General features: G+C 38.1%; 1 protein-coding gene and 1 pseudogene across 1 annotated transcript; both read right to left on the minus strand.

Moving 5' to 3' along the window:
- Positions 1-13,019: 13,019 nt before the first annotated feature.
- FBN2 (fibrillin 2) lies at positions 13,020-264,886 on the minus strand. Its single transcript, XM_024571456.3, has 65 exons — positions 264,642-264,886; positions 263,773-263,855; positions 259,192-259,290; positions 255,691-255,786; positions 247,317-247,412; positions 191,471-191,668; positions 179,812-179,937; positions 140,267-140,392; positions 128,097-128,249; positions 126,375-126,608; positions 125,301-125,438; positions 119,736-119,855; positions 118,730-118,855; positions 117,766-117,888; positions 115,977-116,099; positions 110,568-110,720; positions 108,198-108,251; positions 106,484-106,609; positions 103,061-103,186; positions 98,133-98,252; positions 92,496-92,633; positions 91,860-91,910; positions 91,263-91,388; positions 87,741-87,968; positions 87,087-87,212; positions 82,648-82,776; positions 81,749-81,874; positions 79,487-79,612; positions 78,910-79,032; positions 78,634-78,759; positions 78,170-78,295; positions 76,440-76,562; positions 74,126-74,248; positions 72,030-72,155; positions 69,297-69,419; positions 66,873-66,995; positions 63,611-63,772; positions 62,834-62,902; positions 62,266-62,391; positions 60,991-61,116; positions 59,868-60,020; positions 57,558-57,626; positions 56,351-56,476; positions 56,044-56,169; positions 55,468-55,593; positions 53,450-53,566; positions 51,731-51,859; positions 50,973-51,092; positions 47,872-47,997; positions 47,023-47,175; positions 46,190-46,255; positions 45,753-45,878; positions 45,082-45,201; positions 44,000-44,122; positions 43,405-43,536; positions 32,847-32,972; positions 31,271-31,477; positions 30,312-30,437; positions 28,577-28,699; positions 27,105-27,221; positions 26,364-26,492; positions 24,369-24,488; positions 19,738-19,969; positions 16,625-16,796; positions 13,020-14,752 (listed from the first exon to the last, which is right to left on the minus strand). The coding sequence occupies exons 1-65, from the start codon at positions 264,884-264,886 to the stop codon at positions 14,378-14,380; spliced, it is 8,730 nt and encodes a 2,909-aa protein (XP_024427224.2). The 3' UTR covers positions 13,020-14,377.
- Positions 264,887-409,737: 144,851 nt separating this feature from the next.
- On the minus strand, positions 409,738-411,275 carry LOC128780062 (iron-sulfur cluster assembly enzyme ISCU pseudogene; annotated as a pseudogene).
- Between the last annotated feature and the right edge of the window lie 165,441 nt (positions 411,276-576,716).

Raw genomic sequence — 576,716 nt, forward strand, 5'->3', positions numbered from 1 at the left:
CAACTGTAATTATGTTGAATCCTTTTTAATGTGCTTAATTTTCATTTGTATATTTTAATTTGTGAAGTATCTGTTCAAATATCTTGATCCCTTTAAAATATGAGGTTATCTTATTACTGAGGTGTAGCAGTTCTTTATATATTTTGGGCACCAGTTCCTGTGCGCTATTTGTTTTATAAATATTTTCTCCCAGGCTGTGCTATGCCTATTTATTTTCCTAATGATGTCTTTTGCTGAACAGAGGTTATTGATTTTGGCAAAGTCTAATTTATTATTTTTTTCCTTTTATGACTTTGCTTTATTGCTTTAGATTTTACATTTAGATCTATGACTCTTTTGGAGTTAATCTTTGGTATGATGTGAGGTAGGGCTTGAGGTTTATATTTTCAATATGGATATCCAGTTATTCCAGCACTATTTAAGATTATATTTTTCTTATAAAGTTTATTTATAAAATTTTGAGTACTTACGTGTTTTCTATTGCTGTTGTAACAAGTTACTATAAACTTCACAGCGTAAACAACATAAAGTTTTCATTCTATCGTTCAGCAGGTCGGAAGTCTGACACAGGCATATGCCTGAATGAAATTAAGGTGCTGGCAGGGCTGTGGTCTTTTCTGGAGGTTGTAAGGGAGAATGTGTTTCCTCACCTTTTCTAGCTTCCAGAGGCCAGCCACATTTCTTGACTCACGGTCCTGTCGTGGGTTGAACTGTGTCCCCCCAAAAAATACCACTGAAGTCCTGCATCTCGGTACCCCCCGTGGAGGCAGACTGCCTCGGACACGTGGTAACGCGCCACAGACAGCATTTCGGCTGAACTGCATACACGTCGTGGGAGGGTAAGATCATCATGGAGCTGAAACTTTCCTATCAGCTAGTGACTTGCGGCCTCGTAGCCATCTTTACGTCACAGCCGTGGTCACGTCACAGCCGTGGTCACGTCACAGCCGTGGTCACGTCACAGCCGTGGTCACGTCACAGCCGTGGTCACGTCACAGCCGTGGTCACGTCACAGCCGTGGTCACGACGTCCTGTAGTAGCGTGCAGCCGTCAGCACGACGCACGTAAGGCGGTGCTGTTTCATTTGCGCCCAGGCCTGTGGGCGGTGATGTCATCAGCTGGGAATGCTGGGGGGCGCTGCCGGGCTCTGGAGCTCCCCACAGCCTTCTCCCCTTCCAAACCAGCGTTCCAACTGGGCGCACCCTTGTAGTTTCTCCTATGATTGCAAGATGCACTTTAAGCAATAACCATTAGGAAACTTTGAAGAAAAAAAAGTTTATTACGCATAAGCCCTGGAGTGTACAAGTTGTGTAGGGCGCAGACTAGGAGGTTGAGGAGGAGGGGTGGGGAGGGAGAGAGAGACTGAGCTCTCTCAGCAGGGGCAAGGGTTCTGCCTTATCGGAGTGGACGGTAGGGGCTTATGGTTCTGTGGGACCACTTTTTAATGACGAATATAAAAAATAAGAGCAGGAATTTGAAGAATGGGAAAAGATAAAAACAAGTAGTCCAGGGGTCAATTATCAGAATCAACCAAGAGCTCCAGAGCAAAGGGGCCTCAGTGGTGAGGGGCGGGCCTGGCTCCTCACGTAGCCCTACTGCTGGCCGTATGTTTATTCAAGATAGCAGGGTTTGACATCAGGTATTGTGATCCCTCCTACTTTGCTCTTCTTTCTCAAAATTGCTGCAGCCATTCGGGGTCGTTTATGGTCCCATAAAAACTTTTGAAGTGTTTGTTCTGTATCTGTGAAATATGCCGTTGGTACTTTAATAGGGATTGTGTTAAATCTGTAAATTGCTTTGGGTAGTATGGACATTTTGATGATGTTAATTCTTCTGATCCATGAACACAGTATGTTTCCATACTGTTTGTTTGTATCATCCTTAATTTCTTTCTTCACTGTTGTGTAGTTTTCTGAGTACAGGTCTTTTACCTCCATGGTTAGATTTTTTCCTAGGTATTTTATTTTTCTTATTGCTGTATCAAGTGGGATTTTTTTTCCCCTGATTTTTGTTTTTGATATTTCATTGTTGGTGTACAAAAATGCCTTTGATTTCTGAATATTGACTTTGTATCTTGCTGTTTTGCCAAATTTATTTATTAGGTCTAGCAGTTTTTTGGTTGATGTATACTATCATGTCATCTGTAAATAATGACAGTTTTATTTCCTCTTTTCCAATTTGGATGCCTTTTATTTCTTTTTCTTGTCGATTGCTGTGGCTAGGACTTCCAATACTATGTTGAATAGAAGTGCTGGAAGTGGACAACCTTGTCTTATTCCTGATATTAGTGGGAAAATTTTTAATTTTTCCCCATTGGGTATGATGTTGGCTGTAGGTCTCTCATATATGGCCTTTATTATGTTGAGGAATGCTCCCTTTATTCCTACTTTGCTGAGTGTTTTGATCATAAAAGGCTGGTGCTGTACCTTATCAAATGCTTTTTCTGCATTTATTAATATCATGTGATTTTTGTCTTTGCTTTTGTTCATGTCATGTAGTATGTTTATTGATTTGCAAATATTGTACCATCCTTGCATCCCTGGGATGAATCCCACTTGGTCATGGTGTATGATCTTTTTAACGTATTGCTGGATGCAGTTTGCCAATATTTTGTTGAGGATTTTAGCGTCTATGTTTATCAGCGATATTGGCCTGAAGTTTTCTTTCTTTGTTATGTCTTTATCTGGTTTTGGGATTAGGATGATGCTGGCTTCAAAAAAGAGTTTGGGAGTCTTCCATCTTCTTGGATTTTTTGAAATAGTCTGTGAAGGATAGGGGTTAGCTCTTCCTAAAAGGGAACCCTAGTGCACTGTTGGTGGGATTGCAGACTGGTGCAACCACTGTGGAAAACAGTATGGAATTTCCTCAGAAAACTAAAAATGGAACTGCCTTTTGACCCAGCAACTCCACTGCTAGGATTCTATCCTAAGAACCCTGAAACACCAATCCAAAAGAACCTCTGCACCCCAATGTTCACAGCAGCACAATTTACAATAGCCAAGTGCTGGAAGCAACCTAAGTGCCCATCAGTAAATGGTGGATCAAAAAACTGTGGTACATTTACAGAATGGAATTCTACGTAGCAGAGAGAAAGAAGGAGCTCTTACCCTTTGCAACAGCATGGATGGAACTGGAGAGCATTATGCTAAGTGAAATAAGCCAGGAGGTGAAAGACAAATACCACATGATCTCACCATTAACAGGAACCTAATCAACAAAGGGAACAAGCAAGCAAAGTATAGCCAAAGACATTGAAATTGAGAACAGGCTGACAGTGACCAGAGGGGAGGTGGGGATAAGGGGGTGAAGGGTAAAGGGTTTACAGGAACAATTATAAAAGACATATGGACAATAACAAGGGGGGTGGAAACAGGGGAAGGAGGTGGGAAGGGATGGGGTGGTAGGGAGGAGTCGGGGGGAAAGGCAGAAAACCGTACTTGAACAACAATAAAAAAAATAAAAATTAAAAAATAAAGATAGCAGGGTTTGAAGTGGGTGCCTTGCCAACCTAAGCAATCAGAGGTTAAGTAGGGCACTTGCATTACAAAAAGAAAAGCCAGTTGTCAGGGCTTACATGTGTTTGTGGTGCTGCTGGTGTAAACAAACCGACACAGCCGCCATGTGAAAGTACAGCACAGGCAGTTACGGTAGTGGGCCACGCCATCTCGGCCTGTGTAATGCACTCCGTGAGGTCTGCGTCATGATGATATCACCCGGCGACACGCTTCTCAGAATGTATTTGCGTCATTAAGTCACACATGACTGTAGTCTTGGGAGAGGTAATTTAAATTTAAGTTGATATGAGGTCATACTGAAGGAGAGCGGGCCCTTAATCCAGTGTTACTGGCATCCTTATAAGAAGAAAAGAAACAAAGGGACAACACAGGAGGGAGAGCATCTGTGATGGTGGGCGGAGACTGAGTGCTGCAGGTGCGAACGAAGGGACGTCCAGGGTTTCTGGCTAACCAGAGGGTGCATGGCCCCACTCACACCTTGATTTCAGACTTCTAGGCTCCAGAAGCCTAGAAGACAAAACATTGAACACAATACTGTGAGACGATAAATTTTTATTCTTTTAAGCAACCCGTTTGTGGTATTCTGTACACCAGCCCTAGGAAACTAATATTGCCTCCTTTATCCATCTTGAAAGCAAACAGTGATGGGTCGAGTCCTTTTCAAAGTGCTTTTCTCTGATCTTTCTGTCTTCACATCTCTCACTGATCACAACCAGAAAGATGCTATCTTAGTCTCTTCAGGTTGCTATAACAAAATACCATAGACTGTGTGGCTTATCAAAAACAGATTTATTTGTCACAGTTCTGGAGACTGGGAAGTCCAAGAGCAAGATGCCAGCATATTCAGTGTCAGTGGGCCTCTGCTTCCTGGTTCAGACGTGGTTGTCTTTGCTGTGTCCTCACGTGGAGGGAGAGGATGAGGAAGCTCTGTGGGGTCTCTTGTATAAAAAGGGCACTAATCCCATTCATAAGGGCTCCATTCTCATGACCTTTTCACCTCTTCAAGGCATTACTTCCAAATACTAACACATTGAGAATTAGGATTTTAACGCAGGTATTTGGGGGAACACAAATAAAGTTTATAGTATATTCTCTGTGTTCGGGACTCGTGTGGTTACATTGGACCCATCTGGACAGTTGTTCAAGATACTCTCCCCATCTTTTCTCCATCTTATGTCCTTAGCCTTAATCATATCAGCAAAGTCTCCTTTGCCAGGTAAAGGCAGATATTCACAGATTCTGGGAATTAGGGTGTGGACATTTTGTGGGTGCTATTAGTTTGGCTATCATAACTTTTACGTTCCAAATATTCTATAGTGAATTTTAAAAATCATTTCTGTGTTCAGAAATTAGAAACAAATGTTATTTTTAAAAAATCAAAGATTCCCCGATTGGACAAAAAAAAATTGAGCTGAAAAAAAAACCCTCTTCCTATTAAACATATAAAATAATATTAATAATCTTTGATCATAAAGTTATTATTTCTTTGTTAACTTGTTAATGCATATGATCATTGTACTTAATTACTGTGTTTTGGCTTACTTATTAATGTATGTAAATGTTAGGCTTATGATACTGTGTTTGGCAAAATATATATTGTAGAGTGTTGCTTAATGTGTCAATTTAACAAAATTTCCATATTTTATGGGGTGTTTAACTTTACTCATAATAAATATGAATAAATAAATAAGTCATAAGTAACTTTATTTTGAATAAAGTACAGGCTTGGAGAAGTTGTATTATCGTGACATAACTTCAATCAATGTAAACTTTGGTCATTATAAATGTCATGTGATAGATGTGGATGTGTGTTTTTTAAGCAGCTAAATCTAACACAAATTAAGTAAGTATTCCTACAGTATGATATCATAATTGCAAGTTTCAGATCATCTTATAAAGATGCCTTTTAATTTTGAGGTTAAAAAGCGTTATTGTGAGTGATTTCTTTGTGAAGATCTTCGATATACATCTGTAGGAAGAATGAAAATAATCAACTGTCCTAAAACCATGCACATGAGCCCTTGTGGCTGGGGGAAGATTTGTAGTATAGCCTCGTGAAAAGGGCTGTATCTCAAAACTATTTTAGTGGAACTGGAGAGAGCGTGATTTGAAATAATTTAAAAAGTGCAGAGCATACATAGGTCAAAGATGCATGCCAGGAATTTAAATAAAATTGGTTTGTAAAGTGTGAGTGTAGGAAAATATTTTTAAATAAGTGTGTGACTAAATTGGTACATGGAAAGGAAAATTATTATTTTATGCCATTCCTAAAACTTAGAGATTCCATTTGGCCCCATGTTCACTCTTTCTCTCTTTTTGTAATAGTCTCAGTGGGGGACGTGGGAGCTTACCGTACACTTGGGGTTGCCTCCTATTCGGGTGTGTGTGTTATGTTAGAAGGCATGATCGTCTGAGGGCTTGTCGGGTGGCAGCGGACAGAGCCAGGACCAGGGCCCTGGAGACACTACTGCTCATCCTGGCGCTCTGATCCCAGCATGGTTCCAGTTTCCCCTTTTGAAGAGTGACCAGGCAATCAGTAGAGATGGCTGCTATAAGGAGGACCCTGGAGGGACACTCACACGTCACTGACTGTTCCTTCATCAGCCCTTGAAAGAGACTTGAAGGAAGTGAGGGAACTAGATGTTTGTAGTTTATGGACAAGATCTATGCTTATAAAACAGAAGGTTTTTTTTTTTTTTAATTATCAACAGCAAAAGGCAACTTACAGATATATAAACTTTCAGGGACATGGTTGATATCTTTCCTCTATTTTGTTTTTGCTATAAAACAAATATGAGAACAGAGTTAGATAGATAAAGTAGATAAAAACAAATTTAAAACAGACACCGGAAAGTTTTTTTTTCTTTTTTTAATTCTGAAAACCATTCGTGTGTAGTATAGCCAAGGAGACAAGGATGAAGAATTAAGCTGCCACGTTGCTGGAGAAATAGTTTGCTGACATAACTGGCATTGGAGAAGCTGGCTCCTTAAGATGTGAATTGGTTTTGTTAAGCCAAATGCATTTATTCTTTCAAAAATGTCTTGTGTAATTATTTATTCTACACAGAGCTTCATATGCATGTACTCAATCAACCCATGGGAACAGTTTAGCAGAATATTGCAGGAAAAGCAAAGGATGACAGCATGGAAAGAAACTTAATTAATTAAAGTGGTTGACATAACACTACAGCATTTGATTTATCTCTCTCATACTTAGCTGTGCTATTTCCACCCTTCTTTTTGGGCATGATCCTCAGAGATCGTGAATGGTTCTTATTGCAGTTTTCCTTGGTCCTTTGTGAAACGTAGAAGACTTCCTCTTGGGCAGAGCAGGCTCCACCTTTCTCCACACCTTTCTCCAGCAGGAGCTTCGGAAACAAAGAGGCCTGCCTGTGGTTTACCTTCCTGGGATCGAGCCCAGCACAGCTCTGCCCAATCCCATCTTGCCCAAACTAGAGAGATGGGAGGATGCAAAAAATAATGAATACAAGTGTCAAAGCTCCTGAGAACAGTGTGAACCCATCCTGAGTAACTCCATCCTGCTTAGTTATTCATGGTAACAGAGGGCACAGGAGACGGGATTGAGGAGAACTCAGGTTCTTTCTTCTTGACACCATTAAAGCAGATGTTGATCTATTACATGCCCCATACTCTAGGCCCAGAGCTTGGAGATTGCCATACTTCTAATCCTCATAAAGTCAGGAGTAGGGTAGATATTAGAGTTCTTAAAATGCAAGCAACAACTTATTCTGACAATAAGTGTAATTGATGGCAAGGGAATTTTGGGAAAATTGAAGAACCAGGCTTAGAAAGAAGACAGAATGGATCAGCTCCTGGGATCGAGGTTGCAGGAACAAACCAACAGTTTCATTGGGGTGCTGCCTGGTTGACTGCAAGAGCTGGTATCTGCTCTTGCGTTATTCTGTTCAAAACTCAAAATCCAGGGAGAGAATGAGGGCAAATAGAGATTCTTGAAGTCCTAGTATGACTGTATGGGATGGTGGCTCGGTTGTTACCTAAAGCAAAATTGCTATGTTATCACAGAAAGATGTGGGAAAGCAGGTTGGAAATAGAAAACAAAACAAAACAAACGGACAAAAAAAAAAAAAAAACCACATGCCACAAACAGAGAATTAGAAAGCTTAACATGACTAATGTCACCCAGGAAATCAGCGGCCAGGATCCCTAAACCCAATTCTTTTTCTGCAAAGGCAACCCTTTCCCACTCTGCTGTGCTTCCTCTCAGGTCTACATGTGCACAGGGTCATCACATGGTTTGTTTTGTCACTTATTGCAACAGGGTGACAGCAGTGAAGGAAGAGATGACAGTCAGAGTATGTGGTGAGTAGATGTGGGTAGAAAAAGAGATTTGACTTTGGTAGCAAAAAATTCTCATATTTCTTTCAAATCTGTCCTACCTGGGCATCCTGACACTCCTGTCTGCTGGTTTTACTACTACTTCTCCACTTTCTCTTTCTCTCAGGTGCTCGGACAGCTCTTTCTCCCATCCCAGTGCTAACAAGGCCCGACCCTGCTTAGCTTCCGAGACCAGGCAGGATCCGGCACATTCAGGGAGGCATGGCCATAGACTCGGACAGCTCTTTCTATTCTATTTCTAGATATGAGTTTCACAAGGCTTGGTTCTAGGTCTTCTTTTCTTCATCAACTCTCCTCTGTCTTCCAGTGATTCCTTGCTAACTATTGAAGACAGGATACAGTCCAAATGGCTCAGCATGACCTTTAGGATTCCTCACACTTGAGCCCCACCCTACTTCATAATCGTTTGCTCTTCATGGTCCCACCACTATAGTCCCATTTGTCTGTCTTTTACTTGCATTCCAATATGCCATCCACATTATGACTCCCAATGTTTGTTTATGCAATTCTATCTCCCAGGAATCCATCCTACTCTCTACCTTGTGTCTAAATCTGCCTCATCACACAAGGTCCAGCTCATCTCCCAACAAATCTACATTTCAATAGCCACTCCTTTTTCCAAGACAAAACCTGGGCCATTTGTCTGAGATATTCACCAAGATAACATACCATTTTACAGTCTTATGTGAGTGCCCTGTTTCTTTGAATTGAAATAAGAACTGCGTAATCTCCTTCTAAAAAGTTATTAGGCCTCTTCTCTCATCCACAACACTACAGAAGGAACAGCATCTTCAGTCCAGCTTGGGATGGGGGGGGTCTTCTCGTGTGACAAAATTATAGTCAGCCTCTGCATGAATGGGCTCCCCCAGTATAGGGGGGCTGGGGTCAGACAGAGCAGGAGGAAGGAGGTAAACCCAGGAGCAGAAACCTAGGTAGTTTATGCAGGCCAAGGGGCTGGGGGTTTTTTTTGGCAGTTTTCGGGAATTGGCCATTCACAGCCTCTACTGCCATTTCATTAATGGGACTCAGGCTTGTAGCCGTGGTCGTCTGCATAAGGCTATAATGTTGGCTTCCCCTATAGTTTGCTCTAAAACTCCTGGAAAGCGTTGTCCTGTTTTGCTTTGGAAAATGTCTATACTACATCCTGACATGTAATCTGTAGCTGTAACAGGGTTACTAATGTGAGTTGTTGGTTCTTGGCTATTTCAAAAGTGAGCCAACTTAATCTGGTAGTAATATCTTTTTTAGGCTCAGGAAAAAAGAAAAAAAAAATGACAAGCAACACAAGCAACCAGTGTGCTTTCCCTAAGCATTCTTAGTAAAAAAAAAAAAAAAAAAATGTGTTTTTAAGGTTTTAGAGGTCTGGTTTAAATAAAACATTTAACCTTTTGAAAGCCAAGGTGCTAGAGGGCTTTTAGAGAAGTGTGTGACTTAGGGGGGGACGTCTCTGTGGCAGCCGGTGTCTCGCATTCTAGTGTGTACACAACCTTTGGTGTGTAGGCAGTTGGGAGCAGTTACACAGAGGGTGGAGCAGACAAAACCAAAAGCAATGCCTGAAGCCTGCTTGGAAAACGTTTTTGGATGCAGTGCTCGCCAAAACCATGGGAACTGGCCTGTATCCTTAGGGTTTAAGAGAGATCTGAATAGGCTCAGCATGTAGTGGAGAAAATGGAGAGCACCAGACCATAGCTGGGCACCCAGGGCTTGGGTCTCACCTCAGAGGAAACTAGCAGTGCAGTTAGCTGGCTTACATAAAGCTGGGCCGCAGTTTCCTCCCTGGTAAATAGGAGTAGGTTCCTAAAGGCCTTTCCAGCTCCGGCATTCCATGACACTAAATCACCCCAAAAGGGGTTCTCCGGTGTCCGCGTTCTCCTTCACCTTTGGTGCCCCGGGTCTGTAGGTGTGAGGGCTCTGTGTGAGGGCTGTGTCCGTGGCACGAACTTCTAGGGCTGCAGCCCACAACTACTGTCCGTGAAGAGCAGGGTGGCGACTGTACAGGCTCATGAACACTCAGGAGACATGCCTGCATGCTGTTTGTCTGGATGTGGTCCTACACAGCAGAGGGAAGGACAGTTTCAGGGCCAAGCTTAGGGAAGAGCTTCGTGTGGATGTGGAGGCCCATTCTCCTACTGGCGGTGATAGTGGTAGATGGGGAGGAGGAAGAAAGAGCAGGGACACTTACTCAGTGCTTTGTGGGCTCGGCTGGCCCTACGCTGACAGCATGGCTGGTTGTATCTCACTCAGTCTGCTGGAAACCAAGGCTGGGGCGGTCATGCGCCTTGTCCGAGGGGATGGACTCAAACACAGGTCTGCCCAGGGACATCTCATCATGGTGGCTCAAGTCGTTTTTCTCTCCCCTTCTATTTATAGCTAATTGAATACTTACCGAACCACGTAAACCGTGTGAACAGAAGTGCCGCGCACATTACACCGGGCCACCTGGAAATCTCCCGCCCACCCGCGCATTCGGGTGGATGCAGAGGCTCTCAGAGGGTGCTCAGAGCGGGGAGTCAGTGAGCCTGCCCCAGCCCCCACTGAAGTTCTCTTGCAAGGTAATCCTGCCCTGGAGTTGAAATGCTGAATTTTTAATAAGCTGTACATTTTATCTCAGGATGTCCACTGCTCTGTACATGTAAAGGATTTTCAATGAGAATTAGGGTTAGAAACACATACTTCTTAAGTAAGAAAACCGTGGCTTTGTATTTATTTGAGAAAGCAATCATGCTGAAAAAAAGATAAAAAAGGAAAGAAAGAAAGAAAAGGAAAGAAAAAATCCAGAAACTTCAGGCTGGCTGAGATGGCAAGTATGGCTGTCACCCTTACTTTCTGTGGGGCGTTACTTAACCTCCACCTTTCCAGTCTCTCTATAGATTCCTGAAGTCCTACCCCACCACCCCCCGGCTTTCCTTTCTCAGTGGATTTGTCTTTATCTTTAAATGGACTCCAGTAACCCCCTCAAGGTCCCAAAGATGTGTGATTTAGACTCTTTCCAAAGTTTTTGGAGCCTGAAAGAAAGTAGCTGTTTGAGTAAGTTATGTATGTTCTCTTGCGGCCTACTGCAGACTGGGGGCAGATTGGCCACACGCAGCACGGAAAGACATGAATAGAATTGATTGTCCGTCAAAGACAAGGGAAGTGTTCAGATTTTCAGTCTGTTCTTCAGGAATGTGAATATTTCTGAACTACTCAATTGAACCACATGAAATTGCCTTTTGTAGGTCAAACGTGGCCAAATAATTGGCAGTTCCTCATGGTTCAATTTGACAAACGCATTGACTCATTTCCCTTGAAGCATTAAGGGTATGAACCTAAATAATTGTAGACTCAAACATAAAAATGCTCTGAAAATTTTAGTTATATTCCCCACCTCCACACCAAGCATTTACTCTTCGAACCAAGAAGGCAATGAACACAAAAAACAACAACAAACAAAACCGTAGAGTATTTTAAAGGGCAGATTGTACGAATGATCCTGTTTGATATTCCTAGATAATGAAGAGGGGCAGATGTTTGAATCGAATAAAATTCTTACACATCACCCTGAGGTATTTTCAATGTTCACGGGCAAACATGACCAACTTTCACCTACCACAGGTAAGCAGCAAGATCAAGTTTTAAAAAGCTCCAAATCTAAATGCGAGGGGAAAGCAAATTCGTGTCAGCTGAAGACCGAATTATTGCGTATCAATACTTACCCCATGTGCCCCGTGGATTTGTGTCCTATGTCAGGCTCGCATCCTACTTTACCCTTGTGCAGTTTCCCGTAACTGAGCTGAGGTGATTTCTGAGGGGACAATGAGCGGGAATGACAACATGGTTCACATCATTGGCAGCACATTACCAGAGACAGAGACTCGGTGATCACGGCTGTCAGTGCTCACTGTGAGAGCTGCAGGAACACTACCGGGGGTGCCTGGGAAGGTTCTTCTGGGAAGAAGCATCTTGAAATAGTCGTTTTCTTCTAGCACATTCTCCTACGCAAAGCCTCGAATGGTCTCTTATTTTTTCTGTGTAAGGCACCTGATAGTGTGGATTCTCAACCGTCCTCCAAAGCGGATTAAAGCTAAACTATGCCAATTTTTGTACAACACTCAGCGCTAGAGCAGCTCGGTTCTGGGTGATTTCGTATTACCACACTCTGCTGCACCAGAAGCAGATGCCAGCTGAAACTGCACACGCTTGTTAGTTTAGAGGACACCCCTAGGCAAGCACATACTTTCCTTACTCCATGCAGCAGATTTCGGATTGGCAAGGAACAATGTTAAGATCAGTCATATTTCCTTGTTTTCTCATTCCTTGGATGAAAAATTTAAGCACAAAAATTCTCAAACCTTGTATCGAATTAACTTCTAAGATGATTCTGTACTCGTTTCAATAGTGAATCAGAAGAGAGTTCACGTTAAATAACTCGTCACCTCTAGCCATTTCTCCACTGAGGAAGGTGTGTAACACTGTGAGACACAGGAAGCTGTGGATTATTTTGGGTGGAGATGCCTTTGGCCTGGGGTACACGTGCTTTGTACTTCTGCTTAAAAACTCCAGTTCAGGGAAGCCTTAATGAAGGCAGACTCTGAGAGGACCTCGGACTTCCTCACGGGTGGGTTGGGGTGCTTTACCACAACGGCACTCAGAGCGGATGTGAGGAGGAGGTGGAGATGTTGAGGTCCCTAGAAGGTGGGTCCTGGGAGGCTTAGACTCTCTTCCGAAGTGAACAACTACCTGCCGTGACTACGTCCTTCTACTTGAATATGAACCGAAAACTGTGGTTGTCAGTTGAACACGGCTGCTTACTTTGCGTCACAGATTTGACAACATTCCCTTGTCTTCCTGTAAATGTACCTGGTTCTCCTTCTGGTACTTTCTTTCATACAGGTCCCTGTCAAGCAAAGCCCCCAGTCCCTCCCACAGAAACGGCAGAGGTTGTAGTCCATAAAACTCTCAACCAGCCAACTACCCCAAAATAAGCTTTATTGCAAGAAAAGTGTCATATTTGATACATAGACCTACAAAAACAAACAAGACCCAAAACCATAAGTTTTTCCTTGCAAACACTTGATTACAAATTTACAGGTTTTTTTTTTTTTTTTTTTTAGTTATTAAAACAAAACAAAACAAAAGAACCGCGAAGTGGATATAACTCATCTTTGGTCAGCACAGGTGTGAGAGGAAACCCGGAGCCTGCGTGTGCTTTGGCCATTTCACATACGGGGTCTGGTCACTGGTCCAGGGACAGGTTCTTGGGTTGAGAAGAACATGGACGTTCTCTTATTATAGCACATTCTGGTACAATATCTTTTTAAATGACTAAAGCAAACTAAACATCAATTCATTGTACAAACATCTTTCATACACAATAGGCTATGATAAAATGAGGCATATGGTGTATAACTACAGTATTAATGAAAATTCTAAAAAAAAATGGATTTAAAAAAAACAACATATATTCCTTGGCTGTACTGCATGATTTGTTTGCACATATGGCAATCCTGAAATAGCTTGAACATAATAAATGCACCATTAATCTAAGACAGCACCAAACACTACAGAATGCCAGGTGTTCCTTTTCAAAGGAACGGCAGTTCTTCAGCTGCCTACAGCACCACAAGTACGCAGCACGCCCTGGGTGAGAATGAGGTGTTGTGGGGAGCACGTGTGCTTCCGTGAGGTTATGAGAAGGAAATACAGTACGGTTTGGCCTGCAACGCTACTGGTCTCACAAGCAGTCAAGGTATTTTGCTACAGTGTTGTGCTTCTTCTTCGTCGCCTGGTGTGTCTGCTGATGTGGAATATCGTCACAATGAGCTGCTCTGGCTTTGATCTCCTTCGTAAAGGATCTAACGACATTTCTGTCTTTTAAATTATTGATTACACTGCCCATTCAGCTCTGTGAGGCTTTCTTTCTTTAAAATAATCAGATGTATACCAGTTGGACGACTGGCAGAAAACCAAAGGAAACATCTCTTGAATCTACTGAATTTTTAAAAAGCACCTCTAAAAGAAATAGCTCAAATTTATAAATCTAAAGAAAAACAAGTGAGTTTCCCTTTTTGTTTACATAGTTTGTTCATTTCTCCATATATTACTGCATTAAAAATAAATAAACATCTATATTTTTTTAATTAGCAACTATAGCAAAATACCCAAAGTGTTACAGACTGCTAACAGGAAAAAAAAAAGCTCACATTATTTTTGTGCATTTAGTGCCATATGCTGATCTCTTGAACATTTAGGTTTTTCTTTAATATATTTTAAAGTGAAGTTATATAAAAAATACAGTAACCACGGCTGCCTTTGTACTCAAATCTTTGGCCACACCAGAGTCTAAATTATCCCTCCCTGTGAGGGTCAACATTCTGAAGTCTGAGACAGGGAGGAAAAGAAACAAAAGTTGTCTTTTTTTCCTCTTTAAAATTAGTCATTGACTTTCAAAGGCTTCTGAAGGCTGGCTGTGCATGGATTTGAGCCTGGAACCCAGTCTGTTAGTGTTAATAGAGTTGAATCTGCAGCCTCATTCTGAGAGCCTCCCCGAGTTCCCCTAGGAGGTAGTCGTCCTCATTGCTGTCTTCCAGTTTCTTAAGCTCCTTCTTCTTGTAGAGAGGGATGCTCGTGATTTCCAGTGTGTACGTGCCGGGCACCAGCTTCCTCTTGGCTGTGTGCAAGTAGCTGAGCCCGTTCCTTTGGTGAATGCGGAAGATGCCGTCATCGTTCCCTTGGGAGATGACGTAGCGGACGTGGTTGTTGAGGGGCTGAATGGCAGGCATGAGTTCCAGAATGTGCTCCTTAGAGGCAAGGCCAGAGAGGTTGAACTTCATTCTCATGGGGCTGTCCATGTCGACGCTGTCCAGGCTGACCCGTTCAACCTGGAGAAAAAGCAGGAAACGATGTGGGAAGAGTTCTAACAGCACAAGGCGAGGACTCCAAAGGGACTGCAGCCACAGTGACAACCTATTGCTCCCCTTTTCTGCACTTTCCTTAAGGGTGGTTCATGTGCAGGAGGCGACTGTAACTTCCAGTCAGCCGTGAGAGAAGGTCAACTCCATAGCTCTTGTCCGGCAAATCTCTTGGCCTTAACCAGGTAAGGTTAGAGGGCTAGGCTTATAGACAGCATTCACATTTCAAGGGTTTTTTTTTGATGAGTTTATGAGCTATCATACTCATTAGTAATAAAAAAAAAGACAACAGAAAATGCAAATCTTTTTTTTTTTCCCCCCTGTAGTCAAAAGAAGTTCAGCTGTTATCCAGCAGTAGGGATTGTCCCCAGAGGAATCTGTACTTGGAAGGCCTGGCCTGATTTGCAAGGCCCACAAACCACAAGCGGCATGTGGGAGCGTGTTTGCTAAGAGCTATTAGTGCAGAGGGAGGAACCCGCAGAGTCCTTAGGGCTTGGGTCTGAACCAGCTTCGGTAAAAGCCAGTGCGGTAGGGACCAGACACACCAAGCCTCAGTCAGAGGGATGGGCGGTTTAAGGATGCTACTTCAGTAAGACGGGCAAAGCCAGCAAACAAAACAAAAAAACCAATGCTTTGATTGAGCACCTATTAAGTAAGAGCTTGGCTATAGTGGCCCAGAAGTGCCCATCAGTGTTCAGACAGACTCATATCCCAAGTACCAAAATGGACTTCCCAGACAGAATTTCTGTGTTTGTAGTTTGGAGTACTTGATGAACATTGCAATTGTTACATTTAAATCAGTTAGGTACCTTAGTCTACTTAAGGTAAATGTAACATTGGCCTAGTTATTGTTATAAAATAAAAGCACAGACCTTTTGGCTAGAAAAACATCTCCTTTTGCAGATAAAGTTTGAGGCCCAGGAAACTGAAGAAAGTTGCACAATTTGCACAGCCAAGTTGGCTGTGGACTGGTTCTTTGGTGGAGGAATTTCTCAGTGACATTAACTGAATAGGCGGCTGCTATCCGTGATCTTTGGGAAAATCATTAGCATCTCCAGCTATTACTCAGTGACATTCACTGAACATGTGCCAGGCACCATTCCAGGCACTTCACAGTATCAACTCAATTAATGCTCCCATCCCCCTTCAGCAGTAGGGGTTTTTATTCCCATTTTATAGGTGAAAAAGTTGAGGTAGAGAGAGGTTAGGTAAACGTGCCCCATGTAACATCGGTGACAAGTGGGGACAAGTGGGGAGGGCAGGGGACATATTCACAGTCAGGCAGTCTGCAGCCCACTCCTTTAACCTCTCTGCTGAAGGCCATTTATGACCAAGAAACGCCAGCAGCAGGCGATTCAGATCTTCAGTTCCATAAAAAATTCAAGTTATTTGGAGATAAAATTTTTATGGGAGGAACCCCTAACCTATAAATGTCACAGACTATAAGACTTAGTTGGCCAACCTACTGAAAAAGAAAATCAGCCTAGTTCACCACAGATATATAAAACAACTAGACTAATTCAAAATAATTTTTCTTGAATTATTTAAAAAAAAACCTATTTCCTAGGTGGACATCCTACTGCCTTTGGCATAAATCCAAAAATAAAACATACTATCTGAATCTGTGAATCAAAAGTCTTTCCTCCATCCTTGTGTCCTGAGCTGATAATCAACTAACTTTGACTGACTTGTCTCTGCCGTGTTGTGTCCATGCATGTAGCCATTGCATTTCAAGACAGTTCTCCTTCCCCAAGCCTGGAACCTACATAAAGGTTAACTGCAGAATACACACGACTCCACGAGGATAAAATCTTGTGACAAAACCAAGTGAGGTTTACTCACAGCAGGGGTTTCAGGCTCAAGGACACTTCTCTTCTGTCTGCCGTCTTTCTTAGAGTAGCCGTTGATTTTGCACTCGTAGCAGGCTTCCGGGGACAGGGCGTTCTCCTCATCCACCTCGGTATCCAGGGGCAGGTACTGCCCTTTATTAAATCCCATTCCGGAGACGCAGTGGCTATTTGCAACAGGAAGCAAGGTGGAGTTAGACTTTATCAGTAACTTTGACCACAGTTTTCCTGTGGTAGAGCAAAGACCTTTCAGAAATAAGAAACCAACAAAGCAAACTCTAAGCTCACAAACATAAAAACCTAAGAGTCTCTGTAACTCTTTTCTTCAACATTTCACACATGAGACTTCCCTCATTCTGAAAGACAAAATCCTGAGAGTGAGCTCTAGGCTTCCCCAATTTTATTTTCTATTAATACACTTTTTAAATTCAACTATACTTGGAATATAAAATTTTATTAGTGATGTTAGTTTCAGGTATGCAATATAGTGATGTCATTTTTACTCCTTACAATGTGATCACCCCACTAATTCTAGTAATCATCTGTCACCATACGAACTTATTACAATACTGTTGGTTATATTCCCCTTCACCTTTTTCACCACTCCCCCCATCTCCCTCCCCTCTACAACCATCCTTTGCTCTCTCTTTCCCTGAGTCTGTTTTTGTTTTGTTTTGTTTGTTTGCTTGTTTTAGATTTCACATGTAAATGAAAACATACAGTATTTGTCTTTCTCTGACTTATTTCACTTAACATAATACCCTTTAGGTTCACTTAACATAATTGCCATGTTGTTGCAAATGGCAATATTTCTTTCTTTTGTTTTAATCCTTGCCTGAGAGGGGAAGTGAGGGACAGAGAGGGAGAAGGAGAGAGAGAGAAAGAGTGAGAGGGAGAGAGTGAGGGAGAAAGAGAGAGAGAAACAACTGGTTCCTTCCTATATGCTCCCCAACTGGGGATTGAACCTGTAACCTATGTATGTGCCGTGACCTGGGATCAAACCCACAATCTTGCGGTGTACAAAGCAATGCTCCAACCAACTGAGCCACCCAGCCAGAGCTCATTCTTCTTTAGTGCTGCGTAATATTCCATTGCGCTATGTACCACATCTTTACCCATTCATCTATCAGTGGATACCTAGGTTGTTTCCATATCTTGGCTATTATAAATAATGCTGCAATGAGCACAGGAGTACATATAACTTTTCAGATTACTGTTTTCATTTCCTTCTGAGGCATCCCCAATTTCTAATCCTAAATAGACTAAAGCACTTTGTTGAGAACCTCCCTGCCTGGTTTCAGAAGCTGTAATCCCCCCGTGGCTAAGGCTGAGTGAGAGACCTTGGGACCATAAGCCACTAAGGAGACAAAGCTTATCTTCCTGGTAGGGATGCTGCCTCTGCCCCCTTTACTTCACCCTGCTTGGCTCTGGAGGATGACTGGTTAGCCAATGACAGGTAAGATTCCTCAAGGGAGGGACAACCTAAGACAGGCATGGTTGTGAAGGGGCCCTCAGGGAAGGACTTGGGGGGCTATAGAAAAAGGGGGTGATGGGCCCTCGCCCCTCGGCTTTGACATAGCCTGAGTCCTCATTCTGTTTGCAAGAAGTCTCCTAATCTCTTGGCTGCCTTACCTCCCCTCCCTGACTTAAGCCTGAAACAACAATGCCAGAGGTGGGTGCAGCCCTGTGCTGGAAAGGGCAGATTCCCTGGGGCGGATCAGGCCTAAGAAAGAATGCATAAAATCCTGTGAAACCTGCTTTGCTAATACCCTCAATTTAAATGATAAGGGTCCAAGCCTATGAAATGAGTTTGTTCCCCAAAGTTTTATGGCCCTTTAACTATCTGACCCTGACTCAGAACAAGCCCTCTTAGTTCTCTGAATGTTATCTATTGTTTGATCATTACTACCCGACAATGACTGATGAGCTTTATATATCTGCCCTGTATTCCTATGCAAATAAACCCAATAAAAGCCCATTGAGGAAAAGGCTCCTGGCCCTTCTCCTTTGAGAGCTCAGCCACCTTTCCTCCCCAAGCAGATCATGTCTTGGTAGACTTATTTTCATCTGTGGTGGCTGGGGGTCCCTGTGGGTGGAGCCCCCACCCCACAGCACTTGTGTGTAGTTAACTGGGGAAAGCAGAAGCACAGTATGAATTTCCAAGAGAATGCTAAGAGAAGTTCTGTTGCTCACAACAAAGCTCTCTGCTGTAGTGACTGAGATTTTGGAATTCCTATTTGGGTCAGTGAAAGAGTCAATGTGTTGGCTCTAAATGACCCATGTCTAGACAAAGCCTTCTGTTTCAAGCATTATTATGTAGCGATGGTGGACAGGTTAGTCCATCCCCCTCAGTGCCTGTCTCATACACTCCTTTCTGAGGAAGAGGAACCTGACTGACTCCTAAATTCCCACCTCCTGTGCTGCTTAGCACAGGCTGCCTTGATGGAAGGATGCAGGTGGACAGCACCTCAGCCCCAGTCGACAGGGGCCTGAGAGGCTGCACTTGGGAAAGTGTGATTGGCTGGAGGAAACGTAGCCCTGCAGAGCCAGCTCCCTCCTCTCCCTCCTGTGCTAAGCAGTGCCACACCGATGAGGCAGGTCTTCTCTGTGTAATAATGCAAGGCCAGATGAGCAAAGAGAGGGACAAACTCCTTCCTCAGGAACCACTGGGCAGGTGCCTGCCAAAATTCATAGAAAAACCTGGGGAGAAGCCATTTCCACTTGTACCTCACAACCCAGGTGTCCATGGCAACATGTGAGTTGCATTTTAAAGTATCTGTTACTCTCTGGCCTTGAGGGATCTGATGGAATCATTTTAGGTCTGTATGTGGGGCAAGAGAGTGATATTTGTGTGCAAGTTCAAGTCCTGTGCATAACCACAAAGGAAGTAATCTTGTAACATGGATATACTCCTAATGCCTTCTTGGTGCTTCTCCCTCCCATACCCTAAGTGATCATCGCTTTTGTCTCTTAGGCTTCTAATCACCATTCACTTCCCTGCAGGGCCAGGCCACCAGGCAGCCTGAACTCAGGGAGGGAAGGCTGACTTAGACCACGCCCTGTTGGACAACCTTTGCTTTCCCGTGTGCGGGCAGGCTGGTGGCTTACCCCTGTCCCACTCTGTAGTACCCTGGCGGGCAGCCGCAGAGGTAGCCCCCTTCCGTGTTGGAGCAGCCATAATTGCAAGGGTTCTTGGAGGAGGAGCACTCGTTCACGTCGTGACAGGCACTGGAGAACTGGTCAAAGGAGAACCCTGAGGGGCAGGCGCACTTGTAACTGCCCAGGGTGTTGTAGCAGGATGCAGAGCCGCAGGCGTTGGGATTGGAACACTCGTTCTCGTCTGGCAACACAAAGCGAGAAACTCTTTACAAGGGGAAGGCGGCAGTGACGTGAAGAGCCCGGGTCTCAAAGTCCCTATGATTTAAAAACCATTCAGTCCCATGGCTGATTTACAAAGCATATGAAAATAAAACATAAATAAAATGACAAAACCCAACAAATCCTCCTAAATTTTGCCTGTAAAAAACCTTGCCCAACAGTTTTATATACTGTCTGTCCTGTTTATGAATACATTGGCAGCCCTTCGGGACAAGTATTTGCAGTTTGCCTGCTGAATCACTCTTCTATTCTCTCAACTGATGGTCACTCAACAGCCTGCTCTCTCCGACAGACTCACGGAGACAGTAGGTTACCAGCTGCTAGAGGCTATGGGGAGGGGGTAATGGAGAATGACTACTCACGGGGAACTGATGGGGATGGAGATCGTTTTGGGGTTGCTGAAAACGTGGTGGTGGTGCTGGCTGCCCACTCTAGTGAGAACATACCAAAAACCTTTGAACAGCACACTTTAAAAAGGTGAACGTTATGGCATGTGAATTATATCTCAGTATAAAAAAGCCTACATCTATATTTGTATTTGTATCCATTCTCCCAGCAATTCCCAAAGCCTTCGTTATACTATTTATGGAGAAAATATATAAAAATCTAAATACCCTAAATGAAAATAATTGAAATAAACATTATTTATTTGGGTCTATTGAACTAACAATCAACTTTTAACTGCTTGAGGGCCCGTTTGGTGCAGACTGTGCCTTCTGAGAAGGTTCGCATCCAGCCATCAGCTGAGGCGGGCCTTCCTAGTTTAATGGCTAGCATGACACGTTATAAACACCTGAGAGCAGGATAATTATAGGTTATTTCTGCAGTTGCATTTATCGTTTTTACAAATGCAAAACCCAACTGTGCTTTTAAATCAGGAGATTACAGCTTTGCCCTTCACTGTCTGGTTGGCATACAGCATGTGGCTTGACGCCTTCGGGGTTTATGATAAATTCAAATTTCACCCTGGACACGAGTCGCTTCTGTTGTGTGGGAGATTCTTTCACATTTTTGTGACTCCAGTGGAGCGCAGTGTGTCTGTTCACTTAATGTATGACGAGTGGATGTTTCAGGCCATGTGGGTGTGCGCCTGGGACACGGCAGCTAGCGGGAAGTGCGGCATGGCCGGTTATGGAAGATGCAGGTGGCGTCTCAGGGAAGAGGCCTCTCAGACAGGAAATTAAACTCCATTAAGTAAAGCACAGAGGTTACTGAAAGGGTAGATGTTATTAGGCACATTTTTGTATCATGATTATAGTTTCAGAATTAAACTAGACTGCCAAATGTGGAATTCTTAGTCACCGGATATAAAACCTGGTATGATTATCTAATATGTACAAATTCTTAGCCTCCATTTCATGGGGAGAACGTATATATATAAATTCCTAATAACTAAGCTACCTATGACAAATATAACAGCTATTTTATTTCTATCGACAGAAGACTTGGAATTCTGCCACAAAGGCTCATCTGCTTTTACAATTAAATGTGACATTTATATGCACCATTTCTTTCCTAACAGAGAATTTAAATTAGGTTATAATTTCACAAAATGATCCTTCTATGAAAATAGTAGTAGACATTGTGTTAAGTAGAAAACTTACCAGGCAAAACCAATTAACTGAATACATTTCATTTTAACATACCAGTGACAAAAAATTTTAAAATATATAATATTTTTGGAAGCGCCATGACATATTTCATGTTTATATGCTATAAATGTACATCACAGTGTAATTTTATAGACACGTAATCTTTTACAATATGTTCTTGTGTGAGACATACTTTGAATTGACTCAAGCCTCACCATGCTATGTTTGAGTTATTTTCAAAAGCCATTGAAGCAACTGGAAATTACTAATACTAAATCACTTAAAAGTTTTATATATTAATACAATTTTTCTTCATATGCAAATGTTAGTAATATTCATTTATTTTCAATTTTGAATAATTATAATGCTTGCAAATATCGGAGAATGCTACCTACATCTGTATAACCTATGCACCAGAATGTGATAAATGTTCTGTGGTAACTGGCTGGGAACTTTCTGAAAGTATTCACTTGAATTGAAAGCTTTTTTCAGTATTAACACTTACAAAGGCCGTCATTTCCCTGAAACTGGAAGCAGTGCTGACAACATTAGCAGGCTGACAGCTTAGCAGCCCTGAAAGGATCTGACACACTGACTAGCGGTGTGTGCCTTCACTCGGAGCCCCACGCCAGTCTGTCCGGGACTTCGTTCTGCATCTCCCCTCAGTCTGAATGATGGCAGATACGACACACAGGGACAAATAAAAATGATGTGTGCTTTCTGATTTGCATTTTGTCATAATTCTTGGGTTTTTTGGTCTATTTTTTGCTAACTTGTTGCTTTTATTAGTTCATGATGGGTTGTTTAATTCTATTCCTACTATATATTTGAGTTAAAATTCCAACTGTGTTATGTAGATTCAAGGCAGGGAAATCAGCAATTTTATTAGAGACGAGCTGGGTTCCTCAACTCTGCCAAGAAAAATCTGGAATCTCTCAAATCTTACTCACTCAGGGATCTGCTGCTGAGAGGTGCCCATTCTAGCCGGGCAAGCTTAAAAACAAACACTTACAGTTGGGGATATCTGCTTGTGAGTCTTTAGTTTTGAACTCATCTTTGAAACCGTCTATCTTTCTGTTCACAGGGTCCCTCCCGATGAGAAGGCACACTGGCCTCTGGCTGTACTACAGCGTGAGATGTCCTGGGTGACTGCCTTGCTGAGGTGCCCACTCCAAGACCCCACAAAGGGTCTTGATTTTAAGTCAGACCACATTTAGTAGAAGCCTCTGTGGCTATTTTTGCATTACATGTCTATAGATAGAAACTTCAGGAAGCTTAAAAACTTAGAAGTTGAGTTGATACTCCATACATATTCCTATTGTACTTATGATTACCTTAAAAACAAGAACTATGTTAGCTGACACATGAAATATCAGAGGATCATTCTTTTGCATTTAGTTCCATAGAATTAAATAAGAAGTCCATTTCATTTACTAAATAAAGTGTTGGGTGTCATGTTTTATAAACAACACAATATAATAAAATAGTTTTAGACTCTCTTAGTAGCTGTCTAAAGTACCATTCTCTATATTCTGAACAGTGTACCTACAATTTGCATCTGTTTATGAATCAAGAAATCAGGGAATAGGACTTTTGCAACATTTTTTTTTCAGTGAAGAGAAAAAGTACACTTATAAAATTATCTTGATTGACAGTCTAATTCATCATTTTGACAATCCTTTAAAACTCTGTCCTTAAGCTCTTGATCATTAATAGTTTTTGCATTTCCCCCAAGAGTATGTATTCGTGGTGTGGCAAAGCACCTATCTTCGACCTGGCACACGGGCATAGTCCTAACTTTCAGAGCTGGTTTCCTCCTTTGAAATCTGTCTTGTTTTTTTTCTCAATTCCCCAAACTGTCATTTGAAATTTCTTGTGAGAAGACTACAAAGGATAAAATCTGATTAATTTATGCAGTAGATTGATCACAGTAAAATATCTGAAGTACATGTGAGGCAACTGAAATCACAACAGAAGCAGGAAGCACCCTGTCGTTTCTCTGCAAGACCACCGTCCTCCTTTCTGCTTGGTTACGCCAGCATCTAATGTCACAATGGGTTGGATGGTATGTCCACGAAGTACATTCAAAAGGGACCGAGGAGTCAGGTTACTGCTGGTTTCTCAGAGAGCGGTATTCTCTTTGATCAATTGCTCCTTAAAAAAGAGAATTTCCTTGACTATCATCAATCCAAGAAACAGAGCAGAGTGCCTGTCTGGAATTGCAACAGGATTTTCAACTGGAATTTTCAACAGAATTTGCTGTAACTAGGTACTATTTGTACCTTACAATACTTCACCTCCTTCATTACACCTGGGTGACTGTGCAGCTCAGATGGACGGTACTCGTTAAGTTGGCCCGAATTCCTTTAAATTTGTATGAGGGAGATAGATGAGTAAGCCTTCGATCTCAAATCTAAAGATACTAAATCACTGATAAAAAGCCCCTGACCTTGGCAAATGAAGATGATGATTCTTGACACCATCTTCAGAAACTTAAAATTACATCCAGTAGAAAGTTAAAATTGTAACTGTTCTCACTGAGTTACCCTTCAGGTAGTTAAAACCCTATTTCTCATTGTGAGTATTTTCAAACATATACAAGTATACAGAGTAATGTAATGGACCCCCACACACCATTCCTAAGCACTGTTTTTTAAGTTTTGGGATTCAAAGTCTACATTGAAACGTTAACCTTTATTATTTGTTCATTTCACTCAACGATACTTTACGGTGAGAAAAGCAGATGCTATGTGGGAAGTGAGCACTCACCGACACACTGATTCCACTGGTAATGCTGGATATACCCTTGAGGGCAGCCACACCTGTAGCCTCCCAGGATGTTCTGGCAGCCATGTTGGCACCTATGGTTTCCATCACATTCATCAACATCTGCAAAAACAAGCCAGCGAGATCTTTATGTGACCTTTTCCCACTATTCTTAAATACACTCCCAACACAGCCTGGGGAAACTATGATCAGGGGAACAAACAAATAAGACACTCAGAGAGGCTGTGATTTTTCCAAGTCACATGGTTATCAGTCAGTGGTGGCACAAAGAGTGCTTCTGAGATAAGATTTCATTCTTATACTGTCCACCAGACCATGCCATGCCAATGCTCTAAATAACATCTTAATTTCGGCAAGTCGACCACAGCTACCACAAATGTTGTGCATTTTGGATGGATCAACTTGCATATGGTCTGACTTATTCAATGAGTGATATAAACACATTTGCATTACACATTCTAGTAGATTGAAAAGCGATTGACATGTAATCCTCATTTTCAGGAAGATACAATCACTAGAGGAATACCTAAAAAGTGTAATTGTTTTACACATAAATTTTTTTTATTACCATTCAAGATTAATTAGAGGCAAATTTTAAGTATTTGAATGTTATTTTTAGACCTGCGGTGGTATTATTACACATATGGAATAATTTCTTTGTTCATACATGCATACACTTTTGGAATGACAATTGAGGCTTTGAAATCTATCCATAAAGAGTAAAATAAAATTGGCATGTCTGATGTGTATGTAACAAATTTATATGGCTAATTAATAAATGGTATCTTATGTGGAGAGTCACAAGCTGAACTTACACGTGGCAAGCAGCTGTATATTCAGAATACTTTCAAAGTCTCAATGACTTCAAATATAAAATATTAAAATAGAAAACTTTAAAATGATTTTTCTTGGTGGAAAATTAGATACATATAAAAGCACTACAATTTCTTTAAAAGATTTTATTTATTTGTTTTTAGAGAGAAAGGAAGGGAGGGAGAAAGAGAGGAAGAGAAACATTGATGTGAGAGAAAAACATTGATTGGTTGCCTCCTGCACGCACCCTGATAGGGGTCTGAACCCACAACCCAGGCTTGTGCCCTGACTGGGAAGCAGACTGGTGACCTGTTGCTTTGTGGGACGACCCGCAACCAACTGAGCCACATGGGTCAGGGCATAAAGATTACCTTGAAAACTTTGAATATATTTCTAGAATTCATAATCATATATTTATATGAATAAGTAAAGGGTGACTAAAATTAATAAAACAAATTGCAGTATTATATAAAATATAAAGGTGTTGTATATAGTCTCACAATCTGTGGTATAGGTATTTTGTAAAAGATATCAATCCTAATATATTTGTCTTACAATGGAAATACTGAAGAATCATAGGCAGATTTTCATTTTATTGCCACTTGAAACATTCCCTTGGACTTCATAGGAAATACCCACTAAAGGGAGACTGGAAGAATGCCCATTGTAGAAAAGAGAGTGAATCAAGAGTCCCAGACCAAATAACAGGAAAATAGCCATCCATGTTCCCTAGTGCTTTTGGTACATTTCTCCAGTTCTCCATGATAATTGGTTCTTTTTCTTACACTTAACTTGTACACATTTAGGTATCATGCAACAAAAGTCCTTTTTTCCCTGGTATACTTGTGCATTACTGTAAACCATATTAGATATAGGACTCTTTTTCAGTTCAATTCCTTTTTAGATCAATAATTGAGTAAACCACTCAGTTACCTTAAAAGCCAATTCATACTCCCCAAATTTTTCTTTCATTATATCACAGTTTTTCTCTGCCCCCAAAATAATATATGAAAACTTGTGAACAAAAATTAATTTCTGGATTTTAATTTTTTAAATACTTTTTTCTTCTTTTGAGATGATCAAACTTTCTCATTTATTGGCTTGGAAGTAAAAATAAAATAATGTACTGTATTAGATTAAGGATTTTTGAGCAAATTAACTCACCTTCACAGTTGAGTCCAGTGGCATCAAGTGAGAACCCTCTCTGGCATTCACAGCTGAAACTCCCAGGGGTGTTTTGACAGATGCCTTTTGCTCCACAAAGGGAAGGCTGAGACCCACATTCGTTGTTGTCTAGCAAAGCATGAAGGAGGAGGGGATCAAGCCTCCCAATTACTACATGACCCAAATTCCACTACACAAAGTAAAAAGTGAAATACGAAGGCCTAAGTTTCACGAAGTGAAACAGCATTTTAGGGAAATGTATGCCAGGGTTCACTGTCATGTTAAAGGCAAAAGTGGTAAGAAAACGTGTATTTCAAGAGATGTGAAATCAGAGCATATTTTGGGTTGACTGAGGACATGGTTTTTCATAATGCAACTGAAGGTCCATTAACATATGTGCCTTTTAATAGGAAAAAACCAGCGTGTTCATTAGCACGGTCTAAATATCAGTGAACCTTTAATCACATTCATGTGAGCACATATGGTTACATTTAGAATGCAATATAAAGGCACTGCTTGGAATACACCTACTGTGTGTGTGCTCAGACTACACAGGACTTTTTTCTCTTTAAGTGTTGTTCCTGAGGGGAAAAATATATTATAAGGCAACATTTTTAGACCATTAATTATGAAGGATTGGTTCTAACTACAAGTACTGAGACATTATTCTACCATTTTAAGTACAAGTTTTATACATCTATCAAAAGTTCATAAAATTTCCCATTTGTAGTTTTGTCTTACCAATACACGCAGTGTGATGCTGTGTGAAACCCGGTGGGCATTTACAGGTGAAACCTCCCAGGGTGTTGACACAGAGGAACTGGCAATTGTGTTGTTTGGTTTGACATTCGTCGAGGTCTGAAATGAGAGAGAAGCCCTCGCAAACCAGAGCAGTGTTATCTGGCTGCGCATCTTCTGTCATGGAGCCACAGGAGATGTGTATTTTTCTACTGGAAATATTTTGTCCTTATTTTTGCTGGAAGCTTTATAGACTTCAACATACATATGGCAAGCAGTTTCTTTTTACATACTTGAGCAGCATAAATATTACGAGCTACTATAATAGGATACCAAAGGTGATAAATAACACAAAGTTTTCTTAAAGACATTGAATGAATGAATAACTGCGGTTTCCATGAACTGTTCTCAAAGTTAATACCCAAAGGTCATAATTTTTGCATTTAATGCCCAGGTTAGTGCATGGCTGGTCACTTATTCCTATTAAAGGAGGGGATTAAATAAAAATAACACAGAATGTGGAAACTGATGAAGGTTTTAACATAAACACTGAGTCAGGTTCTCAGGATCCACATGAAAAAGACATCGTTAGTACCAGAGAAAGCAAAACACAGCATCTGTGATTCTAGTCATAAATGGAATTAATATTTGGACTAGTATAGTCCAAATATTCTGGACTAACAGAAAACTCAAAATGGGATTTTGGTTAGTACCTTAAGATGTGAAAATATATTTAAATGTATTTACAAAGGAATATAAGATGTAAATAAACAAGACTACTCATTACTTTAAAGCTTAAAAACACAACTTTAGTTGCACTCATTTATAAACAATGTGGAAAATTAAATTGATCCATAATGGTTCACTGAATAGGTATAAGAAAATAGTACTGCTTGCTATTTTATTTATTTATTTTTATTTCTTGGAAATATAGCTTCATTTTCTTGAGAATAATCTGGATTTCAAAAATTTAGACAGGAATTTTCTCAGTCCATTAATTTTATACCGATAAGATTTAATATAAAATTGAATATATAAGTATAATACTAGAGCTATTTTAATTATTTAATTTAGTTTTAAAGTTATTTTTAATACTACCTAAGCAAAAAACTTAAATTTACCAATTCATTTTCAGTCTCTGGAAGTAACTGTGTAATAAATATAGATTGCATAAATGAAATCTCAGATAAGAAGCAAAAAAAATCTTATTTTAGTTATTTGTCTATCTCTTCACCAAAATTAATTTGTTTTATTTAATTTTATTTATTTTTAAATTTGTTTTGCTCTAAGAAGTGAACCTGGGTTTTATTCCCCCTGCCTCCTACCCCGTGTCCTGTATTAGAATTTCTATGAGTAATACAATGGTCACTACAGGGGTAAGCTTTGATGAAGGAGGTGTAATCCCTGATTAGCTACACATGAAACTAAAAGAAGAGAGATCGACAAGGGTCACAAATGTCAGCCTCTGCACTCACCTTTGCACGTCTTCCCATCTTCTTGCAGGACATATCCCCGCGGGCATGAACACTGGTAACTCCCCTCACTGTTCTTGCAGATGAAATTGCAAGGTTTCGGGGACTGGGAACATTCATCGAGATCTAAGAAAAAGCGATGTGAAGATTAAATTCTTGGTTAAAAGGAACAACCAGCTTCTCTCCTCCCTCCATATTCTACTTCATTCTTTTAGCTTTTCCTTTTCAACTTCGAATGGAAACAGCCAGAGAGATATGAAGCACTGAACAATTTTCACTCAAGCACATACTGATTTACATTGTAGATCAACCTATGGACCTTGGACAAATACAGTATCTCAATCGTTGACTGGGCTCAAAAAAGTCCACTCAATTCTTCAGATTAATGTACTTTGCTTTACAATTTGGAGACCATAAACTTAAAAGGTTTTATTTCACTTTATTTTATGTTAATTTTGACATGTCGATGTAGCAGAATTTCTCTTAAACTCTCTAGGCTGCCACTCCCCTAAGTATCTTGTGGGGTCATGGACTATGCTGGAAATCCTCCACTTGCCCCTCCTGGTCCAGTCTTCCTCTTGGTCCACCCTGGTCATGGGCCCAAGAGCCTGCTTCCTTGTGCTCTGTCTTCTGGCTGGTTCTTGTCTCCTCAACTCCCTCCCTGCAACATGGGCTCAGGCTGACTGAGTCATTGGATCAGAGGTCACAGCTCCTCTCCAGGCAGCCCTCTGGGCACAACTTTCTCCTTCCAGGTTCCAGCAACCTCTCCCTCCTTTCTCTGGGCCCAGGAATGGCACAGCCCCAGTACACAGCACTATCCCTTGTGCTCCTGCACACGCTGCCCACACTTCTATAGACAGGCCCTTTGCTAAGGCCTCCTTAAACTACCCTCATTTGATTATGCCCCCTTTTTTCTGCTAGGTCTGTGATCGATAGCAGACAGTTTCCACTTTCTCCGTAAAACATAGTGATTGATGCCCACAGAATGTTGGAAGCTCATGATTCCACCCTGTTCTCTATTACTTTCATGCCCAACAGTTTGGTTTTTCTTGACCTTTTCATGCCAGCTGTGCTTGTTATTGAAATAGGCACTATAGTGAACATCACATTAAGTTGGTGAAATACGAAGGAGAAAAGTTTTTTTCCTTCAATGAAAACACAGTTGAACACTTTGGAAACACTCAGTAAAGGCAAATCATTCCTGTCCCTGAACTGTGATAGAATGGTTGTGGGTGAAACAAAAAATTAAATTAGTAAAAGAGATTGTCAAAATGTACCAGGTTTCTGTACTGAAACTGCTTTGCAAGTGGAAATTTTAGATGATGCTTACTTGGTATATTTTACGCAAACCAGCAATGAGAAACTCGCACAAAGCATTCTCTCTTCACATTGCAAACATACACAGCCACAACCAAAGCCCTTCTCTTTTATCAAAAAATGACAAATGTCATTTATACACCTTACGTTAAAATTTAAAATGCTGAAAGTTTATTTTTTATAATTTTTATGTTTCCCCGACAGAACAGACTTTTTGATGAACAGTTCTGTGTCCCACATGATTGGACAAGGCCTTGGACCACTACGAGGGTACGAAGAACCACATTACTGAAAGGAGTGGCATCATTTTAACACAGTGTATACACTGCAGGGCCCCTTAATAACATACTCTACTGACAGTAAATGACTTGTAGGAAGCATCAGTGGACAAGTTCCCAGATGCGGCGATGCCTCGCCTTACCTACACACGAGGTGCCGCTGATATCTGTGGTGTAGCCAACCTTGCAGAAGCACCGGAATGAGCCCATGGTGTTGATGCACTGACCGTTGGTGCAGAGGTTTGGCATCACCTTACACTCATCAATATCTGTGGGCCAAAACAAAAACAAGACCAAAAACAAATAGAAGTTAATATTTATTTGAGGATAAGACTGGTTAGAAACCAACAGAAATTAAAGAAGTGACATGAAATCACTAACAACCAACATTCATAATGGTGCTGAGTGCCTTTTCATCATTCGGGCGAATGGCCACATGGAAGGAACAGAAAAATAATCTGAAGTGATAAACAGATGAAGACTGTGTTGAAAGCCCTGGTTAAGTTTACTCTTTTTGCAATCTAAGTATGAATTACTTTGGGGGGATCTAGAAAGCTACCTTTGCGAAGTTCAACTGACTTGGAATTTATGGTAATTTCCCATGGATTGGCCTCAAATCTGCACTTGCATTAAGCTTTAAAGGGTTTTATTAACAAGTAATCAGACACACGGGTGAGAATCTGTATAGTAAGAGAGGAAAGTGGTATTTTTCAGGACATTAATTGGCTGTACAAGAAAGTGGAAACCATGAACCAATCATGAAAGTTGCAGGTTTGTAAACAGGTTACAAACAAAATAAATTCCAGCACACACTCAAATAAATAATCAACATTTATTTCAGAAAATTATTCTTTACTTTAGCTTGTGCTTTAGTTTCTTCATCTGTTAAAATGGGAATAATAATAAATTCTACCTCTTAGATTTCATATGAAGATTATGTCCTCTAAAGTCCTGAAAGCATTAAAATGTATATACAAACACACAGCTGTACTAATATTTTAGTGATTATTATTATTGTTTCAACTTGTCTACTTTTCCTTCCAACTGATCTGAATGAAATTCACAGTATTGATACTACGCATGGACTCCCTCAACTCCTTACCTCTCCCGTCAGTGGTATATCCTGGGCCATGAGGACATATCTTTTTGTACTGTGCAGTTCCAGGAAGTGGGCACAGTTCGCACTGGTGGCCCCAGCCTCGCCCCCCGTCGCAGCAGCACTCTGACTTGGTGACAAGGTTGCGGCTGCTGGATGCCATCTGACACATTGTCTGCAGCACCTCTGCAAAGCAGAGTCCCTGTCGGTTGTCTGAAAGGACAGTGAAGTCAACAGGCAATCAATGTCATGGAACTGACTGACTTCATCATCTTGAACTTCCAATTACATAGGACAATCGGTACTTTTATTCTTAGCAATAACTTTTAACAAGGTAAATATTCTTTTAATATGGACATTCACACAGTTTAATGCAGTTTAACAATTATGTTTTGTTGGAAAAGTTCATAGAGTGTTCAATCCATATAGATAGTTTATTAAATTTGACAAAAAGTGACACTACAGTTTAGGAATAGATTTTTAAAATTTAATCCATCAGCAACTAAGTGATAGTAAACTACCATTCTTAGAGAATTCAAATAAAGGAAAATCAAATTAAATTATTCCTCTTTAAATAAGCAAAAAAGTATCGGATTTATTTTTAAAAAGCATTGAAAAGACTATGTTATATATTTGGTACATATTCATTCTAATCCCTCATTTTCTATATCTAAAAGACTGTTCAAACTTATAAACTACGTAGATTTTTTTTAGTACAAAGAAAGGGATTTCTCTGATGTAGACAGGCAAGGAAATCTTTGCTCTGTGGTCTTACGAACTGTGCTGGCGCAACTGTTCATACACACTAAGAACAGCACACTTTCCCTGTAGGTTATCTTTATGATGTCCCAGAAGGCTGATGGTTAGTGAAGGTCTAGACTGACGACAAGAAAAAACAAAATATATTTTCTTGACTAACAATTTCCTAGGATTTGAAGCAGATGACATCATTCTGAGAAAAATGTGATGTAGTATAAAGTTGCTGTTTTTACACCAAATCAAATGATGAGTAATCTTACTTCTCTTTGTTTGCCTTAAGTTTTACTATTCCATACTTTTACACCTGCCCATAATGAACTAAAATGGTCTATAATATATGCATTATAGTACAACACAATGTCTGAGATTTATATTTTCCACAAGGAAATATTTTCTAAAACATTTTTCTGCACCATAAAATAAAAATTAACCTTTATTGCATTTTTAAAATATGGCCTTTACTTTAATATCATTAATACAGCAGAGCTTACCTCACATCGCAAATATTTTCCTTTGGAATTAAATCATCCCCTGATGTAAGTTTTACTAAAGTCACATTTTCCATAGACTTTAATTAATATTCATTTTGGGAAGACTATTTCAGATGGTTATTTATATTACACATAGACGTGCAAACAACATACACACAGACACATACGTCATTATTTAATAGGCGTGTATCTTCAGGAAGAGGTAGGTGGATTACTCAGATTGGGAGCTTTGTTCAGCAGACTAGGATATATATGAGTAGAGCTCTTCTGTGATGACATCATAAAACAGATGTTTTATTTACCAAGGGAAACAGACTCATATATCATCTTACCAAGGCATTCAGTGCCTGAGGAACTTGATTGAAATCCTTCATTACACTCACACCTATAGCTCCCAATTGTGTTAACGCAACGGCCATTTTCACAGATTCCTGGCTTGGTCCTGCATTCATTTTCATCTTTAGAGAAACAAAAATGTGAATAATTAGCAGATTAGAAATTTATAATTTAAAATTTTCTTCTAATGGATATCTTATTTAAAACTTCTTCACCAAAATATTAATATGATGAGATAAACACTAGTCATGTATGAATACTTACTTCCAACTCTGACTCATTCTTCCAGGTGGGTTCTTTCTTAACAAGGTGTTTTCTTCCTCCCCGTTCCCCTAACACCTCCTTTACAGGGAAGGGGTGGTGTTTGATGAAGAGCTGGGAAATTGGCCCCCAAAAGGGATAGACTTGCTCTGAGACACCAGACAAGGAGAAGAATCTTGGGGAAGGGGATGCTAGTGTTTGTGATATGAGAGAAAAGCTTGGGGCACAGGGATGGTAGGTGTCAGGGAAGGGTGTTTACTTAAATCTTTTAAAATAAATTATTCCTTTCATCTTTATAATTTTTAATCTCCAGTTTATTTTGCATGTGCTTTGTTTTTATTAGCAATTGCCTTGAATATCTTGTCCTATTCCTTTCTTCTTCTTTTTTTAAAGAAAAGATTTATTTATTTAGTTAGAGGGGAACGGAGGGAGAAAGAGAGGGAGAGAAACATCAGTGTGGTTCCTTCTCACACGCCCCTACTGGGGACCTGGCCTGCAACCCAGGAATGTGCTCTGACTGGGAATCGAACCTGCGACCCTTTGGTTCGCAGGTGGGCGCTCAATCCACTGAACCATACCAGCCAGGGACATTCCTTTATTTTCAACCTAACATTTTGATTTGGTATATTTCTTGTAGCAAAGCACCAATCTAGATGTTCTAAAAATTTTAGAAGTACATTTATTGTTAACCAGCAATTTCAACTATTTATTATGATTACTGGTATGTTTGGATGTTATCTTCCATTTTATATTATTGTTTTATATTTTACCATGCTATTACCCCTTGTCTCAATATTTTTTCCTTATATATCCTATTACAGTTGTCCCAATCCCCCCCCTTTGCCCTCCTCCATCCAGCCCACCCTGTCCCCACTCCCACACTCCATCCCCGCTCAACTCTCAGATGGGTACTAATACTCCCTTGGTAATCCTACAGTATTTCCTAGTATGTCCATGCTCCCATTTTCTAAAATGACTATCATGCATTAAGATCCTTCACCTCCCATGATGAACCACCTGTCACCTCTATTCCCCCACAACCTCCTCCCATCTGGCAACCTCACTTTCAATCTTTTGTCCTATTTCAACAGCTGAAGTATCTCTGGTTTCTCTCAAAGTCCAAGTCCTTGAACTTATACCCTGTATTTCACAATTCTCTTTTTTCAGTTCCTTCAGCATACATTTCTAGTGACTTTCTCTCAATAACATTTTACTCTTCCAGCTACTGCCACATTTTGGTTCCCCTTAGGGTGAAAAAAAAAAGTTTTTTCTGCTCAGTTCTCAGACTCTCATTTTAAAAAATATTTTAAAATATTTTATTTATTTATTTTTAGAGAGAGGGGAAGGGAGGGAGAAAGAAAGGAAGAGAAACATCAGTCGGTAGCCTCTTGCATGCCCCCAACCCAGGGTTCTGGCCCGCAATCAAGACATGTACCCTGACTGGGAATCAAATGGGAGACCTTTTGGTTTGTGGGATGATGCTCAACATTCTAAGTCATACTGTTCAGCTCACTGACTCCCATTTTATTTTATTTTATTTTATTTTATTTTATTTTACTACAGCTTTATTGAGGTATAATTGACAAATTAAAATGCCAAATAATTAGAGTGTACATGATACATATACCTTGTACAAGGATTCTTCCCATTGAGTTAATTGACACATGCATCAACTCACATATTTACTTTTTTGTGTGAGAATATTTAATTTCTACTCTCTTAGAAAACTTCAATTACATCATACAGTGTTACCGACTATAATCACCATGCTATACATCAGATCCTCAGGCTTTATACATCTTATAACTGCAAATTTGTACTCTTTTACCAATCTGTCCCTATTTTCCCAACCTCTGCCCACAGAAAAACCACTTTTATATTGTTTCTCTGAGTTAAGCTTCTTTTCCCTTTTTTATTTTTTAATTATATTTTATTGATTAAGCTATTACAGTTGGCCTGATTTTTCCCCTTTTAGTCCCCCCTCCACTCCACATCCCTCACTCCCTCAGGCAATCCCCACATTGTTCATGTCCACGAGTCATGTGTATAAGTTCTTTGGCTATTCCACTTCCTGTACTGTAGTTTACATCCCCATGCCTGTTCTGTAACTGCCTACTTGTACTTCTTAATCCCCTCACCTCTTCACTCATTCTCCTCCACCCCCATCCCATCTGGCAACCATCAAAACTCTGTATCCATGATTCTGTCTCTGTTCTTGTTTGCTTAGTGTGTTTTTTATTCAATTGTTGATAGATTTGTATTTTTTGCCATTTTATCATTCATAGTTTTGATCTTTTTCTTAAGTAAGTCCCTTTAACATTTCATATAATAATGGTTAGGTGATGATGAACTCCTTTCACTTTTTCTTGTCTGGGAAGCTCTTTATCTGACCTTCGATTCTAACAGACAGCTTTGCTGGGTAGAGCAATCTTGGCTGTAGGCCCACAATTTTGATGACTTTGAATATTTCTTGCCAATCCCTCCTAGCCTGCTAAGTTTCTTTAGAAAAATCAGCTGTCAGTCTTATGGGAACTTTCTTGTAGGTAACTTAACTTCTTTTCTCTTGCTGCTTTTAAGATTCTCTCTTTATCCTTAACCTTTGGCATTCTAATTACAGTGTGTGTTGGAGTGGGCCTCTTTGCATCCATCTTGTTTGGGACTCTCTGTGCTTCCCGGACTTGCATGTCTATTTCCTTTACCAAATTAGGGAAGTTTTCTTTCATTTTTTCAAATAGGTTTCCAATTTCTTGCTCTTTTTCTTCTCCTTCTGGCCCTGTGGTACGAATGTTGGACCTCTTGAAGTTGTCCCAGAGGCTGCTTATACTACCCTCATTTGGGTTTTTTTTCTTCTTGTTATGATTGGCTGTTTTTTGGTTTCTTGTGTTCCAAATCATTGATTCGATTCTTGGCTTCATCCACGTTACTACTGTTTCCCTGTACACTGTTCTTTATCTCAATTAGTGAATCCTTTTTTTCTGACTGGATCTTTTTTATGCTGCTGAGGTCCTCACTAAGTTCCTTGAGCATCCTTATAACCAGTGTTTTGAACTCTGCATCTAATAGATTGCTTATCTCCATTTCATGTAATTCTTTTCCTGGAGTTTTGTTCTTTCATTTGAGTCATTTTTCTTTGTCTCCTTCTTTGGGCAACCTCCCTGTGTTTGTTTCTATGTATTAAGTAGAGCTGCTTTGACTCCATGTCTTGTTAGCATGGCCTAATGTAGTAGGTGTCCTGTAGGGTCCAGTGGCACAGCCTTCCCTATCACCCAAGCTGGGCACTTGAGGTTCACCCTTCATGTGGGATGAGTACACCCTCCTCCTGCAGTTGAGCCTTGGTTGCTGTTGGCAGGTCAATGGGAGGGATTTACCCATGCCAGTCAGCTGTGACCCCTTACCACTAACCTTCACCGTCTATAGAGGATCAGCTGTGCAGGGGCAGGGTGGTGGTGCTCTGACATGGTCTGTAGCTGCCCACTGGGTGAGCTGGCCCTGGGGTTTCCTGGGTGGTACGGGCCAAGGTCAGCCCCAACCAGTGTTTTTCCAGGGCCACCCTGCCTGACCTATAAAGCAATCTGAGATGGCTGCTGCTTGTGCTGGGCCTGGGGCTCAGTGAGGCCAGCTGTTGTCTGTTGGAGAGGATTTAGGAATTTGCAAAGCATGAACCAACACCAGCCATTCATATGGAAAAGTACCTTCGGTGGGTCCATAAGTTGGGTGGGGATATCCAAGGTGGTCAAACAGTGTTAGCCAGGTTGATGGTGTGTCAGATATGGTACCAGCTTGCTAGCTCTGTGGCTCTGTAGGGGGAGGGTTCAGAAAAGGCACAATGGTTTCTGCTTGCCTTGATGCCATACACTTCAGTTTCTTCCACTGGTGACTTTTAAGCTGCTACCCCTACGCTGGATCTCATAGGGAGTGAGTCGGAGTAGGTGAGTCCGTGTGCGGGTTCTTTAAGAACTGCTTGGGGCTTCAGCAGTTTCTTCCACCAAGTCAATCCCTGTTGGTTTCTGCAATCTGAAGTTGTGGGGACTTATCTTCCTGGCACTGGAACCCTGGGCTGGGCATCCTGGTGTGGGGCTGGGACTCCTCACTCCTGAGATATCCCTCCCAAATTTTTATCCACCACAGGTGGGTGAGGGACCAGCCTGTTTCTCATCTCTGCCCCTCCTACCAGCCTGGACGGATGTGGTTTCTTTAATTCCATAGTTGTCAAGACTTCCATTCGACTCGATTTCTGATGGTTCTGAGTGGTAGTTCTATATTTTAGTTATAACTTTGCTGTGGTTGTGCGAAGAGGTGAGCCATGTCTGCCTATGATGCCATCTTGACCAGAAGTTTTTTCCTGTTTTTTAAACATTCCACATATAAGTGATACCATGCAGTATTTGCCTTTCCCCAGTTTATTTCACTTAGCATAATGCCCTCCAGGTTCACCCATGTTGTTGCAAATAACAGTATTTCCTTATTTTTAAAGGCTGAATAGTATTTCACTATATACATAATGTGTGTATATATATCATATACATATATGTACAGATATTTTTGATTCATTCATCCACCACTTAGAATGTTTCCATACCTTAACTATTATAAATAATCATACAATGAACACAACAGTACAGATATCTTTTGGAGATAATGGTTTGTTTCCATTGGATATATACCCAGAAGGGGAATCGTTAGATTATATGGTAGTTCTATTTTTAATTTCTTGACAGCAGACATAGTGGTTGCACCAATTTACATTTCCAGCTGCAGTGCCCAAGGGTTCTTCTCTTTTCTCCACATCCTGGTCAACACTTATCTCATCTCTGTTATAAGAGCCATCCTAACAGGTGTGTGAGAACAGGGGTTTTTTTCCCCCATTTACCTCATGATTAGTGATGTTGAGCACTTTTTCGTATACCTGTTCACCATTGTGTATTTTGTTTGCAAAAATGCTTATTCAGGTCCTTTGCCCATTTTAAAATCCAGCTATTATTATTATTACTACTTGCTATTGAGTTGTATGAGTTACTTGGATATTAACTCTCACCAGTTCTGTGGTTAGCAAATATTAAGTCACATTCCACAGGTTGCATTTTCATTTTATTGATGCTTTCCTTTCCTCAGCAGAAGCTTTTTAGTTTGATATAGTCCCACTTTTTGTTTTTGCTTTTGTTTTTGGTGTTAAAAAGAAAATCATTGCCAAGACCAATGCCAAGGAGCTTACCACCCAATGTTTTATTTTAGGAGTTTTATGGTTTTATGTCTTACTTTCTAGTACGTAATCCACTTTGAGTTGATTTTTGTATATGGTGTAAGACAGTTGTCCAATTTCATTCTTTTGCATGTGGCTGTCTAATTTTTCCAGCTCTATTTATTCAAAAGACTGTTTCCCTATAGCATATTCTTGGCTCCTTTGTCAAACATTAATTGACCACGGGTTTATTTCTGGGTTCTCTATTCTCACCCAAATTGATCTATGTGTGTTTTTATGCCAATACCCTAACATTTTGATTATATAGTTTTATATAGTTTGAAATCAGGAAGCATTATGCCTCTAGCTTTGTTCTTCTTTCTCGAGACTGTGCTGGCTATTGTGACTCCACACAAATTTCTTGAAAGAATGGTCAATGGTTCTCACTTCCACTTCCTAATCTCTGATTCTTTTCGTAACCCATGTGCTCTACCCCAACATGGAAACTATTCCTGAAGAGGTCACCAAATCTAATTACTTCTCTGTCTGTATCTTATTCTATATCTAAGCATCAATATACACAAGTGACTACTCTCTAAATGTCTGAACAATCCATTCTTGTTAACTCTCATGACTTCACAATGACCTGGAGAACTTCCTGTCTTGCTGGCTACTTAGTTTTATTTAGTCTACTAAGTATGTTTAGTCACTCTAAATAGTGTGGTACCCAGAGCTCAGTTACTACTTCTTCTACTCTCTATGTTCTCTCTCAGTGTTCTTCCCCTATCTTATGATCTGCCAGCAATTTGCAGTTATAGACCACTTGATATTACCACTGCAAGTCTAGTACGTATCTGTCACTTAACATGGTCAAAACAGAACTTTATTCTTCCGTGCCCATAATCACACCTGTTTCTTCCAGTCTTGCCCTCATCAGATAATAGTAGCTTCATCCAATCCATTATTCCAGTAAAAGCCCTACACTCATCTTTTGTACCCCTTCCTTAATCCACAGTATCCAATCAATCCACCAGCTAGTTGTTAATTACCTCCAAAGTATATTCTGAATCTGTCCATTTCCCCACATTTCTACACTGCTATGGCTTGTATCTGAGCATCCTTTGTCTCTCACCCGGATGATTAAAATAGCCAAATAAATCCTGCTTCTGCTCCTACACCCTTACAATATGTTATCTACCAGGCAATCTGGAATCTTTTAAAATGTAAATTAGAGAATAATAAAAACTATCACAACTGAAATTTTACTATATTTCAAGCACTCTTCTAAGGATTTTTACATGAATTCCCTAATTTAATGCTCCCAATAATCTTCTGAGGTAAGTGATCTCGTCATTCTTGTTTGTTTTTAGATGATAAATTTGAGGCACACGGGAAGCCAACTTGCCCTAGGTCACAGAGCTAGTAGATATGAAACTAGATTTCTCATATTCACCATCCATCTTCAGGGTGCACACTGAGTCCCTCTGCCACAATGTGCTTAGCATAAAGCCAACTCTTTACCATGCCCTGAAATGCCCTGCCTACCTCATGCCACTCTCCTGGCATGAGGTAAGCAGCTACACTGGCTTTCATTCCTGCTTAGGGTTCTTTGTTCTTGCTATTTCCTTATTTTTTCTTTCTAGTTCCCAGTTCAAATGTCACTTCATCAGAGATGCCTTCCTTAAAAGTGTACTCTAAAGAACCATATTTTGCTGTGTAAAATGCATACTTTTTGACCAAATTTTTGAGGGAAAAATAAGGATGCACATTACACACGGGTAGTACTAAGTCCAGTCCTATATAAATGTTTTTCTTTTATTTATGCTTATGCGTTAAAAGTGTACTCTAGAAAGCAATAATATCCATATGTTCAAAAATAAATGCTAAGGGGTGGAGGGATGGGGAGAAAAGGCACACAACTGTAACTGAATAACAATAAAAAATTAAAATTATAAAAAATAAATAAATAAAATAAATGCTAAAATTCCTTTACAATACAACAAACAAGTATGTAAATATAAATAAATAAACAATTGAATTAAAAAATTAAAATGAATTTTTTCCCCCTGAAAGTTTGGGCCAAAAGCCTAGGTGTGCATTATACACAGCAAAATAAGGTAGTTCCCACTCAATCACTAAATCTTATTTTCTCAAAAAGACTTACCACTATATGAGATTATCATGTTATTTCTTATTCGTCTGATGAATGCTTCTCCCTGACTAGAACATAAACCAGATGAGAATGGGTGGTGACGGGAGGAAAAAAACCTTGTCCTTCTAGTTTATAATGATATCCCTAGAACCACACACACAGCAGATGTTCAATAAATAACTGATACATGGATGACCATTCTGCAATAGTTTTCCATGGAGCGGTGTACTCTTCTGATATGCAAACTTAAATATTTTCTACAAGAATTTCTTCTATGCCCCGACCAGTGCAGCTCAGTTGGTTGGGTGTCACCCCACAAAGCCATAGATAGGTCACCAGTTCAATTCCTAGTCAGGGCACATGCCTAGGTTTTGAATTAGGTCCCTGGTCAGGGTGTGTATGAAAGGCAACCTATTGATGTTTCTCTCTCACACTGATGTTTCTTTCCCTTTCTTTCTCCCTCCCTTCCCCTCTCTCTAAAAAGAAATAAATACAATGTTAGGGGGAAAAAGTATTTCTTCTACAGTACTCAAATATATTTAAATATTTTTCCTGTGTTTATTCGTTCAGCTTTCTTTTTTTCAGGGACTTCATTTATGTGTATGTTGACTTTGTCTTCCACCTCTATAATCTTCTTAATCACTTCCATATCCCATTACTAACTGCACTGACACTGCTCTCTATTTTTTATTACTTCTAATGTGACATTAATTTCTGTGGTAGCTTTATTTCTTTCCTAAGCTCTGCTAGACCATTATTTCCTGATATTATCTTCTTTTTCAATGTCTTCTTTCTATTTGAAGTTTATTGATATCTTTTAGTTATTACAACTATTTTTCTAAACTCTTCTGTTTCCTGAGGTGTCTTAGTCTATCTCTTTATTTATTTTCCTTCCCTCTCAACGCTGCCCCAGAATATATACATTAGTTGCAATATTGTGTATTATTCATCTTTGAACAATTTTCTCCAGTCCAGCTATTTGCTGAAAAAAAGGGCAGGAGAAGATCACCAGCACTTAACTGGACACAGTCAAGTTTCTGTTCAGGGTTGTTCTATGAACACTCTCTCCCTGAATCTGTTCCACTTTCCGTCCTTGGGATGTGCGCACTCAAGCTTTCAGGTAACTTAGGAGTTCAGTGTGGCTGTGAGTCAAGTTCTTAAGTTTCAGTGTTGCTATGATTTCTCTTTCACTTCTGTGTCTTTTGACCCTGCTATGTAGTACAGGGCTGCTACAGAAATACTCCATACTTCTTCTCATTCGCCTATGTGCTTTATCTCCGAATCAAAGATTGTTGGATAAACTTTAAGAATTGGGGCAGTTACTGTATTTTGCCATGTATAATGTGCACCACGTTTTTGTGCACATCACACATGGCATTATTATGCCCATGGCGTGTAATCACTATACCCATGTATAATGCACATCCTTATTTTTCCCTCAAAAATTCTGGCAAAAAGTGTACATTATACCTGACAATATATGGTACTTTTAGAGATATCTGTATTCTGCCAAAGCTTAAAGAAAAACTATGCCACTGAACATCTGTGTTTTTGTTTGAAATTTTATATCATTTCAAGGATATTTTTCAGAGTCTGTAAAATTGGGACCACTTCTTCACTTAATCTGAGACTGTTCTCTCCTTTCCTGTCATAGTTCTAAAACCTTTAGGGGATGGGAGTGAATTAACACATTTTTATTCTGGTCATTGTTAAAATGAAGCCTTCTCCAGAAAGTATTCTGTTGTCATTTGCATTGAAATTTAATGACCTTAGTAAAATGTTTCTATTTATTAGACTTCCCTATCCATTCATTTCATAGCATGGGTATGCCACATTTATTTAGCTATGCTCCTATGATGGGCATTTAGGTTGTTTCCTATTTTTTTGTTGTTGTTGATACAAGGAAAATTGCAGTGAACATTCTTGTATTCCCTCTCCTGTGCTAGATTCATTTTTGAAACAGCTTTACTGAGGTATGATTTAGATGCTATACAATCTGCATGTTTTAAGTGTGCAATAATGAGTTTTAGTAAATTATAGTGTTGTACAGTCATTGCAACCAGTTTTAGAACTTTTCCATCTTCCAAAGGATCCCTAGTATCCATTTGCATAGACTCTCTGTTCCAACTCTAGCACCCGGCAGTACTAATAGATGCACTTTAAAGAAATCTTATTTGGGTTTTTCCCCAAAATAAAAAATTATTAGTGATCTTCAAATATTTCTCCAAAACTACCCACATTTTTTTCTAGGTACTAGAGGTTAGGAGGAGGCAGCAGTTTCTTAATTAAAGGAGGGGAGCCCCCTGTTCTTGAGGAGGAGGAAGACTGGGAAGGACCTGCAGTGTCCCAGGTGACAAGACTTTTGGGAAGAAGTGCTGAGACAATGGATGCAGTGGCCAGGACCAGCTTACATGGCAGACTTTGGCTTGCACTGCAAAATCACAACATTTTAAACTTTTGAAGTCAGCTTATGGATCCAGCCCTACTCCTCCCTTTATAGATGAATTAACTGAAGTTCAAATATGTTAAAAATTATGGCCAAGGTCACAGAGATATCTAGCCTGTAATGAGGTTCTGGAGATTATCTGCCTCTTCACACTCCTCATTCATGGAATGATTAAAAAGAGAGAGAGAGAGAGAACATTAACACATACTTTTATTTTGCCACATAAGCATAATTGTTTCAAGGAGTTTTCAACACTTCTAAATCTAGTGTTTTAGATTTATAGGACACAGAATTATGAAAAACAAGAGGGCCTATATTCTAGGACAGACCTCACTGCCACTGCAGTAACCAGAACCTATGATACTGGCAAGGACCCTGTAATGGAGGAAATCAAACACAGCCTTGAAACAGCTGGAAAAATAGTGGGCTTACAGTTAAGATGATTTGGGAACAGTGTCATAAATCCATCTTAGCATGGGAGTATTAAGTAAGCAACATCATCCCTTAAAGCCTTACCTACGCAGCCTTCTCCATCAGGCCTTCGGGTCATCCCAGGTGGGCAGATGCACATGAACGTGCCGATCAGATTCTTACACATCATGCCTCTAGATTCACAGTCATGCAGGCCTTCGGCACATTCATCCAGGTCTATGCCATGTTTTTAATAGAAAGAAGTTAAAATAGGAAATTCGCAGGAACGGGCTACTGTTCAGTAGCTCTAAGTCATATTTTTGGTTTTGGGGTACAAAAATGTGGTCATACATGTGACACAGAAAGGAGCAGTCCCGTCTCTCTGGGCTGTTGGCTATATTCCAGATTTATAAGTTTCAGCTTTGGTCCTAATAGTAAGAAGTCCAGGAAAAGGCAATCTTTGCTGTAGTAAGAGCCCAAGAGTGTGACAATCGGTGGCTCCTCAACCCATCCTACCTTTGACCTGCCTGAACAGACTATCAAGTGTCTTGTTATCTAGGGATGGAAATCTACCAGAAAATGCTGTCATGAACATTTCTGTAAAGCTCTGGAAGAAGAGAGCTGAGAATTATAAAATCATTAAAATATGTTCCCAGCACGGCAAGTAAAGTTCTAACCACTCCCTTGCCTGTGGCCTTACCTTTGCACATCTTCTGGTCCTCCCTGAGCGCGTAGCCAATTGGGCATGTGCATTCGTAGGACCCGAAGGTGTTCATGCAGCGGAAAGCACACAGCAGAGGGTTCTGGGCACACTCATTGATATCTGATCGAAGAAACAGGCAGCCATGTATGTACTCAGTCTAGGGTTCCAATTATTTGTTTAAAGAAACACTGATGTATTTACTTGCAAGTTACACAGAAAACAATGGGATAATCTAACTTCCACTTCTCGTGTGGAGAACTAGGTACCCAACAAGTTCATCCTCCAACAAATAACAACTATAAACTCTGACAAAAATACAAAAACTACTACCTAGAAAAGTTGTTAATAATGAGGTGAAACTCAGCAAACAACCAGGAAGGAATAAGTTCTTTTCTTTTTTTTCTGAAATTACCCAGTCCAGGCAGTGGCAGCACCTGGCAGCTAAATCTTCAATAGAAACTTTCTCAGCTTCTGTGGAAGGAGCCTTGGGGCATACAAAGTTGCTGAAGAGCGATGGGAAATCCCAAAAAGCAGAGGGCCAGCGATGGAAAAACAGTATTTTTTTTTTCTTTGCATAAAGCCAGCCCACGCAGCTCACTTAACCATGCATGTGTTGGGAAAGTCAGAGAGGCTAACCACTAGGGTTCATGGAGCAAAACTGAAATCTGAATCACTGTCTTCCACAGGCCTGTCAGTCAGCTTTCATTTTCACTGGCATTAACTGCCTGCCAGGACAATAGCATTCACATTCTTAGAAGTAATATGACTGATTCCAGAAGATATCATTCACAATATTCAGGGTATAATCCAAAATTAAGCAACATGAGGAGGAGCCAGGAAAATGTGACCGGATCTCGAGGGAAGAGACAACCAGTGGGTGTGAACTCGGAGATGACCCAGATGCTGGAATGATCAGACAAGGGCACTAAGCAGCTATTGTAACTTTCCTTGAAGTAAAGGAAAATATATTTGTGATGAATACAATCATCAATTGAATATCAGAACAATATAAGTAAAAGCGGAGACATTAAGAATCCCTTTCTGTATCAAGAAGAAATAATAAGAGAAGTATCACTTGCCTTCACAATTCATCATGGGCCCTGGCTCAAAGCCTTCGTTGCAATTGCACTCAAAACTCCCAATAACATTGGTGCATGTGCCATTTCCACATGGATTGCCTATTGAACACTCGTCAGTATCTGGAAAACAACATGAACGTGCCATAACACTTGGAGAAGTCTTAGTAATCGAAGCACACCCGTGAATATCCACCTGGCCTCACACATTACCAGGATCTGTGTGGGGCATACCAGACTCTTGCCCTCCGCCTGCCTCGGCCTCAGCCGGCCGGTCTTTGTCAAGTGCAGAGGACCCTGAAGGATCAAGTGTGCAGAGCTCTGAGCCCCCAGGCAGCTGTGCTTGCTTCTGAACTCCCAAACCCAAAGAGGGCTGTGGTCTTCTTCTCCAAGAGCAGGCATGGAAAGTCATAAAATAAAATGGATCTCTTTCCCAGTTAGTGGTTTTGGCAATTATAAATCTTTAGACACATCAGAGTTTGTATACTTTGGTTGAAGGCAGAGGTTGGGCAAATCTCTCCATCTCCACATAAACCAGGCCTACTGGCAAATGTAGGATGGGAAAGCACAGTTTCTAGTTACCAAATCCCACCACCACCCAGGGTGCTTGAGAATCCTTTTGCTGAATATGAGACATGAAGCAGAACTTTAGTTAATGTGGAGTTGACACTCACCCACACAGCGCACTCCAGTGTAGTCAAGGTTGTAACCCATTGGGCATTCGCAGCGAAAAGACCCGTCTGTGTTGATGCACTGACCATTTGAGCAGATGCCGGGGCTTTCAAGACATTCATTGACATCTAAAACACAGAATCGCCCGTAAACTTCCTCATATAAAAAGATAAGCCAAAGCTGTGTATTCAAAAGACTTACAATTTTTAAAACATATAAACATTTCTTCTACCTGAGAAATATACAATCTTATTGTATATTAAATATACACACAGTCTTATGGTAAATGTGTGCATATGATATATAACAAATATTGTATATGTACACTGAATACAACGTACTAGATACATGCAGTAAAATTAGCATGCTTTATAAAATAAAGGTACAATAATAGACTCATATAAAGGAGGACTACAGGAGGAAATATAACAAACCACACCTTCACGGGTATCATGAAGACTAGGAACAGTTCCATGGCCGTAAGGACACAAATCCTGGAATGCTACTACAGAGAAAAAACACAAATTCCCCATTATGGAAGATTCTCAACTATCAGAGGACCGAAAAACTCATAAACAATATACATGCGAATTAGACTTCTTTTTCCTTTACAAACCTGTTTCTAACAAGAGCTTTTATGTTATTTTTATGATGTATTTCAAAAGCAGCACTGAGCATATTTAGAGAAGGTCACCTGAGCTTGCCCAGCTCCTTTCCAGAGCGGCACCTGCCAAGGGCTTCTAGTTCTACCTGTTTGCTCACTTACTGCTGAGCAGCTAAAGAGCCCTCTCTGCCACTCCTGACAGAGGCCAAACCCGTTCCTAGCTTGCTGGGAACTGCCCTACAGTTCAGCGTTAACAAGACCTGGAGGCTCTTGGTCTCCTCCAGCAAATGGCCATGGTGCTGACCAGATTCTCATCGAGGATCCTGAGAGCCTCGGGCTGTGATACCATACACACACGGGACTCCCGCAGCAACCTGGGATACAATTTTCATCCCCTCCTTGCACTTCTCAAATTTTCTTTGAAAGCATGTAATGCTAACTTTGGGGGGTGGGGAGGGAGAAATAACAGAGTAACTACCAGCGCTTACACATATTGAATACAGAAGTTGAAAGAAGTCCCTCAGACTACGTTGCTCAGTGAACCCTTCAAGTTTATATGTGATGGGGCAATTTCACCTTTAAAATATTCATATATTATATAGACAAATCTACTTCTAACCAAAATTCCAAAACCAGTGCAAAGCGGTGTTTTGTACTGTTGTTCTCACCTTCGTCGTCTTTGGGGCACAGCTCGCAGGGGTCCCCCCAGCCCTCTCCTGGCATCTTGCTGCAGCAGCATTTTGCCTTTGTGGTGTTGAAAGCTTTGGGTACAGAGCACTTTCCATTTTCAAAGTTCGTGAAGCAGAAGCTCTGGCGAGTATCTGCTCAAGAAAGCAAAAGCACGGTCCTCCTCACTGGGCATCTCGAAAGATGGAACAAGTTGCACGGAACTGTTTCTGACAGAACGTTGCACATGGGGTGAACATGTGCAGATCAGATTAGCAGTTAAAAGGTCTGGAAATCCTCAATTGCTGATTTCGCTTGCCAGTTTCAGTTGACTTGCCTATAAAATTTTATTTAATTGCTTAAAATGATTAAAATATTTTTATAATGTGCTTGGGAAATTTGAGAAATTATGTTCAATATTATAATGATTTCCAGATCTTTTTCCACCATTACATGGTTGCCTAAAAAGACGATGTAAGTAACTTTCAGTTAGTTAAATCACATAAAAAACAACTCATATAGGAATGTACAAATCAATCTACATCAACAAAATGAAAGAGTGAAACAAGAAATTTTCCTTTAGTGTGAAAACTTTAAAATACGTGTAAACAGTCAATAATTGAAAGTACCTTAAAATCTGTCCACTGCATATACTTCTCAGACCTACAGTCTTTTAAAGTAAATGTTCTGGGGGGACAGGGGTTCACAGGAGACCTGCATTTTTAACTTACAGATGATGTATTTGCCATGCACATGTACTTTGTAGTGACAAATACTAGTATAATGATGCACTGTCCAACTTTGAAGTTTCTGAGGGTGAATTATGACAGAGCAGTCACTTCAAAGCTTACCAAAGCATCTTCGTCCATTATCAGACAGCACAAAGCCAGGGGGGCAGATGCACTGGAAGCCCCCAGGAGTATTGGTGCAGGAACCAAAAAGACAGATGTTGGGATCTTCGTCACATTCATTTATATCTGCAGAACAGCAGCATTCATTACTTTAATCAAGTCAGTACCCTGTTCAACATTTCACAATAAATAATTTGTTCATACTACAACAGTCTACGAGCCATTGGGTATTTAACATGAAACGAGAGATGGCATTATATAAATATTTCACTTATTCTTTAAAAGTAAACTATTATTGCTTAAAAGTCCAGTTTCAACTCCCCATATGGCCTAGATTCTCATGTCGATCTCCAGCTCCCTGCACTTGACCCCTAGGCATGTATGTATGCACATCTGCCTGCCTGACTTGACCAGTTCCATCAATGTCTTACAAGCACTGCAAGCTCAACTGGTCCCCTTCTCTGATGCTCCTCTCTGCATCCTAAGTTGGGATCCTGGAGTCACCTTTATTCCTCAAACTGGCCATTGAACCTCCATATGCAAAAAGCATGTGATCTATCAATTCAACCCCATCTGTACATTCAAATTCAACATCATTTGTCACTGGGATTACCGTAAATCTCCTAATTGACTTCAGCATCCTCCTCTCTTCTCTCCACACTGCCACCAGGACTGTCTTTCTAAAACACACATCTATTTGAAAATCTGTGCCTATGGAACTAGGAGGACTCAGATGTATTTGGAGAATTTTATCACTCCCACATACCCCCAGAATGGTTTCTTAAAATAAAAAGAATTCCTTACCACTGATGTTTGGCACTTTTTGTTGGAGGCACTTATATAAAGGGTTATTTTATCTAAATGAAGGAACATTACACACTTCCAGCCACATTAGGATGCGAGCTCCATGAGGACGTGATATGTCTGTCTGTCTGGATCACCAACAATGTCCCCTCAGCTTAGTCTAGCATAATGTCTGGCACACACTATGTCCTTAATGTATATTTGCAGAATTTTCATTAGTGAGTTGTATCCTACTCTTCCTTTTCTTTTTAAAAAATATTTTATTTATTTTTGGATAGAGGGGAAGGGAAGGACAAAGAGAGGGAGAGAAATATCAACGTGTGATTGCCTCTTATGCACCCTCTACTGGGGACCTGGTCCACAAACCAGGCACGTGCCCTGACTGGGAATCAAACCAGCAACGCTTTGGTTTGTAGGCCAGCACTCAGTCCACTGAGCCACACCTGCCAGGACCCACTCTTTCTTTTTAAAGAAAGAAACAAACAAACAAACAAAAACCTCCCCTGCAATGCTTCACACTGGCTGTAGCACTAAGTTCAATCTTCTGTGCTGGCCATTCGATGGCCTTTACCACACTTGTGTTACCTGTGTCTTCAAATGGCCTCCTCTGCTCTGCTCCTTTCTTTGATTAGTAAATTCCTATCCAACATTTAAGAGCCACCTCGAATGTCACCAATCTTTTGTGATGAGCTTCCTGGACATGCCACTTGTCTCCACTACCATCATTATTCATAGCCTCCTAACCTGCTCCCACATCCTGAACATACCTCCAGTGCAGTGGCTGTCACACTGGATCGTAGAAGTATCTTTACAAAGCAGGTTTATTTACAAAATGTGTCTTTTTTGTTAGGCAATGAGTTACCTGAAGACAAGGCCTGTATTCCAGCACCTGAAAGGTGCCATGTTCAGTATAATGTCCATTGTGTGTTAGAATGGATTTGCGTGTATGTATGCAAGTGAAAAAATATGTTTGTGTGTGAAGCATTTCATCTACAAAAAATTGATAGAAGAGAGTCAGATCTGAAGAAAATATTCTTACAGTGACGAAAGTTAACTAAAAACCTATTTTTCAAAAATGCAAAATAGTGGCATTGCTAACAATGGATAAAGAATATAAAATATTTATTAAGTATAATAAAATATATAACCAAATCACAGGTGTTTTTTTCACTGAGAAAAGGTAGCTGAGTCTTTTTGACACAAGGAAACATATGTATTTTCATTTCCCCCCTAATGGATAACATACTGCTACAGCTGGTCCGTAAAGGGATGGATCACAAGAATAATGAAGAACTGAGAATAAATATGGAGGAAGAAAACGAAAGAAAAAAAATTCTTAAACATTCCAATAAATTTCTTACTAAGGCGCTTCTATTATTTATTATTTTTTAAGTATTCAGAACGCTAGAGAATCTTACAATGAACTATACAAATCAGACAGAAAAGGGAAAAGGTATATAAACCAAATTGGAATGACTAGGGATATCCATTATATGTAATTATATGCTCTAAAAATAATTAAATTTAATGAAGTAAACTATTTCCTTCAGTTCTGTCTACATAAATCCCTTGTATGTGAACAGAGGAGCTACACAGAATATTTTAAAACGTAGGTAACTGAAAGGCAAAAACACCCTCAGCAATCACACTAAGATTCTGGTGCTTCTGAATTTCAACAAGACTGTAAAAACTAATTTGTATAAAAGTGAAATAAAGTAACTGTAAAAAGGTTGGCCTTCATCATGTCCACCAGGAAATTCTGAGACCCACTTTTGATGTGGTTACAATGTTCTTGTAAGCTGGAAAAGTTTCAACAGAAAAACATCTGTTATGACAAATGGATTAATATTTTCTGTTTTGACATGAGGCCTTCCCAAGGAGAAAAAAGTCTCAACAGCATTGTCAAGATTTTCTGCTTCACATTTCTAGGACTCTGGACACCTTTAATAGCTGTTTTAAAATTGGTTGCCAAAGATTACAATTTTTGTAGACACTCTTTAAATTCAGTACAAAGTCTCTGCTGGCATTTGGAAAAAAGATTAGAGTACACCGAAAATTATTTTACTAGTAGAAGACTGCTGTTACTGAAAATCCCACATCCCTAAATTCTGCATTCCCATCACTCCACCTTCAAATCATTTCTGATGACTCAGTAAGACAAATGTACACAGCCGCGTGTTGGCCTCCTCGGGTAGGCACGCTCGCAGTGGTCTGGATGTCGTAGGCTTCCATGGAGTCTGCACTAGGTCTCACTACACTGAATGGCTCGGGGACCTCAGAATAAATGTGAGCCTTACCGATGCAGTTCTCGCTCTTTACTTCATAGCCTGGGGGACAGATGCATCTGAAGGACCCCTCCAAATTCTGACAGGTACCGGGAGAACAAGAGCCAGGAAGGGCTACACATTCATTGGTATCTTTAAAGAGAAACAAAATAAAAATTACCGTATTTTTTGGACTATAAGAGGCACCCCCCCCCAATTTGGGAGGAAAATGGGGGTGCCTCTTATAGTCCAAATGTTGCTTACCTGGCTCGCTGGGTGGTGGGGGAGGTGGTGGAACAGGGTCACAGGAGGCAGGAACAGGACCACATTTTTTGCTTCAATTTTTTTTTTCCTATTTTCCTCCTCTAAAACCTAGGTACATCTTATGGTCTGGTGTGTCTCATAGTCCAAAAAATATGGTACTCAAATATGAGATAACTGTTGCCAAGGGATATTACAATGATTTCCGCTTTGACCTTCTGATCTGCTAGGTTACCATGGACAAACATGCCCCGAGATACTCTTTTGACATCTTGGGTCTTCCTCATTTGACCAGAGGCGAATTTCCTTGTTTTGTTTCCTTTGTCTACTTTTACTTAGATATGGATAGCCTCAAGCTCCCAATAAAAACACTGCACGTGAGTCATTTTCAATTGTTGGCTTATTCCTTATAAGGAATATGTCTTAACTTGGTCAAGTGATCAGATGCTCAAATAAAATGTGAATGAGTCCTTAAGTGGGCGGCAGGGATAGAAAACAACAGAAAGACTGTTTATTATTCAGATACTTACCTATACAGTTCTTGCCATCTGGAGTAAGTTCATAACCTTCATTACATAAACACTTGAAGGAGCCGATTTCATTAAAACACCGTCCGTTTCTGCACACCTGACCAAAAAAGGAACTGCACTCATCTATGTCTGTAAGCAAACAGGAGTCAGCTTTTAAAAGAGAGCTCTCACACATACACTGTGTCAAAATTCACAACGTAAAAACGCACGTGTTGGTACACATTTACAAAAACCCTACACTACAATCCTCATCGCCACAGAGAAAAGTGGCTCATCTCGTGAGTACCATGTGACTGATAAGGTCACATAGAGCCCTACTGTATTTCAACCACAGTGGCACATTCTGGATATTAATACAACTCAGAAATTTATAACCACGTAAAAGTTGAAGGTTTCAAGGGAAACTTTCCATTCTTTCCAATTGAAAAAATATTTCTTTTCCCAGAGGCAGAGGAATATATAAATTTAACTTGACTGCATAGTCTGCAACTGACTCGACCTGGAGATAAGCTGACAATATTCAAAGGACAAATAATGGAGCATATTAAATACAGAAAAATCCATTACATTACAAAGGCTCTAGAATTGCTGACATGTTTTACTGACAGAATACTGAATTTGAAAAAAATATCCTTTGGTGTTAGGTTTTCAGCGAAGCTCTGGGTTGACTGCAGTTGAGTAGTTTTCTGGGTAGTCTGAGGATTGTGCTTTGATCAGAAACACGTCTGGGTCTTCGATTCTCTGTGGCTGTGCAGAGGGTCTGAGAAACTATAGACAAGACGGTGGTGGTTGAATAAAATGTCCAATTAGCTGGACACTGTTTTCCCAGTTGCAGAATTTTAAAAAATGAAGAAAACTGAGAAGAACCTATGTTGGGTTAAATTAGGAGATAGGGTTCAGCCATGATGGTCCCATAATGGTTACTTTCATATCCCTTACAGGACCATGTGAAGTAAGTCAGGCTAGGTTTTCAAGTGTCATCAGCACAGCGCCTGACACATGGTCAAGGAGAGACACTGACAGCACTGGTGGTCATCTCTTGCGTTATCTCCTCCGCCAAATACAGGCACCTCCCCCACTCACGAGCAATTCTTATTTCAATCATTGTCTGTTAGGGCAGAGGCTAAAATCCTGTACCTCTGCATAGTAGGCAGTTTTATTTTCCGTTGAAAACCTGAAGTTGGTCACAAACAGAGATCAAATAGGCTTCTGAGGGGCGACGTGGAAACCTAGTCACCATGTGCTGTTTCTGTGGGAAAGGGCACCCCTGGCTTCAAAAGCTGATGGGACATGAAGTTCCAACACACAACATGTTGTTAAGTTGAAGACTGTCGGTATCTGAATACACGTCAAGAACAGGTTCTATTAAATAACTGTAACAATGCTGAAACAAAGACAGGTCCATCTTCCATCCCAGTTAAAGGGTAAAAATAAACCCACACCAATGCACAGTCCCCATACATCGACCACCTGCACGGCTTTCCCCTGAACTGACAGGCTGATTGACAGAAGCACTCAACCCAGCAAACTGTGTTGTGATTACTTACACCAATACTAAGGCTTTAGTTAACTAGAAATGAATGATGTCACATACCCTTTGGCACACATTTGCAATTTTAATAATGAAAATATTTATTCTTTGGTGTTATTTGTTATTTCAGTGTGTTGTGTGGAAATGGCACAGGAGCACCAGGAGCCTGAGACGGACTGAGTACTTACCCAGGCAATCGTTATTATGAGTGAGCTCAAACCCTGGATAGCAGAGACAGTTATAGGACCCGACGGTGTTTTTACAAGTTCCATTTCCACATGGATGCCGCTCACACTCATCGACATCTACAAAGAAACATCGGCTCAACATTTCGGCACAAAAGGGATCAATTTTTAACGAGAAAAACATAGCCTATTCTACACTGACATCATTTTACTGATTTAGTTCGATTGTCCTCACGCAATACTAGGAACTCAAATTTACATAAAAGAAAATAAGCATGAGGTAGGAAAAATGCTAAATTATAAAATTGTAAGAAAAAGTGCTGTTTAATGACTTACAGGCATATGTAACTCTCAGAACAAGGCCAAGCAAGCATTCCCTTAAAGAAGGTGGTTTTTTTGGATTGTTGATTTTGTTTTCTGGGTCTTTTAAAATATTTTTTATTGTTATTCTATTGCAGTTGTCCCAATTTTCCCCCTCTGCCTCCTCTGCCCAGCCCACCCCCTGCTCCCACAGGAGTGGAGGTGTTTTAATGAATAGTTTGCTTGTCACCTGTAGGGAAACTAATCATTCAAAACCTTAAAAGAATTCTGTGCTATTAAGCATTATGAACGCTGTCTGAGACATCTAGAAACCGTTATTTGATCAGCACAACAAAGAAGCTTTAGTTTCCTAGATTTTATGAATTGGTGGAATCTAGATTGAAGAAGTCAATTAGAATGCAGTATTGTTAGCCTTCAAAATATGAAATTGAGAAAATACTTAGAAAGGGCATTCTCATATAAGAGAGAAGATCTCCTAGACTATGAACTGCAGGCTGCTGAACCTCCTCCAACCTTGGGGGGTGTGGGGGTGGCGATATTGTTCCTTAGGAAGAAAGCTCTGAGGAAGAAAGCTTTGTTTAAGAGAAGTATTACCAAGGAGTGTAGCTGACTTATCCTGTATGAATTGTTAGGATTGAGGGCAGATTTCTCCATATGAATTTCTGAATAAAACAATCTCTTATTTTTTGGCAAATCATATTCTCTCTCTGATGCAAATAGGGCCAGATCCTCTATGAGTCCTTTCCACAAGCATCTCCTAGACAACTCTTCCTATCACCAAGGGACAAGTCCAAGGGGGAGCCCTTAGGAGGCAATGGACAAATGGAGATGCTTTCCTGGTGGTCCTCATTGTATGGGTACACCACAAAGTAAACTAGTTCTGCAGTACTGAAATCTGACTTTACTCTTCATATGGATATTGTCTTAAATATCAAAGAGTAGATTCACAATTTTAGCTTCTCCTAAACTGAGAACTTGCTAACTATAAATAGCCAAGTTATGATTTAATTTTCCTCCTTCAAGTGCAAGGCACAGAGAACACTTTTCGCAGAGATACAGCCAGTGGCTGACAATGGATTAAAGGAGCTATGCTGAGTTCCAAGGCATCCACCCATCTGCTTTTGAAATCTTATTAATCATCAGCTCAGCATGTACTTACTGAACACTATTACTGGTTAATTCACCATTACATTAGCTACTGTTGCTTCTAAAAGTTGTTTTTAAGAGTTAAAACTCAAAAGAAGCAGATAAAGCCCAAGTATTCAATGATTTGGGGGGGAAGGGTATATATGTATATATGTATGTATGTGCATGTACATATATTCATTTCAAAACTGTCACTCTTACTACTTATTCCCTGGCATTTTTGTCGTCAAAAAGGCTCTGTCACCTCCGTAGTGACGGGGTGGGGGTGGGGGCGCAGCTGGGACTACAGTGACTGCCACATAACCCTGAGTGCCCCAGAGCCCATGTGAAAGTTGTCTGGGGAAAGGGGTTGTGAACACTGAACCGAGGAACGTACTGGGATGTGTCCCTGCTTACAAATTTTATATTGCGTGAAACCATAAACCATTCAACATAGTTAACTTTGTGCAAGATTGTTTCTGATAAAGGCATGTTAATTTGGCAAGTGACCAAACCGTAGCCTCTTCTGGACGCTCCGCTCCACCTCACCCTCTGGAGCTAATGCCCCCTCTTACCCATGCACATGGTCTGGTCCTGAGAAGCCTTAAAGCCGTTGTGGCAGATGCACTGGTAACTTCCTTGCAAATCAACACACAGGCCATGACTGCAAACATTAGGAATTTCTAAACATTCGTTGCGATCTAAAACAAAGAAAGACAACGTTTCACATATCTGATTTTTATTAAGATTCCTTCATTTTTTTCACAGGCATGTTTCTATAACCTGCTATTAATTATTACACACAGGCCGAAAATGAACCATGACAACAGCTGAATCAAAATAAAGACTTTAAAGTGTCTGAGTGTCCTTTTAAAATCATGCAATTTTTATATGTTGACTGGTATCTCAAGGATACCATTTTACTTTCGGTCCAATACTAGGAAAATCCACCGAAGAGACCTCTTTTCTGAACAAAGTAATCTAATATATATGGTAAAATAGGTTCAATATCAATGAAGAGATTTACTAAGGAAATCTTTCAAAACTGTCTTTGAAAATACTTTTTGACAGAAAAGCACAGACGACTTTTCAGGGTAGGAAATCTGAAGAATGCTGTGCTCAGTGCCAAAGAATGAAGTCAGGCTCCTCACCGACACAGGCTCCGTTGGGCGAGAGTTTGAAGCCCGCAGCACACTCGCAGCGGTAGCTGCCAGGACTGTTGATGCAGTCTGCATTTCGCTGGCACAGATTATCGCCATTGCTGCACTCATCAATATCTGAAAGAGCAATAAATTCACGCTTACAATTTCAATACTGCATTAGTATTACCTTTACTTAACCATTTGGTCACTGACTCCTAACTTCTGAGAAAGAAATTGTAAAAAATCAGAAAGCTATCTAACACTATTCATGTCCACCAAACTTATGCGGAGACAGGTCACACTTCGTTCAGGTTACCTTCACAGACCAGGAGTAAGTCGTTGTAACTGAATCCCGTAGGGCATTCACAGCGGAAACTGCCAATCTGGTTGATGCACACACCATTTGCACAAATGCCTGGGATCTCTTTACATTCATCAATGTCTGAAATTGAACAGATTTGATCAAATATATGTGGTTCTGCTTAACGTACCCACCATGCATCCTCGAACAATGGGAAGAGAACACACTCAATGTCACTGTCACCAAAATCAATTCCATACTGGCATGAGTGGTTTTGTGCTTCGTCAAAGCATACATTATTTCCTTTAAACAATGATGGGAAAATTTAAGTAGCTGATGAAAGATACCAAATGCTTTCAGTATCAATGTAGCAAATGAACTTCCGTCAGAATCACACCTCCTCTTCAACTTACGTGTCAGGCTCCTCTAACTGCTGCTGATAAACACATCTGATAAAGAAAGCTATGTTTTCTAAATGTTATGTCCTTTTTTAATATGTGCATTGATAATGAAGGCTTAAAATGAAATTACTTTTATAATCTTTGAGGAAGAAAAGTAGAATGAGCAATAGAAAGTACATTTAGCCCTGGCTGGTGTGACTCAGTGGGTTGAGCACCAGACTGCAAACCAAAGGATCAGGCACATGTCTGGGCTGAGGGTTCGATCCCCAGTTGGGGGCTGTGAGAGGCAACTGATCCATGTTTCTCTCGCACATTGATGTTTCTCTCCCCTTCTCCTTTCCTTCCCCTCTCTCTAAAAAAATAACTAAAAACTTAAAAAAAAGAAAATACATTTATAAGGAAGTAATTTATATAATTAATAATCTTGCAAATTTGTAAGTAGATTGGAAGAAAGGGATATAGCAAAGGAACACCAAAAACTTAAACATGTATGTATGAAAATAGCAACTAAAAGTTAAAATAAGAGGGGTTACTTAGAGTCATGTGATATAATATGCACCAAAAAACTACAGGTTTAGCTTGACATGCATGGAACCTGTCACGTAACTGTCGTAACAAGCACCAGCCTGTGCTGACAGAACAGTGTCGCTGGTCACACTGGTTAGAGCCTGTAACCACGCTGTCTCTTGTCTGTCAGACTGTATCAGATCAGATTTGTATTATTACATTTTATGGGACTTCAAACTTTAAAAACACCGAATACCTTTTTACAGAATTCTACACACATGTATTAAAATAAGCATAAGCTGAAAAAAACTCACCAACAGCTTTTCCTGTGTGAATGTCAAAGGTGAATCCAGGAATATTTCCACATATGGTTTTAAAGTCAGCTTTAAAATACAAACAAACCAAATTCACTCTTAACATTCTCCAACTCCTTCAAAATAAAATTTTACAAGTACTACCTTCATTGCCAAATATATTTTATATTATTCACAGCCAGACATTTTAATTTCGATCGTGACAATATCTGCTCCTAGACTCAAGGCGAAGGTCTGGGCAGTCTTTGCCATTATCATTACTGTTATCGTCACTACTGACCTCTCACTGCTCGGACACTAGAAGACGAAGAAACCATTAAAAGATTCAAAATATCTACTTTGGGCACATAAATTATTTTTCTTTTGATAAGCAGGGCTTTAAAACCGATCCAACTTATGTAGATTTAAAAAACAAATTAAGAGTACAAATGTAAAAAGGCATTACAAGTTGCACAAAAGGCATAGGCGTAAAAAATAATTTTGTAATGATCAAATAGGTTATAATGAATAATGCATGAGATGTAAATTTTGTCTTTTTTTAAAAACATAAATGTCTGTTTGCTAAAATGTGAAACTTGAGGCATCAAAAACAATACATCATGGAATAAAATAGAGACTAGAAAAATTACTCCTACACATAGTTCACAAAACTAATAGAACCTGAAACAAATTCTAAGTTTTTTCAGTTCCATAATTAAATCGTTTTTTTTTTGTTGTTGAATTTATTGGGGTGACCCTGGGTAACAAAATTATACAGGTTTCAGGTGCATGATTCTACAACACATCCTCTGTGCCCTGTATTGTGGGTTCAGCATCCCAAGTCAAGTCTCCATCCATCACCATTTGTCTCTCTATACCCTCCTCCACCTCCCTACATCCTCCTTTCCCCCACAATCCCTACACACACATTCTAATACTTAAGATGCAAACTGCTTCTGATGCCTACTGCTGAGTGCAACTCTTGAAGAGTATTAGGTAAAACATATACAACATACTCTACTCCAGCGCTATCAGAGGAGGGCCTTCCTATGTTTCATCCACCAACACCCACCACACATCCAGAACATACTGAGAGGCACATAAAGATGCCCAGTTTAATGGTTTCTAATTGCCTGGCAACGTGTGAACTGTAATTTATATACATCATCTCATTTAATCATCACTACAACCATGTGAATTAGTCACTGTCATTACTTATTATTCCTATGTTATATATGAGTCAGTTTCAGAAAGGATTAATAATCTGCATAAAGTCAGACAATAAGTGGCAGAGTCAATTTGAATTAGACCTGTCTCTCAAACCTAAGGCTTTTACCTCTTCTTACAAAAAATAAGTAATATTTCATTCCCCAAACCAGTGATTTTCTAGTTCTAACTGATGGAGTTTTTAAATTAGAGAACTGTAAAAATGTTTCTATTTGATTTTTTGAAACAAACTATGGCAGGAGAGGGTTAAGAAAATCCATTTGCCCAGTGAGTCTGAACCACCAAATGGCACCCCCGTATCACTTTTCATCATCTCTCATTAATTTCACTTCATCATCACATTACATCAACTTTCTAGTACATGCAATCTAAGTAATATTTAGTAATGAATATATAACCATTGTTTCTTATTGGTCCTACTGGATCAACTTAGTATCTAAAATTATTAAAAATGACCACTTTCCAAGAACCTGAGCAGGCAATAATTTTAAGATAATTTTTTTTGCTCTTGTCTTTATTTTCTTTCAGTTTTTCTTTCAAAAGAATCTGTGCTTCTAAAAAATATTTTACCATGTAACATCAGTTCTATTATTCTGCCTAAAAATGTCAGATAAGTTTAAGGGGAAAAAATGCTAAGGACTACTTTAACAAAAAGTTTCTTTCATGTAATGTTTGCTCATCAAATCCATTTTTTGCATATTTTCCAAGATCGAACTAAAGTACAACACTATTGAACTTAATGGACTTTCAAATTTTTTCATCAAAATATTATACCTTCCAGATCTAGCCCAAAGACACAAAGTAGTTAGTAAAAAACTATTTTTTCAATGAATAAAAGAAGGCGTAACCAGCATGGTATAAGATAAGGAATTAAAATAAGCCAGTGCTATCAACTTTAACTCTTTAGCAATGGAACTTATCTTCAGTGTCCAGACTCCTAGTCAACAGACATTCCAGAAATTAGTGTTTGTACCCCAAAGAGGGCCACTTGGGTTTCAGAACCAAGCATGTCTGGTTTTAGTGCACGTTGCTTTTACTAGACTGCCACCTATAAGCCTGTGCCACTGCCCTGGCCTTCAGCAGAAGGATGGGGTCTGTGCTTACCTGTCCCTGGGGTTGGGCATGGTTCACAAGGTTTGTTCCAGGCTTTGCCCACGTTGTATGTGCAGCAGCACATCCTCTTAGTCACATTAAAAGGCAACTCATTCTCACAAGTGGTTCCGTTATAGCTTCGGTAGCAAAAGCTTTTTCTCATGTCTACGCGTAGAAAAACACGAGCCAGCCAGTCACATCATCAAGTAGCAAACAGTGAAGCCTACATTCATGGAGACCCCAGACTTTCTCCAGGGACATAATTCTAAACAACGTCTCGGTCATTTAGAGGAGTCTTAAAATAATCCTTTAGGTTAAACATGAATCATTTTTAGGTTATCGTATCTCCTGTTTCTAAATAAGGGATTTCATTTATTATTTTCTTGGGAAACAAAGTTAATAGATATTTTTTCTATATTTGAAAGCATTTACATATTTTAAAAAGTATTACATATTAAATTTCAAATGTTCTCATTTGTAAAATAATGTTCACCTTATTTATTTAACTTTATTTTTATTGCTGACACCATTACAGATGTTCCTATTTTCCCCTCCTCTGCCCACCTCCACCCAGCACCACCTCCCTCATGCCATCTCCACACTGATGTCTGTGTCTATGGGTTATGCACAGATGTTCTTTGGCTGGCCCCTTCACTTTATAATGTTCACTTTATATAAATGAAAAATGAAAATTGTTTAAGAACATGTAATTATAACATTTGATGAAATTTTCTACCTTAGACTTGTGTTTTTTTTAAAAAATGTAAATTTCCTTTTCCAACACTAAGGTGCAGGTGACAAACAATACTGTACTAGTTTCAGGTGCACATCAGCGCCTCTGTATTTATATACTTCATAATGTGGTCAGTACGACCTGCTCCCAAACTTATTACGGTATTGACTACATTCCCTGTGCTGTACATTACAGCCCCATGACTTACTTATTTTATAACTGCATGAAGGGGTAACAAAAGTTCAAAAGCATGATACAGAGCCAGAAGTTTATAAGACTTTGAAATACTTATTCATAAAGATTTACTTCTACATTTTATGGACTCATTCTGAGACACAAGCACCTCACATGGGAGGTCAACAACTGTGACCTAAGTGACCTCAGAGACCTTCACGTACGTACCCATGCAGTTGTGGCCTCCATTGACCTGCATGTATTCAGGTGGGCAAATGCAGGTGTAATTTCCCAGGGTGTTGTAGCAGGTCCCAGGCCCGCACACACCAGGATGTGCGAAACACTCATCAATATCTAGAGCAGGCAATAATATCCATTAAAATATTTCCCCACGAATTTATATTATTTAAACTACTGAACAAAGCATATGATAACTCCCAAAATCCGTGTTTCCATAAATCCAGAATTTAAAGCAATTACGCTGATACTACTCCAAAATGAGCAATGGTATGACATGAGGTGTGGCTTTCCTTAAAAGAAAATAATCCAATATTAAAAAATATAAATGATCAGAAGAAATTATTCCAGGGTGGCAAAAAATAATTTAAATGGCACCTGCATTTTTTAAATTGAAATTTCATATTTTTCAAATGGAATTGCTTTAAAGCTTGCTGTCCTTTTATGTCATTTACAGTAAACTTTAGTGCTAACTTTAAACTGAATCCAGTTAGGACAGCCTTTATGGTCGCAGCTCCTTTTAAATTAGTACCTATTCCGAGATTCTAGCAGCAGTTCAACTGCCGATTGTTCCCCATCTTAAATCATATTTCTTCCAGATGCATTTACCTAACATGTTCCAAAAGAAAGGTTATAATGGAAATGCTTCCATGTTTAATGTTCATCTTTAGAAGCCTTCACCGATTCCACAAATAAATACTGAGATTTACTGTAAGCTAGGACTTGTAGCCAGAATGATGAATAAGCTACGGACCTTGCTCCCCATCTAGTGGGGACACAGGCCCCTAAAAGGATGACTACAGTGCCTAGTGATAAGTAGGGGGGGCGGGGGATGGAAGCAAGAAAGGTGTCTGCATCACCTCTGCATTTCTTCTAGTGGTCCAACATGTAGTCCAACATTTAAAAATTACTGAAGAATATTAACTTAATAGACTCATTCAAGCTTACCTATTTTCCCTATGAAAACTATAATCCTAATCAATATTTCAACTAATAAGTTACTTGATAGTGGATATTTTCACACTACTCTGGCTTCTCCCATTTATATTTAATTAATCCATTTATGCATAAAAAACCAACAGTAAATTATAGCTAATGAGCTGTGAATTAATTTATCTGGAAGTGTTGATATGAAAAGAAAAAAGCCATGAACCAGTCTCAACACATCTTTTGATAGAATGTGAGTATGGAACCCCTTCCCCAGGCCTGATCGGGAATTCTGTTCTAGGTAGCACTGATTGTTTTTTAGGTATAAATTCACCTCACCCTCACAGATGCGGGTTTCCTCGCTGAGGTAGTAGCCTTGTGGGCACTCGCACTGGAAGCTCCCGAAAGTGTTGATGCAGTTTCCTCCCTGGCAGAGACCTGGTAACTCCTGGCACTCATCAATGTCTGCACAAGGGGAGACAGCTCACTTACAACCAAGACCATCGTGAAAGACAGGACTTCCTGTTAGAGCTTTCAAACCCGTGACTTCCATGCGTCCATGTGAATGCACACTTAGCAGGTTTATTCTGACCACGGAGAGTCCTGCTTTGTTGGTGCTTTGCCGCAATCTGAGAGCAGTTTTAAAAGCAAGATGTGGATGATTACGGCTGGGAGATACAGTAAAGGGAGTTTCTTTGCGGAACAGTCAGACGGTAGATCACTGCAGTGGGTCGTACTTCCCTGACTTACAAGTGGTTATTTAGCATCCTGGTGATTGACTGTCCATCTGAAATTGTTCAAAATAACCCTGTTGGGGTTGCTCCACACTACCTTTTTTCACCAGCTTTTCTCTTAAGTTAACGCTTTACCATGGTTAAATCTGGGTGAGAACTGAAACTGCACTCACCTTCTAAGATGATTGTGATGGGGTTAGGTCTGAAGCCTTCACCCCCAGGACACAAGGTATAATATTCAGCTACAAAACAAAGAAAAAAAGAGATTTGATACCCATGTCCAAGCGGCTTAGACAATGAATGAGCCTTCAGCAATTGCCAGGCTCAAAACACACATACGTTTTCTTTAGGAGCCATTCAAATACCTTTAAAAGCATATTGTGTTTTCCATGAAATACAATCATTACTTCATAAAGTATGTAGACAGGACAACAAAATCCATTTGTTTTAAATTAAAGAAAATAATCCTTTGCAGACCATTTATATCACAACTTTTTTTGGTTAGTAAATAAAAACTCAAATACTTGACAATTTACAAGTTTCATCTATGTCCTTATTGAATATATGTTTCAACATAAGGCATAATATGAATAATTTCAGGAGTACAACAGAGCTATGAACCTGAACTGAAACAACCTCTTGAGGAGAACCAGGTATAGCCTAATTTATCCATGACACCATGGAGAATTGATAATATCACTATTCATATCGGACTGTGGTTAAAATTTTTTTTTTCTTTTTATCATATCATGAAAAGCAAAAAGAAGAGGAGAACTCAAATTTGTTTTACATAAAACACCCTTGGCTGGTTTCAGCATAATCACTGAAAGTAGTCCAAATGTAAACGTTTGGCCCTTGCTCTTTCTCCTGTCTCTAGCTCAAGAAAAAATTGCAACAGGTCTTCAGCTACCCAAGTTTGTTCCCTTCCTCTGCTTCAGCTCCATACTCACTGCTATTGACAGGGGGGCATGTCTCGCAGGGGTTCCCCCAGGCCTTCCCCAGGGAGCAGCAGCAGGAGGAGCGACTGACGCCCACCCCAATTTCGGTGTTGCAGGACAGGCTCCCATCTCCTCGAGGACCGAACTTTAGGTAGCAGTTGCCCACACGGTTGTCTGCAGAGAAACACAGGAGCTTAAAATTGCCCTTGCCATAGTAAGAATTTCTTTTTAGAGAAAGATCACTCAAATGACGAGAGTCAAGTTTTTGTACATTAATATAAAAGCTTTGTCATCCTCAGTACAAAACAATCTCTTGCATAGTGAAACAACCTTACTCAAAGCTTTAGTTAAGAATTGAATCCTAACTCAAGTTTTACTCCATATTTTCTTGGTCTTGAAGATATGTATACCTGAAATGGTCCTATGAATGCAATTAACTGTTTGTCAGCTGTGATGCCTGAACCTGTAACACATCCATTTCGTAAACACTGATTCCACATTTCAAACACATCTCTAATAGGTTCTAGCTTATCATTACTCCTTGTTCTTTTTCTTGATTTTGCATCATTAAAACACATACGTGAACACATTTTTGAAAACTCTGACAGCTCATAATTTTGTTCATGAGAGGGCAGCTATTTCCTCTGCTCCACAAATGGAGCCTATTTTCACTTTTAGATTATCCACACCAATTAGAATCATCAATGATTTTCTTCTATTTCTGTATCACATACTTCACTCCAATAACCCTTGTCTAAACATCTGGGTTCACCATTTGTGTACCTAAGACCCACAGCAATTAAAATTTGAATACAGAAGAAAAAAGAACCTGGGATGGTTCAGGTTCTCATCAAATATTGCATGTTGAATTTCTTACTGACTAACAGACAAGAATACAATATTTCCTTTGCCTATAGAAATATATGGTTCACTTAGTCTTTGATTCTGGAAAGTGAAAAGTTTCACCTAAGATACTGGCCTCTGAAGACTCATACGTAGCCTGGCATTTTGCGTGTATGATGAATTTCATCATTATCTTTAGAATCCAGACTAGAGGGTTGGTCTCTGTTGCATTCATCTTCTGACACACCTAACAATTATAAAATGTTTTCCACTGTCAATTTTCTTCTCCTGCCATTATGGCCAGAAAGTAAAAACTTGAATTCTCAAATGTGTTCAATAAATGCTCAAAGAAGATTCAAAATATAGTCTCTCCAGTCTTCCTTTATACCTTTTTGAAAGGTGATGTAATCCCTTGTACAAAACAAGAAAGTTGACAAATAATGCAACAGTGACATTTTATTTCACTATTGGGTCATCTTTCTAGGTGACACCATCATTTTCCACTTTGTAATTATATTCTTTGTTTTAGCATCATTGGGCATAACTAATAATGAAATAAAGTGGTTCAAAAGAAAATTAAGATCCCTAACATCTCATCGTGTAATGGTACTTGTGAGACAGAGTGAGTCTTTGTTCTTTGGAAAACCTCTAAGGAAGAATAAAGCCATGAAGGATCAATCCACATAAACAGAAATGTTCTAAAAAGAAACTGAAACAAGAAATTGATTATGTGCTGACAGTGGATCTGAGCACTGTGCTCATTCTCTGCAGGGCTGTCCTGGTCTATGCTTCTACCAACAGAACAGAGGGACCTTTGAGGTCCACGGACCAACACTTCACATTACCCAGTCTCATTTTTGCCTGCCTATTAGATATAAAGTGATGTTTATATAATTGTTTTGATTTTTCTTACTCTTAATAGCTTTTGGCATTTGTTTATGTTTAACTTTTGGAGCACTCCCTTTTATTATTTGCCTTTTCATAGCTTTGGTTTGCTCCAAGGAAGCTTTTAAGAAATACTGAGGCTCCAGTGACTCGATTTCTGTGAGTGAAGCAGGCATCAGAATAATTTCAAGGTTCCAAATGGGATTTCACAGTGCAGCTGGGGCCGAGAACCACTTTGTGATCTGGGCTATTGCTCCTCCTCTGACTCCTTTCCTCTTACTCCTCCCACTCCCACTCACTCCACCCTCTGCCTCAGCCTCAAGGCTGTGTCCCGGACACCGTAGCATTCTCTGCTACAGGCCTTTTTCACTGGCTGCTCCTTTGCCTTGAAGACAAGTTGTCTCCTCTGAGAGGTCCTGCTGGCATGTTCCCTCCTTCAAGGCTCTGATTCTCCCACCCTCCAAATGATTCTCCCACCCTCCAAATAACACAGCACTTATCCTACAACCACCTCCAGTATCAGAATTTCTTCTTGCTGTATGTCTCCCTGCTACCAGCATGTAACTCAAAAGCAGAGAATTTTCTTAGTATACTCCCTCTGCAGCCCCCAGAAGAGAAAGCACTCAATATTCACTGAACAATAAGTCTGAATGAAAAAGTCAGAACTTGGGGCAGCCATAAACTATAATTCAATATATTCTCTAAAATTTGAAAACAATATAAAAATTGTGTATAAATCACAGTGGCAAACACCCCCTCCATAAACTGCAAGGTCTAGAAAATTGACACTGAGGACAGAGGGCAGATTTGCACTGAAGCAAGAATTCCCCAATTCTTTTTTTTTTTTTTTTTAATTTTTTGTGTCCTGTCAAGAAATTCTCCAGACCATTAACCTCTAGGTAAACGTTCATTGAGGAGCAGAAACAGGGCAGATGGCAAACACTGGATAATTATTTTCAAAAGATCAGAGATGTCAGGAATGTTGAAGACAGATTCTGAACCTTTATTACTGTCTTCTTTGCCCCCCATCCCCACCCACCAAGCCAACAACTTGCTCCACTCCAATAGTTTGGCTAAAGAAATCCAGTTCTCCAATTCCTCTCCTCTCATCACTTCATTTGTTACACTCCTACATGACCCTGCTCATAGGAGAGATAATGTATAACCCATTAGTTCTACCACTTCGGGCTGTCCTGGCCAATGTACTGGATAGGGGGCCCAGCAGTTCAGGGCTGTGCCTCAGCTCTGCCATTTGCAAACTCTAAGATTTTGAACCAAGTCCTGCACCTCTTGAAGTCCTGTTCCCAAGCTTGCAAGAGGAGGAAGTTGGAGCAGATGTCTTGAAAATTCATTTCCCAATACAACTTGGCAGATAAACACAATAAAAATGTCCATGTAATTTGGTAATCTAGAGTTTCTTAAGGGAAAGGACTGTTTTGTTTACAAATTAATTGTAGCAAATACTCACCACAGTGCATTACCAAGAGAATTTGAATATTTAGCTCTAAATAATTCTATTTGCTTGTTTCAGATAGCTTTTACTTACCAACACAACCCACACCGGTGGGGTTCAGCTGAAAGTCAGGTGGGCAGTTACACTCGTAACGACCAGGTGTGTTGACACAGAGGCCATTGACACAGTTTATGGGATCAGCACATTCATCAATATCTAGGAAAAACATTTAATGTACCCATGTTAAGATCTTTACTGTACATACTGCTGTTTCAAAACATTTGGCAGATTTCTTGTAACTTAGTAGATCATTCTGAAACCCTCGGCACAATGAAGATTAAATCCTTGTACATTCCTAAAACGATTTCCATAGGTCCGTCACACAATAATTATGACAATATCATTTAATATCCTTAATAGATAAATAATTAAATGTTGCAATTCTGAAGGAGAAAAAAACTGTGTCACTATTTGCTTAACTAAAATTATATTTATACATGTATATATGTGTGTATGCATGCATGCACAAAATATATAAAGAAATACTTTCCTAGTTTCATGTTAGATATTTAATATTAGGTTGTTTATATAAGAATGGATTAATTCCATTAAAAATAAATGTATCAGAGAACCAAGATGGAAGCATAGGTGGACACACTGTGCCTCCTTACACAACCAGAACCGACAGAAAATCGAATGGCAAGGAAGTCTGACACCAAGGAAATAAAAAATAAACATTCATCCAGACCAGTAGGAGGGGCGGAGAGGACTCGAGTGGCGGGACTGAGACTGGCGGAGTGTGGGACGAACGACGCAGGCAGTCTGACCACTAGCAGACCCTGTGGCCCCACATTTGCGCACAGATAAACCGGACAAATGGCAGGGAGCGAAGCAGACCACGCAACCCAGGGCTCCAGCTCCAGGAAATAAAGCCTCAAACCTCTGATTGAAAACGCCTGTGGGGGTTGGGGCAGCAGCAGGAGAGACTCCCAGCCTCGCAGGAGAGGTCGTTGGAGAGACCCACAGGGGCCTGGAGTGTGCACAAGCCCACCCACTGGGGAACCAGCACCAGAGGGGCCCAGTTTGATTGTGGGTATTGGAGTGAAAGATTGAAATCCGGAGGAGAGTGAAGCGGGTGCCATTGCTCCCTCTCGGCCCCTCCCCCACATACAGCATCACAGCTCAGGGACCAGCGTAACCCCGCCCCTGTGAACACCTAAGGCTCCGCCCCTTAAAGTAACAGAAGCGCCAAGACAAACAAACAAACAAAAAATGGCCCAAATGACAGAACACTTCAAAGCTCCAGAAAAAATACAACTAAGCGAGGAAGAGATAGCCAACCTATCGGATGCACAGTTCAAAACACTGGTCATCAAGATGCTCACAGAATTGGATGAATCTGTTCGAAAACCAGATGAAAAAATGAAGCCTATGCTAAGAGAAACAAAGGAAAATGTATAGGGAACCAATAGTGATGCGAAGGAAACTGGGACTCAAATCCACAGTGTGAACCAGAAGGAAGAAAGAAACATCCAACCAGAAAAGAATGAAGAAACAAGAATTCGGAAAAATGAGGAGAGGCTTAGGAACCTCCAGGACATCTTGAAATGTTCCAACATCCGAATTATAGGGGTGCCAGAAGGAGAAGAGGAAGAACAAAAAATTGCAAAACTTATTTGAACAAATAATGAAGGAGAACTTCCCTCATCTGGCAAAGGAAATAGACTTCCAGGAGTCTAGGAAGCTCAGAGAGTCCCCAAGAAGCTGGACCCAAGGAGGAACACACCAAAGCACATCATAATTACATTACCCAAGATTAAATGCAAGGACCTACACCCAAGATTACTGTATCCAGCAAAGCTATCATTTAGAATGGAAGGGAAGATAAAGTGCTTCTCAGATAAGGTCAAGTTAAAGAAGTTCATCATCACCAAGCCCTTATTATATGAAATGTTAAAGGGAGTTACCTAAGAAAAAGAAGATCAAAAATAGGAACAGTAAAAATGATAGCAAACTCACAGTTATTAACAACCACACCTAAAACAAAAACAAGAGCAAACTAGGCAAACAACTAGAACAGGAACAGAACCATAGAGATGGAGATCACATGGAGGGTTCTCAATATGGGAGTGGGAGGGGGAGAGGGGGGGAAAGGTACAGAGAATAAGTAGCATAGAAGATAGGTGGAAAATAGACAGGGGGAGGGTAAGAATAGTGTAGGAAATGTAGAAGCCAAAGAACTTATAAGTATGACCCATGGACATGAACTATAGGGTGGGAATGTGGGAGGGAGGGGGTGGGCAGGATGGAGTGGAGTGAGGGGGGGGGGGAAATGGGACAACTGTAATAGCATAATCAATAAATATATTTAAATAAATAAATAAATAAATGTATCAGAATGCAATTTTCTGTTTCAAAAAAAAAGTTAGCTAAACTGAAACCTGAGGAATTTTTAAACCTAGCACAAAACATTCATTTCAACTAATAAGAACACAGTTATGTCTGTAACTGGCCTACCTGTACAGTTCCCGCCTGTTCTGTCTAGTTCATAACCATCGTCGCAGATGCAGTGAAACATACCAGGCAAATTGTTACATGTTCCAAAGACACAAATATTTTGAAAGGAGCACTCATCAATATCTGAAAATTTAAAAAAATAGTCACCTCTCATTTACAAGGACACTTTAAATATTTTGATTTAATGTATAATATTAATTAAATTTTTTATTTCCTTGGATATTCTTATGCAGTAAAAAGATTTCCTTTTCTCTGACCAGGTAAATGGCAAGCAACTAATATTCATCTAGGAACAAATATAAAAGAAATATTATTTTATTGACAGTATTTTAACTGTCTTGGGTTATAATATACTTAAACAAAAAAGAATTCCCCAAAGGCATAAAAAATACAAAAATTAAATATGAACAAATGAAAGGAATGAGGTAAAAATTAAAGATAAAAACAAATTAGAAGATTCTAATTTAGTGCAAAAAGGTGTTTTTTAAACATACATACAAAATATATTAACATAATATTTTAAATATTAAATATATTATTAACATTACTTAAGTTTAACTTTTAAAAATGTTTTTATTCTGTAATCTGATCTGTTATAAAGTCAGTTTAAAAAGGGAAATAATTTTTCTCCTAAGAGCATGAAATAAGATCATTCATTACTCCACATTCCTACAAATTTCATTAAAATAGCTTTATTGAAGTCCGAAATCCAGTTTATGAAACTCTTCCATGAGGCTTTAGCTCAAGGTCAATAAATAAGAAATCGCTCCTCATTCATATGAAAATGAAGACCCGTGTGTGTGTGTGTGTGTGTGTGTGTGTGTGTGTGTGTGTGTGTGTACAGCTGCAGAAATCATCTGTATTTCTCCTTGCAGGAAGAGGACGAACATGCCATACACAAATTACCTCATATTCTGTGAATGCAGACCAGCCACGTCGTTTTAGGCTAGACCATGGAAATCATCCTAAAGTGCTGCCTTAAGTCTAAAAAGTCTCTGGTCAATATGGCAATTAAGATTAAAATAATGAAGTTCAACTATCTTAGATTTAAAGGATGGTTCAAATTGTGTTTTAAGTTTAACTGATATATAAAGGTGTCTCTTTTTTGTGTTGGGGCAACGAACAAAATTATTCTCTTTATATAAATGAATAAACTCATTAAGTTAATCACTGAACTGAAAATAGAATTGTGTTATCAGCCATTGAGTGTGCATTTTACTTTTAAATGATCATTTAAATAATGTTATAGTTGTATAAAGTGATCATTTCAATAATGTTATAGTTGTATAAAGTAAGGTTTTTTTAAGAGAATACTGTCCCGCATTCTCTAAAAGAATACATAGCATCAGCTTGGGGAAGGTCTGGGAGAAGTTCTGGAAGGTCCCCTGCCACAGATAAAGGAATAGAATTATGAAGAGGAAATTCTGTGTTATGTATAAAGAATTAATTTTGAAATTTTATGTTGGCAGAAGTGTCTGGCTACTGCTTACTTGCTCCTTTTCCCACTAACTCTTGTCAAACTGACATGGGTAATAAATCATGTAACTCCATAACCATACTGACTCACATTTTCTACTAACTGGTTTCAGTGTTTAGAAGAAACCAGGACCGGGGAAAAAAAGGAAGCTTACTCTACAGCTGCCTTGTGTAAAGTGGATTAGATTCTGCCCAGTCCAGCAGGTCTGTGTGGAAGAATGAATGCATTCAGTTTCTAATGTCATCTTCCCCAAGGCCTACTTTTCATCCTCTTTATCTGATTCTCTCCAAATTGGAGGATATTTATGGAAAATTCCACTTTACTTCTTCAGTGCCACTTTTGTCAGTGGGTCAAGCTCTACTCTGAGCCAACCTGGGCTGTGTACTTAGGTCTCCGGTTGCTGCTGGTGAAGCGTGTGTGTGCACATGCCAGTATTTACTATTTCTGTTCATTTGATTAGACGCTAGTGTGGGGAGAGTCTGTAATCCAGTTTCATTTCATAATCTTTGTCTAGCAGTTAGCCTAAGGTATTTTTTAAATGTTTTCTATGAATCACTAAATCTGGTAAAGCCTTATGGTTTATATGAATTGTTTTCCATCTTTTCCTTTTTGTCATTTACATTTTGATGTACTCCTTATGAACACAATGATGACCCAAATGATATGTAATGTGAACTGAGTCTCTAATTTAAAAGAAAATCCAAATTCTTTTTCTTAGAAAGATATGATACTAGTCACAAAGCCCCATTTCTAGGAAAGGAGGATGATGTCATAACTTAGAGGAAGGAGACATTACTATTAGGCAAAAGGGCAGTCCCCAAAGAGGACTTCCAGTCCCAGACACACAGACTGCAGACTGAAACATGATGGCAAGTGCCAAAAATGGGCTACTTAGATTTTGATAAACACATTAAATAGCAGTGATTGGGGTAGGTAGTGCATCATACTTTATAAAAGCTGAATAGTTTTTCCACATGTCATTCATTTAGTGATAAAAAAAGAAATGGTTAAAAAGAAAAAAGAATGAGCCAAACTTCCAACTATTGGCTCATGGCCAGGAAAACTTCATAAGAGATGAAAGCTGCCTTCCTCATTATTCATTCGGCAAAATAATCCATGCTTAAACGAACGACTTTTTTATGTGCAGCATGTGCTGTGTATTCTGCTTCCAGGTGGAGCCTGTTCCAGCCCTTTTTGTGGTTTCATTTGCTGTAGTTGATCCAACTTGGAAATGAGCTGGAATCCTGGTGACCCACCTTGGCAAGATCTGCTGTCTGAGGCTGGAGTGAAGCCCATCTCACACTCACAGCGATATGCACCCGGGACGTTGAGGCATTGTCCGTTCTCACAGAGATTTATGTTTTCTGCACACTCATCAACATCTGGGGGATAAGCAAATTACATCTTTATTAAGATCCAAATTTCATGGCACATTTTCTTCCTTGTTCTACAACTAAATCTTACTGGCCTGAGTGAGTGTTCATTACTATGAAGCAACAATTAATCATAATCACCTAAGTAAGGGTATACAACTTGATAGTGTAGCTATCCAACCTACACCCTAACATTAAATTCTAGCATGATTAACAGGAGGAGTGCAGGGGTCTCTCACATTTGTCTCAGTCCTCTTTAATGCCAATTTGTTGCATCAGTGAAACATCATTTAGGTATAGCAAAGATCATTGGACTAATCTCAAAATGGTGTTAGTTCATTTGAAAGCATTATAGTGTGAGAAGAAATAACTCATTCTTTCACTAGTTTAAATATTTTTGAGCAAATTAGGGACACTGTGTGAAAATTAGGAAAGTTTTTTTTCTTGTCGTTATAATCCTATCAAAATATTCCTATCTTAATTATGCAAATGGGCATTTTTCATAGACCTTAAAGATAATTTATTAATTTCATCGAATAAAAAAAAGGGGAGGACACAAACCATGTTTACGGAGGGTCAGTATCTGCCAGGCAGTGTGCGAGTTGCCTGACGTGCACGGTTTCACTCTGGTCACCACTCCTGTGAGGGTCAGCAGAGGAAGGACCAAGCCAGGAGCAACCAACTGAGCTGCAGGAGTCACAGCGAGCTGGTCTGCGGCTGGGCCAGGATCCAAGTACAGTTGTACCTGACACCAAAGCCACTCCCTTCCCTAAACACCACAGTGCAGAGAAATGCTAAGAAAAGTGAAATAGCTGAGGTTTAAAAATGATAATGCTTTAAAATTGAATAGAATATTTTCTTAAAGATGCATTTAAAAATGAGGAGTCTGTGTTTTTAATGTCAATAATTAGAAAAAAACAGAGTCTACCTTTAACTGATGGGTTTAAGGTGTGTACTGAAATTCAACTGAGAAACATCTATCTTACAAACAAAAGCATCATACTTTATAGCCAGAGATGATCCAGCCTTAAAAATGAGTACAATGAGAAGAAGTTTTATCCTCAGGGAATGTGGAATGAATAGCAGCTAAGTGGCAGCTACCATTTACTGAGTTCCTGTGATGTGTTTTCTAAGCCCTTTACATGTTGTATTTCACTTGGTTCTCTCAAAACCATGGGCACGCTGAGATTTTGATAAACACAGTAAATAGCAGTGATTGGGTAGGTCATATATTGTATCTGAGGAAGCTGAATAGCTTTCCCACATGTCACTCATTTACTGATAAAAATAACAGCATAAATGGTATTACTATTATTACTATGCCCATATTACAATGGGAAAGCTAAGCCCACACAGGTTAAGTAATTTACTTAAGGCTGTATAGCCAGGAAGCCCGACAGGCAAGGCCTGAATTCAGGTGGTCTGGGTCAGACAGGGCCTGCACTTTGGGTCAATGTGTTAATAAACAAACAAGGGGAAAAGATAGTCATTAGCAGTAAAGAACAGTAATAAATGTCATTATTTTAAAACTTGCACCAATATTTTAGAAAATTTTTCAGGTTTTTGTGTTTCATGTAAGAGGAAGATACACAGTTGCATGTAAGATTTTAAACAGACGTAGGGATTTCAGCCTTCTTTAATTCATTTTCTTCAAATAAAACATAATCAACAAAAGAAAAAAGCAAACAAAATATAACCAGAGACATTGAAATTAAGAACAATCTAACAATAGCCAGAGGGGATGAGAGAGGGGACAGTGGGGAGAAAGGTTTTCAGGAACTACTATAAAAGACACATGGACAAAATCAAAGGGGAGGGTGGAAGCAAGGGAGGGAGGTGGGTTTAGCTGGGGTGTGAGGGAGGGGTGGGGAGAAAATGAAGACAACTGTAATTGAACAATAATAAAGTAATTAAAAAAAAAAAAAGCATATGAGTAGCCCAGAAAGTCATGCCAGAACACACCTCAGGACTCCACCCACCTGAGCAGGTGAAACCATCTCCCGTGAACCCTTCAGAGCAGGCACAGCGGTAGGAGCCGGGAGTATTCACGCACTGAGCGTTGATGCTACACTGGTGGGTTCCATTAGAGCATTCATCCAGATCTGCGGGCCAAGGAAACGCAGCAATAAAGTTCAGAAACAAAAATGCAACATTTAAACACTCAGAAAGGTTTTCATTTGTCTCAATTTAAATGGACACTAGCCAAATAGAATGTATTTTAGTTGATTTCTAAGGTCACAGTTCTAATTCTCTAAGATGTCAGACCCATAATCCAAAGTCCTCATGCCACAAACAGGGGCCAAGAGTATAAATTCAAGCAATTTTTGAGGTATCTAATCAACTAGCTTTTAATGACTAAAAGAAAACCAGGGCTATATTCCCTTCTGACTTCTACTCAGAGTGGGTTTTATCACTGGTTTCATTATCAGAAAAGGGGGGATCAATTTCTAAGATACTACTGAATTTCAGAGCAGAAAAATTTAGGTTCATTTTATAGATGAGGAAACTGGTATGTGATTCTTGACTTCATGAAGCCCACTGTTTAGTGGAAAAGACAGATGTTAAACACAGAAAATTAAGTTAAATACTGTTATATGTACCAAGAAGAAACATTACAAAGTGCTATGAGAGAATTAAAAAAGGCATCTGATTTGGGGTACAAGAACAAGGAAAGCTCTAGTAAGGAAGTAATTTTTAGTTAACTTCAGACATAACTGATGAATAAAAGCATGCTGAACAGAAGTGTGGAAGGGTGTTCCCTGCAGAGGGAACAGCACATACAATGATCCTGGGTAGGAAAACAACTTGGTGTGACAAATTAAAGGAGGTCAGAGTGACAGAGCACCAGCAGGGGAAGAAGGTGATGGAAAATTGAACTGGAGAGATAGCAGAAAGATGCTATGAGGTCTCACAAACCATGGCAGGAAGCTGATTTCATCCTAAATTCAATGGGTTAAAATGACAGTTGTGAAGACACCAGGTCTGTGTTTGAAAAGGTCTGTCTGTCTGCTATCTGAAGAATGGATTAGTACGGAAGGCCAGAGAGGATAAGGAAAATGGGTGAGACAGGGGGATGGTGATGGAAATGAGGGAGTTGGATGTAATGGATGGAGAAGAGATTTGGAGAAGAGATGCCTGGACACAGCTCAATCTTTGGTAATGGAGGCAGGCTATTTTGCAATAGCTGGCCAGAATGAGAGATGGACAAGAAGCACAGAAAATGTGGAGGCTAAAAGACAGAAAAACTGTAGTCAAATGGGACTAGAAAAATGGGAATGGGGATATGGCTGAGAAGCTGTTGAGATTAATGATAGAGATGGCTGCACTAGAAGTTATGTAGCAAGTGGGCTGTACCAAAAGTCATCATAGAACATTCCTTCACAAAGTGATGTGGAAACTCTGACAATTTAAATTCTATATCAGCTCATAAACATTTGACAAGTATATAACAATTAAATGGATGAAAAAGCATATTCAAATTAATATGTTATTCATAAAAGATTTTAAAGCTATTCTTTAATGCTTACTGCAGGCTTGTAAGATTTTAATGGGCAATCATGGGGAGGTCAGTTTAGCTTGCTTAATTTTCTACTCTTAATTGACCTGGACAAGTCTTCCCATTTGGAACATGCTTTCTCATTAAGGCATGTAAAACACTGAGCACACTACACAGCACTGTGCGTGACACCGAGGGTAAAATCCAGTCTTCCGCCTCACAGCTATAGACTCATTAAACTTTGGCTCAAGAACTGTAAAACTTAGAATATGGCAGCTGCCCTGCCATTCTCTTTCTTTGAATCAGATTTCTTGCAATCCAACAAAACATTTAGATGTCTCTGGAAGAATTCTAATTTCTATTAAGAAGCTGGTATTGACCAATTACTTCAGACTTAGGTTATCTGAAAAAACAAACCAAACCTTTTCATTCCCTTCCTTTATTTCACTGGGTTTTAAATCTCAATGATTACTCTATGAAAAGATTGGGAAAATATATTAGTCATTTTCATCATGCAGCTGTTTGGATTTCTGGCTGCACATCAAATAATTTTTACTGAACAACGCACTAAAAAGCAGATGCCAAGACATACTGTTGTAATTTGATCATTTATACCAATGTTAAAGGAAACTCTTAGATAAGAACTATCTTGCAACTAAAGATAGCCTTTGGTTTTCAAGAGATTAAATGAAAAAGAAGAACATGCCCGTATTCAAGTATGTGGGTTGACAACTATGTAAAGAAGAGCCTCGAAGAGTTTTGTGCCTTAGCAGAGGTTGTTTACATTTCAAACTCACCGATACATTTGATGCCATTTCCAATCCAGCCTTCTCTGCAGCTACACTTGAAGCTTCCTGGGACGTTTAGACATGAGGCATGCATGTCACAGTTGTGGGCTCCAATTTCACACTCATCCACATCTGAGAAACCGTAGTTAATATGAAGAAGATAAAATACAAGCTAATTAATTCCACTTCCCAGTAGATTTCTGTGTAGAAAAAAATTTAAAGTATGGAAATATCTAAAGCTGTACAAAGAAAACATTAACGTTTTTATTTTTAAATTTTTGTAGAGTCCAACAGGATTTGAAAGGTCATGATGCAAATCGAGCAAGCCCTTCCCTAGAAGAAACTGCCAGCCCGTTTCCGGTGGAAGGGAGATGCTCCAGACCCCTGACAGATATGTGTGTCAGCCCCACCTGCCCCAAGGGTCCTTCCATCCTGGGCCCAGACAGAACTCTGTGTAGAGGCATCAGATTAGAGATGGCAAGGAAAATTATTTCCGAATAGAGACTGCTTTTCTTTCCTATTAATTTTCATGAAGATAAGAAAGAGCCTGGCTTGTTGAAGTGATAGTATATTCTCCATTTAAAATTACATGATCATCTGCATTTTAAAAATCAGTACAACATTTTACAGAGTTTTTTTAAAACTATCAATTTAATGGATATGTTTCTATTTATCTGACAATATATAAAAATATTCATTGAAAATGTTACCTGAAAAATGATGAAGCTTTTGCCTCTATAGCATACATATATACACATAGATATATGTGTATACATACATGCATACATATGTGCATATATATACATATATGTGTTCCCCAAAGCTTTCTAGAACTTTGTAAAGTAGAAATAGTCTGTTCTACCAAGCTCAGTGATTACATATTACAGATCTTGAAATTACACACACACACACACAAAACTACTGGCTTCACATCAACACTGATAGTGGTGAACACGCAGAGTACACCCTCCATGACTTGCTCTTTCCCAAAAATACAACCTAAGAGCCAGGCTTCTGTCAGCCACCCTCCACCTGCCTTGAGCAAAATACCATACAAGGGCCTTAAGTTGAGCAATGAGGAAGGCAGGTCCAAAGCAATGAATTTGGGACTTCCTAGCTTTCCCCGCCAGCCCTTTATGCAAAAGGCTAAATCTACCTAGTAGAGAAAGAGAACAAGAGATAATGGGGTGAGTAAAGAAAGAAAGAAGAGAAAGAAGACAGAGGCACTTGGGAAAGGGGGAAGAGAAGAAAAAAGCAAATGAAAGAGAAGAGAGAAGAGAGGAAAAGACAGGGGAAAGAAAGCAAGGAAATGTCTACATAGAATCTAGATACATTTTTGTTAGTTTAAAAGAACTTCCAAAACAAGCCACACCTGGGATCTCTTTATGTCATTTGATGCTCCTTATGTCTCCCCTTTGGGCAGCAGTCTTCCTAAGAAAGTGAACACTGCTGCAAGAGCCACTAGAAACACATCAGAACCTTGGGGCCCAGACTCTGTACCCACTCTCCTCTCCTTGTCTGGACCGTAGACAACTGCACGCTGGGCAGCAGCTGAGATGGTGTGCTACCACAAAGGTGAGCCAAACCCATCACACATGCTCCATGTCAGTCACTCACCACACACAGTCACAGCCAAGTGTGGGTAACATTCTAAGAGATGCCAGTGAACAGATGATGCTTAAGGTTTGCCTCTGAAATGCAAGAAGCCAAAACACAGAGGATACAAGCTTGAGACCTACCTGTGCATCCTGTGGTTCCCTTCTTCACTGAATAACCCAGCTGACAGTGGCAAATGAAGGATCCCTTGGTGTTCTCACATTCCCCAAACATGCAGATGTTTGAATTTAAGTCACACTCATTCACATCTAGAAAATTTATTTTCAGTGCCTTGGTTATTACCTGTTCATCTTAGTAGTTCAGAAGTTATCTTTTAAGCTGAATAGCATAATGCTAAAATACACAAATAAAATTTAAAATGTAATCTATTTGCAAAACACAGTATTGCAGATAAATATAATGACTTTAAGGGCTTTTTTTTTTTCCAAAAAATGTTTCCTTTTCAGCTTTTACATCTTCTAACACAATAGCTTGAATTTTTAAAATAAATGAGAAAGCCTCTTCTTGTGTTTACATGTGTGTGTATAAATGTGCATATATTTGTATATGTGTATATAAACACTTATCCTGTTTTGACAGTACCCACCAATGCACGTTTTCATGTCCATTGAAGCCATGAAGCCGTCATAACACAGACAGCGATATTCTCCAGGGATGTTGGTACACTGGCCACCATCACAGATATCAGGATTATTTTCACATTCATCAATATCTGATGATACAAAATTAACATCAAGTGAAAGGAAGGATGGTTTTTATTAAGCTCAGATGTTTTTTTCCATCCAGTTCCACTCAAATTATTTGGAGCCAGATTTATGAGACAAAACTAATTAGATGTACAAAGTCTGTGTATTTTCTGTACCTGCGCACGATCTCCCATCTGGCATCAGGGCATAACCCTCGCTGCAGCTGCATTCGTAGCTCCCTTCCGAATTGGTGCACTGGGTGTCGCAGCCTCCGTTCATTATCATGCATTCATCGATATCTGTGAAAACATTGCTACCACATTACTTGTCAGGGCTACTTTCTTAAAAAAAAAAAAAAAAGACTTTTCTTCTTTTGAAACTGATAAGGCTTAAATAAATAGCTTTGGATTTTCTCCCCATGATTTGTGTTGATTTATCATCATACCATTAGTCTTTCTTAGTTCTTTTTATTTCCTTTCACACAGCATTCCATTTGACATCTAGCTCCAGTAACCTAGCATTCAAGAACTCAGAAATATATTAACTACGGAGTTTAGGGGGTTTTCTATGATAAAACCAGAGATTCCTCTACAAAACCACTAAACCATGGCATCTTAGAGATCTGCCCCCATTCTTAAGACTCATTTTTAGGACAAATGACTCTCATTGACTTCATTATATAGTCAGTGTCAGAAGTGGTCCTCGGTTGGTTTGAGGACTCTAAGTTCCACACCCACTTGACCTACCCCTTACCTGTACAGCCCTGCCGGTCTGGCGTGGCCTGGTATCCAGGATTACAGGAGCACTGGTATGTTCCAATCATGTTCACACACTTTCCATTTCTACAGAGATTGTCACTCAAGGAGCATTCGTTAACATCTACAAAAAGATACACAGAATTAATGTTTTATACAATAACACTATCACTTAAACTGTCAAGCACATGCCGCAATGGAGCGGTGGTCTGCAAAGGGCTTTGTGTACTTCAGGGGGAAGTCAGATAATCTCCTGAGGCATCCAGAGAAAATTCTAGAATCTATATTTCTCTTATTTCTCTGCACAACAGTGCTGTCCAGTAGAACTTTCGATGATGATGGAACTGTTCCATATCTGTGCTGTCCAATATGTAGCTCCTACTGAGCACTTGAAACATGAATAGTATGACTAAGACACTGAATTTTTAATGTTATTTAATTTTAATTAAATTTAAACAGCCACACGTGGCTAGTGACTACCACATTAGGCCACACACATCTAGCACATGCCAGTAAGGAAGCTGCAAACCTTTAATAGATGAGTTTACACTGGCACACGTAGCTGGTCCCATCAAATGGTCAAGTGCTGGTGTTTCCTGAGGGAAGGCGTCTGCTTCTACTAAACCGAGGGGCTGATCACACGGCCCTCACTTACTTATCGGCTTTCATCATATTGTGTGTTTAGTGTGCCTAGACAGGTGACCTACATATTACATTCCCTATTTTAAAGTAAATTAACGTTTATAAAACAAAAGATGCCTTAAAAAAACTCCTGCAGCCCTGACTGGTGTGGCTCAGTTGGTTGGACATCATACCACAAAGCAAAAGGATGCTGGTTCAATTCCTGGTCAGGGTACACGCCTGGGTTGCGGGTTTGATGCCCCAGGTGGGGCAAACAGGAGAGGCAACTGATGAATGTTCCTCTCACATACCAATGTTTCTCTCCCTCTCTTTCTCCTTTCCTTCCCCTCTCTCTAAACATAAATAAATAAAATCTTAGAAAAAACTTCTGCAAAGATCTGTGGAATAAACTAGTACTAATATTGAAATCACAAGAGAACAGCAAGAAAATGGTAGTGATACTTTTCTTCATGCAAGCTATTTGTCAGACAAAATGTAAGGTAAAAACAATGACTACGTATGATCAGATATAGCAAGAAATTCATCTCGAATTCTCAAAATTAGTAAGATTATGTGACATACAAATTTATCTCTATGATCATTAAATGTTTATTTTTTTATATACATGCAAAAATATGTATCTCACATTGTACATTGAACCTTTGAGGGGTACTTTTTTCCAGCTCTAGGACCATAAAAACCAATTAACAAAATAAACTGACCTTAGTAACAGATCTCCAGTCACTGTTTGACAACCGTGAATAAATATTTTGTGGTTATCTATGTGAAAAAGCTATTTGTACCACTATTAAAATGAAAGAAAAATATTTAAAACTTTTAAATTTACCTTTTCAAAATGTCTGTTTAGTCTATAATTTAAGATTCTTCTAATATATTAGCATCTCGCTATAAATAGGGTTTATAAATAAATATACTGAGATATGCTTAAATTATCTTTTTAAATGGAGGTTTGTGATCTGCTCTATTTTAAACTGCCTTATTTGCTTATATTTTCAAGAAAGATTTTTGTGAAGAAAATGTTTCCTGGCTAAATCAAAGTTTTCAAGCCAGTATACCAGAACACAGTGAGTTCAGAGGCCTTTGTATATTTATGAAGAGCAGTTGGCTGGAATGCTCCAAGCCCAATCACTGGTCTCGTCGTGTGGACCCTGACATCCTCACTGAGCTCCAGGCCAGTGAAGAGACCTCCGTGTTTCTGTGAGAGGAGGGAGTGGAAGGAGCGCACACGTTCACACATGCGCGAGCAGACCCTGTGATGACAGACCGGGGCACAGCAGCAGACTCTGCTGAGTGATTGTACAGGTGAGCTCTCAGGGAGCAGCTTTCCCCCCCCACCCACCAGGAACTACATGGCCTTACACAGGGTCCCTCACACAGGGTCCTTCCACATGCGCTTGTAATGAAAAAGAGGCGAGGCTAACCTGGATAAAGCTGGCTCGTTCCAACGTGTCACTGAAGCGTTCTCTAGAGAAAGCCTGAACCCAAATGTAGGGACTCTGAATTTCTAATTTTTAATCAGCTCGATTTCACATGCCCAAAACAAGTTTATTAGAATCAACCACTGATCTTTATCATCTTTACTAGTTGCGTTGGGTGGGTGCCAAGGAGACAAACTCACCCACACAGTCCTCACGTGACGGTGACAGCTCGTGTCCCAGTGGGCAGTCACACTGAAAGCTGCCCTCAGTGTTCACACAGGTGCCACCCCTACAAAGGAGAGGGTTACGTTCACATTCGTCAATGTCTGAAAGGTAAAAATGTGAGATCCATTAAAGAACTCTGAGGAACAAATGTTCACGCATACAGCATGGGAGAGAGAATCATCATGCGAGGTGTGACTCAGAAGCCAAGCTTATAGGAGACAGGATAATGCTTGCCTCACTTTTTCTTTGCCAGTGGATAAATGGTTCAAGTTCTACTCTCAAAGACAGTGAGCTCTCAAGCAGTTTGTATGAAACGAGCAGGCTCCCATGAGGTAAAAATAAACAATAGTTGCTTTAGATCACTCTAAACTCCAGGTATCATTTATTGCTATCTATATTTCTAATCAAAGTGTAAGAAAAATCTTAGACTTATCACTGCTACATGGCACAAGGTGAATCCTATAGGTTGCTGAAAATGAAAGAGTGGGCTAAGAGGTGGGCAATTCTAAAAGAGTTTGTAGTAACACAAATAAGGAAAATAACATGGGATTGCATGGCTCAATATAAATGTTGGGGTCACCACACAATGTCACACATTTTAAATGAACCCTTCCTGAGTAGTTAGTCCACGTTGACTTTAGATTCTTTGAATAAACAGAACCCAGTTTCAGGATCTCACTGCCATTAGGCGCCAAGACGTTGGGGCTTCCCAAGAGCAATCTGGGAGCAGACTTCCTGTCTAACGCGCAGAGCTGTTCTCTTGCACCGCAGCTGCCTGCCAAGCATGCTGTTAGCAGCTCTGAGACAAGCCGAGCTAACGAGTCTGTGCTCCACTGGTTTTGAGACTGGAGAGGAAGAACGTAAGCACGCTTACCCATGCAGTTCTTCATCATCATGAACCCGCTCTCGTAGCCTTCGAAGCACTCACACTCAAAGCTGCCTGGCGTGTTCACACAGATCCCACTTCCACAGAGATCGGGAGAAATCCTGCACTCGTCGATGTCTAATTCACAGGTTTTAAAAGAAATTAAAAAATGGAATGAGATGAGGTGTTAAAGAACTGAGAGAGAGATTTGGCCTTCCCAGGGAAGGTGCAGCACACTTAAAATGATGGAGTAATCAGTGGCTAGCAGCATGAGGATATGTTTGGGGAGATCAGCTGGAGGGGAACAGGGCCTCGAGCACATTCCTTTCCCCAACTGCCAAAACTGTCACAGCCAACGGGCAGGTGGTGCCTTTTTGCCTTTAAGAATTCCAGAACTGTGGACTTCTTTTTGTGGCTTTGAAATTGTAACAGAAGGATGAACCAAGCAACTGCAGTATGAACTGAACAAGGCAGGGGGCAGAAGAGGAGGCAGTGGATACATGAATAAAGTCTGACTCATGATGCAAAGACCATGCTGGTTCTGCCACATGAACGCCCTGGTACGAGCATGCGAGGCCTGCTGCCTCTGAACACGGGGCCGACCACGTGCGGCCCGCTCACCTGGAGCCAGAGAGTGCTCCTGCACGGCAGGGCTGAGGAACGTGCCCCAGTTCGTGTTTTTGTGCCACATTCAGATGTGATCTAATTTTAAATATGTAAATTTAAAAAACGATGCATTTGTTACTTTTTATGTACTAAATCGGAGTCTTTAATAGCAGCGTTTATATTCTCAAAGCAGGATTCTCTGAGAAATCTCCCATAACCAAGCCTGTAACCAAGATCTTTCACTAGAGAAGTTATATCTGTAAAATACAATAAAGAAAATGACTTATTTAAAAAAATTTTTCATCACGATGGGAAAACTTGATTTCGTCAGCATCTGTTTATTCTGATGAATTTCAATGTTTAAGTTTTCTGTAACAGGGTCCATAAGTCGCTAATGTGTCTATGCTCTCTTGGGGTCTCAGCCACTGCTTTCTCCCAACTTTTGGTCTTTTGCTATTGATTCTCCCTACTGCAGGCCATACTAAAGAAAAAAAATATAAGTACTCACTTTCTTTTAAACAAAAATCACAAAATTCATTGATTCAATTAAGCAGCTAACCATATGCATACTAATTCTCCTACTTTTTTTTTTTATCTATTAGTATTTAGGAACTGATGGTGAGAGCCACTGAAGAACATAGAACAAGTCCAATGGCAGAGCGGGGACAAATCTTGGCTCACATGATGTGGTGGGAGCTGCAGAATGTAGAGTAGAGACTCTGGAACTGGACCCCCCGGGCACAAATCCTCTGGGTGCAAGGCCTTGGGAGATCATTTAATTTCTCTGTGTCTCAATTTCTTTATCTGTAACATGGGCAATATAGTAGAACCCACCTCATGGAAGTAAGTGAATCAATAATTGTTAAGTGCTGAGAACAGTTTTTGTCTCACAGAAAGTGCCGTATTTATGTAAGTTATTCTCTGATGAGAATTGGTAGAAAGTCAAGAGATAAAATGCATAGGTGAATAAGAAGAATGCATTTCAGAGAAAAGAAGTCATAGTGTTGCTGAGCCATAGAGGCTGATAATCAGTTCAAGTGCAGGTAGGATGGGTGTGACCACCAAGGACACCAGACATGGGGAGAAGACTGGCCTTCGATGCTGTGAAGAAGGGCAGCCAGCAGTGACCTGCTGTCCCCTCTCCATGTGCCCCACAACACTGCAGTGCTGCCAATTATCTACCTCAAGCTAAAGAAAGGCAGCTCAGAGCCATTGAGTGATTTCACTAATTTCATACCAAAAATAAGAAGTGCAGTCAGAACTGGAAGAACTCTGACCTTCTTTTCCCAGGTCTAGGGTTGTCTGAGTAACGGGAGTTATTTTGTGACAGGTTAAACAATCTAAGCCCTGCTTCAGGATGATAAATCTGGCGGCTGTGAAAATGAAGCTTCTGGCTGTGGAAAATAAACGGGCTGGAAGATGTTAGAAGATTTTGCAATGCAGTAGACACCATGATATGTTGCCCAGTTCTCCCTTCAGGAAGAAAGGACTTAGTGGTCCTTCCCTCCCAAGCTGTTGGGACTGTTGCTGACAGACAGTGTTGAGATGTAAATTATCTTCAGGAACTGCCTTGGCTAAGAGGACTGCTTCCCCACAGCTATACCCTTTCTCTGGACAAAGGTATCCAAAGGTCGACCATGCAGTTACATTAATGCCTAGCCCCTTGGTCCTAACTCGAGACAATTCTAGTGAGCCATCCCAGATCCAGAGCCCCCCCCCCCCCCATGGGGTAGGCTGAGGGCTACACTGGGACTGCCTCACAGCCCAACTTCTTCCTCTGCCCACTTCTGCTTCCCTCCCCTCCCTCCCCTAACTGTTGATCCAGGAGCAACCCCTAATAAACTTCCTGCATGTTAATCTTTGCTCCGAGTCTACTTCCTCAGGGGCCACACCTGCATCTGCAATAGTCTAGAAAAAATACTGTAAGTACTTGAAACAGCCATGTTGGTGGAAGAACATAACTTTGTCACTCCTTCATCAGGAGAGGGAGATGTCAAAATTAAGTCTGACGTTTCTATCCTGAGTTAAATTATCCTATCAATTCATACAAGGAAGTCCCTAGGCAGACCAAGGGGGGCGGGGTTGGAACAAAGGGAGATTAAGGCAGGGAGAAACTGTCCAGATAAAGCTGGAAAAGTTGGAAGAGTAGAGGGTTAGAGATAGCACCTGGGAGGCAGCTAACAGAGGCCACCCATGAAGTCATGACGGTAGGTGCAATTCTCACAGGCAGGATGCTAAGAGTGCAAAGGACTGTGGAAAATGCTCAAGGGATGGAAAATGCCAGAGTCCAGAAGAATCTGTGGAGATTAGAGAAGGTACATCACAGTTGAGGAAGGGCAACTGAGACAGGAAGTACTATGGAAACCAAGAGAGAAGAAAATCAAGGAGGGGATCTAGCAGGAGGTTGAGGAGATCATGGAGAAGCACAAGAGTAAGATTTTTTTAACTTGAAAAAGTGTTTTTGCAAGAACATGTTTAGGAAGGAGGGCAACAGTCCACGTTACACAGGGTTACAAAGAAAATGGTTAGTGAAAAGAGAGGCGAGAGATAGAAACAGGAAAACAGGATGATAACTTGAGGGGAATAGAAGGGCTGAGGAGACATTTTGTTTATGAGCCCAGGGAAAGGAACGAGTAAAGAGGGGAGATGCTAGTGAGAGAAACGTGAACTCTGGCAGAGCAGGGCCTGAGGTGGGAGAAGGGAAGGAGAGTGAAAGAGAGGAATTAACTGGAAAGTTGAGGAAGACCACGTCTCATCCTCTAAAAGTGAAGAGACTAAGGGAGGAAAAGGAAATTTTATTAGCAGAGAGGAGGAAGTGTGAGAGGGTTCTGGCTCAGATCTGGTCTCAATAAGGAAGGGAATAAACGAGGATGCGCGAGGGCGTGCGGGTCTGCAGAGGCTTAGAAGCGGTGCTGGGAGAATTTCAGCAAGTGCTGTGGAGAGGTGAGTACACGTGTGGCTGAGCAGCTGCGAGGGCCTGGTTGACCTGGTTGAAGGGGAATGGTCCCGGTCAGCTCTCCCCAGACTCTCCCAGCCAAGCTCAGCACCCAGAGCAGAAAAAGATGGTGGGGGGCTAAGAGCTGGGATGGGCACAGGAGGTGTAGCACAAAGACAACACAGCGGAACTTCAGAAGACCAGAGGGACAGTTCTGAAGTGCTTCTGAGGTAGTGGAGGCTGGGTCGGTCCATGAGTGAATCTGGTGCTCCCTCACGGAGCAGGAGGTCAGAAGGGAGTCAAGAGAGACATTTCAAAGAAGATCGTGAAGAAGTAGGTTTTCTTCTGTGAGGGCAGAAGAAAAGGGAAAAGTCCAAAGAGTATAAAGAAAAAAAGTTTTAAAAATAGCATTTTGGAGATATATTTCAAGTTATTAGGATAATTTGTTATATTATTTAATAAAAAATTAGGAATTTCATATTCTTTCAGAACAAAGGGAATACTTATGTAGAAGGATATGAATGCTGACTAAAGAATAATTATTTTGAAAACTGTTCATGGAAGAGGAAAATAAGTTACTACTTTTCTATTTTAAACTTTATCATTTTTAACAGAATACTGTATCAAGTGTATACAATTGTTGATTTAATGGCTATGTTCTTTAGTACTCATATATTCTGAAAAATCACACTTTATGTTGTTCCTGTAGCTATAACAAATAGCATTTTCATACTATTTTGCAGCACTCTCACCAGTCTGGAGAAGTAGTTTAAGACTAGGGAAAAGGAAACAAAAAGAAAAACATACATGTTCTCAATGAGAGGATGGGCTTTTTTATGCCAATACTTTCAAATAACAAAAGGAAGAGAGCCAGGGCTTATCGAACACAGCAAAAGAACAATCTTACCTGTGCAGTTTCTTTCCTCCATGTCTAGAGCAAAGCCACTATTGCAACGGCACTTGAAGCTTCCAATGGTATTTCTGCACTTTCCATAGGTGCACATCCCAGGAAAAGCTTTGCACTCATTGATATCTAGAAGCAGAATAAAGCTGGAATGGAGAGCTGGTCGATATAAAAGAACAGGCCCATCACCTTAAGTTTAAAATCTATTATAATGGAAAAGAGTGTATCCAAGTTATTGGGGGACGTCAAAAATTTCAATAACCACATTGATGCCACACAAAGAGTTTCAACTGTGAAAAAGTCTGTGTTCGTCACAAAGAGTTCTGATGCCCGTATTTCTGCCCACTTGTTTCGTAAAGCCTAGGTGTGGGTCTAGAGGATCTATGGCTGCACCGAAGCTGCATGCAGCAGGTCATGCTAAGGAAAGCAGAGTTACAGTAGAACAATAGAAGAAAAGTGAGATAAGCAGAGTGATTCACATCATTACTTCAACACCATCTTACCTGGGTGATTTATACGCCCAGGATCAAGGCTGGCCACAAATTATGTTTAACAAAGAAAATAAAGTGGGTAACCAAATGTTTGAAGCACAACCGATTCTCACAGGATGTGGAGGGTAAGGGTTAGTGTAGGGGGACCAACACGCCGCTCATTTACCTTTGTAGAAGGGCCTCCCAGTAAGGACATCCCCTCTGTTAGCAAAGCCAGGCCCCCGGGGGCACAGGGTGTCATACTCCTTGGTGCCAGGTTTGGGGCACTCCTCACACTCGGTGCCCCAAGCTGCCCCAACAGCACAGCAGCAGGCGTCCATGCGGAACTTCCCAGGGACGGGATGGACGCATTCATCTTCATCCCACTTCAAGTAACACTGCTCCATGCGGATGTCTACATGGAGGGTGAAATCACAGTTTGAGATGGAGCTATACACTGAACATTCAGGTACCAAAAGTCTGCATGGACCCTGGCATGATGCCAGGTCCTGGAGCTACACCTGCAGGTGAGCGACCCAGTCCTGGACCTCCTGGAATGGCCTCCATAATGACAGCCACCTAATGCGAGCAAAGGTGGGTTCTCCCTTAGCATCACTTAATTCTCACAAGCCACCTTTAGAAAGAAAAGGTTCCTTTGTGATAAGGCCCTTTCATACCATTACCTACGATCCCTTTCTTGTATTGCCCCCTTCAGAAAGAATAAAATAATTTTGGTGACAGATTCTCCTTGTTCACTGAATTGCTTAAAGTGGCTTCTAAGCACTCTTGTCAGATCCTAGTCATAAATAGGAAATTATCAACACTATTTGCTAATCTGTACGACTATTTTTTTATCCTCACCGGAGGACATGCTTATTGACTTTAAAGAGCGGGAGAGAAACATTGATGTGAGAGAGAAACATAAAACAGTTGCTTCTCGTATGCACCCCGGCCAGGACTGAACACAACCTAGGCATGTGCCCTGACCAGGAACCTAACCTGTGAACTCTTTGGTTTACAGGATGACCGACACTCAACCAACTGAGCCACACGGACCAGGGCTAATTAGTACAACTATTAAAATACCTTTATAAAGGAAAACTACTGTTGTACAAATTTTTTTTCCTGCAAAATTAATCTTTTGCATTATGGTTTTTGCTCCAGGTTATACATATCTACTCTAGTAAGGTACCAAATTATTTAACTGTCGTATTTTCCCCTCAACCTCGAAGCATACTAATGTTTCAGCATGCGAGCTAGTACCTTAGAAGATCAATCAATAGCATAATCTATAAATAGCACAGTTATCTGTTAGCCAACAGAGTTGTTGGTCAAACTACAGTCAAATGCTTCTCTGTCAAATTGCAAATATGGATGAGTTCAAAAAAGGTTTTCCTTAACCAAATAACATGTTTTATTTGATAAGAATATTTCAAGACATTAAATCATTTCCTAAACCTGAAAGTTGTTTAACAGAGGGAAAGAGATCCCGAATGGAAATGTAAACACAAATAAATAAATGTGCTTTCTATTTTATTTACTGTCAATAGTGACTCTTTCAAGTTCTCCACTGAAGTAACATCAACTCTAGTAACTTCCATTAGCTTCAAGTTACATACATTTCCAAGTATTGTAATTAAGAAGTCCTATTTTTAAAGAAAAAAATAACTGGCACGTTTTTATTTTGGTTTGGCAGACCAAATATAGGTATTCACAGATATGCAAGGTATGTACTGCCTTCTATATCTGCAGTAACATCATCCCGAAGCCACATTCTCTGCCACTGTGAAGGTGACAGTAACCTGATGAGCCTCGTTACCACACGGTCCTCAGGGGCTGGTCTCACAGCCAGCTCCATCCTACACTGTCACCGGGGAAGTAAGGACATTAACAAGATGTGACAGTTTTGATTAAGTACAGGTAGCCTGAGAACTCTGGCTTGAGTCAAATTGTTTCTGAAGTAAGAGGTAGTAATTTGCTCAAGAAGGTATTCTAGGATTTGGTTTTTTTTAAACCATTTGAACTAAGTATGTAAAATGTTACGATAACCTGGCAGAATAATCTGGTGTCTTTACTACTGAGATCTCTATCAATATTTACATCAGGAATCTAAACACCGTCAGCACACCAGCCACATATGGCCTGTGAAGGTTGTGAATGCCTCGCACAGAAATTAAAATATAGATTGGGAAGCTTCTAGATGATATATGTACTCTGCAGCTCGCTGCAGTCCCCACCACTCCTTATTACCACTTCACTCATCTATGTTACCTGCCTGTCCCCTGAAAGCGCTGCAGTTTGGGATCCCCGATTTAGATCAATTCTAACAAAGCAGTTCACCTCTACTTTTATTCTCAGAAAATTTTACATTTTTATATGACAATATCTTCTTCAAATTTTCTCACATCCCCAGCTACGATGAATTAATAACGTAGCATAATTGAAGTAGTGACAAAAACATGTAATCAAGGTACAGAGATGAAAAATTCAACATATCCTTTTAGAATATTACAGATGGTTTAATTTTGAGTGATGTTATTAGAGATTAATTTTGCTTAGCGATAATTCACAATCAATGATATATCATCATATATGTTTATTTGGTTACTGAAGGCAACTTGATTTCATTAGTCACTTGAACAAGACTGACAGTCATCTTCAAACAACACTGTACTTTTCTCAAAATTTCATAAATTATTTAACCATAAAAATCTGAAAAGAATCTTTCCTTAATCACACTTTAGATATTATTAATTTCTAAACATTTCCATATGATTTTACAGTCCTATTTGATATCCAAATTTAAATATGTCATAAGAAATTTACTTAAAATGAAATCTGTTAATTGTAGTAACTAAACTGTATAATATTACAAACATTTTTTGCTTACTACTAATTTAAAAAATCTCTGACATATACATAAATACCTTAAAGATCTTTGAATATACAATAACATCACCATTGTTCATGCTTTGTCTGTAAGCTTAAATTTAAAATACAAGACTACATAAGCTTATTTTTAAAACTGTTCCACAGCATATTGGATAAAATCCTATAAGTAAATAACAAAATTGTGCAACTACAATATAGAATTAATACAAGTTTCTTTTTCAGTCCTGAAACTCAAATTCAGACAAGCACGATGCCAATAAAAAATAAGGTCAAAAAGGCATTCCTATAACGCAATGTTGAAAGAGCCTTTTCATTTTAGTTCTTTAGAAAATAAAGCATAAATAAAGTTTAAACTGTAACGGTAGTCAAGGAAGAAAAGGGACTGTCAATGTTTTCAAAGAGAAAAAACATAACTTCGACCTTGACCTTCCCACTGCGGTCTAAGGGCACAGCTGTAGTGGGCGGGTAAATGTTCCCTTCAAACCTTAGCCTCCAATTTTTCTTCCATGTTCAAAATACAGTTCTCTTACTCCACTGACTCATTGTGAAAGACTGAACCTGCCTAAAATATCTGCTTAAAGAAATTATCATTTTTGAGGCAAATTTTTGAGCAATACCATCTTTTGGTATTATACAGAAATCATTTCACTGAAATGCATTCATTTAAAAAGTACCCATTAATGACTGTCCCTTAAAATATCTCACTTAAAGTGTTTCTAGCTATGGACCTAATGGTTTTGGACTGGTCATAGCCCAAAGAATAACAAAAATTCATGGCTGGTTTTATGCATAAAACACACCAGGGCATGACCCTTACCCAAACACACACGGCCAGTTCCATCCAACGTAAGGCCTTCAGGGCACTCACAATGAAAAGATCCTTTGCTATTAATACAGCGTCCATTTGGACAAACGCCAGGAAACACCTCACACTCATTAACATCTGCAGGGAAATGAAGCAAGTGTAGGGATAAAGAGGTTACAAATAGAAAAAGCAGGTGTAGTCTTACTTCCTATACAGCATATTCAATTTGCAATACAATGTGAATTATTACTTGAGTTAAGCCGAAATATTCCACAATACAGCCACCGGTTTTCCTAGGTACCAGCTGTGAAAATTACCGCAGCCTTGCCGGCCCATAAAACACAGCCCAGACGTGTTCCTCTGCCAGCTGTTCTGTGCCTTAAAGGCTAGTGGTGGCCTCGTGAAAATTTTCACAACAGTATAAAGAGGAAAAATGGGAAACTCTAAGCTGTTTCCTAAGAATAGTATTCTAAAGCATTTGTTCATTCCACTGAGTATTTTTACTGAAATTTTAAGGTTATTGAAAATGATATCTCCAAAGTGCGAGAGTCAAGGTTAATTTTACATACTGCTTACAAGATTTACGGTGTCTTCCAGCAAAACACCCACCTTCACAAGTAACACCTTTAATCCTGGCAAAGCCTCTCGGGCAAGCTGTATCTGTGAGAACAATGGGACACATTTTCACTTCATTGTAAAAGGAAATACAACTGTCTTAAGCTCAAGAAACAGTCTAATGGAATTAAATGGAACTAAATAGAAACCACAAGCTGGGGTTTTAGAGGCCAAGGGCTCCAGCTGCCCGCTGCTGCATTCAGTGCGGCCCAGGACGTGCTGTGGTAACTGCATCAGTGCTGAACCCCAGTGAGACTCCCTTGATGATTCCTACGAAAACTCCTTTTTGCTTTCACATTGCCAATTGAATTACAAATAAAAGATTTAAAGAAACGTGATGTTCTACGGGGGCACAGGCAATCAAGGACACTGGAGAATACCGATATTCATCCAGAAGCTAAATTCTAGCTGATTCCCTGCCTTGTCTAAAATACTCAGAAGGTCTGATTACAGTAAAAGGATACACGAAATATGTATCTTAAGAAGTGAATAAATCCCATCAGAAAAGAGAACATTTTAGGGACTGTAATGACCTATTGTCTTCTTCACTATGGAAATACATAGTGAGCTGCCTAGGGGAGGGGGAGGCTTTCCAATGAGAAGCCCAGAGCCCCCTGGCCAGGCTCCTACCTAGTTCGCAGCGCTCACAGGGGCTCCCCCAGGCAGCTCCGAGGGTGGCGCAGCATTCAGATTTCAGAGTGGCTCCATTGATGTTCACCTCACAGCGGTTGTCCTGGATGTTGAGCCAGCATGTCCCTTTCAGACTGTCTAAAAAGGAATAGGAAAGGATAGGGAGCTCACATCTCTTGTACATACCAGTGATATTTTTTACAGTATTCAAAAAACCAAAAGGATTATTTATGATCAATTTAACAGCATATCCTTTGAACACATTTACTTGTACATGCGTTTAAATATAGTAGTATATTACGTACACATAAATCAAGTATTTCACTATACGTATTTCACATGATATGGTAATTAATACAATCATATCTGCTGGTATTCTAGGAGTGGCCACTGTTGCACAACATTTTATGCTGATACTTGCAAACTCAATGCATTATTGTAAAACATATTTACTTTTGTGCAAAATACTCATAAGGTCTATCCTTTATGGTAACTGCTTTGTTATTTAATATTTTATCAAATAAATTTCCTGAAATAATCTCTCCCAATTCCCCACTCAAAAAACTACAAACAATTTAGGTTCTATAATTAGAGAGAAGCCAGTATTTCTCCAACTGAAGATACTGAATCTGATGAATAATTTGAAAACAAAACAAATCTAAAAGATAAAGAAGAAAATAAACATCACCTATAACACTACCAGTAAGACACACCAAGGCTCGTATTTGACGTATTTTCTTGCAGGCATTTTCCTATGCATACCTATGTGTTGTTTTATCTCCGGTTCAAAAAGCAACACATGTTTATGGTAAAGTATTTGTGGAAATAGAAAAGAAATTATAAAATTCATTTGTAATCCAACCATCTAGTAATAACTACTCCCAACATTTTTAGACTATGTCTCCACATCAAATTGAAGTTCCTCATTAACTGACTGTTAAATAATTGATTTTGGAGCAGCAACAAGGAGTCCAGTCAAAATTAACACGGCGAATACTCACTGGGTAAAGTCTATCATTTACAAAGTCATTCACAAAGGTTTTCTTGTAGAACTGTGGCTCTCGGCTCAGTGTGCATGACATCACTGAGGCTCTTGCTAAGATGCAGATTCATGAGTCTCCAAGTATGAGGCCCAGAACATGCATTTGACCAGCTGCTCCAGTGGTTCCAATGCAGGTGATGTGTAAAACAATTTAACAAATCTTAATAGCATATTGTGGCACATATATTTGGAAAACAATAAAGAAAAAGCATATCCCAATAGTATTTATTTTAAAACTCAATTAAAAATATGGGCAGATAAAGTTTTACTGCTAAATTCAACAATAAAGACAAAACATAACCAGAAACAGAAAAGGAACCACAATGAAACTGGCAGGCCCATGAAGGGATAACTTGTAATTTTTGATTCCCTCCGGAACACAGTGGTGGGTGAGAAGAAGTCACCTACAGCCCAAGCCCTCTGGGACAGAGGTTAAAACAACAAACAACTCTGTCCCTGACTGGATACAAAAAGTTGTGGGGCAAGGGTGTGGAGAAGAGATAAACAGTCAGTTTGCATTTTACTGTTTTCAGATTCCTTTGGGTAGAAAAACTGTATTCAAATGAAAAGGACTTGCTCATCAGCATTTGTATCAGGCCTGGAATTACAGACTTTTACAGGCTCAAACCTGTAAATTCCATAGCACAGAGGAAACAGAGAAGCCCCCATAAGGCTACTATGGATGTAAATAGTCCAGATACTGTATGTTTCAAGGACTAGGACTAATTAATTTATCACCTTGGCTGTAGTCATTTTAAGATATATTGTAATAGTACTTGCTAATATTTATTGAGGTAGCCATGAGCACTATTAAAGGCTTTCCATGTCTTACTTATTGATTTGTTAGAATAACCCTCTAAGTTATGTACAGTTTGCAGATGAGAAAACTGAGGCACACCGAGGTCAACTAATTTACCCAAGGTCACCACCCAGTTAGTGTGGTGTCAGCATCAAGTCAAACCTGCCCGGTCTGATTTCACAGCCCGCAGTCTGTAACGGCATGCATTCTCTCTGTCTGTCTGTCTGTCTGTCTCTCTCCCTCGCTCCCTTCCTCCTCTCTCTCACTTATTTGTGTGTATATAACACACAAAGAATACACGTGGAGTTATACAGTCAAGGGATAGATAAGATGAAGTACTGCCATTTGCCAAGAGACTACATGGATGGATCTTGACAGTATCATGCTTAGCAAAATAAGACAGAAAAAGTTAAGAACCATATGCTTTCACTCATATGTAGTATATAAAACTGAAATCAACAAATGAAAAAAACAGGATAAACAAACAAAAACTCACAGACACAGAAAACACTGACAGTGATCAGAAGGAAGGGGGGTGAGGACAGGCAGAAGAAGGTAAAGAGAATCAAATATATGGTGACAGAAGGAACTGACTTTGGGGGGTGAATGCACGATGCAATCTATTAATAAATGAATACATGTATGTATTATTATAGAATTGTACACTTGAAACCTATGTGATTTTATTAACCAACAGCACCCCAATAAACTTAGTAATTTTTTTAAATCTCTGAAAAAAATAAAGCAGGATAAGCAGTTTAGAGGCTACAGTAATAATCAAGGAGAGAAATAATGGTGGCTAAGATTGAGGGTTGCTGGTGGTGATGGTGAGTAGTAGTTGAAATATGGATAAACTTTAAGTACAATCAACAGGATTTGCTGATGGATTCAGTGTGGAGTTTGAGAGAAAGGCATCAAAGGTGACTGAAAAGTTTTTGGCTCTGGAAACTGAAAGAATGGAGTTGTCATTTTTCCAAGACAGAAATGATTCTAGGAGACACAGGTTTAGGCTGAAGGACAGGAATTTGGTTTTAGACATATTAAGTTTGAAATGTCTATTAGAAATGTGTCCAAATGGAGACACTATGCAGACAGATGGAAAGACAAGTCTGCAATCAGTGGAGAGGCTGAGGGTGAAGAGATGAACTTGAGAGTCAATGTGGAGGCCACGTCAGCATGAGTGTAGACATTTGAAAAATAAAAGGCTCAAAGACTAACCTGAGGTACACTTCACATTGGAGAGCAGGAAAATATGAAAGAAAAAAAAATCGAGAAACTGGACCAGAAAAGAGAACGGAGAAAAGGGGATCAAAAATGAGAAACTTCTTGAGAAAGGGTGATTGATGAATTATGCCAACCACTGCTAACACAGGCTAAGATGAGGAATGAGAACAGACCACTGGGTTTGGCACCAGAGAGGTCATTGCCCTTGTCACATCCGTGTAACTGGACAACGGGATGCAGGCCCAAGCCAAACACGAGGGAAACTGGTTCGGATTATGGGGAGCCATCAAGTGTGAGCACTGTAACGCATGAATAAAATTTACCGTTCTATCATTTTTAATGATTTTCAAACAGAATATAATAGTTTTTTCAAGAAGTTTACAAAACAGTTTAAGATTAATTTATATTTAGGAAGTTTGCAGAATATACTCTAAATTCCTAATTATTTTTAGTATCTAACTAACTCATGTGCTGTAACTTAATTTTAAATTTGCAATCACATCAGGGAATCTTTATTTTGTTCTAAATTTAGAGACCGTATGAGAGCGCAGTTTGTTTGCAGGCTAACCCCAGATTAGAACCATTTGACAGTCCTATCAAAAAAAGTTTCTATATATACTGTTTTCCATTTATTTCCTTTTTAAATTTAGAATTCTGCTTTAAATGAAAAAAAACAGATAAAATTATGTCTAAATTTTTAAAATATTAAGTAACTATCTTTCTGAGCAGCTTTAGGCTGGGATATTTGATCATAATGAATAATGATCAAATTTGATGATAATGAATAAAAACACATAACACATTCCCTGAAAAAATCATGGTGAAATTGCCCAACATAACGACTTAGGAATAAAAAGCCTTTGTTCTTTTTTCATTAATAAGTATAAGGGTAAAAGGCCAAAATAACAGAAGTGTTTATGACGAAGTAGAGCTAAGATATCTTTGATTGCCCAAGTGGCATACAGATTTAGTTTTCTGAGACATTAATTAACTAATGCTGAGTTCATTTCCTTTGCATAATAAAATGACTTTATCTCAGTTGGAAATTGTGGCTTAGCAAAAATACTTCTGCCTTACCAGATCCAACCCACATGCCTCCTTCCCCCACCTCCCACTCTGGAATTCTATAAGAAAAAATGTAAGGCCCCAGGCAGATGGCAGTCTATTTCTGAACATGGAGAGCCGAGCAAGCCTCACATTTCACCAACTGATGTGGGATTTCCAAAGGGAAGGTTTTCACTGGTAACTTTGGACTTGGTCATTTCCCTTCAGGTAACAAACACGCACTCTAGCACTATCATATTATCAGCTAAATATTGTTATCAGCGGACATAATACTGAAAATACTGTTGTTTTTGGCAAATATTAAATTGAAAATTTGCACTGGCTAGATAACAAAAAACTTCCAATGTACATGGTACTATGCAAAACTGAAATATTTTCCTAATACATTTAGTTCACTTTAAAGGTAGATACTAGCTAATGATATAAATGGTGGTATTCCTAGCCCACAGGTGGCAAACACAAGGCCTGTGGACTGAATCAGGCCCCCTGGATTGTATTATCCGGCCCGGCACCTTGTTTCTACCTGGTGGCAATGGCGAGCTCTTGCTTAACTGTTAGTAAGTAGTTACATTTATACAGTCCTAAATTACATTTGGCCCTCTGAAGGCAACCTCGAGGCTAATGTGGCCCCCGGTTAAAATGAGTTTGACATTTCTGGTCTAGACAATGGAGCCACAGACACTAAAAGCAGGAAAAAAATTAGAGATACCATATTTTTCAGACCATAAGATGTACCTAGGTTTTAGAGGAGGAAAATAGGAAAAAAAATTTTGCTCTGCCACTGTCCCCCTCACCACAGCAAGCCAGTTAAGCTACATTCAAACTATAACATGCACCCCCATTTCCCTCCCAAATTTGGGGGGGTGCATCTCATAGTCCAAAAATACAGCAGTTTTTAAATTTTTTTCCACCCTTACATGTGTGGAATTATTCTTTATAGTAATTGGTCAAATGATGTTGTTTTATGTACACCCTACTGTTATTATCAAGAACTGAACTTAAAATAGTTACTTTCTCTTCCTTGAAGCCTATAAATTTGTGATTGATGGGAGAAATGAGAAAACAACAAATTCTTTCTATGTGTTTAAAGCTTAAAACCTTCAAATTCTTTTCCTGTTAACTGAGTCCAAATGCTATCACATTTTTGTTGAACACTGAACGTTGTTTATAAAAAGTACACAGAGGGGATTTGACTGTATTGATGCCGAAGGCATTCTTAGAGTAACAAGTATAAATATGTGTGTGGTATGGAAATGCTTATAACTTACAGCATCATGTATCTACTTCTAAGAAAGGAACACTTCCTAGAATCTAACGAAATTTAAGGGCCTGTCCAGTTCATGCTCTCATGTTTTACTTCTATGATGACAACAAGAGAAAACATCTAGAGTAACTCCTAATTATTAGCTCCCTGGAATCATGTTCTGTTTGTATCCACAGTGAGGTCTGAGGCCTCAGGTTATCTCTGCAGGGAAACGGACACGTTGGCACCTTGCGTGCATCTTACCAATGCAGATCAATCCTGTGGGGCTGAGCTTGCTGCCAGGAGAACATTCACAATTGAAAGATCCAAGGTTGTTCCTGCAGGCCCCATTGACACATGGGTTGCTTTCACATTCATTTATATCTACAATCCAGAAGGAAAAGATTCTGTTAGAACTGCCATGTGTTTCTGGAAAATATTATTCCAACAAGCCATGCTATGCCAGAACGTCTGGTAAACTTGGCTCTTGTAATTTTAATATGGATCTATGAAGCATGAAGTGAATGGGGAATAGAGACATGCATTTTACAGCATGGATACACATATACATGACTGGGGATGCAGTAGGACGTCAGGAAGCAGCCCATTTGAAAGGGTTTGTATGTGAATCTTCACTATTTTATACAGCTTTACATAAATTGTATTAATTTTCCCCCATATTAAGATATCATTGTCCTGTGGGAAATTTGAATTTTGACTCCATGTCGTGCACAGGGGTTGACTGTATGGCTCCATGAAGTGTTAGAAATTTTAAAAGCCTGTATTAGAGATAAAACAGCACCATGCTGGCCTTAACTCCAAACTCCTGAATACAAATCAGAAAATAAGGGATGACATTTCATTGCCAGGCACAGCATTCTCCTCCAGTCCTCACCCACCTCCCTCTCTTGTTAGCTTGGCCACATTTACATGTTTCGTGTGGAGTTGTTTTTTTTTTTTAAAGCATATATACATATATATATGTTTGGTAAAATAAAAAAGCCAAAAAATTTTTAATTGCTTCATATACACCTTACTAGCATTAATTTGAGCCCTAAGTCAAATCATATGCCATAATCTAAACAATTCCTGTTGATAGTCAGAAGTAAACAGAATTAGAGTATGCCTATGTTCTCAATGGTGACTAATGAAAATGTCAAACCAATAAAATTAAAAAGCTGACCAGGAGTTAGTTAAAAATAAATACAAATTTCAGGTACCATATTAGCAACAATATCAAAGACTGACTTTCAGTATAAATTCAACCACTCAATTTAAGGAAGGGGTACACAGATTTCTTTTTGTACTTGGTTATCTGAAACAGATTAACATATCTCAAGATTTTTTTTTTGTTGAACACTAACTAGGGTCTCACCAGAATACTTATATTTTCTCAGAATACTTATAAGTATTCTGAGTTCACCAGAATACTTATATGTATTCTGAGTTCACCAGAATACTTATATTTTCTCGGAACATCCCTTTGAATTAAATATAACATACTACATTGAAGAAAACACACAGATAAATAACTGTAACATTGTAATGCTTGCTCTTGAATGTCTCAAGTCAAATATATAAACGAAACTGGTCCTGAAAAGGCAGAGCTCACTGTTGATTTTCAAGTCTGTAGACTTGAAATGCAAATTAAAAATCAATGTGGAAAACAGGTGTGTTCCTTCTTTGCTACTTCAAAACTACTAAAGAAATATCCTCCAGGTGGTAATTTAATTTCTGAAGTAAAAATTGTTTGAGGAAATATAAATACATCTTCCTTTCAGGATGTCTGTAGCAAGAAAACCTCTTAAAAGAAAAGTACAACAACAGGTTTTTGTAAATATAGCACACATTTGGAATGAAAAAAATCTACTCCAGAGTACTGAAATTCTTTCCATAGAAACACAATGTAAAAAAAGAATCAGAGAGTCAGGAAGCAGATAACTAATATGAGGACAGACTCTAGATAGCTCACCTATTTCATTTGTCAGAAGCTCCTAAGACAGAAAAATGTATCATGTTTTCAAAATCCCTATTTTAAATTAAGCAATTATGAACTCAAAAACTATAAACACATGCAATGACAGCTACAGATATCAACTGTTTAATTTTTCTTTAAATACAATGTTTTTATGTTATAAATGTCATGGAACCAGGAATTGAAACAGTTCACTGTACATTCCTGGAAATAAACTTCAAAGAACATCTGGTTTACATTTAACTAGTTATGTCACTGGAAACACAATCTAAACCACAGTGCTTGCTGTAAAAATTTTAACTTTCACAGGCTCTCAGAGCTCAAACAAAAAGTAAAATAAATTTTTTGTAACTTCAGTCTGAAATAGCAGAGGAACTTTATCATTACTGCTATTATATATTTCAAATAGTCTATTGAAAATGTGAATGACAAACAAAATTGGTGAATATAGCAAATATATACAGAGAAACATAGAGTCTGTAATGAATCTGCTAATAATTCCCCGTCTAGTCTTTGGAAATTAGTTTAGGAAGAACAGAATGAAGAGAAGTGCTTCAGGCAGACAAATTTACTGTGTGAATTTGATGGTGGAAATAAGGAGGTGACCCAAAGGAAAAAAGAGATTCGTGGTCTTCAGGTCTTTTTTTTTTTTGGCAAAATATTTAATAAAATGCAAATAACAGTGGGAAGAAAATGTGGAAGTAAAAGTTACTTGGTTAGGTTTCTCATGATAAATCATCTTCATTTCTGCCAGTGTCACAAGGTTCAAGCCAAAATATTTCTCTATCATTTCTTCTTTATTTACATAATATAAACTTCTTTCTTATGAATGACAGATATAAAATATTTTTCATATTAAAGAAAAGGCTCAGATTTATCAGGAACAATTATCCTTTGGACAAAATGAGGGAAGAAAACTGTTTCTAATCCTTATTTGTTGCCTGATTTTGTATTAATGTGCTGTAATATTTATGTAATCAGTCAACACCATTATTAAACACCATTTGCTCCTACTCTTCAATTGTTCATGTAACCAGGAGAGTCCCTCCTTTTTCTTTCTTTTTTGATATGCTGGCTGTTAGTGCCCTTCAACTCCATCTTACTCGTTACAATGGAGGAAATACTGGTGTGCTATAAATATCATTGACAATTCAGTTATACAAACCAAACTTTGGCCAAACAGAATCAAAGACACTATCTATTTAGTTCTCCATTATGTGTCTCTCTTACAATAGCACCAATGGGTAATGTTGCTGTGGATAGGGAAACCAGTCCTAATAATCATCAGCTTCTCAGTTAAATCAAGAAGCTATTCTAAACTGTTCTTGCTTGCAAGAGTTTCTTAACATTTAACAGAAGCTTAATCCTCCAACAGACAATAGGTAAAATGATAAAAGATGGTGAGAAGGAAGTGTGGAAAGTTGGGAATAAAGAAAAAAAATGATTAATAAACCCTTGAAATCCCTTCTCCCACCCACCAAAATACTTACTCATGGAGGAAATACAGCTAGAATACTTTTTTACAGAGTATGTTTCTCAGAGCAATTTTGAAGAATAGATGTTAGGGGTAGGTGGGAGTGGGTGCTAGAAAATAAAGCTTCTGGTTGAATACATTTGAGAAGCCTAAGCTGGTTTAAAATAAGAGCTTTTATATCTTACAGAAAGACACTCAAAACTTTCATGTGCCCCTGGCTCATCCATGGAGAAGATGAACCTTCAACTACTTTAACTGGCAACAGAATGAGTGCTTTCCTTTGAGAAGCCTCTGCAAAATGGGGTGGGCAGGAGGTGAAACAGTTATCAGAACTAAGATTACAAAAACAGTATTTTATGCTGTTTTCTTTCCTTTGTTTTTGCCTTCAGGCTAATTACTGTTTTTCAGTGATCCCTCCAATTCAATTCAGACTTAGAATTGCACGTTGTAAATGCATTTCACTGACTTCAGCTGCATCATTTGTGCTCTGGCATCTCTTTCCAGTCCTAACTTGTTTCTGTTCACAAGAATGCTTTGAAGTTAAACAATAAGATGAAGGGAGAATGTTAACATCTTTTTGCATAATATTACCATTTGCAGTTTTCTTGGCTGTGGAGTCACTAAGAAACAAATACTTGAACAGATAAGGAAAGGGTTATTCAAAATAATTAAAGATGAAATCTCTTTTTAAAAGTTACTATTCAAAAGTAGTTGCTGCATTGATAATATCATGGGACACTTCTGTAGGCCCACAAAGTGAGACTTTGAAAGAAACAATGACTAGTAGTCATACGACAGATTATTCTGAAACACACAGTACTTTGATCAAGAAACAAAAACATAACTGAATGCACTTATTACTGAGCTGGTATCTCTCTAAAAATGAGGCCTTCCCTAAGCATTTAACTCATTCATGTAACTTCCACGGCATAAAAATATGGTTAAAAGAAAACAGCTTTTACACAGTGATGTATGATCTGCAAGCCCAAACAATAACTTTTAAATATCAGGTGAAAAGGACAATTTTTTAGACTATAAATTTAGTTAAGGTAACCATTTTTAGTCAGGTCCCAAATATTTTCTGGGCCAACCTCTGAGGTACTTTATCAATCATTTCATAAATAAAATGCTTACGAGCTGAATCTGCCATTACAATTCAGGCTCCCCTAGTCTAATGTGTCACAGTGGTTTTTACTATAGGAAAACAATATAAACAAACAAAAATCTGACATCATCATATTTCAGCAACTAAAACAAAGTGGCTCCTTTCACTTTTTTAAAAAAAAAGATTTATTAATTTATTTTTAGGGAGAGGGGAAGGGAGGGAAAAAGAGAGGGAGAGAAACATCAACGTGTGGTTGCATCTCATACACTCCCAACTGGGGACCTGGCCTGCAACCCAGGCATGTGCCCTGACTGGGAACTGAACCACTGGCACTCAGTCCTCTGAGCCACACCAGCCAGGGCCCCTTTCACTTTTTTTTCACTTCTGTTTTTAGACTTCAAAATGTTTGTCTCAAATGTCTGTCATTACTTTATCTGAATGGAACAAAACTAATGGTATTCATAAACTGTTAGGTGCATGCTATTTCTAAAACTGGCATATTAACTGAACGAAACTATAAAGATATTTAAAATATTCAAACAATACTCTTTTTACTATACTGCTTTGTCAGTGTACTGGACAGTTATGCCTGTCTAGGGACTTCTTTATTCACATCTAAGGCAAGGAACAGCTGGTACCTTCACACGTCTCCGTTTCCATCCTGAACACATACCCCGGTGGGCACGTGCAGCTGTAACTCCCAGGAGTGTTTCGGCAGAGGCCATTGTCACAGAGCAGTCTGTTTACCAAGCACTCATCAATGTCTGGAAGCAACCGCCAGAAGACAGGAGACACACATATTGAAACAGCACAGTGACCAACGATTTATTTTTATTTTTTTCTCACTCCTCTTTTTGACATAGTCTCTTTGAAGCTACAACACATTCTTTGATCCCCAAACAAAATATATTGTTTTATTCAAATGGAAAATTCTTATGTTGGTGGCCACTTTTAAGATGTTTTGAAGTCCCTGGGAGGTATATTATAGTTTGGAAAAGACACATTACGGCTTTGTTCTTCATTTACTTATCCTGTAGTGGGATTATATTTGATATAGTCTAAGCACTGGTGAAATTGGTTAAATGATGAAACTCATCTACCTGTAGATGCTTGCTTATATGTAATAAAAATAACAATTAAACAAAACTTTTTGATTAAAATTATAATAAAGTATGCATTATAGTAGTTGAATAAAAGGTATTTACTAATCTTGTCCCATTATGTTTTTAACTCAGAAGCAATTAATTAGTAATGGAAATTAATGATGCATTTTATATATTCCTTAGCAATACAGAACAGCCTAGAAAATATTTAAAGCTCGAATTTAAGAAGATCACATTGAATTTTATCTTGATATCCACACTCTCATTTTTGCAAGTATAGTTAATGACAAAAATAAAAATTTCGGTTTGGGTGTGAAGATTTCCTTTGATGAAAGTTACATTTTTCGTCTTGCAAATAACAATAGTACCTGACCAAACAATATACTGACATTTTAAAAATTCAGAAAACAGAGATTGAAAAAATATTTCCCATAATTCTATCACTACTGATAATATGAAGTTTTTGTGTTTTATCTGATCTTTTTACCTTTGGATATTATGTTTTTGTTCCAATTTTGAATCTTGATTTTAAAAAATTACTGTTATATTTCAAGCATTACCATAACTTTCCCTATATTGTTTGTTTTGTCAAGTGGTTGTGTCACAATATATTTACCAATTACCCCATGCTACGGGTTGAATTGTGTCCCTCAAAAAAGGTACATTGAAGTCCTAACCTCTAATACCACAGACTGTGACCTTATTTGGAAATAGAATTGTTATATAAGTAATCTAGTTATCATAATCCAAACTGAGAGGTGTTCACAAATAGAGGGAGGAGAGAGACAGACACACATAGCAGGAAGATGATGTGAAGACACACAGGAGGAACATGATGTGAAGACACACAGGGGGAAGACGATGTGAAGACACACATAGCAGGAACATGATGTGAAGACACACAGAGGGAAGATGATGTGAAGACATACATAGCAGGAAGATGATGTGAAGACACACAGGAGGAACATGATGTGAAGACACACAGGGGGAAGATGAAATAAAGACACACAGGGGGAAGATGAAATAAAGACACACAGGGGGAAGATGATGTGAAGACATACATAGCAGGAACATGATGTGAAGACACACAGGGGGAAGACGATGTGAAGACACACATAGCAGGAACATGATGTGAAGACACACAGAGGGAAGATGATGTGAAGACATACATAGCAGGAAGATGATGTGAAGACACACAGGAGGAACATGATGTGAAGACACACAGGGGGAAGATGAAATAAAGACACACAGGGGGAAGATGAAATAAAGACACACAGGGGGAAGATGATGTGAAGACACACATAGCAGGAAGATGATGTGAAGACACACAGGGGGAAGATGAAATAAAGACACACGGGGGAAGATGAAATAAAGACACACAGGGGGAAGATGAAATAAAGACACATAGGGGGAAGATGCTGTGAAGACACACAGGGGGAAGATGAAATAAAGACACATAGGGGGAAGATGATGTGAAGACACACGGGGGAAGATGATGTGAAGACACACATAGCAGGAAGATGATGTGAAGACACACAGGAGGAACATGATGTGAAGACACACAGGGGGAAGATGAAATAAAGACACACAGGGGGAAGATGATGTGAAGACACACATAGCTGGAAGATGATGTGAAGACACACAGGGGGAAGATGAACATGTGACTAGAGTGATGCATATAGAAGCCAAGAAATGCCAAGGATTTCCGGCAAACACCAGAAACCAGAAGAGGAAAGGAATGGTGCTGAATGGAAAGGAATGGTAATAGCGCTATTCTCCCGGTGCTGTCAGAGAGAGCATGGCTCTGTTGAGACCTTGACTTTGGACTTTTGGCTTCCCAAACTGAGATAATAGATTGCTGCTGTTTTAAGCATCCCATTTGGTACTATTTGGTACCAAAGTACCACTCGGTACTTTGTTACAGCAGCCCTAATGAACAAAAGCTAGAACTTGGCTTCGATTTTATTTTTAAAACCTAGTTTTAATTTTTACCAAATTATGCTTATACCTACTTTAAAGAGTTAAGTAGTGCCAGGAATTGTGCTCAGTATGTGAATGCTCACTGAATCTGTTTTTACTAGAGTACCATGTGCTCAACTGTACTTGGAAATTTTGCTGAAAGCAACTTTGCTTTGGTGAGTAAAAGCTAGCTGGTTCGCATACTTTGTATATCTTCAATAATCTCTGGCTGGTGCCCTTTTCTGTAGGTATCAAAATCTATTGTAAGTACATGACATTTAATAAAGTTTTATGTATTCACCTGTACATATTTCTTCAACTCAAGATCATATGGGCATGTTCAAAAATAAAAGCCAGTATCATAAATGTATAAAATGTATTCCTTTCTAGTCATAATCATCAAGGCTTCAATGTAACAGTCATTAGATATAAAAATTACCATGCAGAATGATGGATTGAGTAACATTAACTTTACAAAAGTGAACTAAAGTGCTCTATGGGAAATCTAGATTCTTTACGAATTCTTGAATATATACACTTGGGTGTTTTAAAATATTCTCTTATAAATTACAAAAAGAAACACCCATCTCAGTTGTCATGTTTAGATATGTTATAGTATGTAAGTTAAAGTCATGTCAATCTGTAAGACTGTTTTATTAACTTAGTATTTATACAGCGCTGTTAATTTTTGAAGTCCATGTCTTAGTGAAAAATTATAGAACTAAGATAGATGCAGAAAAACAACAGTCCCATAATTGAGTATGTGCCCATTAATTTGACAAAAGAAAAATCTAAATACTAAGTTGTGCCACTAAGAAGTTTGTTACTGTGTAACAGAATCTGTCTGATTCTGACATTTTTATCTTTGTGTACTAAGAAAACACAAGAAACAAACTGTAAGATCTCTAATTATAGTACTCTATTTGCATTTTGACTTCCCCTACACTCTGGGATTAAACTATGTGAAAGGCACATATATAAATATGACAAATAACTTACCAATACAGTTTCTTCCAGAGGCATCTGGTTCATAGCCACTGTTGCAATTACAACGGTAACTACCACGTAAGTTTTCACAAATTCCATTGGCACATATATCAGGATCCAAAGCACATTCATTGATATCTGCAGCAAATGTCAAAAGTTTAATATTCACAGACATTTTATTTAGACATGCAGGTTTAATAAAGATCACTCAACATATAGAGAGTTTAACTTAGCAAACTCACAATTTGCCTACCTTCCAGAAAGGGAAAGGAAATGAAAATAAGGAACAAGGATAAAACTGAGAGATAAAGGACACTTCCCTGGTAAGTCATAAGAAGAATGGAGGCAACTGGCAGAAATTCAAATAATTAAACCATGGAATGTGCCTGTATTTATGACAAAATTAATTAAGAAATTTATAGGCTGTTGGCTTAAAATCCAAAGGAAAACTCATCTTGATAGGTATTATAACCATCTAATTAAAAGATGAAGATTTACTGGGGTGGTCTATGTAACTTTATGGTGCCTGAAGGCATGGAATATTTCTACTTTATTATCATATTTTTATAGTCAACAAAGTAATATGATACTTAATACATGTTCCCCTGTTGGTGAGTTGGAATTAATGGAGAGGACAGTTCAAACGTGGACACTTGAGAACAGGATGTTTCACAGTAAGCCATGCATGTCCACTCTCTGCCACCCTTGTTCAGTGGGACCTGAGGGATGATGTGCTTGTATGAGCAACCAAGCAGTTTCGACAGGGGGCTGGCTCTGCTGGGGAGGCTGTGTTGAGAGGGAATAAAGTATAGAATAGGTGTAAAATCAAATTTTGATCACTATGCTCAAATTTTGGTCATTATTTTGATGCTACTGTTTTCTAGAATTTGGAAAACCATAAATACTCTAGAAATGTCAGCCTTTTCATTTTATTTTTGGGAGAAACATGTAAAAGTTTTCTCTACTCTGGTTTCTGATATTCATTGCAAAGATGCATCATTACCCTGCCAACTAATCTATAGTTTGTCTGAAGTCTCCTCAGACATGAAAGTAGAAGAGTATATATATATATAAAATGCAGATTAACAGCACCCTACAGTTTTATTTTAAAAAGTGAAAGTATATGTTTGTTAACATAGAAAATAAATAAAATAAACACATATGTACTTCATATTTAAGTTTCCACTTTGGAATTTTGTTAATCATATTGTTAAATTTAAAATAAGAAAACAATAAATTTTACTTCTTTAGTAGGATAAAAACATTTTTAGTATTCTTAGAGATAAACAGTCCTAATAATTTATTTTTGGGGCTGTATATCCCAAACTCGATCCATATCAAATATGTCTTAAAGATTTTTTTAAGCATGTCAGTACCATTATTTAATTTTAAAAAATGATAATCTTGGTCGTTATTTATTTGACCTAAATATCAACTCCAGCTTCTTCTTAAGGAGTGGTATGCACAAAATCACTGGAAGTAGTTTGTTACTGACATTTGTAACAATGCATATTTAACACGTATTTATCCACTATGAAAAAGGTGCATCTATGTAAAACTTAATAATCACCTAGTTATAACAATTGCTCTTAGAGATAATTTATCTTACCATCTTACAGTGATATATTTTTAGAATATTAAATATGATTGTATTCATAAAGTTACAGTAGAATCATAGAGCTATGCAGTTGTACAATTATTATAAGGTGGAGAGCAGAACAGTTACCTCTTCCGTCCACGGTGATACCTACTCCACTACTGCACAGACCATGGAATTCAGCTATGTGACGAAAACAGAGAGATTAAAAACTCTACACTATATCTGCTTTATACAAGTCACATAAGTCCAAAAGTATCATTAGAAAGAATTATGTGCATTAATTTTTAAAATAAAAAATGACTTTTCTGGTGCACAATTATTATAAGAATTCTAAAAATAGTCCTTCTTCCCCTAAATGTGCCAGGTTACCCTTCCATCAGCCGTGTAAGACAGCGTCCACTTTTGCATACCCTCCCAGCACTGGGAAAAATCAATCATCTGTGCTTTACCAACCTGATAAACAAAAATGATACCTTATTTTCATTTTCTTTGAATTTTAGAACAATAGGGCATCTAATTTTATCCCATAATCTACTACTTTCATTTCTACCTTGTAAAATCTTATTTGTGCACACTGCATTTCTTCTATGGGGATTTCAACTTCCCTTATTAATATAAATCCCTCACAAATTACGAAAAAATTTTTCTAATTTATGTGTGTTTTGATCTTTACCATCTGTTTTGAAAGCCCTTTATCATTACAAAATAACCAAAGTGTTATATATTCTACAAGAAAATTATTTTTATAAAGTTTAATGTTGGGAGCTCATCATACTGTTTCTGATACTTATCAATGATATTCATTAGTTAGTTCAATTTTTCTTTACTGATGTAAACACTGTCTTTATCGCATCCTACATTCTCATTCATTTCTACAATAGATGAACTTGTATTGTTTTGCTAAGGTTTAAACAACCCATTTAGGATTTTTAATGGAATGACAAGCCATTTCCTTTGCTGGAATGCATTTCTTCCATCTTCCATGTGGGAAGTTCTCATTTTTTTTCAAGACCATTTATTTCTATTCCTATCTGTTTCTAGATTAATTTAGTTTGTTTACTGACTTTTTAAACATAGCCTTGTTATCAATTTTTGTACCTCTTTCATAATATACATAATTCAATTTAACATGTTTTAGGGCAAGATTTCCTTCATTAACTCTTCCTTTTAAAAATGTCATACTCAGTAGTTCTAGATGAACTCTCATCATTTTGCTAAGGTTTGAACAATCTATTTAGGATTTTTTACATAATGTCAAGCCATTTCCAGCCATTGCTGGAATGCTTTTATGGCAACTATTCCTTCCTTTATGCTCTCCCAGTTTGTCATATCCCTTTCAAAGGGCTAACCACACTAAATTATAATTTATATGTTCACCTACCTATATTCTCAACGATAGCCAATTTTAAAGAAAAAAAAGACTATTTTTTAATCCATATTGTACTTACATATACTCAATACAGGCTTACATATGAAATATAGATTTAGTAAAAGTATGAATAAAGAGGATCAACCTCATCAACCTAAGAGTCTGGAATCACTAATAGACTGTGCCCTAAGACCATTCTGTGTTAAGTTAAAACTAAATAAAATCAAGTTCTGCTAAAGTTATAATAATCTTGAAAGCAAAAAGTAAATTTTATGCTATTTGTCTTTGCAATTGACATCACAGATCAAGGACATGGAGACTAACATATTTATGTTAAAAATATGTTTTAACAATCATAATTGGATCAGCAAGTAAATTTTTTTATTCACCATGTGTTCTCTTTGTTGAGAGATGTTAGGTAAATATAAGCCAAATCTCATTATAAAGGGGGACCCCCAAAAACTGAAATTTATTTATAAAAATTGTGTATCTATTCTTACATGTTTAAACTTAGTCATCTTCAAAGTACTCTCCATTTGATACAATACACCTACTGAGACATTTTTTCCACTGTTCAAACCGGTTTTTGAACTCCTTAATTTTGATGCCTTTTAGTGCCTCTGCCATTTCTTGTTTCATCTCTTCCACATCAGCAAAACATTTCCCTTTGAGGACTTTTTTCATCCGGGGAAACAGAATAAAGTCTCTCAGGTGAATAGGGAGGGTGGAGCATGGGGGTCATGCCATTTTTAGTCAAAAACTGCTGAACACTCAGCTCGCTGTGGGCAGGTGTGCTCGTAAATCACCCATCGTGAAATGGGCAAAATTAAGAATTCACTGAGGCAGAATGCACCATCTCACAACGCCAGCAGATGCACTGATACAAATGGGTTCCCAGAACACTCGCTGAGTGGGGACACCTGTACTACAAGGGGCCCACCCTCCAGAAGATAATTCCATGTTTTTGGGTCCCCTCATATGTCTCACATACCAACACAGGTTTATACTTTGTTTCTTCAATTAAAAATAATGACAACACACTTCAGACTTGATGTACTCTTCGGTCAAATATCTAATGTTACATTTCTAGATTCTTTGTCAGGCATGAAACTGGCCAATGGGACTACCTGAGTTTTTGGCAGGGCACGGCTGGCAGGGCTCTCCAAAACCGTAGTCTGGATTGGCACAGCAGCATTCAGACTTGGTTACTGCACCCGGGAAAGGACGGACACACACTCCCTTCTTTATTCCACCATAGCAGGTACTGCGCATGTGAGTATCTAAAGCACACAGAAGAACAATGAGTCCAGGAAGTGATACAGACAGGTTTCAGAAGTGAAGGCTTCTTTTAGCCTAAGATTGGAAGCTTCTAGAGGGCATCTGCCGCTTTATTTCTTTTTTTTCTTTAGCACCTAATAGTGTTACAAAATCCAGAAATATTTGTTGAGTAAGGGAAAGAATGAATCTATTATCAACAACTCTTTTTTTTTTCTTCTAAGATGTTCCATGTGCTGCACAGCAGCCATTGTCCCCCTTACTCCCCCAGGCCTCTCACTGAACCAGTTAGAAACAACACTCTGAGCTCTAATCGCTGGCTACAATCGACTGAAATGACACATTATTATTTCTATTTTTGAAGTTCTTATGAACAATGAAATGCAGTGAAGTTCAACTACCTTGAGATGACACTGCTTAACCATGAAATTTATTCCTTCCTTTTCAACCCCCATTTACTCTTTTTACCTTAGACTCTCAATAAATCCAGTTTTTAAAAATAATAACTACCACTATGTGCCCTTGGTATTGTTCTAATTGCTTTATAGACATTATCTCATTGAACACCCAGGTCACCAACTCCCCAGGATAGTGATCATTATCCACATGTTACAGATGAGGAAGGTCAGGTTCACAGGGATTACGTAAGAAGCTGCAAGTCCTAGGTGATCCACTGGCTGACCTGGGATTCAGGCTCAAACTCAGGTGACCTCCAAAGCCCTTCCTCCTTCTACTGTGTCATGCTACGTCTCAAAGAATAATATCCTGCTTAGTTTTCTCACTCTAAATTCTCATAAAATATACTACAACTTTATGAGACACTAAATGATGAACTATAAAAAACTAAGATCATCATAAAGCCCAGTGAAGCAGCTCAGCTTTTAAGCAATATATACTAACGTGGTAATTCCATCAAGTTATAAATATCTATGATTATTCACAACTTGTCAGAAATAATTTTATGTGCTTGTTATGCAAAGTGAGTCACCCAATGATTCTTATGATCTGGTAGTGTTTCTCATTAGAACAATAAGATTTATTGCTGCACTAAAGCAACGAGATGTGTACATGCTCCAATGGAAGAGGGCCACGAGATTCACCACGCCGACCGTGTGCAGGGCATGTGTTGCCCTTTCTGCTTCAGCTGTGGCCAAGTTTGACAGTCTGCTCTGAGTTACACAGAAGTGTAGGACTCGATGCAAAGACAAATCTGCACAAACACAACACAGTTCATAACTCCCAATATAATTTTTTCGAGTTCTTTGGATGTCACCGATTATGTCAGAAGGCATCACAGAATAGTCAAAGTTATTTCTGTTTTCATGTTAAGAATATAAGCCATTCAAAATTTTTAGAAGCAAGTCAATTAAAAAGCCTGTGGTGCCCACTTGAAGAGGGAGATGGGTTACATATTGACTGGTCTGTTTTACAAGCTAACAACACCAGAAGGTTCATGAAAAAGAAGGTGGTGTAACTACGTGTGAGTTTTAGGAACATGAATTGTCCCAGGCTCTGATCCCTGTGGGGTAAGGGGATAAGCTTACTTAAATTACTTAACATTTTTCTCATCCATTAAATGGGGACAGAGTTTATATTGTAAATGAGGATGTGTGTGTTAAGCATTAAGCACAAAGTCTAGGACACACAGGAAATACTCAAAAATATTGGCAACCTCATTTCTCTTTTCTTTCTGTAATGAGGTCTGTAATGAGGAGAGTCAATCTTTTCCTGTTCAAAGACTGGAACCCTAACTCATATTATATTCTTCAATTGCAACTAAGACAGATAGACAGGATAAGAGATGCCAAAGCCACTCACACACTAACACGTGCCCACAGGATGCTTTGGCGGGGGCCTGGACCTAAACACTAAGCTGTATCTTTTCCATATATTATGAAATTTCTCCATGCTATTTCTTTCTTAAAAACTGGAATGTTTAAAGGATTTTCTCTGGTGATTATCAGAGTCTATACACATTGGTAAAGTACTATGTATGGACACAAAATGTTAATTGTATTTTATTCTTTCTTTAGTATCAACTCTATTGCATAAGACTATGCCTTAGATGTTATGCCACTATTCTAATTTAATAAAATAATAATAATTGTAATAGCTAACTTATTGGGCATATCCTATGTGCCTGACATTATTCAAAGCTTTACACAGATAAATCTCATAATAACTTATTTAACCCCCAAAGCAGCTAATGAGGAAGGGGCACAGAGAGGTAATGTATTTTGTCCAAGGCCATACAACTACTAAGTAGCAGAGCCATAATGAAAAAAAAAAAAAAAAAAGAAAATTAACCTTTAGCTACCAGAAATGTCAGAGTATTCATCAAGATGCTGACATATTCTTTTTTTTTAAAGATTTTATTTTATTTTATTTTATTTTATTTTTAGAGAGAGAGGGAAAAGGGAAGGAAAAGAGAGGGAGAGAAACATTGACGTGAGACGGAAACATCAATCGGCTGCCTCTTGACATGCCCTGACGGGGGACCAAACCCACAACCCAGGCATGTGTCCTGACCAGGAATTGAACCAGTGGTCCTTTGCTTTGTGGGACTAAGACCAACCAGCTCAGTCACACCAGTCAGGGAAAGATGCTGACATATTCTTAAGCTGATATAACAGAATGTAAAAAAAATAGCTAAAATCCCATGGTGCTGAACATCAAGTAAGAAGATGATTGGAAACTCTATCCTAGAGAGTAGATACAGAACATTAGTGACCGGGTCCCTCAACCCTCCCCAACATCGAGGCTATAAAGTTTAAGAGAGCAGCAATTAAGGGAGGGTTTTTTTTTGAAAAGGATCTTTTGGAGCAGGGCAGTGAGAGCTAGGTTGTAAGTTGGAGGTGTTTCCCTCCTCACCTCTGAAACCTTAGAAGGGCTTTGTAATCACCTCTGCCTCAGACACCTAACAGGGACACCTAACAGACAATGGTGAGTGGCTATTCCTTCTGTGGGAGCCCTGGGAGGGAAGATCAGCCTCTATTCACATGGTAAAGAGGGCCAAGGATGGGCATGTCCTCTGCATTAGATGCAGGCCACAGTAGGAGAGGGTCCTAACATGACCATGTGGAGGGGTGATGAGGGGTGACCATCAAGACTACCTAAAGTGGACTGCTGAAAGACCAAAGATTGGGGGTCGAGGAATGGCCACAAAGAAGAAAAATGTAGTGTCTGCAGCCTTGGAAGGGAAGTGGAATGCCTCTGAGGTACCCATCAGTCGCCCACAAGGAGGAAGCTGGCTTTAAACATGTGTGAAACCCCAAAACCTTGGAGCCATCCTAGGACAGTAATAGTGCTTCCACCCTCTCCCCTCTCCTCACGCACTCTGACCCTGGGGGAGTCAGTTACACCCTGCCTGTGAGTCAGGCTTCTTCAGTGTACTAGTTATGGCAATAGTTTGATTTTCTGAAAATAAAAACCCACATCTCATAAAAACAAACACATAAAAAAAATCTAAAATTAAAGTGCTAACCCTAATAACAATTCATCACATTGATACATTTCTAATTTTAATAACCAATGAGTCTCAAAATCATCACCGAAGACAGAAGACATGAAGAAAACACATCTAGCATCTTGTGGGAACAGTAATATATAATTTTACACACAGAACAAATGGTGTTTTACTAAAAAGTTTAAGTGACCACAATTGTGAAAAAGTAGAGAGGGCTTTTCAAGAATTTCTAATGCCTTTTCTGTATGTTAACAAGGGAATGATTTTTTGTGTGTTTGAACGCTGAATTCCTAACAACTACCTAATATGTTGGTTGCTTAAAATAAAAATTTCTCTCTCCAAAACTGGTTTTGTACTTATTGTAGATTTCAACAGAATCATGAAGGTAAAGGAAAAACAATCAACTAAATGTACCAAGGCAGGTGAAAGCATTTTAGCTCTTTAAGCAGGAAGGAGCTATATTCTTCTAGTTCTGTATTTGAAATATCCCTGAAGAAAGTGCTGACAATTTTGTAAACTGAAATAAATCCTAGATTGGATAGAGCGGATGAACTTAAATGGACAGATTATTTCCATCGGCTATTGCCTCTTCTTTCCCCTGCCACCCTTCGGGATACAATGTTTTGATCCCCACAGGTCAGAGTAAAGTGTTATCAACTATATCTAAGAAAGAATTTCATTTCCCTCGAAACTACTTTTACACCAATGTGTATCCTTGCCTTTTTCTGTCTAACCTGAAAAACACAGGTGCACAATAGCTAACACACCCTAGAGGTCTCATGAAAGCACTTCAGAAGAAAAAACAGCATTAAATGGATTTTTACAACTAACTGATTTTGCTACTTTATCATTAAAACATGTTGGTTGGTTTGAAATGCCAATGGCATTTTTGTTTTCCCTGCATCTTTAAAACTGATGACTGGTAACTCTGATTGCTTTTCATGGAATACTTTTGACAAGAGTATCCAGAAGAAATTTCAAGAGGCTTAGAATAAAATAAAATTCTTTTTCATACTCTTCCCTTGTTTCCATAGTTAGTTGCACAGTGATGAGTAATAACTATGCAAAAATATTTCTAGCTTTTGATGTAAGTCCAAGTGATAGGGTATTGATTATTTACATTTTAAATTTTGGGTGGGTAAAAAGAGTTTACTTAAGTATAACTATAATCCCCATTTCCTGCCTTCTTTGTTATTAACTACAAAAACCGTATCCACTGTATTTAGGAACCCAGTTATCTAACGTTAGCAAGGATGCTGGGTTAAGGACTTTTTTTTCTTCTCCAGCATTTTTGACAGGCCTCTCCTTAAAGCCTTCTGAAGGGAGCTAGCTGGGGGTCTCTGTCCATTTTTTTAAAACTGCTTTATTGAGATATGATTGCCATACCATGGAACTCATCTATTTAAAAGTGTACGATTCAATAGTTTTAGCACATTCGCAGACATGCACAATAATCACTACAGCTGAAACGAGAACCCATCATGACCTCAGAAATACCCTTTGGCTCTCACCCGGCGTCCTGCCACCCCACCCTCTCTGCTCTGACAGCCACTGATCTGCTCTGTCACCATAGATCTGCCTCTTATGGGCATTTCTTGTGAATGGGATCACATACTATGTGGCCTTTGTAAATGGCTTCTTTCACTTAGCATGCTTTCGAGGCTCATCCTTGCTTTCTCATGTATCAGTACCTCATTCCTTTTAACAGCTGAACATTATTCCACGGGATGGATGTACCCGTCACCTTTTCAGAGATCATTTGGACACTAAGACTGTTGCAGAATGCTCCACTTACCGACACACACACGTCCGTCCACACCCACAGCAAGGCCTGGGGGGCAGTCGCAGCGGAAGGACCCTTCGTTGTTGATGCAGTGCCCATTCATGCAGATTCCTGGGGTCTGGCACTCGTCCACATCTGCCCGGAGGGGGACACAAGTCGGGCTCAAACGGGGTACATTTAACTTTATTTTTACCTGTAGCCATTTTCAACCCTGTGTTTTAATTTTATAATTTGTGGAAGAATAGAGATGTGATAACAATTTTTTAAAAAATTAAATATATCAGGATAATATTATATCTTAATGCAACTCTGAAACATTTTCAAAAAAACTAAGTGAAAGTTTACTCATTAGGAAAAAGCCATACAAACTCATTTTTCATTATTTATTTGGCAACCCTGCTTAATATAAAGAATACTTAATCCACATTAGTTAAGTGAAACGAGTTCTTAAAAGTAAGGAAAACTTTTGTAATCACCTTTCATTGATACACACACAGTTCTAGCTACGAGGGATGTCATGGTACCAACTTTATCAGTTCAAAATAGGAACTTAATTTGGGGTACGTCTTCAAAATTTTAATTTGCTTCAATTTGTCAAAGGTAAGTCAACATTAAATGGTTTTTCCAAAGGATGAAACATGCTTCAAAGCACAGGGCTGCTAAATCATGAACGCTTCAAGACTGTAGATTACAACACTTGTAAAAAGAAAATTAATAAAAAATAATTTCAAGAAAGCAGAAACTGATGAGATCTAGGTCACCTTTCTATGTGTATTTAATTTTCTTAAGAAACTCTGGAATGAGTTTCATGCTGTGAGGCGACGCCACACACTGGGCAGAGTGTGACGCAAGGTCACGGCCAACCCTGCTAGCCCTGAGGGGACTTCCCGGTCAGGAGCTCCGTCAGCAAAGCTACCATAGTTCTGTGTATTCCTGTGCTCCTCTTTCTTGAAGAGTCAAGAGGCATTTTTTTATTCAGGAACACGAGAATCAGTCTTGATTCTCTCTCTCTAATACCCTGGAATTCCACTGCAATTATAGGGATTAGTTATGAGTCTTATTCGGTAGTCAGCTAAATTTGTGCAACTGAAGGCAGAAAGCATTCACAGAGTTAATTTTGTCTGAAAGGAGAAAACTGAAAACAAAAACTTGTTTCTAACTAGGTACTGCAAAATTTGTTTCAACTTACTAAATCCCAATTGCGAGTATACACATAAGATAGCCTTATGTATTTCCAAGAGGCATATCTTTTGCTTACTAAAGTTATCACTAGAGATGAGCCTTCAAAATGGCTTTACAAACAAAACAGTTGACAGAAATATTTAAATTACTTCTTCACTAAATCAATGTAACATTATTGGATAATGATAATCACAAGTGATGTGTAGATTAACTTTGTGGAAAAGATGTCATACAAAGCCAATAATAAATGACAGCCAAAAATCTAGTCCTGAGAACACATAAAAGTGAAAACCTTTCAAGACTTCTCTTTCCATTATTTATTCAGGCAATGAGTAGAGAGAAATTATTTCTACAGTGTCTCTTTCATACTTGCTAGAACCAATCTGTCATTCCCTTAATTCTTCTTGTATTATTACTATTTTTGTAAGGATATTACTGTTCCCTATACTCTAATGTGTGTTTTTCTAGGAAGTTTTAGACACCTGCCTTACTGAATTATCAAGAGATAGGAGGAATGTGAAGTCCACATGAAGAAACTGAAGTAATTCTTGCGTGATTCATTCAGATACAAAAGATGGTTTCAATCACAGTTACTTTCCTATCTCAAAGCCACACATACCAGTACAGTAACGCCCATTTGGAGCCAAGACAAATCCTGGTTTGCAGATGCACTTGAAGCTGCCATCTTCATTGATGCACATCCCATTCAAACACATGTTGGTGGTTGTACACTCATCATGATCTGTGGAGGAGACAGAGGAACTCACACCACTGGCCGCGAGGGGACCCTTTTCCTCTCCTTCCACAAACAATCGCCAAATTCCACTAAGTAAATGAGCCATGTGCTCACGGATTTTTTCTTCCCTAATAAGAACATCAACTGAGTGAGAGCAAATAGTGTGTAGGATGTGAAGGGCCGTTAGTTTAAGGGGTGTAAAGCAAAGAATTAAGTAAATTTTGTGCGTAGTGGCCATTAAAACCACAGGAGTAGCGTTTTATTTTGATAAAAGTTAATATGATTTCAGGGGTTCTTTCTTTTCTAAGGGGATTAAAGCAACAGCAAACCTCACTCTATGTAAAATACCTGGACTTTCATCAGTGGGTGAAATACGGGTTGCTGTGCACAGAGTATTCCTGTGGAGCACTGGTACCTGCTGTACTGCCAGATAGCACCAAGACCACAAACTTAGAGATTTAATTTTCACATGGGCCAAATACTTTTGTATTCTTCCAGGCTGAGGATGGGGGAGACCTGTCCTATCTTGTCAGTGTTGTATCCCCAACCTGTGAAATGCCATAGGCAGTCATAGTTATTATAAAGAACAACTGCTACTTACAGTTCAACATAGACCACAAAGGAAATTTCCAGAAGCAATGAAGTATTCCTTGTTACAACATTTGCAAAAACAAAACTCTGTTGTTTCAGTTAATAGCCTCGTGTTAAGTGCATTATATCTTCCCTAAGTCACCTGAAGAGCTCTCCCATGTGTTGTGTGAGCTTGCAGGGAAATAGTGTCTGTGGTTCTGAATAAAAATGCATATCCTTTAAAAATCTTTTGCAAGGGAGCAGGCGATTTCCATACCAACACAGTTTTTTCCATCTGTGGTTAATTCAAAACCGGCATTGCAAATGCACTGGAAACTTCCATCTGTGTTCACACATCGACCGTTTTTACAAAGAACCCCATTCTGGATGCACTCATCAATATCTGAGAACATTAAGAATGGCCAAACATTATTCTTTTACAATAATTGTAGATAAAAACAGTAAGGTAATACATTTAATTTCAAATATCCAGTTTATTTTTACAATAATATACAAAATCATGCTGCTTCTTTAGCAAAATTCCCATTTCTCACCAACTTTCTTTTTTCTTGGATAGGTAGGTATAAGAAATTTAAAGCCCTGATTAGCCGAAGAGAGAAAGAGAGAGGAAAATGAAATGGGGTGTGCGGTGAACCTAGTGGAGGGCAAGTAGGGAAGCTGTTTTGACACCGGTTTGCAGCCCTTAAACGTCAGAGCAAGATGTTGAGTAAGAATGAAGTAACTACAGAATATCTGAATTAAGAGCAACATGATATGAACCTCTGGAGCAAGTTTGTTTAAGCAACTACCTGTGGGTGAATAGGAAATGAAAGAGAAGACAAGCAGAGTCCTCTGCTAAAAGAATAATGAAATGAATCGGCACTGAGGCATACAGCTTGGACAATGGTGAAAACTAGGCATGATTTTGTGTTGGACCGTGTGTGGGGTTCAAAGAAAACGGCAGATGAAAATGACTATAAATATTAAGTTCCATTAATCAGACAGCAGTAATGCTACTGATGTTCCTTGGAGAAAGGAAGCTGTGATTTAGGGAAGAAAGATAAACTGAAGGTTTGTGAAGCCAAACACCACGTTGCCTGGATTATATATGCAAATAGTGTTTATGTATAAAAGAAACCTTTCTGAAGGTAGTATTAAATAAATCTGTAACAACATAACAGCACTTATATCATTCCAAGTTTTAATGAATCTACTTTTAACCTCAAGGCCTGGGTCGCTGTATTTCACGGAACATTTTCGTATGTGAAAGCAAACTGCCTTACCAATGCATGCCTGCTTGGTAGGAGTCCTCTGGAATCCAGCGTGACATTTACAATAATAGGATCCAGGTGTGTTAACACAATCTCCATTAGTGCAGGGATTTGATGTGCATTCATCAACATCTGTGAGCAGCAAAAGAAACCATTATAGACTTCACTCTATTTCTAGAAATGTTTGTTTAAAGTACATTTAGGCCCCCCAAATTTGAGAGGGTAGTCAGTGGTAATAATCTAAATAACAGAGTATTTATAAATGAATGAGCATTCCTTTCTTCAAATACTGAGGCCAGTCTGGAGATTTACAAAAATATTGCCTATTGGAGAGTGTAAGCGAAATTGCTTTAATCAAGAAATTATGATTTTTCTTTTTTTTATAAAGATTTGATTTACTCATTTAGAGAGGGGAAGGGAGGGAGAAGGAGAGGGAGAGACACATCAATATGTGGCTGCCTCCCCTGTGCCCCCCACCAGGAACCTGGTCCACAGCCCAGGCATGTGCCCTAGACCAGGAATCAAACCAGCGACCCTTTGATTTGCAGGCTAGTACTCAGTCCACTGAGCCACACCAGCCAGGGCAAGAAATTACATGATTTTTAAATGTGAGTAATGCACAATGGTTGAAAGAATGGGCTCTGTAAAGACAGAGTCACAAGTCCAATAGGCTATCGCGCTTATTATTTTTAGTAGTCTGGGCAAGTGAATAGCCTCTCTAAGGTTTAGTATAGTGTTAGAAGATCATTTGAAGATTTTTGGATATATATATGTATATTATGTACTGTCACTGCTATTAGTTTTAATGAGATAGATGGATTATGAAATTTATTTATTATTTTTGTGAACTCAACTATATATGTAACTATATATGTATTGAGGCTCGGTAATATTTTGAAGTAACAAACATAGGGTGAAGTAGAAAATGAAGATTAATTAAAACAAAGCCTATTGCCCTGACTGGGTTGGTCAGATGGTTGGAAAATCATCCAGATACGCCAGGGTTGCAGGTTCGATCTCAGGTCAGGGCATGTACAAGAATAAACCAGTGAATGCATAAATAAGTGGAACAACAAATTGATGATTCTCTCTCTTCCCCACCCTTCCTCTCTCTCTCTCTCTAAAATCAAAAATTAAAAAATAATAAAAACCCAAACAAAACAAAGCTTATTATTTTCATTAGCTTCACATTTCTCTAGGATCTTAAAATTGGCACAGGAATTTTTTTTAACATGAAATCAAGTTTTATGCAAATACTAGCTAGGTCTGATCCTAAATAAGAGAAATGTCACTGTTTGTCATTCCTCTTAAGGCTTGATTAAATGTAAACCCATCGCAGAATTCAGGAACTACACAACCAAATGGCAGCCTCAACAGTTCGGAAGTCAACTCCCAGAGAAATCACATGGACTGGTGTTAGAAAAACTTTAATTTATCTTCTCTCAGCAATACCCACTAAATAATATTTTGAATGCTGGCCAATTAAAAATCTGGCTGGCTGGTGAGGGCATAATGACTTGCCATTTCATATAAGTGTAGAAGCCATTAACATATACAATTTCAGTTAAACTGGAGAGCCCAACAATAAAATCAATTCACAGGTTTAACCTTTTAATAAACAGATTACTCTTTTCACAGATGTTCTTAAAACAGGAACTGTACTCTATCAAATTCACCAACCTCAATTATATAAACACTCAGATGGAATGCCATTAAGCTCTCTATAGTAAAGGAGGGGAAAAATCTCATAGCAAATAAAATAAAAACAACAAAAAATAACAAGATCAAATGTTTTTTCAACTCATCCAAAGGCACCTTCAGCCCATTAACACTCACTTACTTACATTTAAACTTGTGGTTGATAACATCAACCAAAATTCTACTGAGCCAAAGGAATGAGGCAAAATGAGAAAAGAGAGAGTTTAGATCATTAGCAGGTATATAAAGTATAATTAAGAAACTTTCCATTTCAGTGTCTCTGGTTGTATTTTGCTTGTTTTGTTGGTTAGGTTCCATTTATAGGTGAGAACAAGCTGACAGTAACCAGAGGAGAGATGGGAGGGGATAAAGGTTGGGGGCGGGGAGGGGGAAGGGTTGTCAGGAACACATATAAAGGACACAGCACAAAGCCAAAGGTGGGTATGATCGAGGGTGGGAGGTGGGGATGGTTGGGGTGGGAGGGAATGGTGGGGGGAAAATGGAGACAACTGTACTTGGGCAACAACAATAAATAAAAAAAATTTAAAAATTTAAAAAATAAGAAAAAAGAATCTTTCCAATATGAAATATCATCTTCAGTTTGCAGTGTCAAAGATCCCTTAAATTCTCTGTGTTTATGTAACACTGAATGCAACAATTAAAAATGTGTTGTAGGTGCATCTTTATAGAAGCCTCATTGCAAAGCTCTGGTCTAGTGAAGAACATGGGAACATGCACCCAACCCCCTCTCTTAGGGAGAGTTTCTGGGAAGCTGGGCCACTTTTCAGGACGGTTTCCTCCCCTTGGAGAACCTGTTTCCAAGGCCCCCAGTTGCTATGACAGCTCTGCCAGTTGTTTTGCCTCCATTCATTTCTGGGGCTAAAGGACCACTACTTTTTGGGAGGAGAACAATCACCAAAAAACAATTAGTGACTTTACAACCTATGACCTTAAAGCCCCATTTGCTTTCTAAGATATTGTAGGACCAATCCTAAACGAGCACTGCCACGCTCTGAAGTGCACACCTCAAGCCTCCACTTCATTCTGCGTCTCACAGTCTCACAAATGCTCACCTTTGCTTGCCTTGTGTAGAGGACTAGGAACACTTACATAGCAGTCTGTGCACATTCACCTCTTCCTATAGTTTCGCTGGGGACTGAGCATTTTAAAGCAAAGTTCACAGGACTTTAAACTCCTAAAGTTACTGAAGAAGTAATTTTAAACTCCTAAAATAAACTCCTCAAGTAATTGAGAAAGACATTGATTATCAACATAGTTAAATTCTCAGATACTATTGCGGTAAGACATATTAACCCTCGAAAAAGTTAGCAAACACTTTTAATTTGCAAGGGCTCTGCAACTACCTGTGGCCCAACATAAACAGAAATTATTTCCTACTATTCCAAAATGGAGTAATTGAGATGAAGTTAAAAACCACCTGCTAACAGCAGTTTGACTTACACAGACAGCAAAGAGAGTCACAAAAATCCATTTTGGAGTAGAACTCTCAGGAGAAAAAGAAAAATGTGATGAATAAATATAACTGTTTTCAGGTCTCAGGAGTAACTAACTCATAACAGGAAAATGAGCTTGATTCTACTTTCCTTGTCTTGGAGCCTTCAATACAGTTATCATTGCCTTTCAAGTTGCCCTCAGTATTTCCCTGAAGTTCCCAAAGAGCAAGGGTGGTCTCTGATGCCTCACAAGGCAGGTGCAATGAAAACAGTTACCACTTTATCTTGGACTTATATCCTCTTTAACTTTTTCTGATATCTCAACTTGTTTATAAACTCAAACTCACACTGGATAGAAGTTGACAGCAGAAAAGGGTATAGGATGAAAAATATTAAAACCTAACCTTCTGAAAATATGCCCCAGTACTAATCTTTGTCCCTGCCGATTATCATAGAAAGATAACTTTGCCTAGGTTTTTCCTTTTCAGGGCTGGATGACGGCATCACACTGGAAGGGAACTATTTGCAGTAACGTGTGGGTAGAACTCACAAGTCCGAGACTTACACTGATATACCAGCCGTGCAGACGCACAATCCCAACACTACGTTCGACAGAGCTCGTAAGAAGGGTGGTCGCCGCCCTTCTCACCTGGGTCCCGGGAAAAGTGAGGACCTTAAGACACCCATTTCACGTGACTAGCTCATCTCTATGCATCTGGAGTTGTACTAACTAGGCATCGCCCTTGAGAGAATTGAAAAAGGTCACTGAAATCACTTTTTGCAGTTTAATTCTCTAGAGGAACCCTGGTAAAGAAGGCTGGATTGGCAGTGTGACTGCAGAAAGAACTGTTGATCCTTAAAGGCAGTTTGTACCAAAGGTTCACAAACTCTCCCAGAGGGGAGGTGTTTTACTAGCTAGAATAGAGTGTGCCCTGGCGCTTACATGAAATAATTGGTGGTCTCTGGCTAATTTACAGAAAATACTTAACTTCTGGCCCACGTTCAGTTTTGATTAGTGAATCATGCAGTGACATATGAATGACAAATATTAATAGCAAAAAAAGACAAGTCAAAGTTCAGTTTGACAGACTAAAACTGTGTATATATGCCTAAGAAGGAGGGTGTTATATATTGCATACTTATAATCCTGTTTTCTGGTAGTAAAAACATTTTCAAGTCATATAATAAGAATAAATGTATCAGTATTTCATGTTGTTTCAAAAATAATCACCTGGTCTGTGACTTAAACAAGCATCAGATAGTATCAGCTAAGCCAGGGCTGCTGTGTGTGGTTGGTTACACACAGCACACCCCTAGGGTATGCCATGTACGGGTGATTGGTACCTGTGCCACTGTACACAGGGGTCCTGAGATGACCCTTAGTTAATCATTCTATCCTGTAGCTTTGTGCATAGTTTAGAATGATCATCTTTCCAAAACATCATACTTGGCTCACATTTTCCTTCATAATCATAGTCCACTTAGACCTTTTCAGTTTAACTTGGCAAAATTATAATCCTCACTCTCCATTCCTGGTCTCTCATCTATATTTTATAACAGAAGACCTGAACCGAAGTCTGATATTTAGTGTTATGTTAATTATGAAATGTATACATGATCATCTGCTAACATGAAGAATAAATAAAATAACCTCAAAATGGCTCAATTCCCATATTCCTAAATCTGCTCTTAATAGATCCTCAAAACTCTGTTCATTATAAAATCCAGTAGATTTCTTTTCCCTCACTGCATTTGAGTTTTCTGCCACATTTAACACATGACACTACTTTTCTCTTGAAAGTGTGCCCCTGAATAGATAGCTTCAGTGACATAATACTTTCTGGATTATTTTTCTGTTGCTCCAACATCATTACTGTTTTCTTCATGGACTTATGTTCCTGCTCCACAGGATTCCAGCTGCAGTACTGTTACCTTTTTGTTCTTCCTGTTGTTCAGTCTGGGAGACAATATTCACCCTCACAGTTCTAATGCTACTTCTGTTACTGATCTGTAACTCCAGGCCTGAACACTCCCCTTAGCTTTCTTTAGATCTCTTTACTTAAATGTTCTAGACACCTAAAGCCCTACGTGTCTAAAAAAAAATCATCAACTATTTTTCCCAATCCGTACCTTTCTCTGCATGTTAATGACACCATGGTATATCAGGGTTGTTCAGCTAAGAAGGGAAGAAAGCAAGGAGAGGCAGAGTCATAAATCTCAATATTTAGGGCAGGGGATTCTTGAAGTGGCCTAGCTCAGCATCAGGTTAAGGGAGCACATGGAAGTCATGTATGTACACAGCAGAGGCAGCTTGGAAATTAGCTCTACTTCAAAAGGATTTTTTTTCTATCATATTCAGCCCAATTTGCTCTTACAGTGTAAAAGCTATCAAAAACTACGAGGGATTAAAGACTCAGGAGCTTACCTATGCAATCCCCATTTGCATCCTGCTTATAGCCCATGTTGCACTCGCATCGGTAGCTAGAAACGGTAGGTATGCAGCGTCCGTTTAAACAGAGATTAGCATGGTGCTTACAGATATCTATCGTCTGGTTGAGAATAGCTATGGAGAATTAAAGCACAAGTGATATTTAATCTCTCTACCATGGATTACTTTTCTTAAGAGTTTTTTAAAAGGATATCTAATAGTACATTAATTAGGTGTATATATCAAAAGTTCACATTATTTCATATTGTATTAAAACATTAATGTTGAGTATCTAAAAGATATTCTTGAGACACATGGTTGTAACTTGCATTTGTTAAGTTATGCATCTGGAGACTTTGCTCACAATAATATCTTTAAAATTTCAGGAATGTTCTACTGTACATTTGAATGCTTGCCATTTCTTTTTCTGTAGCTGAGCTGAATATTCAGATATAGTAAAGAGGCAATGTGCCAAAAAGAATAAACACCACACTGCAGGACATCATTAAATATTATTAGCAAGAGCAGTTCTTTTAAAAAGAGTGAACTTAAATGTCAAGTACACCAATGCTAATTCTGGCCCGAAGCCCACAGTTCTCAATTTCTTAAGTTATTCAACAAAAAAGGGTGAGGAAAAGAAAGATATTTCATTATAATATTTGGATAGGCACAGAGCAAGACTTATTCCGTTTATCTCAGTTGAGAAATGATCCTGGAAGTAAGTCAAGGGCTGTAAGAACAGGGCAGCTGCAAAGGGCCAAGTGAAATACCCGGGAAGCAGAAACCCGCTCTTGCGTGGTGTCGCCTAGACTGCAGTGTTACTGTGCTCTCGTCTCCGTTTTCAAAGAAAGCCTGGGTCACTCATTTTTTTTCCCCAGTTTAAAAAGTTAATGAAACAGAAAAATAATATTTTTCTTAAGAATTCTATATGACTACATTATATTTTAGACCCTGAAACAGATTTTTACATGTATACATATACATACACACATCTCTTGGGGAAAATGTTAGAAATTATAGTATCATTTAAGGCAGAAAACTAAAGGGTTTACATAAAAAATGAACACTCACTCAGTCCAGTGATGATGGGCCCCTGGCCCCCAGCCCCTACACCAGCTCCCCCAACACCAGGAGAAAAGCCATTGCCTCCAGGGATGGGAATGAAGCCTGTCCCTCCAGGGCCATAGCCATTGCCATTGCCATTTGGGGCAAAGCCATTCCCCCCAGTCCCTCCAGGTCTGGAACCAGCACTTCCTGGGATCCCTCCTATTGGAAGTCCATCCATGCAAAGTCTGTGGTATTCCTCTAGAGAAAAAGAAAGGTCAGTTAAACACAAATAGATGTCTTTCTGCATAATAAAAGCAATCTGTACACTGTAAGGGTCATTTTAGTTCATCCATACTACATGATGTGAATAAGTAGGGTATTATCCAGGTAAATATTTTCAAGGCTAACAGTAGCAGGAAAAGGTATAAATGTTTCAGAAAAAAATCAAAACCTGTATGACATATTTTAACTAAGTTGCATAACCAAAGAGTCATCTATAAGAGCATTTTGATTACATGTACTTTAATGAAACTCATAAAGTTTCAGATTAGCTATGAATGTAAGAAATTTAACTAAACAGATGAAAATTAAAGCTTTAAGTAATTCATTCTATATATTCAACTTTGCTTGAAATGCCATCAGTATTGCTCCTATACATGTTTCCTATGTCTTTTCTTCCCTTTAAGGGATTACATGGCTTCAGAATAATAGCTTTTCCAATGTGGATTTTAATAGAAGATGGTATTTAATAAGCTTTTACATCTGTTCCTTATTTATCCAAGTATCAGAGTTGAGAGGAAAGAAACAAGGATAGTGATCACCTTTATTTCCTTAACTGTTCTCATAATTAGGAAACTATATCACAAGAAATGAAAGCTATTTTACTCATTGCTTCAGTAGTAATATTACTAATATATATTACTAGTGAAACTATGAGTTTCCAAAATTATATACTATGCATTAACTCTGGTTTTTAAAAAATTTTACAACTCAGTTTTGATATTTTATAGCTTAAAAATTATGAAAGAATATGCCTTATTCTTCTCCATAGCAGAACATATAGATACATATTTTTACAGGCATAGTTCAAAAAATTTAATTATTTTCAAAAAATGATAATATGAAGACAATATAATAAAATATATTGCTATACCTTTGTGTGATAAACATTAATTGTACTTAACTATTCATATTATATTAACATGAGAAGCTACTGCTCATTCATCCTAAAGTAATTTCCCGATTTAGCCTTAGCTAGATGGCAGCTAATACAGAGTGAATGAGAGGCATTCCCCTACTCTTGTAGTCTTAATTTTCAGGTTATTAAAGAAAGGAAATGTCTTCAAGGATTGGGACACTATAAGATAAGGGTACTTCTGAAATAGAATATAAATGAAGGTTGAACTTTGTTAGTCAAAGATATTCAAATTCTGGAATGAAAGACTGGGTTTTAAAACTGAATTGAAATGCAGATGTTCAAAAAATTTTTTTAAAATATTTGCACAAAGACAAATGATAATCAGCTTTCAGGAATTCTTCTGATATTAATAAATTGGGTATAATCGAAACTGATCCAAAATAAACAATGCCACCCTATCCCTCACAAAAACACCCAAGTCACATTGAAGAGAGCAACAGGAATACAGACATGATGTGACTTCAAAAACAAGACCAGAGTACATTAGGACATTAGTACAAATCGTCTTAATGCTGTCTGCCTGAGGAGACCAGCAGCCAGGAGCTCACCAGAGCCCCTGATGGGGCAGGCTTCGGGGATGGTTCCAAGGCCCCAGCAGCGGCCGGGCTCACAGCAGCATTGCATTTTTGTCATTCTGCCTGGAAGCTCTTGTGCACAGCGGCCATTTACCAGGCCTGAGAAACATGTGCCTGTTCTTTGATCTGAACATGTGAAAATAAAATAGAAGACATGGCAGAATTATTTCCGATTCTTACATCAATCATTTCCCACAAATGAAGTGAGTAATTTCACTTAATCTCTAGTGTATCTACTTACTTTCTTAATCTCTATTACACTGATTCATTCCTCTACTTATTTACTGAGCAAGTTCATTAAGCACCTATTCCATGCCACATCCCAGAGATACAAACATGAAAAATGTGAAGCAGATATGAGCCCACAGTGCAGGGAGAAGCCAACTCAGACAGATCTGGACCTTGAAAGAAAGCAAAAGCCCATCCCATCCTAGATCATCCAATCCCCTACTGACCTGACAATGGGTGCTGTTGTTTGCCACTGAGATTTTTGTGGATGTTTGTTACACAGCCATATCTGACTGATATAGGTCTATTTTAGAAAAGTTGATCAGAAGCATCTCTTTGAGACAGAGACATCTGAGAAGATACTTGAATAAAGTGAGATCATGAATCATGTAGTTACCTGAAGTAAGAGCTGTTAAAAGAGAAAGAAGGGAATGTGTTCGGTACGTGTGAAAAACAAGAGTCCAATGTGACTAGAGAAAAGCATGCAAAAGGGGGAGACTATGAGCTCAGGGCAATATCAAAGGCAAGATTACATAGAGCCCCGCAGACCATTAAGGAAGGACTTAGGATTTTACTTGGTGTTCTTTAAGAGTCATTGGATGGTTTAAATGAGAGGAAACACAATAGTTTGTATTTTTTTTTTAATCTTTTTGGCCGCTGACTGTAGTGAGCACGGGAAGACCTGTGAAGATGACACTGAAGACCTTCAGGAGAGATATGACGGATGGTAGCCTGGATGAGGGTGGGGGCAGTGAAGACGACGAGAGGGCAGGCGTATTTTGAAAGCACAGCCAGTGGGAACTTGCATGCGTGTGGACAATGAGGGAAAGAGGACATTTCCTGAGTTTTTGACTTACGCAGCTGGGGTGGGGATAACAAGGGAAGAAGTAGGATTAGAGGGCACAATACAAGGCTTCTCTTTTATGTGTTATATTTGGGATGTTAAATATGTCAGTCTGGAACCCAGAAGAATGGTCAGACTGAAGACGCACACCTGTGAGTTTATCAGTGTACATACATGGTATTGGAAGCCGTGAGGCTGGACGAGACATTTTCAAGAACTAGGGGGTAACTGATTATGTCAAATGGTGATGTAAAGTAAAGTAGGGTGCAGACGGAGAGTGACCACTGGGTTTAGCAGGACCGCTGTGATGAGTGTGCATGTGTTGTCCTGCAGGACTGGGGAGAGGGGAGTGACACAATCACATGTGAGTCCAATACAGGTCAGTCTGGCCGCAGCATGGAGAAGGATCAGAATGGCAGACAAAGGCTAGAAGACATCATCAAAAGACTACCTAAAGAGTAAAAATGCATAGAGATCAAATATTAATATCAGCCATAAACTATGGGTTTATATATAACTAAAGCTGCTTTTATTGTGAGCATGAAAAACCTGTGAGTCTTATTCACTATATATCATCCAACTTTTATCAAGATGCTTTCAAAGAACATTTGTCTAAGACCACAAAAAGAAAGATGTAGCACAACCACCTGGAGCTGATGGTAATAATGCACTCAAAACTATTAATTACAAATAATTCCATTAATTTTTTACACTAGATATAGTTTAAAATAAATATATTATTTTCTCGAATGGTCCACAGTATACCCCAGGTTGCTTTGCTTCTAAGCTGTTGTTAAATAAATGAATTGGCTTATGATCCTCCATGTACGAATCACAGTACCTCTTCCATTTCCCAAAAGAAACCCAGTACGTACGTCAAAAGCAAAGTACAGATGATCTCCAACTTTATGATGGTTAGACTTAAGATTTTCTAACTTCAGGAAGGTGTGAAAGCACCATGCACGCAGTAGAAACTCTACTTTGAGTCTTGATTTTGATCTTTTCCCGGGCTACAGAAGTGTGGTGTGCTACACTCTCCTGATGCTGGGCGGTGGGAGTGAGCCGCAGCTCCCGGTCAGCCACACGGTCACATGGTCAACAACAGACACGCTGCAGAGTACTGTATTGCCAGCATTTTAGGATATTGTATTCTGAGCACGTTGAAGGTAGGCTAAGCAAAGTGATGATGTTATGTTTGGTAGGTGAGGTGTATAAAATGTGTTTCCGACTTACAAAGGGTTTATTAAAAAGTAACCTCATTATAACTTGAGGAGCACGTGTACTAATTGGATGCATGCATATAAAGACATTGCAGACATTTCATATACTTCACAGTTTGGGAATATTCATTACATAAACCCAAAGTATTCCTATTCAAATCCAATCCAAAGTAAATCATATTCCTAGATTTACTCAATTGTTACATTTCTCCAGGACAGGGTATAAATTAGAAAGTCCTAAACTCTTAACAATAATCATGGTTATGAAATAAGGTAGGCTGAATTGTACTTATCTCTTCAAGGTCTCTGAAAGGAAGAGGCTGTATGGTAAGTTTTGAAGAAAAAACAATGGCCTTGAATCAGAAGACCTAGGTGTATATCAAAATGCTAATTGATCTTGCAACTATATTTAACTCTTCTTCATCATGGAAAGGGTAGGTGGGTGAGTTTAATAAAACAATATATGTTCTGTTTCTAGCAGAATGGTGGATCAGTCACTGTGAATGTCTCTCCCAATAGACACATCCCAGATAAAATGTGAAAAACTATTTAAAAAAAATACATCATTTAGCTGGCACAAAAGAAAGGAAAAAAGTCTTAAAATGAAGTTGAAAACAGGAATTTTAGGAGGTAAGTGAACAGAAAGGTTTCAGCTTTAGGGCTTGCTTCTGCAAAACTCTAGAAACTTTAAATTCCAGCTCTGATACTTTCACAGGACCCAAAGCACAAGAAATAAAGAACCCAGTTCTCCCTTCCAATACAAATGTAATAGGGAACTTCCTCATAAAGCAGGGGCTCCAGAGAGCTATACACTTAGTATAAGGTTAATAAAGAGAAGGGCAGCTGAGAGACTTGCCTGTCACTGCCTCAGTGCTGGGTGGAAGAGAAGAAAGATCTTTCCTACGATCTGTTACCACAAGCTCGTCCTCACACAGACAGCTTTGATGTCTCAATTCATATTAGGTCTGAAAAACTTCAAAGGAGGAATATAATATAAACACGTCCTCAGGTAGAAGTATTGCAAGCAACTGGCAAAAGCTAATACCACTGAAGACTTACTACTGACACCAGGTCTTTACGAATTCCCATAAATAAAGTTCCAAGAAAAAGAAGTAGCTAACAGGGAAATAATAAGTACATAAATAACACATAAAGAAACAAGGCTCAATGAAAAAGAAAGCTAGTGGATTACACAGCAACTTTCAGATACTGGAATGGCCACACCAATTATGACTTATTAACTAATGATAATTTATCAAGTGATAATAACTAAATTATATTAATGTTTAAGGTAATTAAAATATTAAAATGTGAACAAAGGAAAAGAGCTTATAAACAAGGAAAGAAGAGACAAAAGAATTCCATGAAAATTCTATAAATGAAAATGATCGTAACTGAAATAAAATGCTCAGTGAATACATTACACAGTTTTGCACACAGATGAAAAGAGAGTTACTGAGCTGGAAAATGTAGCTGAATAAATTAACTTCAGTGTAGTTCAGAAAGAGAAAAAATGTTAAGAAGTTAAGAAATATGAATGAGAGCTTGAAGAGATAATATATATCTAATAGGAGTACTAGAAAGAGTTAATAAGCAGACTGGGGGAGAGGCAATGTTCAACAGACAGTACTTTAGAACTTTCTAACAATGTTGCAGCAATCTCAGATCTAGGAATTCCAAGTTTAATTTCTTTTTATTTTTCCAATCCAAAGTTGGAAAAATAAAAAAAATCCACAGGTTCATGCCACTGAAACTGCAGAACAATACAGGAAAAGTGAAGACCTTAAAAATATCTAGAAAGAGAAAAAATAGACTACCTGCTCAAGAATAATATTTAAATAATCACGGACTTCTTAATAGTACCAATGGATGCTAGATACAGTATCTTCTGTACACTGAGATAAAAACAACTGTCTACCTAACAGTCTATATCCCAAGAAGCTATCTTTCCAGAGGGAAAATCAAGGTTATTTTCATGAATACAAAAACAGAATTTTCCACCAAAGGTTTTTCTCTAAAGGAAATTTTTGAAGAGGTGCTTTAGGCAAAAGGAAAATCATTTCAAGTAGAAGGTTTGGAATGTATAAAAGAATGAAGAGGAAAAAATATTGTTAGGTAACTGGCTAAAATCTAAACAGGCACTAAAATATATCAAAGAGCAAAAATAATGATTAATTTGTTGCAAAGAGGGAGTGACAATGCCTAGAATTTTTTAAATCAGGAGAGGAAAATCAAAGTACAACCATTCTAATATCTTTTATTATTTACATATGGGTAAAACAGATTAATTTTAGACTTGAAGTTACATATGCATATGAAAACAGCTAGGATAACCACAAAAACCACAGAAAAAAAGCATGTAACTTCTAAACAATAAAAAGAATGGAATGTGAGGGAAGCGGGAACCATGAATAAATCTTAAAAAAAGCAAAAAAAAAGGTAACAAAAAAGCAAGATAAGTAGGAAGCACAAAGACGTTAATAGAAATAAAAACATCAGGACTACCGGTGAAGATGGAGGCACAGGTAGATACACGTTGCCTCCTTGTACAACCAAGAGAAGGACAACAACAAATTTAAAAACAAAAAACAACCAGAAGTGTCAGAAAATTGAACTGTATGGAAGTCCAACAACCACGGAGCTAAAGAAGAAATATTATTTCAGACAGGTAGGAGGGCAGTGTCGAGCAGCCAGGGCAGAGAGGACGTGACTGGAATGGGCAAGGTGGCGGCTGGAGGACCCAGCGCCACATTTGTGTGCATATAAACCGGGAGGAACAACTGGGGAGTAAGACAGACTGCACAACCCAGGGCTCCAGCACGGCGAAATAAAGCCTCAAACCTCTGACTGAAAACACCTGTGGGGGTTGAGGCGCTAGGAGAAAATCCCAGCCTCACAGGAGAGTTCATTGGAGACCCACAGGGTCCTAGAACATACACAAACCCACCCACCTGGGAATCAGCACCCGAAGGACTAAATTTGCTTGTAGGTAGTGGAGAAAGTTACTGAAAGCTGGCCGAGAGCCCAGCAAGCGGCACTGTTCCCTTTTGGACCCTTCCCTCACGTACAGCGCCATAATGCAGCAACGTGGGTTGCCCTGCCCTGGTGAACACCTAAGGCTCCGCCCCTAACAACTTAACCAGATGGTCAAAACAAAAAAAAATGGCCCAAATTAAAGAACAGATTAAAGCCCCAGAAAAAATACAACCAAGGAACGAAGAGATAGCCAACCTATCAGATGCAGAGTTCAAAACACTGGTAATCAGGATTCTCACAGAAATGGTTGAGTATGGTCACAAAATAGAGGAAAAACTGAAGGCTATGCCAAGTGAAATAAAGGGAAATGTATAGGGAACCAACAGTGAATGGAAGGAAATCAAGACTCAAATCAACAATTTGGAGCAGAAGGAAGAAATAAACATTCAACCAGAACAGGATGAAGAAACAAGAATTCAGAAAATGAGGAAAGGCTTAGGAACCTCTGGGACAATTTTAAATGTTCCAACATCTGAATCATAGGGGTGCCAGAAAGAGAAGTGGAAGACCAAGAAATTGAAAACTTATTTGAAAACATAATGAAGGAGAACTTCCTCAATCTGTCAAAGGAAACAGACTTCCAGGAAGTCCAGGAAGCTCAGAGAGTCCCAAAGAAGATGCACCCAAAGCAGCACACAAAAAGGCACCTCATAATTATATTACCCAAGATTAAAGATAAGGACAGGATCTTAAAAGCAGCAAGAGAAAAGGAGACAGTTACCTACAAAGGAGTGCCCATAAGACTCTCAGCTGATTTCTCAAAAGAAATCTTGCAGGCAAGAAGAGCCTGGAAAGAAGTATTCAAAGTCATGAAAGGCAAGGACCTACATCCAAGATTATGCCATCCACCAAAGCTATCATTTAGAATGGGAGAACAGATAAAGTGCTTCCCAGATAAGGCAAAGTTAAAGGAGTTCATCATCACCAAGCCCTTATTATAGGAAATGTTAAAGGGACTTATCTAAGAAAAAGAAGAAGATAAAAAATATGAACAGTAAAATGACAACAAATCCATAGCTATCAATAACTGAACCTACAAAAACAAACTAAGCGAACAACTAGAACAGGAACAGAATCACAGAAATGGAGATCACATGGAGGGTTATCAGTGGGGTGGGAGAGGGGGGAGAATGGGGAAAAAGTACAGGGAGTAAGAAGCATAACTGGTAGGTACAAAATAGACAGGGGGAGGTTAAGAATAGTGTAGGAAATAGAGAAGCCAAAGAACTAGTATGTATGACCCAATGACATGAATTAAGTGGGTGGGTGGGGGGAATGCAGGTGGGAGGGGCAGTGCAGGGCAGACAGAAATAAAGGGGGGGGAATGGGACAATTATAATAGTATAATCAATAAAATATATTTAAAAAATAAAAACATCAGTTACTATAATAAATATAAATGAATCTCAACAGACAAAGATTTTCATACTGTGCAAAAACAATTTAGATTTTGACTCCTCAAAGAGACACATTCAAAACATAAGGAAGCATAATGCTCTCCAGTTCTGTGCTAAGTGAAATAAGCCAGGTGGTGAGGGACAAATACCATATGATCTCACCTTTAACTGGAACGTAATCAACAAAAGAAAAAAAGCAAACAAAATATAACCAGAGACATTGAAGTTAAGAACAATCTAACAATAACCAGAGGGAAGTGGGGAGGGGATAGTGGGGAGAAGGGTTTTCAGGAACTACTATAAAAGACACATGGACAAAACCAAAGGGGAGGGTGGAAGCAGGGGAGGGAGGTGGGTTTGGCTGGGGTGGGGTAGAGAGGTGGGGAGAAAATAAATACAACTGTAATTGAACAACAATAAAATAATTTAAAAATTTAAAATAAATAAACAAATAAGATGTAAAAATAAATAAATAAATAAAAACCAGAGAAATGGTTCTAAAAGAAAAATAAAAAAGAGAAAAAATAAGGAAGCAAAAAAGAGTGAGAGGAAAAATATAAAATAGGCATATATTTAAACATTATACTTCCGCTCATAAAATGTGATATAAAATAATGAGATAAGATATACCAAACAGAAAATATATAGAAATTGACCAAAAAGAAAAGAAATGTTAAAGTCAATACATATTGAATAAAAGGTTCAATTCACCAGGAAAATACAGTATCTTTAAACATTCATCACTTTAAAATGTAGCACCAAAATACATCACACAAAGCCCTGGCTGGTGTGGCTCAGTGCATTGAGTGCCAGCCTGTGAACCAAAGGTTCCCTGGTTTGATTCCCAGTCAGGGCACATACCCGGGTTGTGGGCCAGGTCCTCAGTAGGGGATGTGTGAGAGGCAACCACACATTGATGTTTCTCTCCCTGTCTTTTTGCCTCCCTTCCCCTCTCTCTAAAAATAAATAAATAAAATCTTTAAAAAAAGAAAGTTAAAGAACAACACAGAAAAATTGAGAAATCTACCATCACAGTGGGATATTTATACAACTCCTTCAGTAATTGATAGATACAGTAGACAACATTCAGTAGATACAGAGAAAATTATAACAGTACAGTTAACAAGTTTGATCTAATGGATAGATACATCTATGCAACAACTGGAGAAAACACATCTTTCCCCAAGCCCATGTGGGAGATTTGCAAACCAGAAAACCCCTAATACTTTAAACAGCTCAGGAGTCAAATAGACAGCACATTGGAAGTAAATGAATATGTACTGAAATGAGCAGGTGCTCATCAGGAATCCATCAGGAATCTGCAGACACCACTCTTAAACTTTGAGAGCTTGCAATGCTACCGCGAGGGGTCCTCAAATCTTACACTGCACATTGCAATGCACGTGAGAAACACCTCACAGTATGTAGGCCACTTTAGAGATTCCATTGTGACTAGTAAAATACAAATTCATTATGTATTTTCTCCAAGATATTGGATTATCATCATGCATGTATCTGAAAACATTTCTGATGTCAAAGAGAGGCTTTTCAAAATTCAATAAATAAAAACAAGTACTGCTCCACCGTTTGGAAGCCTCTGGTCAGTCTGATACCATGTGTTAAAGAAAACCATGTCACTGGGGAGAGGATGGAGGGGCAGAGAAAGAAGACTGGAAAGTAAATCAGAACTTTTTCATAAAATCTGCAATTATTCTCTTCTAATAACACCAGAGAGGCAAGCCATTTACCTCCAGTCCTTGGAGTCAAAGACAAACCAGGATGAGATACACATCAGTGTATGTGATGTCTCATAGTTAAGGTCTCCCCAAAAATGTGTTTCAAAAGCAAAACAGTGGCTAGGAGTTAGGCTCTTTGCAAACTGCACGGTCCATATAAAGTACTATGTCTGTTGAAAATGTGTCATGTGGAAGGTATCTGAAATAAGAAAGGGACACCCCGTAAGACTAACTAGGAGCTCTCTACACATGCCATCTCTTGAATAGAGCATTATTAGGGGCAGAGGCAGACGGAGCATATTTATTACAGCATCAGGACAAATCCTTCTAATGCTTGGTATATGTTTAACTGTAGGACTGATATGTCATAGAAATGAAAACAAGTCTATTCCTCCAATAATCTCCTATCACCCTCACCACACTCCCAGAGCAAGGTTTACATGAAGTCTTATTTAAAGCCACACTGAAAAAGAGGAAGCAATCCATCTCCTCTGATTAAAATATAAATCTATCTTGAAGCAAAATAATGGCACTATTATCAGAGTTTGTTTCATGGCTTGAGATTCAGTCTAAACTTGATTTAAGAGAACTAACAGTTAATTATACAATGTGATGAAAACTTGGTAAAAGTTGGGGTTTTACCTTGGAATAAATATGTCTCCTGTTGAGTGAGCTTTGCTCATTAAAAATAAAGGGTTCAGCCAGAAAACAGCAATGAGGTTAGCTCAGGTCAGAATACTAGCGGTGATAATAGCTGTTCAGTAAATAGCTGAGGTCTCATCCCCTGATCCTTAAGGGCTGTCCACCCCCACCCCCACCCCCACCCCCTGCCTCTTTGAAGGTCTGGAGCCAACATGGGTTCTCCTTGATTGATTCTGCAGATTCTTGCTATTCCTAAAGTACCTTCATGTTGCTTTCATGCTTCCATTATACTAGACTCACTAGAACCTGGGACAATGGCTCTTAGCATTACTTCCTCCTTTAAAACAGTGAAGTGTTTCTTCCTCACTGTCTAATCTTCTCTTTCGGGGACATTTTTTCTTCATTAAAACTACTATCCTCTTCCAGCAGTCACCTTTTATATGATTCTACAGTTAAAACTAAAACAGTGTTTGGTATTTTGTTTCATCCCTGTCTTCCCTTTCCCTTTAGTTAAGTATTTTTAGGAGTTTTGGGTTATCTTTCAAGTGTTTTGTTGTAAATGCGCACATGCATATGTAATCAACACTCACCATTCACATAAGATGCTGTGTGATAACGGCACATCCTGATATCTTTCTACATAACTGTATCAAGATGTTCCTCACTTCTTTACAGTAGTTTTTTTCCTCCCTTTTCTTGTCTCTGTCCTGCTCACAAACCTTGATGGGCTCTCGCTGCCCTCAGGATCAGCCTGAAAGTCCTCAGCATGGCATTGTGGTTGCAAAGTCAATAGCATTGAAATATCCATGACATACATAATTCATCATAAATAAATTTAATCTAAAAAGATACAGTCTCAGATTTTAAGAAATCAAAGCCAAAGATCTCCTATACATTAAAATGTTAGGGTTTTTTTTTCTCATGTATGGAAACACAAACTTATTCCAAATACAACATAGTTAATCAAAAAAATTTTAAGCTGCTTACTTAATTTTAACATGGCTTTCGTACTTTTAGAGCATTATTCTCCCTTCCTGACGGGTCTTCCTCTGTACCTGGATCAGGATGTTGACGCTGAAATGAGCCGGGGCTCGCGCTCGGCACAAGACTCACTGCGCCTCACTCTCAGGAGATCCCGCAGGCTCTGGGCCTCCAGAACCACAACTCAGAGCCACCATCACACCACGTCCAGCAGGGCGCCAAACCACACAAAGCAGTTAACAACCAACACAACATTCTTACATTTTATATTATGTCACTCATTGATTTGTTGGTTAGCCTATTCATTCAGAAAAGACTTACTAAGCACAAACTTGTATGCAAGGTACTACATAGACATAAAGCTGCCTAAGGCAGGACCTGATGGAGCTCACAGTCTAGCCAATGAGTAAACACTCATACTGGAGACCTTGATATGTAGGCACGGGGTCACTGCCACCTTGACGTGGTTGAGAAAGCAGTGTAGTGTCGCAGTAACACACATGCAGGAGTCAGAGACCTGGACTCACAGCCTAGCTGCATTTATTGGCCTTGCAATAAAAGTCACCTTACCTCTCTAAACCTTAGTTCCTTCATTTATCAATCTGAAAAATTACACCTATCACACAGGGCTATTCTAAGAATTGCAAAGCATAATATATGGGATCCATTGTAGGCATGTCCTTCTCCTACTCCTAATAGTAGCAGTAATAATAATGATGATGATGATGATGATGATAATGAATATTTTATTAAAACATTTACTAGGAGAAACTGAAATACAGACAGGTTAGTAGCTTGCCCAAGGCCCCAAAACTACGAGATAATGAGGTAATGTAGATATACAATTTCTTATACATGATGCATGTTTCATAAGGGGTAGTTGTTATTTTTACTACCACCACCACTGTTTCTTCTGCCACTTATGAGGACAATACAGTAATCTAAGGCAGCATCTATATCTAATGTTTACTATTGGATAGCAAGAACTGGCATATCAATGCATTTTACCACTGAATTCAGGCCACAGCCCTTTTGTTGGTGGGAACGGACTGCTAGCAGACATCCCTGACTCCTATATTTCATCTGTCTCCAGTTCACTTGGGCCCCATCATTAGGGTCTACAGAGGCCCAGGCCCTGGCAGTTAGCTGCATACATATCCTCCTGGTGGGGTTAGGAGACTGTCACTGCCCAGACCCCAGACCATCCTCTAGTAGACATGGATGTGGGCTTATTTGCTAATTACTGTTGGATGCTGGCTTATTTGCTAATTACTGTATTACACAGATTTTTTTAGAAAGAGGGGAAGAGAGGGAGAAAGAGAGGGAGAGAAACATTAATGTGCGGTTGCCTCTCACACTCCCCCAACCAGGAGCCTGGCGTGCAACCCAGGCATGTGCCCTGACTTGGAATCGAACCAGTGGCCCTTTGGTTCACAGGCCAGTCCACTGAGCCACACCAGTCAGGGCTGTATCACGTGAATCTTTAATGCCCCTAAAGTCTAAGACTTACTCAATAATGGCTGACCTACACATGACCAAAGCACTGTTCCATCTTTTTGAACAAAGGAGAACATACAAATATATTTGACTTTAATTTGAATACGCTGAAAGTTAGTTAAAGGTATCAATTTCTTTTTCATAATAACTATTTTCACTAGAATAAACAAGGTCTAAGTAAACAAGACATTGACTACATTCATGATTCATAGCAACAGAAAGAATTTTTAATTACTACATTCTGTCTCAAAAGCAGATTTTTAAAAATCTTTCTCATGCCTTTGTGTCTCTAAAGCTGGCCAAGAGCAATATCTTGAGGAAGTTTTTGCTCATCTCCAAAATGACTGACAACATAAAATAAACCCAGATGGCTTCTGAAACTGAAGGTTTTGCAAAGAGCACCTGGTCTATCAATCTCTCAATAGTGGTACCATTTATTTTAAACAATTCTTTCAGCCACTTTCCCAATGGTTTTATAATCATTGCCATCTTCATACCTGTTTGGGCTGTTCTCTCATTATAAAGAAGCAGTGTTTTGTGCCTTCAAAAATACAAGGCTTACCGATGCACCGAGAGCCATCTGTTGAGGTTACGTATCCACGTGGACAAACACAAAAATAGCTTCCCACGGTGTTGGAGCATTCGCCACTTTCACATATCCCAGGGATGATGCTGCACTCATCGATGTCTAATCAAGGGAAGAAGGAGAAGACGATTGAGAAAAGCCTGTATTAAGTACCTTGTAAAAGGGATTTAAAAAGAAAAAAGTATGAGAGCACTCATGGTTGATTAGGTCAGATCATATAACCCTGAAGATACTCTTGTTTCAGGCCCTAAAGAATTTCTCACACATATCTATGGGAACCGAGATGAAAGTCAACTCCCATGGCAGTAAAATAAGGCCAATGAAAGCAAAACTCTATATCCTTTTTTCCCCAAATGCAATTTAAATTGGAAATAAGTAAAAATGTCAACGTTTTAGTTTCCATTCTACATCAGTTAGGACATATCCTACTATAGCTTTTAAAAGAAACACATACAGGAATTATATTTTAAAATATGGAGTAACTACATTTATAATTTTTATAACTAATTTTCACACTAATTATTTGAATCAGTGGAAGGTGGCAAATGTTTTTATTTTTCTATTTGGCTTCAAGAAATGGTTTTGTACTTACATTTGAATATGGGTATATGTGACATTCTGGTAATTAACTCCAAGTCTAAAATAATATAGAAACATTGCAAAGGGCAACCTCTGGAGGCTTTGGGAGGTGTCCAGTTTTCCTATTGTACCTCTCTGCTAATTCATTCAGTTTACTCAATGCCGGGACTAGTCTATTCCTTTTCACATTAATGAAAGGTCCGCTTTCTTTTAAACTTTCACTAAAGCAGGAAACCTGGCCATTTATATAAGCTTTAATGTACTTTTCTTCTAGTTCAATAAGCAAAGAGGGGTGGAAAGTCAAACAAAGCTACAGTCAGGCACACTGGGGGCTAATTGCTAATATATTCTAAAGGAAATGAGGCATTGTGAGGAAAATGCAGCCATGCATGCTGGGAGTTGGCTGCTCCTTTTTAAGGAGCAGAGCTCGCAGACCAGTGAATACATGGACCAGTTATAAAAGCCACAAGCAGATAATTACTAAAATATGAATCTGAGCATTTAGTTTCTTTTTAGATTTTTAGTTACATTTAATTTTTAGAAATGTATCAATAAAATCACAGGAAAATGATACTGTTACTGTAAATACAAGAAAAACTTTACCACTCAGCATTAAAAACATAGTTGGCAATGCCTTTCTTGAACTCCTCTATTAGTTTATTCACTCTTTTCTTTCCCATTTACTCTGAGAAGTCACTCTTGCCTACAAGCTGTATCGTGAAATAACTATATGCGTGTGCATCTTCTTGGAATATGCACATAAAGAAGTTAACAGATTCAGACATTCTCTGAAATAACATCTTCATTTGAGGCTTAAGTTAGCCACTGGAGGCACAGTTGCACAAATCAAAATCTACCAATTCCCCCAGAGAAATCAGAATTGCAACATGCATTGACTACATGAGTAGCAAATATATACTGTGGTAAGTTACCATCAGACTCAATCCAACAAAATGAAACCATGTGTGCAAAATTAAGATCTCATCCTAATAAAACTGAACTGATTCAGAAAATAAAAGACTAGAACAGTTGCACTTGGATCAGCAGATAAATTCATCAGTCACTTCTGGACAAGGAAAAGGGGAAAAGAGAGGAGCACAGAGTACAGCAGCAAGAAGCACGAACATGAAGAACCAAGAAACTTGCCTTCTGATCCCCTTCCACCCAATGTTGTACCAACAATAAGGCACTTAGGGGGCCCAGGATTAATCCAAATTCTTAAAAACTAGGAACTTAAGTCTTTCATTTAAGCATTAACTCTTATTTCCAGGCACTTGCTTTCATAATAAAGAACTTCTTTGTGTTCTAACTTCCAAATACCCTTCCTGACAACAAAAAAAGAGTACAAAATCAAAAGATGTTTGACATTTTCTTTTCTAAGGAAAAAAATTCTGGAACATAGAAGAACACATGGAATGATGTTAACTTTGTGGTTTTTGTATTAAATATTTTATTGTACAAAAACTCCATGTTTCACAATTCTCCTTAGAATTAAACAGGAATTTTAAAAGGTTGGATTCAAAATAATTACATGTAAAAGGCTGTAAGTAAAGTATTTAAGAATTCTATGTGAAAAATAAGAATGTTTTTCATTTAATTTTGGGCTATACTCCCTCCTCCATATTTTAAAAATTAAAACATTTGGTGTTTTTTTTTTTTTGACTCATTTAGATGTAGTCATGCCCAAAATTTATTCATCAATTTAAACTTAAATTTAGCATTAACATTTAGGTTAAGAAGGATGTATGTATTTAGCTCTTTTGTAGTATTATTTCTTCATAAGCAAATGTCATAATCAGATTTGGAAGTATTATGGTCTCAAAAAAAAGTGTATATTGCCTAGATATATATGTGTGCCTAGGTCTACTCATGGGCAAAGGCATTCTTAACAATGGGAATTGTTTTCACTCACGCTCTGCGTATCTACTGTGCCTTCACCTATCTTTCCTTGAACTTTTTTTAAAGTTTATTTATCAGTTTGGAGGCTTTGGTCTGCAAATATCAGACAAACTAATCCAAACTGACATAAACCAGAAATTTAATAGCCTGTGTATGTGGAAGTTGAGGGGGCATGGACTTTAGGGTCAGTTTCAGCCACCGTCTCTTGCTCAGTCTCTGTGGATACGCTTGACTACGCTCTCCTCTGTGCTTTAGATTCATCCTAGATAGGAGCAAACTGGCTGTAGCAGTTGTAGGCTAGACCTCTGACTGGGAGATCCAGCAGAAGAGAGGTTGTCTCTCCTGTGGTTCTCACTGTTTGGACAGAAAAAGGTTCTCCAAGGAGAACCAAGGAAATCTCCCCTTTTGTTCTAATGTCCTCAGTTTAGTCGCATGCCTATTTTTTGAAGGACTCCCCTAGTCAGGAGAATGTGTTGATTGGAATAGGCCTAGAGTCCTGAACCATTCATTTACTATGGCCAGCGGAAAAGCAGTTAGCTTTAGAATAATAAAAAACAACAAAAACAAAAGCAAAAAGGAGACTAGGTGAAAATGCATCTGAAAATACAGCACAGTTGCAGAATGAAAAGTGTACCAGAATGGCTGGGAAATTGATGGAAAATAAACTTAACTAGTTAACTATATGCTGAAGCCTGGAAAGCTTTCCCAAGGATTTTGGCTTTTATTCTGAGATGATTAAAGGTATCTGTGAAGGAGTTTAAGTTAAACAAGAGAATGACATAAGCAAATCAATATTTTAGAAAGACAATCCTTAGTGTAATGTAGACAGATAATAGTTCAGTGATATATGAGAGACTGAAGTAAGCCTTATGATAAGGAAGAGAGACGTATTTAAGAGATATCTAGAAAGAGAGATCAACAGGACTTTGCTACTGGATACATACCTCGGGCTTCTAGCTTGATTGACAAGGAAGATAGTAATGGTATTAAGAGAATGTGATATAGAAATAAAAACATATTTTGAGATCAAATTGAATCTAGGACATTTTGAACTTTAGATATGTAAAAGGCAGAAATTCCAATTATGTAGCTAAAAATTTGAAACTCAGTACAGACGTAAGGCATAAAAGATGTACATTCTGCTTTATCATCAGATTGTACTCTATAAAGTATATTTTGAAGTTGTAACAGTAGATGAAATCTCAAGGAAGACACATAGATGAGAAGAACTGTACTTGAGATGGGAACTCCAAGAACCACAAGCATCTAATGAAAGCCAGAGGAGGAAAAACCAGTATAGGAGGCTGGGAAGGAAAGTCAGGGAAATAACAGGAAGAGTATGATGAATGAAGGCTAAGGAAAAACACTGTCAAAATGGAGGGCGTTCTAAGTGCGCCATGGAAGAGTAAAGAAAAAGGACTGGAAAGTGTTTAGTGATTTGAAAGGGCTGAAAACGTTTTGTTTTGGGGTTTTTTTTCTTTTTTTTGAAAAAGAAAACTAGATCTAAGCAAAACCATCTGACAGGTTACTGACTGCCAAACCACATAACCTCATATTTGTCAACCAACATTTACAACATTTACTATAAATCTTACTCAAAGCAGAATATAATGAATAATTTGGTAAGTAGTGCTAAGTGTGATCTCAGATATCACAATTCTAAGAACACTGCCCTAGAGATTGTCAATTCCAATATGTACCTCATACATAAAAGCAATCCATATAACAACTGTGTTACAGAGAACTTAGAACAAAACAAGAAATTTTGTTTTTAAAAAGTGTTCTCAGAATCTTTTCTTTCCTCGTATGCCAAGGAACTTTATGTACTTGGCCTATTCTGCATAATTTTTTGGTATAAAAAGGCATACAATGTCTGTTCAGAAGGTATCCAGCATGTACTATGGAAAATAGAGACACTGGCTGAAGAAGATACAAGATATAAGAAGCATTGTACACAGGACAATGTTGCCTCAGTCTCCTTCCAAGTAGGCACCTTGGGACCTCACACAGTTCTCCCAATCACTATCAGCCACCCCGTCATTTTTCCCTCATCAATGGTCTGAAATCTTCCCTTTAAAAGGTGATTTTAGTTTGGGGAAAAGCCAGAAGTTGCACAGTGCCAAATCTTTGTTGTAGGGGGCTGAGTCATCTGGGTGATGTTTTCCCAAAAAATTCTGCAGGAGACATGATGCATGAGCTTGTGTGTTGTGATGAAGCTGCCAATCACCAGTTGCCCATAGCTGTGGCCTTCTGAAATATCTGAACAGTTTCCATGGAGGAATGTTCAAGCTTAACGCAAAATTTGATGCAGATTCGTTGCTCTACTTGCTTAGTCATTTTGACTGTAAAGGCCACACAGTACACATGCTCACTCAATGGTGTCTACCACCGCCACTGTCCAGTACAGTTATCATTGTTCACGCATGTGCATTCCAGTCCTCTCTCCTTGGCCGCCAGGTTACATATATGTCACACAAACCATTTTCATTATATTGACAATGGCTTGACTTTTTCTGGACAGACCTCCTATTTCTGTTTTACATTCAACTTCTATTAATTAGAACACTTTGGAATTAGGGATATTTATGACTATATTTTAAATGCAATAAATTGCTAACTATTTCAAAATTTTATAAGAATAAACATTACTGAAATGATAAAATAAGTTGTAATGGAAAACTATTGTTTTATTTTCCTTTTTCAGATTTTGAAAGCAAGGTGTATATCAACTGTACTCAGAATTTTATTGTGTATTTATAAACAGCTTTTTAAAAATATAGTAATTGTATGATAATAAAATTTGTTCATTTAAAGTATAAAATTCAATGGTTTTTAGTACATTCATAGGGCTATGAAACCTCAGAACAACCTTGTTTGAGAACAGTTTCATGCCCCCAAAAGTAATTCCATCCCATTAGCAGTCACTTTTCCTACCTTCCTCTAAGCCCTAGGCAATAACTAATCTATAATTAATAAACCTATAACTAACACTACTTTTTCTCTATAAACTTGCCTGTTTTAAACATTTTGTATAAGTAGATTCATAAAATATCTGATCTTTCATGACTGGCTTCTTTCTTTCACTGAGTATAATGTTTTCAAGTTTCACTCATGTTGTGGCACATATCAGTACTTCATTCCTTCTGATTGCTGAGTAATGTTCCACTGTGTGAGTGTACTAGATTTTATTTACCCATGCATCACGTGTTGGATATTAGAGTCGTCTCAATCTGGGGGTTATTACATATAAAGCTATTATGCACATTTGGGTAAGACTACTTTGCCGTGGATATATGTTTTCATCTCACTTGAGTATACATACACAGAGTGAAACTGCTGAGTCATATTGTAACTCAATGTTTAACTTATTAAGAAACTGCCAATTTTTTCCCAAAGTAGCTATTATATTTTCCAGTATCACCAGCAATAAGTGGAGGTTCCAATTTCTCCACATCATGCCAACACTCATCACTGTCTTTTTTATTGTAATGGTGTGAAGTGGTATCACACTGTAGTTTGGGTTTGAATTCATCCCCTCATGACTCATGATATGAGCACATTTTCATGTGCTTATTGGCTTTTTATACATCTTCTCTGGAAACTATTCAATTATTTTGCTCAGTTTTTAATTGAGTTGTCTTTTTATGATTGACTTGTTAGAGTTATTTATATATGTCCCACATCTGATACTTGATTTTTATATGAATTTCCCTATGAACCTTAAGATCAGATTGTCAATTTCTGCTAAAAAAGCAAGTTGGATTTTTGACAAGTACTGTGTTCCATCTACAGATCACTTTAGGAAGTACTGCCTTCTTAATATTAAGGTTTCTGGTCTATAAACGTGGGATGTCTTTCCATGTATTTAGATCTTCTTCCACTTCTTTCAACAAGGTTTTATAGTTTTAAGTATAAAATTCTTTCACTTCCTTTGTTAAACTATTTCTGAGCATTTTATTCTTTTTCATACCATTTTAAATAATTTTTTTTAGTTTCATTTTTATAATGTTCACTGCTAGTGTGTGGAAATATAATTCATTTTTATATATTGATATAACAGCAACCTGGCTAATCTCACTGACTGGGTCAAATGGTGTCTCACAGCACACGTTCTCTACTTCAGTGGACACTGCTCATTTCAGCTGACCCCTTATGCACTAAAGGCATGTCGTGTGCAAACAGATATTTTCACTTCTTTCTTTCCAACCTGGATACTTTTTATTTCCTTTTCTTGCCTAATTGCCCTAACTAGAACTTCTAGTGTTGAACAGAAATTTTGATAATGAATATTGGTTTTGTCCTTGAACTTCAAGGAAACATTCATTATTTTGACTGGAAGTAAGATATTAGCTGTAGTTTTTCATAGTGCCCTTTATCAGGTTGAGAATGTTGTTTATCATTTTAATTCTTTTTGTCCTTTATTCTACTTATATATTACATTACTTGATTTTCAGATGCTGAACCATCCTTGCATTCCTGGAATAATTCTTAACTGATGATGTATAATCATTTTTTGAATGTGGCCGGATTTGGTGTGCTGATATTTTCTTGAGGATATTTACATCTACATTCATAACAGAATTTAATCTATATTTTCTGGTATGTTCTTTCTGGTCTTGGTATCAGAGTAATACTGTCCTCAGAGAATGAATTGGGAAGCACTCCTATGGTCTCTATTTTGGGGAAGAATTTATGGTGGATTGGTATTAATTCTTCTTTGAAGGTTTGGTAGAATTTACTACTGAAGCTAATCTGGGCCTAAGATTTTCTTATTTTGTGATAAAATTTAAAATTATTAACTCAATTTTTTTAGTTGTTATATCCTGTTTATTATGTATTGTTACAATCCACTCAGATTTCTTTTCTTCTAGTGTCAGCTTGTTAGTTTGTGTTGTTCTAGGAATTTGTCTTTTGCGCCTTAGGTATCTAATTTATTGGCACAGTATCACTCATAGTATTACCTTATAATCATTTTTATAGGTCAGTAGTGATGTCCCTTCTTTCATTTATGATTAATAATTTGAGCTTTCTAAATTTTTCCTTGTTTAGTCTACCTAAAGGATTCTTAGTTTTGTTAACCTTTTCAAACAACCAACTACTGGTTTTGTTGACATTCTCTATAGTTTTCTAAGCTCAATTTCACTTATTTACATTCTGCTACTAATTATTGTCCTCCTTCTGCTTGCTTTGATTTTTTATTTGTTGTTCTTTGTTTATGTCTTAAAAGTGGAAGGTAAAGTTATTGACTTGGGATTCTTTTTAATATAGGTGTTTGCAACTATATATTTCCCTTTGGGAATTGCATTGAATAAATCTCACAAGTTTTGCATATGTTTGTTGTCATTCTTTTCAAATTATTTTCTAGTTTCCCTGTGATTATTTACACAATTGGTTATTTAGGAGTCTGTTGCTCAATATCTGCATAATTATGAATTTTCCAAATTCCCTTCTGTTTGTTATTAATTAATTTCATTTAATTCCAATCTGTTGGAGGAAAATCCAAGATAGCAGAAAAGTAAGTGAAAGCTACACTATCCTCCCAGGACCAACCTGGAATTACAACTCAATAGTAGAGAAATCATCTTAAATAACCAACTGAACACTAGCTGGAGAGAAGCCTTATAACCATGGATAGACAGAAGAAAACATTCAGCACAACATGACTGGTAGAGAGTGCAGAGGAGATATGAGAGGACCAGCTGGCTCCGACAGGCAGCAGCTGAAGTGCTTGGGGGATATTTCAAAATCTAGGGGGTTCCCCCTGAGAAGTATGGGGTCTAAAACCAAAACTGGGCTGCCCAGCCTACAGCACCAGAGCCAGAAAGGAGCCCAGATAACATCCAGTTGTGAAAAGCAGCAGCAATTCTGTCGGCCAGGAAGAGAAGGCTGTAGACACAGAGAGACTTTTAAAGGGCTTCCATTTAAAATCAAAGGAGAAATAAGGAGCTTCCCAGACAAGAAAAAGCTAAAGGAGTTTGTTAACACCAAACCAGTACTCCATCAAATGTTAAAGGGCTTGCTTTAAGAAGAAGAGAAGGGAAAAAACCAGGAAAACAGTTTAACAATAAAATGGCACAAAATATGTATCTATCAATAATCACCTTAAATGTAAATGGCTTAAATGCTCCAACCAAAAGACATAGGGTAGCTGAATGGATAAGAAAACAAGACCCATGTTTAAGCTGCCTCCAGGAGACCCATTCCAGACAGAAAGATACACACAGACTAAAAGTCAGGGAATGGAAAGATATTTCATGCAAATGGAAAAGAAAAAAAAGCTAGGGTAGCAGCTTATGTCCAACAAAATAGACTTTAAAACCAAGGTTATAGGAAGAGACAAAGAGGGACACTATATTATAATACAAGGAACAGTCCAACAAGAGGATATAACCCTAGGAAACATTTAGCACCCAACATAGGAGCACCTGAATATGTAAAGCAAATCTTGATGGACATAAAGGAAGAGATTGACAGAAATACAGTCATAGTTATAACACCCCATTGATTTCAATGGATAGATCTTCCAGGCAGAAAATCAACAAGGAGACGGCAGCTTTAAACGACATACTAGATCAAATAGATTTAATTGATATCTTCAGAGCATTTCTCTTTGAACAGCCAAATATACAATTTTCTAAGTCCACATGGAATGTTTTCTAGGATAGACTACATGTTAGAGCACAAAACAAGTCTCAATATATTTGAGGACACTGAAATCAAATCAAGCATCTTCTCTGACCACAATGCTATGACACTAGAAATCAATCACGAGAACACTGAAAACACACAAAGACATGGAAGCTAAATAACATATTATTAAACAATGAATGGGTCAACAATTAGATCAAGGAAGAAATCAAAAGATACCTTAAAACAAATCAAAATGAGGACACAACAATCCAAAATCTGTGGGACACGGGGAAAGCAATCCTAAGAGGGAAATTCATAGCATTACAGGCCTATCTCAACAAACAAGAAAAAGCTCAAATAAATCATCTAACTTCACTCCTAAAGGAACTTGAAAAAGAACAACAATCAAGGCCCAAAGCAAGTAGAAGGAAGGAAATAATAAAGATCAGAGCAGAAATAAATGAAATAGAGTCTAAAAGCTAATACAAAAGGTCAATGAATCCAAGAGATGCTTCTTTGAAAAGATAAACAACATTAACAAATCTTTAACCAGACTCATTAAAAAAAAAGAGAAAGGATGCAAATAATTAAAATCAGAAATGAAAGCAGAGAAATAACGACTGACACCAGAGAAATACAAAGGATTGTAAGAAAATATTATGAACAGCTGTATGCCAACAAACTGGACAACCTGGATGAAATGGGTAAATTTCTGGAAACCTACAATCTACCCAAACTAAATCAGGAAAAATCAGAGAATCTGAAGAGACAGATGTACCTAATGGAATTGGGGCAGTAATAAAAAAAACTCCCAATAAACAAAAGCCCTGGACCAAATGGCTTCACAGGTGAATTTTACCAAACATTCCAAGAACTAACACCTCTCTTTTACAAACTATTTCATAAAATTAAAGGGGAGGAAAGGCTCCCAAACTCATTTTAGGAGGCCAGCATTATCCTAATTCCAAATCCAGATAAAGACACTACAAACAAAGAAAATTATAGGCCAATATCACTGATAAACATAGATGCTAAAATCCTCAACAAAATATTAGCAAACAGAATACAGGAATTCATCAAAAAGATCATACACCATGATCAAATAGGATTTATTCCAGGAATGCAAGAATGGTACATTCACACATCAATAAATGTGATTCACCACATAAACAAAATGAAGCATAAAAACCACATGATTATATCAACAGATGCAGAAAAAGCTTTTGATAAAACCAGCACCCATGTATGACCAAAACTCTCAGCAAAGTGGGAATAGAGGGAACAAACCTAAACATAATGAAGGCGGTATATGAAAAACCCACTGCCAGCATCATACTCAAGGGACAAAAACTACAAGCATTCCCCTTAAGATTGGGAACAAGACAAAGGTGTCTGCTTTTACCTCTCTTATTCAACATAGTACTGGAAGTCCTTGCCACAGTAATCAGACAAGAAGAAGAAATAAAAGATATCCAAACTGGAAAGGAAGAAGTAGAACTGTCTTTATTTGCAGATGACATGATACTATAAATAGAGAACCCCCAAGATTCCTCCAAGAAGCTACTAGATCTGATAAATGAATTCAGCAAAGTAGCAGGACACAAAATTAATATCTGGAAGTCAGTTGCATTTTTATATACCAAAAACACATTAACAGAAAGAGAAATTAAGAAAATCCCATTCACCATGGCTGCAAAAAGAATAAAATACCTAGGAATAAACCCAACCAAGGATGTAAAAGACCTGTACTCAGAAAAGTATAAGACACTGCAGAAAATTAAAGGAGATACAATTAAGTAGAAGCATATACCATGTTCATGGATAGGACAAATTAACATCATTAAAATGTCCATACTACCCAAAGCAATTTATAGATTCAATGCAATTCTATCAAGATTCCAATACATATTTCACAGAACTAGAACAAATATTTCAAAAATCTTTAGGGAACCACAAAAGGCCCTACATAGCAACAGCAATCCTGAGAAAGAAGAAAAAATTTGGAGGAATCATGCTACCTAATATCAAACTATACTACAAGACCACAGTAAACAAAACAGCATGGTACTGGCATAAAAACAGACACACAGATCAATGGAACAGAATAGAGAGCCCAGAAATAAACCCACACCTTTATAGTCAATTAATATTCAACAGAGGAAGCAAGCACATACAAAAGATCGTTTATTCAATAAATGGTACTGGAAAAATTGGACAGATTTGTTCAGAAAAATGAAACTAGACCACCTTGTTACACCACACACAAGAATAAATTCAAAATGGATCAAAGACTTAAATGTTAGACCAGAAACCATAAAAATCCTAAAAGAAAACATAGGCAGCAAAATCTCAGACATTGCTCATAGAAATTTTTTATCAAATATATCCCCCTGGACAAAGGAAACAAAAGAAAAAATAAACAAATGGGACTTCATCAAACTAAAAAGGTTTTGCACAACAAAGGAAAACATCAACAAAATAAAAAGACAACCCACAGAGTGGGAGAACATATTTGCCAATATATCTGATAAGGGGTTAATACCCAAAATTTATAAAGAACTTATAAAAGTCAACATCAAAAAAAAAAAAAACCCAATCCAGTTAAAAAATGGGCAAAGGACTTGAATAGACACTTCTCAAAGAAGACATCCACATGGCCAATAGACCTATGAAAAGATGCTCAATGTCACTAATCATCAGAGAAATTCAAATTAAAATCACAATGAGACACCACCTCACAACTGTCAGAATGGCTATTATGAATAAATCAACTTCCTTACTCCACCATTTGGAAACCTTGCCCTCCCATGCCATATACTTTTTAATTTAATTCAGGTTTTCTAATTTAGTATGAACCATGAACCATTGGAAGAGATGTTATTTACTGCATTGTTATTATGATCAAGAAAGTTTATGTCTTCACTTCTCTAGACTGGCCAGTAGCATGGGGAGTGGGTAAGAGGGGAGGGGAAATATAGCCAATAATATTGTGATAAGTTTACATGGAGACAGATGATTACTAGAATCAGTGGGGTGATCACATTGTAAGGTATCAAAATGTCAAATCACTATATTGTACACCTGAAGCTAATATAATCAATATAAGATTATATACCAACTACACTTAAAATTAAAAAAAATTAAAAACAGAGTAGGTTGAAAAAGAATTTAGATATACATACCCTCAAACTATTTAAATGTACACTAGAGTACTGCTATAATGTATTATATTTTAATAAAGTAAAATTTGGTAAAAATTAAATTACAATAAATATCTATACAACCAATATATTTTAAGTCCCCTCCTCTCTAAAATACATAAATGATTTCTGATTAAAGGCCTTTATTCTATCCTGTACCATGTGCCAATTATACATAACCTCTAACCTCTATGACAAGCCACAATAATAGACAACTAACAACATGCCATCTCAATTCAATTACAAGAACCAGGAAAAACTCTTGGAGTACACAGTAGCTGATAATGAAGCTTAAAGAATGGGAGAGAGCTTCAACATGCAGAGAAGATGGGAGAGGTTCTTCCAAAGACAGAAAATACTATAAGCCAAAGTATGGACGTGGCCAATTAAAAGGTATGGATGAAGAATGAACAGTTTCCCATGAGCTGAGGGTATTTATAAGGAAGTGGAAAATACAACCAGAGAGTTAGAATGCCATTTGCAGGAACCTAACATTGCCTTGTAGCAATGAGGAGTAACTGAATCATTGAGCAGGAAAAGAGAATAAAAATTTTACTTTTGGCAAAGATATCTGCCAATGCTGAAAAAAGCACAGGGTTAGGGTAAGAATGGGGTCTGGGCAGTAAAGGTAATGACATGGCCTAAGCTCCAGTTAATGAGGGTCAGACTAGAGCGAAGAATAAATGAAAGGATGTTCTGAAAGAGCAAGAAAAAGGGGAAAGAGACAGCATATTTTCATACTGAGCTACTGTTAATAAAATTAGTGAAAGAAAGTATTTTGGGGAAAGTGAATGGTTTCATAATTAGTATTTTGAGCTAATAATATCTAGAATACAGCTGAAAATCCAGGGTGGACCTTTAGAAAGTAATCAGCATCTCTGAATGAAGTTAGTTGAAACCATCAATGTGAATAAAATCAGTTAAGACATATGGAGAGGAGAAAATGTTAAAGATAGTTACTGAGGGGATATATGCATTTGAGAAGCAAGTGAAGAAGATGAAAAACAAAAGAGAGGTCACCAGGATTTTTAAGAAGATATTTACATTTTAAAGAAGTCAAATGTGGTAGGGAAAATAATGGTTCATCAAAGATGCCAATGTCCTAACCTTGGGAACCTGTAAATAGCTTAGTTTATGTGACAAAGGGGAATTAAGATGCTAATCAGCTGATTTTGCTATGGAGAGATCATCTTGGGTTACCTGGTCCTGGGATCAAAGTAATCAAAAGTCCTTATAAGTGGAAGAGAGAGATGGAAGTGTCAGATCCCAAGAGAGATTTGAAGGTGCTACACTGCTGGCTTTGGAGATGGAAGGCGGCCACAAGACAAGGAGGAATAAACGCAACTTCTAGAGGGTGAAAAGAGAAAAAAATTTAAAAATGGAGTGTTGGCTATATACCCTAACAGAAATACAGTCATCGATTTCCTGATGTTAGCCCCCGAGACCCATTTTGGACTTCAGATCTGCAGAACTGTGAGATAATAGGTCTGTGTTGTTTTAAGTCGCTAAGTTTGTGGTGCTATGTTACAGTAACATTAGGAAACTAATACATCAAGGAACCGTACCTGAAAGAAGAAACGGGGAAATCAAGAATAGGAAATGCTATGAGGAATTCAAGAGACTAAGGAATTGTATGAAAGGATAAGAAATAAGTAGGTGGTGAAGAAGTTGAGGTTACTGGTACAGACTAAGCTTTCAGGAAACTCTACAGTGAAGAAAGAAAAGAGTAATGAGAGGTGATTAAAGAGATGGAGTAGAGGGGTTCTGTGCTAATGTGTTTTAATGTGTTTTAGGATAGCCTTGATTGCAAGATAACAGGGCTGGAAAGAGAAGAGATACAAGCTAGGAACTTAACAAATTAATGTTAAGAGTTAGAAGGAGTCTAGAAAAGTGACAGAATTAAGTGCAGAGCTGGAGCATTTTGCTCTGGAAATGGAAAATGAGGATGTAGTAATGGAGGGAACCTGAAGTTGAATAAGTTCGTGTCAAATAGCTCAGTCTCCTCAATAGATTAAAATAGAGTAAAGGCGTACAAAACTTTCATTTGCATAAGAATCACATTGACAGCTTATTAAACATGCAGATTTTGACTTCTAGTCAACATGTTTCAGTACTCCCCTTCTGCTCCAAACACATAACAGTGAAAAATGACATATAAAAAGAGAAAACAAAAGGACTCAGCTGGTTTCAAAATACAAGATAAACATTTTTTTGGACCAGAAAAAGAATCGCAAAGCAGTGAGACAGCTGAGACCAGGCGTTTGCTGGACTCCTTCCCCAGAAGCTGCCAGTGGTGGCCAGGAGATCAGAGTTATACCCGATGACAATATCCTATGATAAAGTGGGTGTGCACAGGAACAAGGGGTCAGGAAAGGCTTCCACAGGAAAGTGACAGTTAAACTGAAACATAATAAATAGGCCTATAAGAGGCTATGAAAATAAAATGGAATATCGTACCCCAAGCAGAGGAAAGAGCACACACAAAGACTGGGCAATAGGAAGAATAATTTATTTGATGAACTAAGTAAATGTTAATGTGTCTAAGTCACAGAGCATGTTGAAAGAAATGAGGCTAGAGCGGTAAGCAGAAGATGGCATTTAGGAACTTCATCCTGAGAATAGGGGACTTAAACAGGGGAGTGACATGACAAAATTTGTGTTCTGCGAAGATCACTGTGGCTGCAATATGGAAAAGGGAATGCAGGGCAACAAGCGGGTAGGTAGGGAGACCTCAGAGAAAGCTGTCTAAGTAATTGAGAGGAGAGATATTGGTGATGAAGGCAGAAGTGGATGAATTCAAGAAGTTTAAGAAGTAGAATCCACCCAAATGTCTTGGAGATAAAATGGTTGTGTCAGGAAAGGGAGGTATAGAGAGTGGTACCCAGACTTATGTCTTGGGATAAATGGTTAGGCCAATTGCTGACATGAAGTACAAGAGAAACGCTGGTTAAGGTACTCGTACAGGTAGAGTTGGCGTAGTGGAGCTAAAGACTCAGTCTGCGCATGCTGAGTGTGAGGTGACAGGAATGTAAAGTAGACATGCCCCGTAGCAGCTATATAAGAGAAATCTGTGTCCCATTTTGGGGAGCTAACCACATATAGATCTTTTCTTTTTGTAGGAATGGGAAAAGTCCACCTACTGATCCTGTTAAAATTAATTTTACTTGACTCATGATAATATTCCTTAGATTCCAATGGATTCTAGAGTGAGTCAGAAGAAAGTAAGTAGAGAATGATGGTAAATAATTCCAAAGTTTGATGTAAAGGGAAAGGAAAAAACAGGGCAGGGCAGTAGCCCAAAGGGAAGATGGAAAAAATGTTTTTTTTTTTTAAGAATGATGGAAAACACCAGGGCTGTACAGAGGACAGAAAGCCTGTCATCTATCATGTAATATCAGTATCTTTATGTTATTTCAGGATTTTACCATAAAAAGACTATGTATTCCTTCCTGATTCCTTGTCCCTCTTGTTACTGATGTAGGGAAGTACATTTAAAATACAAGGTCTGTCCACGAGGTATCCAGCCTTGTAACATGAAAAATAGAGATATTTATTGAAGAAGATACAAGAAACATTGTACATAGGACAATGACGCCTTAGTCCTCTTCAGAGTAGACACCTTGGGACCTCACACAGTTCTCCCAATCGCTATCAGCCACCCCATCATTTTCCCCTGAATCTAATTGGTGGTCTGAAATCTCTTCCCTTTCAAAGGTGACTTTAGTTTTGGGAAAAGCCAGTCGCAGGGTGCCAAATCTGAGCTGTAGGGGCTGAGTGACCTGGGTGATTTGATGCTTCTCAAAAAAATTGCATGAGATGTGATACGTGAGCAGTTGTGTTGTTGTGATGAAGGTGCCAATCACCAGTTGCCCAAAGCTGTGGCCTTCTGAATCATCTGAACAGTTTCCATGGAGGAACGTCCAAGCTTAATGCAAATTTTGATGCAGATTCATTGTTCTACTTACTCAGTCATTTTGAATGCGATGGCCACACAAAACACATTCTCACTCAACAGTGTCTACCACCCCCACTGACTAGCACGGTGAAGTCATCAGTGTTCACGCATGTGCATTCCAGTCCACCCTCCTTAGCTGCCAGGCTACATTAATGTCACACAAACCATTCTCATTGTATTAACAATGGCTGAACTTTTTCCAGACAGACTTGTAGTCCCTGGCCCTGGCCAGGTGGCTCAGTTGGTTGGAGCATCATGCTATACACCAAAAGATTGTGGGTTTGATTCCTGGTCAGGGCTCATACCAAGGTTGCAGGTTCTATGCCATCGGGTATGTACAGGAAGCTACGGACCAATTTTCTCACATTGATGTTTCTCTCCCTCTTCTACCTGTCTCCCCTACTCCCTCCCCCCTTCCTTCTCTCTCTAAATTCCATGGAAATATCCTCAGGTGAGGATTTAAAAAAATATCTTAAAAAATAGCCTGTATGTTAATATTAATAGGCACTAAAGGAACTTTTATTTAAGAGTTTTGGTCTATGCAGGAGGATTAATAGCATTTTTTAAAGGGCTACTATTCTAGCAAAGTAATGAATAGTTCTTTTTTGGCCTGAAATCAGTACTGCATCAATCTAAATACTAATCTGGAATAACTCAGGCATGAATTAAAGGCGACAAGAGGCAATTTCATCACAGTGCTTTTTAACATTACAGCAACAGTTGGAAAGCTCGTTGTATTTCAAAATGCATAAAAGATCCTGATAACATAGTCAAACATCATGAGCTTAAATTTTTGGTCTGCATTCCTAAATGGTATTTCTTGGGAAGTGCAGCATTTACCAGCAGTGGCTTTTCCTTTCTTTTCTTTCCTTCTCTTTCTGTTTTTCTGTTTTTTATTTACTCATGGCGGACACATTTTGTTTCCCCTTGTTAATCCAAGATAAATAAGAACAAATTATTTACAAGTCTTAAAATACTGAAGACTTAAAATGATGAAGCTGAGTTCCTGTAGGAAAATACTTTTAACAATTGAGTGGTAAGCTGGTAAAACTATGTCCTCCAGAATCGTTTTCTTCTAATCCCCCCTGCCTTCCACAATTACCTAAAAGTATTTAAATAAAGGGAAATTAAATCAAAAGGTTCCCTTACTGTTGAGTAAAACCTACAATTTCAACAACACAAATGTCAGGAAATTCCAAAGTTAAATTTACTATAACCATCTGGACTTGGCAGAGATGCAAGAATTTCATATCTTCTGTTCCGATTTTTCTTGTTAAACATCAGTATATTAAGATGCAATCATAAAACCCTCAGGATTTTAAAAAATGTTGGCAGAATGCAGTAATAACCTTAATTTAAGAAATCTTTATCTTTTATCAACACTCTAATGATGCATAAAGTCATTTACTTTGTTTCTTTTAAATAAATGGCATTAAGTGAAAAAGAAATCTGTCCTATATTCCATTATAAAATTATCCTAATCTGTGTATTTCAAACTTATTACCATAAAAGGAAATAACAAAAATGGTACACGCAGTTAGTTACTAAGACAAGCTATGAGCAATTTTAATGAAGAAAGTTAATCTTTGAATTGGTACCATTGTGTTTTCTTGGGTTTGGTTGACTTCCTTATTTACCTGACAGGTTACACTGATATACAGCCAGTTTATAGTCATAAGTAATTTCACATACACTGAACTACACAGACATATCTGTGTATTATACACAAAACGGGTTGTGTAAGTGTTGACATGTGAATACAGAGAGGTCACTCCTGAGGCTCAGCTTCGCTTGAACTTTGATCAACAACAGGGTGATGATGTCTCCTGGTCGCACTCTCTGAGACAAGTGGCAAGTTCGATCATAATGGCTGACTGGGAGGCTCACCCAGACGGTGGATGGACCTCCTTCAGCTCCCACTCTGACGGGGCTGCGGGAGCACGGACAGCTTCACACTGCATACTGGGATGACTACTTTCTACACGGGACAGAAATGTTGCTGATTCATAGGAGGTTATTGGACAGTCCTTGAGGACACCAAAACACCAGAGGGGGTCTTCACTGAGATTTTGAAAGACTTTCACAGTTGAAATTCCCTTTTCCTTAAATTACTCAGAGCACCAGTTTGATGATGTAAGCAAAAGTTAACCTTTTGTTTGTAGACTTAGAACTGTAAGTCATTAAGTTGAAAATGTTTTCAGCAGTTTCATTTAAAATGAAAGAATACATATGGTAGTGAGTATTTGAAACTGCAAGGGTGCAAGCAAAAAGCAACTTTGTTATTTCTCCCATTGCCATTTTGCATTTTCTTTTGACTGGTTCTTTCTTGACACTAGGTAATCTCAGATTCTCCCTTAGGTTTTCTTATCCCTTTCAGATGAACAAAATGCCCACTCAAATTCAACAATCACATGACTCTAATCTCTCATCCAGTTAAAGCTGCTCCTCAGTTGGAGCCTGCTCCAGACTTACAAGCCTTCAGTGATGGTGAGGCGTGGTTACTTTCTTCTTCTCTCCTTTATTCCTTCCTCCCTAGCTAGCAGCTGTTATGAATACTTTCAAGGTTGCAGTGGGGAGGACACAGTACAGGTGCTAGTGACAACGATCTCATTTGGTTGGCAAAGACTGACTTTTCTTTCGCATCTCCTGGGCCTCTAAGTGTTGAAGTGTTCTAAGGCTCAGCCCTTTGACTTCTCTATCAAAATGCTGCCTTCAAGACGTGGCCAGGTAGCTTGATTGGTTAGAGCATCGCCGGATACACATAGGTTGTGGGTTCGATCCCCAGTCAGAGCACACATAAGAATCAACCAATGAATGCATAAGTAAGTGGAAAAACAGATCTCTCTCTCTAAAAATCAATAAATAAATAACTTAAAAGTTATGATCTTCCCTTCATGATCTCATCTATTCTCATGGCTTTAAATAACAACTGTAAGCTAAAGAGTCCCGAATTTATACTGTTAGCCTTACCTTGCCCCTGAATTTGGCTCGTATATGCCACCACAAATGTCCACCTGAATGTCTAATAGGTGTCTCAAGTTAACCATCTAAAACTGAGCTCCTGATATCCTTCCCCCACTATGTTCTAATCACATACGTTCTTTATCTCAGGTAATGGCAACCTCATCCTTTCAGTTCCAAAAGTCTTGGAATTACTCGATTCTTGTCTTTTCCTACCCTACACATGATCTGTCAACAAACTGCTGACTGAACCTTCAGAATGCATCTGGAATGCAACCACTTCTCATCATGTTTACCAATAAACTCCAGGTTCATGCCATTACCAAATCTCACCTGGATTATTGCAGTAGCCCCCTAACTGGTCTCCATGCTTCCACATTTGCCCACTTATTATGTTTTTACCACCCAGCAGCTAGAGTAAATCTTTTAAAATGAAGGTCAGAATATTTTGCTGCTCTGCTCAAACCTATCCAATAGCTCCCATCTTGAGAACTCAAACAAACAAACAAAAATCTGGCTCCAGACTGCATCTCTAAACCCATCGATTACTAGTTTGTCTCCTCCTTGCTGCCCTGCTCCAGTCACACTGGCCTTTTCAATTTCCTCTTCTTACCTCAGTATACCCCTGCTTCAGGGCCCCTGCTGCATGGTCCCTGCCAAGAATTCTTCCCCCAGCCAGCCACAGTTTGTTTCTTCATTGCCTTCACATTCCCACAAACATTTTATAGGCCCTCACCCTGCTTTGATTTTCTGATTTGTCGCATCTGACATAGTGTGAATTTTACTTGTTTATTGCCTGTTCCTCCTTTCTATAACATAACCTGCATAAGGACACAGCTTTGTATCTGTTTTGTTCATTATTCTAGAGAAGTGTGCCAGGAACTCAATAAGCACTTTTCAGAATGAATGATTCTGCCATCAGTGTCCTCTGGACAAGGTGGCTCCAAAGCCTAAGGCTTTTATTGGTATTTTGGGGAACCTGTCAATGCTGAGGCCTCTCAACTCACACCATTGATACCAGACACACCTCCTCTAACTGGCCACTTACAACTCTCCCATCAGCCAGCCCTAGATTTCTGACAATTTATCCCCAGACCAGGTCACCCATTCTCTAGGAGTACATGTGGTCACAGCCCTTTTCAAGACCACACGACTCATCTCCTTTTTTTGAGGTCCTCACCTGGCAGATGAGAAACTCATGTATCCTTCGCCTTTCAGACTCTGGAAATGCAAACTTTTCAGGTGTGAGTCAGGCTCCACTTCTTATATTCCCTGCTCCCACACTCTAGTTCATAGACAACACATTCCAAAGTGATCCCCACTGCAATTCATTCTCTCCAACCTCTTTAAGGATTCTCTTTCACACAGCTGGAGGTAAGGAATGAACCACTGAAGGCAAAGTAGTCTTCTCTTTTCTTTCACCCCTTCTTTTCTCCCTCATCTCATTCCCACTGCTCACAAGTTACGCAAATGATAAAGACAGTAGTTCCATGTCGTGTAGTAATATTCCTAAATGAATAACAAAGAAATTCTAATTACTTCTTAAAGAGGAGCATATTCTAGAATACATTTTATTCATGAGACCCACAAACTTTCTTGATTCCAGATAGAAATATTAATATCTAATTACCTAGCCACTACAAATCCTATATACACTAGTATACAGGATTTATATAAAATCACAACATTACACTTTGTAAAGAAACATCAAAATAACAATCTTCCATCTTGAAGTTATAAAAAAATAAACATACAATACTTTAAAATATAAAATCAAATTTCAAATAAATTCCAGAATGCTTTACTTCCTATTTTTCTTTACTAGTTAATTATGAAAAATATTTTTTCTATCATAATAAATTAAAGAAAAATGTTCCATGTGGGAGGGAATATTATGATAATCTAATTTGTGAATAGCTGTATTGTATGAGTTTGCTAAGTTAATTAATTTTCTAAGTCTATAACTAAATATTCAACATGGTTTTACTAAAGTATTGGATGAGAATTATTTTTTAGCAAACTTCAAATGTTTTGTATTACAAAGCATCTCAAGGCTTCAAATCTGTTGTGCTTAGAATCCAACAAAACAAAAAAGGAGCCTCTGTTATTTTTTCAAAATATTCTTCAAAGCACTTTTGTACATGCCTTCATGTTAAAACAGAACCTATTATGTCAAGCATACAGCAGTAGTTTTAGAAAAAAGTTTCCTTATATTTTTGTTTCTATTGAAAAATTACATTTAAAAAGAAAAATACAATATTGACTGAGTTGTAGGTACATAAAAGTAGAACAGCCTGAAATGATGTTAATGATGAGAGAATTTTCTTTCTTCTAATTTTAGGATATTCAGGTTTCCAACTGCATTCTAGGTGATAGTAGAGATTAGAAAAAGAGCAAGAGCATAAAGGTAAAGTTAAAGGAGTTCATCATCACCAAGCCCTTATGGTATGAAATGTTAAAGGGACTTATCTAAGTAAAAGAAGAAGATAAAAAATATGAACAGTAAAATGACAATAAACAACTATCAACAACTGAACCTAAAACAAAAACAAAACTAAGCAAACAACTAGAACAGGAACACAATCACAGAAATGGAGATCACAAGGAGGGGAGGAAGAGGGGGGAGGATGGGGAAAAAGGTACAGGGAATAAGAAGCATAATTTGTAGGTACAAAATAGACAGGGGGAGGGTAAGAATAATATAGGAAATGGAGAAGCCAAAGAACTTACATGTACGACCCATAGACATGAACTAAGGAGCAGGGGGAATGCGAGTGAGAGGGGGTGCAGGGCAGAGGGGAATGAAGGGGGGGAAATGGGACAACTGTAATAGCATAATCAAGAAAATATATTTTTAAAAAAAGGGTTGTAAGATTAGAAGGTGATAACTGGAGGTAAGAAAGGTAGACCTAGAAAGAAAGATAATAGAGCTAAATTTACTATGGTCTTAGCAGGGCGTTCTTCAAGACCCCTCACCTTTGGCAATCACGTAGCTTTCTGATGGTGATGATGGTAAGCCTTACAGTGTCACTTCTAAAACTCTAGTCACTAAAAAGCCACATCTGCATATCTATTTCTATATCCTTCAGTTACCTATACTACTTTTTCCTTAATATACCTGTATATAAATATCCTCATTTAAAAACTTAACATGAGCGAAATTTTAGGGTAGTGAAAATACTCTGTATGATACCATATAGATCTATGTCATTTTAAATTTGTTCAAATTCATAAAATGTACAACACCAAGAGTGAACCCTAAGGTTCAACAGTATGGATGTGTCGATGCGGTTCATCCCGTGACGCCTGGGCTGCCCTGGTGGGGGTGCCGACAATGAAAGCTGCAATGCTTGTGGGGGGCAGGGCATGTACGGGAAACCTCAGCAACTTCCTCTTAATTTTACTATGATCCTAAGATGCTCTACAAAATTAACTTTTTATTAAAAAAACTGTAATATGAGCTTTGTTCAAATCAACAATATTTTCAAGAATAACATCCATAAATACATAGTAATGATGTACTAGTTGTATGTTTTCCTTAAAACATTTTATTAAAAGCATTACACCTATTAAAATAAAACAATTATTTATCCTGATCCACCTAAAATCATCTATCTAGTCACTAAGAAAATAGCTGCCGAATGAGATAGAGAAGAGACAATTTGAAATAAGGCAAAAATAGTGAAAAAGAAGAATGGATTGGCAATTTGAACCCACTGCCTGTTTCTGTAAGTGAAGTTTTTTTAGAACACAGTCATGCTTACTTGTTTATGTGTTTATTTGCTATGGCTGCTTTGGCACTTGCGCCGGATGGCAAAGTTGCATGTCTGCAACAAAGAGTGACTTCCATATCCTAAAATGTGTATTGTCTGGCCCTTCAGAGAAAAAGTTTGTCGACCCCTGATCTGGAAGGGTTCACACTTCAGAGTGCGACACAAGGGCCTGGAGGTATTTGCTTTAATTTAAAAATAAGGAAACTGGAAATCATAGTATTTAGGTGAGGTTTATGGGACATTGAAAGTTCAGGATGTCAAAGAGAAGTCCTGCTCCCTGTAAAATGAAAGTTGATATACAAGTTTTAAATTAAACTGGAATGCTAAAGGATATATTACTTTTCTGATCCTTTCTTTTATCAGGTTTTTTTTTGGTTTGCTTTTTTTATCCAGTTACAATTGTCTGCATTTTCTATCAAAAATACTGATTTTGCAGGATAAGAAATATTCTTAATACAGATAAGAACAAGATGAAAAGCTGTTTACTTCTTCTATGCAATAGAATTATTATGATATTCTTTTACAAATCAGGAAGGGGAAATTTTGATTTAGTCACATAGTCCTAGTAGCATTTCCAAGAATTTGGAAGATGAAACCTATAGCTGAAGAATATGTTTATGCTACAGATAAGCATCAGCTACCGGTAGTTAAATCAAGGCACACTAAATTTAGTATGATGGCATATAGCTGTTGGTAAATGTTGCCCAAACTGTCTTCTGCCATTCACCAGAATTTAGCCACACTGGATACTACAAACTCAGAACTCAGCCATGCTTTTGTCCTCAATGTGGTGCTGCTAGACTGGGACAAAATATACCTCACAGAGTTTTCATAGCTAAACTGAGAACGACACGTTAACATGTGAAATATGAAACCACAGCCTACCAGGAAAACTAAAGCTTACATTAAAAAAACACAGTAACTAACCTAATCACCATATGATGACAGTAAAAGAAACATCCTAATACCATAACTAAGCTTTTTATTTGTTTGTTTACCCTTAATGTTGCATCCTTGAAATAAATGCTACTTAAAATAGTTGTCTTTTCAAAGTAAGATAAACACGTATTCGGAGAAACAATTTACCTGACTTTGGCCAATGGCACAGGTGACTGTAGTTAATTTTCAAAATCATTCCTGTTATCCTTAAAATAGAATTAATTGTACTAAAATCTGATGAGAAACACTTCACACTGAAATATGAAAGGATTACATTAAGAAAAAGATTCCTAGCTTGGAACTAAGAAAAAAAGATAATTCAAGCATTTCACAGCTTTGCTTATTTATATCTTTACTAAATGGAAGCATCTAAAATAAATTTTCATGGTCTTTCACACATTTTTCAATGCCTGGGTATTGAATGAAGCATATACAACGTAAGTAAGTGACAACACTTGCAAACAATGCAGTCCTAGATCAAGGTATTATAGTTCAAGTTCTGTTACATTTTTACTTGACCACAGCAGGATATTTCTTTAGAGTACACTAATTTCCTTCAGGCACTGAGCCACGGTAATTTGTGAAATAGCTTCTCTCTCTCTCTCTCTCTGTCTCAACAGAAGCTAAAGGTGTATGTCAGGAATATTATAAAACTAGCATTTTATTTTGTTTATTTTGGTCTGTATTATTATTTTTTCCATTTCCACTATGAAACAGAAATTATTAGCAAGTAAAATGAAGAAATAAGGAGGTATATTTTAGTTTATATCTTTTTTCCCCCAATGGCAAAGTTCAAAAACATTCATTTGACCCTTCCATTCCAGGTAGAACAGATTTTTCTATCATTAACACACACCTAATTGTATGTCTCTGAGAAAGGTGTTTTGGAGACTCAATTTTTCCAGTGATCTTCAGCAGAAACTGAAGTGCAAAAATAATGGAAATTACTTTACCGTGCTTTTTTTCCTATTTTAAAAAGTATTTAAAATACACAATGCCACTGGGGAAACAACACTGGTCCCCACTATTTGGGAAAATTTTTCTGAATCCACCAAAATGCAATTTCCTGACCATCGTGTTAGGCTAAATAAATCAAGCCCTCTGGGTCTCCAATGTCCATTTCTGTAATTTGGGTGGAACTGGGTTTAGGGGAGTTAACACAGGCTGAGACCAGTCAGGAAATAATGGATAATCTAAAACCACAGTTCCATGTTCCCTTATCATGATGATGGATTTGGGTCCATTTCATTGTTTGTGATTACTTTCATCAGACTAGGCAAATATATACTCTAGTAGGTCAATTTTTTTTAAGATTAAAAGAGCTGGAGAACCAACATGGCGGCGTAGGTAGACACACTGCACCTCCTTGCACAACCAGAACTGACAGAAAATCGAACGGCAAGGAAGTCCAACACCAAGGAAATAAAAAATAAACATTCATCCAGAACATTAGGAGGGATGGAGACGGGCAGCCGGGGCGGAGAGGACTCGCGTGGCTGTGGCGGGACCGAGACTGGCGGAGTGTGGGACAAATGGCGCAGGCAGTCTGACCACTAGCAGACCCTGCGGCCCCACATTGGCGCAGACAAACCGAGAAGGCTGGACTCAGAGTGGTGGAGAACGGGGCAGGCAGAGCGGCAGGTAGCACCCTGCCCCACACGCGGCCCCACATTCTCGCACAGATGAACCGGAAGAACAGCGGGGAGCAAAGCAGACCGCGCAAACCAGGGCTCCAGCTCGGGGAAATAAAGCCTCAAACCTCTGATTGAAAGCGCCCCTGGGGGTTGGGGCGGCAACAGGAGAGACTCCCAGCCTCACAGGAGAGCCCGTTGGAGAGACCCACAGGGGCCTAGGGCGTGCACAAGCCCACCAACTCGGGAACCAGCACCAGAGGGGCCAAGTTTGATTGTGGGTAGCGGAGTGAAAGACTGAAATCTGGTGGAGAGGGGAGGGGGCGCCATTGCTCCCTCTCGGCCCCTCCCCCACGTACAGCATCACAGCACAGCGACCAGCGTTACCGCCCCAGTGAACACCTAAGGCTCCGCCCCTTTAAGTAACAGACGCGCCAAGACAAAAAAAAAAAAAAAGGCCCAAATGACAGAACACATCAAAGCTCCAGAAAAAATACAACTAAGCGAGGAAGAGATAGCCAACCTATCAGATGCACAGTTCAAAACACTGGTCATCAAGACACTCACAGAATTGGTTGAATTTGTTCGAAAACCAGATGAAAAAATGAAGCCTATGCTAAGAGAAACAAAGGAAAATGTACAGGGAACCAATAGTGATGCAAAGAAAAGTGGGACTCAAATCAATGCTGTGGACCAGAAGGAAGAAAGAAACATCCAGCCAGAAAGAATGAAGAAACAAGAACTCGGAAAAATGAGGAGAGGCTTAGGAACCTCCAGGACATCTTGAAACGTTCCAACATCCGAATTATAGGGGTGCCAGAAGGAGAAGAGGAAGAACAAAAAATTGAAAACTTATTTGAACAAATAATGAAGGAGAACTTCCCTAATCTGGCAAAGGAAATAGACTTCCAGGAAGTCCAGGAAGCTCAGAGAGTCCCCAAGAAGCTGGACCCAAGGAGGAACACACCAAGGCACATCATAATTACATTACCCAAGATTACACAGAAGGAGAGAATCTTAGAAGCAGCAAGAGTAAAGGAGACAGTTACCTACAAAGGACTTCCCATAAGACTGTCAGCTGATTTCTCCAAAGAGACCTTACAGGCAAGAAGGGGCTGGCAAGAAGTATTCCAAGTCATGAAAGGCAAGGACCTACATCCAAGATTACTGTATCCAGCAAAGCTATCATTTAGAATGGAAGGGAAGATCAAGTGCTTCTCAGATAAGGTCAAGTTAAAGAAGTTCATCATCACCAAGCCCTTATTATATGAAATGTTAAAGGGACTTACCTAAGAAAAAGAAGATAAAAACTATGAACAGTGAAAATGACAGCAAACTCACAGTTATTAACGACCACACCTAAAACAAAAACAAGAGCAAACTAGGCAAACAACTAGAACAGGAACAGAAACATAGAGATGGAGATCACATGGAGGGTTGTCAATAGGGGAGTGGGGGTGGGGAGAGGGGGGAAAGGTACAGAGAATAAGTATCATATATGATAGGTGGAAAATAGACAGGGGGAGGTTAAGAATAGTGTAGGAAATGTAGAAGCCAAAGAACTTATAAGTATGACCCATGGACATGAACTATGGGGGGGGGGAATGTGGGAGGGAGGGGGTGGGCAGGATGGAGTGGAGTGAGGGAGGGGAATGGGACAACTGTAATAGCATAATCAATAAAATATTAAAAAAAGATTAAAAGAGCTTATTTATAAGGTACTATACTAAAAGTCGTAAGTAAAATGTTATATTAGGACTCCTTCACAGTTAATTTTTAAAGATCTCAAATTACATGGTTTATTGAATCTTTTACAATTAATTTGTCTGTGCTATCCCTGCCTTCTTTAACAAACACCTAAAGTGCCAAATGCTTTCTTTATCTTATATAATACTATAAAAACAATATGCAGAAAATATCATCATTATACCCACTGGAAAGGCGAAGGTGTAGATTCGCTGAAGATCAGGCAGTCCCCACAGGGGGCAGCTGAAGCACAGACCCTGACATTTAGGTCTCAAATTTTGGGTTATTGGCCACTATGCTCTCTTTGCTCTGAATTTATTTTTTGAGTTATACTTAAAATGTAAATTGTCATTTCTCTCAGCAATTTTCCTCTTGTTATTGGAATAAAAACTTTAAAAAATAAATGTTATAAAAGTTGAAATGGGATGTGAATATTCCTAATTTTGATTCACAACCTAAATGACATGCTAAAGAAGATTTTTTTTCTCTTGAAATATGTCTTTTTCACAGACTTCATGTTCGTCATGATGATGTTACCCACTGTGCCTCAAATAGAGAACTCTTTCTCCTCTTGGCTGTCATAAGAGAGTGTGTGTGCAGCTTTCCGGGTAAGCCGTTTTGTTTGGGTTGAGGTGAAGGCGGTGATGTCACTTGGGTGACTCCATATGAAATATTGCTGTTAGTTGACTAAGACTGTCGAGGTAGTGCCCAGGATACTTAATGTGCATGTTTGAACAGTGGAAGTCACTTGTGGGAAGAAACTAAAAGAGTTTAAATTGGCAACTGGTGATAAATATGCCAGAAAGTGTTATGTGCTAATTCTGCCTCAAATGTCAGCTATGGGCTGCTGTTCAGCTGCCTCTCTGGACATCCTATCACTCTTCCCGGCCGGTTTCACTTTCTAGGATGTGACCTTTCCAGTCATGAGACACATGGGGGATTTCTAAAACCCAAGCCTGAAAATCCCACTGCCAGCCTGGCATATGGCCAGTATGCCACTTCCAATGATTTTAAGAAAGCATAAATGGTTCAAATTTCCATTTAGATTTTAATTCTTAATATGTATGCTCCAAATTTCTAAGCTACTCAATTTTCTGCCTCCAAACATAAATGAATCATAAAAGGAGATTCCTAAGAGCAAAGGACCTTTACTATCAATTCATCTGCTGACCAGTAATTGTCTATCTAATATGGGGAGAGAGAAGGAAAGATGAGGGAGAGGATGAGAGATGCATCCTGCTAGATGTCATTTTTGCTTAGCAAACATAGGAAAGCAGGCAAGTTAAGACAGGCTTTGATTCTCAAAGCTATTAGCTCCATTAAAAAAAGTTTATAACATATAATATAAGGTGTCAATTATATCTCAATTTTAAAAAAAGACCAAATAAGCTGGAAGAGAGAGAGCCAAGGGTGAAGGAGGGGAAGAATATGGCAAACGTAACCCGTTCTCTCACTCACATATTTATTCAACAAGCACTTATACTCTGTTAGGTACTGAGGCGCTATGAAAGGTGCTTGGAAATCAGATTATGAGAACTTGGTTGGGGAGTAGGAGTTATAAACAAGGAGTTGAAGACAATTTGGTTTTGGGTCCCAAGGCATCACAAGGAAATGACAAAAAGTTCCCATCGTTGTCCCTGCATTACAAAAAATTTATAATTTTGCTCTTGGGGGACAGGGTATGGGGAACTAGGAGGAGGAAGGGTTAGATTAGTGTTTGCAAAATCTTTGTTTCTCCTGTATGATTTCTTGGTCTGTATTGTGAGCCCAAAGCCTCACAGAAGGGTCCTAAAGGGCGATCTGGAAGATCAAGTTAGCTCCGTGAGCCAGAGCAGACTCACCGACCACTCAGTAGATGCTCTCTCACCAATCTGAGAGGAGCGCTGGGCATCACACAGGCTGGGGATGAGGTGGAGGAAACCCAAAGTGAAGGGTCTGAAACATGAGGCTCTTTGTTCCCCAGCTGGGCACCAAGCAATAGTAAGTGGGAACAAGGCTCCAGAATGCTGATGATGATGTGACACTTACACTAAGTGTCTTACACAGTGTCTTACTAAGCCACTTACACAGAGATCAGTCATAACAGAAATATGAGTAAGTCATCTTTAGAAATAAATGGATCAAAAGAGAATAAATATTGCTCTGAAAAATCAAAATGGCCCTGGCTCCATGGTGTAGCTCTGTCTACGCGGAGCACATGAGGTGGGCAGGGGGCCCTACTCTGAAGGAGACAACGGGCTACACAAGTGCCCAGAGTGTACGCATCTAGAACAGCAGGCAGCTATACAGATGAGTCATAACTTTTAATAGTGAGTGAGAAAAGTTCCACGATAGCATCAAACCTTTTGTTGTAAAGTTCAAAAAACTGAAATAGTAATAATAACAGTAATAGTATTAATAAGTGGAGTATCTCTAGGTGTAATAAAAGTATCTAAAAAAAAACACCAAGAAAACATTGCATCATGGATACAAAGTGATGGTTATGTGGGGGAAGGGGAGGAAGCACCATGGCTAGTACAGGTAATTATAATGGTCCTAGCTTTTCTTTTTGGGTGATTTCATGGGTGCTTATTATATTATTTAAGATAATTAACGTAAGTATAAGCAGGCTATGGATGGACTAATGAGACTATGTTATGAAACAAATCCTATGATTGATACAACTTTGTGCAACTCAGAAAGAGCTACATGTATCTATGTATATATGATATACATATGTGTATGTATGTAGAAAAAGAGAGACGGATCACTGAAATAAACAAATGCAAACACCATAAAGTAGAAAGAGATGGACCTGTTTTCTACTTTCTAAGTCCCAACCCACCCAACGGCAAATGGGCAGCTGTGTCTTGACCGCCACATCAGGTCTAATTTCAGGCCATGCAGCTCATTTGCAACTGATGGCCGGAATTTTTAGCAGTTTTTTGTTTAAAGGTGATTTAAGAACATCTCTTTTCTTCACACACACCCTTTTAAATAATGCTTGTGTTTTTCTCAAAAGCGAATTATCATCAGCTTTACTGTAATTATCATCTCTGACCTACTTTATTCCTACTTCAAGTCACTAAACATATCTTAATGAGGCTTTTTTTCCCTTGACAATTAATGACAGGACCATTCCAGTCAAACACACTTCATTTGATGCTCCTCAGCACTCAATGATTCATAAAACTAAGAGTTTACAATTAAGTACAATTCTGCTCAAATTCCAGATATTCATTCCACAATTGGAAAGCATTAGATGTGCACATATTATGTGCCTGGCAGCACGTCGTGCAATGAGCACAGACACGCACCCTGGCGGGTAAAGGTGGCCATGCCCCAGCACGGAGACCAGAATTCTGCCGTACCAACTTCTTGAGTGCTTAACAGAGAAAGTAACAGATAAATGGGCCTTGTCCTCCCTCTTCCTCTTTGTTTTTGATTTTTTTGAGTGATACATTTACATGGTTCAAAGTCAAAAACTTACTATGTTACAATACTCAAGGAGAAGTCTCCTTTTCTCCAAGTCAGTCAATTTCCACCCCTAGAATATCAACTGACACAGATATTCTAATATCCTTCTGTGGATATAACTAAGCTCTGTCTCTCTCTCTCTCTCTCTCTCTCTCTCTCTCTCACACACACACACACACACACACACACACTTTATCTTTCTTTAAATTAAAATGTTTTACAACTTGCTTTTTGTCATGTAACAAAATATCTTAAACATACTTTTGTATCGATATATAAAGTCCACAATCTTTTTGTAAGGATGAGTAGTTTCCACTGTGTACATGCCTCACAATTTAATCAGTTTCCTATCATGTACGTATTACTATGTTTTGCTATTACAGAAAAGGAGGCATAAACTTGTAAGTCCATCATTTCTTGATAGAGGATAGGATACATTCTTGGAATTAAACTTATGGGATAAGTTTACAGGTAAAAATGTTCTCTCATACTTTTACTTCGCACTTTGTTATTCTAAGTAAGAATAAGTGTGGTCTAGTGCATTTGTCATTAGTATTTCAATTGCTGTCAACTGTCATTTCTTATCCTTGAAGATTTGTATTGGATATTTTCTTATTGATTTATAGAATTTCTTTATGTATTAGATAGAAACATGTCTTTATTGGATGTTATAAATTGCAAATGTTTTCCAAGTTTATCATTTGTGTTTTCTTCTTACTTGTGGTGTTTCTTTTATTGTCATGCAATTTATTTTATTTAATGTAACTGAAATTACCAATCTATATCTATAAAGCTTTCAAGCTAAGTAACATATAAGATAGTTTCTCAGATCTAAGACTATATAAAAATTCCCACAATTATTTTTTAACATCCCTATGCTTATTTTGTTGATATGTATGCCTTTGATTTGTTTAAGATTTATTTTGGTATAAGATGTGATGTTTGACACCAAATTATTTTTTTTAAATGATACCCAGTCATCTCAATATCACTCACTGCATACCCTATCATTTCCCCCATTGATTTAAATGTTATATATTTGGATTCTTATACTGGAATTTCAATTGTGTTCCATTGGGTTCTTTGTTTACATGCTAGTACCATAGTAATTTAAATATTTTAGCTTTCTAATATGTTGTAGTATCTAGAGAAGCTAGTTCTCTACTCTTCTTTAAAAATTTTTTCCTCTCCTATTCTTTCATAGTATACTTGGCTATTCTAAAACAATTTCTTTAAAATTAAGGAAGACACAAAGAAATGGTAGCATGTACCATGTTCATGGATTGGAAGAATTAACATCATCAAAATGGCCATACTACCCAAAGTGATTTATAGCTTCAATACAATCCCTATTAAAGTACCAATGACATATTTCACAGATACAGAACGAACATTTCAGAAATTTATATGGAACCATAAATGACCCTGAATAGCTGCAGCAATTTTAAGAAAGAAGAACAAAGCAGGAGGGATCACAATACCTGATATCAAACTGTATTACAAGGTCACTGGAATCAAAACAGCCTGGTACTGGCATAAAAACAGGCACATAGACCAATGGAACAGAACAGAGAGACCAGAAATAAACTCAAGTCCTATAGTCAATTAGTATTTGACAAAGGGGGAAGAAGCATAAAATGGAGGAAAAATAGCCTCTTCAACAAATGGCGCTGGGAGATCTGGACAGACCATGTAAAAAAAGGAAACTCTATCACCAACTTACACCATACACAAAAATAAATTCAAGGTGGATAAAAGACTTAAATGTAAGTCATAGCACCTAAAAGTCCTAGAGGAAAACATTGGCAGGAAGATCAGACATTCCACACAGCAACATCTTCACTGATATGTCCCCTAAAGCAAGGGATATAAAGGAAAAGAATAAACAAATGGGACCTCATCAAATTGAAAAGCTTCTGCATGGCTAAAGAAAACAGCATTAAAATGAAAAGAGAACCAACTATATGGGAAAACATATTTGCCAATGATAACTCGGACAAGGGTTTGATCTCCAAAATATATAAAGAACTCACATGACCCACTCTAGGAATACAAACAACCCAATTAAAAAATGGGCAAAAGACTTAAACAGACACTTCTCCAAGGAAGACATACAGAGGGCCCAGAGACATATATGAAAAGATGCTCAGCATCACTAGCCATCAGAGAGATGCAAATTAAAACCACAATGAGATACCACTTCACTCTGGTCAGAATGGCCAACATAAACAAATAAACAAACAAGTGTTAGAGAGGAAGTGGAGAAAAGGGAAGCCTAGTGCACTGTTGGTAGGAATGCAGACTGGTGCAGCCACTGTGGAAAACAGTATGGAATTTCCTCAGAAAACTAAAAATGGAACTGCCTTTTGACCCAGCAATTCCACTGCTGGGATTATACCCTAATAGCCCTGAAACACCAATCTAAAAAAACCTATGCACCCCAATGTTCATAGCAGCACAATTCATAATAGCCAAGTGCTAGAAACAACCTAAGTGCCCATCAGTAAATGAGTGGACCAAAAAATTGTGGTACATTTACACAATGGAATAGTATTGAGCAGAGAGAAAGAAAGAGCTCCTACCCTTTGCAACAGCATGGATGGAACTGGAGAGCATTATGCTATGTGAATAATAGCCAGGTGGTGAGGGACAAATACCATTATGATCTCACCTTTAACTGGAACATAACAACAACAACAACAAAAGCCAGGGAGATAGATATATCAAAATGTAACCAGAGACATTGAAATTAAGAGCAATCTAACAATAACCAGAGGGGAGGGCAGAGGGGACAACGGGGAGAAGGGTTTTCAGGAACTACTACAAAGGACACATGGAGAAAACCAAGGGGGAGGGTGGAAGCAAGGGAGGGACGTGGGTTTGGCTGGGGTGGGGGTAAAATGCAGACAACTGTAATTAAACAACAATAAAATAATTTAAAAAATAAAATAAAACGATTTCTTTAGACCTCTGCTATTGACTTGCTTCTACGAATAACAATAGAGTTAGTTCAGTTCCACTTATCCGTACTCTTGTTCTGCTAGACCTTCAATTTCAATGCTGAATCATCGTGAGTGAGTTGTTTTAGCACAGTGGTACAGAATAAATTTTCATTATAATGAACAGAAAATATAGCAAAAATCCATTCACTAAGTGTATAATACATGAGCCCTGAGAGACAGTAGAATACACGTTAGAGAGAAAGGTTAAGTTTTTTCAAGAATCAGTCTTTGTGGGCTACCCTCTCAAAAGGTTCCGTGGAAACCAGCTACATCTGAGTGCTTAAATTGGTCGGTCAGGCAGACTGCTGAGGTGGTAGATATGGGCTGGAGCTGGTGACCTGTCAGGTTATGTACCCACAACCACAAGGCTTGGCTCCCTGAACCCCAATGACACAAGGAAAGGTGTTCCCATTCATGAAGGGTGAGGTGAAGAAACAGAACTGGACGTCAAGTTTCCATATTTTCTTCAGGAGAGAGGCAATGCTTTTTTTCAATCACGCAAACGCCACCACCGGTGCCAGAATCACTAAACTGGGCGTAATTCTGACCTTGCTAAATCACAGAGTATTACCCAGAAGTAAAGAGAGAACCGTGCTCATGTTGCTACTGCTGTCTTCATGAATTTCCTCCAAGAAATATACTCCATGGGCTGGGGTGTGTGCTGCCAGGCTATCCGCCCTTGTCTGCTCAACACTCACTAAGAGAGGAAGTTCTGGAATGAACACAGCAGGTTGGAATCCTGACTCTATATGGTTTCCTACTCACATAAAACCTCGAGAAAGTTACTTAGCCTCTCTGTGCCTCAGTTTCTTCATCTGTAACTCGGGTTGATGTTAGGAAACAACCTCACAGCACTGTGTGATGCTTAAATAAGAAAATCTGCATAAAGCGGTTTAACTATCATCTAGAATATATTAAGTGCTACATAAATATTAGCTTTTATGAAGATGTTATTTTGGTACATATGATCTGCTGGCACAATCAGACAAGAAAAATAATTAAAATAGATTGTAAAAAGTGCCATTATGAAAGAATAACTTATTTTCTATGGGAACCGAAAGTAGGTTTGGATTTAGCAGGCTGGCTTTCTTAATTAAGAAAGAGGTAATTTATATTTTCACTTCATTGTTGTAAATTTCTTTTTAAAAGAACTTAAAAGATGATAGTTTGTGGTTTTTATATGGATGACCTAAAAAGTTTTATCTCTTTCCAATATTTACAATCTCAACTGAACCTTGAATCTCAATTTTAGCATACAGTTTCCCTTTGGGAAATAGTCAATGAATTCATTTATCATTTATTTTAAAGTTAATACACTTTTGGTAATATGAGTAAAAGCAAGCAATTTTCAATTGAGAACAGAAGTTTACTTTCCATGGTTTATCAAAGCAGAGTTGGAATAGCAGCTATCGGTGCTGTGCCAACATGTTTTGTGAGTTTCGCGAGCATAAACAAATTTATTTGTTGTCACAAGTCTCAAACAACTAAATGCTGTGGTAATGGAACAAAGCTGAAGACTCTTCAGAATAAACTGCAAACAACTATTTGACCTATGAAGAGCCATTCAAGGGAAACTTTCCAATACAGTGATGTTACTTTCCTGCCTTCCATTTAAGCCAGGAAAGAATAACTGGCTGAAGGAATGTTAAAGAAGGTATAGTCTGGAAGGTGGGGAGGGGTCATGCAAGGACATCTGGCACCTATTTGTGTTTTATCCAAGTGGATTAAATTCAAAATAACATTTTATTATAAAAAAAGACAAATTCTGGAAAGCCCTCTGATACACCATTTCATATTCTATTAACATGTTCTGCTTGCCTTCTTCATTTAAATTAAACAAATATTTAGATGAATGAATCTTTGAATACAGCAAGGAACTGAAACAACCTTCTCTTTGGATGTGAAGAAATAGTTTACTCCACCAAGGAATCATTTTGCAGACTGTATGACAGAAATAGGAAAAGCTTTTATAACCAATCTGGTCCAGGAGAAATAAGACACAGCCTCAGTAGGCATAAGAGGTTTTATTAAATCTGGGACCCTAACTGAGTAAGAAGGAAAATAATGAATTTTCCTTTAGGCACTCTGAGAGAGAGAGAGAAAGAGAGAGATTCCTTTTTGCTTTGGGCTCGGTTACAGCTTGGACAGAAGTCTGTATCTGAACATGAATGAACAGAATCCCATATGAGAACCCACTGGCCAACCATACAAAACAAAACAAGCCTCACAGACAGACATTGAGTCATACGTTTCAAACACTGAATTGGGAGATGAATGCCATACCACCATTTTTTCACTTTAATAGTATAAACTCTATACATTCAAACTTAAATTTTCAGCAGAACAAGCTTTTTAGGGTAATATTTTAGTCTCAAAGGCATCTCAATTAATGAGCTAGAGACAATTCTTTCTTTTAACCTGAGAACAAAGAAGTTGCCTCACACCTCAGAAGCATTACCTGAAGGAAGACGGACAATGACACAAAGAGCTAAAAATGCCGAACTGCATTTAATGTTTATGCTCTTGGTCTTTGAATGGCAACCAGAGCAAAATAAAATTATGAAGACAATGAAAAAAAAGTCAGACAAAGAGCAAATTCCTACAATGAAGATCACTGGCCTCTTACCAAATACAATTTTAACTCTGGCCACAAATGGCACCTTCTTCTTGGACATTCAACCCAAGTCAAAGAAATTAACTTATTATGCACACTGCTTTGAATTAATCAACACATATTGTTTTTGGAACCTGCAAAATATCACGAACAGTTCCAGGCTCTGGGATACAGTAAATAATATCGTAAGTTTTGTCCTGAGGGATCTTACTCAAGTGTTGGAGTGAGATGGTCAATAAACAAACACAAAAAATATCAATGACACAATTTTTAAAAGTTAATAAGCAAACTTTACAGTTTCTTATAATGCTAAACCATTCTCCCAGTCACTCAGATCCAAGACACTGGAGTGACCTTTCTTATTTCTGAAGAGACTTAGTAAATTAAAGACAGAAAAAAATTCTTTAGAGAATTTCATTGCCATATAAACAGAAATATAGGTGCTATACTAGAAATAGGAAGAGCATCATTTTAAAATAAATCTTCCAAAGCTACTTTATTTTATATTCACATTGTAATCTACATAAAAAAAACCCTAACATATCTTACCTTTCACAGTCAAAAGTTATTGTTATAGTTGTATTTTTACTTGGAAAAAACACTAAATTTATGTCAACACTTTTACATTGACACTATATAAACTATACATAAACTGACTATAATTTAAAACCTGTCACTGAGTGGAGCAGGAATCTGTAGTCTTTCCAGATACATTATGCTACCGATTACATTAAAGAATTTTACATAAGGAAATGCCACTTTATCTTTTATGTAGAACAATATTAATTACCCAAAGAAAATTAGTAATAGCTGCTTTTAAGACATATCCAAATAAATATGACTTACACATAAAGTAAAGGATTCATAAAACCTTAAGTTTTCAAATTCTAATTACCAATTCTTCCAACTCTGCTATTCCCCACCGATCCCAAATATTAAATCACGTAATTCTTTCTGGGCAGTGGTTAAATGGATTTGGCTGCTTGGGCAGGAAGTAAAAAAAGGGATGACTGGACTCAGGGCTCTGGGTGGTGCCTACTTACATCAACACCCCCTTTCCTAAAGAACACAGGCAAGTGTGAATAAAGACTTGCAGTGTCTTTCCCTAAACTCTGACTTGGCTCTATATGTTGTTTTGATGAAATTTGATTTAGAAAAGGCTCATTCTACTTTCAACTAAGGAGAAACATACATTGTTTGATGATTAATGGAAATGTCACAACCATTTAAATGAGTCAGTGGCTGTGCCTTCTTACCTACAATCAAACACTATCTTTGTTCCTAAGTGCACCATCCCTGAATCTAGTTTGGATATTATTCCAGAAGTACAAAGTGAAGGGGGTGACAAAAGGCTGAGTGATAGAATCAACCCCAAAAATGTCAGGAAAGAAAAGAGAAGAAGTAGCAAGGATACAGCAGCAGCATCAGACTTTCTACAGATTCTCAACTCCCTGGTCCAGTTACTGGGCTAACTCAGAAAACTTTCCCATCTTCCAAGTATTTTCTTAACCTTTCCAATACAGGCAGACTTTGATGATCAATATTGTACTTAAGTATCATAAACTACTTGAACACTCTTGCTACCAGTTATAGGGAGAATTGATTTAGTCTTTAAAATAATTAAGCACATTTTTATTACCTTCTCTTTTGGGTGAGCATGAAATTAAGTTTAATAATGTAAATAAAATTATGAAGACTATTTTGGAGCTGACTATAAGTGAACCGAGGCAAACAGAAAATGTGGGATGATGCATGTTCCACAGGCTCACGGGGTTACGATTCCTGGCGTTAAAGCAGGAGCATGTGCACCCACTCCACCTTTGGTCTAATGAAATAGTTCCTACTCCTGTTTGTCCTCTACAATTCAACTCTACATTTTACCTTTTCCCATTTTTCTTCTACACAAAGACACACAACTTTTTATAACCAAGCACCCAAAAATAAACAGAAATACTGCCATTTGAAAGGAAAAAGAACAAAATAATTATATATATAGCAGAAGATGATTTTAGTTATTGAAGGGAAGTGGATCTAAATGAACTTGTGGTCATTTTTTCACAGGAAGTAATTATAATATATGTTTGGTACTTTTAGTCTATTGAACTCAGAAACTGCTTCCAGTTACGATCATAGTAGGCGTATGAAATAAACTCAGATTTACTGAATTTCCCATATACGTTTTTTCCACCTCAGTTTAGCTAGATTAGGAAAAATGAATTTCTAGAATAAATCTTTTTAAACTTTGAGGAGATGAGAACACTTATGTCACACAAAAAATGATGAATAGCTATTTATAAAGATAAAACTGTATTATCTTTAGAATACTACCTTGGTTTAAATAAATTGATTTAGGTAATAATAATAACTGAAAAGATAAACATTATAATTCAATACTAATAGAATTGTAACAATTATTCTAAATATCCATGTTCATTAAACCTAGACACACTTAAAAGCTTCTTAAATTTTATAATGATGAAGTTTTGGGTCTCAAATATAACATGTTAATTTATGTAAGGAATGCTAATGGAATTTACATGTCAATATTATAACACAAAACTCATATTCTGGAAAATTATTTTTTTGTGTATTTTTGAGTAAGCTATTCTTTCACAGAATTACCTGTTGTGGTAATTTCCAAATCCTCCCTGAGTCAATTGTGCTTGGTTTTCAATTTGGTGGCCAAATGATAATATTCAGTATAGAAAGTTAAAATATTTACTTTATAATATATGACAGAGTGCCAACTTCTAATGAATCATTTTACACACGACACTGTATTTCACGTGAATTTCTCTTTATCCAATTTTAATCTTTTATATATTCTTGTAAGGAAAAGAGCAAACTAGTTCATTAAGGAAATATAGTAAGTGGCTGGATTAGTCCCATTCTCATTACAAAATAAAAACTGAGATACTAAACCTGATGCAAAATGTTCATTGGCTCTTCCCAAATCAAACCTGTTAAATGTGCAAACCAATACAAAACTACTCTAAAGTTATGACTCCACTTTCATATCAAATTAAAGGATTATAATTTCAGTTAAATTCTTCAGAATTCAGATGAAAACATGTTTTTCTTGGATTCCGAGCCATCCATGAGGCGTGTAGACACACGCAACCGCGGAGAGACTCACCCGCACATTTCTGCGTCGCTTCGCTCTGCTTGTGGCCAGCAGGGCATCTGCATTCAAACGAGCCCACCGTATTGATGCAGTTTCCTCCCTGACACACCCCGGGGATGGCCTGGCACTCATCAACATCTGTGAGAAGAAGGCATTTCAGACATAAACAGCACTGATTTTGATACTATCTATATCTATGTCTATGTCTATATATCTTTCTTTAATGTATAGAAAAAATTAAGTTGTTCTCAAGAGGGCAGGGTAAGGTGAGTCAGGACCCCTTTGTGTGTATATTTCTAAATTTATGTAAATGGTCCATAAATGTTATAGACTTCATTTTGTTTTCTGATTTCTTGTTTTGAAATTTCATTTTTAAAATCCATCCACATTGTTATGCAGACAACAAATCTCTTGCTTTGATTTGCTGCAGGATACTTCTGGGTGTTCACTCTCCTGGTGGTAAGCACTCAGTATACCTCCAACTTCTCACCGCCTCAGTAAATAGTACAATGAACATCCCTGTTATGTCTTTGATGGAGTTGAGTGAACATGGATTTTAAAGTCTCAAAAAGACTCCTTACCCCTCTGCTGTAGACCCAGAGCAGAATGCCTAGATCACAGGGTGTATGTACTCCTATATGAGTACATAATGCCAATGGTCAGAAAGCCCACAACGGTCTCCATCCATCCCACCAGCCATCTACACGCCTTCAAGTAGTCCACAGCCCTCTCCTCTGTGTGAAGACTCCTGTGTTTTCTCTTCCCTGCCAACACATGATATAACTATCCAATGTCCTTATTTGCTCTGGCCTCATAAATGTAAAGGGATTTTAATCATTAATTTTAGTTTTCATATCTCTAAATATAAATTACTATGCTTGTTGGCTTTTATATTTCCTCATCTGAAAGTTGTCTGCTTATCCATTCGACACTGTTACATTGAGGGTGTTGTGTTCTTTTTGTAAATTTAAAACCTTTTCTGTTTTAAACATGGCAATTATGTTCCTCACCCTTTAAGATATCTTAATTTCACCCATTTAAAAACAGGTATCTTTAATATTGACAAAATTAAATTCAAGAAACTGTAATAAAGATTTTCAGACAAATGAAAGCTGAGACTCTACAAAAAATGTTAAGGGAAGTTTTTTAGAAAAAATAAAAATCAGATGGAAATTATGGTCCACAAAAAAATAAAATAAAATGGAAATTATAAATATGTTGATAAATATAAAAGATGTATTTCTCACTTTAAAAAAACTTAAAGGTAACTGGTTATTAAAAATACTAGCAGCAATAATAATAATAATGTATTCTGGAAGTCATAAAAATGCATAAAAGTGGAAAGTACAACCATAATAGCATGGAGGATTGAAGGGGGAAATGGAAGAATATATCACTTACTACATTGTAAATGAAGTGGCATAATATTATTTGAGAATAGACTACAGTAAGTTAAATATGGAAAGAAAACACATTAAAATATAAGCAAAGAGGCAGAGCTAATAACCCAATTGCATAAATGAAACAGAATACTAAAATATACTCAATCAGACTCATAGATGGAGAGCAGGATGACAGGTAGTTGAGGGGAATTCAGGGGCTGAGGGATCCAGCGAAAGGAAAAAGGACTCAGAGACATGGACAACAGTGTGGTGATTGCTAGGAGGAGGTGGGTATCGGGGGACTAAATGGTAATGGAAAAACTACAATAAATATTAAATTAAAAAAGAAATTACAGATAAAAATAAAATAAAATATACTCAATCTAATAGAGGCAAGAAAAGAGAAAAAGAAGAATAAAGAATAGGTGGGACAAACAGACAAGAAATAAGATTTAAACCCAATAATATTGATAATTACATGAAATGTAAATGGTATAAACAATCCAGTTTAAAAGTTTGAGGTTGTCAGCCTTGGCTGGTGTAGCTCAGTGGATTAAGTGCAGGTCTGTGAACCAAAGGATCACCCATTCAATTCCCAGTCAGGGCACATGCCTGGGTTGCAGGCCAGGTCCCCAGTAGGGGGCGCACAAGAGGAAACCACACACTGATGTTTCTTTCCCTTTCTCTCTCCCTCATCCTCTCTCTAAAAATAAATAAATAAAATCTTTAAAAAATAGTTTGAGATTGTCAAATTTAATTTTAAAAAAGCAAAACACAATTTTATATTGTCTAAGAAAACCACTTTGCAAGAGATAGCTTAAAAAGTGAAAGGATGGCAAAGATATATCAAGTTCATTAATCAAAAGAAAGCTGGAGTGTCTATGTTGCCTAGTGGTTATTATGCAAAATGTTCATCAGAACAAGAAATACCATGTATAAAGATGGGTACTTCATAATGACAAAGGACTCAATTCATTTAGAAGACATAATATGAAATGTGTATGTACGAATTAAAAACTGTTAAATGCCCAGAACAAAAAGTGACAGAACTGAAAAAAGAAATAAACGATTACAGTTGGAAATTTCCACAGCACTCTCTTAGTAACTAACAGAATAAATATACCAATACAATAAGCAAGGATATACAAGTATAAGATCTAAACTATATTTTCAACCAACCTGTCCTAATTTACATTTTTAGAACATTCCACCCAACTTTAAATATTTTATTTATTTACTTTTAGATAGAGGGGAAGGGAGGGTGAAGGAGAGAGAAAGAAACGTTGATGTGTGAGAGAAACATCAATTAATCACCTTCTGCATGCCTGGCATGTGCCCTGAACAGGAATCAAACCCGAGACCTTTCACTTTTCACTCTTCAGATCAACGCTCAACCAGCTGAGCCACGCCAGTCAGGGCTCCACCCAGCTTTAGCAGAATACACATTATTTTCCACAGCACATGGAATATTTACCAAGACAAACTATATTCTGAGGTCATGTAAAAACATTCAACATAAAAGGATTAAAATCATCCAAACTATGTTCTCTAAACACAACAGAGTTAAACTGGAAATTAATCATAGAAAACATCTGGGATATCCCCAAATATTTGGAATTTAAACAATAGACTTTGAAACGATCCATGAGTTGAAGAAGAAATCACATGAAAAATTAGAACACATTTTGAATTAAATGAAAATGAGAGCACAAGGTATCAACATTTGTGGGATGCAGGTAAATTGGTGTGTGGAGGTGCATATGTAGCATTAAAATGCTTATTTTACAAAAAGAGAAAGATCTAAAATTGGTGATCTAAGTTTTTATTTTAAGAAATTTTAAAGAGACCATATTAAACCTAAACTAAACAGAAGCAAAAAAATAATAATGATGAAACAGAGCAGCCATCAAACAACAAAAATAGTAACTACAAAACCTGGCTCTCTATAAATAAGTAAAAATGACAGATGCCTGCCAAGACTAATTAAGAAAAAGAAGACACAGAAGAAATGAATAGTCCATATCAGGAATAAGAGTAGGTGCATAACTACAAATTCTGTAGACATTAAAAGGATCAAAGGAAATAGTATGAACAACTACTTATATCGCACTAAATTCATTAATTAAGACAAATGTACAGATTCCTTAAAAGACAGAAAAATTAAGACTCACTCAAGAACAAATATATAATATGAATAGATGTATGTCTATTAAAGTAATTGAATTCATATTTTAAAATCTGCACAAAGAAAACTTCAGACCTAGAAGGCTTTACTGCTGAACTCCTTCAAACATTGCAGAAGAAACAACAGCTGTTGTATACAACCCCTTTCAGAAAAAGGGGTACTGCCTTACTCATTTTATTAAGCTAACATCACTCTGACACTGAAGCCAGACAAATACATCATGGAAAAAAAAAAACAAACAATAGAATCATCTCTTTTTGGAATAGGCACACAAAAACTCTTCGCAACTTTAGCAATATATAAAAACGTTAATACATCATGACCAAGTGGGGTTATCCCAGGAATTTAAGGTTATTTCAACATTGAAACATCAATCTGCTTAATTCATTATAGTAACAGGTTAATGAAAACATAATTTTCTCATAAATGTGAAAAGAGCTAGTGACAGAATTCAATACTCATTCATGATTTTTAAAATCTCAGTAAACAAGGAATAAAAGTAAACTTCCTCAACTTGATAAGGAGATGTACAAAAAAACTACAGCTAACATACTATCAGGGATTGGGAAATATCTTTTGATTTAGAGTTTTGGAATCCGTCATTTTATATGTATGTAAATGTGCCTCAATTTCTCTCCATGTAAAGGATAATAATCTCTAATTCACTGTATTGTCATGATAAACACTGTATATAAAAATAAGTATAACAAATAAGTATATGCAAATTTACATTATTCAAATTAGCAGGCTAACATAACACACTATTAATATATATTTAATTACAAAATAGCATATACTCATTGTAATAAATGTTAATGATGCCAAAAGTAGAAAATTAAAGAGATAACCATTGAAGTAAGTTAGCTGTTCTCTCACAAGTTCAGAGTGGTAGTCTGTTTAACACAAGTAAGACCACACTCTGTGTTGTTCTGCACCTTGCTTTTTCTAATTAGGGAAAGATTTTGTGGATACATCTCTATGTCACTATGTTAACTGAAACAAAAGGGCCAAAAAAAGTGACAAAATTTTATATAGATCTAAAATATCAACCATAATCTAGTCTTGGCAACTATACATTGTTAGTTTTATTTCATGTGCTCTCTCAGACCACAAAAGCAGTCTTATTAAAGGATATCTGATCCAAACAAAAAGCAACTCGAATAAAATATATGACAAGAAGTTTATATACCAAAGAGTTTAATTCAGAACATTCAAACCGCATTATTTTTAAAATGTACTACATTTCCACTCTCATTACAATGTGGTAAAAACATCCCTAGAAACCTCTTTTCCTGGCAGATAAATCAGAGAAAGAATATCATGGTATAAGCTGAAAAATGACACCAAACCTATAAATCCCTTAATACTATTCATAAAATCTTTTGACTCCACATTTAGTAGATTCAGTAACTTTTCAAAGAAAAAAGCAAACCAACTTTACAGGGTTTATTTTGTAATTGCCTAAAAATATTTTCTTAGAAAAAAAATGAAACCTTTATTTTTGAAGTATTCTAGACTACACAGCTATGAAAAATTAATTTCTTTTAGGTAGATCAAGTTAATCATTAAAAAAGGAAATTTTAAAGCAATCTTGTAGAAATAATCAACTTGACCTAGAGGCATATACAAGCACTCTCTATAAAACTAAAGAAAAGCAAGCCTCAGACCCTTAAACTATGTAAGAGTTCCTACATTTTCAAAATGCTAACATAAGCAACTATTAATGTCTGATTAGTTTTCCACTGCCCAGATTACTATACAGCTGTGTTTCCATTTACCCCTTCAATTCAGGCACAACGTTATTATTTCTTTACATGTTGAATCACTTCAAATTACATGTAAGAATTGTATGGAATAAAATTAAATCTTTTGAAATTTAAACTTTATATAATCACTTCGGTCACTGTCTATAAGGTTATAAATAATGTAACAAAGCAATAATAATTCTAGTTCATGAACTCATTATTCTCCAGTTTCTACAAATAAACTTGCTGTAAAAGACCAAACTGATTTTATTATATAAATTAGTATTAGATGGCGTATTATTTTTAGTTCACATTAAAATATGAAAAAATTTCTGCAATGGTACACACATATAAAAATGGTTCATTTAATTTTATCTGTGGGAACTAAGGACCGATTCCTATTACTATATATAATAGTGAATGGTTTTTAACTTTGCCTGTCACCAAATTAGATTCACTTTTAAAATGTTAAGTTCTTTTATTTACACTTCAGATGTTTCATACATAGTCCTTGTATTTCTATAAAAATAAATGTTAGCCATATTGGTTCCACTTTTAAAATGTAAGTTCTTATTTTCCATTCTCTATGGATATTTACACATGCTACTTGCTTTTCCATACAAAGGAATGCCAGTCTTTAAGTACAGCAATGGAAGGACAGATCTCTCTCATTCTGAAATCTGAGAAATACAGGTTATCTTGGCAACCATTCATATGGTTTGATTCAGCCAGAACACCTATTCATGTATTCACAGAATTCAAATGCATAAATGAGCATCCCAACAAGCAAATATGGGTAAGTTACTACCCGTGAGACTCTGCACTGGTAATACTAGGAAGAGAGCATGGTTCTCTCTCAATCTTATCTCAACAAATGTCATCATCATTTATCTGTGTTGTCAAAGTCAGAAACCTAGGAGATAAACTCTGTTTCCCTTTGTCTCGCTTATCTCACGTCATTCCATCAGCAGTAACAAGTGCTTGCTTCCCACATATATCTCGAACTCTCCCTCTACATCTATTCTGGTCTCAACCTCCGTCATATACTGCTGGTACTATTGCAGGAACCTTTCTTGGCTCTCACTCTGGACCCTTTTTTTAATACTCTACAGAGCAACAAAAGTAATTTATTTAAATATAAATCAAATCAAGTACAGATTATTACCTCAGTAGAGTGTAGCCACTGCCACAGTTTTTTACTCTGTGAGTTGCTCTACAGGAGCTTGAGAGGAGTTGGGATATTGAATTAATAAAAAAAACTTGCTTATTCTTTCTTATGCCACAGGATTCTCTTTACCTTTTCTCTTTATTGAAATTTTGTCCCTTTCAATCTACAGATTGAAGACTTTATTTTAGAAAATTTTTCTATTTTATCTTCAAGCATTTTTTCAGTTCCTTTCATCTGCTTTCTCTAGTCTGACTTCATTATGTATCAGCTTCTTTATAATCATTCTTTACTGTTATCTGACATTTATTCATTTCCTTAGGCTTAACCATTGTCATCAATTCTTTTCAGTTTTATGTATGTGTGTATTTATATATGTATATGAGGTCTGTCCAGAAGGTATCCAGCCATGTAATATGAAAAATAGAGATATTTATGAAGAAGATACAAGATACAAGAAACACTGTACACAGACAGGACAATGACGCCTCAGTCCCCTTCAAAGCAGGCACCTTGGGACTTCACACAGTTCTCCATCGCCATCAGCTGCCCCTTCATATTTTCCAGAATCTCACTAATGGTTTGAAATCTCCTCCCTTTCAAAGGTGATTTTCATTTTGGGAAAAGCCAGAAGTCACAGGGCACCAAATCGGGGCTGTAGGGGGGCTGAGTCACCTGGGTGATTTAATGTCTCATTAAAAAAATGTGCATGGGTGTGTTGTTGTGATGAAGCTGCCAATCACCACCCACAGCTAAGCCTTCTGAATCATTTAAATATTTTCCTTGGAGGGATGTTGAAGCTTCATGCAAAATTTGATGAAGATCCATGGCTCTCCTCACTCAGTCATTTTGAATGCAATGGCTGTACAATACACATGCTCACTAAATGGCACCTACTATGCACACCGACTAGTACAGTGAAGTCATCATTTTTCATGCATGCACATTCCAGTCCATACTTCTCGGCTGCCAGGTTACACTGATGTCACAAAAACAATTCTCGTTATATTAACAATGGCTGGACTTTTTCCAGACAGACCTCATACCTGCATTATTTGCCTTCCACTAGGTAAAGATTTGAATCCTTTTTCAATTTCTTTCTTGAGTATTATCAATTCATTTTTATGTCTGATTGTCTTTACTGAACTCATAACTCTCCTTTGATTTAGTTGTTATAAAAGGACGATAATTATTTTTTCCTTTCCTTGAGATAAGAGAGAAATATATGAATTTGGTATTTACTTGGGAATTCTTTAAAGCATATTCATTGGCCTTTACGTTCTTCTTTCTTTTTTTCAGTTTTTTTTTAATGTAGGCCTTTTCTCTTTATTACTCTGTAAATGGCGCCATTTGCTGCTGAAGCAACAAAGGAGAAAGCCAAGAGGAAATGGGTTGGTTTGAAAACTTCTACAGGGAATACTAATTGAAAGAGTTTCTCACCAAATTCCCACGTTTCCCCGCCCTGAGTATTAATCTTCAACTTTCAAATAGTGACGTGGCTCCCAGCTTCTGCCCTTTCAGATACTGACTCTTGGAGTCGCTCACCTCCTCTTTTACCTCCCCTCTCCTTTACCTCAGAGAGTGTGTCTGGGCTGAAAGGCTGGGTAGTGCACACTACACGTGGCTTGGCTCCAAAATTTCTCTTTCTACTATCCCTTCTTTACTCCTAGGGTCCGCAGATCTATCTCTTAGAGGCACAGTCTCTTTCCCTCCAATAGAACATCCACAGCCACTGACCAGCATTTCAGGATGCTGACACTCAAAGTAAATGCTTAGAAGATTCTCCTTGTCCCAGTGACTTCCCAGCAACTGCATGTGTTCAGCACTGCCGTTAATGGGGGGTTGTAGAACTTCAGTTTAGAATGCCTTGTTTCCTGTTATTCATTTTCTTGTTAGTTTTTGTCAAGTTAAAAGAAGGGGGATATTCTGCTATTTTAAGTGAGAGTTTCTATAATCGAGTCTATTTTAAGTAAAAATTTTGTACTGTATGACAACAGGCTGTATTCATACAATATGAATTAAAGTTGAACTTCATAATGATCTGGTTAACTTAGTCAATGTAGACAGCCAAGATAAATTTATCTTTCATAATTTACACTAATCAAATGAACCAAACCTCTTTTTCACTTAGTGCTATATAAGAGGCCCATAAATAACTTTCTACTCTGGGCATTTTCCTCTCAGACTACAGCTGAGAAATTAGCCATGCCTACCTGGTTTCAGCTGAGATTTAACGTCTACATTTTTTATGAGCAGTCCAAGTGAAGGAATTCAATGTTTCTGTACACTAATCCCATTGGAAAGAAACACACACCAGCATTTGTTTTGCAGGGAGTACTTTAGGGGCTGTATTGCTATTTCTTTGCATAAGCCCTTGTCCTGTGTCCTAGCTAGGGCGTGACTCTGGAAACAGAGCAGAGGCTCATCATCAGCCTGTTACTACTGTCCACGATAAAGCAAAAGAAGGAATTTAATGAGCAACTTCCTCCTGCCATTTTCATTTGAAAGCTTAATTCCTAAAAATCAAATAACCAATTAATAATCATGCAAGTTTTACTGTAATATACTTTTAAAAATGTAAATGCACAGTTCATTTGAAAATCTAAAAGAACCAAAGTCAAGTGCTAATCTTAAATAAAATACTTTCTAATTAGAGTCGATTCATTAGACTGTAAAGATTAAAAAAGAAGGAATTACTTGTAAGAAAATAATACAACATAGGCATGTGGCAGGTTATGACATTTTTAAATTTGTAAATATTCTTGGAAATGGACCTAATGTTCAGAACTTCAGAATGTCCTCCCTTCATTAATACGAACCATATTTTAGAACCAATGTTAAGGTATTTACAGTTATCCTCTACACAGCTGAAATTTATTTTTAACTCTATAAAATATTCATTATTCTATTAAGAGATCACTATTACGAAGAAAAGTATGACATGCACATATGTTTTATTATGCTATTTTTTTCATGCCCTATATCTTCCAAGTTAATTTGGCAGCAGTATTTGGGAAAGAGTCTAGGAATTTAAAGGGGAAAAAAATCACAGTAAGATGTAGCCTTAAAATAGCCTGACCAAGGATTAGTATTGAATTGAGAACTTTCTGACTATGCCACAATTTTGAAATAAAGCAGAACTTCTTAAATTTGCTTTTCCAGACAATTTAACCACGTGGCAAATTTCATTTTGCTCCTGTTGCTCTACTAATCCATTAGATTTTTTTAGGAAAATAAAGCCCAAAACTTATCATTGTTGTATAAATATAAATAAATAAGCCTTCAGACATTACTAATCCTGAAGAACATTCAGAAAGTTTGAGATCAGTTCATTTTTAGTAACTGTGTTCAGAAAACGGCAGCCCTCTGACAAAATACCAAGGTAGAAAAGCGTAAGTGCAAATACAGAAGATGAGAGTCAATAATTTGGGATGTTAGGTTGAAGTTAAGGGCATTTCTCAACCTGAAATACGTCTATGAAAAGTGGTTTTGGAAGTATTTTAATTTTCATCCCATTTATTAATTCAAAAGATATTTACTGAGCATCAACTGTATGTTAGGCACTGTTCTCGATGACTCAGAGACATTACAGAGTAAAACAGATTTCTGCCCTAACGAAGCTTACATTCTAGCTGGGGGAGAATAAAAACAATAAATAAGTATATCATAAGGTGAAAAATGCTGCAGAATAACAAATAGTGTCAGTCTGGCAAGTCCAGTCAGTATTAATCTAGTAAATCTATACAGTACTTCATCTGTAATAGTAATCTACGTAAACTATATGGTGATCTAGGAAATCTATGTATAGTGAATACAGTTGATAGTATAGCTTATCTTCTATAGAAAAAATTGTTGTTTTATCAGGAACTATATATAATCAGACTGGTAGAAGAATCAGATTGAGGCTATACACAAGCTCCTCGAACTACAATTCTCATTTGAGTTTTAAGACATGGGACAGGCTTTTGTAATATGCCAGGTACATGGGCTGAGAAGGTAACATCTCTGCCTCTGACAGGGGCTGCTGACATCAATTCGAAAAACTTCAGATGTAACTTTGTATATGATTTAATTATAACAAATATATCTAACTACAAATATGAGTAGTATCATTTCTTTGAATAATACAAAAGTACTTTTCTATTTTCCCGTGATCTTACTGCTTCTTTAAAATTTATTCATTTTTATTGTTGTTCAACTATAGTGGTCTCCATGTTTACCCCACCATGCCCCCCCACCCCACCCATCCCTGCCTCCCACCCTCCAACCTATCCCCTTTGGCTTTGTCCATGTGTCCTTTATACATGCTCCTTGATGGCCCTGCCCCTATTATCCATGACAGATCCTAGAGAAGCCAGCAGCAGCCCTGGGGAGAGTTCTCTTACTGCCTTTTGAAAGTTCACTGCAAGAGCTCTGTTCCTAAGCTCTAAAAATAGGTTAAATAGGTATGACTTCAGAACAGTAGCCAAAAAAAAAAAAAGGGTAAGAATTGTGGTGGCTGAAAATTAAAGCACTTATCCAATAAATACGTAACAAGTTTTGGCTCCTTGGCTTGGAGTTTACTGTTGTAGTATCCTCAGGGCCCCAATCCAGCCCTGACATATAAGACATATATCAGAATATATACATATATATATATAGGTCAGGAAGGCTTCCTGTAGACACAAATGTAACCAACTAGATTATAAGCTCTGAAATAACTGTAATCATGGAAGAAGTTCAATTTTGTCACTAAAGACACTATTAATAACAATATTGGGCACCGCTCTTCTCCATGTTGCCTGGGCTCAGGTTATCATGTCTTGATTGAGATTAGAAAAAATGGAGTAAACGTTTTTACGGGGTGTTAACATGTCTATAGTTTGAGGGGCCTTGAGAGGGAGCATGTAGTGCCAAGTGGATGAAGACATGGAGTGGTTTGTCTTCTGATTGTACTAAATATTTTAAACTCTTTATTAATTTTCCCTAATTTTTCATATTACCTCTCATTTACCCATTCATGTCAACAGTTAAAAAATAATAATTTATCAGGCAGCCAAAAGATAAGCCATCTCTAGTCAGGTTTGCTCATGAAGCCCCTCTTGGAAATGGTACATGGCTAAAGGTCACCAGCCATGGTGGCCGACCCTCCTAGTGCAGTGGAAGGAGATCTGACGCGCAGGCCACTCTGTACATAGGCAGACGGCTAACTCACCTTGGCAAGCTCCCGTGCGGATGTTGGGAATGAAGCCCCGGCGGCAGGGCTGAGGCTGGGCAGGACACATCTCACAGGGGTGGCCCCAGGCCCGTCCAATGGTCGCACAGCACAGCGTCTTCGTGCAGACAATGCCTGTCAGCTGCCCTTGGCACATCTGGTTGTTGACCTGTGTGAAACACGGGCCTGTCCTGTAGTCTGGAAAGTGAAAGGAGACAAAAGACGGGCTTTATCATCACACACCAGTGTCACACCAGTACCTCCAAGTCCCGAACACAGAGGCTATTTCTTTAGACTAAAGTGTCTAAAGACAAGAGGCCAGAAAGTTTCATTTTAAAAATTCATCGTTTTTCAGTCATGACACTTCAGTGTAGTCTACACTAGACATTGTAAATGGGTGGCTCGAGAGCTGTGTCTGGGACACAGATGTGTTTCCTTGGCGCGCATAACGTTCTAAAAGAATTTAAATTAGTAGCCAACATTTTTAAATTGGGAAATTTCACATGAAATTTTCATTTCTGGCTTTTCTTGAAAAGCTGGGAGCTCTGGTGCTGCTAGGCCTGCCGTGCCCCGTGGCAGCGATGGAGTGAAGTGCTCCTTCCCCACGACACTGCAGCCCCAGCCACGCCCAGTGCTCCTCACTTATTCATATTCCCCATGTGCACCTGCCCTAATAACTGCTCTGCCTAGCAAAGACTTTCTTTTCTTATTAGGTAGGTAAGAGTTCAAAAGAAATCAAAACAGAATCAATAACGATGTTATCTTTCCATATAACAAATATACAGAGTCTGGCAGGAGTAACCCCTGCTTGAGTGTGGTTGGTGGGGTAATAACATGGGTGTAATAATTTATAGTTTTAATTTGCACATTTCACCTAAAATGTCATATGGTGTGCTTGAGTGTGATACTGTTATGTCACAGAATTACATGCTTATGATTTTGTGATTAAAAAGGGGCGCTATTTGTGCCAGACCCTGTATTTGGCCAGTCTAATTTGTTTATAAACATTTAGTTCTAACAACTTGATTTCTGTTTCCATGTCAGTCTGTTTACTTTTATGTGTAGCTCAGCTCTCTAGAAAGATAGTACTAATAAGGCTCACAGTCATGGATTCTTTCCAAGTAAGTTAATATTATATGACCTCCATTCTCTAGCTGATGACCATACCATTGCTCAGTTCTGTCACTGATGATGATAAAAACGTTAGCAAATGTATGTCATGTATGACCTGTAGGCAGCCTCTTCTATGAATGTTAAGGACAGTCTATTTAGACCCCTGCATCTCACAGTGTGGTCCATGAACCAGCAACATCACGCATCACTTGAGAGCTGATTAGAAATGCAGCCCCAGGTCTCACTCCAGAATTGCTGAACTAGAATCTGCATTTTAACAAGATATTCAGGAGATCCATATGCAACTTAAAGTTTAAGAAGGACTAATCTAGACTATGGGCAACTTGAAAGCTAGGCATTCCTACTCTTCCTCTTCTTGCTATAATTACTTCAATGAACCTTTTAGATAATCAATATATATTCATTTAAGCAGAACTGAATCATTAAATAGTTTTTAACTTTAGTGCTGCTGCTGTTGTTTTGAGAAACACAGTAAATCAGAGGTCAGTTCCTGAAGACTGACTAATTAAATGATTCACATTTGTTATAGAACAGCAACAGAAATACATGGAAAAACTTCTTCTCTTTCACAGACATTGTATGCATGCAGTTTATTAACTCTTGGAAATGTACTGAAATACATGATAATCAAGATTTCCTGATAAGCTCTAACGCAAATGACATAATTCCATTTGAAGGGAAAAGCCTTGTTTCAAACTTGTTTCAAAGAACAAGTTTATTTGAGATTTTCGTAAGGGAAAAACAATCTCATTCAAAGAAGGGTCGTAAGAGTCAATAATGTTGATAAGATTTTTATGAAAAATCGTTATTGGCAAACATCAAACTTGGATGTAATTTAACATTCAAAATGCTAAGCCAGAAAGACTTAGATATATAAATGTTATAGAATGACAAAAATACAACTTAAAGCCACATAAAACTTCTATGTTTAATGAAGAAGGAGTCTTTTTCATATAGAGGAAAAGAACAATTTAAAAGTTCGATATAAAGAAACAAAATCTAAAATAGGTAACTTCTTTAGCAAGCTGTTTTAACATTCTGTTACTCTACAGCTGAACTTCAACAAAAACAGATCATTTTAATCCCTTGCATAAGAACAACAGATGTGCTGGCTACAAACCACATTTCTGAAAAAGACAATCTTTGTAGTATATGTGTAGATGTGTCAACCTTGTAAATAAGCATGCTTCCCACACCACGAAAAGCCAGGTCATGCATACTTTAAACCTACTCTATTTTCCTTCAGACAACACATTATTGTGCCATTTTAAATAAATAGTAGACTCACAATAAAGTAAATTAAGTTCTGAAGAAGTTGAGGAAGAGCCTATTTTTCACAAAAAACAGATTCACGCATATATACCTATGTTGACATTCTGTACTTTCAGGATTCCCAGAGAGAAGCCTACGTAGCCCCTCTCATAATCCCATCCTTAAATAAATCAACTTGTCAGGAAATTCATTCCTTCTAACTACAACATCTTCTTAAAATTATGCCATGTTAGCCTGGTATCTTCAGAGAAGAGGTATATCTGGGCAAGGAGAACCGTTTGTCCTCAGCAAATGACCTTTCAAGTTGAAGGCTCAAATAAAGTCAACCTCAGACTCCCCTTCCTGGGAACAGAGTTTACACTGTTCCTTGTATCTTTCGCTTAAATTTCCTTCCAACTGATTACTTTAAAAATTTAAGCTTGCAACGGTACCTACTTATCCAAGAATTACTAACATGTATATGAACAAATATTAGATATTGAAAAGGGATTTAAATATCCTAGTCAGATTAAAACATTCTGTTCCAAAATTTACACTGTTTTGATTATGGCCAAAGAGTCCTTAAAGACCTTAATTAAATGTTATTGGCTATGCATTCTCTTCATCAAGATTTCACCATGGGTCAAATACTGTATACCATCCTAATCATGCATAGGCAAGGACATACTTGCAGTGTGTTAGCAAAGTATAAAAGGAGAGAACTCCTTGTCACTCGGTTAGCTGGAACCAGTGCACTGGAAAGAGGTATTTCCCTCATTGTTACATGACTAAGAAAATGTTGTTGAAAATTAGCTTGTGAAACACAAAATCTGCTATTTTGATATTCTAATATCTAAGTGCAGTGTAGCATGGTAACTTTTCATTATATATAACAAATATATATTTCACTTTTATTCACATTAAGCAAATGGTGCAGTTAACAAACTCATCAAAAGACTTGGTGCATGCTGCTTCATTTCAAATCATTTCATTAAGGTGCAAAGAGAGGTGTATATGTCATACATTCACCTCTCTTAAATGTAAAATTCAGTGGTTTTTAGTATATTTACTGAATTGCACCACAATCCAGTTTTGGTTTTTTGTTTTATTTTGGTTTTGGCTTCTTGGCAGACATTTTTTTTTTTAATTATAATTGACATACAATATTATGTTAGTTTCAGGTGTACAAGAAAGTGATTCAACCTTTCTGTACCTTACAAAGTGATCACCACAGTAAGTCTAGTAGCCATCTGTCGCCATACATAGTTGTTATGATATTATCAACTGTGTTCCCTATGCTGTACATTATAACTCCTTGACTTAATTTGTAACCGGAAGTGTGTACTTCTTAATCCCTACCACAATCCCATTTGGGAACATTTGCATCAGCCCAGAAAGATTCCTGGTGCCAATTTCCAGCCTCAGTCATCTACTAATCTACCTCCTGTCACTATAAAATTGCCTTTTCTGGACAACTGATATAAATGGAAGCATATAATATGTTGCCTTTTTGGGACGACTTCTTTGTGTTAGAAAATGTTCTTGAGGATCATCCATGCTATGGCATGGGGTCAGTACTTCAAATCCTTTTTACTGCTGAATAGTATTCCATTGTACGGATGGATATACCACATCTGCTAATTGGTAACCATTTGCTAGGTTGTATGCTGAATGTGTTTGCAACTTTCTAAGAAACTGCTAAACTCTCTTTCCAATATAGGTTTGCCATTTTATATTCTTACCAGTAATGAATGAGGGCTCCAATTTTTCCACATCCTTCCTAATATGTTCAATTTATTATCTTTTTAATTGTAGCCTATGTTACCATTTTACTTTAAATAAATACAACTGAATCCATTTGGGAATTTTGCTATAATTTCACAAGTCCTCTTAATATAACTGGAGATGCTAAACAGTGCTAGATAACTAAAGTTGAGTATTATTGTTACGCAGACAATCAGACAACCTTTGGAGAGGTTATTGGAAGGTAAAAACAGAAATAGGTCTGATGGGGGATTTGTGTTTAGGGAGAAGGGATTTTGTTGTCGTTGATTTTTTTGTATTATAGTTCTGTTTTGTGGGAAAGATGGGCATTTCTAAAAGCCAAAAGGAAGGACGTAGTTGAAAGGGAGGGCTTATGATTATCATAAAGAATTATAACTTTTAATACAAGATCCCCAAGGAGTCAGATTGAGAGTGAAACTGGCATTTGTGTGAAGTACCTTAGATAGAAGAAGAGCTCTTCACTTGTAGTCTGAGGGAAAAAGGGCAGGACGCGCAGATACAGGGATATTTATAAAGTAGAGGAGCAATGATCGATGTCCTCTCCCATACCTTCTATTTCCTTTGCAAAACAGGAGATGGGACAATAGGTCTTTGGTGGAGGCTGGCTGGATATATGACCTGTGAGGCTAACTGAGATGACACTGCAGGTACTGGGCAATGTTGCTGACCTGAGAACCCAGCAGATTCCCAGGTGACAGCCAGGGCCTCTCTACGGTGGATGAACAAGATGAACTTATAGTGGGACCAATCTGCCTGTTTTTCAGTAGCTCTAGGCAGCTTGCAGGTTCATTCAGAGATTCGGGTTCATCCAGGGTTAGGGTTTTGTCTGTTAGATGTGAAAAAAATTCAGAATGGCAAAGGAGTTTAGAATATTGTTATGAATATTTTTAAATTATGAAACATGGAATTTATGGTAGATAGAATGGGAAGTGAGCAAAGGAGAAGACTGACAGATGAAGAAGTAGAAAGCAGTGAGATCAATGGACTAGGTGCCCCTATGAGGCACCACACGAGAAGTGAAAACAGTCACATGACCGTTAACACCTCAGCAGCTGCCTGTGTGGCTGAAATATCATTTACTTCAATGTCAGCGGAACGCAGTTACGCTGTTCAGCTGCACAGATTGTACAGTGCATACCGTAGGGAAGCTATCCATACCTACTGTGAGGTAAATGTCACCTCCTCCAGGTGTGTGATGGGATGCCCCTGTTAGAGACCTTATACACTGTGACTGCAAGTCAAACAATGCCACAAGATATCAGAATTCCATCCATTTCTACTTTGGTATAAAGAACTGCCTGATCCTAGAAAGTATACGAAAATATATGTGATTTCCCAACAAGTTTCACTGCTTTTGACTAGGGCAAGAAGGCATTTCCATTCTCAGGAACCAGAGAAATGCAGCATGTAATCAAGTGAGAGAGCTGCAACCAGGAGGGCATTGAACAAATTGTAGAATGTGTCCAACAACCTGGCTGTGTGACTGTCTCCTCCAAGTAATGCAGTTTTTTAACACAGCAATTATAAATAAGGTCTGGTGCATCCTACTAGGGTTATAACTGAGAATCTAGTCAGTGTGCCAGCTGAAATCTTCATCACAGATGTAACTGGAGCATGCAGAGACGGCAACCCCCAAATTATACAGAATGAGATAATAGTTAACTTAGTTTCAATAAAATTTGCCCTGGATGTCTGCAGATCCAGACTTCATGCTGGGTCTAAATATTCGAGGTTAAATAAACTCAAATAACTAAGATGGTAATTGTCTTCCTTCATGTCAACCTCAGGAAATTTTAGAAGTACAAAATGTTTGAGAAGCAAAGCAATTAATGTTTTTGCTTTAATAGATCTGTGCAAAAATGATGTACCCTTTGTATTTAACAGCGTTTGACCCATTCCATTAGACTGCCTTGTAAGCACTATTTAAAATACATTTATTTATTCAGAGTTGTGATTTTTAAGTCAAATGTGACTATGCTCATGTACAGAATTAGATCATTTAAGTGAACCTCAGGTTTTTATAAATTTATATTTATAATTTTGAGTATACATTTAGTTTTTAATTAGCTTTATGACCTATTTTAGTACTTGCAAAGATTTTTAAGTTGTACAATTGAAGATATTAGATGTCTTGACATATATGAGGTCTGTCCAGAAAGTATTCAGCCACACACTATGAAAAATAGAGACATTTATTGGAGAATATACAAGATACAAGAAACATTGCACATGGGACAATGATGCCTCAGTCCCCTTCAAAGTAGGCACCTTGGGACCTCACACAGTTCTCCCAGTCAACAAAATAGACATAATGGAATATTCAGCAGCCTTAAGAAGGAAGAAAATTCTGACACATGTTATAACATGGATGAACCTTGAGGACATTATTCTGAGCAAAATAAGCCAGTTACAAAGGGAAACACGTTCTCATTCCATTTATGTGAGATGACTAAAGCAGTCAGATTCATAGAGACAAGAGTGTGGTGGCTCCAAGGAGCTGGAGGAAAGGGTGAGTAGGGGACTAGTGCAAAAAGGGCATACAGTTCCAGTTTTGCTAGACGAAAAGAATTCTGTGAATGAATAATGGTGATGGTGGCACAACAATGTGAATATCCTAAATGCCACTTAAGTGCACCCTTAAATATGGTCAGGATGGTAAATTTTATATTAAGTGTCATTGGGAACTGCCCTGCCTGGTTTCAGAAGCTGTATCTATCGCCCCCATGGCTAAGGCTGAGTCAGAGACCTTCAGACCATAAGCCACTAAGGAGACAAAGCTTATCTTCCTGGTAGGGGCCCTGCCTCTGCCCCCTTTACTTCACCCTGCTTGGCCCTGAGCCTGACCAGTTAGTCAATGATGGGTAAGATTCCTCAAGGGAGGGACGACCTAAGACAGGCATGGTTGTGAAGGGGCCCTCAGGGAAGGACTTGGGGGGCTATAGAAAAGGGGTGATGGACCCTCACTACTCTGCTTTCACAGAGCCTGAGTCCTCATTCTGTTTGCAAGAAGTCTCCTAATCTCTTGGCTGCCTTACTTCCCCTGCCTGACTTAAGCCTGAAACAATGCTGGAGGTGGGTGCGGCCCTGTGCTGGAAAGGGCAGATTCCTTGGGGCGATCAGGCCTACGAAAGAATGCATAAAATCCTGTGTAACCTGCTTTGCTGATACCCTCAATTTAAATGATAAGGGTCCAAGCGTGAAATGAGTTTGTTTTCCCAAAGTCTCAGTTCGAGTCAGGGTCAGTTAGCTAAAGACCCTCAGAATAAGCCCTCATAGTTCTCTAAATGTTACCTATTGTTTGATCCTTACTGCCTGACAATGATTGATGAGCTTTACCTGTATTTCTGGGCAAATTAAACCAAATAAAAGCCCACTGAAGAAAAGGCTCCTGGCCCTTTTCCTTTGAGAGATCAGCCACCTTTCCTCCCCAAGTCTTGGTAGACTTACTCTCATCCACAACAGACAGGGGATTCTGCGAGCAAAGCTCCCCCACAATGTGTGGTGCAAAATTAAAAATATATTCCTAAAAAGCTCAAGTAATAACCAGGATTTGGGAATTCTATCTAAATAACGCAAACCCAAACTTTTAACACCAAAATAAACTTTGAGTCTTTTCCATATACAAAGTCGCCATTGAGGGCATGGAAATATCCCCCAGCAACACTGACCACTTGCCTTGTGATGGATATCTGTGTTGTTAACGATTACAAGTGCTCACAATGCTATATTGGTTATCCTCAAATGTATTTACTGAGTACCTACTTTGGCTTTCCATCAGGTAAATTCTTAGCTGGAATTTCTGGATCAAGCATCCAGTTTGAAAAATAGTCACACAAATGTTCAGAACTGATCTCTGAATAGGTGTTACCAATTTACACTCTCAACAGTAGGATAGGAGAGAGGCTGTTTCTTCACACCCTCTCCAATGCCGAGTAGAGGCAAATGGTTTGATTTTTGTTCACTAAATGGGTGAAAAATGGTATCTCCTTATTGTTCTTGAATTATGACAACTCATTGTCCCTATTTTTGACAATCAAGGGAAGAATATTAAATATGTGGCAGGCACTTTACACGATCTCTTTCTATAAACTACCTGTTTTTATTCCAAAGTCCCAAAAGTATTTTTCCATTTTACAAATAAAAAAATTAGCAGTCAGAGATTAAGTCATATGTGGAGAATCAAAGAGCTAGTAAAAAGTGAAGCTGAGATTCGACCTGGAGATCCACCCCACCCAATGCACTGCATCAAGCCTGCTGCACTCATTAAACCTGGTATCGATCATCTGCACTCTTAGTTTTTGGTAGCTGTGCCTTCTCCTAACAGACCAAAGCACTTCACCATTTTAATGAATATTGTCACAACCCCACGAGTGCCTCCTGCCACCCTCAGCTCTAATCTCCTAACTCCCAATCTGCAAGTGTGGTCTTTGCTTTGCTTCTGGTTTCTTCCAAAAATGAGACTCCATCTAGTATGCTATATTAGGGAGAAATTCTCTCTCTGTAAATTGAGACCCTTGGTACATGAATGACCTTTGCTTCTGCAAATAGATGAGCAATTACTTTAATTACCACAGTTGCACTGCATTTTGTTTCTGACATAATACCATTATTTCAGATTTCAGTAGAACATGGACTCAGTAAAGAAGAACCCCTCTCACCATTTTCTAGTCTTTCAAAGAACAAGGCTACTACAGACATCAAAGAGCTCTTGAAGAATGCAGGGGCGGGAAAGATAATTAGGTGCTGGTTAATGATGCAAACAAAATTACTGTCTTTGATGTCACGATTCATATGGATGAAGGCCATCAAAGATGTGGTTCCAAATTCATGGACTATGAACTTAAAGTGTACTCTCCCAAAAGCAAAACCAATTAGCTTACTTTAAGGGCAACAAACAAGGCTGAAAATTAAAAACTAGTAAGATTATTTAAGCAGAAGGATATAATTTTTGGAGACAAAAATATTTTGTCATGAGTTAATATTGGGTCCAGAGACAAAAAGGATTAACACAAAAGATGGTTCATATGATTTGACACAAGTCAAATCGACAAAGTACCAAATTTTATATGTAAGAAAAACCTATAGTAGAGTTAAGTAGGCCTCAATAATTCCGGGAAAAAAGTGACACGTGCTGATGAAATATTTCTATACTATATGATAAGAACTATATGATATGATAACAGCTTGACATAATGTCAGGAATTTGGCGGTGGGGAGACATTTGCCATAAAGAGGACTTAGAAATAAATTATTCCTAAGATCTCAGATTGAGACTGGGAGATACGAACAAGCGTTACAAAGTGTCTCCTGGGCTGAGAGAAACAGTATATAAAACTTGTAAGAGAGAAATAGAGACAGATTTCAAAATTACAGTGAAAGACAGGAAGGTAATCACTAGTTTAGTAAAGAACATAACAGAATTTCTTAATTAAGGAAGAAAGACAGTGGAAGTACAGAAGTGAAACATGCTTAAGCTAAAATGGTAACAAAGTTGAAAAGAGGAAGACCGCAAAATGCAGTGACATATACATTGAGAAAAATGGTGGGAATAAGTCAAATACACTGAAATCACAATATATGAATATGCTTAACTTTTTAAAATAAATTAGTCATTTGTAGATCTGGTTAAAATAACAAAATTTAGCTCTATTCTGCTTTAAGGAAAGCCATCAAAATGAAATGATAAAAAAAGAGTGGTAGGGAGAAAATGCAGACAACTGTAACTGAACAACAGTAAAATAATAATAATAAAAAAAAAGAGTGACACTAGGACAGCAAAAATCAAGAAACATAAATGAAATGAAGCAGAAATAGCAATAATCAATATCAGGTAGAGTAGAAGTCATGGACAAGAAGGATTAACTGAGTCAGACAATATTACATCAATATATGGTTAAAAATTACAACTCAGTAAAAGGATATAAGATTAATACATAAAACTATAGTGAAATACCAAGAACAAAAACGACAGGGAAAACTTAAAGTTATAACAGAGATCTCTTCAAATTTTATTTTCAAAAAATAAATAAGAACCTCACAATCAAAAAGCTTAGCAGGTGGACTTACAATTTTGTTAATATATTACCATAAAAATGAAAAAGTGTGATATTCTTCTTTTGTTCCATGAAACACTTATTAAGACAATAAAATACTTACTCATAAACACACCATATTTCAGTGAGATTCAATATATCCCTGGGGATATCTACTGAATATTTTATCTCACACAGTATGAGATACTTTCCACAGTATTTTGCGTAAAAAGTTTTAAGTAATGAGGCTAATGACATTCACCATAAAAGAATACCTAGTGTTCTTTTTAAAATTCAAGCTAAATTAGTTGATTCCTTTAAAGGGGATCACAATCCTCTGGAGAAATTTTAGCAGTTAAAAAATTTCACACCAACGTGGTATGTCATAACCTATAGCTGTGCTGTCCGACACAGTAGCCATTAGCCACATGCGGCTTTCTGAATTTAACCTTTACATTTAAATTAAATAAAACATGCAGTTTCGCAGTCCCACTAGCCACAAGTCAAGTGCTTAAGAGCCACGTGTGGTTAGTGGCTACCGTACTGGCAGCACAAAGAGCATTTCCGTCATCCGAGGAAGTTCTGCGGATGCTCTGGAGTAGCTGACGGAGTTTGGTATTGAGGCACTAGTTCTTTAAGAGGTTATGTTTGAAACTATAAATCATTCCTATCCTTTTTCACTGCCAACCACGAAGCCTGTGCAGTGCACTAAACCCATGATTTAAGGTTATCTGTACAATAACCTTATTAGGTTGGCATGAATAGTACTCCTTCACAGACAATTATAGGCGGCTTAGATAGATTAAATACAATTGCCCAAAGTCACACAGATTAACAGAGCCAAAATCTAAACGACAAATGTATCTGACACCAAAGACTAAGCAGCACTGATCATCGTGTGTGTGTTTGTGGGTGTATGGGGGATCCCGTGTTTGATCCATGGTTCCTGTACTGCACTAAATGCTCTTTTCTGTATACATTTATTCTTCCTTGGTTTGAAGGCTGTAACCCCCTTGTTTGACTAATAAATGAAGCCTGGCTCATTAAATGCTTCACTAGCCACTTTGATACGCTTCCAAAGACAGACACCATGTCTCCAATGGCTACATGTCTGCCTGCATTTAGAATTCCCACTCCTTCAGTGTACAAGTGCTTCTCAGCTATGGAAATGCTCTCTCCACAGGCATCCCATGGCATCGAAGCCAACCCACTTGAAATCATATCAGCAGCTTAGCTTCTGTTCTCTGAGTAGGTGGACTATGAACAAGTATCACTTTAACAGCGGGAGAGGTTGCAGTGCTGGGGATGGTTTACAGACGATGCTGGCCAAGTGTCCAAGAAGACACAATACCTACAGAAGATGAAACTTACTGCTCAGTAAACTTCCAATCTAGTCTGCAGTATTAGGGAGGTGCTAGCTTTACTGCCAGCTTCCAAAAAGGATCCAGGCCATTCTAGATGAGACACGTAAGAGCATTTTGAGAACTGTAAAGTATCATTTAAATTTTAATTATTTTCAATAACAACTTTTAGAGATGGAACATCCTTGGAGAGATTATTTGATCTGCTCATGTGATTAACAGATGAGGAAATAAAGTCTAGAAAGTTTCAACAACTGGCACCAAGTCAAATAGATTTGACATAATAGCTTAGGCCCCTGACTCCTTCTCCTGCAGGCATCAACAGAAAAAGGTAATTAAAAGCTTAGAACAGATGGAATTGGGGGCATCAAGGGCTTTCCATGACAAAAACACACCTGCTGAGTTGAGCTTCAAAAACAGGGTCTAATTCAGATTTCCCAAAATATGGTCAATGGAACACCGGTTCCACAGACTGGGAGGAGTATCACATCAAAAAATCACATGGTCAGACACTGGGGTGGGCAAAAAGAGGTTTACAGTTGTAAGCACACCAAACACAGAATTCTTGTATTATTTATTAATTATTGTGGTATTTATTTGCATATTACAACCGCAAACCTACTTGGCCCACCCCTGTACACATTAGAGTTGAACAAAGACAGAATTTGTGTGGCAGAACTTCAGAAGCCTTTAATGTACTGATGTGCATTATCAGCTGCCAAGAGAGGCTATGGTAGGCGGTGTTCAAATTCACTTGCTCATAAAATATTTTTATCTAACAGCATTCCTCAGGACCAGTGTGGGAGAAAATGCACTATGGCGAACACTTATCTAACTTTATCAGCGGATGAGTCCCTTGTAGTATCCTCAAACATCCCTGCCTGAAAAAGATTTAATAAAGTATCTTTGGTGGAACTGGCTCTCCTCCAGATGACATCACTACCACCATAAATATCACAGGGAACTTTAGAGACTCGTGACATGACTGCAGCTCTCAACCGTTCTTAGCAGTTGCTACACCACTGCCTCATCTGCTCGCAGTATGGAAAATATCTGTAAGTGATCGTACTTCAGAGGTTTTTCTGTGCTTCTCTGCATTGTTCCCCTTTCTACCAAGGATCCCATCTATTCTTGTAGGGCTAAGATCTGATGTCCCATAGCTGGTGATAAAAAGCACATGGTCCCCCATATTCCTGTATAGGTTTCTGTCAGCCATGCAAGGCAGAGAAAATAGTGACATGCATAGAGATAGAGATAAAGGAATATAATCACTACTGTAAATACATTACACAGTTTTACTTTTCTGATCATCAAAACACCACCATGACATAGGTACTATGATGATGCCCATTTTGGAGATGAGGAAACTGAGGCACAGCGAAGTTTAACTTGTGCAATGAAACAAAGACAGTAATTAGCTAAACCAGAAAAAAAAAAAAGATGTGATAAAGACTCACACATTCAGCTTTCTTGAATTTCCCTTTAAAGCTACCATTGATGGTAAGCTGAGGCATCTACCTTTTTTACACACGGTATGGACAGTTCTGGACGCACAGACTGGCTTCACAAACTACTCGCCTATAGTCTTGAATAAGTTACTTTGACTCAGTTATCCTATTTGTAAAATGATTATAATAAGAGAAATTTATTATGGTTTATGTGAATGTGTGCATGCCATGAGATAAAAACTTCAAGTGCTTAGCAAAGTGCCCAGCTTTTCGTAAACACTCAGCACCTGCTAGCTGCTCTTATTGTGGTGGCTACTAACAAACATTTTACAGCACTCTCCTGTGCTTTATTTCACTGTGGCCGTTCCTTGGACATTGCAAGGTAAAGGATGAGGGAGGCAGAAAAGCCTACATAAACCTCACTATGGCTTTATTCCTCATAATTATATATGGATACAATTTTCTTGGAAGTGATAGCTGGAAGAAACCACTTAAATGTATAGCAGGATCCTTCCAAGAAATAATATACTTCCTCATGGAGTTATTTTCTGTATTACTCAAGCTCCCTCCTTCCCAGAGATCTGTTTGGAATCAAAGCCAGGTTTCACAGCCTGAAAATTAATACTGTACAGCCAGAAATAAATTATTTTGCAAGGAGAAATACCAGACTCACATAATTTAAAAAAAAAAATCTTCCCTTTTACCTCCCCAGAATATACAATGGACACACATAAAAGCACAACATTATCCCTGAATGCAGTCTGTGAAAGAAAGCAACTCTTTTCACCCACGACCCTTAGCCTGTACCCCAGCGGTACCGCTCTGACGTGGCAACGAAAGCACTATCATCGGTTTGTGAGCGGCCCTGTCATTACCTGGTTTTCAGACTATCTACTTCTACCTGCAGCCTCAATCTCCAGGCCAGGAGACTAGCCTTGTGCCACTGGGAGCGGCCCCCCCATAGGGAGGAATTATGGCACAGAACACAATGAGATCGGCAGGGTCTGAGCTTATGGGAGAGGCTCCGACTGCCTAATGACAAGGATCAAAGGAAACCTCAGTTAAACATCCACATGTTTCCAAACTTTGCTAACATTCCAGATATTGAAAAACATCCTGATGCGTAAGTAAATTTTCAAATTTCCAACCAGATGTTTGCTAGATTGAGTATGTGTCTCTGAATGCCTCCAAAAATTACAGGATTATGATTCTTATTATTTTATATTACTTATTTTGATCTTCTGTTCTTAATTAGTAAAGGAAATTAAACTTGAAATTTCAACTAGAAAAAAACATATTCTTCAAGCTTCTATAAATATACTCACATATTTCATATTATCTGGTTTGGTACATAACACAAAGGTTATGCTGTTGCATTTCTACTCACTAAGTAACTATTCCAATACCTAGGTAGCTACAGAAAGCTTATCTTAATATACAGATAGTAAATAATAAGTCCCTTTACTTTCCTTAATTAATCATACATTTCGAGGGCAAGCTAAACTTTTTACCAAAAAGGCTCTATTTTAATTCTTTGTAAGTTTTAAAGTTGAGACCCATAGGATTGCTATAACACTGTTATTTAATACTGTTTCATTCTAAAGCTGGACTCCCAGCAAAAATGGGTTTATAGAGTTCATGAAAACCATGGTCAAAATATATGATAAGCTGAATACTATATTTGAAAATGTGAATGATGTATTTGGTTTGTCCTGCAACCAAACTGTTTCCCATTGAGGAGAAACCTCCATGGTGTGCGTCTTGGTGCGAGGTACAGATGCAAAGACATATTTAGAAACTTTTCTCAGCAGCAAGAGGACAGTGAAGGTAGCAAAGGACTAGCTAGGAATTAAGCAGCCAAGACCTCCGCTGAGTTTTCTGCTGGGAGCTTCTACTGGCTGTTACCTGTTCTCCAAGCTTGCTTCTCCAGATGGCTTGTAGATTCTATTCCTATCCAATGCATTCCTACTACATTCCTTTTGTTACTATTTTTAATTCAATGAGCCAGATTTGATTTCGGTTTTTTGCAACCAAAATCCCAACCGATACAGGTAGCACTCTATCCACATGGAAATATTAAATTTCAAATGTTGGCTAAGATTTAAGGACTCTATATAGCTTTTTTCCATTTGTACTCTTGTAGGTAGGGAGTGAAGTTCATAGTCGGCTATCATTCTTTACATGTGTGTCTGAGTTCTGGTAAGAATTTTAGAACATGGATATATTAAGACTATTCTGCACTTGAGTCCTAATTTTAATCTTTCCCATGTCACCTGCAAGTATTAATAATTAAGATGTTTAAATGAGTCTTAATCCTTATAAAGGTATGCATCTGTTTCAGTAAAGATTCTCTATAATCATTATAACGTGAAAACCTGCTCTTAGAGAATTCATACTACCTTGCCAACATGTGAGCACATGAAGTTTCTAAAAGATATGAACAAGAACTTAGATGGGCTGCACTGATTCAGGGCTGACGTGAGTAAAAAACGTTATGAAAGGTGACATCCAACAAGTTATGGAGAGAATGCATACTAGTTGAAAATGAGATCCAGCCTTTTGGAAAATTACTTAGGACTGGCTGACTACGTAACGCATCTTCGAAGAAGCGGAGAGTCCCAGAGCAATCTGTTATATTTGGGGCAGCAGACTCAGGAACGCTTCAAGTCCACCCATTTCCAAGTTCTGAATTTTCACTAATTCTACTTTAAAACCTCAATAAACAACTGGAGACAGGTAAGTCTGTGAGATACATAAAATGTAATGACTTTGAACCCATAAAACTATTACTAGCACTGAAAAAATTGGGTTGCCTGGAGGGAAAAATGATGCATTTCAATATTTTGTATGAATCAGTTCTTAAAACATTTTAAGTGATAATGTCTGGAAAAAAGTTTTAAAGTATATAGTAGTTCTCTTCAATAATACAGTCCTGTTGACAGAGCAGATGAGTCTGGTTGTCAGTAGGGGCTTTTTAACAACGTTTCTATCCTGCTGTCACGCCTTGCTTGGCTGCGATGAGGCAACGTTTCCCACCACACGTGACGGAAGTCTGAGAGCGCCTGGGCTGGCTACCATGCTCCCAGAAACTGAGCTGCATTTGGCATGGGCAGCTATATAGGTGGGAAAAACTAATTGTTTAATGTAAAAACCTTCATTCAGTTTTTCTTATTTTTATAGAATAGCAGCTTACTCTTCAATTCTGTTATATTGTCCATACTTGAGCACATTCATTGTCATTCATATCCTTACTCTCAATGTTATTCTAGGTCCTTTTAAGTTATTATTACTTAGTGTTAAGCAGACAAAGAATATTAAATATTTTAGCATGCTTAGAAATTACTTTTAAGTAGAAATCATAAGGGGAGAGATTAGTAAAAAGGATTACAATCTTCTATATAAGAAAAATCACTAAAACTAAAACTTCAAAGGCAAACAACATTCTAAGAGCAGATAGCTGAACCACAGAAATATACATATTTATGTATGATATTTTATTATATGTATATTATAAAATATACATGTGTATATTGTATATACATTAATTATTGTATATATAATGTATATTGTATAAATCCTTTGCTTATGGCATGCATATGTGTATAACTTTCTATATACATACATATGTCATAAGCAAAGAATTAATGTCCAGAATATATAAAGAATGCATGCAAATCAACAACACATCGATGAAAATAGAAAAAAGTTAATAAATAATTCACAGAAGAAAATACAAGGAGTTTATAAGTATATGAAAAGATGTGCAAACTTACAAACTTACCCCCAGAAAAACAAAATTAAAACAATGAAGTATCATTGGGTATACATCAGAAAGCCCCCCAAAAATTGGCAAAAACTGTTCTAAGAACCTTATAATATGAGATATGTCTGCAAAAGGTCCAGCCATGTTAATATAACAAGAACGGTTTGTGCAACATTGATGGAACCAGGCAGCCAAGGAGAGTGGACTGGAATGTGCATGTGTGAACAATGACTTCACTGAACTAGTTAGTGGGGGCAGTAGATGCCAGTGAATTAGCATGTGTACTGTGTGGCCATCGCATTCAAAATGACTGAGTAGAGCAACGAATCTGCATCAAATTTTGTGTTAAGTTTGAACATTCGTCCATGGAAACTATTTGGATGATTCAGAAGGATGCAGCTATGGGCAACTGGTGATTGGCAACTTCATCAAGAAAACATGCCCACTCAGGCATCACATCTCATGCAGAGGTTTTTTTTTGTGAAACATCAAATCACCCAGGTGACTAACCACCCATCCACCCCATAGTCCAGATTTGGCTCCCTGTGACTTCTGGCTTTTCCCAAAACTATAATCACCTTTGAAAGGGAAGAGATTTCAGACCATGGATGAGATTCAGGAAAATACAATGGGGCAGCTGATGGTGATTGGGAGAACTGTGTGAGGTCCCAAGGTGCCTACTCTAAAGGGGACTGAGGCATCATTGTCCTATGTACAATGTTTCTTGTATCTTCTTCAGTAAACGTCTCTATTTTTCATGTTACATGACTGGATACCTACTGGAGAGACCTGGTACTTTATGTCCTGCAGTTCTCATAAAAGCTTTATAATGCATGACTATTACTACCCTTATTTTACAAATAAAGCAAGAGAGGCACAGAGAAGTTAGATAATATCCCTAGGTCAATGAGCTAATGAATAACAGTCCATGTGGCCTAACTTCTCAACCCGACACCAGCAAGTGTTGGATGATACTGGTTAAGGCAATTCTGGTTAAGAGAAGACTGTGTTCCTGGTCAAGTGAACTGTTTTGAGGAGCAATCTAACAATACTAGTAAGAGGAAGATGCGTACATACAACCGTGCTTAGTCAAAAGAAACTCTTTCTTGCACATATGTACAAGGAATCATTTTAAAACATGGTCACAGTAACACTCTTTTTATTGGGGAAATGATAAGGAATCTAAATGTCTGTCAGTAAAAGAATGGGTAAGTAAATTGCTTTACATGTATGCAATGGAATACTTCACAATAGTTAAAATGAATACACTAGTTCTCTATGTACTAACATTAAAAGATCTCAAAAACAATGTTGAATGAAAACATGGAGACTGACAGCACTTATGTTCATTTAAAATATAAGACAATGATACATATTATGGAAACACTGGATGTAGTAAATGTATAAAAAGCACAGACTAACTACACTGCAAGTCTATGACATTCCCTCTGGAAATGTAGAGGACTGGGAGAATGAAAAGAACATAGGGGATTTCAACTTTATCTACAAAGTTTTATTTCTTCTAAAAAAGAGAAAGCAGAAGTAATCTGAAACAATTTTTTAAAAGTTAGTTTTCATTTGCTGGTATGCACATGAAAAATGTCTTGAAATGTCCTGTTATATTCCAGACTTTTAAAATTATCCAAAGTATTTTACTTAAAAAGATCACTTAATTAAGAACAGAGCATTTCTAAACAACTGAGTGCTCAGGGAGAATTCTGCCCTATTTTCCAGGACTAAATCAAACTTATTATTTAAGTACAGAATTTATTCAAAGGCATTTCTCAGAGTTTATTTAACTGCAAGAGATCAGACATATGTCACTCATGCCCACATACAAAAATAGATTTAGGGTTAGAATGTTATGCGCCCTATATTCTTTTACGCTTCCATTTCAATCCTTCGACTTCTTTCTCTTCTAAAGGCTATCAGAGGCAAGTCAAAACACAGAAGACACAAAACACAGTTGTTCTTATAAACCTAGAAGACTTAACATTAAGTAAAAGTTTTCTCAAGAAACATTAGTATATAATAACTTCTTATGCCATACAACTGCACACCTACCATAAATGGAGTACAATATAGAAAAAGTCTGGATTTTAAATGAAAAAATCTAAAGATTTTAAATGAAAAAATTAAAGTAAATGATAAATAATTAGAAAAAATGTTTTCAGTATATTGGTCACTATTACCACATTAATATTTTTAATGGAAGACAGGTAATTATTCAAAACAATGATCTGCTAACCCATGCTTATTTGCATAAAGAAATTATTGTTCATAACACTCCAGTCTCATTTTTTTTTTATGTCTTCAAAACACACTTCTATCTCAGGCCTTTTTCCTATGTAGTCTCCTTTTCAATAACTCTATTCCTTCAACTCTCTAAATGGTCAGTTCTTCCTCATCCTTCAGGCCTACAAGTCATTAGATGTCCTGTGATTCTTTTGTGGTCAATCATATGAGAACAGATGTCACTGCCAGGTAAAAGCCTTTAAGAACCAGGGTACAAGTTACCGTACCATCCTTCTTAGTTTCAGTTGCCATGGAGGCATGTGCTGAGACAGAGTCTTCTTGGCTCTGCATATCTGAGATGAATGAAGCTCCCCTGATAGCTCACACTGGACACTTAGTTATGTAGGGTGAACAGAAATTAGCCTTTGTTTATTAAGTAAACAAATAACAAAGACTTTATGATTATTTCTTACAGCAGCACAACCTAGACCATCCTAACTAGTACAAAGTCTCACATTAAAAATACTATAAAGGACACATGGACAAAATCAAGTGGGAGGGTGGAGGTCGGGGAGGGAGGTGGGTTCAGCTGGGGTGGGGTGGAGGGATGAGGAGAAAAGGCATACAACTGTAATTGAATAACAATAAAAATTTATAATAAATAAATAAATAAATATTTACTTACTCCTGAAAAAAAAATATTTAAGCATCTCCTCAAAGTAGAATTTCTTATACAATCATTTAAAATTATTTTAACCCATTATCTCAGAAACCTGTTTCCTTCAGAGCATTTATCCATATATATATATATATGACTGTTTCTTTGTTTTAAATTTTCCCAGACTGTAAGCACCATACAAAAGGGATTTCAAATATCTAGATTATAGTGCTTTCCCTAACGCCTATCACAGTAAACAGCAGATGATATTTTCATAGTGAATATTTGTTAAATGAATGAAAGTTGCATTTAAAATTGTATGTTATATATTTTACTAATTCTGATACAAGAAATGCCAATGACAAAAAGAGTTAAAATGCACAATAAATTCTCACAACACATTAAACTTCTCAATTTGAACACTGACATGATTTACAAGCTATGTATTTTACATTTGGGACACAACTGCTTAAATTTAGACAATATTAGTTTAATTTCAGATAAACTTAGATGCAGTTCACATCAACAGAGTGTAGACTTAAATTTACCCAACATATAAGAAGTCCTGAAGTTATAAAAATGGCATTTATTGAAGTTATGAAAGACACATACACTAAGCTAGAGTACTTACTTCCCTGCTAGCAATTTAATAAATGTTCCATCACATTTATGACTGTTTAATTTTCCACATATCTTTTATTGCCAGGCTAAAACCTTAGGAGTTCATGTTACAATAAAACCAGACTCAAGAACCTATTACAGAAATGAATTTAAGGCTGGCATCCACTGAAGCCTTAAATCTTCTTGTTCAATTGCCAGGGTGTGAGGTAAAAACGGTTGCTATCCTAACAATCTGTGTCTATATGTCAACTTTCGCCAGTGACTATATGTCAACCACAGATGCTGGTGAGTTGCAATCTAACATATACTTTGTGGTAGAGTTTAGCATGCCTGGAGGTCTCCGCTCTATAACATTTCATTATCTACCATCAGACGAGGCAAAATGCCAATACTAGAAAGCAAATTGAGACTAAATATGTTAAAAATGAACATTTCTATACAATCATGCTAGATCAGAGTCAATAGTGACAATTACACCTGTAGCAATTTAACTTGGATTCCTACTAAGAAGTATTTGACCAAGATAGCCCACAAAACACCTGATCAAATTTCACTCAGCAAATTTGCGCTTACAGAAATTATTTAACTATATTTTCCTCTGATTTGGATTTTTCTCTGTTATATGCTTTTAGACTTTTCATATCCTTTCATTTAAAACACTTTTTTCCCTTTCTATACTGCTTAAAAAACATTCACTGCACTTAGGTGATGCACTCCTCTATATCTGAATGATGTTTAAAACCCTGGCTTTTTAGTCAATCTGTTGGTATATATGCCAGGTAATCATAAATGAAAATAATAACTGATAAATTCATTTTTAAAGGAAATTCTGATTCTATAATGTTTTATTATTTATGCTGATACAATGGTTCCATATTTTCCCCCTTCGCCCCCTCATCCAACCCACCCCCCACTCCCACAGTCAATCCCCACATCATTGTCCATGTCCATGGGTCCTGCATACTTGTCCTTTGACTAATCCCGTCACCTTCTTTCAAACGGTCCCCACTCCTCTCCTCCCCTCTTACAGCTGTCAGTCTGTTCCATGCCTCTGGTTCTATTTTGCTCATTAGTTTATTTTGTTCATTAGATTCCTCTTATAAGTGAGATCATATGGTATTTGTCTTTCACTGTCTGGCTTATTTCACTTAGCATAGTAATCTCCAGTTCCATCCATGCTGTCACAAAGGGCAGGAATTTCTTCTTTCTTTCTGCTGCGTAGTATTCCATTGTGTAAATGTACCACAGTTTTTTAATCCACTCATCTAGTGATGGGCACTTAGGCTATTTCCAACTCTTGGTTATTGTAAAATATAAGATAATTATAAAGTACTCATATGCATGAGGCATTGTTCTGTTTTGTGAATGAATAATAATGCATTTACTCCTAACGGTGAAGTAGGTGTAATTACTATACTCAATTGACAGAGGTTCTCAAAGGTTAGGTACTATGTCCAAAGCGATATAGCAGTATAAAAAATTTATGTATGTGTTATGAATTATAACACATGCCCAGGAGAACAATATAGTATAGAATAGCAGTACAATAGAAAGAGTAGTTTTGGAGTCAGATGTGGGTTCAAATCTCAGTGCCATCATTTACTGCTTGCTTGACACTAACTTAGTGAAGTAATTCATGTAAAGAGCCTCCACATAGTAGGTGCTCATTTAAAAGTAGCTATTATCATTATTTAGATATGTGTTCAATAATTTTCTGTAAACAGTCAATATTTTCTAAGCATTATGAGAAGTATGAATTATTTTTATTAAAGGAAATAAATTATATACAAATAACTTTATTATTTTGAAAATTTAAGATTAGAGTCATACCCAGGTATTAAAAAATGATAAATTTCACATCAACTTAATTTCAACATAAGTAAGCCACATTGATGGTGAGCAAGACTTGTGAAAAAGAAATAAGTGTTATGAGAACTTCCACTGACATTTCTACTGAAGGCAAATCCGACACTTTTGGGATGAATCAAAGAATCTGCAGCAAATACAAAAAGAACCATAATAAGAGAATAATAAAAACCTCCAATCCATTTCTTAAAATTCTACAATTTATTCTCTTAAAAAGAACTGGAAAACGAGAGATTACTCCTTCATAATTGGAAATATTTTATGTACTCCAAACTGGAAATATCAACGCTAATGCCAACACTGAGACATTCAGTACATACAGTAATGCAGGTGTGACCACCAGGTTTATGTACGCAGGGGGCACACTTTGTTTCTAAGTCCACCCATTCATATTCAGGTACATGACTTAACAGTAGCAGTAATAAGTATATGAACAATAAATAGCGATTTTCTACTTTAGTGATTAATAGCTTCTACGAAAAGCAAACAAGTTATCCATCCATTCCTTAACTATCAATGACCCAGAAATCTTGGAATGCATTTTTTCCTTCAAAGTACAGAGTGTTCCTGAGTTTTTGCTGATCTATTTCCATAATTGTTGTTTGATCCAATACTCAAAAAAAAAAAAAAAGAAAACAAAAACATTCACCATATGTAATTTCTTCAAATGTTTAAATGATGAAGATAACACTTTAGGCTTAGAGAAAATGGTACGAGGTAAACAGAGATAATAAACTCATACTATAAATTCTGAGTAAAGAAGACAAGGAGAAAGTTAATTTTCAAAATGGGAAAAGGCCTCCTTTTTGAGTTACAATAAGAAAGGGTACGCACAATCTGTACTAGTTTTAAAACTATCTTTTACAAGTTCAAATAACCTTTAAAAGGGACAGCAAGTTATTTACTGTACTTCCTAGAGTATAATTGGAATTTTTTGATAAGACACTTAAACTTTCTGTTATGCAATCAAATGTTCTTATAACATTGTAAACTGTGCTCTAGGCAGTGACAGACCTTGAGATTCTGAGATTTACTGAGAACAAAGGCAGGTTATTGGCAAAGCCCTGCTGGCCTGCTTCCTGCAAGATCAGGTGGTAACAGGGCTTAGGGCATAATCACATTTTGTCTTCACAGGGCTGGGGCAAGTGAAGACTGCCAAGACCACCATGTCCTTGGTGCTGCCTGAGCTCAGTACAGGCTGTGAGCCTGATGGCTTGGACACAGTGCTCCCATTTATTTCATAGACAGTCTTCCTACTCTTTAATAATGCTAAAGTTGTTTCTCCCAAAGTCATTCCAACATCTGAAGAGGGTAATTTTCTAATTTTAAACTTGAAGGGGGGCAAGGAACGCAACAACAATAACAAACCAAGAAAATGCCCACCTTGATGAAAAAGAAAATTTGCCAGCAACTTTAAAGGAGAAAAAAACAATCTCTGAATGAGAGGCATTTTTTTCTCAACATGAATCAAGACTACCCTAATATTAAATTCTATTGAGGGAATTAATGACAGAGGGTTTATACTGAGATTTTTTTAATTTTCATTTACAGCTGACATTTACTATTATATTAGTTTCAGTCATAGGGCACAGTGATTAGTCATCTATAACTTACAAGGCAATCATTCCAGTAAGTCTAGTACCCATCTGACACCACACATAATAATTACAATGTCATTGACTGTATTCCCCAGGTGGTACCTTATATCCTTGTGACTATAAGTGCCAATTTGTACTAATGACATTGTTTAAAAATATGTTTTTTGCCATTCTCTCTCTGACAAAGCTTAGTGACTATTAGATTATCCTTAGGACTCTACATTAACTCTATAATGTTCTTGGTATTTAAAAACAGTATATTTGTCACAGAAATTTAGTTAACACCTTAAAGCTATGCATGTACATATGCTGCTCAGATAACTGTAGTCACTGTAAACATCTGTACAATCTGGGATTTTGTTTTCATTTTGAAATGAGGGCTCTCTTATTTAAAAGTTCATTAAAAACTAAAAACTGTTCTGCAAAAAAATAAAATAAATTAAATTAAAAATGGTCAGTGAGGGAGAAAGTTGAGGAATCAGAAAGTAAAATATTATAAGGATGAATTTTTGTGTACTGAGTCTACGGGAAGAAAATGGCAGCATGAGCAGCTCTATTAACTTGGTCCCCAGAGAAACAACCATAACTATTAAAAATATTTTTAAAACTATTTTAACTCTCTGAATATTGTCCTACGGGCATAAAGCAAACAAAGACACACTTATGCAAGAAAACCTATTAAATCTAGGTAAGAAGAACAAAAGTCTGTCACACGAACCACAGCTCACTTCTCCCTCCCCAACCCTAAGCTCATTGTGATGGAAGCTCCAATCAGGGCAGGTACTTTCAATAAAATTGGTCTCCATCTCCCTCTCAGTTCTCACTCAAGAGCTATGGTATCTCCCTAGAAGGGGCAGCTGTCAGTTTTTCTTACGCCTCTCAGCTTCATGGTATAGAGACTAAATTCCAAGAGAGTGTGGTGAGAGGTTGAGGGACCTTTCTTCACCCAGCCCCACTTGCAGGACGAAGGCCTCAGCCCAGGTGCAGGAGGCCACAAATACTCCTTATTGCCATCACCCCAGCATGCTAGTGGGGCAGAAGTTCCAAGCTAGGAGAGTCAAGGCAAAACACCCAATGCTATCCAACCCACACAGCATCCTACTCGTAATATAGGATGTCATTCTTAGATCGTTCTCCCACCTCCAATCCAGAGATTTTGATCTTAGGGAAAGAAAAATAAAACAAAGCGCGGTCTGAAGCTCTCTCCAAAGGAACCAACTTTATTTGGCATAGAAAAAGTAGGGTAAGTTCAAACCTAAGACTACTCTCAAAAACAATGAAGATTTCAATGGGAAGGAATTTACAGGAGGCTGGTAGCTCTAGGAGGTCAAAAGCTAAATTATAGGTCAGCTGGTTTACCAGAGAGAACTGGAGTAAGGCACAACTAGCAAGAGTCTTCCTGAGGTCAAAATAAACCTCAAAGACTGGCCTGAAAAACTACTCCTGGGAAGAGGCCAGAATTTATTTTTTAAAGATTTTATTTGTTTGATTTTAGAGAGAAAAAAAGAAGAGAGGGGAAGAGAGAGGGGAAAAAAAACCACTGATATGCCAGAGAAATATCAACTGGTTGCCTCACAATCGCAGCTCAGGGCAAGAGGCCTAAATTTAACTGGATTAGCCTATAGAGCAAGTTATGACCCAGGGCAGTGTGAAAAATAAGCAATAAACAGGCCATTAGTGAAGCCCAACAGTTGGGTGTGATAACTACAAAAGCAGACAGCTTAAGAGAGATCAGGAAAGAAGAGCCAAAGGGAACCCTGCTGAAACCACTGCCATTTCAGGTGACTGTGCATGTGTCCAAGGCACGGCTCCCTGGGGAGTATCATCAGAGGCTTCACAGGCCAGGGCACCAAGTCATTACATGGACAAGTAAATGGTAGATAACATGAAGCCCCTGAGGGCGGAGAAACCCCTGCCAAGAGTTGCTATAGTATGTCACTTTAAATGTGAAAATTACAACAAAAAATTATGAGACCTGTGAAGAAACAGGAAAGTAGACTGATAACACATAGGGAAAAAAACAAACAACAGAACTGGCCTATGAGAGGGCCCAGATGTCAGGCTTAACAGACAAACACTTCAAGGCAACCATGATAAATGTTTCAAGACCTAAAGAAAACCATGCTGTAAAGCAAGGTATGATGACAATACCTCACCAAAGAGAGAATATCAATAATAAGATAGAAATTGTAGCAAAGAACCAACTGGAAATTCTATAGTTAGAGAGTGAAATGATGAAAATGATCCCCTTCACTAGAGGGGATCAACAGTAGATTTGAACTGACAAAAGGAAAACTCAGCAAGCGTGGTGATAGGACAGTAGAAACAATGCAGTTTAAAGTGTAGAGGAAGGAAACAGGAAGGGAGAAAAGAGAATAGAGATTCAGAGAAGTGGGTCACACCATTGAACACACCAAAATATACATCATGGAAGTACTGGCTGAAGAGGAGAGAAAAGAGCAGAAAAAGATATCTGAAGACTTGACAGTATAAAACTTCTCAAACTTGATCAAAAATACTATTAATCCACACCTATAAGAAGTTAAACTCTTAGTCATATAAATACAAAGTGATCCAGTTATTTACACATATCACAGTAAAAAATCTTAAAGAGAAAAATCTTGAAATCGGCAAAAGAAAAACAATTCCCCACACATAAGAGAGTTCCAATACATTGGACACTGACTACTTATCAGAAACAAAGGAAGCCAGAGACACTGGAAAGAGAAGAGCAAATTAAACCTAAAGCAAACAGAAAGGAAGACATAATAAAGTGCAGAGCACAAAATAATGAAATAGAAAAGAGAAAAATAAGAGGGAAAAATCAATGAAACCAAAAGTTGGTTCTTTGTAAAGATAAAATTGGCAAACCTTTTAGCTAGGCTGACCAAGAAAAAAAGACATAAGACTCAAATTACTAACATCAGGAAGAAAAGAGGAGGAATTACTACTGACAATACGGAAAGAAAAATGATGAGAAAGTAATATGATGAGCATGCTGGACAGTATGCCAACAAGTTAAATATATGAAACAAAAATTCATAGAAAAACACAAACTACCAAAAATTACTCTAGAATAATTAGAAAATCTGAATGGACGCATGGAAGGTAAAGGGCTTGACCTAGGAATTAAAACCTACACAGAATGCTGGTGGGGGGCGTGCAGGGTGGAGGGCAATAAAGGGGAGAAAAAATGGGACAATTGTTATGGCATAATCAATAAAATATATATTTTTAAAAAGCCCAAACACAGGTGGCTTCACAGGTAAATTCTAACAAATATTTAATAAGGAAATACCACCATTTTTTCACAAATGTTACCAAAAATTGTAATACAGGGGGACATTTCTTAGCTGATTCTATGAGGCCATTATTACTGATACCAAAACCAGACAAAGACATCACAAGAAAACTGCAAATCAATATTTCCTATAAATAGAGACACACACAAAAAACCCTTCAACTAAATACTAGCTAATTGAATCCAGCAACAGAAAAAAAATGATTATAAACCATGACCAAATAAGTTTATACAAGGAATGCAAGGTCAGTTCAAAATATAACATCAATCATTATAATAGAGCATAATGAAATAAAGGACAAAAATAACAATCATCTGAAACAAAAAGCATTTGACAAAATCCAACACCCTTTCATGATAAAAACACCCTAAAACCTAGGAACAGAAGGAAACTTCCTCAGCCTTTTGTAATAAAAGGTAAACTTTTGTAGGTATAAGCCCTCTATAAAAACTCCACAGCTACATTATACTCAATGGTGAAAGACTAGCTGCTTTCCCCTTAAGATCAGGAGTAAGATGAGGATGTCTATTCTTGCCATTTCTGCTTAACATTGTAGTGAAGATCCTAGACTGGGCAAATAGGCAAAACAGGAAGTAAAAGGCATGCATATGGTTAAGAAAGAAGTAGAATTAACTCTATTTGCCAATTACATCATAAATATATATGTGTGTGTGTGTATTCATATTCTTATTCCTAAATTGTCCACTAAAAAATTATTGGAACTAATTAAATAGTTTCGCAAAGTGGCAGGACATAAGATCAATACACAAAAATCAATTGTATTTCTATACACTAGCAATGAACAATTTAAAATAAAATTAAGAAAACAATTCTATTTATAATAGCATAAAAATACTTAGAAATAAATTTAACAAGTATAAAACATATACTCTGAAAACTACAACACATTGTTGAAAGAAATTAAAGAGATATAAATAAATAAAAAGATATCCCATAAAAGAAAGAGAGAAACATTAATCATTTTAAGACCTTGTTGGACACCCTTTCCTAAATGTCTTTAGTGAGTGAGTGTAAGGGGGGTAAGGAGGTTCCTTGCTTTGAGTTGTGCCGATTATCAGCCTGATGGGCACAATTTTTATAGGGCCGCTCGATGTCACCACATAGAACACCAAACATGAGACTTAAGAAAAATTAATCTATGACACATGTGGATGAGTTCTTGATGAGCACACCAAGAAGTCCCAGATCTTCAGAGATTCATGGACAAAATTTTCTTGATCCACTATGAACTGTGAGCTGAATTTCCTAGATCTGGCTGGGTAATCACCATAAATCTAATCCCAAATGAATGAGGAATAAAGTAGAGAATCCAACAGTCCACTCCAAAATTCTTAGAATGCCCTGGGTCAATAACTATTATACTTACTAGTCAAAGACTATAGTCAAGGTTTTGCTTTAGAGTCATCCTAGTAGGCATGACAGAAAGCCTGAACCATCCGGAGCCACGCTGTACCAGGACAAAGATAATTCGTAATATAGCCATCTAGAATTCTACATGTTTTATGCCACATTGCTTTCAATAAAGTGGCAAGAGAAAGAGACATGTTTTCTAGTTCATGGCTGTGTCTCTGGGCTAGTGGCAGGGTCAGAGCTGAATTTCAAGATCTTTGTAATATGATATTTAATATCAGTAACACAAGAGTTGAAGATGGCAGCTGAGTAGTCCACTTGCTCTTGCCCCCGACTCAAGATTCTTGGCTAATGTTCTGATAAAAAACCTGAACAATCTATAGAATCTCAGCTGATACGAATTTTTGAAGCCAGGGAGTACGGATGATGCTTCACAATGGGCAGTAAAGAGATGTTATAGGTCGAAGGGGAAATACCCCATGTGTGGCACCTGCAGCAGCAGAGAGATTAGTCAGAAACTGCAGCGAGCAGTCATCAGGGCCCCACCCAGCCTTGGCTCTCACACAGAGCTGCCATCAGTACCAAGCAGGAAAGAGCCAACTCTCTTATACAGACTGTCCCCCCCGCCCGAAATGGACAGTTAATCAGAAACTATACATTACTAGAAATAAGCTGGGACAGTCCAAGACGGGTAGTGCAGCGGCAGGGGAAAACACCTGCAATTTTCCCAGAAGACTAAACAGCACCTCCCAGGGGTCCCGCCCTCTTGAATGCAATAGAGTCCCCTTCTAAAGGCTTCTACCACCTGAAGATAGTACATGCAGTCCTGCCAGAAGCTGAATGACCCACCCCTGGACCTTGAGCTGATAAAAAGCCAGAGACAGATCCAGAAGGAGAAAACAGAAGGCAAACACCAAACTGCTAAGACGAACTCCACCTCATATTTCTTCAGTAAATGTATTATTTTTTTCTCACACATAGCCTTTTAATATTGTCCTTTTTCTTCAATTGTATTCCAACTAATTCACTATTTTTGTCTTTTATTTTTATTTTTACTTTTATATTTTTTGTATTATTTTTATTTCAAATCTCACATTGTGCCCTTCCCTTATTTTACTCCATTTTGCCTTCTTCCTTCCCTTTCTTATTTTCATTTTAAATTTTATTTTCCCCCTTTCTACATCTTGTTCCTTCCTTACTCTTACTATTCACTCAAATCATTCTCCCTCTATCCTCTCAAAATCATTTTTCTTTACTGTAGATATCTCATATTCTCTTTTCTCTTTCTTATAATATTGTTATTCTCTTTCTGCCTTTATTAATCTTTGCTATTCTGTTGTAGTTATTGAATTTGTTGTGGTTTTTCTTCAATTTTGTTCCTACTGGTTCAATATTATTTTATTTTATTTCAAACTTCATATTATACTCTTCCCTTTTTTACTCCATTATTCCATCTCCCTTCTCTTTTTTATTTCCATTTTAAATTGTATTTTCCTCTTTTCTTCACCTTCTTTCTAATCCCTACTCTTATTATTTCTCCTCCCTCTTCCCTCTGAAAATCATTTTTCTTTCCTTTAGTCATCTCATCTTTTTTTCCTATCTTATAATATTCTCAATCCCTTTCCACCTTTATTAATCTTTGCTCATATGCTGTTGATATTGTTGATGTGGCAAGAGGTATTTTTGCTGGTGTGGGTTTGGTTTTCTGGGTACTTCTGCTTTGTTCTGCCAACACCTATATAATGAAATACAAGATGTGGTGGGGGTTGTGACTCTCAGTTAGCCAGTCAGAGGGGAAAACCCCCCAAAAGAATAAACCATCAATAGTCAAAGCCCGAATACAACAAGAGACCTCATATAAACTGAATGAAGGGCATCCCTGTAGCCGCCAGTTCAGAAGATCAAAGAGACTGCACCACTGAGTCCCACAGAGCTCCTAACACAGAAAGCCACCCACGAAGACAGGGAGTCAAAGCAGGGCAATCTGAGATGCAGGAACAAACAAAAAGAGCCACCTAAAATAGGGAGACAAAAGAAACAACCTCCAATTGAAAGGAAAAGAGGAATCCCCAGAAAAAGAGCTAAATGAAATTAAGGCAAACAATTATTCAGACATAGAGTTCAAAATAATGGTTATAAGGATACTCAAGGAACTTAGTGGGAACTACAACAGCATGAAAAAGAATATGGAAACTATGAATAAGAATCAGGACGAAATTAACAATATCTGAAATGAAGAATACACTAGAAGGAATTAAAAGCAGGCTAAATGAAGCAGAGGACCAAATCAATGAGCTGGAAGACAAGGTAGGAAAAAACACCCAGTCAGACCAACAAAACCAAAAAATGAAAACTCAAAAAAAAAAAAGAAAGAAAAAAAAAATCCAAAAACGAGCATAGTTTAAGGGAGCTTCAGGACAACATGAAATGTAACAACATTCGCATCATAGGAATACCAGAAGGAGAAGAAAAAGAGCAAAGGATTAAAAAAAAACCTGTTTGAAAAAAATGACAGAAAACTTCCCTAACTTGGTGAGGGAAAAAAATCAATCAAGTTCAAGAAGCACAGAGGGTCCCTATCAAGATGAACCTAAAAAGGCCTTCTCCAAGATACATAATAATTAAAATGGCAAAAATTTAAAGACGAGAGAATCTTAAAGGCAACAAGAGAGAAACAGCTAATAATATACAAGGGAGCTCTGATAAGGCCATCAGCTGATTTCTCAACTGAAACACTACAAGCCAGAAGGGACTGGCACGAAATATTCTAGGTAATGAAAAGAATGGACCTGCAACCAAGACTAACCTCCAGCAAGGCTCTCAATTAAAATGGAAGGTAAAATAAAGTGCTTCCCAGACAAAAGAAGGTGAAAAGAGTACATCTCCACCAAGCCAGCACCACAAGAAATGCTAAAGGAACTGCTTTAAGAAGAAGAAAAAATGGGGAGGGAGGAGGAACACATGTACAAAGGGAAAAAATGGCAATGAACAGGTACCTATCAATAATAATCTTAAATATAAATGGATTAAATGCTCCAATCAAAAGGCATAGGGAAGCTAAGTGGATAAGAAAACTTGATCACATATATGCTGTTTCAAGAGACCCACCTCAGAACAAAAGATCTAACAGGCTTAAAGTAAAGGGATGGAAAAAATATTCCAAGCAAATGGACATGAAAATATAAAACTGGGGTAGCAAAGCTTATATCAGACTTCAAAACAAAGGCAATAACAAGAGATAAAGAAAGTCTCCACATAATACTTAAGGGAGTAGGCCAACAAAAGGATATAGCCCTTGTAAACATATATGTACCCAACATAGGGGTTCATAAATACATCAGGAAAATCTTGGAGGACTTTAAGGAGACAGACAACAATACAGTCATCCAGGGGATTTTAACACCCCACTGTCAACAATGGATAGATCTTCCAAACAAAGAATCAACGAAGATATTGTGATGTTGCACAATACTCTATATGAAACAGACTTAACTGATATTTACAGAACACTTCAACCCAAAGAAGTAAAGTATAAATTCTTTTCAAATGCACATGGATTATTTCCACAGATAGACCACATGGAAGGACACAAAACAAGCCTCAACAAATTCAAGAAAATTGAAAATCATATCAAGCATCTTCTTGAATCACAGTGGCTTGAACCAAGGAACCAACCTCAAGGAAAAAACTCAAAAACATTCAAATACACAGAGAGTGAATGACATGTTATTAAATAATGAATGGGTTAACAGTGAGATCAAGGAAGAACTCAAAAAGGACCTGGAAACAAATGAAAATGGACAACAATACAAAGTGTGTGGCACACAGAGAAGGCAGTGCTAAGAGGGGAGCTCGTGGCAATACAGGCCTACCTAAAGAAAATAGGAAAATTCTCAAATAAAACAACCTACTCTTACATCTAAAAGAAACAGAGAAATGAGCAGAATTTAATGACAGAGACTAAAAAAACAATCCAAAAATCAATAAATCCAGGAGCTGGTTCTTTGCAAAGGTAAACAAAATTGACAAACCTTTAACCAGATTTATCAAGAAAAAAAGAAAGAGGACTCACATAAATAAAATCAGAAACAAAATAAATAACAATCGATACCACATAACTACAAAGGCTTGTAAGACATTACTATGAACAACTATATGCCAAGAAACAACTTAGGTGAAACGGAAAAATTTCTGGAAACACACAATCTCCCAAAACTGAATCAAGAAGAGGCAGAAAGGCTGAACAGACTGATAACAACCAGTAAAATTGAAGCAGCAATCAAAAAACTCTAGGTGCACAAAAGCCCTGGATCAGATGGCTTCACAGGTGAATTTTACCAAACATTCAAATAAGAAATAACACTTGCTCAAACTATTCCAAAAAAAATTCAAAAACAGAGAAGACTCCCAAACTCTTCACAAGGCCGATATTACCCTAATTCCAAAATCAGGTAAAGATACAACAAAGAAAGAAAATTACAGTCCAATATCTCTGATGAACATTGATGCTAAAATCCTCAACAAAAATTGGCAACCTGAATCTAGCAATACATTAAACATATTATACACCATGATAAAGTTGGATTTCTCCCAGGGACGCAAGGATGGTATAATATTCACAAATCAATAAATGTAATACATCACATAAACAAAATGAAAGACAAAAATCACATGATCATATCAACAGGTGCTAAAAAAGCATTTGATAAAATCCAGCACCCATTTATGATAAAAACACAAAGCAAAGTGGGAATAGAGGGAGTGTTCCTCAACATAATAAATGCCATATCCAGGAAAGCTAGTGCCAACATCATACTCAATTGGCAAAAACTAAAAGCATTTCTCTTAAGATCAGGAACAAGACAAGAGTGTCTGTTTTCACCACTCTTATTCCACATAGTACTGGAAGTTTTAGCCACAGCAATTAGAAAAGAAAGAAAGAAACATCCAAATTGGGAAGGAGGGAGTAAAGCTGTCATTATTTGCTGATCACATGATGGTATACATAGCAAACCCTATAGTCTCCACCAAAAAACTACTCCAATTAGTGAATTCAGCAAAGTAATGGGATACAAAGTAAATATTCAGAAATCAATGGCATTCTTATACAACAGCAATGAATTATAAGAAAGAGAAACTAGGAAAAAAAATCCCATTTACTGTAGAAACAAAAAAATAAAGTACCTAGGAATAAATTTAACCAAGGAGGTAACATAACTGTGATTGGGAAACGATAGAACACTGAAGAAAGAAATTGAGGAAGATACAAATTAATGGAAGAATAAACCATGTTCATAGATTGGAGAATTAACATCATTAAAATGTCCATACTACCCAAAGCAATATATAGATTCAACACAGTTCCTATTAAAATACTAATAGCAGAAATTTATATGGAACCATAAATGACCCTGAATAGCTGCAGCAATTTTGAGAAAGAAGAACAAAGCAGGAGGGATCACAATACCTGATATCAAACTGTATTAAAAGGCCACTGGAATCAAAACAGGCTGGTACTGGCATAAAAACAGGCACATAGACCAATGGAATAGAACAGAGAGCCCAAAAATAAACCCAAGTCTCTACGGTCAATTAATATTTGACAAAGGGGGAAGAAGCATAAAATGGAGTAAAAATAGCCTCTTCAACAAATGGTGTTGGGAGATCTGGACAGCTACATGCAAAAAAATGAAACTCCATCACCAACTTACACCATATACAAAAGTGAATTCAAGGAGGATAAAAGACTTAAATATAAGTCATGACACCATAAAAGTCCTAGAGGGAAAACATCAGCAGGAGAATCTCAAACATTCCACACAGCAACATCTTCACTGATATGTCCCCTAAAGCAAGGGATATAAAGGAAAGAATAAACAAACAGGACCTCGTCAAACTGAAAAGCTTCTGCATGTCTAAAGAAAAAAGCATTAAAATGAAAAGAGAAACAACTATATGGGAAAACATATTTGCCAATGATAACTCAGACAAGGGTTAGATCTCTAAAATACATAAAGAACTCACATGACTCCACTCCAGGAAGGCAAAAAACCCAATTAAAAATGGGCAAAAGACTTGAACAGACACTTCTCCAAGGAGGATGTACAGAGGACCCAGAGACATATGAAAAGATGCTCAGCATCACTAGCCATCAGAGAGATGCCAGTTAAAACCACAATGAGATACCACTTCACACGGGTCAGAATGGCCATCATAAACAAATCAACAAACAAGTGTTGGAGAGGATGTGGAGAAAAGGGAACCCTAGTACATTGTTGTGGGAATGCAGACTACTGCAGGCACTGTGGAAAAACAGTACGGAATTTAAAAATTACAACTGGAACTTTCTTTTGACCCAGCAATTCTACTGCTGGGAATATACCCTAAGAATCCTGCAACACCAATCCATAAGAACCTATGCACCCCGATGTTCACAGCAGTGCCGAGTGCTGGAAACAGCGCAAGGGCCTATCAGTAGATGAGTGGATTACAAAACGGTGTTACATTTATACAATGGAATACTATGCAGCAGAAAAAAAGAAGGAATTCCTACTTTTGTGACACATGGATGGAACTGGAGACTATTATGCTAAGTTAAATAAGCCAGTGTGCAAAAGACCAATACCACATGACCTCACTTATAACTGGAATTTTATATAGTAAAGTAAACTAATGAGAAAAATAGAACCAAGGACATGGAAACATGGAAGAGACTGATAGCTGTAGGAGGGGAGGGGTGGGGAATGGTGCAAGGAAGGTGAAGGATTAGTCAAACAGCACGTATGAATGACTCTCGGACATGGATAACGGAGAGGGGATAGACTTGGGAGAGAGGGTGGGCTGGGTGGAAGAAGGTAAAAGGGGAAAAAATTGGGACAACTGTAATAGAATAAACAATAAAAAATAAAGTAGAAAAATAAAATAAGTAACACAAAATCTCCAAATAGCTTTTACCTGAACAACTGGATGAGTTTGTTTCATAATTCTTAGTTAAATAAAACACTTATTAAGCATTTGTAGCAAGCAATGTACCAAGTTCTTTATATGTGTCAGAGTATACTTCTTGAATTAACTCACAATTTAGAACCCCTATCCCAATCCCTAGGCCATTGTCTCCTTTTCCAGCACTCACTTGGTACTAAATTGGCCATGGGGGTAGCAGCCAAAGGAAGATAACACTTAAGAGAGTCCTGTTAAGAAGGAAAAGGAGTAGGGAGGCCTGATCCCTTCATCCTGAAGTCAGAGGGAGGTTGAAGAGGCACAGCATGAGAAGCCCAGGGCAAGGTCAGTCAGTGTCGTGTGTTAAATACACTAATGGAAATGCAGAGTACAGAGCCCATGTGCTTCCTTTCGGACTCCAGGAAGAGGCCGCCTCACAAATGCACACCAGTATGGGGATGACCACATCAAAGTTATTCCTGTAGGGCCCCACTTAAGGTCTGGCCAGAGCTTTTGCAAAATCCCATATATACTCCTGATCATACTTAACAGAGAAGCAAAAATCCCCTCAAACATCTCACCACAGAGTTTTGGGTTTAATTAATGAATATACTACTTTCCACCAGATTCCCCAAAGCACCTTCCTGCCTCCCTCATCAATTCTGCCATTATCTGCTCAGCTGCTCTTTGATCTTATCTGGTTCTGGCTCCAGGTTTTTTCCTGAAGTGCCTGAAAAATGCTGCGTGGTATTCCCCAGTCCCTTGAGAAACCCTCTGAACTGTTTATCAAGCAGCTTTTCAGATACCAACTCCTTCGCAAATCATTCCTGAAATAAAGACAAGAAAGTGATCAAGTTTCTCAGATCTCACTCAAATGTAGAGAAATAAACTATACTTAATTAGCTTGGCATAGTCATAAGCAACAGAAAAGGCATGGTTTTGTAGTGAGAAATGAATATTTATGAATGCCAATAATTATTCTAAAAAGAGGAAGTATTATAAAGTACAAGTGACATGAAAAGTACACAATGTCACATCCCTTTGTACATCTCACTGTAACCTATACCTACTATAATGTTACTAAGTATACTATAGGGTTTAACTCTAGCAAGATATGATGTCATGAGGCTGCTTCGAACAAGCAGGATTTTCCTTTTCTAAAAAACTAGGTAGAGCTTTCAGTTTTCCACGTATGATTCCTAAAGTATACTTGGATTATTACTTAGTTTACCACATAGTAACCAAGCCAAAACTTGAAGCCATTATAAACATTGCTGGCTCAGTTGTGCCCCCTGCAGGGAGTGTGTATTTCTTACGGAGGTCACTGTGACTTAAAAACACATGATATGGAGAAAAACCTCAAGATAAAGTTGACTATTTTCAAATCCAATTTTGCCACATCGGAAGGAGGCAAATCCTATTTTGATAACAGAATTGTAAGACATTATAAATTTTTCCAAAATAATCCAGTAGTAAATTTCATCCAGACTAGCTACATTTGGGGCTCTAAATGTAAAAAGTGAATTACTGGACAAAATTTTAGAAATATTTTAATGAATGATTTTTCAGACTTATTTAATCATAAAAATATTCTGGGGTATTTTGTTAAGGACTTCATGCTAGACCAATGTTTCATAAACTTCACTTTGCAGTGGAATTACTTTAGGGACTTGGTTAAAAATGCCGATGCTTGCCCCGGCTGGTGTGCATCATCCCATATGTACACCAGAACGTTTCAGGCTCGAATCCAGGTCAGGGCACGTACCTAGTTTGTGGGTTTGATCCCCAGTCAGGGTGTGTATGGGAGGCAACCAATCGATGTTTCTCTCTCACCTCAATGTCTCTCTCTCTCTCTCTCCCCCCCACCCATCCTCTGTCTCTAAAGTCAATAAACATATATTTTTTAAATGCTGATACTTGGGCATAGGTCCCACTACTTCAGAGATTCTTACATAGTTTACCTGAGAAGAAGCCTGGGTGTTAGAATTTTTAAAAGCTCCCTGATGAAAACATGCAACTCTGGTCATTGAATTCAGAGCACTGACTCTGATTCTCCCTGGGACAGGCATAGGAGTCGGGGTTTTTGACAAAAACCAAGCAATTCTTATCAAGAAAGATGGGCAAACACTGAACTAGCCCAATGTCTTCATTTTCCAAACAAGAAATTACTTATACATTGACTTGTTTAAAGACGCAGTTCATTTGTTAAATTCTAATGAAAGTCTCTTTGTGACATTCAAACGTAATTTTATATAAAGATGAAAACGATCATGCTCGAGATCTGGAATGTGCCTTGTAGGCTATTTGTAAAGCAGATGAAGATATTCGCAAACACTCAGTGTCAGCCATGTGGAAGAACTCTGCGTGCATTAAACCATGACATTAAGTACGGTCGTGGGAAGCGCAGTCTTTCATCCACAGCAGATGAGGCACCCGCAAAACTGGCCTTTCTTGGTTTCAATGACGTGCACTTAATAAACCCCCACCATACTACTTCAAAAGGGTAACTGCAATGTCCCAAATTATATTATCTTCTATCAGAAACCCTTACACCTGGCTTTCTACATGACTTCACATATATTCCAGGTCAAAAGCTTTTAAATGTACTATCAACTTCCTAGAAACTACTGGAGATTGAACTATGTACCATGCAACCTCCCTTTCCTGAAGCTGATATAAAGAAAAACAAAACACAAAAGCTACACACAAAACAATCGACGCTCAGCAGCACCTAGAGTAGAAAACGGGCACAAACTCCTGCATATTCTTGAAAATGGCAGCCTAGGAATAAAACAGGAGAGTCATAATCCCTCTTCCCCCAAATGACACAGGGAATGAGAATAACTCATCAAAATCCAGAAAATCCTCACTAATTCTCCCTGGAGAGCTGGGTGTGAGTTCAGCTTGTGGGGAAATTAGAAACAAAACTCGTCAGAAACCAGAAGAACAAAGAGATCCAGCCATGGTGATCTCTACCAGAGGGGAGGGAACCAGACGACGAAGACAGGATGCTCCTCACCACCCAGAGTCAATTATCCCCAGCATCCCAACAAGAGGAGACACAAGGAATACTAGGAAAAAGACTCTCCTCCAGCGGAAAGTTGGGCTGAGGCCCTTACCATCACAATGAATACGGAGCAAGTGGGGGATCCAAGGCAAGCAAGATTCTGTAAAAGCAAAGGTGCACCAAGGACTGTAGCTGAAAGGGGAAGATCCTCCATTTTCCACTTTGTATCATCCTTTTTGAATAAAGTGAATGTTTCCATGACCAGATGAAGTGGTCCTGGCACAAGCCATGTAAAGAATAACCTGAGAAAGTACAGACCTCAGGTCTTTTCATTAAAGCTGCCCAAACCCCAGCTGAAGTCTTCCTCTCCTCTTCTGGGTTCAGAACACGCAGCACCTGAAATCCCTCGCTCTCCAATAGCAGCTCAGACAGGAAGACAACTCAGGCAACTTAGAAATGGAAAAACAGAAAACTCACTTACATCACATTAGTGCAAAGAGAAGTTCTGGGCAGAGTCCTGCCCATTTTAAGCAAGGAGAAGACAAAAAGAAATGGGAGAGAAACTATCTAACATACTGTAATTAATTTCTTCTTAAGGTCCAAAGCAGATTGAGAAAGCAGATTATATTTAAAAAAACCATAATCAAGAAAATAAGAAAAATGAGTTCTTTGCACTATAAAAGTACCTGTTAAGAAATTAATTCAGTAATAAAAAGGCTCAACAAAGCCTAGATGATAAAACAAAAGAATCAAATAGAGGGGAAACTCCAAAGATTAGGAAACAAACTGAATACAAAATTAAAACACCTCACATAATCATAAAACCATTACAGTAATTGGAAAAGGCAAAACAGAACAGGTGCGGCTAGACAAGCAATTACTGACTAAGGTCAAAGCAATTAAAGAGCAGCGAACGCAGTAAGTCTAACATGAAAGTCAACGTTAATTGAAGTAGAGAACCTAACAAATGAAGCTTAAACACTATCCAGAGACTAACAGAGGTAAATTTCCTTAAAACTGAGAAAAAACTGTCTTTCCAGATAAAATACCACACCATTTTCACTAAAACTTGTGTAGAACAAGTAAGTGTAAAGTAAACATTGTTCATTAAACCCTTGTCTGAGGTATCACTTGCACGTATGTTTTCCCATACGGTTGGTTCCCTTTTTATTTTAATGCTGTTTTCTGTAGCCATGCATAAGCTTTTTATCTTGATGAGGTCTCATTCATTTATTCTTTCCTTTATGTCCCTTGCTCTAGGGGACATATCAGTGAAAATATTGCTGTGTGGAATATCTGAGATTTTTCTGCCTATGTTCTCCTCTAGGACTTTCATGGTGTCACGACTTATATTTCAGTCTTTTATCCACCTTGAATTTATTTTTGTGTATAGTGTAAGTTGGCACTCGAGTTTCATTTGTTTGCATGCTAATCGACAAAACAAACAAGCAAAATATAACCAAAGACACTGAAATTGAGAACAGGCCAACAGTTACCAGAGGGGAAAGGGGAGGGAATTTCAGGGGAAAAGGGTGAAGTGTTTGTAGGAACAATTATACAGGACACCTGGACAATAAAGGGGGGAGGGTAGGGGGTGGAAATGGAAGGGAGGTGGGGAGGGCTGGGGTTTAGGCTGGGACGGGGAGGCAGAGAACTGTACTTGAACAACAACAAAACTAGAAAAAATAAAAAATTAAACAATTTTTAAAAAGTAAACATCGTTCAGGCATCTGGAAAAAGCAGTGAAGTCAGAAAGCTGGAAAAAATGGGTTTAGATTCAGTCTTCTTCTGGCACATTTAATGAGAGAAAACAAATGGATATCTATAAAAAGTTGAGAGAAAAGTAACCCTAAGATTTTTTTCCCATCCAAGTTGGAGTTCAAGCAAAGGCAACAGGTCAACACAATGAGGAAGCACTCACTGGGACATATATAAAGGACACATGGACAAAGCCAAAGGGGGTAAGGTTGAGGGTAGGAGGCAGGGATGGTGGGGTGGTGGGAAAATGGAGACAACTGTACTTGAACAATAGAAAAATAAAAAAATTAAAAATTAAAGAAATGAGAAAGCATTCATTGAACATTTCCTAAATAAAACACTTGATGACAAAATCTAATCGACCGGCAAATGTGGTGGGGAAGCAATAATAAGGCATACAGTACTTAGTCCCCTCACAGTGGGGAGATAACAGAAACTGTATAATGTTTATCAATCCAGAAATAGTGACCTAAGTATGTCAACGAGCTTTTGAAGTTTTAAACAAAACTACTAATAAAATTAGAAGGAAATTTTCATAATGTTTCAAGTGAGTGTAAAATAACATTTAATTCTGCACTTATTTTGTAAGGACAAAAGCTCTCAAAAAGAAAATAGTCAGGCTTAAAGTATCTCTTCTTTATGTTCAACATAAATTTAGTTTTTAACTTCTTGAGAGGATATGTTTGGTGTGACTGAAACAAATAAAAATGCACCCCTACTATTTATCTAGTGGTATTTCCTGGCTCTTTGGCCATCCACCCCTTGAGAAATCCACACTGATTATGCAGACAATAATTAGTGGCATTGCTTTTTTTCAAGATCCCAAATTAAAATTCCCCAAAAGAGGGAGCACAATGATTCAGGAAGTGTCCCTCAATATGTTTCTATAACTATAACTAAGTATAAGTTTAACTCTAGCAAGAATGCATAAAGCCTATTGCATTCCCCTAGAGAAGAACTGATTGGATTATATTTATTGTAATATTTATATACGTTTTCAGAGACACACAGTTTCCATTACTCTTAATATTCTTCTTCCACTTCATCTACCGCACAATTACTTCTTTCAAAGAGTTATACACAGGGATATTTTTATTGTATATTAGTGTGCAGCATCAATTAGTTCTAGGGAAGGCATTAAATTCAGATTTTTACACAAGTTGTTTTCCTACAAGTAGATAAAGAACATATATGGCTGGAGGAATTAATCTCAAAACCTAAACCAATTTATACCAAAAGAAAGGACGAACAATTACTTTCATTGTCCACTTTTTTAAAACAGCTTTCCTGAGATGTAAATGATATAAAAAACTGCACATAAAGTGTACAATATGTTCTTACATATGGTATAAATCCATGAAATCATTACTAAAACCTACATAGTGAAAATATATACCTATATATTTTTTCACCAGTTCATGGTTTGTTTTTCATTCTCTCAATGGTGTCTTTCAAAGGCTAGAATTTTTCATTTTGATGAAATCCAATTTATCAATTTTATCAGGTCATGCATTGGTGAAGTATGTAATGATCTGTGCCTAAACCAAAGTCATAAAGATCTCCTGTTTTCTTGTAGAAGTTTTATTGCTTTAGGTTTCACATTTAGATCTATGATCCATTTTGACTTTTTGCGTTTAGTGGTAGGTATGGGTCAAGTTAACTTTTTTTGTACACGCATAGTCAATCGTTCCAGCACAATTTGTTGAAAAGACTCCATTAAAGTACCTTTGGATCTTTGTTGATGTACATATGTATGTATGAATCTGTTTGGGGATTCTCTACCTATCTTTATGGTAAATGCTCTTGATTACTATAGCTTGATAGAGCACTTGAAATCAGGTAGCACAAGTCTTCCCATCTTGTTCTTTTTAGCATGTGCTTTGGCTACTCCAGGTCCTTTGAATTTTCACATGAATTTTAGAATCAGTTTCTGACTTTATCCAAAATTATGCTGTGGTTTTTATCAGAACTGTACTGAATCTAAAGGTTAATTAGGGGAGATGAAACATCCCACAATATTAAATCTTTCAGTTCAAGAACACAGTGCATCTTTCCATTTATTTATGTCTTTACCAATTTTGCTTAGCAATGCTTTATAGTTTTCAGTGTATAGGCCTTGCATATTTTTGTCAGAATTACCCCCATTTCATATTTATGGTACAGTAAATGATATTGTTTTTAATTTAGGTTTTCAATTGGTCACTGCTAGATACAGAAGTACAATGGACTTCTGTACGTTGTTGACCTTGTATTCTGCAACCTTGCCATACTAATGTTTTCTACAGACAACGAGGGCATCTCTGAAAAAGGTTTTCCTTCTTTCTTTCCAACCTGTACGATTTTTATTTCTTTTATTGTCTTATTGTCCTCGCTAGAACCAAAGAGTGCAATGTTCAATATAAGTTGTGTGAATAACTATCCTTGCTTTGTTACTACTGATATTAGGGTGAAAGAATTCAGCTTTTCACCAAGTGTAATATTTGTTTGAGGTATTTTAAAAATACCCTTTAACATGTTGAAAAAGTTCTCTTTTACTCTCTAGTTTGTTGACAATTTGTTTCAAGAATAAATTTTGGATTTTGTCGCATTTTTTCTGCATCTACTTAGATGATTTTTTAAAAATCTGTTAATCTGGTGAGTTATACTGATTTTTAAAAATATTCTGAGATAAGCCCTAATTGGTTAGATTAACCTTTCAATATATGGTTGATACACTTTGCTAAAATAGTGCTGAGAAATTTTGCATTGTGAGAAATACTTGTATATTAGTTTCTTTCTTGAAATGTGTTCTGGTTTTGATATCAAGGTAATTTGGCATCACAGAATGAGCTGGGAGGCTTCATCTCCTGCTCAGTTTTCTAGAAGTTTGCATAGAATTGCTACTGTTTTCTACTTAAATGTTTGGTAGAATTCACCATGAGGCCATCTAAGTCAGGATTTTTCCTTATAAGGTTTTTAACTACAGACTCAATTTATTTAATTGACACAGGGATATTCATGTCATTTCTTTCTTTTTAAAAAAATTATTTTATTGTTGTTCAATTATACTTGTTTGCATTTTCTCCCCACCCCTCTACCCTACCCCAGCCAAACCCACCTCCCTCCCCTGCTTCCACGCTCCCCCTTGGTTTTGTCCATGTGTCCTTTATAGTAGTTCCTGAAAACCCTTCTCCTCACTATCCCTTCCCCCCTCCCCTCTGGCTATTGTTAGATTGTTCTTAACTTCAATGTCTCTGGTTATATTTTGTTTGCTTTTTTATTTTGTTGATTAGGTTCCAGTTAAAGGTGATATCCTATGGTATTTGTCCTTCACCACCTGGCTTATCTCACTTAGCATAATGCTCTCCAGTTCCATCCATGCTGTTGCAAAGGGTTTAAGCTCCTTCTTTCTCTCTGCTGCGTAGTATTCCATTGTGTAAATGTTCCATAGTTTTTTGATCCACTCATTAAGAATGTGAGAGGTGACAATCACTACAGATTTTACAGATACTAATTGATAATGAGGCAACACCACAAACAACTTTAAGCCAATAAAAATGAAGCAATTTCTTGAAAGACAAATCAGCAATGGTTACTTAAGAAATAAAAGGTTACTTAGGTTGCCCATGTCATTTATTTCTTAAGTAACCTTTGCTGATTTGTCTTTCAAGAAATTGCTTCATTTTTATTGGCTTAAAGTTGTTTGTGGTGTTGCCTCATTATCAATTAGTATCTGTAAAATCTGTAGTGATTGTCACCTCTCACATTCTTAATGCTGATACTTTGTCTTTATTTTTTTCTGATCACTGTGGATAAAGGCTTGTCAGTTTTATTGATCTTTTCAGTGATCCAGCTTTTGGTTTCAATGATTTTTCTCACTGTTTCTGGATGCTACTTCATTTATTTTCACTCTAAATTTAATTTTTTTCTTCTGCTTACGTTGGTGTAATTTGTCCTTCTTTTTCTAATTTTTTAATGAATAGGTGAGATCACTGATTTGAGATCTTTTTGTTTTTTTTACCTTGAGAGCTATGAATTTTCCTCTAAGCACTCCTTTAGTGGCATCCCACAAATTTTGATACATTGTGTTTTCATTCTCATTCATTCCAAAATGCTTTCTAATTTGTCTTTGTTTTCTTCTTTAATCCATGCATATTAAAAGGAGTTACAGTTTCCAAATGTTTGGGTAATTTTTTGAGATCTTTCTGATGTTGATTTCTAATTTCATTCCATTATGGACTGAGATACACTTTAACTGGAATCCTTTTAAAATTATTGAAACTTGGTTTATGACTCAATATGATCTTCCTAAATGTTCCAAGTGCACTTGAAAAGAATGTGCATTCTCTGCTGTTGTGTGATGGAGTATTCTATAAATTTCAAACAGGTCAAACAGACTGATGGAGTTGTTTGAATCTTCTGTATCCTTATTGACGTTCTATTACTTATCAAGTATTCAGCGAGGGGTACTGAAATCTCCGATATAATTATGAGGTTCTTTATTTCTCCTTCTGGTTCTCTCAGTTTTTACTTCATATATTTTGAAGGTATGTTATTGGGTATAAGAATGTTTAAATTATCACATCCTTTTGATTAGCTGACGTTTCTATCATTATGAAATGACTTTATTTATTCCTAATACTAGCATTTGCTCTGAAACTACTTGTCTGATATTAATCTAGCCACTCCGGCATTAGCCAGGTATTTTTTTCTTCACACTTTTAATCTATTAGTGTCTTTTACTGAAAATAGATTTCTTATGGGCAATATATAATTGGATATTGCTTTCTTTAATCCTAAAAATCTCTGCCTTTTAAATGTAGTGCTGCAATACATTAAATGATTATTGGCGTAACTAGATTTAACTCTACTGTTAATACTTTGTATTTGCTTTCTAATTACCCATTCATTATTTGTTCTTCTTATCTCCTTTTGGTGCTTTTTCTTGAATATTTTTTATTATTCTTACCGCTTATTGTTGGCTTATTCATTATAACTCTAAAATTTTTAGTGTTTTTTAAATGTTTAGAGTAAATATCTTCAACTTATCAAAGTCTATTTCAAGTAATATTACTACTTGAGAGAGAATATAAGAATCTCCCAGGATCTGTGCTATTTTTTTAACCATATTTTTCCACAACTACTATAAACTCTGTAGAACATTATAATTATTTTTTGTTTAAACAATCCATTGCTTAAAGAGATTTAAATAGTAAAAAAATCTCATGCAGTTAGTTACCTTTATGATGTTCTTCATTCCTTTTGAATGGATTCATACTTGTACCTTATATTAATATTCTTCTTCCTCAAGAACTGCATTTAACATTGCATGTAGTGCAGGCCTACTGGTGAGGACTTCTTTCATCTTTATGTTTGAAAAAAGCTTTATTTTGCCTTTGTTTTTAAAAGACATTGTTCTAGATATAAAATTCCAAGTGAATTTTTTTATTTCAGTACTTTAAACATGCTGTTCCATTGTTTTTTTCACTTGCACTGTTTCTGACAAGAAATTTGTCATCTTTACCTTTTATTCCTCTGTATAAAACATGTCATTTTTTTTCTCTAGCTGCTTTTAAGATTTTCTCTGTATACCTAGTTTGGAGTAATTTAATTATAATGTTTCTTGATATAATTTACTTCATGTTTCTTTTTGTGGGGTTGGGGAGTTCATTGATCGTTCGGTTCTGTCAGTTTACAGCATTCATCAAACTTGAACATTTTCTGACCATTATTTCTTCAAATATATTTTTTCTGCCATCACTCCTTTGATTGATAACTCCAATCACATGTAGGTAGTCAACTCAAAGTTACCACAAAGCTCAATATTTTCCTATATTCTTTTAGCCTTTTTTTTCTACATTTCATTTTGAATAATTTCTATTACTATGTGTTCTGGTTTACTAATCTTTTCATCTATAATGTCTAACCTGTTATTAATCCCATTGAGAATATTTTTCACCTCAGATATTGTAGTTTTTTCACCTTTAAAAATGCTACTTGGATTCCACGCCTGTGTTTAACATTTTGAACCTTTCCTCTAACTTTATAGATATATCAAATACACTTATAAGAACTGTTTTATCCTGCTAGTCTGCTAATTCTAACGTCTGGATAGGTTCTGGGTATATCTTGATTGATTAGTAATTCTTGTTATGATCATAATCTCCCACTTATTTATAGGAAATTATCAACAATATTTGATTAGATGCAATTTAAATGAGTTTTACCTTATTGAGTGCTCAGTTTTTATATTTTAAAAACTATTATTGAACTTTGTTCTTAAATAAATGATCCCTCTGGGTGTTGCTTTTAGGATGTATTTGCCAGGACCAGAACAGCATTTAATAGATGGCTCTCACTCCCCATTACTGAAGCAGGACCTTCTTTAGTGCTCTAACCACTGCCCCACACATTACATGGTTCTCTGTTCTGGTTTGAGGGAAATGCAGTAATCCTGGGCTGTGTGTACTCTGAGTACTGTTCCTTCTAATTCTTTCTGTGATTCCTTCTTCAGCCTCAAGTAGATGCTTCACATGCATGTGCTGATCAGAATTCCGCAGAAAATCTGAAACAGACTCTCTGTATAACTCCAGGGTTCTCTACATTGAGCTTTCTGCTCTCCAGTTTTCTGCCCTAAGAACTCTTGCCATCTTGGTCTCCCAAGCATCTCAACTCCACAGTGGAAGGAGTCTGACAGGCTATGCTTGGGTTCTCTGTGACTTTAGCACAACCTGGAAAACCTTCTCAAGCAGCAAGCTGATGGAATCTAACACAGCCCTTCTCTCTGGAGTCCAATGCCTTGAAGATCATTGTTTCACATATTTTTTTTCTGTTTCTCAGTTCTTTTCCAGCAGGAGGTTTACTCACCTTGGCTTGAAACAGAAACCTCAATTTTGTTTTAAGAACTATGAGTTTTGAATATGAAATATGAATTTTAGAAAATCAGATACATAAGAAAATTCTGGACATATACATTGAGAGGTACAATCTGAAATTTATACACTAAAAATACTCCCGTAGGCCAGATAACAAAATAATACAAAAATAGCAAGCATTTCTTTCGTTCAGTTGGCATGATATATCCTGTTATCTGTTTCATATTGAACAATTCATACAGTAATAAAAAATGGAAATATACTATTTTTTACAATGTGTTTCATTTTAACAAATTGTGCTTAAATGCATTAGTTTTGAGATTATACTACCTGTGTTCAAATCCTACTTAATCTATTAAATGGGTTAATTTGAGCAAATTTCTTTACCTGTTTGAGCCTTGGTTTTCTTACTTGTAATATGACATTTTTAAAAAGGTATCTTTGGGTTAATTTCTCTAAAGCACTTATAGCCGATGTTCAATAAATGTCATTTTCCCCTAATATTAAATAATTTTGCATTTCAAATTAACACTAATAATTTAACCTATGCGTACGTGAGTCACAATCCGAGTGAAAACACATACAAACATAACAGATCCACTGCAATTATCTTGCTGGCATGTAATGAGTTCTCCTGAATGGCTGGTGCCACTGCCGTCAGCCTCTCTACCCTCTATTCCGTTTTTTTGCCACTCCAGACTAGCCATGCAGAGATCTGCTTTCAGGTACAGAAGTCCTTCATAATCCCTCTCCCCAGAGCCTACTGAATAGAGAGGGCAGCCTTTTGACTCTGGCATTCCAGACTGGAATATTAAGGTCCAATTCTATATTTGCAGCCTCATCTTCTACTCTTCCCTTAACTTCATTAACTGTGTCCTATAGCCACACCAATGAAAAAGGACCTTTATGATGTCTGTTTTTTCACCCTATTTCTTCTACTTGGAACCCCAATGTTTATGTAATTACATATATAGAATTCTTCCATATGTCGCATTCTGTAGAGTAGAGGGAACAGAAAGGCTATTTAAAATTTTTTAAGAACCTCGGCTCTTCACAGGCTCACAGTCAAGTAAATAAACAGTCCCAACACAATCACGGAATGGACACATGGGACATGTCATAAAAGGAAAGCATGCCTCATTTTTTGCCTGAAAAGTAGGTAATGTAGGGGGTGGGTGCTGTCGAGGAAAGCTTAACAGGGGCACTCATCTCTGGACTTTTTGAAGACTGCCTCTGATCTACTTCTATCAGATTTAACGACATGCAAATCCACTGATTACAAGTAGCTCAGGAGAAATAAACTCTGTATATACATCAGTTACACTGTGAATGCTTCCAACAAGACTGTGGGCATTGGGAGAGACTATGACTAAAGAGACCAGTTAAACAGTGACTACCTACTGACAGCAATACTGGTATTTACAGTAGAAACATGTCTCAACAAGATGAGTAGGATCGAAAAATTCAACTTCAGAACGTGTAAGATAGTGATACTGATATACCATATTTTTCAATTGATCTGTATTATCACAAAAAGTCCACAAAACTAAACAGAGAAACAGTATGTTCACAAGTGATGCACCCTGACCTGAGACAATCCAGAACAATCTCTTTCATCCATCAAGACAATTTTGTCTGAGAGAACACGTATCTTGACTTTATTTTTCATAATTTAGCTTATCATTTATTGAGCACTTACTTTGCGACAGACACTGGCTGGACACCTTCTCTCTCATTTAATTCTCATACCAGGAATGTGAACCTTTCTTAAAATATGCTATTTATTCTGAGTACTTCCACTCTCAATAAAAACAGCTTTAAACTTTATTTGTATATCTTAAATAGTTGAAAAAATCCTTTTACTCCCCTCTCAAAATTCCATTTTTGAATATTCCATTTTGAATAGCCAGTCACCACATCTGTCTTTTTGATAACCGAGGAGTCCAGTTAAAAGAGGCTCGTGTCAACAGTCATCATTTATTGAGTGCCAGGTATTATACTACATCATTTACGGCTCACAAAAATAATTCCAGGTGGACATAGAAGACATGTATTATACATGCAGAAACAGGGATCAGAGAAGGCAATCACATTTCTAAGTTCACATAGGTCTTAATATTAAGTTTTGATTCTGATTACACCCTTTGTTTCTGAACACAGCAAACATCACTTAGTGGATGCCTACCATGTTCCAGGCACTCTGCCTGTATGTGACCAAAGTTTAACACATTACTGCTTTTAATCCTCCCAACAAATCTATTGGGTAATTAGAGGTCCACAATCCTTTATCTGAAACCCTTGGAGACAAATGTTACTTAGGAACTTATCATGTTTGGGAGTTTTGAAATACACAGTGTATATTACATAAATCCCATCCCCACACACAGGCATTTTGTTATTAATTCCTTTTGGCTACATCCTATGTAACATTTCATTATATTTAATGTGTGTGTGTGTGGTAGCTTTGCCCAGTTTCCATACCTTTATGTTCTCTGACCTGATGCTGAAAGTGAAAAAAGAAAAATATTTATGGAGCTACATCAATATAAAATATTTGAATATTTTAATTTTGTATTGTAGGTTCCCCTGCCTCTAGGTAGATAAACCAAAAACAAAGAAATACGTAAGTAAAAGCACTTAGAACAGGAATAAATGAAAATATTGCTTTAATTTAAAGCAGTCTCATAAATAAAGCATCAAGGTCTATCGGTATGTGAACACATTCAGTCTCACTGCACAGATCTAAGCAGCAGAGGCTGAAATCAAAGAACAAGAAAGAAAAACCCTCACCTCTCCCAAATCAGATCAATGAATGAGTGGAGTTTTCCCCAAACTCAGACCCTTTTCCTCCCACAAACACCTCCGCTCCTCGCCTTAGCGTTACACCTCCCTCTGCCATCGCCCTTCATTTTCTTCTTCCCATTCCTTCCTTCCAGCTCCCGCTGGCTGCTTTTTTCCTCTCGTTTTCCTCCCCTTGTGTTCTTAATGGCATTCAAGATAAGGATGTCATCTGAGCTAGTGCCAAAAGTTAAGTTCTCACAGATCTTTTGGTATTTCTCTGATGCCCATTTAAGGCTAAGTTTAGCTTAGAGAGAGCAAGGTTATAAAATGCTCCCGACAGCCTCCCGAGTGCAGAACTGAACTATGTGCGCACACGCGGGCGCGGGGGAGCCTGACATCTGAAGTTGGCAACATTCTCTCTATTCCCTGTAATTTCACCCTCACTAATCTTCAAAGTACAAAAAAAAAAAAAAAAAAAAGGAGGGAGACATCTTATTTCTGTAAAACAAATATCAGTTCAGTGACTGTGGTAATTGGTAATTAATTATGGAGTTTAAATAATGTTATTTAGCATAAGATTCAATCATGATATATCTTAAAATATCAGTACAGGAATTAGTGCAATACTGTTTCTCCTATTAGAATGAGGGGTTTTTTTTTTTCCATTGAGATGAACTTCAGGAAAACTTTTCTAGCTTTGTCTTAATCAGCAGCATTTCTGAGCTCTCATACAAATTTGTTCCTATTCCTATTATAGTACTTTCTGTGTCATATTACATTTTAATGTTTAAAGTAGATGACTAGTTCTATTCTTTAAAGAGGTAATTTACTTCTCAACAGTGAGCATATATTATTTGTCTTTTAACTTCACTTTCAAGTACTTAGCCTAATGCTTAATAAGCACTCAACTGGTATTTGATAAACATTTGTAAATAAATTTACTTTGGTTACTCTGCTGTATGGCCTACCTTGTTCAAAAGTTAAAAAGAAGTAAAATCCCAAATCCCAAAAGCATTAAGAAAAAAAACCTATAGATTTTTATAAGGTTTGTGGATGGGAAAAGACTTTCTGAATACAACACCAAAGGAATAAATAACAAGGAGCTTTTCAGAGGAAAATGAACATAATAAAAGCTTTAAATTTTCACAAACTCAGCAACTCAGCAGTGAAATTGCTAATATATATCCTAAGAATAAAATCAAGGATATAGATATATCTACATAAATTTTTACCACAGGATTGCTACAATATAAACAAAGCAAGAAAAGAAACAGAAAACCTGGAAATATAATTACAGCACACAGCTCTACCACAGTACTTGAGTCTAAGATCTTCAGTAAGATTGTTCGATAGTCTCCTCCTGTCTTTATCCTCTCAATGCTACTGTAAGTCTGACCTGGACAAAGTTTCTTCATATGTAAGATAAAATAAATAATCTTGCCCTGGCTGGTATGGCTCAGTGGGTTGAGTGCTGGCCTGTGAACCAAAAGGTCACTGGTTTGATTCCCAGTCAGGGCACATGCCTGGGTTGTGGGCCAGGTCCCCACTTGGGGGCGTGTGAGAGGCAATGGATCTGTGTATCTCTCACACATCGATGTTTCTCTCCCTCTCTTTCTCCCTCCCTTTCCCTCTCTCTAAAAAAGAAAAGGATAAAATAACCTTACAGATACATGGTTGTGCAGAATGCAGAGGCCTAGCCCTCAGTGCAGCTTTTACAATCTCTAACATAATATAATGTATTTCATAACACAAAAGGAAAAGCAGGATATAAGTACATTTCATGTTACAGGAGATTCCAATGAGAATGGAAAGATCCCATTCTTTATAAGCACTACATGTGCCATAGAAAAAAGTACTCAAAGTCTATTCTCCAAAACGTTAAAAGTAACTCATTCTCAATGGAAAAATTATAAATAATTACATTTTCTTGTTTTATCTTGTCTTATTTTTATCTTACAATAAACATGTGTTGCTTTAGGTAAGACATTACAATGAAAGGAATTTCTTCAAAAAATACTGCTTATACATTTCTTGGAAATATGAAATCTATGAGTTTAGACATCTGCTTAGTACCAGCGTGTTCTCTCACCATACTCCCCTGTGCTCCTGGTCATGCTATCGACTTGCTGTGTTACCTGAATATTCATAGGCTGAACAAATCCACCCTGCATACTTTATAATAAATTGCAAGGCCATAGAATTAATGTTTATTAGTAAGTATATCAATTATTCCTGAACAAACTTGGATCTGGTGGACATAATTCCCAGAATTCAGAAAAACCCTGCTTTGCCTGTCTTCACTCTTGTTCATGGAGAATATGCATAAAGTCTGAGTAGGGTAAATAGCTGTCACAGTTACTTTACATCCTGAAATGCGGGTGGACGAACAAAAATGTTCAGGGTAATTCAAGAGCTTCTAATTAGACTTCATATTCCAATAATGCAAACCTGAGTGATAAACTGTGGCTGACTCCTAGAGCTGGGGCTACAGGCATGGCTATCACCACATCCCCTCCGACCTAGGCAATAAGGGAGGGGCGTCTGTTAAATTCGCAGCTGAGGCAGGTGCATGATAATGCAGAGTTTGAACGCTCAGGATTGACAATGACACAATGTCTCTTGATGGGGTGAAGTGGCATTCGAGCAGGGGCTGAGCGACCCCTTCTTAGCACGCTTCTGTCCCTGAGTTCATGCATTAGATGCGGCAACTGATCATTCTGTGAAAGTAATCCTGAAGTGAAATCCTTCCATTTTTCATTTTACATAAAGGCTCGAAAGTTTAGATTTTATCAACTAACATTTGCAACTCAATCTCACTTTTTTCCAACGTAGATTCAGTTTTCAAAGTAGTATTTTTCTTGAAAATGTCAAAAAAAAGTGTATCTCTCATCCTCCCTTTTAAGGTACACTTTAAAGGAAAACTCAGTAGGCATAAGGGTATTTGAAATTTACCTAACTTACACACCTTTTAAAGGAAGTCGTGCTTAAATGATAAAAATAATTTGTAGTAGTAATTCTTACATAATTTAAAAGGGTCTAGAATATATTCTTAAGAGCTGATCCTTATATAAAGTCCAAAGAAAGTTCAATTAAAAAATAAAATTTCAACAATCACTTAAACTGGAACAGGGACTTTGGGCAGGCCACATTCATGATCAAGTAATCATTGTATTTCGTCCGGAAATCTCTTAGGTAAATAAATTCATTTCTTGCCTGCCCACCCCGTCCTAGTTTCTAATGATAAACAAAACAAAAAGGTACACTTCAAGTGTTAGGGGGAAAAAACCACAAAGTTTTGGTATATAATGCTGATTCCATTTCTATGTATTCTCAGGTGTACATTAAGTGCAATATTTATTGTTTTTCAAATGCCATCTGTTTGAAAGAGAAACAAAAAGATTTGACTACTTTCAATGTGCCTTGGACACAGCTGGACCACCTGCACTTTATAATCAGTATGTGGCCACAAGAACTCTTTATTTTTAATACTAAGTATAAAAGATCATTATATATATCAGCAAGAGTGAGAAGAGAATTCCAAAAGGTTCGGCTTACCCAGCACCAAGATTCAAGTTAAATATCGTAATCATGCCAGCCACCAGTTACCATCAGTCTCTGTCTCCAGCCCGGAAACCAGTCTGCCAGCAGCCCAGATAGTGGGAAAAGCAGCCATGTTTTATCATGCAACGGATCCCCCGAGACCAATTTAAAGGAAAATTATGTGTATTCTACATTAAGAAAGAAAAATATCCCTAATCTTACAAAAGTGTTTTTTTTTAGAAAACAAAGAATATATATTTTGAAATTCTGTAACTGAAAACACAACATGAACTTTAAAAGTTAACAGGGCACACAAACCTAGTCATTAACTGCAACATAAATAAGTTATTCTTTCTGTATCTATGCAGACAATGTTTCTTGAGAAAAATTCAATTGAAAATACCTTTTAAAGGTATTTAAGTTCATGACTGCAATCTACGAGTGGAAGTTAACTAACGCCTTTGCAAAAAATGAAGTTTTAGAATTTGCATCTGCAGGGTAGCAATTTGAAATATTTTTAAGAAATAAGCCCACGTTTTAAAAAGTACCCTTCAGGCCAATTTGTTAACTAATTAATTTTGTACTTTCCTCTGAAAATACACTACTGTACATGTGACATACATGCGAGTCTTCATTGGCCTCCCATATATTTAGTAAGGACCAGCAAATCCCATGAGTGAATAACTGCTGAAGAACAATGATGTGATGCCTGGGAGCCTCCAAGTCAAAACTACCCAGTTCCTTTGACAACTGAACTTGAAATTTGCTGCAGGATGACCCAGCTGCAAAGCTTACACAAGTTCCAGAAAAATGAACGTCATCTCCACCAATTATAATCAAGTTTGAAATTTTAAATTTAACTATTTTCCATTCTACAGTGTTAAAATAAACTTAATGTCAACTAGGAAATTTGTGTTATCCCATTCTTAATAACTTATCTTCTTGTGCTAACATTTCATAATTAATTTTGCTCCCCAAATAAAAGCATCTGGTAAAGACATTTAAATTTATCCAAAGTCTAACTATAAACTCTGTCATGTGTGGAACGTACTTCAGCCTCAAGAAATCTCAGTTACCTTAGGAGTAATATAAATATAATATAAACATGTATGTTAAAAGGCTGCATATATCTTACTTTTCTTTCACCATCTACTTCTAACTTCTCAGTTTCTTCTCAAGATTTAACCTGAACACCAAGATGAAATTTTTGTCAGAGTAATGAGTTTAATTTTTAAAATATAAGGTTTCTTTGCAATTCAAAGACTTTATACATACATATATAAACTGCCACCACTACTTATCTGTAATATTTCAATGACATAGCTTCATATACTCTAAAACTCTGCAACAAAGAAGGTATTATACAATTTTAGATACTATGACAAGCCCTGGAAAAATAAATTGAGGATGTATGGAATTATAAATGATTATGTAATATTGCTTTTAGTTTACTCTTACTTTTATGGTTCAGTGCTAAATAGTTATTTATCACATTTTACAAAGTGTAACTTCTTTGATACACCATTGGAACCCACTGGCTGCCATGACAGGATCGATAGTTTACTTGTAAGTACGTCAGGGCAGGGACTGTCAGTTGTCTGCAGTAGGTCATGGGTTTAACTGCTGATTCAAATTATGGTAATGCTTTCCTATTGGCTTCGCAGACCATTTACAAGGATAAAGCGGACAATGCTGGATGCCTAGCCAGCATCCATTCCCCTACTCCTTTTCTTCTTCCCAATACAACCTCTACTGGTTCAGATAACAAACTCTTCCCTCTGTGCGACCTTGGGAAAGCTTACAAATAAGCTGCTCGAAGGACAGGTCTAAGTGTACATCAAACACAGTATTAATGCCATCCACTTGGTGATGCATTGGTTCAAAAATGAAATCTGAAGCCAATCAGCACATAGAATTATTATTGGCCATGATTAAAGGAGACATTTTCTCTCTAGATGCGAACAAGGAAGCATGCTGCCTCAGTTACTGATGGCATTCATCTTGCAACCACAAAGAACTTCAGGGTAGGGGAAACTGACACAGCAGAGGACGGAGCCAAGGGAAGCACAGTAGCAGCGAAAACCTTGATCACATCCTACCTGAAGGCCACTAGCTCTGGACTTTTTGTTATACACTGTAATATATTTCCTTATTGGTTAGGGCAATTTATACCATTTTTGTTGGCTTTATAGCCAAGAACACCTTCACATTATTTGTTTAATAGAGGCTTAACTCCCAACAATGACTTCCAATTTGAATTAAGCACATCATTACGATATGCTATCAATCACTCAAAATTACCCTAGATGTGTAGCCCCGGATTTGGCCTCTTGAACTAAGGTCACTCTGGCGGGAAAAACTGAGACACTTCTGCTGCTATCAGCTATATTTCAACGTCTCACTATTCAACTTACAGACGTAACTAAAGAAAAATGAAAATATTACTTCATTTGGAGAATTCTAATGGGATAACAAAAGATTATACATTTTTACAATTACAACAGACTTCTCCAAATGGAAGTTCTCATTTCTCTTTTCTTACCTCTTTCACACTGTGGACCAGTGAATCCGTAAACACAAGCACAGCGGTTGGGTCCAATACAACGTCCACCATTCTGACATCCATTTTCACAGACGGCTGCACACAAACACAGCAAGGAGCTCATTATAGAGTACGGTAAATCCCCCAGTACAACACAGTAGTGTGAAGATGCAGCCAGTAATGGATCTTACCTCTAAAACAGAAGCTACTGTTCGTATTATGCATTTATAAAAATATTTAAGTGTATAGTGAGACAAAAGCCTACACAATTCATGTACATCACAGTTTTAAGCAATTATCTGGTAAAAGTTGTTTTGTTTCTAAATCATAATCACAAGGACTGGCTGGCTCTAATGCTCATATGGTTGGAAAACAACGATTTAATCCTCTACGTCAGTTTTACTAACCTTACACTCTATCTCCTACAGGTAAGAATGTGAGTAGAAATGGGGAAATGTAGGGTAAAAGAGGCAGATTCTACACAGAAAGAGGGAGAAAGAAAGGAGGAGAAAATGTGATATGGAAACATAAGGAAGATATGGCAACAAAGTGGAGAAGCAAAAGTCAGAGAAGAAAAAGAAGGCAAAAAAGGAGCAAGGAGTTAAATAAGGAAAGGGTAAAACTAATATGAAAAATTGGGGGAAATATCAATTCAGCAATAAAATCAAGAGAAATAACTAATGTGTAGAGAGTTGTAATGTGTAGAGGTTGTAGAGGAAAGGGGAAAACCTCACTGTGTCAGCACAATAAGTTCTTTCATAGAAAATCAACCCACAGTTCAAAATTTTTAAGTGATGATGACAAACACATGCAGACACACTCTTTCACTTCACACTGGGGACAGGGAGACCAGGATCTGGGTTCAGTTGGCCCAGATGGATCCAGGGCGCCAGAACTGAACCCGAGCCGCTCTCTTCCCCCACTGCACCACCCTCATGTAACTCAGCTCAGCAGCCAAGACCCCTGACAAGAAATCTCCTGAAAGATCACTTTTTAGATTCCTTGAAAAATAAGTATTCCTGGGAACCATACTGCCAACAACTGAATTCAGGAATCATGTCTTCTCCATAGAAAATACTGAGACTGAGAGCTTGTCTCTCAATCCACCCACCTTGTTGAGCAGAAACGCTCTCTGCTCACAGATGAAGAACACTATTACACTCTATGACCTGAGCCCAAAAATAGGGTTGAAGATTTTAAAGGGAAGTGAGGGAGCAAAGCACAGTTATGTGTACTTCAAGTGAGCTAAGTATAAAAAATGGGAAGCTCAATAAATTAACTGACATTTAAAGATGCAGTAATGCTATTTCCTTCCCAGGAATATTGAACTGGATTACCTCTAATCATCCAGACGCTCACAGTGGCTTCTGTTCTGCTGACAGCAGCAAGAACAAAGCGTACTTTGAAATGAAAGGTATCTTTATCTCAAAGCACTACTGTGCCAATGGTCTTAAAACTCTTTGTGTGTGCATCAGGCTTTGCTCAAAGGCAGGATTCTGTGTATGTTTGCACAAGTACATCTCCCTAAGAACCACACCTTTCCTCTTCTCCATTTGTCCCAAGGAGCACTGACAAATAATGACTGCCTTGAAATATGTGTAGAGCAGTAAATTAGATGAATAAATATAGAGGATAATGGAAAGGAAATAAAGGTCATGAGAAAGGTGGGGGTGAACAGGAATGCTGGAAGAAAGCAAAAACCTGAAACAGAACTCTCAATAGTAATTCCACAGAAACAATTGCCAAGATTTGAAGACTTCCATTACTAAAAAGATATACTGCAGCCCTGGCTGGTGTGGCTCAGTGGATTAAGCGCTGGCCTGGGTAACAAAAGGTCACTGGTTCAATTCCCAGTCAGGGCACATGGCTTGGGTTGCAGGCCAGCCCCCTGGTTGGGGGCAAGTGAGAGGCAACCATTTGATGTATCTCTCACACATTGCTATTTCTCTCCCTCTCTTTCTCCCTCCCTCCCCATCTCTCTAAAACTAAATAAGTAAAATCTTAAAAAAAAAAAAAGATATAGTGCAAACATGTAGCAGTTGTCTAATGTACTTAATTATAATGTGAGGACTTTTCTTTAAACACTATCAAGCTGTAAGAAATGCAGATGGAAGCCACTTTCCCAGATACATTCTTTCCTTAGACATACGCTGGCCTTTAAGAAGACACGAACAGGAAAAAGCACTCAGACCAACACTCGGGATCTATCTCCAGGGAAGTAGAGAGGGGCCTGCTTCTCTCAGGTTTTCCAAACAGAGTTTCCAAATGCCAGGTGGGAGAACAGGGCTGATGGATAAACCCTGAGCTCTTCCTGGAAAGAGCTCATCCAGTAGAGATTAAATCTAGTTCAATTTAAACTAACAATGCCTCTCTGCTCATTCAATTTTTTTTGGTTTGGAAACATAGTTATTGTTCAAAAAAAATTTATGTTAACATACAACATGGTTTTACTTTATTTGCTATTTTAAATGAATTAAACATTTTTTAATTTCTCAATTTTAATTTTTAATATGATAACTATCAGTTGATATAACCCATTTAAACAAAAGGTTTTCAGGAACTTCAATAATTTTTTTTAAATGTGAAGGGGTGCTATGGAAAATGAGTGATGAGCCCCACTGATACAGCCATTTGCTTGTATTCCAGCTCTCACATGAGAGTGAGCTCTTCCAGGATGGGGACCACAGTGTGTCTGCCTTTGTCTCCCTGTCATCCACTGCAGTATTTGATGTACCGCAGATACTCAAAAATATATATATATATATCCTGCAATATATCAAAATTCTGCAGCCTTTTTTGCACTGCTTTGGGAAGCAGAACAATTCAGTGTACAGATCAGGAGTCCCGCTGTTCCCAGTATACCCTTATCACATCTTTCCAGTTCCCAGCCCATAAACAGTGCTATCAGTCCCTACAACACAGGAGTATGGGCATCAAAAAAATGGTGAACAAAACAAAATGCACAGTAGCTGCACATTAAAGGTGTCCTACAAACCTTCATTCTCTTTCTCTTTATGCTACAGAGTATTTGTTTGAAAACAACTTGCTCTAAACATCTAAAGTTTACAACGAAGAACAATAGCAAAAAAAGGGAAGCAGACAATATGTATAAAATTGGAACAAAAAAAGAGGTAATTTTCCTTCTTTTGAATGAGTTATAATAAAAGTTACTTTATAAAATATTTTTAACAAAACATGAGAAAAACAGAAATTTACACTCAACTGGAGTTGGAAAAAAAAACTTGAATACGCCTAAATTCCCATCGGAAAGAATGCTGACCTCTCAAGATGAAAAAAATGCTTACACCTGGTATGAGACAGAGCAAATGGCATGAGAGAAAAAGACATACTATAGATGGAAACATGAAGCTGGTTTCTTAACTGCTTCCCGCGATGTGGGGAGAAGGAAAAGTTCACTGGTCAGCCTGTGAAACAGAACACTGACCGTGTATGGCAGAAGTTTGAATATTTCCATTCAGTAAATATTTACTGAGCACCTACTTTGTACAAAGTCATACGACAAGTATTCTGTTTTTATCAGACAGACTCCTGTACCAATAACATAGGTCCAGACTGTTGGATGTATTATGGTTGTTACTTTTACACAAACATATTAGATAAAAACAGAAAATTAAACCAGGTTGAAAGGTTAAAAAGATGAAAGCAGCAAAAGCGTATTGTTTTGACATGTCAGGAGAATATGCACCTTTACTATCGGCTCTACAGTAAAAGCTTTCTTTGTCCTCCAGGACACCACACTCCCTGTTTTCCTCCTATTTCACTGTCTACTCTTTCTCCCTCTTCTCTGCTGGTGTCTCTTCCTCTTCTCCATCTCAAAATGTTGGGCTGAATCAGGGCTCTGGTTTCAACCCACTTCTTCATCTATACCAACTTCCTAGCGACCTTCATCTGGGTCTATCATTAAAAGATTATCTATGTAAAAATTCAATCTATAATGCTCCCAAATTCACATCTCTACTTCCAACCTCTCTGCTAAGATCTGAATTCATAGATCTTTCCGCTTGGGAGGTCTAACAGACTTCTTAAACTATCATATCCAAAACAGAACTTCTGATGTCCTTTGTTCTCAGCTTCACCTGACCCCCAGGCCAACCCACTCCCCTCTTAGTCTTTCCCGTATCAGGAAATGATGTCACCATTCAGCCCAGAGCTCCACCAAAATCCTCTAGTTGTTACTCTGGATCTTTGCTTTTTCTTTTTCCTTTCCCCATCACACCTAGTCCACCATAAGCACCCACTTTCTTCCATAGATTCTACATCCCAAAGGCAACTTGAATCCAAGCACTTATCACAGCCTCAATTACTACAGCATCATTCTCCGTCACTACTGCAGTAGCCTCCTAATTGGCCCTTTCATTTTTTCTTACCCTTTCGGTAATCCAGTTTCAACATGGCAGACAGAATGACATTTTTAAATGTCAGATCACATCACTCCATTTCTCAAAATGCCCCAATTGCTTCCCCTCTTACTTACTGAGGGTATAGTCCAAATTCCTTTCCTTAGTCAGTAAGTCTTTACACCTCCATCTCTGAACTCACCCCCTACCATTATCTCCTTTCCTCCAGCCACATGAGTCTTCTTATTGTTTCTGAAATGCACGAGGTCTGTTCCCACCACAGGTCTTTTGAATTTGTTTTTCCCTCTTCCTAGAAACCTTTTCCCGTAGATTGAAAAGCACAGACTCAGGTGTGTGTTCAAAGCCACCTTCTCAGAGATCACCAACGTAAAATAGCAGAGAACTGCTTATCCTGACCCAGACTCTCTCCTCCTTACTCTGGTTTACTTTTCTAGAACTTCTCATTATTACCTCATTTGTTTTAGGTATTTACCTTTTCACCTACTGGTTACCTGTCTTCCTCACCAGAATGCAAGCTCTGTAAGGTCAGGGCACCGCCATGTGGGCTCAGTGCTGCACTCCCAGCACCTCCACAGTGCGGGGCACACAGTAGCCACTCCACACACGTGGCTGAATGAGACGAAAAGAGTGCTTTCTAAAGCATGCTTTGTACGCTCCTGGGAAAGCTAAGCAGTTCAAATGTTTTTTATAATTCTCACTTTTGCAAACATATTTCCAGAATTTTTCTGGATTCACAGGCTGATATTGTTATAGCTGCTTCTTTACCCTCAGTGTAGTAGTACTGTCTACACATACAACATCGAAAGCATCTTCCTTAAACCGTTTCTTGAGCAGATGTGGACTAGTTATCTTACCTTCACCTTTTATTTGCTGACCAATAATAAATTTTGTTAGTTACATGTTCTGCTTATGCCATGTGTTCTACTACCCCTGAGATAAGTGTTGGGCAAGGACGGTCTTATCCCATAATACATCCAGAGAACAAATTCTCGGGGACAGGCTGCTCTTCTGACCCAGAGCTTTTCACTTTCCCCCGATTGGAAAGTGCGGGAACATCAATATGGTTGGCAAGGGGCAGAAGAACATAAACACACCTCTTCCAGAAAAGGAAGCTACTTGTCATCCCCTCGCTTCCCATTTCTGGGTGAAGGGCAGGGAAGGGACCCCCCTACCAGAGCTCTTTCTCCAGAACCTTCAGGAAAATACAGAAATATGCCCTGGACAGGTACAGCAGCTGAATTCGGGCTGACCATGGCTACTTTCAAGATGGATGTGAGCAAATATCGTGAACAATGACTTGAAGCAAGGTTCCTTCCCCTTTAATTTTAAATTACAATTTTCCCCCAGCAGAACAAAAAGCTGAGATTCACAAAGGGTAACTGTGCCTGTTCTCTGGCCACTGAACTCTGTAAAAGACATGATCAGATCTCCCAATGCTTCTGTAGGTAAAAGGAAAGGTACAAATCTGCCTGCTATAAATGCCACGTTCATAACAGACTTTTCCCTTTTTTATGATTGTAAACTGGAGCCCACTGTCTAAAATTTGGAGAAACCTTAATGTGTGAAAAATACAGGAAAGAAATATCCATGAGAAGCGAGACTCTGCTAGAATCCCTGTTCCTCTGTCGTCCAGCTCTTCCCCGCACTCGCCTGGAGGCCTGCACACTCTGACCCACAGCCCAGCCAGGCACTCAGCCTGTTTCCACACTGCCCGTGAGCTGTGACGGGGGATTTCACACTACTGAGAGGTTGAAAAAAACAAAAGAAGGATATTTTTGTGACAGTGGAAAATAGGTGGAACTGACATTTCTGTGTTCATAGACAGTTTTGCGGACCACAGCCAAGCCCCTTCGTTACGTGTTGTCTGCAGTCGCTGTCGCACTACGACAGCAGAGTTCAGTATTCGGCCTTGAGACCACGAAGTCTAAAATTTTACTATCTAGCTTTTACAGAAAAAGGTGGCCTAGTGCTGACCTTAACAGGATATTTTTCTTTAAATTGATTGCCTACTTATTTAAAATCATTTTAGAAGGAAAATTTATAGCACTTACAAATGGAAAGCTGTAATTACCCTCGCTAGAAGACAATCTTAAAAATAACTTTAACAACCACAAGGAGATGCCACTTCATATCTGTCTATTAGGATGGATATCATCCAAAAAACATTCAAAAATAACAAGTGTTGGCGAGGATATGGAGAAACTGGAGCCCTTGTGCACTTCTGATGGGAATGGAAAATAGTGCAGCCACCAAGGAAAACAGTGTCACAGCCCTTGCCAGGCAGTTCAATAGGTTAGAGTGTCACCCCGATACATCAGTCAGGGCACATACGAGAATCAGCCAATGAATGCATAAGGAAGTGGAACAACAAATAATTGATGTTTCTCTTTCTCTCTCTCAAACTCTCTCTCCCTTTCTCTCTCTAAAATAGATAAATAAATAAATAAATAAATAAATAAATAACCAGTTCTTATAAAAAGAAAAAGAGTATTGTAGCTCTTTAAAAAATTAAAAATAGAACTATTGCATAATCCAGCAATTCCACTTACGGGTATGTTCACAGCAGCATTATTCACAATGGCCAAAGGTGGAAATACCTCACATGTCCATCAATGCACACATAAATAAACAAAATATCATATATATGTAAAATGGAATATTATAAAGGGAAGAAACTTCTGATACCTGCTATAACATAGATGAACTATAAACAAAATTAAGCTAAGTGAAATAAGCCAGTCACAAAATAACACATAAAGTATGATTACAGTTATATGAGGTACCTAGAGAAGTCAAATTCCCAGAGACAGGAAGGGGAATGGTGGCAGCCAGGAGCTAGGTGACAGAAATGGAAAGTGAGAGTTCGGTGGGGGCACAGTTTGGGTTCTGCACTGTGAAAAGAGTTCTGCGGGTGGATGGCGGTGACGGCTGCACAGCAATGTGGACGTGCTGAATGCCACTGAACCAGACACTTAACAATGGTTAAAATGGGTGATTTTAGGGTATACATATTTTACTACAATTTTTTAAAATTTAAACTTCAGTAAAAATGTTTAATTTATAAAGAAGCTAGATATTCTTGCACACCTAAGACTCAGTCTTTTTATGTTAAAAACGTGGATGAGCAATTCTTAGGGAGGCCTTAAAGATTAGCAACAAAACTAGACTCTGCATCTGATGAAATGTAAATTAAATAAAAAGAGACTTTCTCACAATTTATGGTTCAACTTTCTTTAATGTCATGTCCTCCCACTCATGCATACTTAAAAACATGGGTTCCCAGCAGAGCCCACAGTTTGGGAAACACAAACCTAAAGTATTCCCCCTGATGTGTCACAATCCGGGAGCTACCGTCCTTCCATCCTTGCCAAAATGTTATTTCTTGATTGGTACAGGATATTCTCCAGTGACTGAAGATAAGAGTTTTGTTAGAATAAAGCTCCTTCTTTCACAACGAAACCTGATTTCTAAAACATCATTTCACAGTCTTGGACTATAGTGTCAAGCAATTAAACATATTTGAGCAAAGGACAGTTTATAAGATTGGCTCTCCGAGGGTTAATTTTGGGATATCCTAAAAAATCATATATACATATACATATGTGTGTGTGTGTGGTGTGTATGTATAGAGAGAGAGGTGTGGGGGAGAGAGATCAAAGCAAAGCAAACTTTACAATTTTTTCAGAAAGGTATACCTGTTTTATCTAGATAGATAAAAGAAAAACAAGTAAATTTTTCTGGTGATATGTGTCAAATTTGATAAAGCACTAGTGATGTTCAACACATCAATATTACTAAACACAAAAAATTTTTTAAAGTTAGAAAAAATCTTACAGATAAAAATTAGAAATTCAGATGTAAGGTATGGCTTACTACATAAAATTACTTTGTTCAAGGATTACAGGCTTCATAAGACCTTAAGTTATGACTTGGTATGAAATACCCACTAAATCTAATTATTTCTAATAAATCCAGTCTATTCCAAGGTCCCTTACGTTGTCCGCAGTACGCTCCAATATACCCCTTCTGGCACTGGCAGTGGTCATCCGCACAAGTCCCACCGTTCATGCATCTAACGCTGCACTGCTGAACTGCAAAGAACAACAAAAAATGTAAAAACATCAATGGTCAAAATTACAGTATTTGTGAGTTATACAACTATACTAAATATCCAAGTCAATGAAAATATATTCCACAGGAGTAAGTGTTATGACCCATACATATCTGTATTTACTTGTTGTAAGTCACACATGAGCATATCTGTTACAACATGTCATTAAGTTTGTGTTTAAGATATATTATACTTCCAATGTTAAAGGAAATAAATATAAGGTGACTAGTAATACAGTGTCTAAGATGTAGGAAACAACGTATCTCTTCAGAACCCAGGGGCTGAGAACCAGCCCTATGAGCTCAGTACCCTGCTGTCATGGTGGACTTGGGACCCACTCTCATGGAGCTTACAGTCCATACGGTGACAGACAGAATCCAAGTGAACGAACACCATGATGTCATTATAGATTGTGATAAGTTCTCCGCAAGGAGAACTTACGTGTTGTGACAGAGGACAGAACTGTGCTGTGAAGGAGGACAGCTTGGAGCCCAGAAGGAATCCAGACACTGGAGCCAGACGAGACCACTCTGATGGGACATTAACTGAGTTCTGAAGGACTACAATGAGCCACACCTGAGGAGTACCAAGGAGGAACCTTACAGGGAGAGGACTTGCCAAACCAAAAGACCTAGGAACAATAAACAGTTTCCTCTGAAGAACTGAAAGACTCACATGGTTATAAATCTTAGCGAAGCAGGCAGAGGCCACCTAAATAACGAAAGGCCTCCTCTGTCACGGAAGGGTTTGCATTACCCCAAATGCAACTGGGAGTCCCCGAAAGGATGTACATAAGACAGTGAAGTGATAGGATTTATATTTTTAAAAGCTCACTCTAGCTGCTTTGCGGAGAATGAATTTAATGAGGGCAACATCAGAGCTAGGGAACCCATCAGGAGGTTACTGCAATAGGCCAGGTGAGAGGTGATGGTGGCTTGAACCACTCAGCAGCAGTGGTGATGGAAAGAAAATGGATTTGAGATATACTTTCCAGAAGAACCAGCAGGTCTTCTTAAAATGAGTTGATGCGAGAAAAAGAAAAGCAGTTGCTTAAGTACTGGGTGGATGGAAGTGTCATTTGCTGAGGCAAGAGAAACTGTGGAAGAAGCAGACTGTGGTCAGCATTGAATCAAGAGTTCCATGTGACCAAGTTTCAGATGCATTCAGATGGAGACGAAGAACAGGAAATGGATTGAGTGAGCATGAGGCTCAGTGGAAGGATCTATTCTGGAGACAATTATTATGAGTTAGCAACATCTTGGCAGTAGTTGAGACATATATGCAAGTGAGTTCAGAGGCAGAACTCTTGGAAATCCCAAACATTGAAAGGAGACTAAAAAATAATAACCAGGAATAGGAGGATCGTAGGCCATCGACAATACATAAGTGAAAGAAAAGTACTTCAAGAATGTTAAAAATGGTTAATGGTAATTAATAGTGATTAATGCTTTAGGGAGGTGGAAAGAAAAGTTTGTGATGAAAAGGATGTATTAGTCAAGGCTAAATAAATAATTCATGGAGTCCCTACTACTAGAAGGGGGGGACCCAAAAATACTGGAATTTCTTTATAAAATTGTGTATTTATTCTTAGATATTTAAACTTCAGTCCCCTTCAAAGTGTTCTTCGTTTGATACAATACACCTATTGAGACATGTGTTTTCGGCTGCTCAAAACAGTTTTTGAACTTGTTGATTGTGATGCCTTTTAGTGCTTCTGCCATGTTTTGTTTCACCTCTTCCACATCAGCAAAACGTTTCCCTTTGAGGAATTTTTTCATCCAGGAAAATTACAACAAAAAGTCAGGGCAAGATTGCGTGAATAGGGAGAGTGGGACATGGGGGGTCATGTCATTTTTGGTCAAAAACTGCTGAATGTGTGTGCTGGTAAATCACCCATCATGAAATGGGCAAACACGTTGAAAGAGTCTTCAAAAAAAATTCACTGAAGCCAAACACAGCCTCTCACAACAATGCCAGCTGGTACACTGATACAGATGGGTTCCTAGAACACTCCTAGCAGGGAAAGTCTGTACTACAAGGGGCCCGCCCTCTAGAAGATAATTCCAGGTTTTTTTGGATCCCCCTTGTAAATTATATACCATAACCCGATGGTGGGCCAGAAAATGTTCAGCTGCCCAGGTAGAGGAATTAAGTAAAATTTCTTCAGGACTGAGTTTTTTGCTGAAGGCATATATGAGAAAAATAAGAAAACAGGATAATGAAGATACTGGCAAGAGTTTCTTCCAGGCAATCAGACAAGAGAGGTTCGGGACAGGAGTAGAAGAAATTTGCTAAAGAGTCTCAATGAATTTTGAGTAGTAAGTTTTAAAAGGCTGCAAAAATGACAGATTATTTTAAAGAAAGTCAAACTAGAGTTTTAATCAGAAGTTTCATCAGAAGACAATGACAGTTCTTGTATGAATCTTAAATTTTATATTCCCTAGTCAGAGTGATTTTCGATGACCTTTTCTTAGGGAAAATTTGGGGAGAGAAACGTTAAAAGTGTAACAACGTCACACTACTTTAAGGCAAACTTAAAGATTTATTTAGCTATTGAACAGTTAAATGAACTGACACTGGCTTCCTCTTTGTGATAATGTTATCTTAAACACTGGCCTAAAAGATTAACCTTGAACCTTTAAAGACCCAAAACTTTCTAACTGGGTGGTGAATAACAAACCCGTAGTTCACTGCCACAGTGATCTTACAGAGTTGTTGGGAGTTCACACATGTGAAGCAAAACAAGCTAACATACATGAAGCATCTGGTCAGTACACAATAAACCTCTGTTTTCTCTCCAATCCTCTTATCCTTCCCTTTCAATTAACCCACAAAACAGGGTAGGAGCCACAGGAGTTAAGCAAGGCCATAAATAGAGCCTAGGGTTTGAGTCTATAGGATTAGGCTTCAGAATACCTGAATTCAAATGTATGTTACCTGGGGCGAGTTATTTCATTTCTGTGTGCCTCGACCTCCTTCTCTGTAAAATGGACTAACAACAGTACCTCACAGGGCTCATGCGAGGATTAAATACATGATATCATCACACACTTAAAACAGTACTTGGCACACTGTAAAAACCCAGTAGAAGTTACAGCTGTTATTCACAAAGAATTACTTTTCCACTGAATCCAGGCTCTTTTTCGCTGCACAGACCAGAGCTTCTGGACCAGAAACAAATCATTTTTCTTAATGAAAATCATTAGCCTATTACCCCCTAGCTGTTGGTCCAACAACTAAGCCAAGACTTTTACTCCAAAGATTAATACAGACACAAGTTAGTGAAAAAAATAATCATGGATTTATAGCTTCATTGAAAATGACATTTAGAACTTACTCAAAAGCTTAAGGATAATTCAGTAAATAAGGTCATGAGGAAACATACTTGATTTTGATCCACAGGTCGGTGATATTTGGCCACTGGAACAAGTACACATGTTAGGACGGGAACAAAATCCATCTCCACAACTATTTCTACATATTGCTGTAGAAAGCACAATAGGGAAGTAAATGAACAATTAGGTGATAAACCACAGTGTACAATACAAGAAAGCTATAGTTAAAAACAATGTATCTGAAAAACTACCATATAAAATGTGATACATAATATCTAATTTCAGATATGCAAAGAGATTACCCATTGTAGACATGAGAACAAGTCTCACAAGTATCCTTTTGATAACGTACACATAAAGCTATTGCAAGTTCCATAATCCTAAATGTAGAACCCTCTTATCAATACAGGATGTCTTTTCTACTCCAGACAGAGTTTATATGCAGAATTTACCCCACGAAGACAGTTTTGGCCCTAGAAGTTGGGAGGGTTGAGGAAACCCAGAGGTCGTGCGTCCTCTCAGAAAACACAGCCCACTCTGTAGGGCACCTTCACAGGAGCCAGGGAATGTGAAACTGGCTGACTCCGAGACTCCAGGCCCTAACGACCTGGCCAAGCCCCAGGGGTTCAGTGCACATTCCTGCCCGGCTGGTATCTGACCTGTACCACCATCAATCTTTGTTCCCCTTAATAATTCCCTCTCTCCTTCCTCCAACTTTTCTTCTATATTATCTCCAGAACCTAGCCTATTCCCACTGCTCAGAAAAGCTGCTGCGACATTTTGACAGAGGGAGAGTCAAAGCCTCCTGCAGCTGTGACCTCCAAGGTATGAAGGTCATCGCAGCAAAGACTGTTAGGCTCACTGACACAGCACATACCATGGATCCTCAAAATCATTAGCTGAGTACATTCAAATTGGGAGCCTCTCCCATATTTAGAGCCAGCGCATTTAAGAGCCAAGAGGTTTATCTCTACACCCACAATTGAATTCTTTTTGTGAACAAAAGCCATGTTCTTTAATGCTGCACGACTAGATGCACAAAGACAAGAAGAGAAGAGAGAGTCTGGGAGCACCTTGAACTAGCTATAAACATTTATGCCAATGTGCCTATGTCATGTGCTAGGGAGGGATCCAACTACTTTCAAAGAAATGTGAGGCCCCTGATAATGATGTGGGCATGTTCTGTGGAAGTGAACTCACTCAGTAATAGTTTTTCTTTTCCAAATTGCCTTTTGACATTCATATAATATGGCCAGCATTTCCATTAGTACTCCCTATAAATGAAAATGTCATAGACCATGGTGTGAAGATAGAAAACTGATTTTAGGCAAGAACATCGTGCCTACCATGGAGTTGACCATTCTTAAAATGTACTAGAGCTTCTGATCACCAAAAAATTTCCAGTGAAAAATGTTCATTAAAACTTTATTCCTCTCCAGCAGGTAGACATTTAGTCTAGGCTTAGATGATATACAAAGTGCTCCTACCCAGGTCCTAAACCCAAGGAAGGGTTGATGGGCTGGAGACTGGTTATCCTCAGACAGACCCATGTCATGGCCACAGATGTGTGCTCTACATCTCTGAGCCAGTGAGAAGCGAGAGTGCTTCTCACCTAAGTATTTGTCCCTCCCACAATGGCACAAAAACCACGAGATCAAGAAATACTGCAGTGAGAGGGAAAGAAGACCTGGGTGTTGGGATTTCAGTGATGCTGGGAGAAGAGGAATGGCACAGTAAAGAGTATGTGGTGTGCAAAAGGTCTGAGGCTGAGTTCTTGTTCTGTCACTGACCCGCTCATTGCAAGCACAGCGGGAGGGGGCAGAGCACAGTTTCTCTGGGTTTAGTTTTCTCACTGGTAAACTCAAGTAAAGGATTACACTGGAGTGCTCTGATCTCTCTTCAGCTCTCAAACACTATGATTCTGGGCCAACCCCTTCCCAATGTTTTTCTACCAATCAAAATACCCTTCATAGCATAATTTCACAATCAACAAGTTAGTAAGCAAACTTTTCCATTGCTTCTCATTCTAACAAGATTTAAAAAAACAAATGGAAAGTGAGAAAGTCAATTCTATCCTTTTGGAAACAAATATTTGGAAGCTTGAAAGTACTTCAGTGATCTTTGCAGTCCACATTTACGAATAGTAACAACAAAATACAGAGACTAAAATCAAAATGCATTAGGTTTCCAGTAGTTTGAGAAATATTTTTCTTTTAATATCTTCTCTTCCTCATGAAGCCTGTTTAAGGCCAACTTTAAAAGTGTAGAAGTTGACATTTTAATATCTTTCCATAGAGAAAGAATGGTGATCTGCAAATGTGTAAGAAAATTAATCTTTGGTCCTCCTTTTCTACTTGTATTTTACTTATTCTCTTTTTGTAAATTGCTTCAGGGCTTTTCTTTTATGATATGGTGGAAATTCAGTGAGTATAAAAATAATAATCATCAGAAAATCTTGGAATCAAAATTGTTGATTTTGACTTTATAGCGATTTCAAGTTCTTTATAACCCCATATATTATCATTTTAAATGTCAAAATAATTGGACTACTGAATTTAATGCAGAAATATTAAAAGTTCAAATTTAGGTGAGACTCATACAAAAGACTATAAAGTATTACACTCTCTCTCCCTCTATTTTATGCACTATTTTATACTCTCAGTATTTAAAATATTTTCTAAGTGCACTAATAAATATTTTTGTAGATATCTCTTGATACAAGTATAGTAAATGTTTCTTGGAGATATAAAAATCATTTCAAGTCTATGCTTTTTATAGCCTTATGATACATGTACTTTCCAGTGTACTTCATAAGTACCTAAATATTTCAAGAAGTAGAAATGCAGGCTACCATATTGACTATTATGCTGAGATTTCCAAAACTGATCTTCTAAACAAGTATACAATGTTATTCAAAAACCAAAAGTATTTAAAGCCGACACTCAGAGGGTCTTACATATATACATGGGTGTATTTCTATAGTAAATATTCTGGAAAGCTCTGTTCTCTGGAATTCCCATTCCACACTGATCCAATAAAATCTGACTTTACAGATTTTCAACACGTACCATAAACCAATCCCTTCTCCTCGGCTGCTCTCCAACTCAATAATGGCAGTCACATTCATTACATTTAGTGAGTCAGACTTTCCGCAGTGCCTCAGTCACTCCCGGCTAGTATGGCAGGTGTGGGGTGAGTGACGTTAGCTGTTTTAGGCTTCTAGGAACCATGTAAGTTTAAAGCAGACATGGTAATGCCCTACTGGCCTGGAAAAGTAAATGCACCCTCCAAATATGCCTCATATATACGACTTCTGTGTTGGAGAGAAGAAAATACAATAGCCTCTTCTTTCTTTTTAATTTAAAAGCAAAGGCTTATAATCAGAGGGTTTACTTACAATGTTCATGAATCACCTTAAAAAACACAGTTGTTCTTTCCTATTTTTGCCTCATTACTAGATTTGTGGGATTTTTAAAGTAGAAAAAAAATAATAAAAAACCAGTCTTCACAACATGAGATTTCATCCCTTTTTAGAAACTGTAATGAAAAAAAAAAAAAGGGTCTATCTCGAACCCACAAAACCAATAAATCCATAGCCAGAGATGCTGCTACTTCCTTATTATCCCTTGATTAGTGCGGCTTGCCCTTTTTCTCTATTCACAATTGCATAATTATTTATTCCCCAGAGAATATCAAGGTCAATATAAAGTCAAGATCGGTCCCCAATTAACATGCTGTCTACGATACCTGGCTCTCCTCCTGACAAGACACATGTGGCTGTGCTACATAAACACACAGAAGAAGGCCAGTCACACTTCAACTCACACACTCACAGGCACGTGAAATTAGCCATCCCACAGTCCACCACTATAAGACTGATAACTAATGATTTCTCCAATTAGAACTTGGAGAGCTGGGTATAAACTTTGGAAACTGACTGAAATAACCAAAACATTTAAAGTCAGATATGCAGGACTAGTGAAGTTCTAAGACTCACACTTTGAAAGTCTGCAGTACACTATGAAAGCTTGGTCTGCAAATCCTACATCTAAGTGTCTCCCCCCAAATAAAAAAGTCAAGTCATTTGGAAGAGCTCCTTTTTAAAAATTGTGTTAACCTGGGTCAAGTGTACACTCATGAGAGTGCTCCTTTCCTATCTGTGTTGTGTGGCTGTTCAGATGAAACCAGATATAATAAAGTGGTTTTGTACGAAGGCCTAAGAAAGCCTGATCTTCCTAAGTCTTAAACCTCACACAGAGTCAAAAGCCAGTTAATTTACATAACCACACTGTGGTCTTATCTGGACTCTTTTAGGAAAAAGTGGTTTTGAGTTATCTAGGGAATTGCTGTACTCCCCCCCCATCAGTTTGTATTAATAGACATAGGAAGATAAAACTTCCAAGTATCTTTGAAACCTTTATCATTATTGCCCTTCAACAGAGTCTACAAGTGAAATTTAAGCTCAGGCAAACCGGCTGCTTCTTCCCCATCAGTCAAATAGGGCTATGTCCTAATTATTACAGATATGTGGCCGCTGGATTCTAAAAGCAATGGCGTATCCAAAAGACTAAATGCAAGAGAGATGGGGCCAAGAGTGCTGCCCCAAGCCGCAATCCCAGCCAAGCACTCACGGACGATGCACTGGTTTCCTCCAGGGAGCGTCTTCCATCCCGGACAGCAGTAGGAGTGGAACCTGGATCCGCACACGTTGGGCCTGCGACCGACAAGCGAGGTCACACACGTAGGGAGGGGTGGAGTAACACGTTATCAGTTTTCACTGGCAAGTTTCATAAGCCCTAAGACAGTAGATTTCTGGACAACAAATCAACCAAAACTACACTTCAAACGTTTGGGGCACAGACGTGGAAATAGATGGGCTAGACGCTGGAAGGGGGGAGGGTCGGAAACGTCTAAAACAGCGCCTTCCATCTGCCCTCCGTTGCTGCCTTTTTAAAGGCCGAAAAGAAACGTGGAAACATATAATTTGCTACCATTCTAGCCTCCGGGTGCAGAGAACAAAGGAACACTCCGTTTCAAAAATCCTTCCCCTAGTCCATCCCGATCTACTGTTACTTTGGCCCCGACGTGTCGCGGGAGACGCGTCGAAAGGTGGAGCGCTTGGGCTCTCGACTAGAGCGAACGGGACGCCCCGCACACGTCCTCAAACAAAAGGCTCCCGAGCGGCGCCCCCGACGGTGGGGAGCAGGCGGACGCCACCAGCCCAGTGCGGGGCGGACTCCAGCCCTCATCCCGCCGGAACTTCGGAACATGCTCCCGCACCCAGGGGCCTACGACCCACCCGCCGTCCGCGCCCGCCCCCGTCCCGGGGAGCGCTTTTCGCCCGCGGACTCGCGGAGGAAAAGAGGGAGGCGCTCCTGGAAGTCCCCGGGGTCTCCTCGAGGAGGGGGCCGCGGCAAGAGCCGCCAGAACCAGATTCGGGGAGCGGGTGGGACGGAAAGCGGCCAGGACGAGGGTCCCCAGGTGTGGACTGCCCACCTACCCTCGAAGCACGTCCTGCTGTCCTCGCCTGCGGACGCGGCTGGCCGGCGCGGCGCCCTCCTCTCGGTACTCGGGCACCGCGAACCCGCCTTCTGAGCCCGCCGCCGCGGGCCGGACCTGCTGCGGCGGCTGCGGCCGGGGAGGCTTGGGCGGCTGGGGCTGGCCGGCCGAGCCCTGCGTCCAGATCGCCACGCAGCCCAGCCAGACGAAGTAGGACTGGAGACACTGCCGCCGCCGTCTCCCCATCGCGGGCGCCGAGAGCGCGCGGACCGTGGTCCGCGGGGAAGGAGCGCTCAAAGGCAAAATCCCCGCGGCCCGAAAAAAGTCAGGGTCTCGCAAGCCCTTGGTCGGCTCCCGAGACTCTCTCGGGCTCGGGCTCCCAGCTGCACCGGGAGCCCCGGACCGAGCGCGAGTCCCCCCGGCAGACGGCGGGGCGCGGACTCTAGCGCAGCGGGCGACGAGGCGCGGCGGCGAAGCGGCCGGCAGCCCCGCGCGGTCCACGTTGCATCCCCCGGGCCACGGCCCCGAACGCCTCCCGGACCGCCAGCGGGCGGGGGCGGGAAATTACAAAAGTAACCCGAGCAGCCGCGGCGTAAAGTTACAAAGAAAGCGGACCTCAAAAGAAAAAAAGGGCCTGCACGCAGCGGCTCGGCGAATTCCCGTGCGCTCCCGGCCCAGATCTTGGAAAGCTGCGAAAGTCACCAGAAAGAAGTCGGCAGGCAAACAAAAGTAGCCCCTAAAAGAGGCGGATTCACTCCCGGCTCGCCCGGAGTCCCGCGGGGCAGCGACGCGCCCGCGGCGGCTGAGGAGCCGGGCTGAGGTGCGCGGGGCCGGGGCGAGCCGCCGGTGCGAGGGAGGGCGGGAGGCTGGACTCCGGGAAAGATGCGGCGGGCGAGGGCGCGGCGCGGGGGTTTTGAGGCCGGGCGGGGCGCGGGGCGGGCCGGCGGGCGGCGGCTGTCAGTGGGGGCTGGAGCGCGGCGGTCCACACGTGGGGCGCAGCCCGGGCCGAGGGGCCGGCGCAGAGTGGGCGGGGACAGAGTGAGGGGTGATCGGGCGGGGGAGGAACGAGGGGCGCTCGGACTTGGGGGAGGGGAAGAGGAAAGAAGGGGGGAGAGGGTAAGGTGAAGGGGGGGGAGCGGACTGAGATTGGGGAGAAGGGGGCGAGCCAGAGAGGAGTGCCAGGGCTGAAACGGAGGCTTGGAAAGAGGGATTGGCGAGCCCGGGTGCGAGAGGAAATGAGCGGGGGATGGGGGCGAGGTTAGGGCAAGGAGAGAAGTGGAAAAGGGGAGGGAGGACGGGGGGCCGGCTGGAGGGGGCGAGGCTGTAGTCGGCTTTGCTTCCCGTCCCCCTCAATTGGCCGCTGGTTCTGTTTTGACTGCCTGTACAAAGCGCGCAGACGGCGGGGGAGGGGGCGGTTAGGGACCGGATTTGGGAAGGGAGGCAGCAGCCCCATCCCCTCCCCCTCCGCGCTCGCAGGGCGGCGGGCCGGGGACCGGGGTCTCTCAAAGTGCCTCGTTCGCTAGGTCCACAGGGGAACCAACCCACCCAGCAGACGCCACAAGTCTGAGAATGAGAGCTGTTCCTCCCGAAAAAGTAGGAGTCACATAATTTCACGTGAGACCCGGACCCAGACCCGGGGTGCGCGAATTCGCAGCCAAGCAGGAATAGAGACTCGCGCGGGAGTTGGCCGCAACCTCCACCCGAGAAGGCCGGGCCTTCCCCGTCGCCCTCCTGCTCCCACTTCCCCACCGGGAGCGGCGTCAGTCGGAGGGACCCTGAGCGGGGCTGGGCGTTTCCCGATTAAAACGCGCCCTCCGCCCGGAGGGAGCACGCGCGGCCGCCGGGGGCCTCGGCAGAGTGCCGGCGCCGTGGTCCCGGGGAGTCGGTGCAGGGGGCGTGCTCCAGGGTGACCCCTGGCAGGGCTCGGCCCGGGGCTGCGGCCAGAGCAGAGTCACAACTGAAATGTGTGTAAGGGAGGGGGTGGAGGGGGTGGTGGGACGGGGGACGCAGGGCGGGTAAATGGGTCTTGGGGCATATCCTGACTTCGGGGCTTGGACTCCCTATTAATTATTAAACCCTAGCAATTGGCGCATCGAGGCTGGCGACTTGCCCTCTGAACCCTCAGAGCAGCCACTGCGCTCACCCGCCTTTGGGGTCTTCCTTTGTGCCCCACCTTTTATGAAGTCTATGCGAAACCCCAGTAGTCTCTCATTCCATGGCTTTTCATAATTAAAAATCAACACCCCTGAAAACCAGGACTGCCATCCAAGCACAGTTGAGGAAACAGTACAAGAGAGCAATGTCTGGATTATTCAGGCCAAAGAACCTTACTTTAAAGATATGTATACAACTTTTTTTCCTGGCCCGAGTTGCCCAGATGTGCAATTTGGCAGCCAAAATTCTCTGAGTTGGCAGAACTCCCTGCGTTATTTTCCCAGTGTAGTCTGACAAAGTCTTAAGGTAGTATCCCTTCTTACAGTATTCTCATAATACATAAGAAAAAGTAGGAGTCACATAATTTCATGTGGGACATCAATTTGTTTAAATACAAAGAAATTAAAGACTGCAAGAAAAGTATTTGTCATGCAATGTGTTTCAAAAAGTGAAATTGTTTTAACTAAAAGAGCTAAATAATGTAACTATCCCCTGGGGTACTGTTTTAATCATATTCTTGAAAACATGTAACCCTGTTAAATGGGCTTTCATTTAAGATTTAAATGGCTTCATGGTTCATTCCTATCACATCAAATCCAAATGTTCTAAAATCGCATATGCATTTATCCTTTACCTCAGCAATTCCACTTTTAGGAATCTATTTAAAAGATATACAGGCAAAAAATGAAATGATAAACACATTTGTTCACTGTAGTACTGTTCGTAATAGCAAAGGACTAGGAATACAAATTTCCCATCAATAAGGAACTGGTTGCATATACATAGCTTAATCCATTCAATGGAACACTATATAGCTATAAAAACGAATGAGGATCTCTGTACACTCCTATGAATTGATCTCTAGAATATACAATTCAATGAAAAAAGCAAGGTACAGATAGAATAGGCAAATCCATTGAGACCGAAAGAAGAATAAAAGTTACCAATGGTGGGGGTATGGGGAGAATGGAATGAAGAAGTATTGTTTAGTGGGTACAAAGTTTCCATTTAGGGTGATGAAAAAGTTCTAGAAATCAATTGTGATAATGGTTGCACAAAATTATGAATGTACTTAATGCCACTGAACTGTATGTTTAAATATGGTTAAAATGGTAATTTTTATGTTATGTATATATTATCACAATAAAACATTTTTATTCAAGGTTCCACATATTATAAATTGTATACTACCTTTTGGTGTGTGCATGTGGGTGTTTTAAAACTAGAAGCATAAACCAAATCTGATAAAAATTATTATCTTAGACAAGGGAAAGGATACAGAGGAAGAGACAATGATGGAAGCTATACATTTCTAAACATGTTTTGTGTTTTATTGTTCCAACTTTGAAACTATGTATATATTTTATGTAATAAAATGTTAAATTTAAAAAGGGCAATGCCTAAAATTGAAAACTAAAACAATGAAGCTATCACATTGGTGGCAAACCAGAGAGAATAATTAAAGTGATATTTAAACACAATGTTTTCACCATACATCCTTAGTAGGATATAACCTAAGAATGAAATGAATCACAAAAGAAGTCTGAAATTGCATTCAGTGGGAATAATGTGAGAGAGAGGGGGTGGGATGGGAAAGAGAGAAAGGGTTAGAGGGAGAGAAAAATGGATATTAGAAACCATGATTTCCTATAATTAAAATAAATTAAATAAAAAATAAAACATTGCAAGCTTAAATTGAATTAAAATGCTAATATGGAATCAGAACTTAATTTTATCTTTCAAAAATTATGCATTTCCTGGTCCTACACATTGAAAAGACCTGAAAGTAGTGACAACCCAACAATAGTAAACACCCATTGTACCCGGATTGTGGTCCCTAAATACCATTTCCCAGCAGAAGGAATGAGGACTCCTTGAGAGTCTGACTTCAGGGCCAGGCCAGGAAATACGTAAGATGAGTCTGGACGATCTACCCTGTCATACTTGAAAACAAGGAAATTGTCAACAATCAGGGTCATGTCAAAAGAAAATTGAAGCTAACTTGACAAAGATCCCACTAACCAAAGTTGGGAAAACTTGAGCATCAAAAAAAAAAAAAAAGTACTGCCAAGGATTGAAATATATGAAACGTGTAAATATTCAAGAGTTCCAAATGACACTGCAAACAAAATTTAATTGGTCACTTTTGGAAGTAGTTAGGATACAGCTAATTATTCTAAAAACATTAATAAATAATTAAAAATTTATCCTGCCTTTGCTAGACAGACTCAGAGAAAGTAATCCTTTTAAAAACACAGTTGTAAACACAGAAACTACAATTAGAAAAATCGTGACTTTGCACAGTCTTAATAAAATAATGGACACAGGCAACAGTTATCAATGACTGCTGAAATCATTAAGTCAAGAATTCTCAACTGGGGGCTATTTTCTCCCTGGGGAACATTTGATAATATCTGGAGAGACTTTTATTGTCACAACAAGATGGTATGTGGGAGGGTGGGTGAGAGGAGTGAGGTTACCGGGGATGCTGCTAAATATCCTACAGTGCACAGTCCCCTAGAACAGTCCCCTACATAGGACAGTCCCTTATAGACGAGTATTATCTGTTCCAGCATATCAATGCATTTGAGAAATCCTGCATTAGGTGAACAGTCAATGTGGAACTTTTCAATGAATGATTCAAGCTGTTACCACCAGAACCTACCTGTTAATTGTCAATTTCTGAGAAGCAGGACATCCAGACATTATGTGTCTAGTTAAGTGGAGCAATAGAAGGCACACAGAACTGCCTATAAAATATCTGTCAAAAAATATGAACCTGAGTATAATCATACATTTCCATCTAACTACCAGTTTCTTGGAATTATGGAGGGTAATGAAACACATTAAATGGTACCCAGGAGAATAGTCAACCAGATCTAGAACATGGGAAATGCCACAGGACCAATTTTTCTTCAGATAAATTACACAGGAAAAGGAAGGGGAACTGATTGGGTCCAACAACCAAACGCAAAATTTGTGCTTATCTAGGATTTTTATTTGAACACAGGTGTAAAATTACATTTTTGAGGCAATCTGTGGAGTGTAGGGGGATTGAAAACTGACTGTTAGTATTAAGAATGTATTTTTAATTTGGAGTGGTGTGACAAGAGTATCACGGTTATATTTTCTAATGCTGTTTCCCTATACTTACTAAAGTTTGGTGTGAGTGGAGGACCTCAGCCTGCACTCTCACTAACGGTAATAAAGTATGCTGCCTGCTGGGATGTGCTGGGAAGGTATCAGAGGAACTGGAGTAGAGGGTCAGGGCTTTTATCATTGCCATCCCGTGGTGTCTTATGTAGCCATGGAGAGCCACATGGAGAACAGTAATGAAGCACCCCCTCCCTTCTAGCCAGAGTGTTATAGCTGAAGGTTAGAAGGGAGTTGGTACTTCCACACCTGCCCGGCGATAACATAGAGCTCCTCCAACCCCAGGTGGGCCAACAGAAACAGAACTGGGACTCTTACTGCTGTCTAGCAGTAACAAGGCAACACTTCTTCTCTCCAACCCTCTGCACAGTGTCACAGGAGGCTGTGAAAAACAGATGACTTACATACGATCCAAAGTCTAATATCCAAACATAATTGAAAATTACTCATCATACCATGAACTAGGAAAATCTCAACTTAGATGAGAAGAGAAAATCGTATTCATCCATGTTGAGATGACACAGATGTTAAAATTATCTGGAAATGGTTTTAAAGCAGCCGTGATAAAATGTCTCAATGGGCATTTGTGAACATGCAAGAAACAAAAGAAAAAATATTTTTGGAAGCAAAAAATACAATAATCAAAATTTAAAAGTTTAATGGATAGGATTAACAGCAAAATGGAGAGGACAGAGGAAAGAATTAATAAACTTGAAGTAAAATAATAAAAATTACCCAAACTAACAACAACATAAAAATAGATTGAAACAAACAAACAACCAGAGTTTCAAGCACCTGTGAGACTATAACACAAAATCTAACATCTGGTCATCAGAATCTCAGAAAACAAGAAAGAGGGTAGAGGGTAGTTGCTAAAAAAAACTACCTGAAGAAATAATGACTAAAAATTTGCCCAATTTAGCAAAATAAACAAACATACAGATTCAAGAATCCCAAAGGAATTCCCACAGTAAAAGGAAGGGGAACTGATTTGGTCCAACACTGGTCCGATGCTGATTTGGTCAAGGGTTACTGAGTGAGTCCCAAACAGTATAAACCCAAAGGAATCCATATCAAGATTCATCAGTCACATGCACGAAAATTCAAGACAAAGAAAGCAGTAAGCACGAAAATTCAAGACAAAGAAAGCAGTAAGAAAAATGACACCTTACTCTTAGGCAAAAACAATTTGAATCACAGAAGATTTCTCACAGATAGCATGGGGCCAGCAGGAGGTGGCACACATTTCTCAAGTGCTGAAAGAAAAAGTATAATCAGTGGACAATTTTATCCCCAGTGAAAAGATCCTTCAGGAATGAAGGGGAAAATCAACTATTCTCAGATGAAGAAAACATAGAATTTTTGTCTCCAGCAAATCTACCCCCAAATAATGGCTAAACAATTCTCTAAAAAAGAACGGAAGTGATAACAGAAGGGATCTTGTAATGTCAGGAAGGAAGGAAGAACAAAAAGTGCAAATATGAGAAATATGGATAAATACAATAGACTTTACCTTGTCTTTCTAATTTATGCCTGATGATTAAAGCAAAAATGATAAGACTGTCTCACATGCCCCTCAGTGTATGGAGAGGAAATACAGGGACAAAAGTAGGTTTACAATTGTGAGTATGTGAAGCAGAGTTTACACTTTTATTATTAGTTATTAATTATTGAATTATTTTCCATATGAACAACTGCAAACCTACGTTTGCCCCACCTTGTACTGTATTTACACTTAAATAGAGAAGGATAATGACTCATAAAGGATGGTAAGGTTTCTACACCAGTAAACTGTTGGCACCAATAGACTGTGATAAATCAAAGGCGATCTTTCTCGGGGGAACAGTTCTCTAAGTGATTGGTGGTGTTTACCCAGCTCCGCACATGTAATCAATGGGCAAAGAACTACAGACGCACACTGCGCAGAGCCGGTCTCCTGTGCTTCGCATTGCGCTGTAGCTACACAAGCAACCATTGGGGGAAACTCTGTGAAGCCTTAATAGGACCTCTCTACTTTCTTGGCAACTTTCTGTGAATCTATAATTTTTAATAAATGTAATGTTATTGGGAAAAACATGTAAGGTTTTAGTTTTTTATTGTTTGACTCAACTCAGTCAAAAAAATTTTTTTATCCTTACCTGAGGACATTTTCTCATTGTTTTTTAGAAAGCGAGAGGAAGCAATAAAGGGTTTGGAGAGAGGAGAAGGGAGGGAGAAAGGGAGGAAGAGAAACATTGGTGTGAGAGAGAAACATTGATTGGTTGCCTTTTTGTACACACTGAAACACGCCCTGAACAGGGACCAAACTCGCAACCTGACTGGGAATCAAACCTGTGACCTTTTGGTTTGCAGGACAACACCCAACCAGCTGAGCCACACTGGCCAGGGCTCAACTCATTTTTACCCATCTGCTATCGATATAAAGTTAAGCTGTTCATTTTGTGGGAGTGAAAAAAAAACAAGAAAGGAAGTTAATAGATGAAATAAAATGCAAAATGTTGATAATTGGTAAAGCCGTGTATAATCCTCTATCAGTAATTGACATAACCAGCAAGCAGAAAACCTTAAGGAGATAGCTGAACAGAACAGCATCAGCAAATCAACTGAATCTGGGTGACATCATAGAATACTTCAGTCAATGACAGCAGAATACACATTCCTCTCAAGTTCACATACCACATTCACCATGATAGATCACACTCTGGGCCATAAAACAGACCTTAACAACTTTTGAAAGAATAGAAATCATGCAATGGAATTGAATTAGAAACAAATAACAGGAAGTAGCTGGAAAATCCCAAAATATTTGGATGTTAACACACTTCTAAATAGCACATATCAAAAAATAAATCTCAAGAAAAACTAAAGAATATCTTGAGCTAAGTTAAAATGAAATTACAACTTAACAAAATTTGTAGGATGCAGTGAAAAGGTGTTTAGAAGGAAATTTATAGCATTGATCATATACATCAGAAAAAAGAGAGAGATCTAATATTGATGATCTCAGCTTTCACATTAGGGAACTAGAAAAAGAAGAGCAAATTAAATCCAAAGTATAAAATAGAGGAAAATAAAATATAAAAATTACAGCAGATATCAATGAAATTAAAAACAAAAGTTGGTTAATTCTTTGAAAAGATAACAGAGAGAACACAGATTACTAATATCCAAAATGAAAAACATCATTACTTACCCCATGAACATTAAAAGTATAATAAAAGAATAGTATGAACAACTCTATGCTACAAATTGGATAACTTAAATAAAATGGACTAATGCCATGAAAGACAGCAACTACCAGGTCTCACACAAGGACAAACAGGTAATCTGAATAGATCTATACTTAGTTTTAAAACATTGAATTAATAATACTTTCCAAAAGAGAAAGTATCTGTCCAGATGGTTTCTACAAATTCACTGAAATTTTGCCAAATGTTTAAGGGACAGATATCATTTTTCTACAATCTCTTCCAGAAAACAGAAGTAAAGGGAAGACTCTCTAGACTCATTTTATGAAGTCAGCATTCCCCTAATATCAAAAGTAGACAAAGAAATTACATGAAAAAAATTACAGACCAACATCTTTCATGACCATACATGCAAAAACCCCTCAAAATAGTAGCAAATTGAATCTAATGATACATAAAAAGAATTATACCCTGTGATACATGGAGATTTAGTCCAGATAAGGAATACTGGTTCAACATGTTAAAGTCAATTAATGAGGAAATACCTTCTGACTTTATCAATAGATGCAGAAAAAGCATTGGAAAAGCCCAATACCCATTCATGATAAAAACTCTTCATGAACTAAGAAGAGAGGGGAACTACTTAACTTGATACAGAATAAAAAACAAAGCTAGAGCTAACATCGTAACTTAATGGTGAGAAACTGAACGCTTCCCCCCTAAGATCGGGACCAAGGCAAGGATCTCCCCTCTCACCAGTTCAACACTGTACTTAAATAAGATAAAGAAATAAAAGTTATACAAATCGGGAAGGAAGAGTAAAAACTGTCTTTGTTCGCAATAACATAATTGTCTATCTAGAAAATTCCAAAGAGTCAACAAAAACTTCTGTAACTAATAAGTGAGTATAGGAAGTTTGCAGGATACAATGTCAATTAGGCAAGTAAATTGCTTTCCTACATATCGATGAACATTTGTCAAAAAATTCTTATATATAAATGTAACAAAATACATGCAAGATCTGTATGAGGAAAACTATAGAACCCTGAAGAAAGAAATAAAAGAAGATATAAGTGGAGAAATGTTGCCTGTTCACAGATAAAAAGACTCAATATTGTTAAGATATCAGTTTTTCTTCACTTGATCTATAGAGCCAAGCAGGTGCAAATTAATTCCCAGCAAGTTATTTTGTGGATATTGACAAACTGATTCTAAAGATTATATGAAGAGGCAAAAAGCACCAGAACAGCCTACGCAATACTGAAGAACAGTCACCATACTGAAGATTTACTATAAAAGCTATAGTAACCCAGAGAGTGTGGCATTGAATACATGGATGTATACATAGATACAAGGTCTGTCTGGAAAAAGTGCAACCATTGTTAATACAACTAGAACAATTTGTGCGACATCAATGTAACCTGGCAGCCAAGGAGAGTGGACTGGAATGCACATGTGTGAACAATGACAACTTCACTGTACTAGTCAGTGGGGGTGGTAGATGCCACTGAGTGAGCATGTGTACTGTGTGGCCATCACATTCAAAATGGCTGAGCAAGCAGAGCAACGAATCTGCATCGAATTGTGCGTTAAGCTTGAACATTCCTCTGTGGAAACTGTTCAGCTGATTCAGAAGGCTGCAGCTATGGACAACCAGTGACTGGCAGCTTCATCACGACAACACATCTGCTCATGTATCACATCTCCTGCAGTTCAGCAAAATGTCGAATCACCCAGGTGACTCAGAACCCCCATAGCCCCAATTTGGTGCCCTGCAACTTCTGGCTTTTCCCAAAACTCAAATCACCTTTGAAAGGGAAGAGATTTTAGATCATCGATGAGATTCAGAAAAATATGATGGGGAAGCTGATGGTAATTGGGAGCACTGTGTGAGCTCCCAAGGTGCCTACTTTGAAGTCATCATTGTCCCATGTACAATGTTCATTGTATCTTGTGTCTTCTTCAATAAATGTCTCTATTTTTCATATTATATGGCTGGATACCTTCTGGACAGACCCTGTATTTCTCTAATTTTATAAATGTTTGAAGGCCTTCATAAGGAAAAGGTGTGTGTGTGTTTTATGCTACAGACCGGTTCCTGAGAGCCTACCTGTTATAATCCTATCCCTTATGTTTTCCTTGAAAAATACATGGTTTACTTTTCTAGTTCTTATTCAGACTTTTGGCCCAACACTTAATTTGTCTTAGACTCCTTTTTAATTGCTTACATGTATACAGCTATGAGTGTTGTCTGAGCTCCAATGCACGCACTCCCTGAATTTTTCGATATATGACATATTATCTTTATTTTATAAATTTTATTTTCACTTTGAATTTGAAGTATTTAAGAGAAAAATGTACAGCTTTTCTGTGGCTAGATTTTTTCTATTTATGATTATTAATTTATAATTCTACTGCAGTATATCCATGTATTATGGTCTGTTCTTCATGTACTTGTGTAGATATTTGGAAATTATTTGTGTTGTTGGCGTGGCCTTGGTTTCTGTACATTTTCCATGGGGGCTTGAAGAAGAGGTGTATACTCTTTTATGTTACAGAGTTTGGTGTATCTGTTAGCAAAAGTACTAGATTGGCCAAAAATTTCATTCAGTTTTTTCCATATGATAGCTCTAATAGTGGTCAGTTGTTTTTAACTTCATTTGAAACAATTTTGTTATATTGTATTGTGACAGCGGTCATATCAGTGTGCATTTTATAAAACCTATCAAAATTCGTGAATTTTTGTGCAGCCATTTCAATATTGAAGATGGAAAAGGATATGCAACATTTTGGGCTTATTATGCTTTAGTATTTCAAGAAAGGTAAAAAGGCAACTGAAACGAAAAAAAGAAAGGTTTGTGCAGCACGTGGAGAAGGTGGGTGACTGACTGAACATGTCAAAAGTAATTTGCAAAGTTTCTTGGTACTACTGACATTTTGGCCAAATAATTCTTTGCTGTGGGGCTGGCTTATGAATTGGAAGGTGTTTAGCAGCACCCCTGGCCTCTACCCACAAGAAGCTGATAGCAGGAGATAGCTGACATATTGAACCAAATCAATAAAATTATTGGTGAAGATGAAAAATGTGTCTTTTATTTTACAGAAAAACATAATGGACTTTTTGGCCAACCCTACATATCAGTTATTTTATTAAAATTCTCTCTATTAACTTATTTTGTTGTGTAGTTGATTTGTCACAGGCCTACAGGGCCAAGTTAAAAATCTACCATTAATACTGTTTCTATCCATTCCTTCTTGGTTTTTGCAGTGTTTTCATCTCTTATTATAAATGTACACATTTATTTCGGCTCTATCCTCATTGCAAATTGTGTACCTCATATGTATAAAATGAACCTCCATCTTGTTTGACATTTGCTTTGGATTTAATCTTTGTGATATTAATAATTGGACTTTGTATTTCTTTTTGTTATTATTTGTCTACTATGTCTTATTTTTCCATACAATCTGAGTCTTTTAGCTCTGGGTGTTTCTTGTGTATACAACATATTGTTTGGTTTTGTTTTTCTTTTATCAAATCTGATCATCTTTGTGTGAATATACCTCATTTACATTTGATGTCAAACAAATATATTTGGTTTTAATGATTTCATCCAATTTTAGGTTTTATTTTTTTGTTCAAATGCTTTGTCTCTTGCCTTTTGTATGTGGCTTTTCTTGCTGTTGCTTCGGCTAAGTATATGTGGTAGACACTTTCCTTCTCGTAATTTGGAAATGGAAACATTTATAAGTTTATATATTTTACCTAACCACAACTTCTTGATGTAGCAGCTTTGGACAGTATTTGTTGATGTCCCTTATGAAAGATTAGATAATTAGCACACTACACTTTTTCTTACCTCTTTTCTCTTTCTCAGTTTCTGATTTTATCAGTTGTAATGTTATTTTTAGTTCCACAATTCTCTTTATAATGTGTAAATAATATACTTACACTACCATTTGTTGATTTATTCACCTTGATATTCAATAAATGTATTCACCATATTTATTGATTGATTTATCACTAAGAAAGGTGAGAAAATGAATACATTAAATTTTCTCCCAATTTTGGTTTTATTATTGTTTTCATATGTTACAATTTACCAATATGACATCTCCCTTCTCTAATTAAGAGCCCTATAGTAATTTTGTTGTTACACATTTACATTAACCCATACGTGCTATGATCTCTCAGGTCATCATTTGTAACTTGGGCAGAATATTTTGTTGTCTTCTTTTTTTGCAAGAAAGTTTCACTATTATATATTTCATGCTTCATTTGTTTGTTTTTAAAGCTGTCTGCCTATTATTTGAGAAAGTCTACCTATTGAATTTATATCTGAATAATTACTCAGCTTGTCATAAGGCATATTGTTTTGGAGTTGCATAACCCTTTTATCCGCTCTCTGCTGGAGTTCCAATGGCATTGGAGGTGGATCAGCCTGTGGCCAGCCAGGTCTGCCCCTCCCACCTCTACCACATATTGAGCCTAATTTTCCTCCCTGGAAAACTCTTCCATCACTTTTAAAAGAAGTTTTATGAGCTTACCTAAGGCGTGTTTTGATATTTACCATCATTCATGATATTTTTCCTGAATTATAATATTTTTCTACAGATTCAATTCTTACTAGTTTCTGAAAATTTTACTTTCGTTCTGTTTTTGCAAACCTTTCCCATTTTGCATCTTGCTTTCCTTATTTCAGTGACACAAATTATCTTTGCTTTGGTCTATTATTTGCTCCCCACTTACTTTAATCTTCTTTTCCTCTACACTCATCGTGATTATCTAAAAACTTCTTTCTTTGTTAGGTATGTGATTATCACTCAAGTCCATAGTTGCTAAATTTAGTCATTTTTTTCTGTTAGGTTTAATTTTGCTTCTCAATGTATTTCTTAGCTCTGCAATTTTTCTCCTCATTCAATTCCATTGTTTAGCATCTCTTCTTTAAGGCTATCTGCTTTTACTAGGTTTATGTTCTTATTATATTCTTCAACACATAAAAACTTGCTTTTCTTCAATTATGCTTTTTCTAGGTAAGATTTGTCATTTGAGGCATACATTACTAGTGGCCTACTTAATATCCATTCTTCCCTATTTTCTCATTTCCAGACCACTCACACCATTAAGAGCAATAATTTACCCAGCTAAAAGGCAATATTTCCAAACTCATAGCTAGTGTTGGCTAACACCTTTCATTATAGTTTCTCTCCCCCCACAGGGACATTTAAATTAAATATGTCCATTTTTTTCCTTGTGCAGATGCAACTTTCGTGCATTGGTTCATCTTTCTCTGTTTGAGGATCTTAGCATAATTTAAAAAACCTTTTTATTTACATTTCTTGCATAATCTCTCTCTCGGCCTCTTTGTCTTTGTGTGTGTGCCCGTGTGTGTTGGAGGTTTGGACTCTCTCTCTCTCTAGTATTTTCCGTTGCATATTTTTAAATGTATGTCATGAAGCTCTGTCCTTTCCTTTGAAAGGTATTTTGGCTAGTTTGGTCCTATTTGTTATTCTATCATTAGGGTTGGGAAAAGGGGGAGTTTCAGATGTTTTTATTCTACCATCTTAACTGAGAAGTCTGTACAAGTACTTTAAATAAATTTTAATCAAAGTAATACAAACAAATGATCACAAATCAAATCATGCAAAAATATTGTGATAAGAAATGACTGAGCTCAGCTTCACTGTGGCTTAACCCCACCCTTACTCCCAAGATACATTTTTCTTTGTAAATGGAGGAAAAATTTATATACTGTGAAATGTATACATCTTAAGTCTAAATTTTGATGAGTTGTGACAATTGCACATACCACTGTGACCCCATCTATTAAAATATAGAATATTTTTATCTCCTAAGTAAAATCCCTTAAGCAACTTCCCAGTTAATCCCCACATTTCTCCTCTGCCCCAGAGGCAAGCACTGTGTGGCTTTCTTTCACAATAGATTATGTTGTTTATTGTAGAACTCTATATAAATTGAACCACACCGTATGTACTCTTTTATATCTGGCTTCTTTTATTCAGCATAAATCTTGAAGAGTTTTTTCATATTGTAGCATGTTTTAGTGGATTGTTCCTTTTTATTGCTGAAGAGTATTCCATTGTCTGTTTATATTACACTTTGTTTATCCATTCTGATAATGGACATTTCGGTTGTCCCCAGTTTGGAGCTATTATGAAGAAAACTGCTATGAACACCATGGTACGTATCTTTCTATATACATATGTTCTCATTTCTCTTGAGTAATTAAGTAAAAGTGAAATTTCTGGATCTTAGAGTAGTACTTTTAACTTTATGAGAAACTACTAGAACAATTTCCAAATTAGTTATACTATTTTACACTATGTATGAACATTTAGATTGCATCACACCCTCAACAGTTGGTGTTCTCTTTTCATATTTGCCACTTTAACAATGTTGTGGTATATACATTGTGATTCGCATTTGCATTGCCTAGATGACTAGTGATTGATATTAAACATATTTTCATGTGCTTATTTACTATTTTAGATATTCTTTTATAAAATGCCTGTTCAAATTTTTTGCTGATATTTATTAGCTTTTTTCTTTTTATCATTGAGGTGTAGGAATTGTGTATATATGCTGGATATGAGTGCTTTATCAGACACAGGTATTGCAAATATTTTCTCCCAGCCTGAGGCTCACGTTTGTTTTATTAATGATGTCTTTTGATGAGCAGAAGATTTAAATTTTGATGACGTCAAAGTCTACCTTTTCTTTTTTATTATATGGATAGAGATTACTAGCTAATAAATTATTACCTGACCCAAGCTCATGAAGACATTTTTCTATGTTTTCTTCATAAAGCTTTTTGCTTTTATAATTTGGTAAATAATTCATTTCCATTTAATTTTGTGTAGGATATAAGAAATGAATCTAGGTTCATTTTTGTTTTTACATAGCTAGTCAGTTCCAGTAGTGCTGTTTGTTGAAATACTTTTCTGACTTCATCACCACCAAACTCGTATTACAAGAAATGTTAAAGGGACTTCTTTAACAAGAAGAAGAAGAAGAAAAGATTAAAAATATGAATAACTAAAATGGCAATAACTACATACCTACCAATAATGTCCTAATCAAAAGACATAGGGTGGCTGAATGGAAAAGGAAATAAGACCCATACACATGCTGTCTACAAGAGATGGACTTCATATTGAAGCAAATGGATGGGAAAAATATATTTTATGCAAAAGGAAATGAAAGAAAAGCTCAGGTAGCAATACTTATGTCAGAAAAAAATATACTTTAAAACAAAGACTATAACAAGAGACAAAAAGGACATTTCATATATGAAATTCTCTACCTTTTCGTGATGATATTACCTGGAACCTGGCATAATGATAAAATAAGCTATGATTATTAGTTGCAAGCTGAAGAAATTGACTATCATAAGCAGGAAGGGAATCTTTTAGAATGAACTTGGATACCTCACAAATTTGGTAAGAATTATAGGATGAGGCTCAAGATACAAGCAGACTCAAGCAGGAAGTTTCAGCACTATATTTTAACAGGAATTGACCCTCTTTCACCTCTTGATATGATAGCAGCTACCCTTAGTGATTTGTATCTGCCCCTTCATCTTTATATCACTCCCTCCTGGTACGAGGGTCCAGTGGCTAAGTGTAGGCACTAGCCCCCGTGGCCTCTAGGGCAGGACTCACCCATCTGTCATCTGTAGTTGAAGGCACAGAATGGAGTCCCACCAAAACTGCACACAGTAGGGAATAATTCCTAACAAAGAACCAGTTTGGATAATGTACAGGCAAAAGAAAGTAAACACACAAATCTAAATAACAACATGTTTCTACAATACCACAAAATTCTCAAAATGTATATACAGGGTTTGGAAGAAGTAACGCCTGCTTGAGTGTGGTTGGTAGGGTCATAATATGGGTGTAATAACTTATAGTTTTAATTTGAACATTTCACCTAAAATGTCACATGGTGTGCTTGAGTGTGATATTGTTATGTTACAGAATCACATGCTTATGACTTTGTAATAAAAGACTTTGTAATAAAAAGGGGCCTTATTTGTGCCGGACCCTATATTTCGACCTATGATTTGTTTGGCAGTTTCTCTGGGAAACACGTCTAGTTTGTTTGTTGCTCCAACTCCATTTTTAAATAAATTCCTCCACTCTTGTCTATTAGGCAGTGTGTTATCGATTTCTGTTTATTATATGACATAAATTTCAATTACTTATAAATCATTTTATAATCCTATTTATTAAAATATTGGCATTGTGCAATAAGTTTTAGTTTTTGTTGCTATTGCCTCCCACAAAAACATTCTGTGCTTTTATTTTTTAAAAGTAAATATTTAGAATTTTTTCATATATAATTAAAATGGTACTGATCACTAAAACAATATGGAGCAGGTATCAGAGTTTTGCTATTTATTTAAATATACAAATGCAAAATTGAAAGTTTAATAAGATGACTTCTGCTATTTCACTATTAAATTAAATTTTTTAATTGGCTGATATTTATTATGTTAAAGATGTATTTTTAATGAGTACTGCTTTAAAAATAAGCTATAACTGAATTCAAAGACATAATCTTTTAAATTTTATCTATTTGATAAATATTATATAAAGAGACTTCCTAAAATGGAACAATTCTTGCAACCATAATTTATCAGGGTAAATTTAAATACAGTCACTGTTATTACTCCATAAATATTTACCTGTTGAATTTTTTAAAAAATTTTTATTGATTGATTTGAGAGAGAGAGAGAGGGAGACATCGATTTGTCGTTCCACTTATCTATGCATTCATTAGTTGATTCTTGTATGTGCCCTGACTGGGGATGGAACCCACGACCATGGCAATTTGGGATTACATGCTAACCAACTGAGCCACCTAGCCAGGGCTTTACCTGTTGGATTTTTATTTTTAAGAGTTTTAAAGGGAACACATGAAAACTTTATTTGAGATTCTTCCTATATCTGCTAGAAACAACACAAATTTTTAGGGATACATAAATCTTCTACAATACTAACATATATTACAGCTTTGACTTTTGTATTACTAAAATATTCATCTTGAAAATGAGTATCTCCCACTTTCTAAAGACATCTAATTTATTGAAGAAGCCAAGCCTTTTATCTTACAAAAGCCTTTAAAACACTGCACTAATTTTTATATTATTTTTATTTTTTGTATGCCTTTTTCATGCCAGTTTTTGACTCTTATATTTACACAATATGCGGAAAACTTATTTAATATTTTTCCTGAAAACTTGTAAATATACTCCATTGTTTACTTTAAAAGAATAAAGAAACTCCATTATTTACTTTAAAAGAATAAAGAAACTCCATTATTTACTTTAAAAGAATAAAGGAAAAGGCAAGCTTTTGTTTTTCCCCCCTCATCTGCCAAAGGAATTTCTCAATTAATGTAATAAAGAGTATTTCCCTAGGAAAAACTAAAATTGATGCAAGTGATATTAAATTACTAAGAGACTTTCATATTTAATTTTTTCCCTAAATTTAAAGTTATTATGGATTTATTTGAATTTCTTTTACACTCTCCCATTTTCTTTTATTTCTGTCCCTCTTCCCTTCATCCCTCTGGAACAGTGAAAGTTTCTTATAAAAGTAAAGTCCTGCAGTATCAAATTTCCCATCTTTAAACTATATTAGGCAATTTATGGAGTCAATTTTTGAAGCCAATTGCAATAGTACATTTAAGATTCTTGGATGAGGAAGTCCATAAATAAGATTTTCCTGTTGAAATATAGAATGTCTCCTGCACATATGAAGAGAAATTTAAGCTACTACGTAAAGGATGTTCATTCTTTTGGTACTTGCTTCTTGCAAGTCTGCTTTAAATCCCTTTCTGAATATATAAAGCAAGGGATTTTCCTTATATTTGTATCAATACCTTTCAGCAACTTTATCACTAAGTTGATATTTTTAAAGTTTTACTGAAGAATTTTTGAGGTCTGATTCTCCTAGTGTTTCAAAAGAACAACATACACCTGGTTATCTTCCGTTCCCTAGATTGATTTATTTAGTCTTCATTTAAAAACAGTCTTGAAAATTTTGACCTTTTTTCATGTAATGATTTTTAGGATGACCTTGGAACTGATGTAAAAACAGGCCCTTATTTATTTCTCTACAACGACAGCCTTAGTATTTCTCTCCTTTTTCTCTCTCCAGCCTAAATCTGACTCTGCAGAGTTTCCAGTCTCTTAACGCTCCATGTTTATGACCTTACTTTAGACTCACCTCCCCCCAGCGAGGTGCCCTACTTAGCCTTCTCAGCAACCCTCATGCCACGGGAAATCTCTCTTTAGAGAGACACACTTTTACATAGAACCAGACTGAACAAATCGTCTTCTTCACTCCCAGCTCAGACACTATATTCACCCCCTTCACAGTTTCTGAAGTAAATTCCAAATGTGTATTCCAAGGTAGCAACTACCCCATCTCCTACCTGACAACTTCCTTGGCCCGGGGTTTCTACTCCTGTGAAACAAATGGAATTTCTCGCTACTGCTGCATCCTGGGGTCCAGTAATCATCATTATTGTCATCATCGATCACTGACGCGAACCTTTACGGCCATACTGTCACCTCCAAATTTCCACGTATGTCCCTTCACCTAGAAGATAACTTTTCTTTTTCCTCTAACAAAATGCTTTTAAAAACATATTCGCTTTACACTATCTTTACTGGCTAAATTCTTTAGTATATATTTTCTAACTACCTTAACAATTTAAATTCTTTCATAGAACTATAATTAGTTTGCATTTGCTTTCAGGTTGCTCCTTATACATGCATTTACATAATTGTATTTTTAAGTTGATGAGTGAGAGTTCACCTGTCATTTTGGACCTATGGCTTGTTATTAAAAATTTTTTTTAATCCAGTGTTCTTTCTCAAGGCGTATGATCTTATGCACTGTGTTCTGTAGCTATTTCCTAAGTTGCATTAATCTTTTCAGTGGCTTGTGTAGACGAACATACACACTGCCCTAACAAACTGGAACTCCAATTTTTTTTTAAGTGAAAAATTGAAGTAAACAAGACCTTAAGAGTCAAAAATATTAACACCATGAGTGATTTCCTAGGGGAGCCACATTAAAAAAAAGACATAGTTTAGGACTGAATGTCTGATAGCATGATTAATGAAGCAACTGTAATCTGTCTTAAATATATTTACACTTATGTGAAATGTAAGCTTGGACCATGTAGAGTCCATAAGTTAAATAGCAAAAGAAGATTCCAAGATGAAATCATTTTATTACATAGGAACGCTTAATTTGTCAACTTCGAAATCCCAGGACGCTGTCTTTTCATTTTCCGGAATCCATTTGCTTGTTTTGGTGTTTAGCCCAATGAAAGATATCTCAGGAGATCGTATTTTACAAGTGAATGCAAACATATGAAGCGACTTGATGGTTTAGAGTTTATATTTAAACAAGTTTGCATTATCCTGGTTTAATTATGTTACCCATAATGTAGACAAGTCATATTTTTATTAAAAGGGGGGAAAAGGCTGATCTCAGAAGCACAGAAACTAGAACTGAAGGGTCACATGAATCTATAGAATCAGCTTTGCTAATTCCATACAGATGTGCTAGTGCATTCCTGTAAATTTTCAGACTGAAAAGGAAATGTTAGTTACACCCTTCCTCTTTACAGCCTAGGGTAAAATATTTCACATATTGTACATATGTTTTACTAACAAAAAAAGTCAAAAATTAAGAAGTGGTCATATTGGGCTTAGCATTTTACCAGAAATATAAAAAAATACATATCTAAAACCTGCACACAATTCTTTTTCAGAATCCCCATCAATCCCCATATTTCAAAGTATAAAAGTGTGTTTTGTATTTTAAACAGTGATTAAGGGAAAGTTTATTGAGAAAATTCATGTGCATTTCTAACACAATGAATAATATATGTGGATATGTTTAACTTTGAAGACAAGGATATAACCTCCCCAGAAGGAATTATACAGTGACTGAGAAGACACCCACCTAGGAATCCAAGGATTACCTAGAATCCTTGACTGACATTTCTGTGTTCTCCAAACTAATACATCCAAATGGCTTTTTAGTTAATAGGCCCATCAACACATGCATCAGTGAACCAGTGGCTTCTGGTCTGGTACTGAAGAAATCTTTAGTACTGTCCTGTTTTTGCTGTGCAGAGGGATTTAGAAATCATCTAGTCCAGGAGAGGCAACTGGCATAGCATGGATGTTGACCCTTTCCCTCTTCCAATCTCCCTTCCCACAGAGCCTGAGCTTGAATATTTCTCAATCCAGCACTATGGGTAGCCATCACTATTCAAACAGAAATGACACATGTGATGAAGACTGTTTATTTGCTCTGATTTAGTGCAGCACTCTCACTTTCTGAAGAGTAAACTGAGGCTCAGAAAGCCTAAGAGACCAGTCAGAAATCACTTGACTGATAAGTGGCAAAAACAGTATTTGAGTGTCTGAATTTAGTCCTGAATACTTACATTCTGACAGTTCTCCAGTGGAAAGATAGGCAATTTTCCTTATAATTATTCATTTATCAACTAACATCTAAAGGCATCTGAAACCAGGCATGCTCTGTTAAATACCATGCTATGGGGAAGACGATCAGGCTAGTGTCTGAACAGTAAATAGAAGTGTCCTGCTATCAGCAATAGTTTTCAAGGAGCGTAGCACCGGGGAAGGCAGATGACTGTGAGTCAGGGTTAAAACGGTTCAGGGACAGGTGATGGTGAGTGTTGGACAGGGATAAGTGAAAGGGATGTTATAGGGTCCTGTTTTGGGACATGCATAAGGGTTTGTGCTTGTACCTAAATGTCTAAAGATAATGCAGCAAGAGCTAAGAGGGAAGCTGTTGTTTAGTTTGTGAGAATTTGTCAACAGGAAGCAGAGATTTGCTTTGCATATATGTTTAGATTTGACAGAAGTTGAGACATTAGCAGCAAGCCTTGTAACAATATGTGGGGCAAGTTTAAAAAATTGCGATCAGCTAAAGCAAGTTAGTGTAGTAGTTAAACACTGCTTCCATACTCCAGACACGCCTTGCCTGCCAACAGAATTCTCACTCAGTAGCTGTGTGTCTGAAGGACCTAGCTGGAGGCTGGAGGGCCTAGGAGTGTGACTCAGTGTCCTGCATCTGAACCTCTTGAGGAACAAGATGCTGGCCAAGATTTGGCACTGGTTGGCTCCTCACAGCCAGTCCATGACTCCTGTCAGAGACCACACTTTCCAGTTTGATATTTTGGAGCCCTTGATATTCATAAAGACAACTCATCTAGAAAAGCCCCATATGAATAGGACATACTCACAATCAACCTGAAACCTGCTCTGGACGTGCAAGTTTGAAATGTTCTATTATTTGTCCTGGTTATGGCAAGAAGTTAGAGAGAAGGTGTAATACATTTCATGCCAGTGTGCACTAGTCTTCTATATTTACAGGAGTCAAGAAATTTGGAGGAAGGTGCTCCTTTGATGTGGCTTACCAATGGAGCTAGAAACATTTGAGGACACACTAAAAAAAAGCTTCAGGTATAAGCGGGACAGGGAATCTGGCTCATAACTCTGCCCCTCCCTCCTCCTTGAATCTGGGTAGTACTGAATGCATCTGCATGACAGGAACACTTTCCCCAGTTTTATATTTCTAAAAGCTTTGATGAACACAGCCAGGCAGGGCCAGACAATGGAATAAAGACAGATTCAAAAACATAGTACTATACTCCACCCTGTCAGAGAACTGGGAGTGTTGGTGGATGATGACCGTGAATGTGGTGACCCTAAGGGCCACAAGAAAATATTGCAGAGTTCTTAACTAGCACGGAACTGTGGTGAAATATACCATATTTTTCACAACAGACTTTAAGAGAAAGATAATGGTTGTGCTTGAAGCTAATGACCAAATTTATTTTGCTTAAACTTCTCGGTTAACTTTTGGGGGGGTGCAGATTTGAATCAGCATATGGAACACCATCTGGAAGATTTATGGGGGAGGAATGAGAGAGGCTGAGAGAGACACAGAGATGTGACCAGTATTCCAGACAGTAGAGCTTTGGGGGAAATGGGGCATTGTATTGTTAGTGGTCCTGGCAGAAAACAGACAGTACATTCAAAGTAGGGTATTGGAAGAGAGTTGAATAAAAGGTTTATTAATCAAGATGTAGCAGCATGTAGGGAAACCATAAGGGATAGTCTGGAATCCCTACATTCGTGTTTTTTAAAAAGGCATCACTATCACTCCTACCTCTGAAGGGAAGGACTGGTTTTCAGAACCTGGAGGTAGTGAGCCCCATGATGAAAGAGCTGCCTAATAAAGGGTACAGCCTTCTGTCGAGGGATGTGGGATAAAGACAACACAGAGCTGTCTGCAGGGTAGGGGCTGGGGGAACTGCATCTCTTACTCTGCTCTTGCCTCTGCAGGACCTTCCATTGACCACCGGGCAAAAAGCCCAGTGATGTATGCAACACAGGTCAACCTTTTAAGGCACAGAACAGGGTAGAGAAAGGTGGAGGTAGGATCTGAAGGGGAAATGGAAGACATTCAGCACTAATCTTTGAGGAGGATGCTTAGAAAGTTTTGCTATCTAAAGCACCGTTCTCTCTCTCCCTGAAAATGTCAGTAAAATTCAACCTTACTAATCAGGGCTTCCTGGAATTAAGGGGTGTAGGGTGTGTGTGTGTGTGTGTGTGTGTGTGTGTGTGTGTGTGTGTGTTTGGTGAAGACTCTTGAGTTTAACTTCGAGGCAGGTGACACTTCAGGTTTAGCCAAAAAAACTTCAGTTGAATTGGGTTACCCTCAGTTGACAGATATTTAGCCAGCAGTGTTTATTTGTAAGAAATAAGAAGGGACCATTCTCCTTTTGACTTAACCTTAAAGAAATTCAATATAACAAAAAAAAATTCTGGAACTCTCTTCCTATCATTGGTAAAATTAAGACAAAGCATTGATTGGGGCTTATGAGCTGCAAGGGTTCTTGGGATTGTAACTAGAGTGCGTTCGTGGAAAGGTTCCAGCATCTAAATTAATATATTGCACAGAATAGGTACTCATTTTTTGGACTGAAACAAACAACTGTATGAATGAATAAATAGATTGAGGGGTCCTTGATTCAAGCTAGTGGCTGCTTCTGATAGGATAAGCCAGGGGAAGTAACAAGCCCCTCTCTGGAAGCAAAACATCTCCTTTGTTTTGATTTCTCCTTCTTATCTTTCCTCTTCTACTACATGGAGAGAGGGAGGTGAGCAAGCATGGAGGCCTGTGAGGCTTAGCCATCACAACTCCAGCCAGACATAGACAGGAGAGGGGTAGCCATTATGGAACCGTGTAAGTCCAGGAAACGAGGCTTGTTACTGGGAAGGCTGTCTGGCTTTCCTTTCCTAGCTGCACAAAGACCTTAGCAACCTACCACCCTCCTGCTGAAAAACAGCACTCTCGCCAACTTGCTACCTGCATTTAAGGGAAGGAGCCTTTTCACCACAGGCAAGGAGGACAGCAAAGGAGAACCGTTTGTGAAGACTTTGTCGTGGAGTCTGATTTTACTTCCCATGTCATTAGACTACACTCAGAATATTCTGCAACATAGAGACTGTGTCTGAATATATTGACAGTTTATCTTTATTTAGAAGTGTATCCAATGACACATTTTCTTAACCACCCAGTGCTTGTCTATGAACCACAGTGAATCTCTCAATATACTTGGGCTATGGCTTTCCCCCCACTCCTGTTTCTTCCTGCCATTGCTTTTTCATCATCAATACAGATGTCTCTGTATTTTTGCCAATTTGTTTGATGGTGTATAAAATACTGATTCAAACACTTAAGAATTCATTCTCCTGTTGTATTATGTGTCAAATGCTTTATGAAGCAATAAATCAACTTAGGCGAACATACTGTACAATCTACAAACATCCTTACTCTTTCCCCATGAACCATAAAGATTTCATACATCTTTGTCTAAGGACTAATTTTTCAAGTATGTTCAGAGCTCATTGTTCCCGGGACTAACTTACCAGATAATGTTACTCCTTGTATTTTTGTGGTAGCGCTTACAGTTCCTACCTTAGTAATTGTTAGTGTTCAATTAGCTCATCTCTACAAGTATCTAAACTCTTTTAAGTGCCATGCTGTAACTTATTTTAAGGAACCTTTAAAATGTATTATTAACGTTAGGGAAATGGATAAGTCAAAATTTTGTTTGTATAAATGTTTTTTAATTTCATTAAGCTGTTCCACTTACATCAAAAGAAGTTCAGACCCTCATTATTATGTTTTAATTTATTTCAGAATGATGTAACTTGGTAGAGACCATAAAATATTGTGTTTCCACAAACATAAGATGCTTAAATTTAAACATTTTAACATTTCTAATGCCAGGAGGCCTTCTTTAATGAATATGTGTATTTCATGTGGCAGGGGTTCTATTTTTTCCTGTTTTTTAGAATCACTAAAAGCTGTTTTTAAATTGTCAGTTACATTTTAGAATCAAGAAAATGCGTCACTTCATAATTTTGTAATGCATAAAACATATAAGTACCTGGGAATTCTAATTTTTGGGTGACTGTGCACAACTCTGCAGTACTTTTCTACCCTCTGTTTCTTGCTGTCAGTATAATCAACAAATGCTGAGGTTCACCACATCCAGAATGGTACTATTTGTTATTTTGTGATGAGATGGACACTTGAGTCTTGGGAAAGTGTTTCTTTCTCATACCTCACCTTATTTAGCCTTTCCTTCTAGGAGAAGGTGTTAATTTTTAAAAGCCACAGTCTCTGGTATCAATAAACTCAAGATTTGGGGGAGAAACTAACTGTAAGGGCTGGGGGGCCATAGGCAGTGCAGTTCTATGCTCCTCTGACACATGCAGCAGAATGCAGAGCAGGTTCCCTAACCTACTCCAGCTCCTCCATTATTTGTCTTTCCAGACGGTTCATTTTCCTTCCCACCAAGTATGTAGGGAAATCGTAACATGCCCATGTTCTCATTATGAGGGTCCAGGAGAAGCGAGATAGGAGGATGACATTACAGAGAGCTTAATGGACATGAGGAGGCCCATTGCACCTATTTCCCAAGGTGTTGGTTTCCCCCAGGAAGGTCCTTAGAGCACCAGGAGGCAGATGAGACTGGGTACTTTTGATCACTTGTTCATCTCCTCAAGGGAAGTGAAGTATATTTCTGGAGAAAGAATAATTTCTGGAGGGTAACAATCCATTTTTATGCCTTCGTATTTGCACTGATTTTATTCACATCTCATCAGACCTCCTTGTGAAGTGTATGCTTGGACCCATGTCTGGGGGCTCTCATTCCCACAATATTATCCCCTGTTTTAATCTTCACCAATTTTTTTTACCCACCTAGCATAAAAAGGCAACAACTCTCCCCTAGGCTCTCCTGATTCAGGGACTCAGGCTACAGGCTTTCCCCATCATTTGCACAACACCACTGCATTCATAGAAAATATAAAATGCTTCTCCTAATGTGACTCAGTCACAAGTGAGTTCACTCCATGTAGTTGACTTGGCTTTAAAAAATAACATAGAGATACGACATTTCAGCTCTGACATCTAAAGAGCTTGGAACCTGGCACTCACACCATCTAAGAGGTAAAATGCTGAACAAATCAAAAGCCAATGACTTTCCTTAGCTCCATCAGAAAATTGAGGTCACAAGGCAAATCACCAGTGGGAAATCTAGAGAGACAAGGTGAATGCAGAAAATCATAGGCAAGGTCAGCTTCCCTAAAGCAGAACCCATAGAGCCATGAACTGGTAGGAACACTGCAGTGGTAATTCATCTTGACCTAGTTAGTGTTTCTAGAACATATCGCCCAACAACAGCACAATACACATTATTCTCAAACCTACAGGGAACATTCTAATAAATTGGTGGAGTCTGAGCATGAAATAGCTTGAGAGAAAGAAACTCATGAGGGGTCAATCTTAGAGGGGTCCCCATACTTTGTGGGTTTTACCTCCATTATGTTGTCAAAGTTAAGATATAACAAAAATCCCCTCATATTTCCTGCAGGAGGAGGAGAAAAGCTGTCATTTTGAAATATGCTAAGAATGTTCTCCATAGCAAAGGCCTACTGTCCATTGGAAAGAACTTTATCAGATTCTTATCTGATCTGGGAAAGGGCAATGAGTCAACCCAGCTTCCTCTAGTCCTCCTGACTTAGCTCAAGGGGGGGAAAAAAAGCCAAGAAACATTTCTGAAGATGACAGCACAAGGATTTAACCTATTCAAAGAATGAGATTTAATGATAAGATTAGAGAACACTTCCATTTCCCACGCCTTACAGTCACCTTAACAGAATTCAGAGCATCAAAACAGAACTGTAAGGAGCTAGGGATAAATCCACATGATAGTTGGAGATTTCAACGCCCCTTTCTCTCCAGCAACTAGAAAATCAGTTAGAATATAGTTGAACTAAATAACACCATCAATTGACTGGATCTAAATGACATTTATAGAACATGTCATCCAACAACAATGTAATACACACTTTTCTCAAACTTACATGGAGCGTTTACCAATATAGGCCAAATTCTGGGCCATAAAAGACACACTTTAAGAAATGCAAAATGACATAAATAATCCAAGGTTTGTTTTCAGACTGCAAAATAATTATATTAAATAGAAATCAAAAATAAAAGTTTGGTAAAAATCTCAAAATATTTGGAGATTAGACAACATGCTTCTAAATAATACATCAGTTGAAGAAATCTCAAGAGAAATTTTAAAAGATTTTGAACTAAATAAAGAAGAAAATACAACACTGAAATTTGTGGGATATAGTAAAAGCAGCCCACAGATAGAATAAAGAAGATATAAAGTCAATAATTAGTGCTTCTACCTTGGGAAATTAGAGATAGAAGAAAAATTAAACATAGAGCAAGCAGAAGAAAAGACAATAAAAATGAAAGCAGAAATCAGTAAAATTAGAAACAGGGAATCAATAAAACCAAAAGCTGGTTCTTTGAAAAGATCAACAAAATTGATAAACCCCTACCTAGGCTACCAGAGAAAGACAGAGAGAGAGAGAGAACACAAATTAATAATATCATAAATCCTAGGGTCCATCCCTTTTGATCTTATGGACAGTAAAAGAATAATAAGAGTATATTATGAATAATTCTATGCCACAAATTTTAAAACTTAAAAAAAGCTTCCAATTCCTTGACACTAACTACCAGAACTCAAACATGCAGGAATAGATAATCTGAATAAGCCTCTACCTATTAAAGAAATTTAATCAATAATTAATAACCTTCTATAACACAAAGAACTAGGTCTGCACAGTTCCAAACTTATTTTATGAGGCCAGCATTACATTACCGAAATGGAACAAAATAATTACAGTCCAATATCTCTTATGAACATATATGCAAAAAATGCTCAACAATATATTAGCAAATTGAATCAAACTGTGTGTAAAATGAATTATACACTATGACAAAGATTTATTCCAGGTATGTAGGCTGTTTTAACATTAAAAATCAGTGAATGTAATCCATCACATCAACAGGCTATAAAAAAAATATCATATGATTATAAGATTCATTTGACAAAATCCAACACCCACTCATCATAAAAACTCTCAGCAAACTAGAAGGGGAACTTTGTCAACCTGATAAAGAACATCTAAAAAAATCTGCAGCTAATACTATTAAATGGTGAAAAACTTTATGCTCTCTCCTTGTGAGTAGGAAAAACACAGGATGTCCCTCTCGTCACTCCTTTTCAACATTGTACTGAAATAAGACAAGAAAAGAAAATAAAAGACATACATACTCAGAAGAAAAAATAAACTTTGTTCACAAATAATATAATTGTCTACAAAATTCCATAGAATCAGCAAAAAGCATCTTAAAACTACTAAGCAATGATAGCAAGTTTGCAGGATAAAAAGGTCGCTACAGAAAAGTCAATTGTTTTCTTATATACTGAAAATGAAATATTGAAATTTGAAATGAAATCCACCATACCATTTCATTAATACCAAGAAAGAAAGAAATTTTTAGGTATAACTTTAACAAATATGTACATAACCTATGATTATATGTATAAATCTACAAAATACGAATAGAAGGGAAGCTAAGGAAATGAAGACCTATTATGTATTTATAGATTGGAAGACTCATATTGTTATGATGTCCATTTTCCCAACTTGATCTATAGATCATACAACACTCAAAATGCCTACGAGCTATTTTGTGGATATGCACAAACTGATTCTAAAGTTTAAATAGAAAGGCAAAAGATGCAGAACAGCCAGCACAATTCTGAAGATGTACAAAGCTTACACATTTCCCCTGAGAGCCAGTAGCATTTAATAGGACCCTTGCTAAAAAGGGAGTGCAACCCACATTTCTGTCAGAACACACCTAGCAGCAAATGGATGGAATACTCATTTGTGTTCTGCCATATTTTTGGAGCCCTCAACCTAGCGGTTGAGCTGCTTGAACATACACGATAACCTGTGCGACCCAGGCAGGCAGAAGCCCAAGTTCTCAGGACACAAATGAGACAAATAGGAAGGCAATAGCTGTCCCTGGGAGAGAAGAGATAGACAACAAATGGTACCTGAAAGCAAATTCTCAAGTCACAATTCAACGATCTAACTCTTACAAATGTTTCCCCCCACCCCTACCAATTTGAAAGTAGGCGCAGGCACTGTGAGATTTTATTTTTCTGTCCCTACCAGGTTCCACAAATAGAAATATAGGAGAACTGACTTTGGTAATTCTTACCCTTCACTTGTTTCTTCTGGTTTTCCCAGGATCCCCTTGGAAGCCCTGGAATAAGTGGGGTTTTACAGTGGGTCTCATCCTAGTCACCAGAAACTGTAGAGAAGAAGGAATTTTCCTCAACCCTTCATAGTGAGTGCTTGGCTGAGACGGCTATAATTTTTACAAGGGCACCTTGTAAAGGGATACGCTTATCTAGGTTAAATGTTCTCCACCGAAACCACGATAGTTCAAAATTATCTTTGGTAAAGTTAATTTATTTGTTCAACTTTAAAACAAAATATTATTTACCTAAGGCCTCACACTGAACCAAGTCCTGCTTAAGGCAAACCAGTCTGTCTCCAGTCCCAGTTCTGTTTCCAAGTCGGACTCAGTTTGGCCGCGGACCCAGTTCTGTTTCCAAGTCGGACCCAGTTTGGCCGCGGACCCAGTCCAGTACCCTAGTCAGACCCAGGTTTCCGCCGCCCGGACCGGATTTTGTTTTCAAGCCGGACCCAGGCCTTCCTCGAACGCAGTCCCGCATCCAAGTAGACTCAGTCCAACTTCAGGTGGTTTCTGAAAACGGCCTGAAAAAGAAATGTTCCAAGTCTAGATGCTCGCAAGTGGAGCTAGGATCTGAGAGCGACAAACCCACAACCTCCAGAGGCCGCGAGAAAGCAGCAGGCTCCAGGGGCGTAACAGGTACCCATGTCTGGTTGCTCCTCGTTACTGGGAGCCTTTGGGGGTCCCTTTCAGTTCCCTCTTCTGATGCCAGAACTGTTAAAAGATACACTACGATACATTAAAATTTGAAAAGTGGTGTTTGAGCAAAAGTCAATTTGAATCAGGCAGTAGCCAATTTAGCAGATAGTGAAGGGCTTCGAGGTGATACACAAAATGAGAGACTTTTATAGCCCGAAGGGAGCAGGAGCGAGGAAATTGTATGAGTCAGAAAAGCAGGTTGGTTATCGCCTAGTTACCTCGAAGGGGATGGAGGAACTACCAGACAGATTAACTAACTAGTGCCGACCAGGTGGTTCCTGGTTGGTTTAAGATTACAGTTCTGGGAGAGCTGAAACTGTCAGTCTCAGTTTGGTGACCTAAGGCTTAGCAGAAGCGACTCTATTTGGGGCCTGCTCACTCTCTCTCCCAGAACCAAAGCTGCTGTAATAATGATTAAAGCTAAAATTTGAGTCCTTACAGGCACGGTCATACAAATTTTTAACACATTCTTATCCTCACAACAATCCACAAGAGGTAGGTATCATTATCATTTAATTTGGGGGGATCAGGAGATCCAGGCACAGAGAGGTTCAGTAATTGTCCATGGTCAGAGGGCAGTGGAGCCAGGGTTTGAGCTCAAAAGTCTTGACCCAGAGCAAGTACAGTTAACTGCACTGGAAAAAACTCTCCTCACAGGTACAAGGTTTTCTAGGATATATACACAGAAATGGAATCGTTGGATGACAAGGTATAAGCATTTTACTACTTTTAGAGTCGTCGTACTGGCCAGTATTCTCACCAGCCCTAAATGAGTGTGTTTGGCTCCAGTCTGTCTCCTCACACACAGAACTTAGAGTCACAATATTGAGCGTGATCTAAACTGCTCACCTGTACTTGCTAACCACCTGAATCCCAGGAGGTTTGTGCCTTCAGCGCTACTTAACACATTGAGTTTTGCTTTGTTTTAATTTTGTTTTATTATCTTTTATCAACATGGCTATCCTTTACATTTTTCTCTTCCATATTTAACCTTCATTGTTACATGTTTGAGTAGAGAGCATTCTCAAAACAAGAAGTTCAGCACCACCTGGACCTTCAGTTTTATTCATCTTCCATTGTAACCACCAAATGTTTCTTAAAACCCTTCTCCCTTTGTTCTGTTTACCAAGGATTCAACATATATTTATTGATCATCCTTATGATGAACAAGACACTGTGGTAGATACAGGGCATACAAAAACAAATAAGGCAGATTTTTTTTTTCCTCTCTGAAGAACTTACAAAGGAATTAGCCAAATAAACAACTAATTATAATGAAATGTGATAAGTACTGGAATGGAAGTATAATCATATGCTACGAGAATATACATGACAAAGTATTTATTTTTGCTTTATGTGGGGCTTAGGGATGGTGACATATATGCAGGGAATTGAAAAATGAGTGCAATTTTCTTAAGCTTTGAGGAGAAAGCGAAGGTATTTAGTGAAAGAGAGGAACATAAACAATTGCATAGTATATTCAAGAATCACGACATAGGGCAGTTCAGATGGTGGATGAGGGGAATTGGGAAAAGAAATTACAGCAGATAAAGCTGAGAAGGTAAGTTGGCCAAAGCTTTGGAAGTAGTTACCTGGGATGGCAACTGACAAGGGAGGAAGAAAGGGTCACAGCTCACTGCCACCGCCCCCGTTCAGCTTTTATCAGTTTTTCATAAGCCTGAATTTACATATCACTTTTTTTCCTTAAACAGTTCTTGAAAATTTCTATCAGTGATCAGACAATGAGTCCTTTTTTTCCAGCATAAAGACTCCCCCAACTAAATTCCACTAAACAAGCATACTATGCACTATGCGAAGTTATATTTCAGCATTACTGTTTCAAGCAGAGACGCACATCTAAATTTATTTCATACAAGTTTCTAGTCAAAAAAAATTACATGGAACAAATTTGAAATGCATGCTCTATTTGGATGACTCCACATGTTTTGCTTTGCTCATGAATGTCAAGCAAGAGGAATAAAGAGGAAACATCTCCTCCACTCTTCATTCTTATGTATGTATACTATTTCCTCATGTTTTGAAGCACATACTTTTCTATCCAGAGACTCCAGTCTCTTCTATTTATATCAAAGCCTTCCATATGAGGTGGTTACTTTAGGGTTAAATTCTCAAGGGAAAGAAAAATTGCAAACCCACATGATTCTGATACTGAATGCCTGCCCAATATTCAAACACCTGACTTCCTACCATCATTTTAAGAATGATACTTCACCACCCCCTCCTCTAGCCATCAAAAATCTTCCTCCTTTAGGAACATAATAAAACTTCATTACATTATATGTACAAACAATATTTATTCATTTTTAATTTGATATTTTTGATAAACATGATGTTATTATTTATTTAATGTATTATCTGAGAAAAATGTTGAATATATTAGATTGGTATGGACACATCCCATATTTTTATAATTAAGAGCTTTGTACTTAGTGGCATTATTTTTAGGAATAAGTTAGGTTCATTACAGAAAGAATAGATGCATTTGGAATCTGCATAAGACCTCATTATTGAGACCACAGCTAATAAAAAAAATTTTGCAATCTATTTCTATAGATTGACAAGATTGTACCTGTTGTATTGGATTCCAAGCAAAGAATTTAATTCTTACCACTGAAGCAAAAACAGATAATTTATTGCAAAAGAAAATTATCGTATCAGTTATTTTAACACAGCGTGTGCCAAACAAGCAGTCTGGATAAGAGTGAGGACTGCTGGGGATCCCAGTAGCCAGAGATGCAGGACCATGTTTTTATTTGTGCTGCCGTTCCCGTCTCCCTCATTCTTGTCTGTCTCTGCATCAGCTTCAGATTCCAAGGAGAGCTATCTAATTGGCATGGACTGATTATTTCCACACTGCCATGACAACTTTAAATGGGAGACAGAAGGATTTTTATTAACTATAAAAATAAGGAATGTGCTCAATATAGGGAAACAACAGATGCCCACCAGATTTTATCAGGAGCCTTTTAGTACATACACATACACACACCTTTTCCTCTCTAATATAAAAATTTTTAAATGCCCTCAGTTGACATAATGACAGCCTCACACAGAAAGTGTTCTCAGCACTGGAGAGTGTACTAACTAAATGATAACGATTTATTCAACTTCAAGCCTGGGTCTCTGGATTATATATTATCCTTGTTCCTGCAGCTAGTTATAAAGCCTTACCAGCTATTTATAGTTTCTCTTCACAACCCTTTTTATGTGTTGTTGTTGTCTTTGTTGTTTTTCTAAACACCTTTCAAAGAGTGGTGGCCTTCTCGTGAACTTTCTCATGAGACATAATTATCATTACCCTTGGTCTATTGTGGCAGCTCCATTTGGACAACCCCTTGGCCAGTGCCTCTGCAGCAGTATAGAAATGCTTTTCAGGTGATCTTTCTTTAAAGAAATAACAGATAAAAGAGGTGCCATTTAAAAGACTGCCCATTGGAAGAATTGTCTTTCTCCACTTTCTTCAGGACCACAAATAAGTAGGACTGTAATTCAATAGCATTCTATACGAGCTGTTGGAGAAAAGCTTGGAGAGTCATCTGAAAACCAAAGTAGTTTTTCATCCTCAATCATACAGTCAAAAGGAATTGCCAGTGAATCTTTTGATACGAGTTTAAGAAGGAGTGCATCTTTTAAGTATTTGACACAGCATAAATCTCTCCAATTCTCCCATGTGGCAGACTACTGGCTATTCACCAAAATTTTTATCCCTTTATTCCCCCTGGAATTATGTCTAGGATATATCTAGCAGATTCCTTTGTAGTTAGGTGTGATCATGTGACTGTGTTCTAGTTGATGGAATGCAACTGGAATTGGCTACAATTTTCAGACCAAGACATTTTAAAAAATCTTACGCTTCTTCGTGGTCTTTTATTTTCCCTGCTACTGTGTAAGTATAGAGGATGACAACGCTCTAGAGAGTGGCAGAAATTTAGGAGGCAAAGTTCCTGGATCTCTGAGCCACTATGTAAATGAGTACTATCATTCAGGAATACCCATATTGGACTGTCACACGAGCAAGAAATCCACTTCTATTGGGTTAAATGCCTGAAACGTGTATGTATTTTGAGAAGTTAATATTAGGCCCTTGCTTGAGAAACAATAATGTTTTACATTTGGCCCTTCCTACCATAATGGCCTTTACATCATGGGTCAGTGAGCCAATGTAGGGATTATACCAGTGGCCATAGATGTCTATCCAAGTACACACCAATAAGCTGGAAAAATATTCATTGGATGGCTTTGTTCTTTGGCCTTGAGACTAAGTACTCCATTTTGGCAGTTGATCCCATCAGCATCACTCTATATGAACACAGTGATTTTATGGGTTTCTGGAACTTAGATTTGCTAGAATTGGATAGCCAATGCTATGTAAAAGGTCTTGGTAATTCTCTTCATTGTTTTTCACAGTGCATACTATTTTATGTTTGTTTGGGGAGGACTGGGAGGAAGGACTAGAGAACCTACTTAGGGTGTTACAGTAAAGCCTTCCTCCACATGGGTGATTTTAACTTTATTCAGGGGCGTTTAAGTACAGGGAATTGCCTCAGAGGCAGTGACTCTAGTGTGAATGGCTCAAGTTGGTGTCTAGATTATTTTTGATTATACAGATCTAGTAAAACCCTCCAACTTATTACTTAACATTGCTATGGTTTCATGATTAGTAAACTTCAGCTAGAGCTCTCTGTGTGTCTGGCATTCTTGGGACTTGCAAGGTCGTGCCGAGTCTGTTGTTTGGCATAAAAACCAGGAATGATATTTCACTAGTATTCCACTTTGTAGTGGCTGGTATCGTTTTATTAAAATCCTCACCAGAAGATATGTTTATTGATTTGGGAGGGAAGGAGAGACAGACATACAGACATCAATAGAGAGAAACATAAATTAGTTGTCTCCCATGCATGCCCTGACAGTGTATCAAACCCATAAGATAGGTATGTGCCCTGACGGGATCAAACCCTCAACTTTTTAGTGTACTGGGTGATGCTCCAACCAACTGAGCCACCTGACCAGGGCCTCTCCATTTTGACTCTTGATGCCTTTGCTCTTCTGGACATTAATTATTTCGAGTTTATTCCCTGATAATAAGGATGCACACTGTACTTCTGCCACCATCTGGACTTGACAGTCTGGAGTTCTTCCAATTTCTATCAATATCATAAAGCCCAATATGATATTGAGAGCTAAATGGGACTGTTTGTTTATCTCAGAGGATTTATATTAATCAACAAACAACAAGTGTTGGAGAGGATGTGGAGAAAAGGGAACCCTAGTGCACTGTTGGTGGGAATGCAGACTGGTATAGCCACTGTGGAAAATGCTATGGAATTTCCTCAGAAAACTAAAAATGGAACTGCCTTTTGACCCAGCATTTCCACTGCTGGGATTATATCCTAAGAACCCTGAAACACCAGTCTAAAAGAACCTATGCACCCCAATGTTCATAGCAGCACAATTTACAATAGCGAAGTGCTGGCAGCAACCTAAGTGTCCATCAACAAATGAATGGATCAAAAAACTATGGTACTTTTACACAATGGAGTTCTATGCAGCAGAAAGAAAGAAGGAGCTCCTACCCTTTGCAATAGCATGGATGGAACTGGAGAGCATTATGCTAAGTGAAATAAGCCAGGTAGAGAGGAACAGATACCGTATGATCTCACCTTTAACTGGAACCTAGTCAACAAAAGAAAAAAACAAGCAAAATATAACCAAAGACATTGAAATTAAGAACAATCTGACGGTAACCAGAGGGGAAGTGGGAGGGGTTAATGGGGGGAACGGTTTACAAGAACAACTATAAAGGACACGTGGACAAAACCAAGGGCCAGTGGAAGCAAGGGAGGGAAGAGGGTTTGTCTGGGGTGGAGGTGGGGAGTGGTGGGGAGTAAACACAGACAACTGTAATTGAACAACAATAAAATAATTTAAAAATATAACAAAAAAAATCACCAAAAAAAAGGACCATTGTCTAAATTCATGTACTGAAAAGAAATTTCTTGTTCGTTCATGTGATTTTTTCTAACAAGGTATAAAACAGATAAATAGATGAATAAATATATAAATACAGGTATGTTCAGTACCTAATACTTATTAAAATATTCTTCAGAACACTTCTAAAAAATAAAAATAAAAAATAAAGTTACATTTCTCACATGGTTTTGAAATAAGAAATTCATATATACTAGAATAATTTAACATTTATTAAATATTTTAAACTGGGTTATTCAATTACATACTACCAATAAAAAATTTCTACTCTTCAGGCTCCCAGAAAGAAGTAGAATATTGGCCACCATGGAAAAGCCACATGTTGCCGATATTACTTGCTTATGTTTGTGCAACTTTTAAAAGTTCAATAATTTTAATCTTACCACCTCCAAATACTTAGGTAAAAACTTAATCTTATAAGACGCTATGAAGCTAATACTTTGCCACTTACTTCCAGGTACATATATAATCTATTATGATGCATAGGGAAACATAGACACATTTGGAGATTCAGTAAAAAGGTTTTAAGGTCATTTCCACTGCCTCTATTTTTTTTCAGTTAAGTAAGAAGTTTATCATTTGTTGACAGTTAAAGTGGGAAAGAATGATGACCTTTAAGTTATGATAAAGGTTGAAATTTACCATTAGCTTTGGGAAACTGGAAATGGAATGGATAGATAAAATGACTACCAGCTAGCAATAACCTTCCCTTCTCACAGTGCTAAGAAATAATGATCTTAAAAAAAAAAAATAGTGACCTTGACTGAAACTGAGGCCAAACTGCTATGCTCCTGCTGTACTATTTTGCCTGACATGAGTACCTTTGGCAGCAGTTTGCATTTCTCCAGAGCTATTTAGTCAATAAAATGATGTTTTCTCCAGTTACTAAGATGGATTGACAATGGTTAAATTTGAATAAATACTCTTCTCCATTGACATTCCAGTATCGAGTAATCAGAGAAAATAGTGAGGTGGTAGCTAAACCCCAGTGGTTGCATTACTGAAGGAAAAATGAGGTAGAAACCTTCCTTTGATCTCAGAGTGAATACATCTACTAATACAATATGAAAAATCAGGGGGGGAAATGGAGACAACTGTACTTGAACAACAATAAAAAAATAATTATCAAATGCACAGATTTTCTTTTGAGATCTTTGAAGTCTGAAGAAAGGTTTTAAAGAATTTAACATAACTATAGAATTACACATCCAGAAAAAAGTAAGATTATAAAAATGTGGCTTTTATTAGCAACCTATATTAGAATAATTTGACATTTTATCTTTACAATAACTTTAATAGTTAACTATTAGGCTGTGGAGCTTAGAAGACTCATTAAGGAAATTTTGTCCCGTCAACCATGCATACTGTTCCTGTTGTTTCATGAGGTAAAAATCAGTTTGGTTTGTTCACTCCAATATGCTTTAATTTCCTTTCGGCTTCACCTTGATAAAAGAAAGTCATGTGGCTAAACTGGCAGTAAAATAAAAATAGTCCCAATATCTATAAAAATATGGAAAATCATAGATTCTGTGTGTTTTTCTCTAGCGCTAAGTAAGAGTGGAAGAAGCGGCATACCTTCATCAGATACTAAAGGGAACGGTAGAAGGATTCGTTGTCCTGGCATTGGAATATTTTTCTATGGTTAACATGCCAGTTTCTCAGTGTTATGGAACAAGCACTGTGAAGACTGTATCTTACTGTTGGCATGACAATTTTATCATTTCTGTGTGGGAATTTGGAACTGTCACGCAGTGTTGCTTCACAAGAGATGAACAATCTTTGCTCTTTGGTGGAGACAATACCTGAAATAGAAATCAACTTTTCCCCCCAGTTAAACTGAACAGAATAAATAAATTGGAATGATTATCATCATCTTTTCTCTTAAAAAAATGATGTTAAAAGGGCCAAATATGGCAGTAATCTTTGAAAAAGTCTCTTTAGATTCAACTCCTGGAAGCTCAGATCTTTTATTAAAAACTCCAGCACTCACTGAGTCCCCTAAGAGTGATCAACCTAAGACGTGTAATATGAAACCTGTGTGAATTAACTTCCCCCAGCTGGGGCAAACCACAGTGTCTTTTAATGCACTAATGGTATCAAAATGCATAAACATCGGATGCAACTGCTCTCTCACACATTCAATACCAATCCTGTATTATAATAAAGGAACTGTAATGCTGGGCCCTAGGGAAATCATAGCACATCCTTACATATGCTTGTTGAGTTCATAAGGGCTTCTGTCAGTCAAATGCTCTTCTCAGGTTTGAATAATAGGATCATACCAAAGAGATAGGCATAAATTAGGACTCCCCAATATTAATGACTAATGGATTTTCCCATTTTCCATTGAATACTTAAACTGTTGCTCATTGGCTCATGGGAATATTACTTTCCTTCTGGTCTCAAACAAAATAAAAATAATAAAAATACTTTAGGAAATGTATTTTCAGGATCTCTTCTTAACTCATTAACATTCATGATAAGTTATGTGACTACTGGATTTTGATAGACAAATGGAACTTGTAAACACCATTTAAAAAAATACAAAGTTCCAGCTATGAGATTTGACCATAAAAAAGCCTTCACAATATTGTGTTTCAAATCTTCACTCATAACTTCCTAACTTAATATTTTATATCAAAATGGAAAAATTAGTACCTTATGCTATTCCTGAGAACACATTTTTCTTAATTAAAAATTTTACAGAATTAAAATGTAAGACTTAGAAGAGGCATATGGATATACAGTCTTTCAGACATTCAGCTTTTTCACTTATGTTCTTATAGTTTACAAAATGGACAGGAGAGAAAAATTGTTGCTTTAAAAACATGCATACTTTTAGAATTTCTGTTGCTATAGTATTTCTATAACAATTCTAAAGGGCAATGCCAAACACTTCTCATCTCATCTTCTTAAATGAAATGAATCCAGAATTCCAACAGTCGTAAATTCATCTTATAAATTCTACCACAGACATTTTAATAATAAATGAACTTATCACCATTAATATCCTTTCCTGTCTACATCTTTTAAGCTAAGCATACTGAAAAATTGACAACTCTAAAAAATTTTCCCAAACTAGATACATTGGTGAATATACTTAATTCTAAGAAGCTGTATCAGGGTCATCAGTGAAAGTAGCACAGCTATCTTGTAAAATAGAATTTGGTGACATCTTCACAAATGTTTCATGTTCTTAAGTTGCACAATAATTTTCCGACTCAGACCTCAGAGAAAACACACAACAGCCACTACAGCTGTTCCTTTCTACTTCCATTGTAGAGGAATTCTCAGAGAAGACAGGTTTGAACATCACTGCCATTTCCATTCAAATGTGCATTACTCTTTTGAAATAGGGTATGGTTTCAAACTTCGATTTTAAACAAAAGTTGCAAAATTGAAATGTATGGTCAGCCAGGGACTGACAGATGTGGATTTCAGGTTTTCAAAAAAAGCAAGAGAAAACAAGGAAATTTCTTGCCAAAAAATTATACTGAATGTTTATCTATAAAGCTCACTATATATAACCCCTGGCTGTGGCAGGATGTCATAACTCTCACTGGGCCAAGCAAGCTCCATTCTTTTCAACGGTGGTAGATTTTTATTTCTTTAGTATCAAATGACAAAGTGCAGTTTCAGTATGTAATAGTCCTGTCTTCTATGTTCAACAAGATTTCTTCTTCATCAGTTTGCTTGGTTATTCTTGCTCATTTCAAAAAAATTTAAGGCATTGCTTTAGTATAGAAATGAAAGTTGAAGGTCATGGGACCAGGAATGAGATTCTAAGAAACAAAACTGAAGAATATCTTACTGCCTATAGAGTGTGTCTATTAATGGAGGGGAAAATACTAATAGAAAAACACTCAAGTTTATAAACATTCACTCATTCAGAGACTGTTTATTGCTTACTGGGTACTAGATAGCCTGACATTGAAGAGCACACAGTTGACTGCCTTGGAGACACAGACGAAGAGCAATTGCAACACCTTGACAGACTTTGTAGAGCTGTCTACACAGTCTGAAGGTTTGAGCAGTTGAGAGGCTTCTGGCAGAGGCAATAGTTAAAAGGAGGAGCAGATTTAGCTAAGGGAATACTGAGTGCATGGGAGGGAAAGACATTTAAAGCACTGTCTCCTTCCCTCCCCCAGACAAGAAAACATGACACTTTTGGTGGAAATAAATGCCGGTGGATCTGCAAGGCAAGAAGTATCAAAAATTACACTCAGTCGGCAGTAGAGGCCTAAATTCTGTATGGCCTTGCAGGTAGGCTAAGGTGTTTGGACTTCTTCCTAAAGCAGGGGGTAGCCATTGAATACATAATTTTAAACAGACGGACACAAGGACAAAATCAAGGGGGAGGGTAGAGGTGGGGAAGGGAGGTGGGACTGGCTGGGGTGGGGTGGAGGGAAGGGGAGAAAATGCAGACAATTGTAACTGAATAAAAATAAATAAATTCAAAAACAAAAACAGAAGAATGATTTGTTTTAGAAAAGTCATTTTGGTGTACCACGGTGTCAACAGGTGTCCTGGGCAGAGTGAGTCCACTTCCAGAGGGGTTGAGCGGCTACTGCTCGCAATCCATGTATGATAGGATGGCATCTGCCCAAGGGTATGGAGAGAAGTGAACCGCTTTGAGAGATCTGGTGAGGAGGAGAGAGGTAGGAATCCAAGTCCATTGCATTTGTTTGCTTTGGGGGACCTGGCTGATCATACTGCCTCTTATGGAGAGAGGCAGTGCAGGAGAGGTCTGGGGCTCTCGAGGGACATCTGAAATAGAGATTGCATTTGGGTACTATGCTGCCTTGCTTCACCTTCAAATGGATTTGGCTGAATCTGGCTGAGTGAGGATAGCTGGCCAGGAACAAAGCTTTGTTTCCGGTGCTAGATTTAGATTAAGAGAGGAAACTTGAATTATTGGCCTCTATGGAAGCCACTGACTCCAGAGGAGAAATTCTCCCTTCAGCAGTGCCGGGCACTAGTCCATTTGGAACCAAATAGCTGGAATAGGAAAAGACAAAAACTTCATTTGGATACTGTAAAAGGAAAGAGGATATTTTAAAATTGACCAAATAAAGAGGAGTTAATACAAGTATTACACTCTGTAGCAAAACTTCATTTTACATATAGTTATTAAATTGTAAAGAAAAGATATTTATGTGGAAAGTTTATTTCTTGAGTTTGTGCCTTGACCCACGAAAATGTACTTTGTAGTTTTTATTTCCCTCCATTGTCTTGCTAAATATAATGCTCAATTCTGTGCTGTTTTCAACAATTGGTTAATAGTTTGATTAGTCATACCTAATTTGGGGATTCCATTAGTGGCAGTGCCCCTGCACTTAATTGCTTATTATCTGTCGAATGACTCTATTTGTTTTGGGGCACCCAAGGCAGGAAAGGTCTCTTGGGATCCATAAAGCCCTGAGATTATATACAAAGCTGGTGCATATGTAGTCGACACCTCTGTCAAACAGAGCGCGCAGGAGCGCTAAAGCTTGGGAAGGCATGGGGTTAGGCTTTTCCAGGTCTCAGTCATAAATCCTGCAGTGCCCTCCCACTCCCTCCCTGCTCCTTTTCCTCTCACTTATGTTAGCTGAGGGCAGAAATTTTGACTCAGTATTATCTGGCTGCAGGCATAAAGGGTTCTTTTAACAAAGCCATGTATTCTTCCCTTCCTGCTTTCAGGTAGGCTAGCCCCAAGGAAGTGGCTGTCTGTCTTCTAAAATAGTGAAACAGTTTTGTCTCACATGGCTCTTGGTTGCTAGCAGTGGAAAACAACTCTGCCTAACTTAAAGGGAAGGAATTTACTGGAAAGGTAGAAACAAAGGGAGGCCAGGAAGAGGGACCACAGGCAGAATCTGACCTCTGAAATGCTCCGGTGAGGGCACTGCCACTGGCCCTGCCTCCACTGCTGACAGTATCCCTAAGGTAGAGCCACCAGCACTGCCCCTCCCCTCCCCTGAACATTATACCGTGAACGTCATCTCTGCATTACTCATTCAAGTTACAAAAGCTGGCCCAGTGGGGGCTCTGGGGGCAGGGGTAGCCTGATGGCTGAGACTGGGCACACGTCCCCTCTGTCACTGCTGGGGCAGGGGCAGGGCCTACTTGGCTTCCTTTGGCCTCTGTGTCTCCCCAAGGCTCACACGATGAAGACTTTTCCCAATAGGAAGAGGTTAGTGTAGCTAGCAAATGGCAGATATTCCTTCACACTGTGGCTACCTTCACTTGTCCTTCTGTACATGTTTATATTTAAAAATGCTTTCACCTACATAACATAACTTTCTCATACCACTTAAAATGTGCTCCTCTCCACAACAGGAGAAAACCCAGAGTCAGGCTCCAAGTCCAGAATCTCTGGATGTTGTCCATTTTCTCTAGTTTTGCACAATCCCACTTCCGAATTGTGCCACTGATGGCATGTATTACATCATTAATTACTGCCAACAAACCTCCCTAAGAAAAGGGAGCCTAATTAAATATAGCCATGACTCAACAATGAAGAAAATATAGGTAGAGGCATTGGTCTTTGTTTTTGCAAATGGCAGTAGCTGGTATTTATGACTTTCTTCTTCCACCAAAGCGTTTCTGTTTGCTTTTCTTTCTGCTAGCACCTCAGCTGTCTGGGATTCTTTACCCAGTTGGGGCCCCCCAAACCTTCATTTCTGAAGGATCTAAGCTTTTGGTGGTTCTGCCTGAATGAATTGCCAGAGTCTTTGATTAACTTTTAGCGCTGGACCTGGTAATATGAGAAGGTGTTCTGTTTATTCTCCTCCCTGCTCCCATTGTATAATAGCAATCCTGTTTTTCCTTGAAAATTAGAGTCAATCAAACCAGGCTGAATCTCTCTCTCTCTCTCTCTCTCTCTCTCTCTCTCTCTCTCTCTCTCTCTCTTCTTTTTTGCCTGCCTTCACAGTGGCATAAGGAGTATGACATGACCCAGTGGAAGTCATAGCTTCATTAAATGCTGAAAACATAATTCTCTTTTCGAAAATCTTCACACCAGCACAGCCTGGAGATGATGGGATGGAAAAGAAAATTTTGCAGGGTGCAATTAGTAACTAGGTAATTGTGAATAGCATTTTCATTCTAGCCCTTTGTTCCCTGGCTAATACAAGTTGGCTTTGAGAAAAACAGTAACTTACTGCTTGCCGGTTCAGAACAGTTACAATCTACAGAGCTGCACCATGACTTTTCAGTGTATTTCTCCCACATGCTGACTAAAATTAATATTCACTAGCCTATTTAACACTTTTTGAATCTAGATGATGGGCACATGGAAAAACCAATGTATCCACTGAGCATATTTAATGTGAAGTAAACAAACGCCTTGGTCAGAAGCAAAGTTGTGTGAGAAGCCAACACCTGGCTCGCCTTGATGTAGACAAAATGCCCATTTGCTTTCATCTACAGATAGTGCTGGATGGCACAGGAGTCCTTGCTACTCAGGAATTAGTGCTCTCAGACTGTGTCCTGTATTTCTCTAAATATCAGGTTATTTTTCTTTTTCTATAACACAGTTAACTTGGTAAATGCCAAAAGTTACTCAGCTAGGAAATGGTGGAGCCAGAATCTGAACCCAGATAATCTGACTTCCAAATCTAAGCTCTTATCTCCATGCAGTGCACCTCTTCTCTGAATTTGTTACTTACGATTTTGTTATCTTTCAAGGTCACTAGGCTCTTCTTCATTAATGGAGACATGAGTCTGTGAAATGACCTTGTTCTAGGAATTGGGTGAAAAGTCAAGAATTTAATTCTACTTAGGTGGTATGTTTATCAAACCCAAAAGTTTTTTCAATTATATGAATCAAGCATGACTTCAGTGAGTCATCCTTCTATTTCAACCCCAGAAATCCCATGGTTGCTTAACCAATGCCAAAAATATCTAGGTTGGAACATTCTGATTGCTTTCGTAACTGTGCCTGCTTTACCTCTGAGGATAAAGTGCCACATTATGGACATTTTACTGAACCGGGGAAACTGATTCATTGGGCATTTCTCCCTCTAGCATCCCCAAGAGAACAATCATGAAAATATCTTCCTGAGATGCTGGTGCTATTCTCACTAATGTATATGAAAACTGTGATGAAAGAAGTGAGTCCTGGGCCCTCCCAGGGACTGTAGAGGGTGGATTGCAGTTCACACATGGTAAATCCACTATGGGCTTCCTGTTTTCTGAAGTCTTGATACTCCAAGGAATGTCTGGCATCTCAATGGATAGAGTATGGGAAAATAAATCTTCACTATACCTATACTTGCACTAGACAGAAAAATCTTTTATAATGTTTTATCAAAACAAACAAAGGTATGTATACAGTAAGGTTTATGACAATAGATAGCAGCCATAGTCACACAGTCCAACCCCCAATTTCTGCTTTCAGGGGTGAGGGTTATCAACTATCAGCATTCTTTTCTGTTTTATTTCTAAATAATCTGCTTATTTCAATAATTTGGCTGTCTTGAATTTAGTTATAGACATTAGCTATTGATGTCCAACTATGAAAGATAAGTATTTAGTTTTCTTTTACCACCACTCACCATCTGTGCCCACAATTTCCATTTCCCATCACTTCCAAAATAGTTATGGCCTTTTTGCTTAAGTCAATATTGAGTGTCTACATTCCTTTGACTACATTAATATTGTCATCAGCTCAGTTTGTAGTATAGCCATATTCTACTTCTTGTAAAGATTTTTGTTTTTCTTGGAGTTAATAATGAATTCTTTTTATTTTTCTTTTAACATTTTATATTTTATATATATTTATTACTAACAATCACCAAATTCTTCAGGCCTGTGAATTCCTTACAGAAGATGAATTAATAAATCAAATACAACAGATAATTTATCAATCTCATTTTTTTTCCTGAGCGACCTGTCTTTGTGAGCATTGGTTCTGCAATATCTGTGACCTAGACCAGCTACACAGCTCTCCTGAGCTTCTGTCACATTAACCTGGGAAAGCTCTTTACTCAGCTCCTGTACTGAGTCTCTCTCTCTCCTGGATGCTGTATCTTTCTGTTTTTTAGTTTATTCTTAATATTGATGGAGCACATCCTACTGAGAAAGATTGTTTGTAGGCAAGTTTTTGAGATCCTTAATATGAAAATGCCTTTGTTTTACCCTTACATTATCTTCTGGCTTCTAGTCTGAGGCTATTATATTTTCCCATTTTTTTTTGTACCTGACCTCTTGAAGTCTATAGGATTTTTTATTAATCTGAGATTTGTTATGAAAATTTGTAAACATGCAGAAGAGTTGAAAAATTTTTACAGTACATACTTATATATTGTCCCCTAGATTCTACCATTCTACAGTTTCCTCTGTTTTTATCATGTATCTGTCCATCTATTCATCCTCTATCGATCCATCAAACCACCTTGCTCTTTTGATGAATTTAAGTATTTGCAGAAATTAGTGTATTTCAGTATGTATCACCAACTAAAGTTTAATATTTGTTTGTAGTTCTTGTTTTGTGAAAGAATTTTCATGTGATAAAGTGTATAAACATTAAACTCACCATTAAGTGAGATTTGTGCAATCCAAACCGTTATCAAAATATAGAACATTATCATCACCATAGAAAATTCTGTCACGTCTCTTCCCAGTCAGTGCCTGTCCTTAGCCCTTGAGGCAACCATCCAGATTTTTTCTTCATCATAGATTAGTTTTACCTTCTCTGTAACTTCATATAAATGGAATCTCATAATATTTATACCTTTGAGTCCTAATTTTTCAAAAATCTGTATGGTGTTTTTGAGATTCATCCATGGTACTGTTCATTTCTTTTTGTCAGTTAGTAATTGTGTTAATATGGATTCTCTGAGAAGCAGAAAGACAGGATTAGATAGGTAAAAGATCTGTTGAGAGAAATACATATTAAGGATAAAGGAAAGGGAGTCAAGGTAGGTAGGGAGAAACTTTACATTGTCTTGTGGGTCTGATACCTGTGATAGAGAGGAGGATGGCAGGACTGGTAGGAAGAGCCTGGCACTGCACAGCAGTTCTAAGAAAGTTTTAGGCAGGCCGATGGTGAGTCCTCAAGCTGGAGTTGCCTGTTAAAGGAGTGCCAAGGTCTGCATTATTACACCAGCCATTTCATCTGCTAGAAGCAGCCAAAGAAGCCTTAAGGTGGATCCAGAGGGGCAGCACTGGGACTGTGAGTGAGTTGTGCTGTCCCCAGCAGGAGAGCTGAGTGCCGTCAGTTCGTGACCACCACAGGAGTGTTCCTTCGTATGCGTGTGACACAGTTGGTTTCTCCATTCTCCTCCTGACAGAAACCTAGAATGTTTCCAGTTGTTGTTTTTTTTTTGGGGGGGGGGAGTGTATTATGAGTAAAGTTTCTATCAATATTCTTGTACAATTCTTTGTGTAGGCATATGTTTTTAGTTTTCTGCTGTAAATACCAAAGGGTGGAATTGCTAGATCATAGGCTTAGATATATGTTTGTTTTACTAGAAGTTGCCAGGGTTTATCCCAAGATGGTAGTAAAATTTTTCAGTCCCATCAATAATGTGTGAGAACTATAGTTGCTCCATATATTGACCCACATCTAGTGTTTTAACTTTAGCCATTCTGGTGGTAGTAGTACCTCATTTTAATTTGCATTTCCCAGAGGTCTAATGAAGACTGTTTCATGTGCTTTTGGTCATGCATGCATTTGCTTTCTGTAGAAGGCCATTTGATTTTACTTTACTGAATAGAATTGTCCATGGACCATACTGTCTTAACAGGCATCTCCATAATTCTCCTTTAAAATCTTCATCACAAAATTAAGTGTAAACAGAGAAGTTTTGACCCATTACATTCAAATGCTAAATGATGTGAACTCTAAACCTTTCTTTGAGAAATGACATAACTTTCATTTTTCAAAAACGGCCAGTTTTATTTTAGTTGAGAAATGTGTCAAACACCTGTTTCTATCTCAGTTTCTCTCTGTTCAGTGTAGCAGGTATAAATTAGGTTGGCCACCCAGAGAATACTGACTATTTGGAGGATAAGTCACATCCTCTCTGGAGTGGTTTGTGCACAGAGCTCTGAAGTGGGATCCAGATGGGGTCTCTGGCCTCAGGCATAAGATAAGGGATTTGTGTGCATTGCTGCTTACTGTAAAAGAAGCTATACGGTCTGTCCCGTTGGGAAAAAAAGAGTTTCCTCATTTTCCCCTTTATTTAAACATTAACAGTGGGCAACATGGGAGCAAGAACATGGGTTTTTACGTCACAGAGATCTTGTTTGCAGCATGTATATTTTAGATGTACCAGTAACTTACTGGATATCCTAACTTCCCCACCAAAAAATAAAAACACTCAATTCAAATATATGTCACTACAGCCTTTAGCAAACTAAATTCATAGTATTGAACTTAAATTAAAGGTAAATTATAATTATGTCCTGGCCAGGTAGTTCAGTTGGTTAGAGCGTCATCCCAGTACACCAAGGTTGCAGGTTCAATCTCTGGTCAGGGCACATACAAGAAGCAACCAATGAGTCCTTAAATAAGTGGATATCTCTCTCTCTCTCTCTCTCTCTCTCTCTCTCTCTCTCTCTCTCTCTCTCTCTCTCCCCCCCTCTCCCTCCCTCCCTCCCTCCCCCCTCTTTCTCTCCCCCCTACCTCTCTCTCTTTAAAAATCAATTTCTAAAGAAAGTAAATTATAATTAAAACCAAAGGTAGAAGCACTTGGTTACTCTGACCAACTCGAGTCAGTATCAAGGATGCACTGCTAACAAATGTGAGAATTCTAACTACTGCTAAGGTATGTATGGAGCTAGCTGATTAACACTTATCTTTGGAATATAGCATAATTCTCAAGAACCTTATTTTTCTACTCTTCTAGGAAAACCATTAGAATATGGGAAATTACAGTACTTATTATTATGATTTTTACTCCCTAACTTCTGGAAAAACTATTTGTGTCCCCAAACTATATTAGAAATATCCCAACATCTGGGGTGGTCTGTTTTCTTTTTCTGTAAAAATACACATATGTACATGCACACTCAAAACTGTCTAACCTTCAGCATCAGGAGGGATGATCTATTTCGGGAAATTGATTATAAAACCTCAAATGTGCTGGAGTTGAATAACTGTGAGATAAATTTTAATCTTACTAGTCAAACCATGGCTTGTCGTTGATGCCATTGGAAGTGACATAAAGTGTATTCAGTCTACCACAATAAAATGTTCACTGTTGCTGAATTCCACTAATTTTTCGAATAGTGAAAAAAGTGTTCTTCTGAGATAGTAACTGAGATAAGATAGGACAAACTGAAGTGGTTTCAAGTCCATTTTTGTGTGTCAGTGGGGACCTAGTGGATGTGAGTTTCATTTTATCACTTCTCAGTGGTTGTTTCCCCCTTTTTCTGCTCTCAGGAAGCAAAGAATATTTTTTAGTTTTTATTTTCCCTAAAGATATTTTTTTAAGTTAAAATGGAACCTGGTGTATGCAATCATTATTCACTAAATCACATACAGAGATATATTTGTCTGATGTCAAACCGAAAAGTTTTCTTGGCATTTTCAATTGAGAGAAAACTTTAACTTTTGAGTTAGTTAACAAAAGCCCCAAAGTGAACACTTTTAAATGAAAAAATCAACATTTGAAAATTTCACAAATGTTCAGTCATTGTGAAAAATATGATTAAAAGAAGAAAGGTAATTTAAAAGTTCAGGAGCCCATGATACACACTACTTCTATTTTGGGATATGCCCACTAGGACTGTTTTTAAGTAAGCATATATAATGGGTAGGAAAACTTATTGAAATAATAATTTGTCTTTTGTTCTTTTGCTGTAGGTAATTTTTTCTTCCATTTTCCAAGATAGCAGCCAAGTTTTTTTTCCTTACTGCAAGAAGTTAATAATGGCTTTTATGTGGCCAGGCAAGAAGTAAAAGTTGCCAGGCAAAGAAAAAACAATACCCAATGAGAGCTTTTGTTAAAGGTAGAGTCCTGGAGCAGTAGAATCGCATTGTCTAAGGAGGGGAGGACTTACGGGAACTGGGCACACCTGGGCAGGGGAAAGGTTTGGAGAGCTTCTCCCAGGACTGGGTGTAGGGATATGTGTGTGAGACCTTCTGCACCCTGCTGCCTCCTGTGACCCCAGGAACTGTCAGGGTTTCTGGGGGACTGGATGAGTGGTGTGCCTCTGAGGCTGGGTACCAAGTACTGTGATGCTGCTGTATTCTGATACTGACCCCTGAGCTCAAGCTTGGCATCTAACCAGCAAAGCTTCTGACTTCAAGGTACCAGGCAGGATTGGACGATAAACACACACCCAGTAACCCATTTGGAGTAGAGGCCAAGGGGAACGAGAGAGCAAGAGGAGCTTTCCCAAATATCCTGGCTTGCTTGTGCCTCTGGGATTCTTAAATAAGCTTAAAGGTCCTTAAAGAAGTCCTTGCAGACTTGACTGAAATAAAACCCCCCACCATTCAAGAAGGTGGGCATTTGGAGGAAATGCTGTGTTTCAGAGACACATAGTAACGTGACGTTCTAGAGTAAAATTCTGAGATACTGCACATGAGTCCACCTGGAATTGCACACAGGATGATTCAAAAACTGCAGAGCTGCAAACATCGATTTGGTACCCTAATAATGACCGAGATGGAATTTCCTTCCATCCGAAGACTCAGGGAGCAATTTAAGTTTATTTAAAGAAAATAAGGAAACTACTATTTCTTGAAACCTGACACAGCAGTCCGAGTCATGTGTCTGCAGTTACTATTAGTATGACCTTGGACAAATGTCTTAGTCTTTCTGTTGCTTGGTGGTCTTATCTATAAGATGAGATCAAAAAAAGTACCCATATCACAGAGTTGTTGTGAGGAATAAATGAGTTAGCACCATTAGAACAATGTTAGGCACATAGTAAGAGATCAATAAACATTAACTATTGGTGTTAAATTTGTGGTTGCTGGGACTTCTTCCCAGTATTTGTTGGTCCACATCCAGGACACATCTGCTCCAAAGACTCTCTATAACCCCAAAGGAGATTTTTTTGGATCAGTATTTTTGTCCTCATTGGAGAAATGTTGGGCTGAGATGAAGCAGACTCTCAAAAAGCATTGTGACTTCTGGGTCCATTAGTTGACAGTAATGAGATTGAATTAGAGAGGATCTTACTGAATACTTAGTACTTGTGGTAAAAACCCCTCAGGGGCTCCTGGGAGATCAGCACAGAGTAGAGGAAACAAGAGAAAGCAAATGCAGCCTTTTTAGTATTTGCTGATGAGATGATTTTCTTAGGTCACAGTAGTCCGCCCTCCCCCATCCCCATACCCCCATCCCCTATCCCCTATCCCCCACCCTGTCCACCCTCCCCTTCCCCATTATCTGCAGTTTTCCTTTCCATGGTTTAATGGTCAACGGAAGTCTGAAAATATTAGATGGAAAATCCAAAAACAAAAAACAGTTTATAAGTTTTCAATTGTGTGCTGAGTAGCGTGATGAAATCTCGTACCATCCTACCATCCCACTCTTCCCCTTCTGAGATGTAAATCATGCCTTTGTTCAGTGTATCCACACTGTATATGCTACCCACCCATTAGTCATTTAGTAGTGGCCTCAGTTATCACACTGACTGTCTCAGTACTGCAGTGCTTGTGTTCAAGTTACCCTTACTTTACTTCATAATGGCCCCAAGGTGCAAGAGTAGTGATCCTGGAAATTTGGATATGCCTAAGAGAAGCCACAGAGTGCTTCCCATAAGTGAAAGGGTAGAAGTCCTTGACTTGAGGCATTTTATTATTCACATCATCACAAGAAGAATGATGAGTACAGTAAGATATTTTTGAGAGAACTAAATTCATATAACTTTTATTACAGTATATTGTGTAATTGTTCTATTTTTTGTTATTGTTACTAATCCCTTACTGTGCCTAACTTATAAATTAAATGTTATCATATGTATGCATAGGAAAAATATAATATGTATAAGGTTCAGTGCATCCACTGGAGGTATTAGAATATATCTCCCATGGATAAGGGAGGACTACTGTACAAAAGAAATGTAGAAGCTGAACTCTAAGAGCTCCATTTTTACTTAGATTTTCCATAAAAACAAAAACTTCTTGGAAATCTAAGGGCACCCAGTGGCTGCTATTGCCCTGAGTGCTGAGGGTGAAAACACATTGGACGTGCGGGTGGGGGCTTACACTAGTGCACTGGGCCAGGAAATGAGGAAGGCTGTTTTGCTTCTGGGGATAATAATAAATTATTGAAAATTGAGGGTCATTTCTAAGGATAAGCCATTTTACCATCCCACAACATACCACACACCCATTTGAAATTTATCTTGGGCATATGGTTGAAATGTAGCAGCAAGAGTGGTTTCCTGGACTGAGAAATGGGGACTGATTGGAGAATTTAGGCAGAAGGGCCCTGGAATTCCTTCTGCTGTTTTTCAATCTTAAGTATGTTGTTTACTGCAGGTTTGTGGTATATAAGCACTAGGGAGTTCTCTTTTATTTCTACTTGGTTAAGGGTTTTGTTTTTAAATGCGGTTGTATTTTATCAAATGCAATTTCTATATTTGGTAGGATAATCATATGATTTTTCTCCCTTAATCTATTCATAGTGGTGAATGATAGTAGTTCATTTTGTAATATTAATTCAGGCTTTAGTTACAGTGATAATGTTTACAGTGATATTGCATGGTGTGCATTGTTGGAAACCATTTGCTAGTATTTTATTGGGGTTATGTCTAGGTTTCTAAGTAAGATTGCTCTATAATTTTCCCTTCTTGTTCTGTCTTTGTCAGATTTGGTTTACTTATCTCATAGAATGATTTTAGGATCTTTCCGGAGTTTTAATTCTCTGAAGCAGTAAGTGTAAAAGAAGGATTACCTTTTTCTTGACCATAAGTGAGAATGTAGCAGTCTATTTGATCCTGATAGGAATTCCTTTCCCTATTGTTGAAAGATTTTTAACTCCTGATAATATTTCTTTAGAAGTTAAAATGTCAGTTCAGGTTTTTAAAATTTGTTGAGTGAATTTGTTACAATTTGGGGGGGAAATTGATCATTTTATTCAAGTTTTAAAATCTGTTGGTTTAAAGTGACTCACGTTTTCTTCTTGTGGCTTATCAGTGTCACTTTCATTTGCATTTATCCTTCTCTCTACATTCTGTTAGGGCTTTCCTTGCTCAATCTAGTGAGGTTTTATTTATTTTACAAATTATTACAAAAGGATTGCCTTTAAATTTATTTTCTATTTTTTAAATTTCATCATTATTTTTCTACCTACCTAACATAATTTAGAATTTTCTTTATTTTTTTTTCTTTTTTTTTAAATATATTTATTGATTATGCTATTACAGTTGTCCCATTTCCCCCCCCACTCCACTCCATCCTGCCCACCCCCCTCCCTCCCACATTCCCCCCCTATAGTTCATGTCCATAGGTCATACTTATAAGTTCTTTGGCTTCTACATTTCCTACACTATTTTTACCCTCCCCCTGTCTATTTTCCACCTATCATCTATGCTACTTATTCTCTGTACCTTTCCCCCTCTCTCCCCCTCCCACTCCCTTAATGACAACCCTCATGTTCTAGTTGTTTGCCTAGTTTGCTCTCGTTTTTGTTTTATGTGTGGCCGTTAATAACTGTGAGTTTGCTGTCATTTTTACTGTTCCAATTTTTGATCTTCTTTTTCTTAGGTAACTCCCTTTAACATTTCATATAATAAGGGCTTGGTGATGATGAGCTTCTTTAACTTGACCTTATCTGAGAAGCACTTTATCTTCCCTTCCATTCTAAGTGATAGCTTTGCTGGATACAGTAATCTTGGATGTAGGTCCTTGTGTTTAATCTTGGGTAATGTAATTATGATGTGCCTTGGTGTGTTCCTCCTTGGGTCCAGCTTCTTTGGGACTCTCTGAGCTTCCTGGACTTCCCAGAAGTCTATTTCCTTTGCCAGATTAGGGAAGTTCTCCTTCATTATTTGTTCAAATAAGTTTTCAATTTTTTGTTCTTCCTCTTCTCCTTCTGGCACCCCTAGAATTCGGATGTGGGAACGTTTCAAGGCGTCCGGGAGGTTCCTAAGCCTCTCCTCATTTTTCCAAGTTCTTGTTTCTTCATTCTTTTCTGGTTGGATGTTTGTTTCTTCCTTCTGGTCCACACCATTGATTTGAGTCCCAGTTTCATTCTCATCACTATTGGTTCCCTGTACATTTTCCTTTGTTTCTCTTAGCATAGGCTTCATTTTTTCATCTGTTTTTCGAATAGATTCAACCAAGTCTGTGAGCATATTGATAACCAGTGCTTTGAACTGTGCATCTGATAGGTTGGCTATCTCTTCGTCGCTTAGTTGTATTTTTTCTGGAGCTTTGAAGTGTTCTGTCATTTGGGCCATTTTTTTTTTTTTTTTGTCTTGGCGCGTCTGTTACTTTAAGGGGCGGAGCCGTAGGTGTTCACCAGGGCGGGGTAACGCTGGTCGCTGAGCTGTGACGCTGTACGAGGGGGAGGGGCCGAGTGGGAGCAATGGCGCCCGCCTCACTCTCCTCCGGATCTCAATCCCCCACTCCGCTACCCACAATCAAACTGGGCCACTCTGGTGCTGGTTCCCGAGTAAGTGGGCCTGTGCACACTTTAGGACCCTGTGGGTCTCTCCAACAACCTCTTCTGTGAGGCTGGGAGTCTCTCCTGCTGCCGCCCCAACCCCCAGGGGCGCTTTCAATCAGAGGTTTGAGGCTTTATTTCCCGGAGCTGGAGCCCTGGGTTGCACGGTCTGCTTCGTTGCCCGCCGTTCGTCAGGTTTATCTGTGGGTGAATTTGGTGCCGCGGGGTGCTACCCGCTGCTCTGCCTGCCCCACTCTCCGCCACTCTGAGTCCGGCCCTCTGGGTTTATCTGTGCAAATGTGGGGCCGCAGGGTCTGCTAGTGCTTGGACTGCCTGCGCCATTTGTCCCACACTCCGCCAGTCTCAGTCCCACCACAGCCACGCGAGTCCTCTCCACCCCGGTGCCCGTCTCCGCCCCTCCTACCAGTCTGGATGAATGGTTATTTTCTATTTTCTTGGTGTTGGTCCCCCTTGCTGTTCGATTCTCTGTCAGTTCTGGTTGTGCGAGGAGGCGCAGTGTGTCTACCTACGCCGCCATCTTGGTTCTCCTTAGAATTTTCTTTAGTAAGGGCCTTTAGGTACCAAACTTTCTCAGAGTTGATTTGCCTGAAAACATCTTTAATTAATTTTTACTCTTTTTCTCTAGTGTAATCCCAACTACTTTTATTTATTTATTTTAATTTATTTATTTAAAAAATTTTTATATATTGATTTGAGAGAGAGAGAAAAACATCAATATGTTGTTCCACTCATGTATGCATTCATTAATTGCTTCTTGTTTGTGCGTTGACTGGAGAGTGAACCCACAACCTTGGCATATAAGGATGACACTATAACCAACTGAGCAACCCAGCCAAGACTATGTTAATTTTTTAAATAATTTTTTATTCTTCAAATACAGTTGACACACAATATTAAATTAGCTTCATGTGTACAACATAGTGATTAGACATTTAATAACTTATGAGGTGATCACTCCCAATAAATCTAGTACCCATTTGACACCCTACATCGTTCCAATATTACTGACTATGTACCCTGTTCTGTACTTTACATCCCCATGACTGCTCTGTAACTACCAATCTGTACTTCTTAATCCCTTCGCCTTTTTACCCATGCTTCCAATGCCCCTCTGTCTGGCAGCCATCAAAATTATCTATGAGTTTGTTTCTGTTTTGATTGTCCATTTGTTTTGTTTTTTAGACTCCACATATAAGTCAAATCATACGGTATTTGTCTTTGACTGACATATCTCACTTAGCATAATACCCTCCTGGTCCATCCATGTTGTTGTAGATGGCAAGATTTTATTCTTTTTTTTTTTTGTATGGCTGAGTAATATTCCATATGTATCACTTCTTCTTTATTCATTCATTTATTGATGGACATTTAGGTTGCTTCCATATCTTGGCTACTGTACATAACACTCAGCGTATGGATGCATATGTCTTTTTCAATTACTGTTTTGGGTTTATTCGGAAAAATGCCCAAAAGTGGAATTGCTGGGTCCTTGTTTGTCTTGTTACATCCTTTGTTTTAAAGTCTATTCTGTCTGGTATAATTATTGCTACCCCAGCTTTGTTTGTTTCTATTTTAATGAGATATCTTTCTCCATTATTTTACTTTCACTCTGTGTGTGTCTTTTGATCTGAAATCTCCTGTAGGCAGCATGTGTAAGGGTCTTGTTTTCTTATCTGTTCAGTCACCCTTTGTCTTTTGATTGCAGCATTTAATACATTTGCATTTAATGTAGTTGTTGATATATATGTAGTGATTGCCATTTTATACTCATATTTTTATCCTTTTTTTCTTCATTTTCTTTTACATGTAATACTCGTTTGGTGGTAATGAACTCCTTTAGCTTTTTCTTGCCTGAGAAGCTCTTTTTGTTTGTGCTATTCTAAATGATAGCTTTGCTAGGCAATTTTGGTTGTTAAGTCTGTGTCTTGTATCACTTTGAATATTTTGTGCCAGTCCCTCTGGCCCACAAAGTTTCTGTTGAAAAATCAGTTGACAGGTCTTATGGGAGCTCCCTTGTAGATAACTAAATGTTTTTCTTTTTTTTGTTTATTATTTTTATTTATTGATTTGAGGGAGAGAGAGAGGCATCGGTTTGTTGTTCCACTTATTTATGTATTCATTGGTTGCTTCTTGTATGTGCCCTGACCTTGGCATATCAGGACAACACTCTAACCAACTGAGCTCCTTGGCCAAGGCCTAATGGTTTTCTCCCTTGCTGCTTTTAAGATTCTCTCTTTGCCTTTAACCTTTGACATTTTAATTATGATGTGTCTTGGTGTGGCCTCCTTGTGTTCATCTTTGGGACTCTGTTTTTCCTAGGTTTGTATGTTTATTTCCTTCTCCAGGTTAGGGATGTTTTCCATCATTATTTCTTCAAATAGGTTTTCCTCTTCTTGTTCTCACTTCTCCTTCTGGTACATCTATGATGAGAATGTTGTCATGCTTGATGTTGTCCCAGAGACTGCTTAACTATCCTCATTTTATTCATTCATTCATTTGTTTATTTATTATTTCTGCTGTTCTGCTTGTGTGATTACTGTTACTTATCTTGTAACTCACTGATTTGATCTTCTGCATCTTCTAATCTGATGTTTATTCCCTCTAATGTTTTTTTTTATTTCTTACTAGTTCTTTCTTCTGTTTCCTTTCTCCATTTTCTGTTTCCAATATCTTTATTACTGAGATTATTGAGCATCTTTATAACCTTTGCTTTGAACTTTGCATCTAGTAGATTTCTTATCTCTGTGTTGTTTAGTCCTTTTTCTGGGTTTCTGTTCTGGTCTTTCATTTGAGACATGTTTCTTTGTGTCCTCATTTTGGCTAACTTCCTGTGTTGTTTCCATGTGTTAGGTAGAGCTGCAACATATCTTGGTCTTGGTAGAGTAACCTTATGTACTAGGTATACTGCGAAGCACAGTGATGCAGTCTCTCTGGTCACCTGAGCCGGGTGCTTCAGTTGTGTCCCTTGTGTGGTTGTGTGTGCCCTCCTGTTGTAATGGACTCCTGATTGAGGTTGACATGTAAGTGGGAGGGACTGACCCTCAGGCTGATTGATTGTGAGGGCTGGCTGTGACTACAGGGGAGGAGCTGTTGTGCAGGGCTGATCCTATGGAGCAGGATTTGCTTCAGCTGGGCTTTGGTGCATGCTGAATCTGCACTTTAGGTGTATTGTTTGTAGGGGTTGTTAAATGGTGTTCTGGTGGTCAGAAACTAGGCACCAGTAATTTTGGTTCTGGGGCCTTTTGTCAAGGGCTCTGATGCAGGGCAAGGTCAGTCACTGTCTGTGCACTTCCCAGGACTACTGGAAATAAGCTCAAAATGATCTTCATGCAGTTATCACTTGTGCTTGGCTTGGAGGTGCCTGAGAGAGGCTAAGCTACAAACTGAGACTGGCTGCAGCTAGTGCCTGGCTTGGAGCTACTTAGCAAGAGGTACTAGGGACACTAAGATCAGATGCTGCTTGTTTGCAGTTTGTGAATCTTTGAGAGACTTTAAGAGTCTTTAGCACGGACGAAGATATGTCATTTGTATGGAAAAACCACTGGATATGGCTTGGGTAGGCCCACAAGTTGCGTGGGTTGGGGTCTCAGGGTATCTCCAGGGTGGAGCAAATCATGTTCACCAGGTTGATGGAGACTCAGATTTGGCACTTGCCTAAGCCTGAAGGCTAGGTAGCGGGGAAGGCTCGACAAAGGAACAGTGGCTTCTGTCAGCACTTTTGTTTGCCCCTCTAACCTTTGCCCTGAAGCCAGACAATTGAGTTTTTCCCCATGTGTCCCTGGTGCCTTTTGAGCTGCTGCCCCAGTATAGGAACTCAGAGGGAGTCCATCAGCAAGTAAATCCATGCACTGGCCCTTCGAGAAAAATGCCTGGGACTCCAGAAGGCCTCTGTCTCCAGAAGGCTACAATCTGCTGGTTTCCACAGCCAGAAGTTATGGGGACTTTTCTTCCTGGCACTGGGACCCTGGGCTGTGGAGCCTAGTGTGGGGCTTGGACCCCTCATCCCTCAGGGGTACCTCCATAGCTGATATAGCCCTCCTGATACTCAGATGCTACAGGTGAGTATCTCCTCCCCTGCTACTAGTCTCAATGCGGCTTCTTCAGTGTTTCCGTAGTTATGGGACTTCTGTTCAGCTAGATTTCAGGCAGTTTTCAATGGCAGTTGTTCTGTAGTTGTAATTTTGCTGTGGTCATGGGAGGAGGCAGGCACAGCATTTTCCTACTCTGCCATCTTGACCCAAAGCCTACTTTTATTCTTGAAAGTTATCAGTGGGTGTTCTAATTCTGGGTTGACACAGTTTCTCTCTGTGTATCAGCTGTTCATTGAACAGTTGTTCCTTTGGAAATGATATGTTTTTCATTTCTGCTTTTAAAAAAAAATGCTGGTCATTCTTAAGAGTTTCTCTTTTTCTTTGGTATTTAAAGTTTCATTATGGGAAGTCTAGATGTGGATTTCTTTATATTTACCATGCTTGGCATTTGTTAGGTATTTTGAATCTGAGGGTTGATGTTTTTCATCAGTCCTGTAATATTCTCAAATATTGTTATTTTTAAATAATTATTTCTAGTCCATTTTTTTCCTGTATAGAACTATGTTTTGACACATGTTAGACTTCTTAATGTGTTCTTCCTGTGTTTTATTTTTCTCTTTGCTTCTTTGTAACACATTCTGGATAACTAAGCTTTATCTGCCAGTTAACTAATTATCTTTTGGTATATATGTAAATTGCTATTAAACCCATACATTTATAATTTTTACCATTAAAATTTTCATTTCTAGAATTTTTATTTGATTCTTAAAAATCTGCTTGGTCATTTCTTATAGTTTCTTGATATCTGCATATATTTTTATTGATGCCTTTTATTTCATTAAACGAGAAGTATAATATTTTTAGAATCTGTGTTCTGATATTTTTAGTTTCCAAAATTCTTCATTTCTGTCCCATCTCTTTGTTGTTTTTACGTATTCTTCTTCAGAAAGTTTTGTTTCTTTATTTGACTAGTTTTTTTTGGCTTGCGATTGCTCATTTTTATTGTCAGTTTATTTCCAGGAATTTTTCTGAGGCCTAGGATTTAGGTGATTCCTCCAGATAGAATCATATTTGCTTCAACCAAGCATGTGGGAACATTAAACTTTTTGGACCACTCTGAATTACATTTATGAATTGGGTAATTTTGGTCTGTCTAGGTAGTATAGGTTCAGGCTAAAGAAGGCTACTTTTCTAATCCCTAATTTTCAACAATAATTTTCCTCTTTTTTCATTGTCTAAATAGAGGACAATTTATTTCTACTCACCACTGTGAAGCTCAGAATTTGAGAGCTCAAGTTTCATAAGCAGAGGCACTCTCCTGCTCTTAGATTTTCCCCTTTTGGTGAGGCTTTGAAGCTTATCTCTTATCCTTGCCTATCATAAGATTGTGAAAACCTCTGCTTGGGCAGTCTCTGGGAATTACTTACTTTTCTGCCAGCTCATCTGTGCTTTTATGAAGATTTACAAATTCTTTTATCTTTCACTGATTTCAAGGAAAGAGTGATCCAGGTACTTAGCCTACTGTAGCCTACTACCATATTAACAGAAACTGAACAGTGTTATGTATTTATCTCAATGTTCTAGCACATAAAATCTGTGGTTTTACTGATGTTTTACATATTAAGTATTTGTTAAAATGAGTGGATTTAAAATTGATTGAAAAGCGATATGCAGATCAGGCATAAGTTGTAAAGACAGTAAGCCACACAACTACTTTATTGACAAGTGTCAAGAGTACATCTACAATGAGCAGATTCAGAGATTCCTGGCCTATGTTAGACAAAGTTGACATAGTGAAAGGATAATGAATGAAGCCAGAGCATCCACAATGAAGAACAGAAAGATCAGCATTTCTCAGGTGAAATAGATATGCAAGTTTTGAGAACCCAGAATCTTCATCAGGGGTCCACATGGCTTTAGGTGTGTCATTGAATAGGAGTCATTGAAGGTCACACCAGAACTTCTGGAAGCTCAGCTGTCCCCTTCAGGTCCACCTTAAATACAGGAGGCCCAAGTCATTTATAGGAGGCTAGTTTGTGTGCTGGATACCCCCTCATCATGAGGTGCCAGGTGCACCTCATCAGTTTTAGTGTTGTGCAATATACAGTGTGACTACAGAGCACATTTTAGTATGGAATACTCAAGCCAGGAACACATCCCCGATTTATCACCTTCTCCCCACCCCAGGCTGGCCAAATCCTGCTCATGGATGTTTCTGAACTCAGTGCTGTGGCATGAGAACAAAGATCAGTTGCTCAGACTTCTCTGGCTTGAAATGAATAACTGAAGTTTTGGAAACACAGGTCTAGTAGAAACAGAGTTTGTCAGGAATTATGGACATCGGGCAAGATCTCAAAGTGAAAAGATACCACACTCAAACTAGCATAACTTGAGAGTGTATTTATAAAAGGGACTAATTACAAAGGTGTGTGTGTGTAGCAGTGGTGGGGAAACAAGAGGTAGTGAAGAAAGCTGGCTCTAGCAGAAGCAAGCTCTCACTACCCCTAGAGCCAAGTGGACAATGATGGGAGATATTACCAGAACCCAGAAGGACAGAAAGTGTCATGGAGCTGATGTGTGGAGTAGAAAAGTGACCTTCTGTCAAGGGACACAAGCTGCCCAAGGTGAATTAACAGCATGGACATTGGGACAAATACTCTGTTCTCAGTTTCCTCCCACTCTCAGTTTCCTTTTGGCCACACCAAACTGGGAACCAGAGAATTGGGAGCCCATTGATGTAATCCACGCAAGTCAGCTTCCCTAAATAATGAGCAAGGTGGAGAAGAATAGAGAGTCCATTTGGAGGAAGAACTAAGTGAAAGATTTCTGGCATATCAGAAAAACTGACCTCTAATCCAACATTAGTCAACAACTGCATCAATTTGTAAATCAACTGAAATCTCTAATACTTCACATGCATAGTCATCAGAACTTCTGTACTCCTATTTCAACAAGAATGTATTCAGTGTGCCAATCATACTGATTTTCTTCACATTTTGTAGTTTAGTCTTTCTAATTTCACCTACTTTATTCTCTTTGGATGTTATTCCAAAATATTCTAGTTTTCCAGGATCTCTGCCACTGGTCTATTTTTTCCTCCTCAACATTTTTAAACTGCCTTGGATAAAACCCATGTGGGCAGAGTACTTATTGATATTGGGTCATGCTAACTCATTTATCACTTCTGTTTTACTGACTCTGAACCCAGTGCAGTGGAGTATGCAGCCAGTTCAGAATGTGCACTAAGGTTTTACCCTTTTCAGGAATCATGTTGGTTATGATTGGTGACTTTTCTTGATGCATGTAATAACGCTTAGTAGTATAAACAAATAACATATAACTTTGGTGTACTTTAGAAATTTTATTTGGTAATGGCATTCTTAGAACATTTGAATATTGCACTATTATTGGTTTCTGATGAGGAAATAGCAGTTTAAATGAAGTGGCATCAATATACTGTTTTGGAGAAGACTAAGTAAAGAGGAGGCACAAAAGAGTTAACAGTTTTTGATCACTTACCATAAGCCATTTGATGTGTGAGGTGTTTCACATGTGGCATTTAATTGAGTCACATAAATATTACAAGTCAGATCATCTGTACTGACAGAAACATTCTAAGCTTTCAGAAAAATATTATTGGATAACATTTTTAAGGTCTTTATATCCAAAGTAAAGTAAATGTTTGAGGTAGGACACCACCCAATGGAAGCCCAAGAGGGCAGTTAATGTTTAAGGGAAAGGTCTGTGTGTCATGCAACACTTGTATGTGGTGAGTGCCCTGGATGACTGTAGTGGCCTCCCAACAACCTGATTTCCCAGGTGTTTTTTTCAGTCCATCTCTGCACCACTGCCTACATTCTTTTGAAAAAAAAATCAGTGTAGCCACATTGTTTTTTTACTTAGAACTTCAATTTCAATAACTGTAATGGCACTTAGGCTAAAATTCGAATCCTCAATATACCCCTATAAGGCTCTGAGTGACCTGACTTTCTACTTCTCTAGCTTTGTGTCACATCATCTCCCCTACTTACACCTAGATCATTCTTACCGATGTTTCTTCCTGAAAAGCTCCTGTCCTTTCAGGTTTTAGATTAAGTGTCACTTCTTTAGGAAAGCTATTGCTTGCCCTTCCAACTCAGTAAGGTTCCCTGGTATTCTCTCGAATAGCATCTTTTACTTTTCTTTCAGATTCCTTACTGCACTTTGTACATATGCGCCTGTTTCTGTGATTGGTTTTCTAATATCTGCCTTTCCTATCAGACTGTATGTTCCATGAGGTCTATTTTGTTCATCGTGGTATTTCTATACATGGCAGAGGGCCTAGCATTACTAGGAGGCATTTAATAACCAAATGAAAGAACGAATGGCTAAAGTACAGACCCTGTTCTCAAAGCATTCTGTTGTAGAGGCTGCAGTGTAAAGAGATACTGCTGCCACTGCAGGGTGGTACGTGCTGGGAGAGAGGACACGTGATAGCACATGCAGAGCAGAACAGGATGTTCCCACATGCAGGTTCAAGCCACTGGAGAAGAGAATGTACTTGTTCTTGGAGAAGAGAATGAAGTTTTTCTTTTTAGTAAATACCATGTTCAGTATATGGTAACTCAACCAGTAACAAGGGACTGATGGTGGAGGTACTCAAAAGTGATAAGAACACAGGTACAGCCTTTCAGGAATTTGCTTCAGTTTTCATTACCAGGGACTAAGTATAAAGGTAAATAAATGAAATGCAAAATGTAATTAGGATCAGAAGAGAAGTAGCTGTGTGGATAGTAAGAGGGGGGCCGGATCACACTTGGGGGGAATTCTTGATGAAAGAGCACTTTGAAGTTGACCTTGAAGCATCTGCAGGACCTAGGTAGATGTTGGGTAGTGGAGTGTATAAGGAAAGATGCATTCTCAGCAAAAGAAACTAGGTAAGGAAAGATACACAGTCAGGATGCTGTGAGGATGCTTTGAAGGAATGAGTTGTTTTGATTCAACTGAAAGTGTTGCTTAAGGTCTTTGATAGGCAGGATTCTAAAACTCCTCCTCCCCCCAAGACTCCATTCCCTAATTCTTGTAACCTATGAATATAATGAGCTATTATCATTATGAACATGTTACTTCTCATGGAAAAAAAGGGACTTTGGAGATAAAAACAAGGCTACTGATTGGCTGATTTTAGAATTGAGAGGGTATCCTGGATTATCCAGGTGAGCCCAGTGTAGGTAAATGAGCCCTCAAAAGCAGAGATCCTTCTCACACTGGTGGCAGAAGAGGAAAGCAGGGGAAGTCAGATTCAAAGCACAAGAATTCAATGCACCATTGCTGGCTTTGAAGAAAGAAGTGCTGTCAGCCACAAAATGTGGGCAGCCTCTAGAAACTGAGAACAATCTCTGGTCAACAGTCAACAAGGAAACTGGACTTCATTCCTATGATTGAATGAAACTGGATTCTGCCAACAACCTGAATGTTCCTGGAAGTGGGTTTTTCCCCAGAGCCTCCAGATATGAGGAAGTCTGTCTGATAACCTTGACTTTGATCTTGTGAGAGGTCTGAAGCAGGGTCCACCTCTGAGCTTTCCTACATTTCTGACCTACAGAACTATGAGACAATAAATAAGTATTGTTTTAATCTGCTAAATTTGTGGTAATTTGGGTTATACAGCAATATAAAACTAATAAAAGAGCATACTGTGGATGACTTTAAATAACAGATTGAGATGTAGATCTGTTAATTGCTGAGCAGTGAGGAAAAATGTCATTAGGGTCCTGGAGATTTTTATCTCCAACTCTGGCCAAGGTACACATTAGGACAATCAACCATATGAAGAAACCATGTTTCTCCCTCCTCCTCTTGCTTAGTAGTGGCCATATACAAAAACGGTAGTCAAGACACAGAAGAAAATCTCTTTGGTTCTCCCAAAAACTAATTCGGTAGGGTTTCCCTCCTTTGAATGAAGATATTTTATCTGTGGATGTCTGTTGAAGCTGAAGCCTGAGTCACATTTCTCTTGTGAAAGAATGCCCATCTGCAAAGAAAGAAAATTAAAAATTAGGGTTTGAGGGCATCACCTGACTCATTTTATTCCAGGTTTAGGGAATGCTGTCTTCATGATTTTGGAAGGAGAATTGGGGTCAGCCACCTTTCATACCTTCACTTTCCCTCCCAGTGGTCCTCAGAGCTGCTACCTCCAAGTGGAATTTCTAGGAGTTTGTTCTCTACCCTCTGCTCAAATATGACAGAAGTTCTTTCTTGTCCATTAGCACAGTTTACACAGGCTGGACCTTTAAAATGGCCAGGGAAACAAATGAAAAATACATGGGGGTATAAGTATAATAGACATTTCTCCATGCAGAGCCCCTGAGGTGAGTCAGTCACTACAGGCTGCTCCACCTGGCATCCTGCCTGGAGACTAGTGCAGGCAACCCCAGTTCTCAGGAAGCATCCTCATGTCCTGACCCAGATCCCCATGGTTGCCACTACTTACTGCCTGCCACTTGGGCATGGTCCTGTAAACATATTAGTGTAAATGTTCTCATATAGGCATATTAATCTTAATGAACAGAGACTTTATTATTCTCTTTTCTGATTATAAAAGCATTATTTGTTTATTGTATAACATTTGAAAGTAGATTACATTATAAGGCAGAAAAAAAAATCCCATAATCTTATCATCTATTTACTTTACAAAGGGACATATTTTTTAAAATGTCATTTGTTTACTTTTTGGTAATTTTTGCTCTCCTCTCTTAATTCCAGATTAGATAGCTTGACCTTTCTTCCATCATGCAGGCCAGCAGGGAGTGCCTTCTGCCTCCCTTACGATCTCAATTTGTGCATTCTCAAGTTAGGAGTCCCAAGACCTTGCTCATCCACCTCTTAAGCCCCCTGTCTCACCACAGAGATGTGGCTTTGCTGTTATGGGTCTTAAAGCAGAGAATGCAGGCATGTTTAATTTATCCAGCACAATGTTTAAGACAGTTGAATTTAAATACTTGTAGATAGGAGTAGATACTGCCAGATTCATACATTTATTTCACCTACATAGCTCCTGTGGGCATTCAAAATGGGGACCATCACCTTAAGGGGAAAATCGTAATCTAAAATAACAAAATAATCAGTCTTATTATAACACGAGTTATATAAATATCTAGTAGGAGATTGTTCCCTTCATACAAACCCACTATCCTATTACACGTTAGGGAGGAAATAAAAACACTGGCCCATTGTCAAAGGAGAAGGCCACAAATATGATACAGATGTGGTTCACATATGAAGGCTGTGGAGTGGTCCTCCTATTCCTACATCTTCAAAATTCTGTATCAGCTGCCAAGAGAGAAATTAAAGTTTTCATGGCCCGTAAGTCTGTGGTAAAATACAAATGGTTGTAGATAGAATAACACACTGAGGCGCTGATGTGCACTAACATATTACTGAAGATTAATTGATTATGTCAATAAATGTCATCTAGGATAATAAAGCAGGCTGCAGGAAATGGAACCCAAGATGAAAGAAAAAGAGAAGATCTAGATCGTAGTGCCTTGTCTGAGGTTACATCCACACAGTGAGGAAGTTAAAGAGGGGAAATTAATGAAAGGGAAGAGATCAAGAAAGCTGAAAATAAATTTCACCTACTACACTATTTTGTTGGAACCTGGTTCTGCTTCCCAGGCCTGTCCAGTTTGTTCTTTGGCCTCTCTGGTCAAGTGAATCATTACTCTACCAGTGATAACTGTCCCAAAGACACCACCCATCTAACCCTCTAGTTCTGAACTATGCCAGAATACTCCTGGACTGGGCTGGGATGAATAAATGGATGAGGAGGATTAAGCACTGCTGACTGGAAAATGATTTTTTTTAAAGCAGCCAAGGAGGCATCATTTTATTTTTTCTCAGGAGGTCATTCAAACAAGACAGAAAGACAAGCAGATTACCTTTCTCCTAAAGGGATTGTCACAGGGCCATTTTAGAAAGAGAGCCCATTAAATCTATTTGATCTGTAGTATTCTTATTTTGGATATTCTTTAAAAATATTAGAAATTGTGTGTGGCCCCTGTACAAGGATAACATGCAAATTTGTGAAAGGTTCTGTATTTTTTTAAAAATAAATAAATTAAATTAAAATATTAGAAGTATATAATTTAGATTTTTAAAAATAGTTTGAAGCTTTTCTAGATTTTAAAGTTTTGTATTTCCTTGGGATATTTAAAGAGTTTTGGTGAAACATCTTAAATTAATCATTTTAAATATTTCCTCTAAATTGGATTTGGTTATTTCATTTCCAAATTATATATTAAGAAGAATGTTTCTAGAGCTCTAATGTATGTAATTCTAGCTTGGTTTTCCTTGGGATAAACCTCCGTGAAGTATATTCTCCAATTTTTTAATTATTCTATTATTTTCATATCACATTTGGTTTTATATAGCCTTCTAAAGTCTAAAATGGATAGAAAGTGTTTCTGTATTCTATAAATTGTCTTTGTGTAATAAAAACCTTTTTATTTATCATTAGTTTTTGAAAAATCAAACAAGTCATTCAACCAACTGCACTTCTTCAATTGCAAATCAGTAATAACAATTAAATTTGCTTTAAAAGTTGAAAATTGTTACTCAGGACTCATTTCCCTCCTGAGCATTTCTTTTCGTTCCTATAGAAGGAAGGTCTACATTCTATAACTACATGTACAATGTATGGATGGCAAGTTTCAATGCATATTATAGTAGTGAAATAGCTTGTTTATTGACAGCAGTAATTCAGAAGATATTATAGTACATCACAGGAAAGATCCAGCTTACTTCTTTATGTTAAGAAGGGCAATTTATTTATTTTTATTTTATTTTTTTTTTAGATAATGATATTAAAGTGGCATATTTATTAATGCTTACATCTTTAGTGCTGAAAGTGCTGCTACAGATTTCTATTTAAATTACATTGTGTTATATACAAAGATACGCAACAATTTGCTAATTATTTCTGAATTCCATTACTATAGATATGACTTGCAAACATTTCTATATATTTTTTTCCTTTTATTTTTTTTCTTTTATTTATTTATTTATTTTTTTATTGTTATTCAATTACAGTTGTATGCCTTTTCTCCCCATCCCTCCACCCCACCCCAGGTGAACCCACCTCCCTCCCCCCTCTCCACCCTCCCCCTTGGTTTTAAGAAGGGCAATTTAAAAGGGGTCAAATCTTTCTCTTACCTTCTCATGTTTACTTCTAAATATCATTTTAGGACACAGGATAAAGTTGTTACTATATGTCGAAACCATTATATGGAGAACTACTGTGGAAGAGGCTGCTGTGCGCCCACCCAAACTTGCTTCTTCCTCCAGGCCACACAGCTAGACTACGTGTCTCAGTGTTCTTTGCAGCTTGATGTCACCAGGCAACTGAATTCTGTCTAATGCAGCCTGGATGGAGTCTCTGTGTGCCTCTTGCACACCTGGTCATTTAAAAATTTTTACACCATTTCCCATGCTTATTCTTTATATTAGTTTCCTGGTTTTAGGCAGAAAATCCAGCAAGGGATTCCGCGGCCTTATGGAACCACTGAGCCACATGATGGGAAAAGCCTCGGCTCCTGAATAATGCTGACCAGGAGCTCCGAATTAGACTTTTTATGAGTGAGAAATGAACTTATATGTGCACACCACTGAGATGTGAGGATTTGTTACCAAGATAAGTTAATTTACTTATCTTAGCTGATACAACTGAAAACCAAAGTTTAGAATCCCTGAAATGAAGTTCTGAGATCTTGAAAGTTAAAGGAACCAGCTTTCTACACAACTATGGGCAATTCAGTCTTCGATTTCCAAATGAGGTTAGTGAAAGCTGGTAAACTTAGTAAAAAAAATTCTCATCTCTTACAGTCAGTGAAAATTTGAAAATGTAGAAAACACTAACTATATCTAAATCAATATCAAGAATTATTTAAGAAAAGGGAGAAACTCAGAAAAATAAATTAAATTAATAAAAGCAATCTCATTTTATAGTAAGTTGTGTGCAGAGAGACATTAACCTAGTATTCATGGTAGATAAAACAGCACTTTAATAGAATGCCGTTTGATTTGCAGAGGTAACCAGAGCCAAGCAAGAAAGGTGAAGGCTGTCTTGGTGTTCATTAAAGCTGTCAGGACATTTCCCCACCTAGAATATAAGTCCTAGGTTTGGTTTCTTTAAAAAGAGGCAAGAACTTTAAGAAGGTTGTGAAGGAATTTGAGTGCAAAATCTTTCTGTATTTTTGTTCCAATCTTATACAATTCATCACTTACACTTAAATTGACAGTATCTTTTTTTCTAGTGGCTTGTCTTTATTGAAAAATCAAATAGTTTTTAGATAAAATGATTTTTGCATTCATTTTTCATTGTTTTATATAATATTTAACAAAGATTTCTTTTCACATTCACAGATATAATAGGTTTCATAGCAGAATGATTCATTCTTGGTAACCACTCATGTGGTAGTTGCCAAATGATGCATGCATGGCAAAGATTGGCTTCATAGCAGTGAGTGCTCACGAGCATTACTCACACAGCTGTATAGAGGGAATGCTGAACATTACTGAGTCCAGAGTTGGCTAAGAGGATCTGGGTTATATGAGAATGCAGACTCACATTCTGATTGTGTTCACTCCACCTGCAGGACCTCAGCTCCCTGGAACTTTCCCTCTAATGTTCAGAGCATGCCTTGGAGGTTATTACACCTTCTCTCCTGTGATGGGTCTCCTGTTTGATTCCCATTTTCCTGACCATTTCTACCTGATTCTACCAACCTAGACATCATAAAGCCATTGGACATTGACATGCCTTCTGTCAAATTCTGCCATTGCTGACAGTATCACTGCTCCTCCTGAAGATGTTGTTGCCTTTGGGCACTATACCTCTGATGTGCTAAGACTTTTGTGGTATCAAAGCTGTGTTCTGTAGCAAAGTGGACATGTGAGATGCTTGTTTTCCATATCTTACTGGAATTGAATTTGAAATGACTCCTTCAGACTTTGATGATAGTATTCGTGCTCTCCACAACTCACCCCTAGTCCATGGCAAATCCATCTCTGTATATACAAGGATTAGGGCACTAATTCAGGTGAGGCTGGGAAGCAAGGTAGATTCCAAGTACTTTTATAGAAGTCTATGCATTCTAATGACTGAAATGAGTCAGGATTACCTGCAAAACTCTAGTTTCCATTTGGGCTTATTTATTTTCCAGGAATCTCCTGTTTTTCATACAAGTGCACTTAGATTCAGGCTTACCTGCGCCCAGAATGGAACACACCTGAAGCTTGTGATGAGGCTGGGTAACCTAATAATATGCGTAATTATATTATGACTATTTCTGAATAAAGCCTAGCCTAAATAAAAAGATAGTGTTATCTTCCTGCATAAAGAACTACCTTAAAATGTAGTGGCTTAGAAAACAACAGCCCTTTTACTATATTATGATTTTGCATGTCAGAAATTCAGGAGAGGTCAGCTGGGCAATTCTTTAGCTCTATGGTGTTGACTGGATTTATTCTGTGATATTCGGCTGTTGATTGGGTTGGACTGGAGGACCCAAGATGGCTTCATTCACATGCCCATGGTCTTGGCAGGGATATTGGAAAGCTACTCTCAGCTGCTCTCCTGTCCGTGTGGTCCTAGAGTCTCTTTATTTGTCCTCTGCAACATTGGTTGAACTTCTTACCTGGAAGTGGCTATCCCCATGTGATAGTTAATTTTATGTGTCAATTTGGCTAGGCTATGGGGCCTAGATGTTTGGTCAAACACTATTCTAAATGTTGATGTGAAGATCTTTTGTAGATGTGATTAACATTGAAACCAGTAGACTTCGAGTAGTGGAGATTACCCCTCCACAATATGGGTAAGCATCATCCACTCAGTTGAAGGCCTTAAGAGAAAAAAGTTGAGGTCCACAAAGGAGGAAGGGATCCTGCTTCCAGATTGCCTTTGAACTTGACATTACAGGATCTATTATTTCTTCAGTCACCAGCCTGCCAGCCTTCCAGCATGCCCTAAAGGTTTTGGCCTTGGCAGACCCACAGTTGCATGAGTCGGTTCCTGAAAATCAGTCTGTCTATGTGTCCATCCATCCATCCATCTCCTATTGTTTCTGTTTCTCTGGAGCATCCTGGCACACCCAAAAAGAGCATTCTGAGGGACAAGAAGGGGAAACTGTCACTTTCTTAAAGATCTGGATGTGGACACTGGCATATCATCCTGTTATTAGATGCTATTGGACAAGGAGTCATAATGTAAATATAGATTCTAGGGGAGGGAACACAGAACATACCTTTCAATACAAAAAAATTGTGGCCATCTTTACTACAAATAATAACATTTATAAAAATGCATTGCTGGTTCAATTCCCAGTTAGGGCACATTGCCTGGGTTGCGGGTCAGGTCTCTGGTAGGGAGCCTGCAAGAGACAACCACATGCTGATGTTTTTCTCCCTCTCTTTCTCCCTCCCTTTAAAAAAAGAAAAACAAAAATGCATTCTCCTGCCCTGGCTGGTTTGGCTCAGTTGGTTGGGTATTCTCCTGCAAACCAAAAGGTCACCGGTTTGATTCCTAGTCCGGGCACATTTCTGGGTTGCAGGTTCAGTCCCTGGTCAGGGCATGTTTGGTAAGCAACCAATCAGTGTTTCTTTCTTGCATCAATATTTCTCTCCCTTTCTTTCTCCTTCCCTTCCCCTCTCTCTAAAATCAAAAATAAAATTTAAAAGTTTAAAAAATTAAAATGCATTATCCCATTATATTCTTTTATGAAATATGCATCATTAACCCTATTTTACAGATGATAAAATTGATGTTCAGAAACATTAAATGGGAAAAATAGTATTTGAAGTGCGATAGTGTAACTCCAGGATCCTTGCTCTTATTTATAGTGATGTGCTGCCTCCAGTGGCGTGCTGGTGATTTGGCTCTCCAGTTGGGGATCGGGGGAGGAAGGCCCTGATGTGCAGTGTTTACCAAATTATGTTGTGTAAATTATCCTGTTATGGCCAATTTTGATGTAATAGTTAATGAAGACCTGAAGGTTTGCAACCCACTATAGATACTTGGCATCACACAAGAAAGGATTCAAACTCAAGCCAACATAGAGTTTAGAGTGAAAGAGAGTTTATTAATGAAGTAATGAGACAGAGAGTGGCTACTCCACAGGCAGAGAAACCCCTCCCTAGTGGGATTTACTTCTTTTATTGAGGCTCATTTAATTGAAGGGTAGGGAACTCAAAAGGGGGGATGAATATTCAGGATTGTTGCAAGAAAGGGGCGGGGACGTCTCAGAAGAGCCCATTGTCCATATTGTATCCTTATATGGGCTTTCCATTTTTGATCATGGCAGTGTGGGGTGTGTTGTTTAATGTGCTAATGTATTACAATGAGTGTATAATGTAGGTAAAGGCTACCGCAAGGTGAAATTAGTTGCCATCCTGGAATGAGCCAGTCTTCTGCTAGTTTTAAGCCATAGATCCACTGGGGATTGGTCTCATGATCTCAGTTGTAGCCTTTGTAACCCTTATCTGTTACAGCCATTTCACCACACCCCTGTCTCAGTTTCAAGTTACTAACATATTGTTACCAAACTCAGAGTTGGGAAAGGATGTTCATAATTAGCTCTAGTGAGCCAGTATGAACTATTTTCAGAATACCACTGCCTGCTTCTCCCAAGTACAGAATTAACATGACTGGTCTAACAAAGAAAGAGAGAGAGAGAAGGAAGAGAGGGAGGGAGGGAAAGAAAAGGAAGGAAGAAAGAAAAAAAAAAGAAAGCAAAGGAAAAAAGGAAGGAAAGAAGGAAGGGAGGGAGGAAGAAAAAGGAAGGGGAAAAAAGGTCTTTCTAATGGAAATTCTAACTATGTTCTGTGCTTGGAAGAGGAAGAGAATAACTATATAGAGAGGGGAGGATGTTAATTCATTTTAAAAATCAAACTTTCACAAGGTTGTTAACCACAATTTCATTTCTGATTAAAGACTGCTGATCTACTTGGTCTACACTGACTTCTAACTTGGTAGCCAGGAAGCAATTTGCTTCTCCCAGCCTTTATTTGTTATGTCCTTAGAAAACCTGACCCATTTTTTTAATTACCCCAAAGAAAAATGCAAATGAAGTAAGTAAAATTGATAGTCCTTTTTTCCTTATCAGTTGGGCCATTCCAGAGTTACAAAGAGCATTTTCAGCATACTTGAATGTCTTCAGGATCTGAACCTCCTCTGTTAAGCACACGAATATACAATTGTTACTTGCCTTTTTAAATCCAGTTACTCATATTAAATTATTATTTGGCTTGGCATAATGAAACCAATGACAAAAAGGCCTTAATCCTATTTTACAACTGAGGAGACCTACATGATGGTAACAAATATTATTGGTTGCCTGCTCCAGAGCCTTGTTGATAAAAACCAAATTTTTATCAATTATCTAACTCTTCCCAATATGACCCTGGGCCAAACTTCCACTGGCTTTACCTAGTTATTGAAATCTTACTGTTCTTGACAATGACTTCCTTGGAAAAAGACAGGTGACTTTATTCTAGCCCATGAGGCTTGGGAGAAGACTGCTAGCATGATCAGGGAAAGGTTTTCTTGTTCTTACAAAGCACCCTTTCTTCCATTGGATCTTGTCATGTTTATAAGTGACATGTGGCCCAGTAACCCCCATGAAAGAAGCCAGCAGGACTGCAGCTTGACCATGGACAAGGCTGGCACCAAGAGAATTTCAGAGGAACAGAGCCAAGACCCTGGGGTACAGTGTGTGGAGCCTGTTCCACTTATGGAAGTCATGCTAATCATCTGTCTCCTGATTGTTTAAGATAGTTGAGTCAGGATTTTCTGGTCATTGCAGCTCAAAGCATACAACTACCCAACTCTTCACTGAAGACTGAGAAAATTGGGGTCCACAGATAATTACCTTTTTTGACTGTTGCACACAACTAGTGGCAGAGTTAAGACTAGGACCTCATTTTACGACATAACCCTTGGTGGTCTGCAAAGAAAGAAATCGCTTCTTCCCTACTCCCTTTCACCCGACAAATGTAGAGAAGTCATTTTTGTGAGTTGGAGACTTAACTTAGTAGGTCTTCGCAAAAACTTGCTCCTGGGCCTGACACTTAAACTTACCTCACTCTGTTACTTAATAGGAGTGTATATACGATACCAGATTTCAGTATTCTGAAATGAGTATTTCAGAGATAATTACCTTAGAATTATGAGTTAAATATTTTCACCATTACATACATATTTTAAAACCTCATTCTATAAATGCAGTAAAATATTTCAAAGCATGTGGTGAGGTATATTAAATATTGGTCATCATGCAAAATTTATATTCACGTGTATATACCATATTGAGTGCATATATGATACATACCTCAGGTGTGCAGTGTTTGGTTGCAACAAATTTTCATGTGATCCCTCCAGTCAATAAAAATCTCTAATACCCAATGAACATATTGATTGCTGACTTAGAGCTGCTACATGAAAGCTCATTTAATCCCCATAAGGTCCCTATTAATTAAGTATTATTATTCTAATTTTAGAGATGAGGAGACTGAGGCCTGAAGACTAAAGTGACATGCCCAAGTTTGATCACACAAATAGTGTAGGCAATGGCAGGTGTTGTCCATGGTCAGTCCTGTGCCCCACCTGTGGTGTATCTTTTTTGGTGGGTGCTGGAGTGAATGGGGTGGGAATGGAGGATGGTGAATAATGGGGTCTCTTTTCAGTGGGGTTAAAATCAGCCCTTTTAAGGGGTTTAGGGGCCAAGGCAGCAGGAACTCAAATCTTGGTAAAAGGCAATGGAAGCCCCATTCTATCCCTCTTACTCAGCCATAACTACCTTTAGGTGTTTTTAGCTACAGGATAGAGCTTCTTTCAGGTCTATGAGTAGTTATACAGAAATATAAATATATGGTCAACATCTGAACCAGCTCTTCAGCAATGATCATTGGAAGAAACTGATGGACTAGACATACAACTTTTGGCACACGGTCCATGCTACTCATACTGACTAGATCAGATACATGAACTAACACAAATATAAGTATGGCCTGGGTTACAAATGGCCTGAAGCACTGAGAAGTCTGACAGTCTTGCTAATTTTTATTATAATTCCAGATCATCATAGACAGATTGATTACCTGAACATACTGGTCATTGTGGATATAAATTCTAGGAAACCCTGCTGACTTAATTTTGGCCACATGCAAGGGTCAGTGAGGGCCAGAAGGAAATTGTTCAAAGGGTCATCTTGAATCTTTACTTGAAATAATTTATTAAAAATTTGAGTGTGTTTTTGCAAAGTTCTGCTAGACCTGGTTTTGACACCAGAATGTGTAAATATCCAGTGGCCATAAATGTCAGGCCTTTTAATTTATAAACATATAATGACATAGGTGACAGATAAGTCAATTTTTAGAATTATATACATTTCTTGAACTTTTACACCATGATTACTTAGATTTTTACGATTTAATCTTGATGTATGGAACTACTGGGAGTTGGTACTACCAACAAAACAGATGGCAATTTAAACTGAAGCACTGAGAACCATTCATACGATATTCCAAAGTGAAGTGGCAGGACACAACTTAAAGAAAAAAAATAAAATTAGATACAGTACTCTTAGGCCCTTCTTCTCACCTACAGAATAAAGGAGTCAGTATGTGTAGGGTTCAGAGAGGATCTGGGAAGAATGTTTTTAGAGGATCTGTTGGGGAGAGGATATTACTTAACATTAAGTTTGAGAAAAGGGTCTTTAAGGAGAGTATGGAAGGAGAATTTCTTAATAAGGAACTCAGGTGCTCTAAATAGCATTCTCTCCTCTCAAAGGGTTAGGGATGGGGTTGCATTACCTCTTAGTCTGTAGAAAGGAGACTTTGATGAGACCACTCCAAGAGTGTGGTCTTCCTCTCACCTGTGAAATCTCTAGGATGAAAGGTGTCAGGCACCACACTGGCAGTTAACAAGGGGAGTGTAGCCTCATTCAGTGGCCTGAACTTTCATATTTTTTTGTGGCTGAAAAATGTATACATGTAACCCATGAATCAGGTATAGACATGAAAGTCAACACAGAGAAGCTTCTGTCTAAGAGGGCAGCTTATATGGAGGGATGAACTGAACTTAGCAGGTGCAAACTGAAGACATCATAGTAGTTCTGGAAACTGAGAAAGGATTCTAGGAGCTATGCTGTGGGGTAGACTATTCCTTAATTTTAAAATAAATTTAGAGTTTTTAACTCTTACCTGGTTCATTTTTAATGTTTGTACCGGGACCATTACTTCCAAAGATAGGGGGAATCTAGCCCCATAAAATAAAATTAAAAGACAGTAGGAGACAAAATAATGTTTTAATACTGCACTCCAAGAATGAGTTGTATTTGTTTATTACAACTCTATACAATGCAACATTAAATCCTAGTTTTCAATAATCAAATACATTAGTTTAGAAAATAATATGTAATTTGAAACCTATCATAGGAACACACTTACGGTTTCTATTTCCACTTTCAGAATTTAATTGTCATGTTATTTCCTCAAAAGAAAACAGTCATCTGAATAACTTGTCAAAATTAACAAATCAAACTAAATTCAAAATGACAACTACTGATATCTAAGATAATTGGTTTATTTTCCATTTCAAATCCAACATTTTTATGTTCATAAAATCCACTCTCTTCACATCTAGTAGCATGATACTTTTTCTTACGTTCAAGTCTCATTTTTAGTTATAGTGTGATTATGTCTGCTAGGCATATATCATGTCTGATATTTCAAGTAGACATGGAGGTAGAACCTAGTATTAAAAATATCTCATAATGATAACTTCTCTTCCTTTTGTGTCTTGAAATAATCTGTCATTATGTCAATTTATTATATTTAACTATAGTAATAGCAACATTAAGAAAATGTTTTATTTCTATGAAACAACTGCATTTTCTCATTCACAGTTAATTGCTAGGTCCTTATTTGTTTATTAATTTTTAATTTCCCTGAGGATATCAATGACAGTTGACTCTATATTTTTCTAGTGATAAATCCAAGTACTTTATCAACCTGACATTTGAGCACATTAATTGCATCTTTGTTAATAGATTTTTTTTCACAATGTTTCTGATACTTGCTCAGATGACATTATTCTTTTTTTTAAATTTTTATTGTTATTCAATTACAGCTATATACCCTTTCTCCCCATCCCTCCACCCCACCCCAGCCGAACCCACCTCCCTCCCCCACCTCCACCCCCCCCCCATCCTGTCCATGTGTCCTTTATAGTAGCTCCTGTAATCCCCTCTTCCCACTGTCCCCACCCCACTCCCCCCTGGCTATTGTTAGATTGTTCTTAACTTCAATGCCATTATTCTTAATTGAGGAAGTCAGGAAATAAATTGTGCCACTTCTTTCTTGCTGATATAATTTGTTATTATTTTGTAAAATTTTCATTTTGTTACTATAGGAATAACCTAATGTGCACTGTTATCTCTAGGTAGATTAGAACCCGAGGATTTAGAAAGAGAAAGTGAAGAATATGAAGCTAGAAAAGAAAGGTAACAAAAAAGGGAGATGTCAAAATGTACATCAGAGATGAGTCTTCATGAATTTATACAGGAGGCAAAAGACCTATACTTGGAAAACTACAAGACATAGAAGAAAGAGATAGAAGAAGATACAAACAAGTGGAAGCATATACTGTGTTCATGAATAGGAGGAATTAACAACATTAAAATGTCCATACTACCCAAAGCAATTTATAGATTCAAAGCAATTCCTATCAGATACCAATGTCATACGTCATAGAACTAGAACAAATATTCCAAAAATTTATATGAAACTACAAAACACCCTGAATAGAAACAGCAATCTTGAGAAATAAGAACAAAGTTGGAGGAATACACTACCAGATATCAAACTATACTACAAGGCCATAGTTATCAAAACAACATTATACTTGCATAAAAACAGACATTTGATCAATGGAACAGAATAGAGAACTTAGATATAAACCCACACCTTTATGGTCAATTAGTATTTGACAAAGGAGACAAAAACATACAATGGGGTAAAGATTCAATAAACGGTGTTGGGAATATTGGACAGATACATGGAGAAAAATAAAATTAAATCACCTTCTTATACCATTCACAAGAATAAACTCAAAATAAATTAAAGACTTAAATGTTAGACTTGCAACCATAAAAATCCTATACCTAAAAATAGGCAGTCAAATCTCAGACATTTCTCATAGCAATATTTTTTTTGGATATATCTCCTCAGGAAGGGAAACAATAGAAAAAATAAATAAATGGAACTGTATTAAACTAAAAAGCTTTTGCACAGCAAAGGAAACTCTAGACAAAATGATAAGACAATCCATTGAATGGGAGAACATATCGCCAATACATCTGATAAGGAGTTACTACCCAAAATTCAAAAAGAACTTATTAAAAACTCAATACCAATAAACCAACACTCCAATTTAAAAATGGACAAAGGACCTGAATAGATGCTTCTCCAAAAAAGACATGCAGATGGCCAGTAGAAAAGAGGATGACATTTAAAAGCTACTCAGTGTCACCAGTCATCAGAGAAATGCAGATTAAAACCACAATGACATATCACTTAACACCTATCAAAATGGCTATCATTAATAAAGTAACAAACAAGTGTTGTTGAGAATGTGAACAAAAGGGAACCCTCATGCACTGTTGGTGGGAATGCAGATTGGTGCATCACTGTGGAAAGCAGTATGGAGTTTTTTCAAAAAATTAAAAATGGAACTGCCTTATGACCCAGCAATTCCACATCTGGGAATTTAACTAAAGAAGCCTGAAACATTAATTTGAAAGAATATATGCACTCCTATATTCATTGAAGCATTATTTACAATAGCCAAGATTTGGAAGCAACCAAAGTGTCCATCAGTAGATGAGTGGATAAAAAGCTGTGGTACCTTTACACAGTAGAATACTACTTGGCCATGAAAAGAAGGAAATCCTACCCTTGGCGTGACCTGGAGATCATTATGCTAAGTGAAAAAAGCCAGTTAGGGAAAGACAAATGCCATATGATTTCACTCTTTTATGGAATCTAATGAACAAAATAAACTAGCAAGCAAAATAAAGACAGACTCATCAATAGCAGCCCAACAGCTCTCAGGGTTGAGGGGGAAGATTTGGGGGAGATGGAAGGATTGAACAAAGAGGGAAAAAAGAAAAAACTCAGGCATATAGTCCAAATTCTGGCGATTGCTTAGATGAGCGAGTGGATGGAGCAGGAGGAGGGTATAGGGGGATAAATAATGATGGATGGAGATTTGAGTTTGGGTGATGAACACACAATACAGTGTATAGATGATGTGTTGTAGAATCGTGCACCTGAAACCTGTACAATTTTGTTAACCAGCATCACCCCAATAAATTCAATAAAAAGGGGGAAAAGAAAGAAAAGAAACCAGGGCTCATTCAAGAGAGGGATATATACAGCCTTTAAGAAATGGGGGGAGGTGAAAGAAAAAGAGGGACAAGAAATCTTTAATGATTCAGATATACAAATAACAGGTTTTGAAATTTATTTAAGGAAAAGTAATCTAAGATTTGTAAAAACATTCTAATTGTCATGATTTTAGGATTATCCTTCATTGTCATCAATTTTCATGTTATAAATTGATTTACCATTTTGAAAGTAGATAGAGCTTTTATGAAACAAAATAGGAGATTGTACCGAGTTGTAATTGCTCAGATAAGAAAGACAAGAAGATTTTGCAATTGGAAGGGCACTATTAACTGCTAATTTCAAGGGGCATGATGGTGTAATGGAAAGGGTGTGGAGTAGATGTCTCGTGGGTACTGTACTGTCAATCATCCAAAACACGAGCTGCAATTACTTAAACTTTCTGGGCTTCAACTGTCCCAGGTGGAAGATGAAAGAGTCAATCTAAATAATCTTTAAGGTCCTCTTCTGCATCTACAGCTCAAGAAAAATGCTTTCAAAGTCTTAAAAGACTTCAAATCTTTATCAAAGGTGATGTCATTCATTTACAAGATGTTCTGATAGAACCCCCCCAAATATGAGCAGCTCATTTACAGAACATGTAAATAATGATACTGCAATGTAAATTTATTCATATCATGTAAATCATTTGTGTCTTAAGGCTCATATGAATAGTACTGTTGGTCAAACCTACAACTCTGTCATAATCTATCACTTGTAGTTATGAAAGTGAGGTGTTTTACAGTGCTCCCATCTTCTGCAATGTAATGGGATTCAAGCTTAGCACAAGTTCCTCTATGGAAAAGTTTCATGCTGAGTCCAAAGGGTGATGACCTGATTATTCACCCTTGACTTTAAATTGTGTGTGTGTTTACAGAAGATAAAATGCAATTTTTATTACACATCTAATAGAATAGCTAAAATCAAAAACAATGGCAATACCAAATGCTGGCAAGAATGTGGAGCAATGGAAACTCCCATTCATTACTGCTGGGAATGCAAAATGGTACAACCACTTTGGATTACAGTTTGGCAGTTTCTTAGAAAATTAAGTATAGTCTTACTATAGGACCCCGCAATCACACTCTGTTATTTACCCAAATGAGTTAAAAACTTGTATCTATGCAAATACTTGCATGTGAATATTTATAGCAGACTTATATGTAATTGCCCAAAATTGGAGGTAATTAAGATGTCCTTCAATAAACTGTGATATATCCACTCAATGAAATATTATTCATTGCTAAAAAAAATGACTTACCAAGCCACAAAGACCACGAAGAATCTTAAATAAATATTATTAAGTGAAGATAGTCAATCTGAAAATCAATATATTATGTGATTCCAAATATATGACAATCCAGAAAAGGCAAAATTAGGGAGTCACTAAAAAGACTCGTGATGGTCAGGGGTTAGAGAGGTGGGATGGATGATTAGGTGGAGCACAGAGGATTTTGGTGGCTGTGAACCTATTCTAAATGATCCTCTAATGGTGGATATGTGTAGTTACACATTTGTCAAAACCCATAAAACTACAACACCAAGAGTGACCCTAATTTAAACTATGGACTTTGATAATGATGGTATCAAGGTTGGTTCATCAGTTGTAACAAGTATGCCACTCTGGTGAGGGACGTTGATTGTCAGGGAGGGGACATAGAATTCTCTGTTCTTTCAACTTGTTGTGAACCTTAAACTGCTCTAAAAAAAAATGATATTAAGTAAATAATTTTTCCATTTTAGTGAATGGAAATTTCATCCTCATTCTTGCCCAACAAACAAACAAACAAACAAACAAGCAAAACCAATTCCAAAATCACCCTTGACATTTATTCTGTCATATATCACATCCTATTTATCAGCAAATCCCATTGGTTCTATGTTTAAATTTAACCAAAATCTACTTCCTACCACCTCCATTTCTACCACAAAAGCCTAACCCATCATGATCTGTTGTGTGGATTATTAAAATCATTTTCAATAAGGTTTTCCTGTTCTACCTTTGGCCCATACTTCTCTAAAAGTCGTCAAAGTGTTCCTTTCAAAATAGATTATACTGGAAAAATATTGATAGATGTAGAGAAAACATTTGACAAAAGCCAACCACCATGCATGATACAGACTCTCAAGAAACAAGGGATTTTCTTCCTTAACCAGTAAAAAAAGAAAATACGCTTACATAAAAATATACAGGTAACATCGTACTTAATGGTGAAACACTGAATGCTTTTCCTCTAAGGTAGGAATAAATAAAAGGATTTCCCCTCTCACCAATTTTCAGTATTATATTGGAGGTTCTAGCTAGTGCAATAAGGCAAGAAAAGAGTTAAAAATCAATCTGAATGATTTTTAATTCTTTTCTTGCCTTATTGCACTAGCTAGAACCTCCAATATAATGTTGAAAATTGGTGAGAGGGGAAATCCTTTTATTTATATAATGGACACAAGGACAAAATCAAGGGGGAGGAAAGAGGTGGGGAAGGGAGGTGGGATTGGCTGGGGTGGGGTGGAGGGATGGGGAGAAAATGCAGACAATTGTAACTGAATAAAAATTTAAAAAAATTTTTTAAATAAAAAAAACATTCAGATTGAAAAGGAGGAAATAAAACTTTATTCAATAATACTATGATTACATACATAGAAATCCTAAAGAATCCACTAAAAAAAACTAGGACTAATAAATGGATTCAGTAAGTTTGCAGGATACAAGATCAATACAAAAAAATCCTTTGTATTTCCATATACTGGGATTGAACAATCCTAAAATTAAATTAAGAAAGCAGTTCCATTCACAGTATAATCAAGATTGACCAAATCATATTTCAGTTCAGAAAGCTCCAATGATTTCCCTTTATACTTAGAGTAAAATTCCAGTGTGCTCATCATACCTTGTAAGGCTCAGCAAATAAGCTTACTCTCAGCTACTTCTCTGAACTCATCTTTTCCCATTGTTCCTCTCATTCACTCTACTTCAGTCCCCTCGGCATCTTTTCTCTTCCTCAAGTCTGGCAGGTGTGATGCGGAAATCTTGTTTCTAAGATACTTGCATGGTCTGCTTTTTCACTTCTTCCTGCTACTACATCTCTGCTCAGATGTCAGCATATTAGAGAGGGTGTCTCTCATCGTCAACATAAAACAATACCCCCAAATCTACCCTCATTGCTTTTTACCCTCTCGCTTTGCTATAACATACACATACACTTTTTACTTTTCCTACAATATTTCATTTTGAAAGCATGTTTAAAAATCACCGTAACATTATCCCACTCAAGGAAAATTATATTGATCTAATCCTATTACCTATTTTTCAGTCCATAGTTAAATTACTCATCTGTTCCAATAATAGCTGTTTATTCTTAAGTCCAGGATCCTAGCAAAAAAAAATCACACACTACATTTTAGGACCTCTTCAGACATCCTTAATCTACAATGGTTTCCAGCTTCTTTTTGTCTTTTATGTTATTAACAATTTTGAAAAACATTATTTGATTTCAATGTGTTTAATTGTTTTTCTCATGGTCAGAGTCCTATTCAAATTTTTGGCAAGACTGTTGCACAGGCAGTGCCTCTGTCTCGTGTCAGGAGGATGTGGTGCTGCCTACTCTCCATTTTCCTCATTGTCTTGCCCACATATCTTCTTTCTTCTCATTGGAATATAAGCTCTATGAAAGCTGGAAGTTTGTCTTTGCTCACTCTTTTATTCCTGGATTGATAGGTATTTGGTAATTTTTTTTTTGAGGGAATGAATGAATCCAGAGCCTGTGAGATTTGTCTCCAACACTATGTAACAGCCGACTGCCCCAGTTTTCTGTTGGGCAGTGCCAGGCAGCAGGTCATTAATGCTACACCCACCATTCTGAAACAGCTGAGAAGTCCCCAGATGGGTGTCTGTCTCAGAATTTGTAACAGCCAGGTACACAAACATTGTTGATCAAGTGTCCAAACATATGTATGCCTATTTGCTTATATATTACGCTCCTATGCTACTGTTCTAGTAAGTACATTCTAAATATATACATAATTTTTTTAAATGACTTTAAAAGTAAATACAAATAGAAGTTGTATTGTTTTATTTCTAGATTCCAATGGTTTATTTCTCCCATCCCTGGGGGGCTTACAAATTTCCCATTTGCAGATCCCTGTTTTTACCTATCCTTGAGCAGAGATGTTTTCGTGTATTGAATGTCCATAGGAGACTCTTCACCAATCAAAACTTTGGGAGGGATTCCAGAATTCTTAGCTAGCTTCTGGACAATCATATGTTGCCTTGACCTGTAAAATCCAGCCCTATCTTCTGAGGCCTTCCTAAGAGACTTCTAAAAGTCACTCAAAGTTGATAGTATTTAAGATGAAGATTCTCTAAATCCCAATTTTTGACTTCTAGATGTTCAGCCAGGAAATATCTTTATTCTTGGAAAATTGTTAATTCTCGGAGGATAGCCCTTCCAGACCAGGCTTTAAATGATGCAGCTCAGAATGTTACTAGGAATTTGAGTCATCTAGCACGCCTTTGAAAATCAGTCCCATAATTATCTGAAGGACTCCTTTAATTAAATCCATGTTTCAGGATGCTTAATCCAAACTGAAACATTCCAGAAGTGTACTTACCGAAAATAATATATTGTGACCGTTTAAACCCCTGGTGCTTTAAATCAGCTCCACCATAATGGGTCCTCCAGTGTCAGGGTCTTTGTTCCCAATTCAAAGTCTTATTTAAGAGAGATAGCTTCCATAAGTGAAATATCAATTTATGCCACTGTTTCTTTGTTTTAAATTTTTTGCAAGTTATGTCTATATCTCCTCTTCTCATGTCTCCTTTTCTTATGAAACTATGAAATATGTAACTTACATTTTCAGTATATTTATAGTTATTCTTCAGTACAGTTCAGTGATTTAGGGCAAGGTTTATTAATGAATAATCAAATCTCTTTTGAAAGTGCAACATTCAAGGCTTCGAGGAAGGTGAAGTGTCTTTCCTTGTGAAACAGATTTTCTGGGAAAATAAGATTTTCATGTGTCCTTCAGTATTCTCAATGTTATTTATGGTGGGTTGAGTATTTGTAAGTGCATCATGCCAATAGTTTAAATGAGAAAGGTAGTATCTTTATATTTTTAGAATTTAAAAATGCAGCTTAAAATTTTGAGATTTCAAAAGGCATTGGATGATGTACTACTGACTTCAAATGAGTGTACAACTCCTAAGGGGAAGAAAGGTTCAGTCAGTGTTATAAATTATGTTTGGCAAATGTTATTGGAGAATATTTGAGATAGTTTAGCAATAATTTCTGCTCAGTCTTTTATTCAGGACACATTGTCATTTTCCTTGTGAGTCTGTGAGTGATTAAAGGTCTTCTGGCCCATCTTATTAGATAGATATTGTTGACCCTATACACAAGACATTTTAAAAGACAGATGTCCAGAGATTCATCAGCAAAAAATTTAAAAAGCCTTGAATTAAACAGCACACATACATGCACATATTTTTCATGTATAACCAGCAGCTGTTTTCATTGGCATCTTCTCTGGGTGTGCGGCATTAAACTTTACAGTTTCTTAAGCATCTCAGGTACCATTTTATACCATTCATTTGTGTCCAGCTTTCCATTATTGTTGGCAGGACATCCTCTGGAATGTCTGCTCTACTCAGGATGATCTGGTGCCAGCCTCTCACAGAGAAAGAGACCAAAAAAAAAAAAAGAATCTGCAATTTAAATTTAAAAAATACTGGTATATAATGAAATTGGCAAGGAGGCAAATGTCCTTAAAAATTTTCATATCCTGAACAAAAGAAGGGCAGAACTTTCCCAAAACATTCACAAGCTCTTGCTCTATGATAAGGATCCTCAGAGAAAGACACCTTCCCTTAGCCTCAGTCAGAAGTTACTTGGATTACCAAGTCAGCAAAACATCTCAGAGACATCTAAGCATGTACTTTTTAAATTAAAAACTGGCTTTGCTTAAAGTACACTTGAGACAAAAATGGTCTTGGATATATTTTCCATAGAAGCACCTGCTTTGGGTGCAACCACACATAGAAGGATTTTGGCACAATAAATTGTCTAATCCATTCGGGGGATGATAGTTTGGATACTGTTCATGGCACCTTTCAAAGGCAATTTTTAGTGTTCTGTCTAGACTTAGTTCCGAGGTCAGCACACGGCCTTAGGATACTGTTCATTGGTTGAAATCAGAGATGAGATGAGGAAAGTCAAATGAAAGCCTTACCCTCTTTAGTGAGGCTGTGCCTCCGACTGCAGGGATTTGGGAGAGCACTGTTGTAAGAGGCCAAATATGTCATTATGAGCCAAAACAAGTTGTTTTGCAACCGGGATTACCTTTGTAGCCTTATAGTACATTTTAAAACTCTAGGAAAAATTATATTCTAAGAATACTACTTTTGGTGATTGAAACATAGGGTGGTGACTCAGGTCATTTAACAAAATTATATCACGATTATCCTTATCTTGTTTGTGAAGTGTATGTGTATTTATATATTTTTGTGACAATGTTAAGAATATAATATCTTTTTAATATCAGTATAGCTATCTTTTGATTCACTAATATCGGCAACAACCTTGTATAATATGTGTCATTCTATGAGATACTTCAAATATTGAGTAGTACTAATTAATCGTGTCCTCTGTCACATAGTGTCTTATCATTTGTTGACTTTGAATGATCCCTATAAGATTCCCTCCACCAAAGCTGGGCCTACCTGAGCAAAGAGTATCTAACACAGCGATACTTCTATTCAGCTCTGCAATTAGAAAGTTGGAATTGGAGATGAATTTTCTGTGAGTTTCTTAATTCAGGCCTAACAGATTTGAACAAGAAAAACAAAATCTAAATAAAAAATTTTCATGTTTTTAAGAACCATTGTATTGAAGTTGTTTCCCTAATATTTATTAAATAAACACATTGCCTGCATTACATGTACTGGCTGTGTATTTTACTTTTTGTCTGATTTAGCCTTTAATCCAACCCCATTTTACACATGAGTATATTTAAGGAAGAGTTGTGAAATAACTTGGCCAAGAGCCTCCAGCTACTAAGTGATGGGTCAGGGCAAGACTTGAATCTGAATCTAACTGATGCCAAAACTCTTGCTTTTGAATCATGATGCTGTAATGCCTGTACAATGCTTTTATTTTCCCTTCGACATCACCATCAAGGTTCAAAAAGCTTCCACTTTCCAAATCAGGTGATTTTTTAACTTTGAAAGGATATGCAAAATTCTATGTGCATATAGGTATATGCATTTCTTCTGGGAGCATGGAACATAATTTCCATCAGGTTCTTAAGCTTATCTATGACTGAAAATGGTTAAAGACCCCAATACAGCAGCATTTTAGTAACTAGCAAAAAGTGCCTCCGCCACTCTAAATAAAGAATCAGACACACCATCAAGGTCCTTATAAGAATATGTAATTAGCCCTAACTGGTGTGGCTCAGTGGGTTGGGCATCATCCTGCAAACTGAAGGGACGCCAGTGCACGCTTGGGTTGCAGGCCAGGTCCCTGTTTGGGAGCCTGCAAGAGGCAACTGATGGATGTTTCTCTCCCTCTCTCTGTCCCTTTTCCTCTCTCTAAAAATAAATCTTTTAAAAAAGAATATGTAATGCATATGCAAATTACAAATTGACATGTGTAGAAGAAAAATGCATAGTTTGCCACTACTTTTATTTATACGAGTAACATTTCATAAACTGTTATGATTATGGTGCTCTTCACATTTTCATGTAGTTTATGTCATGTTAGAAACCAGAAAGAAACTTTTGTGTTCCTAATTAAAAGTGATTGAAAATATGTAATTTATGCCCAGAATGTTACTTAGAAAACATATTTTCTTCATGTTGTGTATGTTAGCATAAGGAGAAAACACAGTATTCTTGTGTGGAGTCTCACAGCACTGCACACAGAGGAAGCTGGTGAAACCAAACAAAAATAATTGGTAAAGCAGGATGCTTCTGTGATAAGCCAGATATGTCATAAGTAGTTGGTGCCTCTTCTACAAAGAAAATTAGGGGTAACATAAAGTTAAATAGTGCCTTGAGATATGTGGTAATGATAATTGAAGTATATTAAGAGTAATAAAATGCTATTTTATGCATTATGTCAGTTAACACTGGCATTATATTACATTTCTTTTTATCAGCTTATAATTCTGAGACATAGTCCCTTCTCACTGAGATCATGTTCCCCTCTATCTTCTGTACCTTCAGATTTTCTTTTTGTCTCAGCACATAAGCATCATCTAATACTTTTTCCTTCGTTTCATATACATTATGAGTCTAACTCATCATTGCAGTATGCTTACAAGGGTTATTGATAACCTCCTCAACGCTGCCTATTATCAATTTTCAAACTTCATCTTATATAGTGGCTCAGAAGCATTTGACACTGATAAACATGCTTTCGTTAAAATTCTCATTTCATTTTGTTTTTGTAGCACTACTTTTTCATGGTGCTGCTTCAAGTTTGGCCTTGATTCCATTTTAGTCTTTGTCATGGGCTCTTTTTCTTTTGCCAACACTTTAAACATTTGTGTTCTTCAGGTTTCTGCTGCTAATCTTTGTCTTCTCATTCTATATTCTTCTTTCCCACCCTCATATGTCATTTGAAAGCTTGGTTTCAACTGCATTTAAGTCACGAAAATGCTGTTTTACAAAGAGGATCAATTCATAATGATAAAGGGAGTAAATTTATCAAAGGAACAACAATAAAAAAATAACCCAAGTATTTATGCACCTAAGAGCCTCAGTATACATAAGGCAAAAACTGATAGAACTACAAGCAGAAGTAGAGAAATGCACAATTTTAGTTGGAAAATTGAACACATTTATCAATAATTAATAGAGAAGTATACAGAAGATTAGTATGTAGAAAACTTTCACCAACTTGACCTTGACCCTGACATTTATTATACAACCCACCAAATGACAGCAGACCACACATTACTTTCAAGTACACATTGAACATTCACTAGGAGAGCCAGTGTGCTGCACTGTAAAACAATTCTCAATAAATTTACAACGATTGAAGTTAAAAAAAAATATGGTCTCTGATCAAAACAGAATTGAGTTAGAAACCAATAACAAAAATTTTTTTTAAATTACCAAATATTTAAATAATTCATTGAGCAAAGAAGAAATCACATGGGAAACTTAAAAGTATCTCGAACTGGATGAAAATAAGAACACACTGTATCAAAAATTAAGGATTGCAGTAAAAGCAGTAGGTAGAAAAATATATAGCTTTAAATGCAAAGAACATCTAAAATCAGTGATCTGAACTTCTACCTTAAAAAGCATGAAAGGTGGAAAGAAATGTCATCTAAAATATGTGAAAGAAATAATGAGAAAATCAATGAAGTAGAAACAATAGAGATAATAAATGAAACCACAGCTGGTTCTTTGATAAAATCAATGCAATCAATAAACAGTTAGCCTGACTAAGCAAGAAAAAGAAGACAGAAATTACCAATATCAAACATGAAAAAGGAGTCATCAGTCTGTATTTTACATTAACAGAAATAATATGGCAACATCATAAACAACTTTGAACAATAAATTTAGCAGTTTAAATGAAACTTAAAAAATTTTTAAGGGGCACTAATTATCAAAACTAATAAAAAGAGAAATAAGAAATCTAAACATCTTGATATTTACCTAAAAAACTGAATTCAGAACTCAAAACTTTTACACATACACACACACACATAAAACTCTAGAGTGTATAGTTTCACTAGTCAATATTGCTGAATATTTAAAAAGAAATTGTACTAATCCTATGTACACAAAGGAATTAGAGGAGTTGGGAATACTTCCCAACTATGTTATGAGTTCAGTGTGACTCTGTCCAAAACTAGACATTATTAAAAGAAAAGAAAACTTTATCTCCTAACAGGTAGCCCAGGGCCAGTCACAGGCAGCCTCTGACATTGAGCTGCACCAGAGTCCCTGCCAAAAGGCCCCACCACCACCGCACCTGGGGGCTGACTTCAGACCACTACAGAGCATCACCTGCCCAGCATGCTCCACAAGCAGCACCCCAAAGGGAATCCCCTGCTGGGGCTCCGTGGGTTGGCCCCTGCACAGCAGCTTGTGCTCTGTGTCCTGGCCCATCTGCATGACCACGCAGCCTGAGGGCCAACCCCAGCCATGGAGTGAAATCTGACCATTTGCGACATCATGGATGGACACAGAGGGTATTATACAAAGTGAAATAGGTCAGGCAAAGACAAATAATGTATGATTTCACTTACATTTGGGATGTAAAGAACATTATTTTGTTCTTCAAACAAAGGAAAAAACAAAACAATAACAGACTCATAGAGCCAGTAAACAAACTGATGGTTGCCAGGGGGGAGAGGTTTGGGGATGTGTGAAAAGGTGAAGGGATTAAGAAATACAGATTAGTAGTTATAAATTAGTCGTGGGAATGTAAAGTTCAGCATAGGCAGTAATAGTCAATAATGTTGTAATAACTATGTATGGTGCCAGGTGGGTACTTGAATTATTGAGAGGAATCACTTGTAAGTTATGTAATTGTCTAACCACTCTTCTGTACACCTGAAATTAATACAAAATGATATTGAATGTAATTGAAAAATGAAATTAAAAAACATATTAAAGGGAAAATAAAACAGCATATTGCAAACTTGTACTTTGGAAAATAGATCTCCCCAGAAAACTCTTAGAGAAATTAAAAAATGCCTAAATAAATGTAGCCATATACCATGTTTATGAATTGGAAGGCTCAGTATTCTTAAAATATTAGTTTTCTTTAAATTGATCCACAGGTTTTATCTGATCAAAATGCCAGAATTTTGGAGGGGCAGAAATATTCATTCTGATTTTAACATGTAGAACTATAAAAGAACTAGAATATCCCAAACAATTTTGAAAATGAAGGGCACAGTTGGAGGACTTACACTACCTGATTTCAAAACATGATCACACTGCCATTATCAAGCAAGAGTGGTATCGATGTAAGGATACTCATATAGATCAACAGCGCAGAAGAAAAATTCCAGGGAAGGATCTGCCTATATTTTGTAATATTATTTTTTAAAAAAATACTCTAGTGTAATTCAAAGGGGGAAAATATCCTTTCAATCAATGGTGGTAGAACTGAATAGTGACCTTGGAAAAATAATTAACTGTAAGTCTTACTTCATACCCTTCATACCATACTAAAAGAAAATAATTCAAAATGACTTATACCTAAAAGTACCAAGTGGGACAAAAGTAGGTTTACAGTTGTTCCTATGGAAAAAATATAATAATTAATAAATAAGAATATAAGAATAAGCTCTGTGTTTTGTATACTCACAACTGCAAACCTACTTTCCCCCCACCCTATATATAGTGGTTTTAAACACATCTGCAAAGTCATCCTCCCTTCAAAATGCTAAGTCTTCTCAAATGTACGCCAGCTTTGAATATAACCAGCCTTAGCAGCTTGCTCTCAGAAGAGAATATAGGTGACTGCATGACTTCTGATTATACAATCTAGGCTATACAATCTGTGACATTTTCTTTCTGTCTCTTTTGTTCAAGATGTTTGAATGAAGTCATCATAACGTAAGGAACCACAGACCACATGTAGGTCCTCTGGCCAACAACCCAGCTATGACATGAGCTGATAAACCCTAGCACCTACCAGACCTGGGAATGAATGAACCTTTAAATGATTTCGGCTCTAGTGTTCCAGCTACTTCAACTGACATTGGAGCAAACATAAGCAATGCTCTCCAGGCTTGGTTCAAAATGCAGATTCATGAACCAAATAAATATTGTTGCTGTTTTAAGCCAGTGAATTGTGGTATGTTTTGTTATGTAGCAATAGACAACTAGAACGATGTAAGAGCTAAACTATAAAACTTTAAAAAAGAAAACCAAGGGAAAATATTTATGTTTAGGACTAGACAAAGGTTTCTTTAAGAGACACAAAACCAAAATAACATTGGTGAACTGGTCATCAACAAAATTAAAGAACTGCTCCTCTAAAGACACTCTTAAGACAATGAAAAGGCAAAATCTGTAATGCATCTATTTGACCAAGGGTGGTATGTAGAGCATGTAATAAATTCCTGTATCTCAAAAGTATGAAGACAAATACCCTATTTAAGTAAGGACAAAAGATTTGTATGTACATTTTATAAAAGGGGATATACACGTGCCCAATAAGCACACAAAAAAGATGCTCAACATCATTAATTAATCATTAGGAAAATACATCTTTAAGCCTTAGTGAGATGCCTACACATACACTAAGCCGTCTAAAAATTGAATAGGCTGACAACACCAAAAGTCTGTTAGCATGTGGAGCACTTGTAGTTCTTACCTATTGTTGGCGGAAATGTGAAATTGTGCACCATTTTGACAGTTTTTATATAGTTGTGCAGCCCCTTTGGAAAACAGTTTGTCAGTTTTTAATACAGTTTTTGTACAGTTAAACACTTACCAAAGGACTCAGCAATTTTGTTCCTAGGTGTTTATTCAAAGGAAAGAAAATTATATGTCTGTACAAATACTTGCACAGCTTGGTTCTCAGCCAGCCATGTAGGGTGATGTGTTCTAAATTCTGTACTTAATACCTTTTGTTGCTTAAGAATTTTAACTAGACTTACCACTCCTTTCCTTTCTCAAAGGATGCACGGAGTGAGAACTAAGGCCGTGGACACACTCCTGCACCCCCTTTGCTGCACAGTGGTCAGGTGTTCCCCTGGTCCAGTGCCATGCTGTGTGGGATTCCACGCCTGTGAATCAGACATTCATAAGCCATGAGAGAGTGATGGTGACAGGCAATATAGAGAAAGCAAGGATATACAAGGTATAAGCTGTATCCAAGGGTTATCATTGACAAAATTGCGAAGCTTCTTTTTGGCTACCTATATTTGTTTACTTTGCACAGTCATTGTCCCTAAACTGCTCAGGATGCAGGGAGTCCAGGTTGCTCAGAAGCAGATCTTCAAATACCTTCTGTGTTAGAGTTCTACAGAGAAGCAGAACCAGTAGGAGCTAGGTATGGAATTGGTTCCCATGGTTATGGAGGCTGAGAAGTCCCATGATTCTCCATAGGCAAACCAGAGACCCAGAAAAACTGGTGGTATAATTCAGTCTGAACCTGAAGAACTGAGAAACGGGAGTGGATGGTGTAAATCTCAGCCCTAGTGTCAGAGAAGAGGAGAGATGTACCACACTAGCAGTGAGGTAGGAAAAAAAGCAAATTCCTCCTTCCTCCACCTTTTGTTCTATTCAGGTCCTCAAGGATTAGGTAGACGATGCTCACCCACTTTGGAGAGGGCCATCTACTGAATCTACCAATTCAAATACTAGTCTTACCTAAACACACCCTCACAGACACATCCGGGAATAATGTTGAATCTGCACACCCTGTGGCCAGTCAAATTGACAGATAAAATTCAGCATCACATCTACCTGGAAACTGCCCTGAACACTAAAATCATTACTCTCATCTCCCATCTCTCTTCCTTCCTTAGTGGCCTGATCTCAGCTGGCTGTTAAGGAGGGAGATGGTTTGTTAAGTTTTAGAGTAAATGTAGATAATAATAAAGTTCTAAATGTGTTACCTTTCTGGAACATTTGCCTTTTAATCAACCAAGGTAGCCACTACTTTTTAAAAATGTTAGTGACTCAGCAATAAATCTCGACATACTATTTTTAGATATTAAAAAATAGTAACATTTTATGTAGAGGGCCTTCAACGAACCTTCAATGTATATTGCATATGCAATTTCACATGTTGTAAGGGTAAACCTGGATAGATATAAATAAAAACTTTGCCAGGATATAATATAGAAAAATGTACCAATAGAATCAACCCTTTTAAACTCAGCTTTCTCAAATATGAAGCATTCTCTGTTGTCTACAGGGAATTGTTAAGGATGAATGAAAGAAGTATTTTGTTTTCTCCAGAGAGCATCTGCATATTAATAAAAAATTTTATATGCTTTTTCAATAAATAGCCTGGAATAGGGTTTCTATCCCTGGTGACAACCCAATCTCTGGAGCATATCCCTTTATTGTAAACCTCACTTAAAGGAGTAATTTACATAGTTCACGGACCAGGATTTCTATAGAGAATTGTGAGAACCTCTTATAAAAGCAGGGCAAAAAATTCAAATCAGTTCCAAATGTTTTATGCTTCACTTACATTTTATCTTAAAATTTTTATTCATTATTGAGAAGAATTGGCTATGTATACATAAAAAGTAATATCTTAAGTGTCTAAATTTTAAAATATATGTGCATTGTGACTGCTGACAGGCCAGTCTAATGACATTTTGAATTATGATTTTATTACATACTATTAGTAAAGACTGCTTGAGTTTACTTTTCATTATTGTGCTCTTAGGCATTTCATATTGTCTACTGTTAATATATGTAACAATATGAACTTTTCTAGGGACAGAGACAAATCTTTTCCACCAATTTAAAAACTATAAATGACTTTTTACATGAAAGTAGAAATAAAGGTAAAGTTGAAAATCTTACCTGGTTCTAAAAATTTTGGAAATAAGAAGCATTATGTTCAGTTAAGAAGTGATTTAAGTGGAGCAATTTGTAGAATGGATTCCTACAAAACCAGAACCTTCAAAAAGGAAGGCCAGATTCAAAGAAGTGATGCATACTGATTCTTGGTTGGTGCCACACAAAAATCTCACATTCTATCTTTCTGAAATATCTCTTTCCAGTTTAGTTTTTGTTTTGGTATTCTAAACTGGCAATAAACACTGATACAAATGCTATAAATCTAGAATTTAGAGTCTTTCCTTTCACTAACCTACCAAATTTAACTGGTTACCATTGTTATTTTTACTTCTGAAATCAGTCTTGAATTCATCTCTTCCTCTTGATCAAGCTCACCCTTTTTATTCTGAATTATAATAAAAACTTTCAGAATAAATTTCCAACCTGTAATTTTCTTGGTATCTGGTTGATATTTTACTGCATCAAAATTCTCTCTCTTAAAGGCAAATTGGAAGTGCATTCACCCCAGTAAATAGTTATGCAGTAGAACTTACAAAACCTATGTCCATGATCCCTGAACTTGAATGGTCAACAGAATCATAAGAGGAATTAGTAAAGAGCATAAATTCATAGAGTCTGGAAATCTGCATTTTCAAACATTTCTCAGGTGATTATGAAGATCACCCTCCATCCCGGGGGGAGGAAACAGTGATCTACAGAATTAAAGGGTAACTTCCTTGGCATCATGCCTGAAGCCTTTCATTATGTAGACCCTGATTACCTTTCCTTTCTCATCTCCACCATTCACCTGGAGGTTAGTGTCATCAGAATGGAATATTTTCATGTTGATTTAATAATCTCTTGGTATCTCAAATATCAAGCAATTCAAAATTATTGTGCTTATAGATAATTAACAATAGGGCCCTGCACCTAAAAATTAGGATATATACATTCTTGTTAAGTACACATGGAGTGTTTATAAAAACTGTAAATTGGTTTACAAGGCAGATTTTAGGATTATATTAAGGAATTGGCATCATGAAGGCCACTTTTTGACAACAGCACAATTTTAGAAATTGATCAAAGTACCTAAAATACATTTGATTAACTCAAAGCATAGTTTTAATAACTCATAAATTAAGAAATCAGAAATACAAAATTTTTGAAACTAAGTGATAATGGAAATATTATTTATCAAAGTTAGTGGAATATTGCCAAGGTACTTGTAATTTATAAACTTCATACCTATAATAGAAAAAGAACTGAAAAAATAAGGAACTATATGTTTAAACTTAAAAAGTTAGAAGTACAATGGAATAAATGCAAAGAAGAAAAAGAATGAATAAAGCAAGAATGACATAGAAAACAAAAAAAATGCTTTGGATTTATATGGAATTAACATTTGTTGGTCAAAAATAGTTGAAAACTAGCAATTACAGTTTGAACTAAATATAGTAGAGACAATTATCCAAGCCCAAAGTTGATCCTTTGTAAACATGAGTAAAATGAAAAGAGAATGGCCATTGGTAGGAATGAAACAAAGCTGAAAAAAAAACTCTCCTTGTCACTTACTATTTGTATGACATTGAATAACTTAAGTTTTCTGACTTTCAATTTTCTTAATAAGTGTGAACAATAACAATTATCTTCTAAATATTATATAAGAATTTAATAAGACACATAATTTCTTTTACTCCTTTTATTTATTTAAAACACTATCTTTAAACCCATTTTCTATAGCGGAACCTCAAAGTATATAAGATGTGAATACAGACAATTTGTTTAACACAGATCACATTGTAATTAATATCGTTATGCTCCACCAAATTATGTTTACAAGAAGCTATAGTTCCCAACCTAGCAATGAGATACTTTCCTTTGCAGTATTTTAGTATGGATTAGAAGAAGTAAAAGGGAGGACACATATCAGGGGAAAAAAAGACCCTCAAAAATGGACTTCAGTCAGGAGTCAGATTCTAATTCTATGGCGAGTGGATAGGCTTCCTCCTGTCTTCACTGTGCAGTTCTCCATATGTCTCCAATTTTAAACACAGCCACTCCCAACAGGAGCTCTGCCTCAAAGAAGCCTGAGAAATGGCTGTGTGTCAGAGTCTTCAGGGTGCTGAAAATGTATTTGCTCTGACAGGATCTTGAACACCTGCAGTTATTTCAAAGGAATTTTGATCCAACAATAATTCACATAATTTATCATCTGGAGATGCCAAAAATTCTTTGAAAAACTGTGCTGTAGTTAGCAAAAGAAAAAAAATGATGGTGGGTGGCAATATTTTCACATAGGATGTCTCACATAGGGAATCATTATATTCTTTTTTCTTTCTAGCCCGTATTTCCCTGTGGTTGAAACATGGACCACTGATTGACTTTTCGGACTTCATTGTGTACTTCCAATTAATGCATACAAAGGGATTGTTCCATTATTTCAAGGGATTTGGGTTTTCAGTTTTGTTTTTATCTCAAGAGAAAACTGGGAGTCATGCACCTTAATAATATTAATAATTCTTAGAAATTCCATGATTTTCCTTGTACAAAATCACACTGAGATTTGAACATATTTAGTAAATAAGTGAAGAAACATGTTTAATCAGAAAGAATAAGGATTTGGATTCTTTACAATCCCAGTTGTAAAATAAATCATCTAAATTGGGACCCTGAGCAAAGCTGAAGTAGAAAGGATACTGTGCTGTGATTTCCTTTGCGAAAACAAATAGAAGTGCTCAGGAAAAACACAAATCTGTGGGTGGAGAAAGGGAGGCTGGACATGTCGATTATAGAGAACCCACTCTGATTGAGACTAGAGAACTTTTGGATCCATTCAGTATTCCGATGAGGAAGAGAATTAATGCTTTCATAAACAGATGAATGCAAAGTGGAGTTGATTGGAACAAATCTATAAAAAGGCTCCAGGATATCATTATGGAAAATTTAATTAGAAAATATGCTTATAAAAATTAATTTCTTTTGAAGTTAATTTAATGAATAGCTTTGTATTAAAAAGAAATACTAATATTAAATAGAAAGAAGGCAGGTGGTTAGTGCTATCTTATAAATTAACACATTTAAAAACAAAAGAGTATTGATTCTTTTCAGAGGTGTTTACCTTCTCCTCCCCTGGCCGCCCCAGAATGAGGTAAGTCTGACTTCTCTGCCGGGCTGGCCTGCAGTGAAAACCGCTGGGTGCTGTGTTACAGCTTTCAGGGTGAAGGCTGAGTTTTCTGGAGAAGTAGGGAAACATCTACACTTTCCCGTTCTCTGGTTCTTCCCATTTAATAGAAATGATGCTTCATAGGAGCAGAATTGCTGCTGGATATCAGTGTCCTCTCAATCATGTGAAACACCTGAATAGTATTTTTGAATCTTCATCCTGAAAAATCTGATTTTTCATTGATTTGCATGAATCAATCGGGATTCAGAAAGGGTGGTTAAAAGACGTAGTGTGTGCAAAAATAAAGTGCCCATTTTCAGATTGGATCAACTTGCCATAGAAAGTATTGCCAATATCATTTTCATTTACCTCTTCCAAACCTCAAGATTTGAGTTTTCCTGCTTGGCAAAAATATAATTGCATGACCATACTCCTGGGAGACTTTGTTCTGCACCTCAAAAAAAGCAAGTTACACCCATAGCTGTGTGTGAATAAAAGAGCACAGATGGACTATATGGAGCTTTCTTCCAAACAGGTCGAGGGAATCAGGCAGTGGAACATTGAAGCAATATATCGATATTTAAAAAGCATTTCTTCTTCATCCTTTTTTTAAAGTCCAGATTGATTGACCTACCAGAGAGCAGGATAGAAGAATGTTGTGGTTTTACTTGGGAGGTGGGTTCAAAAGCTTTTTGCTGCTAAATAGTATGGATGATTTTTATTTTATTTTATGATGGAAAAATAGACTTATCCTGAGTAACCCTGTTAGCAAAAACTCAGTCCAACTTTTCAAATGGATACTATTGAATCAAGTGCTCTAAATTAATCTTCAGTTTTCTGGCTTCAGAAAAAAAAAATACCATGTCCATTCTGAAATGGAACAAAGTTTAAACACAGCTTTCTCTTCTGCTCCTGGGTGGTTTGACACAATTCTAAACTAAAGACTTGTGCACTCACAGCATGACCAAGATTACCTCCCCCCCTCCTGCTGTTTCTTTATGGTGGCCCTTGATTACAAACCTGCTATTACAGCCTTCTGGAATCCTTAACCCTTTCAAAGTAGTTTTTTCTTTCCTCTCTTTCTTAGTTTGTTCCATACAACCGTGATGGGTCTTGCTGCATCACCTCAGAACTTAGGATTTTTGTAGACCTGTTACATAACCATAACATTCATAGACTTCTATGGTGCAAACATGGAGTTTACTAAAGTTTAATTGTTAAATTGTGTTTTTTTAGAGTTTGTGAACAAAAGGAATGTTGGTTCAGAGCATGGGATTTGGGGCCCAACAACACCATTTGTGTGTAAATATGAGGATCCCTTACTAGTTCCATGACTTTGGGGATGTTTTGACCTGTCTGATTAGTTTTGTCCTCTGAAAAAGGGTTGAGAATGAAAGCTACCTCAGAATTGTGGAGATTCAATGAGTCAATGTATACAGCACCTAAAATTGCACTTGACACATAGGAGCTCAGTAAATGTTAGCTCTTAGTGACTGAAAGTGGAATGACACTCTTAAGATGTGAGAAAGAATAAACTTTTCAAAATTGATTCTCAGAATCCTGTAAATGATTGATTTAAGCTAGCTACTTTGATATATGTCATCAAAGGCTAAGATACAAAGTATTTAAGTCTATATATTTATGGTAGGATTAGATTTTTTGTTATAAATATTTAAGACCTAATAGCACGAACTTATCACAAAAGAATTGGCATATGAAAATAGTTTTTAAAAAATTGTAAATAGATACCAAATTAAGGTGTTCAGTCCTAAGCATGTGAAATCCAATGATACTCTGAATCATGCAGGGACATAGTTCCTGCTGCCCCATAGTGGCAGTTCATGTCATTGCAGTCTCCTCCCTGCAGGTGGCCAGTGGGAGGGACTTCAAAATCTAATCAAGAGAGTGCCACAAAGGTAAACACAACCTTCTCTAGTCTTATCAGTAAAGACCATTGGAGAAAATAAATGATAGGAAAAGAAACAGGATCCTGCCCACATAAGAGGGGGGAAAAAAACAACAACAACCCAGAAGTGTCAGAAAGAGCCACCCTGGAAAGTATGATGCCTGGGAAGATGCCATTAATCTAAATGACATATACAGAATGTCCCTCAATTGCTTGTGAGTCTATATGCATGGCTATGCAAATTGGCCATTGCAAATCTGCACCTTGGTTCTTTCTTTCTAACTAATCTAATCTATTTAATCTATCTAGTTTATTTTTCAAGAAATACTACATTTGTGGTAGTACCCAATGTAGGTGTACTTAGAAAACTAATTATATGGCGACACTTCAAGCCATTATATTTGAAAAAAAGTTATCATTTATTTAGAAGGGAGGCTGAGCTTATAGGTCAAATGCATGGCATGAAAAATTGCAACATCCTTAACATCTTCTATGCCTTTCTAAGCAATTCAGCTCTGCCTCCAAACTTGCACTTCCTACTAGCAAGCAAAAGTATGATTCATTAGGGCTACTCGTTCACAGAAGGCAATTTGTGATCAATCATTGTTTCCAGAGAATGTCTCTTATCCATCCAAACACCTTATCAAAGTATTCACTCCCCACATACAGGTCTCTCTCTAACAGGACCTCTGGTCGGTAGATTTTTTTCTCCATCTCATTGTAATTTCAATTGGGTATTGGCAACTGCTTGGTATCCATGTGTCAAATATTGCCTGGTTTCCAGGCTGTTTCCAGGCTTTTAAACTTGAATTTCACCATCTCCTTTGTTCCCAGATCCAATATGTTGTCAGACTTGGTCCGTTTTGACCCTTCAGCATCAGCACCACCACCACTTCCCCACTATGCTTTTCTCTCCATTCTCCTGATGCTGCCAAGGTCAAGCCCAATTATATCTACATTTTGCCACAGCTAGAGTTCATTTCCCTCCCACACCCCATCAACAAACAGTGTGGTAGGGAAGAGATAGTATGTGCTTTGGAATCAGAAAAACCTTGGTTTGAATCCCAACTTCACCACTTACTTTGCTGTGTAATCTCTGGTAATTGATCCCAATAGTCTTCATCTTAAAATGACAAAATAACTTATCTTCAAATAGTTATTTTTACGTAAGACTCCAACATACTGTTGGGCACAGTGTTGACACTTACCAAAATGCCAGTTTCCATTTTCCCTTTTCTTCTCTGTGTAGTATTTAAGGGCAGGACAGTGGGAACTGTTATCTTGGTTACCAGTAATAGAGGAGTGCATTTTAAGTTGTAGGGAATTTGAAAGTAATGATGTAAATGACTAAAAGATCACTTGCTTGTTATATTGGGCATTTACAACTCTAAAAATGATAAAATGTTTCTCTAAAATATTTTGTTGCTATAAATTCTAAAGAATTGCTGCTATTGAATTTGAACAGTAACTTTAAATTACAAGAGCTTCCAATTGCCATGTTTGTATACATAAACATTATTCCAGAGAATGCCCCATTAGGTAGTGCCCCCCCACGCAGGCACACGCAGACAAGCTATGTGTTTTTGTTTCCGTAGTATGTTCATATCAGGTTGGAAGTACTTAAGCATGCTTCAGATATGGTTTGGATCTCTCAACCCTGTGATATTACATATTCTCACATTTAAACAGTAGATCTAAAAATAAACAGTGATAGCCCAGGGCCTATAAAGATAAAAAAGCAGAATGTGAGTTAGTTCCATTCTGTCAGTTTATGTGAGCATTTGGAGTGTTTGTGTTTAAATTTTCTAAAATTCTTGTGAAATAGAATGCTTATGAATCTCTGCCAAACTCATCCGATAATTAAGGCTGTAACCGCCCATAGAGTATTGGTTGCCTCATGTGAAAAAAAATGTTCAAACTTAAAATTAATAAAACATATTTTCCAGTCAACTCTAAATAATGAGAGTTTGACAAATCTGCCTCTATTTTCTATTGACCAGCAATATGCAGAAATCTCAGTTTAGATAAAGTTACAAAAACTAAGGCTTTTAACAGGAATTTTAATGTTAATATTTATGAGAACCAAGATGGCGGCGTAGGTAGACACACTGTGCCTCCTTGCACAACCAGAACTGACAGAAAATCGAACGGCAAGTGGGTCCAACACCAAGGAAATACAAAATAAACATTCATCCAGACCAGTAGGAGGGGCGGAGACGGGCACCGGGGTGGAGAGGACTCACGTGGCCGTGGCGGGACTGAGACTGGCGGAGTGTTCGGAGTGTGCCTGTGAACGGGGCAGGCAGTCCGAGCACTAGCAGACCCTGCAACCCTACATTTGTGCAGATAAACCGTGAGGGCCGGACTCAGAGTGGCGGAGAGCGGGGCAGGCAGAGCAGTGGGTAGCACCCCGGGGCCCCACATTCGCACACAGATAAACCGGGCGAACGGCAGAGAGCGAAGCAGACTGCGCAACCCAGGGCTCCAGCTCCGGGAAATAAAGCCTCAAACCTCTGATTGAAAGCGCCCCTGGGGGTTGGGGCGGCAGCAGGAGAGACTCCCAGCCTCACGGGAGAGGTTGTTGGAGAGACCCACAGGGGCCTAGAGTGTGCACAGGCCCTCTTACTCCGGAACCAGCACCAGAGTGGCCCAGTTTGATTGTGGGTAGCAGAGTGAAAGATTGAAAGCCGGAGGAGAGTGAGGCGGGCGCCATTGCTCCCTCTCGGCCCCTCCCCCACGTACAGCATCACAGCGCAGCCACCAGCGTTATCCCCCCACCCCTGTGAACACCTAAGGCTCCGCCCCTTAAAGTAACAGAAGCGCCAAGACCCAAAAAAGTGGCCCAAATGACAGAACACTTCAAAGCTCCAGAAAAAATACAACTAAGCGACGAAGAGATAGCCAACCTATCGGATGCACAGTTCAAAGCACTGGTTATCAATATGCTCACAGACTTGGTTGAATCTGTTCGAAAAACAGATGAAAAAATGAAGCCTATGCTAAGAGAAACAAAGGAAAATGTACAGGGAACCAATAGTGATGAGAATGAAACTGGGACTCAAATCAATGGTGTGGACCAGAAGGAAGAAACAAACATCCAACCAAAAAAGAATGAAGAAACAAGAACTTGGAAAAATGAGGAGAGGCTTAGGAACCTCCAGGACGCCTTGAAACGTTCCAACATCCGAATTATAGGGGTGCCAGAAGGAGAAGAGGAAGAACAAAAAATTGAAAACTTATTTGAACAAATAATGAAGGAGAACTTCCCTAATCTGGCAAAGGAAATAGACTTCTGGGAAGTCCAGGAAGCTCAGAGAGTCCCAAAGAAGCTGGACCCAAGGAGGAACACACCAAGGCACATCATAATTCCATTACCCAAGATTAAACGCAAGGACCTACATCCAAGATTACTGTATCCAGCAAAGCTATCATTTAGAATGGAAGGGAAGATCAAGTGCTTCTCAGATAAGGTCAAGTTAAAGAAGTTCATCATCACCAAGCCCTTATTATATGAAATGTTAAAGGGAGTTACCTAAGAAAAAGAAGATAAAAAATAGGAACAGTAAAAATGACAGCAAACTCACAGTTATTAACGACCACACCTAAAACAAAAACAAGAGCAAACTAGGCGAACAACTAGAACAGGAACAGAACCATAGAGATGGAGATCACATGGAGGGGTGTCAATAGGGGAGTAGGAGAGGGAGAGGGGGGAAAGGTACGGAGAATAAGTAGCATAGATGATAGGTGGAAAATAGACAGGGGGAGGGTAAGAATAGTGTAGGAAACGTAGAAGCCAAAGAACTTATAAGTATGACCCATGGACATGAACTATAGGGGGGAATGTGGGAGGGAGGGGGTAGGCAGGATGGAGTGGAGTGGGGGGGGAATGGGACAACTGTAATAGCATAATCAATAAATATATTAAAAAAATATTTATTACTGTGGTGGACCAATATGTATACATAAGATTTTCTTTTTTCAAAAGTATGATATATGATGTAAAAACATTAAGAAGTTTTTTTTTAAAGGTTTTACTTATTTATTTTTAGAGAGAGAGAGGAGAGGAGAGGAGGGAAAAAGAGAGGGAGAGAATCAATAGGTTACCTCTCGCATGCCCCCAGACAGGGACTGGGTCCTTAAGCCAGGCATGTGCTCTGACCTGACAGGAACCATACCGGCGACCTTTCACCTTGCAGGACAATGCCCAGCTAACTGAGCCACGCAGGTCAGGGCACAGGTATGTGTTTGCTCAATAATACTAATTTTGTTTTTAAGTTTTCAGTGGCATAATAATATCACAAAATTATAGAAGAAAATCTTGATTGTTGCTCTTCTCTCCTGTCCATCACCATTTATTTCATTTCACAATTCTTACTAAAAATAATTCTGTCATAAAGAGGAGATGGTGTTAAAAAGTGATCCTCTTTGCATGTCAGACGTGGCATTGACTCATCTTAACTCCAGGCCTTCTCTCGGCAGTTCTTTTATACTTAATGCAGTTATAGTTCTTGAAGCACAGATCTGATCATGACCTTTACTTGTCAGACATGGTTTGGGGTTTATTCTTTTGTGTAGAATAAAATCACTTTAAACTCTCTTAGTGTCTGGCAGTCATGGCTTGTCATCTCCTTGAGAACATTATCTCCCTATCTTTCTTGTCCTGTGTCCCCTGGTCCAGCTACTTATAAGTTCTCACATAGGTCCTCTCACATCCTGCCTCTCTACCTGTGCTGATTGTCACCTCCAGCTGAATGTCCCAGCCTTTCCTCTCTTCACATTTCCTATCCCACACTGAACCAGAACCAGCTCTACGCTATCCTTTCAAAAGCCTTTCCTGATACTCTAAGGAGGAAAAAAAAAAAAGTATTATGCTCCTTTACTCCGAATTCTCATAGCTCTTTGGGCCATGAGGTTTCCCCTCCTTTGAATTTTTGTATCTTTCATGGCATTTGTACATTTCTATTTTTATAATGATTTGTTTATACTTTTCTCTTAGAATAAAAGCTTCTGAAAGGCAAACTTTATGTCTTATTTATCTAATTCAGAGAAACATCACACCTGCTTGCATAAGTATGCTGAATCTTCTGCTTCCCATTTTCCCTTGCTGTACACCCTGAGATCTTCCAGTTCATGGATCTTCACTTAGCCTGAGACCTGAGACAGCCCTGAAATTCAGTATACAATCGCGTGTTTACATGTGTAACTGTTCTATTAAATTAGATGGATGCAAAGGTGTTTAATGAGCCACCATCCTTTCAAGAATGTCCAATGGGCTAGTTTTTCTGGTTCTTGGATAAAATTTTGTCAACTTTCATGGATTTTCTGCCCCTTTCCTATCATAGCTACAATCTCATTGCAGAAATTGGAATGTCCTGGCAGTGCTAAATTTCACCTGAGCCCTATGTTACTAGAAAACACTGATGGTTAAGAAATTCTCCTCTTTGTGTTCTGGGAAACAGCTTATTGTAAATAACCACCATGCTCCAAGTGTCTTAGATAGGACATGCCCCCTTAGAAATGCATGCCCCCTCATTTACTTATAATCGGGCCAGGCACAGACCCTTTAAATTTTCATTCTTTGCCTCATAAATGAACAGCTGGACCTCTTGTCCCCACTAATTAGTAGGAACAAAATCCTTTGTTGACTGAACTGGTTAAGTTTCTCTTCTTCCTCCAAGAGTAACAGTAAAAACTGGAAGCTCTTCTCTAATTTAGAGTTTCCTTCTGCCCCAGCATAGTACTGTTTTAGATCTAGGAGGCCCCTTGGCTTCTTTTCTCTTTTCTTTGTCAGTTCTTCACCATTTGCTAGCTAAAGTTGTGGCCTCTCACAGCTGGCAGTGGGGTGATAGGATTTGTGGAAGGGACTTTGGCTGCTGTTGTTGAGATCTGGTATTGATGATCTCTGGGCTTTTCCTTCTTGGTACATATTTGTTGGTTTCTTGGAAATTTCCACCACTGGGAACATCCAATGCCATCTTCCCTCCTCCAGTTGGCTAGCTCAGCCTCCACACCTCAGAAGTTGACCTTTCTGCTGGGTCATTTTGCTTACCAACCTCCTCCCCCTAGACAGTACTTCTGAATGGCGTCCCTATTAAAAGGAGCCCAGACTGGTTCCCTCCTGTGCTATTGTTTCTTTGGAGCACAGCAGCTCACTCCCAGTGCATCCCAGTGTTTCTCAGTTGCTCAGTGTCTTCATATTTCTCAGGAGGTAGAGCCTAGCTCGCCTGTGTCTCCCAAGTACTCTGGACAGCGTGTAACCCTCTCACTTGGCTCCACTGCTCTCTCTGCTCTGCCCTTCCCCACAGGAAGCAATAAGGAAAATACCTTGGCCTCACACGATTCTCTTAGAGAATCCTCCCTCAAATCCTCAAGCCACACAACAAGCAAAGGATTTCAAAACCAGCTTTTACAAATCTTGCAGAGGTGGTATAGGACCCAACTTGAAATACAGAGATTCGTGACAACTACCTTTGTGCCTTTGCCAAAACTATGCAGAAAAGCACCCTTTTACATAAGTTTTTGGTTTTTTTTTTCTGGAGCACTTTGGTCAAACTGGTCATCAAATTCTCAAGATTGTCTTCAACCCAAAGAATGGTGGAACTGATGCGTCATACCAGAGGGCCCGCTGCACACTTTCATCGTGCCAGCGTTGTTCACTCAGCCTCCGCAGCTCTTAGCCCTGTCTCAATTTAGTGTGTTTCCGTTTATCACTCAAGATTTAGTAGTGGCGTCCTCTCTTTTCTGAAGCCGCTCTTTTCACTCCTCCATTGTGCAGAACACATTCCTGCTTTTCACATGCTTTCACCAGCTTTACCTATGCATCTGTATAATGCTTCACTTTTAATTAATTTTTCAATTCTGCAAATATGACTGAGTGCCCTAGATGTGCCAGCTCCAGTGTGAGGCCTCGAGGACACAGCAGGGAGCAACATAGACGTGGTCTCTGGCCTCACTGAGCATTGTTTCTCCTGCTACATCAAGAGCTCAGGGAGGGAGGGCTTTCTGTTTATTAATCTTTGATCCTCAGTCTTATAGGAAGTGCTGAATATATGTACTAAAAGGAGAATAGGCTCATGAGGTCTGAAAAAAGCTTTTGAACCTACACTGAAGACTCAGAATCTGGCCTAGTAGCTTCTGTGGGGTTGGTGTGACTGCTGGCCTCTGGGGCTGTTTCAGAGCAGGACAGTAGGAGTGTGACTTGCTCATAGATTTTTTTGTCACATTCTTCAGCATCTAAAACTCTAGTGCACTGCTGATAAATTGTAATATTGCATTTACTCAACTTAGTGTGTAAGTACAACATGGGAAAATATGCACTTGGTGATGATGACGATTAAAGAATAATAAACCAAATTCTTTATCCTAGGGGAGTTTACAACTTGATGAAGAAAAGAGAGGCAAAAAACTGTATGACATAAAGCAAAATATATGTCATAAGAAAAGTGTAAATGATGGTGTGGGAGATGCCGGAAGTAGAAAAGGATCACTGGGACTGTGGTCTTAGATAAAAGAAAATCTTCATAAAAACAATGCCATTGGCACTGAAACTTGAAAACTGTAAATTGTGAAAAGCAGAGCTCTTCAGGCAGAGAAGAGCAGGAACAAAAGCAGGGGGACAGGAAAGGGCAGTTTATGTTAACTGATCTGTAAATAGTTACATGTGTACATGTCTCACAGTTTCCCAGGTAGAGTTTGCCCTTGTTTCCTAAGCATTCACTTTAGTTCCTAAAGAACAACATGAAGTCTTTAGAGCTTGTGATGCCCCCGATGACTCTATAGAGCAGTCAGTCGGGGATCTGTGTAAAGACTTCAGGAGTCCAACAGTTTGTCCCTCTCTTTAGTGTCTGCTTTTAATTACTGGGAAGAAGACTGCATAGACATACTTCTTACTTAAAATTAACAAACTATTTGTAACAGTTTTTCTTTTGTAGTTTAAGTCTTATGATGTTTTAAAATTGCCATTGGACTTTACATATGGATGCACTAAAAGTAAAATCTAGGGCAGTATGTTCTTGGGATCACATTTAAAATCAGCGACCACCGTCTGCTCTGTCTGGGAAGGGTCACAGCTTTATGGGTCACATACTTGACACAGAATCAAAATAGTTTTCCGCCTAGCTTAGGCATTTTCTTCCATATTTATCTGTATTCTCCTGTGTTGATTTTGTGTTTTTCGTCAATTACCTCTCCCTAGATTTTTTTTTTTCTGGCATACTTTTACTTTGTAGGCTCTCTGTGTAAAGCCAGGAAAATGAACACTTGCTTGATTTATTTCTCTCAGTCTTTAAATCTGCATTGATTGGTGCTCAACTAATAAGGCTAATTGGCATTATTCATTATCCCCACTGGGGTGTGGCAGTCATCAGGCTAATTTGCATTGCTCCTCATCTTAATCCTTAAAACAGACAATACAAGCCCACAGATGAGAAAACTGAGATTCAAAGAGATTAGGGAAATCCCTTAGCAAGGGGCAGGGCAGGATGTTTAGACACACTCTGCCACCTTTAAAGTTGGTTCTGTCATTGCATGGTCCTTGAACTTTGAGATGTGCAGTTAAAAGTTGTATGTATTTAAACAATTTGCCATAAATTAAAAAAATGATACCTCCTTATGGGAAATATAAACTTAAATAAATATTTGAACATAATAAATAGTTGTTTTGTTTAGGTTACTACCATAAATGTTAACGTGATATAAAGCAAAATATGATACCATCTCCCCTTTGCACACGTTTCATCTGTCACTATGTTCAAATGACAGAAATGGTGACATACAGCTCAGAAATTGCTGGGGCTCACAGATGAAAGTAGAGACTCTCTCAGCTCTGCCCCTCCTTTCCAGATCAGGAAACTGAGCACAGGAAAGTCTGAGTCATTGCCTGAGGTTGCTTGGATGGTGACAAAGCATGACTAGAAGATGAGTTCCAGACCTCTACTGTAGGACTTTTCATTACTAAAACATATAGAATTATACAAGTCTTAACAATATTAAGTCTTCCAATCCATGAACACAGGACGTTTTTCCATTTTTTTTATGTGTGTGTGCTTTAATTTCCTTTACCAATGTACAATAGTTTTCAGTGGACAAGTCATTCACTTCCTTGGTTAAGTTAATTCCTAAGTATTTTATTCCTTTGGGTATAATTATATAAATGGGATTGTTTTCTTAATTTTCTTTTCAGATAGTTAATTGTTAGTGTATAGAAATGCAACTGATTTTGTATGTTGATTTTGTATCCTGTAACTTCCCTGAGTTCATTTATTAGTTCTAACCATTTTTTTTGTAGAGCTTTTAGGGTTGGTTTTATATAAGATCATATCATCTGCAAACAGATAATTTTACTTCTTCCTTTCTGCTTTGGAAGTATTTTATCTTTTTTCTTGCCTAATTGCTTTGTCTAGGACTTCCAGTACTATTTAAATAGAAATGGCAAGAGTGGGCATCCTTGTCTTGATCCTGATATTAGAGGAAAAGTTTTCAATCTTTCTCTGTTGAGTATGGTGTTAGCTATGGTCTTGTCATATGAGACCTTAATTACATTGAGGTACATTCCCTCTGTACCTAGTTTATGGAATGGTCCTTTTTTAAATCATGAAAGGATATTTAATTTTGCCAAATGCCTTTCTGCATCTATTAAGATGATCACATATTTTAATTCTTCCTTCTGTTAATGTGGCTTGTCACATTGATTGTTTTTTTCACTGATTTTGATTTTTTTTATTGTTGTTCAAGTACATTTGTCTCCATTTTTACCCCACCACATCCCCCACCCCACTCATCCCCACCTCCCACACTCATCCCCACCTCCCACACTCAAACCCACCTCCTTTGGCTTTGTCTACATATCCTTCATACTTCGTTTGTTGAACCATTCCTGCACCCCAGAGATAAATCCCACTTAATCATTGTGTATGATACTTTTAATATGATGTTGATCTCTATTTGCTAGTATTTTGTTGAGAATTTTTGACTCTATGTTCATTATGGATATTGGCCTGTAGTTTTTTTTTTTCTTTGTATTATCTTTGTCTTGGTATCAGAACTCATAAAATGAGTTGGGAAATGTGTATACTGTTGATAAGAATGTAAATAGTGCAACCAATATGAAAAACAGTATGAAAGTACTTCTAAAAATAGAGCTACTGTATGATCCAGAAATCTCACTCCTGAATATATATTAAAAAATAATTGAAATTAAAATACATGGATGGGCCTGGAAGACATTATACTAAGTGATATCATATACAGTCAAATTATGAAGGCTTCCACTTATGTGAGGTGTTTAAAAGTCAAACTTATAGAAGCAGAAAATAGAATGGTAATTGCCAAGAGATAGTGGAGGAAGAAATGGGCAGTTGTTCAATGGGTATATAGTCAGAATACTACAAGATGAATAATCCAGACATCTGCTGTATAACATAGTGCCTAAAGTTAGCAATATGATGTGCACTTAAACTTTTGTAAAGATGGTGTGCCTCATGCTAAAAAAAACAAAAAAACCAAAAACCCCAAACAAACAAACAAACAAAACAATCTTGCCCTGGTTGGGTGACTCAGTTGGTTGGAAAGTCATCACATACATCTAAAGGTTCTGGGTTCTATCCAAGTCAGGGCACATACCTAGGTTGTGGGTTCGATTTCCTGTTGGGACATATACAGAAAGGAACTGATTAATGTTTCACATCAATGTTTCTCTCTCTCTTTCTCTTTTTCTCTCTCTCTCTCTCTAAAATATCGATAAATATATCCTTGGGTAAGGATTTTTTAAAAGTCTTATTTAGACAAAATTCAATCAATGCAATTCAGTGGTGTTTTATTTTAGAATTAGCTATAAAATACATATAAACATAAAGCACATAATTTTCTCCTCCACTCTTTTGTCTTATTTCCATGTTGTATCCCTGTACTTAGTCTGTCTATTCCATCTCCTTTATTTGTTCCTATGTATGGAACTCTCATTCTATTTCCACATTTTCTCCTTGACCTCCATAAATATTCAATTGTTTTTTTAAAATACCAATCTCAATATATTTATAATTATATTATTTTTGTAAACTTCCATAAAATATATTTCTCTATTTGTCCCTTAATGTGGTTTACCTTTGAAATATCATACCAGTATCAGTGACCCTTTGGAATTATTCATAAGATTTAATTTTTTACCTATACATCTGAGTCTGTGTTACTTCCTAAGTATTTCATATTAGCTGTCGTTTTGTCATTATTGTGTAATCTATTAATATCCAGCTTTCATCCCATAAAGTAAGCACTGTTGATATATTTTATTTTTTCTTAAGTATTAGCAGCATAGGTGCTGTGGCTAAAAAGCAAGCTGTGGGCTCAATATCTGCCTCTGTCAGCAATTAGCTAGGAAATTGAGGCTGAGTTACTTAATTTATATTTCTTTTTCATTTTTCTAAACTGCGAAGTATAGATAATAATGATCCCAGTTTGTATATTTGTGAGGATTAAATGAGATAATATTTAAAGCCATTATTAAAAAAATGCATTCCCAACTGAAAGTCTATCCCAACACACTCGTATTGACCACATTCAAAGAACAAGAGATAGGCATTCTCCCTCTTTCTATATATATGTTTCACAAATACCTTTAAAACAATGATAAAAACTATGTTTAGTGTCCTTTATAATCCTCTCACCACTTTATCAAATATTTTTTTTCATCTTTACATAATAGTAATCACAAGATATCTACAATTTGGAATTCCTGTTCATGGAACAAGTATAAACATTTTCCACAGTGTTAAATTTCATAAGTATAATTTCAGTGCTATATGATACTCCTGGAAGTTGATAATTAGCAATTTATCTTAACCCTTTTCCTTGTTATTGGACATATATGTGATGTAGCAGAAAGTGCACAGATTTTAGGATTAACATAATTGATTTGACTGTTGGTTGAGCAGTATTGGGCAGGCTTTTTAACATCTCTGAGCCATATTTTTTTAATTTATAAAATGGAAATAATTATTTATATCTTCCGGGATTATTTCACTTAAAAATTTGTACAGATAAGGCAATGATGTGAAGTAGTCAGCAAAATACTTCTCTCCTACCCTAACCCCAAAAGACTTGCACCCATCTCCACTCCAATATTTGCTCAAATATTTTTCTTTAAAAGAATAACTGGACTGCATATGTTATATTTTACTAAAAAACTAGATTATCAAGTCTAAACTGAACCCAGGTAGAGAAATCTTTCTTTTAAATGCTGTTTTCGTCTTATTCGTGTCAAGTTACATGAGTATCTAATACAACATTATGTATTTCATTATTTTATCTTCTTTTTTATTGAATGTATTGGGGTGACACAATTATACAGGTTTCAGGGGTACAATTCTACATCACGTCATTTATACATTGTATTGTGTGTTCACCCCAAGTCACATCTCCGTCCATCACCATTGATCCCCCATCAAACACAAAGGAGAGTAGCAGATTCAGAAGTATGAGACTCTGCCGATAATCTTTTACTATACATTCCAGTATATCAAAGCAACATTTCAATAGATTAAGTCAATCGAGTATCACTTTTTAATAATCTAAAGAGGATTGCATCAGAATTTTTACAATAAATCTACAAATGGAATAGGTGATAATTATTCAAATCTGTTTCCTTACTTTCCATGGGTGTACTGAGATACCATTAATTTTCTATATCACTTCTCAGAAGCTTTTCCAATTTCAAAAATATGTGTTGGAACAAAAGGAAAGGATTTATAGTAAAATAAATTCTTGGAAGTGCAAATGAAATCACCAAAATATGAGAAGTGAATTTTGGATCCATGCTGAATGCTACTCAATCCTATCTTTCCTTTTTTACGATTCTCTTAGAATATCTCATTGCTTAGGTCATTAAGTAATTCTGGGTAGAGTTCAGTGTTCTTTAAAATCAATATTGACCTAAAACATGATTGGCATTGAGCTAGGAGTTAATAAAATATATCACATGGTACATTTTATCAGTGAGATGACATTAAAATGAAATGTTTTCATCTAAAAATATGTGTAAGAATTGACTTAGGAAAGGTCATTGCAAGCTATTAAACACAAACAATTATTTGAAAGACTTAAAATTCCATTTTAATTGGAAATATGATGATTATATTTATTATTTGATATGAATTATGCTAAAATTGTGCCTAAAAATTTCTGTTAATCTTCCAGATTGGCACTGTTCAGAGTAACCACTGTGAGGAAGAGATGGTACAAGGACCAAAGCTCAGCCTCTGAAATGTTTTCTGAGTTGAAGTAACTTTCAGCTTTCACCTTCTGCGTCTTTCTTGCAACCTTTTAGCACTGAATACTGAATTCTTGACAAAAATTTAAGATTCATGTTTCTGAAGATAAACACAGGCTTATATTTTTAAACTCATTTCAGATACAGAAGAGTCAAAACTTGGTTGACGCTTAGAGTAGATCTACTGTCTTTCTGGAATTGTTGGCATGGTCTTTTTGCTTTGTTTTTTGGTCGGTGGTTTTCAGTTACAAGTCAAAGGAAGGGCTAGCATTCAAGTGGTGTGATTTCAGGGATAACTAGGAGCATTTCTCCCTCTCCCAGCTAAACCGAATTTCCCTGTCTGCTCTATGGTACTTGAAATTTCCTTAATAAAGAATCTAGATTTAAATTCCACACCTGAAGATAAGAGAAGTGGGGATTAAAACACAAATACTCCCTTTGAAAGAGAATGCATTGACTTAAAGTCACACTAAAATATTTGATTATATCAGATCTTTGACTCAAAGCAGGTTTTGTTGTTCAGGTAAGAGGAGAAATAAACTTCATAGAAGTTAATATGTGTTGGAAGAGTTTTATAATGAAAACTGTTTTCACTTTTTTACCTTCCTTAAGCAAATTTTAGCTACATTCAAGTGTGGGTCCCGTTCTTTCATTTGGTAAATATAGTACTTCTCTCTCTTTTTAAACAACAGTTTGCTCTGAAATATTGGATGCTCTTAGTGCCTCTCAGTATCCTAGTTTGGAAAAAACAGATAGAGCACTAAGAATGTGTGTATGGCAGGGGTTTTTTTTCTTTTTCTTTTTTAAAAATTTTATTTATTTATTTTTAGAGGGGAAGGGAGGGAGAAAGAGGAGAGAAATATCAATGTGTGGTTGTCTCTCGCACGCTCCCTACTGTGGACCTGGCCTACAATCCAGGAGTGTGCCCTTCCTAGGAATTGAACTGGTGACCGTTTGGTTTGCAGGCCGGTACTCAATCTACTGAGCCGCACCAGCCAGGGCTGTTTGGCATTGTTGAGCCTCTATTTGACAATCTGTAAATTGTTATGAATAAACATAAAAAAATTACAATTTCACTTATAGGTGGAATTTTAAAATTAAAAAAATGCATGAACAAATAAAACAAAAAGTTTCATAGAAACAAAGAACAAATTGATGGTTGCCAGAGGGAGTGGGGGTGGGGCAGTGTGGAGGGAAGGGTGAAAAGGGTGAGTGGATGATAATAGTCAGTGATGGTATAAGTTTGCATGGTGGCAAACACTTACTAGACTTAGGGGGGTGATCACATTGTCAGGTATATAAATGTCAAATCTCTATGTTGTGCACCTAAAACTAATATAGTATTGCATGCCACTTGTACTTTAAGAAAAAATAAAAGATAATCAATAAAATGTATTTGGAGTTTTAATTTTAAAAAGCTTATAGATGTCTGAAGATGAGATCTTTTTTGAAATTCCCAAGAAAGTGAATACTGCAAACTTCTTACTAGTCTTGAGAAGGATTCCAGAACAGATTATTAAAAGATTGGCTGTCTGAGCTCAAATGATAAGTGGTAATCATTGGGTTTATTTTTAAAAATATAACTAGTTTTGGATTTTATTCCTTTTGGGGACTATGGACTAAGCGCATGGTATGGCCATAGTGCTCCCTAATTTCAGTAAAGCATTTAATAGACTCTCAAATGTATTAGATGGAGGAATTTGATCTGGAAAATAGTATAGTTCGGTGGATTTGTAGCTTGTTAGGGAACCATGTACAAAGATCACTGATTAAAATTAACTTACGTTATCTTTGGCCCTGTTCTGTTCAATATATTCAATTATGATTCGGATAAAGTCATAGATGATGTGAAGCAGCATGGTGATCTAATATATCAGATGATGAAATCAGTGTTCAGAATTGATTGGCAGGCATTCTGTACTGGCAGGCGTATAATTAATAGGAGTAATTTAGGACCCCAAACTCACTGCTCAAATTTAAGATGAATTGCGTATGGCTGAAGAGCAACATATGTGAGAAAGAAATATGGATGGAAGTACTCACTGCGCAGCAAGCACAATGACGGATCTGTTCTTCTCCATGCTACTCACACCGCCCACTATGGTGTGTTTGAGACATGATACCACCTCTTAGTTGTAACACAGATAAACTATAGTGTGTCCAGGGGGAGAGACTGAAGTAGTGAAGAAAACTTGTTGTTTGTATAATGAAAAGTTTCTGTATATGAAATTTGGATAGTGTTATCATCTTCTCTGTCATGTGGGAACTGTCATCTGTTGAAAAACCATGCAAATTTTCTGGAACTTTAGTCAATGCGGGGGACAATGATCATTTCTAGTATGATGATATAATTATCTTCTCATCATAGGCTATGGCAGTCAGAGAATACAGCTCTGATGAATTAAAGAAAACATTCTTTGCTTTCCCAAAAATGAGAAAAGAAGAGAAGAGAAAGAATGTATGAATCCACTGTATATCAAAAAGCAGTGGAGAAATCCAAAATTTGAAGTTTCATGTTGAATTGTTAAGAATTCTTATTAAATCACAGGAATCAGAGATTTCTGTCCTCCTTTGCCCCCACAATAATGGTGATTTCTAGTTTATCTTTATTTCTACATTATTCCATTTTTAATCTTAATGCTGTCCACACACACTCAGTATATGTTAAATGAAAGTGTTAATTGACTTCTCTGAAATTTATACCAATTAATAGTGACCTAAATAGTTTCAAAGGACAAAAGGAATTATTTTTTTATACAAAGACTGTAGAAAAGAAAACCTGGAAACTTTGAAGTGACCCATTTCTGGAACTGGAAAATCAAATCCTGTTTTAAAAAATTAAGTCCAAAACATTTTGGCTTAGATATTTCTTTAACCTCTGTCAACTTAAAGGAACTTTATTTAAAAATATAATTTGAAAGCACATACCAGCCACTTCATAGCACAGAAAGGAACAGAATGGTGAAAAATAGCAGCAATTATAGAACTTGTCATTCCAGAGTCTAAAAGGTAAAGTATTAGCAACCAGAAAGGATAAAGTTACATGTCCTTTTGTTGCTGGCACCACTACGAGAAGAAAGAAAGACTGGGAAAATAAAAGAATAAGATTTTTGCAATTTTGTGGCTTGGGTTACTAAGCACTTACAATAAATAAAGCTTAAAACACAAGCACACCATCTAAGACAGCTATGTATTAAAAACCAAAAAGAACCTTCAGGACCAAATCACTATTTTTCCAAAAACTGAACTGAATTATTTTGTAGAAACAAAGTACTCTGAATGATTTGATCATTTAAATCATCCAAAACAGTCATATTTGTTTGTTTTAGCCATAAGTCTTAAAATACTCGGTTGGTTGATAAAATAAAACCACAGATTGAGTGGGAGCCAGCTTAAAGTATACCAATAATGTTTATGTGCTCTTTTGATATCTAAGTGGTCATCAGAGTCAGAAATTAAATGATTGATCTAGATGTTAAATTCTTCTGATAGTCCCTGAACCTCCCCAAAAGAATATGTTTTGCAAGTTATCAGGAGGTAATTAACCTATGATTATAACATAGAGAAATTCCTAACCTTCAGTCTTATCAAACTATTGTGAAAATTGGTGACTTAAGAGAAATTCCAGTTGTTATTACTACTTAGCTAGGTAGGATCCCCAAAGCAAAAGAAAATAAATGTGAACAGAGCTTGCAACTCTATTTTTATGAACTCGAGTACTTTGGCTATTGGCAATTGCAACTTCTAGAGAGAGAAGAAAAAGAATTAGTGGAAAACACCAGGGAAAATTTCCTGTTGGTATGAGGGAGTGCAAAGGTAAGAACACCCTAGGAACCAATGAAGGTAATATTCTCACAGGAAGGCAAGCTTCTAACTCTGCTGGCTTTATTAGGAGGCATTGGAAATAACACATGGAGATCAGCTTTAGGGACTGCTTCTCTTAAGAAACTTCATTCTTACCAAGTGCAAATATTGTAGGGAATAGGTTTAAAACAATTTCCCAGAAAGAAACTACTAGGCTTATTCTTGGATTGTCAAGACAACACTGAAAACTGATGAAACTGTTGCTATTAATTTAAAACATTTTAACTTCCAGATGTTTCCAGGAATTCCAATTTCTTAGAAACTTGTTTAGTAAAGTTCCTGTAGAAGTAACTAAAGTTAGTGGAAACGGAATGATCACTTTGCTTCAATTTAAAAATTATTTGCTGAATGCTCAGCAAACTTATATGGTGATTCTCAAATGTATAGTATTGCAAAATAAGTGTGCAATGAAATTATACATGAACAGTTATCTTGGATCTTCAGAAAAAGATTATTAACATGCAGATAATTTTCAATAAATCTCCATTTTAACATTTTTAAAAATTGTGAGGTATACATACAGGAAAACATAGAAAACAAAAATATACAGCACAGCCATATTTGTGAAGTCAGCTCCTATGGAATTCATTCTAGGTCATGAAACAGAACTCGGTTTGTACCCCAGAAGTTCCCTGTGTGCTCTACCTGATCATTACTTGTGCTACAAACATTGTCTTCTTTTCGTTTATAGATTTGCCCATTCTCTGTGCATATCTACATAGCAAAGTTTAGTTTTACCTCTTTCTGGTATTTACATGAATGGAATCATGATGCATGCATTCTTTTGTTTCTTGCTTCATCTGCTGAATCGTGTTTGTGAAATTCATCGATCTTTTGGGGAGTACCTACAGTAACAATTATTATTTCTGCATTGGTATTCTATTGTATGAATATATTATACAATAATGTATTTTTCCATTCAACTATTTTTGGACATGTAGGCTGTTTTCTGATTTATTGTTTTGATCAATTCCTTTATGAACATTCTATATGCAAATCTTGGATCACATGTGCTTAAGTTACTTTAGAAAATATACCTAGAATAAAATTATTGAGTAATAGAATATGCATACTTTCAACTCTATTAGGTGACTCCAGATTTAGTCTTTTTTATTGAATTTATTGGGGTGACATTGGTTAATGAAAGTGTATAGGTTTCAGGTGTACATCATCTGTATATTGCCTTATGTGTTCACCACCCCCAGTCAAGTGTCCTTCCATACCATTTATCCCCCTATACCCTCTTCTACCGGCTCCCATCCCCCTCTCTGTCTGGTAATCACCATACTGTAGTTAAACAAGTGAATGTATTGTACATTGTAGCATTATATTAGAGTTCTTATTGCACCCCACTCTTGCCAGCATTTGATTTTGCCAGATATTTACTTATTTATTTGTTTATTTATTTATTTATTTATTTTTTGTGAGGCAATTTTCTTTCATTTAAAAAACATTTTATTTTATTTTATTTTGATTTAATCTTTAGTGTATTTTTTCCATTACCATTTAGTCTCCTTTTACCTCCTACCACCCAGCAATCACCACACTGTTGTCCATGTCTATGAGTCCTTTTTCCTTTTCGCTCAATCCCTCCACTAAAGTGTCCAGTAAGATTGGACACTTTTCATGTATGTACTGGCTGTTTGAATCTCCTCTTTTAGATGTGTCTGTTCAAGTGGTTCAGCTATTTGTGGAGGCATTTTTTCTTTTTCATTTTGATTTATAGTAGTACTTTATATATTTGTGATACTAGTTCTCTGTCACTTTTGAGTATTACAAAACAAAATTTAAAAAATCGGTGGCTTGTATTATTTTCACTTTATTTCTGATGTCCACTGATGAACAAGATTCTTAACTTTAATGTGGAAATAGTTAATTTTTTCTTTGAAAATAATGCTTGTTTTTCTTACTTGAGATGATTTTCCTACCCTTTACTTGAGATGAATTTCCTACCTGTTAATATAATCATTAATGCACTCTCTTATGTTATCTTCTTTTTTTTAATATATTTATTGATTATGCTATTACAGTTGTCCCATTTCCCCCCCCACTCCACTCCATCCTGCCCACCCCCCTCCCTCCCACATTCCCCCCCTATAGTTCATGTCCATGGGTCATACTTATAAGTTCTTTGGCTTCTACATTTCCTACACTATTTTTACCCTCCCCCTGTCTATTTTCCACCTATCATCTATGCTACTTATTCTCTGTACCTTTCCCCCCCTCTCCCCCTCCCACTCCCTTAATGACAACCCTCATGTTCTAGTTGTTTGCCTAGTTTGCTCTCGTTTTTGTTTTATGTGTGGCCGTTAATAACTGTGAGTTTGCTGTCATTTTTACTGTTCCTATTTTTTATCTTCTTTTTCTTAGGTAACTCCCTTTAACATTTCATATAATAAGGGCTTGGTGATGATGAACTTCTTTAACTTGACCTTATCTGAGAAGCACTTGATCTTCCCTTCCATTCTAAATGATAGCTTTGCTGGATACAGTAATCTTGGATGTAGGTCCTTGCGTTTAATCTTGGGTAATGGAATTATGATGTGCCTTGGTGTGTTCCTCCTTGGGTCCAGCTTCTTTGGGACTCTCTGAGCTTCCTGGACTTCCCAGAAGTCTATTTCCTTTGCCAGATTAGGGAAGTTCTCCTTCATTATTTGTTCAAATAAGTTTTCAATTTTTTGTTCTTCCTCTTCTCCTTCTGGCACCCCTATAATTCGGATGTTGGAACGTTTCAAGGCGTCCTGGAGGTTCCTAAGCCTCTCCTCGTTTTTCCAAGTTCTTGTTTCTTCATTCTTTTTTGGTTGGATGTTTGTTTTTTCCCTCTGGTCCACACCATTGATTTGAGTCCCAGTTTCATTCTCATCACTATTGGTTCCCTGTACATTTTCCTTTGTTTCTCTTAGCATAGGCTTCATCTTTTCATCTGTTTTTCGAACAGATTCAACCAAGTCTGTGAGCATATTGATAACCAGTGCTTTGAACTGTGCATCCGATAGGTTGGCTATCTCTTCGTCGCTTAGTTGTATTTTTTCTGGAGCTTTGAAGTGTTCTGTCATTTGGGCCATTTTTTTTTGTTTGTCTGTCTTGGCGCATCTGTTACTTTAAGGGGCGGAGCCTTAGGTGTTCACTGGGGCGGGATTGTGCTGGTCACTACGCTGTGATGCTGTACGTGGGGGAGGGGCCGAGTGGGAGCAATGGCGCCTGCTTCACTCTCCTCCGGCTTTCAATCTTTCACTCTGCTACCCACAATCAAACTGGGCCACTCTGGTGCTGGTTCCGGAGTAAGAGGGCCTGTGCACACTCTGGGCCCCTGTGGGTCTCCAACAACCTCTCCTGTGAGGCTGGGAGTCTCTCCTGCTGCCGCCCCAACCCCCAGGGACGTTTTCAATCAGAGGTTTGAGGCTTTATTTCCCTGCGCTGGAGCCCTGGGTTGCGCGGTCTGCTTCGCTTCCTGCCGTTCGTCCCGTTTATCTGTGGGTGAATGTGGTGCCGCGGGGTGCTACCGGCTGCTCTGGCTGCCCCATTCTCCACCACTCTGAGTCCGGCCCTCTGGGTTTATCTGTGCAAATGTGGGGCTGCAGGGTCTGCTAGTGCTCGGACTGCCTGCGCCATTTGTCCCACACTCCGCCAGTCTCAGTCCCGCCACAGCCACGCGAGTCCTCTCCACCCAGGTGCCCGTCTCCGCCCCTCCTACCAGTCTGGATGAATGTTTATTTTCTATTTCCTTGGTGTTGGTCCCCCTTGCTGTTCGATTCTCTGTCAGTTCTGGTTGTGCGAGGAGGCGCAGTGTGTCTACCTACACCGCCAACTTGATTCTCCCTGTTATCTTCTTTAAGCTCCCTCTTTTCTCCAAAATGGGTCCCTGAAAAGGTTTACGTAAGAATTGAATTTCTTGCTTAGATTTTCAGTAAAACTTGCTGAGAAAACCATTTGCGCTTATAGTCATCTTTGTGGGAAATTGTAAACTATTACCTCACAGTATTGAATGATTATAACACTTGTTAGGCTTTTTATTTCTCCTTGAATTATTTTTTAAGTTGTATTTTTTCCAGAATTTTCCCATTTCATCTACCTTTTCAAATGTAATCTAAGGTTGTTCATAGCATTCTTTAAGTACCTTCTTATGTCTTCAGCACATATCATAATGTAGCTTTACAAAATCATGTTATTGAATATTTGTTTATTTTCCTTTTCATTGGTTCTTATAATCTCATAGTACTTTGTCAAAGGTTTTTTTCAGAGAAAAAACTTTTTTGGTTTATTTTTCTCTGTCTTCATTTTTATTAAATTTGGGCTTCTCTTTATTATTTCCTTTCTCTATTTACTTTTGGTTTATATTATTGATATTTCATGAGCTAGATGCTTAGCTTTATGCTTAGCTCATTAATTCCAATTATTATTAATTTTTTATATTAGCATCTTAAACCATCCAGTAACTCCTAAGAACTGCTTTAGTTAGATGTATGATGAAAGCTTTGATATATTGTATTTTTATTATTATTAGGTCTAAACATTTTAAAATGCATTTGATATTTTTCTTTAATCTGTGTTATTGAGATGTTTCTTATTTTCAAATCATACTATATTTTTCAACCATTATATCCCAATATTCTGCTACATTTAGTTTTGAATTAAATAGCCTCTTTGGCACTTAAGATTATTGAATTGGAGAAAATTTAAGATGGCAAATTAAAGGAAGGAGCTTTACTTTGGCTTCTCCTATATGATACAATTGTCAAAAATACAAAGATCAGACCACATGGAATCCAGTAATGAATAACTTCTGATCACATCTCCTTTGACTCATGCATCTACTTTTCTGACTTATTGCCCATACATCCCAATTCCCTGACATCTGTCATCTGAGCCCCCTGAACATCAAGGGTAGTCATCAATTAAATTCCCTATATATTTAAATATTTTTTAATGAAGATTCCCTCTACCTAGATGTTATTGCTGAAATCTTACTCTTAACCTCAGTGGAGATTGGTCTTTTTTACACTCCTTTACGTTGGGCTGGAAATGCTATTAGTGACTCTTTGCATGCTCATTGATGTTTTATGATTATTCTTTTCACCCTGGTTCTAAAAATCACTATGTTTCTCATGTCATTATATCAGACATTACCCCTCTTTGTTGTTTTTACCTATAGTTCCCTTGGTTACCCTTTCATAGTTTTCAAAAAATTTCAGTTCTTGACTCCTTGCTGCTTCTTTCAACACCACTCATCATACTTCTTGGTGAATTAAATATCCTTGTAGATGATCTTTCCAAAATTCTGCACCATATGTTTCCTTATCTCTCTCCTCCATTGATCTTGTACTATACCTTGGCTTTTAGTTCCATCATCATACCCTTGGCCTTGTTATTAATAATAACTGCCATCATTCCATAACATCATTTTAAAGAAACTCGTTCACCTATGACTACCTCCTCCTTTCTAATTTATTTTCTCCAGTATCCTGAGGCAAAGATTGTTCATGTGACATCTATATTTCCTTGAACTGATTTCACCTGAAGTCATGGCTGCCAACAAGCTGGCAGCATCCCATCTTAATCACTTGTGCCTTTCTTCTCCTTTCTGTCTCTCCTTTTCTGAGGGCTTTCTCAGAGAAAAAGAACTTCTGTCATGGGAACTTCCTCCACTATATGTAGTGAAGATGGCATATAACATCCCCATGGGAAATCTTCAGCCGGTGGGGAGAGAGAGTCCATGAATAACATCTCAGTCTCCCTGTCTCTGGTAGGACAATTTTCAGGAATATCCTACATGTTTTCCAGATTGTCCCCTGTGAGACTGACCCCTGGTTGCCCAGCTTTACTGGATTTATTTGCTTCCTGTCTTACTTCTCCACTTCCTCACTTGTGCTTTCTGGGACTGCCTCCCTAGTACACTACCTGTTCTCAAGTCCTTGTCTCAAGGTCTCTTTTGGGAGCAACCCAATCCAAGATATATAACAATTTCAACAATTGTTCAACCCCATCTGGGACCTCCACTCCATTGATTCTGATATCTTTCCTTTATCCCTCACTGCACCCTCTCATGTTCTAACTTCTTTTCTACTCATTTTAAATTGCATGATCATAGTCACATGCTTATAGTCACTCCCTTGCATATGCCTTCAATTCCCTAGTTCTTTCCAGCCTTTGTGATAATGGTCTGGCCCAACCTTGGTATTTGTAAAGTCTTACTATAAGCCTACTGTTTATCTCTGATTTATTATGGCAAATCCATAAGAATAAATAATCATTTGTTTATTTGTCTATTGCCCCCTACTAGAATCTAAACACTATGAGATAAAAAATTTTTGCTCTTTTGCCTCATTTCTATGTCCACAGTGCCTAGAAAGGTGGCTGGTACATAGTAGGGACTCATTTAATACCCAAATAAGGTTGGAATTACCCAAATTATACCCTTTTATAGGCAATGTTTTGGGCAGCATGGGTTCAGCGATATCCTCATCAAACATCAAAACCAGATTCTGATTTCAAGCTCTAGGTTTTTAATTACTGTTCTGTACTACTATTCTCTTTACTTCACATAAAAATAACATAAGACAGGCAATACGTTAGTGGGCATTTACAATGTGTCAGGCATTATTTTATGCATAGATGAGAAAGTCCCTGAACAGCAACGTGTAGTTATAAGAACTCTGGATTGCAAGCCAAGAGACCAGATTTGTCTCTGTTGCCCCTGGAACCACAAACAAGACATTTAAATTCTCTGGTCTTAATTATTTTCATTCACCCATCCATCAGTTAAACACCTCTTAAATGTCTGGAACAGTGACAGATCTTAGAAAAATGATACTGAAGAAGAAAATATCCAACCTATTGAGCCGATTTCAGTCCAGTGAGAGATCAGTCATAGTGGCCAATTACTACACAATGTAAAAGGTGCTGTGGCAAAGGAAAGTATGGGATGCTTTAGAAACACAAAGAGGGACATGAATTGGGGAGGATGTTTCCTCTGTAAAATGAAGGCTTTGTACTGAATAGGGCTCTGAAGGCTCTACCAGTGACCCATGATACTCTTTGTAACTAAGAGAAAATTCTCAGACAGGGCAGTCATACCCCTTTGCCTTGAGTTAGTATCTACAGAAATTTAAGGACTCATTGTGATATTATCGCTTTATACTTTTATCTTCTTTTACCCAAGGCTAAGCCATCCCATTACACCATATCTTAAGACATTTTTTTTTCACATGTAGAACCTCTGCATCATTATCACCTCGTGTTCCAGTAAAGAATGGCAATGTCCTCCCAGATCTACTGATTCCAACTCTCAAGAGCTGGAGCCTGTAACTATATGACTCTATACTTGCTTCCTAGGTGATACCCCAGAACCTACACTGTGCTGTGCTTTCTCCTAGTAGGAACCCTCAGAAAATAAGGCTCTTTGGATTGTCAGAAATTAAATCCTTTTAGCACAAGATCTAAGCCATTAGTTAAAATCACAGAGTAGTGTTATATGGTGTACCATTATTTCATTTAAGAATGAGCATCTTAAATAGTATCCTTGTTGTTAAAGTGGCTCAATTTTAAACCAGCTTCTCTGTCAAAAGAGGAGCTACTAATTGGTGTACTACTTCCACTGGCAAAAGTTCTTGTTGGTCTGGAGCTTGGGCCTTAGTTTTCACATTAATCTCAGAAAGTATTGTCCACATACAGAGATACATTAGGCTTCTCTTAAGCCAGAATGTAGTTACTTCCCATCATGTAATTCTTCCACTGGAGGAGAGGGATTGGATTTTAGAGCAGCAAAGATCACGTATGCTGCTTTTTGTCAACAGAATCCAAGAGGCTCTACCTAAGTGTTTGCAAAATATTTAGTCTCAGAGACCCTGAGACTAAATAAAGAGGGAGATATACCCAGTTGAGCCCAACCTTCCAGTAATCCCCACCAAAGCACCAAAATAGCATCTTAGATTCTTTAGATATGCCCTGCTATTAGTTGATAGCAAATGGAACAAAAGAACAACAGAAAAGTCCTGGTTAGATTTCTATTGCATAGAATCATAAAATATAATAAATTGGTTGTTATAACCACTAAGTTTTAGGGTAGTTTGTTACACAGCAAGAGATAACCAGAACACTAAAAGGAGAAGCACTAAAGGAAGTGCTACTGAGCTGAATCCTAAACTCTCAGTAAAATCTCCAGCTGCAGTATTCACCAAAATATCTATTGTTTCTGTTCCCAAATGATCTCTGTTCTTTAGGCTTAAGAGTCATAATGAATTCTGGGCTCCTTTAAACTACTAGTCAGTTAACGGTATGTGTTTGGGATGAAGTGTAAACTACAAGCCCCTGATCCTCTCTACCACTGACTGGTCATCCTTCTGTGACAATCTCCATATCATATTCTTATCTTAGTCATCTTCGGTCTTCAGGGAATATGGCCCCACTGCCTCAGCGACTTCAACATCTTCTAAATCTTCCTTTCAGTCCCTTCTATTGTTGTAATCATCAGTGACTTCAGCATCCAGATTCTTGGCCCTTTTGACACTCTACCCTTGTGGTTTCTAACCCCCTTGATTCTATTTTATTCATCTCCACTTCTCTTCAGCCAGTCACTGGAAATATTTGTCTTTGACCTTAGTTATTCTTGGAAATTATCCAGTGTCGTCTCCAATTCCACTCTCTAATCACAATCTCCTTTTTCATTCTCCAAAGTTTGACCTTAGTTTCTTTTTCTATATGTATTATTTCTATTCTAGTGGCTTCCTCATTGCCTTGAAGCTAATGTAGTAGGTCAAGATTTCCTATATCAAGTTAAAAATTATATGCTTCTTCAGCCAAACCTCTTATATTCAACATAACCTGAATCTTACCTTTCTTTTTTTTTAACATCCCTGTTTCTAAATTTCATAACCAGTTTTCTAAGCTCTGTACTCTAATCCCCAGGCCATCTAAACTCTCCTTCCTGGATCTGACCTCAACTGATTTCCCTTTTCCCATTCTTTTCACCACTCCAGCCATACTACACTTTCCTCAGGTTTTTAAATAAATCTCAGTCTCTCCTCACTCTGGGCCCTCCCAACTCCTTTTCTTTCCAAGAATGCTGTTCTCTCTTTTTTCGCCTAGCTACCTTCTATTTATCTTTTGTGTCTCTTGCTGTCACTGTTACTTGTCTTCCTAACACCCCATTTCCTTCTTCCTTTTGTTAACAGAAGAACTGTCTCTGACAGTTTTATTCAAATACTGGGTCACGTATGTACTTCTGAGCCCCTCTCCATGTGCAAAGTTGAAAGTTTATTAATAATAAGCCCATTATGGTCATACTATTTTTCTCACCAGTGGATGGTTTGGGCATTAGCATATAAATGATGTACTCATATATCAGTCAGGCCACATTTAGGAGACAGAAACTATATCAGTTATTTTAACAAATAGTTAACTGACCAACCAGATAGTGGAGAAGTAAAAGGCAAAACTGGAATACTTAGGTATCATGCAGGAAATAACTTCAGAAATAAGCAAAGATAAAAAGTTGGAACTATTAAATTTAACAGTGCAGAGAGGGAGCCCTATGGAGCTGGGCCCCAGACATCTGCAAAGTAGATTCTGGCTGGCTGGGGTCAGTCAGTGTTTCTGAAAGAGCGTGATGACGTTTGTTCTGGTAATGTGGCAAAACAACAAACTCAAGTTATTTCACTGATCCTCCAGGAACAAACTGCTGCCACCAGACTGAAGAAACATTGTCAGGGTTACCTTAACAAGAACAGAAAGCAAACAGCAAGGAAAAAATTACTCTTCTCTCCTCCAGCCTCACAGTCTCTCTCTAGCACCCTCTATTGGCAGAGCAGAACAGGTAGCAAGAACTTGTTCCCAGACATGTTCACCCATATTCATTTTCTTTTTATGCATTTTTATGTCATTCCTTCGCATTGTCCCACACACATACTCCCCTCATAACCTCATAATCCCCTCCATATGACAAGGTCCAGCTCACAGCCTCCTAGTCTATTATAACTTTCCAATTTAATGTGACCCTTTCCTTCTCTGATCTGCATGCCTCTCCTAGCGTGTTTATTTTCTGCTTCCTTTTACACTGAGTTATGTACATGCATTGACTCAGACATTAAAAGCATAAATTTAGAGCCAGGAAGAACAGGGTTCAAATGCTGGGTCCATTACTTGGTAGCTCTCTGTCCTTTGGTAAGTTATTTAAACTCTTTAACTTTCAAATTCCATGTGTTAACTTAGAGGCACAAGGGTCTTCCACAATCTCTGCTCAATAAAATTCCTTTAATGAATACAGTGTAAAAAATCTTGGTATATTTCCATGATTTCTCAGACAGTATTTCAATATATCTAAATGTTGTTTTACATACTATTCTTGTGTATTAGTAATCGAGTACAGGCATGTCACTGGAAGGATTTCTCTATGAATTTGGTGAATTAAAGTGGAAATAAGTAGAGTGCATTCTCTTCTTTCTTGAAGAGTTCATAACAGTAGATTCCTTTTGATTTTGTCACAGAATGACAGGCTGAAACAAATGGATCATTTCAAGGATGATAGACTATTAAGGTTCCAGCCATTGAATGTTTCTACACAACAATTTTGGATATATTTCCACCAGCAAAAGTCAAAGTTCTAATATCTATAGCTTTATAAATGTGAGTAAGTCATAAAGAGATTTAACATAGGTTAAAAGAGAACATAATTTATTGTTACGTTTTTGTTCATAACACATAGACCTAAAAGACTATTAGAAGAAAGTATAGAATTCCGATAACATTGATTTGGGGGATCCAAAGAAATCCTAGGGATTTATTGGCTAATCTTTCGTCCTTTCAAAAATGTGCTATCTTTTAAAATTATTATGTAAGTTTCAGGTGTATACCATAATTCAACATCTGTATCCACTACAAAATGATCACCCCCAAAAGTCTAGTTACTATCCATCACCATATAATTAACCACCTTTCCCCCTTTCTCCGTTTCCCCCTTTCCCCTCTGGTAACCACCAGTCTGTTCTCTGTATCTGCAAGGGGTTTTGTTTGTTTGTTTAGAAATTTGCTATTAATCATTAGAAGTCGGTTTGTCCTAACATTTCTGCAGCTGTTTCAGATTGGAAGTGGTGCTGTCCTGCCAAAGACTGGATCTGTGAGAGCCAATTGCATTTTAACAACAATGAGAAGGAGGGGAGGGAAGTATTGCCAACCTGGACGTGGGCCAAACTGAACAGGAATTCAATTCCTGCTGTTTTATTCTTGTTATGGACAGAAAATAATGAAGTTTTACATAAAGTCTAAAGGGAATTTAATTTGCCTAAAAGCCTAAGCTCTTTCTCAAATATGGGGTGAGGGGTTAGGTTAAAGGAGAGTTCGGGGGATAGATTGGAAAGAGAGGGATGTCAGATATTGAAACCTAAATTGTATATGCATGGTTTAATGGGCCTTTGAAAACAAACCTTAAGTTTTCCTGCTGTACTTTAGAGTTTTTCAGGAGTGAATTGCATCTTTCCTAAAAGCAGTTTTAACCTCTAATAATGAGGATATAATCTAATCTCCTACAAGGACTATATTAGGAAAATAAAGGTTGTTTTATTCTACATGTTTTGAAAGCGAATGGAAATTCTACCTCGAGCTCCATCAAGATTGGCTTAACCACCAATGTAAATTACCCTTATTTGGTTATTGATGTCATATGCTAATGTTTTTTGAAGTGAGCGCAGACAATCTGAGCGCAGTTCAGATTTGTAATGAAGCAGACATAGGCCTCAACACTGTTACAAGTTTGGGGATCATGGGACAGTTCCTTCATTCCTCAGCCTCAACGTCCTCGTCTGTAAAGAGGCAGTAAAGCACGGGCTGCAGAGTGAAGTGAGTCCCGTAAAGTGCCTTATACAATTCCAGGACGCACAGGACCTGCTCAATAAGTGACAGCTAGTATTGTCGTTATCTTTTTCTAGTGTTCACATCTTAATTAGAGATCCTAAAGAAGCTTTGATACAAAGGTAATAACATATTTCTACTATACCTAAAATGGCAGAAGCATAATGCGTACTCTTCTGTAGAACAGAGATAAACTAATAAAAGGTTTTCACCTCCTGCCACTCTAAATTCACCTATAATTCTGAGTTACCTTCCCTGAAGTTATTCCTATTTACTTGTCTCTGTCAAGTCAGCAGCAGGGAATATAAGGTTGACTCTTCCTTAGGCCTCAGATAGTCTTAATATTGTTATGGAGAAAAAAATGAAAATGACCAGTACCAGCTTTGTAGTCTTAAGAGGAGGTGAAACTATTAGTCAAAAAGCTTTTCTGAATGTAATCTTTATTTTGAAACTGTGCTGGAAATTATAGACCTTGCCTCTTCTATTCCGTTAGCCCCCTGAAGTTAATTGAAGCTAAATTACATGGTGCAAAGTTAGACGAGGAGACTCCTAGGAAATGTGTGCTGCTTTCTATAATGTATTATTCTACATGCCAGCTTTGAGAATAGCAGAACTGAATAATTAAAGTTCAGCTGGGTCATAAATAAGGTAACATGAGATATAATTAATTCTCTACAGTTTAAAACAGGCCATCTTTCCTTTGAGTTCTTGTTTCAGGTCCAATGAGAAGTAGCTGGGAACAGATGGGGTGGGGGGTGCAGTAAGGGGAATTCTAATTCTTTGTAAATAAAAAGATCTTGTACTCTATTTTGATTTGTGTTTGTGCCCAAAGGAATAAAGCCCAAGAGGCAACTCATTGTGTGACTGAAGAAGCAAAGCTTGTTAACTGTCTCTCCACAACATTCCATTATCGCTTCCTCTCTTTATTTTCACTTGATCATAATTATTCATTCTTACCAGAAAGAATTTTAATCATATCAAAGTAATTTTCTCACCCTTTTTTTCACCTCCTTCTCTCTAATCTCATGGTTGACTGGAAAAGTGAATAAATAAGTTCCTAAGAGGCCAAACTCAGAACCTTTTGATGATACAGAGGGAATCCAGATGTTCACCCTGCCCCCCACCTCCTATAAAGGGTCTCATGGAATTTGTTGCTGGCCATAATGTGCCTCCTAAAAGAGAGGAAACTCTTTTATATTTACAGGTAATATTAAATTAAGTTTCTACATTTTGTTTCAAATAGCAGATGAAAAGCATATCTTTCAGTGCAGGATTTTACCTCTCTTGACTAGATTCTGTACGTTCTCATAGGTGTTCTGTCTCAACATGATGTCATTTGAGAATGAACTATATTTGAGACCGTTCATTTCAAGTCTGTACTTTCTTGCCTCTGACTAGTCATAGGTACACATTGCTCTGATCTGATACCCTTGTAGAGGAAAAGAGACACCAGAGTGGTCACCAACATAAGACAATAATAGATGGTAGGATACAGTTTTGCTGTATGTGATTTAATTTAACTCCGTGGAAATGGTTTTTTTTTCTTGACTAATTTCAGACAATTATGTCGCAGAATTGAAATAGGCTACTTTCTCCCAGCACTTTCCAACTTTAAAACATGTGTTTTAAAAATTTATTTATGAAATATGCTTGTGGCATGAATAAGAGCATTCATAAAACCCATATACATTTAATAATTCTCCAGCATTATGAACTGTTTCCTTGTATGGCCCTACCCTGGCTGGAAAAAAAACTGGGAATGAACAAGTGAACCTGGCCCTGTATCTCTAATGTTTAAAAAAAAAAAAGAGGTTTTAAAAATGAAATTCTTACCACCATCTCCAAGTTAAAGTACCTAGACTCCAACTTGTAGAAATTCGAGCCCAGTACATTAAAGAAGAGGAGGAAGAGGAAGGTGGGGGAGGAGGAGGGAGTGGAAAGGAGAAGAGGAAGAGAGGGATGAGGAAGAGGAGGAGAAGAAGAGGGAAAATCTCAGGAGTCTCAGAAAAGGAAGAGGGTAGGGTAGAGAGATAATCCCCAAACCAGGACAACATTGGAAGAGGAATTGGAACAGGAAAGTCAGTAAAGTATATTAGTTTGGTAATTGATTTCAAGAGACAAGCCATTCTGAACCCCTGTTTATGGATGAATGAAATTCTGAAATTTGAGATAGGTCATCATGAATTTCAGAGCAGCAACTAGCAAATAAAATCACAGCAGGAACCTTGCCTAAAAGTCTGGATTTTTTTAGTGGGTTAATAATGGTAGCAATTCTTAAGATAAAAATCTTTTAGAAATGTGGAGTTTTAAATTTATATGTTTGCCTAACTGACTATGGAAACTTAATATATGGTATTCTGTTTGCAGAAAAAAAAAGAAAAAAAATTAAAAGAATGTATAAACTATCCAAGGTAAAACAAAATCTCAGTCCAAATTTTTCTGAAAATATAGGTTTTGTTTGAAGAATAAAAGGTTTCAATTATCACTCTGGCTCTGCCAAGAGAGCAAACACAGCAGACAATTGAATTTATGAGACTGTCAGTGTCGTTTTACCTAAAACATAACTTCCCTCCCATATCTATTCTCACCCCTTGAGATATGGGATTAAGATGCTATTCTCACATCCTGGGACAAGGGATTAATAGTTCTCCACTGTTATTTCTCATTTTTTAATAGCTCTATTGCATTGCTCCATTGAGAATATAATATTACATGTAAAACTACAGGAGAAATCTCATCAAAGAATTAACAAAAAGATATAAGAAAAGAAAACTCTGTTAACTGTAGAATATATTTATAAAGTCTTTGTATCATTTACTTAAATACTTTATATGATTAGAAATAATATAAGAAAGAGTCTGGGTAGAAAGTAATTTTTGTACCAGACATATCAGTCACATGGAATGTGTCCACAGCCATTGCTGAGAGTGCAGCCACGGCCACCTGCATTCTGGACCCTGAGACCCTTCCCAGATAACCACAGCTGATTGGACCAGGGATGGGCACCTGACCCAAGTGTTAACCAATTCATAGATGGAGGCAGAAGACCATTAATTGCCAAGTATAAAAAGTCCTGCCCAAATAGCAATGGTAGTAATTATTTGGACTTATCAGATGCTCTTTCTTTCAGGAATTTGACCTGAGAATATGAAAAGAATCTACTACACAGTAACAGGAATGAGCATAGATTGATACAAAAGGAAACATTCAGAATAGCTTTAAAACAATAATGCAGCTGAGGTCCCCAGCACTGCCCAGAACACCATCAGATCCACTATTGATGACACCAGACTTAGATTCATGCCAAAATTCTTTCTCTTTTATTGTCACACATATCCTTACAATAAACCTCCGTTGCAGAAACTAGCCAAAGCAAGTTGTGAATTCTTGCAGTCAAAATAGCCTAAACTAAGCAGACAGAGATAACAACCACAAACCAACCTTTACAGAGTATCATGGTTATGCACAACACTAGGGATAGCAAGGGAAGCTTATTATAATGTTCTCTGATTTGAGGTATGGAAAATAAAACAATAAACACTATGAGGTACACTAAGTGCCAAGTACCTGATAGTCACTGAAAACCCTCTGGTAGAGGAGCATATCAATACCAGTGCACTAGTTAAGGATGCAGACTTTGGACACCCATGCCTTTTGTTGGCTGAGTAAATTTGGGCAAGTTATTTAACCTGTGGTTCTCAAAACAACAGCATCAGCCCCCCTTAGAACTTGTTTCACATGCAAATTTTCAGGCCCTCCTCTGTATCCACGGAGTCAGAAACTCTGGGTGTGGGGGAGAACAATTTTTATCTTAACATCTTTATTTTACTTTAAACAAATTTTAAAAAAGCAGGATCCAAGATAGAAATGGGGAAGGAGGTTATTATTTATGTTATTTGATCATGGAAGTTTCACTGAGAAGATATTTATTTATTTATTTAATCTTTATTGTATTTTTTCTGTTACCACTTAACCCCCTTATTCCCACCTCCTCCCAGCAATCACCACATTGTTGTCCATGTCCATGAATCCTTCTTCCTTTTTGCTGAATCCCTCCACCCTCTAACCACCCCCACTAGTTGTCACCTGCTCTCCATCTATGAGTCTGTCTCTCTTTTGCTTGTTAATTCAGTTCATTAGATTTCACCTATGAGTAAAATCATGGTATCTGTCTTTCTCTGACTGGCTTATTTCACTGTTCTCCAGGTCCATCCATACTTTTCCAAAGGGTAAAATTTTCTTCTTTTATGGCCAAGTAGTATTCCATTGTGTAAATGTCCCATCGTTTTATCCACTCGTCTACTGATGGACACTTGGGCTGCTCCCATATCTTGACGATTGTAAATAGCACTGCAATGAACATAGTGCTTGTGTTCTTTCAAATTAGTGTTTTGGGTTTCTTCAAATACATTCCCATAAGTAGGATTGCTGGGTCGAAAGGCAGATCCATTTTCAATTTTTTGAGGTATCTCCATACTTCTTTCTACAGTGGCTGCATCGGTCTGCATTCCCACCAATAGTGCAAAAAGGCTCCCTTTTCTCCACATCCTCACCAACATTGTTATTTGTTGATTTATTTATGATAGCCATTCTGAAAGGTGTAAGATGGTATATCATTGTAGTTTTAATTTGCATTTCCCTGATGATTAGTGACATCTTTACATAGGTCTATTGGTCATGTGTATGTCCTCCTTGGAGAAGTGTCTATTCAGGTCCTTTGCTCATTTTTTAATTGGGTTGTTTGTTTTTTTGGTGTTCAGTTTTGTTAAGTACTTTATAAATTTTGGACTTTAATGCCTTATCTGATGTTTTGGCAAATATGTTCTCCCATTCTGTGGGTTGTCTTTATTTTGTTGATGATTTCTTTGCTGTGCAAAAACATTTTGGTTTGATGTAGTCCCATTTGTTTATTTTTTCTTTGGTTTCCCTTGCCTGGCATAAAAACAGACACATAGATCAATGAAACAGACGAGAGAGCCCAGAAATAAACTCACACCTTTATAGTCAATTAACATTTGACAGAGGAAGCAAGCACATACAATGGGCTAGAGATAGTTTATTTAATAAATGGTATTGGAAAAATTAGACAGATATGTGCAGAAAAGTGAAACTAGATCACCTTACTATACCACACACAAGAATAAATCCAAAATGGATCAAAGACTTAAATGTCACACCAGAAACCATAAAAATCCTAGAAGAAAACATAGGCAGCAAAATCTTGGACATTGCTCATAGTAATTCTATATCTCCTCAGGCAAGGAGAAGACATTTAAGCAAAACCCTGAAGGGAGAGGAAGAGTAAACCATTTAAAAATAACAATAAAACCATAACAAACAAACAGAAAATGGTAGAAAAGAGAAGAAAGAATTTAACAATGAACAGATAATAATAAAAACAACAATAGTAAGTTGTTAATACCAAGAATTATGCTACAGACATTACATGGATTATGTCAATCTTCTCAGTAATTTTCTAGAATTATTATTATTTTTATTTAAGTAAATTTATTCCACTGAAGTAAATCATCCAAGATGACAGAATGCATAATTGTTGGGGCTGGCATTTGAACACGGATCTATCACTTGTGAACATAGTCCAGAATCTGCCTGACTTCAATGCCTAATGAAATCTCTAGTCACTGACCCTTGAAAACATGGTATACATTTCCACCTCCTAGGATGACCTCGTCATCCTCCATATTTACCTAATCCTACCCACCCTCTAAACTCACCTCACTCCAGTACAACCTTCTCTGCACTTCAATAATAATGACAATAATAAATTAGCTGCCATTTGTGGACTTCATTATGAGATAACATTTAGTCTTTATAACAACACGTGACCAGGATCTTGAGACACAGTTTAAGTTGTAGTTCTCAAAATTCAATGTGCATCAGTCCTTAGAGGGTATGTTAAGATTAAAATTGTTGTCCTTCTTTTTCTAACAAGTTCTGAGAGGTGCTGATGCTGCTGTTCTGGGAACTACTCTCCGATAACAACAGGGTTAAATAATTTTCCCAAATTTACTTAGCCAGCAATGGCAGAGTCAACTGAACTTTGTATTCAGGGGCGTGGGTATCCAAAGTCAACATCCTGAACTAGTACACTAGTACTAATATGCTCCTTCCCTATCGGGTTTTTGGTGAATACCAAGTATTTGGCACATAGTGTACTTCATACTGTTTATTGTTTTACTCTCTATGTATTTATTTTCCTTCTCCCTAACAAGCAAGGTGTTTTCATTGTGGTATTCACTCTTAGAACAGTGCTTGCCTAAAACATGGTGGAACTCGGTGTTTTTTAATAGGTGAATAGATCATTATCATTGATACCAATGTCCATGGGAGTTACACCTACCTATGGAATCTTTGAGCAAGGAGTCAACCTTCATCAAGCCACATTCTCCAAAAACATCTCAATCACACCTGTGGCCAAAGGCAGATGATGAAAGAGGCCGTCTAGAAGGTAGAAAAATGGAAAAATGCCCCCCTTTCCCCTTTGTGATGATTTAGTGGTGGTGGTTAAAACAAAGTCGTCCAGACACATATTTACCACAGATGACAGCCTGCGTGTTCAATTTTTACACATCTCTCTGCCTCTCCGTTCCTGTTTGGTAACTTCCTCAAATATGCATTCATAAGTTTCCCTGGAAAGATGTTTGTTTCTTTTTAGCAAACAGCAATGCTTTAAGATTTATTTGTTTGTTTGTTTGTGTATTTGTTTATTTATTTATTATATCCTCCTGTGGCTGAAAATATTTCTCCTATCTTATAATTTCCTTGCTCATAAAATTTTGCAAGGTTATTTTAATAAATGTAGATCACTAGCACTATATATTAATACAGTGTCTGGTATTCTCACCATAAGCATGTTTGCCATAAACATCTTTGCCACAAGCATTTTCACCATGAACCTTTTTGCTACACAATTGTCTGTAAAGGCAATTTTGCTGTAAAAGATCAAATAACTGCTTGACAGTTCTATTTACATTTGGTAAACTTAATTTAAACTAATTGTCAATTGGTTTCATTTCTCCATTAAAGAAATTCTTACATTACTCCCACTTTTATATTAAATTGCAGCCTTCACAATGGTCAATACAGTGACTAGTAGACATGGTGGCCTTGAAACAGATGACAACTACCTATAAGCCAGAGTGCAAAGCTACGAGCTACTTGTATACTGTATTAGAAAGTGCTAACATCAGTTCGCAAATCTTTAGGTGAGCAGAGTCCCCTCCTACCCTTCAAATCCAAAAGTTTACCATGCTATGGTAGATGGGAAAGAGGTGGCTAGTAATTCACAACTGTTTTCTAGAGCATTAATTATTCATTTTTTAACTGGAAGCAGATACCTCTCTTAATGAAGGAAGAAATTGTAGCGAAAAAGAAAAAGTGAGGAAGTGTCAAATGAGACGAATCAAGCAAAAAATATATAACACTAGGAACAAAAGACTTCAAGGTGTTTTCATTTTTTGCAATAGTCTTTTAAATTTTGTTATTCATTTTTCATGTTTCGTTATATCTTTTTTATTGACCCTCTTTTCTTTAATCTTTTATGGCAAAATTGCCTTATGGCCAATTAATTGTGTGACAAAAATGTCCACGGTGAAAATGCTTTCGGGAAACAGGTTTATGGCAAAGACACTTACAACAGAAATACCTTGAACCTGTTAATAAATATCACACATTCATGGCTAATGTAAAAGTTCATGTTTATTTTTTTAAATATAGGCCTATTTTTTTCTTCTTTTTTAAGATTTTATTTATTTTTAGAGAGAGGGGAAGGGAAGGAGAAAGAGGGTGAGAGAAGCATCAATATTTCTGAGAGAAACATCGATCAGTTGCCTCTCGCACACCCCTAACTGGAGACCTGGCCCGCAACCCAGGCACGTGCCCTGACTGGGAATCTAACCGGTGACCTCTCTGTTTGCAAAAGATTAACATATAGAAGAGTATACAGTGTTTATATTATTCTGAAGAACCAAAGCTAAACATGGACATTTTGAAAATTTTAAGTGAAGTATGATAAAAAAATATGGAGATCTTTTTCTTTCTTAGTAAATTATTTATAGAAATTATGTTAAATTGTTTATAGAAGTTACAGAAATTCTGTATAGAAACATAACCTTCTGTGGTGCCTAAACAAAGAGTCTGCTTCTTATGATTCTAACTGTCTTCCATAGGTAGCATACATTTAAGGTGGACACACACAACTGACATACTTCAAGACATGTTTGAGGAATGTCAGTCAATTCTCAGAAACAGGAGTGGGTAATAGAACCTCCCGCTGGGAAGACAGACACAGGGGGTACTCGGGAGGTATTCTGAGATATTTTCTGAAACTCACCCTATGCTCTGAGAGAAGTGTGTGACCAATTGTATGCAAAGACCTTATTTCCAAATAAGGTCACATTTATGAATAGCAACAGTTAGGACTTGGATGTATCCTTTTTGAGAGTCACTCTTCAACCCGTTACACCAGATTTTTCTAAATTTTAACATGTTATACAAACACAGTATAATTATCCCCTGAAAAATTAACATTGGTACAATACTATAAACTACAGCTTTATTTGTATATCATGAACTTTTCCACTGTGCAGGAAAGCATTAACTAAACAGGCCTGAGTTGCTCAAATCTTGCACATTCCAAAAAAGGTATGTCTTCAGGACTGGCCTTTGATTGGCTCCTAGAAAGTTACCTCTGACATTATGTTGATATATCTTTTTACTGTGATGTCAATCTTGATTGTCTAGGTAAGGTAGTATTTGCTAGAATTGACCACTGTAAAATTATTATTTTCCCTTTGCACTAAATATTATTTGTAGGTGGGGAGGCACTAGCTTGTCAAAAAATCATCTGATTTCAAGTATTGACAACTAAGGCACATTTTTTAGAAACACAATATTAGCCCCACACCCTGCAAAAGTTATAGGGTTAATTCAGTTCTGGGTCACCCTCTGGACAAAAGCAAGAATGGAGGGAAAGTGGGCTACCAGGGAGGGTAAAACTGGAAATTTCAAGTAGTCTTGGGTGGTAGCAAAAGAGATTTAGGAAACTAACTTGCACACCAGTCAGCACTGCATCACCCAAACACTGTTTAGGAAAGAGTCTGAAACTATCTCCTCTCAGATTTGTTTGGGACAAAGGTATGGTGGCCTTCAGCTGATGTGGGTATATTTGCTGACTTGATAAGGTTTGGCCTAGGAACAGCTGTGACACGGGAGCACATCGGTGGCTCTGCTGAGAAGAGCTTCCAACATTGCTCCATGTTTTCAACCAGTTGTTCACTCGTGGAACTTCAAACCACCTTTCAGGCTGTCCCTCTGTTTCACTGTTAGGTGCCTTTGATAGTATGAGTCATATAAAAAGCTGTCCCTAGCACCACTATAACATGGCTAGGCATATCATGACTTCCAGGATTGGCTAGTAGGAGGGCAAAAGGAGGATAGCAGAATAACTTTAGATCTTGGCATAATTGCAGAGGAAAATTATAGAGATAAATGACCCACATAAGGTTATGATTTTCTGTTTCTTTTATTTGTGAAGAGCTGCCTTCTCTATTATTAAGAATAATGAACCATAATCCTCAAGTAAATACCTTTTCCATTAATATAACAGATATTTGGTGACTTTAGGATATAAAGAAAAAATACATTTTGGTAAACCATTCAAGATTCAAATGACTATTCAGATTTGTTTCTTTGTAATTAGTCTTTAAAACTAAAGAAATTTGTCCAGTTATCAGTCAATCACAAATTAAGATCCCTCTTTTTATCTTTAAGCATGAATCATGTTTTCAAAACAGTGGTTTCTAAGAGGTATCTCATCTTTTCAACAGGGAAACCTGCATGTCATAGATCAAAGCAAAGAAGAGGAAAATGAGAACATTTTTTCATTCATGTTATTTCTTTCAGGTGGCCTGATTTTAAAAAAAGGGTTCAGTGATAGAAATTTGAAAGAGTTTATCTAGACTTTTGATAGGACCCACAATATAAGTTCACACCATGAATCACAGATATAATATTTATAGTTTTGTTATTTATTGAACTCAGAAGATGATTATAAAATATATGCCCTTCATCTCACTTTAATTTCCTCAGGGATAGCTTGGCAAAGATAATAGTCCCATTTTGGATGCATTTCAGCTATCTGATGAATGCTACATCAAAATGTATTTGATCCGGTTCTTCTTGTTGGCTCAGCTGATAAGTTAATTCCAAGTGATTGCCATGAAGGCAAGCATCACAAGCCCTATCCTATTGTCGGAAGGCATGTTCTTGGCAAGAAAAGAAGCCCACATCTGTGAAGTCTCGAAGCACATCCTCTTTTTTCCCTTTCTGAATTTTTTTTCCTATTTCATTATACCTAACTACATATTCAGTTGGAATTCAGTCCCTGTGGCCTCAAATACATACACGTTTTGATTGATGGATGATTAAACATCAAACATGGGTTTGAAACTTTTGTCTGAGGGTTTTTTTTTTTTTTTATTCTAACATTCTTTCTCAGTCCACTAAGTTCCCCAAACCAGTACCTGTTCCAGTCCATGTTTTGGTGTCAACACAAAACTCTTCATCAAGCAGAGACCTTCTAATTTTCTATAAGGTGGCCAAATATGCCGCCCAAATTCTAGCCACCCCATGTTTGGGTGAGTTGCATATATAACTCACATATATAACTTTTATATATGTTTGTATATATAAAAAATTGTTTGCTACACAATTTTAATGCAACTTCTGAAAAGCCACTTAATAAAATTGTTTTCATTTGTAAAATAAAGGGAATAGAAGTAGATCATTTCTAAGATGGTTTCATATTCTAAAACCTTTTAAACTTAGACCATTTAAATATAGTGTGTGATTCAAGAATTTATCCTGACTGTATTATCTTTATTCAAGGTGATGTTGTCGCTTAGTATTATGCATTCCGTGTAAATGATTTTTTTCAAGTAATGATCTGATTGCAGCTACAGTTACCTAAAACTTGCCCTAAGCAACTCGTGTGTTGTTTATCGTCATGGATTTGCCCCTTTTTTCATCTTATTGTACACCGTGTTATCAGAAACTATACATCAGATTTAGAATGCTTTTGGAATCAGGGAATATTTAGTAATAATTTTTAAATGCAAGCACCTCTTGTGTCACAACATATCTGGTCTCCATTCCAATCTGCATCTGGCTGTGTAGAATTGTTTTTCAGTTTCCAAAATACTCTGTAAATTCTAAGTCTCTAAAATAATCTGAAAAGTAGCAGAATCACCACAACACAGGACCAAAAATGGGGTAATATCCATTTAGGATTTCTTTTTGCAACAAACTAACTATACTTTAAAAAACAACTCATCATATATTTAGATGTTTGTTAAAATGTTGATATTATATATTAAGAATAATTTGGAAAAAGAAAGTAAGAAGTGGAGACACCCTGGATGTTTGAGAGTCCTTTGATGGAATTATGTCAACTAAGTTCACACATCAGTGTTGGGAAATCTCTGGGGCCTGACTCAAACAGACTTCTCTTTTTGGGCAGACATCTGGCGACTCCAGCTTTTGGCTTGAAGCAGTTGCCAGGGGAGTTTCAGCTACAATTCCACAGGATTCCTTTACAGGGTCTTTATGGTCTTTTTTTCCTTGCTGGCACTAAACAGGTGACATACATTCCACACTGATAATTAGTGTCATCTGGCTTGGGGCCCCTGCTTCTCTTTTCAGTTTCTGATGTCCTTTGCAATGCTGCCTTGTCCCCATTTTATATTTGTTACATCGAACCATCTCAAATAGCTCTAGTAAAAAAATGTTTTGCCTTTCTCCTCCTTCGAATGCTTCCACTTTCTCTTAAATGCGACATTTTTTCTTTGTTCTTTTTAAGTTATGCATTATAATTTCTTAGAATATTTCCTCTTAAATCCCGCATTTTTTCTTTTTAAGTTATGTATTAGGATTTCTTTGATGATATCTGGTCAACCATTCTAGTTTCACTGATATTTGCTGAATTCGCCATCTGCATGTGGTTTCAAATAACTTCTAGTATTACATATACATATTTATTTCATATAAAGGCCTTTAGATCAGTGATACAGACTAGTCATTTAAAGTAGTCAAGATGCAAATGTCATAAAGCTCACCACACAGGTCACACTTTGGTTTAATTACTTTTTAAAAAATGGCTTTTTCCCTAGCAATACTGCTTGTCCATGAGATCAGAACACTGTTTTATTTTGGTTTGGCTTGGTTTATCTTCATATCCCTGAGTGTCTAGAAAAGTGCTATACATTGTAAGAACTCATTGAATTCGTGTTACTGAATGTTGGTGATGCTGATGCTTAAATAACATCAAACAATGATGAACATTTATTGAAACTTCTATGTGTAATTCAAATATGAGTGCTGATGCATTATTAAAGAAAAATGTTAATGCATAGCTGAGCTGGAAGAAAATTGTGGGAATTTATAAGGAGGTTTCTCCTCAATTCTTTGTCCATCCTTTAAAGCCCAGAATCCGAGTTAAAATGAGCCACATTCCCGATATGGACACAAGAGAAAGCCTGGGACCAAAACAAGACTGGAGGTTAAACAGAGATTTCCATGTAAAATCAAGTACTCATCTTTACTGATTGGTGTGTTGCCCACACCAAAAAGAAACAAACAAGCAAACAGCAAGAAAGCCCAAGCCCATGGAATTAGAAAGTGATGATACACACTTTGGCTCTGCATAGAGCAGAATAAGGAAAACAACTTCTCTGAAAATTCATAATCCAAATTTTGTACTCATTTGTGTTGGAAGTCAGAATTCACACAGCTTGGGTGACTCTCAAAAAAAAGAAGAAAGAAAAATCCTCTTTGGAGATAATAAATTTTAAACCCAAGCTTCAAACAAGTCTCTCAGGTTATGGTTCAAAAATATATTATCTCACCATTAAATCACTGATTCACAAGAAACAAATTATTAAGAGTGAGAGTCATGGGAACAATAAAGCACATAACTGATTTGCAAGAACTGAGGTATTAGAGATAAAAATTACAGGATAAAAGTATGCTTACTATGTTTAAACGAATAAAGGAAGAAATTAAAAGTACAGCTAAGAAACATTTAGGCAGTCATATTTAAAAATGAATGAGATAGAATATCTAAAAATGAAAAATGGAATGGCTACACAGCAGATTTGACACAGCTAAAGATAAATAATAAACTGGAAGACCTGTCTGAAGTGTCCAGTAGCAGAGAAAGAGAAAATAAAGAAATTGCATAAAAGAATTTTGAAGAGACATAATGGTCCTAGCTAGAAAATTCAACATACATCTAACCAAATTATTTAAGGGACAATTAGAAAGAATGAGTGAGAGGCAACTCTCTTTAAAAAGAGCTGAAAAAGTTCCAGAAATGATGAAAGATACCAGCCTATGGTTTCAGGAAGCCTAACAAGTCATAAATAAAAATGATTAAAGAAATTAAGAAAAAGTATCTGTTTTCATCAAACTGCAGAATACTACATACAAAGAGACTTTTTTCTCAAAAATGTTGATTGATTTTTAACTTGTTAGAAACATTTGTCTTACAACACTTGTTAAACACAACAAAAAGATTTTTTTAAAAAATGATGGGAAGAAAAGTAAGAAAGGCATCATTAAGTAATACCTAAGAGCAGGAACTCTGGAGCCAAACAGCCCACGTTCAAATACTGGCTCAGACCCTCACTAACTGGGTGACGTTAGGCAAAAGGGTGAATGAACTCTCTGTGCTTTAAATAATTAATTTGTAAAGTAGGGATGACAATTACAGTTCCCACCTCATAGTCATAGGGTTGTTATGAGAATTAAATAAATTGATACTTGTTAAGTGCTTAGAACAAAGTCTAGCATGTGGTAAATGCCAGATAAATATTGTTTAACAAGTACAATTTAAGTATACAACAGAACAACAATCTGACAGCTGAATTCTCAGCAGCAAAGGAAAACAACAATAATATATTCAAAGTTATGAAAGAAAATAACTATTCACCTAGATGTGTGCACTCAGAAACAATGTCACATGAAGATATTTTTAACAAAACAAAGAGTCAACTGTGACGGTCCAACAGACACTTTGCTAAATTCCTTCTGAAGGATATACTTAAGGAAGAATAAAAGTGATTCCAGAAGAAAGGTTTGAGATGCAGAGAACAATGCAGAACAAACAAAATGCCACACAAGAGGCTAAATCTGAACAAATGTTGACTCTAAGAATATGAAAATAGCCCTGACCAGTGTGGCTCAGTTGCTTGGTCATCATCCCGCAAAGCAAAAGGGAAGTGAGAGGGCGGGGAAGGAAGAAAATGAGTTAGTAAATAGTTGTCTTTGCTTTACCCTCTTCTTCTGGCACCAGCTATCTGTTGTGTCCTTCCTTCTACCCACTCGTTCCCCTGGAAGGAGATAACGCAAAGTCCCATTCAGTTAGTGCATCCATTACAAAGGTCAGGATCTCTGGGTGCTTTACTGCATATTATAGTTTATCAGGTGAAAACATTGGATCCTGAGACCCATACACTGAAGACAGATTTATTGCCCCTACCCTTCCAATCTATCTCCCAACACACACACGCACACACACACTCATTAAACAATGGTGGAGCAGGGACAAGAATATTATAATTTAAATTTCTACTTGGAAAGGGAAATTTATAGCAATGATAAAAGCCCAAGGGGTGAGCATTGTCAAAGCCTTCTACTCTGGGTAAACAGAGTTCCTTAATTAGACCTGCTTCTGCTCTATGGCAAGAACACTTTCGTTCATTGTTGTGTCCTCCAGTTCCGCTTTCTGGGAGGTTTGTCTCTGCCTATTATCTTCCATGGCCATGGCTGAAGTGGATTTAGGGAAGTATGATTTCTAGGGCTGTAAAGCTTTTGTAGCCTACTCCATTCTGGCCCAAATTTGGGACACCTGAGATTGTTTTGTGGCCCAGACATTAAAGCCCCTTTCAGTTGAGGGTTGTTATTTATTTGTCAATACAATTCCCTTGAAACTTTAGTAGGGTTTGGATTGATTTGCTTTTCTTAGTTTTATGCATCAGTAAACATGCCCACTTCCTTTTTTGGACATAATACTTAAGCCTGATGTCTTTGCTTCCTCGCCGCCAATCCTCTCAATGGAAAGGCACCAACCTTGAAACAGTTGGTTTTAGGGGGAAGGCCACACTTCAATCTGTTCATCACCGCAAGACTGAGCCTCAGTGGGGCTGTATCACAGCCCATTCAACTAATCATTTATTGCTAGATACCTGGGTTGTTTCTAATCATTTGCTCTTAGTAATGATGTTGCAATGATATTCTTCTACATGTGTGATTTTATACTTGTGTGGGTGTATCAGTGGGATAGATTTTTGGAAATAGTATTTTGGGGTCAAAGATATATCTAAAGTTTTGTCAGAGATGGCTAAATTATCCTATGTAGAAGTAGTACCATTTTGTTTCCCACCAGTATGAATGTTTGGATTTTTGCCAAGTTGATATGTGAGAAATGGCACCTTGCTGTTTAGTTTTACTTTACATTTCTCTTAATATGAGTGAAATCAAACATTATTTCACATGTTTAAGGGACATTTTCTTCCCTGTGAGCTCTCTGTTCATATCTTTCATAGTTCTATTAGGACTTTTGTTCTTTTCTCCATTTCTAGTGGCTCTTTACATATTATAGGAAGATTTACCTTTGTCTAGAATAATTGTAAGTTTTTTCTCAGTTGATTATTTGTCTTACTATTTTCTTATGGTGTTTCGCCTCACACATGACGTGTTTAAGTTTTTACTTTTATGTATTCTCATTTGTCAGTCTTTTCTCATATGACTTTTGGATTTTATATTATATTTAGGAAGGCCTTCCCTAGTTTAAGATAATAAGAAAATCCACCCATGTTTTCACATAATATTTTATATTGTTTTCTTTTATAGTTTTATACTTATAATTATAAAAATTATATTTTATAATTTTATATCTTTATTCTTTTTGGAGTTTTTCCTGGAGTATATGTAGTGAGGTGTCAGTCCAAATTTATCTTTCTCCAAATGGCTATCCACTTATTCTAATATCAGTTTTTAAAAAGTGAATCAGCAGCTTTGATACGAAAAGCCTGATGTATCATATTCTTATTTCCCGTATGTATTTCAGTCTATTTCTAAAAATACTATTCTATTCCATTGGTCTACTTAATTATTTTGTGTAAAATAAAATATCATTTTAATTATTGATATTTTGTAGTGTATCTTAGTATCTGGTTGGGCTAGTCCCCTGTTGTTCTTTTTTAGAGTTTTCCTGGATACTATTACTTGTTGTTTATTTTTCTATATAAACTTTAGGATACAAATTTCAATTTTCAAGAAAAATTCTTTCAGCACTTTTATTGAGAACCTGAGTCTCTTTTCATTGTAAGATATTTGAACTAAGATGGTCAGACTGCATATTTGCAACTCAGTTCTTGAAGTTCCTAACTGCTTAAAAACAGAGGCTTTTCTGATTCAAATCCAAAAATAATAATAGTATAAAACTACTTTATTTAAGGCACTGTATATTCCTGGTACTTATGATTCCAGGTTTTTCAATTTATAGACTTAAAAGCTTCCTGGAAGCTTTGCCTGTGGTGGTCACTTGTAGGCAAATTCACTTTGCAAGGTCACTTTGTCAGGCTTTTCCCCCAACACTCTATGCAGTTCCAAGTTTTAAGCTTTATAAAATAAAACCATTTTCTCCTAAAATGATTAAAAGTGCTCTAGGGAAGAACCACTGGTTTGGAGGTCTGTATACAATTGTGTAATTTCTGGCTCAAATAATTTCTAGTTTGCCTGGAATTTTAACAATAATCATGAGGTTTTACACACTGAACAGACCGAGCTCTTCAGCTGAGGAGTCTTCGGTGACTGACTTGAATATTCCTAAGAGATATACAACTGTGAATATTGATGGAAGAATATATTTGTCTCTCTTCAAATATTTAAATTTAAATATTTAAGTGCAATTTGAATTGAATTTTCTTAGAGAAGTTACTTTAAAATATATAAAAATTTTACTAAGGTGCAAAAATAGTGCCATACAAAAAGAAAAATGCCCAGTGATAACACGTGGTAAAACTCTCATAATAACTATACTTCACCCACACTGCACATATGTTTTTTGTGATTACTAGCTACACTATTAAATAGGGTACCTTAATAGACATTTTGTGCCATGTGGGTGAATTTGAGTTTCTTATAACAATTCTAACATACATTTCCTAATATCTGTGGTATTCTGTGCATTCTGGTGAATGTTGGTCCCCCTTTGGTATTTTTTAAAAGAGAGAAAAAATGCAGAAATTTGAAAAAATGACCAATATCTAATTATGTTTATGTGTCAGAAATTTATGGAACTTTCAGTATGGATTTATGTGTGATCTCAGATTTCACACTATTATTTGCAATTTGTTTATTCAGCACAATTGTTGAGAGCTTCTTCTATGTCAGACAATGAGGCAGGCACCTGGGATATAAAGATGAAGATAATTCCCATTATCAATGAACTGGAAACCAAAGCATTGGGGAGACTCAGACATATAAAAAATAATTATAAGACATAGAGGTGAGAACTTTCCAAGCACTGTCTTTGAATATTTGTAACAACCCAATGACAAATCTTGTAACCTCTAGATGAGGACTGTGATGGATGGGAAAGTCAGATATAATACGGAGGTGTGTTAAAAGCTTTAGGAGAATGCACAGTAGTGGGAAGGTTTGACATGTGGGTGTGATGGTCAGGTGAATCTTTGTGAGAAGAACTATGGTGAGCAATGTGATAGGTTCTGTGCTAGGTAGTGTAGATACAAGGCAATCAATAAATACGTAGAGTGCAGGTTAAACATCACGTGTTGGTGGACTGGTTATGGTTGGATCAAGAGAAGTAAGATATGTCTATCTTTGTTTCTTGCTTAGATAATTGGTAGGATGAAGTGATTAATGGAGATTAGAGAAGGTGAAATGCATATGGGGAGAAGATAGTTTGCTCACTTAAATTATAATTTTAGATTTTTCTAATTCATGATTTTATAATTCTTGTTTAAGTATCTTTCCAAAAAGGGTCTACATTCTTTTATTTACTATGTAAATGTAAATCTATTTTATGTACAATATTTGGTTCTAGCAAATAATGATACCAAGGCGTTCTATTGGTACTCTTCCCCAAAATAGATTCAGGTAAAACAGATCTCTGTGCACTTCATGGATGAGTAGAACTTGAGACTTCGTTACTGATTTTAATTTTGAAGCCATACACACAATTCAAAACATACATAAACTGGGTTAAGGCAATAAAAGTGGGCTAAAAATAGCCCCAGAATTCAGAACAACTGAACTATGTGCTTCACTTGCACTGGAGCTACAATGTGAACAGCAAGTGTGCACACGTGGCAGCGTGCGGAACTTCTGACACCCGGGTGCCGCGGGGCGCCCAGTGGGAGTCTGCGCCAAGGGCTCATTTCTGTGCCGCAGCTCTTTCCCTGGGTTCTTGTTTGAGTTTGTAGGCAGCCCGGGAGGCCTCGAGCGACTCTCCAGGCTGCGTGGAACAGTGCAGGTTCACGGGGGGAGGGAGGGCACAGTGCCTTGGCGCTATCTGCGTCTTCGATGGCCAAGGCTTCCTCCACAGCCTTCCCTTTCACTCTATCAGGGGGCAAGAAGCCAGCTGGCGCAGCTGCAGAACCACAGACAAATGTTTTCATCATGGCATCCACCATCTTCCCCTTTTCATCCACTAGAATCTGCAATCTCATTACATCACCACATGCTGGAGTGCCCACCAATCCAGTTCCAACACTTTTTAGCAAGATTTTATGTATTTATTTATAGAGAGAGGGGAAGGGAGGGAGGAAGAGAGTGGGAGAAACATTGATGTGTTTGAGAAACATCATAAGCTGCGTCTCGCACCACCCCAACCGGGGACGGGGCGGCAGCCCAGACCTGCGCCCTGACAGGAGTGCACTGGGGACCTTTCCCTTTGCCAGAGGATGCCCAACCCACTAAGCCACAGCGGTCAAGGCTAGTTCCGACAGTTTTAGCTGTCTTGTCAAGAAACCCTGTGTTTCTGGGATTTTCATAATGATCAGCAACTTTCTTGTGATAGAGCCGGCCCGGAGCTAACAGCTCCCGACAGGCAGCAGCGCGCTCCAGCTGCCGCCATCTTGCAGGCTCGCGCCTGCGCAGACCAAGCCTGAGACCAAGGGGAGCCTACGAGTCGGTTTCCCATATTTTGCTTTTTCGTGGTGTATTTATTTGTAAGAGAATATAAATATGATATTTAAAAATACTGTTATTTCTTGCAGCTGAACTATAAGCCCACAAGTAGTACCAAGAATAAAAGTAAGGATAAAACAATTGTAACAGGCAGAGTGGGAGAGGCCTTCAAAGTGTCTCCTCTGCCTCTGTGGCATGAACAGTGTAAAGACACACCTTATTATTATTTAACTTTTCTGATCCAGAGTCATTATTTTGCCCTTCTCCGCCCCCAATCCCTATCTAGCAGCCTGAGTGCTGGAAAGCCTCCCTCCCTCCCTGCTACGTGCGTCCACGCACAGGCCTCCTGGTCCGGGAAGCAGCTTGGGCGGGCAGGCAGTGGTGGCTGATGGGAATCTCACGCTAGCAGCGCTACAGCCTGGTCTGGAAGGAGATGCTGTGGTGACTCTCAGCTAATTTGGAGGTTAAAGCTGTAAAGCTTGATGCAGACTTGGTGAAACCTTAGGACATCAATTTCAAATTTAATTCCCATTGGCGTTGCCTTGATGTCCCCATAACTAAATTTTTTTTAGCCTCCCCAGATGACATGTCTATTGAGAGCAGAAGGGAGGGAGAAAGAGGGAGAGAAACATCACTTGAGACACACCAATTGGTTGTCCCGTGTACATGCCAGACCCGGGACCAACTAGCAACCTAGGTGTGTGCCCTGACTGGAATCAAATCCTCAGCCTCTTAGTTTACAAGAGGCTGCTCCAACCAACTGAGCCACACTCACCAGGGCATGACTACATTGTTTTAATAGGAAATACCAGAATGATTCCATGGCACGGCGTATATAGAGATTTTAGTGGACATGTAAAAGGTTAGGTACCTGACATGCAGGTTGGCAAATACTTCCTGGAGCTCTCCGACCCTCTTTCTTCTTGCTGTGCATGAAGATAGACTAATATTTATGGTATTCCTTTTAGTAAGGTATACGCATGTACAGGTTCTTACCAATGGAGTAGTACCTTTGCCAGATCTTCTTGCCTATTGACTGGTTGCATAAATGACCATGAGGCCCCAGGGCATGGTGGATACTCAAGATGGAGCCTGTGTTCCTGAATCTTGTGAAGAGTGACACGCACACAAGGAATATTAATCTTGGCCTTACATTACAAGGGCACTTAGATGAGGGAAAGTTTCTCTAGAGGAACTAATATGTAAATTAACACCTAGGTTGTGAAAGAGTTAGACTGAGTGGTTTAAGTGCATTTTCAATAAAGTTTGCGTTTATCTACCCCAAATCACAAATTTCAAGAGGGGTATTTTTAACTCACTTTAAGAAGGGATGTGCTTTGAAATCAGTGAAGTTGAAAAAAAATTAAAACTTCATGAACTTTTTGGATGGTTTATCAGTATGAACCAATGAGTGAGTAATCATTGAATGGAAAGGGGATATTTTAAAAAATGTATACACTAGTGATATTCACTTGACAGTCATTAGTCTGTTCTGTTCTATTCATTTGTTCAACATTTTTTACTAAATATCAGATGCTGTGTTAGATCTTGGGAAATAAATTATGAACAAGACAGAATCTCTGCCCTTATGAAACCTACAATCTGTTGAAAAAGATTACACAAATAATTACACAAATGGAATGTAAGGACAAATTAGGATTAGTATAAAGGAAAAATCAGGAAATTATGAGGTACTTACTAACACAAGAGTTTGTGATGTAGTCTGGGAGGCATTAAAAAGTGCTTCCCTGAAGGAAAGTGATATTTGAATTGAAATCTGGCAAACTAGCAAGAGTTAATATGATGAGAAGAGGCAGACGTGAGCAGCGTTCCCCAGACTGTTGGGGAGAAAGAAAGAGAAAGTCAGCAGGCCAGAGTAGTTACAGCAGTGTAGTGAAGGAGAGCATGAGGCACAGGAGTCAAGGCCAGGATGGGACAGTGTGAGGCTATGTAAAGAATTTCACTCTATTATGGGATCAGTAGGCTACCACTGACAACTGGATAACATTTTGTTTTGTTTTGTTTTGTTTTAGAAAGTTCATTTGGATTAAAGTGTGAGCAAAAGAATGGAAAGAATTAGAGTGGTTGGTGAGGAGAGCAGTGAGGAGACTAGGGAAGTCCTTCAAGAAAGCAAGAACAGTAGCTAAGCAGGGTAGGCTGTGGAGGTGGAGAAAAGTAGATGGAGTAAGGCGATATTTTTAAAGACTGAATTAACAAAGCCACCAGTAGTGGCATGGAAGTAATATTTTAGAGATTTCATTTTAAAAATTCTGATTTATTGCCTGAAATCTGTGAAATAACACTAAAAATATGCTCTATGATCTTGGCATTCCATCCAATCAATATGTCCTCTTTCCTTTCAATGTTCATATATTATTTCTACATATGTATATTTTAGATATTTTCTAGACTTCTACTTGTCTGTCTTCAATAAAAAATGATTTCTATGAGTAACACAAAACTACAGTTCCTTAAAATTAATTGAAAACTTTACAGTAGTTTTCTTAGTATAAAGCAGAAATAGTTTAAAGCTCAGAAATGGGATTCTGAAGTTAGTGTGGAAGGATCTTGGAATAATGTATTCCAGATGAAAACACAGCAAGATTGGAAAGCCCAGGTCCCTGAGGACTCTTCCTTTTCAGTTCTCTTTCTATCCCCACCCCCCCTCCAACTTCATCTCTCAACTGTGCAATTGGAGAACTCCAAATTTCCATAATTTCTAATGCTTTTCCTGTAATTCCTTGGCATTCCCAAAGGAGAAAGTATCCTACCGTCATTGCCTTGTATTTTCCCTTACCGAAACCACACATAACACATCTTTTGAACAACCATCTTTTAAGAATTTACTCACCCAAACCCTGGGTTTATATCCTATGTTTCATATTGTTATTTCTCTTCCCACTTGTGAACCTCCTCTTCTAATTACCTGTATTCAACCAATTTCATTAAGTCTTTCTCATTTTGGGAGGTTATTGTTTACTATACATTGAGGTCTAAGAACTAAATCATTCATGGAAAAAATTTTAAAGACAACTGGGAAATGTCTCTTAAAAGATAGTAGAACAACTATGAGGTTGGATGATGTAGGTTCAGCTACACACCAGTACTAGACAAATGAATGTGAGTCATGAAGTCTCAGCAGGGAAATGGAGGTGGACATAGACTCAAGAAAATAATAGAATTATAGAGAGAACATGAATTACAACAGTATTCTCCTCAACAGTTTTTGGCTTTTAGGGTTTTATCAGATCAAAATTCTATAGCATAGAAAGCAGAAGGGGTGTGTATCAAAAATTTAACATCACTTTTCCATTTTCTTGACAGAAGAAAATTGAGTGTAAATAGATAGTATGTATACACATAGGTGATGATTAAAATTTATCAGTGTAAAAAAATATATCAGTGTTTCAGGCCCAACCTACTTCTAATGAATATAAAATTGGAAGACTGTATTAACAGTGGTAATGGTCTTAGAGGATCAGATTGAAATAGAAAGAAAAGTATAAAGTTAAAGTAGTACTCCTGCAGCCGTCTCTCCCCAGAATGGTGAGGTTCATGTTAGGTTTACCAAAGTAGGGCAAGCAGTTGCCCTTCGTTTGCCTCTTCGGAAAGGTGTGTTCTTGGCTACAGTTATGACACTGAAAGAGAAGAGCAAACTATAAGATGCTACAGCTGTCATCTTACTAGACTATAATAACATCATAAGATACTTAACACAGGGTATTTGTTGGTTAAAGAAAAGCATTTCCATACGTACTATTCTGAATTGTATTCCAAAAATCCCACTTGAATTAGCTGTCATTCAGAAAGCATTTTACCACAAACCATCTTACAATTTAATGTATATATTTATAGTGCCAGTTTTTTTAAGGGTTTCAGCTTCAGTACCCCAGTGAACATTCTTTTCCTGGCAAGGCATTCTAATTTGGGAGAAGAGGAATATCTATTTGTTCCTGGCAGGTTGCTTATAAGCAAAGGGAGCAGTGACTGGTGTAGACAAGGTGGGCAGATGATATTGTTCTAGAGGTCACCCAGATGCTCATGTCCTCCTTCTACCGAATTCTCAGCAGCATTAACCCTAGAGGCGATGCTTGTGTGTCAATAGAGGATCCAACTGGCCCAATGAGGAGGTGAGTGTCCAGAGTAGGGTAGACACCCCAGATGGTAGTAATTTGTAATTTGCAGTAAAAAATAAGAATTTTCTAGGTTTTTTTAATAAGAGATGATTTTTTCCATATTTACACACAAGTAAATAAACTTTTATTTAAGTAACTCTCAACCCAGATGCTGTTCAATGAGGAATGTTGTGGGGGTAGGAGTCAGCCAGCAGAGTGGACTCTCTTCCTTCTGTTTGCTTGCAGCAATGGAGAGTGCAGGAATATGAAGGAGTAATTATTTTGAGATATATGAAGAAAGGGAACCTATTATAAAATCAGCAACAATGTGCAGTAGATATACTTAACATTAATAGTTTTACGTACACACACACACACATATCTTGGTTGGATAAACTTTGAAAAACCCTCAACACCAAAGCTTAAGCTGGCCATCCACCCCATGGGCCATGCCTTCGCTCTGGTAAGAACGTTTATGGCTTTCTACATAGATGAGATAACATTTGGGATAGACTTTGTTCTCAAGCTGTCCTCCAGATGTCTAATTTCCAAACCTGCACTAACTTGTTTTTAGGGTTTAAAATATATTACAATGATTTAATTTCATATTCTTATATTTTGATGAAAAAGTTTATGAAATGGTAGTCATATTTCAACATGGAAAGTGTAAAACAAGTCACAATATGAAAACAAAAATACTGTAACGGTGTCAGGAGGAATAATTTTTAATATATGTCAATATTGATATATATTTCTGATAATTGTCTAAAACTAATAAGGGAATCTTTTGATGAGGATAGTATTCTTTTATCCATAAGAAACACACTATAGTGTTTATAGATTTGGTTAATTCATCATCTTTTATTGAATCATTCAGGGTCATATTTTCTCCTTTACCAAAAAGACTCTTTTAAAATACATTTCATGTCTAATTTACTTTTATACCTCTCACAAATTTAAATATAGTAAATTATTAAGTAATATTAGTTGAAGAAATAAATTTATTCTAACACTGATACATTTCCTTTTATGTGTTTGTGTATGGTTAACAGAAACATGCTGTGGCCCTTAAAATGTCCTCGAGGAAATGACAAACTAGAAAATCCTTAAGAAATTGTCATCAACATGTTTCTTCTTAAAATTTCGCACTCAGGAGGACTTCATAGAGTTTTCTACTTTCTCTTTCAATCAAGTATTTACATTCACTCCAAATTCTTTCCCATTTGACAAATACATTTAATATGATAAATAAGTGTAAGCTTTTACAAAGCAGCCTTTAACTTTATATATTAAAAAAACATATTAAAATCCATCTACATTTGGGTTGGCAATGTATCTTCTTGATCTCTGTCCTAAAGAAAACATATCCAGTCAAATGTGTGATTTACTTTCATAATTTTGTCCCAAATCCAGCTGTTCTTCATTAGTACACTTACATCCCAGATCCTAGGGTAAATTTTCAGATAGCAGAGTTTTGTTTTTTTTAATTAGTCCTTTGTTCTTTAAAAAAAACTGATTTCCAGACCTTGTTGCAAAGCTGATGATCCTTCATCGAATTGCTTATCTAAATGTGAATTTCTGAAAATGTTTGAGGATTTATTTTGCCATCAAATCAATACCAATAATTTAGATATTACTGTTATTTGAGATATCATGTTATAGTGAACAGAGCTGGCCTTATAGATGTGCAGTATAAGAACTAATTACAAGGTGACATGTCAGGGACCGGCAGGCTCTATGGAGCTTCGTCCAGTCACTTTATGGACAAAAAGCAGGTGAATTTTCTCTTTATCTTAAACTTCTCCCCCTATTGAAAGGCAAATACTCCTATGAGGGCGGTGCTTGAAATTCTCAGCCATTTTTATTTCAGTGTAATAAAGGAAAACGAGTTTCTGTAAACCTACTGAAAGGAGAGAACACAAACTGAATGACTAAAAAAGGTAAGGTGTGGCGTGGGAAGCTAAAGAGGACTTAATGAGAGATCCTGTGGCCAAGGGTAAAAGTCAAACACTGTCTCTTGCAATAGTTTAGTGATTGAGATCCAACCCCCATGTTTATTCCAGTTACCACACTCTACAATGAGTTAACAACTTAAGTGGCAGCCTTTCTAGGAGTGACATAGAAGATGCTTGTTATTTAAAATCCTATGTTTCAGTGACTACAAACCAAGGAGAATAAATGAAAATCACGGCTGAGTAACTGTGCAGAAGTCGGGATTGGAGTCCCGGTGTGTATTAATTGTGTGGAATGTAACGTGCTTCTGAGGAACAACCGTAGAGTAATGGAAAGGGCTATGATGAATATAATTCTGTTGGGATGAAGCTCAGGTATTGAAGGAATGAATGCCAATATTTTTTCCATGTGGGGATTAATTACATGGTCAACAGCTGGAATTTACAAGGAGGCGTATTAAATAAAATAGCAGGCAAGCTTGAACTGCATTCCCACAAAAGCCATAAAATGGGAATACCAAGAGAACTGGCTAATGTAATCTTTCACCTATTTTTTTAGGCACAGCTGTCCATATAAGGTTAGGGAGATGGAAATTTGTGAGTACCAAACTGTGTGCCACATTGTAAAGATTCAATATGAGCAATTTTATGCAGCTATTAAACAAAATCTGTGCCTTAGAATGGGAGTATCTTAAATGCACTTGATTTTGAGTGGGGACTATATATATATATATATATATATATATATATATATATATATATATATATATATACACATGTGTATGTATGTATATATATACATACATATTGCCACTATTTTCCTTTCCATTCCCAAAGGGAATTCTTCCTTTATGCACTGGTTACATGAGCTCATTTCATACATGCTTCCTCCAAAATCACTGGAGAGCCAATCAGTTCTGGAACTTGGCAAGTTTCTGAAAATGAAGTATGGAATCTTCAACAATGGAGGTCAAAGTACATAATGATTTACAGTACCTTTAGCTGCATAACCTAACTTAGCACAATTCAAAAATCTTTCAGGGGCTACCACTACATTTAGAATTAAGTCCAAACCCTTTCCTATTTTCTACATATCCTTGCGTACTACATCCCTGCCTCTCTGTCCAACCCCATTTCCTAACCCCCTCTCCTCTCTCACTTCATGGACACACGCTGGCCTCCTGCCAGTTCTTCAAAAGGCTCCTTCCAGCCTCGTGGAATGTGGTCGCCTCTCCCTGGAATGCTGTCCCCCCTGCCCTCGGTTTGTGTCTCTTTTTCATCCTTTGGGTCTCAGCTTACTTCCCTCTTTAAAGAGGTCTTCTCTGACCACTCTTTCCAAACTAGGTCTCATAATTTTATCAGAGTTCCATATTGATTACCTCCATAGAATATGTCACAAATTATACTTACTTGTTTACTTCTAGAATATCTCCCACTCTGGACTACACTACCGTGAAGGTGGAAAATAGGTGCATGTCATCTGTACCTAATAGAGGGTTCAGACGTTCTATAGTGCTTTTTAAAACTGGGTCATAAAATCTGGGTTGTGAGGTATCATGAGCATTAAAAAATTCAGCAGAAATGAAAATATCAGAGTGCATTGCACAGGGTGAGATAAGTATGTTTTAATCAAAATATTGTTTCCAAAGTTGGAGTATATATGTGTGTATGTTGGATCGTGATGTAAAATGTGGTCCTCAGGGGAGAAAAAAGTAAAAGCCACAGGGGGGGAAATGTTCAATAAATATTTATTGAATTAATAACTTTTTTCCAAATGGAAATGCCTGTCTATAAGTCTTCCCATACTTAAGACTGGTCAGACTAGGAAGATGCTGATGTTTCTTTTCAAAGGTACTAGAAAGTTTCCTTTCCTGGAGAAAGGAAAACTTGTGCTGGTTGCCAGCTGAAATTGGTTAAAGCTTCATTGCTTTGCATTACCATGTTGTTTCCATTTTCAGTGTAGAAGTTCCTGTGACATGCAACACTTAAAGACTTATTGGTTATCTACATGTTAATATTCTTTAAGATTCTTCCCCAAAAGAAGGTTTTGAAGGACAAAGAAGACTGAGAGGAGAACACAAAGCCTTCCAGGAAAATAGTAACATTTGCATGGGGAATGTGCTGTCAGCAGGGTTGGAGAATCTAGAAAGTACACGTTGAATTAGCTTACTCCAAATATTTGTCTACTTCACAATTTGCAAAGCAGGGTGCTCATGCTTTATGTGGTCAACCAGAGAGAAGTATAGTGGTGGAGAGGAAACCGAAGTGTGTGTTTTAGTTGGTTGTATGAAGTGCTCTGCAATGGTCCTATTGAACTGTATCTGGTTAGGGCTCTAGCTTGTAGCTCCCTTGTAAAAAATTCATTCCACATATTATAGTGATATTAAAACATATTTGAAAATTTTAGTTGAGCATCCACTTTTGATAAAAAGGGGAATAGAGAATAATTTGCTTTCATTCAGCAGTGTTACGTGCTTCTGGGACTTAAGAATTCTTTCTACCCAGCATGGTTAAATTTAAAGTATTTCCAAAATTCCTTAGAGATCAGGAAAAAACAAAATAACAAACAAATAATTAAAATAAAAGCATTATTGTCAAATTGGGAGTTCAATATAATTCCATTTTCCTTTGGAGTTCGGCTTGCTGGGAGAAAAGTCTTTATTCACATTCCACCCAAGCGACCATCATCCACACCCACTTTCCTTTAAAAGAAAAACATTTACTTTTGTGACTTGGTCATAATGAAATACAAAGGACCTCTTTGTGTGTGAAAATGAAACTGGGTGTGAGCCTTCTAAGGAAAAATTAAAGAAGGATGTGTATGTAGGGGGTGAAATTCCCTAGTCTTGCTCAGCTGTTCCTGCCTACCTCCTACTTGGAACCAGGCTGCCCCGCATGGCAGGGCCAGATGTTGTGTATTGGGGAGCAAAACAGTACCTCCAATGGCCTCACAGATGAGGTGATCAAACAGCAGAGTCTATGTCTGTTCACACCACGAATTGAGTGCCTGCTACAGAGCAAATCAGCCAGGCAGCATCAAACAGATGTTTTCTACAAGACTGACTCGTATCTTTTTGGAATTTTTGCATCCTATTTAGGTTTCCAAGCAGAACAAGAGGTTGTAGTTAAAATAAAGCAGATGGCAATGACCTTGTTGAGGTAAATTGTTACTTGAGCTGGGAGAAATCTGAGTGGAATTGGTGCTTTTGTGAATATTGTACTTTAGGAAAACAAAACAAACACTGCAAAAATATAAAAAGAAACAGCACCTTCAAGGCAATTTCTGGAGTTGGCTAGGAGATTCTAGGAAGCTTGGTCCCTAGCAATTCCTCCACTCTCCATCCTCTCCAACACTTTCAGTCCTCTGTTCTCTCTGTCATCCTCAGCTACTCCAGGCTCTTAATCTTTCTCCTCGCCTCTAAGCCCTTGTGGTCTAGCCTGACCTGAAACCAACCTTTGTTTTCCTCCTCTTTCCTCTAACTCATGCTATTGTCCTGCCTTCCACTAGAAAATTTCTTAAGCAAGTGATTTTTACCGCCACGTCCATTTGTCCTAAAGCCACTATGGTCCTGCCATGGTACCGAGACTGTGCTACAGAAATTCACCAAATGACCATTTATGCTTAATATTCACTGGTCTTTTCCCAGCCTTATACAGCTTGTCTTCTCTGAAGCATTTGACACTATCTCACTCTGCTTTTCGAAAATCAGTCCTCTCATGCTCTTTTAGTTTATTCTTTTTCTTTTTTAATACTGTGATCAGTTTTCCACCTCTCTCTTTAGCTCCTGTTTATCTGTATCTTTTGTCATCTCCTTTTTTCTAACATTCACTCTGTGGTTTCTCTTGTGATGGCCAGATTAATTTTTGATTAGGCTACACTTCTCCCCCCTTGCCCTTCCTTCTTCTATCTTGAAATTCCATTCTTGCTATGTCAGCCATAGTAATTCTTTGAAAACCTTTAATCGTATGATGTCACCTCTCCACTCAAAACCCTTCAATGGCTTCCTGTCTCAGGCACTCAAATCTAAATTCCTTACAGTTCTTACAAGCTCCTGCGTGATCTGGGCCAGGCTTTTTTTTTTTTTTTTTCCCTTCAGTTGAGGCCCCTGACTCTATCCCTTGCTCATTTTCACCTCACTCTCTCCTTCTAGGCCTGCCTCAGGAAGTCTGCACTTGGTGCTTCCTCTCCTTGGAATGTTATGCAGGTGGCTTGTTACCTTGGCTAGCATTTAAACTGGTCCCTACCACCTCTTATGCCCTTTCTTTACTTTCCCCCAAAGGGCTTATAATTATCTAACATATGTTTGTTTGTTTATTTATTTATTTTCTTGCCCAACCAGAATATAAATTACATGAGAATAGAGATTATGAATGTTTTGTTGATGGTTATATTCCCAGGACCTATTGTACTGTCTGGCATATAGGAGATGCCTGATAACTATTTGTTGAATGAATGAAATTTCAGATATCTATAATGTTGCAAATAAATGATCATATACAAGGTCTGTCCAGAAAAAAGTGCAGCCATTGTTAATATAACGTTCACATGACATCCATGTAACCTGGCAGCCAAGGAGAGTGGACTGGAATGTGCATGTGTGAACAATGGTGACTTCTGTGTACTAGTCAGTGGGGGTGGTAGACACCATTGAGTGAGCATGTGTACTGTGTGGCCATCACATTCAAAATGATTTGTGTAAGTAGAGCAATGAATCTGCATCATATTTTGCATTAAGCAAAACATTCCTCCATGGAAACTATTCGGATGATTCAGAAGGCCACAGCTGTGGGCAACTGGTAACTGGCAGCTTCATGACGACCGCACAACTGCTCGTACATCATGTCTTATGCAGAGTGTTTTGGCAAAACATCAAATCACCCAGGTGACTCAGCCTCCCTAAAGCCCAGATTTGGTGTCCCTTGACTTCTGGCTTTTCCCAAAACTAAAATCACCTTTGAAAGGGAAGAGATTTCAGACCATCATTGAGATTCAGGGGCAGCTGATGGTGACTGAGAGAACTGTGTGGGGTCCCAAGGTGCGTACTTTGAAGAGGACAGAGGTATCCTTGTCCTATGTACAATGTTTCTTATATCTTGTGTCTGCTTCAACAAATGCCTCTGCTTTTCATAGTGCACGGCTGGGTACTTTCTGGACAGACCTTCGTGAGTATGGATCTATGTCCTGGCTATGCGGCACTGTTGCTCTGTCTATCTTTATGTGAATACCATAGCGTCTTGTCATAAATCTGTATAGTACGTCTTCTTTTTCAAGATTGTTTTGGCTTTTCTCTTTTTTTTGTCTTTTAATATAAAATTTAAATTCAACTTATTAATTCTTTTAAGAAGTCTTTTAGGATTTTGATTGAGGTTGTGTTGATATAGACACATATATTAATAGCTATATAGATCCCATTGCACACCCAGTGGAATGGCTAAAGTTTGAAAGACTGACAAGACAAAGTTTGATACTAACAAAGTGTTGATAAAGATATGGGACACCTGCTGCTCTTACATGTTGCTTGAAGAATGAAAAATTGTACAGCCACTTTTGAAATCAGTAGAACAGTAGATTATAAAGTTATATATGTACTTACCATATGGCCCAGTAATCTCAGTCTTAGGTATTTGCCCAAAAGAAATGAAAATATATTTTACACACAGGCTTTAAAGTGTTCATGAGAGCATTATTCATAATAGCCTGAAAGTTGGAAACAACTCAGATATCTATCAAAAGATGAATGAATAAGCAAATTAAGTGATACTATATATTTTGATAAAATGAGTAAAAAAATCAGTAATAAAAAGGAGCAAAATATTAATATACTCAACAGCATGGATGAACTTCAAAAAGAGTGTGCTTAAAATAAGTATGACAAGAAGTTGATGTTGCTCTCTCTCAGATCAATAAATAAAAACTTTAAAAAGAGAATACTAAGTGAAAGGAGCTAGACACAAGAAACAACATATTGTATGACTCGATTTACATAAAATGCCCACAAAAGACAAACCTATGGAAACAGAAAGTGGATTAGTGGCTGCGTGGGACAGAGGATGAGAGTGGGGTGGAAAGAATAAGTAGGCATGAAGGATCTCTTATTGGGTGATGAAAATATTCTACAACTGATTCATGGTCATGTGCACAACTTGGTAAACTTATTAAAAATTAATTGAATTCTGTATTTAAGTGGTGAATTTTATTATGTGTAAAATATGCCACAATAAAGTTGTAAAAATTATTATGCTAAATTAATGATAACGACACAATACAACTTTATACTACATGATACCACTTATATGAAATTCTAGAAAAAGCTGAACTATACATAGAAGACATATAAGTGGGTGCCTGGGGGTGGGGGTCAGGGAATGAGACTGACTGCACAGGGACAAAAGGAAACTATTTAGGGTGAGGGATTTATTTTATATCTTGATTTGGATGATAGTGAAATACCTGTATACATTACCCAAACTCACTAAACTGTGCACACAAATCAGTAAATCTTGTTGAATCTAAATTATATCTCAATAAAATCTTAAAATAGCTCAAATAATACCTGTATGTAGTTAACTCTGCAATTTTGTCTCAATTAGTCTTAGCTAACACTTTCCACTACATTTAAAAGTTCCAAGTTCTAAAATCTTTAGTGCTTACTGGAGATATATATTTGATGCATATGATCCTAATTGTTCAGATAAGATGACAGGGTAAGGGAATTTTCTGGAGATTCTCTATTACACTTTAAAATTAAACTTTCATGAAATTATCAAAAGAAGAAAATCTATAAAACTTTACTACACAAATGGCAAGATTAAACAATATTCTAAAATTTAGTACACTTTTCTACTATCTTCCCTCACCTCGAGTGATGGGAAAGTATTACACAAAAGCAATAAAATCTAATTTGAACTCCAGAGCAACCCAAATGTTCATCAGCAGGAAACTGGAAAGACAAATTATGATATATGAGGAGTACTACTCAGTAACAAAGAGGAATGAACTACTGATAAATAAATTCAACAACATCAGTTGCTCTCAAAAGATTTTTGAGTGAAAGAAACCGAACACAGAAGTATACATGCAGTATTATTCCACTGATATCAATTTCAAGAACATGCAAAAATGAATCTATAGGGATAGAAATCTGAATAAATGGTTCTTCTGGTAAGGAAGGGATTGACTGGAAAGGGGGAAAACAAGGGAACTTTTTAGAGGCATGACAATCTTCTATATCTCTGTTGGGGTGTTGGTTACACGAATGTATACATTTGTCAAAACTGAATATTACTATGTATATTTATACTCCAATTAAACATTAGCTTTCATGAAAGTAGGTTTCTAATGTTCAGAAAATTACAAGGAAACATAAGAAAGTGAGAGGAAAATGATACATCAAATTGTATCAATCTATTGAGGAATTTGTAGAGCATAAAGAAAAATTCAACAATAATATAACCAGTCTCTAAAATAAACTGTATATATAAGTTTTAGATAAGAAATATTGGCCATTTGGAGAAGAATATAAAATATATCTATAAAAAATACAAAAGAGATTAATTTCTGCTATTGAAAAATCCAAATTAAACATTAGAAACAGAGAATATGGGAGAAATTAAGGCAGGTGAACAGGCTTTAGAGGTAATATATTAAACACAGAACAATTTTTTAAATTAAAAAATAAGGCAATCAATATTCAATAATACAGTTAAAATGTTCTTGGATATTTAGAAATCCAAGACTTACAAAATAATGATAGTAATAGTAATGTTTTGTAGGATTTAAAATATATAGAATAAAAATGTCACAATAATGCAAAGAGAAAATGGAGTTTAGGTGTCTTAAGTTTTTAGTAATACCAGGAAAACTGTAAAACTAAAAAAAATAAATTATTTAGACTGTAGTCTAGATGAAGAACTTCTATAAATAATAAAAAAGACTGAAGAAAAGCAACCCAATGGACAGATGGGCACAATAACTTTCACACTTCATCAGAGTATATCCAAATTGCAAATAAACATGAAAAGATGCTCAACTTTCTTTGACATCAGACAAATGCAGATTAACTCAGCAAAATAAATTTTAAAAGGCAAAATTTAAAGAGTTGGGAAGAGTCAGCAATTAGAATTCTCATATACTGCAGGGGGAATTGTAAAGTGGTACAACCATGTTGAAAATAGTTATATAGTGCCTATTAGAGCTGAATATATGCTTACCTGATGACCTAGTAAGTTCATGCTGATGTATGAAGCCATTTTCATAAGATGTGTTGTAAGATATGAACATCGGGTACATTATTTGCAGAGCCAAATGCAAAGTGAAAATGGACTTCTTTTTCAAGGAGATATTAATAAAACCCATTTGTATTGTTGAATGAAATATAAAGCCTCAATACAAATCTCTCAGATTAGGAAGAAAAAAGTAATTACAGACATCTCAGAAACTGGATAATATGGAAGATCCCTTTCTCTTTTTCAAACATACATGTGTTTCTGTGTGCACACACTCATCTTCTATAGCCCTACCCATGAAACACTTATAAATGTCATATATTAAAATGTAAAAGATAAGCAACATAATCTAAAATAGTAGAAGTTATATAGAATATAATCAAATATATTATATTTCCTTAAAGGAATAAAATAAGAAATCAGTAAAATACCCAAAGTCTTCCCACTTGTAAATATAAAAATTTACTTTAAAACATTTTGAGTTTTATTAAATTAAGAGCAAATTTTCACAATATCTTTAAAATAACAAGAGAAAGACACTAAATAGTATATAGTACTCAAAGAAAAATAGAGAGTTAAAAAATTAGTGGTGAAGAAAGATTTGCAAACACACTAATAAAACATTTAAGTCTTGGAAGTTTGACAAAAATGCAAAATAGCCAAAATTAGAAATTAGCAAATAAGATTGAGAAGATGGCAGTGGAGTAAGTGGAAACTCCACTAATCTCCTCCCAGGATGAAACTGGAATTACAACTAGATGAAAATCATCCTGAATAACCAACTAAACACTACCTGGAGAGAAGCCTTATAACCAAGGACATACAAAAGTAACCACTTCGCCACAATGTGACTGGTAGGAACTGCAGAGGAAGCATGAGAGTGCTGGCTGGGCTCCCATGAGTGGCACCTGAAGATCCAGAGGGGTATTTCAGAGGCTAGGGGAATCCCCCTGAGAAGTGTGGGGTCTAAACCCTAAGCTGGGCTCCCCAGCCTACAGCACCAGAACTGAGAAAGGAACCCAAATAATATCTGGCTGTGAAAAACAGCAGGGTTTCTGCCTGCCAGGGAAAGGCAGCTAGAGACACAGAGAGCCTCTTAAATGGCCAACCCACAAAATTTCATTGCGGCCACTTACTCTGGACTCCAGCAGAGGGAAGGCAGAGTAGACTAGTGACATGTGAGGAGAGTCTGGGGCTGGTGGGTGTGAGAAGAGAATTGAAGGGACAACCACCAGGATCCCTGTGCTGAGTCTTTCTCCATATGGGAGGAGCCATCTTTCTCAAGCAGAGCACTCCCCTCCATGCAGCATCATCCTGTGGGGAAACAATACCCCACCCACAGAAATCACACTTGCCCTACCTGATGGAGCTCAAGCCAGATTGCTGAGTGAAGCTGGAGGTTGGTATCTCAGTAATTAAGTCTAAGAGCAAAGGTGGATCTTGGGGAGTTTTGAGACTTTAGCTGACACGCCCCTGGGCCCATTGCTGGTGAAAGCCATCCTTAGTGCACAGACTGATTCTTTCTGCACACATCCAGGATCAGCAGATGGAGCCACAAGCTCTGGATCACTGATACCTTCAAACAGGTTGCCCAGCACCAGTCATAGGCATTGTCTGACATAGGGCTGTACCAGAGGCTTTGCAGATCTCCCTAATACATAGAAATAAATACAAAGAAGCAGCCAAAATGGGAAGACAAAGAAACAGTTCCCAAATGAAAGAGGAGAATTCTCCAGAAGAACTACTAAATGAAACGCAAGCAAGCAATTTATCAGTTACAGAGTTTAGATTAGTGATTGTGAGGATCCACAACAGCAGGAAAAAAAGACATAGAAACAATTAAAAAGGACCAGTCAGAAATGAAGGATGCAATACTGAAATAAATAATACACTGGAGGAATAAACAAGTCAGATGAAGCAGAGGACTGAATCAGCGATTTGGAAGACAAGTTAGAAAGAACAGCCAAGCAGAGAAGAAAAAAGAAAAAAGAATTTAAAGAAATGAGGAGAGTTTAAGAAACCTTTGGGACAACATGAAGTAAAACAAACTCCACATCATGGGAGTACCAGAAGGAAGGAAGAGTGAGCAAGGGATTAACAGCCTATTTTAAGAAATAATGACCAAAAACTTCCCTAGTCTGGTAGGAAAGGAAACAAGATACACAAGTCCAGAAAGCACAGAGGGTCCCAAATAAAATGGATCCAAAGAGGCCTTCACAGAGACACATAATAATTAAAATGGCAAAGCTTAAAGACAAGGAGAGAATTCTAAAAGCCGCAATAGAAAAGCAGGTAGTTTCCTACAAGGGAGCTCCAATTAGATTGTCATCTGATTTCTCAACAGAAACGTATCAGCACAGAAGGGATTGGCATAAAACACTCAAGGTGGTGAAAAGCACAGACCCATATCCAAGGCTAATATTCCCAGCAAGGCTATCATTTAAAATTGAAGACAAATAAAGAGCTTCTCTGACAAGAAAAAGCTAAAGTAGTTTGTTAAAACCAAACCAGTACTTCAACAAATGTTAAGGGGCTGGCTTGAAGAAGAAGAAAGAGAGGAAGGAGAAGAAGGAGGAGGAGGAGGAGGGGGAGGTAAGGGGCGGGGATGAGAACAAAGGCAGAGGAAAATTGTTTAAAATAGTTTAAATGCATATCTATCAAAAGATCTCCTTAAATGTGAATGTTTTAAATGCTCCAACCAAAAGACATAGGGTGGCTGAATGGACAAAAAAGACCCATATATATGCTGTCAACAAGAGACCCGCCTTACATTGAAAGATACACAAAGACTAAAAGTAAAGGGTTGGAAAAAGATATTTCCAGTAAATGGAAAGGAAGAAAAGCCAAGGCTATAGAAAGACACAAAGAAGGACACTACATAATAATAAAGAGAATAATTTAATAAGTGGATATAATTCTAGTAAAGAGTTATGCAACAAATATAGAACACCTAAATATGTGAAGCAAAACTTGATGGACATAAGGGGAGATCAAAAGAAATACAGTCATAGTCAGGGATTTTATCACCCCATTGACTTCAATGGATAGATCTTCCAGAAAGAAAATCAACAAGGATACAGTGGCCTTAAATGGCATACTAGATCAAATGGATTTAATTGATATCTTCAGAGCATTTCACCCCAAAGAAGCAGAATATATGTACTTTTCAAGTGCACATGTAGGATAGACTACATGTTAGACACAAAACAAGTCTCAATAAATTTAAGAAGACTGAATTCATATCATATCAAGCATCTTCTCTGAACACAATGCTATGAAACTAGAAATCAATCACAAGAAGAACACTGAAAAACATCCAAACACATGGAAGCTAAATAACATATTAAACAATGAATGGGTCAACAAGATCAAGGGAGAAATCAAAAGATACCTTGAAACAAATGAAAATGACACAACAATGTTAAATCTGTGGGACACTGGCAAAGCAAACCTAAGAGGGAAATTCATAGCATTACAGGCCTATCTCAAAAAACAAGAAGAAGCTCAAATAAACAGCCTAACATTACACTTAAAGGAACTTGAAAAAGAACAGCAAGCCCCAAATGAGTAGAAGGGAGGAAATAATAAAGATTAGAGCAGAAATAAATGAAGTACAGTCTAAAAAAGAGATAGAAAAGATCAACGAATCCAAGAACTGGTTCATTTAAAGAAAAACAAATTGACAAATCTTTAACCAGATTCATCAAGAAAGAAAGAGGACCCAAATAAATAAAATCAGAAATGAAAGAGAAATAGCAAATGACACCAAAGAAATAGAAAGGATTGTAAGAAAATATTATGAACAACTATATGCCAACAAATGGGACAGCCCAAATGAAATGGATAAATTCCTACAAACACACAATCTTCCAAAACTAAATCAGAAGGAATCAGAGAATATGAAATAGACAGATTATACTGAGTGAGATTGAAGCAATAATTAAAAAACTCCCAATATGGCTGGCAGACAGGGCTGTACCACACTTGCATGCAGATAAAACTGGGAGGAACAATGGGGGAGCGAGACAGACTGGGGTTCCAGTGTGGTGAAAATAAAGCCTCAAAACCTCTGACTGAAAAAATCTGTGGGGGTTGCGGTGGTGGAATAAACTCCCAGCCTCACAGGAATGTTCGTTGGAGAGACCCACAGGGTCCTAGAACATATACAAGCCCACCCACTTTGGAGTCAGCATCAGAAGGTCCCAATTTGCTTGTAGGTAGCAGAGGAAGTGACTGAAAGCTGGCCAAGAGCCAGGCAGGTGGCATTGTTCCCTCTCAGACCCCTCCCCTAACATACAGTGCCACAACACAGCAATGTGGATTTCCCTGCCCTGGTGAATACCCAAGGCTCCACCCCTTGCTATATAACAGGTGCACCACACACACGAAAAAATGGTCCAAATGAAAGAACAGATCAAAGCTCCAGAAAAAATACAACTAAGCAATGAAGAGATAGCCAACCTACCAGATGCAGAGTTCAGAACACTGGTAATCAGGATTCTCACAGAAATGGTTGAGTATGGTCACAAAATAGAGGAAAAGGTGAAGGCTATGCAAAGGGAATTAAAGAAACATATACAGGGAACCAACAGTAAAGGGAAGGAAACTGAGACTCAAATCAACGGTTTGTACCAGAAGGAAGTAATAAACATTCAACCAGAACAGAGTGAAGAAACAAGAATTCAAAAAAATGAGGAGAGGCCTAGGAACCCCCAGGACAACTTTACACATTCCAACATCCAAATCATAGGGGTACAAGAAGGAAAAGAGGAAGAGCAAGAAATTGAAAACTTACTTGAAAACATAATGAAGGAGAATTTCCCTAATCTGGCAAAGGAAATAGACTTCCAGGAAGTCCAGGAAGCTCAGAGGGTCCCAAAGAAGCTGGACCCAAGGAGGAACACACCAAGGCACATCATAATTACATTAGCCAAGATTAATGATATGGAGAGAATCCTAAAAGCAATAAGAGAAAAGAAGACAGTTACCTACAAAGGAGTTCCTATAAGGCTCTCAGCTGATTTCTCCAAAGAGACCTTACAGGCAAGAAGGGCCTGGCAAGAAGTATTCCAAGTCATGAAAGGCCAGGACCTATGTCCAAGATTACTCTATCCAGCAAAGCTCTCATTTAGAATGGAAGGGCAGATAAAGTGCTTCCCAGATAAGGTCAAGTTAAAGGAGTTCATCATCACCAAGCCCTTATTATATGAAATGTTAAAGGGATTTATCTAAGAAAAATAAGATAAAAATATGAACAGTAAAATGACAGCAAACTCACAGTTATTAACAACAACACCTAAAACAAAAACAAAAGCAAACTAAGCAAACAACTAGAACAGGAACAGAATCACAGAAATGGAGATCACATGGAGGGTTATCAGCAAGGAGGAGGAGTAGAGAGAATGGGGGAGAAGGTACAGGGAATAAGAAGCATAAATGGTAGGTACAAAATACACAGGGGGCGGTTAAGAATAGTATAGGAAATGTAGAAGCCAAAGACTTTATATGTACAACCCATGGACATGAACTAAGGGGCGAGGTGGGGCGGGAATGCTGGTGGGAGAGTGGATACAGGGCAGAATGGAATAAGGTGGGAAATAGGACAACTGTAATAGCATAATCAATAAGATATATTTAAAATAAAAAATTGTTTTAAAATTTTAAAAATCTTTCAAAAAATGAAAAAAACTATGAAGTAAAGATTTTCAAAATTTATTGTCGTGCATTGTTTATTTAATCAAATATAACTTTTAAAGGAAACTGATTATCCTAAGAGACTCTATGGCCCCAGAGTCTGAGGGTAAAAGGTAAGTATTGGAGTCCTATGTGTAAAATTTAATCTTAGATTTGAAAAGTAAGTTAACTAAGACCTTAAAAGTTGTCATCACAAGAAATAAACATGTAACTGTGTGTGGTGATGAATGTTCACTACACTTATTGTGGTGATCGGTGATCATTTTACAATATGTACACATATCAAATCATGTTCTACACATGCAACTAATATGTTATATGTCTATTTTATAAAAAAAACTAAATTAGCTAAAGTAAAGGTTTTTTTAAAGGCATAAAGTATTCAATTAGAAATACATTTTAACTGTTCGCATTTAAGACATAATATAAACTTATGATTTTATACAGTGTTTATTTAGGAAAAGAAGGTAAAAGGTGACCAAGATAGATGAACTGATAATAGTAAATACAATGACTGAAAAAATGGGGTGACGGAATGAGAGAAGGAAACAGGCATGTACACAGAGACATTAAACAGGAAGAATTACTCCAAACTTGAGGAAATCACTAAGAGCCAAAAAGGCACTCATTTGAGTGAATAACACAGAAACAGAAAAACATAGGTAAGGGATATTTCCATCCTGTAGCATTTTAAAATTTTATGCTAAAAGCTGAAAGCTGATTCCTATACAAAACTCTATATATGTGTGTGGATATTAACTTTTAATAGAGTAAGTTAATCTGTGATGTGCCAGCTAAGACAATGATGTCTAATAATGCCTGACTTATTATGGACTGAGCCTGTCGACATTTAGAGAAAGTCCTAGAAAATGATGAGGAATGTGGGAAGGAGTTTGTAAGCATTGTTAGAGCCTGTGTTTGTGAACTGACTAGATGGCACTTACCTCCCATCACTGGGACAAACTTCTCTTACATTTACTATCTGTTTAATTAAAATGAATACGGGGTTAATTATTTCAGTTGTTGCAGTAAAATTGTCATATATTTATCTCAGAGTAATGTCTGTATGTGTGTGTGTGTGAGAGAGAGAGAGAGAGAGAGAGGGAGGGAGGGAGAAAGCTCTGTAAAATGTAGACCCCACAGAAAATTTTGGTTTTATATTTTAACCTAGACCTGCCTCGGTGACCTTACCAAATAGCTGCTGACGTTTTACAAAGGCATGGTCTCCGGTTACTGTACCACAGTCATGATGGCAGCCTCACCTTGCTGACATTGTGCTAGTTTTTAAAGCATCACAAAACACTGGGAAAATGGCTCTTTACGTGTTGTCCTGTAGGGTAATATTATTTCTAGACTGTTATACTATTGAGATGGTTGATAGGTCAATTCTTACATACTTGGAGAAGAAGGATTTCATGGAAAAGGAGACAGCAGAAAATGAGGAAGGGAAAGTAAATCCTACCCATTCAGTAAACACCATGGATCATGAAATTCTTAAGGGGCTTCATAAATATAAGACAATTACACTTCCTGCTCTCTTACAAGTGAGGCAGCTATGCCACAGAGAGGCTAAAAACTTGCCTAGGAACACAGAGCTAGTGAGGTACAGAGCAGGAATTAGAACCCAGTCCAGTTCTAGGGTCCATATGTTTAACCATGACGTTATAGTGTCTCTCAAATGGGAGCAGTCTTTATAATGAGACCAAACTGGGGAAAAATAATTCATGAAGAAAAGTAAAAGTTTATAGAGAAGGCAGTGGGCCAGAGAGTCATTCATGATTCATACTTACAACCATTTTCTGAAAGAAACGTGTGCAGATGTTCTGGCTTGCATGTAATCGATTTATTACCAAGAAGATTTAACTTTAAATAGTGTAAGAAAATCATTTTTATGTTTTCTTCTTATTGCTCTATTCTAGGACATTACGTTGGGAACGCTTGTTCAGTGTTGCAGGATTTCTTTCAGAGGTGTAATTGCACATAGCTGTCCACAGTGCAGCTAAGGAAGATGCTCAGAAAAAGGGGCAAAGCACTGACCAGGTGGCTGAGTTGGTTGGAGCACCATCCTATACACCAAAAGGTTGCGGGTTCGATCCCCAGTCAGGGCACATACCTAGGCTGCAGTTTGATCCCTGGTTGGGGCATGTACGGGAGGCAATGGAATGATGTTTCTCTCTCACACCAGTGTGTGTGTGTATATGTGTCTTCCCCCCTACGTCTCTCTTTAAAAATCAAATACATATTTGGGTGAGGATTTAAAAAAAGAAGGGCAAAAATAACTTGAACACCAAGGGTCTATAAAAAGCTACATGTTTGTGACCTTCTAAAATATAAAAAGTGTATAAATGCATGTGTACCCACATATGGATTTGTATTTTGGAAGGCAGCTATGCTCACCACTATACCACCAACTCCACACTGGATTTATATTTTGATAATATTAAATATGTCCTAAATCTGTAAGTCCCTAACATTTATTATTATTGATGAAAAGTTAGCTTGCATAATGATGCAAAGTAAGTTATCATTTTGGACATTTGAGTGAAAGACCAAAAATTTTTAAGAAAAGATTAATAAAGAAAAATAAGATAAATACAAAGTATTAACCCAATACTTGCAATGCCTAGTTAATCCCTAGTTGAGAATTATATAGGGTGGGGCAAAAGTAGGTTTACAGTTGTGAGTATGCAAAACAGAGTTTATTTGTGTATTACTATTTATTCATTATTGTATTATTTTCCATATGAACAACTGTAAACCTACTTTTGTCCACCCTGCATTTTACATAGAAAGCTGCTTAGTTTGGTTAAATGTCACTGATGTCAGTCAGGCAAAGTGATGAGGGAACACAATGCAAGCAGAGTGGGGAGCTAGATGGTTATCAGAACCTGAGCAGATTATTCAGAAAGTTGTTTTGCTGAGGAAAACTTTGCAGAGGGTGGACAGGCTGACCCAGTGTATCTTATGGCCTCCTGAACTCTGCTTTTTGGATTTTGCTTTGTGTACATACATTGTTATTTGTCTCCTCTCCGGCCTGTGTTATTCCAGGCTCCCCATGGAAGGAGGCCCATCAAGTTAACTTTGGCTGTAGGTTATTCCCATGCCAAGACAGCTTTTCCCATTCCAGTCTAGACCAGATTTAAAAGTGTAAAACACAAGGGGGTGCATTCAACCCTTTTTCTTCGGCATTTCTAAAGCTTAGAAAAACTCCAGGGCACCCGTTTGGGTATGGCAAACAATGCCTGAACCACAAATTGATTATGGATTTCACAACTTTTAGGTGCATCATCAATTTAAGGAATTAAAGTGGTTGCTTGTTTTTTGGGAAATAGCGATGGGAAATGATTCTAGTTCAATATAACACAAAAATTAGGTCGTGTGAAAATACAGCATTCTCTGTAGTGAGTTTTGTTCCTGGCGAAGGAGAATATATCGTGTAGCTGGCTTGATCCTCTCACCCATCTGCAGGGAATGGTAACCAAAATGTAGGGGCTGGAGCCTGTGTCTCCAATGTTGTGTGTTTTCTTTTCAAACATCCTATTTCTTTAAGGGGAACAAATGTTTTCTCCACAAAGGCCGCCTCTGCCTCCCTCCTGGCTGCTCGGGTTTCTGCCTGCCTTTGGGTTACCCTGTGGCTGGTGATTTCTCGGAGTCCCAAAGGAGGCCTCACGCTAGCTGTTAGGACTGAACAAACAATCCCAGCTGAAACCAGAACAGAGTCTCGGTGCACTGCTTTCACCATCCCGCCCTTCAGCCCCGTCTCAGCTTTCCTTGCCAGAGGAGATACAGTATCAAACACTGAGGTGCTGCCAAGCTCAGCAGTGACACAGACTCACAGTAATCACTGCTGCTAGGTGCCGGGCCTTGAACCAGGCAGCTCACTGCAGCCACTGCACTTAATAATCCCCGCAGCAATACTATGAGGTAAACATCACCTCATTCAAGAAAATGTAAAACTACATTTACAGATTTAGAGACCTGAGAGGTTAAGGAAATTGTTCAGGGTCACAGGCCTTAAGTGGCTATGTCTTAATGTTTCAGTAATGTATTATCACTCTTAGCTTTCTCCTTTTCTTGACATTAAAAAAGAAAAGAAAATTTGAGTTACTTCTCTAGGCCCTGCCTATCTTTCATTCTGGGTGAACTAACATTTATGGAGCCTCTGCTACCTGACAGGCTCTGTGCCAAACACAGGAGAGGAAGCGGGCAGAATAGACACATCCTAACTGAACGGAGCTAATCTTTCCAGCCCCATCTGTTAACACTCTCCACATGCAACAAATGTTCCAGCCACGCTGTACAGCTTGAAGTTGCTGACTACCCGTCTTCCCTCACCTCTGTGCCTGTGCTCTTGGCCCTGCCAAAATGCACTGCCCTGTGCCTCTCTGCTTTGCCAGCTTCTATTCCTTCCAAACTCCAGGCACTTATCACTATTCCATGCAGTGATATGTGCCCACATACTTGAACTCCTGAGGTAGAGTCGGGTCTTTTTCCTTTATATCAGAGCTTTGCTAACAATGCCCTGCAGATCAAATACCTCCCTGCCTATCTATGTGTTGTCTGTGGCTGTTTTCCTGCTACAGTGGCAAGAGGTCAGTAGTTACAAAAGGGGGTTGGCAAACTTTCTGGAAAGAGCTAGATACTATCTTAGGGTTTGTGAGCCAGAAGGTCTCTGCCATGAAAATGCTGGGGATCTAAGGAAAGTCCAGTCTCTATCCACAAACACTATAATGGCCACTGAAGCTGGTTTAGTGGATCACATTGCTTAGCGGTTATTTTAGAAGTCAGAGGTTAGTGTATGAGTGGCTGGGGATGTTAAGAGGTAGATTGTATTAGGGAAGCAAGGAGATCGTGCTGAGAGAAGACCACAGGATATTTTTATCTGTCACCATCTTCAAGTGGCTTATTCTCTGTTCTGTGAATTCTCTCTTACACACATAGATTTAGAGAAACTTGGAACTCAAAATAACGAACCCATAGCTCTTTGATTTAGCTCTTCATTTATCTACCTAAAAACACTTACTGATCATCTAGTATTCTAGGTCCCACAGTGGGATGTGAGAGCATAGTGGTGAACAAGACCAGTCCTTGTCCTCATGAGACCCCTTATAGCATGAGATTCATACACTCACTAACGCTGTAGAGAGAAAAACTTTTAAAATTAAATTCATATTTTTATGTCATCCATGCCAAAAGTGCCTCCTCTTTTTCTAATTTTGTATTAAATAATCACCTGGTTATTTTTTTTCCGATTCTACAGCCAATTTTGTAGCTTTCGACCATGTTCTCTCTCAGCTTTTGCTTTTGCAGATTTATCCATCCTAAACACTTCAGTCTCCCTGGAGTGATTGCTCTATCTCTCTTATTTTTAATTATGTGGAGTACATGTCTGCATGTCAGGCACATCTCTCAGCATTTCCGCAGTGGTTGCAGATCCCTTTTCTGGGTTGTGACTCATTGGGAATATATCTTGCTTGGCTCTGGCTTTTAAAGGTTCCTAAGACATGTGAGTGTAGCTGGGATGCCATCTGTCACAGGCTAACCTGTTCACTTCACTTGACATAATGGAGAGGCTGGTGCTCTCTCCCTCCCTCACTGAATTCTCAAAGACAACATTTTCCCAAAGTGAAGATTGCTCTTATGTTAATGTTATGTAGAACTTCAAGAGGCTGTTTCTGAGAGAGAATTTCAGGACCATGATCAAATTCTTTACATGTGGGCACCTTCCCAGAATGGGTGGTAATGGTTTCACTGACTCTCTTTGGAGAGTGTTAAGCGGGAAATGGAGACTGGCTCTGTGTTAGTGTCCCTATTGCTACTGCAACAGATGACCAGAAACTGTCTTAAAACAACACAAATTTATTACCTTATGGTTCTGGAGATCATAAGTCCCAAAATCAAGGTGTTGGCAGAAGCGTTTTTTAATGGATGTTCTAGGAGAGAATCTGCTTCCTTGTCTTTTCCAGCTTCTAGTGATTATTTGCAATATTTGGTTCATAGTCCCCTCCTCCACCTTCAAAACCAGCATGTCCAAATCTCCTTCTGACCTCTGCCTCTGTCCTCACGCCATCACATTTCCTTCTCGACTCTCACACCCCTGCCTCCTTCTTTGCTTTATAAACAACTTCCTTTTTAATTACTCAGGGCCCACACAGAAAATCTAGCATATGAGATGAAGACATTGTGAGATGCAGACATCTCAAGATCTTTACCTTAATCACATCTGCAAGGTCCCTTTTGCCATGTAAGGTAACAGTCACAGGTCTGGGGATTAGCACATGGACATCTTTGTGGGGGCATGATTCTGCCTTCCACAGGCTCCATTCCAGTGGACAGCCAGGTGAACATGTGTGCCGCTTTTGAACACAAAGGGTTTATTAAAGAAAAGGGAGCCCAAAACGCTTCAGCAAGCCGCAGGCCTACCCTTCACAATTTCCTGAATGGCTACATTGAAGAGTGGCAAGCAGTCCCAATGCCCTTCAGTGATTACACACACACGCTAGAAGTCTATGCGGCCATTTGTCAGGCGGCTGGAGATCGTGATCTGCTGCCTTGCAGACAGTGAAGCATGTAGCTTACCAGCCATCCTGTTCTGCCTGCTCCATGCAAGTGGGATTGTTCCTATAAATCGTGTGAGCATTTACTCAGAGAGAGAGATGTCTGAAGAATGTTCACCAATACGCTAACCCTTGCTTTATCCTGAGTAGTAGGATTTGGGGGTATTTTTACAGTTCTGTTTTGTGTCTTTTCCAGTTGTTTTAATGTTTTGATAATATCTTCCATAAACGATGTAACTTTTTTAAAAGGCAGAAAAAATATGAAGCAACAGAGCAGAAACACCTTTTGAGTCTCCGAAAAGTGTAAAAAAGTTGAACTGTGATGGATTGAAGTCTCAGCATTGGGTGAAGGAAGGGAGGACGGTCAGGAGGCATGGGTGTGGCGAGGGTGAAGTTGCTGCCTGCAGGCACCGAGGGAGCAGGGGCAGCCTCCAGAAAGGTGCAGCCGAGCTAGATTTGGCAGGCACGGCCAGAAATCATGCCAAGAAGAGGTGGACTGAAGCACGAGTGGAGGGAGTTGGGACTGGATAGGAGTCAAGCCTCACATTAAATGGGGGAAAGAACAAAGAGATTTGAGTTAGAGGCAAGGCAATGGGGGTCAGGGTGGTAGGCAGAAGTTTCTGCTCTTGTTCCAGTATCACTCCAGATCCTCAGAAATGAGGTCAAAAAAAGGCACTTAGTATTCTCTTTTTGCATTTCTATTCTTCTGTGCATTGATAGGCAAGTCATTGGTCATTTGGAGGGCAGATGGGAGAAAAGAGAGCAAGGAAGTGGCTCTATGGAGTCCACAGAAAAATGATGTGTGGGACTGTGAACCAAATAAAACTTTTTCAAAATTTAGGGAATCAATTTTCAGTGATATGCATGATCTGGAGCAAATGGTGGTGCCCTTAGGCGTGTTCACGTCTGCCAGTTGGCAGAGAGGCAAGCAGAGTCAGGTTTTAATGGACTCTGATTTCTTCAATGACTGTTTGTTATGTGTGTTACAGGTTATAGATTAAATGGAAAAACCATAATTTTGCACCAAAATCATCAGTGTACCATCTATAGATGGTATGAAACTCCAAAGAAAAGACAGAGATAAGATTCTGAATAATTATAATTCTAGGAAAGACGATGCTGTTTTCATATGTTCTACCTCTTTTGTATCACCCAGAGAATTGGACAAACAGCAACTTACTTTGTTCTAACTCAGATTGCCATTGGTTCTAGATTCATAGGGCTTCAGTCCTACTCAGTGGCAGTTTAGACACACAGTGACAGTTTTGTGGTTATGTGATACTGCCCAGTGCATGATGACAGAGAAGCGTCCTCTTTTCTGAGAGGTCTGCTAACATGGGTTCCTTAGTTCTTGTGATGCTGTAGTTTAGACTTGGTGCTTCTGTGTATCCGTCAGCAGTGGCACAACGCTGGCTGGGTCTTGACTATCACAGACTCTCCACGAGCCGTGGCAAACTCTTTCCCCCATTCCCTCCCACCCCACTCAGTACTAGTATAACATTTGGCCTGCATAAATGTGAGAGAGGAGGGGCAGCCAAATCCTACTTGGCATCATGTTTTCCTTCTTCCTTGTATTTATTAAAGTTGTAACAATACATTTATTTGTGTGGTTACTTTACTACATGGCTCCTACACTAAATTATAGGTTTCACAAGGCAAGTATATATATCTGTGCTTGATCACCATGGTATACCTGGTACTTAGCACAGTGCCAGACACACTGTAGAAACTCAAAACACTTGATGAATAAATGAAAGGTAGGTCTAGGCAAAAGGCTAATTATGCCTTCACTACACTGTAGCATGGACAAGCTGGTTTAACTCACAGGTTTTTTCCTTATCTACCAGTAAGAAATTGGTCTATGAGGAGCTTATAGCTTCTTTTTTTTTAATTTAAGATTTTATTTACTTTTAGAGAGAGGAGAAGGGAGGGAGGAGGAATGGGAGAGAAACATCGATGTGCAAGAGAAACATTGATTGGTTGCCTCTCTCATACACCCAATGAGGGAACCTGGCCTGCAACCCAGACACCTGCCCTGACAGAAAGTGGAACTGGTGACGTTTTGGTTTGCTGGACTACACCCAACCCACTGAGCCACACCAGTCAGGGCTGGAGATTATATAGCTTCTAATGACATAATAAATCTAATCATTTAAGAGAAAAAGAATTTCAGGTCAGAGCAGCTTAGTTACTTATTTGAGGGTCTAAGACACTCACCACCGAGCCCGTTTCATAAGAATAGTGATTGAGTCAGTCAGGGATGGACGTGGCCAAAGGATCCGATCAGACTGGCGTTCAGACCAAAACTCCATTCATTAGATCCTGATGTTTCTGGCGCAATGTTAACCAAGAATCACATCGCAAGACTTCTTTTCTGATTGCATAGGCTACAAAATTAATCTTAACAGTTTGAACAGATAATGAGTAGATGAACTCCAGTTGGAGAAGTTTATTAGGAAAGAGTTGGCAGTGGAACAAATAACCTCCTCCTTAATCCCTGAAACCAGGCGACCATCAAACTCGACATCCTCAGTGATTAAGCTATTCAGGCTGCAGCATGTAAACTTTCCCCTCTGCCTTATGCTCCTGCTGTTCCCAGTGATTCTGCCTGTAAAGATGCTTCTGCTTTGCAAAAATGTGAGTCTCTTTGATGACAGTTGTTGCAACAAGACAAAAGCATTTTTAGAATGATTGCTATTATCTCATGTGAGAGATGCTGACAGTCTCTCTCCATCTTGCCCCTGTAATCCCATTAGATTTCACAGACTTTGCAAGGGCAACCTTGAGGCCATGGCTGAGATAAATACTTTCAGGAATGTTTCTTTTCTGCAACTAGAATCGTGATTCATATTTCAAGGGATTTGTAAAAACAGATCATGTTCACAAGGATAGAAAATCCTAGAGTTGCAGCAGGGTAGCAGGGACTTCATAAGTCATCAAATGCTTTCCCTTTTCATGTAAACTGCATGCAAAGGAAAGGTTTTATGAAAATAGATGATGGATAGATAGATGATAGATTGATAGATAGACAGACAGACAGATAGATGATAGAGAGAGCCAGAGGTTCCCTGAGGAAAACAACTCTGTACGTTTCCGAATAACCTTTTAATTTGTCCCAGAGTCTTCTGCTACATGCTATATGAGTAAACGTGAACTGTTAAAATTCCATTCTTGTCCTTCTCCTGAAGAAGCCTCTGCTGGGGCAAGTGGCTAAAGCCTGAGCAAGAATTTGTTGCTACCAGTTTGCATTACTCCTACTGGTTTTTTATTGGAAGGTGGATGTCACTTTTCAGATTTTTTTTTTCAGCTAGAGATCCACAGAATTTAATAATAGGGAAAAGATTCAGCAGTTATATAAATAAATACAACACAGTCTTGGTTATTTGATGGCTAATGTCTTAGTATTTGTATAATCTGATCCCTAGCTTCCCTCTGATTTCCAAATGCCTCATTTGCTTTTAAGCATTCTAACGGGGTAGAGAATGGAAGAGAAACCTAGGCATTTTTTCTATTTTAGTCATTTAATTTTTTCACCTTCTTGTAGAGTGCCTGTTGTGAGCAAGGAACTTATTATGCTCTGAAGTGATGAGCTAAAAAACAAAATGTGAAGAAAAAATATCCGAGAACGTGTAATATCATAATACCAACACAAAACAGTTAGGGGTATAGACAAAGCCATAGTAGTGTCTGGCTAGCATGGATTGTTACAGAAAACAACACTGGAATTGGGCATTAGAAGCACATGGCATGCCTATAAAATAAAAGGAAAAGGAAAAAAGCTCCTGAAAAGCGTTTGGCAGCGATGGCGGTAGGAGGGTGGGAGCTGTCACAGTGACGGTGGTGGTGGAATAGAGGGTGCTGGTGGTGGCAGGAGTGGCGGTGGGGGTGAGGGTGGTGCAGGTGCTGATAACGGCAGCGGCAGCGGCGTGGGGCAGCGGGGTGACGATGTGCGTGGCCTCCTAGTGGCGGTGGTGGAGTGCGGGTGCGTCAGGTGTGATAATGGTGGTAAGCAGAGTGAGGGTGGTAGGGATGGTGCTGAGGAGAACGGTACTTTTCACTGACACTTTCAATTGTCTATAGAGATTTTCCACCAAATGACAGAGGGAAGAGGCCTGATGTGGTGGCAGACTGAGGAAGGGGAAGAGACCGCTACCATCCCTAAGGGAAATTGACTGCTCTGTGCGCTGCCCTGGGACCTGAGTTCACAGCGCGGTTCCCCTTCGAGACAAATCCCTTTGTGTTATGAGTCAGACACATCATCTCTCTTTAGTAAATGTTCTAAGACGCTCGTTTGTGTTTCCAAGTAGCAGTAAATGGCTTCAACAGATGAATATACCTTAAGGGTGGTTAACGTAAACCTGAACACAAAGGCGTTCTTTTCGGTTGTGTATAATGTTCATTGTTTTATGATAACTGTACAAAAGAGAGCTTTTGAAGTGTGATTGGCTTCATTGCCAATATATTTGTAAAGTTCTTACAAAAAAGACATTACCTAAGTTCTTTGTCAGTTCAGAGAGAACAGTGTTTAATCCAAAACGTGCAGGCTGATGCCAAGGAAAATGTTCCCAGTGGAGACTGGAGCTGCATTGGCTCTGCATCGCTATTGAACTCAAATATGGAACACGATGTATTTCATTCTAGGAGGAAACTAAGAGCATGTTTCTTGCATAGTGAAAGTTGGTCTCTTTCTGTCTCAGTCTTTCTCTCAATTTACCAAGAGTTTAACATCTATTTCTAATCTTCATTATCTAATGCAGGTTTTTTAAAGAGAAAAAAAAAGCCCCACGTGACAATATTTTGCAGCAATTGCCACTTGAATGATTATAATAAAAGGGTAAAAGTTTATTTGCCATCTCGTCTCTCTTCTGTAGACCCATGGCTGTGTGCACGAGGTGTTGCTGATGTATTTCCAATAGCAACATCTGTTTCTCCGGCAGCCTGCTATGCTAACTGTGCTGACCCATTGATGGCTCTAGAACTTTTCAGAAAATGCTGGATGGATTGGCCAGAATATGTTGAAGCCATAGGGTTTTTTGTTCATCCTCTTGGGTACTATTAATCTGTCAGTCACATTTCATTCGGAGAAATTTACTGTACTTGTCTGTGTCTATTTGCAATGAGTAAGGAACCTCCTCATTAAAGATTGGGATTTATAGGGCCCAAATGGGAGTGTTCCCAGTGCTGTATTTAGGATAGTGGAGGAGCTATGCTATTGGTTGGATTGTCCTTAAAACATCAGTTTTTCCTAAGATGGTCTCAGAGTGTTATCCATCCAAAAGAAGCCAAGATGAGGGCATTTGTTTTTCCTCAGGGGCTTATGATATGGGGGGATGTGTAGAATCATCACTAATAGAAATTAAGTTTTATGGATTTATGTCAAAGTTCTCAGGGGAGAAAGTTCCTGGTAAAGAAATAAAGGACTGAAATCCAGTGGAAAGGAGCCAGACAATATGAAGGGGGAAAGGGAAAGAGAAAGGAAGTGGGGTCATGAGGCCAGATATGAAAAGGGAGAAAGATTATTGAATATGAGGCTGTGATGAATCAAGAGAAAATGCAATGTTGATGGTAACATAAAGGGGTGAGCTTTAAGAAGAAATGCAGAGAAAATGAAATGCTGGTTTAAAACTGTGCAAACATAAGGAAGAGATGTCTGGAAAATTGGAAAAGGTATATTAACAAGAAAAAGAAATATGGGAAATGAGAAAAGAGTTATCACGCTAAGAAGGAAGAAAACAAGTGAAGATCAGTAAATTCATTTAAATTGAATATTAAACTGTGGTGAATCACAGTGTTTTCTACAGAAGGCAAATTCACATCTTGATTTTGAGAAGATAATCTATATAGATAACCTAAGAGTATACATTTACTTACTTGGGTAAGTTATTTTCTCCCTGGTCCAGTTGTAAATGAGACTACCCACAAGGAAATAAAATGCTTTCTTGGAGTCATGTGGAAAGGGAACAAACAGTACTGAAGATACAGTATGTACATGAAGTACATGTTTTACTTCATGTACAGATGTATGGCATTAATATTCATTATTATAATAGTAGCCAACACTTACACAGAACTTGCTATATGCCAGGTACTGTTCTAAGCAGTTTTAATACATTAACTCATTTGACCCTCAGCAACAAACCTCTGAGGTAGGAATTGTTTTATTACTCCCATTTATGGAAGGGGAAACTGAGGCATAGAGAGGTTGAGTAACTTGTCCAAGACACAAAGATGATAAGTGATTGAGTTGAGATTTATACTCGGGCAGTTCAGGTTTAGCATCTGTTCCATAATACTCTGGGAGTCAACAGGGAAGGCCAAGTTTTCATGTAGAGATCCCTGACCCATGTACACATAAAATGAGACTAATATATTCATTTTCAGGCAAAGCTAATAATGGAAGGTTAGGATACAACTGTTGCTATCTTCCTTGCTCCCAGTGCAAGTTACATAATCAGCAGGAAAAGTGGATATGGCTTAGCTAGCACCACCATAAGAGTCACAGATTATGATACGGTAAACAAGGGGAACATTGCTTTGTTAAAGCTTATATAATGTCCAGAAATCAGTGGTTCTGCCATCAACCCCTGCAGGAGAAGGCCATCAATGCTTCATTTGTTCATTGACTAAGTGATTATGGAAACCCTCAAATAAATGACTAAATCTGTGTGGCTGATTACTCATTTCCAAAATGGTCAAACTATCTGTGCTAGTAGTGGAGATGGTGGTTGTTGACATAATACGTAAAGTCTTAAAACTTCTAGATAACAGGCCTCGGAGAAGTGCAAAGTATTATTCTCATTTACAGTCCAGCCAGATTTAACAAAAAGCCTGAGCATCATAAACCTGCAGACAGAAGGAGTTCCAGGGGGAAAATAGAGGCTTGCTCATAAGCCAGCTGTGCAGAGGGCTGGACTCCAGCTTCCCATCACGGGTGTGCAGCCCAAAGAATGTTGGCTGCCTCTGGGGCCAGCTGGCTCGCACAGGAACTGTGCTCCTGGAAATCCTGAGATGTCTGTGCAGGACTCCAGCAAATAGAGTTTTGGTTAACAGAGGAGCAATCTCATCAGCCAGATTTGAGTCAAGCTGTTTTTCAAAAGCTTGCTGACTTTTAACACGTGACACAATGGGGCTCAGGATTCCTGTCTTTTAGGGTTATTATAAGTCTTTAGTTAAAATAATTGGTACAAGCACTTAGTGCAAAGCTCGGCCCAAACTAAGAACTCAATAACTGTGTTGTTCTGGTGCTGGTTTTGAAGTTCCCTTTCCAAGATCCTGTGCTCTTGATGCCTCCCTCACCTTTAGATCCATCTCTTCTTCACGGTTCATGATTGTATATGACACACCGGGACAGATTCCTTCCCAGGACGGTGATGGAATGTAGCCCTCTGCACAGGCATAGCTTACTTGATAGCAGCAATGGTGGTTTCTTACCACAATCCTGTGAGATTGGAGCCAGAGTAGCCTCCAATTCTAGAAGGGCAAAAGGGCAAACGGCTTTCCCAGAAATGCCCTCTACCTCCCATGGCAGCCACCTTGGGCGACCAGAAGAAAACTTCTCTCCCTCCCAAGAACTTTGTGAGTGATGTTTCGTCCCATGACCAGACCCTTCATCAATGCCAAAATAAGCTGGTGTGGCTGGTTGCCAGCTCTCCTGCTGGTTGCTGACTGAAGGAGGCATCATCACCTGACATTCCTCAGATGTCGCTGGAACTTACTTGGACCAGCCTGGGTCAGAGGGCAAACCAAGAGGAGTTAACAAGGTTAAAAACTCAGCAGAACTGGTCTGCTTCAAAGATCCAGCAATTCCTCATTGTCCCCAAATTCTCTTTACTCCAATGACCTAGAGAGACAGCAATGGTTTTTTTTCTTTTCTTTCCCATTAAAATTTGACCAACATTCAGCTAGTTCTTGTATAAAATGGGTGACAGGGAGCTCCTGGAAAACTTGGAGTGGCTTTTACAATTTAAATACTAGCAATCTCCCATAGAACATGAGGTAAAATTTGGAAGCAAGATATGAAATAAAGTTGGTTCTTTGGCAAAAGTTATTGGTCAAGAACCAGTGAGAAGCCCAGACTCTGCCTTATAAAAACGATTTAAACTCCACCTAATACCCCTTCAGTCAGTAATCCTGCCCTGGCAGGGTTCTTAATGGCCTGCGCATGGGCACCTTTTATTCCCTGCTCAAAACACTGGTTGCAGAGCTTAAAATAAAATATGTATTATTGTTTTGTTGATAATGTGCTATGTTCTAGAATTACTCACCCAAAGACCTAGTGTTGATAAAAAGGAATTAGGCTTACTGCTTTCAGTAAAGATCAGAACCAAACTGTGGTAACAAAGAGTAACAGCTTTGCATTTTCAGCATTTCCAGAGTGAAGTATCTGTCTATAACCCCATCTGGATGGGGACCAGCAGGTTCTGGGAAGAATATTAACCTGAATTTGTTGCAGTCTTGTTTCCCAAACTGCTTTATAAACACTTCCCCATATGTGCTGCCAAAGCTTTGCATTTAATGAATCATCCAAATCTTTTTGCCATATATCCTGTGTAGCTATTGATGATGGAACACACGTTCCCGATATGAGGAGAAATGAGAGCAATGCCTACGTTGCCAGCCAAAATTGCCTCGTAAGATCATCCTACTAGAATGCTCATTTTGATTTTTTATAATACTGACTTAAATTTTAGAGAGTTATTTTTGACCAAATTTCCTTGTAATTTCCTAGGGACCATTTTATTTACTCGATACCTGTCTTTATTCTGATTAAGCACAATGGAAGAACAAATTATTGCTTATAAACACTCCAATACTTCCTTCATGATTCTTTTACATTCTTAGTTGCTTTTACCTTATTTTATGATGAGTTTAGCATTGAAGAGAGCACAGGTTTTGGAGTCAGACATGTTGGATTTCATGTTTAAGTTCTGACTCTAAATAGTTTTATGAACAGACCAAATTACTTAGTATCTCTCAAACCCAGTTTCCTCATCTGTACAAAAAGAAGCAATAATACTCTCTACCTCTTTTGTCAACCATGATAATAAAAAATAAAAATAAAATGTAAGCTTTTCTTCTAGTGCTTAATGCATGACACATGTAAATTGTTGTTCTTATTATGTTGTCTAATTGATCACCACTGGATCACAACTGTGAAAAGTGTTACAGGAAAAAAACACCTCTAACCAAAAGCTTTAACAACCATGTGCAGAGCACCAACCAGAAGCACTTTTTCTGCAACATGGTGAAGGTCATTGACTTTGCTGATGGCCGCCAGAATTTGCCTTGAACAATCAGTTTTCAGGTTCTTTCCAGCACTGTGAGTGTGCTAGCTTCTCTTTTTCCTTTGGGTGATAAGTACCCGTGTGTATCGTTGCTTTCCTCATTTCAAAACTATCAGATTTTCTACTTACAGAGATGACCATTGGCCATGAAAATCTTGGATCTTTCCTTCTACCTGGTTTTCAGCTGGTGATAGTGAAGACGGTTCCCATCAAAAAGATCGGTACTGACCCTGCCAGATCCTTGGCTACATGGTCCCATTCCACTCTCAACCCTTCGGACTACTATTTTATGATTTTTTTTTCCACTTCAGATCTCTCTTTGATTTTCCCAAACCATGTTTCTGTATTTCTCACCATGCTGAGAATACCCTAGTTCAGGTTTTCCTCAATCATACCCTAGAAGTTGCGATTACAAATAAGGGCACCCCTCCAAAACTCAGTTTTAAGCATCCTGTTCTTTAACAACCATCTTCTATAGGTTCATAACTAGTGCACACTAGTTAACAACAAATTCCACAATTCTTCAACCTCACCAGGACTTCTAATCCACGGACCGTGACAATTTTCCTCTACCACCTCTATGTCCTCATTTTCACCTTGGATTCAATTTTACTTTGTGCTCTTGGCATATAACCTCAACAATGTGCTCTCAGTCCATCTTGTCTGCTGGGAAAAAGTCGTGGACCTTCGTTGAAGAATATAGTGGAAAAGAAACAACGTCACTGTCTGCCTCTTGTAAATTTGTGACCACACACCTTCATGTAGACATCACAATGGCACTTTAATCACATGAACTAGCCTCCTACTGCCTTTCTGCTATCATCTCCCACTGTCCTCCCTCAATCCCCTAAACATAATTTTATCCTTGTTTCTGGGGCTTTTACTGCTATTTCTTCCACTAGGATGTTTTCCTTAGTTACTTGCCACCCCCTGCCACCATATTTTTGTGCCTCTCTAAATACCAGAGAAGTCGTCCTCTACCATTCTATCTGAAATAGCACCCCAGCCAGTTTCTATTCCCTTACCTTGCAAAGTTTTCTCTCAATAGGACTTAACATCTAATTTATATATATATATACATATATTTTTTTAAAGACTTAATACCTCTCTTGTCCTCTAGAAAGTAGAGGTATTAACACTACTCTCTACTATGAGAGTAGTGTTATGTGTGGTTCACTGCCATTCTTTCATTATGTGTCTGGCATGTACTAAATATTCAAAAATACTTGATTCATACATGAATAAATGCATGAAATCCTGGGGCCATGGCTGATATGAGCATGATATTCACACTTTCAAATTTTAATTTCTGGTGATACCTATGTGATTACCAACCTACAGAGGTATCTATGAAGAATGTAATTTTCTTGTATTTTTTATTGGTTATGCTATTACATTTTCCCCAATTCTCCCCCTTTATCCCCCCTCCACCCTGCCTCCCCAACCCTCCCACATTCCCCCCCGCCCTTAGTTCATATCCATGGGTTGTACATATAAGTTCTTTGAGTCCTGTCTTTACTATACCATTTTTTCTCTCTCCCCATCTACTTTATGCCTACTAATTATGCTTCTTCTTCCCTGTATCTTTGCCCACCTATTCCTCCCTTCCCCATCCCCACTGAACTCCCTTTGTGTGATGTCCATTTCTCAGATTCTGTTCCTGTTCTGGTGGTTTGCTTAGCTTTTGTTTTCATTGTTTTTCTTTTCTTTTAGGTTCATTTGTTTTAGTTGTGAGTTTGCTGTCATTTTACTGTTCATATTTTTTATCTTATTTTTCTTAGATAAGTCCCTTTAACATTTCATATAATAAGGGCTTGGTGATGATGAACTCCTTTAACTTGACCTTATCTGGGAAGCACTTCATCTGCCCTTCCATTCTAAATGATAGCTTTGCTGGATAGAGTAATCTTGGATGTAGGTCCTTGCCTTTCATGATTTCAAGCCCCTTCTTGCCTGCAAGGTTTGTTTTGAGAAATCACCTGATAATCTAATGGGAACTCCTTTGTAGGTAACTGTCTCCTTTTCTCTTACTGCTTTTAGGGTTTTCTTTTTGTCTTTAATCTTGGGTAACTTAATTATGATGTGCCTTGGTGTGTTCCTCTTTGTGTCCAACTTCTTTGGGACTCTCCGGGCTTCCTGGACTTCCTGGAAGTCTATTTCCTTCACCAGATTGGGGAAGTTTTCCTTCATTATTTGTTCAAATATGTTTTCGATTTATTGCTATTGTTCTTCTCCTTCTGGTGCCCCTATAATTTGTCCCAGAGAATCCTCTTCATTTTTTTGGATTCTTGTTTCTTGGTCTGATCTGGTTGGATGTTTATTTCTTAGATTCCTTTTGTTCCAACTCATTGATTTGAATACTGGTTTCCTTTCTGTCCTTCCTTCCTTTCTGTTGGTTCCCTGAATATTTTGCTTTATTTCATTTTGGGTATCTTTCATTTTTCAACCAAGCTGAATCAGTTCTGTAAGCATTTTGATTACCTGGGCTTTAAATTCTCCATCAGATAGGTTGGCAAACTCCTCATTGCGTAGTTCTCTTTCTTAGGTTTTGCTGTGTTCTTTCATTTGGACCATATTTCTTTGTCTTGGCACACCTGATAGGTTGTAAGGGGGTGGGGCCTTAGGTATTCCCTGGGGCAGGGCAACCCTCTTTGTTACATTGCAGCGATGCCTGTGGGGGAGGGGCCAAAGATGGAACAGTGCAGCCCACCTGCTCATCTCTAGTGCACTTTTCAATGGTCTCTCATGTGAGACGGGGAGAAACTCCCACCACGGCAACCCCAGCCTTAGGTCACAGTGAGCTCTGAGTCTCAGTTTTCTCCCCTTAAGTCAACCTCTCCCCCCACAGCCCGTGGACCTAGGCAGCCAGCCCAGCCCCTCAGCCACCTACCTCAGCCAAAGGATGTATGAGAAAGTATTTGTGACAGTTTGAGAAAAGTGGATCTCAAGTTTTAAATTCTCATTTTCTATTGTGATAAAATATAAAAACATAAAATTTACCATCTTAGTCATTTTTAAGTATACAGTTCAGCGGCATTAAATACATTAAACAACAATTCTCCATTTTCCTCTTCCCCCAGCCCTTGAAAATCACCATTCCACTTGAAGTCTCTATGATTTTGACTACTCTAAGTAACTCATGTAAATGCAATCACTTGTCTTTTTGTGACTGGCTTATTTCACTGAGAATAATGTCCTCATGGTTCATCCATGTTGTAACATGTGTCAGAATTTCCTTCTTTAAAAATGCTGAACAATATTTCATTGAAATATTTTACTTATCCATTTGTATACTGATAAATATTTGGCCTCCTTCCATGTTTTAGCTCTTGTGAATAATGCTGCTATAAAACATGGGTGTACAAATATCTGTTTAAGGCCCTGCTTTCAATTTGAGGTCAGTCTGAAAAAAGTTCAGCCATTGTTAATATAACAAGAACAGTTTGCATGGCATTGATGTAACCTGGCAGCCAAGGAGAGTGGATTGGAATGCACATACATGAACAGTTATGACTTTACTGTACTAGTCAGTTGAAGCAGTAGACACCATTTAGTGAGCATGTGTACTGTGTGGCTGTCACATTCAAAGTAACTGAGTGAGTAGAGCAATGAATCCGCATCAAATTTTGCATTAAGCTTGAACATTCCTCCATGGAAACTATTAGAATGATTCAGAAGGCTGCAGCTATGGGCAACTGGTGATTGGCAGCTTCATCATGACAACACACTTGCTCAAGCATCACATCTCGTGCAGAGATTTTGGAGGAAACATCAAATCACCCAGGTGACTGAGCCCCCCTACCACCCAGATTTGGCACCTGTGACTTCTGGCTCCTTCTAAAACTAAAATCACCCTTGAAAAGGAAGATACTCAGGCCATTGTTGAGACTCAGGAAAATGCGACAGGGCAGCTAATGGCAATTGGGAGAACTGTGTGAAGTCCCAAGATGCCTACTTTGAAGGGAACTGAGGTGTCATTGTCCTGTGTGCAATGTTTGTATCTTGTATCTTCTTCAGTAAAAGTCTGTCTTTCCTAGTATGTGGCTGGATACCTTCTGGACAGACCTCATTGTACACCCAGAAGCAGACTTGCTGGATCATGGGGTAATTCTTTTTTTTTTTTTTTGATATATTTATTGATTATGCTATTACAGTTGTCCCATTTCCGCCCCTTCACTCAACTCCATCCTGCCCACCCCCTCCCTCCCACATTCCCCCCCTATAGTTCATGTCCATGGGTCATACTTATAAGTTCTTTGGCTTCTACATTTCCTACACTATTCTTACCCCCCCCATCTATTTTCCACCTATCATTTATGCTATTTATTCTCTGTACCTTTCCCCCCTCTCTCCCCCTCCCAATCCCCTATTGATAACCCTCCATGTGATCTCCATTTCTGTGGTTCTGTTTCTGTTCTAGTTGTTTGCTTAGTTTTCTTTTGTTTTGGTTTTAGGTGTGGTGGTTAATAACTGTGAGTTTGATATCATTTTTACTGTTCATATTTTTGATCTTCTTTTTCTTAGGTAACTCCCTTTAACATTTCATATAATAAGGGCTTGGTGATGATGAACTTCTTTAACTTGACCTTATCTGAGAAGCACTTTATCTGCCCTTTCATTCTAAATGATAGCTTTGCTGGATACAGTAATCTTGGATGTAGGTCCTTGCCTTTCATGACTTGGAATACTTCTTGCCAGCCCCTTCTTGCCTGTAAGGTCTCTTTGGAGAAATCAGCTGACAGTCTTATGGGAAGACCTTTGTAGGTAACTGTCTCCTTTACTCTTGCTGCTTCTAAGATTCTCTCCTTCTCTTTAATCTTTGGTAATGTAATTATGATATGCCTTGGTGTGTTCCTCCTTGGGTCCAGCTTCTTCAGGACTGTCTGAGCTTCCTGGACTTCCTGGAAGTCTATTTCCTTTGCCAGATTAGGGAAGTTCTCCTTCATTATTTGTTCAATAAGCTTTCGATTATTTGTTCTTCCTCTTCTCCTTCTGGCACCCCTATAATTCGGATGTTGGAACGTTTCAAGATGTCCTGGAGGTTCCTAAGCCTCTCCTCATTTTTCCAAATTCTTGTTTCTTCATTCTTTTCTGGTTGGATGTTTCTTTCTTCCTTCTGGTCCACACCGTTGATTTGAGTCCCAGTTTCCTTCGCATCACTATTGGTTCCCTGTACATTTTCCTTTGTTTCTATTTGCATAGGCTTCATTTTTTCATCTGGTTTTGCAACAGATTCAACCAATTCTGTGAGTGTCTTGATAACCAGTGTTTTGAACTGTGTATCCAATAGGTTGGCTATCTCTTCGTCGCTTAGTTGTATTTTTTCTGGAGCTTTGAAGTGTTCTGTCATTTGGGCCTTTTTTTTTTTTTTTTTTTGGTCTTGGCACATCTGTTACTTTAAGGGGCGGAGCCTTAGGTGTTCACGGGGGGTGGGGGGATAACGCTGGTGGCTGCGCTGTGACGCTGTACGTGGGGGAGGGGCCGAGAGGGAACAATGACACCCGCTCCACTCTCCACTGGATTTTAGTCACTCCCTCCGCTACACACAATCAAACTGGGCCCCTCTGGTGCTGGTTCCCTAGTGGGTGGGCTTGTGCACACTCTAGGCCCCTGTGGGTCTCTCCAACAACCTCTCCTGTGAGGCTGGGAGTCTCTCCTACTGCCGCCCGACCCCCACGGGCGTTTTCAATCAGAGGTTTGAGGCTTTATTTCCCCGAGCTGGAGCCCTGGGTTGCGTGGTCTGCTTCGCTCCCCGCCATTTGTCTGGTTTATCTGTGCGTGAATGTGGGGCCGCGGGGTGCTACCCTCCACTCTGCCTGCCCCGTTCTCCACACTCTGAGTCTGGCCCTCTTGGCCTATCTGCGCAAATGTGGGGCCACAGGATCTGCTAGTGGTCAGACTGCCTGCCCCATTCATTCCACACTCCGCCAGTCTTGGTCCCGCCACAGCCACAGCAACAAGAGTCCTCTCCACCCTGGCTGCCCGTCTCCACCCCTCCTACCAGTCTGGACGAATGTTTATTTTTTATTTCCTTGGTGTCGGACTCCTTGATGTTCGATTTTCTGTCAGTTCTGGTTGTGCGAGGAGGCGCAGTGTGTCTACCTACGCCGCCATCTTGGTTCTCCTCCGGGTAATTCTAAGTTTAAGTTTTTGAGGAGCTGCTACTGTTTTCTGCATCATTTTGCAGTGGCTGTATCATTTTGCATACCCAGAAGTGCATGAGTCATTCTAATTTTTTCACATTCTCACCAACACTTACTATTTTCTGGTTTTGTTTTTGATAATCCTGATACATGTGAGATGATATCACACTATGATTAGTCATGTTGAACATCTTCTCATGACCATTTGTATGTCTTTTTTGGAGAAATGTCTAAGTCCTTTTCCCACTTTTTAATAAGGTTGTTTTATTGTTGTTGAGTTTGGGGAGCTCTCTGTATATTCTGGATATTAACTCATTATCAGGTATATGGTGTACAAATGTTGTCTCATATTCTGGGGGTTTTCTTTTTTACTTATAATATAGAAAGTTTAAAAATTTTTGCGAAGCCCTACTTGTCTATTTTTTTTCTTTTGTTGCTTATACCTTTGGTGTCATATGGAAGAAATCATTGCCAAATCCAATGTCCTGACAGTTTTGCCTTATGAATTCATCTAAGAGTTTTATAGCTTTAACTTTTAAATTTAGATGTTTGATCAGTTTTGAGTTCATTTTTGCATATGGTATTAAGTAAGGGATCAGCTTTATTCTTTTGCATGTGGATTTCCAGTGTTTCCAGGAACATTAGTTGAAATGATTGCCCTTTTCCCATTCAATGGACTTGTCGCTCTTGTCAAAAATTATTTTCCATAAATTTTAGGGTTTATTTCTGGGTTTTCTATTCTATTCCATTGGTCTATATATCCATCATAATGCCAGTGCCATACTGCTTTGATTGCTATAGCTTTGTAGTAAGTTTTTTTTCTTTTTTTTTTTAATATATTTATTGATTATGCTATTACAGTTGTCCCATTTCCCCCCCACTCCACTCCATCCTGCCCACCCCCCTCCCTCCCACATTCCCCCCCCATAGTTCATGTCCATGGGTCATACTTATAAGTTCTTTGGCTTCTACATTTCCTACACTATTTTTACCCTCCCCCTGTCTATTTTCCACCTATCATCTATGCTACTTATTCTCTGTACCTTTACCCCCCTCTCCCGCTCCCACTCCCTTATTGACAACCCTCATGTTCTAGTTATTTGCCAAGTTTGCTCTCGTTTTTGTTTTATGTATGGTCGTTAATAACTGTGAGTTTGCTGTCATTTTTACTGTTCCTATTTTTTGATCTTCTTTTTCTTAGGTAACTCCCTTTAACATTTCATATAATAAGGGCTTGGTGATGATGAGCCTCTTCAACTTGACCTTATCTGAGAAGCACTTTATCCTCCCTTCCATTCTAAATGATAGCTTTGCTGGATACAGTAATCTTGGATGTAGGTCCTTGCGTTTAATCTTGGGTAATGGAATTATGATGTGCCTTGTTGTGTTCCTCCTTGGGTCCAGCTTCTTTGGGACTCTATGAGCTTCCTGGACTTCCCGGAAGTCTATTTCCTTTGCCAGATCGGGGAAGTTCTCCATTATTTGTTCAAATAAGTTTTCAGTTTTTTGTTCTTCCTCTTCTCCTTCTGGCACCCCTATAATTCGGATGTTGGAACGTTTCAAGGTGTCCTGGAGGTTCCTAAGCCTCTCCTCATTTTTCCAAGTTCTTGTTTTTTCATTCTTTTCTGGTTGGATGTTTGTTTCTTCCTTCTGGTCCATACCATTGATTTGAGTCCCAGTTTCCTTCTCATCACTATTGGTTCCCTGTACATTTTCCTTTGTTTCTCTTAGCATAGGCTTCATTTTTTCATCTGTTTTTCGAACAGATTCAACCAAGTCTGTGAGCATATTGATAACCAGTGCTTTGAACTGTGCATCCGATAGGTTGGCTATCTCTTCGTCGCTTAGTTGTATTTTTTCTGGAGCTTTGAAGTGTTCTGTCATTTGGGCCATTTTTTTTGTTTGTTTGTCTTGGCGAGTCTGTTACTTTAAGGGGCGGAGCCTTAGGTGTTCACCGGCGCGGGGTAATGCTGGTCGCTGCACTGTGACGCTATACGTGGGGGAGGGGCCGAGAGGGAGCAATGGCGCCCGCTTCACTCTCCTCCGGATTTCAGTCTTTCACTCCGCTACCCACAATCAAACTGGGCCCCTCTGGTGCTGGTTCCTGAGTAAGTGGGCCTGTGCACGCTCTAGGCCCCTGTGGGTCTCTCCAACAACCTCTTCTGTGAGGCTGGGAGTCTCTCCTGCCGCCCCAACCCCCAGGGGCGCTTTCAATCAGAGGTTTGAGGCTTTATTTCCCCGAGCTGGAGCCCTAGGTTGCGCAGCGGTCTGCTTCTCTGCCCGCCGTTCGTCTGGTTTATCTGTGGGCGAATGTGGTGCCGCAAGGTGCTACCCGCCACTCTGCCTGCCCCACTCTCCGCCACTCTGAGTCCGGCCCTCTCGGTTTATCTGTGCAAATGTGGGACTGCAGGGTGCTCGGACTGCCTGCGCCATTTGTCCCACACTCCGCCAGTCTCAGTCCGGCCACAGCCACGCGAGTCCTCTCCACCCCAGTGCCGTCTCCGCCCCTCCTACCAGTCTGGATGAATGATTATTTTCTGTTTCCTTGGTGTTGGTCCCCCTTGCTGTTCGATTCTCTGTCAGTTCTGGTTGTGCGAGGAGGCGCAGTGTGTCTACCTACGCCGCCACCTTGGTTCTCCGCTTTGTAGTAAGTTTTAAAATAAGAATGTGTGAGTTCTCCGGTTTTGTTCTTCTTCAAGATAGTTTGGCTATTCAGAGTATCTTGAGATTTCATATGATTTTTAAGATGGGCTTTTCTACTTCTGAAAAACTTCATTGGACTTTTGATAAGAATTGCATTGAACTAATAGATTACTTTGGGTAGTACTGGCATCTTAACAATATTAAATATTCCAATCAATGAACATTGGATATGTTTCTATTTATTTATGCCTTCTTTAATTTCTTTCAGCAATATTTTGTACTTTTTATTTATAAGTCTTTTACCTCATTCATTAATTTCTAAGAATTTTATTCTTTTTAGTGCTATTTTAAATAGAATTGATTTCTTAATTTCTGTTTGGGATTGTTCAATGCAATATATAAAAATTAAATTGATTTTTGGCATTAACTTTGGATCCTGCTATTTATTGTTCCAACAATATATTTGAGGAACCTTTAGGATTTTTTAGATATAAGATCATATCTGAGACAGAGATAATTTTACCTCTTCCTTTCCAATTTGCATGCCTTTTATTTCTTTTTCTTGTCTTATTACTCTGACTAGAATTTCCAGTACTATGTGGAAAAGAAGTGGCAAAAATGGGCATCCTTGCCTTTTCCTGATCTTATAAGAAAAGCTTTTGGTCCTTCACAATTGAGTATGATAGTCACTGTAGGATTTTTTGTTAGTTTTTAAAGATTTTATTTATTTTTAGAGAGAGGGTTAGGGAGGGAGAAAGAGAGGGAGAAAAATATTTATGTGCAAGAGAAACATTGATCAGTTGCCTCTTACATGCCCCCAACTGGAGACCTGGCCTACAACCCAGGCATATGCCGCCAACTGGGAATCGAACCTGCAACCTTTTGGCTTGTGGGATGACACCCAACCCACTGAGTCAGGGTCACTGTAGGATTGTTATATATGTTGAGATAGTTTCTTTTTTCCTAGCTTGTTGGATGGTCTTATCATGAAATAGTATTGAATTTTGCAAAATGATTTTTCTACATTAATTGAGATGATCATGTGGCTTTTACCTTTATTATGTTAATATGGTATATGACATTGATCAAAATTTGTATGTTGAGCTATTCTTGCATTCTGGATATGAATATCACTTAGATGAATAATTCTTTTAAGATGCTGATAAATTCAGTTTGCTAGTATTTTTTTGAGGATTTTTGTATCAATGTTCATTAGGGATATAGGTCTGTAGTTTTCTCTTCTTGTAGTGTCGTTGTCTGGCTTTCATATCAGAGAAATAGTAGCATCAAAAAAGTGAATTAGGATGCGTTGCCTCTTAATATATTTTTTTAAGTTTGAGAAGAATTGGTGTTAGCTCTTCTTTAGATGTTTGGTAAAACTCATTAATGTAGCCACCAGGTCCAGTACTTTTCTTTGTTGTGAGATATTTTATTACTAATCCAATCTCCTTACTATGTATAGATCTATTTAGATTTTCTATTTCTCTGTAATTTAGTCATGGTAGTTATTGTGTTTCTAGGAACTTGTCCATTTATTATGAAATACACAATCTGTTGGTGTACAATTGTTATAGCACTCTTATAATGCTTTTTATTTCCATAGAATTAGTAGTAATAGTCTCACTTTCATTTCTGATTTTTTAAAGATTTTATTTATTTATTTTTAAAGAGAGGGGAAAGGAAGGAGAAAGAAAGGGAGAGAAACATCAATGTGTGGTCTCCTCTCACACACCCCTAGCTAGGGACCTGGCCTGCAACCCAGGCTTGTGCCCTGACTGGGAATTGAACCAGTGACCCTTTGGTTTGCAGGCCCACGCTCAATCCACTGAGCTGCACCAGCCTGGGCTGATTTTAACATTTTTTAATCTCCTTTTCTCTTAGTCCATCTAACTAAAAGTTTGTTGATCTTTTTAAGGAACCAACTTTTAGGTTTATTGATTTTTTTCTATTGTTTTTCTATTCTTCATTTTATTTTTCTCTGCTTTAATCTTTATTTCCTTTTCTCTACTAGCTTTGGGATTTGTTTTTCTTTTTTTGTTTGTTTGTTTCTACTTCCTTAAGTTGTACAGTTAGGTTATTGACATGAAATTTTTCTTGTTAAGGTAAATGTCCTTAGCTATAAATTTTCCTTAGCATCACTTTCACTTCATTACATAAGTTTTCCACAATTTTGTGTATTATCCACTTTTCTCTTTGCTATTGATTTCTGGCTTCATCCTATTGTGGTCAGAGAAGAGTTTTTGTATCATATCTATCTTCTTAAATCTATTGAGACTTAATTTATGGCTTAACATATGGTTATACTGGAAAATGTCCTGAGGGCACTTGAGAAGAATGTATATTCTGTTGTTGGATAGGGTATTCTGTATGTGTCTGATATATCTGGTTGGATTATTGTGTTGTTCAGGTTCCTTTTATACTTATTTGCTTTCTGTCTGGTTGTTCCATCTATTATTGAAAGTAAGATATTGAAGTCTTCAATTTTTGTTTTAGAAGTGTCCGTTTCTCCCTTTTGTTCTGTCAAAACTTTTGGTACATTTTGATGGTCTGTTACAGTAAATGTTTATAATTGCTATAGTACCATATTGAAACTTTTCAAACAAAAAAATATCCTCCTACATCTCTTGTAACCTTTTTTGATTTAAAGTTTATTTTCTCTGATATTATATGTTTAAACCCTGATATTAGTTTAACCGCTCCTATTCTCTTTTGGTTATTACCTCACATGCAATATCTTTCTCCATCCTTTCACTTTTAACTTATTTGTCCTTGGATCTAGATGTCTTGTGGATGGTATATAGTTGGATAATTTTTTAAATTTTGTCATTTTTCTCTTTGTTCCTCATTTCTTGCATTACTATCTTCTTTTGTGTTTATTTATTTTTTTGGATTGAAACATTTGAATTTCTCCATTTTGGGTGTATATTTTATAGCTATTTTCTTTGTGATTACAATGGTTATTACATTTAATATCCTAAAGTTATAATGCTTAAATTTGAATTTATATTAGCTTAACTTCAATAACATGCACAAGCTCTGCCCCTTTACAGCTCCACCTGAACCCTCAGTTGTTGATGACACAAAACTGTGTCTTTTTTCATTTAATTGTTATTGTGGTTTCTTTCCACTATCATTTAGTCCCCTGATATTCCCTCCCCCCAGCAATCACCACACTGTTGTCCATGACCATGAGTCCTTTTTCCTTTTTGCTCTATCCTTCCACCCCCTACCCTCCCCCCCACCCTCCCCCCACTAGCTGTCATCCTGCTCTCTGAGTCTGTCCCCATTTTCCCTGTTGTGTCTTCATACATTGTGTGCCTCAAATTCTTTTTATACTATAACTAACTTACATTCACAGAGTGTTATTCAGATATTTTCTATAGTAACTATACTATTTTCTATAGTAACTATACTATACTATATACTGTATATAGTATATATATACTATATGTTATACTATATATAGTATATATATACTATATATATACTATATGTTATACTATATATAGTATATATATACTATATATATACTATATATATACTATATATATAGTATATATAGTATATACTATATATATAGTATATACTAGTATATACTATACACTATATACTATATATAGTATATATACTATACATACTATATGCATACTATATATACTATATACACTATATACTATACTATATACTATATATAGTATATCTATAGATATAGTATATATAACTACATATATACTATATATACTGTATATACAGTATAGATAACTATACTATAGTATATAGTTATACTATAGTTATAGTATAGTTATAGTATAGTTATACTATAACTGTAGTATAGTATACATGTAGTATATAGTATAGTATAACTATATACTATACTACAGTTATAGTATAACTATACTATACTATAACTATAGTATAACTATATACTATAGTATAGTTATAGTATAACTATACTATACTATAACTATGACTATAACTATACTAGGATAACTATACTATAGTATAGTATATAACTATAACTAACTATATTATACTATAACTAACTTACATTCATAGAGAGTTATTCAGATATTTTCATACCCTGTTTCCTTGTACCTATGTGGGTTTTTAAAAATTATATTATTTATATCATTGTCAAATACTATTCTGTGATGCTTTTTTCACTTAATAATATGTAAGGTAACTTTGTATTTTTTAAGAGTTTATTTATTTATTTTTACAGAGAGGGAAAGGGAGAGAGGGAGAAAGGGAGAGAAACATCAGTGTGTGGTTTACTCTTATGTGGGCCCCCCCCCCAACTGGGAACCCAGCCCACAACCCAGGCAAGTGCCCTGACTGGGAATTGAGCTGGCGAGTCTTTGGTCTGCAGGCTGGTGGCACTCAATCCACTGAGCCACAGTAGCCAGGGGCTAATATGTAAGGTAACTTTAACATCTCTCTCTCTCTCTCTCTCGATAGATAGATAGATAGATAGATAGATATCTCTATATATAATCTTACACATACATATATATGTATACATATATATCATTATAAATCTTTCTGCTTAATGGCTCCATATAGTCATAATTTATGGAATGAATAATGGATATGCCATGATTTATTTACCTATTTATTCTTCTACTGCTGATATTTACTTTCTAGAGAATCATAGACAAAATTTTCAATTTGCATTTCTGTCCTTTCCCTGAGACCAATCAGTATAGGAACAAGAGAACAACAGTAAAGAAAGAGAACCTCTAGCTTTTCTCTTGCACACCTGCTGATACAGAGTTAACTGTGGAAGGGTTTATTCCGTAAAGAACTTGCAGGCTCTTAAGGACCAAGACATATAAGCAAATAATTATATTAAAAAGTGATAAGTACTGTGATGAAATTTTACTCAAAAGGATGTTAGATCCTAACAGAAGAAGGTTTTTTTTTTTCTGCTTTTGTAGACTTGGTACATTTCAGATAGATGACATTTGGGTTATACTTGATGGATAAAATGGAGTATAGTGGAGTAAATGGAAAGGGCATTAGAATGTATGGTAGGATATGAAAAAAAGAGACAACTAATTTCCTGGTAGTCATAATTTAAGCCCATGTTTTTAGGAGTTATTGAAGCCATTCTGATGGGCCATTGAAGATAATTATACAAGAGTAAAAGAAAAGAGAGGGGAGAGTAGAGAGTAAGTGGCTTTGGGCAGGTGACAGAGAAAGATGGAGGCAGAAGACAGGGAGAAGGTAATCTGTGTGCTTAGGACCATAAACTGGGGACAGTTTTTAGAGCCAGGGTCCTCCACCCAGGGAATGAGGACAGTGGGCCAGGATGGAACACCATGGGAGAGTTCAGGATCCGTGTGGTCATCAGTCGAGTGCCTCCCATGTCCTCATGGGAGTGAGGTCCTTTTGGATCAATCAACGATTTACCACTTCTCTATTTTCTTTTTTTCTGGGGGTGGACATCCACTTAACACCTGGAGTCTTTTCTCTGTGATAGTCCAGCTTTTCTGTAAGACAGTTTTCCAGAGAGTGTTCCTCAGCACAGCCAGAAAGCTGAAGAAGAGCCCTGGGCATCAACTGAAGTGTCAGGGAAAAGCTCTATACCTGCATGAAGTGACCATGTACAGGTACCCAGGGTGAGACAGTAGGGAACACATAGCACCGCTATGCACACTGAGCATCTTTTTAAATGTACATACATTCTCATTAATTCTAACAACAAACTTACGCACCGGAAATTAGCATTCTCATTTTATAAGTGAGGATACTAAGGCTCAGGAAGGTTAAGTTCTTTGTCCAAAGAGAGGTGGTTTTTTTCTTTTCTTTTTTTCTGTGACTGTGTTTTGCCTTACTAAAAGATTTTACTCATATAGAGGGCATGATATCTTATGCATGTTGTATGTCTGATTGTATCTAGTACAAATGCTTTTAAATAGCAGGAAAATGTAATGTGTGGGTAAGGTAGTGGTGGTAGAAACAGTCAAATTTGAGTTCAAATCCAGATTCTGCTCATTTCTATCAGTGAAACCTGGGCAAATTACTTCTACTTTATGAGCCTCAATTTCTTCATCTGTCTCAAAAAGTTTCTAATACCTCCCACATAGTTGTGAGGAATAAATGAGATAATATATGAAAATCAATTAGCCCAATGTCTGTACATGGTCAGTATATAATTATAATCACTATTACAAGTTGCTTACTAAATATTTTTAAATGAAAATGTCACATGCCCATGAAGAAAGATAATGTTTTGTACAAGAGTGACTTTTAATTTCAACAAAACATCATTGTCTGATGTAATGATATGGGAATTAGTGTGGTTTAGGTATATAAAATGGCATTTGGCCATCTGCAAGAAGAAAATCACTCTTTCCAGCTTTTCCAGTTCTGTTTACAAACTGTTTAAGAGGTAACTGTTGTGGTTTATATCTTAAGTGACATCAGGGATGAGTGTAGGGGATTCAAGGGACTTTCCAGCTGCTGATGGCTGACTGGAGAGACAATAACCAGGAAACCTTTCCTTCTGATGAACATAGGAAAAGGATGTTCTTTATATTGTATACCCAAATCTTTTCATGAAATTGCCTCTCGTAGATATTATAATGCTCACAGATGCTTTAATAGTGTGTAAAATATAGTCATATGAAACAGAACAAAAACAAAACAAAAAACAAAGACCCCTAGTTTCCCCAAAGATCAGCCTTAGACAAATGTCTTTCACAGCACTTCCCTTTCCCACTCCTACCTTGCATTCCCGAGCAGCTAATATTTTTTTCTTTTACTCCTGTGACCACCCAGAGAACAAAGATAATCATGGAATACTTTACACTGCAGATGGCTCGGCAGCAGAGAGTAATCGCTGCCCCAACAGCATCTCAATTCCGCTTCCATCCAGAAGGGCTTGTCTTAGCAACCACTATGTAACGTGAGACAAAAGGACAATTGGAAAAAATCTAATAAGTAGAGAAAAAATATCAGCCACAATCTTTTTCTTCAAGTGTCCTCTCCATTGAAAAGGAACTCTGCCTTCATTGAATTTTTAAGCCTAGTTTGTGAATACATTAACTTCTACTTCTTCCCAGCTAGTAGTATTCATTAGTAATTACATTTTCAAATCATTTTTTTTGCTAAGTAGTGCAAAGAATAGAAGTTATAGAGATATTACTTTAATTGGAGAAAATCAAAAAGGCCTGCGACTTCCGCAGTAGCAGGGTTAGTTCTGAGTTAGGTGCCCAACGCTGTCCACATCCCCACCTCACCCAGGGAACCTGTTAGTCTCCACCGAACCGTACCATACGGATGGTCACCCTAACTGAGGTGGTTTCTCCACAGACGTAGGAGCAGGGTACTCATGAAGACTTGAATAACAACAATTTTGATGTTAATCTGACTGCTTCCTAAAAACTGTTTAAGTGCCTTATATGGATATCTTCATAAGAACGCTTTGAGGGAAGTAGAATTAATTTCACTTCCATTGTACAGAAAAGGAACCTGAAGTTTAGACGGTTTAGATATTTTGCCAAGTGGTCTAGAAGGAGCTTTGGTATGGGGATTCTCTGCTAATAATTTCCTGTTTCCTTGCTTCCCTGTGTCTCCTTTGCATCTAAGGTGTATCATTCTCCTTTGCTACATGCAAGAGCTCATTTATAGGATCAGAATAGAATCAGCATGACTCACTATAATTGTCTCTATAGCTCTCATCACCGCCTCCCTAACAAGCCCAGATGAGCATTCCACACCAACTGTGGTTTTGATTATTCTATTTGTGGTTAGTCCCACTGACCCACATACTACGCTAGCAGGATTCACATCATATGGCTCATTATATAATTGAATTTAGTGTTCATGATATCTGGAGCCAGGAAAACAGCATTCCGGGTGGTAGGCCAAATGAAGCTTTTCTTATGGTACGAAGTGGGTAAATTGTGGAGTTTGAAGACAGGACTTTTAAATTTTGATTAAAAGAGATTATTGGCTTCTTGGGACATGGCCTTGGGCCAGGAATTGCTGTTGTGAAACGTTTGAAAAAATGAGGACACTTGGATAAAGAATTTAACAGTGTTCCCAACGTGCTTCTACATACCACTGTTCCGAGAGTGTAATCACCTTGGCTTTGGGAGACAAAAAATGTTACCCCTCCTGGAGGTATATTAGCAGTGTCACACAGGCCGCCACTTCCAGTTCTGTGGTCTCTACACCAGGGCACGTCAGGGCTCTTAGAGAGACTTGGTAGTGGTAACGTAAGGGGAAATGACAGGGCATATTTTTAGTTTGGGTTGGTGGGTCTCTAAGGGAACCAGGCAAGCAGTTTACAAAAATGCTAAATAATACGACCTTTTCCGTAAATAGAACGTGAATGTAATGGTATCTGGTTGGTTCAAGCAGTCATACCAGGGACTATGTTGAAATTACATTAAAGCAAGATGTGCTCCCTCCGCTTCGCCAGGAGTCATAAATCTAAAGTAAGAGTACCTGCAGCGGAAACAGAACACTACATTGCAGTACCACTGGATGCAAGGAGGTTCTTCTGAGGACAGCGATGGACAACGTACAATTGAAAATTATTTTGAATTCTCAAAAGGTGACTAGAACAATTTTCAAGCTCCAGGTCAAATGGACACATAGGTTGCTATCGGGCAATATTCATGAAAATCAGCACGGATGGTAGATAGGGAGGTGACTGAACGTTGTATGAATGTCACAGAAGTTGTCGTGCTGAGGCACAGGCTGGACTGGGGAAAGCATTTCTTATGGGAGTGGCACATTGTCGGTCCAGGTGTCCATCAGTAGGTGGTGGGTAGATGAGTAGATTAAAAAGCTGTGGCACATTTACACAATGGACCACAACTCGGCTGTAAAAAAGAAGGAAATGTTGCTTTCTGTGACTGCGTGGATGGACCAGCATTGCACTAAGTGAGATAAGCCAGTCAGTGAATGACAAGTGCCATATGATTTCATTCACATGTGGAATCTAATGAATAAAATGAACTAACAAACTTAATAGAAACAGACTCATAGATACAGAACATACTGTCAGAGGGGAGGGGGGATAGGGCTGGTTGAAATAGGTGAAGGGATTAATCAAAAAAGAAAAATAAACCCTCACAGACACAGGCAACAGAATGGTGATTACCAGAGGGAAAGGGGACTGGGGGAAGGTGAGAGGGGTGTGGAAGAGGGAAAAGGGGGATGAATGATGATGGAAGGAGACCTGACTGGGGTGGTGAACACACAGTACAATATACACATGATATATTATAGAATTTTACACCTGAAACCTATAATTTAATTAAGCAATGTCACCCCAATGAATTCGATAAATAATTTAAAAATATATATATAGTAGTGAGCTGCACTTTGGTGGACAGAGAAAAACATAAAATAAATCCCCTTGTTAAAATAAACTCCTTTAAACTAATAAACAGAATGTGTGGTGCGCAGTGCTTGAAGGCAGGCAAGTGTCCACTGAAAACAAAAGAGAGGAAACTGCCCCCATGAAATGAAATAAAGGATTTGGCTTGTTGGAAGTAATGTGTTCTTCGTATTTTAACCTAACCTGTAATTGCCAATATTGCACATTTTCTGTCATACCAGTGATATCTGAGCGTGGTGAATCACATGCTTAGAAAGCGTGGACAGCATTAAAAACAAACCACAACAATGCACCCGAGGAGCCATTTCTAATACAGAGGAAACCTGTATGACCACACGGATGCAGACGGATACAGTAACACACGAGCCACAAAACTTTTTACACTGTAATCATTTGCTCTTCTTTAAAAATATGTTTATTAAGAAGGTTTATTTTTAAGAAGCATCTTTGGTCCTAATGAATAAAATGGGCAGCTTAGAAAATCTCTAGATACGTTAAAATAAAAAAAAACACTTTTACCTAAATATTTAAACAATTGAGGAAAGATACATATATATGATTATATTTATATTTTATGATATTTATTGTAAAATTATTTATAGAATTGTTTCAACCTTGTATTTCATTTCAAGTGTCTAGAACAAAACTTAAATAGATCCTTTCAGCATTTTTTGTTTTCTAGTTTAAGAACAAATGCATACTTTATTCTAAATTCATGATCTCTTCAGTGTTGAGAAGACACTTGATGAGAAGCCCTCTCAAAGGGGCTGCAGCTCTAGTTTGCAAGAAAGCACAAAAAGCAGTGAGGATACAGGGCAGTGTAGCAAACATTGTGTCCATTCATTTCATGATGAACAAACTTTTAGATCAGAAACCTTTTCATAATAAAACTGCCTGGACTAATTTAAAGGGAACAGTTATAGTTCCCTTGGTTAAGTAGATGTTTTAAAATAAAAATCAGCATCTTCATTGATATGCATTGATTTGTTCCTCCCCGTATTTCTGACCATGATGGAGACATGATCAAGAGGTAAGAGATAAGGTAAAAGGACAAAAGGTCAGACCTGCCAAGGCTCAGATTCCGGTTCTCCCAGTTGTCAGCTAGATACATGGCCCACTTCTTAACTCCTGCGCCTTGTTTCTTCGTAAGTAAAATGGAGGTAATCCCACTGAACTTTCACACGTGGGGTGGCTCGTTGTGTTAGTTGATATGCTGGCCAATGTGAGATCTGTTGATCCTGAGGGCATGCTTGTAGATTTTAGAGAGAGAGCAAGGGATAGAAACATCAATGCGAGAGAGAAACATCAATCAGTTGCCTCCAGTAAGCGCCCAACCAGGGACCAGCCGGCAACTAGGCATTGTGCCCTGACCAGGAATCAGACTGGCGTCGACCTCTCGTTTCCCAGACAACACAGCAACAGAGCGAGCCACCCTGACCGGGGCAAATGTCAGGGTCTTTTAGATGATAGTGTGGTGACAGAACTAAATTCTATTTTTTATATATTAAAGGACAGGTGATCCTACAAGACTGAATGATTTGCAGTCCCAAATTACTGGACATGCACAAATGCAAAAAGCGCTACACGTGAATAATATGGAAAACTTTGAAATCACACAACAGGAAAAGTGTCAGGAAAAGTTTCTCCAAAGCCATGAAATTGAAACAGGGACTCTAAAATTGCCGTTCGAGTTAAGAATTAAGCCAGGTGAGTGGAGTGGGAGCAGAGGTAGTGACGCGAAAAGAAACTTTTCAGCTAAAAGGACAGGAGGAGAAAAAAGACTGTGAGGGAGAAAGAGTGATCTACAGTGGGGAACAGAAATAGGTCAGTTTGCAGCCAAAGGCTTCAGTGGTACAGGGGACAGATTTTCGAGTCTGCAAGACCAAGCTGAGGGACTTTGTCCTTATTCTAAAAGAAAGGATATGACATTGAAGATTTTTAAACACATGACTGACTTAAATGAATATATTAGAGTGGAAATAATTTAGATAAGCAGTTTCCACAGTTAAAGTCAGCATTGTTACAGAACAGACCTGTGGGGGAGGGGGGGCGTGAATGATATACTATTACCGAAAGGACCCCCCTCTTTTTCCCCAGGGGTCCCCCCCCCACCTACTAGGTTCACCTTGCCCACCACCAGAGGAAAGACATCTCTCAATGCCAGAGATTGGTGAAAAGGAAAGGAATTATTTATTTAAAAGTTATACAGACTTAGAGTAATGACTTAATGTCTTCATTAAAATACTAAAGTCCTTTAGAACACCCACAGATGCACACAGTCCTTCCCTCTCCCTCTGCCCAGTCCGGGGTACCGTACCTCAGGAAAAGAAGTGGAAGTCTGTGATTCGGGCTCCTGGCACCATCAGCTGTGTTGCAGCCGTGATCTCCAGTTAATCCAAAGCCATGTGGCGCCTTCTCATGGCCCACCAGCAAGAGTCCTTCCTCCCCTTTTCTTCCAGGCAAAGTCTCTCCTGCTGCCTAAGCCACGTGACAAAAGGGAGCATCCCAAAGCCAAGTGGTCCCCTCTAGTATGGCTGCCTCGCCTGGGTTTAAATCCCCATGCCAATCTTCCTCTGCAGCCCCATTTCCAACTCCTCCCACAATCAGCAGTTACACCTGCCAGCATTCCCTATTCTTCCAGCTTTACTGGGCTGCCACAGTAAGTCTGGGCAGGTGTGGCCCCATCACGTGGAGCCAATCATCTCCAAGCTCTCACGCAGGTGCTATAACCAGGGGGAGTTGCTTCCCAGTTACATCCTGGGTGGAAGTCACTCCCATCCCCCTGGCTCAAAGCGTGGCCACAGCTTTTTACATATCTATGAAACCAGTTAAAGGTTATAGATATGTTAAATGACCATGCCAGAGGTTAGCTGCACAGCTGTTGCTGTACAAAAACAGCTCTCAATGGCCCTGCTCCATGTGTCCTTCCCCCAGCTCAGGCTTGTGGGGGTGAGGACATCATATATATATATTTTTCTAATATTTCCTGGACACGTTGAGTTCTGGACCCCATTACAAATCCCTATTTGCCAACCCCCCCCTCCCTTGGCTGCACCCTGTGACAGCATCACTAGTGTCTTGAGTTGGGACAATGGTGGAAACTCAGAGAAGTTGAAGGATCTGAGATACGCTAGAAGGTTTAAGATACAATTTGCAGGTAGAATCATCAGGCCTTGGTGACTATGGAAAGTGAGGAAAGAAATGTCAGGGACAACAACTCAGAGTTTTAGTAAAAGCATTTGGGAGAATCATCAAAAGTGAGAGGGAAAACTGAAATTTTAGATACATGAATATATTGTTAAAATTTGTGTTCCTTATTTATGCAAACACATCTCTTAAGCACCCATTTCGCTTTACGTAAATTTGAAAAATCTCACTTGATTCAATCTATAATATCTCTGCTGACCCCTGGTGTTAGTTAGATTCTTTGGTTTTGGGTAACAGAAACCACTCAAAGTAATTCGAGTGAGGGGAGTTTCATTTTAAGGATTTACAGAGAAAACTGGACTCCTCAGCTACAGTGGCCAGGCCTCACAGGTGCCCAAGTAGACCTGCTGGTGCTTAGAGAAGAGGCGGCATCCAGAAAACACTTTAACAAGTGGAACGTCACTCAGGGGCCCGTGCTGCTCTTTTGATGGGATGATGATGATGGTTTGATGATGATGATGCCGCCCTTTTAGTGGTTAACAAGAATAAGCTATTAGAAGATCTTTACTTCTTTCTGTGTGTCTTTTCAGTTCTCCACTTAACTCTTCAGCACCCATACTCACTGACTCTCTGAGCTCCCAATTCAAATTTCCTGAGATTCACTGAGTGAAGTTCCAGCAGGGGTGTCCAACCTTTTGGTGTCTCTGGGCCACACGGGAAGAAGAAGAGTTTTACACATTAAATACACAAACACTAATGAAAAGTTTAAAATCTCATAATGTTTTAAGTAAATTTATGATTTTGTGTTGGGCCGCACTTATAACCATCCTGGGCCACCTGTGGCCCGTGGGCCGCAGGTTGGGCACCCCTGCCTAGGCTCCTCACGCACGGCCTATCTGTCTGCAGATTGGGTTCCTCTCTGTCGTAGCCTCCCTGTCCAGCGATTTCTACCAGAGGGTCCATGGGTGTGGTCAGGACACTACCTCTTTTACGAAGGGATTTTAAGAAACGTTTCCTTTGGCAGGGACTGGGGAGGTGACAGTATCTCTCAAAGATATCTATGGGCAAGGCAGGCACCTCCAGGATAAAAGATGCTGCTCCAGCATCTTTTAATTGTGTGCACTTTCTCTTAATTTTCATTGAAGTTTTTTATTTCCTCTGAGCAATGAATAAGTAGAGCCAGGCTGGCAATGAGGAACCCCATCACTTCAAAACACTGAGCAGAAAAGAATGGTTGCTTTATGATTAGGCTGAGCTGCGAATAGGGAGGCAAACGAATGGTGCCAGGAATCCCTCCAAGGTGGGTGACACAAGAGCCACTATGAAGAGTGATCTAAGAGACCGGTCTCACTGGGGACCCCTTTTGTACTTATAATCACTTTAATTTATCATCACATTTCAGGAAATTAAAAAAAATGAAATAGCAGTTATTTCCTGCCTTTCTCTTTTGCTTTGAAAAGCATGAGGTGTCCTGGTGAGCTCAACATACTCCGATGATGATGACAAAACTTCTTTCTAACAGCTAATAATTTCAATAAAATGACCGTGTAAAAGGCTGCAGTTGTTATAAATGGGTTGGAAGGCACATGTTTCAAAAATGGTTTTCTCACTTCCCCCGCCCCCCTCCACCCCCTGCCCTTCTCTCTTCCTTTCTGTTTTCAAAGTCCAGGTTTTTGGACATCCTGAGCTCTTTGCATGTAAATCTGCGTGGGTGGATGTGATGAGAAGCAGTTGAATAAACTTCCCGTGGAGCCGCTAAAGTTCCTGTAGAGGCTAACGGAGGGCAGGAGCTGATCAAATGGTCCAGAGTTAACAAGAGATCCCCTGGTGCTGGTTTTAATTCATCAGATTCCTCAGATACAAAAGGAAATATTTTCTTTAAAACAATGAAGTGCCTGATGAAGGCTTATAGAGGACTTATGACCTTCTGCATGCCATAACCTATGTGTGTAATCGTTAAACTGTAGACTGACCCTTTTGCTTATTTGTAATAAATAAAATTGGGACTGGCTGGGGCGGGGTGGAGGGAAGGGGAGAAAATGCAGACAATTGTAACTGAATAAAAATTAATTAATTAATTTTAAAAATAAAAGTAAATATATGAAAGGAAAACTTATAAAAATATATAAACTGAGGACCAGTATAACACAAGCCATAAGGAAGAGACTGATGCAACTGTCTACACAGAAATTTGAGATTTCTATGTAAAACAATTTTTAATTAAAATTTTTATTAAAAAAATTGGAAGCATTTAAGACACTCTGGGGCACCTAAATTTGTACTATTGTGTAGCTATATAGCTTTGTATCTGTTTTTGAATCCGTACATACTTGTGTGTGTTGTGAATATATTTTACATCCTGGGAAATGGTATATTCAATTCCTGGTTTCCAAGGAATCAGAACGAATAATTAGACAGGCAGGCATACAAAATGTGATAGGAATAGGTAGATAGAACTATAGACTCAGGCTATAAATGCAACTCAGCAAATTGGTTTTATCTCATAAACTCAAAGTTTGAAAGAAATTAAAGCTGACCTAAAAGAAATGGCAGAAGTTGGTAAAGATTCTATGAAGGCTGCAAAAGAATATTTATTTGGTGTATTTTTTTTATTGTGAAATTTGCTTCTGTAGTTTTTTGTACATGGTAGGCATTCAAAATATGTTGATTTTTTCCCTTTTACTACTTTCTCTTCGTTCTCCATTTCTTATGCTAGAACATATTTTCCAAACTTATTCCTTCACACCCATTAAAAGTAGTTTCAGAAGCTTAAAATATGGTGATATTTACCTACTTAAAGCTGAATGAAGTGGTTATATATAATTCCCCTTATACATGATGTTTACTTATTACGCTTCTTACCTAGATATACTTGAGGACTTCTAACACCAATGCTTAGACTTTGAAGACCATGCTAAAAATAAATACACACCATACTAGATTTATTCTATAGGATGAAGAGAGCAAGAATACCAGAAGATAAATATCTTGTCAGGAAATAAAAGTGCAAAATATATTTATTTGGGGTTTTGCTGATGCACGAAATAATTCATATACTTATTTATTTTTTCAATTTAGGAATACTTAAAAGGCAAAGTGACACAGAAAACAGAGCTCAGCCAGAGTAATGTAATTGGCGGGAAGAGGCGCAGTTTATATGAGGCTACATTCCATGGGAATTGGTGTTATTTTTAGAGAACACTAAATTCAGACTTTTTATTTTTCTACTTATTGTCTATTTGGGTTATCACCTAAACATTATAAGGTTCCTCTGATAAAAGAGAAGAAAAATAGTAAACGTTTCTGTATGGAAAATCAAAAGTGAATTTTTGCCCTGGCTGGTCCATGGCTCAGTGGACTGAGCACCGGCTTGCAAACCGAAAAGCTGTGAATTTGATTCCCAGTCAGGGCACATGCCTGGGTTGCGGGCCAATGTTTCCCTCACTCTCTTCCTCCCTCCCTCCCCCTTTCTCTAAAAATAAATAAGTAAAATCTTTTTAAGAAAGTGAATTTTCTACTTTCCTATTGAGAAAGCATAATTTGCTAAATTATATAAAAATTGGCCCTATACCTTTTAAAAACTTTATTACATATTAAATCTTAAAATATCAATTCTCAATATTTAAGTTGCCCTAAAGAGAAAAACCTAGGGGGATTCTGGTGGCTCAAATAACATTTAGAACCCCAGATAGAAAGCCTTCATGAGTTAAACATCTGCTTCGTATTGTGAAAGTATTTGATTCAGAATTCTAATGTTATCAAGATTAGATTGTTGATGTATTATTACAATTTCCATTCCAGATTAATTTTTACTACAAAATATCGAAACAGTCTTATTTTAACTGTAAAATTATGAAAATTATTGAATGAATCATTTATCATTTATGTGTAGGATTAGATTCTCTCTCTTTCCCCATCCTCCCTCAATATGTCCTTTGCAGCTAAGTATTGATCTGTAAAATATATGCCATATACAATTGTATAGACATTCTCTCTTCGTTTATAATTCCTGTTTTGAGATCACTTAATGACACTTATCATGTAAAATAAAATCATGGATGATAAAATTAGCATCTCTACCACAACATCTTCAACCAGATTTTGTAGCACTAACATATCACCTTACATAAAAATTAGGTAATATATAATTAAACCAAATGCTTTAGTGTCTACGCTGAGACTAAAGAATGTTTATAAGAAGGCCACATTCAGGCATAATAAGTAAAGGACTTGTTGAGCTTGCCATGATTGGTTTTCATGAACAGTACGTCTTGTTTTGGTATTTCTAGCATCCCTCTCCCTTACATTTGAAAACAGCAACCCTTAACTCCATGCAGACGTGGTAGAGCTGCCTCATCATGTTCCCCTCCCACAAGTCTGCTCTTTGTTCCAGTCTGTGTGCTAATTGAGAGCTTCTTAAAGGGAGAGTAATTATTACCATTGTCGAACTAGGGATGCCAGGGAGGAGTTCGGGAAGAGATGGGGCATTGTGTTGTCTCTCTTCTCCAACTCCTCCTGACTCTAGTCATCTCTTGTTCTAGTTCGTGCCCCCCTGCCTTTGTCAACAGTAGCTTTAACTTGAGACCAGTAATCTAACTTTTGGACAGATCTCCTTGGCTCTGCAAGAAAGAGACGATCTGTGGTCCAAGCAGGCCTGTCTAAAGTCAGAGCAGTGAGAGCATGTAGCATTGCTGAAACAGGCCTTTCTGTTGGCAGATGTTAATCCTGGATGGCTGGGTCAGGTTGGCATGGACTCAATATACTCCTCCCACCCAAACAACGGGACAGGCACAAGACCCCGGCCAGATCAAGGAGAATGCCATCCCTCTGTCCAAGGTGAGTAGTTCAAAGAGGAGAATGTGGCTCAAAGAAGACATTAAGAATCCTCCCAAATATTTGTTACATGGATGGTGGGGACCAAAATCTCTCTCTCTCTCTTTTTTTTTTTTTTTGTGGTATTGAAAGTTGTTAAAATGACTTAAGCAGGAGATGTATTTGGCTAACTTTTTAATTTAATTTTGTTTTATTTCATTTTAAATGATTGTTCTGGCTGAGTGGGAAATTGAGATAGTTATGGCATGATTATGGAGAGCCCTGCATATGAAAATAACTAGCTTGGTCTTAATTCTGGTATTGATGGAGAACCATTTAATGGCTAAATAGGAGAAAGATATGTCAAGATTAACATTTGGCATATGTTACTCTTTCCACCTTGTTGCTGAAATATCTGTATCAACTAAGTGGTTTTAATAATGCCACAGAATGGGAAAGTTAATGAACACAAAATAATATAGAGAAAAGCATTTATGATACACTTTCAAGAAATGTTTTGAAATACATTTTGAACCTATATAACTCTATGAAAAGGTTTAAACTAGCTTTACTAATTAATGATAGTATGATTGAGGATATATTATCTGTCCTTATATATCAGGCTTTCTCAATGTCAGCACTATTAACATTTTCAAGACAATTTTTTTTAGAGTGTAGCCATCTTTTCAATTTGTGAAAAGCTCTCTTCTCTCAGAGGGACTAACCTACAAAGAGAATCTATGTTGAGACATTGTTTGGGTCCCTGGACCAGCTGTGTTTGAAGTTAGTATACACCTGAAGTTTTAGTCATGAGTAAATTTTTTTTAGTCAAAAAAGCCCAAATTATCTTCTTGAGGGTGGGCCCCTTGTGCAATACTAGAGCTTTCCCCCGCTAGGTGAGTGTTCTAGGAATCCATCTGTATCAGTGTACCAGCTGGTGTTGTGAGAGGCTGCGTTTGGCTTCAGTGAATTTTTTTTAAGACTCTTTCAATTCATTTGTCCATTTCATGATGGGTGATTTACAAGTGCATCTGCCCACACCGCACTGAGTGTTCAGCAGTTTTTTACCAAAAATGGCATAACCGTCATACCCCACCCTCCCTATTCACCCAATCTTGCCCTAAGTGACTTTTTTTGTTTTCCCAGATGAAAAAAGTCCTCCAAGGGAAAGGTTTTGCCAATGCAGAAAAGGTGAAACAAAAAACAGCAGAAGCACTAAAAGGCATAAAAATCAACAAGTTCAAAAACTGTTTTGAACAGTGGAAAAAATGTCTTGATAGGTGTATTACATCAAATGGAGAGTACTTTGAAGGTGACTGAAGTTTAAACATGTTAAGAATAAATGGAGGTAAACAAAAAAATGAAATTTACTTAGGAATGAGACCCCCCAAAATCACCCATTATGCAATGAGCAGATGTGTTGAAAGAATCTTCCAAAAAATTCCAGTGATGCCAAACGCAGCCTCTCACAACAACACCAGTTGGTACACTGGTACAGGTGGATTCCTAGAACACTAACCTAGCAGGAGAAGCCTGTACTACAAGGTGCCTGCCAATTTCAGTTCTTTTTTTGAGGGGTTGCCCTTGTACAAAAATTTTTATAAATAAATTCCTGGGGTTTTTGGGTCCCTCTTGTATATTAGCAAAATAAATTCCTATTGCTATGAAAACATAGTTTGAAATGTGTGTCTGTCATTTGTAGCTGAAATTTTTGTTTACAAAATTTATAAAAATCACCTCAATGTTCACAGATTCATATTTGTGTGTTGATTTTACTTACTGATTAAGCAGTGATTGGAACGATCAGTATAAACACAGTTGGTTTATACATACAAGTTTAATGCTTTTAGCACTGTAGATATTTAAATTTAATAGACCCAATTGCTGGGTGAGTCAAGCCATTGTTTGGAGATAAACCAAGTAGAGTTTCTTTTTTTTAAATGTCAGCTGTTTTTTTTTTAATTATTATTGTGTCTAGGGTAGAGATGCTATTACTCTCTGTGGTTTTCTGCTTACAGAAAGATACTGTCCTTAAAAAATGCAATCCCAGAATTCTTTGGGCAATGACACAGCAGATGGTACCCAGAGCAGCATATTATGGTGTTGATCGGTAGACCCACTAATGAGAAAGGCTCTTGAAAGTATAGCTATGAATAAGAAGGAAAAAAAGTAAGCAGATTATTTGAGGAGGTGGATTTAATTGTTCCATTAATGACATCTGCCATTTTTGCTGTGTTAACTTTCCCGTTTCCTTTAGTTTTCATCTTTTTCCTTAAGCAGTTGTTAATCACCACTACATACTTTGACAGGAAAAGTGACTTTGTAGGTTGGCTAACAGGGATTTCAGTTTTTGTTTTAAGTATAACTTTCCCAGGAAGGGAAAAGGCCAAAAAAATTTAACCCAAACCAAATATGAAGTGGTGTTCCTCTTTCTCCCCTTTGAGCATTCTCAGAGTCCACCCCATTTCTAAAGCACCACTGAGGCAGAGGTATAATGACTAATGGCCTGGCTGAGACCCAAGTGGCATGTGAACAGTACGCCGTGGCCACAGCCAGTTAGCCTGCAGCAGATGCCAGGGTTTATTGTCTTTGCAGTTTCCTGGCCTCCACCAGTAAGAAGAGTCATGGCTCTCACCAGACCTTTTAGCTACACTATTCATGAATTGCATATTTATAGGCATTTCATAGCAAGAGGCCTTATTATATGTAAGTCAATGGCCAGAGGAACTCACTCATAATGCAGTTAGGAGAGAGTCACATTATTTTACGGTTAGGTTATGCTGCAAAACAGAGTCCATGTGTCCCTCTGTTTGTCATTATATTCTTACATATAAACAGGCACAGGAACAGGGAAAGATATTTATAAACTTCACTGTGTATCCTGTAGTTACTGGCTTATAAGATGAGAATGCTGGGGTAGCAGAGGCCTGGTGCCCGAAGAACAGTCTCATGTTGGAACTTGCCTTACTCAAGTCTTCTCTTTGGGCTGTTGAGGTCACTTAACAAGAAAAGTTCCTAGGTATAGATGCGAAAAATTCTTGTTCTGACCTTTTTCATCTCATCGTCTTCAAGCCACTACTGCCATGGAGTCCCTGGTTGTCCAGCTCAGTTACTGGGCTAGACCCTGGGGATAAAACTCCTCTTGGGCATGTGAAAATTCTACCCGCTCCTTCTTGCTCTGGTCTTCCAAGATTCAAGCTTCCCCATCTTCATGAGCAGCAGGTTTAGGCTTCCCCAAATTGTGTAGATGCAACAGGGGATGAAGATTAAGATAGTTCACATTCACGGTTCACTTTTTAATACATAGGATGCCTCAGAATAAAATTGAGAGGTGTAGTAGAAAGTCACTTGGAATTCTAGGATTCTTGTGGTTTGTCTCCTATAACCATTTAGGTGTTATTGTTGAGAGTTTGGAAAGACGCATTTGTTAAATGTATTACTTTTACCTGAAACTGACCCGATTACTTTGTTACAGCATCAGCAGAACCCAGTTGATGAATATTGTAGAGAGAAGTACTGTATATTCACTTACTGCCAATGGGAAATTTTACGTTAATAATTCCTCAAAAGGCCCTAGAATTTTACCTTCAGCTTTCTAATTGCCTCACATGAAAACCTGGAAGATATGTCCTTATGATTCCCTTTTGAATTATCCTCTGAAATGATGACATTCCCAGAGCAGATCTAAAATCCAAATTCCATGCTCAGGAGCACAGAGATCAGCTTTTCCAAGGCTCCCCAATTGCTAAGGGAACTGCTCCATTTATGGCATCAGCATTATATTCCTATTCTTATGTTTTCTTTAATTGAGGAGTTGACGGAAGAAGTCTTGTTCGTCTACATGTTGATATTCATCTTTGGTCTCCTGTTTTTATTTTGTGTGTTTTTATCAATTCAAAAAACATACATATGGATCCCTAAAGAATTTCTTGACCTTTAAACTACCACAAGGATGAGAGGATTAACCCAGAAATGCAGCCAGTGTGAGTAGAAGAGAGCCATAATGAAGTCCCCCAACAGAAATAGAAGCCTTCCCCTCCCCCCTCAGCCAAGTTCTGTCTACTCATTCCATGGGGACCACTATGTTCTGTGACGCTTATCACAGACTTAAAATTGTGACTAACATGAAAAATAACAGATATTTCTTCAGTTTCCTGCATCACAGAGTTTATCCAGGGTTATCTCTCCTTATCCTCAAAACTTGATGTGAATCATAACTCCAATAAATAAGGGTAGTATAATATAACCCAAACATAAATATTTCTAATATGCATCTCATTAAAAGATGCCTGAATAGTATATAAATTTTATATTAGAAAATAAGGGGAGAGCAATGGGAAAAAAGGTGGGACAACTATAATTGAACAACAATAAAAAAAAGAAAGAAAATCTTAAAAAATAGAAAAGAAGAAATATAACAAAATGAATAAAGTAAGTGTAAAATTTAAAGAGCTAAAAAAAAGAATAAAAATGCACAATAAAAATTAAAGGAACGAATTAATAAAATTAAAAGTAGAAGTTAATCAAATAGACAATATAAAAATAAATTAATGAACAAAGCCATTCATTGTGTTTTTCTGTGAAGTCCAATGAAATAAACCTCTGGGAACAGTAAAAATGCCCACTAACAACATCAAAATCTGATATGGCACTGGAGGTCCCCAATGACACAATGAGTCAGGAAAAATACAAGTTATGTGTCATAAAAAAGTAGATGTATATATGATGTGTGTGCATTTTAGATATGTTATACCTATACCTATATCTATAGCTATCTCTGAATGGAACGCAGACAAAACATAAACATTTTCAAGTAAATAACTTGCAAAACTAATAGAATTAATAATTCAGAAGGGTGAGTGACTGGAAGACCAACATATGAAAATCAGTAATTTTTCTATGCATCAATGATCCCCAGTTAGAAAATTTATGCTAAAAGAACATCCCATTCACAAAGTCATAAGTGCTTTAGGCACAGATACAACAAGCACCGTATAGAACTTTATGAGTATAAACTGCTGCTAGAAGACCTCCCTCATAAATACCTAAAGAAATAGAAGAGGAATATCATGATTTTTATGAGAAGACTAAAATCATAAAGATGCTCATTTTTGAGAAAATAATCTATTTCAATGGAACTCAATGAAAATCACGACAATATTTTTATATGCAATGATAAGTTCATTCTTAAGTTTATATGGAAAAAGATGCATAAAATAACCAAGAAAATTCTGAAGATGAACAGTAACTGCAGATACAGAGCATATTATGAAGCTCTGCTTTATGTAGTCTGGTATGGGTGGGCAAACACAGATGGAAAAATGGAAAACAGTGTCTCCAGAAAAAAATGCCTTTATTTTAGGTAATTCAGTTTATAATAAAGAAGGTTTTTGAAATCAGTAAGGAAAGAGTAGATGCTTTATTTAATGCACTGGAAAAATTGACTCTCTTTTGGAAAAGTATTCCAACCCACAGCTCACAGCATACATAAAGATAAACTTGATGAACTATGACTAAACAAAACTATAATACTAAAGAAAAATCTAGTAAACATTGGCCATAGGAGGAAAATGACAACTGTAATTGAACAACAATAAAAAAATTTAAAAACACATTAGCCATAAAATGTACCAAAATATCTTCTTAGCTTCACTGGCAATCAAGTATATGTTAACGTAATAGATGTTTTTCACTCAGGACATTGTTGTAAGATAGTCTGAATCTTTGTTGTATTCAGTTGGCTGCCTTTTGGAAGGCAATTGACCAGTTTCTCAAAACTAAGTGTGCACAGGTCCTTACATCCAATAATTCCATTTCTGGGAATGTAGCTTAAAGAAATACTCATTTGTGCAAAAGTGTAGGAGTACTTTTAATGGTAAAAATAAGGAAACACTGCAGTTGTCCAACAGTAAAGAAATAGTTAAGGAAATTTTGGTAGTGCCATACTGTGGAGTATTATGTAATTTAAAATGAGAACTGTGGACCAATATTTATTTTTAGAGATAAAAGAAGGGAGGGGGAAAGGAAGGGAGAGAAACATTGATGTATGAGAGAAACATCAATTCATTGCTTCTCACACGCCACTAACTGGGGGACCTGGCCCACAACATAGGTGTGTGCCCTGACCTGGAATCGAACCTGCTGCCTTTTGATTCGCATCTGGCGCTCAATCCACTGGGTCACACCAGCCAGGGCAGAATACTAAATTTAGTGTGATGTTGTTTATAGAATATAAGACATTTGTTTATTTGGAAAATCCGTATGTAAATGCATAGAAAGAGGACAAGAAGGTGGAAGAATGGACGACAAATGTTAACTTTGTTACCTCTGAGGGGGAGAAAGGTAACAAAGGTGAGGAAACTGAATATGTCATACTCTCCCTGGAATACTTCTGTAATCTTTAAATCATATATAGCAAGCATTACTTATGTATTATTTGGGTAATTTTTAAAATACAACAAATAAATGGAAAAATCCAAAGAAAGGAGGGTGAATGCTTGGAGTATGAGAAAGATACTTCAATCACAGGGAGAAACAGATAACAAGCCCTGTGCAGAAAACAAAACTTAAACAAAGCGGGTGAAAACAATGAAACAAGGAAGGTGGAAAAATTAAACAAATTGGTACCTTTATCTTTTGTCCAGTTTGAAGGTCTATATGATTGGTGGGGGGCGGGGGGGAATAAGAAGTTATGAGCTGATGAAACGGACAATGCCGTAGAAGGCAGGCTGCAGAGGGGTCAGGGTGGCAGAAACAGCACAAGAGGATAAGTGCGCACACCACATACACTGAACATTAAAGTCCTGTCTAAAAAGTGAGACACGGTGAGGGTTATGGGGGATGGGGAAACAAAGAAAGAGAAAGTATTACATTTTGATTGTCAAACTTTAAAAAGGTTTCCCCTTATGGATCATACATTTGGCATCAAGTCTGGGAATGTTTTGCTAAGCCTTAGATCTTGAGACTTTCTCTTTTGTTTTTTCCAAAGGTTTTATAGCTTAGCATTTTGCATTTAAGTTCAAGTCCATGACCCAGTTTCAGTTAATTTTTGTATAAGGTGTGAGACTTCGGTCAAGGTTCATTTGTTTCTGTTGATACCCAATTGCTCCAGCACCATTAGTTGAAAAGGCCATATTTCCTCCATTGAATTGTTTTTGTACTTTTGTCAAAAATTGGTTGAGCATGTTTGTGTGGATCTATTTCTGAGTTTTCTATTCTGTTCCATTGATTTATATGTTTATCCCTCTTTTATGTAAAAAGTTCCTTTTATATAAATTTAAAGATAATCTTACCTGTAGCTAAATCTTGCTGGGATTTTGATAGGAATTGCATTGAACCTGCATATCAACTGGGAAGAATTGACATCTTTTCTATATTGAGCTTCCATCCCTAAGCAAATCAAGTCTTCCCATTTATTTAGATGCCTTCATTTCTGCTTCTCCCTCACTCTCTCCTTCCTTCCATGCCTCCTGTCCTCCCACTGTTTCTCCCTCCCAATCACCCTATCCCCTTTCCCCTTTCTTGCTCTCTCTAGATTATAAATGGCATTGTATTTTTAATTTTGATGTTCACCTGTAAAATTGCTAGTATATAGAGATACAATAGATTTTTGTATGTTATTTTCTACCCTGTGAGCTTCCTGAACTCGCTTATTAGTTCTAGGAGAAAACCTTTTGATTTTCTGTAGAAATGATCATGACATTATTATTGATTTGAGACTTTCCCTGTTTTATAATGTGTGCATTTAGTGTTATAAATTTCCATTCAGGACTGCTTTTACCACGTTCTACAAGTTTTATATCTTGTATTTTCATTCAGTTTAATTTATTTTTAAGTCTCTTTTGAGACTTCCTATTTGATTTACAGATTACTTAGAAATGTATTGTTTTGTTTCCAACCACTTGGAGATCTTCCTGTTATCTTTCTATTATTCATTTCTAATTTGATTCCATTGTGGTTGGAAAACATACTCTGTTTGGTTTCAATTATTTTAAATTTGTTGAGGTTCCCCACAGCCCCACCCCAGAATATGGTCTCCTTGGTATATAGTCTATGGGAACTTGTAAAGAATGAGTGTTCTGCTGTGTTTGAGTGAAGTGGTCAATGAATGTTGATTAGATCCTGTTGAATGATGGTGTTGTGGAGTACCTTATATATCTTTACTAATTTTCCACCTAGTTCTATCAATGTTGAGAGAATAGTGTTGAAGGCCCCAACCATAACAGAAGATTTGTCTACATCTGTTTTCAGTTCTATCACTTTTTGCTTCATATATTTTGTGGGCCTGTTGTTTGGTGCATATACCTCTGAGGATTGTCTTTTTTCATTCAGTTTGCTATCTTCTGCATCCTGTGTATGATGAGTGATTTTTTGTTTTGAAACCTGGATATTTTGGTACTTTGCTATGAGACTCTGGATCTTATTTAAACCATCTGCTTTAGCTGGCTTTTTCTGATATGGCTCCAGCAGGGGAAGGGGGTGGGAGGGCACTGCCTCATTACTGGTAGGTGGGAGTAGAGTCCAGGTTCCCATTGGCCTTGGCCGACATGAGCAGTGGTGGATTCCTCACTACTGCTGGGCAGGAATGGCAGTTACAAATTTCCTACCAGGTCTTCACTGATCCGTTACCAGCTAGAAAGGGCAGGGATGCCTTGTGAGGCCACTCCTACTATTGCCCAATTGGCTGCTACTGACACCACAGGGTGGGGGAGTGGCCTCCTTACAGCCAGCTTCCTAATCAGCCTTCTCTGATGCCACCCTGGCACTAGTAGGGTAGGAGAATGGGGATGGGATGCCCTGTTGTAGCTTGATGAGGGTGGAATTCCACATTCTCCATTCAGCCTTGGTTGGTGTGGTAAGGATGGGACCGGAGGGTTTTTTTCTGTTTTTTCCCTGTGGTTATTTGGCTATCGTAGAGCAGTTACTATCTAAAAATCTTCTATTGTGCCAAACTATTTTTGGGTCTTTTTGCTAGAGGGAGCAAGCTTTTCTTACACCCTTTTTTCCCTGAACTCATTTGTCTTGTTAGGGTGCCATCTTCCTCAGCTCCCCAACTGCAATAGATGAGTCTATAGTGTTGTTCTTTGGGTACTGATCCCCAGCTGGTCTGCCTTCCTGTCTCTGCCTTTCATATTCTTCCTAGTGTGTTTTATGTATAATGTTCAGAACTTTTCGTTGTAATTAGTAGGAGGATTAGGGGAAAAGTAAGGTTTTAAAGGAGGCTGGCTTCTATTAAAGACATCCTCCTGAAGAAAGGGTCGGCTATGACCTGTTAAACCTCTCCACAAGCTTCTTGCCACAGTAACTCCACCCGGGTCGGACTTGAAACAACCTGCTTAATCCCAAGCATTTTCTGGGAAGACACCATCCATCATGCCAGACTCCTTGGTGGGTTTGTGCTTTGGCCAAATACACTAAGAACAAATGTCTGGCGTTAGACCACCCAAGATATTTTCACTTCTGTGGTTAACCATCTTTGAATTCAGGTTTCTTGGGGTGAAAAGGTTATTCACATTCTGAACACATTGATACTTCCAGGCTTTTACACTCTCACCGCCACAACGCTGTGCAGACCGGGGGTTCTCCTGTAGTTGCCCTAGGAAATGTGTTCTCCACCAGTCGCATTTTAACTTTCTCTATTGATGAATAGGTCAGAGTCACCTACTTTCCTCATGGTTATTATTTCCACTGCATTTTGTTTATTGGGGAGTAAATGTGAAAACCTCCTGGGTATTTCTTTGGTAGCCAGTCACTCAGCTGCCGTGCTTATCAAAATATAGGAAAGGAGTTGACCAGAACTATGGGTGCACCAAGGTAGAAACATTCTTGTGTCTACAATTTACATTTTCTTAGAGAAACTTTATATCTCCATTCCTACTTGGTTCCAGATGGATTGTAGTTCTCTGTGAACCAGGAGACACTGTATAATTTATAGCCCGTTTTAGCTTGCTTTGATAAAGAAAATGTTATCTTCCTTCTTAAGAAAATACAGGCTACATAGCATGATGCAATTGTTTCTGGAGGCCATAAACTTCACTTCAGTCCCTACTTTACAAAATCTGCATCTCTGTGTGTGGAAACTGATGTTCTTCTTTTCAAAATATTCTAAGAAAAAGACAGTAGCAATGATACTGGAAACCAAAGTAGCATGTTTATTTGAAAGCAAAGCAATGAATTTCTTTTTGAAATTAAGTTACATTTTTTTAAAAAGGGAAATACTAGCTTGTTTTTGCCTTAACTTGGAAATTTTGGTTCTGATTCAGTTTTTTTAATGCATGTTTATTATTTTATTAAGTAATAAATGATCCTATTTTAAAGAATCAAACATTACTATGCTACTTATAATGTAAATCAAGTCTCACTTTCAGAGGCTGCTACTTCCAACACTTTTAATTCACAATTTTAGAATTAATAGAATTCTGAAACTCTTCCCAAATAGTCGAACATAATAAGTAATCAGTGAGTTTTATCTCCCCCACCCCCAATGTCCCTCCTCTAATCGGAACCGCGTTGGCCCGGGGTCATCCCTTCCAATCGCCCTGGTCAGTCTGCCCTTTCATCCATGCCCCTTACCCTCTGCATCCTGAGTTCCTCTTTCTTGATTTACAAACTTTGTTTTTGTGGTTCGCATGCTCCAGCGGCTTTTTGAGCAAAAGTTCCTAAGAGGTACAGTTGTGGCTGTTGTTTATATGCTTTAGTCTGCTTGAATAGAGTATCTTATTTTAGGTTGGAAATAATTTCTCTCAGAATTTCAAAAGCATCTCTTTATTCAGCAGCTCACACAAAGCCTAGTGCCGAGCAGGCATGTAATAAATCTTTGCTGAATGAATTGTTTTCTAGCTTAGAGTGTTGCAGTTTTGGAAAGTCCAATAGCCTATGCTATTCTCATGACTCCTCCTTCAGGTTACTCTGTTTTTCTGTTTGGAAACTTTTACAGAGTTTCTGATATTTTACTGGAGATCCTATATTTCACAATTACATGCAGTGGGATAGATTTAAAAATGTATTCTCATGTGCATTCAGAAAGCCTTTTTATATAAAGACCTAAGTTTTTTTAATTATAGAAAATTATTATATCATATTATTTTAACAGTTGCCCTTTCTCCTTTTTATCAGTCATTTTCCTATAATTTTAGTAGTAGAATATTGAATTTATTGAATAAAATGTCAAGAATTTTAATTATTTTTCTCACACATTTTTATCACTTTGACTTTTAGTTCTTTCTAAGCAATATCTTTCACTTTACCTCCTGATTCTCTATAACATTTTTAAAATACTTCCATCACTTTTTAAACTACCAAGAACTCTTTCTTGTTTTAGATGGCAACTAGGTAGTTGTTCACCTGAGTCTAAAATTCTGCAGCAACGTCTGGGCTGGGGACATACGTTTGGAAGTTGCCGCACAGGTGGACATTAAAGTCGTGAGGCTGGTGAGATCGCCAAGGAAGGGGATGCAAACAGAGAAGAGAAATCCAAGGGCGAAGACTGAAGCATTGCAACTTGCAGAGGTCAGATGGATGAGGAAGAACCAAGACAGAGAACAGGGCAGTGAAGGAGGACAAAAGGAAACACAAAAGCGTGTGATGTCCCGAACGTCAAGGTGAGAGAGTGTTTCATGACCAAAGGGTATGATTATCTGTAACAAATGCCACTCGTAGGTCAAGTGAGCTGAGAACTGACTACTGATTTAGCAACAAGGAGGTCATTGGGTCACTGGTGTTCTTGAAAGCCTGCCCTTTAAATACAACAGAGAGGGCAAAAAAAGCCTGAGAGCAGCATGAGGAGTAGATGGGCATTGCAGTAGAGACTGCGGTCAGCTCTCTTTGCTGTAGCAGAGAACAGAAATGGAGCCGTGGGAGCTGCAGGGGAATGTGCCATCACAGTCGTGTCTTCTGGAAAAGTAGGGAGTCAGATGCTTTCCAGAAAATTTCTGTGTCCATCAAGAGCTATGGAAACATAGCGACTACCAGGTACGAGAAATTTTAAGAGATTTAGGTGATGTTAAATTTTCATCAAAAAATAGAACATTTATCAAAATAATTGTACCGGTATTCATAATGTGTGCTGATATCGAGCAATACAAAACAGAGAGTGAATTTGGATATCTTAACTTGTGATTTGTTTCTCATTAAAATCAACTATTAATCAGTATTTAATTATCCTGACTTTTAACCTGGGGTATTTTTTCATAAGATTCTGGCACAAAGTACTTCCAGGTGCTAGGAGGGCAATTCCTGAGGTAATGAACCCTTGTCCTGGGTGTGTATTGCGTGAAGTCCTTATGTGCATGAGCCACCTTCTCCACACGGAATGACACATCTCACCCTGCTTTCTTCAACCCCTCTGTCTTTCATCCTGACCTTTAAAGGTGAGCGACAGAAATGCTACTTCTCTTCTTAGGGATATGCAGGCCCAGGTTGTGATCATTTATTTCATTTTTATTTTTATTTACTGCACTTTGTATACCATTTTATTTTAACTAGGAGAAGCTGCTTATTAAAAGAGCCAATTTTTCCTCTATGGAAAACTTTAGGGCTTAGTGTTAACACAGCAGAACCACTTTCAAAGAGAGCCCTGCTCTGGCAGAGGAGGCCCCAGGAGGGTGTGATAAGAGAGTGTAATACTGGGCAAGTTACTGAAAGTCTCTCGAGTGTCAGTTTTCCCACTTGATCTAAAAGATATTGTGAGCAAGGCTGGTCCCAAAGCTCAGTCTGTGTACTTTGTGTAGATGAGCCCTTTGTTTCGGCATCCACCAATCCTCTTCTCCCTTCCAACATTTAAAACACTTCAAAGTCTTCCCTTAATGTGATCTGCAAAGCCTCACACCATCAGCCACTGCCTGCCGCTCTCAGCCTCATGCTGCACTGCATTGCCTTTGCTTTCCACACTCCACATTCCTTCCTTCAATTCCTCGAGGACACTACGCTCTACCATCCACTCAGCCTTTACCCAGGCTTTTCCTCTCTGTCTAGAATGTTCTTCTTACCCTAATTCCTTCTTCACCTTTACCTAGTTAACTCCTACTCTAATTCAGTTCTCTGGCAAATACTGCCAGTGCTGTATCTTAACTATATACATAGCCCCAAGGAAACTTCTTTCCTGGACCTTCTGTGAAATCCAGGATTTGCAAATCATACAGTAGTCTCACACTCCCCTCTTGAGCTCCTCCCCAAGTGCACTGGTTTGCTGTTTCCAACTTCTAGTCCCCGAAGTGGGGCCAACACTCATTGAAAAGAAGTAACACCAAGAAGCTTGTTTTCTCGTTGCAACAATGTTCCCTGTGGTTGTCCTTAAATATCACAAGGAAGTAGTATTACTTCACAATGATATTCTTTCCCACATGTAACAAGTATTTCAAATACCAGCTTAGGAAATATCCATGGGCGATACAAATAATAGAACACAGACACTGGGGCCGGTCCTACCTGCAGGACAGATTCGACACCCAAGAGAACACTGACAAAGGCCTTGTCTCTGTGTTCTCTGCTCCTGAGGGTACAAAAACTGCCCTGCCTGTAAGGCAATCCCCGATTCTGTAGATCCTTTTGCTGTAAATGGATTATGTTGACTAGGGGCTGTGATAGTAGCCTAGGGTTGTGGTGGCATAGTACTATAAACTGGGAGGCTTAAAATACCAGAAATGTATTGAGTCACAGTTCTGGAGGCCAGAAGTCTGAAATCAGGTGTTAGTAGGATCATCATCCCTCTGGAACCTGAGGGGAGAATCCTTCCTCGCCTGTTCCTGCCCTCTGGTGGTGGCCAGACACCCATGGCCTCCCTTGGCTTACAGCTACAGCATTTCGGTCTCCGCCCCCATCATCGCATGAAGATGGGTAAGATGGTAGAAGTCTGTAAACATGGAATGAGCCCACCAGGAAAAAACATGGAATTTAGAGAAAACCAATGCAACTTATTGGATAAGATATAAAAATAACTCTTGAAAGGATCACTGAGTCGATAAGCGAGTAAGTAGACTGAGTAGACCACTAAAGCTGGATTTTACTCTGTAAATATTTTGTTGAACAAAATTAACATGAACTTTGGTTTTCATGTGGCTGAAAAAGAGAAAAGACAAAGTTCCACCCATGATGAGGAGTCTGATAGATATCCTCACTGCCCCTGTGAAACCGAGACCCCAAATGGCAACACCCTCAAAGCAAAAGTAAACTGGGAAAATTGTGTCCTTAATTATGGGCCTAAAAGAAAAATCAAACCTCTCAAACATAGGTGCTGAACGAAAGGGAAAAATGAAACCGTTGTGAATTTATAACCACAAACCAATCTGCACATGCATTTGAAGCCTAAATACACAGCACATGGGTGGTCAAAACCTCAGGCTGAGACGTTAGAGTGATCCCGAGTTGTTGGTGTCCAAAGACCACCTGCAGAAGCAAACGCAGATCTGTGTAAGAACCCGCCCTTGTGCCAGTCCCCAGTGAATTTCCACAACAAATACTAATGTAATTGAGATGCCCTCAGTCAAAAGTAGCTAAACAAGACACTATGAGGAAGAACCAGCAGAATAACACTCTCGAGAACATTATAGACAACGAAATACCAAACACAATTTACAAAAATATGTTTGATCTCTTCCAAGAACTAAAATCCAAGTTTGAAAATATGTGTAGGTTATAAGGAACTATAACAAATGACCAAGCATATTTGAAAAAATAACCAAATAAAATTTCTAGAAATAAAAGGTATAATTGGAATAAAAAAGTCAAAAGATGTTTTTAACCCAAAATGCACCTGACAAAAGAAAGAGTTTGTGACTTGAACAATAGACCTGAAAAAGAATTAACCAGAATACAACACAAAGAGGGAAAGAGACGAAAAGTGTGAAGGAGAGATTAAGAGACATTGAGGAGCCTGTGAAAAGGGTCCTCATTTTTCTCCTATTTAGACTAGAGGTTCTGAAACTCCACTATGTATCAGAACCTTGTGGGAGGCTTATTAAAATACTAATTGCTGGGTCGCACTCAGAGGTTCTGATTCAGCTGATTCGCTTTGGGGGCATATAATTTGCATTTCTAAACAGACCTCAGGTCATGCTGATGATGCTGGTCCAATAATATTGAGAGCCATTGATACAGAGAATAAATGATTTAGAATTTTCTAATGAGGAAGTAGAACTTTGCCCCAAGGACTTGGTATTAAACTGTACTTAATGCATTTTCCTGGGGTCACCGTGTTAGGATGGGGATAAAAGGGAAGAGAGAGAAAGCCACCTGTAAATGCTGTAGCCCTGGACAGACCTGAGGAGACTGGGTCTGACGTTGCTTATTAAAGTAATTCAGCCCCCACTGGGACGTGATACATATCTGGTGACACGATGTTAACTTCTAAATTATAGCGGCGCCCTTTGACCATGTAAGGGAAACATACTGTTTAATACATTAATGCATCTCATGTCGGCACAAGTGCAGCTTCTCTTTTGCTCTGCAGGTGTTCAGCCTGAATAACTGAATTCAGACTCTTAATGAAGCCACATCCTTCAAGGAAAGAAAACCTTAGTTTCATTTTCAAGATAACTGTGTCTCTTTCCATTTCAAAGTAATTCCTTCCTACTATTACCTTGATCAATTCTGGGTGCACTTTCAGTCAATTTCCTGTTTAAATTCCTCATTAGAGCCATTTTCCCCTCTAAAGGGAATTTACCCTCTTCTTCGAGGGGATAGTGTTGGAACAGCTAGAGAGCTGGGTGAGGGGAGGAGGCTTCCCGTAGATCTTGTCATCGTTCTGCTCGGAATTCTCCGATAACTTTCCCTCTCATTCAGAGTAAACCCCAATTCCTCGCAGGACCTGCAGAACCAGCTCTCCGTGACCTCACTCCTGCTCCTCTCATTGCCTCCTGTCCCTCCACTCTGTGCGTGTTCAGGGCTTTGGCCCTTGCTTTCCCTTGGCTGGGAATACTTTTGTGCTACTGTGCCATGTGGGTCCCTCCCACCCAGTTTTTTAGATTTTTGTTCCTCCTAGGGAAGTCTTCTCTGACAACCTAGTATAAATCACAGGATTCCTCTCCTAACACACTCCTCTCCTAACATTCCTCTCCTACGGGGGCCACGGGAAGCAGAGTGAAAGAAACTCCTTCCACATTTAAAGTGTCTTGTTACCCATCTGCAATTCAAAGAATTAGAGATTCTAAGATTAGTACAACAGGGGTGACCTACTTTTTCCCTATAAGACCAAAACAGAAATCCAGAGTCTATGACTTGTCCTGGGTTTGTGGTTTATCCTCACCTTTAGCTATTATCCTGGTTTTCTGAGTTGTAGCATCTCATTTTATGCAGTTTATGAACCTGTTTTTAGTTGAAGCCACCCATTCCATACCTTATTTTTCTTGTTAGAATTTTGAATATGGCACTTACATATTTTACCTAATTGCTTCTTGTCTATTAAGAGAAACAATTGTCTTCACTAAAATGTGAGCTGTTTTTCTTTCTTATGGCTGTGGCCCAGGGCATAGGATGCTGCCTAGCCCATAGCAGATAATCAGTAACCTAATCGCTGGGTAAGTGAATGCATCACTGTGCTGTACCAGTTTCCATGATCCCTTGTTAAGGTTCCCCATCCAACTGGATCTTGGCTGTTGCCTTCTGTACTGATTCATCTATTGCTAATCCTTTGTGGTGTCTCTGGCCTGGTCTCAAGGTCTGAGCAATCTCTGGCAGCCTTGTTCTGCCAGGTCTTTTGGGTCTATCGCTTCTTTGACACTTTCTTATTCAACTACCCTGATCTCTTTGGGGCCTCATGGACACTTCCTCCTGAAACTCCTCTTCTTAGTGAATGAGGAGCCTTCTGTCTGTCTAGACACAGTCAAAATGGCATTTATGTTCCCCTGCGATGGTCCCAGGATGATGCAAGGCAATCACTGCAGCTGATTCCTCTCAGAGTTCAGGGGGGACAATGGGCATAGTGCTCCTCTGCTCTGTGATTCCTTAAACTACGTGGTGGGTCCCCCGTGCCTCATTTCCTTCCTGATGCCCCCCACCCCATGTAACCCTACTTCATTATTGTACTTCAGATAGTAACCAGAAACTACATTATTCCTCCTGTTGTTTAGAAGAAAAGGAGGGACTTAGTTCTGTTGTTTTGTGTTTTATTTTAAAAGATTGGAAAAGGCACCTTCAGATACATTCTGTAAACTCACGATCAAGGCCCAGTACAAGAGCTCCCTTCCGGGCGGCCTCCTCGCTGATGCGCTCCCCACTGCGGGTTTGTGCTTGCGGCGCTGCGCTGGCGCTACGGTGGGAGCCAGTGCTCGGCTTACGAGTCAGATGATTTGCTATGACAAATTTCATTGTCACAACTGGCTCACTGTGGGTCAATTTGATTATTAAGGGAGACTCCGGGATTTAATTCATTATTGGCATCAAATCATTCTTTCTACATGAAGTATCTTACATTTCAAGAATTAATTGTGGCATTTATTTTCTATGTAATAACAAAATAGATAGTTCTTTGGTATAATCTCCACATTGAACTGACTTTAATGCTTATTTCCAGACTGTTTATATGGAGATTTTCTTCATTTGTACCTTGTGATTTTACTTTATCTCCTAATATTAAGAGATTTTTTTAGGGGTACACATGTGCTATATTTTCCAGGGCCTTACATATCTGAGAAGATCTTTATGCCACCTTCACACAAGAAAGACAACTTGGTTGGGTATAAAATTGTTGAATTCTAAATCATTCCCTTCAAAACTGTAAACATTGCTGCTTCTAGTTCAAAGGGATGATTTTTGCTTCCTCTTGATTAGTAACACTTTTTCCACAGTCCTCATTTTAATTTCCTCTACTTACTCTTATAAAAAGTATAATCTAGCCATATTTCTTCAAAAGTCAGAGTGTGTGGGTTCTCTGTTGCCTTTGGAGGCCGTTGAGTCTCATTCTCGGTCGTACAATTAGAAGGCAGTTTCCAGTAGATACTACACGGTGCAGCTCACTTCTGCAGAGACAGCACCTTCTCCCGTCCTCATCGTCCGATAGCTGACGCTGTGAGCTCATGGAGTATATGAAAACCACCAGCAGACATTCCTGCCAAGGACAAGTGTCTCTTCGCTGGCCTGGAGTACTTCACACAACTCACAGAATGTTGTATGTTCATGCCAATTCCCTCCCCAGACACGTCCTGGTCCATTCCTTGCCTACCCTCCCACTCACCAGTTGCTATCTCTGACTTACTGGAGAAAGATGATTAGTGGGGAATAGAAGTGGAGGGTAGAGATGGAAGAGTGTCTCCACACCTCAGTGTTCTGGTTTGCTCAGAAAACCTAGCTTTTATCTTGCTAGGGACCCTGATTATCTGAGTTCAGGAGCAGTTAGAGAGAGGGGATTAACCGGTAGTTTTAAGCATGTCCCTAATTTTTTCAAGTATTTCTGTTATAAGAAGATTTGCCATGGTGGGTAAAGAAACAAAAAATTAGCAGAGCTTCTTTAGCCCTTCAGCTTTACAAAATTTTCATTCCTAAATTTTAAACAAGTCAGAATAGAATTTGAACAATGGTTATTGTCATTTACCTCCAGATTAATTTTAGGGAAACATTGAAAACATAGATAATTACAATGAAGAGATCATGAGACAGCCAAGTGCTCATTTATTGTTAGCAAAAGAAAGAAACTTTTTATCTGTCGTGTAGTTTAAACTTTCAGTGAAATTGGAAAGTTAACCTCCTTATGCACATAACCTGTTTTACACTTGAGACTTTTCAAGGTCTAATTTAGCTCCAAAGACTAGTGCCATTAACCACATCTCTAGCCCTTTGGAGTGATCAGCAGGATTGAATTTCAATACAGGGAAGCCCTGTTCAGGATAAGGGCTGCATGAGGGTCTCACCTTGCCTTAACAGCTTCAGGTGTTCAGATCTGCTGAGAGGGAGAGGGCCTCCTGATGGGTGATCATCCCACCCTGAGACAAAGAGTCGAGGGCAACAGGACTCGAGTTGCTGTGTGTGCTTCCTGAGCAGGAAGCTACGGCTCCCTTATCCCTAGGGCAGAGTGAGTGCTTTTCACATCATATTTCACTGAATCACAGTTTTCTGAGAATGTCCTAACAGTTTCGAAATGACATTTTTATGTGGATTAATGTTTCTAATTTGCTACAACTTACGTTACATCTCAACTTGCCTAAACCAAGGACCAGATGGAATACATTCTGGTCAGGCATCCAGACAGTTACTATTTAGGGGATAATGTAGCCTTTTTAAATTTTTCACAAGAGAGTAAGAGTCTGATTTTAGTACTCTCCTCTCATAGGATAAAATTTATGCCAAGATAAATTTTAGTTCCCAATATTACCTTTCAGTCGGAAACATTTTATCTTGGTTTTAGGGATCCATTTGGTTTTCTTATTTTTTTGGTAGCAGTTTGCTAACATTTAACATGAGACGTAAATGTGTGGCAAAGCATTTAAACAATTTCCTTGATCTACTTCAAAAAATATTGAATTTATGTTTCACAACAGATACGCAACTAATGGAAATTGTATTTATGAGACATAAGAAGGATTATATGTTGGGACCCGAAATATTTGTACAATCAATACTGGAAAATATTTCTGCTTGGTCAATTTTAGTAACCAATACAGTTTGAAATAAGGAACTTTTGGAAAAAATATTCTAATGGATTTCTGACAGGCCAACTACTATTTCAAAAGCCAAAGTTGACATCCTATTTCTTGGACCCACTGGCCTCTTCCCACCCCTCACCCTACTTGATCTCACAGAGCAGTTGACACTCCTATCTCTCCTCTCCCTTAAAGTTGCTCCCTGCTTTGTTTCTGTATTGCCATTCCTAGTATTTTTTCTATTTTTGTGAATGTTTCCACTTAACCTTTGCTGCTAATTTCTTTCCCTATTATTTCTCCATAATTGTAGGTGTGCCTCAAGATCTGGCATATTATCTGACCCTCTTTCTCTTACACTCACTTCTTAAAAAACAAACCAAACCAAAACTCAGCAACAACAAAAAATCCTCTCATCTGTTCATGTAGGTTCAAGGAGCTATTGTTGCAATAGAGGAGCCCTAATAAGTCTCTTCTGAATAGTAATTCTGAATTTCTGATTAGCTGCTTACATTTTTACCTCTACAGCTAATACAACCATCACACATAACAATTAATAATTAAATTCATTACTTTCTTCTTAAGATGGATTTCCCTCCTAAATTCCCTCTATTTAGCATACCTCTATTTAGGTATGCATGGGTAGTCTTCTTGTCACTCAGGTTCCCAAATCAGGGCTGTCTTTTATTCTTCCTTACTACTCTTAACAAACATTCCAAAAAAAATGTAGAGCAGTTTATTCATATATGACTTGCAAATCAGGGACTTAGTCCTTAGTATCAACCAAAGACTTATTTTGTAGTGGGCGGACAGAGCATGGTTTTTAAAGGCAAAAGTGCAAGGAGCTGATGATCAAAGAGATAGAAGGGTTGCTAGGGGAAACGAGAGCACAGACTTACATCATTTGTTGTCTTACGGTGGGTGCAGCTGGAAAATTCAACAGTCAGCTGACTTAGTGGTCAGCAAATGGGGCTGTGATTCAAGAACCTTGGGTAACATATGATCAGGCCTTTGTCAACACCCTAGTTCTGGTTCAGGCTTGTAGAAAAAAAGCATTTGGGTTATTTATCAGCAGAAACCAAAGAGCCCAGAAAGACTGTTTGTTTTGCAAGTTGTTTCCATGTCCAAGGAGGAGAGTCATGCTCTGTAAGCACCCTCAGAATTCAAAACACGAAAGTCCGAATGTTGGGCCACAAATTATGGTATTAAAGTTCCCTTAAGTTCTTACTATTCACACCTAATTTGCCACCATATTCTGATGAATCTGACTGCTAAAGTGTCCTCAAAGAAGATTTTGCTAAGTTACAATTCACAATCCCCACCATAGAGTATGCAAACTTATTTCTGCAGCAACATCAACTTTGCGTGCTAAAATTGTTTTTCATGTTCAGTGAGAACATCACTACCAACCTTAAGGAAATAAAATGAACTATGAGGGAGTGCCAGGAACAACTGTATGCTCTAAAGTGGGAAAACTTAGATGAAGTGGCCAAATTTCTGGAAAGATGCAATCTATCAAAACTGACTCGGAAATAGAAAATTGGAATAGACCTTGACAAGTAAAGAGATTTAATTAGTTATTTTAAAACTTCTCAAAAGAAAGGTTCAAGACCCAGATGGCTTTGCTGGTGCATTTTATCAAAATTTGTATAAGAATTAACAACAATTCTTTATAAATTCCTCCTAAATATAGCAGAGAAGGAAAATTTTCTCAATTTAATCTATGAGGTCAGTATTACCTGGATACCAGAACCACACAAAGATATTACAGGGGGAAAAAAAAACAATGGATCAGTATCTCTTGTGATTTTAAATGCACAAGTCCTCAAAAAAGGAAAACAAATCTGGCACTACTTGCAAAGAATTATATATAACAAACAAGTGGAATGTATCTCATGAGTGCAAGGCAGATTTAACATTGGAAAATCAATTAGTATAATGAACCATACCGAATTAAATAAAGAAAAAAGACTATAGAATCATCTCAGTAAACACAGAAAAAAGTTTGACGAAATCCAACACCTTTTTAAGACAAAAATACTCTGCAAACTAGGAATAGAAGTTCATCACCCTGACAGAGAAGAGGGAGAAGAGGGAGGCAGAAAAGGAGAAGGGAATTAAGAAGTACAAACTCCCAGTTATAAAATAAGTTACAGGGATGTAATGTAAAGCACAGGGAATACAGTCAATAGCACTGTAATAACTATGCATGGCGACAGATGGTTACCTGACTTATTGTGGTGATGAGTCTGTGAGGGAGATAAGTGTTGAATCACTATGCTGTACACCTGAAACTAATGCGGGGTGGGCAAAAGTAGGTTTACACTTGTAATACCAACAAATAATACCATAATAAATAAATAATAATGCGAGAATACACTGTGTTTCACGGACTCACAACTGTAAACCTACTTTCGCCCACCCCTGTATAATACCGTATGCCAATTATAATTTAAAATAAATTAATTAAAAACCCAGCACTAACATAATTAACAGTGAAAGACTAAATGGTTTCCCTCTAAGATCAAGAACAACACAAGGATGACCACTCTTGCCAATAAAGAGTCCAGCCTAGATCAATAAGGCAAGAAAAACTAAAGAGCTTCCATATTGGAAAGAAAGAAGTAAACCTGTCTATATTTTCACATTTCATGATCTTATATATAGAAAATCCTAAGGAATCCAGTAAAAAAACTATAAGAACTAATAAATGAGTTTAGTAAGATTGCAAGATACAAGATCAATATACAAAAATCCGTTGTATGTCTATATACCAGCAATAAAAATCCAAAAGTGAAGTTAAGAAAACAATTCCATTTACAATGGCATCAAAAAGAGTAAAATACTTGGAGATATGTTTAAACAACGAATGCATGATTTGTAAACTGAACACTATAAGACATTGCTGAAAGACATTAAAGAGGCCCTAAATAAACAGAAAGACATCATATATTAATGGACCAAAAGACATATTGTTTCATTGCAAGACCACCAAAATAATCTAGATTTTTAACTCAATCCATTTCACAAACCCAGCGGAATTCTTTGTAGAAATTAACAAGCTTATCCTAAAATGCATATGGGAAGAGAAGGGACCAAGAACAGCTAAAACAAACCTGAAAAAGAACAAAGTTGGAGAGCTCACACTTCCTGATTTTAAAACTTACTACAACTACAGTAATGAAAGCAGTGTGGTGCAGGCATAAGGATAGACACATAGATCAATGTAATCAAATCTAGAGTCTAGAAATATACACTTACATTTGTAGTCAACTGATATTTGACAAGGGTGCCAAGACAACCCAGTTGATAAAGAATTGTCCCTCCAACAAATGGCCCTGAAGCAACTGGATATCCACAGGTCAGAACATGTATAAAAATAGAATTTTGACCCATAACCTGGTTGCTGCAGGACACCAACCCATTATCTAGCTATAGGCACCTAGCTCCTCAGCTATCTATAAGTCAGATTTATAGAAAGTCAGACTGCTAGCTCTAGTTACTGGTACAGGAATCCAAACAATAATCCCTAAAATGATCAATTCATAATGTCCAGGACTTGATTAATACCTGATGTCTTTCCTAATATTGTTCCCGATTTTAACTTAAGCCCATCCAGAGAAAACAAAATATGCCCTTAACCAGTCACACGGGATACCTGCTTCTGGTTAGTCCACCCACAACCAATATGCCAACAGCCAACAGCCTCTCAGCAGGGCATACGGAGCCTTCCCTTTTTACCACTGTAAAACTCTCCCACTCCTCTGCCTGCCTTTGAGTCTCTACCAAGCCATGGTGGCTGACTCCCTCGCTATGCTGAGCTCTGAATAAATAGCCTGTGCTTATTCTCATTTGGTTGGTTTTCCTTTCTTCCACAAATGTTACTCTGCGTGTATATGTCTGTGTCTTCCATTGCACTCTGAACTTGAAGACTAGGCTCTTGATTTATTCTTAGTTGTATCTCCCTGAGCATAACCTAGTGTGTTTTACACTAGTAGAGAGCCAGAATATTTGTGGAATACAAGGTTTTGTAAGAATTTAATTAGCTTATGTTTCCTTGCACTGCATTCAAATGCCTCCCTCTGTAGGAGTTATTTAGAGTTTCATGTTGGAAAGACATTGCCCCTGTTGTATGGTAGCTTAAATGATGATGATGATAAAATAGTAATAATAATAGATTAGTAATAATAGCACTAATCGTATGTCAGGAATTATTTTAGTTATTTAAAATATGTTAACTCTCAATGCGGTCCTATGAGTTGAGCTTTATGATGATTCCTGTTTCACATACGAGGGAACTAAGAGCAACATCTAAGTTGCCTAAAGCCACAGAAATTAGAAAGTAGTGGAGCCAACATTTAAACTTAAAAAACCTAGGCCTGGAGTCTGTGCTTTTAATTGCTAAACTATAATTCCTCTCATTTTTTAAAAAAATCCTCACTCAAAGATATGTTTATTGATGTTTAGAGAGAGAGGAAGGGAGAAAGAGAGAGAGGGAAACACTGACTTGAAAGAGAAACATCAATCAGTTGCCTCCCATATGTGCCCTGACTGGGGATCGAACCTGCAACCTCTTGGTACAGGGGATGATGCTCCACCAACTAAGCCACCCAGGCAGGACAATGCCTTTCAATTTTAAAAGCAGATTTAATGCTGCCCACATTGGTTCTGGGGTCTAGTCATCAAGTCCCGGGGGCACAAAAGTGAATAAAATAGGGTTCCTGCTTTTGTGGAATATAAGCATTTAAGAAACTGCATCTTTGAAGGAGGAAGTGAGGGCAGTGAGGAATTCATAGAGGAGGAGACACGGGCGGATGTTGGAAGATGGATTTTGTGGCGGGAGGTTATTTCCCCCAGAGACTTAGCAAAGGCATGACTGCAGATGAGGTTTGCGGAGGGAGTGGAAAGGTAGAAAAGTCCTTGGAGAAGGAGACACAAGCTACATCCTGGAGTTATAAGGAAGAGCTTGGATTTCATCCAAGTTTTATAAAAAAGAAATACTGAAGAATTTTCACTGTAGTGGGGAGGGGCACGATAAGTTGACATTATCAAAATTAAGTACGTATATATTCTCTTCATTTTAGATTCAGCCCTCTTTCATTTACAAAACAGAATGAACAACAAATAAGAGTTTTTCAGAGGACTCAGAGAAGGCCTGGGTGTGGCCATTGGTGGGGGTGGGGAGCCAAACATATCTGATCTCATATGATCTCACAAAAAGCTCTCAAGGAGGTGGCGTTAGATAAGAAGCCTACCCAGACGGGAAGGAAAGGGTGAAATGGGGTGGAAGCTCAGGTCTGCCTGACTTGCACAGCATCAGAGAGTTGCTTCCATTCCTCATTCTGATTTTGAATAAATCACTTTAACCTCTTACAATCCCTGTTGCCTGAAATGGAAAATAAAACAATATTAACCCTCAACCTTTAGGTTTCTGGAATTCTAATTATTGAAACAATTCAAATTTGGTAAAATGCTTAACCTTCTCAGGATAGTATTAAGAATCTCTGCATATAGTGGACTGAAGTATTGTCATTCCTGAAAGTGACCCCAGGAGTGGGTTCTTGCTTTCCAAACACAATAAAGGAGCCTTGAAACAAAAGGCTTGAAATTCTCCCAACATAAACAGAGTGCTTCTTCTCTATTAATGCATTCAAACAATTCTATAAAAAGTAGAAAATTCATTGCAGACCCATCTGCAAAATCTGCTCCTGAGTTCCAAGGAGTCTACATCTCCCAAGTCAGAGTCTAGATTTCAAAGATGTGAGGAATGAAAGGGAAAGAATTTTCTATGCTTTGGCCTGGTCCCAAGAATGTCAATACTGGTGGCCTGTGAGCTCCTGCCTCTGCTGAAGCCATCTTTAAACAGCGGCCTCTCAGGACGAGCTAACTTCTAACCTCAGGTGCGGAAGGCCTGAGTGGTAAAGAAGAAGGGCAGAGCAGGGCTGGGCGCCTGCACTTCCACGTCGGGAGAAGGCCGACGACATGATGGCAGATGTTTGATGAAACACAAATTTCTAGATATGCTCTTTAAAATTTCCCAGTAGAAAGTTATTATAGGATAACATTAGCTATGTTCATTAAAGGAAATCTAGAAGTACAAAAAAGTAAAGGTTAAAAATTACTGCTGGTACCACACTAGTTCCGTTATCATTGGCATTCTTTTCTGTCTTTAGGATAATGAATAAACTTCTGTTTGCTTTTTTACAAAGCTTCAATAACACAACATAAACAATTTATGTCCTGCTAAAATTTACTTCTAATTTAAATTTAATTAACGATGACATGCCATATTGAAATTAATTAATTAATTTAATCTCCTACAAAATAAAGCCATTAGACTGTCCACAAAGAAATGTAGTTATAAAATAACCAATATTGTCTAACATATTCTAAACAAAACTTATAAGTCCACCAGATAAATATTTTGCTTTTATATGCCGGGCAGACATAGATATTAACAATGGTGTAAAAAATAGCAAATCGGCCTAATTGTGGTAATTAGCAGAATACTAAATGGAGTACAGAAGATGTTAAAAGTTTTATCAGAGTAAAAGCAGAATATGGATTGCAGTTTCTGCAAGTAAGAGAGGCAAAGAAAGGTAAATACCTATCCACAGAGGGGATTGGGAGATGACTTGTCTCTCCCTTACATTTCTGACCACGACAGAAAAAAAGCTAACCAGGAAAGATATATTTACATTATGAAGATGAAATAAGAGTAAGAAAGATAGTGATTAATTTCTAAGAATATATTATGTATTATAAATAATTTCTTTTCCTAAATGTAGGAAGCATTAAAGAATAAATATTGAATGGTGGCTTTTCCCCAATGAAATAGCAGGCCTTTCCAAAAAAAGATTGAATGTCTCAAAAACAAAATAATCCAGAAGAGAATAAATGGCCTAAAATGTGTTAACACAACATTAAGTGGCTATTTAGAATGCATTTTGGCCCAATTAAATGAGATGGTTACATAGAATTTGGAAAAAAGAGTAGTTGAATAAAATATTTAATAGTAACATAATTATTTTGCCAATTGCTAAGCTAGATGCTCATTAATTAAATTATGAATATTCATGAGACATTTTATTTGGGGGACAAAAGTATGTGAATGAATTAATCAAAACCAATTAGTATAGTGGGGAAGTTTAGGCTACGTCCTTGTTGCGTGATCTTGGGCAAGTTACTTAATCTCTCTGTGCCTCATTTTCCCCATCTATAAAATGGGAATGATAGTACCTGCCTCATATAACTATTACGATAATTAAAGATGGGGTATTTAAAGGGCGTGACACAGGGCTAGCATCTAAACCCAGAAGGAACCAGCCACTGTACCAGATAAAATAACAGTAAGAATCAGATTTAGGATTTATGTTTTCTTCCCCTCAACTTGATGTTACTTAGGAAGTAATGAGGATGTTTTATTGAAGACATTACCATAGACAAAGTCAGCGACCGCTGACTGACCGAGGCAGTTTGTGCCCTCCTCTTATGGGGACAAAAGGCAGAGAAGAAAACACTCATCTTCACTTGTTTCCTTCTGAACACCTGTGCTGTTGAAAACAGAAGCTTGGAGCGGCAGTTCAACAACAAAAAAGTGATGAGAATAATCTGCTATAGGAAAAAATTTACCCAGATGACATTTGAACTTGGTGTAATTATCATTTCTATGTTATCTAAAGGTCCACTAATTTTAGTTATGAATATAATCTCATCTTGGATTTAATGGTGGTCAGACAAGAATTGCCTAACCTCTAAACCAAAAGCTAAATAAATATGTGAAGGTGTAAATGTAATCATGTGTCTACGTGTTTATCCTTCATATGACTTGCTAATAGGTTTTTCAGAGTCTGGTGGAAGAAAGTCAAGGTACTGGGTCTGGTCCCAGGTGGGCCAGTTGACCGCTGTAGTACCTGACAGTCCTACATCAGCCTGGGCTTGTCGGCTTGCAAGTGCACGCATGACTTTGGAAAGAACAGAAGTTTGTTAAGTTAAGGCAATAAGTGATAGTTAAAAGCGTAGGGGGAAGGGATTCAGTTCTAATGATGGTAGGTTACACTTAATAATAGCATATTTATGCAAAAAAAGATATATAAAGTGATGTATTCATTAGAAATACAAATGCTTTGTAAGCCATAACTGAAAAAGTCAAAAATAGAAAAAGTTTAATCTCGGCTTGCTATATGATCATATTCACCCCCTCTAAAAAAAGTTTAAGGTAAGTATTCCAGTAATCTCAAAAATCCATTTTAACTTCCTCTTTGTTCCAGTTGTTTTCATTAGCTTTGCCTCTGCAGATCAGACCTCCCTTTGGGCCTGCTTCATATTTCTGTAATCCTTTTCGGCGGTCAGGACCCCAGACTCCTGCTATGGTCTTCATTATTCATAAGACCAGATCAGATTATCTTCTCACCTGGAAGGCAGTGACAGAACTTTGGTGTGGCTTAGAATCTTTCCATCTGCCTGAAGTAAAGATTCCTGGTAAGGTTTGATCTCTTTGATCTTTACTAGAAGGTCTCAGTTTGTAAGTCGGGCTCTAACATCCTAACACCTTACTTTTTGTTTGGTCTTTTATTGAACTGCATTCCCTACGTGTTGGAGTTGTGAATAAAAAGGGCAACTCCTTAAGAGTAAAGGGCCTCTGAAATGTAACGTGATACGATCTTCCTTTCTGAAGGACAAAATAATATATCCATCTCTGTTATTATGAGTTGTGTGTAGAACATGCTCATATCATCTTCCCTTGCTTGCTGAGTGCACAATGGAAGAAATCGCTGTGATGTGAGATTTATGAAGCCTCTTCCTTCTTTCAGTCTCTCCCAACCTCTTTACGTTTACTATCCAAGCATCAGACCCTTCCTGACAGATATGATGGAACTGGTACTGGTAGTCACTCCCAGCTGAGTCCGTCTTTGATGTTTTATTAAGTGTATGATTTACTATTTTTTCATTTGATTTACTAACGAGAGGAAGAACCCCAGGTTGGTAACAAAATCCAAATGGTCGCTTTTAAGAAATTGTTTTAAATGTGTTTAGTTTTCTGACTAGTGAGACCTCCACTAAGAGTATTTTTCCATTGTCAAACATATGTCCAAATTTAAAGACGGTTCTGTGATCTGATAATACCATTTGAAGGGAAATGAAGCACTTGGCTAAGAGGAAAAGTGGTTTGTGTAGGTGTGTGTGCGTAATTAGCAAATTCTTTCCCCTGGTTAAAAACAGTAACTATGATGTCACTTCACCTAGCTCTTTATAACCTAGAATAGAGCTAGAAGTTGACCAGTGTTGTGGGCTTTTCCTCTACGGTCCTAATAATAATGTTTCTGAACACGAGAAAATAGAATGCCAGATGTTTATCACTGGGCAGTGCTTCCAAGGACACTTCAAGGAATGCCGACGTTGTGGAACTTGGGACCTTGTTATACTTGAAGCTTAACTGGTGAAACATCAACATTCTTCGCTTTCTCTTTGCAAAATATTTGCTGTAAAGTGTAAATAAAAAGGGGGAGTATTTCTTCACATTGCTATGCTAAAACATCTGGCATCTGGGGTTGTGTTTATACCCTTCTGCACTGCAGGCTTGTCCTTCAAAGCAATTTGGATTTTTCTTTCACCTCCTTGAATGTTCAAAAAAGTGACTTTTATGTTTTTTTAAGAAAATGATTTTGTTCAAGCATATGGAGCATCTTAAATACTAGGGCCAAAAAACCAGTCACTAAAGGAAAGTTCTCCAATGTATCTTTGCAGTACACCTGCTTATGTCCCAAGGGTTCTGCATCACTTAGGGCTCTACCTCCATTCTCAAAATATAAGATCCAAAAATAACAGTGCCTTTTGGAACATGATCTCACTTTAAAATGTATTTCCACTTTGCCTTGTTCCAAACAACATTATTACAAAGAGTCATTCAATATGATAAAGCAAAGGAGAACTGACAGAGGAAATAAGAAAATTTACTGGAAACTAAACATAAAATAAGGATAGGAAAACAAGAGATAAGCTTAGCCTTGGCTGGTGTGGCTTATTTGTTTGGAGCCTTGTCCCATAAACTAAAAGGTAGTGGGTTCAATTCCCAGTCGGGGCACATGCCTAGGTTATAGTTCAGTCCCCATTGGGGTGCATGTGGGAGGCAACCAATTGGTGGTTCTCTCTCTCTCCACCCCTCTCCTCTCTCTATGGGAAAAAAAAAGAAGTAAGCTTAATACACAGACTTCATGCTGTAAATTCACTAAAGGTGAGCCACAAATTTGGCTCTGAATTTTCTAGCAAACAAGTTACAAAAAACAGGATTAATCATATGAGTTTCAATGTCAAGAAGGAAAAATAAACCAACTGCTCAGGAAAATTATTCCTCTTTCTGTTACGAAGAATTATGATAATTTTTTCTTTGTGTCTTCATAAATAGGACATGTTAATGGTGAAAATAATATCTTTAATATATTTTTGTTATGAACTTATCAATGGCCTTCACAAAGCTGTGGCAATAATGTTTCATAAAGTGGGTCCACAGAGTTCCTCCAAAGCCAAGTTCCATAAAGGGAGCCCTAAAGTGTCACCTGAGAATACAGGTCACTGGTGGTCTCACAGAATTCAGGGCTTCATTTTAGAGCACTGCTTGCTTAGCCGTAAGAAAAATTCCCCACAGATAGCCATTTATGCATGTGTTTAAAAATATATATATTTGTTAAACATTGGCTGTGTGCCAACTACTGTTCCTGGTGCTGGGGATGTAGCAACATAGACGAAATCTCTGTTTCAGGAAGTTTAAATCCTAGTGTGAATTAGAGAAACATACAATTAGAAAGTAACAAAATAAAATGCTTTTAGAGAACGATAGTGATAACGCCCTAACAACAATTCAGCCGGGTGACAGCACAAGCAAGGACGGCTTCTGTGTGGGTCAGGAGACGCCTCTCTCAGGCGGTGACAGCTGAGCTGAGTCATGAATGATGAATAGGAACCAGGCAAAACTCCGGAAAATCCCAGCAATCCCAGCGGAGTGAGCAGTAATACAAATTTCCAAGGGTAGACTTGAGCTCAGTGTGTTGGAGGGGCTTGTGGGGCTGGGATATACTGCACTGGGTATGGTAGTGGAAAGACCTTGAACCTTCGTGGCTCTATGTGGCTCCTCTGTAAAAATGAGAAAAAAAGCCCATTTCACTTAAGAGCTGTGTAGACCTCACTAGACAGTGGGGTATGAACATAGAATAGCATAATTTGCAACAATAATCGCATTCTCCATATTTTTCTGGAACAATACCAAGAAAGTTTTCAAAATTTATGGTATTCAGGGGCTTTGTTACCTCCAAAACAAAATTTGGGAACTTCTCCGGAAGAACGCTTTCGAGATAAAAAGGACCTCACAACAACAGCTAACGGGTCAGTAGGCTCTTCCTCTGTGCCGGGCACCATGCTGAGCTCCTTGTGTGCACTGTTTAATTCTTTCATCACAAAATCCCTGTGAACTGTTTATTATCATGGCCATCTCACAGCACGAAGATTTAGAAATGCGCAGTAACTTGCCCAAATCTAGATGGCTAGTAAGTGCGAGGAGTAGCCGATGTAGAACTTTGCTGTCTCTCTCCTTAATATCTTCAGTAAGAGTTAGCCCAGGATCATCCAGGATGTGGTATTTGGTGGGCTTAGGGATACAATATCCCTGAATACAAAATGAAGGCAATAGCTGTTTTCCGAAACTAATAGACCTGGTTTGAGAGATAATTATGTCACTCAAAGCCTATATCCTGCTGATTATTTAGAAAAGAAAATCAAAACTGAGTCAAAAAATATGGTTTTCCAACTTTTATCAATTGATTCACTTCTGTTTCACTTCTGTATAATCCCCTTTCCTCTCTGAAAGTATAAAATGATACAGGTGGAGGGTAACAGAAAATATTAATGTGGAACTTAATGTAGAATATAAAAAACTTTTTAAATGAAAGAACAATGATTTATTTAGTAATGTATTTGCATGAATTATGAAAAAAACTAAAGAGATGTTTGACCATAAGTTCATTTCTAAAGTTATGGGGAACTTCACAAGTTATGTTTTTGTTAATTATCGTATATAAATAACTAAAAGGCCAACTAGACATTGCAAAAATGAGTTTGCAGGTAAGATGCTGATGCTGATATCACCCAAAATGATTACTGCCACCCAGCTGTCTCTCAGGCAGTGTGACTAATTGGCCGGGTCATGGCCATTCAGTTCAGAGTCAGAACATTTGCTTCCCACAGCCCGAGAAACAAACCCACGATACAGAGGGCGGGTAGGGGAGATCCAGAGAATATTTATTTTAAATTCCACACGAATGGTGACAATATTAAAATTAAAAGTGATTCTTCTACCTAGGATAGCCTAAGGAACTACCCATTTTGCAGATAAATGAGGTCTGGCATTATTAGTCTTTTCTTTTCCTCGTCCTACTACTATAAGGAGTTTAAGGGAATCAGTGTAGTGGTTATTTGCTGGATGTCTCTCCTCATCATTTTTCCCTTCGCCCCTTCCTAACTCCACTCTGAATTTCCTAGTCACGTGGTTTGCTGTGGATTTACCACCCCACCCCAGGCTCCTCTGAGTCCTGACTTGGACCAGTCTTCATAGTCCATACCCTGGCTATAAGTGGTTCAGGGGTAGGCATATAACACAGGCCAGGCAAGTAAGGGCCGAGAGATGCAATTCTGGGATTTGGGATTGAGGTGTCTGAGAAGTAGACATTCTAATTATCCACTGGAAATGAACAAAGAAGCATTTAACGTCAGGAGCCTCTGGAAAATACTCTGTGCCACAAGGGAGACCCACCCTGAGAATGGAGCCACCACTAAAAAATAAGAGCCGATAAATGGGGAGAAAGAAACCAGATTTTCAGTGCTGCTATTGAGCCAGCAGATCAAACCTGAAACCTATAGGCAGCCGTAAGATAGGCCAGAGAATTCCCCATATCTTTAAAGACAGTTTGATTTGGCTTGAGTATTAATTGCAACAGAAAGGATGGCAAGTGAAATAGGCAGATATACTTTTTATTAGGCAGTGCTGTGCATATAGTGAGCTGAAGAGTAGAAAGTTCTTGAAGCATGTTCTCTCAAACTTTAAAATGGAGTTGTTTTTCTTTTAATGATGCTCATCTTGTGTTTTATCATTGCTATTTCGGCACATCTGAGCCCTTATTTTTACCTAAGGTCAACAGGGAACTGCAAACCCTCTAAAATTTTTTGTTTAACATACTTACATTTGACCTGTGAGTTATTATTTCCTTGGAAATCTGTAAATTGAAAAAGTGCATTCCTTTTCTGGATTTTTATTTGTAATCTGTAAGGTTTCCTTTGTCAGGCTATCCTATGCATTTGCTCAATAAGTGAAAATGAATTGTTTTTTAAATATGCCTTAAGCTACTTCCATTCATTTTGATGAAAAACTTCAACTGCCCTTACAAGTTATATTTCAAAACATCTTTAAAAATAGAGGCAATTCTTTTGCCTATTCTCCGCATGGCGGTTTTAAAGCCCGGCTAGGAAGCTCTGGACACAGCTTTGTCACATGTGGGCAGACACGCAATGGACCCATGTTGTTCCACATGATAATGAGTTCACGTGTCACTCGGTCTAAAGTGCGTTCCCAGCTTCTCAATGGGCTGTGCATTGATTGCCTACTAATGAATCAATTAATTCATGCTCTTATTTATGACTCCAGAAATCAGCCACATCCCCATTAAAACTAACATTTTAAAACTTTAGTCCCCCTAAATAAAACTTTGATCTCTGTGTTAGATGGGTTATTTTTTCACTTTGAGTTGGCAAAGGACTGAAGAGATGCTAATACGTATTGAATGCTGCCTCAGTGGTACATACTGAAGTGAGGTACATCATCTCATTTCAGTCTCACAGAAGCCCTAGGAGTTAGATATCATCTTCATTCTACAGACAAGCTTAATATGTCATAGATAATACGGGTAGGGATAATACTAGAATAATAATAATGAGATAGGACTTGGACTCCTTTGCCATTGACCAGTCTCAGGTCATCTTGCAGCTCACCCCTCTGCTTCTCTGGGCCATGGTGGTTTCTGAGGATTTCATAGGGCTGACCCTAAGTGGTTTTTCAGCTATAACTTAGATTGTTAGTCAAAGTGGAGCCTACAAGCTGCTGTACATATCAGATAGTATTTCCTTAAACCACAAAGAAGTTGCTATGCATCCAATGCTGTAAAATAAAATTCATTAGGAATTGTCTGATCTGCCCTTTTCATTTTTTCAGATGAGGCAGCTGAACATCTAGACTCATAATTGCAGAACCCCTAGAACAGAATCACCAGAATTGGGATCAAGTTGCTCTGGCTTGATATTTTATACACTTTATCCAACTCTAAAACCAAACTAGTAATAAAGTGAATTGGGGGAATTAGGGCAGGAGAAAGGGATTTATTGGGGGAGAGCCGTAATAGCTAAAGCCAGGGAAAGACTAAGTTACTCAAGTGGCAATTTAATCTGTTTGTGGATTAAGGAGAAACACAATTTTTGTTAATAAGGAGAAACAGTAGATCCAATACAGTGAACATTTTCTACTCTCGTTATTAAGAATTGTAATATGAGACAGGTGCATTAACTCTTTTTTAAAGGAGAAAAGTAAAAGAAAGAAAAACAAATAATAAAGTAATATAAAACTCCAGTGGCAAAGTAGAGATATGGGGATAGTAGAAAATAAAAGAGAAAAAAAATGATTTTTTAAATGATAAATAAAAAATTAAGGAAAAATTGTTTTAATTGTTTCTATACTGTGACATTTCCTTAAACATTTTGGGAGAAGATAGCAGTGGGTACTGTCACCTCTCGCGGGCTAAGCAAAAGGACATAGCTGGAAATTATTCTGCACATGAATAGACCCTTGGGTTTTGTCAACAGAACCGTGGCAAATGGCCACACATGCTGTGCACTGTAGAACTCCAGAGGGCACCACTCATACAGACCATGGTGGAAATGCGTTGCTCGAGAGTCCATCGCTGGTGACCCATTCAATTGTGCATCGCATCCTTGTTTGATGGAAGCTATTAGACATTGATTATATCACAAAGGTGTATCCCATAACAGTAAAGAGGTATTTTCCTCTCATGTTACAAAAATATAAAACAAGATGGCTGTGGGAAAAGGATATTCCTAAAGGACCAAATAAGCCACTTACGTCCCGAAGCTAATTACCTGCTATGTTGACACACGCAGACTTCCAGATCCAGACAAATGGAGACAAAGATTTATTTTGAGAATATCTGTGTTACTTTAAACAAAGGGCACAAAATGCTTTCTTAAAAGGTCATCTTTTAAATATGTTATTGTCATACTGTGAAACCCCACTCACTGGTTACCAGCAAAGTTACTACACCTAAATAAATATAGAGGAAGGGTAGCCCTGCGAAACACTTAAGAAAGAAATGAAGAAACTTGCAGTTTCTAACCTCAGCTCTGACCCTAACGTGGTGTGTGGTCCTGAGAAAGCCATTTAACCTCTAGATGTCTCAGGTTCCCTTTACAGTCTCAGATTTCAGGGGGTGAAGTGAGGATAGAGTTTTGGAATTATCTCTCTTAAAACCCAGGAATGCTACAAGAATGAATGAATATTTGCTACATGCAGAATAAAATTAAGTTTTCAATAGGAAAATATTTTGGCTAAGACCTTTGTGTGGGGTGGATAGGGAGTTTGAGTGATTTCAGATTATGATGTCAAATTACTTTCATTTTATTTATTTTTCTTTCCCAGAGGACAACTTAATAAGTTTGTGGATTAATGCAAAAGCACAATGTTTAGTAATAAGGAGATAAAATAGATTCAATATAGTTTTTAGCATATTAACACTTGCTACCCCCATATACATGATTAAGAATTGCAATATGATACAGGCACATTGCTCTCTCATATGGTATAAAGAAATGTGTTAACAAATGGGATATGCTCCTGTACGGTAACACGTCAGTTTAGGTAAGACTAGCAAAGCACGTTTCTAGCATCTAAAGAGCTCGAGTGCATTTCAACAATTCCAGGGCCAGTTGTTAAAAACGAGTCTTCATCTCTAATGCTTATATATAAAATACAGACATTCTAACATACACAAATACCCTGGAAACCTTAATCTTTGGAGTTGTATGCCATGAGTCCTTGGAAGAGATTCAAATAGCTAACATTACAAATAGTTACCATTTATTGAGCACCTAGTATATACTGACTCAATTAATATTTAAACTAACTTGTTTAAATACCTAACCAGTGGCAGAGGGAGAGGATAATGTAGAAAGTCTGGCTGAGAGGCTGTTTTAAAAGCCCAGGCCAGAGACTATGAAGTAGGGACTGTTGCTGTACATGTTTGTAGAAATGAGGAGACTGAGGCCCAGGTAGGTAAGTCACTAGACAAATGTAAATGGAGAGCTAGGACAAGCTCTGTGGTAGAATTGTGAACTATGTAAGAGGTGGTACATCGTGACTCCACCATAATAAGATTAAAGGCAGGTAGGTGATCAATCTCAACACACAAATTAAAGCTGCAGAGTCAGGGCATCGGGAAGTATGTTAGACAAACCCAGTTTGGAACTTGTTCTTTAGGCTAATCACTAGACAGTTCGAGTTAGGGCACGTCAATGACAGACACTTAAGCATTTATTCCAACTCAGGTAGTGCTGGGCAAGGAGAGATGGAAATCCACAATCCCAGCCACAGTGCCTGGAAATCCAGGTCTCATGAGTATGTGCCTGTACTACCTTATGACATTCGTCTGACTGCAGGGCTTCAACTCAAACTGCATCTTTACTGAAGGCTTTCTATCTGCTAAGAACGGTGCTAAGTACCAGTGATACAAACGTGAGTCCTATACAGCTCAGGCCTTCCAGAAGTTTCTAACCTGGCAATGGAGCCAGGCATATATACACAGGCCCGCCACACCAGGTGGATAGTCCATGTAGGTTATATAAACAAAATGGCATGGGAGCCCAAGAGAGGGCTATTAATTGTGCCAGGAGTTAGAAGACAGGCGAGCATTGGTGAATGGGGCAACAGCAAACGGAATGATCCGATGTGAGTGTACACATGAATGAGCTCCATGTGGTTGATTCTGGACGTGGCGAGTGCTCAGAAAGAACCACAAGCCTAGAAGCAAAGGGGAGAACCACAAGGTGAAATTAGGTGGGGGCTAGATTATGAATGTCATGTTAAGACATTATGACTCTATACTATAAATAGTGGAGAGTCATCAAAATTTTGGTTTTTAAGGAAGAGTTAAGTGGCATGATCAGATAGGAGTTTTAGAAAAATGAATTTTAGAATTGGATGGGAGAAAGAATGGGGCTTCGATTAAGATATAGCAGACAAGAAAAAATGGAAAAAATAAAAGCAGAAGAATAGATTGGAGATAGGAATTGACAGGATTTTGTGAATTATTATATGTGAGGCAAAAAGGGCTGAGAACAAAGGGAGTCAACGTTGGCTGAAGGTTTGTTACCTGTGCGGGTGGGCTGGTGCTTATGATAAAACACAAAAAGATCGCACATGGAGAGTTCCATTTGGAGTGGCAGAACAATGTGTGCCATACTGAACTTACTGATTGTGAGGAGCCTGTAAAACATATCAGCAAAGGTGAGATGGTTAGTACGCAGTGGTAAACCTGGGTGAGGAGTTCAGGAAGGGGATGACTGGGCCTTTGATACAGAGTTCGAATGGGGTCATTTGTTTACAGGTAAGAGAAAATGCATGGGAATAGATGAATTCTCTTAATAAAAGACTATAAAATAAGAGCAAAGCAGATCAAAAAAATAGAACGTGTCCATACGAAGCAGTGTGGGCCTCAGACCGGCTGCATCAGAGTCAGCACTTGGTAGAAATACAAAGTCTCAGGCCCTCCTCAAGATTTACTGAATCAGAAACTTTTGGGTGGAACACACAAATCTATGTTCCAAGTGCTTCTGAATGCGCTGTAAAATTGGAGAGCCACTGATTTACTACACTGGAAGAATAGGAGCCTTCAAGGGAACAGCCAGAGAAGTAAGAGGAAGTCCAGGAGATGTGATATTACAGAAGTTTTCATGGAAAGAATTTCAGGTATGGACAGTGTAAGATACTGCAGAAATTTCAAGTATGGAGGGGACTAATTAAAGGTCACCAGAAGCTTTGTGAGGGTAAGTACACTAAAAACATCGAGTAGATTATAGCTGGTGGAGACATAGATCTGAAGTCAAGGTAACAGAATGGGAGAGCAGTCTACTTAAGACGTTTGTAAAAGAAATAAGATGTTGATGTGTTAATTACACTTTAGGTGTATGTAAGGTCCAAAGAAAGTATTGAGAATTTTTTTGAAGTGAAAAATTTGAGTATGATTTTATGTTAAGGGCAAGTAAGTTACTAGTTGATGGAGCAGTGTGATTTGGGGATGGGACGACCAGTCTGAACAACGGAAAAAGTGGTAGAGGCAGTCCTCCTTTGAGAAAAGAGGTAAGACTTAGTAAGCATAAAGAGAAGTTTGTAATGGGAAAGGAGAGAACTCAGTGGAGTGCATGCCAGTGAACCTCTGTTCCCAGGGAAGCAATAGGCAAGGCTATTTTCTCTGAGTGAGAGCTGGCAAGACTGGGAGAACTTGAGAGTGGTCATGGTTTGAAAAAGATCTGTGGGAATAGGGACGCTGGAGGAAGCCCAATGACTTGTCAATCAGAAGTGGCCTCAGTTTCCTCTTGCTCAGTGAAGTTGTGGTACATTTTCTGAGTTTCAATATGTCAATGCGTTCTTAATGCCCCACCTGGTGGCCTGGCAGAGGGAAAGATCTTTCTTTTCCCTGAGAAACTTACCGAACTCTGACTCAGTTTTGATATTAAATTTAGGTGAACAGAACAAATAGCCAGGTGTTCTTTACTCAGTTCAATACATCTCATAAAATCCAGTTAAAAGGAGATTGATGAGCATTGCTTGTGGGCTTAAAGAGACCTAGCTGAAGGAGAGAGTTAATTAATTTTGAGGATCCAAACACCCAGGAGTGATAATAATGCACAAGTGTAAGAACATGCATTCATCCTGCAGCTCAGTGTTCTGGTGTTTGCATGGGCTTCAGATGAATTAGATGAATGCATTTTCCAGATCTTCCCACTGTTCTAAAGTGTATAATGGCATTTCAACTTACAGAGTCTAGACTTGTTATCTCATACTGCTATTAAGCCATTAAACTCACAGAATTTCCCAGGCCACAGATTTCCCTTTTGGCCATTTTCACTCATCAGTCCCGTCCCACCGAAGTGCACATTACTCATAGATTTGGGACTTAAGAGGAGGGTGAAGTTAATATTGTTGGATGACTATGCAAATATGTAAAAGAATCCTATTCTTTTTATTCATTCCTTTTAAGTCATCCAGACTACCATTTGCAGATGCTCCAAATAGCTGAGGTCTTTGGCCAGAGATTTTAAATTTTGGAAACTTGCTTTTTCAGCCCTTATTATGGATGCAGAACTCTGGAGGACCAAATAACTCAGAAGAGGAAATTGCTCAGAGGGATAAGCTACATAATACCCACTTGACTTCCAGTCATTAACAAATGTCCCTCAGCTTTAAAGTTCGTGAACACACTCTAGGAAGCAGAAAATATCAGATGGCTAGGTATGCCTATCAGTCCACCTCCTAAAGTCTTTTAAAAACTATGAAGGTCATGGTCATGAAGAAAAAAGTGGAGACAGCTTGGAAAGGGGTCTGGACAAAGCAACGGAGTACACAGGATATGTGTTTTGACTTCACATCTTAGAATTCAGGAATTTGCAAGAATGAATCATTGGGGTTTTTTTTACTATTTGAATTTAATTTTATTTTTAAGTATATTTTATTAATTATGCTATTACAGTTTTCCCAATTTTTTTCTCCCCTTTATTCCCCCTCTGCCCTGTACCCCCCAGCCCTTAGCCTCCCCCACCCCCTTAGTTCATGAAATGTTAAAGGGATTTATCTAAGAAATAGAAGAAGATCAAAAACTATGAACAGTAAAATGACAACAAACTCATAACTATCAACAACTGAACCTAAAAAACAAAAACAAAAACTGAGCAAACAACTAGAATAGGAACAGAATCACAGAAATGGAGATCACATGGAGGGCTTTCAGTGGGAAAGGGGAGGGGAAGAATGGCGGGCCGCAGGGGAATACAGGGAATAAGAAGCATAAATGGTAGGTACGAAATAGACGGGGAGAGGTTAAGAATAGTGTAGGAAATGGAGAAGCCAAAGAACTTACACGTGAGACGCATGGGCACTGCCTGTTTTCACGAGGCAGTCTGGAGTGACTGGTCAGCGACTGTCTGCCATGCGCTTCTACCAAGAGTGAAAACAATTAATCGTTTTTCACTGAAGTTACTATTTTCACTTTTATCTAATGAACTCTTTTTTCCTTAATTCTAAATAATTTTATATTTTAATTATTAAATTTATTTTGGTTAGAAAACTTTTTTTTCTGTAGAACTAGGAGATGGTTAGAATCTCATTTAGTACTATCTTCAAATTGTTAAGTCACCCAAATTTTATAACTATACCAATAGCATAAAAACACCCATGTCAGTATTTAGTCTGTGTGTGCTGCTTCTAAACCCAGGGTCTGTAATTGTATACAGAACATTTCCCTCTAAAATATGTTTATAACAATTTTTTTGAAATGGAAAGAGAATGACAAAGTTGAACTCAAGTAATAACATTTCTGAAATGGATGATACCACCAAGTTCATCATTTTATAAAAATACACAAGGCATAATGTATTTTCATATCAAATTTAAACAATACAAAAATATAAAGTTAATAATGAAAGTTTTCCTTCTCATTTCCTCAAATCTATTTCCTGTCCAGAGGTAATTACTATATCAGCCAATGTGTTTCTTTCTAGAACTTTCTTTATGCATTAGTTTTATTTGGTTTGGTAGTAGTACAACAAAGAGTTATAGGCTACTCTCTCTCTCTCTCTGCCTAGAATATGCAGAAAGCATGAAAGAATGGACTAATTAGATAGGCCGATGCAAAATTTGAAGACCAGGTAGAGTTTCTGAAGCCAAATAAATGATCTGATGCCTTGACATTTTTATTACACAGCCTTATCAATGTCAGCTCAATGCTGCAAATATTTTGTACATTTGTTACCACTTATTTCTATATAGGTGTCATATAAATGAACAAACATGTCCAATGACTCTTGGAATTTACATTCTTTCTGAAGACTTCACGAGTGTTGTCTTCAAAATTTTAGTTAAACAGTTATTGAATTAATAAGAATTTTCTAAGGGTTTTTACTGCTTAGGGAATTGGCCATTCTTCCAGGTGACAACAGAATTAAAATTTGTGAAACACTGCCCTCTAATGGATAAATAAGTATTTAATATATTACATAAAAGGAAAAAGCGTTCTTGAACGGTACAAATACTAAATTGCTGTCCTAACGCTAGCATCTAACACAATGCAATTATACATCTATATTAGTAGATGCTTACAAAAGGCAGAGTGGGTTTCTGGAGCCAATACTATAACCTTAAGGGTTTTTTTTCACAATCCTGCATGGTCATTTTGTACACAGCAAAAATGGCTTCTGAGTGAATCTTATATGCAACTTCATGGGAATCGTATTGCAAAACTTACTGAAAATACTAGACAGCCTATATAATTACAGACAGGCCTGCAGAGACGAAGTCTTTCCCAACACTGCCAACTGCTTCTCAGACCTGAGAGTAAAAATGCACATAACCCAATAACTGTCTGCAATAAAACAAATATGTGTATGAAAGAAATGACTCGATATAACAGATTCTTTGTACTTCAAATACTGTACATTTCATGGTCCTCTTAAGTCTTCTTCATACTTCTACGGTTCTGTCCTCATCCCCTTTCCATCACTCTGAGGAATATTATAATCATTTGTTGTTGAGCCTACCATGCATAGCCTCTCACACACATACTACTAGCAGACAGAAGAAAAGGAAAGACATACAAGTCAGAGTAAAGAAGGGGAGTGCAGAGAGAGAGAAACGTTTGGACTTCAACGTTTCACACTATTATGTAATGCTCAGAGCCCCGGGTGACCCCTAGCTGAACAAAGGCTCTCTACTCCCACCCCTCACCCCTAATTTACAAATGAAACCACCTGTTCCTGGGCAAATTAAGTGAGAAAAGTTCAATTCACTTGTGTGAGGTTCTGCTCAAGAAGTCACTTAAGCCTTTTGGGTTCTTTGTCTTTATAAGTGGGACAGTGATATTTGCCCTCTATTTTCTCCGTATTTACTGCAGTTCACCAAATATTCTCCTTGCTATTGAACACCAAACTGTGATCAGGAGCTCCTTGAGGGCAGGGACTGGCAACCCATTATTCTTTCTGTATCCTAGAGCAACGCTTAGTGTTTTATAGACTGATTAAATGTTAGTGAGTGAACTAAAATCTGCCTTAGTATCTATTGGCTTGCAAGGGCTGCCATAACAAAGTACAAAAATAAAACAAAACAATACAAAACAAACCCCTGAGAGGCTTCAACAACAGAAATGCATTGCTTCACAGTTCTGGGGGCGAGAAGTCCAAAGCCAAGATGTAAGAGAAGGATCTGTTCCAGATCTCTCTTCTCGGCTTGTAGATTCTAGCCAACTCCTTCCTGTGTCTCTCCACATACGTCTCCTCTGTACATGCTGATTTCTATGACAAAATTTCCCCTTCTTATTATGACACCTTAACCATATTGGATTAGGGGCCTACCCTACTACTGTAGGATCTTATTTTAAACAATTATGCTGGCAATGACCCTATTTCCTAATAAGGTCACATTTTGAGTTACTAGGGACTTGGACATCAACATATGAATTTTAGGAGACACAATTCAACGCATAACAGTACCCCTTTAAGGACATACTAATTATCAGCAAAAAACCTAGGGTCTGAATAGGATCTGGTCTGAAACATAATGCTGTATGTTTTTGGTAGGGGCTAACTAACCCCAGAAAGAAAGAAACTTAGTCCTACAAATAATGTTTGAGTGTTCTCTCCCTCTCCATCTTGTTATCTCCCTTTCTCTCTCACCCTTGACACTATTCCTTCCTCTCCACTCAGTTTATTTGTAATAGACTACCCCCAGCAAATACAAGGCTGGAACATACTCAGGTTTTCCTAGTATTTATAGGGATGGGATCTGACTTAATGAAACTTTTTTTCCTGGTCTGCTGTAGGCCACATTCAGAGCAAACAGTAGCTTGGTATAAGTACATATACCTATTTAAGAAAATTATGCCAAATTAATAAGAAGGATCATGTGTGAAAGCACTCACCTCCCCACCCCACCCCCATGAAACCCTGAGTTGACAGTCTCTAGGAGCTGAAGCAAAAGAAAAGAATGCAGCGTTTCTTTTACTTTGGATCACATCTACCTCTTTGTTCAGGATGTAGACTTTGACCCTGAGCCATCTATTATGTGTTCTTGTTCCTGACCTTGGTTATACATTTCAGATGTGAAATTGCTCACAGATGGCTCAGGGATGGTCTTTTGTAACTTACCTTGGAAAAAATTATTTTGTGTCTGTGCATGAATGTCTAATAAGAGAAACAATATCTGTATACTAAGAAAGAGAGATGGATTAGTGCCCTGTAAATCTATTGAGAATATTTTGATAGGAAGCCTGATCCAAAATATTTGATCAATGAGACCATAATATTTTGATTTTTTACAGCTTGTTCCATGTAACATCCAAGTCAAGGTTATGAACATTTTCAAACATTTCATCAGAAAGAATTCAATAAATGTATCAAAAATCAAGTTCATAATTAACCTCAATAGAGAGGTGACTAAGTTCCTATTGATTAGGATATCAACTTAGCATATATATACTGTATAATCAAATGTTCAAGGTAAAATTATGAAGTAGTTTAAACCTGTACTTTTGTGTATATGTCTATCCAAAATAGGAAACCCTTTTCCCTTCCCTTCAGGTGTTCAGTATTCTTCACTTCTCTATTCACTAAATCTCACCTTTATTGAAAGATCTGAAACTCATTTATATATATATGTATATATATGTATATATGTGTGTATATATGTATATATATATATTCAAGTGTGCTTGATAAGAGCTTAGTGTTACACCTTCCAAAGACAATTGTAATCATTACTGTTAGGAGTAATAGTAGTATTTGGGGATTACCTCTAAATAAGGTAACTATGATCCATAATGGGATTTTAGGCATCTGTAATATATTTGAGGGAACAATTTTAAAACAAGACAGCAGAAATGATCGTTCTGCATCACTGAAGACCTCCTGTGTAAGCAAAAGCTACCTCCGTCACCTAAGGTACGCTTCTCAACTGAAAGCTTGTGAACTGTTAGATGTTCATGAAATTAATTTAGTGGGATGAAATCAGAATTTTTAAATGAAATGGAACACAACGAGTGGAAGAGAATACAATAGAAAGTACCAGTTTTGCATTTATAGGTGCATATTATCAAAACAAAAGCATAGTTAAAATACTCTTTATTAAATCCTGAGTATTTATATAATGTGTATGTTTTCCTGGGTGTCGCAGTGGAAAACATTTGAAAGGCATTGGCATAGGTGGAAGATGCAGTTTAGAGAACCCTGCAGTGGACATTCATAAGAACTACCTTTGGACTGTCCAAGGACTATCAAAATTGTATGCTTGGAAGGTCAACTCTACTGTCAACCTGAAGAGAAAATCTTGCACATTTCTAATATCACCATTCACCAAATATTTACTGGGTGCTTACTGGGCTCAGTCAGTATTCCATACAAGACAAACAAGTTAAATATAAGGGAGCATGGCCCTTGAGAAGTTCACATTCATCTGGGAAGACAAACCAAAGAACAACTACAGTGCAGTGTGAAAGCAAGAGTGATGATCACAGAGGACTCCAGAAGTCAGAGGAAGAGCTGCTAACTCAGACCAGGAAGGCTTCCTGAAGGTGGCAACGTAAAATCTTAGTCTTTACAGACAAATAGAGTTAACCAGATCTAACAGTCAGGGGAAAGGAACCCACTCTGTGTAGTTCAAGAGGGGGAATCTAGCCCTGGCTGGTCTGGCTCAGTGGATTGAGCACCAGCCTGTGAACCAAAGACCCACCGGTTCGATTCCCAGTTGGTATACATGCCTCGGTTGCAGGCCAGGTCCTCAGTAGGGGTGTGTGATAGGCAACCACACATTGACATTTCTCTCCCTGTCTTTCTTCCTCCCGTCCCCTCTGTCTAAAAATAAATAAATACATTTTAAAAAAGAGGTTGCCTCTTAAAAAAGAGAGAGAGGGAATTTAAGACAGAAGTGGCTGGAAGAGTTGATAGAACAAATCAAAAGGTGAAGCAATTCAGAGACGAGCACCTGCAGGGAACTCTGCTCCTAGGTCTGGAGAGAGAAAAAGAAGAGATTGTTGTACCTGATAGAAGTGGGACAGGTGGGGCTGCCAGGTGGAAATAGAGCTGTAGAGTAGTCTGCTTAATAGGAACTGGGACTGCCAAGGGAAGCTGCCCATAGCAGAGAATAAGTGGAAAAAAGTACCCTGATTTTTACCTTCCTCCTGTACCCGTTTCCCATCCTTGCCTTCCACTGCCAAGGCAAGAGGGTCTAGGAATATGTTTTGCAAGGGTCAGCTCCCTGCAATACAGAACAGATCGGAAAAGAGGAAATAGATGGGAAAGCCAATGAGCAGGTAATAAGCAGAACAACATGCAGGGACGTTAAGGGGCAAGTGAAAAAGACAAGTCTAGAGGAGCTTAAGTTGCTCAGTATGGCTGAATTGCAGGTAGATGTCGGAAACCAGTGAAAGAGGTTAGACAGATAGGCAGTCCTAGGTCGTGAATGGCCCATGATCATCCTCAGAAGTTTGCATTTTTTTTGTCAAGGTGATGTGAGAGCCACAGAAGATTCTGGTGTGATTGTATGCCTATGTGTGTACATTCAAAAGTTTTTGTTAAAAGCAAAGTAAAACAGGAAGAACAGTAAAGGACTTAGCTGAAAAGCAACATTCTGCAAATCATCTTTTCTCTTCCCCTCCCTGCTTCACAAAGGAATCACTTTTGGCTTATTCCATTATATTTTCATGGTTTTTGAAACTTTACACAGTATATTTTGACCATTCCTCCACTATAGAAGATAAGGACTTAGTTCATTTTAGCTAAACTTCATTTCTCTCTTCTCCCAATTTTTTATAAGTACATTTCTTTTTTAAGATATTATATATATATATATAACTATTATATAATATAATATATATATATATATTTTTAGTCTTGGAGCTTTAAATGATCATTCTTTTTGTTCCAGCAATGTTTAACTGTATGTCTTGAACCCCCTCCCATACTGTGAAGTCAGATTGTGAATGTTGCTCGTTCCTTGTTGCAGCTTATTGCCTGCTTCTACCTCCTAGCCTTTGCCGGAATTAGATTCACCTCTTAGTCTGGCAAGTAATTCCGTATTCATAACATGAATTCCAGAAAATTTAAATCTACATGCATAATATAGAGTGGTGAAATTATTCAAGTTTCTGACATTATAGTCCACTTTCTTTGCCCCCATTCTCCATTCCATAATAGAGTGTGAATTATTCCTAGATGCACTGCTGTGTTGGAAATACAAGTGATGTGATCACAAACTATATCCTTACTAAAGTAATGTCTCTATTATTACTTTCCAGAATTAGATGGTCAAATAGCAAAATTGTTTTGACCAGCATTGAAATAATAGAAACTATTTTCCTAAAGAGTCAACTTAAGGGGAAAGTTTGCTTAAATCCGAGTTCACATCTAAATGATAAAATAATAACTTGAAACTGATCTTCCTTTGGAATAATAAACAGAAGCCTTCACAAAAGAGAAGGGAGAATCATCAGCACGGTTATATCTTTCTGTATGCAATTGATGAGGCCTTAAAAAGTTTCATGCTAATCATATGCTTATAAACAGAATTGTATTGTTGGATCATTAACAGATCTCACTATTCAAAATAATTCCATGATGAATCATTTTATAAAGAACAGAATTCTTTTATGGTGCAAATAATTATCTTCAGTTTATTTTTCAGTCAATCCAAATTTTCACATATTGGGTTTGCTTAACTCACGACACAGCTGTGTTTATGGAGAAAACTGAACTCTTATAGATGAGTAACATTATCATCATTCATTCTCTCTGGACTATGAAGGATAGGCAAAGATGACAGCTCTGGTCCTTCAGGCCTGCCAAGAGCTTACCAGAGTGATCTTTTATAAACATGCTATGGATATTTCCCCTAAGATACACACACTTTAAATTCCTTCAAAATGCTTTCCATGAAGGCCGAGCCAAGAGGGAAAGACAGATAAGACTGTGCTGTCCACCGCTATCTGCCCTCTGTCCTCCTTCGTTCCTTTGTCAGCCTCAACTATAGGCTGAAGAGAGAGGCTCTTCATTATTTCCAAGAGTTACCTAAATTAGAAATGGCTGCTTTCCATAGTCTCTTCACTAGTCCCACTATGGTTCTTGGTGTTTTTTCATGGGGTCCTCTATCTTAAAATAGTATGTCTCCTGATGGCACAGGTTAAATATATTTAGCTTACTAAACACAGAAGGTGTTTCTGGTCTGGGCCAAGGTGGATCATAATGCTGGGCAATTTGTAATTTCTGATGGCTTATAGAAAAACCTGTCTATAGGGAAGAAAATTCCCAGTTATGTAATTTCTATGAATTGAGTCTCAAAGGCATTAATCCAATAAAAAGGATAAAAATATTTTTGTAACAGGGTGAAAATTAAAGAATAAAGTTAGCTAATAGGAGAGGAAAGTGCAAAATTACATACCTCACGAAGTGTGAAGCAGCCATTATAAAGATAGTTATGATGAATGTGAACCAACAAGAAAAATGGCTCCAAGAGGCACATGTACACATTACAGTGATGGAAAGAGGTGAGCGCCTACAGGCAATGCCTAGAAGAGAACACACACAAGTTTTGGGAGGGAGGATCACTTATAAGTAGCATTCTGTAATTTCCACCTATTTCTAATGATTTGTATGGTCTTTATGATAAAAGAGAGCAAGTGCTTTAAGTGTGTTCTAACAATCTTTTTTTTAAGGGAGAAAGTTAAAAGGAAAGAAACTCCTTCTGAATTCTGAGAAGTAGAGCTATCCTAAATAAATTACTTCAGCTTTTAGATAATTCATCTATTGTTTACTATCGCACATTTTAAGAGTTTTCCCATTGATGAATGCCTGCTAAGCAACCCTATAAAAAGCTTAAGGAGAAAACTGGGAGGAAGATGTTAGGGAGCTGAGGATGATCAGATAAATGAATGGGCCCAGAATGGCAGGAAGGAGTAGGGGAGAAAGAGAGACAGGAATTACTATTTATGAACTACCTACTATTTGCTAGATTCTTTTAATATATGTGTGAATCAGTGCCAGCTACAAAGGAGATACTCAGTGCATACCTATTTCATTGCAGAGCTCTTCTCTTCTCTTTAATTGTCCTTTCCTGTGGGTGCAAGGGAAGATGGTCAAATAGCTTATCCTGAATGATATGATTCCTATATAGAACAGCGTTTGTTTTCTTGACTAAATGAAAATTATGGATGCACACATTCCTAAGAATACACATACTCATGTATGAGAAGAAGTGTGCAAATCACTTGGGAGGTGTGCTTTGGCCTCCAAGCTAAGAATACCCAGTCTAGGAACAGTGACAGCGGTAATACAACTGGTAGCCCGCAGACAGTGGGCTCCAACCGCGCGGATGACGGCAGTGTGAAACTTCCCTTTTCTCCCACCCCTCTCTCCTCTGAGATGGCTCCTGAAAAGGCCCCAAAACACAGAGCGCACACGGCAGGAGGAGAAATGTTCAGTGAAGAGAGAGAGCCGCTCCCAGCTGGGGCGGAGGCAATGATCTGACAGATCAAGTACGGAGCTTTGATGATTTTGTTTGGAACTGTAAGCCCACATATTTTAATTGAAGCTTGTTTGGAGTTGACCAAAGGATTTTTAAAAGATGGGGTCTGTTCAGAAAAATAAAGATATTATGCAGGGAAATACTACCCCAGTAAATAAATTTTAAAGGAATTATGAAAGACTAACAAATTTTCATTTTGAAATACTGGTACTATTCATATACACTATGAACATGCATACATAAATACATATAATATATATAAATCTATATACTTGTATATATACAAGTTTATGTGTATGTATATTACACACATAAACACACTCAGTACCAGAATTATGCTGGTGTCTTAACATACATTAACTTACAATAATACAGTGACAAAGGCTCTGTATTGTCTCTAACGTACAAATTAGCAAACTGATTACAGAGACGTGAAGCTACTTACCTAAAGTCACATAGCTCATGTCATATTTTGAACATAAAGCAGTCTGAATTCAGAGGTGATTTCCTTAACCTCTCTAGGATCTTACCAGCTTGATTTTTTTTTCATTCTGCCTCCCTTTTGGGAAGTTGAACAGTGCTACTGCTCACACCACGAAGGCATTCCACAGAGAAGGCAGAATGGACGGAAGGAGAATGCCCACACAATTGCCCCGCGGGCGTTTTTGTAAGAGGCCATTATCCAAGTTAGGCTCTTGGGCCACACTGTCTTCACAGACAAACACATTAGATCCAAATGGAATGATAGTCTTTTGGTCATTGTCTGCACTGTGAGCATTTTGTGACTGCCCAGAACATTGGCAGAAGTTTAGCTGAGCACATAACGCTATAGCTGGATGTGTATAGCCAGTTTGAATATTTCCCTTACCTAGGTAGAAATATCTTAATGATGGAAATCATACTCCTTGAATGCCATGCAGTATAAACATGCTGAGAAATTTAGGTTATGCTGAGATATTTCAGTTTCTAAGTGCCCTTTGAAGTAAATTATTTCATATGCTGTGTATTATGTGCCTGGTTATAACAACAAAACCCAAATATTTCTCTTTAGAATATCATGGTAATTATGTTGTATTTTTCTCAGGCTTTAGCCAGAATTTCTAATCAGTGGGCAAAACCTCAATCAATGTCTTGTGTTTTTTCTTGTCCATATTCCTAGCTGGGCTGTAAAACAAAGACCCGGCCAATGTTGCTTCCTTCCGTAACCTAAGTATTTAGGAGGGGGCCTAGCATAAGGTAGGACTCAGTGAACATTTTTGAATGCGTAAATAAAGGAACTAGAATAAAGGCTACTGTTTTGCCGTGGTGGTTAATCGTAAGTGGCAACTTGGCTTAGGCTGTGGTGCCCGGATGTTTGATCAAACACCAGTCTAGATGTTTCTGTGAAGGTATTTTTTAGATGTAATAATTGACATTGAAGTCAGCAGACTGAGTAAAGCAGATTACCCTCCATAATGTGGGTGGGCTTCATCCAATCAGTTGAAGACCCTAAAGGAAAAGGCTGAGGTGCCCGGAGAAAGAAGGAATTCTACTTCCAGGTTGTCTTTGGACTCAAGATCGTAACAAGTCTTCCCTGGGTCTCTAGCCTACCAGTATGCTCTGAAAATTTTGGGCTGTCAGCACCCACAATGACATGAGCTAATTTCTTAAAATAAATAAACTCTCTCTCTCTCTCTCTCTCACAAACGCACACACACACACATACACACTATTGGTTCTTTTTCTCTGAAGAACCTTCCCTAGTAAATATGCTTTTTTTTCTTATTCATTTCTAGGGCATGACACAATATTTAAGGGTCTACCTAATGTCATACAAAAGAACGGACTCTGGCTTTTCCGCATACATAGCCACAGCACTTCCAGTTCGGCTGGGGGTTCACAGAGAATCAGAATCCAGGCTCTCTGCTCATCATGTTGCCTGTTTTCTTACCCAAGACTTTGTAAACACTAGCTTCCTGGGTTGTGAAAGGAGGGGTTAAATAAGCATTTTTACCTCTTGTGAGCTTCTTCTAGCAGCCAAACCACCAACTTGGGGTTCCAGATTACAGGTCCAATCTGTTCCATATGAAGGATACTTTGGCTGCTCTGCAGTGTCTCAAGCCAATCTTTCAATCACGTTATTCTATAATCCTGTTTGTATGACTGTACCTGGCTAATTCACCTTCTAATTTCCGTATCAGCAGCCAATTATGTGGATTGCTCCACTACAGCCAAAAGATTTAAGTCAATTTATAGCATTAAAGGTAACCGAAGCCAAATCAAATCACAATTGAAGCTCATTGGTTAAATTTCAACATTTGAAGAGTCGTTAAAAAAAAAAAAAAGCACAGAGCCCCTTTGACAGATGGAAACAAGGCAATGACTGAAAACAGACCAGAAAGTGTGTTGATGATTTTTTTTAAAGGCCAAATTGTCTAAGAAATGTTTCTAAATTGAGTGCTTTAAATAGAAAACAATCCATCAACCCAATCAGGGATTGCAAATCTTGCCAAGTCCTTGTCATTTTCACCAACTGAGAACCAGCAGATTAAATTAAGACCACCATATAAATATTGTGGCTTCATGGATATTAAAAATAGATGAGATAAATGACCATGAAATGTGATTGTGAACTCAGATTGGATGGGACACTAGTCAGATAATGGAGCTGTGTGTCACCGAGCATGAATTTGGGTGCAGGTTTGTTGAGACGGAATGCCGAAGGTGGCAGAGCTGCAGAGACAATGAGATGGGAAGGACAATTTAGAAAGTGGGGGATACATTTAGAGTATCATCAACAAGAGGCTTGCCAAGTGATTCAGATCACAGAGACATTATACCTATCCCTATATTGGAAATCTGATTGGCTATAGCATGCATTTCAATACATTTATTAGAACTTTGTGTTTCTAATTTTTAATACAAATTTCTAATTGTTCCATGTTACAACATATTCCCCAAAATAGTCACTCACAATGCCAAGTAAGCCAGTTATAATGGTGCCACCACAAATGATAAGCTTGTTACAGAAAAGCCAGTTACAATGGTCCCTTACTGGAAAATCAGTGTGTCTATATTCTGGTTAATATTTTATGTGATATCTCTTCCAGATTCTGTTGCAGACAGAATGCTCTTTCTCACTGACAAATCACTAATAGGCCTTTTTCTTCTGAAAAAAGTTTCACCGCATGCACAAAAATCTCTGTATTGTTTTCTTTGTTTTGGGAGTTTATCCTCTATACTACTCTAGGATTAGTAAAACTGTGATGCTCAAAGCCTGGGATGTCACCACAAAGATGTCACCAGGGCTACTGCAAAGGGAAAAGAGGGTGAGTGAACTTGGCTCTTGGGTCTACCTCCTGTTTCAACCAGATAGCTTGGCTTGCTCTTTATGTCTTGATGATCAATTTAAGAGTTTATTTGAAAAAGGCTTCTACTTCTTACAAGAAAAAAAAATTAATGATTCCCTAGGTTATTTTCTTTCTCAGTTTCAGAAGTGGGGAATAATGTGAAGTTCTACATACAAATTCAGGAATAATTTTGTTTTCAAGGATGAAACATAGCAAACCTATGGTTATACGTGTGCATTAATGACATTGAATTTGAACACTTAATAAATAAGTGTGTTCTTAATCTATAATAATTTGTGTCTAGAGCTAGATGAAGGTACATTCATTTTTGCTTCATTTTTCTCCTGTCAGGTGTTTAGCCACTTGCAGATTTTTGTGTGTGTGTTTTTTCATGTTTGTTTTTTTTACAGTTGTCTGCATTTTCTCCCTATCCCTCCACCCCACCCCATATTGCAAATTTATTTAGATGCTGATTCGTGGAGTGTCTGACTTGCATGAGTTTGGAGAATCAGTATTCTCATGCAAGTCTTTTCTCTACATGCTCTCCAATGTCCTCATCACATAGCAAATGAGTGTCATGTGACAATGCAGTGTGTGAGTGAACAGAAAAGCTCCCATGGCATTTGGTGTGGAATATGACCCCTATATTTTTTTGCCACTCTCTTGAAGGTGATAAAAAAAATGTTTACACCTATAGTAGGCAGAATAATGGCCCTCAAAGATGTCCACATCTTCAACCCTGGAACCTGTGAATATGTTGCCTTACTTGGCAAAGAGACTCTATGGATGTGATTAAGTTAAGAATCCTGAGTTCAGGAGACCATTCTGAATTACCTGGAGAGGCGCAGTGTAATTACAGGCATCTTTATAAGAGGAAAGCAGGAAGTTGTTAGTGAGAGGGAGATAGGTAGATAATACAATGCTGACTTTGAGAATGGAAGAAGGGGTCATTCTTCCATTCCTTCCAAGGAATACAGCCAGCCTCCAGAAACTGAAAAAGGCAAGAAAGTGGTTTCTTCCCTGGAACCTCCATACACATGAGGGAGCCCAGCTGACACCTTCATTTTAGCCCAGTGACACTTATTTTGGATTTCTGATCTCCAGAATTATAAGATAATGTTATAAATTGGAGTTTTATTATTATGTTTCTGCTAATTTGTTATAGCATTAATGGAAACTAAGCTAATGCCCCTCAGGATTGCAAAGATTGCCAGGTGGATAGCATCAAGGGAAGAGGCGGGAAGCTTGTTGCTGCTTGTGAAAGTATAGCTTGGTGTACTCATTCGGGAAAGCAATTTGGAAGTGCATAGTAAAATTAAGTATATATTTGTTCTATGATCCTATTGCTGGATACATATCCCGGAGAAATAGTTTCATATAGTCCCGTAAAGATAGTCGTGTTTGAGGGTATTTGTATAGCACAGTAGTTGCTAGTGGGAAGATGAAGGAAATCTAAGTGTTCATGTATAAGATAAAGGGATATCGAAACTGGTGAAAAACTGTGTCAGAAACAGAAAGGCAAATATGTATAACAATATGGTTAGCTCTACCAAATAAAATATTTAATAGAAAAGGCAAGATACAGAAGATTTATTTTTCAGTACTATTTATGGTACACAAAAAACAGCATTGATTTCTTCAATTATTAATTTATATTAGTATGGCCTCATGAATATTTATTTTACTCTGTGGGTTATAAGCCAATACTATTGTAATTTATTTTCTCATTTAAATTGTTTCATTTTTGGCTATCGTGAACTCTTTCAGGTTGGCTCCTATACTATGTTTATTTTTAACTGAATTAAATTGCTTATATCTTTACCATAATATTTTCAGAATATTTCTTGAAATTTGGTCGTATTACAAAAGGAGGAGGAGGAGGAAGAGAAGAAGGTGGGGGGGTGGAGGACAAGGAAAAGGAAGAGGAGGCAACAAAAAAGCAAACAAAATATTTTGACTTAGGGTGTTTTTGGAGAACTAACAATATCATTAATTAATTATTAATATTGCATCCCCCTCCTCTTTATTAAGTTCTATCTGTAATATCTTGGAGACTTTTTAACACATTAAAGGTTCACATGAGGCTGGATGCAGTAACAGACATCCTCATTGAGGACAGAAGAGGGGTAGCCTGCAGTAGCTCTCAGGACTTGCTCCTTAGCACAAGTGAGCCAACTCCTGGAATTCCCAGAAGTAACTCAGTGTGTGTGTGTGTGTGTGTGTGTGTGTGTGTGTGTACACTTGCTGGACATGTACTTGCAATCACATAAGTATGCTAAGGAGAGGGGTAAAAGTGGCAGAAGTTACACAGGAAGGAAGCAACATTAAGCAAAATAAAGATATTTTATTTTCAAATATGAGCAGTGTCTCACATGGCTACTATACAAGGACTATAACCATAGTGATCTCTGAGCGATCCTTTCTCTTGGTTTCCAGGGCACCACCGACTCCAGGTGTTACTCCTGCTTCTCTGGCCATTTGTTGTGTTTCTTTTACTGGTTCCTTCTCCAAACCCCAACCTCTGAAAGGTGAAGTGGCCCAGGACTCAGTCCTTGTACGTCATCTCTTCTTTGTCTGCACTCCTTTCATTGGTGATTTTGCCCATCTCGGGACTTCAAAATCTACCTGTACATTGATGATTCCCAAATTTACATCCCCAGCCTGGACCACTTCCTGAGCTCAGCACTTGTGTCTCAAATTACCTACTCATCATCTTTTAGACACCTAAGAGACATATGAAAATTTACAGGTCCAAAACTCAGCTGCCTCTTTCCCCCCTGCCACACTGCCCTGCCCCACTCCCTGCCAGGTCACTGTAAAGAAATGAAAATGCCAGTTGCGCAAGTCAAAATCTTTTGCATTATCTCAACTCCCCTCCTTTCCCACACTCCAGAAACAATCCGCTAAGTCCTTTTAAGTTACACATTCGAAATATACCCTGAATCTTTTTTATTTCTTAGCTCCTCACCCTTACCACTTCACCTGAATTATTTGTAACAGCCTCCAAACTTGTCTCTCCACTTCTACCTTTGTACCCTGGCCCAGCCTGATGCCTGGAGAATGTCCTCAGCAGAGTCATCTTTTAATCCTATGTCAGATCATATCATTCCTGTGTTCCAAACGCTCCAGTGGATCCCAGGGTAAACGCCAATCCTTACAACAGCCTATTTGCACCTTTCCACACTCCCTTTTACTTCTCTGATCTCATCTCCAACCACACCAACACTGATTCTTTCTTGAACCCACTAGGTACGTTCATCTCTCAAGACAATTGCATTTGCCAGTTCCTCTGCCTGGATGCCGTCTCCTGAGATGGGTGTTACTGTCTCTTTCTTCTCTTTCGGGTTTTTGTTCATGTGACACTTATTCAGCGATGCCTCCACCACAATGAATTTGCAGCCACCTTCCACACCAGGAACTCCCGCAGTTCTTTCCCTTTTCTATTTTTCCCATAGCATTTATAGACATCTAGCATACTGTATCATTTACGATATAGTTTACTTTTATATTATCTTCTTTAAAAGCAACATCCATGAACTCAGGGATGTTTACCATTATTTCTCTTGAACCCAAACTGTGTGTCTAGCGTATTATAAGCATTTGGTTCATCATTGGTGATTGAATGAACTGAATGAAAGAACAAATGAATTTCTTTGGTACCTGACCATTCCCAAATGAAGCAGATGGTGATACCTCTTTGTTCAAAGCAGCTCAATGTTTGTCAAGGCTGATTCATGTTAAAATGACATTCTTTGGAAGGGGTTTTCTTGTCCCGGCATTGGAACTAGCCTATGGCTGAGGGAGAAAGCCTGGGCTTAATGGCTGTTGCAGTGACAGGATAGTATCTAGAAAAAGGGGGGGGGGGAGGGGAAGTGGCAGGAAGAGGAAGTGGGCAAGCACCGAAGAAATCCCTGGCCTGTCCTTCCCGCCCTCTGTGCAGACAATGCACTCCAGAGGCTACTGGGACAGCCTGCAAGCTCTTTCCAGCAGAGCTGTGGTTTAGTAGCCAAGGGTAATCTGAATAAGAGGAATAAAGCTGGTTATTCAGTTTCTAATTGCCATTTGCACAACTTTTTCCTAATTGCATTTTCCATAGACAATTTGTGCCAAAATGAACATTCCACTAATGATGCTGGCAAGACAGTTTGTCAAACACGGACACCTAGTGAATGTTACTATGCAGGCCTTGTTCTGGGCTCTGTTTCAGGTCCAAGAAATTCCACAGACATTCAATTTAGGAGGCAGTCAAATCTCATTCACCTACTTTTAGTATTAGACTTGGCAGAGTCTGACTCCAGAGTGGCACTCCCGCTCATTACTGGGCCCCTGAGCATAAGTGAGTGTATGCCCTTGGAATGCTGGTGAAAATGTTAATCTAAGAAAAACAGCCGGGACAGAAGAACTCTTGCAAAATTACCCAGAGAGCCCCTCAAGTCAAATAAAAATATTTCATTTTTGTCAACTGCCATGGGGTGTGATCAGCACCTCACACTACTCCTTCAAGTGACGGGGGAAAGGAGCTCCGTCTCCAGCTCTCAGGGGTCCTGGGCGGAGTGGCTGGGCTCGCTCAGAGAGACAAGTGTTTCAAAATCTGAGAGCCGGTGCTTCAGAGGTTCTCCATGCCAACTGGTGACATAGTAGAGGGATTTCAGGCTCATAGGGAGACAGGGACTCTTGTGAGGTGTGGTGTAATCTGAATGGAAGATGGAATCACACATAATAGGGAACAAATGAGAACCCTACCAGAGAGTGACACTACACTTGTTTGTTAAATTTTCTCTACAATTTAGTTTACAGTGCTCTTAAAAAGAGAGATGACCAAAGGCCCATGGTTTTGAGGAGTAGTCAGTGAGACTCTTTACCGAGTCTCATGCATTGGAAGTGTCTTTTCTGCACTTTCCTTTCTGCTTCCTGGGAATCACACAGCAGAGGGCTGGACCACGCTTAAATCCAGGTTGTCTGTGAGTCAGTGTTATTGTCCTCTCTAGCACTCTGTCTTGGCTGCAGGTGTGCCCTGAGATGAAGAAAGCATGGAGAAGAAAGAATGTGCAACCATTTCCCTCTCTCCTTCTCATAGTTTATGACTCACAAAATCTGCAGGAACGTTGCCCAGAGAGTGGAGAATGGTCTGGGAGTCCCAGCCTACAGCCCTGCTTTTTTGCGGAGTGTGCTCTCTCCTGCCTCTCTGAAGTCTAGTAGAGGCAGTCATCGTTCAGCTTGAGATGGCTCGAACCCAGATCACTTAGGTTCAGAACCCTGCTCTGCCTCTTATTAGCTCTATGACCTCAGACAAGTTATTTAAGCTCTCTCTGCCTTGGTCACCCCTTCTGTAAAATGCAAATAAAACAATACTTCATAATGTTTCTGTGGTAATTAAATTATATAAAGCTAGTAATTATATTACTGTAATGTGATGAAAATAAATGTGGGGATAATGGGTGGAATGCTCCCTGGAGAAAGAAGGTGTGGCTGGTAGAATATCCGTACTAGGCTTATTTGTTTGTTTATGTGGTTTTGTTCTGGTTTGGCGGTTTGGATTATGTTACTGTCCAGTGCTTTGCAAAGTAGCTGTTTGAAGTCTCACCTTACTCTTGGACATACAGCAGGAACCCTGTATGGACTTCTGAAAGAGAATGACACTTGGCTCATGCCCTAGCTTCCCCTCCCTTCCACTCTCCTCCCTGCTCCTCTCCCTCCTCTTGTCTTCTTTCTTTTTCTTCCTCATTCATTCATTTTCTCTCTCCCTCTCTCTCTCTTTTCTCTTCCCCCAAACCCTTTACTGTCTAAGGAAAAGCTAGATTTTTTCTTCCACGGCACTCTTTCTTAATCTGCTGCCCCCACTTTGTACTAGCTGCCCTATTTTTTCCTGAAATCTCTCATCATCTACAAGAAATAGCGTGCCCAGTGTGTGCATGTACTTGTGTGTGTCCCGTCATTTCTTTGTGGACATCAAATTAGAAATGCTTGCCCAAGCAGGGTCCCGCTTTCTTCACTCAAGATTTCTCTCAGGTGGCAAGAAAGACCACGGTGGCTACGTGGGCTCCTCACAGTTACCCTAACAGCTAACCAAAGGATTGGAAATTTTTCTATTCAGAAAGCAAATAAAAAATAACAGTTATTGTGTGTTTTTTCAATTTTATTTTTTTATTACAGTTTGCAGTTCAACACTGTGTTAGTTTCAGGTGTGCAGCACAGCGACAGACATCTATACGGGTCACGAAGTGCTCCTCCCTCTTACATTCAAGTGCCCATAGTACCAAATAGCCAGAGTTATTACAATATTGTATTTTTTGGTTTTTTATTTATTGTTCAGTTACAGTTGCCCCACCTTTTCCCCTGTTGCTCATCCCTACCCCGTCGCCCCACCCCCACAGTAATATTGTTAGCTGTATCCCCCATGCTTTACCTATGTCCCCATGACTGCTTTGTCACTACCAATTAGTGCTTCTTTTTTTTTATTTTAAAAACTTTTATTTATTTTCAGAGAGAGGGGAAGGGAGGGAAATAGAAAGGGAGAGGAACATCAATGTGTGGTTGCCTCTCACGTGGCCCCCAGTGGGGGACCTGGCGCACAACCCAGGCAAGTGCCCCAACTGGGAATCCAACTGGCAACCCTTTGATTCTCAGCCCGCACTCAATCCACTGAGCTATACCAGCAAGAGCCATTTAGTGCTTCTTAATCTCTTCACTTTTTTTGAACTCTGTTCCCCAATGCCCTTCCCCTCAGGCCTTCATCAGTTTTTTCTCTGTGTCTGGAGTCCGTTTCAATTTGGTTTGTTCACTTATTTTGTTCTTTAGATTCCACATATAAATGATATCTTAATGTATTTGTCTATCTCGGACTGGCTTATTTCATTTAGCATAATACCCTCTAGGTCCACTCATGCTGTCACAAATGGCATGTACCATATTTCTATCCATTTGTCTATCGATGGACGCTCGCGCGGGCTGCTTCCATGTCTTGGCTATTGTAAATAATGCTGCAGTGAGCGTGGGAGTGCGTGTGTTCTTTTGAATTAGTGTTGTGAATTTCTTCAGATGTATACCCAAAAGTGGAATCTCTGGTCATATGGCAGTTCCATTTTTAATTTTCTGAAGATCCTCTACATTGTTTTCCATAGTGGTTGCACCATTCTGTACTCTGACCAAGAGTCCAATAGGGTTCCCTTTTCTCCACATCCTCGCCGACACTTGTTGTTCGTTGATTTATTGATGATAGCTATTCTGACAGGTGTGAGGTATTATCTCCTTGTGGTTTTAATTTGCATCTCTCTGATGATTACTGACATTGAGCATCGTTTCATATGTCTATTGGCCATCTGTATGTCCTCCTCGGATAGGCTATTCAGGTCTTCTGCCCACTTTTTATTTGGGTTGTTTGCTTTTCTGGTGTTGCGTTGTATCAGTTCTTTATCAATTTTGGATATTAACCCCTTATTAGATGTATCATTGGCAAAGATCTTCTTCCATTCAGCAGGTTGTCTTGTTTTGTTGGTGGTTCCCTTTGCTATGCAAAACCTTTTTAGTTTGAGGTACTCCCATTTGTCTGATATAGTCCCTTGCATGATAAGATAAATCAGAAAAAAATATTGCTAAGAGAACTGTCTAAGATTTTACTCCCTATGTTTTCTTCTAGGAGTTTTATGGTTTTAGGTCTTACATTTATGTCTTTAATGCATTTTGAGCTTATTCTTGCATCTGGTGTAAGAAGTTGGTCTAGTTTTTGCATGTATCTAATATTTTCCACTCTATTTATTGAATAGACTGTCTTTATCACATTGTATGTCTTTGCTTCTTTTGTCAAATATTAATTGCCCATATAGACATGGGTTTATTTCTAGACTCTCTATTCTGTTTTATTAATCTATATGTCTGTTTTTATGGTAGTACCATGCCGTTTTGATTACTATGGCCTTGTAGTATAGTTTGATATCAGGTGGAGTGAGTCCTCTAACTTTGTTCTTCTTTTCAAGATTACTGTCACTATTCGGGGTATTTTATGTTTCCATACAAATTTTTGGATTATTTGTTCTAGTTCTATGAAAAACACCATTTGTATTTTGATAGAAATTTTGTTCAATCTACAGATTGCTTTAGGTAGTATGGACATTTTAATGATGTTAATTCTTCCTATTCATGAGCACAGTATATGTTTCTATTTATTAGTATCTTCTTTGATTTCTTTCTTCAATGTCTTACAATTTTCTGAGTATAGGTCTTTCACCTTCTTAGTTAAATTTATTCCTAGGTATTTTTCATGTAATTGTAATAGGATTGTTTTCTTAGTTTCCCTTTATGATACTTCATTATTGGTGTATAAACCTGCAAACAATTTTTGAATATTTATTTTGTATCTTGCTACTCTTCTGAATTCATTTATCATTTCTAGTATTTCAGTGGAATCTTTAGTGCTCTCTATATACAGTATCAAGTCATCTGCAAATGGGACCCAAGAGATTGGAAATTTGATCTGTGTTCATTAAGGTGAAATCTGGAGTGCCTAGAGAGACAAAAGCAAGCTCAGTGTTTTAGTGTCTTAGGTCTATGCCAAAATGACACTCCTGTACTTTTTTATTTACTGACTTTTTTACTGATTTATAGCTCACAATGAATAGTTTCGTTTTCTTCACCTCTTACACACATCATTACACAAAAAACACCGGTGGTATTTTCAGCCCTACAGCCCAAATCCTCACCGTAGTATTTGGCAACTGGGACTTCTAAATGTCCTCAGGCTGTTTCCTAACTCTGAACTTTGGGCCATTTCCGTTGTCATCTTTTGTTATGATTAGGAAGTATTTCGGCCATAACAAAAAGTTAAAAAGGTAATGTCATGTATTCAGCAACTGTCAAAAAACGTGACAAGTACAGCTCCCTCTTGCTTTAATATGAATTTTTAAAAGTAAAATGACTTCATGTATTTGTTATGTACCTGTGTTTTTAACACTTAACTTTAAGTGCTTGTGTGTTTTAAGTCTAGCTATTGAATGGATATGTATTGAATTCAGCTCCATTACATTTATTGGGGTTTTTCTACTGTCACATTTTGTTTTCTATCTGTGTTGCTATTTCTGTACTTATTATTTTTCCTTTATAAAATTTGTTTGGATTGATCAAGATTTCCTTGTTCTCTTGCTATCCTTTATTGATTTAGAAGCTATATATTCTATTTCTTTCTTTTTCTGATTATTCTTAAATTTTTACCTACTTATAGATAATTAAGAAAGTAAAACACAAATAATTATACCTTTACTGTCCCTGAACTTAGAGTATTTTAACTTTGAAGACTATTTCCATTAAGTTAGTTCCTGAACTAATTCATCCATTATTTTTTTAGAGTTTATACAATTGTTGCTTCTGTAAATATAACCACAAATTTACCAATTTCTTTGTTCACCATTACTCCTTTTGCCTCAGTTCTTCTTTTCTGGGAGAATTTAGTTTCTAAAGTGAAAGTCTTTTGGTGAAAATTTTTACCAAAATTTTTCTTTTGAATAGACCATAATTTTATCCTTATTCTTCAAAGATAGTATTGTGGGGCAATAAAAATCTCAGTTGATGATTATTTTACATCAGCACCTTGAGGATATTATTTTCCTTTCCTCTGCTCTCAATTTTTTTTCTAGTTATCTGTCTTTTCTATCTGGCTTCTATTAAGATTGTTATAGGTATAAAATACTCTGGTTTAATTATATTATGTTTAGGTGTGAATTTTGTCTTATTTATATTGCTTGTGATTGAGTGTATTTTATGAATCTGAGGACCCACATCTTTATTGCTCTGAAAAATTCTCAACTATTATCTTTCAATATTGCCTTTCATTTATCATCTCTGTTTCTTCTTTTTTAAATTATATTTTGTTGATTATGCTATTACAGTTGTCTGGGGAAGAAAAGGTGCTGGGGAAGAAAAGAATTCACTCATTTTTACAGCCTGTTCTCTTCCAGTCACATGGTGCTTGCAACATTTTCCCTCAGGAAAAAGGAAAACGAACAAGCAAAACAGAGAACTTGTCCTATTGTCCTCTCCCTTTTTTAGTGAAGAGTTTCAGTTGTAAACGTCAGATGCTGCCAAATAGTGTGAGAGGGAGTTTTATTTCTCTCTCTTTTTCTTAAGTTGATATTTTTATATTGTTACTAAAGTAACACTCGTGTTTTTTCCTAGAAAATTATTTTACTACAAAACTCCATTTGATCTAAATGTCTTTTATGTTTTCGTATAGCACACAATTAGGTCATAATATCTTCAAGTATGTCTTCTTGTTGGATTTAAATAGGGCAGGAAGTTATTTTAATACACATCATAAACAATTAACCATTCACAGATCTTTTTAAAGTTTAATAATTTGGTTTGCTCATCAATCACTGAAATATTTGACTAATGCAGAATTAATAGGAGTAGGACTTTTCTAATGAAAATATTTATTTATTTTTATTCATTTTTAATTGAATTTATTGGGGTAACATTAGTTAATAAAATTATATAGGTTTCAGGTGTACAATTCTATAATACATCATCTGTATATTAACAGTAGTTTTTATTATGTTTGATATAGAACAATCATTTCATATTTCTTCCTTATTGGTTTTCTTGGCAACATCAAAAAGAATTGCCTTTTTGTTTGTAAACTTAATTTGACAGAAATGTGTTTATTATGTTATTGCTCTTTTGGCATAAGCTTGCAGGTTTCATCTTCAATATTTTAGCCTCTTTGCATCAGAATATAATACATGGTCTCAACACTGCAGCTCTAAATACATGGAGAATTCACTTTAATTTTCCATTGTATCGTTGACAATTTATAAAACAGAAAATGGCATTTTTGACTCAGATGCCCACTTTAGATAATGATACCTTCAAGAAATAGTACACACACACACACACACACACACAAGCAACTGTGGGAAAGATAGTGAATGAGTTATTTATTTCCTTTCCCAAATCTGGAAATGAAAGTGCTTTCATTGTTTTTCCCTTATTCAGAATTTTTGTTTCTTGATTTAATCTAACAGATATTTATTTTTTATTATATTTTATTGATTATGCTTTTACAGTTGTCCTGATTTTCCCCTTTTGTCCCCTTCCACTCACCAACCCCACTCCTTCAGGCAATCTCCCCACCGTTGTTCATGTCCATGGATCACACATATAAGGTCTTCTGCTACTCCACTTCTTATACTGTACTTTACATCCCCATGGCAATTCTGTAGCTGCCTGTTTGCACTTCTTATTCCCTTCACCTCTTTACCCATTCCTCCATACCACCCTCCCATCTGGCAACCATCAAAATGCTCTCTGTATCCATGATTCTGTTTCTGTTCTTGTTTGCTTAGTTGTTGTTGTTGTTTTTAGATTCACTTGTTGAGAGATACGTATTTTTGCTATTTTATGTTCATAGTTTTGATCTTCTTTTCCTTAAATAAGTCCCTTTAACATTTCATATAATAATGGTTTCGTGATGATGAACTCCTTTAGTATTTTCTTTTCTGGGAAGCTCTTTATCTGCCCTTCAATTCTAAATGATAGCTTTGCTGATTAGAGTAATCTTGGCTGTAGTCTCTGCTTTTCATGACTTTGAATATTTCTTGCCAATCCCTTCTAGCTTACAAAGTTTCTTTAGAGAAATCAGTTGACAGTCTTAAGGGAACTTCCCTATAGGTAACTAACTTCTTTTGCTGCTTTTAAGATTCTCTCTTTATCTTTAACCTTTGGCATTTTAATTATGAATTAAATTGTGTCTTGGAGTGGGCCTTTTTGCATCTATCTTGTTTGGGACTCTGTGCTTCCTGGACTTGCATGTCTATTTCCTTCATCAACTTAAGGAAGTTTCCTTTTGTTATTTTTTTTCGAATAGATTTCCAATTTCTTGCTCTTTCTCCTCTCCTTCTGGCACTTCTATGATGCAAATGTTGGACCTCTTGAGGTTGTCTCAGAGGGTCCTTATACTACCCTCACTTTTTGGATTCTTTTTTCGTCTGGTTCTGATTGGTTGTTTTTGACTTCCCTATGTTCCATATCATTGATTTGATTCTCGACTTCATCCACTCTACTGTTGTTTCCTGTAAATTGTTCTGTATTTCAATTAGTGTATCCTTTGTTTCTAACTGGATCATTTTTATGCTGCTGAGGTCCTCACTAAGTTCCTTGAGCATCCTTATCACCAGAGTTTTGAACTCTGCATCTCATAGATTGCTTATCTCCATTTGATTTAGCTCTTTTTCTGGAGTTTTGATCTGTTCTTTCATTTGGGCCATGTTTCTTTGTCTCCTCATTTTGGCAGCCTCCCTGTGTTTGTTTCTATGTATTAGGTAGAGCTGCTTTGACTCCGTCTCTTTGTAGTGTAGCCTAATGTAGTAGGTGTCCTATGGTGTCCAGTGGCATAGCCTCTTCTGTCACCCAAACTGGGTACTCAATGTGTACCCTTTGTGTGGGCTGAGTACACCCTCCTCTTATAGTTGAGCCATGGTTGCTATTGGCAGATGAATGGGAGGGATTTACCTTGACCAGTCAGTCAGATGCAAGGATTGGCTGTGACCACTGACCACCAACCTCTGCCATCTGAGGATCAACTGTGCAGGGGCAGGGTGGTGGTGCTCTGACATGGTCTGTAGCTGTCCACTGGGTATGCTGGTCCTCGGGTTTCCCGAGTGGTGCAGGCCAAGTCCAGCCCCCACCTGTGTTTTGGCTGGGGCTGCCCTTCCTGAGCTATAAAGCAATCTGAGATGGCTGTTACTTGTGAGTGGCTTGGAGATTCCCAATAGAATGTCCAAGCTGTGAAACTATGCTGGCTGCTGCTGGTGCTGGGCCTGGGGCTCACTGGGGCCAACTGTGGCTTGTTTCATAGATTTTAGGAAGTTGTGAAGCTTGAGCCAAGGCCAGCCATTCATGTGGAAACGCAGTCTGGATGGGCCCAGAAGTAGGGTAGTGCCGGAGTCTCTGGATATCTCCAAGGTGTGTCAAATAGTGTTGTCAGGTTGATGGAGTCTCAGGCATGGCACCCACTTGCTGGCTCTGTGAGGGCAGGGTTTAGAAAAATGGCCTTTGCTCACCTTGATACCAGATATTTTCTTCCAGTATGCCACTTGTGCCTTTCAAGCTATTACCCCAGTGCTGGAGCTCAGAGGGAGTAAATCTGAGTAGGTGAGTCCATGTGTGGGTTTTTAAGAGAACTGCTTAGGGCTCCAGAAGTTTCGTCCACCAACTCAGTCCTCACTGGTTTTTGCAGCCAGAAGTTGTGGGGATTTATCTTCCTGGCACTGGCACCTTGGGTTGAGGGGGTCTGGTGTGGGGCTGGGACTCCTCACTCCTGAGATATCCCTCCCAAATTTTTATCCACCACACCTGGGTGAGGGACCAGCTCATTCCACATCTGTGCACCTCCTACCAGTCTGAATGGATGTGGTTTCTTTAATTCCATAGTTGTCAGTCTTCCATTCAAATGGATTTCTGATGCTTCTGAGTGATGGTTGTACTATGTTTTCTAATTATGATGAGGTTGTGTGAAGAGGTGAGCCAGGTCTGCCTGCATTATCATCTTGACTGGAAGTCTCCTCTGGTTCTTCTTAAAACTTAAGGGGCAAGTTGGCCTCTCTCATTCTTTCCTCCATGACTCTTAATTTCTTTCTGGGTGTGTGGGTATGTTTTTCACTTTCTATTTAATATAGCTGCATTATAGTAATCACATTAGAACTATAGTTCAGTTCATTAATTTTGTTCTTCATCGTGTCTGATGTTACATATTTACAACTCCATGGACTGATGGTTTTCAATTTCAGTGACTATTTTTTATTTGGCATCTTTGAAAGTATATTCCTTTATTTTATTTTTATTTCATTCTTATGTCTTTAAACACTAAAATATTTTAATGTTTTATTTACTGATGATTTCATCATTACTTTGGAGTACAAATATGCTGTTTGTTGTTTAATAACTTCATTGTTATAGCTTATATTTTCCCATGTCTTATAAATGTGGACTATATGCTTGTATTCTGGGAGCTTTATTTAACGAAATCTTACGGGGACTGGATTGAGGGTGGGAGTCTCCAATGTCATTTTTACACTTCCTCCTTCCCTGAGCAATACTAGACGGAATGTCTGACTGTTGTCACGCTAACATACCAGCTTCTGTATTTCTGAACCGTACGGGAGTATACATTTGATTCAAAATCTGCTTGATGGCACACCGCTGGTTATAAATTCTCTCTTTTTACTCAGACTTCTGTTCTTCCTCAGGTTAACATGGACATCTCCATAAACTGGTGGTTGATTCCCCCCACCCCCAGCCCTTTCCTTCACCAGGAGGGTAGTTCTTTGATGGTCCTGGCTTTCACCAGGCACTCAGTCGGTTCTTCACCTTGCACAGTTTCCACATTTGTCTCCTATGTCCTAGTATCTCCTAGGCTTAGTCCCCTAAACCCCTTACGCCTTGGCTTTCACCATCTTTGTATTTCTTCTTGAGTGCTCAGATAAGAATTTAAAAGTATTTCTGTTACATTTTCCCATTAAGATGGCTATTATAAAAACAAAACAAAAAAACAGAAAGTAACAAGTGTTGAAGAAGATGTGGAGAATTTGGAGCCCCTGTCCCTCACTGGTGGGAATATAAAATGGTGCAGTTGTTATGGAAGTCAGTACAGCAGTTCCCCAAAAAATTAAACAGAATTACTATATGACTCATCAATTATATACCCAAAATAATTGAAAGTATGGACTTCAACAGATATTTGTACACCAGTGGTTATAGCAGCATTATCTATAATTGCCAACAGGTGAAGGAACTCATGTCCATTTAAGGATAAGTGGATAAACATAAGGTGCTATATACATAGAGTGGAATATTATTCAGCTTTTAAGAGGGAATAAAATTCTAGCACATGCTACAATATAAATGAACCTCAAAGACATTATGCTAGGTGAAATAAGCCAGTCACAAAAGAACAAACATTGAGTGGTTCCAGTCGCATGCGTAGTCACATTCATAAACATACAGAGTAGAATGGTGGTTGCCAGGAGCTTTGGGAAGGGAGGGGTGGGGAGTTGCTGTGTAATGAATACAGAGTTTCAGTCTGGGAAGATACAGGAGTTCTAGAGATGGATGGTAGTGATGCTTTGACAACAGTGTGAGTGTAATTAATGCTACTGAACTGCATGCACATCCTAAAATGGTTAAAACACTAAATTTTATGTTATTGTATATATTGCCACAGTAAAACACAAGTATATTTGTCAGATTTTGTCCAACAGTCCTAGTTTTTTTTAATCAGAAAAGTTTTAAGGTTATTGAACTGTGGTTTTCCCCCCATAACAGTCATTTCCTTAATTATGTTATTTTTAGAGTCTTTAAGCTTTTATTCTATTCGAATGTATTGCTGAGACAAATAGACAAGAGAGCAGAGAAAATAAAACCTGAGTCTGAATTAGGCAGAGAATGCTGGCTTTCTTTAGTCTTACTTGATTGCTCGGTGGTTGTGCCACATGAATATAACAGGATTACAAGGCTGCGAAGATGAGAGGCAAAGCAGAACCTGACCTCACAGGAAATGGAACTGGTGTCAGTGCAGCTACACGTCCCTCACTCATAGCTTCTCTTCTTCTCCCTGGCTTTTCTATCTCGCTAACGATGATCTCATAACCTTCACTTCCTTGTGGTATCCACTCACTTCAGTTTGTTGTAACCCATTTGAATTGACCAGGTCCTCTTACCTCATGAAAATTCGTGACGTAGTCTTTTTCCATGTTCCCTTCCTGATTGTCCCTGCAGGCTCTTGGCTTCCTAATTCCAAATTTCTGAGAGGAGCCTGATTTGCTGATGATTTTATGTCCAATAATATGCTAGGTATGTTCATTCACTAATAATGAATACATGAGGAGGCTGAGCTTCTGGCATGGCAGAGTGCAGACTTCTGTGGCCTCAGGCCCCAGAAAAACTGATTAAAATTAGTTTTTTAAAAATTACAACCATTTAAAGTTTCTGGAAGTAGGCCTAAGAGGATACAGTAAGTGAAGAAATATTTATTCAAGAAAGCTTACTAAAACTTGGTAAAAATAGCAAAATTAGGTGGGATTTGAACTACAACCTGCTGCCTCCATCCCCTCATCTCAGCTTAGCCTGATGGAAACCATACTTCAGATAGGTGTAGCCAAGAACACAGTGCTTCCTCTTCTCCCAGCCCCCTGTTAGAGGCTACAGTATCTTCCAAGAAGGGACAGGATGTCAGCATTTCTCATCCTGCTCCCAACTGCATGTTGCAGAGGCTAAGTTCTGGCAAGTGCAGCCATGAGTAGAGGGCTCCCTTCTTCCACCTGGCCTCCACTCCTGGGCAGGAGCTCTACTTTGGAAGCACTGAATACTAGCACCCTATCGCTCCTGACCCACTCATTTGGCAGAGGTGCTATATCATGAGCACGCATACTGTCCTCGATTCCTTCCTCCCTGCCATATGTGCCTGACCTTGAAGCAGGGGTGGCACTCAGATAAAAATGTGTCACTTTTCCCACTCCGCGCTTCAGAGGCCAGTTAGAGATTTTACCTAGAGATTAAGGCAGATCGTAAAACAGAGCAACTGAAGCACATCCTGAAGGAACTGAATTTACTGCAACAGAGTGTGGGGACTTTCAAGCCTAGGGGTACTCTAAAAAATAATGGAGGTTGTGGTGAAAAGCAAGTAAGAGGAAATACAAGCTAAACCATCAGCCAGCTAGTTTACCGTGGAAAAACAGTGAAATGGACAACTAAGAAAAGCCCTCCTAGAATCAAAACAAATCTGAAACAGTGACCTCAAAAACTGTCCCCCAAAAAGGATCCTAGTTTAACTGCATCAATCCGTGGAGCAATTTATGCCCCAGAGCATTACTGAAAACAATAGAGAAGTCAGCGGTCAGTTAGCTGGGCAGCAGCTGGATTTGGTGAGGGAGAGGGTGAAAGGGAGCCCTGTCAAAGCCATTGTCCTCCCAGAGGGACTGCACATACTCACGGCTTTGCACTATGCAGAGAAAATAGACTTCACTAAACTGATGCAATCAATCACTAAATAAATAAACAAGCAAAACACAACAGCAAGCCCTAAAGTGCTGAGCTGGAGAACCAATATCTAGGGTTGCTATAATATATTACCAAATATGTCCAGTTTCCAGCCAAATATCATGAGACATATGAAGGAAAACCTAAATATGGGACTGCGGTGGTAGGTGGGGGACAAGCAAAAGAAAATGATTGTGAGAGCAGCCAGATTTAATAGATAAAGATCTTAAAATAGCCATTACAAATATTTCAAAGAACCAAAGAAAATCATGCTTAAAGAACTAAATGAAGATATATTGACAGTATCTCATCTAATATAAAATATCAATAAAGAGACTTAAATTATAAAAAAGAACCAAATGAAAATTCTGTTTTTTACTGAAATGTAAAATAACTGAAATGAAAAAATTCACCAGAGGGACTCATGGTAGATTTGAACTGGCAGAATAAAGAATTAGTGAACCTGAATTATGCAACCTGAAGAATGGAGAAAAAAATGAATAAGAATGAACAGAATGTCAGAGAAATGTGCACCATTAAGTACACCAATTTGTGCAAAATGGGAATGCCAGAGGAGAGGACAGAAAAGAACACAAAAAATAATGATTAAAACACTTCTTATTTGATGAAAAACATTTATCTACACACCCAGGAAGATCAATGAACTCTAATGACGGGTGCTAAGAGTGGGGGTCACATGAACATAAGACAAGTTCATTGCTGTTAAGCAGGGGTTAGAAGGGAATATAGAAAGTCAAACAATAATCAATATCTTTAGTAAAATGACTAAGTAATCAACTCTTAATTTTTGTGTTGCATAATAAGAATGTATTTCATTCACATCAGCAGGAATTTTCCATTAATGAGAGTGCTGAGATCCTGCACACTAAAGTACCTTCGTAATCAAAGAAAGGTTAAAAATGATCACTGATGACTTAATGATTGAATATATTTCACTTTGCTTTAATTCAATCTTACTATAATGAACTTTACTGACTTAAATATTTGATGAATGTAGAATATCAGCTTATGTCATTTAACAACGCCTAGGATAGAGGACAGTTTCAGAACTAACCCACCTGCCCCTCTGGGGAAGAGTGTGCCTCATGCTTAGACAATTAAGCGTTGATGGATCTTGAAGTCTCCCCTGCCCAAAATTTGCTTCTCCTCAGACTTATTATTTTTTTTAGTTAAGTCCCTCCTCAGATGAGAATGGAAGAAGGATACTATTTAAAGCTGGATTATTCTTTCACTAGAATTTGGAAGTCATGTATTTTCTTAGGGCAAGGCGGGGAGACTGGAAGGACACAAAAAACCAAGCTTCACTAAACTTGGGAGAGATTACAGCTTTGGCAGTGTCTAAGGGGTATGAGACTCACTTTCGATTACTTTTAGACCTTATTTATACATTGCTCAGGTAGGGGATTTTGAAAATCAAATTACTTCTCCTTCTTGGTGAAATAATTCCAATTTTCTAACTCATTTGTCTCTGCTTTAGTTCACAAATCTTTTTGAATGATTGCAATTTGAGGCGATGACAGAAAAATCTATAAAGAAAAAATGGCATTCTGTAGTGAGCCACACACATTAAAGCTATGTCATAATTATAGGATATATACCAGTTCTGAAGCTTTTTGGTTGAGAGGAAAACCATAGTAAAGATGCATCTTTACAGAGAGGACTAAGTGCCTAAATTCTAATGAGTTAAATCATCCATATTCTCTTGTGAATTACAAAATTTGGAAAGAAAGGATGCCAAGTGATGATGAAGATCTATACTTTTTCTAAATAAGTCCGTAAATCAAGTCACCTCACGAATAGTCTGGTGGAAGGCAGGCTACCAGATTCTGCCCACTGCATTGCCTTAATAAAGTGCTGTGGTCTTAGCAGCTTCACCCTTTGAATTAATCTCAGTGACCCTGGCCTTGGGGTGTTAAAATGTAATCAAAACCAGAAATGCATATTATTTCTTGGTAATTCATGAAGTCTTGGAAAACATATTTTTATCACGATCAAAGTATACTGTGTTAATTTAAAACTCAGTTTGATTTTGTTTGTTTTAAATTTTCTTTTGGATGAAAGACCAAAGAGAAGGGACATTTAGCAGACTTATGATGGCGAAAAGGGTAAGGAAGGCTAATTACTAAGCTCATCCTTGAAGGAAAAATAGAAGACAAGAAGTAGCTAGGAAGAGGTTGGGGAGAAGAGTCCAAACAAAAGAAGCAGAATTCACAAGCCCAGGGGTAAATGTGAATGTGGTGTATGCTGGGACCCGACGATACATCAGCTTTGTTGAAGACAGGGTTTGAGGAGGAGGAGGGAAAGATCTGTTAAGAGCTGTGGTGATAGAAATCCGACAGAGGTTCTCGCGTAATCTAGCAAGATCTGGCAGTGGCCTCGGATAAAGTAGAGCCAATGGGAGTGAGAGAAGTGAAGGAATTCTAGAAATACTAATACGTGGTAAAGACAACAGAACATGGTATCTTCTGCGAATATAGAGGAGAAGATTGGCATTTGAGTTATGTCCTAGTATTTGACAAGCAATAGGAGCTGGTATTACCATTTCCTGAGGTGACACCACAAACGGAGGAGTGTGTTTGGCAGGTGGGGCCAAGGGTGGATGATGGGTGGGGGCGGAGGCCAATATTACTGACAGTTCCACAAATTTCAGTTTCACCCCTACAAAGCATAAATGTGAATTATTTTCCATTTCCTGGTCTTTTACACACAGAGTGGAACTCTTATTTCTAAATTTTCATTGAAAATGTCAGTAAGAGAACATCAGAAACACTTACATTTGCTACTGGAAAGACACGTATCCCAGTTGATCAGCAAAACAAGGCTCTTTACATGAACTATACAGATCATCAAATATAAAATAGTGGGAGCTGTTTTTGCTGTTATCTGAGGGGTAATTTCCTCAATCCTCCTTTTGTTTAATGCATGTAGTCACAGTGAAGCATAAATGATTTTATTGGGAAAAAATGGATGTTTAAAATCAATCTCCTTTAACTTTAAATAAATAGAATTTGTTTTCCATAGTGACTGTAGTTAGAACATGGTTTAGATCTCCAGTCATGTCCAGGAACATCTAAGAACACTGACTAGGATCCAGAAAATTTTTTTTACATATCCTTGATGGTAAGTTAATTTGATTTTCGTAAGAACTGCCTTGGCTGTTGTCTGAGTGTGAGTTAAAATGTCTGAAGTTTGAGAGGAAACAGATCGTCTTGGGAAATCACTTCCGATGACAAGGGAACTATAACTTCAGCATTCAGACCACATCAATCATAGGGGTGGAGGACGACTACTAAACACCATATGAAAATTGTTGGGTAGTTTCCAAGGCAGGCAGAAAATCTATAGTAAGAGCTGTAATGTTTAGTTTTAGGGGTGTGGTTCTTTCCTTTAGAACGGTTGAATAGCTTTAAAAAGATACATTTCCTTGTGTGTTGTACTGGCTGATTTTTTTAAATACCAGCTAAGAACAGTGCCAATGAGAAAAAACCCGGGTTGTCTTTGGTTGCTAGAGGATACCCGCACTGTTTGAATAAGAGACGTGCATAATATTTCTTGCTCCCAAAATTATCAGCTGGCATTCTGTTTTCTACAAATGAAACTCCACTATTAGAGATTTTTTTTCTCAGAGGAGATAACAATTTGTGATGTTTACCATTCATTTGATAATATCCTTCACTTGCAAGAGCAGGGGGAAGAAGGTGAAGGGATTTCAACACAGGGAGATGAAGGAGGTGAACCTGGGTGTCTGGAGAACCACAGGGAATCCTGATACGTCATGACAAAGGATGAGAGTAGGGGCAGTGGTGGTTGAAAAAGACAGGGGAAGAACATGTTAAAAAACAGAAAGTTGGCAGACTTCACAGTTTTCATGAAGCTGGGTCTGGAGTTAACAGGTAATAAAAGAAGAAAAGGAAGTTGAATGACAAGTGCATATATGATCATCAATGATCTTCCAATACATACATATGTGTGCTTCCAATACAGACATACATTTCCATATGCATACATATATATTTATTTATTTACCAAAAATATATTAGTCTCTACACATGCCAGTAATAAAATAGTGTGTGGAGATCAGCAAGTACTGATGTAGCCATCATTTTTGTATGCGGTGGCCCATGTATCTGCCTGGTCCAGGCATAGGATTATTGTGGGTTCCTGAGCACACGATTAAGCAGTCCTGTCTGTTCTAAGAGCTTAAGATAACCATGTCTGCTCTGTGGAGCTGTCTCTGGGGGCAAGGAGAGGGGTGACATAAGTGGCGGTAATGCCAAAAGGAATAGTGGCACTATGATATCAGGTTATGGTCTACTTGATGCAAATTTATATAATCCATTCACTGAATAAATATTTATTGTAATGGGCATTATATTTGGGCAAAATATATGGAGCAAAAACAGGCATGGTCTGACCTTTCAGAGCTTCAAGTTTAATAAAGATCAAAGAACCTTAGAAGGAAGTAGCATTGAAGTACAAACCAGGTATACAAAAAAGCTCTTGATAAATAAGTCCAAGAAATTTTTAATTGTTTGTATTACCAGAAGTTCTGTCTTTTCTGACTAAACAAATTCTCATACCTTTCTTTGGAAAGTTATAATTTAAAGAGTTTGACTAAACATGGTTATATTTGTGTATTCTGAATGCTGTGACCCGTCTGGCTGCCTTATATCAACAATGTTCATGGTTAGTATCCTCATATGTTTGTGTCATCTACCATATGCTATCCATTGTCTGAAGAAATAATGGATTCTTTTTATGATGAGAAATATTGAGGTTTAAAAATTTAGGGTAAATAATAATAGTTTTGTCAAAAAATCAGTAGAATTACAATATGAAAGACAAGACTGCAGCAAAACTAGGAGATGAATAAGACAACAGGAAAATGTTTCCACTTGTGGGAGAAAACCTAGAAGGTCATCTTCAAACACTAGTAATGAGGAGTTTGGGTGAGAAACATCATGAAAAGAATATAAACAATTAATGCATTAAAGAATGAACTTGATTACAATTACATGTATAAAAAGAAATGGGTAAGTGAAAAATATTTACAGAAAAATAGCAATTAGTCAAACAAACTTTACAGAGCACCACTTGGCTTCATCCACTGTACCACAGTCTGGAGGGATGGAAGGGAAGAAAGCAGAGATCAGCGTGAAAATGTGGTGATTTAGAGGAAGAAGCTGGGCACGTGGTTATCTACACCGCAAAGCCAAGGCGATGTGCTCTAGTAAAGCTCCTCAGGAGGGGAAAAGGGGATGAGATTAGTTGTAGTTCAGAGAACATGGAAGGAGACAATATTTGAATCAGACATTGAAAATGGAAAAGATCGTACGTTGCTTTGGAAAGTAAGAGTTCAAGATGTCGTAAAAGACCATTAACAAAGCATGTCTAAGACTTTGGAGATGGTAAAAATATGTCAGGGAATAGAAAATAGTAGAAATAGAGAATGAAAGGGAATGTCAAAGTATAAGGAAACTGATATTTTCACCTTTGTGAAAAGAGAAAAACAATCTGGGAATGATGACAGTTTGATAATGTGAGCAAATAAGTGACTAGAAACAATATTTCATATCAGTATTAAGTAAAGCAACCACATAAGTTATCCTCCAAACTGAGATACTCTGAGAGCAAACCGTGGGCACTAAAATCATTAAAATATTATAGCTTTTAGAAATATTCACAGGTCAGCAAATTGGTTTTATTTTTTGATGGGCCTATAAAATCATTCTATTTAAAATTCATTTTCAAAAATGGAATACACCATATATACATTAAAGGAAAAATATTGATTAGCTGAAAAGTTAAAGTAACAAGCAAAATTATTGCTTCTGTTTTATATACTATATATTCATATATACACTTATTTTAATACGTTTCATACCTACTTCTGCTTTTACTACCCTGTCATTAATATTTTCTAGAGAATATATTTTAATGGGATGTTATTTTTAATTTTTTATAAAATTGTCGGAGGAACCAAGATGGCGGCATAGGTAGACACACTGCGCCTCCTCGCACAACCAGAACTGACAGAGAATTGAACAGCAAGGGGGACCGACACCAAGGAAATAGAAAATAAACACTCATCCAGACTGGTAGGAGGGGCGGAGACGGGCACCGGGGTGGAGAGGACTCGAGTGGCTGTGGCAGGACTGAGACTGGAGGAGTGTGGGACAAATGGCGCAGACAGTCCGAGCACTAGCAGACCCTGCGGCCCCACATTTGCACAGATAAACTCAGAGGGCCGGACTCAGAGTGGCGGAGAGTGGGGCAGGCAGAGTGGTGGGTAGCACCCTGCGGCACCACATTCGCCCACAGATAAACTGGACCACGGCGGGCAGCGAAGCAGACTGTGCAACCCAGGGCTCCAGCTCAGGGAAATAAAGCCTCAAACCTCTGATTGAAAACGCCTGTGGGGGGTGGGGCAGCAGCAGGAGAGACTCCCAGCCTCACAGGAGAGGTTGTTGGAGAGACCCACAGGGGCCTAGAGTGTGCACAGGCCCACTTACTCGGGAACCAGCACCAGAGTGGCCCAGTTTGATTGTGGGTATCGGAGTGAAAGATTGAAACCCGGAGGACAGTGAGGCGGGCGCCATTGCTCCCACTCGGCCCCTCCCCCACGTACAGCGTCACAGCGCAGCCACCAGCATTACCCCGCCCCGGTGAACACATAAGGCTCCGCCCCTTAAAGTAACAGACGCGCCAAGACAAACAAAAAAAAATGGCCCAAATGACAGAACACTTCAAAGCTCCAGAAAAAATACAACTAAGCGACGAAGAGATAGCCAACCTATCAGATGCACAGTTCAAAGCACTGGTTATCAATATGCTCACAGACTTGGTTGAATCTGTTTGAAAAACAGATGAAAAAATGAAGCCTATGCTAAGAGAAACAAAGGAAAATGTACAGGGAACCAATAGTGATGCGAAGGAAACTGGGACTCAAATCAATGGTATGGACCAGAAGGAAGAAACAAACATCCAACCAGAAAAGAATGAAGAAACAAGAACTTGGAAAAATGAGGAGAGGCTTAGGAACCTCCAGGACATCTTGAAACGTTCCAACATCTGAATTATAGGGGTGCCAGAAGGAGAAGAGGAAGAACAAAAAATTGAAAACTTATTTGAACAAATAAGGGAGAACTTCCCCGATCTGGCAAAGGAAATAGACTTCCGGGAAGTCCAGGAAGCTCAGAGAGTCCCAAAGAAGCTGGACCCAAGGAGGAACGCAACAAGGCACATCCTAATTACATTACCCAAGATTAAACGCAAGGACCTACATCCAAGATTACTGTATCCAGCAAAGCTATCATTTAGAATGGAAGGGAAGATAAAGTGCTTCTCAGATAAGGTCAAGTTAAAGAAGCTCATCATCACCAAGCCCTTATTATATGAAATGTTAAAGGGAGTTACCTAAGAAAAAGAAGATCAAAAATAGGAACAGTAAAAATGACAGCAAACTCACAGCTATTAACGACCACACATAAAACAAAAACGAGAGCAAACTAGGCAAACAACTAGAACATGAGGGTTGTCAATAAGGGAGTGGGAGGGGGAGAGGGGGTAAAGGTACAGAGAATAAGTAGCATAGATGATAGGTGGAAAATAGACAGGGGGAGGGTGAAAATAGTGTAGGAAATGTAGAAGCCAAAGAACTTATAAGTATGACCCATGGACATGAACTATGGGGGGGGAATGTGGGAGGGAGGGGGGGTGGGCAGGATGGAGTGGAGTGGGGGGGGTAATGGGACAACTGGAATAGCATAATCAATAAATATATTAAAAAAAAATTGTCTCCAATCTTCTTGAAAGTTGTCTTCTATGGTACTGAATTTGAAATGTACTTGTTCGTAGACTATGATAGTTTTTACTTGCTAAAATGTTCTCCCTACAGATACTGATATGTTTAATAAGCTCAGAACAAGTTCTGCTAAATAGAAGACTTTCTCAATTTTAAATTTTTTAAATTAAATTTTGAGTTTTTTGCTTAATATTTCAGGAGATTTTTTGACAAATACTATTCCAAGACAAAGTTTATCAAAAAATCCTCTCTATATGTTATTCTTTTCAATGTTTTGCCAAGCTTAAATGTTAGAAAACTGTAGACCTTTTCAATTTTATTCCATTTCTGTGTGGAATTTAAATTTATTACAAGTAAAAGCTATTGCTGGGACTAAAAACTGATGAAGCCCCTGTTGAAAACCATGTGGAGATGACTCAAAAAACTAAAAATCGATATACCCTAAGACCCAGCAATTCCATTTCTGTGTATTTATTCAAAGAAAATGAAAATACTAATTTGAAAAGATATGTGTTCCCTATGTTTAGTGTAGCATTATTTATAATAGCCAAGATATGGGAGCAGCCTAGGTGTCTATCAATACATGAATGGATAAGGAAGATGTGGTACATGTACACAATGGAATAGTATGCGGCGATAAAAAAGAAGGAACGCTTTCCATTTGTAACAACATGGATGGATCTAGAGGGTATTATGCTAAGTGAAATAAGTCAGATAGAGAAAGATAAACACCATATAGTTTCACTTATATGTAGAATCTAAAAAAACAAAAGAAAACAAAACAAATACATACTCATGGAAACAGATACCAAAGGGGTAGTTACCCGAAGGGAAAGGATGGAGGAATGGGTGAAAGGGCAAAGGGGAATAAAATCAATAATATCATGATACGTTTGCCACGGTGACAGATGATTACTAGAATTAGTAGTAATTCTAATTCTAGTGAAAGGCCTACAGTAGTAATTCTAATTCTAGGAAAAGGCCTATAGTTTTCTAACATTTAAGCTTGGCAAAACATTGAAGAGAATAATATATAGAGAGGATTTTTTGATAAACTTTGTCTTGGAATAGTATTTGTCAAAAAATCTCCTGAAATATTAAGCAAAAACCTCATAATTTAATTTAAAAAATTATGAGTTACTAGAATTAGTAGGCTTCGATTTTTATACCTCATTTTAAGGTATAAAAATGTAAAATCACTATGCTTTACCCCTGAAACTAATATAACCAGTATAAGATTGTATACCAACTATACTTAAATTAAAAAATAGGAACTCTTAACATTTAAGATTCTTCCTGAAAATTGAGACAGTTCAAATTTCAACTATAGAACATTAAACTTAAATCTTATACAGCATATCCTTTGAGTTCCCATAATCTATTTTGTTCAGTTCCTCTTTAGTTTTTTTAAGAATGATTTGATTGCCTTCCATTTTGCAAGCAATGCTCTCAGTTGGTGCAATGAGCAAATGCTTCAAAGATTTTTAATGGTTGATTCATGAGACACTTTGATTAGAATTTCCCAACTAATTTTAAAGAATATTCTTCTAAACTTTAAAGAATTCATTTAAACAATGTTTAATGCCATTGTAGAACACAGATTGATTTGCAAGGTAGTTTTTCAAAGACTCAAATATTCATCTTAGTGGATTAAAATTCAGTTAGTGAACGGCTTGCAGCTATGTTGAAGTGATTTTTACAATAAAAGAAACTAACTTCATTACAAACAATTATGGATCAGTTACTCCATGTATATTTAATAATATTTATAAATCATAAATTTGGACAATTAACATATTCAATTTCAATTGGTAGAATTTTAAAGCTTGTTTGAACTTAGTTTTGAATTATGTGTTTACCACCACCAATTCCAAATGAAATTTTTAAGACAACGTTTTAATCATAAAATTTTGTTTATTCTCAGTTTGTCTCCATATTTTTACCACAAAAATAAATCATTTTATCTTCAGTGTTGAAACTTTAGACAAATTTTACAATAGGATCCACACTGTCAGCTGTTTTCCTTTTGTAAAATGAAGTAAACACATCACTTTGATTCCAATAGTTGGAGGGAAAATATTTGAATGATTATTGATATAAATTTAACTTATTTTCTATTTGAACTATGTGATAAAATTGATAAACAAACAGCATTTACTATTTACCAAGTTTCTTCTATCACTAGTAGAGGATGCATTAACAGCTATTGATTCACTTTCACATGAGCACAAGCAATTCTGAAACTTAACCACAATTTAGAAAATTAGTATTTTTGATGTAAGTGAAAGTCATGTTTCACAGATTAATATGTAAACACATTTTCTGTAATTGCACCTACTAAATTGTTTTCTTCAGGCACAGTCTTCTTAAAAATTAATTTTTGAGGTAGATGCTGATGCTTCTTTAGCAGATTTATGCCTTCTAGTTAACATGAGTTAGTGATACAGTATAGATATCATGGTGGATGAGAAATGAAATTTGTACAAATCACTTATCATCCACTTCTTCAGAAATGAAAATTCAGTATCCTTAAATGTTCACTTTTATCTTTGGCTCATTGCTTCTGAATATTTATTGTAAAATTTTGAAAGCTGAGAAACAGCACATAAATATTATAGATTTACATGATACAATCATGATGATACCACTACATCACCAGTAAGACTACTGTCTGTCTATTCACTCTACAATGAGACAGCTCCAGGTCTATTTCCTACACACTAACCACATACACTTCACCTATAACTTCCCATGATTCCCCGGAGGCTTTTCGCCCATGTGTCGTGAACAGTCTTTCCTGCAGGACTGGTGGCCTAGCAGATTTGTCTATCTGGTAGACCACAGCAGGACCAAGACACCACTGGCTGGTTTGCTAAGTGGCCCACTACAGCCCCAGGATAGAACGTTTCTTTACCGCTGCCAGAGACCAGAAGGAGATGGCTGTCTCTTGCAGTGTATGTCCCAGGAACATAACTTTATTAGCAAGCAACCTACATGCTGACCTTGAGAGAGGAATGTTAGTTTTCTTCAGTCTGAGGGTTTCAGGAAAGGAAAAAGGGTTATGTTAGTTGTCTTGCAATTTAAGTTTCAGATTGAAACGTTTATTCCACATAATTCTCACACTTTTCTAGATGTAGATGACAGATGGTAGATGACAGAAACTACCAAACCCATTTTGGCTTATTTTAACACAACTGATAATAATACTATGTGAAAAAATTGAAACTCCACAATGAATATAGATTGTGACAGGGTGCCTAGACGAGGGGCCGGAACGGGGACTTCCCCGCACAGACCAGCACGCAGACGGTTCTGGTGGTAACCGCTGTATAAGAAACACCCACAAGAGAGTGTCTTTGAACAACTTTTTTGCTGTATCTCAAGATTTTATGAGTCTGGAATTCAGGGAGAGTTGAACTAGGTGATTTTTCTGTTTCATGTGACAACAACTGGGGTTTCTGGGTGCTTTTTGCCTAGCAGCCGGTCTGGTTTGGAGGGGTATAAGATAGATTCATTCGCCCCTTCTCCCTCTGAATGGTAATCTCAAAGTTTTGCCGTATTTTCTGTCCCTCAGGGTAATCAGACTTCTTAGATGGTGGCCCATGGCTTCTGAAAACCACGGTGAAAGTTACCAATCCTCTTTAGGCTGGATTTGGAGCTAGTGTAGTGTCCTATCTGCAATGCTCCATTGGTCACAGAAGTCAAAGCCTTGCCTGGATTCAAAGGGAAAGGATATCATACCCAGTGTTAGCGGAAGAAGTGACAAAGACCTCGTGGCTGTCTTTAATATGCCACATATAGTCACAACGGGCTCAGATAATATTGGAATATATGTACACAGCTGTTCACTTGCTGCTAATGCAAATAGTATCATCTGTTTCCCCTTACTCAAAGCTGGCAACAATAATTTATATAGTCAGTGTCATCACAGTATTAATCTTTTGGCTATCAAGCAGTTAGACAAATAACAATTAGCACCATCTATGTGCAAGACACTGGCCTTCTGCTAATTGCTATGGAGTAAAAATAAAAACCAAAAAAATTGCAACCCTTTAAGAGCCAAGAAGCTATTGAGAAGATACATGCAAGCAAGATCCAAAAAGAAAGGGAGGTGTTTTCATGGGGAAGCTGATGCCCCTCTCCCGGTGTTCATCAAACAGCACGTGCAGGCATGCTTATGATCATAGGAAAGCTATTTATTAAAATAATTTAATATTAATCCATAGGTGGCAAGCCCATTTATTTCCTTCATTCTTAATAATTGACCACACCACACGTAGTTAGGACTAGTTAATGTTTTTCTTTTTTTTTTTTTTAACTGTGAGCAAAATCATACTCAGTTTATTTTTATATTAGATTTTATATTGGATTTTTAAAATTCTTACCTGAGGACATGGTTATCGATTTTATTTTATTTTTTATATGGAATTTTTTAATTATTTTTTAAAAAATTTTATTGTTATTCAATTATAGTTGTCTGCATTTTCTCCCCATCCCTCCATCCCACCCCAGCCAATCCCACCTCCCTCCCCTACCTCTACCCTCCCGCTATGGTACCTTTACACAATGGAAGTCTACGAAGCAGAGAGAAAGAAGGGGCTTATACCCTTTGCAACGGCATGGATGGAACTGGAGAACATTATGCTAAGTGAAATAAGCCAGGCGGTGAGGGACAAATACCATATGATCTCACCTTTAACTGGAACATAATCAACAAAAGAAAAAAGCAAACAAAACATAACCAGAGACATTGAAATTAAGAACAATGTAACAATAGCCAGAGGGGAGTGGGGAGGGGATAGTGGGGAGAGGAGTTTACAGGAGCTAATGTTTTTCTTTAAAAATATTTTCTTCTTAAAGCTCTTTGAAAGGTTAAAGGAAAGAAGATGTAATTTGTAAAATGTGACACTAATATAGGTGGACTTAGATCTGAAAGAACACATGTATTGTCTTAAGAGTTAGAGGCACTTGTGTGCCAGACACATGAAGTGCTAGAGACTTCTCAAAAAGTCACACACACACACACACACACACACAGAGCAAATTGTTTTCACTGTGACTTTAACTTAGCATTATCCCCATTCAAAAACCAAAATGACAGGCCTCAAAAGCAAGTGGTGAAAAAGCCAATTTTCTCTGCACTGAGAAATAACTTAACTCTATGTAGCTAATAACTGCAGAGAAAGAGATATACCTTCCTCAAATAAGTGATAGCTTTAAATGTGTAAAGATTTATAAGATTTTTTTTCCTTAGGAAGTGCAGCAAAAATTGGAAAGCAGGGTAGGGTGGGTCTAGAAGGAAAAAGATGGGACACCCAACTAAATGAGTTATATGTACTTCAGAAGAGTCATGCTTCAAAGCCAGGATCTCAAACATTAGCAAAAAGTGAATCAGCAATTCATTCTTGAATTTCTAATGATAATAATACCACCAGAAATCCCCTCCTGATAAACTCTCAAAGGCCATTCATGCTGATTAACCCAAACAATACCAAGCGGATGTGTTATGTAATGTGGCTGTCATTCCGTGCTTTTGTCACGCTTATCTTTCACTTGACTTGAAGCAGATCACTGCAGACACATCACTTGACAGTTGGAGATGGCAGAAATAGCCGTTTGGATTTTTCCTTTTTGAGTGCTGAAATGTTCCCAGCCAGAGCCACAAAGTCTATCTCAGTTCTCTACTTGGAACGCAGAGAAAGGCAGACTGGAGACAATGAGTGCCCTCATCAGTCACTACGAGTGGGTTTGTGTTACAAATCCATCTGATTTATTTGCCATATTCGATGGCCCTGCCTGGTAGTTATTGGTATCGTTATTAGGTATGACAGTTTTTTTCTTTATTAAAAATTTTTGTTATGAAAATAATAAGTTTCCTTTTTTAAGCTAAAAAGAAAACAAAAATTATCTACAATCTAGAGATAATTCTGTATATATTTTGTGGATTTTGTCCAGTATTTTCAAAATCTGCTTATATATTACAGAATCATGTGTGTATAACTATCTATACTCTACCTACAAGGATAGGAGGGCATTTAAATTCAGCATTAAATACACTTAATATCAGACCTTGTGAGGTTCAGAAGACTGTGTAAATCAGAAAGGTCTGACTGGAGATGGGATGGACACTGAAAGGTGTTTTAGTGTGGGTTCCTTGGAAAAGCACTCCAAAATGGAATTATGTTTTCTGGAGTTTAATTAAGGAGCCTCAAGGGGGTACTCCTCCCCCTTCACATATAAAGAAATAGGGACAGCAGGATTGGGCAGACAGGCATGATACAACAGAGGTCTCAGTCAACCCTCGGGAGAGTTTAGAGTGTGGACGGTCCTTCAGAGTTGCCCCACAAGGGTGCCAGGCTTCAAGAATAATTTGTCTTTTATTTTGGAGTGGATGTGTAGGAACATCCCATATTATTGGACTCCTAAAATCTTAACTGATGTGATGAGTTCCTGAAATTTTGTAGGGTTTATTTCCAACCCTATAGTGTGTCTAAGGTCCTCCAACGCACATACTACTTCTTAAAATTGATTTTTGAAAAATTAATATGTAAGACACTAGCTGGCTTTTAAAAGGTAAGTGGAAGAAGTCAGTCAACACTTCTGGTTCCTTTCGTGGGCAAGAGCTCAGTGAGACAGCCACATTTAGAAGTCGTGGAAGTGTACTTTGCATGCTGGACAACCGAGTGTGCAGGTGAAAATCAAGGTTTCTGTTACCAACAATAGACAGGGTGGAGGATAGATATAGGAGGACCACTAGCTGTCTGGACCATAAGCATTGAATTCATTTAAATATGGAACCGAGGTTCCACAAGTGTGGGAATTATGCTGTAGAACCACATGTAAATACCGTACCTCTTGACAATATAAAGATATTATCCAGTAATGGGAGGTGAGATAGGTCTGTGAGGCCCACCACACAGCAACCCATTGTGAGATAACAGTGATGAGTCTGGGACCAGACGTGAGCAGGGCCACGGCACACAGCATTGGTGAGTAGTCCCAGATTGGTGAGTCCCCTATTGATGAGTAGTCCCAGATGAGGCCAAGGTCAGACCTGTGACTCAGTGTTCCAACAGAGTGATTTCTCAAACACTTGCACCCTTAAGGCAAATGAGGTCATAACACACCACTGGAAATGTCTCATATTTTTAACTTTCCAGGTGACAGGGGGTTACTTTTTAAAACACATTAATTCACCTCCTCCGGCATCTCTCCCCTCCCCAGGAATCCTATTCCTCCAAGCACAATGCTCGTAAATACCGACGCAGTTGGTCTGTTCAAGTCACTTACAGTTAAAAAATACAAAATTCATAGACATGGGGAAGAATAAAAAATTACCCTTTTATATATTACCTAGCATATACAGAAAGCAATTCATTAAAGATTGAAAGACAAGATCTGCTTAAGTGCAGAAAAGAGTGATTTGAGGATTACAAAATAATGATAATAATCTTAAAATTAGGTATTGTGCATCGAGAAGAAATCTCATGTGTGGTAAAGTAATTTTACAAAATAACTCATTGTTTTTTTAGCAAGCTAATAGTCTCAGTTTTTATAAATTTCACTTTTTAGTTTTATATTCAGTGTTACTTTATTTGGAAGATTTTTAATCAAAAAAAAAAACCCTTATAAAGCATGGTTTTGTCTCCCAGGACACATATTTTGTCAACTAAGAGAACCAGTAGTAGCATAAATGTGATCATTCCTGTAGTAATATAACAATACTTTTCTGTTATGCCACAAGGTGGCAGCACATGCAAGGTTGTCTATTTACAATAATATTTGTACCTGTGTATAGTTAATGTATCCTTTGGTTTTTGGACATGTAAAGGATGGTTCAAAGGTTATTCACTTTCTAGAATATAACAATAGCTTATTTTATTGTTGTTCATGTTCTAAAGTTCAAGAGCAATGTCTATTTTTCATCCCATAATATCAGATCTAAATTTGTTCTTTTATCAATGGAGCTATCTGGTGAAACCTCTATTTACATTGAGGCCAGGGACAAACGTATCCTGTGGCATCTCTTCTGACTTACTGACTTATTGGGGAAAATCACCTCAAATTGCTGCTGTTTCCTCTGATAGTTTGGTCCCCCAGATCCTACATGGCTCCCTTTCACTCCATAGGTCTTTGCTCATTCAGTTCAATGACACTTTCCATGACTACCCTTTAGAAAATAATGACACAATAGTGCCTCTGCTGCCCCGATATTCCTTTCCCCTCTCATCCTGATTTATCATTAAAATCTACACTTATCATCTACTAATCTACTAGACATAAACTTATTTATTCATTTGTGTTCCTCCCCTAAGAAGATGTAAGCCCCACAACAGATAGGATCTTATCAGTTTTGGTCACTGTTGTATCCACAGTCTGTAGAACAGTTCTTGCACATCATGGCTGTTTAATAAATATGTGCTGAATCTATTGCCCTGGAGGCTGAAACACATAGGTAGATGCACTTAAACAGGACAAGTGCTGTAACTGAAAGGGTCCTAGCCTAAGGCTAGAGAGGCAGAGTTATCATTGCTGTTCTACCTGACAGGGGAGGGGCCCTGTGCTGTCATTCCAACTGGGTGTCTCAGATTTCTTATTTAGTCAACATGGAGTAAAAATAAAACCATTTTTACTCATTTCTCAACATAGGTATGAAACGTCAAACCATGTTGATGGCTCCCCTGGTGTATCTGAAGCCAGGACTTCCTCCCACTGCTCCAGACCTTAGTGCCCACTCAATATCTCTCTCTGAAGGTCTCACAGGCTTCCCAACCCAAATGTGCCTGAAACTGAACTCCTGGAAATTCTTTCTTTTTGATGATTCAGTCAGAAAACTTGGGTTTGTCCTTGTCACCTTCTTTCTCTTACATCCTAACCTCTGACTCATCAGCATACACTGTCAGCTCCATCATCTTAAGATATTTTCTCCATTGTCATTACTGTCAGCCAAGTCCAAGATACTCTCATTCCTAGAATATTGTCAAAATCTTGATTAAGGTCCTGAATATGTGCCTTGACCACATACCCAAGTCATTTCCTGCTGGTATGCATTGCCTGACATGTCACAGATGAGAAATCAGTTGCTATTATATATTGTATATTTCTTGGATTTCTGTAAGCAAGACACCTAATATCACTTGTGATTTTTCTAGATCATTGAACTTGTTCTCTCAATACTCACTCATTGAGCAGACAAAAAGATCTCATATACAGCAGTAATTATTACTTAAATACCTAATTATAGAAACCTGATTAAACTTTGAAAAAATAATTAACAAGATACGGAAGTATATAATTAGATGCTAAAATAAGCAGACAAGAAGAGAAGTGCAACAAGAATTCAGATCCAAGAGTGCTGAAGACATTGAGATATTTTTAAAAGAGATTGGGCTTGAGCTACATAGGTGACAGTTTGAGAATGGCAACTGGCATGAAAACACACATGTAAGGCTTGAAGTTGGAAATGGGTGGTTTGGAGCAGAGAGCAGTATTAATAATTCACGAGAGATATGGTTGAATAATTGTGGGGAGAGGTATAGATTAGAGAACATGGTATAGCAAGGAAGGAAAATTTGAGAGCTATCTTACAAGATATGGAGAAGAGCTGAGCATTTTTGAGGAAAAGAATGACCTAGATATGATGTTTTAAAACTGTTAATATGGCTGAAGAATGAGAAATAGATTGGAGCAGAGAGATATTTTATTATATATTTAATATATGTGATATTTACATATAGCATATGTGTAATATGTAATAATATATAATACATATAATTCCAATTAAGAGACTTACTAAAATCATCAAATGCCCCATCCGACTCAAGCACCTGAACCTCTGCAACTGTGCCTGTGCATATTTAGGGTTTGGTTCGTGTTTCCTAGACCTACAATGAGATGTCTCTAACACAGACATGTTTTTTTTATTGCAGATTCTGACCATTTTTTGATGCTGGGTCTATATAATCGCTGATTCTGTTTACTACTTACATTGACTATTAAAAAAATTTTTTGAGACTTCTGGTCAAGATGGAGGCATAAGTAAACATGCCTTACTTCTTTGCACAACCACATCAAAATTACAACTAAATTATAGAACAACCATCGCTCAGACCCATCAGAAATCGAGTTGAATGGAAGTTCAACAACTACAGAATTAAAGAAATCACACCCATCCAGACTGGTAGGAGGGGCAGAGATGTGGAATGGGCTGGTCCTGCTTACACATGTGGTGGATAAAAATTCGGGAGGGATATCTCAGGAGTGAGGAGTCCCAGCCCCACACCAGACCCCAAGGCCCAGGGTTCCAGTGCCAGGAAAATAATTCACCTAAATTCTGGCTGTGAAAACCAGCAGTTTTTCTGACTGAGTCAGTGGAAGAAATTGCTAGACTCCCATGCAATCTTCTTTTTAAAGAACCCATACATGGACTTACTCAGACTCACTTCCTCTGAGCTCCAGCACAGGGGTAGCAGCTTGAAAGGCACCAGTGTCATTCTGGTAGGAGCTGAAGTGTCTGGCATCAAGACAAAAACCGGGGGAAAGTTTCATCCCAGACAGAAAGGTGGGCAGAGGCCATTGCCCCTTTTCTGAACCCTCCCTCCGAAGAGCCACAGAGCCAACAGGCAGGTACCATATATGAGACTCTAACAACCTAGCTAACACTCTTTGACCCATCTTGGAGATACCTAGAGGCTCTGCCCCACCCACTTATGGCCTCACCCAAGTTGTTAGCAAAGACTTTTCCATATGAATGGCAGGTCTTGGCTCATGCTTCACAACTTCCTAAATCCTCTCAACCAAGCAACAGTAGGTATCAGTGAGGTCCCACTCCCTGTACCTCTTACTAAGTGACCCAAGGCATGGGACTAGTGGCAGCCAACCTAGATTCACAGCTTGGCTTTGCCTGGGAATCTCCAAGCCCAGCACAAGTAACAGCAATCTCAGATTGCCTTATAGCCCAGGCAGGGTGGCCCCAGACAAAACGCAGGTGGGGGTTGACCCTGACCCGCACCACCCAGGCAACTGCAGAGCCTGCACACCTACTGAAAACCTACAAAATACACTGGAGCACCATCACTCTGCCCCCACACAGGTGATCCTCCATGGCTGGTGGTCAGTGGTCACAGCAGGTTCTTGAAGCTGACTGGCTTGAGTAAATCCCTCCCACTGACCTGCCAAAAGCAACCGAGGCTCAACAAGAGGAGGGTCTACTCAGCCCACACAAAGGGTGCACCTCAAATACACAGCTTGGGTGATAGGGGAGGCTCTACCACTGGACCCTACAGGCCACTTACTACATTAGGCCACACTACAAAGAGATGGAGTCAAAGCAGCTCTACCTAATACATAGAAACAAACAAGGGAGGCTGCCAAAATGAGGACACAAAGAAACATAGCCCAAATGAAAGAACAGAGCAAAACTCCAGGAAAAGAACTAAACAAAAGGGATGTAAGCAATTTATCAGATGCAGAGTTCAAAACACTGGTTATAAGGATGCTCAAGGAACTTAGTGAGGACCTCAACAACATAAAAAAATCCAGTCAGAAACAAAGGATACACTAATTAAAATAAAGAACAATTTACAGGAAACAGCAGTACAGTGGATGAAACTGAGAATCAAATCAATAATTTGGAATATAAGGAAGCAAAAACAACCAATTACAACAACAAGAAGAAAAAAGAATACAAAAAACTGAGGATAGTGTAAGCAGCCTCTGGGGCAACTTCAAGCATTCGAAAATTTGTATCATAAGGGTGCCAGAAGGAGAAGAGAACGAGCAAGAAATTGAAAACCTATTTGAAAAATATGAGAGAAAACTTTCCTAATTTACTGAAGCAAATAGACATGCAAGTCTAGGAAGCACAGAGAGTCCCAAACAAAATGGATGCAAAGAGGCACACGCCAACACACATCATAATTAAAATGCCAAAGGTTAAGGATAAAGAGAGAATCTTTTCTTTATTTTTTTTACTTATTTTAAGTATATTTCATTGACTATGCTATTACAGTTGTCCCAGTATTTTTCTCCTCTTTATTCCCCTGCACTCTGCATCTCCCTACCCTCCAGAATCCCACCCCTCCCTTAGTTCATGTCCATGGGTCATACGTATAAATTCTTTGGCTTCTCCATTTCCTATAGTATTCTTAACCTCCCCCTGTCTATTTTATGCCTACCAATTATGCCTACCAATTATTCCCTGTACTTTCCCCCCCATTCTTCCCCTCCTCTTCCCCACTGATAACTCTCCAGGTGATTTTAAGTTCTATGATTCTGTTCCTGTTCTAGTTGTTTGCTTAGTTTTTGTTCTTGTTTTTTAGGGTCAGCTGTTGATAGTTATGAGTTTGTTGTCATTTTACTGTTCATAGTTTTTGATCTTTTTCTATTTCTTAGATAAGTCCCTTTAATATTTCATAAAATAAGGGCTTGGTGATGATGAATTCATTTCACTTGACCTTATCTAGGAAGCACTTTATCTGCACTTCCATTCTAAATTATAGTTTTGCTGGATAGAGTAATCTTGGATGTAGGTCCTTGCCTTTCATGACTTCAAATACTTATTTCCAGCCCCTTCTTGCCTGTAAGTTTTCTTTTGAGAAATGAGCTGATAGTCTTATGGGAACTCCTTTGTAGGTAACTCTCTCCTTTCCTTTTGCTGCTTTTAAGATTCTCTCCTTATCTTTAATCTTGGGTAACTTAATTATGATATGCCTTGGTGTGTCCAATTTCTTTGTGACTCTTTGGGCTTCCTGGACTTCCTAGAAATCTATTTCATTCACCAGATTCCTTCATTATTTGTTCAGAAAATTTCCAGTTTCTTGCTCTTCCTATTCTCCTTCTGGTACCCCTCCATTAGGATGTTGGAGGGCTTAAAGTTATCCCATAGGTTCTAAAGCCTCTCCTCATTTTTTTAATTCTTGTTTCTTCATCTGTTCTGGTTGGATGTTTATTTCTTCCTTTTGTTTCAAATTGTTGATTTGAGTCCCGGTTTCCTTCTCTTCCCTGTTGGTTCCCTGTATATTTTCCTTTATTTCAGTTTTCATAGTCTTCATTTCGTCCTTCATTTTGCAACCTAGCTCAATCAATTCTGTGAGCATCCTGATTAACAGTTTTTGAACTCTGCATCAGACAGGTTTTCTATTTCCTTGCCACTTAGCTCTTTCTCTGGAGTTTTGATCTGTTCTTTAATTTGGGCCATATTTCTTTGTCTCGGTGCATCTGTTATGTTGTAAGAGGCGGAGCCTTAGGTATACACCAGAGCAGGGCAAACCTCTTTACCGAGTCGTGGCGCTGTCTGTAGGGGAGGGGTCAGAGAGGGAACAATGCCGCTTGCTTGCTATGCTCTAGTCCCACTTTCCAACAAACTCTCCTGTGAGACTGGGTGTTTCCCCTGCCTTTGCAACCCCCACGGAATTTTATACCTAGAGGTTTTCAGTCTTTAGTTTCTCCATCAGCCAACCCTGCCTAGCCTGAGCAGTCCGCTGCCTTGCCCCTGGTCTTCTCTGCCTGGCTTCCCATCTCCTCCCCTCCTACTGGTTTGGATGAATGTTTCTTTAACTCCTTGGATGTCAGAATTCTATGCAGTTTGCTATTCTAGCAGTTCTGTTTGTTTATTGTTTTTAAATTGGTTGTTATCCTTCTTTTGGTTGTGCGAGGGAGTGAAGCATTTCTACCTATACCTTCATCTTTGCTGGAACTCTTATAAGAAGTTCTCGTGGTAACTTTTTAAAATAAGGCCTTCATCATTATTTGAGAAAAACGTGGCCAAAGACCCGCCAGCATGCCCACAGCCCGAGTCACAAAACCTAAAGAGAGAATCTTAAAAGCAGCACAAGAAAAGCAGTTAGTTACCTACAGGGAAGTTCCCATAAGACTGTCAGCTGATTTCTCAAAAGAAACTTTGCAGGCTAGAAAGGATTGGCAAGAAATATTGAAAGTCATAAAAAGCATGGACCTACAGCCAAGATTGCTTTATCTAGCAAAGTTATCATTTATAATTGAAGGGCAGACAAGAGCTTCCCAGACAAGAAAAAAACTGAAGGAATTCATCATCACCAAACCATTATTATATGAAATGTTAAAGGGACTTATTTTAGAGAAAGAAGATCCAAAGTACAAACAATAAAGTGGCAATAAATACATATCTCTCAACCACTGAATCTAAAAGACAAACTAAGCAAACAAGAACAGAGACAGAATCATGGGTGTAGAGAGGGTTTTGTTGGTTGTCAGATAGGAGAGGGTGTGGGGGAATGGGTGAAAAAGTGAGGGGATTAATAGTACAGAATAGGCATGGGAATACAGTATAGAAAACACAGTAGCCAAAGAACTTATATGCTTACCCATGGACATGAATAATGGTGTGGTGATTTCCTGAGGGAGTGGAGGGTGGTGGGTGGGGGGAGCAAAAAGGGAAAAATGGGGACAACCATAATAGCATAATCAATAAAATATAATTTAAAAATAAATCAATAAATAAAACACTGCTGAAAAATAAAGTGGAAAGGGATAGATTAGCCAAGAATGGCAAAATGTTCATCATTATTAAAGCCAAGTGATGAGTATTGGGAAAATAAATAAGTAAATAAAAAAATTAAAAGAGTTCATAGTGATATATGTCCAAAGAAATTAATATACTCATTTTATTTTTTGTTTGTGCTCTGATTTTATTTTTATTATTTTTTAATTTTTTATTGTCCAGTTATAGTTTTCCCCATTTTTCCCCTATTACTCTCCCCTGTCCTTCCCACTCCACCTCTCACATTCAGCCCTACCTCACATTGCCCTTGTCCATGGGTCCTTTATACATGTTCCTTGACTTGACCCTTCAACTTCTTTCCCTGTTCTCCTCCTCCTCCCTTCCTCTCTGGTCATTGTCAGTTTGTTCTTTATTTGCATGTCCCTGGTTCTATTTTGCTCACTTGTTTTGTTGAATAGGTTCCACTCACAGGTGAAATCGTATGGTATTTGTCTTTCAATGTCTGGCTTATTTCACTTAGCATAATGCTCTCCAGTTCCATCCATGCTGTCACGAAACATAGGAGCTCCTTTTTCCTTTCTGCTGCGTAGTGTTCCATTGTGTAAATGTACCACAGATTTTTGATCCACTCATTTACTGATGGGCACTTAGGCTGTTTCCAGCACTTGGTACTGTAACTAATGCTGCTATGAACTTTGGGGTGCATAGGTTCTTTCGAATTGGTGTTTCAGGATTCTCAAGGTATTATCCCAGCAGTGGTATTACTGGGTCAAAAGACAGTTCCATTTTTAGTTTTCTGAGGAAATTCCATACTGTTTTCCACAGTGGCTGCACCAGTCTGCATTCCCACCAACAGTGCACTAGGGTTCCCTTTTCTCCACATCCTCTCCAACATTTGTTTGTTGATTTGTTAATGATGGTCATTCTGACCAGTGTGAAGTGGTATCTCACTGTGGTTTTAATTTGCATCTCTCTGATGGCTAGTGATGTTGAGCACCCTTTCATATGTCTATGGACCCTCTGTATGTCCTCCTTGGACAAGTGTTCAGGTGCTTTGCCCATTTTTCAATTGGGTTGTTTGTCTTCCTGGAGTGTAGTCATGTGAATTCTTTGTATATTTTGGAGGTCAAACCCTTGTCCGAGGTATCATTGGCAAGTATATTTTCCTATACAATTGGTTCCCTTTTCATTTTGCTAATGTTTTCTTCAGCCATGCAGAAGCTTTTTATTTTGATGAAGTCCCATTTGTTTGTTTATTCCTTTATGTACCTCGCTCTAAAGGATGTATTGGTGAAAATATTGCTGCATGGAATATCTGGAGTATCATGGATTTTCCTGCCTATGTTCTCCTCTAGGACTATTATGGTGTCACAACTTATACTTAAGTCCTTTATCCATCTTGAGTTAATTTTTGTGTATGGTGCAAGTTGGTGATCAAGTTTCTTTTTTTTCTTTTCTTTTTTTTTTTGTCATGTAGCTGCCCAGATCTCCCAACACCATTTGTTGAAGAGGCTATTTGTACTCCATTGCATGCTCCTACACTTTGTCAAATATCAACTGACCACAGATTATTAAAACTATTAATTGACCAGTTTGATATCAGGTATTGTGATCCCTCCTACTTTGTTCTTTCTCCAAATTGCTGAGGCTATTCAGTGTCATTTATGGTTCCATATAAAATTTTTGAAATATTTGTTTTATGTCTGTGAAATATGTCATTGATATTTTAATAAGGATATTAATTTTAAATAAAAGAATATCTTCTACATTCCTTAGACTTACCATTGCTTTCTTGGTATAGAATGTATTCATTAAACTTGATTATTTGCATCAGTTGATATTCATTATTCTATTACAAATGATACTAATGGTAAGAAATAAAAAAGAAAAGGACATGAGGCACAGTGTGCTGATTAGAAAAACTGCCAGACAGCCATTATAATCATAGTGAGTTCTCAGATTCTCAGAATTATTACCATGGGCTTTGAAAAATATCATGATAACAATTATAAGTGGGCTTGGTCAGAAATTGTATTCTTGTAGGTTTCCTTTGTTAAAGGAAAAATATATTTGCAAATAATAGAGTAAAACAGGGGTGAGGACTAAATCCTTTTGTTCTTAGAACTTCTTTCAAATGGAATTGTTGGTGTTGTCTTCACAAGTTTCTTAAAATTTCAGTTTTAAAATTAAGCAGTATCTCTGTCAATATTGCTTCTCTAACCAAATACTGTTGGGATTGAATTGTTAGATATTCTTTAGAAAAAAGGACATTAATTGTGTTAAAGCATTCCATGGCTGCCTTTTAAATCCCTTGACTTCCCCAGTTCAGTTGTGGGATCAGATTGCAGTTCAACGATATTGGGTTGCACGACAAGTAAGATGACTTTATAAACACATTATTGTGCCTGAGGAAAGACTGAAAATCACAGACCATGCTTTCCAAGGTAGATTGATGGGTCTGAGAATATGGGGAAAAGGAAGAGCACTAAAATTACTGGTATTAATCATTTATATTGACAATTGTAACTTACCTCATTTCTTTGGATAATTTAACCTGTTTGACAAAGCTCTTTCTTCTAAAAATTTACAGAAATGTTTCCCATGGTCAGACTTAATATGGTAGCTAAAATACACCAATTCTTATATTTTGCAACTTCATGGTATTGGAAATGTCTACAGTTTCTTTCTCAACCACTCGCCGGTATAAAATTAGGCTTAAAAACAAAACAAAACAAAGAAAACAATAACTACTGCCTAATTCCCCAGTAGGGTGCCTCTACTCCACTCCCAACCTCTGTGCTCTTGTGAGGCTGCAGTGAGCATCCTTGTGCACATCTCTTCATAAATCTCTGAGAGAATTTGAGGGCGGGGGGGGGGGGCGCTATGGTCCTTGTATATGCCATAAACCCCAACAGCATGGCCATTGCTATGAATTTCTTCAACCATGGGGCAGGCAATTTTCCATGGACAATGTGGTAAAAAGTAAGAACAAAATTTACAGCTCTCCATACTATCCCTCCACTTCAGTCTCCAGAAACTCCTGCCCACGTAACACCACTGCATCACTCACTCCTCATACCAATGCGTGACAGTCCTCAGTCTCCTCAAAAGGACTCTTGCTTCTGTGGTTTCTCTAGGATCTGCTTAGAGGAAGGAAACCAGGAGCTGTTAACAAAAATCAAGTATAATTCTTTGAAAGTGGTATTTCTTTCCTTACCATGCCAACTTAGGAAGAAGCTCACAGCATACTCATGAAGTCTTGTTCCATCTAGCTCTTGAGATGGATAAGAACCACTATCATCATTCCTCCCTGCCCTCTGGAGCCTAAGGTCATAGATGCTAATCATAGTTGTTGGTTGACATTTAGCATGGTTTAAATTTTGTTTTAAAATTATCAGCTGAATGAAATATTTCTTTAAATACCATGCCATAGTAATTTTATGGTTTATCACTTTTATAACCAGGTAAAGTAAAAACTAAAAATAACAATCATTCATGATTCTCTAGGAAAAACTGATGAACTCGGGGTACTGTCATAGTTTGGGCTGCTATAAGAAAAATACCTTAGACTGAATAACTTAAACAATAAACATTTATTTCTCAGTCCTGGCAGCTGGAAGTCCAAGATCAGGGTGCCAGCAATGTTGGGTTCTTGGTAAAGGCCTTTGCTGATGTAAAAATTATTCAAACCTGTAGATAATTTTAGGAGTTTATCTGAGCCAAACCAATGGCATTGTTGGAAAGCAAGATCTCAAATACTCCAGGGAATGACAGGTTTGAAGTTTATTTTCTGCGTTTGGAATCAAGGAAAGAACACATGGAAGATTACATGAGAGTGGGAGAAAGCAAGGCACAGGATAGTTAACAAGATTATGTGCCCTTAAGGGTGGTTAGGCCTTCAAGACCTCTGGAAAAGATGTTTATTCCTGGCGTATCAAAGGAGTGTTAGTCTAGATGCATGAGAACAATGGACTGGGCTCACTTGAAAACCTTTTACTAAAGAAGTTGGAGATGTGGGGCCCAGGACTACCCACCCTGACTTGCCTAGTTAGGAATTTATGACCAGATCACCCTGTAAGGTCACTTTGGTCAGATTTACTGTAGCACCCCCTTTTTGTCCACACCCCTTCCTGGTTTACAGGCGGCCATCTTCTAACTGTATTCTCTCCTGACTGGGAGAGAGAGAGGAAGCAAGTTCTCTCATGCCTGTTAGGAGGGCACTAATCTCACTGATGAGGGCTCCAACCTCATGACCACACTACTTCCCAAAGGCCCTACTCTCTATAACAGGCACTCGGGGATATTTGACAAATATTACAGAACACCTCAAGTTGTTAAGATTTATTTATTGAAAGCTGTGTCATAAATATATTGATCATGAATACATACATGTGTGTACATATATGCATTATGTGTGTGATCATGTGTATACACACATGCGTCACATAATCGTGTGTGTGCTTGTGTGTACACATGATTATATGTGTGCATATGTGTGTACAATATCTATATATGTGTATTCCTATCTATCCATCTATCTAGTTTGGAAAGTATATTAGTCTCCTAGGGCTGCCATAACATTACCACAAACTTGGTAGCTTAAAACCAGAGAAATTTATTCCCCCATCGTTCTGGTGGCCAGAGTTCAAAATCAAGCAGTGGGCAGGACCCCACTCCCTACCGAGACTCTAGGAGAGAATCTGTTCTGTGCCTTTGCCAGCTTCTGGTTAGTGGCCACATCACTCCAATCTCTATCGCTGTCTTCACATTGTCCTCCGCATGTCTGTCTTCTCTTCTGTGTGTCTCTTATAAAGACACTTTATAAATCATTGGATTTAGGGTCCACCCAGATACTCCAGGACGATCTCCTTGTCTCAAGATTCTTAATTTAATTACATAGCAAAGTCTCTTTTTTCCAAATAAGGCAATGTTTATAGGGCCAAAAACTAGGGCATGGATACATCTTTTGGGAGCCATTGTTTGTTTAACCCACTTCAGAAAGGAAGATATTTCACCTATAGTGTCACTTGCCTGGAATTAATGTATTTGCTGTATTTTCTTGGCTCTGTGTTATTGCCACAATAATATTGTACTATGGTATTATTTCTTTTATCTCAGACAATCAACAGTGGGATACTAGAAAGAAAAAAGACATATTATACCAAATTAGGTCTTAATATACCATCCATAAGCGTCTCCAAATTGTTGGTTCTTTTTATATCACCATGAAGAAGGCGAAAGGACCGTCAAACTAAATGAAGTGAAAACACCACTTGGGAGGGTCATAGTTATTTTGGCAAACACAGAGGGAAGTCTGGATCGAACGCGTCCGTCTCCGCAGGCAGGGTTCAGGCAGCCAGTCTGCACAAACGGCGGCCAACATGAAGGCCCTGTGATGTCACACAGCCCGCGGATTGCCCTCTGTGGGTCTATAAACGTTTTCATTGGGCTGAACTGTTGAAGACATTCCTTCCAAGTCTCAGTCAGGCCTTACTCCATTTCCCAGTGCCAGGCCTACGTAGCGAACTCTCTTTTCTTCTGAAAATGTAATATATAACACTTCTACATGGGATATGTTCAAACAAAGTTTTTTAAAAAATAAAGAGTGGAAAGGAACACTAGCGAGGCCAAACACTAGATGTACAATTTGTTTTGAGGGCTTCATAAAAACTATAAAATATGTTTCCATGTCAATCATTAGGTTATAAATGAGACTAACAGTATTACGCTGACTTTCTTTACTGGTCTTAAATTAGAGTTGCAAAGTCTTAAATTAGACTTACAATGATTCTATTGCAAAAAAAAGGTGAGTCTTTCTTTCTCAGGATGAATTTTTACTTAGCCTGTGTGGGGCTGTGATAAACAGAACACTTTGTTTCTCATTCATTACTTTCCTGTGGAGAATTCTGTCCCTTGGCAATAATGGAGGACAATTTGAGGATCATCTCAGAACGCTGTGACTTTGTAGGTCTCAAAGTTACTCTCGGGTTTTGAAATGAGGATCTTAGAGGTGAGGGCCTCAAGATAGGATGTGCCATTCTTCAACACTTCTTGGGCCCTGGTCAATAATTGACCAAATTTACTTGTTCACAAGTAGTAAGGAGGCATGTATAAAGCTGTATGGGTGATGATATTGATATATTCAATGCACCCATTTTGTGAGAACTTTTATTTCAGACAGTTGTAATAACATCAGTTGACTGGTAAAAAGGGGAATATAGCACAATTCAGATTCATGTCCCACCATTTTAACAAAATGCCCGTTATATAGCAATGTGCTTGTAGTTTTCTTATTTTCAAATGTCATGGCATGAGCTGGAAGGAGTCCTTCACAGTCCATGCCTCAGAAAATCGTGTTTGTTTTTCTACATTTGTTTTCTAATTTGAGTTTTCCTTTTAACAAAGTGCTAGAAATATTCCCATATTTTGCTTGTCCTTCTGCTTTTACCTGTTCCCCAGTTGGGATGATTATTTGTTTTTTCATAATTAGATTTTGGTTCATGGTATAAATGATAATATTGATGAACTTTTAAAACAAAAAATGTCCATTTTTAAATTTTCACATATAAAAAATTATTGTCGGAAATGGCACTGCATGGATGATACAAAATAAATGATTTTTAATATGTTATTATATATAATTAGATATTGTTTGGGGTATATAGAAATAAGCACTAGTCAGAAAGAGGAGCAATTAGGCAACTTTAAGAACTATTCATGTCCACCTAAGTCGAAAAGCGCTCAATGTCATTCATAAGATGAATTTGAAATATCTTTACTAACAGAAAAAGGTTTATATATTTTATTTAAAATCTGTAATGTCTAGTCAGTTATTAAATATGAATAGAAGGTTTCTCTTAAATCTTGGGTTAATTTCAATTTGCCTTACAGCAAAGCCCAGTCTACATGATGGAGTAAATTGAAAGTTGCTCTTGACAATAGTGACAATGGGGAGAACTCAAAGCTATAATTAATAATAAATATATCTGTTTTCATAGCTATTTTATTCTCTATTACTCAGTTCCCTGAATTTTTGCTGTTGTTCATATGAATTTTTGCTGTTGTTCATATTAATTTTGCATATTAATGCATAAGAAGGTAATCATAAGAAAGATGTCTTCCGAAACATCATAGATGAACTGGAATTCCTCAGTGACAGTTTTCCCTTGATCAATGTGGATGTGTTAAAAAGGAGAAATCACTTGAAATTTCGGTTAGCTGAAAATGTTTTAAGTGGAGGTTAAAAGAAGGAGTATATATTTTCACCCCTATAATTTAAAACAATTTATCATTAATATTAGGGTGATGTCCCATAAAAACAGAATCCAGGACTGCTTGCTTTTTATTTGAGCAATGTTTCAAATATCATGCATATCTCTATTCTTAATGAATTTGAATCACATGTGAACAATGTATTCTGGCCATCATACAGTCTTCTTACTTACTAATACTCTATTTTTACCCAAATATGACCAAAAATTAACTTGCTTATAATTTGTCTCAGCTCTATATTTCCTCCATTATGAACTTGCTCATTTCAAGATGCAGTATGCTAGAATCTTATTTTCCATCTCTACCGACTTCTAAGAAAAGAGAAAAAAACCATTTCTGGGATAGCCTAGGCCATCTTAAATGCACATGAACATGTCGCTCACATTAACCACACCAACCAAACACCGCCGATCCATAGAGCAGGCGAGTTTCTGCTTTTAAGGGCATCTGAGGAGTGGCAAAGCCATCCCCGTGCAGCTGCTGGGACTCTGAGGCCCATGCTGTGTGGAGCATTGATTGACACATCTGAACCTACAACTCGGTGGTTAAAGACAAAATGAAAATCTGTCCTAGATGATAAATCACTTTATACTGCAAATAATTTTATTAAATGTCTAAAAATTCTAAAAGCCTCTGTCTAAAAGTTTTATGGCTCTGATAACAGAGAAATTTATGATTCATTCAAGTCTATTTTATCAGAGAATTTTGGAGAGAAAAGGATTAGTCCTTCACTTCTTAATATGCACTCTAGATTCCTTTTCTAAAAATAATTTTTATTTTTGATTACAGTTGACAGACAATATTATACAAGGTGGGGCAAAAGTAGGTTTACAGTTGTTAATATGGAAAATAATACAATAATTAATAATACAAGAATAAACTCTGTGTTTTGCATATTCATAACTATAAACCTACTTTTGCCCCACCCTGTATTACTGTACAACCTAGTGATGAGACATTTATAGGCCTTATGAAGTGATCCCCCAGTAAGTCTAGCACCCATCTGACACCATACAGTTATCACAGTATTATTGACTCTGTTCCCCACGCTGTACTTTACATTCCCGTGACTGTTTTTATAGCTGGCAGTCTGCACATCTTAACCCCTTCCTTTTCCCCCCTCCCCCCTAACCAGCTCCCATCTGGCAACCTTCAAAATGTTCTCTGTATCTATGAGTTATGAGTTTGTTTCTTTTTTCTTTGTTCATTTATTTTGTGTTTTAGAGTCCACGTACTGTATTAGTGAAATCATATGGTTTTTGTCTTTCCCTGTCTCACTTGTTTCATTTAACATAACACCCTCTAGGTCCATTCATGTTGTTACAGATGTTCTGTAACAACAAGATTTCATTCTGTTTTGTGGCTGAGTAATATTCCACTATCTACATGTACCACCTCTTTATCCATTCACTCATCTATTGATGGGCTCTTATGTTGCCCATATGTTGGCTACTGTAAATAATGCTGCAGAACAGAAGGATGCATATATCTTTTCAAATTAGTGTTTTGGATATCTTTAGACAAATACATAGAAGTGGGATTACTGGGTGTTTCTTTGTCTTTTGTTGTAGTTTGTTGATTTCACCTCTGAATGATCTATCCATTGATGGCAATGAATGTTGAAGTGCTCTCGTGATATTACTGTCAATCTCTCCCTTTACATTTGTCAATATTTGCTGTATAGATTTATGTTGTCCTACTTTGGGTATATAAATGTTTACATTTTAAAAAGATTGTATTGCTTTTATTTTTAGAGAGAGGGGAAGGAAGGGAGAAAGAGAGGAAGAGAAACATTGATATGCAGGACAAACAACGATCAGTAGCCTCTCACATGCCCCCAAATGGGGACCTGGCCCACAACCCAGGCATGTGACCTGAAGGAGAATCAAGTCAGTGATGTTTTGGTTCACAGGCTGATTCTCAATCCTCTGAGCCACACCAGCCAGGGCAACAATCGGTAGTAAAGATGTGGAGAAATTGGAACTCTCATACATTGATTGTGGGAATATGAAGTTTGAAATATACGTTGAGAAACAGTCAGGTATTTCCTCAAAACATTAAAATAAAGTTACCATATGATCCAGAAATTTTGTTCCTATATATATACCCAACAGGAATGAAAACATGTGGCCACACAGAAACTTGTATGTGAATGTTCTCAGCAGCAGCATCTATAATGGCCAAAAAGTAGAAACAACCTTAATGTTCATCAACTGACAAAATGCCGTTATCCATATTATGTAATGTTATTCAGCAATAAAAGAAATGAAGTACTCATGCATTTTACAAGACGAGCCTAGAACACATTATGCCTAGTTAAAGAAGTCAGATCTAAAGGATCACATATTGTACAATTGCATTTACATGAAGTGTTGTGTTGGTATTTTTTGTTTGGTTTGGTGGTAGGAGGTACTGTAGTTGGAGCTGGAATGCCCCTTCTCAGGAGAGCTTTTCCTAACCACCAATCGAAAGCAATTATCCATTCCCTCTCTGACCATCATCAATTTTTTAAAAGATTTAATTTACTTATTTTTAGAAAGAGGCGAAGGGAGGGAGAAAGAGAAAGAGAAACATCAATGTGCGGTTGCCTCTTCAACACCCCCTACTGGGTCCCTGGCCTGCAACCCAGCTATGTGCCCTGACTGGGAATCGAACTGGCATCCCTTTGGTTCACAGGCCAGCGCTCAATCCACTGAGCCACAGCAACCAGTGCTGAACATCATTGGTTTTAACATCCTCCATAAAGCTAATTAAAATTTGATATTTATGTATGCGCGTATGTATGTGTATATTTATATTTTACCATCCTAACCCCAAATATAATCCATACAAGTGAAGACCTGGTTTTATTATCCATGGCTGCATCTCTAGGACCAAGAATGGTGCTGGCCACAAAGTTGACCACTTAATAAATAATTATTTAGCATAAATCTATGGGAGAATCAAAGATAAAAATATTAAACTAACAATGTTGAACTAAGCTAACATTAAATATTAAACTAAACTAACATTTCCTGGATGTCGGTACTTTGAATGCACTATCTTATTTGATCTTCATTTAAGCCCTGGGCTGTCAATAGTATTGTTTCCACTTTTAGAGAGGTTAATAGTTCACCTCTCTAAATAGCTGAGATTTTAGTCTATACCAGAGCAGGATTACAGCTGATGTTTTTCTTACCACAAATGCAATGCTCTTAATAGTTACACAGTAGCATAGAGCCAGCAAGCGCACAGGCAAGTGCTCTTGAGTTGTAGGGGGTGAGGGAATGCTTCAAGAAGGAGGGATGTTAGTAACTGGGTTTCGAATGAGAGGAAAGATCGTCTTCAGGTAGTGGGATTACATACCAACCACAAACATGGGGAGAGGAGAGCGCAGGTTTTATAGAAAGCAATGAGTGGTTCACATCGATGGGAGTCCAGAATGAGCTATATTCCAGGAAGAGGTTTGAAGAGTGAGGTGATTATCATGATTAATTTGCTCTTTATAACTCTTTTACTTCAGCTCCACCTCCATTGCTCTCCTTCTACTTCAGATCACTTTCCCTCTAACCTAGACCACAGCAAATGCTCTGGTATTCAACCATGCTCCATAATTCCCTGCTTCTGTGACTGATGTCCCAATGATACTTTTGCGTAGAGCCCCTGCCTTCAGCCATATGGCCTCCTGCCAACATTCTGTTTTTCCAGCCTCCTCTCAAATACCACTGGTTCAAGTAGACCCTTCTGAATGCTTCTACCAATAAGCAGCTATGCTACAGCGTCAGATACGAGCCCTTCTTCATTTGACATCATTAAGAAATCCACTATCTTTATAGCTCTTCTAAAGTGAGTTTCCAAGATTTCTCTTTTCTTACAGTAGTTTCTCTTTTAAAAGTGTATTTCTATTTTAGATAATACTAGGGATTTGCTCATATGGCTCATATGTATTTACATACTAGTTAACTTCCTCATTTGTTTAGAACATCCCTGAAGGCAGGAGTAATGATAATGATTATATAAGCTCATCATTTGCATTTTCTGTGTTATTCAAACATGTCTGCATGATGCAGTAAAATTATTTCTATTACTTAGCACTGTACTTAGGTCAAAGTAGATGTTCAAATAATTTTTTGTTGGAAAATCCATACTCATTTTTTAATTTTTGTTTTTTATTTTAGAGAAAGGAGTAAGGAGGGAGAAAAAGAAGGAGAAAAACATTGATGTGAGAGAGAAACATCGATTGGCTGCCTTCTGTATGTGTCCCAACAGGGTGGGGGGACCAAACCTGCAACTCAAGCATGTGCCCTGATTGGGAATCGAACCAGTGACCTTCCAATCTGTGGGATGCCCAACCAACTGAGCCACACTGGCTGGGGCAGAAAGCCTATACTCTTATTGACATATGGGATATCATCTCCATGTTATGTGTTAATAGAACATCCTTTGTGACCATTCTGTGTTCCTCTAAATGGTACCTAAAGAAGGAGACTCCATTTGCACTTTAACTGGACATCCATTCAGGGCAAGACCATGTTCTTTGTGCTGCATGAAATGCACAGAGGACTGAGACGGTGGCTTCAAGGATCTGACCACCAGATTGTAAGGATAAGGCAAAAGTACAGGGTAGAATAGATAATAAATAAAAAACAGGAATTAGAAGCACACATAACATGTCGTGGGATTCAAAGTAAGGAGATCTCAGATAAGATTAGAAGTTAAAGATTTTATGGAATAGGTGACCTGTTAGACACTGGCAGAAACTGTGGATATCCAGAGTATCCACCTGGATATTCATGGTTCCCCTTCCTTCTTAGTCCAGAATCCTGAATTTTAGCTGAGCATATTGATGGAATGGAAGACTACATTTCCCAGCTTCCTTAAAGCTAGGTGCAGTCATATGACTAAGCACTAGCCAATGAGATATCAGCAAAAATGATCTGTGTGATTTCTATGAATGTTGCTTAAAGTAGCTGGCCCACAGGAAGGAGTCTCTTTTAATCCTTCTGCCTTTTGTCTGTCTTCTGGCCCCACTTACATATGGCTGGAGTTCCACAGACCATCTTGGGTCACAAGGTGACTTGAAATTGAAAACCTTGTGCTAGGCTGGCTCAGTAGAAGGCTAGGAGTTGGGATTTCTGAAGAAAACAAGGGGAACTTCCGATCTCCTATCTCCAGGTTTATTTTGCATGAGAATAAAATAAGCTCCTCATTTAAGTAAGCCTCTATTAGCAGGTATGTGCTGCTCTATCCATCTGAAACCGATCCTAATACTACCGGCCCTGGAGTTTCACTAAAGGGGTCAGAGAAGAAAGGTACTCTAGCAAATGAAGTTGCACTCTACTGGACTACTTTATCGCTTTAATTATATTCTCATTTTTATCATCTCGGTAAAGCCTTTGGTAATATTCCTTGTGGTCCTCTTTCTTTCCAGCAACACTCCACTATCAGGAGAGGTAGTTGCTGTGGACTCTTGAGTCAGGCTATATGGTCAGGATCCTAGCTTGGTCTCTCATGAGCTGTGTGACTGAGCAATTTTTTAACCACTCTCAGCTTCCTCATTTGCGAAGTATAAGCAGTGATAAAACCCAGTTCATAAGGGTTTCTTGATAATTAATTAGTAAAGCACATAAGAGTGGATGTTGGAGAGAAGCATGGCTATCACTTTCAAGAATGACTTGTTGAGTGTTGGTCGGGTATTGCGCTCTGGACCTCACTGTGATAGTACATCATGAGATTTTTTTCCCCCCACAAAAAGGAAAAACAGACTGGCTCTCAATATCTTCAAGTTAAAGATAACTCAGTTTTAGCAAGACCTGAAAATGAGTAATGACACAGTATGACAATATTAAAAATGTCTAATATTAATGAAATTTGTGCAAATGCCAAATTAAACTATCAGCATTAAGAATTTTTTTGTAGTACGAAAAAAAAGACAAAGCA

The sequence above is a fragment of the Desmodus rotundus genome, chromosome 1, assembly GCF_022682495.2.
Source record: "Desmodus rotundus isolate HL8 chromosome 1, HLdesRot8A.1, whole genome shotgun sequence".
Classification (NCBI taxonomy): domain Eukaryota; kingdom Metazoa; phylum Chordata; class Mammalia; order Chiroptera; family Phyllostomidae; genus Desmodus; species Desmodus rotundus.

What these genes read in the sequence shown, in the direction of transcription:
- FBN2 (XM_024571456.3), bottom strand. Translation starts at nt 264,886, where the DNA reads ATGGGGAGACGGCGGCGGCAGTGTCTCCAGTCCTACTTCGTCTGGCTG. An exon ending in CTCTGGAAGAAACTGTATTG is followed by an intron (nt 103,187 to 106,483) that starts GTAAGTTATTTG and finishes GGTTGCTTCCAG; the next exon opens with ACATTGATGAGTGCTTGGTA. An exon ending in GGACCAGACCATGTGCATGG is followed by an intron (nt 53,567 to 55,467) that starts GTAAGAGGGGGC and finishes GTTTCTTTGTAG; the next exon opens with ATGTCGATGAGTGTGAGCGG.